At 36.8% G+C, this 456,004-nt stretch overlaps 19 protein-coding genes and 1 pseudogene across 39 annotated transcripts; 10 read left to right on the forward strand and 10 right to left on the reverse strand.

Moving 5' to 3' along the window:
- Window positions 1–3,222: 3,222 nt before the first annotated feature.
- On the reverse strand, window positions 3,223–26,583 carry LOC138315694 (negative elongation factor D-like). The gene is made up of 16 exons (XM_069256910.1): window positions 26,425–26,583; window positions 25,339–25,451; window positions 24,694–24,803; window positions 24,022–24,131; window positions 22,492–22,599; window positions 21,985–22,137; window positions 20,239–20,369; window positions 19,897–20,017; window positions 19,462–19,528; window positions 18,996–19,108; window positions 18,312–18,448; window positions 17,800–17,914; window positions 13,962–14,057; window positions 4,897–5,037; window positions 4,487–4,616; window positions 3,223–4,075 (listed from the first exon to the last, which is right to left on the reverse strand). Exons 1-16 carry the CDS (start codon window positions 26,473–26,475, stop codon window positions 4,047–4,049), a joined length of 1,725 nt encoding a protein of 574 aa, XP_069113011.1. The 5' UTR covers window positions 26,476–26,583; the 3' UTR covers window positions 3,223–4,046.
- On the forward strand, window positions 5,079–11,739 carry LOC138312804 (uncharacterized; annotated as a pseudogene).
- A 1-nt stretch (window position 26,584) lies between the features above and the next one.
- LOC138315696 (uncharacterized) lies at window positions 26,585–31,451 on the forward strand. Of its 3 annotated transcripts, none has more exons than XM_069256915.1 (4): window positions 26,585–26,643; window positions 27,392–27,874; window positions 28,608–28,834; window positions 30,830–31,047. In XM_069256915.1, exons 2-4 carry the CDS (start codon window positions 27,425–27,427, stop codon window positions 30,954–30,956), a joined length of 804 nt encoding a protein of 267 aa, XP_069113016.1. In that variant the 5' UTR covers window positions 26,585–26,643; window positions 27,392–27,424; the 3' UTR covers window positions 30,957–31,047. The 3 variants fall into 3 exon arrangements, with proteins under 3 accessions (XP_069113016.1, XP_069113015.1, XP_069113013.1); XM_069256914.1 differs by lacking the exon at window positions 30,830–31,047 and adding an exon at window positions 30,509–30,650; XM_069256912.1 differs by lacking the exon at window positions 30,830–31,047 and adding an exon at window positions 31,310–31,451 and having other exon boundaries at window positions 26,586–26,643.
- Window positions 31,452–46,462: 15,011 nt separating this feature from the next.
- On the reverse strand, window positions 46,463–84,470 carry LOC138315700 (uncharacterized). 4 transcript variants are annotated; one of them, XM_069256919.1, is made up of 14 exons: window positions 84,320–84,470; window positions 73,397–73,473; window positions 72,591–72,659; window positions 72,003–72,216; window positions 71,328–71,509; window positions 58,615–58,802; window positions 58,091–58,256; window positions 57,815–57,847; window positions 56,684–56,842; window positions 56,101–56,298; window positions 55,449–55,568; window positions 54,894–55,100; window positions 54,576–54,670; window positions 46,463–54,422 (listed from the first exon to the last, which is right to left on the reverse strand). In XM_069256919.1, the coding sequence occupies exons 2-14, from the start codon at window positions 73,422–73,424 to the stop codon at window positions 52,872–52,874; spliced, it is 3,210 nt and encodes a 1,069-aa protein (XP_069113020.1). In that variant the 5' UTR covers window positions 73,425–73,473; window positions 84,320–84,470; the 3' UTR covers window positions 46,463–52,871. The 4 variants fall into 4 exon arrangements, with proteins under 4 accessions (XP_069113020.1, XP_069113021.1, XP_069113022.1 ...); XM_069256920.1 differs by lacking the exon at window positions 84,320–84,470 and adding an exon at window positions 78,140–78,532; XM_069256921.1 differs by lacking the exon at window positions 84,320–84,470 and adding an exon at window positions 77,833–78,054.
- Window positions 84,471–87,028: 2,558 nt separating this feature from the next.
- Window positions 87,029–101,327, reverse strand: LOC138315703 (centromere protein N-like). The gene is made up of 9 exons (XM_069256923.1): window positions 101,050–101,327; window positions 99,235–99,280; window positions 98,629–98,688; window positions 97,862–97,950; window positions 95,781–95,969; window positions 95,140–95,241; window positions 94,606–94,681; window positions 92,349–92,476; window positions 87,029–89,736 (listed from the first exon to the last, which is right to left on the reverse strand). The coding sequence occupies exons 1-9, from the start codon at window positions 101,212–101,214 to the stop codon at window positions 89,500–89,502; spliced, it is 1,092 nt and encodes a 363-aa protein (XP_069113024.1). The 5' UTR covers window positions 101,215–101,327; the 3' UTR covers window positions 87,029–89,499.
- Window positions 101,328–101,556: 229 nt separating this feature from the next.
- On the forward strand, window positions 101,557–122,644 carry LOC138315704 (leishmanolysin-like peptidase). Of its 2 annotated transcripts, none has more exons than XM_069256924.1 (18): window positions 101,557–101,651; window positions 102,120–102,763; window positions 106,885–107,022; window positions 107,263–107,342; window positions 108,380–108,497; window positions 108,972–109,147; window positions 109,646–109,751; window positions 110,304–110,401; window positions 111,093–111,210; window positions 111,495–111,602; window positions 112,099–112,175; window positions 112,435–112,545; window positions 114,045–114,177; window positions 114,447–114,536; window positions 116,833–116,902; window positions 117,299–117,429; window positions 117,709–117,864; window positions 119,219–122,644. In XM_069256924.1, the coding sequence occupies exons 2-18, from the start codon at window positions 102,617–102,619 to the stop codon at window positions 119,396–119,398; spliced, it is 2,037 nt and encodes a 678-aa protein (XP_069113025.1). In that variant the 5' UTR covers window positions 101,557–101,651; window positions 102,120–102,616; the 3' UTR covers window positions 119,399–122,644. The 2 variants fall into 2 exon arrangements, with proteins under 2 accessions (XP_069113025.1, XP_069113026.1); XM_069256925.1 differs by having other exon boundaries at window positions 101,588–101,651; window positions 102,520–102,763.
- An 11,321-nt stretch (window positions 122,645–133,965) lies between these two features.
- LOC138315705 (uncharacterized) lies at window positions 133,966–151,633 on the reverse strand. 2 transcript variants are annotated; one of them, XM_069256928.1, is made up of 8 exons: window positions 151,540–151,633; window positions 145,768–147,774; window positions 143,049–143,267; window positions 140,298–140,449; window positions 139,873–139,949; window positions 139,271–139,351; window positions 137,369–137,466; window positions 133,966–137,133 (listed from the first exon to the last, which is right to left on the reverse strand). In XM_069256928.1, exons 2-8 carry the CDS (start codon window positions 147,736–147,738, stop codon window positions 136,831–136,833), a joined length of 2,901 nt encoding a protein of 966 aa, XP_069113029.1. In that variant the 5' UTR covers window positions 147,739–147,774; window positions 151,540–151,633; the 3' UTR covers window positions 133,966–136,830. The 2 variants fall into 2 exon arrangements, with proteins under 2 accessions (XP_069113029.1, XP_069113028.1); XM_069256927.1 differs by having other exon boundaries at window positions 139,858–139,949.
- Window positions 151,634–161,554: 9,921 nt separating this feature from the next.
- On the reverse strand, window positions 161,555–164,996 carry LOC138315706 (tetratricopeptide repeat protein 19, mitochondrial-like). The gene is made up of 2 exons (XM_069256929.1): window positions 164,834–164,996; window positions 161,555–163,537 (listed from the first exon to the last, which is right to left on the reverse strand). Exons 1-2 carry the CDS (start codon window positions 164,965–164,967, stop codon window positions 162,586–162,588), a joined length of 1,086 nt encoding a protein of 361 aa, XP_069113030.1. The 5' UTR covers window positions 164,968–164,996; the 3' UTR covers window positions 161,555–162,585.
- A 3,750-nt stretch (window positions 164,997–168,746) lies between these two features.
- LOC138315707 (b(0,+)-type amino acid transporter 1-like) lies at window positions 168,747–264,960 on the forward strand. 6 transcript variants are annotated; one of them, XM_069256932.1, is made up of 14 exons: window positions 168,747–168,882; window positions 232,662–232,778; window positions 244,592–244,807; window positions 245,475–245,576; window positions 253,352–253,612; window positions 254,237–254,362; window positions 254,863–254,962; window positions 255,171–255,215; window positions 255,458–255,581; window positions 255,776–255,879; window positions 256,154–256,250; window positions 258,354–258,503; window positions 259,004–259,172; window positions 259,538–264,960. In XM_069256932.1, exons 2-14 carry the CDS (start codon window positions 232,721–232,723, stop codon window positions 259,609–259,611), a joined length of 1,626 nt encoding a protein of 541 aa, XP_069113033.1. In that variant the 5' UTR covers window positions 168,747–168,882; window positions 232,662–232,720; the 3' UTR covers window positions 259,612–264,960. The 6 variants fall into 6 exon arrangements, with proteins under 6 accessions (XP_069113033.1, XP_069113031.1, XP_069113034.1 ...); XM_069256930.1 differs by lacking the exon at window positions 168,747–168,882 and adding an exon at window positions 228,447–228,818; XM_069256933.1 differs by lacking the exon at window positions 168,747–168,882 and adding an exon at window positions 230,871–231,001.
- A 5,598-nt stretch (window positions 264,961–270,558) lies between these two features.
- On the reverse strand, window positions 270,559–273,768 carry LOC138316667 (acyl-coenzyme A diphosphatase FITM2-like). The gene is made up of 2 exons (XM_069258335.1): window positions 273,750–273,768; window positions 270,559–273,688 (listed from the first exon to the last, which is right to left on the reverse strand). Exons 1-2 carry the CDS (start codon window positions 273,766–273,768, stop codon window positions 272,760–272,762), a joined length of 948 nt encoding a protein of 315 aa, XP_069114436.1. The 3' UTR covers window positions 270,559–272,759.
- On the reverse strand, window positions 273,683–275,123 carry LOC138315708 (acyl-coenzyme A diphosphatase FITM2-like). The gene has a single exon (XM_069256936.1). The coding sequence runs from the start codon at window positions 275,117–275,119 to the stop codon at window positions 274,181–274,183; it is 939 nt and encodes a 312-aa protein (XP_069113037.1). The 5' UTR covers window positions 275,120–275,123; the 3' UTR covers window positions 273,683–274,180.
- A 239-nt stretch (window positions 275,124–275,362) lies between these two features.
- Window positions 275,363–292,191, forward strand: LOC138315709 (zinc finger protein ZFAT-like). Its single transcript, XM_069256937.1, has 15 exons — window positions 275,363–275,441; window positions 276,434–276,683; window positions 277,131–277,388; window positions 280,603–280,695; window positions 281,059–281,193; window positions 283,784–284,335; window positions 284,614–285,453; window positions 286,113–286,553; window positions 286,965–287,193; window positions 287,576–287,688; window positions 288,003–288,282; window positions 288,587–288,935; window positions 289,343–289,439; window positions 291,153–291,229; window positions 291,548–292,191. Exons 2-15 carry the CDS (start codon window positions 276,515–276,517, stop codon window positions 291,833–291,835), a joined length of 3,921 nt encoding a protein of 1,306 aa, XP_069113038.1. The 5' UTR covers window positions 275,363–275,441; window positions 276,434–276,514; the 3' UTR covers window positions 291,836–292,191.
- Window positions 292,192–292,413: 222 nt separating this feature from the next.
- On the reverse strand, window positions 292,414–310,590 carry LOC138315710 (neurochondrin-like). 2 transcript variants are annotated; one of them, XM_069256939.1, is made up of 20 exons: window positions 310,479–310,562; window positions 310,281–310,370; window positions 309,981–310,087; window positions 307,903–308,002; window positions 307,489–307,574; window positions 307,092–307,156; window positions 306,461–306,603; window positions 304,768–304,901; window positions 304,181–304,246; window positions 303,753–303,828; window positions 302,687–302,856; window positions 302,206–302,394; window positions 300,306–300,424; window positions 299,349–300,018; window positions 298,684–298,807; window positions 298,442–298,528; window positions 297,842–298,003; window positions 294,330–294,428; window positions 293,205–293,322; window positions 292,414–292,604 (listed from the first exon to the last, which is right to left on the reverse strand). In XM_069256939.1, exons 3-20 carry the CDS (start codon window positions 310,062–310,064, stop codon window positions 292,565–292,567), a joined length of 2,532 nt encoding a protein of 843 aa, XP_069113040.1. In that variant the 5' UTR covers window positions 310,065–310,087; window positions 310,281–310,370; window positions 310,479–310,562; the 3' UTR covers window positions 292,414–292,564. The 2 variants fall into 2 exon arrangements, with proteins under 2 accessions (XP_069113040.1, XP_069113039.1); XM_069256938.1 differs by lacking the exon at window positions 310,281–310,370 and having other exon boundaries at window positions 310,479–310,590.
- Window positions 310,591–310,779: 189 nt separating this feature from the next.
- On the forward strand, window positions 310,780–314,851 carry LOC138315713 (exosome complex component RRP41-like). The gene is made up of 3 exons (XM_069256942.1): window positions 310,780–310,988; window positions 313,734–313,940; window positions 314,317–314,851. Exons 1-3 carry the CDS (start codon window positions 310,818–310,820, stop codon window positions 314,680–314,682), a joined length of 744 nt encoding a protein of 247 aa, XP_069113043.1. The 5' UTR covers window positions 310,780–310,817; the 3' UTR covers window positions 314,683–314,851.
- Window positions 314,852–316,391: 1,540 nt separating this feature from the next.
- LOC138315712 (CBY1-interacting BAR domain-containing protein 1-like) lies at window positions 316,392–327,202 on the reverse strand. Its single transcript, XM_069256941.1, has 7 exons — window positions 327,009–327,202; window positions 324,407–324,522; window positions 323,784–323,908; window positions 321,550–321,831; window positions 320,939–321,052; window positions 319,871–320,074; window positions 316,392–319,278 (listed from the first exon to the last, which is right to left on the reverse strand). The coding sequence occupies exons 1-7, from the start codon at window positions 327,185–327,187 to the stop codon at window positions 319,114–319,116; spliced, it is 1,185 nt and encodes a 394-aa protein (XP_069113042.1). The 5' UTR covers window positions 327,188–327,202; the 3' UTR covers window positions 316,392–319,113.
- On the forward strand, window positions 327,153–333,970 carry LOC138315711 (protein O-linked-mannose beta-1,4-N-acetylglucosaminyltransferase 2-like). The gene is made up of 2 exons (XM_069256940.1): window positions 327,153–327,513; window positions 330,933–333,970. The coding sequence occupies exon 2, from the start codon at window positions 330,996–330,998 to the stop codon at window positions 333,240–333,242; it is 2,247 nt and encodes a 748-aa protein (XP_069113041.1). The 5' UTR covers window positions 327,153–327,513; window positions 330,933–330,995; the 3' UTR covers window positions 333,243–333,970.
- Window positions 333,971–341,524: 7,554 nt separating this feature from the next.
- LOC138315715 (TOX high mobility group box family member 4-like) lies at window positions 341,525–423,720 on the forward strand. Of its 6 annotated transcripts, none has more exons than XM_069256948.1 (11): window positions 341,525–341,594; window positions 351,024–351,060; window positions 395,077–395,151; window positions 403,570–404,055; window positions 404,581–404,726; window positions 408,496–408,631; window positions 413,972–414,052; window positions 419,355–419,438; window positions 419,806–420,045; window positions 420,408–420,538; window positions 420,966–423,720. In XM_069256948.1, the coding sequence occupies exons 3-11, from the start codon at window positions 395,110–395,112 to the stop codon at window positions 421,024–421,026; spliced, it is 1,407 nt and encodes a 468-aa protein (XP_069113049.1). In that variant the 5' UTR covers window positions 341,525–341,594; window positions 351,024–351,060; window positions 395,077–395,109; the 3' UTR covers window positions 421,027–423,720. The 6 variants fall into 6 exon arrangements, with proteins under 6 accessions (XP_069113049.1, XP_069113048.1, XP_069113045.1 ...); XM_069256947.1 differs by having other exon boundaries at window positions 341,530–341,594; window positions 351,019–351,060; XM_069256944.1 differs by lacking the exons at window positions 341,525–341,594; window positions 351,024–351,060 and adding an exon at window positions 375,253–375,608.
- Window positions 423,721–425,007: 1,287 nt separating this feature from the next.
- Window positions 425,008–431,697, reverse strand: LOC138315714 (toll-like receptor 4). Its single transcript, XM_069256943.1, has 2 exons — window positions 431,358–431,697; window positions 425,008–428,168 (listed from the first exon to the last, which is right to left on the reverse strand). Exon 2 carries the CDS (start codon window positions 428,164–428,166, stop codon window positions 425,524–425,526), a length of 2,643 nt encoding a protein of 880 aa, XP_069113044.1. The 5' UTR covers window positions 428,167–428,168; window positions 431,358–431,697; the 3' UTR covers window positions 425,008–425,523.
- Window positions 431,698–434,178: 2,481 nt separating this feature from the next.
- LOC138315717 (sodium-dependent neutral amino acid transporter B(0)AT3-like) lies at window positions 434,179–443,308 on the forward strand. Of its 3 annotated transcripts, none has more exons than XM_069256951.1 (11): window positions 434,179–434,314; window positions 435,398–435,828; window positions 437,635–437,942; window positions 438,202–438,367; window positions 439,200–439,306; window positions 439,571–439,772; window positions 440,211–440,419; window positions 440,535–440,736; window positions 440,927–441,086; window positions 441,404–441,566; window positions 442,129–443,308. In XM_069256951.1, exons 2-11 carry the CDS (start codon window positions 435,411–435,413, stop codon window positions 442,366–442,368), a joined length of 2,175 nt encoding a protein of 724 aa, XP_069113052.1. In that variant the 5' UTR covers window positions 434,179–434,314; window positions 435,398–435,410; the 3' UTR covers window positions 442,369–443,308. The 3 variants fall into 3 exon arrangements, with proteins under 3 accessions (XP_069113052.1, XP_069113053.1, XP_069113051.1); XM_069256952.1 differs by having other exon boundaries at window positions 434,220–434,314; window positions 435,766–435,828; XM_069256950.1 differs by lacking the exon at window positions 434,179–434,314 and adding an exon at window positions 434,321–434,853.
- Window positions 443,309–447,750: 4,442 nt separating this feature from the next.
- LOC138315718 (ER membrane protein complex subunit 4-like) lies at window positions 447,751–450,715 on the forward strand. Its single transcript, XM_069256953.1, has 5 exons — window positions 447,751–447,867; window positions 448,416–448,542; window positions 448,703–448,856; window positions 449,281–449,438; window positions 449,799–450,715. Exons 1-5 carry the CDS (start codon window positions 447,809–447,811, stop codon window positions 449,832–449,834), a joined length of 534 nt encoding a protein of 177 aa, XP_069113054.1. The 5' UTR covers window positions 447,751–447,808; the 3' UTR covers window positions 449,835–450,715.
- The last annotated feature ends 5,289 nt before the right edge of the window (window positions 450,716–456,004 follow it).

The raw sequence follows: 456,004 nt of genomic DNA on the forward strand, positions 1-456,004 counted from the left end.
GTTACTTAGTAAGCAACAGAGCTACTACATAGGTATGGAGCACCTGTTACTTAGTAAGCGACAGAGTTACTACATAAGTATGGAGCACATGTTACTTAGTAAGCGACAGAGTTACTACATAGGTATGGAGCACCCGTTACTTAGTAAGCGACAGATTTACTACATAAGTATGGAGCACATGTTAGTTAGTAAGCGACAGAGTTACTACATAAGTATGGGGCACCTGTTACTTAGTAAGCGACAGAGTTACTACATAAGTATGGGGCACCTGTTACTTAGTAAGCGACAGAGTTACTACATAAGTATGGGGCACCTGTTACTTAGTAAGCGACAGAGTTACTACATAAGTATGGAGCACATGTTACTTAGTAAGCGACAGAGTTACTACATAAGTATGGAGCACATGTTACTTAGTAAGCGACAGAGTTTCTACATAAGTATGGAGCACATGTTAGTTAGTAAGCGACAGAGTTACTACATAAGTATGGGGCACCTATTACTTAGTAAGCGATAGAGTTACTACATAAGTATGGAGCACATGTTACTTAGTAAGCGACATAGTTACTACATAAGTATGGGGCACCTGTTACTTAGTAAGCGACAGAGTTACTACATAAGTATGGGGCACCTGTTACTTAGTAAGCGACAGAGTTACTACATAAGTATGGGGCACCTGTTACTTAGTAAGCGACAGAGTTACTACATAAGTATGGGGCACCTGTTACTTAGTAAGCGACAGAGTTACTGCATAAGTATGGAGCACATGTTACTTTGTAAGCGACAGAGTTACTACTAGGTATGGAGCACCTGTTACTTAGTAAGCGGCAATTATAGTATTATAGTAACTTCAGGAGAATTAATGTTATATTTACAATACCATCATAATATTGGTGATGTTTCATTTATATGGCCATGCATTTTGCATGATTTTTTTAAGTTATATGTAGTATTTTTTACGATACAGGCCCTCTGGGCCTCTTGTTTTAAGTTATATGTAGTATTTTTTACCATACAATGGTAAATATTTAAGGATTAAATTATCTTTATGGAATGTATGATCTTTATAGATCCCAGACTTTTGCAGACAATCTTCATATTGCGCTAGTCATATTGCATTAGCAAAATGATTGTTTGCAAAATTTTGGCTACTACATCGACAATAGATGCCATACAAAGATAGAATAACGCTTATATATATATATATTATTTACTTGTTTAGGTTGTCTATGCTGAGGTTAAACCAAGAAAATAGTTAAAGATGCTCCACCGCCGACAAATGGTATTTTTTCCACTATCAAAAACAGGAGCAGACGATTTAGTATTTTTCTTCAGTTACAAAAGTTACTTAGTTTGAGCTTCTGATTTTATTTTAAGTTAAAATTAAAAAAAAAAAAAAAATTAATTGCATCCCGAAAAAATTCCATGGCACTATATCCTATGTGGAATTAAGTACTGATTGCCCATGCACCAAAGGCAAAATAAAAAAAAAATCATTATTTTTTGTGTTAATTAGACATACCGGTATATATATATATACATGATTAAACACCAGTTATTGTTCAAATGATGAACACCATTTATGCTCTGGCGGCGGTGGAGCATCTTGAAATATCGACAACTACATCCATCAGATGGAATAGCCTCATAATGGTCACATTTTTTTGGGACGTCATTTATTGCCTGACTGACTTCACCCATTGTTAGGTTAGATAGTAACATGTGAATATATAATCAAAGTGCTGGTAGACGTGCTAACCTCTTGTTAACTTGTATTCCACATTTTTGTGAGGCAGTTACCCCGATTATTGTTCAGTGAAAGACAGACAGTAGTTAAGATCAGACATAAATATTTATAGGGTGTTTGGAACCACAGGCAACTCATCAGCAATGTTCAGAAATGGTGCTTAATCATCCTTACAATGTATTCATTGTGTTTAAACATTTATTGTAGGATGAAGAACTTGTCACAATAAACTTAAGCAGTGTAGATAGCTATGATAAATACTAAATAAAGATAATGATTTGTTCTTTAAGAACATCGCTTGCTTTTCAAATGAACTGCAAGCTTTGAGTTCTTGATTTATTTCTTATTTCTTTAAATAACTGTACTCTGTCTATAATATAAACATCCCCAATCTCTTATTATCAAAATGATTTATTAGTATATTTCTGAAAGTCAGTAATATTTATATTATTTAAGATTGAGTCATGATGATATCTAATTAAGGTAAACAGTGTTAAATTAAGTGCTATATATAAGAGTAACAGCCATTCATTCACAGTCAGCTTTTGTTTGGTAACATGAGCAGTATTGACTCGGCATCCTCCTGGACTGTAACAGGCTATTTATTGTCCATATAAATATCAACGCAATCCACCAAAGTAGAAAACAAATTGTAAGAGAATTCTTAAATTTCATATTTTTTGCTAGTTAAACAATACCGTTCTTAAAAGTTACAGAGGAATTTCAAATTTAAAGCTGTATATCTTTCTGGTATTTTTTTTTTTTACATCAATTAAGTTTCAAATAGAACTGTACCTTGGACTGTTTCCACAGTTTTTGTTACCAATACTGTAATGTTTGTTGGTTGCTACATGATGGGCCTGATGCCAATTCACATCATATCTCATAATTAGGCATACATGAGCCCGACTGTTTCAATTCCTTAACATTTTCATTAACACTAACTGAACTACTTCATATTGTTGATTCTACTATTGAAGAAAGTTTATTTTGTCTAGATAGAAGTTGGTGACCTGGTAGTGCATATTTTAACTAGCTGAGCAGTTACATAGAGCCAGGCTTGATGTGACTGGTGGTTTTGTGGATTAGATAAAGGATTGAATGTCATTTTACATTTATTTATAAGATTGTACCTCAGTAACTTGTCCATTATGTGTTATATATATATCTGTGTTAAAATAACACAAGTCCATATATATAATAGTAGTTTTATTTGTTTTATTTGTAAATAGAGAGGTACGTATAATGTACAATTGTCAAGTTTCGTAGAAACCTGTTTATGTGTTGTATGACTCTATGGCAATACTTGTTGTGGGTGTACATTTTGGGTGAGATTTGTACAGTCTTACCACTCATTACTCTGTGAAATCATCCACAACTTTTTATAGATATTTATGAGTTTAGTTTATTTCCAAGTCGTGGGAATATATCAAAATATTTGATTACATAATTTCATAATGAATTAAAAAAGAGAAATATTGTGAAAAGTATTTTTGGTTATTCTTTTATTGGTTCAGAATATCTGTAACAAGAGGCTTATGTGGCCTGTATCGCTTGTTTATGAAATATGAACATGAAACGTCAGATTGCACATGTTCAACTGTATTAACTTAGCATACATCTGATCATATTTCCTACAATACCAGTAGTAGGATTACAGTATAAATTTTGTTCTTTTTAGAATAGCTATGGTCACTGAAAAGGACATACCAGATTTTGCACTGATGTTACATCCGTGTCCTATATGTACCAACTGCCTATTGTCTACATAAGTAAATCTATAACTAACAAAATAAAGGCCGTTTTTCACAAATAAAAAAATAACAACTGTATATACACATCAATCTCTTGAAATGTTTATGGTATTGTTGAAACACAATTCTGAGAGGTTTTAAACCCTCCAAGAGCTTTGTCGAGTATGACACCACAACTTGTTAATTTCCAGGCAGTCTCCAAAGAACTTTGTTTTAATGAGTATTATGGCTGAAAATTGGACGCGGTAGTCCAGCAGCTCAATTTCACATTTCGGGAACCTGCTCCAGAAAAAGATGTAGCATTGATTATGTTCAGTGTCATAATGTTCTAGTGACTGCCCAACCAGCGGGCAAGTAACCCTTCCTCCATCGAATCCCATGTTACCAAAGACCAGCTTTGGTAGGTGGGGAGATTTGAACCTTCCCGGACACAGTATTACTCCAGTCATTAGTATGACTTGATCCAATCTTTCTTCTATGGTCCCAGAAAGCTGGATATCATGCCTGCTGCAAAAGTTTGCCATCATATTCTTCAGAAACATCTCTCCTCAGATGTACGAGGTCATTTTACAGTGGCCTAAAAAACAAATAACAAAGGCATGATAGAAGACAATTCATGTGCGGAACCTTGTTTTTTTCTGTTAAATGACATTAAATGATTAAGTTTAAAAAGTCATACTGTTATCAACAATAATCTCAAACAAGTGAATATGTTGCTTGCACAGGCATTTAAACTGAAATATTGATTTAATTTTCAGTTTTAAGATATTATTAAAAGCTTCCTGAACCTGGAAAACAATTCCAAGCAAGAATGATGTTTTGTTTGATCATCATGAGTTATCACACAAAGATGTTTTTCCAGACAACCTTCGTATTGATGATGTCAACATTTGATGCTGGCCTATACCTATATGTCACCTTATCAATGAATGACACACACAAAATAAAACATTCTACTATGTATGACCTCTGAACTTTGAATATTTACCTATGAACTCTGACACAGGATCACTGCCATCCTCATTCCTGATGGAGCCTGTGATGGCCTTATTCTCTATCAGGGGAAGAAATAGCTGGACGAACTCTGGCGTGTATGGAGGGGCAATGATATCCAGGATCTAAAACAACAAATGATATTAATTTAGCTTTCATGTACAGGTTATTTATAGATTTTGTATCTGTACGTTGCTAGTGACAGGCAGTATATAAATACACATGTACATGCATGTCATATTTTGATGAAGAGTATTTTTATGGTCCTGACCAAAGTTTTGCCATAGCCAAATGGTTTCAACATGAGGTTCTACTTTATATCTAGACTATGCTCTCTCAAATCATCTAAAATTTGGAAGCAATGGAAATGGGATACTCGTTGAAAATAGGAGTGAGTAAGCTTACCTCTGTGACAAAATGTCGTACCAGGGAGATGTCCGTGTCTGGCTTGTCTACACAGTTCTTTACATATGTGACTACTGGTAGTACAAAGCCTTTACTGAACAGATGCACCATCCTGTCTAGGACAGTCTTCTTCAGCTCCAACTACAACACATTAAGGTCAGAGGTCTAAATTAACTAGTTTAATGTCAGATGTCTCAATAAAAAAGGCCAGGTCAGGGTCTGAGGTCTCTATTAACTAGGCCAAGGTGATCAGGGTCTGAGGTATCTATTAACTAGGACAAGGTGATCAGGGTCTGAGGTCTCTATTAACTAGGACAAGGTGATCAGGGTCTGAGGTTTATTAACTAGGACAAGGTGATCAGGGTCTGAGGTCTCTATTAACTAGGACAAGGTGATCAGGGTCTGAGGTCTCTATTAACTAGGACAAGGTGATCAGGGTCTGAGGTCTCTATTAACTAGGACAAGGTGATCAGGGTCTGAGGTCTCTATCAACTAAGACAAAGTGATCAGGGTCTGAGGTCTCTATTAACTAGGACAAGGTGATCAGGGTCTGAGGTTTATTAACTAGGACAAGGTGATCAGAGTCTGAGGTCTCTATTAACTAGGACAAGGTGATCAGGGTCTGAGGTCTCTATTAACTAGGACAAGGTGATCAGGGTCTGAGGTCTCTATTAACTAGGACAAGGTGATCAGGGTCTGAGGTCTCTATTAACTAGGACAAGGTGATCAGGGTCTGAGGTCTCTATTAACTAGGACAAGGTGATCAGGGTCTGAGGTCTCTATTAACTAGGACAAGGTGATCAGGGTCTGAGGTCTCTATTAACTAGGACAAGGTGATCAGGGTCTGAGGTCTCTATTAACTAGGACAAGGTGATCAGGGTCTGAGGTCTCTATTAACTAGGACAAGGTGATCAGGGTCTGAGGTCTCTATTAACTAGGACAAGGTGATCAGGGTCTGAGGTCTCTATTAACTAGGACAAGGTGATCAGGGTCTGAGGTCTCTATTAACTAGGACAAGGTGATCAGGGTCTGAGGTCTCTATTAACTAGGACAAGGTGATCAGGGTCTGAGGTCTCTATTAACTAGGACAAGGTGATCAGGGTCTGAGGTCTCTATTAACTAGGACAAGGTGATCGGGGGATTCTATGAGTCTCTATTAACTAGGACAAGGTGATCAGGGTCTGAGGTCTCTATTAACTAGGACAAGGTGATCAGGTCTGATCAGGGTCTGAGGTCTCTATTAACTAGGACAAGGTGATCAGGGTCTGAGGTCTCTATTAACTAGGACAAGGTGATCAGGGTCTGAGGTCTCTATTAACTAGGACAAGGTGATCAGGGTCTGAGGTCTCTATTAACTAGGACAAGGTGATCAGGGTCTGAGGTCTTATTAACTAGGACAAGGTGATCAGGGTCTGAGGTCTTATAACTAGGACAAGGTGATCAGGTCTGAGGTCTTATTAACTAGGACAAGGTGATCAGGGTCTGAGGTCTCTATTAACTAGGACAAGGTGATCAGGGTCTGAGGTCTCTATTAACTAGGACAAGGTGATCAGGTCTGAGGTCTCTATTAACTAGGACAAGGTGATCAGGGTCTGAGGTCTTATTAACTAGGACAAGGTGATCAGGGTCTGAGGTCTCTATTAACTAGGACAAGGTGATCAGGGTCTGAGGTCTCTATTAACTAGGACAAGGTGATCAGGGTCTGAGGTCTCTATTAACTAGGACAAGGTGATCAGGGTCTGAGGTCTCTATTAACTAGGACAAGGTGATCAGGGTCTGAGGTCTCTATTAACTAGGACAAGGTGATCAGGGTCTGAGGTCTCTATTAACTAGGACAAGGTGATCAGGGTCTGAGGTCTCTATTAACTAGGACAAGGTGATCAGGGTCTGAGGTCTCTATTAACTAGGACAAGGTGATCAGGGTCTGAGGTCTCTATTAACTAGGACAAGGTGATCAGGGTCTGAGGTCTCTATTAACTAGGACAAGGTGATCAGGGTCTGAGGTCTCTATTAACTAGGACAAGGTGATCAGGGTCTGAGGTCTCTATTAACTAGGACAAGGTGATCAGGGTCTGAGGTCTCTATTAACTAGGACAAGGTGATCAGGGTCTGAGGTCTCTATTAACTAGGACAAGGTGATCAGGGTCTGAGGTCTCTATTAACTAGGACAAGGTGATCAGGGTCTGAGGTCTCTATTAACTAGGACAAGGTGATCAGGGTCTGAGGTTTATTAACTAGGACAAGGTGATCAGGGTCTGAGGTCTCTATTAACTAGGACAAGGTGATCAGGGTCTGAGGTCTCTATTAACTAGGACAAGGTGATCAGGGTCTGAGGTCTACTATTAACTAGGACAAGGTGATCAGGGTCTGAGGTCTCTATTAACTAGGACAAGGTGATCAGGGTCTGAGGTCTCTATTAACTAGGACAAGGTGATCAGGGTCTGAGGTCTCTATTAACTAGGACAAGGTGATCAGGGTCTGAGGTCTCTATTAACTAGGACAAGGTGATCAGGGTCTGAGGTCTCTATTAACTAGGACAAGGTGATCAGGGTCTGAGGTCTCTATTAACTAGGACAAGTGGTGACATCAGGGTCTGAGGTCTCTATTTAGGACTAGGGACAAGGTGATCAGGGTCTGAGGTCTCTATTAACTAGGACAAGGTGATCAGGGTCGAGGTTTATAACTGACAAGGTGATCAGGGTCTGAGGTCTCTATTAACTAGGACAAGGTGATCAGGGTCTGAGGTCTCTATTAACTAGGACAAGGTGATCAGGGTCTGAGGTCTCTATTAACTAGGACAAGGTGATCAGGGTCTGAGGCTCTATTAACTAGGACAAGGTGATCAGGGTCTGAGGTCTCTATTAACTAGGACAAGGTGATCAGGTTGAGGTCTAGGACAAGGGTCAGGTCTAGGTTATTAACTAGGACAAGGTGATCAGGGTCTGAGGTCTCTATTAACTAGGACAAGGTGATCAGGGGTCAAGGTGATCTGAGGTCTCTATTAACTAGGACAAGGTGATCAGGGTCTGAGGTCTCTATTAACTAGGACAAGGTGATCAGGGTCTGAGGTCTCTATTAACTAGGACAAGGTGATCAGGGTCTGAGGTCTCTATTAACTAGGACAAGGTGATCAGGGTCTGAGGTCTCTATTAACTAGGACAAGGTGATCAGAGTCTGAGGTCTCTATTAACTAGGACAAGGTGATCAGGGTCTGAGGTCTCTATTAACTAGGACAAGGTGATCAGGGTCTGAGGTCTCTATTAACTAGGACAAGGTGATCAGGGTCTGAGGTCTCTATTAACTAGGACAAGGTGATCAGGGTCTGAGGTCTCTATTAACTAGGACAAGGTGATCAGGGTCTGAGGTCTCTATTAACTAGGACAAGGTGATCAGGGTCTGAGGTCTCTATTAACTAGGACAAGGTGATCAGGGTCTGAGGTCTCTATTAACTAGGACAAGGTGATCAGGGTCTGAGGTCTCTATTAACTAGGACAAGGTGATCAGGGTCTGAGGTCTCTATTAACTAGGACAAGGTGATCAGGGTCTGAGGTCTCTATTAACTAGGACAAGGTGATCAGGGTCTGAGGTCTCTATTAACTAGGACAAGGTGATCAGGGTCTGAGGTCTCTATTAACTAGGACAAGGTGATCAGGGTCTGAGGTCTCTATTAACTAGGACAAGGTGATCAGGGTCTGAGGTCTCTATTAACTAGGACAAGGTGATCAGGGTCTGAGGTCTCTATTAACTAGGACAAGGTGATCAGGGTCTGAGGTTTATTAACTAGGACAAGGTGATCAGGGTCTGAGGTCTCTATTAACTAGGACAAGGTGATCAGGGTCTGAGGTCTCTATTAACTAGGACAAGGTGATCAGGGTCTGAGGTCTCTATTAACTAGGACAAGGTGATCAGGGTCTGAGGTCTCTATTAACTAGGACAAGGTGATCAGGGTCTGAGGTCTCTATTAACTAGGACAAGGTGATCAGGGTCTGAGGTCTCTATTAACTAGGACAAGGTGATCAGGGTCTGAGGTCTCTATTAACTAGGACAAGGTGATCAGGGTCTGAGGTCTCTATTAACTAGGACAAGGTGATCAGGGTCTGAGGTCTCTATTAACTAGGACAAGGTGATCAGGGTCTGAGGTTTATTAACTAGGACAAGGTGATCAGGGTCTGAGGTCTCTATTAACTAGGACAAGGTGATCAGGGTCTGAGGTCTCTATTAACTAGGACAAGGTGATCAGGGTCTGAGGTCTCTATTAACTAGGACAAGGTGATCAGGGTCTGAGGTCTCTATTAACTAGGACAAGGTGATCAGGGTCTGAGGTCTCTATTAACTAGGACAAGGTGATCAGGGTCTGAGGTCTCTATTAACTAGGACAAGGTGATCAGGGTCTGAGGTCTCTATTAACTAGGACAAGGTGATCAGGGTCTGAGGTCTCTATTAACTAGGACAAGGTGATCAGGGTCTGAGGTCTCTATTAACTAGGACAAGGTGATCAGTCTGAGGTCTCTATTTACTAGGACAAGGTGATCAGGGTCTGAGGTCTCTATTAACTAGGACAAGGTGATCAGGGTCTGAGGTCTCTATTAACTAGGACAAGGTGATCAGGGTCTGAGGTCTCTATTAACTAGGACAAGGTGATCAGGGTCTGAGGTCTCTATTAACTAGGACAAGGTGATCAGGGTCTGAGGTCTCTATTAACTAGGACAAGGTGATCAGGGTCTGAGGTCTCTATTAACTAGGACAAGGTGATCAGGGTCTGAGGTCTCTATTAACTAGGACAAGGTGATCAGGGTCTGAGGTCTCTATTAACTAGGACAAGGTGATCAGGGTCTGAGGTCTCTATTAACTAGGACAAGGTGATCAGGGTCTGAGGTCTCTATTAACTAGGACAAGGTGATCAGGGTCTGAGGTCTCTATTAACTAGGACAAGGTGATCAGGGTCTGAGGTCTCTATTAACTAGGACAAGGTGATCAGGGTCTGAGGTCTCTATTAACTAGGACAAGGTGATCAGGGTCTGAGGTCTCTATTAACTAGGACAAGGTGATCAGGGTCTGAGGTCTCTATTAACTAGGACAAGGTGATCAGGGTCTGAGGTCTCTATTAACTAGGACAAGGTGATCAGGGTCTGAGGTCTCTATTAACTAGGACAAGGTGATCAGGTCTGAGGTCTTATTCTAGGACAAGTGATCAGTTGAGGTCTCTATTAACTAGGACAAGTGATCAGGAGTTACTAGACAAGGTGATCAGGTCAGGATCTGAGGGTCTGAGGTCTCTATTAACTAGGACAAGGTGATCAGGGTCTGAGGTCTCTATTAACTAGGACAAGGTGATCAGGGTCTGAGGTCTCTATTAACTAGGACAAGGTGATCAGGGTCTGAGGTCTCTATTAACTAGGACAAGGTGATCAGGGTCTGAGGTCTCTATTAACTAGGACAAGGTGATCAGGGTCTGAGGTCTCTATTAACTAGGACAAGGTGATCAGGGTCTGAGGTCTCTATTAACTAGGACAAGGTGATCAGGGTCTGAGGTCTCTATTAACTAGGACAAGGTGATCAGGGTCTGAGGTCTCTATTAACTAGACAAGGTGATCAGGGTCTGAGGTCTCTATTAACTAGGACAAGGTGATCAGGGTCTGAGGTCTCTATTAACTAGGACAAGGTGATCAGGGTCTGAGGTCTCTATTAACTAGGACAAGGTGATCAGGGTCTGAGGTCTCTATTAACTAGGACAAGGTGATCAGGGTCTGAGGTCTCTATTAACTAGGACAAGGTGATCAGGGTCTGAGGTCTCTATTAACTAGGACAAGGTGATCAGGGTCTGAGGTTTATTAACTAGGACAAGGTGATCAGGGTCTGAGGTCTCTATTAACTAGGACAAGGTGATAGCCTGGATAAAGAGATTGATAACCAACAATAACACTTGCAATATTATTTTTGAAACAATTCTGGATAAAAGTAAAACATCACTATTCATATTTGGTTCTGATTTTCTAAAAATTAAATCAAATAATATAAGTAATTTGTTTTGGAAAGAAGTATTGGCTGACCTTCTTTCATTCTATAATCTAAATAGAGAAGAAAATCCTTTTTATGAGCCCTTGTGGTTCAATCCAAATATAAAAATTCAGAACAAGTCAGTTTTTTTCCGATCAATGGTCAAAAAATGGAATAAATTTTGTTTATGACATGTGTAATGAGCAAGGAGAGTTGATACAAAATTACGAGGAATTTTGTGATAAATTCTCTTTTCAACCAATGATCACCAATTTCTATGGTGTAAGAAATGCTATTTTGTCAAAATGGTTTTTTCTTAAGAATCATAGAACTGATATAACTCTTCCACACTGTCCCCCTCATATGCATAAGGTTTTAACAAATAAAACACGTGGTATTTCAGTGTATGACATTTTTATTAAAAAGTTAGCTGTTAAAAAGAATTATCAAGAAAAATGGTCATATGATCTTGATCTTCAGGCGGATCATTCCTGGTGGAAGAAGGCATGCTCCATTTTACTTAAATCTTCCTCTGATTCTAAACTTCGGTGGTTTCAATACCGAATTGTACATAGAATAATATCTACAAATAAATATTTATATACAATAAAAATAATAAACTCTCCTCTTTGTTCCTTCTGCAAAGGAATTTCTGAAACTTTAATGCATCTTTTTTGTGAATGCCGTATTGTCTCAAATTTTTGGGAAGATTTTTCCTTGTGGGTTGAGACCAAGACAGGAATTGCTTTAGGACTTACCAATATCGGAATAATATTGGGTTTTCAAAGTCACAAATTTACAAATGTAAATTTTTTAGTTCTTTTAGCCAAATTTCATATATATTAGCTCAAATATACTAATGATCCCCCATCTGTCATAAGTTTTAAAAGAGATCTTGAATATTATTTCAGGTTAGATGAGTATACCAATAAAAAAAATCTAACTCTAAATGTTTTCAATAAAAGGTGGGAACACTTAAAATTACTTATTTTATGATTATCATAGCACTTTAATTCGATGCAGCTCATGTGTGGAAGTGTGAGTGAATGTTGTACATTCAGATTTTATATTTTCTCCTTTATAACTCAACAATTTGTTTTTTTTTCATAAAGAAATATATAATTATAATATCTTTTATGAATGACTGTTTGTACATTCCATCAATTCATATGTTTTCTTCACTGTTAAATTTGTGTATTGTTTCTAATGATGTTTTTGGAGAATAAAAAAAATTTGAAAGAGAAAAAAACTAGGACAAGGTGATCAGGGTCTGAGGTCTCTATTAACTAGGACAAGGTGATCAGGGTCTGAGGTCTCTATTAAGTAGGACAAGGTGATCAGGGTCTGAGGTTTATTAACTAGGACAAGGTGATCAGGGTCTGAGGTCTCTATTAACTAGGACAAGGTGATCAGGGTCTGAGGTCTCTATTAACTAGGACAAGGTGATCAGGGTCTGAGGTCTCTATTAACTAGGACAAGGTGATAAGGGTCTGAGGTCTCTATTAACTAGGACAAGGTGATCAGGGTCTGAGGTCTCTATTAACTAGGACAAGGTGATCAGAGTCTGAGGTCTTTAACTAGGACAAGGTGATCAGGGTCTGAGGTCTCTATTAACTAGGACAAGGTGATGTCTGAGGTCCTATTAACTAGGACAAGGTGATCAGGGTCTGAGGTCTCTATTAACTAGGACAAGGTGATCAGGGTCTGAGGTCTCTATTAACTAGGACAAGGTGATCAGGGTCTGAGGTCTCTATTAACTAGGACAAGGTGATCAGGGTCTGAGGTCTCTATTAACTAGGACAAGGTGATCAGGGTCTGAGGTCCTATACTGAGGTCTCTATCTTATTAACTAGGACAAGGTGATCAGTGGGTCTGAGGTCTCTATTAACTAGGACAAGGTATCAGGTTGTTTATACTAGACAGGTGATCAGGGTCTGAGGTCTATTAACTAGGACAAGGTGATCAGGGTCTGAGGTCTCTATTAACTAGGACAAGGTGATCAGGGTCTGAGTGATCGGGTCTATTAACTAGGACAAGGTGATCAGGGTCTGAGGTCTCTATTAACTAGACAGGTGATCAGGTCTGAGGTCTCTACTATTAACTAGGACAAGGTGATCAGGGTCTGAGGTCTCTATTAACTAGGACAGACATAAGGTGATCAGGGTCTGAGGTCTCTATTAACTAGGACAAGGTGATCAGGGTCTGAGGTCTCTATTAACTAGGACAAGGTGATCAGGGTAGACAGTGATCAGGGTCTCTATTAACTAGACAAGTGATCAGGTCAGGTCTGAGTGTCTCATATTACTAGGACAAGGTGATCAGGGTCTGAGGGTCTCTGAGTCTCTATTAACTAGTGACAAGGTGATCAGGGTCTGAGGTCTCTATTAACTAGGACAAGGTGATCAGGGTCTGAGGTCTCTATTAACTAGGACAGGTGATCAGGTCTGAGGTCTCTATTAACTAGGACAAGGTGATCAGGATCTGAGGTCTCTATTAACTAGGACAAGGTGATCAGGGTCTGAGGTCTCTATTAACTAGGACAAGGTGATCAGGGTCTGAGGTCTCTATTAACTAGGACAAGGTGATCAGGGTCTGAGGTCTCTATTAACTAGGACAAGTGATCAGGGCTGAGGTCTATTAATAGACAGGTGATCAGGTCTGAGGTCTCTATTAACTAGGACAAGGTGAAGGGTCTGAGGTCTCATAACTAGGACAAGGTGATCAGGGTCTGAGGTCTCTATTAACTAGGACAAGGTGATCAGGGTCTGAGGTCTCTATTAACTAGGACAGGGTGATCAGGGTCTGAGGCCTCTATTAACTAAGACAAAGTGATCAGGGTCTGAGGTCTCTATTAACTAGGACAAGGTAAATTAAGCCATAAACCAATTAGCAAAAGAAGTAAAACAAGAAAATACGGAAATATTCAAATTTTCAGACTGCATTTTATGTACATGTACATTTAAATTCAAGGTATGTGAACATGAGGCCTTAAAAGATGGGGCATTTATTGGATTTAATACAGATTTAATGATAACTATAATATTACAGTGAGTAGAGTATGTACTTACCCGGACTAGAACATCAAGCTCTTCAAACTGAGACTCGAACAGCTTCACCAGTAGTTCCAGAGCTTTCAGATGGAGAAGGTGGTGGTTTGTCACAATCTACAACACACACAGGCTTAAGGTACAGTCTACTTAACAAATTTAATTTCATAATCAGAGCATATTACATGCACAACAAACTATCAGAGAATGATATATGTACTTTGATTCCAAAGACATTTCAAAGCTATAACAAAAGGTCTTTTTTCACTCACCCTGTTTAAAATAAGATAGAATTTGACCTTGAGTATGGGTCAATGTCATTTTCTGAAACTTTGAAGCTCTCTGCCATGATTTGATCCTGTTGACTTTGAATCTGAATGACTGGCAATTTTCTCATCAGAGGAACTTACCGAATAAATATCATTATTGTAGGGGTTATAGGGCTTCAATGCTCCTAATCTTGAAAATATTGTTTTTGTGAGGCTTTGTTCAAAACATAATTGGCTAAAGACTCTGATACTGATAATTAATGATATAGTCATTAACGGAGAACGATAGACGAATGGACAATTGTTGCACCACAACATTACCCTGGCCCTGAGGTTGGTTTAAACTAAAATGTAAAGAGATTCTAACATCAATTAATGAACTGAAATGTTATAATTAATTTGTAACATAAGCCTGACCATCTTATTACCTACATGAGATCCTTTAGGCGATTATATAAGTGATTATTTGCATTAAAAGAGCAGGTCCATATCATAAAATCTAAATCACTGCCTCCACTTAGGATTATTGGTTGGTTTCATATCAGGATGGACCCCTGTGTATGTGGTGTGTTGTGTGTGTGAACGTTTAGGGAGACTGCAGTATGTCTATGTTGTGACTCTTGTCCTTTTTATAGTGCTATCTCACTGAAGCATGCTGCCAGAGACACAGAACAAACACACCCAACCCCATCACACTGACAACAGATGAACCAGTCGTCCCACTTCTACCCCACCCCATCACACTGACAACAGGTGAACCAGTCGTCCCACTTCTACCCCATCACATCACACTGACAACAGGTGAACCAGTCGTCCCACTTCTACCCCACCCCATCACACTGACAACAGGTGAACCAGTCGTCCCACTTCTACCCCACCCCATCACACTGACAACAGGTGAACCAGTCGTCCCACTTCTACCCCATCACATCACACTGACAACAGGTGAACCAGTCGTCCCACTTCTACCCCACCCCATCACACTGACAACAGGTGAACCAGTCGTCCCACTTCTACCCCATCACATCACACTGACAACAGGCAAACCAGTCGTCCAACTTCTACCCCACCCCATCACACTGACAACAGGTGAACCAGTCGTCCCACTTCTACCCCACCCCATCACACTGACAACAGGTGAACCAGTCGTCCCACTTCTACCCCATCACATCACACTGACAACAGGTGAACCAGTCGTCCCACTTCTACCCCACCCCATCACACTGACAACAGGTGAACCAGTCGTCCCACTTCTACCCCATCACATCACACTGACAACAGGTGAACCAGTCGTCCCACTTCTACCCCACCCCATCACACTGACAACAGGTGAACCAGTCGTCCCACTTCTACCCCACCCCATCACACTGACAACAGGTGAACCAGTCGTCCCACTTCTACCCCATCACATCACACTGACAACAGGTGAACCAGTCGTCCCACTTCTACCCCACCCCATCACACTGACAACAGGTGAACCAGTTGTCCCACTTCTACCCCCCCATCACACTGACAACAGGTGAACCAGTGTCCCACTTCTACCCCCCATCACAACTGACAACAGGTGAACCAGTCCGTCCCACTTCTACCCCACCCCATCACACTGACAACAGGTGAACCAGTCGTCCCACTTCTACCCCATCACATCACACTGACAACAGGTGAACCAGTCGTCCCACTTCTACCCCACCCCATCACACTGACAACAGGTGAACCAGTCGTCCCACTTCTACCCCATCACATCACACTGACAACAGGTGAACCAGTCGTCCCACTTCTACCCCACCCCATCACACTGACAACAGGTGAACCAGTCGTCCCACTTCTACCCCACCCCATCACACTGACAACAGGTGAACCACTCGTCCCACTTCTACCCCACCACATCACACTGACAACAGGCAAACCAGTCGTCCCACTTCTACCCCACCCCATCACACTGACAACAGGTGAACCAGTCGTCCCACTTCTACCCCACCCCATCACACTGACAACAGGTGAACCAGTCGTCCCACTTCTACCCCACCCCATCACACTGACAACAGGTGAACCAGTCGTCCCACTTCTACCCCATCACATCACACTGACAACAGGCAAACCAGTCGTCCAACTTCTACCCCACCCCATCACACTGACAACAGGTGAAACAGTCGTCCCACTTCTACCCCACCCCATCACACTGACAACAGGTGAACCAGTCGTCCCACTTCTACCCCATCACATCACACTGACAACAGGTGAACCAGTCGTCCCACTTCTACCCCACCCCATCACACTGACAACAGGTGAACCAGTCGTCCCACTTCTACCCCATCACATCACACTGACAACAGGCAAACCAGTCGTCCAACTTCTACCCCACCCCATCACACTGACAACAGGTGAACCAGTCGTCCCACTTCTACCCCACCCCATCACACTGACAACAGGTGAACCAGTCGTCCCACTTCTACCCCATCACATCACACTGACAACAGGTGAACCAGTCGTCCCACTTCTACCCCACCCCATCACACTGACAACAGGCAAACCAGTCGTCCCACTTCTACCCCACCCCATCACACTGACAACAGGTGAACCAGTCGTCCCACTTCTACCCCACCCCATCACACTGACAACAGGTGAACCAGTCGTCCCACTTCTACCCCATCACATCACACTGACAACAGGTGAACCAGTCGTCCCACTTCTACCCCACCCCATCACACTGACAACAGGTGAACCAGTCGTCCCACTTCTACCCCACCCCATCACACTGACAACAGGCAAACCAGTCGTCCAACTTCTACCCCACCCCATCACACTGACAACAGGTGAACCAGTCGTCCCACTTCTACCCCACCCCATCACACTGACAACAGGTGAACCAGTCGTCCCACTTCTACCCCATCACATCACACTGACAACAGGTGAACCAGTCGTCCCACATCTACCCCATCACATCACACTGACAACAGGTGAACCACTCGTCCCACATCTACCCCATCACATCACACTGACAACAGGTGAACCAGTCGTCCCACTTCTACCCCACCCCATCACACTGACAACAGGCAAACCAGTCGTCCCACTTCTACCCCACCCCATCACACTGACAACAGGTGAACCAGTCGTCCCACTTCTACCCCACCCCATCACACTGACAACAGGTGAACCAGTCGTCCCACTTCTACCCCACCACATCACACTGACAACAGGTGAACCAGTCGTCCCACTTCTACCCCATCACATCACACTGACAACAGGTGAACCACTCGTCCCACATCTACCCCATCACATCACACTGACAACAAGTGAACCACTCGTCCCACTTCTACCCCACCCCATCACACTGACAACAGGTGAACCAGTCGTCCCACTTCTTTTATGCTGAGAGCTATGCAAAAGCAGAAACTAAATGATGGAAATGATAATTTCCAGTCAAATATGTATATAGTGGCTATCTACCAGGGTTACTTCCATAAAGATAGGCTTACACTCAGTTGGTTGGTAAGTTAAAAATCATGTGACCAAATGATCAGTTTTTAGAATAATTTATACCAACAGGGTTGAGGACTGCCTTGAGACAAAAATGTCTAAGGTAAACTGACCTCGTCGATGAGCACTAGATGTAAGGGAGTGTGGTCCGTGTTTAACTTGAAGTAACTTGTGTCTGTGACCGTGTAGTCCACCCACTTCAGCACTCCAAAGGCTATCACAGGGAATCTAGGGAAAACAACAATAACAAATCATAATATTCAACATTTTATATTAACAAACTAGGTGTTAAATCTTTAGTTTACTAACAGTTCAACCTTGTGATTAGTTACTCTTCTCGAAAGATCCAATTTGATTTTATAACTAATTTTTCATATTGAACTGCAATAGTGCCCACCAATATCACACTGAAAATTTTAAATCTTAAAGACTTAGTCAATTCAACCTCTTCAACAATGGTTAGTTTGGTGGTAACAAAGTTTGACTATGCCTTCATCAAATAATGTTTTTTTTTCCCCACTTTTATCTCCAGTTTCCTTAATATTTTTTTTTTTTTTTTTTTTGCAAAAGTTATTGATACAAGTTGAGTTTTTAGAATAAATCATTTGAGATTGACAATTCTTACTTGATATTTAAGAAGAGTGTAGAGACATCAGCTATAAGTTCTGAAGAGCTTTTATTCTCAGCACATAAAGCTTGTACTCTCTCAAGAGCTTGTGTTGTCGGCTTTAACTCCCCACGATCGATATTCTTCCGCTGTCCCTGTAATTCATATTATTGTTCTATCATTTTAACGTTAATTTTGATTTTATAGTATCAGTTCATATATAAACCATGATTTATAGACACTAAACAAATACGATAGAATCATTGTGTACAACTACCTAGTGGTAGTACTGTAAACCAACTTTTATTTATGTACAATTTACTTTCTCAAATTTCGCAATCACAGTAAATTCGTGAATATCTATCTCTGCAAATCATATATGTATATAAACTTCACTTATATTGATAGATATTTACATTTAAATGTTAAATCTTCACAAACTTGTTCTAAAATAGAAATTGTAAAATGTTATAACTGCGAAAAAGAAAGTTGGTCTACAGTAATCTGTTTGATAACATGCTTAAAGAAATGACATGCAGGAGTTCCCATTAATATTGATAATGTTAATTATCATGAACATATCTAAAACATATTCTTGTAGTATTCCAATTTCAGTTAACATTACTGATAAAGAGAAAGGACTCTTACCAAACCTTTTCCATAAGATTTTAAAAGTTTACTTAGAAGAAAAGTAAGATATACCTTCTTGTATGTTTCCACTACACTGGCAGCGTACGCTAACACATAAACATACTTGGCCTTGTGTTCTGGGTTGATTCGTGATGATGGTCTAAACAGTGCTTCTATGAGGAGATCTGAAGAGGGGGCAAAACATTCATACAGAATTTTTTGTTCACTTTATATGAATGAGTGTGTATTTTTCCAAACAATCGTTTCACAGGCTCTTTCAAAACAATCTTAAACAATGTTATGTTACAAGAGAGCACTCATTATTTATCGTAATTACCAAGAAAATAGCAAAATATGTCATTATATATCGCTGTATTGTCACAAATTCCTTGGAAACCAGTAATCAGAAAAAGGAAAACAAGAGTGCAATATGTATTGGAAATTAGTTATAGACAAGATCATCTCTGAACATGTTTATTACTGAAGAACATCTTGGTAAAGAATTTAAGATCTCATGAAGATCTTTAAATCTACTTACCGAGAAAAGCTGGAACCCTGATCAGGTCGACAGGAGGTGGATTCATTTCAGAGTACATATTAAAGAGCTACAAAGAAATGAAGATGTTAACAAGGTTGATTAAATCTACATGCATGGAAATGGTAGCTATTAAAATGGAGCAATAGTTTGAATTTGAATAACAGCACTGCACCACCAATGAAAATCAGAAATATCAAAGTTTAGTTCAAGAGTTGGTCAATGTAACTCTGGCATGTTTGGTCTTTATTGCCAATATCTTCTTGGTTGGGGATATTTGTAGGAGTCTCACAAAGCTGAGAAACAGACCAATCTGTGCTAGTGCCATTTCAAACCTAAAAACCTTAACACTGACTGCCTTGGAGTCTGAGCTGATCTTGTATCTAAACTAACTTTACTGTCTGATTTTCCTATCAACAGAAATTTGAGGATACTTACTATAGAGATATCAGCAGGGTTGAGAGCATGTCTTGACAACATGGAGGAGAGGGCAGAGCATGCCCGTGGGTAGGCAGCAGCTCCACTGAGGGCCAAGGTGATCGGCGTCACATCAAGACCTCTGGAAATGTCAAACAGATTCTCATATTCATAGGCTAAATAAAAACACTAATCTCATCCCAGGTCAGATCAAGCAAGGCAAATTTATCTTATATAATATTGTTAACAGAAAAACAATGAAAAGCCAGTCTCTGCAAAAACAATTCTATGTATCATTCAAACTAAAAGTAAGACTTTCTTCAACTGTATTCACGTAGGTGCAGAATATGGAAATATACTGACCGATCCTTGGCCCCATTCTGTAGTTCCTGACATAATCTGCGGATGTTGGATCCCCCACGAGGTTCGTTAGCTAGAATGTGCATTAACACCTGACTATATAGGTACGTGTGTTCTCCGTGACAAACCATTTTCTGTAAAGAAACCATCAACAACAATAGAATTACAGTTAACATATTCATGAAGACAGTTTAGAGTTATCTGTGAGTTACATTAATTCAAAACTGAATCAACTGAATCCAAGACACCATACATTAGGGTAGTTCAGCATGTGTCCATTATTCCTGATTTCAAGACACCAAGATTTCTGCATACATAATCCAATTACCCAATTATTTCAGTCAGGGTACGGATACAGTGGACCCGCGATAATCCGGAAGCCGGTAGTCCGGAAAACTCTCAATCCGAACGGAAATGTCAGGGAACGGATTTCCGTAACGTTATTTATACTCACTAGTCCGGAAATTCGTATTCAGAATCCGGAACTCCATTTTGGGAACGGAATGTCATTTTCGTTAATAAATTCCCGCAATAATCCGGACAATTTGTTGTCGCCACGTGCCGAGAAAATCCAAGGCCAGCTACAGTCATGTGTACAATACACACAATCACTTGACACTGAGTGTGTTGTCATAACGACGGCTGCCAGATCATAGCCACGGGCGTTTACCTGAACACCTTTCACACGGGTACATGCAGTCATGTAACGGTTCATTGGTTTTCTATAGGAGATCAAACTTCAGTGTTGTTATTGAGATACGCAATATATGTTTAGCCACACGCTTTTAAACATGCAGTTTGAGCTTGGGTACGGGTACGTATGCTGTAGATACCTTACTTGTTTCGCATGCAGAATATATCGCTATGAGTATCGGATACAATAAAGTGAGATAATACTCACAAAATTAATAAGAATTTTAAATGTATGTGAATCTATTCAAATTCATCGCCTATGGTATAAGATATAAAGGCTACGGCATATGCCATTTACACGTGTGTGACATATTGTGCACGAAGTTAGACGTGAACGGGCGCGTGGTTGTTACAAACGTCTGTAAATCAGAAAGCAAAGACTTGTAGAAATGGTCATTAAAAACACACATTATACAAAATAACAATTATATGAGTTCATAAAATGTTCACAACTATTTGTTATCATAGTTTTTTTATGCCAAGAACGTAGATGATATTGATCCTTTGTTAGGCAATTTGCCGTACGATAGATCCAGAGTGGGATACGTAGCTATATGCATACATAGTACACAATTAACAATGGCTTTAGGTTTCGTATTTTGAAGAAGAAATATGTTTATTCAATATTTTTAACGTAATGATATAAAAATACCTATAAATCATAACAAACGAAGTATTAATTATGATACACGTACATTACATAAAAGCCTATCATCGATTACAAGGTCAAGGGGAGTAACTCGTACGTGACAATTTAATTGACAAGAACACGGAATTCGGCAGTCCGGAAAACTCGTAATCCGGACGGTTTAGGCTGGGAACGAAGGTGTCCGGATTATCGAGGGTCCACTGTATTTATTAGGCCTGAGAAAGCAATATCAATGGTGTCATCAACAAAAATGTGTTCATCCCTAACATTAACTTTTCAGCTGTATGTTTGAAAGAATAATGAAATGAATAAAGCCCTGTAAACCTTAAAAATGAACTACAATAATATACAAAGACCTGCAGTAATAACATAGAACTACAGAGAAATAGAGGATATTTGTGACTTACTGTAAATTCAGGCAGATTCTTTTTCACAGCCTCCTCACCACCTTCTAGTAAACTAGTGATAGATGTCCTCAACACACGGGAAAACACTTCTATCTGATGACAAGCTGTTGAAACTGAGGTTATCTCCCCTTGATAGCCAGCATCCGATATCAACTAAACATTAAACAAATAGAGCTTTACAAGACAAGGAGAAAAAGGATAAACTGGAATTGGAATTATTGTGTAATTTTACTTTAAATGTGACATTTTGCTTACCCAGTACCTGCCCATCAGTCACAATATCATTTTTACAGTTTTTAATAAAACAAATATTGATTTGTATTGTATTCTGTAATGTATTGTACCTACATTTTTTTTTTTTTTACCCATATCTTTTTTTCATAGATATTTGTTTACATCTGCTACAGGATTATAACTGAACTCTTGCCTCTATGGTATCAAATGTACATTGCAAATTGTGGTCATACCATATCACCCGATGGCTGATGACCTGTTCTAATGACATACCTTCACTGTGAAGTTCAACATCAGACAGTCTGGATAGTCCTCTGCCAGTTTGTAGAACAGTTCTCTCCACGTAGGGAATTCTATCATCTCAGCCAGCCATGAAGGAGTCTGGAATACAGAGATTATTGCTCAAATTGAGGTAACTAAAGAAAGCTTTCATAATAATTTACATTTTGTTTTCTGTCGGAATTAGTAGTAATTACACAATTCTGAGGTCTGAGGATCAAAGGTCTTATCCCAACTGGTAACACAAGACTTTCTCAACTGTTACAATTGGTGTGGTTGTTGACAAAATGATTTCAAATGCAAGCTTCCTTGTAGTACATGATAATTGAAGATTTCATTGAGGAAGCAGGTCTGGGCTGTGATACTAGTGTGATTGAGACCAAACGGGGAAAGGAGTATTGGTTGCAGACAGAGCACAGGGACCTGGCACGATTTTTTATACTAACAGTATACATATATTTTATAGTATCAAGGGTATGAACTCGGCGGTCGAGAAAAACTGACCTGTTTTTTTAAAACGTGATTATTTTAATAAATGGGCTCTGTACACTATTAACGTATATCTTACCTTAAAGAGAAATAATTTATCTTTCTAGTGAGTGCTAGATGAACAAAATTGGCCAAGTATTGACGAAGTTATGGCTTGATGAATTGGGAAATTTACGAATAATATGCTAGGTAGACATTTCCCTGTCCGGTCGAAATGTCGTCTCCCATCTAATGGGTACCTCAAAAACCAAGCCAAAATCACAAAATCTACGCTTGTGGTGGTAAACAGTACCCATAACTGTGTTCATCCACAATCTCCTTTGGAGGTGTCATGACCAGTACTTTGTAGAAACTCCATTTAAACATTGTGTAGCTCACCTACTTTAACCATCACCGCCATGTTCATTTGTTCTTCGGAACGTTTCTTGATTTTACTGACAAGCACAACACTACATAATTTGCATAATGCAGTCACGATATGTAAAATCGAGAAGCATTCCGAGAGAAAAATGTCTCGGGGAAATGTCTACCTAGCATATTTTTTGTAAATTTCCCTTTTCATCAAGCCATAACTTCGTCAATACTTGGCCAATTGTTGGTTCATCAAACACTCAATGGAAAGATAGATTATTTCTCTTTAAGGTAAGATATACGTCAATGGTGTATAGAGCCCATTTATCAAAATAATCAAAGTTTTGAAAAAATAGGTCCGTTTTTCTCGACCGCCGAGTTCATACCCTTGATACTATAATATATATATGTATACTGTTTGTTAAAAATTTCCGTGCCAGGTCCCTGTGAGACAGAGTACAGTGATATGGTTACTAAATGATCTATTTTTGGTGATTGGTCTTTTTATAAAGTCAATAAACATTGGGGTATAACTACATGCAAGACTAGTATCATGCTTCTCTTGTTCCTGTTACAGTTAGTAACTGATTTCAATAGTTATTAATCAGACATCATTGCATCACAAATTATTGACTTAGCTTTCAGATCTATGAAGTATCATTTGGTGAAAACTTAAATTCATACCTCTCCTTCATCTGTAAAGATGGAGTCAGCCTTTTTAGGATCAAAGTGCTTAAGGATCATAGCTTTCAGATGATTTTCAACCATTTCCTGAACAACTTTTATGTCCACACCTTCAAATAACAAAATGTCTGACTCAGATTTGAATGTTCAGAACTGTATAAAAGAATCCCAAGTGAAAGATGCATCAAACACCAAACCTAAACTTGTAAATAAAATGTCAGGGAAATGTGATAGTACTAGTTTTGATGTGAGACATACTAGGGTGAACCCAAAATTAAAGTATGAAGTTCAGATCATAAGGACCATATGAAATAGATTCTAATTTTTTTTCTTTGGTAAGTCAAGATTTGAAATACTGTATAGGTAAAATTAAATGTCAGTGACTGTTTTAGTATGTGATACTTGTGTTGCCTAAAAGTGAATCAGTGACAAAAAATTGAAAATGTCATAGCCAATACAAACATCTTCAAATGATATTGGCAACAGAAATAATTTTATGTAGAAATAGATTTCAGATAGTTTTATGGACGGAACATTTCATAAACCTTATCAATCTCTATGATTGTCAATGTTATATGAGTATAGGTTAATACAGAGGGCTTTACTGACAAACATGTAATACACTTAATCAATGTCCCTATGTTACTAAGTGTTATATAAAATAATACAAACCAGCTTGTATAAGCCATTCAGCCAGAAGGTTGACAGTTTGGGCTACTGCTGTGTAATTCTCTGACAACATTTCCACAACTTTCTCTGGAGAGCCACCTGCTTGTAGGAACCTTTTAAAGACAGAGTAATATTAAAAAAATAACTGACAAGTCAGGTGTGGAAACTGAAATGTAGCATCAAGGTAAAGAGATTAATGTGCAAATCAAAGAAGAAAATTAATTATAATATAATGAATATATTTCAATACTACCATGTCGAAGAATATAAAGTCTGCTCTTCTTATAATGGATCTCATACATATACAAAGTAATTATTATTAATAACTTTCAATTAGCAGAACAGAAATTTTATATGAAAAATTTCAAAAACAAGCTTTTAAACTTCATGTACATAAGAAATGTTTCATTGGTTGAAATTCATTTTACAAGCATAGCATTTTGGCTGTTTGCAATGTTAACATACTTTCACAATTTTGAAGCCCTCAAATAAGCCATAAATATATTATTAATACTTCTTCTAAAGGATAACAGTACATAAAACATTTGTTTTTTTAATTTTTGCAACAATACAAAGGGAAATAAGAGATGGCTTAACACCAATTTTCAGAATTCTTGTCACTAAAACAGTTGAACATCACAAGGTTACCTTTTCAAAAACTGAAAAACACCAGGTTCCATGATAAAATCTTTGGACTCAAATGCAGTAATACACTCCTGGTGGATCGCCATGGTTTCTTCCTCATCTTCTAAATCAGGGGACTGCAGAAACAAATAAATCAGAGTTTAATAAGTATGGTGGTGGTTAAGATTTTATGATGTTTATTCCACTTTAACATTCCGTGCAGTTTAACTTATCACATAACTGACTTTACATTAGGGTTCCTCTGGAAAAGTTGAAGTGTAATATTTTTTCCCACTAACCTACTACAGTAGCTAAATGTAGCTTATAGGTAAAATGATAGTACATCCATTTCCTAAAATGTTTGTCAACTGTGACATTTTCTTATCTCTTACACTGTATGCATGCTACATGTGTCAACTATTTTAATGTTATCTATTTTTCTATTGCCTTTGTTCTTTTGTGTTTTTCTTGGAATGGGCTACTCACATGAGAGTCAAAATATTTGTTAATTTATGAAAAAGAGGTATGCATTTGACATTGATGACTATTTAAATGTAATTTAAATGTTTTGTATTGTCACAATCCCAACTTTGAATATTTAGCCCTCGGTATCGGGTAATGGCTTATCGCAAGTTAGAGGTTAGACAAGACGTAATGTTTCAAAAGTGTCTGGTCATGCTATAGGCATACCTCTAACATTGTTGGAATAGGAATGGGGTGAGGGGGCTTTTATTTTTTTTATTGCAATGAAACCTCCACAAATATATATTCTCAATCTTTTATATTGAATCTGACTGCTAGTTCTATAAATTACTTGTAAAATACTTACCATCCGACGACTTTTAATATACTTATTCATTTATTTTATTGTTTTGGTAAATATTTCTAAATATAATTATTGGAAAAGCCGTTTACACCGCTATATAGATGCTTAAAGAGTTTGAAGTAAAAACGGCGGTATTCATAAAGCAAGATAACCTGAAAAATCGCAATAGTATCTAGTGGTCATTATCAAAATTATTCTGAAATGTTTTCAAAACAAATGAAAAATCAATATCAGTCTGAATATGCCTATCAGCAAAAATGTTTTCGGTTGCTTCAAAGTTATACCTCTCCACCAGCTTCATCCCACATGTTGTCATCGTCATCATAATCTGCCATTTTGTTGTCTTTAATGGCAAATTCTACAAAAGAATGTGCATAAAAACAATCTGATATAAGAAACTGATTTCCCCGCACTTTTTATATGGGCGCAGACATCTTGGAAAGTGATACTTCCGCTAAGGGCACATAACTCACATTTTCTTAGCTAGAGACAACAACTTACCGGTATGATTTTTGTTAAATTTCTTCGTTATATGGTTAAATTTCTAAAGGTTTTTTGTGATGATATAAAATATCACACCTTTATTGATACATAACTCAATAACTAGCATTATTGCTGGTTAATGCCCAATGGAATCAAACGTGGGGCACTGCCACTACTCGGTATAGTAGGGGTAACTGTTAGGTTATTATATTTTATCAAACCAGAAACAGACGCCTGTGAGTAGGCCTACTGTAAGCCTAACAGTTACTGTACACAGGTAGTTACAGTTAGAGGAGATTATCTCCAGCAGCTGTAGCCACATTGTAGGAGCTTCAGATCATTTGTCAGTTTCTGCAGATTCCTACTGTAATATAAATATATATACTGTATATATTATTTACAAATGTAGAAAATATATCATTACTATATTTAAATAAATACAGTACAGATTGGCCTAGATCTAGTGATCTTTATCTGAAAATAAAAAATGAAAAGGAAAAAAAAAATGTATATGTACACTGTCGTTGAATTATTTATGTTATCAGTAATAATCATTATTAGTTCCAATATGATGGTCCACTTGTGAAGTACTGACTGTTATGGTTGGTGGTTTTGCTCCAGGTTACTTCACCATTCTTATTTCAGCTCCTGACACATCCTGTAATGATCATCACTTTTAGTAGGACACAATACAAAATTAAACCTCAGATTGAGTAAGTCAAAATCAAATGAAAGCATAAAACTTGTTTTTGTCTGTTTTGTTTCTAGGTGTATGAAATTAATCTCCATGAACCTTGAAGAATGTTTGACGTTTTGTGGAGCAGAATCAAGAGTTTGAACGCCAATAATGTAATATTTGTGGTGTTGTGTTGTATTATTGGATACCTATTCAGGGCCAATGACTCCTATGTACTAAAACCAGTGTGGCGTAAACGTGTGGATACCCAGGCCTATGCTAACTCTGAATTCCCCACAAAACGGGACAGACTCCCACCCCCTGTAATAACTGACCTTGAAGGGGATGGGGTCAATGAGATCCTCCTCATCTCAAGTGACTTCAAACTTTCCTCTCTGGCGCTCCCCAATGTGACACAGACTGATGAAGATGACCAGACGCTTCCTCATGTTGTCGTCAAACACAAGGTTGCTCTGTCGTTGTCTGACGAATCCAATGGATGGAGAAGCAGACCAGTTGTCATGGAAACAGGATTCACTGTACCATATCTATCACTTATGCAAATAAGAAAGCAGGTAAAAGTTTAGATTTTTTTTCCTTATACAGATAAATAAGCAGGTAAAATTTTGATTTCATGATTGTTTGGTTCAGTTTTATGCAAATATTGTTCAAAAGCCTTGATGTTAATTCTATGTTTAAGCCCAAAAAGCTCTTTGAGTACATGTGTAGCATGTCAAGGGTTGAAAGAAGTATTACATGTCAGGGCTCGAATTTTACAATTTTGTCACTTGCTAAAAATAGCAAGTGCCTTAAATTTGTACTTTCTAAAATGCATTTTTACTTATAATTAAATATCCATATTTAAATTACAGTTTTGTTACATATAAAATCATTTATATCATGTATGATGTTGTGAGGTGAAAAGGTACATAATATATATCAACAACATTTTAGTAAGAACTGGGTCCCCATATTTTCCAATACAACAATTTTTCAATCATTATGCCATTTTTACAGTTGTCCCTGATAAAAACTACTTGCTAAATTAAGCAAGTGCATATTTTTTTCACTTGCTATTCTGGTATATCTACTTGCAAAAAGCAATTAAAACAGCCTGAAATCGAGCCCTGCATTATATGTATACTGAAAGCTTGGTGACAACTAACCAAATAAAAAAAAAATCTTAATTACTCTGCTGAAAATATTTTATAGTATTTAAATGTTATAACAAATTTGAATGGTTCATGATACTGGTAGTGGTAGTAATTTTCAAGGCACCATGATGTTTATTATGCTTTATTTTAACAGATCATAGTAATTGTAACTGACGATTGGCATGTTTTATGCTATGACTCAGACCTACAATTACTTTGGAAGAAAAAGTTGATGGACATAAGTCATGTAAAGGATACATATATAGTGAAGGATATGGGAGTGGTCATCACATCACACAAGGTCAGGAAGGACGACATTGGACTAGTGATCATTGGGGGCAGCTTTACACATAAAACGCACGGCAAGGTCGTCACTCACAAGTAAGTACAGGATTAATGAAGACGGGTCACCTTATACAATAGCGGACAAAATGTTAAATATACTGTGGCCTTATATTATAGTCCTGTTTCCATTATCTTAATTTATTTTGGTTGATATTAGATAGACCAGTTATGAAGATTTAGTTCCCTTTCATGCCTCTGCCCAACCCCCTATTCCACATGTAATCGTCAATATGACCGTATTGATGGCATAAATAAGAGCATGTTGTGGACAACCTACAGTAAAACATGTTTATAACGTACATATTTATAACAAATTCATGGTTATAGCATAGTAATTTTCATTCCCTGTCATTGCTCCTATAATATATCTATGTGTGTATAATGAACTATGTAACTCTATGTTCACGGAAAATGAAAATTTAGTAAAATTCATTGTCATCTAATAAACCACAACTTCTGCAGGATTTGGACCTCTTTATTAAAAAGTAATTTGAACTGAGGAAAGCGGGCTTGTTGAATACATAAGTTGTTCTTGTTTAATTACTATTGTTTGATACATGTAATGTTATCTTTACTTATTTGCTATCGATCCTTGTGTGTGGAAGTAAAAAATAAAAAAATAAAATGTATTATTGTATTATTGTATAATGAAATGAATTTGTGGTCCAAGGAGGTTCATTATAACCTTGTTTTACTGTATTTAGTGTGTTGGCTTCACAGAGTTGTCTGCCCTTGGGGCAAGTATTGATTGTGAAAATGATCACGTTGTGTGATAAATGTTACTCTCAAATATAACTGATGTAGCAACCAGTTCCTGGAAATATGGGAAGATACCTACCTAAACAAAAACAAAGGAAAAAATCTGAAAGATTGTTGGGTTATAATGTTTCATGGCTTTCTATTAATAACTGTTTTGTAATTTTGTGTATTTCGCAGGTGATTGGAATCCCATAAATTTTTTTTAAACTACTTGGGAAAAACTAGTACCGTAGCCATGAAAATTGAAAAATTAACTCTGTGTGAAAATAAGTTGATTTACAGTATTTGTGTGTAATGTGTTTATGAATGTCGTGATCACTTTAATTGTATTACATGTAACAGTGAGACAGATAATGGCATTGCTGAATCACTTTGATTTTGTTTGTATTACATGTAACAGTGAGACAGATAATGCCACAGAACACACAACAGAGGACAACACACTGACACACTTCTCCTCTTTTGTATTACATGTAACAGTGAGACAGATAATGCCACAGAACACAACAGAGGACAACACACTGACACACTTCTCCTCTTTTGTATTACATGTAACAGTGAGACAGCTAATGCCACACAACAGAGGACAACACACTGACACACTTCTCCTCCTTTGTATTACATGTAACAGTGAGACAGATAATGCCACAGAACACACAACAGAGGACAACACACTGACACACTTCTCCTCTTTTGTATTACATGTAACAGTGAGACAGATAATGCCACAGAACACACAACAGAGGACAACACACTGACACACTTCTCCTCCTTTGTATTACATGTAACAGTGAGACAGATAATGCCACAGAACATACAACAGAGGACAACACACTGACACACTTCTCCTCCTTTGTATTACATGTAACAGTGAGACAGATAATGCCACAGAACACACAACAGAGGACAACACACTGACACACTTCTCCTCTTTTGTATTACATGTAACAGTGAGACAGCTAATGCCACAGAACACACAACAGAGGACAACACACTGACACACTTCTCCTCTTTTGTATTACATGTAACAGTGAGACAGCTAATGCCACAGAACACACAACAGAGGACAACACACTGACACACTTCTCCTCTTTTGTATTACATGTAACAGTGAGACAGATAATGCCACAGAACACACAACAGAGGACAACACACTGACACACTTCTCCTCTTTTTGTATTACATGTAACAGTGAGACAGATAATGCCACAGAACACACAACAGAGGACAACACACTGACACACTTCTCCTCCTTTGTATTACATGTAACAGTGAGACAGATAATGCCACTGAACACACAACAGAGGACAACACACTGACACACTTCTCCTCTTTTGTATTACATGTAACAGTGAGACAGATAATGCCACTGAACACACAACAGAGAACAACACACTGACACACTTCTCCTCTTTTGTATTACATGTAACAGTGAGACAGATAATACCACTGAACACACAACAGAGGACAACACACTGACACACTTCTCCTCTTTTGTATTACATGTAACAGTGAGACAGATAATGCCACAGAACATACAACAGAGGACAACACACTGACACACTTCTCCTCTTTTGTATTACATGTAACAGTGAGACAGATAATGCCACTGAACACACAACAGAGGACAACACACTGACACACTTCTCCTCCTTTGTATTACATGTAACAGTGAGACAGCTAATGCCACAGAACACACAACAGAGGACAACACACTGACACACTTCTCCTCTTTTGTATTACATGTAACAGTGAGACAGATAATGCCACTGAACATACAACAGAGGACAACACACTGACACACTTCTCCTCCTTTGTATTACATGTAACAGTGAGACAGATAATGCCACAGAACATACAACAGAGGACAACACACTGACACACTTCTCCTCCTTTGTATTACATGTAACAGTGAGACAGTTAATGCCACAGAACATACAACAGAGGACAACACACTGACACACTTCTCCTCCTTTGTATTACATGTAACAGTGAGACAGCTAATGCCACAGAACACACAACAGAGGACAACACACTGACACACTTCTCCTCCTTTTGTATTACATGTAACAGTGAGACAGATAATGCCACAGAACACACAACAGAGGACAACACACTGACACACTTCTCCTCTTTTGTATTACATGTAACAGTGAGACAGATAATGCCACAGAACACACAACAGAGGACAACACACTGACACACTTCTCCTCCTTTGTATTACATGTAACAGTGAGACAGCTAATGCCACAGAACACACAACAGAGGACAACACACTGACACACTTCTCCTCCTTTGTATTACATGTAACAGTGAGACAGATAATGCCACAGAACACACAACAGAGGACAACACACTGACACACTTCTCCTCCTTTGTATTACATGTAACAGTGAGACAGATAATGCCACAGAACACACAACAGAGGACAACACACTGACACACTTCTCCTCTTTTGTATTACATGTAACAGTGAGACAGATAATGCCACAGAACACACAACAGAGGACAACACACTGACACACTTCTCCTCTTTTGTATTACATGTAACAGTGAGACAGCTAATGCCACAGAACATACTACAGAGGACAACACACTGACACACTTCTCCTCTTTTGTATTACATGTAACAGTGAGACAGATAATGCCACAGAACACACAACAGAGGACAACACACTGACACACTTCTCCTCTTTTGTATTACATGTAACAGTGAGACAGATAATACCACTGAACACACAACAGAGGACAACACACTGACACACTTCTCCTCTTTTGTATTACATGTAACAGTGAGACAGCTAATGCCACAGAACACACAACAGAGGACAACACACTGACACACTTCTCCTCCTTTGTATTACATGTAACAGTGAGACAGATAATACCACTGAACACACAACAGAGGACAACACACTGACACACTTCTCCTCTTTTGTATTACATGTAACAGTGAGACAGATAATGCCACAGAACACACAACAGAGGACAACACACTGACACACTTCTCCTCTTTTGTATTACATGTAACAGTGAGACAGATAATGCCACTGAACACACAACAGAGGACAACACACTGACACACTTCTCCTCCTTTGTATTACATGTAACAGTGAGACAGATAATGCCACAGAACACACAACAGAGGACAACACACTGACACACTTCTCCTCTTTTGTATTACATGTAACAGTGAGACAGATAATACCACTGAACACACAACAGAGGACAACACACTGACACACTTCTCCTCTTTTGTATTACATGTAACAGTGAGACAGATAATGCCACAGAACACACAACAGAGGACAACACACTGACACACTTCTCCTCTTTTGTATTACATGTAACAGTGAGACAGATAATGCCACAGAACACACAACAGAGGACAACACACTGACACACTTCTCCTCCTTTGTATTACATGTAACAGTGAGACAGATAATGCCACAGAACACACAACAGAGGACAACACACTGACACACTTCTCCTCTTTTGTATTACATGTAACAGTGAGACAGCTAATGCCACAGAACACACAACAGAGGACAACACACTGACACACTTCTCCTCCTTTGTATTACATGTAACAGTGAGACAGATAATGCCACAGAACACACAACAGAGGACAACACACTGACACACTTCTCCTCCTTTGTATTACATGTAACAGTGAGACAGATAATGCCACAGAACACACAACAGAGGACAACACACTGACACACTTCTCCTCTTTTGTATTACATGTAACAGTGAGACAGATAATGCCACAGAACACACAACAGAGGACAACACACTGACACACTTCTCCTCTTTTGTATTACATGTAACAGTGAGACAGATAATACCACTGAACACACAACAGAGGACAACACACTGACACACTTCTCCTCTTTTGTATTACATGTAACAGTGAGACAGATAATGCCACAGAACACACAACAGAGGACAACACACTGACACACTTCTCCTCTTTTGTATTACATGTAACAGTGAGACAGATAATACCACTGAACACACAACAGAGGACAACACACTGACACACTTCTCCTCCTTTGTATTACATGTAACAGTGAGACAGATAATGCCACAGAACACACAACAGAGGACAACACACTGACACACTTCTCCTCTTTTGTATTACATGTAACAGTGAGACAGATAATGCCACAGAACACACAACAGAGGACAACACACTGACACACTTCTCCTCTTTGTATTACATGTAACAGTGAGACAGATAATGCCACAGAACACACAACAGAGGACAACACACTGACACACTTCTCCTCTTTTTTACATGTAACAGTGAGACAGATAATGCCACAGAACACACAACAGAGGACAACACACTGACACACTTCTCCTCTTTGTATTACATGTAACAGTGAGACAGATAATGCCACAGAACACACAACAGAGGACAACACACTGACACACTTCTCCTCTTTGTATTACATGTAACAGGAGACACAAAAGAACACACACATACATGAATCCACAACAACACAGAGGACAACACACTGACACACTTCTCCTCTTTTGTATTACATGTAACAGTGAGACAGATAATGCCACAGAACACACACAACAGAGGACAACACACTGACACACTTCTCCTCTTTTGTATTACATGTAACAGTGAGACAGATAATGCCACAGAACACACAACAGAGGACAACACACTGACACACTTCTCCTCTTTTGTATTACATGTAACAGTGAGACAGATAATGCCACTGAACACACAACAGAGGACAACACACTGACACACTTCTCCTCTTTTGTATTACATGTAACAGTGAGACAGATAATGCCACAGAACACACAACAGAGGACAACACACTGACACACTTCTCCTCTTTTGTATTACATGTAACAGTGAGACAGATAACGCCACTGAACACACAACAGAGGACAACACACTGACACACTTCTCCTCTTTTGTATTACATGTAACAGTGAGACAGATAATACCACTGAACACACAACAGAGGACAACACACTGACACACTTCTCCTCTTTTGTATTACATGTAACAGTGAGACAGATAATGCCACAGAACACACAACAGAGGACAACACACTGACACACTTCTCCTCTTTTGTATTACATGTAACAGTGAGACAGCTAATGCCACAGAACACACAACAGAGGACAACACACTGACACACTTCTCCTCTTTTGTATTACATGTAACAGTGAGACAGATAATGCCACAGAACACACAACAGAGGACAACACACTGACACACTTCTCCTCCTTTGTATTACATGTAACAGTGAGACAGATAATGCCACGAACACACAACAGAGGACAACACACTGACACACTTCTCCTCTTTTGTATTACATGTAACAGTGAGACAGATAATGCCACAGAACACACAACAGAGGACAACACACTGACACACTTCTCCTCTTTTGTATTACATGTAACAGTGAGACAGATAATGCCACAGAACATACAACAGAGGACAACACACTGACACACTTCTCCTCTTTTGTATTACATGTAACAGTGAGACAGATAATGCCACTGAACATACAACAGAGGACAACACACTGACACACTTCTCCTCTTTTGTATTACATGTAACAGTGAGACAGATAATGCCACAGAACACACAACAGAGGACAACACACTGACACACTTCTCCTCCTTTGTATTACATGTAACAGTGAGACAGATAATGCCACAGAACACACAACAGAGGACAACACACTGACACACTTCTCCTCTTTTGTATTACATGTAACAGTGAGACAGATAATACCACTGAACACACAACAGAGGACAACACACTGACACACTTCTCCTCTTTTGTATTACATGTAACAGTGAGACAGATAATGCCACAGAACACATACAACAGAGGACAACACACTGACACACTTCTCCTCTTTGTATTACATGTAACAGTGAGACAGATAATGCCACAGAACACACAACAGAGGACAACACACTGACACACTTCTCCTCCTTTGTATTACATGTAACAGTGAGACAGATAATGCCACAGAACACACAACAGAGGACAACACACTGACACACTTCTCCTCTTTTGTATTACATGTAACAGTGAGACAGATAATGCCACAGAACACACAACAGAGGACAACACACTGACACACTTCTCCTCTTTTGTATTACATGTAACAGTGAGACAGATAATGCCACAGAACAACAACAGAGGACAACACACTGACACACTTCTCCTCTTTTGTATTACATGTAACAGTGAGACAGATAATGCCACAGAACACACAACAGAGGACAACACACTGACACACTTCTCCTCCTTTGTATTACATGTAACAGTGAGACAGATAATGCCACAGAACACACAACAGAGGACAACACAACACACTTCTCCTCTTTTGTATTACATGTAACAGTGAGACAGATAATGCCACAGAACACACAACAGAGGACAACACACTGACACACTTCTCCTCTTTGTATTACATGTAACAGTGAGACAGATAATGCCACAGAACACACAACAGAGGACAACACACTGACACACTTCTCCTCTTTTGTATTACATGTAACAGTGAGACAGATAATGCCACAGAACACACAACAGAGGACAACACACTGACACACTTCTCCTCTTTTGTATTACATGTAACAGTGAGACAGATAATGCCACAGAACACACAACAGAGGACAACACACTGACACACTTCTCCTCTTTGTATTACATGTAACAGTGAGACAGATAATGCCACAGAACACACAACAGAGGACAACACACTGACACACTTCTCCTCTTTTGTATTACATGTAACAGTGAGACAGATAATGCCACAGAACACACAACAGAGGACAACACACTGACACACTTCTCCTCTTTTGTATTACATGTAACAGTGAGACATCTAATGCCACAGAACACACAACAGAGGACAACACACTGACACACTTCTCCTCTTTTGTATTACATGTAACAGTGAGACAGATAATGCACGAACACAACAGACAACACTGAACATCCTTTTGTATTACATGTAACAGTGAGACAGATAATGCCACAGAACACACAACAGAGGACAACACACTGACACACTTCTCCTCTTTTGTATTACATGTAACAGTGAGACAGATAATGCCACTGAAACACACAACAGAGGACAACACACTGACACACTTCTCCTCTTTTGTATTACATGTAACAGTGAGACAGATAATGCCACAGAACACACAACAGAGGACAACACACTGACACACTTCTCCTCCTTTGTATTACATGTAACAGTGAGACAGATAATGCCACAGAACACACAACAGAGGACAACACACTGACACACTTCTCCTCTTTTGTATTACATGTAACAGTGAGACAGATAATGCCACAGAACACACAACAGAGGACAACACACTGACACACTTCTCCTCCTTTGTATTACATGTAACAGTGAGACAGATAATGCCACAGAACATACAACAGAGGACAACACACTGACACACTTCTCCTCCTTTGTATTACATGTAACAGTGAGACAGATAATGCCACAGAACATACAACAGAGGACAACACACTGACACACTTCTCCTCTTTTGTATTACATGTAACAGTGAGACAGATAATGCCACAGAACATACAACAGAGGACAACACACTGACACACTTCTCCTCTTTTGTATTACATGTAACAGTGAGACAGATAATGCCACTGAACATACAACAGAGGACAACACACTGACACACTTCTCCTCTTTTGTATTACATGTAACAGTGAGACAGATAATGCCACAGAACACACAACAGAGGACAACACACTGACACACTTCTCCTCTTTTGTATTACATGTAACAGTGAGACAGATAATGCCACTGAACATACAACAGAGGACAACACACTGACACACTTCTCCTCTTTTGTATTACATGTAACAGTGAGACAGATAATGCCACAGAACATACAACAGAGGACAACACACTGACACACTTCTCCTCTTTTGTATTACATGTAACAGTGAGACAGATAATGCCACAGAACACACAACAGAGGACAACACACTGACACACTTCTCCTCTTTTGTATTACATGTAACAGTGAGACAGATAATGCCACTGAACATACAAAAGATGACAACACACTGACACACTTCTCCTCCTTTGTATTACACCGTACACATTCTGACAACACACTGACACATTCCTCCTCTTTTTGTGTTTATTACATGTACCAGTGAGACCCATTGAACTGGGTCTTTTCTCTATGATTGTTTTTGTATTACATGTAGACAGTGAAGACAGATAATGCCACCGTGAGAACATACAACAGAGAGACAGACAACACACTGACACACTTCTCCTTCTCCCTCTTTTATATTACATGTAACAGTGAGACAGGATAATGGCCACTGAACATACAACACAGAACAAGGACAACACACACTGACACTTCTCCTCTTTTGTAGTCGCGTACATGTAACAGTGAGGACAGATAATGCCACTGAACACACTACAACCAGAGGACGCAACACACTGACACTGCATCTCTCCTCCTTTTGTATTACATGTAAAACAGTGAGACAGATAATGCCCACTGAACATGACAACAGAGGACAACACACTGACACACATCTCCTCCTTTGTATTACAATGTAAACAGATGAGACTAGACTAATACCACCAACAGAACACACACTAACAGAAGACAACAACCACTGACACACTTCATCTCGCTCTTTTGTAATTACATGTAACAGTGAGACAGATAATGCCACTGCAACACACACAACAGAGAGCAACACACTGGACACACTTATCTCTCTTTTGTATTACACATGTAACAGTCTGAGACAGTGATAATGCCACCGAGAACACACAACAGAGGACAAACACATGACACACTCTCCTCCTTTGTCTTACCTTGTAATCAGTCACATGTTAACAGTGAGACTGTAATGCCACTGAACAACAACAGAGGACAACACGCACTGACACACTTCTCTTCTTTTGTATTACATGTAACACGTGAGACAGTAATCTCAACATAGAAAGACACTGAAAGTACTTCTCCTCATACAGTAAGTACATAGAAAGGTTTGTAATACAGAAAGTACCACCTCTCATCATCATAGAAAGGTTTGTAAGGTGTTGTAATACAGAAAGTACCACCTCTCACATAGAAAGGTTTGTAATACAGAAAGTACCACCTCTCATACATAGAAAGGTTTGTAATACAGAAAGTACCCACCTCTCATCATAGAAAGGTTTGTAATACAGAAAGTACCACCTCTCATCATAGAAAGGTTTGTAATACAGAAAGTACCAATACATAGAAAGGTTTGTAATACAGAAAGTACCACCTCTCATCATAGAAAGGTTTGTAATACAGAAAGTACCACCTCTCATCATAGAAAGTTTGTAATACAGAAAGTACCACCTCTCTCATCATAGAAAGGTTTGTAATACAGAAAGTACCACCTCTCATCATAGAAAGGTTTGTAATACAGAAAGTACCACCTCTCATCATAGAAAGGTTTGTAATACAGAAAGTACCACCTCTCTATCATAGAAAGGTTTGTAATACAGAAAGTACCACCTCTCATCATAGAAAGGTTTGTAATACAGAAAGTACCACCTCTCATCATAGAAAGGTTTGTAATACAGAAAGTACCACCTCTCATCATAGAAAGGTTTGTAATACAGAAAGTACCACCTCTCTATACATAGAAAGGTTTGTAATACAGAAAGTACCACCTCTCATCATAGAAAGGTTTGTAATACAGAAAGTATACCACCTCTCTCATAGAAAGGTTTGTAATACAGAAAGTACCACCTCTCATCATAGAAAGGTTTGTAATACAGAAAGTACCACCTCTCATCATAGAAAGGTTTGTAATACAGAAAGTACCACCTCTCATCATAGAAAGGTTTGTAATACAGAAAGTACCACCTCTCATCATAGAAAGGTTTGTAATACAGAAAGTACCACCTCTCATCATAGAAAGGTTTGTAATACAGAAAGTACCACCTCTCATCATAGAAAGGTTTGTAATACAGAAAGTACCACCTCTCATCATAGAAAGGTTTGTAATACAGAAAGTACCACCTCTCATTATAGAAAGGTTTGTAATACAGAAAGTACCACCTCTCATCATAGAAAGGTTTGTAATACAGAAAGTACCACCTCTCATCATAGAAAGGTTTGTAATACAGAAAGTACCACCTCTCATCATAGAAAGGTTTGTAATACAGAAAGTACCACCTCTCATTATAGAAAGGTTTGTAATACAGAAAGTACCAACTCTCTACATAGAAAGGTTTGTAATACAGAAAGTACCACCTCTCATCATAGAAAGGTTTGTAATACAGAAAGTACCAACTCTCATCATAGAAAGGTTTGTAATACAGAAAGTACCACCTCTCATCATAGAAAGGTTTGTAATACAGAAAGTACCACCTCTCATCATAGAAAGGTTTGTAATACAGAAAGTACCACCTCTCATCATAGAAAGGTTTGTAATACAGAAAGTACCACCTCTCTACATAGAAAGGTTTGTAATACAGAAAGTACCACCTCTCATCATAGAAAGGTTTGTAATACAGAAAGTACCACCTCTCATCATAGAAAGGTTTGTAATACAGAAAGTACCACCTCTCATCATATAGAAAGGTTTGTAATACAGAAAGTACCACCTCTCATCATAGAAAGGTTTGTAATACAGAAAGTACCACCTCTCTACATAGAAAGGTTTGTAATACAGAAAGTACCACCTCTCTACATAGAAAGGTTTGTAATACAGAAAGTACCACCTCTCTACATAGAAAGGTTTGTAATACAGAAAGTACCACCTCTCATCATAGAAAGGTTTGTAATACAGAAAGTACCACCTCTCATCATAGAAAGGTTTGTAATACAGAAAGTACCACCTCTCATCATAGAAAGGTTTGTAATACAGAAAGTACCACCTCTCATCATAGAAAGGTTTGTAATACAGAAAGTACCACCTCTCATCATAGAAAGGTTTGTAATACAGAAAGTACCACCTCTCATCATAGAAAGGTTTGTAATACAGAAAGTACCACCTCTCATCATAGAAAGGTTTGTAATACAGAAGGTTTGTAATACAGAAAGTACCACCTCTCATCATAGAAAGGTTTGTAATACAGAAAGTACCACCTCTCATCATAGAAAGGTTTGTAATACAGAAAGTACCACCTCTCATCATAGAAAGGTTTGTAATACAGAAAGTACCACCTCTCTACATAGAAAGGTTTGTAATACAGAAAGTACCACCTCTCATCATAGAAAGGTTTGTAATACAGAAAGTACCACCTCTCATCATAGAAAGGTTTGTAATACAGAAAGTACCACCTCTCATCATAGAAAGGTTTGTAATACAGAAAGTACCACCTCTCATCATAGAAAGGTTTGTAATACAGAAAGTACCACCTCTCATCATAGAAAGGTTTGTAATACAGAAAGTACCACCTCTCATCATAGAAAGGTTTGTAATACAGAAAGTACCACCTCTCATCATAGAAAGGTTTGTAATACAGAAAGTACCACCTCTCATCATAGAAAGGTTTGTAATACAGAAAGTACCACCTCTCATCATAGAAAGGTTTGTAATACAGAAGTAATACAGAAAGTACCACCTCTCATCATAGAAAGGTTTGTAATACAGAAAGTACCACCTCTCATCATAGAAAGGTTTGTAATACAGAAAGTACCACCTCTCATCATAGAAAGGTTTGTAATACAGAAAGTACCACCTCTCATCATAGAAAGGTTTGTAATACAGAAAGTACCACCTCTCATCATAGAAAGGTTTGTAATACAGAAAGTACCACCTCTCATCATAGAAAGGTTTGTAATACAGAAAGTACCACCTCTCATCATAGAAAGGTTTGTAATACAGAAAGTACCACCTCTCATCATAGAAAGGTTTGTAATACAGAAAGTACCACCTCTCATCATAGAAAGGTTTGTAATACAGAAAGTACCACCTCTCATCATAGAAAGGTTTGTAATACAGAAAGTACCACCTCTCATCATAGAAAGGTTTGTAATACAGAAAGTACCACCTCTCATCATAGAAAGGTTTGTAATACAGAAAGTACCACCTCTCATCATAGAAAGGTTTGTAATACAGAAAGTACCAACTCTCTACATAGAAAGGTTTGTAATACAGAAAGTACCACCTCTCATTATAGAAAGGTTTGTAATACAGAAAGTACCACCTCTCATCATAGAAAGGTTTGTAATACAGAAAGTACCACCTCTCATCATAGAAAGGTTTGTAATACAGAAAGTACCACCTCTCATCATAGAAAGGTTTGTAATACAGAAAGTACCACCTCTCATCATAGAAAGGTTTGTAATACAGAAAGTACCACCTCTCATCATAGAAAGGTTTGTAATACAGAAAGTACCACCTCTCATCATAGAAAGGTTTGTAATACAGAAAGTACCACCTCTCATCATAGAAAGGTTTGTAATACAGAAAGTACCACCTCTCATCATAGAAAGGTTTGTAATACAGAAAGTACCACCTCTCATCATAGAAAGGTTTGTAATACAGAAAGTACCACCTCTCATCATAGAAAGGTTTGTAATACAGAAAGTACCACCTCTCATCATAGAAAGGTTTGTAATACAGAAAGTACCACCTCTCATCATAGAAAGGTTTGTAATACAGAAAGTACCACCTCTCATCATAGAAAGGTTTGTAATACAGAAAGTACCACCTCTCTACATAGAAAGGTTTGTAATACAGAAAGTACCACCTCTCATCATAGAAAGGTTTGTAATACAGAAAGTACCACCTCTCATTATAGAAAGGTTTGTAATACAGAAAGTACCACCTCTAGAAAGGTTTGTAATACAGAAAGTACCACCTCTCATATAGAAAGGTTTGTAATACAGAAAGTACCACCTCTCATCATAGAAAGGTTTGTAATACAGAAAGTACCACCTCTCTACATAGAAAGGTTTGTAATACAGAAAGTACCACCTCTCATCATAGAAAGGTTTGTAATACAGAAAGTACCACCTCTCATCATAGAAAGGTTTGTAATACAGAAAGTACCACCTCTCATCATAGAAAGGTTTGTAAAACAGAAAGTACCACCTCTCATCATAGAAAGGTTTGTAATACAGAAAGTACCACCTCTCATTATAGAAAGGTTTGTAATACAGAAAGTACCACCTCTCTACTACATAGAAAGGTTTGTAATACAGAAAGTACCACCTCTCACATAGAAAGGTTTGTAATACAGAAAGTACCACCTCTCATCATAGAAAGGTTTGTAATACAGAAAGTACCACCTCTCATTATAGAAAGGTTTGTAATACAGAAAGTACCACCTCTCATCATAGAAAGGTTTGTAATACAGAAAGTACCACCTCTCATCATAGAAAGGTTTGTAATACAGAAAGTACCACCTCTCATCATAGAAAGGTTTGTAATACAGAAAGTACCACCTCTCATCATAGAAAGGTTTGTAATACAGAAAGTACCACCTCTCATCATAGAAAGGTTTGTAATACAGAAAGTACCACCTCTCATCATAGAAAGGTTTGTAATACAGAAAGTACCACCTCTCTACATAGAAAGGTTTGTAATACAGAAAGTACCACCTCTCATCATAGAAAGGTTTGTAATACAGAAAGTACCACCTCTCATTATAGAAAGGTTTGTAATACAGAAAGTACCACCTCTCATCATAGAAAGGTTTGTAATACAGAAAGTACCACCTCTCATCATAGAAAGGTTTGTAATACAGAAAGTACCAACTCTCTACATAGAAAGGTTTGTAATACAGAAAGTACCACCTCTTATTATAGAAAGGTTTGTAATACAGAAAGTACCACCTCTCATCATAGAAAGGTTTGTAATACAGAAAGTACCACCTCTCATCATAGAAAGGTTTGTAATACAGAAAGTACCACCTCTCATCATAGAAAGGTTTGTAATACAGAAAGTACCACCTCTCTATCATAGAAAGGTTTGTAATACAGAAAGTACCACCTCTCATCATAGAAAGGTTTGTAATACAGAAAGTACCACCTCTCATCATAGAAAGGTTTGTAATACAGAAAGTACCACCTCTCATCATAGAAAGGTTTGTAATACAGAAAGTACCACCTCTCATCATAGAAAGGTTTGTAATACAGAAAGTACCACCTCTCATCATAGAAAGGTTTGTAATACAGAAAGTACCACCTCTCATCATAGAAAGGTTTGTAATACAGAAAGTACCACCTCTCATCATAGAAAGGTTTGTAATACAGAAAGTACCACCTCTCATCATAGAAAGGTTTGTAATACAGAAAGTACCACCTCTCATCATAGAAAGGTTTGTAATACAGAAAGTACCACCTCTCATCATAGAAAGGTTTGTAATACAGAAAGTACCACCTCTCATCATAGAAAGGTTTGTAAAGGTTTGTAATACAGAAAGTACCACCTCTCATCATAGAAAGGTTTGTAATACAGAAAGTACCACCTCTCATCATAGAAAGGTTTGTAATACAGAAAGTACCACCTCTCATCATAGAAAGGTTTGTAATACAGAAAGTACCACCTCTCTCATCATAGAAAGGTTTGTAATACAGAAAGTACCACCTCTCATCATAGAAAGGTTTGTAATACAGAAAGTACCACCTCTCTCATCATAGAAAGGTTTGTAATACAGAAAGTACCACCTCTCATCATAGAAAGGTTTGTAATACAGAAAGTACCACCTCTCTACATAGAAAGGTTTGTAATACAGAAAGTACCACCTCTCATTATAGAAAGGTTTGTAATACAGAAAGTACCACCTCTTATTATAGAAAGGTTTGTAATACAGAAAGTACCACCTCTCTACATAGAAAGGTTTGTAATACAGAAAGTACCACCTCTCATCATAGAAAGGTTTGTAATACAGAAAGTACCACCTCTCATCATAGAAAGGTTTGTAATACAGAAAGTACCACCTCTCATCATAGAAAGGTTTGTAATACAGAAAGTACCACCTCTCATCATAGAAAGGTTTGTAATACAGAAAGTACCACCTCTCTACATAGAAAGGTTTGTAATACAGAAAGTACCAACTCTCTACATAGAAAGGTTTGTAATACAGAAAGTACCACCTCTCTACATAGAAAGGTTTGTAATACAGAAAGTACCACCTCTCATCATAGAAAGGTTTGTAATACAGAAAGTACCACCTCTCATCATAGAAAGGTTTGTAATACAGAAAGTACCACCTCTCATCAAGTTATCAGAAAGAAAGGTTTGTAATACAGAAAGTACCACCTCTCATCATAGAAAGGTTTGTAATACAGAAAGTACCACCTCTCATCATAGAAAGGTTTGTAATACAGAAAGTACCACCTCTCATCATAGAAAGGTTTGTAATACAGAAAGTACCACCTCTCATCATAGAAAGGTTTGTAATACAGAAAGTACCACCTCTCATCATAGAAAGGTTTGTAATACAGAAAGTACCACCTCTCATCATAGAAAGGTTTGTAATACAGAAAGTACCACCTCTCATCATAGAAAGGTTGTAATACAGAAAGTACCACCTCTCATCATAGAAAGGTTTGTAATACAGAAAGTACCACCTCTCATCATAGAAAGGTTTGTAATACAGAAAGTACCACCTCTCATCATAGAAAGGTTTGTAATACAGAAAGTACCACCTCTCATCATAGAAAGGTTTGTAATACAGAAAGTACCAACTCTCTACATAGAAAGGTTTGTAATACAGAAAGTACCACCTCTCATCATAGAAAGGTTTGTAATACAGAAAGTACCACCTCTCATCATAGAAAGGTTTGTAATACAGAAAGTACCACCTCTCATCATAGAAAGGTTTGTAATACAGAAAGTACCACCTCTTATCATATAGAAAGGTTTGTAATACAGAAAGTACCACCTCTCATCATAGAAAGGTTTGTAATACAGAAAGTACCACCTCTCATCATAGAAAGGTTTGTAATACAGAAAGTACCACCTCTCATCATAGAAAGGTTTGTAATACAGAAAGTACCACCTCTCAATATAGAAAGGTTTGTAATACAGAAAGTACCACCTCTCATCATAGAAAGGTTTGTAATACAGAAAGTACCACCTCTCATCATAGAAAGGTTTGTAATACAGAAAGTACCACCTCTCATCATAGAAAGGTTTGTAATACAGAAAGTACCACCTCTCATCATAGAAAGGTTTGTAATACAGAAAGTACCACCTCTCATCATAGAAAGGTTTGTAATACAGAAAGTACCACCTCTCATCATAGAAAGGTTTGTAATACAGAAAGTACCACCTCTCATCATAGAAAGGTTTGTAATACAGAAAGTACCACCTCTCATCATAGAAAGGTTTGTAATACAGAAAGTACCACCTCTCATCATAGAAAGGTTTGTAATACAGAAAGTACCACCTCTCATCATAGAAAGGTTTGTAATACAGAAAGTACCACCTCTCATCATAGAAAGGTTTGTAATACAGAAAGTACCACCTCTCATCATCAGAGAAAGGTTTGTAATACAGAAAGTACCACCTCTCATCATAGAAAGGTTTGTAATACAGAAAGTACCACCTCTCATCATAGAAAGGTTTGTAATACAGAAAGTACCACCTCTCATCATAGAAAGGTTTGTAATACAGAAAGTACCACCTCTCTACATAGAAAGGTTTGTAAACAGAAAGTACCACCTCTCATCATAGAAAGGTTTGTAATACAGAAAGTACCACCTCTCATCATAGAAAGGTTTGTAATACAGAAAGTACCACCTCTCATCATAGAAAGGTTTGTAATACAGAAAGTACCACCTCTCATCATAGAAAGGTTTGTAATACAGAAAGTACCACCCTCTCATCATAGAAAGGTTTGTAATACAGAAAGTACCACCATAAGAATACGAAAAAAAATACACACTGACAGAAGATCTTGCATAATTATCAAACCATTTATTGATACCTTCTACACTTAACAGTCTGCTTAAACACAATGATAACAGGTTGTACAACAAAATGGCCATCTCAATTAATTAATGTCACATGACGGCATTCTATCACATGATCAGGTGTACAAAATAGCATTCCATTTGTATCAAATAAAATCACCACCATAAAAAGCACCGTACATATACTACAATACAACCTACGCATATAAAACTAAGTCTCAATGGGGTTTACTTTTGTACTACTTTCATTCTCTATCATAAGGGCTTAAATTTCATTTCCAATCTACAGTTATATTTTTTTCAGATCTTTTCTTCAGGCGAGTTATTTCAATGTGTATGAGCTAACTTTAATGAATTTACAGGTGATGACAAGAAATGGAATCAACTTTTGTAAAATTAATAACGTCAAGAAAAAACATTTTCATGCAAAAATGGAATTGCTTACAGTTAACAATCATATTAAAATGACAAGTTTGATTTATCGTTAATTTTGTAATTTTCAAAATGAATTATTCTTTATGAAATATGATGTAAAGATAACCTAAGCTGATATGGCAAGTAGTAAATTATTAACCAATTTCTTATGAAAACAAAAATAAAATATGGAAAAGTATTTCTGGTAATTTAAAAGGAATGTATTTTATCAGGAATGACTAGACAACCATGTACTGTAGTTAACAAAAGCCTCACAACTAATTTTTGTCCATTGAACCTCACAAAAATATGTAATATGAAACACAAACCATACATTTTGTACCTTTTTTTACAGTAATTACTTAATTTGAATATGAATATGCAAGTATAAAGTTATTTGACAAAATACTTAACGAATTATTCACATATCTTAAAGTAATCTTGATGATGACGGAATGGTAAAATTTCAAATAATTACAGTAAACAATTATCGTATTTAAACTTTTACAAACTATATTTAGACCATGACAGCTAAGACAATGGAATTGTTGGAATTAAAGCATCAGTGAGACATTCTAGCAGACTTCAAAGATAAAACTAAAATTGTACTACGGTTTCATCGTTAGACACTCATGAACCTATCCTTCTAACGTGCATGACCCATGAGCTATAACAGACAGACAACCTCGTTAATTCTTCAAGTCACAAACGACAGAGCAGTGGCTCAAGCGTTTCCAACGATGCTTCAGTTTATGTAACATGATATAACAGGTTGAAATATTTCCAAGAGGGTTATGACACCCATTTCTCCATTGGTACCAAATCACAATTCCTACTTTTGATATGACGAATGTATTTTGTCCTGCGGATATTAGTGTCTATATCCTGTATTCATCACACATCACTCTCATTCTAATTCATACAGTACAGTAATATGGCTATTTAACGATGGTTTATTATTGTAGAATGATATGTGCTTCAAAGGGAGTAATTTAACTGCCATGTAATTTAAAAGTGATATTGACCATATACATAAATATTCCTGATAAATATGTATATATAGATATATATAAATCAAAATCCAAAATAAATATAACATAGAGAGGAATTCTTCATACCTCATCATACTTTAACAAGAGATCCCAGAGGGATCTTGGCGCCCACCAAAGAATGATCTACGTCTGACAATAGAAAGAAGAGGGATCTTTTCTCTGCTTTCAAACTTTTACTACATATGAAATTTGAGAAAGATCTTTTCAGTACTTTCTGAGATATATAGCACTAACAAACTTCAATTATCAAAATCCAAGATGGCTACCTGCAGTTGGCCATCTTGTTGACCGATCGGTCCCAAAATGCAATATGCAGGTCCTAGGAGAACCTACATATAAAATTTGAGACCGATCACTTCAGTACTTTCTAAGCGTTAACAAACTTCAATTATCAAAATTCAAAATGGTGGCCTGTCGGCCATCTTGTTGACCGATCGGTCCCAAAATGTGACATGCATAACTAGGGACCTAAGGGAACCTGCACATGAAATTTGAGACATATCCCTTCAGTACTTTCTGAGAAATAGCGGTAACAAACTTTACCTATCAAAATCCAAGATGGCGGCCTTGCGGCCATCTTGTTGACCGATCCGTCCCAAAATGCAATATGCACAATTAAGGCCCTAGGGAAACCTACATGTGAAATTTGAGAGAGATCCCTTCAGTACTTTCTGAGAAATAGCGGTAACAAACTTTACCTATCAAAATCCAAGATGGCGGCCTTGCGGCCATCTTGTTGACCGATCCGTCCCAAAATGCAATATGTACAACTAGGGCCCTAGGGAAACCTACATGTGAAATTTGAGAGAGATCCCTTCAGTACTTTCTGATAAATAGCGGTAACAATCTTTAAATATCAAAATCCAAGATGGCGTCCTGGCGGCCATCTTGATGACCGTTTGGTCCCAAAATGCAATATGCACAACTAGGGCCCTAGGGAAACCTACATGTGAAATTTGAGATAGATCCCTTCAGTACTTTCTGATAAATAGCGGTAACAAACTTTACCTACCAAAATCCAAGACGGCGGCCATCTTGTTAACCGATCCGTCCCAAAATGCAATATGCACAACTAGGGCCCTAGGGAAACCTACATGTGAAATTTGAGAGAGATCCCTTCAGTACTTTCCGAGAAATAGCGGTAACAAACTTTAACTATCAAAATCCAAGATGGCGGCCTGGCGGCCATCTTGTTATCCGATCGGTCCTAAAATGCAATATGCACAACTAGGGCCCTAGGGGAACCTACATATGAAATTTGAGAAAGATCCCTTCAGCCCTTTCTGAGAAATAGCAGTAACAAGAAATGTTAATGGACGGAAGGACGGACGGACGGACGACGGACGGACGGAAGGACGGACGACGGACCACGGACAAAAAGCGATTTGAATAGCCCACCATCTGATGATGGTGGGCTAATTAACCATGGAAAACAAGCCTTAGCCACGGTCGAAATACACAAAGTCTGTCAAACAATCATGTATTTCATCATTTAGTTTTGCAGCTTCTGTGATCAGGTATCGATTAATTTTTAGAAGTTTGTACAGATAAGTCTGCAAGACTAGATAATGGAAAATAAACACCCAATTAAATAAAAATCAACTTGTCACTTAAGACTATACCATTTTTTGTGCAAAAAAAAACAATAACAAATGTTAAAGAGCAAACAGGAATGATTACAGATCCATAACAACACTAATAAGGCAGAAAAATGAACTAACTGGAGACAGGGCAAATGCTGTCACATTCACTCTCACATCTAAAACCTTTAAAACATGTAAATATAGACTTCGGAGTAATTAAGGCAAAATCTACAAAGAGAACAATCAACTTACTCTCATTATAAGGCCGTCTATAAAAACAGGGGTACGTCAACTACAACAGAACAAGTGTTTTACTCTCATAAGGCTACGTCAACTACAACAGAACAAGTGTTTTACTCTCATAAGGCTACGTCAACTACAACAGAACAAGTGTTTTACTCTCATAAGGCTAACTATCAACTGTAGACTGATACTGTAGACTGATGGCTTACTGTCAACACGGCTAGTGTAAAGTCACTAAAGCTTTCTCTGAACAAGGCTAAGGTTGAACTAAATCTCAGTACCTACCACCGTCTTACTGTCAACACGGCTAGTGTAAAGTCACTAAAGCTTTCTCTGAACAAGGCTAAGGTTGAACTGCTAAATCTCAGTACCTACCACCGTCTTACTGTCAACACGGCTAGTGTAGAACCACTACATCAGCCATCAGTCATCATATAGAGTATTAAAATCTGTCTAATCCGGATCTCTTTGTATTTCAGTACAATTGTATACTCGTGTTTTTTCTTCTCAATTTAAAGTGATTGAAACTTGTATTATTTGGAAACCTGACTATAAAGGCCAAATATGATGGTTCTGTGACATGAGGATTAGCTAAGTTACACTGTACAATCTGTCTTACTGTCCACAAGGCTATGTGGTATAAAGCTTCTATTAGTAGATACAATTGTCTTACTATTGGTATTACTAATATGGAATGGATAAAGATAGTCATCATTGCCTTCCAGTATCATGGCTTAAGTAATATAGGTACTGAAGACACAGAACAAAATCTAGTCAGCCTACAGTGAAGCCTCATCAACATGCTGCTGCCTTACTAGAGGAACGACACCATGTCTCGTTGCAGAATGGTTAAGTGACACTATGGTATTGAAATATCATGCATAGACGATCGATAGCTCCTCCCTGTTTCAGCATCCACGTGCAATAGGGAGTCAAAAAGGACAGTTTGTGCTGTACAGTACATGTAAATAGTAAAAATCACTTTTATCAAGGAATGTGAAGTAAAAATATAAAATAAAACTGCTGAACAGAATATAAAATGTTGATCCATAAAATTAATTTGATATGCTTATACAAATTACATGTTAGTAAACTATTGTACAACAAAGTAAATCAACTTCTCTGATAAATTCTATACACTATAGCAAACATAACCAGATTTAAATAAATATGAACCAATGGCTAGTGCACAAGAATTACTTGCCCAAGGAAATACTGAAACAGTACATATCTAAATTGTGATAGCACGATATTGCTTTATAAGCAGATTGTGGTTGATGCTATGAAACTGAAGTATACTTACAGTTGATAGATAGAAACATCTACCATAAACATACTATGACCATGACCACCTTTGAATATATGGAAGACATCAGGTTTACCAACGGAGTCGGAATTTGATTATGTTCATTTAGATAAAACTGAACAATGATGAAAGTATATGGCACCGAACAAAGGACTAGATTATAAGAAACGGGTATGGCTTCAGAGAACATTCCTTAGGGAACAGGCACCCACCTCATGTGCCAACACACCAGTGCATTGATAGAAAAAGTAACTGCCTCTGGTTTAAAGTTATTTAACATACCTGATAAGTCTACATAACTAGTATCTGGTAAACTTTTAAATACAACCAGTATCACCTAGCAACATATATGCTGCCTGTCATCACAACCAACTGGTACAACCAGTGCTATAATGCAACACATCCAGGCAAACCAGTATCACCTAGTAACAGTCAACCAGGAACAACCATTATCACCTAGCAACAGAGTCAACCAGGAACAACCATTATCACCTAGCAACAGAGTCAACCAGAAACAACCAGTATCACCTAGCAACAGTCAACCAGGAGCAACCAGTATCACCTAGCAACAGTCAACCAGGAACAACCACTATCACCTAGCAACAGTCAACCAGGAACAACTAGTATCACCTAGCAACAGTCAACCAGAAACAACCAATATCACCTAGCAACAAAGGATCAAGATTCTAGTAAAAATATCTCGAACAACCATTATCACCAAGCAACATAGTCAACCAGAAACAACCATTATCACCTAACAAGATGAATAATATTAGCAGAATGCAGTATCTTAATTCATATTTGCATGATACTTTCAATGCAACAAATGCTAGATTTACACGTAATGTACAGTGTAATGGTATGTATCTGTCACAAAAGACAACACAAGTGCCTGTGCAACCCTATATGCTGCTGCTGAAATATTTATGTATCTTGGCAAGAAAAACTTTCTAATTATCTTAGGTCTAGCAAGGTAAGACATATCTTATTACTAAGATTCAAATTAGATGGAGATACATTGAAAAGTAGTTTTCAAGTTTAATGTTGCTTGATGCAATACAAAGTAACTTTAGATGATAGTGCAACATATGAATTTAAAGCAGATAAATAATTCTCAAGAGCACTGTCATTATCTAAAGCAATTATGCAATGGAATTTCATTTTAACAAATAGCACTTCTAATGCAATTTTTAACATAAATTCTTAAAGAAACATTATGCACATCCAGTGTATGGTATAGTGTTCAAATAAACATACACAATGCCTAAGTATCCTTCACTGAGTCCGAACATGTACCATACATTCAGATAAGTGCATTACACAAAATGTATTGGTGACGTAGATAACTATCATGTTATGGTAGATCACTCTACACACTTCTTTCATCCAAGGAATAAAATACTGCAACTGTACACATTTTGATCAAATGAATTTTAGCAAAAAATTCAAATTTAAACAGATTAGCACAAAATGGTGACGAAACTAAGTTAATTGACACAGAAAAAAAATATCAGAAGCTTTAACTAGCACAACTATGGTTTAGCTGCAGAAGGCTAGCAACACAAAAACTGCTATTATAAAATTCCTTCTAAAATATGTACATATGCAGTATCTGATTATTACATTTGATAAAAGTTAAAACCTGCTGTTTTCTTTCCTACAGCAGATCACAGAGGAATCATTGTCTCGGATAAAAGGTACTCAATTCCTTGCCACATCCTATCAAATGATCTCACAATGAAGACACTTTCTAGGAATGAAAAGAAGAAATGATCAGGGAATAACGACAACGATCAGGCATAACACTCATTATCTTCATTGTCAGTAGAATCAGATCGGAGTCGTATACGTGGCTGGTGTGGAACATGTGACCTTGAACCTGAACGATCAGAAGAGGGCACATGCATGTCTGTTAGACCTCTTGGCAAGTTAGCATTTCTCTGTCGAGTTATTGACACTGAAGGAATTTCTGGAGGAAGTTCTCTCGTAGGTGATTCACAGAATGCAGCATTCACACAACCTGATGAACCACTGAATTCTGGTCTAACTATAGAATTACTGTCCCCACAGAGGGCCTCCCTAGAACCAGGGTTTTCCTCACACATTGATTTATTCACTGCTTCTCTAGGGGACCATGATTTCCGACTATGTCCCGACCTCTCAGGGTCCTGATCACTGTCAAACAGGAAGGGCCGTAATGCCTGGGATCCGGCCACCTGAGAGATGTTCTCTAATGACTTTGCATACTGTCTATGTTTAGGCTGTATATTTCCAGACATGCTGGTGGCCTCTGGTATCACTCCAGTACTACTAAAGTTGTTTAGTGACTGGAAGCCAGGCCGAGAAAGAGATTGTGGATTTGCTATATTGGGCATGCTGGTATGTAATTGATTTGGTCTTCCACTAGGCTGTTCACTATCATGTGGAGCTCTCAACCGCTCATCTTCATGGTGTGTCCTTCTCTGCTTACGACCATTTGATATCTTAGCTGAATTACTATCATCAATTTGGCCTGTTTCTACCTTTGCAGGTGAGAGTCTATGTTTATTGTAGTCATCACGACCTGTTGATGATTTACCATGTATTCTATTGGGTGAACGATCTGATGATTTAAATAAGTTCCTCCTTACTTCTTCTCGTCTATCTACTGGTACCTGCCTATCTCGTGGCTGGTCTTGAAAATGACGATCTGCACGTCTCTCTGCTGATAGGTTCAGCTGATGTCTGTCTGTGTGGTGTCTATTACGATGAACTCTGTCTGTCGGTCTTTCTGTCGGTGCAGCGTGATTCCCATTGCCCCTCCACTGTCTGGTTGATGTATCCTGTCTATGCTGTTCTGGTCGCCTATCTGGAGGTAAGCCCTGGTAATGCCGGTCTGTTTGATGGTTTCTATGTCTGTCTCTGTCGTGAGGTAGCCCCTCTGTGTCAGGTACCAGTAACTGTCTGATGGGAAGCTCTGTCAGTCTGTCCTGTCTAGGTGGAGATCTGCTCCGTCTCCTCTCTGTTGGTTCTGTGTCTGTGACAGCATACCGTGCCTGTCTCGGTGAATGCGAATTCTCAAACGAGGACTCTGAACTGTAGGACGTACTGTAAGAATGCGTAGCCCGAACCCTTGGTATTGGAGAAGCGTCTGAGCTGTCGTCAGTCAGTTGATTGGTTCGGGGGCCGTCCCACTGTTCAGATTCACTGGAGTCTGATGAGGAGTTAGAGGGACACTCTGTAGTTGTCGGCTCAGCTCTCTCAAAACAAGGAGGCATGGGAGGTCCTGTAGGAGTGGCCACAGATTCCGAGTATGGGGGAGGCTTCGGTAACATCCAGTGGCCAGGCCCAGGGGGGTCTAAACTCTGTAACACAGGTGTTAAAAAGTCACTTAAAATATCTGAGTACATGGAAGGGAATAGTTAAGTATCTGCATTACTTTGTATAAATTATAATATCTACAAGGTACCTGAGAGTGTATCATAAAAAGTGTGGTTAGATTGGCAAAAGTCACTTACAATATCTGGGTACATGGGTGGCGATCTTATAGCTTCTTCATACGCTGGTGGCAGATCCTCTCCAATCACTCCTCTGTGACGCCGCCTTCTACGACCTGTCAAACAAAGCATGTAATTCAGATAATTTTCTTGTTAGAACATCTTGTAATATTAACTTCATCAATGTACCAAATTTATTGTATTTATAAGCACAGTTAGTTAAGGGAAAATACTTGTACTAGTAATAGTATATTGCCTTCAGAAAAAATGTGATAACTTTATTTAATTTTAGATAAGAAGGGTGTCATACATTTCATCTGATGTCATATAAGCACTTACGTCCATGTGGGCGGGAGAGGTCTTCACTGATGGAGGGCAGCCCCTCCGAGGCACGTCGGATGACATCCCTTTGGGCCCTGCGATACCGCCTGACCAGCAGAAACAGTACAAACAGGATGATGATGAGGAATACCGAGATAACTACAGGGATAACCACACTGAAGGCTAGTGTCTGCTGGCTGCTCTTCTGCCACGGAGAACCACTACCTGTAACAGATCAATTCATAGTTAGGGATATCATTTTGTACAGAATATCATATCTAAGTGAAAGATCAGAAAGATCATCTTAACATACATATTTGATACTGAAATAGGCATTTTTGACCCCTGCTAAAATGGCACAATAAACTTGTACTTAACATAATCTATTGAAGATTCAGATATACTTCATATTTCATCACCATCACTTTACCATTTTTTTTTTTTTAAATATAAAAAGCTTCAAACCAGGAGACTAATGGTCATAAATTTATTTATGCTTTTTGATTCCTGGTCCTATCTTTGCATGACAATATTCTGTGAATGACACAGAAAAGTGAGTGATGGAGCAGTTACCTGAACATCCGTACTGTTCGTCAGAGTTATCTCCACAATGGTCGATGCCATCACATTTATAAGTGGATGAGATACAGTAACCGTTATTACAACGCCAAAGATCATTGGAGCTGCTACATACTGAAAAGTACAGAAAGTCATCCTTAAAATCCTCTTAATATCCTATACTTAACATTACTATAATTACTGATGTATCTTAAAAGGAAATTTTCATACATTGGAAATATGGATATTTTCATGTATGAATATTTTCGCTAAGTCAGCTTTCAAACAGTTTATGGTGTGATAATATTTTCACTATATGTCTATAGTCTAATCATAAAATTGCACTTGTTGATAGGTTTGTGCCTAGGTACATTACTAGGAAATTTTTGAAAGAATAACTGGAACTTTTTCACAAATTCCTACAATAAACATTTGAATGATAACATCAATCTTAAATTAGTCTGTCATAAAATATCAAGTGTACTTTTAAAACCCTCAAAAGCGTGACTTTGTGGTAATTCACCAGATGATGGGTCAAAATAAATGAAAACTAATAAATTGCTAACTTATGGTTTAAAAATATTTCCAGTAAAGAACGTGAACACAAATTCATACATTGTATATCTTAGTTACTCAACATCATGTACATCTGATGCTAGTAACTCACATTTCTCCATGTTGAGAGAGGCATAGGAAAGCTGCACCTTGTCAAGATGGCCAAATTTTCCAAATAAGTGAATATAGAACCCTTCAGGGTCCTTGTACTGCCACTTTGTGATTGCATCCCCACGTCGGATACGAGCCAGGAACTTCCCTTTAGAAGACAAGCCACCGTAAATTTCCAAGAAATCATCAGATTCAAAGCCTGCAAATAATACAAAAGATAAAATCATTGTCTATCCTTGTTCGGATTTCATTCCTGTTACTACCACACAAGTTATTGAATGTGGCTACGCTAAATAAATACTAGATCCCACATCTGCTGTGGAGTTTTCTAAGACTAGATATTTGGCTATGCTAAATAAATACTAGATCCCACATCTGCTGTGGAGTTTTCTAAGAATCGATACAATAAGACTCCACAAAATGTCATGTTGAATGAGTGTTTAACACAATTCCATTAGTCAAATGCTAAAATTTTATATCTGGTAGACATTCAACAAAGAACAAAGCGTGAAAGTCATATGTTAACAATCGTACTGCTACAGAACTAAGATGATAGATAAACCATAAATGTAAAGAGGCCTTACTGGATGTGCCAACGATGAATGAGATGATGTTTAACAGGGTGTCTGTATATTCTGGTGCTGTGCGGACCACCCATACACAGTCGTAGTACTTGTAGCTTATGGTAGAAGATGTGTCCAATGCTAGCTTTCCTCCACTGCTGTACGTGTACTGCCCACAATCTGTTAACAGACAAGTTTGGCATTTATATTATCAGGTATTAAATGCACAGAGAAAAATAACTAAGAAAGCTGTCACATATTATCTAATTTGTATAAAAGAATTTGTCAAAGCCAAAATTCTTTCAACATTCTCATGATTTTACCCAAAGTATTACACAAACTTCTGTGGAATAAAACAACTATTCTATAGTGGTTTGTTACACATGTAACTTTAAAATCAAAGGTATTATGTGTCCCTAACAAAATGATGTCATATACATAAATCAGCAAGTCTCATATCTAGGGCTGAGTATTGGAGTAGCCGAACCAATATGATAAGTAGTGACATTAAACGGAAACAATGTATATTTTTTATGTGAAAATTGTTGTGGATATGGTGCAAACTTTTGATTTGGTTTTTTACCAGCTACATTTTGTCGTCTGCTAAGTGTCAAATGCAAGATGAAATGCGTTCTGCTGAGATGTATTCAGGGTTACACAAACACATTTCCAGTGCGTTTTAATGATTCAGAAGCTTGAAACTTTCTGTCCATAGAACATGCTACAAAATTTGCCTGGATATGGTGTATTTATGAGCTTTAAGGGATATTTTCTGTCAAAAGGAGTGAAAGACGAAAGCTTTCGTTATTTGAATGATACAACAGCATGTTGCTGTATCGGGAACCGATACATTATTCTAGTTCAATTCCGAATATGGTAATGAGAAATAAAAGACTTCTAGCCAGCCTAAAGCCTGAAAGACAAATGACATGTATTATTAAATTACTTTGTAATGCATTAATAAAGCCACTTAACCCCTCCCCCATCCCTCCTAAAACATAAAAAAAAAAAAAAAAAAAAAAAAAATCCTGACCGACCTACCCTATTTTTTTCAGTCATGTAACCTGAAACATGCATATAATTTTTTTTTGGCCTAGGATTAATAATGACAGAGCTAAGATATATGGTAAATACAAGTCAGGAAATACTTACTTGTGGATGGAACAGGTTTGTATTCTAAGTCAGCTGAAAGATCAACAAGTATAAATTTTAACTGTCATATGTATCATATTGTTTCATAAGCTATTCTAAATTCAACGATAAATTACTGTTAAGTTAAATTTAATAAGTGAAATAAGTACTAAATTAGTAATTTTTTTTTTTGATATAGATTTCAATATATCATGTCTTTTTCTCAACTATTCCACATCATCTGATTATCTTACCGAAAACAATTGATGCTATATTACGTGAATAAATTACACTCACCATTGACATATGAATATTTGACTCTGAACCCCATGTTAGATCGGAGTACTCCATGTTGGTACTCGTATCCCGTATCAAACACAATCTTAACCTTGTGAGAGCTAGCCATGATTACTGGTCGATTGTCACTATATCTGTATAAAGCCTCGGAATTACCCCACTCAACCTGCAGGATATTAAAAACATATCATAATCTAATGGTCAATTTGATTATTCTGACATTCATTTATAAATATTATAGATAAAATTCTTGCAATTTGCTTAATGGAAAGTCTCATTTGACAAATAATTTATAAGCGTATGAAAGAAAGAAAGAAGGAAATAAAGAAAAGATGACATAAATGCCCTTGCTTCCAAATCAAATATGGACAACATGCAACAGGATGGAATGAACATGAACAACACTACATGCTTTTTCATCATTTTATGATGAGGGCATACAAATATGCAGTCAACAATTCACAGCCGTGTACACATTATTGTAAATATATGACAAAACACAAGGAAATACATATGGTACATACAAACACGCCACTGGTAGCTGATAGATCCCAGTCTGTAAATATGAGGTAGATATAATCGTTTGGGTTGATACTCTCTATAAGATAGCTGTAGTACTCCGAGTTTAAGGAGTACAGGTCCGGAAAAAACGGTGAAACAATTTCACCCGAGGTAGACATATCACTTGATCCTTTGTGAATTTCTTCTTTAGCTGAAGGAAACAAAAACCAGAATCAGACTACCTATCTACATCATACTACTGTAACACACACTATCTACATCATACTCCTGTAATACACACTATCTACATCATACTACTGTAACACACACTATCTACATCATACTACTGTAACACACACTATCTACATCATACTACTGTAACACACACTATCTACATCATACTACTGTAACACACACTATCTACATCATACTACTGTAACACACACACTATCTACATCATACTACTGTAACACACACTATCTACATCATACTACTGTAACACACACTATCTACATCATACTACTGTAACACACACTATCTACATCATACTCTGTAAACACACTATCTACATCATACTACTGTAAACACACACTATCTACATCATACTACTGTAAACACACTATCTACATCATACTACTACACAACATCGTAACACACTATCTACATCATACTACTGTAACACACACTATCTACATCATACTACTGTAACACACACTATCTACATCATACTACTGTAATACACACTATCTACATCATACTACTGTAACACACACTATCTACATCATACTACTGTAACACACACTATCTACATCATACTACTGTAACACACACTATCTACATCATACTACTGTAACACACACTATCTACATCATACTACTGTAACACACACTATCTACATCATACTACTGTAACACACACTATCTACATCATACTACTGTAACACACACTATCTACATCATACTACTGTAACACACACTATCTACATCATACTACTGTAACACACACTATCTACATCATACTACTGTAAACACACACTATCTACATCATACTACTGTAACACACACTATCTACATCATACTACTGTAACACACCTATCTACATCATACTACTGTAACACACACTATCTACATCATACTACTGTAACACACACTATCTACATCATACTACTGTAACACACACTATCTACATCATACTACTGTAACACACACTATCTACATCATACTACTGTAACACACACTATCTACATCATACTCACTGTAACACACACTATCTACATCATACTACTGTAAACACACACTATCTACATCATACTACTGTAACACACACTATCTACATCATACTCCTGTAATACACACTATCTACATCATACTACTGTAACACACACTATCTACATCATACTACTGTAACACACACTATCTACATCATACTACTGTAACACACACTATCTACATCATACTACTGTAATACACACTATCTACATCATACTTATCTACATCATACTACTGTAATACACACTATCTACATCATACTACTGTAACACACACTATCTACATCATACTACTGTAACACACACTATCTACATCATACTACTGTAACACACACTATCTACATCATACTACTGTAACACACACTATCTACATCATACTACTGTAACACACACTATCTACATCATACTACTGTAACACACACTATCTACATCATACTACTGTAACACACACTATCTACATCATACTACTGTAACACACACTATCTACATCATACTACTGTAACACACACTATCTACATCATACTACTGTAATACACACTATCTACATCATACTACTGTAACACACACTATCTACATCATACTACTGTAACACACACTATCTACATCATACTACTGTAACACACACTATCTACATCATACTACTGTAACACACACTATCTACATCATACTACTGTAACACACACTATCTACATCATACTACTGTAACACACATATCTACATCTACTACTGTAACACACACTATCTGTCATACTACTGTAACACACACTATCTACATCATACTACTGTAACACACACTATCTACATCATACTACTGTAACACACACTATCTACATCATACTACTGTAACACACACTATCTACATCATACTACTGTAACACACACTATCTACATCATACTACTGTAACACACACTATCTACATCATACTACTGTAACACACACTATCTACATCATACTACTGTAACACACACTATCTACATCATACTACTGTAACACACACTATCTACATCATACTACTGTAACACACACTATCTACATCATACTACTGTAACACACACTATCTACATCATACTACTGTAACACACACTATCTACATCATACTACTGTAACACACACTATCTACATCATACTACTGTAACACACACTATCTACATCATACTACTGTAACACACACTATCTACATCATACTACTGTAACACACACTATCTACATCATACTCCTGTAACACACACTATCTACATCATACTACTGTAACACACACTATCTACATCATACTACTGTAACACACACTATCTACATCATACTACTGTAACACACACTATCTACATCATACTACTGTAACACACACTATCTACATCATACTACTGTAACACACACTATCTACATCATACTACTGTAACACACACTATCTACATCATACTACTGTAACACACACTATCTACATCATACTACTGTAACACACACTATCTACATCATACTACTGTAACACACACTATCTACATCATACTACTGTAACACACACTATCTACATCATACTACTGTAACACACACTATCTACATCATACTACTGTAACACACACTATCTACATCATACTACTGTAACACACACTATCTACATCATACTACTGTAACACACACTATCTACATCATACTACTGTAACACACACTATCTACATCATACTACTGTAAACACACACTATCTACATCATACTACTGTAACACACACTATCTACATCATACTACTGTAAACACACACTATCTACATCATACTACTGTAACACACACTATCTACATCATACTACTGTAACACACACTATCTACATCATACTACTGTAACACACACTATCTACATCATACTACTGTAACACACACTATCTACATCATACTACTGTAACACACACTATCTACATCATACTACTGTAACACACACTATCTACATCATACTACTGTAACACACATTATCTACATCATACTACTGTAACACACACTATCTACATCATACTACTGTAACACACACTATCTACATCATACTACTGTAACACACACTATACATCTATCTACATCATACTACTGTAACACACACTATCTACATCATACTACTGTAACACACACTATCTACATCATACTACTGTAACACACACTATCTACATCATACTACTGTAACACACACTATCTACATCATACTACTGTAACACACACTATCTACATCATACTACTGTAACACACACTATCTACATCATACTACTGTAACACACACTATCTACATCATACTACTGTAAACACACTATCTACATCATACTACTGTAACACACACTATCTACATCATACTACTGTAACACACACTATCTACATCATACTACTGTAACACACACTATCTACATCATACTACTGTAACACACACTATCTACATCATACTACTGTAATACACACTATCTACATCATACTACTGTAACACACACTATCTACATCATACTACTGTAACACACACTATCTACATCATACTACTGTAACACACACTATCTACATCATACTACTGTAACACACACTATCTACATCATACTACTGTAACACACACTATCTACATCATACTACTGTAACACACACTATCTACATCATACTACTGTAACACACACTATCTACATCATACTACTGTAACACACACTATCTACATCATAACTCCTGTAACACACACTATCTACATCATACTACTGTAACACACACTATCTACATCATACTCCTGTAACACACACTATCTACATCATACTACTGTAACACACACTATCTACATCATACTACTGTAACACACACTATCTACATCATACTACTGTAACACACACTATCTACATCATACTACTGTAACACACACTATCTACATCATACTACTGTAAACACACACTATCTACATCATACTACTGTAATACACACTATCTACATCATACTACTGTAACACACACTATCTACATCATACTACTGTAACACACACTATCTACATCATACTACTGTAAACACACTATCTACTCATATCTGTACACACTATCTACATCATACTACTGTAACACACACTATCTACATCATACTACTGTAACACACACTATCTACATCATACTACTGTAACACACACTATCTACATCATACTACTGTAACACACACTATCTACATCATACTACTGTAACACACACTATCTACATCATACTACTGTAACACACACTATCTACATCATACTACTGTAACACAACACTATCTACATCATACTACTGTAACACACACTATCTACATCATACTACTGTAACACACACTATCTACATCATACTACTGTAACACACACTATCTACATCATACTACTGTAACACACACTATCTACATCATACTACTGTAACACACACTATCTACATCATACTCCTGTAATACACACTATCTACATCATACTACTGTAACACACACTATCTACATCATACTACTGTAACACACACTATCTACATCATACTACTGTAAACACACACTATCTACATCATACTACTGTAACACACACTATCTACATCATACTACTGTAACACACACTATCTACATCATACTACTGTAACACACACTATCTACATCATACTACTGTAACACACACTATCTACATCATACTACTGTAATACACACTATCTACATCATACTACTGTAACAAACACTATCTACATCATACTCCTGTAACACACACTATCTACATCATACTACTGTAACACACACTATCTACATCATACTACTGTAACACACACTATCTACATCATACTACTGTAACACACACTATCTACATCATACTACTGTAACACACACTATCTACATCATACTACTGTAAACACACACTATCTACATCATACTACTGTAACACACACTATCTACATCATACTACTGTAACACACACTATCTACATCATACTACTGTAACACACACTATCTACATCATACTACTGTAACACACACTATCTACATCATACTACTGTAACACACACTATCTACATCATACTACTGTAACACACACTATCTACATCATACTACTGTAACACACACTATCTACATCATACTACTGTAAACACACACTATCTACATCATACTACTGTAACACACACTATCTACATCATACTACTGTAAACACACTATCTACATCATACTACTGTAACACACACTATCTACATCATACTACTGTAACACACACTATCTACATCATACTACTGTAACACACACTATCTACATCATACTACTGTAACACACACTATCTACATCATACTACTGTAACACACACTATCTACATCATACTACTGTAACACACACTATCTACATCATAACACACACTGTAATCATACTACTGTAACACACACTATCTACATCATACTACTGTAACACACACTATCTACATCATACTACTGTAACACACACTATCTACATCATACTACTGTAACACACACTATCTACATCATACTCTAACACACACATCTACATCATACTACTGTAACACACACTATCTACATCATACTACTGTAACACACACTATCTACATCATACTACTGTACACACACACTACTCATCTGTAATACACACTATCTACATACTACTGTAAACACACACTATCTACATCATACTACTGTAATACACACTATCTACATCATACTACTGTAACACACACTATCTACATCATACTACTGTAAACACACACTATCTACATCATACTACTGTAACACACACTATCTACATCATACTACTGTAACACACACTATCTACATCATACTACTGTAACACACACTATCTACATCATACTACTGTAAACACACACACTATCTACATCATACTACTGTAACACACACTATCTACATCATACTACTGTAACACACACTATCTACATCATACTACTGTAACACACACTATCTACATCATACTACTGTAACACACACTATCTACATCATACTACTGTAATACACACTATCTACATCATACTACTGTAACACACACTATCTACATCATACTCCTGTAAACACACACTATCTACATCATACTACTGTAACACACACTATCTACATCATACTACTGTAACACACACTATCTACATCATACTACTGTAATACACACTATCTACATCATACTACTGTAATACACACTATCTACATCATACTCCTGTAATACACACTATCTACATCATACTACTGTAACACACACTATCTACATCATACTACTGTAACACACACTATCTACATCATACTACTGTAACACACACTATCTACATCATACTACTGTAAACACACACTATCTACATCATACTACTGTAACACACACTATCTACATCATACTACTGTAACACACACTATCTACATCATACTACTGTAACACACACTATCTACATCTACTACTGTAACACACACTATCTACATCATACTACTGTAACACACACTATCTACATCATACTACTGTAACACACACTATCTACATCATACTACTGTAATACACACTATCTACATCATACTACTGTAACACACACTATCTACATCATACTACTGTAACACACACTATCTACATCATACTACTGTAACACACACTATCTACATCATACTACTGTAAACACACACTATCTACATCATAACTACTGTAACACACACTATCTACATCATATACTACTGTAAACACACACTATCTACATCATACTACTGTAACACACACTATCTACATCATACTACTGTAACACACACTATCTACATCATACTACTGTAACACACACTATCTACATCATACTCCTGTAACACACACTATCTACATCATACTACTGTAACACACACTATCTACATCATACTACTGTAACACACACTATCTACATCATACTACTGTAACACACAATCTACATCACACACACACTATCTACATCATACTCTGTATAACACACACTATCTACATCATACTACTGTAACACACACTATCTACATCATACTACTGTAACACACACTATCTACATCATACTACTGTAATACACACTATCTACATCATACTACTGTAACACACACTATCATACATCATACTACTGTAACACACACTATCTATCATATCATACTACTGTAATACACACTATCTACATCATACTACTGTAACACACACTATCTACATCATACTACTGTAACACACACTATCTACATCATACTACTGTAACACACACTATCTACATCATACTACTGTAACACACACTATCTACATCATACTACTGTAATACACACTATCTACATCATACTACTGTAACACACACTATCTACATCATACTACTGTAACACACACTATCTACATCATACTACTGTAACCACACTATCTACATCATACTACTGTAACACACACTATCTACATCATACTACTGTAACACACACTATCTACATCATACTACTGTAACACACACTATCTACATCATACTACTGTAACACACACTATCTACATCATACTACTGTAACACACACTATCTACATCATACTACACTGTAACACACACTATCTACATCATACTACTGTAACACACACTATCTACATCATACTACTGTAACACACACTATCTACATCATACTACTGTAACACACACACTATCTACATCATACTACTGTAACACACACTATCTACATCATACTACTGTAACACACACTATCTACATCATACTACTGTAACACACACTATCTACATCATACTACTGTAACACACACTATCTACATCATACTACTGTAACACACACTATCTACATCATACTACTGTAACACACACTATCTACATCATACTCCTGTAACACACACTATCTACATCATACTACTGTAACACACACTATCTACATCATACTACTGTAACACACACTATCTACATCATACTACTGTAACACACACTATCTACATCATACTACTGTAACACACACTATCTACATCATACTACTGTAACACACACTATCTACATCATACTACTGTAACACACACTATCTACATCATACTACTGTAACACACACTATCTACATCATACTACTGTAACACACACTATCTACATCATACTACTGTAACACACACTATCTACATCATACTACTGTAACACACACTATCTACATCATACTCCTGTAATACACACTATCTACATCATACTACTGTAACACACACTATCTACATCATACTACTGTAACACACACTATCTACATCATACTACTGTAACACACACTATCTACATCATACTACTGTAACACACACTATCTACATCATACTACTGTAACACACACATCTACATCATACTACTGTAACACACACTATCTACATCATACTACTGTAACACACACTATCTACATCATACTACTGTAACACACACTATCTACATCATACTACTGTAACACACACTATCTACATCATACTACTGTAACACACACTATCTACATCATACTACTGTAACACACACTATCTACATCATACTACTGTAACACACACTATCTACATCATACTACTGTAACACACACTATCTACATCATACTACTGTAACACACACTATCTACATCATACTACTGTAACACACACTATCTACATCATACTACTGTAACACACACTATCTACATCATACTACTGTAACACACACTATCTACATCATACTACTGTAACACACACTATCTACATCATACTACTGTAACACACACTATCTACATCATACTACTGTAACACACACTATCTACATCATACTACTGTAACACACACTATCTACATCATACTCCTGTAACACACACTATCTACATCATACTACTGTAACACACACTATCTACATCATACTACTGTAAACACACACTATCTACATCATACTACTGTAACACACACTATCTACATCATACTACTGTAACACACACTATCTACATCATACTCCTGTAACACACACTATCTACATCATACTACTGTAATACACACTATCTACATCATACTACTGTAACACACACTATCTACATCATACTACTGTAACACACACTATCTACATCATATACTACTGTAACACACACTATCTACATCATACTACTGTAACACACACTATCTACATCATACTACTGTAACACACACTATCTACATCATACTACTGTAACACACACTATCTACATCATACTACTGTAACACACACTATCTACATCATACTACTGTAACACACACTATCTACATCATACTACTGTAACACACACTATCTACATCATACTACTGTAACACACACTATCTACATCATACTACTGTAACACACACTATCTACATCATACTACTGTAACACACACTATCTACATCATACTACTGTAACACACACACTATCTACGTAATCATACTACTGTAAACACACACTATCTACATCATACTACTGTAACACACACTATCTACATCATACTACTGTAACACACACTATCTACATCATACTACTGTAACACACACTATCTACATCATACTACTGTAACACACACTATCTACATCATACTCCTGTAACACACACTATCTACATCATACTACTGTAACACACACTATCTACATCATACTACTGTAACACACACTATCTACATCATACTACTGTAACACACACTATCTACATCATACTACTGTAACACACACTATCTACATCATACTACTGTAACACACACTATCTACATCATACTACTGTAACACACACTATCTACATCATACTACTGTAACACACACTATCTACATCATACTACTGTAACACACACTATCTACATCATACTACTGTAACACACACTATCTACATCATACTACTGTAACACACACTATCTACATCATACTACTGTAACACACACTATCTACATCATACTACTGTAACACACACTATCTACATCATACTACTGTAACACACACTATCTACATCATACTACTGTAACACACACTATCTACATCATACTACTGTAACACACACTATCTACATCATACTACTGTAACACACACTATCTACATCATACTACTGTAACACACACTATCTACATCATACTACTGTAAACACACACTATCTACATCATACTACTGTAACACACACTATCTACATCATACTACTGTAACACACACTATCTACATCATACTACTGTAACACACACTATCTACATCATACTACTGTAACACACACTATCTACATCATACTACTGTAACACACACTATCTACATCATACTACTGTAACACACACTATCTACATCATACTACTGTAACACACACTATCTACATCATACTACTGTAACACACACTATCTACATCATACTACTGTAACACACACTATCTACATCATACTACTGTAACACACACTATCTACATCATACTACTGTAACACACACTATCTACATCATACTACTGTAACACACACTATCTACATCATACTACTGTAACACACACTATCTACATCATACTACTGTAACACACACTATCTACATCATACTACTGTAACACACACTATCTACATCATACTACTGTAACACACACTATCTACATCATACTACTGTAACACACACTATCTACATCATACTACTGTAACACACACTATCTACATCATACTACTGTAACACACACTATCTACATCATACTACTGTAACACACACTATCTACATCATACTACTGTAACACACACTATCTACATCATACTACTGTAACACACACTATCTACATCATACTCCTGTAACACACACTATCTACATCATACTACTGTAACACACACTATCTACATCATACTACTGTAACACACACTATCTACATCATACTACTGTAACACACACTATCTACATCATACTACTGTAACACACACTATCTACATCATACTACTGTAACACACACTATCTACATCATACTCCTGTAACACACACTATCTACATCATACTACTGTAACACACACTATCTACATCATACTACTGTAACACACACTATCTACATCATACTACTGTAACACACACTATCTACATCATACTACTGTAACACACACTATCTACATCATACTCCTGTAACACACACTATCTACATCATACTACTGTTACACACACTATCTACATCATACACTGTAACACAACATCTACATCATACTACTGTAACACACACTATCTACATCATACTACTGTAACACACACTATCTACATCATACTACTGTAACACACACTATCTACATCATAACTCCTGTAATACACACTATCTACATCACACTACTACTGTAACACACACATCACTATCTACATCATACTACTGTAACACACACTATCTACATCATACTACTGTAACACACACTATCTACATCATACTACTGTAACACACACTATCATACATCATCACTTATAGAATTATAGGTTACTGTTTACAGATACATGTTATCACAAAACATTTCTAGCCAAAAAATTAACAACTACTCAGTATTAACACAATAAGGATTCCATTTTGAAAAAAAACAAGAGGCCCAGAGGGCCTGTATACGCTAACACACACTGGTTTGTAATGCCAAGTAAAGTTCTGAATACAGGTTCATTGTTTCATACTTCTGAAGGAATTTTAATATTAACCTCTAAATCCCCTATTGGGCCCCGCCCCTCCTGCCCCCGGGGGGTCAGAGCCAAAATTTATACAAGTTCTGTTCCCCTTCCCCCAAGGATGTTTGTGGCCAAATTTGGTTACAATCCATGCAGAACTCTATGACTAGTAGCGATTTAAAGGATTTACCTCTATTTCCCCTATTGGGCCCCACCCCTCCTGCCCCTGGGGGGCCAGAGCCAAAATTTATACAAGTTCTGTTCCCCCTCCCCCAAGGATGTTTGTGGCCAAATTTGGTTACAATCCATGCAGAACTCTATGACTAGTAGCGATTTAAAGGATTTACCTCTATTTCCCCTATTGGGCCCCGCCCCTCCTGCCCCTGGGGGATCAGAGCCAAAATTTATACAAGTTCTGTTCCCCTTCCCCCAAGGATGTTTGTGGCCAAATTTGGTTACAATCCATGCAGAACTCTAGGACAAGTAGCGATTTAAAGGATTTACCTCTATTTCCCCTATTGGGCCCCGCCCCTCCTGCCCCTGGGGGATCAGAGCCAAAATTTATACAAGTTCTGTTCCCCTTCCCCCAAGGATGTTTGTGGCTGATTTTGGTTACAATCCATGCCAAACTCTAGGACAAGTAGCGATTTAAAGGATTTACAGCTATTTCCCCTATTGGGCCCCGCCCCTCCTGCCCCCGGGGGGGTCAGAGCCAAAATTTATACAAGTTCTGTTCCCCCTCCCCCAAGGATGTTTGTGGCCAAATTTGGTTACAATCCATGCAGAACTCTAGGATAAGTAGCGATTTATAGGAAATGTTGACGGACGGACGGACGGACGACGGACGCCGCGCCATGACATAAGCTCACCGGCCCTTCGGGCCAGGTGAGCTAAAAACACTACTTAAGTATTTTAGAACAAACCTTATAATTTTACAGGCAATCTACACAGGACAGAACATTATCACGTGTAAATTTTACCTTGTGTTGACACTCGAAGCTGTATACTTTTGTTGAGGGGTAGGTTACCATGGCAGAAGCCTATAAATACAACACTGGACTCAGAAACAAAGTGTAAGTTCCAACTCGTAGTGGAACTATCTCGGTAGAAACCCATGGTCTGGTTCTTATAGAACTGGTCAAAAATGTACAGGTACTGACAGCTGCAAAAAGGGATAGATGCATCATCACACAAAATCCAAGACATCATTTAATTATTCAATCCAGCTTCAGTGTTTATTAGGATATCATCCTCAGTCCCTACATTTTACAGGTGTGGTTTGTTAACATACAGTACAGCTAGTCCACAAAAATTAAATCTTTTGTAGCTTACAAATATAAACACATCAATATACTGGCATAATAATTTCATGGGTTGAATATAATCCTTGTAATATCTAGCAAGTACCAAGCAATTTTATATTATAATGCATTAAGGCGATAATTTCTATAAAGCAGGCAATATATAACCAATAGTCATAATATTTGATATTGGTCCCTCTAAATAATAGACTAAGTTGAATTTATATCAAAGTAAACTTTTGATTTGTATAAATTGAATCTTATTGTTTCAAATACGATTTTAAAATTTTCCAGACTTTTGTTACCAGAAAAGAAAAATGGGCTTTACGATATAATACATGTAACATAACGTACCCCATGGGACACGACTTGCCAGTGGTGTCATAGTTCCTGTCACAGCCTAGCAGACTGAAGTCTTTACCATAGGGCTCTATCTCCAGCCTACAGTGTGCACATGTATCCACTCTCATCACACAGGGGTTGAGGGCTGGGATCTTGTTTGGTCCAACCTCTAACACCATGTCTGGCCCCACCTCCTTAATGCTTGTGTGAGTGTTGCTACAGATATCTGTCCATCATAATACAACAATAAGGCAGATTGCTCGTAAAGGCTATTTGATCTATCAGTTCAAGATTGTTTCAGACATACTAAGATATCATGTCCTTTAACCATCCAAACACTTTAGTATCAAACAAGTATAATTTACATAAGGCACCATATCATATAGCAAATTATTTTGGTCAGTCCAAAACACAAATACAATGTACTAAAATTTAACAATTTTTGCTATCAGGCTAAGATAGTCTATTATATATCATCAACCCTTCACTTGTTATTTCAAGAATCGTGAAAAGACATCCTTGGGTAAAAAGAGGCTTTATGGTATATCACTCATTTGAATAACAAGGTTTTCAAAGTAACAGAGGTACCATATATCTTACCTTTGACTTCCATACTGTCAAGAGAATTGATGACGGCCAGGTGTGGGAAAGTGAAGACCAATACTGAAACTAAACACAGCAAATCAAAGTTACATTTCCTACACACTGTTATATATAACTCAAATCAGCCAGCAGAGTTCATTTCTTCAATCTCTCATGACATGTAACATTTAAATGACTTTGCTCTTAGATACATTATGCAATCTGATTAAAATACAGATCCTTATTATCACTCGTGTCACAGAGTATCTGACAACACCACACTAAGGTTGACTATTATGTGTAGTGTTGGTAGAATGTACAGTAGTGCATGTACCGGAAATAATCACCAATTCCTCTTGATTTTTATTAGCATTTTGTATGATGTCAAATTGACTAGAGATATCTTTTTATCCTGCAACTGTCCCACATACTGACCGATAACTACTGCTGGATAAACTTGAAAGCCGGGATGACTCGGCAAAGCCTCGTCATCTCGGCTTTCCTAAGTCTCACACCAAAATAAACCTTGTATTGTAAGATACTAACCGTGTATTCTCTATTTAACATACTGTGTAGCCAATTATTTTCGCAGGTCATATTTTTTGCAATTTTGACTAAAAACGTGAAAATCAGAATTGAGCACTTTTAAAATTTACTTATAATGGTTATTTCTCTATATTTTCCAATCAAATGTTCGTGACCAGGTTTATATAACTCATCGATTTCTCTACATTTTCCTTATCCAATCTTTGTGACCATAATGTCCTTTGAAATCGTGACAATACCTTCTGGCTATACTATTTGTTATGTAACTTAAATCTTACCTATGGAGGTGAGTTGGAGACGAGGCATCTTGTTATATAGTCCTTATACAACTGGTCCTCTCCTTGGTGGGTTATGTCTACAAACAGAGCAACAAATTTATAGATAGTAAATTTTATTACCCTAATAAAAGCTTCCAAAAGTTTGATAGGAACTACTCCTGTTAGTTGAATAAGAGTACAATATGTGCCTTGATTTAAAGTTTTTTGGACGATAAATATACTAATTTCTGCAACAGTTTGGTGTGCCTTTCACAAAGAAGAAACCAAGAAAATAAAAATAAAACGTTGGATATCAGTATTTGTTTTATCAATATAAGTAATATATCCATTTTCTAGGCCAGGTTTGTCCAGGTGTCCATATAATACATGTGTGTAGTTACACATACAAATGATATTCACCTTCCTATATACGGACCTATATCCAGATTTCTGGATCACATTATAGTACTTATATAGTGTTTTATGCAGACACCAGATCTACAGTACACACACAATGCAACTTAAATTACAGTGAGGTATAGATTACAAGATATTATATTTCCACACAATCCATGTAATCTAAGAATCCCAAATATCTTCTGTTTAGAAGTGAAATGTCCTAGCTACACACTACCGTAACAGTTTCTGCTTTATCGGGAAAGGGTCTTGAGTATGGACACAACACACTGTATTTTGTAGTGATTATGTAACAGGGAATGTTTATTTGCTCACTGTATTTTTTATTGTGATTTATATGGACTTGCAATGTTTCTGCAACGAAGAAAACCCAGAGTACCAAGATTAAAGTCACTAATCAACAGTCAGAACCTGATGGCCCCTTTACAGAATTAAAATCCTAACTCCAATGTGTGAGGCTGTATAAATATAATGATGGTAAAAGTAGCATGTTAAGTTGTCAACCACTCTAACACCACAGCCTCGGAGTTAAATATGTTCAGATTTATTGATCAGATCAATGTAGGTGTGGAACTAATGCTGTACTAGTTTAGAACACGTGAAATGTTTGATATAGGAAAGAAAATAAAATGTCTCAAGACAGATTTTAGGGTGATCGGGTGGTGTAGTGGTTAAGCCATTCACCTTTCACCAAGCGGGCCGGGGTTTGATCCCCGGCATGGACATGAAAAGGTTAAGATCCCTTGCGTGCTTACATACGGGCCATCGAGAGTGATTTACATAAGTTGTATAACTTGTTTTTATACAGATTTAAGCAAAATGGTTAGAACAATAATTTATCCCATCTACATTTTTGAGAGAAATTGACATGTGGTATTGATTTCTAATAACAAATTACTTTTAAAAATGAACATATGTATACCTCCAATGATAACCTTACAAAGCTTATCTTAGGGTACATGTGATGTCATATATCTCGAACTCATAGTTGATTGGTTAAGATTTTATAACCACTGGCCCTCCACTTCTGGATTGACAGTTCTAACTCTTGCCTGGTGGAGTGATTGCTAGTTATAATACACTGACCAAAAATAAAGTTGCTTTTCCCTGGACACTTGCTTTCCTCCATCTCTCAATCCTGGAATGTCCTTAAATGACCCTGACTATTGGTAGTATTAATAGGACATATGATCAATCAACTTTTTAACAGCTATCATTACTCCAAGACATACAAGATTTTGATAATGGAAGTTGCATGGAATGGTCATTAAAGAAAAACCATTATCAACCTAATAGTACCCAAAACCTGTCTCATACAAATTTACTGTACAATGTGACCCTGTCCCATATAGGTTGATGGAAGTATAATTGTCAATGCATATATGTAATACCTTAAACACTAGCTTGTACAAGGTGCCTCCACTGCCTCTCTTGTCTGTCTATTACCAGGTAAATACAGGTAAATCACGATCACGACTAAATCATTCACTCTCATGTGACAGAACATATGTTGAGCATCCGTTATTTATAAAACAGTCTGTAGACATGGTACCTCAGTAAATCCTCCTAACCTTTATGTAAACAAGGACACCACTATAGCAAACACACAGTCATGGGTCCTGTTACAAGGGTCTTTAATAAAGCATGTGTCACACAATTTTGTTATAATAGTATGGATCATTCAATAACCAGTTCCTGTGTAGTCAACAATATTAGACAATTTATAATACATCCAGGATCTCTTCATTATAAAACTACTTTTTTATATTCTACATTTCATAATCATGTTTTCACTTTGTTCACATTTTGGCAGATGCATATCAACAACATTTTTGAAAGATTTAGAAATAATGTTAACATTCATCAATCCTAACATATGCCAGCATAATACATTAATAATGCAAATATGGTATGTGCATTATTACTTTATGAAGGTGTCAAATGTTATGCTTTTGTAGCTTTGAGTTTACAGATTGTTTTATTTCTAGTTTAAATCTAAAATGATCTTTGATTGATATATCACAAACAGTGGTATAAGATACACCATGAAGCCAGAATAGAAGTCATATTGCATTACAATTGTATTGTTAAAGTTTAAAATCTATGCAAAATAAGAATACATGTATGACACAAACATAAAAAGATGTAAAATTGGATTTTGGAGACAGCTGGTACACAGGGACCCCACATAATTTCGCTATCAACAGTCTATTTACTGTATTATCATACACACATGAATTATAAGGCAATGAATAGAACCAAAGTCCTGTGAGCTGGTTTATGACTGTGGATGTGGAGGTTAGAAGAAAGACCAATTCAATTCTTTTCTTATTTCTTATTTCTAAGTCCTTTCAGCTGTTAGTGAAATAGATGACTCTCAATTCATCTACGATAGCTTGTACGACCACTTCCTATAATCCCGAGCATGGTTCTATGGTATAATACACAGTCAAATTACATTGGTAACATATTTCATGACTTTATTTCCCATTATAACTTAAACCCCATAAAGAAACCAGTCAGGTAGAACATGCATTTAATGTGGTCTAATGTCCTACATTCTAACCTTTTACAAGTTTTTTTTAAAGACTCTCATATATACCAGCTAATCATCATTAATCCCAGCTATCACTGATGTTATCTCTAACAAAGAGAAACTTGATAGTGTAAAACAATTAAACCTATCATAAAGCAGTAATAATTAATTTTCTTTGTTTCTGGCTTTCTGATTGGGCAATGGCCTATTCATTTTTTTCATTCCACGATGAAAAAAAATCTGAGAATGGCACGGAAACCCGACGTTATCGTGACGTCACAATAGAAACATTGACGTTGTGTATTGATTTTGAAAAAAAAATCCCTTGGAAAAAATCAATGGAATCGTACGTGTAATTGTATTTCATTTTATAAAGTAGCCTGGAAAATTAATTATAAGCATTGAAGTCACTATTGTTTAATTTCATCGGGTTATGAAATAAATTTTGTTTGCAAACTTTTGTGAGCGGATTCACACAGTTTTCAAGCAAAATTTCTTTCATACCCCGATGAAATTAAAGACTTCAATGCTTAAATGAATCTGTACAGTTTTGTTATTGGTCTGCTATATCACAAGGAGACAAATTGTCTCCTGAAACAGTCTGAAGTCAGTACACTCTCGAATGTAGCCTCATATATAATTTGCAAACTGAGGAGTAGAGTTAAGGGTGTTCCTCAGTTAATGACAAATAAAACCAAAATAGAAATCACAGTATAATAATTAAAGATGAGCAATAATGATCGCTATGTTATTCCAGCAACTTTAGTGTCTTTCTGTTTGAAAGCGTCCCAAACACAACGGTTAATTATAGCTCAACATTGTAATGATATAGATTGCTATATTAACACATTACCTACATATTATTAATAAAATTGGTCTGTCAATTATGTCGATTTAACACCGATATAATCCGTATATATACCAGGTAGGTCTGAAATCATCTGCGGTATACATATATCGTAATTTATGCCATAAGTTCCTAATAGATTTGGAAAAATCATGCCACAAATTACACACACAAGTTCACAAAATTTCATGTTAACTAGATGCATTAGAGTATTTTTTACTAACAGAGATTAGATTTGACAAATACGCACACACCGATTCCACGAAAACAAACATCCTGTTCCTGGTCGAACCTTTCCATCAAGTACCTTTATTATACATACCTAGCCATAATGCATTATCCTAGGAGATTGTCCTTCCTTATATTAAACTCTGACAGTACTGATTATATCACTGTTTCATTGTACCTTCATGTATCATCATTATACATCTCTCTCACATACAGGCCTAATATTACAGTGCAAATATGTCCCTGAAATTCAAGGTACTACATGTATGAGTATTAAGTCTGGCACTACATGTCTGTCAAATAGTTATCATTATAATGTATAAATTACAATTAAATGACATCACTATGTCCTTACTGTGATTTAGCTGACTGCCGAGAAACTTCAGTATTGTGTCTTCAAATTAAATTCATTACAAGGTTCATACTCACTGAAGTTGGCGTTTATAATCAGAATGTCACCTCATGTTACACACAATTTGTATGTCCTTATGGCACGATAAAATTTGAAAATTTAAATAAGTCCCAGCCAGCATATATCCTTGTGTACATAGAAGTGATATTCCCGCATGCCACCGTCATAAAGTAAATGACAGACGAACACTGCACCTAACCAGATGTTATACAACGCTAGTCAAAGTGTTCAATCTATCAAGTAGGATCCATGACACAAGAAAGCTGTGAACACAATCAACAGGGTATGATTTACAACTCTGGCCTGTTAACCCACTATATTTACCTGCTGACAGTGTTAGATCCTTCCACAGGTATAAAACATTAATACACCTGATTAACACAGGGTCATTAGCATCAGGTAATAATGTCCAGCCTCCAATGACAACCCGGGTACATCCTTGTCTATAGGGTGTTACCCGCCAGTCACGATCTCTACCTGTACCGAGAGGTACATACACACACTCCAGGTGACTCAGGCTTTTATTCTTCTCCAGCTATAAATACCTCAATGTAAACACTAATGCCATGACCTTGCCTTTCTCTTTCTCCCCAATCCAATGGTTATATGCATAAATGGCCAGGTCTGATCACACTAGTGTCCGGTTATAGATGGACACGCTCATTACAGTAGATCAGTCTATCTGTCAGACATAATGTTTACAGTGTAGATACACTAACACTGCTACGTATGGTGTGGTCACAGAATTGTATACATACAAACATACATACAGACACAATTAATAAGTGTCTTGACTTATGACTCAGTGATGAATCAATATCGTCTCCCCTCTATGGAGCCCCAAACATATATCTTTTAAAGTAAAAAAATACTGTAAGTGACATGTTTTCAACAAATTTTGTCAGCATATATTAACTGATTACACTGGTAAGAAGCCAGCCTTCTCTAGTGTATTAGCTGTAATGTAAAACATGACATATTTATGTTCTGCAGTATTTGTGTTGATGAACTTTATAGTCTTTATCATCATGTATACAGGTATATATAGTGGCAACAAATCAACATATTTCATAACAACCGACTGCAGCAGTTAAAATTTATTGATGCAAGAGGTTAATTTAATATCAAAAGCTTTTACAATAAAATCCTTTTGTTTTTTATATTTTATTGTTATTTCATCTAACTTATTAACGTCTATAATAATGACATGTACTGAATGTAACATTATGTTGGAAGGACATGGTATTGCAAGAGTTCATTTCTTAGAACCGTAGAAAATTATAAATTTATATGTACCACAAAAGCATTTTGACAGACAGCTTGGCCAGAGTTAATAATCTAGGAATTTTCAAAATGCAGTAGGACATATACCACTATATATACGTGTTCATATTTAGTAATAGATTTTTGCATATGTTATTTTAAAAATGAGCAAGAGATCCATGAAGGATCTAGATACATACACAAATAACAAATTATCTTTCTCTTTTCCTTTAGATTATTTGAAAACATGAAAAGACTATGACTACGACATTACAAATATATAAAGCCATTATAATTATATTGGCATGCATGACCAACTGCAATTGTTCAGTCTATATATGGCCACTTGTTGACTGTTATTTTCTGTTCATCTCCCCATGGGATGTGTACAAATAGCTAATGACAAAGAAAGACTACATAAAACCTGAACAATGCTGAAACATTGATTCACATATATAAAAGCTATATAAAGATGCAATTATAAAATAACAACAGAGACCTTTACCTGCATGCAACCCTGAAACTCAAACTTGTTAAGAAAAAAGTATTGAGGATGATTATTCTAATAGCAACAATGAACTTGACTTGAAAAATCTGAAACCTAAACTTGTCGAAAGATGTATTTCTGTTTTAGATGAATCAAGAGTGTAAATCAAAGTTTCATTAAAATCCATTTATCGTTAAAGATGCTCCACCGCTGACAAATGGTATTTTTTCACTGTCAAAAACATGAGCAGACGATTTAGTATTTTTCTTCAGGTACATAAGATACTTACTTTACACCATTACCACCACTGAAAAGTTTCAGCTTCTAATTTTACTTCAAGTTAAAAATATGAAAAATAATTAATTGCATCCCGAAAAAATTCTGTGGCACTATATCCTATATGGAATAAAGTACTGATTGCGCATGCACTTAAGGCAAAATAAATTATTTTATATATTTTTTTGTGTTAATTAGACATATATATACACGAGTAAATACCAATTATTGTTCAAATGATGAATATCATTTATGCTCTGTCGGCGGTGGAGCATCTTTAACAATCATCAGGAAACATATTTTGATTAAAAATATCTGCCTTCACTAGTCCTTCAGCAATAGTGACCTTTATCAGTGTACTCAGTCAATCCATATTATTGTAGTAGTGATTTTTTGTGTAATTTTATGTTTAGACAAGATAGAGAGCAGCAAGAGAGTAGTAGAGAGTTTGATGCAGTAGGTTAATTATAGTGTAGTGATAAAGGGCAGGCATGAGGACAAGTGATAAGGATGATAAAGGGCAGGCGTAAGGACCAGTGACAAGGAGTAGAGTGGGGGGGTCACAGGTGGTCCAGTGGCTTAGCGGGACAGAGAACAGATGTGTTTTTGTAAGAATTTAAATGCTTAATTATGATTAGATGTAGATAGCCTAGAATTGTGTATGATATGTCCTTAGATTAATCAATTGGTATAGTTTTGCATGATACAAGTAGATAAAAGATACAGTTTAGGATAAATTAGTATTAAAGGTTTTTGTGTCTCAGATAACACAGATATTACATGTATTTGACATTTAAACTTAAATAACTTCAACAAACAAACAATACCTTAGACTTTATAATTTGCAGTTGATAGAGTAGAACATTCTAAATAATTTGGTGTGCATAAATATATGATTGACCTTATAATTAGATTGTAAGAATGGAATGAGTCCCATACCAGTTTAACAGGAAAGTGGAGGAAAGCTACAGAGTGAATGTTTGGAGGGTCATCCTAGGGGATGTCTTCGGCGCAGTTCGAGTGAGAGAGATAAAAGTGACAAGTCAGGTGTGAGGGGGAGATTTTAGATTTTGGACTTCATGCGGAACATTTGAACACTACAGTAATAAAGGACAAGAAATCAACAACCAGTCTTCAGCGTTATAACATTATGTTACACCATTTACCTCATCAGCAAACAATGAATAACTTTCAGCCAAATCCATCAATCCTTTCTCATATCATACCTGGAAACATGCCTGATCAGGATAGACAGACAAACAGAGACAAAGACACTAGTCCTCTCTAATTATAGGAATCAGGGACCATGGCAAACCAATGTTTAAAATTTTAGTAAAATCATCATTTTCTGAACAAGAGGCTTATGGACTGCAACTGGCACCTGGTATATATGATACAAATTTACCTTACACATACCTTTTTAGAGTGATCATGACCTCACATATATTTCCAAAATGAAACAAGATATTAAAGATGCTCAATCACCGACAGAGCATAATGATATTCATCATTTGAACAATAATTGGTGTTAAATTGTGTATATATATGTCTATAGCTAATTAACACAAAAAATAATATACAAAAACTATTTTGTCTTTGTTGCATGCCCAATCAGTACTTCATTCCATATAGGAAATAGAGCCATGGAATTTTTTCGGGATGAAATTAATAAATTTTTTTTATATTTTTAACTTGACGTAAAATTAGAAGCTGAAACTTTCAATGGTGGTAATGGTGTAAAGTAAGTAACTTTTGTAACTGAAGAAAAATACTTAATTGTGTAACGTACCGGCGGGGGTTGTTACCAAGATATGCTTGGGTCCCTATTATGAATTACCAACTATACTACAGCAGCCAATATATACAGATAAGCTAGGTTACAACCAGCAACACTAGTCAATGTTCTATGTACAATACACGTTATAAGCACAATATGACAGAGTACCTCTCTGTACTACAATGAACTAGATGAAGGGAGAAAACTCCTATAACAATAGAGCGCAACACACTCAGTGCTGATCACGGCCCTTCACATCAACAATATAACGACTGCCTGTCGTTAAACGTGTACACTGACACACTGTTAGCTCGTAGCCCGCTGACTGCGAGCGTGTCGCCAATACTAGCTGTTACCAGCCCTACTCACGACTACCTATGTTGTGACCCTACTCACAACTACCTATGTCGTGACCCTACTCACGACTACCTAGCTAGTGGTCGTGAGCTGATGTCGCGAGTAACTTGACCCTACGTATAGCTAAGAGCTGCAAAGCTCTAACCTCAACAGCTATACAATACGACTACTGGTCCTATCGCTCGGTATGACACTGATCAAGGCAAGACTTATTCAGCCACTTCTATCTTTCAGTGCCACTACCTACTACCTTGTCGATGTTAACAGCTCGACGTTCAGGACCAAAAGGTGAACAATCCGCCAGCTCGCTCCCTTTTATACTGCGAGAGAAAGCAGCGCCCCTAGCGGCAATCATCGGTATTATCTCGGAACTCCTCGGGTTTAATCAACGTATTAGAGGTGTTCGCTACATTAAAGTCACCGAAACGCTTACACTGTATACTGCCCCGAAGCGTCTGCCTAACGTTAACAATAACAACACACGTACAGCGAAGCATACGTGTTACACATGACATAGCGGTAAGGCCTATTTTCGCCACACTACCCACGCCTCCGAAAAACAAGCGACCTCGCTTGCAAACCGACATTCATTAAACATGAAACCAACGAACTATGTACAACAATTACAACCACCTTCACCACGATATGTACCTCTGATAAGTATTTCCTGGACAGTGCTCGAGGAATCAGAAGTAAAGAATCCCTTGCTCATAAGCTAATATGTTTTTGCAAAGTCAGAGTGCCACGCTGGTGGACGTCTCGCTCGCCCAGTCCGCCTTGAGGTTACTAGCGTGTCCTCATCCTTAGTGGTGTTCGCTACATTAAAGTCACCAAAACGCTTACACTGTATACTGCCCCGAAGCGTCTGCCTAACGTTAACAATAACAACACACGTACAGCGAAGCATATGTGTTACACATGACATAGCGTTAAGGCCTATTTTCGTCACAATTGTCTGCTCCTGTTTTTGATAGTGAAAAAATAACATTTGTCAGCAGTGAAGCATCTTTAACATAAGCAAAAAAAAGGCTATATTCAAAGTTTCCTTGAGCTTAGTGACACTTAAGTAATTGTATTAATTAGGTCCAATATTTTAAAATTAACATTGCAAAGGGCAATAACTTCCCCAGTTACCTAATAGGTTTGATTTTCAAACTGTGATCTAGTCCTGTCTCTGCATGATTTACAACAGGATTTTTTTTCTTCAAAATTCTTCTATATCATCATAAAAATAAGACGGATATTGGGACTTTAAATCAAGACCACATTAGCAAAGACCGCCTTGATGGGATTCATCCTCTAAGTTTCAAAACAGCACCTGCATGAAGTATTATGATTGGTTGTCCATGGCCATGGTTGATACTTTAAGACATAAAACGCCGATTTCCCTATCATGTGACCCAGGGTATAAACAAAGCGTAGTAGAGTTGAGACACTGTGGTTTCCGATAGTAGTGTATTTGTGTGATTTCATAAAATGTGACAAATTCTCAAGCACTATTTTGTGGAATCCTGCATTGTAACATTTTTTATCAGAAGATGACTTATTCACAAATTGCCTACCCTACACAAATGTGATGGTGAGAATGGATACTTGGCGAACATGGGACTAATTCATGTACCATGTGATACCCAATAATGTTTGTGCTGGACTAGCATCTCCCGGCGAGTCCAGTGACGCTGGAACGTCGTAACTCGGTGTAAAATATTCCCACTGAAATGACGTTTGCATGGGGATATCATCTTTTAACATCATTCCATCACCAATAGAAACAATTGTCCCACACAAATGTTATCAGGTATCACATAGTATGTGAATTAAACCCAATGGTCACCTGCCTGTGAGTTTATAAGCTGATCTTAAAAAAAAAAAACCATAGTAATTTAATTACACAAACATTGCATATATATATATTATATATATATGAGAGTCAGTCATAAATAGATTTAAAAAATCCTATCATAACTTGTTTCGTAAGCTATTTAATCAGGATCAACAGCCCAACCACTCTCTCTCTCTCTTTTACATGTATGTTAACCTTCCAGAAAGATAATCAGAAAATCGCAGTCTGCAACACGCAACACCCCCCCCCCCCCCTCCTTCCTTTTTGAAGCTTTTCTCTCCCAGTCTCCGATTCTCTCCCACTTATTGAAGCAAGGGTGTGGAGGTTAACGTTTATATGCTTACAGGCCTAATCCATATCCCATATATCGCTAGTCAGACATTTAGTCTAGACATCCCATTTTTGAGACACCTGTGTACATTTTTATGGTTGAATGAATCCAGGATCAAACGAACGTTGTGCAAGTGCTTGACAGCATGTTGCTCTTCTCCATTTACTTACTCGTTTCGCCAGAATCTTCATATCTATTGCAAATGATCCGTTTTATCCCTAGTCCCAGGTTACCAAGGTTTATGATGGCCACACCACTTCCTAACACCAATATTTTGTCCCGGTTCTCGTTCTCCTGTCAGTCATGTCAAGGTAAATACACCGGAACGCATGCGCCACCGGAAACTAGAATTTATACATGAAGGCGCTCAGGTTTAGCGCATTATGGCGCCACAAAGTTTGAACTGGAACATTACAGATTGATCGTTACAATAAAAAAGTTTCCCTTTCTTACTAGATCTATTAGCATCAGAAATGTCTTTAGAATCTACGTTACATGAAGTGCTGCGCTCAAGTATGTAACAAACAAAACTATCTAAGTATGTGCCGTGCGTTCCTAAAAGTTGTCTGATTTCTTTTTTTTTTAGTATTTCTTTTTGTACCCAGTCTAAAACGTTATCAAACGTTAAAGGTCCACTACCTTTCCGGAGCAAAATATAATGGTTTCTTAACAACATAAGTAACATCAGAAAATATATACCGATGGCCTAAGATGTATGGCAAGCCGTTTGGGTTTTTACCTATTGAAATGAAGTAATTAAAGCAAGGATTTATAAGTGAGAAGGATTCGTAACTGTCTCTTTACATTACTTAACACCACGCGAGACGCCTATGAACCGGGAATAAAAACCGTTTTTCTCAACAATTACTTGTCTTATCGAGTCAAACGAAACACCAACGTAAAGTTTATTAAATATCTCAACGTTTATAACTTGATTTAGGACAGAAGATTTAGAGGATATGTCTTAAATTTTCGTTAAAAAAATACGACAGCTCATGAAATGACGGCCCGCTTCAGAAAGTAAGACGGTAACCCTCGCACCCGCAAGCTACATCAAAGGCTGCGCCGGCGGATATCAAAGGAAACTCAGCCGTCGACCAACGTCACGGTTAGTGCACAAACACAAAAGCTCCCGCCTTGTACTCCCACAAAACCCAGTGTGACTTATCCTTCTCATATACGTCCTTGAATTAAAGATATCTCTATTTAAAATGAAGATATCTCTATTTCATTAAATATATCTGTAATTTAAATAAAGATATCTCTATTTAATTAAAGATATCTGTAATTCAAATTAAGATATCTATTTCAACTGAAATAGAGATATCTTCTTTTAAATTACAGATATTTCTATTTCAAATTCAGATATCTCTATTTGAATTACAGATATCTTTAATCTTAATTGAGATATCTTTATTTTAAATAGAGATATCTTTAATTATTGTCCAATTAAAGATATCTTTATTTAAAATAGAGATCTCTCTATTTGAATTAAAGATATCCCTATTTCAAATAAAGATATCTTTAGTTTTAAGCATTGAAGTCACTATTTTTTGAAAGAAATTTTGTTTGCAAACTGTGTGAATCCGCGTAGCAGATTCTCACAGAAGTTTGCAAACAAAATTTATTTCATACCCCAATGAAATTAAAAAATAGTGACTTCAATGCTTATAATTAATTTTCCAGGCTACTTTATAAAATGAAATACGTTTACCTGTGCGATTCCATTGTTTTTTTCCAAGGGATTATTTTTTCCAAATCAATACGCAACGTCAATGTTTCTATTGTTACGTCACGATAACGTCGAGTTGCCGCGCCACTCTCGGATATTTTTTTCCATCGTGGAATGAAAAAAATGAATAGGCCAATCGGAAAGCCAGAAACAAAGAGAAAATTAATTATATGGATATGTCTTCATTTGAAATACAGATATCTCTAATTCAAATACAGATATCTCTATTTCAAATACAGATATCTCTATTTAAAATAGAGATATCTTTAATTGAATTAGAGATATCTGCAATTACTTTGCAATACTGATATCTCTATTTAAAATAGAGATATCTCTATTTGAATTAAAGATATCTCTATTTCATGTCAAATAAAGATATCTTTAATTCAAATAGAGATATATGTATTTGAAATAAAGATATCTGTATTTCTACAACAATTAGAGATATCTGCATTTGAAATAGAGATATCTTTAATTGAATTAGAGATATCTGTATTTGAATTAGAGATATCTGTATTTGAATTAAAGATATCTTTATTTAAATGCAGATATCTTTATTTACAATGAAATGCAGATATCTCTAATTGAAATAAAGATATCTTTAATTGAATTAGAGATATCTGTATTTGAATTAGAGATATCTCTATTTCGTGTTTAATTAGAGATATCTCTATTTCAAATAGATATCTATAATTCAAATAGAGATATCTCTAATTCAATTAGAGATATCCCTAATTCAATTAAAGATATCTCTAATTCAAATACAGATATCTCTAATAGTTGTAGAAATACAGATATCTTTATTTTGAATACAGATATCTTTATTTCAATAGGTAAAAACCCAAACGGCTTGCCATAAAGATGAGGTTACAACACCAAACATATGCAAAATTTCCTCCGTAATATATGACAACAGTAGAATCATCTCGCTGTTTTGCCGTCTGGCGAAGTGCTTATCAACTACCACGCGGTATTTAGGATAAAAATTCAGCAAAAATACCAATGTGTAATTACCTCCCTTGAATATTCATCAATTTAAGATGCTCCACCGCCGACAGAGCATAAATTATATTCATCATTTAAACAATAATTGGTGTTTAATCGTGTATATAATACATGTAGTATAATTAACACAGAAAATAATATAAAATAATTTATTTTGCCTTTGGTGCATGCGCATTCAGTAGTTCATTCCATATAGGATATAGTGGTACAGAATTTTTTTCGGGATGCAATTAATTATTTTTCATATTTTTAACTTGAAGTAAAATTAGATGCTCAAACTTTTCAATGGTGGTAATGGTGTAAAGTAAGTAACTTTTGTAACTGAAGAAAAATACTAAATCGTCTGCTCCTGTTTTTAATAGTGAAAAAATACCATTTGTCAGCGGTGGAGCATCTTTAATAGTATCTCCATTAAATGTTATAGCTGATCAAATCATTATTTTCAACATGGAGAGAAGTGAAGTCAAAAATATAATTAGAGTAGGTAAAACAATCCAGTAATACTGGGTGCCATCAGTGGTACAACAAAGCCACAGCTCTACAATCAAAAAGTCACCAATTACCTGTGTATCTTGTTATTGTGATATCATGTCTTGTTCTTAGAATTTCCTCATCTTCTTTCTGTAATGATTTACAATGGTTTTCTCAGTTTGAAGTTGCTGAACAAGGAATGTACTGAATTCTTACCTCATGTGATGTTACATTACATAGAATATTCCCTCATCTTGCATGTAACTGAAATGTTTTATCATTTTTATTTTATTCATAAACAATTCTTGTTGTCATTATTTCTCAGAATGTATTGGAGGGATCTTTATCTAATCTAACTTGAAAGGTTCCCCAACTACCTAGTTATGCATATTGAAAGACTGGGCCTGATCTGAAAACAAGAAGGCAGACAGGCAGCCATCTTGGATTTTGACAATTGAAATTTGTTATCACTCTTTCTTTCTTTTTCAATTTTTGGTTCCCCAAAGTGTCTTCATTATGCATATTGCATTTTCATGGTTCATACAGAGATAATAAAAAATCAAGGACTTTTTAAGGACTTTTCAAGGCCTTTTTTTTGTCATTTTCAAGACCCCATTGAAATCAAATTTAGATTCAATCAATACAAAAATCAAATGTTCTGTCAAATTCTGGAACAATTGCTGAATTGATCCTCTACTATCACTGATGATTGTAAATGAAGAAATAGTTAATTAAATTGAGTTCTGGAATGTGTCAAAATCAGAACGCAAAAATCACATATGGATCACAAAATGCAAGGCCTGTACCAACCATGATTTTTAGACCGATCTGACAGGCAGACATCTTGGTTTTTCCCAACTATAGTATGTTATCACTGTTTCTCTGAAAGTGCTGAAATCTTTCTAAAATTTTCTTTGTAGGTTCCTCTTTATGTCAAGTTCAAATACACGTATACATAATGCATTTTAAGACTGATCGCAAAACAAGAAGGCTGATGGCAGTCATCTTGGATTTTGACAATTGAAGTTTTTTATGGCTATTCCACATAAGTACTGAAGGGATTTTTTCAATCTCCATGTTATTATTTCCTAAGATATACTGGAGGTTCTTTCTTCAAATTAATTTCAGATGTAGGTTGGCCTATTAAAATCTGGGACTGATGAGAAAACAACATGATCATCATTTGATCATTTTGACTTTGAAAGAAAAGTTTTTGGTGCTGTATTCACTTTGTATCAAATGCTTCAAAGGAAGAGGGAAAAGCAGAGAATAGATCCCTCTTCCCTTTGGACAGCATAGATCATTCAGTGGTGGGTGTAAATATCCCTCTGGGATCTCGTGTTGGAATTCAGCCATATTTTATTACTGTGATGTTATATAAAGATCTTGACTAGTCATTTTCATACCATCAAGGGAAGTCCCTTGTCATATGTGATTGAATTTCCTTGACCAGATCTAGAGAATTCCCTTTTCTTGTTACTTTATTACAATAATTTTTACTGTGGAAAACCCTTATCATCTTGTGGTGTTGACAGAATATTTGTAACAAAGACAGTGGCAAAATTTGGTGACTAATGATTTTATTTATACAATTTATATCTGTTCCTTATTTGATCTAATTTAAAATGAGTACTGTCACAAACTTAAGAATTGAAATTATTCTAATGATTTTAAAATCCTTGTTTGGCCCAAACACATATTTCTAATAAAATGAAGTTTTTTTTTACATACCTATAAATTACAAAACAACATAAAAGTACAAACAATATCACAGATTGCTGATAAAAACTAAAAATGATCATCAAATTAAAATCCTTAAGTTGTGATAAAATAATGAGGAAAACTATCATATTTTTGGTCTGTACCATTATATTCATCTTACCTACCATGATATTCATCTTAACTACCATGATATTCATCTTGACGTTTTCTATAACACATAATACACCTATATATTATACTGTGTTAGTGTATAGAATACTTGGACAAATGTAAGTTTAGGATCTAATCATCTGTTGTAAGATAACCTGGCACAGACCGTCATACACAGTCTGTTCTAAACACATTGAAACAGATTCAATCCTGGTCGTCCAGAAATTAAAATGAGGCAAAAAACATCCTATCCACGAAAACAAGTTCTGTTCATTTCTTGCGTTTCCTTGGCGATGTCTCCTGGTCCTGTATGACAAAATGGTTTTTGGCGAGAGTATGGACACTGCCAAGATGTCCCGGGAGAGGGACACGGGCTAGCCCTGTAGCCCCCAAGTTCCTGATCCCCTCTAATACACTGGGACCTTCAAACTTTACTGTAAACTTAAAGAAATCATGTCTGTTTGCCATGCTAGGCACATACTCTGTGCCACGAAATTTTGCCTTCACCTGAAATAAGAAAATAATTGATTAATTAAAGATGCTACACTGCTGTCGAATGATATTTTTTCTCTATCAAAAACAGGAGTAGATGAATCAGCACTTTTCTTCAGTTACAAATGCTTTATACTATTTACCATTGAAAAGGTTGAGCTTCTCATTTTACGGCAAGATAAAAAAATATCAACAAGAGATCCCAGTGGGATCCTAGTGCCCACCAAAGAATAATCTACATCTGACAATGGAAAAAGGGATCTTTTCTCTGCTTTTCAAATTTTGACTAACACACTACATATGAAATTTGAGAAAGATCCCTCCAGTACTCTCTGAGATATATAGCAGTAACAAACTTCAATTATCAAAATCCAAGATGGTGACCTGTCGACCATCTATTTGATCAATCAGTCTCAAAATGCAGTTTGCACAACAAGAGCCCTAGGGGAACCTACAAATAAAATTTGAAACAGATCCCGTCCGTACTTTCTGAGAAATAGCGTTAACAAACTTAAACAAGAGGCCCAAGGGCCTTAACGGTCATCTGACTACCTTGGCAATAATCATATAGGAAATTAATTAGATATAGTGTCATGGTAAAACGTAACAATCTTCGATTTGGGATCAAACAAAGATGTAACAACACTTTGTTGGGACCATGTCGGGATCATTTCATGCAAATTTCAGCCAAATTGCACCAGTAGAACTTGAGAAGAAGTTTAAAATGTATTATCAAGATCGTGGCTGTGGCAGCCATCTTGGATTTCAGATCAACCCGAAAAATAACAACACTTTGTCGGGACCATGTAAGGATCATTTCATGCAAGTTTCAGCCAAATCGCACTGGTAGAACTTGAGAAGAAGTTCAAAATGTGTTTTCAAGATGGCGGCTGTGGCGGCCATCTTGGATTTCGGATTGACCTAAAAAATAGCAACACTTTGTCGGGACCATGTCAGGATCATTTCATGCAAGTTTCAGCCAAATTGCACCGGTAGAACGTAAGAAGAAGTTCAAAATGTGTTTTCAAGTTGCAGCTGTGGCGACCATCTTGGATTTCGGATCATCCCGAAAAATAACAACACTTTGTCAGGACCATGTCAGGATCATATCATGCAAGTTTCAGCTAAATCGCACTGGTAGAACCTGAGAAGAAGTTCAAAATGTGTTTTCAAGATGGCGACTGTGGCAGCCATCTTGGATTTCGGATTGACCCGAAAAATAACAACACTTTGTCGGGACGATGTCAAGATCATTTCATGCAAGTTTCAGCCAAATCGCACTGGTAGAACTTGAGAAGAAGTTCAAAATGTGTTTTCAAGTTAGCGGCTGTGGCGGCCATCTTGGATTTCAGATTGACCCGAAAAATAACAACACTTTGTCGGGACCATGTCAGGATCATATCATGCAAGTTTCAGCCAAATCGCACCAGTAGAACTTGAGAAGAAGTTCAAAATGTGTTTTCAAGATGGCGGCTGTGTCGGCCATCTTGGATTTCGGATCGACCCGAAAAATAACAACACTTTGTCGGGACCATGTCAGGATCATTTCATGCAAGTTTGAGCCAAATCGCACCGGTAGAACTTGAGAAGTTCAAAATGTGAAAAGTTAAGGCATTGGTGGACGGTGCACGACGGACGACGACGGACAAAACATGATGACTATAGGTCATCCTGACCCTTCGGGTCAGATGACCTAAAAATTATCAAAATCCAAGATGGCAGCCTGTCGGCCAACTTGTTCACCGATCAGTTCCAAAATGCAATATGGACAACTAGGGCCCTAGAGTAACCTGCATGTGAAATTTGAGACAGATCCCTTCGGTGCTTTCTGAAAAATAGTGGTAACAAACTTCAATTATCAAAATCCAAGATGGCTGCCTGTTGGCCATCTTGTCCATGGATCGGTCCTCAAATGCAATATGCACAACAAGAGCCCTAGGGGAACCTGCACATGAAATTTGAGACAGATTGCTTCAGTACTTTTGAGAAATAGTGGTAACAAACTTCAATTATAGCGGTAACAAGAATTGTTAATGGACATAAATATGGATGGATGGACCAAGAACCGTGGACGAAAGGCGATTTGAACAACTCTGATGATGGTGGGCTAAAAATAATTGATTGGGCATCTATCAGAAGCAAAACAAGATATTTTATATTATTTTTCGTGTTAGGTAAGTAGACTACATTTACATGAGTAAACACCAATTATTGTTCAATTGATGAGTATCGTTTATGGCCTGTCGATGATGGAGCATCTTTAATGAAGACGCATGTGATTTAAAACATAGATCAAACAGGTACCGGTATACAGAATTGGCCTCCTACCAATAAGTCTGTTCATATACATGTATATAGCTGTTCAACAGTATACTGTAATGTGAAAAAAAAATCTTTGACTTTTGTGGTTTTCATCACAGGTAAGACTAAAATGTATTTGTTCATTTTTCATGAGAAACTCAGACTTTTGTCATCCACTAAATGTAACCTAGAATATACTTCATTTAAGTGATCAATGAACAGTGAATAGAATACATGTGTTTGTATCTTACAATACAATATTTAATCTGGTGGGAGACTTAGGAAAGATGATATGACTTTTCCATGTCTTGCATAACATTCCCTACCCTGTATTCCACTTTCTCCAAGCAGGGTTGTTCCTCAACTCCAAAGCTCTTCTCCAGAATCTTAGCCCTCTTTTTCATTTTTTCTTCATCCTCATGGAAAATCTTGTCATCTTTCTCAATCTCAATGGCTGAACAAAGAAATATGAAACAGCAATCAACAACATATGTAAAGCCATTTAAAAATTAAACCATGGTACAATATATATCAGCAATGTGAGCCATTTAAAATGTTAACTATGGTACAATATTTATAATGCAAGGTGAATGTTCTGTTGTTAAGACATGTATGCAGAGACAGTATATCATAAATTAATTAGTTATGAAAACTAAGTTTTAATCATTTTTTCATCATTTGAGTATTAATATAATATATGTACATGTAATTCCCTATTTGCATATTACAGAGTTATCTGCCCTTGTGAGTAGATATTGATTGTGACGTCATGTGTTTCAGAGGGTAATGTCATACTTTTAATAAAGAGAAAACGACATGATCGAGTTGTGGTTAACAACTCGAGTTGTGGTTACAAAATACTGACATCACAATGGATACCTACCAAAAAGGGAGGCAACTCTGTAATATGGAAAGACAGAATACAATAACAGTAAAAAGACCCACAGACTAGCTCAGATACAGTCTTGTGACATCACTGCGTCAACAAAATTACGGTTTTCTCTGTAAACTTTTAACTTTCCAAAACTAGACTGGTTTTACTTTAAATGTTACAAACAAAGGGATTTGCATTAAAATACAAAATTGTATTGCACAATTCTCATGAGAATTGATTTTCAGGCACAGTTTTCTTCAATCTTATTTCAAAATGGTGGGATATCATAGTTGTAAAATTGCAATAAAACATTGAGGTACGAGAGAAAAAAACTCTTTCATATGTGCATGGATATAAAAGATTAATAGAATCTTACATGGGTCTGTCAAGCAAACAAGGATATCTCAACCCTCACGAAAGATTTTGGCTGGTCAAAATCTTCCACGAGGGTTGATATTTCCCTGTCCACCTGACAGACCCATGTATGATTTTATTAATCTTTTATATCCATGCACATATGAAAGAGTTTTTTAATGAAACATTATGAAAATGCAGTCATATAGAAACATTTCAAAAGTGCCGCCATTATATATGAACATCGCAATTTGTCAAAATTAATGACATCGCCGACAATAGTCTCCACATGTAATAATGACGTCACATCATTGTCTAGCGCATGTGAGGTATGTTTTCCCTTCCCCGATAAAAGACAGATTTATCTTTCCCGAGCAACCACCGGATTAATAGAATCTTACATGGGCCTGTCAGGTGGACAGGGATATCTCAACCCGAGTGAAAGATTTTGGCTGGTCAATCGAGGCTTGCGGAGGGTTGATGGTCAAAATCTTTGGTGAAGGTTGAGATATACCTGTCCACCTAAGATTCTATTAATCCGGCGGTTGCTAGGGAAAAGATAACTCTGTCTTATATCAGAGTGAAGAACGTCGCTGTGCATAACAATGGTTGCCACATGTATTGATGACATCACTGTCTAGCGTGTGTGAGCTGTCTGTTCCCTACCCCTGTAACAGACAGAGTTATCTTTTTCATAGCAACAGCTGGATAACCCTGTCAAGTATGAAAGAAATGGATATTCTACTCTTGGGATCACAAAATGCTGGAAAACCCCTCTGCATGCCTCGGCTATTAAAACATTTTGTGACCCTCAGGTAGAATATCCCTATCCTTCATATCCACATATGAAAGAGTCTTATGACTACACTTACCATCTCTACTACAGTGTATAACTTATACTAAATACATACATGTTGTTAGGCCATCACCCACCCCAAACACACTTATTGTTTTCATGCTTGATGTGGTTATTATGAACTAGGTATGAATCTGTTAAATATACAGATGAAGAAGGACACCAGTAGCTGGACACTCATCATCGACACGCAGTGACTGATTATCACTGTGGATCCCCCATCCTGAAACTGTACTGAGTAACACACAATGAGGGATGGCCTCGATCGAGGACGTCAGCGGTGATGCAGCATACCACCAATCGACAGCTGATATACATAGGTAATATCTTTTGGTAATCAGAATCACAAACTTAACATAACATGAAATTATTCATGTACAAAGAAAACTTTCAATAGGATTCATTTGTTTACTTGGGTACATATGTACTTTCAATAATATATTAAACTAGACAATAGTTTTACACTAAACAAACGACATATGTACCATACATGTATTACCTTTTCTTTTCTTGGGTTGAAATCCAGCCAACGGTTGTTGCTGTCCTTGTTTAGAATTAAACTTGCTAAATGATCCCTGAAATTCATAATTGAATGCAGCATGGAAATCAAGACTAAAAACAGTCCTCTTACAAAGAATTGAAGTCACAGTTATAACCATGAAATTCAGAATTTGTTGTAAGCATGTAAGTTATGTTTAACTGTACATGTAGTTTAGTACTTATCTGGAATCATACAAGAAATTTTCACTCAGTTCTAAATTTTCTATGTGGATATTCAGTGTCGAAATTCAACACTGCAGAACAGTATTTCAAATCAAGGTTGTGCAAAATCTTTCATGTACTAAAAGAGTAATAAATATTTACATCATTTAAATTTATTACTAGATTCTATTATAAATTTTATGATGAGGTATCAAGCTTGATATTATTGGATACGGAAAGTAATACAATTGACTGAATTAGTTCATTTAAATTATTTCAGATACCAATAATATGAAAACATCTTAATCAATCCCTGCATAGAAATTATCACCTGACTTTTCTTGTTCATGGCCAGGTGTATTAATGAGTAAAGGTCATGGCCACACAGCTGCATGTTCTTCATTTCATTTGCCCCTAGGGTTGTCAAAATGGTCTGAAAAGGAACAGCTTTTCTATAGTATCATGGTTAATTTGGTGATATGTGTATTTTTCCTTTATGTTCTATGGTGGACAAATCTCCAGACTGAAAAAATAGAAAGAACGTCCTGCTATAGTTCATATGTATGCAGTGGTTCATCTTCTAAGTCTACAATAATGTCATCTACATCAAGTCTGTGGTTTATAACCTGTCAATAAATAAATAAACCACAAAGGTTTTGTTGTTTTCTGGGACTTTTACCTTGGTACTCCATTTTCCTTCTGCATGAGAGCTTGTTTACCTTTTGACTAATTGAGTATTAGTGATATATATACCGGTACACATATGTATGTAAGCTGACATAGCTTTGTAGTAAAATTACACAATTATTGTTCTAGTTCTCAACAATAAATGCAGTTTAAAATCAAATTGACAGGTAAACATGAACCCCAACCTTGAATTAACTTTAACATATGACCTCTAACCGTATATGCATACCAGTATATATACAACATAAGACTTTTGACCTTATAATTACATTGTTATGACTTTACCTGATGTAGGAACTCCTCTGTAGATAATTTGTACCGACTTATTATGACATATTCTGTCTTTGGGAAATATACAATGTAAACAGTGTTGCTGGGGAGATAATTCTGGTCCTTTCTTCTATACACTCCATTTGTGGCATACAGTCTTGTCCAGAATGCTCCTCTGTGTACTCCAACACATACAGAAGTCATCTACAGTCAAATAATAAATTTATTTACTAATTATTATTTATATTAGGTAGGTAATAGTTTTATCACTTACAAGCTTATATAATTTAATATATTCATTTTAATAAATTTGGTAGCCCTTCATCTTAGCATGTCACAGGCCCAATATCAGATCTCTAGGCCTCTTGGTTATTAAGGAGAAGTTGTTTAAAGATGTTCAGCCTAGTTAACCCTTATGACTATGAATGAAGGTCAAGATCATTCATTTGAACAAACTTGGTAGCCCTTAATCTCAGCATGTCACAGACCCAATGCCAGATTTCTAAGCCTCTTAATTATAAAGGAACAGTCGTTTAAAAATTTCAGCATATTTGACCCCTGTGATCGTGAATGAAGGTCAAGTTCATTCATTTGAACAAACTCGGAAGCCTTCATCCCGGCATGTCACAGACCCAATACCAGATCTCTAGGCCTCTTGGTTATTAAGGAGAAGTCGTTTAAAGATTTCAGCCTATTTGACCCCTGTGACCTTGAATGAAAGTCAAGGTCATTCTTTGAACAAACTTGGAAGCCTTTTATCCCAGTATGCTACAGGTGCAATATTGAGTATCTAGGCCTCTTGGTTATTCAGAAGACGTCATTCAAAGATTTTAACCTATTTAACCCTTGTGACCTTGAATGAAGGTCAAGGTCACAAGGGTTACCCAGTAACCGATTCTGTAATACACAAAACAACCATTCTGGATTTCATCATTTTATCAACAACAGTATCCCAGTATGCAACAGGTGCAATATCAGGTGTCTAGGCCTCTTGGTTATTCAGAAGAAGTCGTTCAAAGATTTTAACCTATTTAACACTTGTGACCTTTAATGAAGGTCAATGCCATTCATTTGAACAAACGTGGTAGCCCTTCATCCCAGCATGCCACAGGCCAAATTCAACTTTTGGAGGAGAAATTGTTTAAATAGAAAAGTAGACGCAGGACGTATGAACAACAGACGCCGCACCACGGCATAAGCTCATTGCCTGCTTGGTAGGTGATCTAGAAATTTGAAGAAGAAAAATGTTACTGTACCTACATATACCTAATGCTTAATTTAGAGCTTACATTGGTGTAAATGTTAGTATTCATATATCTAAAAGAAAATATCACGATGTATCGGTATAATATATGGAAACAATAGTGTTGTTGAGAAAATGATGAAACCCGGAATGGTCGTTTTGTGTATTACAGAATTGGTTTATGAACGAGAACAAAGCATGTCACTCGGGAACTATTGCTGAGTATTTCATATATAATTCGTAGTAATTGTAAAAAAATCATTGAGTTAAAATGATCAGGAACTTTACAAATTAAATACAGTTAGTATACTGTAAAGAATAATACATAATTTGTCAGTATTTGAAATTCCATCGTTACTAGGTCGTAGGCAGGTCATCAAGTACAATTTCGGTCATTGCATCAATTTCAGAAAATAGGAATCAATCTTGTATCCGAAGATGAGAGTTGTCAATACATCGATATCGTTTGTAACGATGACAGCTCTACTTAAAATTCCAATTTGCTTTTCCAATGTTCAACAACAAAATCAAAATTAGATTTCTCCTATAGCAGGAATACACATTAGACCTAAAATATATAAAAAGTTTTACACAAACCATAATTATATGTTCCATCCCCTCCCCAGGAGGCAACACTGAACCCTGGGGTCACATAATTGACAGTTTTCGCAAAGGATCAAGACCTTTTTATTAATAATTATTAATAATAACATAATGTAAAACCTATTTGACCCATTTTGGTCCTGCCTGTCAGACCCCTGGGTGTCAGTCTAAGTCTATTTTTCAGTGAGTGGATGACACACGACGACGGACAAAAGCAATTAGAAAAGGTCACTTGAGACTTGAAACTCACATTGTCAAAATACAATCCTGCCTGGTTCTTAAATTTCTTCTTAAATTTCAGGGGATTGCAAAGGTCTAACCATTCATTCTTTGTACTACCTGGAAAAAAAAACAAAACAAAAAAAAACAATATTACACAATACATGTATATTCATATCATGTCTTTGATCTGCTGAGCAGGAAAACAGGTTGGCCATATGATAAAGAGGAAGTAAAAACGTGAAGGTTTAATCAGGCAATCACTAATATTATATAAGATAGAAATCTAAAACTGAATGTGCATTATATAAGTCAAACTATTTGGCCAAATAAGCACCCATGGTCATGTCCCTATAACTGTCTCAAACAGATTATTTTTTGGAGGCCTCAAGTTTACTTACCTTGAATTAATGAATTTAAATCATTAATTTAACACATGGCGACAGAAAATTTCATTACCATAAAATAACTGATAGGTTCTTTATCTTATAATTATTTCTTTTGCAAATTGATTGAGGCTTTCTTGTTCAATAATTTTATCAAGGGTGTAAATTTGGTCCCTTTATTAGTGCTCCATCAATTTTCTTAATTTTTCATGTGTCAAATAAGACAAATACATGGGAGCTCAATGGTAATTGTCAGATTGTTTCAGACAGGTACTACACACATGTAGCCTCCTTCTTCTCCCTGAAGTAACTTGATAAAGACTTATAAACAGTTATAAGTAATACCTTCTGGTCAATTCAATGCAGCCAGTGTTTAGCTGGTATAAGTACCGGTACACATTACAGTACATACCATCTTTATAATCAATGTGAAAAACTGTCCACATCCGCTTCTTTGGATACAGCTGTGTGTCTAGAAAAAAACCAGTTAAATGCATGCTATAATACAATCCAAAGAATTGTTTAAATCGGGCAATAGTTAATAATTTTCACTGTAACACTATACAGCTAGCTATGATACACTACAAAAATTTCTCATGAATCCCCAATGTACCGTGTATCATATATATGTTCCAGAATTCATCTGTATTTTTGTATATCCTGCAGTTATCCGTGGTAAGCTGCAGGTATGGTTTGTTTTATTATTTGATAGTTAGACAAATCTTTGTGAGACAAAATAATTTTATTTTCACACAAACATTAATATCATTAATATAACAACACAACTGGCAGATAACTATGTATGATATCATGAAAAGAAGGAATATTGGGTTACAGTATTTTTTCATATAAAGTTATAAAAGATTCGCTATAAGAAACTTACCAGATTAATATACATGTACTGGTAATGAATTCATAAACTGACAAAATACACTTTTACTAGTAATATTAATAAATTGAATTTATACATGTACCTCTACAATTAATTATAAAGAGTCAAAGATTTAATCTAACTTACACATAAGATCCAATTCATCAATTTCAGTTTTGAAATGTTTCCTGTTCTGAAAATATAGATAAAAAAACCAACTATACTATTATAGCTATAGCCTGTCGGACAAAGCAGGTCAAGCTCATCCAAAACCCTAATTAAGAAATTAGTGAATGGGTTTTCATGGCAACAGTAATAAAATCAAACCACAGTATTTAAATTAATCAGAAGGTCATAACTCTGCTAAATGTCAAGTTTGGGAGTCGCTGTGCTTACATGGTTTATGTACATGTCAGGCCTTAAGGTTCCAGAAGATGGACCCATTGGGCCATTCCAAATTGAAAAACAGCACTGTACATGTATTTTACAAAATTCAGTCCTTATTTTCCCAATAGCAATAAAGTACACTTAAACCCCTGTTATACCTACAACATCAGTAAAATAAATATCTTGTAGAACTTGAATGATATAGGAGAGCTTACAGCTCCTACGTACATGCACAACATCATAAGCCCTCAGCTCACTGAAAACCCTAAAAAATTCTGGAGTTTCATCAAAAGTAAAAAAAATTGGAGACTCATAATATTCCACCTGTCTCCGTTATCCATCTGATGGCCTAACATTTTCACAGTCTAGAAGTAAAGCACAGATTTTGAAACAACAAATTCACAATCTGTATTTACTAAAGAGGATCTATCAAATCTACCTGACTAAGGACCATCCCCATTCCATCCTATGGCTCCTATTACCATCAAGAATCAGGTGTTTTAAAACTTCTCCAAAATATACAAATTATTCCAAATACAACAGGCTTATACAACATCCCAGCAAAAGCGGAAGTAGAAGAAGAAGAAGGAGAGGAGGAGGAGGACAGCTTTAAGCATTCTTTGTTATTTTTATTTCCCAGCTTTGATATATATTATGACAACAAAATTGTGAAGAATAAATTAAAATGTTGCAGATGATATTTTCTGAATATCTTAAAAACATTGGTGATATCTTTGCAATATTTGCTTATATGGTCCTTTTCCCAAAATAGCTGGCAAATGCCTACTCCTACACGTGTATGAGGTCTTCTTCCATCATGATTAAATTGGTTGATAGCGACATGACGTAATGTTAAAAAGTATCTCGTCAGTATAACCATTTGTTTCTTATAAAAGGTGGAGGGGCGGTGGTACATGTAGGTTAGCTTGAGATACTCTGTCCCTGACACCAGACTTGGACGTTATGACAGATAGATGCTGGTTTAGTAGGGCTAGAGTGCACTGCTTTATCAAAACATGGAATAAACTGACACCGTTTGGTATCGGATCAAGTCATCTCCGATTCAGCTGACCGCTGAGAAGCACCCCTAAACTTAGCCAAATGCAGTAATCCGTCGAGATTAAAAGCGATTTGCATACTTTGGAAAAATGGCGACGACAACAAGGGAAATCTAAAGTTACAGAAAAGAAACTACTTTGTTGAAACAAAAGAACGTCCATGTGTGATAAAATGAATGGCTACGAGTAGATAAATTATTCATTTGTTGAAAAGATCAAGGTAAGTGGCGATTCCCATTGGTAATATTTTATAAGCAGTCTGGATCGGAGATGACCTGGCCTGATACCAAACGGTGTCGGCTTATTACAGAGTATCTCGGGCTACGTGTAAGTTAGCTGCAATATTGTAGCTCAAAAGACTTTTTGACAGAAAATGGTGTCGTCTTCGAAAGGCCGGGTACGTATATTCGTTCTACATATAAGTATAAGTTGAGACCCAGAGGTAGGTTTTAAACATTTAAGCGAATGCCATAGATAAAATGAAGCGGCATAATATTTGATGAATCTTTAAAATTACCTCACATAGTGACAAAAGTGCTTGGGCAATGACTTTTTTGTTACCAGAAAAGTCAAGTGATGCAAGTTTTTGACATTTAATCTGGCGCCCCCATTGCGTTAAGAGTGGTTTAATGTCGTCGGTTTTGCAGCTTCCAATGATAGATCTAAGTCGTCTCGCGTCCATTGCACCATTTGGCAGATAATAAAGTTGATTTGATAAAATTCACCGTATAAATAGATCTTTGTCCATTTTTAGAAATCAAATCTGGCGGTATTTTCTTTACCGGAAATGCATCAAGATTTACTAAAATACAACTAGGACGAACTGTTCAATATTCCGGGTTCATTATAATTTTATCAAAATAAAATTAGTTGTAAAGTAATTATTACAAAATAAAATGTTATTATTATACAAAATAAATTTTAAACGCAAAAACATTTAGCTTTCCAATTTAATGGATATTGATTTAAAAATCAAATTTCTTAGGAATATTACAGTAGAACTCTCCTGTCAAAAATCGTACGAAAGCTGAAATGAGGTTCAGTGGGGGATTTGAGAAGGAGAGAGAAGAAGATGATGGATTTTGACAGAAGTTGCCCGTTTGTGGTGAAGTGAACTATGTTTGTATCTTTCAGCGCTATTTCCAAAATATCATAATCAATGTGTTCCAGTTTGATTTTTTGTTGGATGAATCTTTTTTCGTATAAAACTTCATACAAAGTAAAAATAGCACAATTCTGATTATGTAATTTTATCACATAATATAATCAGTCCTAATGTTAGGTCAATCTGTACAACTGTATGCAAAAAGTTCTGCTCATTATGAATTTTATTTTAAAAGTCGATATAATGTAAAAATAACATATAATATAATAAACGAGATCAACTATAATTTACAGTGCTAGTTTAATTTATAAGCATTAATTTTTTGGGAATTATTTAGAATTATTCTAAGAACATCCTTTAATGTTTTATTCTTAGTATTATACTGTATCATACTGTATCACTTGGTGTATAAAAGGTTCATTTGAAAAGGCGTATCTTATTTATGTAGCATTATCCTAGACTTGCTATTTTTATACATTCAGGGATGATCATGACCCAACATTCACTTGTGGATGTAGGCCTTATACATGTATGTGGCCGATGGTTCGGCATCTAAAGGGTGATTCATCTACTGTGAGTTATCACCAGACATCTAAAAGCAACTTTGACGGTGACATGATTATGCCAGCAGCTAACAAGGAAAAATAGTTATCCTTGTGAAAGTTATCTGTGATCACTGTTTTAAGTACCATACAAGTAAATATCTAAGTACATTGTACTTGTGATAGCTAATATTAGCTGCATTCATGCTATGAAGTGAACATATGTACAGAGTACCAAACAGGTACAGTATCATGTAAAATATGTGCCAAGTTTGTGTGGGTGTGAACTGACCTTGTTTCCTTATTGTGGTACATGTATTTACTTCTCGTAAACATGCAGGAGATGGAAGACTGCATCACATAATCATGAATGGATCATTTAACAAGAAGCCAACTTATTTTGTGATGTGGAACATGATAACAACAGTGCTTCTATTATGACAACAGTACCAACAACACAAAAAGTCATGCTGAAATTTTATTTGATTGTATCCTTAGTGGTACAGTCATCATTTGAAGAACTTGTCCCAACTATTCCGAAGCCAACATTCAGTTGTGATCATCAGCCAGCATCTCGAGAAGAGGTATGAAACCAAAATCATTTATTACAATATGGCTTATTAAAAATTATGATGTTTTCTGATGAATAGGTCACAATTCTTTATCTGGAAATTGGATGGCATGCATGTGCAGCTTTAAGCTTGGTCAAGATAAAATTTAAAATGTGAAATTTCTTGCAAGCACTAGTGCTTTCGCCAATCCATGAGCTCTTCAGGTAATGAAAAAGGATGTTACATTATCATGGGGACTTCACACGGTCTAAACTTCCCATAACACATATATAATTATAAATATGCAAATTGTAATACAGACCATGAATGAAAAAAAAGTCATACTGGTACTCCGACCGACTTAACTCATGTTTGTTATTAGTATTGACAGGAACAATGTTAATAATTAGCTCACCTGGTCCGAAGGACCAAGGTGAGCTTATGGGATACCGCAGCGTCCGGCGTCTGGCGTCTGTCAACAATCGACTTCTTCTCCATAACCGCTGGTTGGATTTAAACAAAATTTGACTGGTAGCATCCTTATGGGCTACTAACTGAAAATTGTACAAATGATGGGGCTGATCCCCCGGGGGCCTGAGGGGCGGGGCCAAAAGGGGTCAATTTGGCTATTTCCATATAAATGACTTCTTCTCTGAAACCAAGCATTGGATAGCACCCATAATTCAATGGTAGCATCCTTATAGGGTGGGGATTCAAAATTGTACAAATGATGAGGCTGACCCCCTGGAGGCCCGAGGGGCGGGGTAAAATGGGGTCAATTTGGCTATTTGCATAAAAACGACTTCTTCTCTGAAACTAAGCAAGAGATAGCACTCATAATGCAATGGTAGTATCGTTATAGGGTGGGGATTCAAAATTGTACAAATGATGGGGCTGACCCCCGGGGGGCCTGAGGGGCGGGGTCAAAAGGGGTCAATTTGGCTATTTCCATATAAACGACTTCTTCTCTGAAACCAAGCATGGGATAGCACCCATAATGCAATGGTAGCATCCTTATAGGGTGGGGATTCAAAATTGTACAAATGATGGGGCTGACCTCCCGGGGGCCTGAGGGGCGGGGTCAAAAGGGGCCAATTTGGCTATTTCCATATAAACGACTTCTTCTCTGAAACTAAGCATGGTATAGCACCCATAATGCAATGGTAGCATCCTTATAGTGTGGGGATTCAAAATTGTGCAAATGATAGGGCTGACCCCCCGGGGGCCTGAGGGGCGGGGTCATAAGGGGTCCATTTGGCTATTTCCATATAAATGACTTCTTCTCTGCAACTAAGAATGGAAGAGCACTTATAATGCAATGGCATCCTTATAGGGTTGGGATTTGAAATTGTACAAATGATAGGGCTGACCCCCTGGGCCTTAGACGGCAATAGATGCGAGGTCAAGAAGGTCAATTAGGCTACTACTTTCATATAAATTACTTTGTCTCTGAACCTATGTATTGGATAGCATATTTGTATGGTATCAATAGCATCATTGTATGGTTGTGATTCAAAATTAAACTTTGGTAGTCAATTTTGCTTATTTTTCTAATTGTCAGAGTCTTGTGATAATTACTAACAAAAAAACAGGTGAGCGATACAGGCCCTCTGGGCCTCTTGTTTTATCTTATTGCTTCAAGTGCCTGTGCATAATTTATATATTTCTTTTATTGATTCTTATATAATGCAACATTGCTGCTGATAGTCAAGACCTTGTGGCCATGGTGTGACGTACCTTGTAAATGAGGCCATGGTATAATTTAATTTGCTTATCACAATCTCCTTTATTAATTTTAGTGATAACCACGCGCACTACATTTGTATACACAAGAATCATAAGTACTGGTGCTACTCTGTTTATGACTGGTTTATTTTACCAATTTATTTACAAAAAATATATACATGTATCATTCAATTTCCTTTACTCAAAAGTAAATTTCTATCAATAGCACAATTCCATCTTATTGCAGAAAGACTACATACTAGTCTCATGCAGTATGTATTGCTCACATAGACATAAAAATGTCTGTTATATAAAAGCTTTGTACACTGTAGCAGAGTTCTTCACTTATAGAATTTAGATAAGTCAATTGTTATTGATTTTTCTTTCTAAATAGAATTTGGAGCAGAGTTGTATTATACATTTGGGGATTGGGGTAGAGACCTAGAGGATCAACATCATGAGCAATATAATGGTAATAGTAAATGTTATGTAAAACAGGCAGGATTTGGTGTTTCAATAATATCACCAGAGTTAATTATGATAGATACATATATATCGGCATTAGTAATTTTAGATATTATATGACATTTCCCCGTCAGTTTCATACCTGGTAAATAGCAGAACTGAATCCATTAATATCAATATATATCATCTGAATTGCATTGTCCATTATGTATATATATATATTACATCATGTATTTGCTTTGTATCTATCTGTTAAATATATATCTGATAATCAATAATTACATATAGTTGATTCCTATTTTTTATTTGCAGATGATTATATCAATCAGGTTTCCAATTCTGTTTTTCTTCATGGAGAAAAATATTGTGTAACCACATAATATTTTTATATAACAGAATTAGATTTAAGCATTATATATGTACATGCATCCATATGCCTTCCAAATTAAAGTTCTTTAGAAACTTCCTTAGATTTAGTGCAATGAAAGTACACTTGTAATTACATTTAGCACATATATCATTTATCAAAAATGGTTTTAAAAAGATTACAGCTAGCACTATAGTCATATGATCGTTTGAGGGTATACACTGTTCATATAATTAGGAGGGAAAGGAAAGCTGGAGTACCTGGAGAAAAAATACTGACCTACAATCAGTACCTATAGCTAGCAGCTGGGTCTTGATCTTGCATAACAGTGGGAGGGCTATATATATAGTGATAATATGTTGGAATTTGGTCACTACAGCCCCAAATTTAAATTGTAAGATTGGTACTGTAAATGCGATATGCACTGCAAAAGGATATGGCATATATGTATATATTAATATATAATATATAATATATATTTATAATCATGATCTCACAATAGCTGGGTGGTTTAATGCGAATCATGTAACAAGTACTTATCCAATTAGAGCTTGAGATGATGAAGAGTCGGACCTTCTGAACACTTGTACCTATAACTTATCACTGACCTACTGTTCGTGTCCTGACATGGCAGACTCTTTATACAATCAAATCGTATCAGCCCATTATGTAGAGAATATATTATAATAAGCCTTGTAAGTGGAGAAGTTTGAGTGCTGTACTCCACGAAACCATCACAAACAGGTGGTATTATACATCTTTATTTAACAGCCAGGGTCATTTAAGGACATGTCAGATTCTTGAGGTGGGGAAAAGCAGGAGAAAAATATCTGACATGGTTGTTACCTGCAAACTGCAAAATGGTTTGGAAAACCATTGGTTTCCAGACACCTTAACCACTCAGCCAAATCAGCCCAATTTTATTCTGACACAATATATATATGAAGTCTATATTCTGAATTGGGTGGTAATTGGTAAAGTACGTTGACATTACTTGTTTTGAGTATTATAAGACATGCAAAATACAAAGGAGGAATATAAAAAAGTTAAAAATAGCACTTTGATTATGCCAAAATTCAGATATCAGAAGCCAGAATTTAGACTAACAACATTGTACAGTGGTAAGTGTTAGCATATGGCAACATTAACATTTAGATTAAAGGGTACTGTTGTCATTGGGTGGACCAGGGTTAGGAGCAAAGAATGACATTGAAGTTGTCAGAGAAATTAGAGCAAAACCATTTAGGGTTAATTTTATATTCTCCAGTATACAGGGGGGGGGGGGGGGGGTTGTATATATGTGAAAAGGTTCTACATATTATTTGATTACCAGGTATATCCATTTCCTCTATATGTATATCTTCATTGATGGATTTTCTTGCCAAAAAAAATCATTAATGCATTGAAAATCTTTCAGTTGGCATTCATAGCTGATATGAATTGATGAACGCCAACTATGCTTGGTCAGGTTAAGTTATATAGTATAGGTAAGGCTGCAGTGATATAATACATGTTATTATTGTATCAACAATTAATAATATTTTAGAATGATTTTGAAGAGTAGCACTGATTAAGTAAATGCATGTATATGATTTAGGTTGTCCTGGATGTAAATCTGGACCCAGAACCACACCATGTTGTCCGTAAACGTAGCCCTGATCAGCCCCTAAGGATCCACCTTCACTATGACAACAGCATTAGCTTCCTACCAGCCTCCCATCGCTCACTCATAGAGGTAATTATCACTTTAATATATCATAATTACCAAGTAGATTTCAGTTTTCAATATGTTACTAGTTTTAAATATATTAAGTTTGTTACAGATCCAAGGAATATATAGTTATTTTCATACTGTATGTGTACTAATTAAATAAGCACACTTAAATTCTAGTATTTATGATCATGAGGATATTTTGACTTATTAACACAGTCTTGACTTCGCACACTCACAATTAAAAAGTACATTTTATTGTAGACATTGGTAAGAGAAGCTGTTGATTACTGGGAAAGAACTCTGTCTGTACGACGTACAGTTGGCCCCATCAGACTTAACAGGTAAATATACAGCATTCTAATTTTATTGTGATGTGAAAACTATTTCAATAATATGATTTGAGGATGATTAAATCTATTTTGACAAATTCTCAACAACAAAAAATAAATTTGCTGTTTGCACTAAGAGCTTCCTCCCATACATGACTTCCATAAAAACTTAATATAAATAGCCTATTTAGCAAGTGCTAATATGTAAATGTATTGTCTACTTTCATTGTCTCGTATTACTGTTCATATCATATTGTGTAATCGTGTTCGTTTTGTGTGTTTTGATAAAGGGGCAGATCGCCTCGAAAATTTTACAATTTTTTTGTCCACACGGTTGGAATTACTTCTTTGTCCCATATTATTGTTGCAGCAAACATATTGATATTCATGACAATTAGATAATTATTTCCAAAATCTTGCTGATTCTAGTACTAATTACTAGTAAAGTAGATGATACTTTAAATGATGACTGTTTATTGACATATAAAGTGTCATAATTAGAAAAATATTACTTCCTTGATCCCAAATAATATAGGCTTGATATATACTGTGTGTTCATTGCAAAATAAATCAAATATGGAAACCTAATGGTTTCATCAGTCTGCTGATCCAACAAAAAAAACACCTAGGGCACTTAAAAAAAAAAAAAAAAATAAGGGAATACTCAATAGAACCTTTGGACTAGACTTGTATAAAATCATTGCAAAATAAATCAAATATGGAAACCTAATGGTTTCATCAGTCTGCAATTAATTTAAGGTTAGTCAATTCGAAATTGACGCCTCAATTAGGGAAAGGGATGGAGCGCTGATTTAGTTGAATATAGTTTATAATATACCTGCACATTTATATACATTATTATAAAGTATATCAGAACTTTATTGCACTTCATAAAATCAAATGACAATTAGTTGGTCAAACATACGTGGTATAGAATGTAACCAGGATATATTACAGAATATGTCTAGTTGTTTTGTATATATAGTTTACTAAGATCTCTATAGTTATGTATGTAACAGATTTGATTACTATATAGTTTATTTTAACAGGCAGTGTCAGTCAGACGAGGTGAGATACAGAGATGTAGACAGGGGGCGTTACTGTGTGAATGGATGTGCTGCCCTCACAAAGTGTGGAGACATCTTTATACCTCTGGAACACCTCGAGGTGAGTATCTTACACAAGTCTGGGGATATCATTATATTATACAGAAACAGGATCAAGTTTCTGCTGTTTGGAATGGCAAGGTGGGGGTGGGTAATTTTAAGACTTTAGATAAATAATTATTAGTTATAAAAATTGTTATGGGTACATAAGAATTTTACTTAAACTGAGTATTAGTATGATCACATGGGTTTTCCTCTGCACTAAAGATCCCTTTCACTGTAGACCTCTCGCACACTTATAACTAGGCCATAACAAATTATTTTTGTAAGTTGCATAGCTTATTTAGCAATCAATAAAAAATAGATCAAGTTTAGAGTCTATTTTTCAAGTAATGAATAGTTTGATATTGTTTCATGATTGCCTAAGATGTAGAAATGTTTAAAGGAAAGAAATGATAGACACTCAGTTGAGTTATAATTATTAAACATCTACCTGTCGTACTGAACACTGTGGAATATGGTTGACTATTTACAGAGGTGTTACCTATGGGACAGTCAACACAACATCTGGAGGAGTACATCAGATGCAGGTCCTGGTGTCAACAACACTGACTTTATCCTCTATGTGGCTGCTCTCTCCACACCGCGATGTCGTAAGGCACGCACCATTGCTTACGCAGCACACTGTCAGCAGGAGGCTGCACTTGATAGGTACTGACTTTTTGGTGACTTGCTATATATATATATATAATTATATATTTATCACCCTGCACACCAAAGGAAATTAACATGGAAGTTTTGAGATACCAAAATGATGTAGGTAAAGTATTAATATTGTTTGTCAGACCTAACTTCCGGTGATTGTGTTGTTTCGAATGTCTGTCAAGCTATGATTCATAATCACCGGAATGTCAGACTTATCAACAGTAGACTGTACTTTACACAAGTCATTGTGGTATCTCAAAATTGACATCTTGTCTTAATAGTGATTCTTCTTGTGATTTTTATCTCTGAAATTATTTAACTTATTCAAAGGTGCAACCAGATCCTAAACAAAGATTTTGGAATTATTGATGACTTATTTAAATTATTCAGAGGTGCAACCAGGTCCTAAACAAAGATTTTGGAATTATTGATCACTGTTTTAATGTCATATGTTCAGTCACTTAAACTTTATGTTTAAAACAGATGTATTTGTTAAAATTTCAGACCAGTAGCTGGCTACTTCAGTATATGTCCAGAGTCTATTTCCATAGAGAAACAAGACCACCTCCAACTCCTCTCTACACTTAAACATGAAATACTACATGCATTGGTAAGTATGTCATTACAACAGTCGATTTAATAGACAGGGATTGTCTTCATAGATGACCTTCAATGGAGATTTTTTTCTCTGGAGTAACCATTTAAGACTGTAAATGATATTGGTGACTTTTGATTGATATTCAGTTAATATTAGATACAAATCAATGTTGTACAACCAATCATTCATTATCAGTTACACCCAAGGTAGCTTTTAATGTATTTTTGGCAAGCACTTAAGACACAATTTCAATGTATAGTCAATGCTTACATGATACCATATATATGTCAACATTTGTTGGATTTTAATCAAAAACCGAAAACACTTTTGCAGTCTGGCTTTAAAGTATAAATGATTCAATAATGCAAACATTTCACATTATTTTGCAGATAAATTTTTGTGATCATAGCAATAGTGAATTTGTGAAAAATATCATCTGCCCGAAAATAACTGGCTATAATATACAGTACCTACAAAGTATCTACATGTATATACATATAATCAGTGTGACGTTGCATTCGAAGCTTATTTAAGCCTGAATTTCTATGATGTGTGTGTTTTCAGGGTTTTACAGCTGGTCTGTATGCCTTTTACTATGATAGAAATGGGATTCCTCTGACCTCCCGAAACTCTATATCAGGAAAACCATGGTATAACCCACAGTAAGTTATGTTCTGTATCTATCATTTCATCTTTGTAACATTGCTTTCTTCTGTAAGTTCAGCCTTTGTCACGTAATATATTAGATTATCGATACTCCAGGGGTAATTATCACTGTCTTTGGCGTTATATACACCCCTGGACTATGTCATAAAAATTGAAGGCATTTCAGGAGAAAAATCTGACGAATCACAGGCCTACAAAGACTTCCTTTGAAGATTTTCGGAGAGCAACGCCAAACTTCAAAGCCTTTCAGTATACCACTAATCAGTTCTTTTGATCAAAGGGCCAAACTACATGTACTTGTCTCATTGGTTGTCACACACAGAGCCTTCAGTTTTGCTATGACATAGTCAAGGGGTGGATATCAAGTCAGTGATAGTAACCACTGGAGTATTGAGAATGAATATGTAAATGTGTAAGCAAATCTCCAGTAACTAACATTATAGACCTTCATCTCTGTCTAGCATCTTGTCAGAAGACTGTAGCTATTAACATTGTGTCTTCTGATGAAATTTCATAAAAGGAAGAATTAGCAAGACATGAGAGTAACTTTTCATGTAAAATGAAGCAATTGATGTGAATTTCAAAAGAAGAAAAAAATCATAAGAATTTTGATGGAAAATACAAACATCCAACATGAAATTGATATGAATTTCACATGAAAAATATTCATGTATTGCATTATTTCAGACTGAGTCTGTACCAATGGAGCGATAAGGTAGTGAAAACATTCCAACGACAGAACTGGAAAAATCGCAGTGGTTACACGTCAAAGTCTGTCAACATGATAGTTACTCCACGCGTGGTGGTATGGACATGGAGTTTATATCTTACACAAAAAATAACATGATATGCAGTGGTATTTCAATTAAATGATGTTTTAATACTGATACATGTACAAATATAAATATAGTGCCTGACAAGAAATTTGAGACTTAGACATTATTTGGATTAATGTTTTGTTTAAGATATGTTTCCAACATTCAGTATTCATTTTAGGCTTTCTTAATGAGATATGTTTAGGATTTCTTTACAGATATGTCAGGGGTTCTGAATGCTCATAATTTATTCACGATTAATGATGTTGATTAGGAGGAGGTACGGCGTCACTTTAACTGTTCTACCCTGGAGGGGGCAGAGTTAGAGGACCAAGGCATTGTGGGCACAGCTCTTACTCACTGGGAAAAACGCATCTTTGAGGTCAGTACAAAACTTTTCATGTTATTAATAAGCTCATTTATATGATTTAAAGTTCAATTGGGTTAATTTTGAGAATTTGCATATTATACCCTATAATGCATAGTAAAGGATTTATTATGCATTTTCTTCTTGCATCAGAGATTCACAGTCCATTCTGGATCCAGACATACAAGTTATGGACCCTAGTTTTGTCCTGTTTATGTTCCCTTGTGGGTAAATTATAGTGTCACTTCTCGGTATGGGGACATTTATGTCTCACAGACATTTCTTTAGAACTCTTTAGAAACAAATTGATTTGTTGTTCTGATTTCATCAGAAAAAAAATATATAAAAATCGTAACAGTCTGGTACATCTAATATTGGATTCCCAATGAAAGTTTGTATCTCAAAAATGAAATATTTGAAGTTGAATTATAGAAATCAAGTATGCTAGCTGTAGATCAGGTTTAACCAGTTTCTTGACCCTGTTTTAGATTTGCTAAATGTTTGATTTCAGAATGAGGCTATGACAGGAACTTACACACAGAACCCGGTGATCTCCCGTGTGACCTTGGCTTTGATGGAGGACACAGGGTCTGTAATTACAATAATATTCTATGTCAACATAAATACATAAAAACAATTATCACAGATTTGTTACTGTTAAACTTTGTTCTTTAATTCTGGTATTTTACAACAAAGTTATAACTGGGGATATTTGAAAATTTTTAAAATGCATGACACTTTTAGTTCTTCATCATCATACGGTTAGCTATTTACTCCTTTCAGCTCTGATCTGTCATTTGTTTTGTCAGTTGACAATGTCACTTAATATCTCATCTTATTTTTACAGTTGGTACAGTGTGGACTATGACAATGCAGAGGAACTAGAATGGGGGAAAAATCTTGGGTGTGACTTTGTCAAGAGAAGTTGTCTGGATTGGATTGAACTCAACAGAGCCAAGTGTGTATTTCGTGTTACAGGCGTGCAGAAGTGTATCACTGATGAGTTTTAAGGCTACCAGCCTTCTTTATGTATAACATATTACACATCAGTATTTTAATTTATGTGCAAGATCCTGTATAAAATGAAAAATATGTTGTTTTCTTGGTCATTCTGTATGTAACCTTGAATATAATGCATCAAACACCACTTAAGGTCACGAAATATAGTGTCTTGTATTGTTGATGATGATATATTCTGTAATATCATATTACAATAACAAAGTTGAACCAAGGCTTTTAGCAGATTAAATTGAACCAAACAGACATGTGTTTTCATCTTTCATATACAGTGTAACCTTCTCAAAACTGATCACCTCTAGAAACTGAACATGGATATCATGTACGAATGAATTCCTCTTTATTAATAGTAAATAAAACTTCCCAAAACCAATCCCTCCCAATCCTGAATACTGGACTGATTTTGAGATCGGAATAGTCAAATGTAACTAAAATACACTTCTGAAAGCCGGCCTTACCTGAGTGACACCGATAGCTTGCATTGAGGTCTCATCCACCGACCGTGAAATATACGGGTACCTGTATCCATAGTTGTCGCATGCCATGTCCTGGGCATGTATACAAGTTTGAATGCCATAGGTATATGTATACGGTAATTATACTGGAGATTGTGGTGTAATTATTTTATCATGTCTATTGTTTAGATATTTAACGAACATATACCATGTGCACGCGGTTTGTTTACTGTAGGAAAACAAGCAGATCTAGTAAAAAAGAGAAAGTTTCATATTAAATCTTGAGAGTCTCACACAAGTTATTTATTTACATATGTAGTTGTAGGATAACGTAAAATATCTGTATGAAGAAGCCAAAGCCATGTATTGTTTTAGAAAATGACCATGTCATATAATGACCGGTATTGACTGATCATCGTGTAATTAGACCATATTTAATTTGATTCTTTAAGTAACTGGAAGCGAACGGCCGTATGTAGGTTAGTGAAGACGACATCCCCAAGAACATTCATGCAACTAACTACGTTTATAAACAGTAACAAAGTCAAGATTGTTGTAATCAATTACTTTTAAGGATATATGATTCTCTCTTTTGTGATAACATTCATATTAACAATTAATATTGGTCGGTTATAACGAACACTAGGAATACAAGCAGTACACTATACAGTAGTGAAGAAAACAACTTCTGATCGATTAAATCCGGATCGTAATGATCGATATTCGGTTCACTTCTTCAAACCGAACCCTCTCCAAATCGGCCGAAATTATATTCACCGACCATGATCGGTTTAGGGAAGTTCCACTGTATTACATTACAGATGTAGTCCTTTTGTTGCATGCTATTATCAAAACTAACCATCAACGAAATTATGTACAAATGAAATTTTTGACCACAGTAGATTGAAAGTCAAAGTATGATATGTAGAATGTAATACTCTAGAATTTACCTGGTAAGCTTGATATTTCATTGATTCCATGACAGGCGCGGTGATATCCACCCATTCTGTGATGAGGTGCGGCGAGGAGTACTGAAGACAGACTGTACCAGGAATCGAGACTCAGTTGCCTTCTGTAATCTGGTGGAGTACAACAGTAGCCTACCACAACAATACCAGGTACTGTCTATCACTGAATCTTTTATACCATGAGTAACTGAGCATGTGGTGTGATCTATGCCTATCCTGTTTCAACCAAAGATGTTACATACATTAAAAGACAGCCACAACCTCTGCTGGGTTGAAAACATATTCTTTACCGGTAGTTCCATATCATGAATTAAGATATATATATAGTGAAACAAAGAATAATTTGACTGCTCATTTTCATATAAACTATAAAAAAAATATGGACCTGTGATTCAAGATGGCCACCATTCGTTTTACAGTACTTCAACACTTTACATGGTATACCAGACAATGCAGTGGGATTCTATGGAGGGTCGGTGTCATTGGCAGACTATTGCCCATACTTACAGGTAACAGTTCAGTTATCCTCTCTCTGATAGACTATTGCCCATACTTACAGGTAACAGTTCAGTTATCCTCTCTCTGATAGACTATTGCCCATACTTACAGGTAACAGTTCAGTTATCCTCTCTCTGATAGACTATTGCCCATACTTACTTACAGGTAACAGTTCAGTTATCCTCTCTCTGATAGGACTATTGCCCATTACTTACAGGTAACAGTTCAGTTATCCTCTCTCTGATAGACTATTGCCCATACTTACAGGTAACAGTTCAGTTATCCTCTCTCTGATAGACTATTGCCCATACTTACAGGTAACAGTTCAGTTATCCTCTCTCTGATAGACTATTGCCCATACTTACAGGTAACAGTTCAGTTATCTTCTCTCTGATAGACTATTGCCCATACTTCTTACAGGTAACAGTTCAGTTATCTTCTCTCTGATAGACTATTGCCCATACTTACAGGTAACAGTTCAGTTATCCTCTCTCTGATAGACTATTGCCCATACTTACAGGTAACAGTTCAGTTATCCTCTCTCTGATAGCCTATTGCCCATACTTACAGGTAACAGTTCAGTTATCCTCTCTCTGATAGACTATTGCCCATACTTACAGGTAACAGTTCAGTTATCTTCTCTCTGATAGCCTATTGCCCATACTTACAGGTAACAGTTCAGTTATCCTCTCTCTGATAGACTATTGCCCATACTTACAGGTAACAGTTCAGTTATCCTCTCTCTGATAGCCTATTGCCCATACTTACAGGTAACAGTTCAGTTATCCTCTCTCTGATAGACTATTGCCCATACTTACAGGTAACAGTTCAGTTATCTTCTCTCTGATAGACTATTGCCCATACTTACAGGTAACAGTTCAGTTATCCTCTCTCTGATAGACTATTGCCCATACTTACAGGTAACAGTTCAGTTATCTTCTCTCTGATAGACTATTGCCCATACTTACAGGTAACAGTTCAGTTATCCTCTCTCTGATAGACTATTGCCCATACTTACAGGTAACAGTTCAGTTATCCTCTCTCTGATAGACTATTGCCCATACTTACAGGTAACAGTTCAGTTATCCTCTCTCTGATAGACTATTGCCCATACTTACAGGTAACAGATCAGTTATCTCCCTCTATCTGGCAGACTATTGCTCAAACTTATAGGTAACAGTTCAGTTATTCTCTATCTGACAGACTGTTGCCCATACTTGCAGGTAATAGTTCAATTATCCTCTATCTGGCAGACTATTGCCCAAACTTACAGGTAACAGTTTAGTTATCCTCTTTCTTACAGACTATTGCCCATATTTACAGGTTGCAGTTCAATTATTCTCAATCTGACAGACTCTTGCCCATACTTAAAAGTAACAGTTCAGTTATCCTCTATCTGGCAGACTATTGCCCATACATTAAGGTAACAGTTAAATGATATAGGGAATCTATCTCGCAGACTATTGCCTAAACTTGTGATTGATCACTTTGTCACTGGCATTCATTTTAAAATATAAACTTTAGTGCCTGGAGAAACCCCATACATGATTTAGCAGGTAACCCCAGACCTTATGTGCCGGGGATCAATCACTGGTTGGCTGGGTGATAGGTGAGTGGATCAACCACTACACCACCCTATCACCATATTCGTCTAGCTTCTACATCTAGTGGGTATCTTTTAAGATACCTGTAGAGGCTCACATATGACATTTAAAGACATACCAGGTTCAGGAGATGGAGGAAAGCCACAGAACCAGGTGAAAAATTCCAGATATACAGTCAATTTCTAACCTAGTGGTTAATAGGAAGTAAAACAAAAACAAACAAAATAAACAGTGGCAGTTTGTCAGGACTGTCAAATAACATGTACATATGTAAGAGAAGTTGGAAATGGCATGGCCAAACAGGGTTTCAATTCTTACAAACACTTGCAGGATTCTCTACTGATTTAGCTACTTGGTTGTTGAAAATGAACCTGGTTAAGAACAACTACTTGTACCTCTTTTTGGTACTCATAAAATAAATGCAGGATTCATCCAGCAGTTATACCATTGTAAAAGGAGCGGGTCGGTGTGGTTTGTAAATAGTGTTAAAAACGGTCTCTGTCACTCAGCTGACGGAGCATGCTTCTTTGGCTCAGTCGGTAATGCTGTAGATTTCCACGCCGGAGACCCGGGTTCGATTCCTGGTCGGGGCACTCGACAGGAATGTGTATTTTCCCTGTTCTTCTATACATGATTCATTGCTGACTGTATATATGTTGTTACTTTCTTTCATGAGTTATCATTCATCATTCCTATTTTTCAGGAGTTTGCTTGGCGCAGTGGAGAGGTAACTGTGAGAGACTCGAGATGCTCACTGGTAGAAAATAATCCAGGTAACGGTTACTCAAGTTGTAATGTACCTTAGTAAACCATCTTGGATTTTGGTAGTTGAAGTTTGTTACCGCTATTTATCAAAAAGTAGTGAATGTATTTTTCTCAATATTCATCTGTAGCTTCCTCAAGAGCCCTTGTTGTGCATATGAAATATTTTGGGACCGATTGGTCAACAAGATGGCCGACCAGCCGTCATCTTGGATTTTGGTAGTTGAAGTTTGTTACCGCTATTTCTCAGAAAGTGGCATTAAAAATTCTTCTTAATTTGATTTTATCTTTTATTTACTACATACATGTATTACAGTAAAGATGTGTTTTATAATACAACTAATTTAGGTATTCCACTTGTTCTTGCTATATGTGTGGTTCTATACCTGTCCCCCTTGCTGTCTCAGATCCAACCATCAGCTTTTTTGGAGAGACATATGGCAGTTACAGCAAGTGTTTCAACCATGATAGACTTTGGAAATTGCAGCAGTGCTCAAGTCTTCTTAGTTTGCCTCACTGGGGCAGTGGATGTTACCAGGTAAGGAACCAGAAAACATTTATGCAGATGGCACATAGAGATAGGAAACAAAATGTGTGTGGGGGGATGCTAATTACACTATCAAAAGCAATGAGAAATAAAAAAAAATCCGAAGGATTATGTTATTGAAATGGGCAATGACAGCACATTCAAATCATTTTATGACTTAGTTTTGCCACACTGAAAAATTCATTTTTTAAGATATTTTTCCTTATTGGATCACTATCAAACTGTGTAACAAACATCTCTGGTAATATATCTAATTTCATTCTATTGTAGTATCACTGCAGTCCACAAGAAGGCCTTGTCCTGGACATTGGTGGTCAGTCCCATCGCTGTGTAAAGGAAGGCCAGAGAGTATCGGTTACCTACACATCCAACCATTACCTACACACCGGCTCAGTCATCTGTCCCTCGTGTACAGAAATGTGTCGGGTTAGTTTGTAGTCAACTTACTTATCCCCTTCAACAAAATGGGAGGCAAATAGGGTTACCTATGTATGTCTTCTGTCTCATCTCATTCAGTCCTGTTTGGATATGTAGATGTGGTGCATTTATGTCTAGTTAAATTATGGATCTGTGATCTGTCCCATCAATATACAGGAAAGTGTTAGAATTGTCAGAATTGTAAGTGTACTGGCAAGTGACCAGTTCTCGTAGAGTACCAATTTTTTCCATCGCATATGTACTTGTATGGTCACAGACGAACTTTGAGACTATTTTTTGTGGAAATCAGCATGGTAGTGTCGCTATCAGAAGAAGGCTTTATTGACTATATTTGCGTGGAAATCATACAGATGCGATGGCGAGAATTGGTACTCGTCGAGAACTGGTCGCCTGCCAGTAATTGTAAAAATTACCAAGTTTTCAATACTGTCCTGTTATGTCCCATCCTGTCCTGTTATGTCCCATCCTGCCCTGTTATGTCCCATCCTGTTCTGTTATGTCCCATCCTGTCCTGTTATGTCCCATCCTGTTCTGTTATGTCCCATCCTGTTCTGTTATGTCCCATCATGTCCTGTTATGTCCCATCCTGTCCTGTTATGTCCCATCCTGTTCTGTTATGTCCCATCCTGTTCTGTTATGTCCCATCCTGTTCTGTTATGTCCCATACTGTCCTGTTATGTTCCATCATGTCCTGTTATGTCCCATCCTGTTCTGTTGTGTCCCATCATGTCCTGTTGTGTCCCATACTGTCCTGTTATGTCCCATCCAGTTCGGTTATGTCCCATCTAGTTCTGTTATGTCCTATCCTGTTCTGTTATGTCCCATCCTGTTCTGTTATGTCCCATACTGTTCTGTTATGTTCCATCATGTCCTGTTATGTCCCATCATGTCCTGTTATGTCCCATCCTGTTCTGTTATGTCCCATCATGTCTGTTATGTCCCATACTGTTCTGTTATGTCCCATCCAGTTCTGTTATGTCCCATCCTGTTCTGTTATGTCCCATCCTGTTCTGTTATGTCCCATCCTGTTCTGTTATGTCCCATCCTGTTCTGTTATGTCCCATCCTGTTCTGTTATGTCCCATCCTGTTCTGTTATGTCCCATCATGTCCTGTTATGTCCCATCATGTCCTGTTATGTCCCATCCAGTTCTGTTATGTTCCATCCTGTTCTGTTATGTCCCATCATGTCCTGTTATGTCCCAACATGTCCTGTCCGGCTTTGATGCATGGAGGCTTGGTCATTTATTTCTTACATACATTTCTAGTTGCATTATATCCTACAGATCATATTGATTAACATTGTTGCTTTGATCACATTTTATTAAATTGTTCTTTTTGTAGAAATCCGGTATAACGTGTCCCCCAGAGCAACAGCCGTACAACGTGATACGCTCCAACAGCCAGCTGGCAGTCCCCTGTAGTGCCAAAGCACCCTTCCACAGTCCATCCACCGGGATCATTGCCACGTCCATCATCGCTAACTTTCTTTGTTTTATCCTGATCAGTTTCTGTCGGAGATAACATCAATGGACTTCTAGGCATTTATCAAATTTTCATACATTTCTATACAACTTTTTCAATTCTATTATATATATATATATATATATCACCTATGATATTTTATAGGATATGGTACAATATTGGGACCGTTTTATGAACTTTTTTTAATCCCAATGGTAATATTGTGTGTTTCTTGTTAATTTGAAAATAAATCTGTTCACCAGTCATTCTAATATTCTAGTTGATTTGGCATTTTGTTTTACAGACATGTTAATGTTTTGAATTTAGATTATTGAAAAACCCGTAATAAAAGAACTTTAATATTTTGAATTTATTTGATATATAACAATGTTGTATGGTATTGATTTAAAAAAATCTTAAGTAACTTAAAAAATTTCATGATTTACAAGGTACATCAAAATTACAGAATTTTTAAGTATTGTATTGACATTACTTTGACAAATTCCTATTAAATGGCGTAATTGTAGATTACAGTGCTACCCATAATAATAGTCACAAACATAGCAGTTTGGCTTAGGGCAATCGTGCAAATCATTTATATGTATGTGTAGTTCTGCAGGTACGGAGGTGTACAATTTTTTGCATCTTATATGGTTGTATGTTTTGTTGTTTTAATACTTGCTTTAAATTTTATTATTGCCAAGTGACACATAAAGAATTTTTAGTGTCAAGTTATACCTAATTTGTAAAATAATGTGTATTTTTTAAATAGAAATAGCAACATTATGATTCCAGTTTATGTAGTATTAATTATTATGCACATCATGTATTTACAAATCTTCCATTGGTTGAAATCTTTGTACAGATTATTTGAGGGGAGTGAAATATTTCTTGAAAACTATTGCCTGGTACCCATATTTATGTTTTTGTCTGATATGTTTGAAATATGTTGATTTCTGCAAAACACTTGTTTTCAACACACTCTTTAATTTGTTTTGTATAATGTTACACAAAGGTGTATCATATTCTTAACATTTTTACACAAAGTAGGAACAGTGAAAGTCACCATTGAAATATTACATGGGATTGAAAAAATTCCAAGAGGAGTAAAACATTAGTGTCCAATAAATGTTATGTAGAGGAAAATTGCAATTCAATGGATGTAAAACATTTTTATATTAATTTCAATAATGATCTGGAGGGATAGTATTTTTTTATTCTATTTGTGGTGCTAGTTTGCTTTTAATTTACATGTACTAAAATCTAAAAGTACATACATACGGTACACAGGAGAAATACAACTTAAAGTAAAAAAAAAATACTTCTAATTTCTTTGATTAAATTTGTTTATAGCCAAAGTAAGGACCCCCAACCACCAAATGCAAACATATTGTTCCCATGAAAATTGATTGCTTTACTTTACGGTAGGCAGTAAATGTCAGGAAATGAGTTTTAAAAGCCCAAATCATGCCTATAATTTACATACATTGTACAGTTTGTGTAGGCCTTCCAAAGTCCCGTGATACAAGTTTCCCATTTATATATGTAATTTAAGCTTAGAGGACTTTAAATTAGATATTTAAATGACCATTGATAATGTCATCAAGTTAAAAGTTACTTTAAAAAGATTTTTAAACATGATCTGTGTTTTATACTCCATATAAAACTTGTAAAATTATATATTTGTTTGGAAAGGGCTGTCTGAGGGGTTAAAATATATTGAGACAGTATACCATATGTTTACATTAATATTATATAGATTACAAGTTTGAAACAGATGAAATGTGGAGTTGTACACCAGCGACCCTCGACCTCCAAACCCAGCTTTTCATTTCATAGTTAATTGTAGCAAAATAAAACAAACAACATTGCATGTTTGGAAGTTTTCATTGTTTTATGGGACATATTGTTTATATTCACTTGTTCAATTCTAAAGACATGAATTCCTATTGATACAAGTAACTTGAAGAGAGAAAATATACATTTAAAAATATATTCCTGTAACAATTTGTATTTGCATACACAAGTACAAAGTATTTACATGCATACATTGTTTTATTTTAACTGCTTTTAGATACCTCCAGGCTATGTTCATCATTCCGTTTTGTACTTTGATCATTTTTTAAATCTTTTATGTTTCTCATTATTCATTTTACATCAAATTTGTCATATTAAAAAAGAGAATGCAATTTTTTACCCCAACTACACAATGTATATTTGTATACCTGTTAAAACTGGTTTGAAAGCATGTTGTATGTTATTGAATATTCATCATTGGTTGCAGTAAATATTTGATTTGATTCAATTTTATTCCATATATTAATTTTTTTTAAATTATTAACAGTGACAATATTGAAAAAAATATCAACTATTAAGATGTAAATAGATGCCTTTTTGAAATAAAAGCAGCAATTGTAAGTACTCGATTCCCTTTAGCTAGATAAAAGAATTGTAATTTGAAAGGAGGGGGTTTTTTTTGGTAGAATATTGATCTTGAGGGAATTTCCTGAGATATAAGGATGATTTTGAAGGAATTTCCTTTGCTGGAACAATGATCTTTGGAGAATTTCTTACTATAGAAGAATGATCTTTAGAGAATTTCCGTAGATAGAAGAATGATCTTGAGGGAATTTCTCATACATGATCTGAAGAATGATAATGAAACTTGTTAAAATTAAGTTGATTTACAAATATTACTGAGATATTTTGAATTTTATTTCAAAATACATGCACCATAACAAATTTGTAATTTTGAAAAATGTTAGTGTTTCATGGTGTTTATTGGATAGTTAATATTCAGGTTATTTGAAAGATTTAATGAAAATGTAACTCAGCGATGATTTGTCTTAACACAATTCTAAACTCAGTAAGAATTTGCCTAAAGTTTGTCATGTATCTTCTTAAAATGAATCGAAATAAATTCACTAAATGAATTCAGTAAAATTAAGAAAATATTGCATTAAGATGAATCTAAATGTTTAGCATTTAAAAGTCTGTTTTCTGAATGTGTAAATTGAAGAATCTCGATTGCAACATTCCTGGTGTTTGTAACTAAAAAAGTTCTATGCATTTCATGTGTGTTTAAATTGGGTGTATATACACTTTTTAATAATGGAGAATACAAACTTGATGAAGATCTTCTCAGCGCATACAAAAACGACATTCTAATGAACAATTTACTGAGTGTTAAAGAGTATGAGTAGACAATGAAGACTACCAATTATATTTGATAATTTGTTTGTTGTAGTATGTCAAACGTTTTGTATGAATGTCTGTTTATACCATTAAAATTACAAAGACTCAAAACACGATTTATCTGATCAATGTTTTAAAACTGTACTTTAACCACAACTTACCTATAACATTGCCTTGTAATAGGTGCAGCATGGATCTCTATCAAAGTATTGATAGATTATCTCCCCTTACCAGTATTGATTGATTATCTCCCCTTACCACCTTGAGATTTTCTCTCACCAATCTGTGGGAAATATTTTAGAAATATACATGTATAGGGGATTAATTCCTGCCTTTCTTATTCATGGTCCGTTCTGTTATTCTGAACATGTACAGGCACTATTTATCTCATTTACTGCTTGTCACATGAACTTCATACTGGGAACTGGAGTGGTTCTGTTTCAATATAGATTTTTGGCATTGACCTGCACCTTTACGTACTTCATCTGCTTGGGAACTGTATTTGATTGATAGAGTCTATAATACATGGGTGTCGACCACCTTGTGCATGACAATGTTGACAACTTATTCAAGATACATGGGTTTAGATATCCCTGTCCACTTGACAAACCCATTTTAAAGGCCCACTACCTTTCAAGAGCAAAATTTCAAAGTTTCTTAAAAACATTAATAACATTAGAAATATGTATCGATGGCCTAATATGAGGTAACAACACCAAACATAAGCAAAATTTCCTACATAATATATGAGATTTATTTTGATGTTTTGCCGTCTGGCTCAGTGATAGTCAACTAGGCCTACTGCATGCTATTCACGCAGGAAAAATAAGACAACCAGCATATTGAAAATTAACATTGTATTTGTTTTAATTTTTTTTGAGATGGAGATATAACACAAAAATCTGAGTGTACTCTAAATAAACCGCGAAGCGGTTTATGATGAGAGTACAATCAGATTTTTGTGTTATATCTCCATAACATAAAAAATCTATTCAAATTAATCCTTATAATTCATTTTACTAAAGATAATCTCTTCAACATTTAAAATTCATTTTGGGACTCTTTTGTCTATGAAATTATTACGCCGTCATCTCAGCCAATCAGAAGCGACGTTACAAACGGCGACGCCATTTTTCTTTATGGGCTGATAAAGTACATTTTTAAGCCAATGAAAATGCTCGTAACAAGCAAAATTGAATTATTGAAAATTAACATTGTATTTGTTTTAATTTTTTTTGAGATGATGATATTGAGTGTAGTATTAACAGAAGTTAATAACTTTTGCTACTCTACAAAATTATCAATCTGGCTTTATTTATGGAAAATTATGAAATTTCTGTTACTGCAAAATATTTGCATCAGGACATCCCCAGAAACATTGGTACGGTATGTTATAAGCAGAATGATCACATCAATGATATTGTACCCCCTATGTAAAATAGAGATGTCTTTTCTCCAGCAACCACAGGATATGCCAGTGAAGTATGGGAGATAAAGTATCTTTTATTAGTACTATATAATTATTGCCATCATCTATATCTGGTGCTACCATTCAAGTTCATAGACTTTAATCTAACACTGTCCTTAACCTACTGAGTAGTAATAAGGCACCTTGTACAAAATGACTAGCAGTTCTTTACAACCACACTGCAAGAATGAAAAGGTCAGTAACATACTGTTAGAGTTGGGTATGTAACTACAACACTTTGTATGTTGCATAAGCTACCATATTTATTTTGACTTTCCTTTTGCCCTACAAACCTTTCACTTCCTTAGTGTCGGTCAGGACCAATATGTGTATAGAATCAAACGGATATTCATTAGGTTGACACTAGTGAGTTCAGAAGATTTCCACAAAAGGTTTTTTTTCAAATTTTGCAGTGTTAAAGGTCTAGGTACATAACTACTTTTTATGTGCTGTTTATTTATTTTGTATGTTTTAAAAAGGCATAAAGGGCCTGAAATGATGTTTTCTAAAATTACTTTGGGTATATGGCAAGGGGACCCCTTGTGTCAATCTTTTGAACATAATTCTCATTTTTTAATTATTTTTGTTAATAAAAGATACTTCATTCTTTATTTCATATCCATTTATAATGATATTTACGAATTATTTTTACGACAAATTGATTTTGAAGCAACAAAACCTCAATTTTTTGTCAGGATAAAAATTGAGGATATTGGGTTTGCTCCAAATATTTGGCATTTTATCGATTTTGTCCACACTTTTAAACCATTTTAAAAACACGCTATAGGTATAATCTTATAAAAGATACTTTTTCAAAAAAATTGAAATCCGGGAAAAAAACATTTTATCGGCTGAAATGTAGCAAGTGGAATTTTCTAAAAAATCAATATTTGCCCTAGTTGACCATAAATTTAAAATTGATCATAGACACCATAATAAAACAACAGTTAGTGATAGAATGTTTCGTTAACTAACATATGTACTCTAACATTATTGCATTTCTATTCATGCATCTTCCCTAACAGTACAAAAAATCCAAACAACTAGATATGCTCTTGAGTAAAACAAATAGTTTCTCTTTTCATATCAAAAATCAAATAATTATTGAAAAGAAATATATTTTCATCAGCAACTTAAACGCAATAGATACAAATTAAGATTATCCATCTCTTTTATGTAGATAAAAACTATTTTAAATTGAATTAAAAATGATTGAAGAGGGAAACAGAGTTACATTTGATTTTCAAATATTAAAGTATGTATAATTTAAAAATAATACCAGTACCACTAAGGCTACAATCTTAATTTTGAGCAATCAGACGGCTTTTATTTCGAAACAAGGGCAACAATGTATTTAAAACTGTAACTATCTCAATCGGCATACCCCATAACCCATATGTACCAATTTTCATTAATATCTAATATCTAAATTTCAACCAATCAGAGATCTCCATTTTGTTGCCATGGCAACCAATCTTTTAAAAAGGGATTCCATGTTATTCAGCTTATTTTATAACCCATATATACCAATTTTCACTTAAATCTGACAATATCTAAATTTCAACCAATCAGAGGCCTCCATTTTGTTTCCATGGCAACTAATCTTTTTGAAAGTCTTACCATGTTATTCAGCATACCTCGTAACCTCTATATACCATTTTTCACTTCATTCTGACATCATTTAAATTTCAGCCAATCAGAGGCCTCCGTTTTGTTACCATGGCAACCAATATTTCAAAAGGTGTTACCATTATATTTAGCATCAAAAATTATTACAGTACACTGTTTTTCACTTACATCGGACTCTGGAATCATAAACTGGAAATGTATAACTAGGTATACTAACAAAGAGGTGGTCCGTTGCTACATGCACTCTCTATTTTGAAGTCACTCAAAAACAGTTTTCCCGGATTTTAATTTTGAACCTAATTTACACATTGACAGAAAATGTCATGGGAGTATTTTTAAATGGGGGTAAAATTGTGGACAAAACCAGTAACAGGGTAAAATGAGATGACAAAGAGCAATGTTTCGTTTTTGCTTTTTCCAAAAAGTGTTACTTTTTCGTAAAAAATATTATTTGAAACAAAATTTTCCGTTAAAAATCTAAAAGAAATGACTTAAATATAAAGTATACGATCTACTCAAATGATTTATGAATAAACAAGAGATCCCAGAGTGATCTTGGCGCCCACCAAAGATTGATCTATGTCTGACAAATGAAAGAGGGATCTTTTCTCTGCTTTTCAAACTTACACTTCTTTTTTCTGCTTTTCAAACTTTAAACTATCAAAATCCAAGATGGTGGTCGCAAAATGCAATAGGCAGAACTAGGGTCCTAGGGGAACCTACATATGAAATTTGAGAACAATCCCTTCAATACTTTCTGAGAAATAGCGGTAACAAACTTTAACTATCAAAATCCAAGATGGCTGCTGGTCGGCCATCTTGTTGACCGATCAGTCCCAAAATGTAATATGCAGAACTAGGGTCATAGAGGAACCTACATATGAAATTTGAGAAAGATCCCTTCAGTACTTTCTGAGAAATAGCGGTAACAAACTTTATCTATCACAAGAGATCCCAGAGGGATCTTGGCGCCCACCTAAGAACGATCTTTGTCTGACAAAGGAAAGAGGGATCTTTTCTCTGCTTTTCAAGCTTTTACTACATATTACTACACAAGAAATTTGAGAAAGATCCTTGACTACTTTCTGAGATATATTACAGTAACAAACTTCAATTATCAAAATCCAAGATGGCTACCTGTCGGTCATCTTGTTCACCGAACAGTCCTAAAATGCAAAATGCACAACTAGACCCCTAGAAGAACCTGCACATACAATTTGAGACAGATCCTTTCAGTACATTCTTAGACATAGCGGAAAAAAACTTCAATTGTCAAAATCCAAGATGGCGTCTTGTCGGCCATCTTGTACACCGATCGATACCAAAATGCAATATGCATAACCAGGGACCTTGGGGAACCTGCACATGAAATTTGAGACAGATCCCTTCAGTATTTTCTAAGTAATAGTGGTAACAAGCTTCAATTCTCAAAATCCAAGATGGCGGCCTTTCGGCCATCCTGTTCATCGATCGCTCCCAAAATGCAATATGCACAACTAGGGCTCTAGGGGAACCTGTACATGAAATTTGAGAAGAATTCTTTTGGTACTTTCTGAGAAATAGCGGTAACAAAATTTAAATATCAAAATCCAAGATGGCGGCCTTTCGGCCATCTTGTTCATCAATCAGTCCCAAAATGCAATATGCACAACTAAGCCCATAGGGAAACCTGCACATGCAATTTGAGACAGATCCCTTCAGTGCTTTCTGAGAAATAGCTGTAACAAACTTCAATTGTCAAAATCCAAGATGGCGGCCTCTCGGCCATCTTGTTCACCGATCAGTCCCAAAATGCAATATGCACAACTAGGGCTCTAGGGGAACTTACATGTGAAATTTGAGAAAGATCCCTTCAGTACATTCTGAGAAATAGCGGTAACAAACTTTAACTATCAAAATCCAAGATGGCTGCCTGGCGGCCATTTTGTTGACCGATTGGTCCCAAAATACAATATGCACAACTAGGGCCCTAGGTGAACCTCCATATAAAATTTGAGGAACATCACTTCAGTACTTTCTGAGAAATAGCGGTAACAAAATTTAACTATCAAAATCCAAGATGGCGGCCTGTCGGCCATCTTGTTCATCAATCAGTCCCAAAATGCAATATGCACAACTAGGGCCCTAGGGAAACCTGTACATGAAATTTGAGAAAACTTCAATTGTTTGCTGTACTTTCTGAGAAATAGCTAGGGTAACAAACTTTGAGAAAGCAAGACTAGACTATCAAAATCCAAGATGGCGACCTGTCGGCCATCTTGTTAACCGATTGGTCTCAAAATGCAATATGCACAACTAGGCCCCTAGGGGAACTTACATGTGAAATTTGAGAAAGATCCCTTCAGTACATTCTGAGAAATAGCGGTAACAAACTTTAACTATCAAAATCCAAGATGGCTGCCTGGCGGCCATTTTGTTGACCGATTGGTCCCAAAATACAATATGCACAACTAGGGCCCTAGGTGAACCTCCATATAAAATTTGAGGAACATCACTTCAGTACTTTCTGAGAAATAGCGGTAACAAGAATTGTTAACAGACGGAAGGACGGACGGACGGACGGAAGGACAGACGGACGGAAGGACGGACGGACGGACCACGGACAAAAAGCGATTTGAATAGCCCACCATCTGTTGATGGTGGGCTAAAAATGTAGAATATTTAACAAAGGCTAACCTTTTTTGGCATGTTTGTGCAGGTAGTTTTAATGAAAATGACTACAAAGAATTCAGGCCCTTTGGGCCTTTTTAAAATCACAAAAGGAAAAAGAAGTGTCATTTTAAAGGGACAATTAGTAGTACTTTCAATATGCAAAGTTTCAAGAAAATTTGGCTGTGGGCAGTTTCTATGGGATTTTTAACATTAGCTTGAACACCACCTTTCATTTTGATTCTGTGGCTTTGCAGGAGACTTTTTAAGGACAGCAGTAATACACAAAACTAGCACTTTGATGCAACAATACAAGCTCAAGGCAGTTAGAATAGGCCAACTTATACGGTTATCAGAGGTGACATTAAATGTCTTATACAGACTAATATTTAAGGACTTTCCAACTCGCACATAACCATGACAGTGATGAAATTTTAGCTAATTACATATAGTTAATCATAACTCTCTTTCACTTTGTACTGTACACATTTACATCATTATGTTGTTTTTTTGTGTTTGCTGCACCTGATAACCGAATTCCACTTTGACAACATGGCTATGTGCGAGACAAAAAGTGCTTTAACCAGGTCACATTTCCTTAAATGTGTTACAATGTAACCAGACATCAACAGTTAGCTGTACAACTGTACTTGTATCTAACATTCATACATGCACATTACACCTGCTTAAACATATGAAACTTACCATCATTTTAGCAAACTCAATAACCTGAAGAAAACATCCCAATCTAACGTTGCTGATATGTCAGAGAAGGTAGAGAACAGTTATTGACTCGACATGGGACTCACATTAACTTGATAAATCATGGCAATACAACAAATTTACAAACAAGAACTAAGGCCATCAGACTTAATGTTTAAAAATTTTATTCACAGTACTTGTATATAAAGGCAATAGTTTGGTAGATAAAACATATGGATTAACAGTAATTGTGTATACATAATATAGAATACACATCTTTAAGACAAATAACATCCAAATCTAGTGATTCAAAGTATCGCAAAACTTAGTGCGGAGGACAACATCAAACATCATTCTTTGGTAAAATACTAAATTAATCAAGCTGTAAAAAGGCTTTAATACAATAAAATCATAGGTGGTTTCTACTTCTCCAACATAACAGAATGTCACTCATTGCAACCCTTCAATGAGGACTTCATATAACAATGAAAAGCAATGGATTTATAAATCTATTCGCCAATATTAGGCTAAACGTTGGAAGACAAATCACAACACAAACGCAGACTGTAAAGCTTGTAATGACGTCATCAAGGCGAGCGTAATATAAGGAACCAATTCCGGATAATGCGGATCCGGAATTTACTACCAATATACTGGCGCTACCGCTTTTTTTCTTTCAAAGAGAGAACATCAATTATAGTATATACTTTTAAACATGAACACACTCATTGGGTAGACTGCCCTCGTGCGTGTAAGGGGATTATTCTGCCCCGGTTATTTTCACAAAAAATACACACTTAACATATTCAAAAGATTAGAGTTCAAAGTTACATCCGATAATTGGAATCGGAAAAGTTATTACAAAGCTACCTATTTGGCACTTAGAAAAATAAGAAACAATTAAAAGGCGTTGGAAAAACATTACTGGTACATGGTCACTAGTCACTCCATAACTAACACGTTCAATCAAAAAGGTTTACTTATTAATCAGTCACATAGTCATCCAGATACTTGGGACGCTGGATTTCCCGGCGAGGCCTGTTGGTTACGATCGGGGTTGTGAAAGTTTCTTGTCCATTGTTAAGGGTCGACTGAGGGTTGAATTCATGCGCTGGTATCTCCGATATGACGCTAGGAATTTCGGGTAGTGGTTGTGGTTGTGGAGTTTCTAGCGGTTGCTCATTTTCGCGAAATGTCATCGGTCTGTTTCCAATACTAGTTGGCAATGTTTTATTACACGAGTCCGACTCGTCCTCATCGTTGAGTACAGAATTGTCAGACGCGAGAGTTTCTCTTTCCGTTCTTGTCGAAGTGGTGGAAGGAACCTTAAACAAGTCAGAATCCTTCACGCGGTATGACGATTTACGGAGTTGAGATCCTGCAAACTTACAAATGTTACGCCACTGACCGTCACAAGATACAACGATATATCTGTCCCTTCCGTAGAACTTATTACGGTCGTCGTTCACGTACACGATGTCTCCAACGCGACTTTGCGGAGGCGTAGGCAGACAGTTGGACGGTGATTTCGACTTCTCACTATAAGGATGGTTTGCGGTTTTGAGATCGTGTTGACGCGAAATCAATTGCTGGTCGTCAACTGGGATTTGATGGTGAGTGAACTGATCTCGTTGAGTCCACATTTCACGAGCGGACAACCCTCGGTTTCGAAAGCGCGTGTTCATCCGGGACACAGCGAGTCCTAAGAGGAGAGGTGTTACTGCTCTGCACGTAGGGTCTTGTCGTAGGATTTCGTCCTCCAATTCCTGGATCGCGCGTTCGGCAACAGGATTTTTGTTTGGGTTTTTGACACGGCCGATTTCAATCCTCAATCGGTGTGTTTAGACAAGTCCTTGTCGTTCACGAGAGCGGAAAACCCAGGCGCGCCATCTGTTCGAATAACGGAGAATGGGCCGTCTAACGGATGCATTTCCGAGCACAAGTAGATCAGACCGTCACGAAGAGATTCGCGTCGTTCGTTTTCCAATATTATCGCGGCAGTGAACGATGTGACGTACTCGCGAACCACGAGAATAAGTTGGCGTTCGCGTTTCATAACATCTGCCGCAAACATCAGACCGATTTTTGCTGGGGGATCCCCAGTGCTTTGCACCCGAGTGTGACGCTGAATTTTGCTGAGTGACGCACATTGATGACATCCGGATGTTGTTCGTTCAACTGCCTTGTCCATGTCGAGGGCGAAGAAATAGCGATGTACAACGGCTTTGAGTTGATGAGTTGACGGGTGGTCCAATTTGATATGGAGCGACGTCAGAAGACCTTCCAATACGTTGCGCGGAATGATTATTCGTTCACGCTGTGGTTCAAACGGGATATCTTTCTTCACAACCAAAAGTCCGTCTTGTGCAATTGAGGCAGATTGTAGATAACGTTTGACGTCCTTGATATTTGTGAGTTTTTTCGACGGCCGTGTCCCTTGTTTCAAGTGGGCATGTGTGCGACGCAGGTCAGAACATTCACTCTGAATAGATATCCACGCAGGTCTGCTTATGTACGGCAGCTTCACTGAGTCGTTCAACACATCTTCTGTGGTAATGTGGCGTACCACAGAGCTTTCGGTGTACCGAATGAACGAACAAACTTGACAGTTGGGCTCTTCACACTCTGCGGCATTCCGGCTAGAAAAGTCCGACGGTAAGATAGCAGCACCGGCGACATGTCTGATAGAAATTTGCTGCGACATGTCTGATAGAAATTTGATATCGACAAGCGGTAGCCAAAAATGTGGAGACACGCGGGCTAGCCGAGAACTCGCCCCTACACAGTTTTTCGTAAGCTTCCACACATGGTTTACTGTCTGTTAACACGCAAGCCGAAGCCGTAGACTGGATAATGTAAGGGCTGAAGTGTTTTATAGCGGAAGCAATCGAAAGGGCTTCAATTTCACAGGGAATCCATAGACTCTGATTCTGTCGCAGTTTGGCACTGAAGAAGCCGGCAAGCAGTAGTTTATTACCGCGCGCGATGTACAAAGTCGCTCCCAGACCTTTACACTTGACTGCACCGTCGGTGACTATCCACAATTGGTCGTTTGATCGCGGTAATGTTATGGACTTGTTGGTGCTCAAAGCGGTCTGAGCTTTACGGAAAGACGACAACAGTTCATCGGACCATAATATTTTGTCTTTCGACTCCCTTCCAGCAGTAGCGCTATCGAGTGGCGATATTAAAGACGAACAGCTTTTTATGACGCGTGCGAGTACCTTATAGGCTCCAACGAAAGAACGCAGACCAGTGACTGTTGTCGGTGGTTCACACGAGGCGAGTGCGGCGATTCGGTGTGCCGATGCTCTGAGCGTTCCTTGACGCCAAATCCATCCGAGGATTGTGACTTCCTTTGGTGCAATTACGGTTTTGGTCGAGGAGAGATTCAAGCCAGACTTTTGTAAGGCATCCAGTAATCGACCGAAGTTTGATAGCAATTCCTCTTCCGAGTTTCCCCCGCAATAGAGATCGTCTGCTACTTTCGCAACGATTCCTTCCTGAACGAGATGACCGAGAACACGGCATGTCAATTCCTCCAAAGCCGTTTCAGAACCGGGCATACCCATCGGCAGACCGGGCATAAACGCGGACGCCTCGAAACGGAGTCACTACACCACAGTACTTCATAGAGTTTTTATCAAGCGGGATCTGGTAAAACGATTTTGTCAGATCTGTGACGGCGATGTAATTCCATTGTGCGATCTGTCTCAACGTGGAGTCCACATCGGGCATGAGCGATGGTTGGGGTTTACTGTACCGTCCTACGTCGGCGAACGCGGTAACTAACCGAAAGCCACCGTTAGGCTTTTTTACGAGGAAGGATGGATTCACATACTCTACATTTACGCTCACATCCTCGGGGCGACGAAAAACGCCCAGACCCTCGAGCTCGTCAAACTTATTTTGAAGTTCATCCAACTGGTGTTTACTATATTGGGGCAGTCTTCCCTTCCTCTGAGGGGGTTGTACCGGGCCCATATTTACCGTAGCCTTCAATGGACCAACAGCGCCGTTATAACCAGAGAAGGTAGGGTTGAAGACACTATCGTGTTGACCTAACAAGTCTTGAAAGCGGGATTTCACATCTCCAGACAGAATATTATCAGGGTCTAGGTTTACACTGTCAGAATACCTAACGTTTCCGGCTTTTTGAGTTTGAGTTTTGGTTGACATGTTCATATCACTTAACGGTGGGAGCGGTTCGGGGCAAAATGTTGATCGGATTTTGCACAGGTGCTCGTTTCGTTTAACAGTTTGAGGTTCAGTAGTAAGGTTGGGTATTCTGATTGTCCCTGCCACGCTAGATACAAGAGACGGTGGCGGCCAGGAAAACGGTTCATCAGTCGTGGGGTGAGGCTCTATAGAGAAAGTTTCATCAGAAGGCGCAACATCGTCAGGGAGTTTCACTTCAAGGAATTCGCCCGGCCATACAGTGGTTGTAGTGGCGACCGGAGCACGAAGAACTTGTGCACGCTGTACGATGTGTTGGTTTGATCCTCGTAGCTGGGAACCATACGTGTACGCGTAGTTATCGCCTATGACTACTTCATGTCGAGATGGTCGGATAGAGATGTCGTTTTTCTCCATAAACGGGATACCCGCGAGAACATCTGTCGCGATATTGTCCACAACAAGACCTTCGAAAAACAAATCATGACCATTGTGATGAAATGAGAAGCGCGTTTCACCGATAACGTGTAATGCGGAGATACCGTCAGCCTGACTCACGACATGTGATGACTTGTTTACATGTACGCCTAACTTAGCAGTTATTGACGAATGAATCATGTTGCCTGTCGCGCCGCTGTCAATCGTTAAACGAACTGTGTGATGTCCATAAAAGGCGTCGAGATACGGTGATTGGCGGATTTGTACCCTATTCACACTAACTTCGACACGCGCGGTATTGGAAGAATCGGAGTCTTCTTCGTCACTCTGGTCAGCATCCAAATTCATAACACATCGCGCTTTAGCGAGGTATTTTCGATCATTCAAGGGTAAAAATGTACATTTACTGAGGAAGTGTGTGCTTGGCCGGCCTGCTTCCTTACAGAGGGGGCACGATTTCGATGAAACGGTAGCGCGTGGACGCGGGGTGGGCTTGGGCGGAAACGCGAGACCTTGAGATCGAGTGTTCGATATCGCTGCTCTCATCACTTTGGCATCGTCGCTAGCTCTTATTTCATCTAACAATGAATCTAAAGCCTGCGATATTTCCGGCTTAATTGATGCAAGAGTTCGTGTTCTCAATTCGGTACCGTATCGCTGTTTAACAAGACGAGGAAGTTCAGGGTTTATTAGGCGAAGCCATGTTAAGACTGCCATGTTTTCAATGGTGGGAGACAGTTCTTCATCGTCAGCGATTTCTTGTCCGTGATGAGTGATTCCCATGTCGCGACGAAGTAAATTGTCCTCAATAAACGCCGTTATTCTCTGAAACAGGTCTTCCGGCCTTTCATTAGCTTCGAGTGTTATTGACGCGAAATCGATAAAGTGAGCCCCGGTCGATTGAAATCCGAAGTGCAAGCGAATTGTCTGCCAGATTGACGGGAGAGAAATTGAGTTCTTCACTATGGTACTTCGTGAAATTATAGGACAAAAATTCGCGATTTGACCCAACATCATTTCAAGTGCACTGACTTTCTGTGCACGTGTTTTCCTCCGTGCCTGGGGGACATTATTATCGTCGTCAACAAAACCTCTATGATGAGTGTCTCTGGTCTTTTTCTCCCATTGCACGCCTTCAACAAGAAATGGGGCAAAATTAGAATCGAGTGACAACGTGTACACCAGGTTTTGCCTCCAATTTTCAAAAGAGTTTATTGTCTCCACTTTACTCAGACACCACTGTTTTGGTGCTCTATTTTGGTTCGCCATTTTTGTTGGGCGAATTGACTTACACAGTTACACACCACGCTTGCGACCCGGGTATAATGTTTATACGCTGTGATTAAATGTCTCTTACAGTTCAAAAGTTCATCCGTTTGCTGATGAAAAGGTGTGAGTAAGAATCTCGCTGCCACCACGCCAATATTAGGCTAAACGTTGGAAGACAAATCACAACACAAACGCAGACTGTAAAGCTTGTAATGACGTCATCAAGGCGAGCGTAATATAATGAACCAATTCCGGATAATGCGGATCCGGAATTTACTACCAATATACTGGCGTATTAAGTTCATAATATATCAACTTTTACAACAACTATAAAGACAGGTGTTAAATGGTCTTTTATTAGCCATCATTAAAAACCTACTGGTACAGTCTTCATTATAATATCAGAAACATTATTGTTTTGAATCTACTAACACTTACGATACAGAGCCCATAATTTCATACAAGTTTAACCACTGCTTTTGATAGGTATCAAACTAGGGACCTCTGACTTACTATTCTGATGCTCTATTGTTCAGGCTAAAGAGAAGTTCTCTCTTGTATTCACCAGGGCTACATACTCCCCTTCCAGAAAATAATGCATCCTAGATTTTCTAGCAATGCTTTTGGAGCAAAGCCAAGCATCGTCCCCCAAATTCCTACATGGCTGCCAGTGTAACAGAGTCCATAATTTTATGTACACTTGTATATCAAATGACTGCCTCTGCTAGGGATCAAACGGTCAACCAATAGATTACTAGTCTATCACTCGATCAATAAAGAGAAGTTCTCTCACATCGAGAGGCATATTGCGGCTAGTTAGTATTCACCATGGTTACACCTACTTTCACACATCTCTCAGTTCCTTGATGTAATATTACAAACATTATATACATGTAAATTGATAATATTGATTGTTGTCTAAAATACAAAACATTGTACAGCAAATACTATATCTAGCACCAATAGCACAACTCTTCATATGGTCTGAAAATTAAACATGCACCCTATTTATGTTATCAAGCACCTTTTAAAGAACATTTGGAGTAAAAGGAATCATTGATTATCTTGGAAAACTCGAATAAGTACAGAAGAGATAAAGTTTCAATTTGAGGTTAATTATATAAAATGAATAAATAATTCTGACATTGTATAAATTACAAATACAAGTTTTTGTCAAATATGAAAACATTCCAAAGATATTAAGAGCACTAATACAACAGTACACATACTCAATTTTTAATAGAAGAGTTTCTTTCATAATTAGCAATATGATTAATAATTGTATTTCTGTGAATAACTATTCCACATACAAATGCAAACATGTTCATCATAAGCAATAATGTCACAGTTAAAATCTTCACACTACCATATGGTATTCAGTTAAAAAAGCTTTGAGTCAAGGAATATGACTAGATAACACCTGAGATCAACTATCAACATATAAAATAAAACATCATTAACAGAAAAATACACCTACCGTGTATATGTTCTATAAACATGAATAAGTCTTTAATTAAATCTCATTATTGTTTATATCTAGCATTTGTATGCACAGATATTAATATACCAGGTATTTAAAGCACCAGTTTTGAAGGTTTTACTTTTTCCTTCTCTGAGGCAATGTCAGTACACTACAATATACTATGAAATGATACTTTTGTATGGTTAAAATGTTTTCAGATCACACTATGGGTCAAAATATTTGAGGTTAATCTATTGAACAATCATTACAAAAATAACCTTATGAAATATATTTCGTTGTTTTTGTATTGGCGTCTTCATTGAGACCATGAAAACAACTTAAGATTCCCCACTATAAACACTTAACGTTAATTATGATTGTTGATTGGAAATCATGCTGAAGGATTAAGTCACTGGTCCAGGATCCAAGGTTGACAAGATATTCCCTACTTAATGTTATTCTGTTGTAATGACAGCACTATAGACCATAGACCTGAACTTTTATTCACATAGTGCCATTGTATACCTGCATACCATAGTCCATTGGATACTGATGACAAGAAGACAGCACATTTGTTTCTAGATTCATTTGAGTTCCCACATTTTCTTCATCAGAGTAGGCCGCTGCAGCATTGGAGTGAGATGATGTGACAAAGTTTGGATAGCCAGTTCCTGTTTTTATAGCGTTCTTCCTGAGCTTTGCGACAGTCACAACCTCCATCTTGTGCTTGCCTGTGATGTGTTTGTTAAGGTTACCTTTCTCCTTACATCTGTATTCACAGTAGGGACAAAGGAACGGCTTCAGATCCTGTATAGAAAACAAAACTTTTAATTAAAACAATTACATTTGGGTATGACATGGGTGACCTTGACCACAGGAATTTATAATATCACTAAATTATAACTTCAAATCAATGTTCTGGATAATGAAATAATGTCTACCGGTAAAACACAACAAATTCAAATACAGCTGATACATGTATATCAATACGTCATTTTTAAAAAGCACTGTGGTGTCTTCAGACTTTGTATAATGCCCATACCTTCTGAGTGTGTATGCGAGCGATGTGATTCTTCAGATTATTTTTGTACTTAGTGGAATAGCCACATCCTGGAATAGGGCAAAACTCATCCTTCATTTCTGGAAAAGTACAAAAACAATATGGAGTGGGATATTAATAATAATAATATTTTATTTCATTTAACTTCAGCAGCAGGACAGATGACATGATGGAGCCGAGATTATTTTTTATGAATTATCAATTAGCAGCAAATGTACCACATGTATTTAGCATTAGTATGCCTGGTGTGGAATCTTGCTTCTGAAATAACTTGTTTTTCACAAGGTAGTATTTATATATTTACATAAAATGTTAATGTTTTGCATTCGCGTTTTTCCTTTAATTCTATGCTAAAGTTTTGCGTAGCCAACACTTTTTATATCCTCACAAAAGTTATTTAGAAAATATCAATATACATGTTAACTGTGGTGTACATACAGACAAACCTCGATGTATCGAAGTTCAAGGGACCATCAGAAAAACTTCGAAACTTCAAGACTTTGAATTAGTCCTGGTTGAAATTAGACCGATGCTTTTTTTACCATGACCAACTGTGGTAGTTGTGTACATGTCATCTCCGTTCCGTAAACTTTATAATCATTGTATTTACCACAAGCAAAACAAAATAAAAACGAAGTATGCAATTAATCACAATAATTACTATTGTTAGCAATACATATGTATATTATGAACAAGACTTACGTGTACTAGGCCTAATTCATGTACATGTGTTTGTTTGGTGACTATTTAAGCGATGTTTAATATTACGGAATGAATATTAAAACGAAAACACGTTGTGAAAACGAAACTAAAAAGGAGGAACCGAAAGCGCTACAACACCTAGGCCGTTTTCATTTATTCGGAACAACCGGTTCGACCGTTTGTAAAAGTCATTGACGGTCTGACGGACCTGCAGTTTTTAATACAGACCTGTGAGGGCTTTGTCAAGGCTCGTCTAAAAACAATATAAAATCATCAGGTCCGTCTTTAATTCATAAACGAACAACTAGGTCCAACCAGTCAAACCGCATAATCAAAAACGGCCCTACAAAATACTTCGATTTAGATTTAGAATGATCGATTTGCTCCAGTATTTATGCCAAGTTTTGCAATGTAACAGTTTTGAGTATGAGTTACTAACAATGTGGCTCGCTATTTACCGTTCCGTAAATTCTACAAACTGCTAACAATGGCGGCGGCGAACATCAAAAAAAACTAACTGCATCTTTGCCGTACTACTGATTTAATAACGCAGCTTGTAAAAACAAAGCACTGGGTATAGGCCTGATCAGTGATATTAATTATCTTGATGATATCAAGCAAGCAACACAAGCTGTCATAATCCCTATTGTCCGGTGAAGGGCGGTCACGAAACAGCTAGGTGTGACAGCATGCCACCTGATAGGTACAGGTAAATTTTTATTCAAATCATCGAGTGTCAGTTACCCATGATTCTATAACAAATGGTCCATGAAAAAGTTTCGATACATCAAGAACTCTGATTCATAAAACTTTGATTCATACATGTGTTAGTTAGTAATGTTATATAGTGAAGAAATTCGGGACCAGACAAAAAGTTCGATACAGCGAGAAATTTGATTCATCTGAGTTCGAATCATCGAGGTTTGACTGTAATTACCACAGTACCTCACCGGACATCAACAACGCAGCTAACCAGCATGACCGTCATTATAGAGCTACTTTTATTGAGTCTTTGTATCATTGAGCAAGGGGCTTATAACAGAGATTGGGATAATACTATTTCCGGAATGTACTGTATTACAATTAGTTAGTAAATGCACTACATTTCAAGTAAAATTGCTAAATATTTACAGTAAATAAAGAAATGGCAACATCATAATTGTAGCCATGTGCAGTACTTACGATGCCTTTGTATGTGTCGTCCCAAACAATCTTCTGTCAAAAACTTCTTTCCGCAAGTGTTACATTCATATTCTTTAGCTCCTAAAATCATGTAAATTATCAATTTATGAAAAAACAAAATATCAAAAAAGTTCATGATACATTGTTATACCCCTATACAATCATTTCTATATAAACTCTATTGACAAAAATGACAACAAATGAACTATTCCGTCGAGCGGTCCAAAGAACTGTTAAAATCGACAGTTAAAATGTGCTGTTTGACCGGAGTGACGTCACACCTACAATTTGTGACGTCAATGCATTGTTTGGAGTCAATGGGTATAACAAAACAGTTATCCACTGGGTTTTCGGGCAACAGATGATTTGTTGGACTCTCAAACAAACTGTTGCCCTCACCTTCAGCCCAATCCCAGTCAACAACAGAATAATGTCCACTGCACAGTGCCTAGTTGTATTCTACTAAGACCAATGCAAAACTATCTAAGTTTTGTGTAACAATATTGGACCACATGTGGCATCAAAATATACCGGTATTAAATAGCCAGGGATCTGAATTAGACCAGTTTTGACAGCTAGGTTATCACCTTTTACATCCTTACCCACAGAATGGTGCCTCATGTGCTTCCTCAGGTGAGATTTCTGAACTGTGAAAAAATCACAGTGTGTACATCTGTGTCTGAAATAGAGCAGAACACATTAGTAAAGAGTGTGCTCAGAGAAACCAGAATTAATGACATGTTTACAATAAAGTAACGAATCCCCAAAACACTGCTTACAAAATGTTACATAATGATATTTCATTGGAATTTATTTCAATCTGATCATTAATTCAAAATTATTTGGAAAAACTTTAAAAATCTTCCCTACAACCAGACATATTTTTGGTCGGATTAACGACTGAAAATATCACCTATATTTAAAATAAAACATACATAGGTTATTATTTCTTGGATTTTTATTCATAGAATGTAACTCAAAATAGACTATATAAGTCAGATCACCAAAAAATACCATGGTTACTTACAGTTTAAGATCAGCAGGGGGCGCAACATCATGAGCTCGCAACATATGGCTGTGGAAAAAGTGTTTGTCTCGGAAACTATTAGGACACAGGTGACATAAATACTGCTTCTTTATTGTCTTCTTCTCTGTACTGTGCATAGTGTCAATGTGAGTCTGCAAGTATAATAGCACAGTATTGATACACTGTAATTAATAAATGTATACAAATTTTATATTTTTGATATTTTACATTTACCGTATTTGTCGTAATAAGCGTCCCTCCCCCTATAAACGCCCCTCCTTTTTTCTGAAAAAGAGATGAAGTTGTATGAATGCCTTCATCTCATGAATTTGACAATGTTTTACATTTGATGCATCTAACATCAGCATTGCATCCCATATAACATGATCTTGTGAGTCTTTTACATGTGAATTACGACATAATAATGTGTCTCATAGGATAAAAGGCATATGTATGTTTACTGTAAAAGATTTATGTACCATGAGACATGTATGTACCATGAGACATGTATGTACCATGAGACATGAGTACAGAAAGATTGTAAAAATAAGACTGATTTTTTTTTTGTACACAGCTTACATTTTGGTACATTAATAAGCGTCCCCCTTTGTTTCAATTATTCAAGCACCTTGGGTGCTAATTACAGCGAATATGGTTGATCTTTTTCCATTATAATTTGATATTTATACCTAATAAGGTAACTCCACTTTCACTTGAAGTAGACTACAGTAAGGAACTTTACCTTGAGAAAGGCCACAGAGAGGAACTTTACCTTGAGGTAGGCCACAGAGAGGAACTTTACCTTGAGGTAGGCCACAGAGAGGAACTTCACATTGAGGTAGGCCACAGAGAGGAACTTTACCTTGAAGAAGGCCACATGGAGGAACTTTACCTTATGGTAGGCCACATGGAAGAACTCTACCTTGAGGTAGGCCACATAGAGGAACTTTATCTTGAGGTAGGCCACAGAGAGGAATTTTACCTTGAGGTAGGCCAAAGAGAGGAACTTCACATTGAGGTAGGCCACAGAGAAGAACTTTACCTTGAGATAGGCCACATAGAGGAACTTTACCTTGAGGTAGGCCACAGAGAAGAATTTTACTTTGAGGTAGGCCACAGAGAAGAACTTTACATTGAGGTAGGCCACATAGAGGAATTTTACTTTGAGGTAGGCCACAGAGAAGAACTTTACATTGAGGTAGGCCACATAGAGGAACTTTACATTGAGGTAGGCCATAGAGAAGAACTTTACATTGAGGTAGGCCACATAGAGGAACTCTACCTTGAGGTAGACCACAGAGAGGAACTTCACATTGAGGTAGGCCACAGAGAGGAACTTTACCTTGAGCTAGGCCACAGAGAGGAACTTTACCTTGAAGTAGGCCACATGGTGGATTTTTAACTTATGGTAGGCCACATGGAAGAACTCTACCTTGAGGTAGGCCACATAGAGGAACTTTACCTTGAAGTAGGCCACATGGAGGAACTTTACCTTATGGTAGGCCACATGGAAGAACTTTACATTGAGGTAGGCCACATAGAGGAATTTTACCTTGAGGTAGGCCACAGAGAGGAATTTTACCTTGAGGTAGGCCACAGAGAGGAATTTTACCTTGAGGTAGGCCACAGAGAGAATCTTTACCGTGAGATAGGCCACAGAGAAGAACTTTACCTTGAGGAAGGCCACAGAGAGAATCTTTACCGTGAGATAGGCCACAGAGAGGAACTTTACCTTGAAGAAGGCCACATGGAGGAACCTTACCTTGAGGTAAGCCACAAAGAGGAACTTTATCTTGAGGTAGGCCACAGAGAGGAACTTTACCTCGAGGTAGGCCACAGAGAGGATCTTCACATTGAGGTAGGCCACAGAGAAGAACTTTACCTTGAGATAGGCCACATAGAGGAACTTTACCTTGAGGTAGGCCACAGAGAGAAACTTTACCTTGGGGAAGGCCACAGAGAGGAACTTTACCTTGAGGTAGGTCACAGAGAGGAACTTTACCTTGAGGTAGGCCAAAGAGAGGAACTTTACCTTGAGGTAGGCCACAGAGAGTAACTTTACTTTGAGGCAGGCCACAGAGAAGAACTTTACATTGAGGTAGGCCACAGAGAGGAACTTTACCTTGAGGTAGGCCACAGAGAAGAACTTTACATTGAGGTAGGCCACAGGGAGTAACTTTACATTGAGTTAGGCCACAGAGAAGAACTTTACATTGAGGTAGGCCACATAGAGGACTTAACCTTGAGGTAGGCCACAGAGAGGAACTTTACCTTGAGGTAGGCCACATGGAAGAAATTTACCTTGAAGTGGGCAATAGATAGGAACTTTACCTTGAGGTAGGCCACAGAGAGGAACTTTACCTTGAGGTAGGCCACAGAGAGGAACTTTACCTTGAGGTAGGCCACAGAGAAGAACTTTACCTTGAGGTAGGCCACAGAGAGGAACTTTACCTTGAGGTAGGCCACAGAGAAGAACTTTACATTGAGGTAGGCCACAGAGAAGAACTTTACATTGAGGTAGGCCACATGGAAGAAATTTACCTTGAAGTGGGCAATAGATAGGAACTTTACCTTGAGGTAGGCCACAGAGAGGAACTTTACCTTGAGGTAGGCCACAGAGAGGAACTTTACCTTGAGGTAGGCCACAGAGAAGAACTTTACATTGAGGTAGGCCACATAGAGGAACTTTACCTTGAGGTAGGCCACAGAGAGGAACTTTACCTTGAGGTAGGCCACAGAGATGAACTTTACCTTGAGGTAGGCCACAGAAAGGAACTTTTTGCCACATTGATCGCACTGAGAACCATTCCTCTGTTCACGGTCCAGATGAACCTCCTGGTGGGACTTTAGGGCACGCTGGCTCTTAAATGTTGAGTTGCAAGTATGACAGGTATGAGTTCGATCTCCACAATGGACGTCTCGCTTGTGGCACACAAAACGGTACTTATCCACAGTCTGGTAGTCACAATTCTATCAAAGATAATAGGGATTTAATATTGAGCTAAGTTAATCAATGTTATATCATTTCCACTTCACTAGTATACAAGAATATTGAATATTTTTGATTTCCCATCAGTAACAAACAGATCAAATCAAATGCATGTATAACGACAAATGAAGAAATTCCGAAAAGCAGCCTTTATACAAAGATGCCCAGAATAAGAGATATATACACAACAAATTAATTACATTTAAAGGTGCTCCACCACTGATAAATGATAATTTTTCTCTATCAAAAACAGAAGCAGACAAATTAGTTTTTTTCTTCAGTTACAAAAGTTACTTACTTTACACCATTACCACCATTGAAAAGCTTGAGCTTCTATTTTTACTTCAAGACAACAATATTTAAAATAATTAATTGCGTCCCTAAAAAATTCTGTGCCATGTGCACTATGTCCTATATATATGGAGTGAAGTACAGTACTAATTGTGCATGCACCAAAAGAAAAAACAAGAGATCATATTATTTTGTGTTAATAAGACATATCAGACATCGCGAAAGTTAAAAAAAAATGGCCGGACATTCGGACCAGCAAGGACTGTGAGTAAGCCAGACCGAACAAGATTTTGCTGGACTGAACATTAATGTGAAGTTTGGAAGTAAAAATAACTTCCTGCAATAAGTATCCGGGCAGCTGTTTTCATGATTATCTAATTTATCTTATGCAGTTTACATATTTGCCAGGTTCGGCACCTGCATAATATTTCAGAGACACCATTTCTAGCAACTTCCAGTACTCAATAATTGCCTGACGGTCGGTCCGGACCGGATTTTAAAATAGGCGGTCCTAGTCGAATTTTGCTGGACATGTCCGTCGGAACGGCAAATTTCGCGATGCCTATATATACACGATTAAACACCAATTATTGTTCAAATGCCAAATATTGTTTATGCTCTATCCGCAGTGGAGCATCTTTAAAATATGCAGTCTTCAAAATAAGTTATATCAATTCTTTGAAAGTTTAATTTTAAACAGAGGGATCTTGGCGCCCACCTAAGAATGATCTATGTCTGACAATGGAAAGATAGATCTTTTCTCTACTTTTCAAACTTTTTCAAACATACTACACCTAAATTTTGAGACAAATCGCTTCAGTACTTTCTGAGAAATAGCAGTAACAAACTTCAACTATCAAAATCAAAGATGGCGGCCTGGCGGCCATCTTGTTGACCAATTTGTCTCTTCATTACTTTCTGAGAAATAGCGATAACAAACTTAAAATATCAAAATCCAAGATGGCTGCCTGGCGGCCACCTTGTTAACAGATCAGTCCAAAAACGCAATATGTACAACTAGGGCCCTAGGGAAACATACATATGAAATTTGAGACAGATGTGAGAAATAGCGATAACAAACTTTAAATATCAAAATTCAAGATGACTGCTTGTTGACCGATTGGTCCCAAAATGCAATATGCACAACGAGGGCCCTAGAAAAACCTAGATATGAAATTTGAGACAGATCCCTTCAGTACTTTCTTAGAAATAACGATAACAAACTTTGAATATCAAAATCCAAGATGGCTGCCTGGTGGCCATCTTGTTGACCGATCGGTCCCAAAACGCAATATGCACAACTAAGTCCCTAGGGGAACCTACATATGAAATTTGAGAAAGTTCCCTTCAGTATTTTCTGAGATATAACGATAACAAACTTTAACTATCAAAATCCAAGATGGCTGCCTGGCGGCCATCTTGTTGACCGATTGGTCCCAAAATGCATTATGCACAACTATGGCCCTAGGGGAACCTACATATGAAATTTAAGACAGATCCCTTCAGTGCTTTCGGAGATATAGCGATAACAAACTTTGAATATCAAAATCCAAGATGGCTGCCTGGTGGCCATCTTGTTGACCGATCGGTCCCATAACGCAATATGCACAACTAGGTCCCTAGGGGAACCTACATATGAAATTTGAGACAGATCTCTTCAGTACTTTCTGAGAAATAGCGATAACAAGAATTGTTAACGGACGGACGGACCATGGACCACGGACAAAAAGCGATTTGAATAGCCCACCATCTGTTGATGGTGGGCTTAAAAGTAATGTAACACTGAACAAGTTCCAGAGGGCCTGTATCATTTACCTTGTTTGTTTTGCCAAGTAATTTTCTGAATATAGGGTCATTATTTCTTTCCTCAAGGATTTTAAAGATTCACCTCTAATTTCCCTATTGGACTCCTTCCCTCCTACCCCAGGGGCATAGAGCCAAGATTTAAACAAATTCTGTCCCTCTTTCCCCAGGGATGTGCCTGGTCAAATTTTGTTACAGCCCATACAAAACTCTACAACTAGTAGTGATTTAAGGAAATGTTGACAGACGGACAGAAGATGGACGCCTCGCCATGGCATAAATAGATATTAGTTGGACAGTAATTTTTACCTCTTTTGGCCTAAACTGCTCAACTGATATTTAATATACCTGCAATGGAAATATCATATCAGTACTACTTAAACTTACCTCGTTATCACAGTTGAAGATTTCATATTTGTTGGCCTCAAATGGAATGTTGTGTTTGTGATTACGATGATCTACAAGATGTTTCCAGTTTTCAAACTTGGTATTGCACTCTGGACAATTCTTTCCAGATGGATGAACTTTTTTAACATGTTCATTTTTAGCTTCTTTTGTTTCGAATATTTCCCTACAGATTCTACATCTAATAGTCTGATCCCGAACGTGTTGGTTTTTACGGTGATTCTCCAGCTCACTAATGGTAGAAAATGTGGGACGATCCTCGCATTTCAAACATCGGATCCGTTCAGGATGGGCATGCTCCTTGTGGCCCTTGAGTTCAGATGGTGTGGAAAATATTGCTTTACAAACGACACATTTATAACTTTCTGGTTTGTGAACCTGGTATCTGTGTTTGGCACGTTCCCATTTTGATTTAAACACTAATTTACAAAATGCACATGTCCATATCGTCTGATCTTTATCTTTAGAGGCCTTGCCATCCTTCTTTATTTTAGTTCTAGTTACTATTTCACGAGACTTTATTAAAAGTCTTGTCTTGTGTCTGTTGGGTTCAGATACTTTTTGTTTCTTTTTATCTCCAGAGAGTTCCAATTTTCGTTTTTTGGCACATTTTCTCTTTGTGATTTCCACAACAGGTTTAGTTGTTGAATCTGAACGAAGTGAAAATGAACGTACTGCTTTCTTTTTATCATTCACTTTCTCCACATTTCTATCATCATTAATTTGAACAATAGAGTCAGGGTTCTTTTCGACATCTTCCTTCCCTACAACATATCCTTTTTCTTCATTTTCATATATTAGTCCATATTTTGATGTAGAAAGAGTTGAAGATTTTGAATGACAGTGGAGATTATAATTCGGCAAAGTGTCTCTACTTTGATCATCGGAATCATAAGAATTTTTATGTAATGTAGAGGTATCAGATTCTTCAATGTTTAAACAAGGTCCATCAGTATTTGTTGAGGTTTGAGAATGTCCTGTATCATTGTCTATCACTTTTTCATTATTACTAGTAACAGAGTTTACACACTCATGAGTATCTATAGAGGATGGATTAGACAAATTGTCTGCATCACCTGATGATAGACTGGAAGGAATTCCCTCAGCATCCTCAACATGATCATCAGGAATTCTCCTTGGTCCTGAGCCACCTAATGACACCCTAGTTTCTAACCCCTCATTAATATGACTTCGCCTCTGTGCATCCCGAAGAACTGTTAATTTTGGAGAACTCGTACCCATTGACTGTTGAACCTCATGAAAAGCACCATTAGTATGATTTTCCTTACATGCACACATTTCAATTCTTGTTACCATGCTTGTTACCTCCCCTTGACTTCTTTCACCAATTACAAAATTTTGTTCTGGGTGCATATTAAGCTGGTTTTGACTAAAGTTATCTTGAAGACTGCCACCTGTATTAGAAACATGGTGAGTGTATTCTGAAATACTAATACCAACAGGAACATTTCCCTTCAACAATCCATCACTTACACCTAGTTTATCCTGATGTGAAAACAAATTTTCATGAAGATTCACATCAGCTTGCTGTTTATTTGGTAGCCATCCATTGATAAACATCTGACATAATTGAACTGCCTCTCCAATTTTTAGAAACATACACAACTGCATGATTTCCTCCACATTTTGTGAAGACACAGTAAACCTTCCTGTGTAAAACAGTTGGAGTAAAATGGTGATATCCTCCAGTCGAGTCATAGGTAGATGGTAGTGGGACACCCTCTGTTGTTGTAAGTTGCTGACCTCTATACTATGTAGGTATGGACTAGCAGCACACAACAGTGCTCTATGGGCCTCTATGCTACCATTTGCAGTGTGAATCACAGCATCACAAAGCTGACCCTGGTGCCACAGTTCATACAGCGTCCTCATCAAACCACCCTGGAAGCCTGGCACCTCAATCTCTTGAAATGGGACTCGCTCCTCCATCATGTGTATTTACAACCAATTTATTACATGTAGATTTCCCTGTAATAAAGATGTATGAGACATGAAACATTTATAAGTTATACATATATAGTCAACAAATTCTTAATTGTTTATGTCATATTTACTTTGTACTTCTTCAATATGTGTTACCTCAGGGACTGTTGATCAATACAATTTATTAAACACAATTGTAACAGAGCACAGGATTTACATATATAAGCATACCGGTGTAATCACTGTTGATACTCCAGGGTTTACTATTAACATTGTTATTATATCTACCCCCTGAATATCTCATAGCAAAACTGAAGGCATACCGGTGTAATCACTGTTGATACTCCAGGGTTTACTATTAACATTGTTATTATATCTATCCCCTGAATATCTCATAGCAAAACTGAAGGCATACCGGTGTAATCACTGTTGATACTCCAGGGTTTACTATTAACATTGTTATTATATCTACCCCCTGAATATCTCATAGCAAAACTAAAGGCATACCGGTGTAATCACTGGCTCCGTTGATACACCAGGGTTTACTATTAACATTGTTATTATATCTATCCCCTGAATATCTCATAGCAAAACTGAAGGCATACCGGTGTAATCACTGTTGATACTCCAGGGTTTACTATAAACATTGTTATTATATCTACCCCCTGAATATCTCATAGCAAAACTAAAGGCATACCGGTGTAATCACTGGCTCCGTTGATACACCAGGGTTTACTATTAACATTGTTATTATATCTACCCCCTGAATATCTCATAGCAAAACTAAAGGCATACCGGTGTAATCACTGTCTCCGTTGATACTCCAGGGTTTACTATTAACATTGTTATTATATCTACCCCCTGAATATCTCATAGCAAAACTGAAGGCATACCGGTGTAATCACTGTCTCCGTTGATACTCCAGGGTTTACTATTAACATTGTTATTATATCTACCCCCTGAATATCTCATAGTAAAACTGAAGGCATACCGGTGTAATCACTGTCTCCGTTGATACTCCAGGGTTTACTATTAACATTGTTATTATATCTACCCCCTGAATATCTCATAGCAAAACTGAAGGCATACCGGTGTAATCACTGTCTCCGTTGATACTCCAGGGTTTACTATTAACATTGTTATTATATCTACCCCCTGAATATCTCATAGCAAAACTGAAGGCATACCGGTGTAATCACTGTCTCCGTTGATACACCAGGGTTTACTATTAACATTGTTATTATATCTACCCCCTGAATATCTCATAGCAAAACTGAAGGCATACCGGTGTAATCACTGTCTCCGTTGATACTCCAGGGTTTACTATTAACATTGTTATTATATCTACCCCCTGAATATCTCATAGTAAAACTGAAGGCATACCGGTGTAATCACTGTCTCCGTTGATACTCCAGGGTTTACTATTAACATTGTTATTATATCTACCCCCTGAATATCTCATAGCAAAACTGAAGGCATACCGGTGTAATCACTGTCTCCGTTGATACTCCAGGGTTTACTATTAACATTGTTATTATATCTACCCCCTGAATATCTCATAGCAAAACTGAAGGCATACCGTGTAATCACTGTCTCCGTTGATACCGGTTTACTCCAGGGTTTACTATTAACATTGTTATCATATCTAAATCCCCTGAATATCTCATAGCAAAACTGAAGGCATACCGGTGTAATCACTGTCTCCGTTGATACTCCAGGGTTTACTATTAACATTGTTATTATATCTACCCCCTGAATATCTCATAGTAAAACTGAAGGCATACCGGTGTAATCACTGTTGATACTCCAGGGTTTACTATTAACATTGTTATTATATCTACCCCCTGAATATCTCATAGCAAAACTCAAGGCATACCGGTGTAATCACTGTCTCCGTTGATACACCAGGGTTTACTACTAACATTGTTATTATATCTACCCCCTGAATATCTCATAGCAAAACTGAAGGCATACCGGTGTAATCACTGTCTCCGTTGATACTCCAGGGTTTACTATTAACATTGTTATTATATCTACCCCCTGAATATCTCATAGCAAAACTAAAGGCTCTGTGTGCAGATAGCACGGGTTACAGTTAGTTTGTATATAGTTTGGTCCTTTCATGTACAATCAAAATAATTGAATAACAGTAGGATATTTGTGGTTGACTGTGTGGCTTTTAATGTTTGGCGTCACTTTCTCCATATTCTTCTTCTTTGATGTGATGCCGATCATCGATGATGATGATTATTGGCATTTTTTATTCAGCGGCATGAGAAGTGTTTTTAACAGTGTTGTTTTTTAAACAGAGCACAGCTCGCAAAGCATTTTGCCTATTGTAATATTAAGATATATAATAAGACTACTACTATGAAATCGGAAAATTTCTGATTATAAGGGCGCAGCCCTTCGTGCCCAAAGGGAACGAAGGGAGAAGCACTTCTAAGGTAACACATACATTAGAATATAAGAAAAAACATAATCTTTCAAATTCAATCCAACACACTGACAGCTTTAGTTTGCGGCCGTCATTGTTTTACCCACTGTAAAAAATCCTATCAGCGTGAATGCAATGCTTTGAAGTCAGCTCATTATTTAATCAAGCGGTTCAAATGCTTATATGATCCGAAAAACATAATCTTCATCTGGCAGAAGCTCGGTGCTATTGCTCTTTGATTGCAAGCGTTCAAGTGATAGACCACTTTCAATATAATCAACTGACTAAAAACGGAATATCTGTTATGGAAATAAAATGTGGATTTCCTTCTCAAATAGAGGTTTGGGGATAAGGACAGGGTGTGAATATATGAAGAAAAAAATAAACAGAAAATTTGGCTCCATTATTTCCATAAATTGGACTTTTTAACATTGCATAATTAATGGTTTACTGAAACATCTGGCTGCGCTCTTTCAGGCCTTGCCTTCAGTCATATCATATTATTAGAGCTTAATGTGTCAGGGTCTTTTTTATCTGAACTGTCTGCAGTTTTGCTACGCCATGTACATAACGACAGTGATTGTAACCCCTGGTATATCGAGGACGTCTCCGCTAGGGATCGAACTGTGGCTTTCTCAACCAATGAGCCACAGGCGTTTGTAATATGAATTTAAGGCAAAGCCTTAGAAGAGGCCGTAAAAAACTATGAATAGCAAAAGGAAATGAAAACCCATGTCATTTCACATTTTGATGTATGGTTAAGTACATATAACACGTCCCGACATATTACACAAGCCCTCCACCTCTGGGATGCAGGTTTCGAAATCCCCATGTGGGGTAGTTGCCAGGTACTGACCGCTGGCCGGTGGTTTTTCTCCGGGTACTCCGGCTTTCCTCCACCAAACAAACCTGGCACGTCCTTACATGACCCTGGCTGTTAATAGGACGTAAAACTAAACAAACCAAAACATAACGACAGTGATTGTAACCCCTGGTTATATCCGAGGACGTCTCCGCTAGGGATCGAACTGTGGCTTTCTCAACCAATGAGCCACAGGCGTTTGTAATATGAATTTAAGGCAAAGCCTTAGAAGAGCGCAGCTACGTGTAAAAATGTGAATATATTTAGGATAATAACCTCAGAACGACATTAAAACTGTTTAAACTTGTAGTCCGATTATTGATTTTTATTAAATGCTATTCTTCAACACCATTGATGGATGTTTTGTGTCTAGCAATATATATTAGAATTTCATTTAACATTCATATTTAGCATAGATATTTCTATGTATATATTTGTCAAAATGTGCATTATAAACATGTACATGCATCTATCTGCTTCCTTATTTAAAGATTTTTAACTTCAACAATACCTGTCGAGGAGTTTTTTCAAGAATCTCCGAAACTTCTATCATATCACAGTCTTTAAAATGCTTTCCCTGGACGGAGAGCTAGTCAAGCATAATTGAGACCATGATTTTAGTATGACTAACCTAATATTGCCGGATGGATTATTCCGGAAAAAGTACAAAGTGGTATGTACTTAAAAAACACGCGACGTAGGCCTATACTGTACAGTAGTCATATTTTTATTCACTTCTTAGACACCAGAAAAATAATCAGAAAAAACATCTGCCACAAAAATGCAATATCAACAGTTAGATTATTTATAGTAAATTGTGTAAACGTCTACTGAGTAGAGATACATGTACATTTGCTTATCATATTATCAGAGATTTAAATAGTAATTATATTTATCAGAGATTTAAATAGTAATTATATTTAAATCTCTGATTTCCCATAACAGAAATTCTATTTCTGATATCGGAAATTACTTTTGATTTCTGATATCGGAAATTCTAATTCTAATTCCTGATATCAAAAATAGAATTTCCCATATTCCGATATCGTAATTGCAATTAGCGATAACGGTTTGGTTTACTTTGGTTTGTTTATTTTTACGTCCTATTAACAGCCAGGGTCATGTAAGGACGTGCCAGGTTTGTTGGTGGAGGAAAGTCCGGGTACCCGGAGAAAAACCACCGTCCAGCGGTCAGTACCTGGCAACTGCCCCACATGGGATTCGAACCCGCATCCCAGAGGTGGAGGGCTTAACGTTAGACTTTAGATTTCCGATATCAGAATTCGAAATTCCTGGATTGGAGTTTTAATTCCCGATATCCGATATCAGAAATTTAATTCCGATATCGAATATATTAATTCGGAATTAATAGAATAAAAAGTAACTTCCCTCAAGCCAAGTTACTCTTTATTACGAATTTCCGATATCGAAAAATCTATGCCAATTTGGGGAATTCTATTTCCCGATATCGGAAATTCTATTTCCTGATATCGGAAATTCTATTAGAATTTCTGATATGAAAAAATTGTTTTATAATTCCTAATATCAAAAATAGAATTTCCCACAATGGAATAAGAATTTGCGATATCGGAATTAGAATTGCCGGTAACGGAATTAGGATTTCCGATATCAGAATTAGAATTCCGATATCGGACATTTCAATTCCGATATCGGACATTTTAATTCCGATATCGGAATTAATAGAGCAAGCCAAGTTACTTTTTATTCCAAATTTATTATTCCAAAATCTATTTCCAATATGGGGAATATAATATCCCATATCGGAAATTCTATGACCGATATCGGAAATTGAATTCCAATTCTAATATCGGAAATAGAATTTCCCATATCAGAATTAGAATTTCTGATATGGAAAATTGTTTTCTATTCCTGATATCAAAAATAGAATTTCCGATAACGGAATTAGAATTTCCGATAAATGAATTAGGATTTCTGATATCAGAATTAGAATTTCCGTTATCAGAATTAGAATTCCCGATATCCGATATCCGATATTTTTATTCTAATTCCGATATCGGAATTAATAGAATAAAAAGTAACTTGGCTTGCCATATCAAAATTTCTTGAGATTTCATCATAATGTTACCAAATGAAAATACACTGTATAGAGATTGAAAAGTGGTTTGAATTGCGTTAAATGTTGTATGAATGTAATTTGATACAGACATATTCAATGAATTAATTCATATATTGGCTATGATTGCCAACTGAATGACGTTCTACCTGATAACCTTGAGTCTTGCTAAACATTTGCTGACGATACATTCTTACTCTGTCCTGGAACACATTTATAGGACATATCGAAATTAAAATTAATAATGACCTATTTATAATCCAAGAATGGGCTAAAATGATTTACACAGGCACATTTCATGAAACGCGCATTCATCTTGGCTATGAATGCCAAATGAAAGTGCTTCATGGGATTTGCCTCTGTCTAATTGGCATTCCTTTTGGCTTTGAATGCCAACTGAAAGAGTTCATTGCTTATATTTACATTCGATAACAATTCTATGATGAAATCCCAACTTGGTATTTTGCTAGAATTCATTATCGTCAAAGACGGAACAGCCATTTGAACAGCCATCTTCGTGATCGCTGCCACGACAATTGTCACGTCACAATAATAAAGACGTCATAATAAACTGATGGCAGTTCATAGACTGATGAATGCTAACTGTGTTTGGTAAGGTTACATAGTGAGGCTGCAAATGTAAATATAGATATATTAAATGTTATAATGTAAATGTCTGGGGTCGCCTATAAACCTTTTTTAACATCCATTTTTACTTTCATTTATCTTACAGGTTATGTTTTAAGTGTTCGAATTTGTAAACTCTCCTTTTGTAGTGACCGTAACTAACCAACGATAATTTCTTCAACTGTACCTGTCGTTTTCAAGCACACTTTACACTGTGATAACGGTATTCAGGCAATATCAAAGCGTGGGCATAAAATATTTTTCTTCACGTGCTAATATAGACGTTGGACACGATCACGTGAAAAGTTTACGTGAGCACTTAATTTCGGTTTACACGTTAAGCAATACCTGAAATTTTTCGTGTGAAATCAGTCCATCTTCAAAGTTTAATATTGTAAAAACTTAAAGCTACTGTCAGCATAATCTGTCGCAATACACACAACCAAAACAAATAATGACGCAATATCGGTAACATGGTATGGGAGCAAACAAATCCAAGGTATGCGAACATCACATGTACTCGTCATATGGAAAACATGTGCGAGTGTCCGTGTCAGTAAAATGGGTCAATGTAATACGGATACGGAAAAGTGACGCAAGAAAGATGATGGCTACATGGTGATGTAATATATATCGTTAATACGGAGGGACAATCCATATAACCATCATTTTACATAGAATTCCACACAGAAAAAAATATATGGAAATGAATCTACCTGTATATGAAGTCACGCAAATAATAATTTACATGGAAATTACTTCATATAGACCAGCACTTTTACCTCGACACCACAGGGATCTGACAATTAGTTACAGATTATATAATTATGGACCACAGTGGCGTAGGAAGATGAAACGTAAGGGGGGGGGGGGGGGGGGCAAAGGTCCCCAATATTTCGTAATACCCCCCCCCTCGCGCGCCACAGGAGATACTTGATTTTTTCATATATCATTACATATAATCCTTGTACACATCAGTTATAAGTAGAAAGTGGCATCGCTAACAGGAAATTTATGAATACACAAATTAGCATGGGATTTTGGGGGGTCCGCGGTATCCCCTGGAAAAATACTACGATTTAGAATTTTGATGATTTTGCGAGCGCCGAAGGCGCGAGATTTTGATGTTTGGTGGGGGGAGGGGGGGTGCGGGGGTCTACCCCCGGGAAAAAAATGTACGATTTTGAATGGGAGAGATGAGTTTTACAATGCATTTTGTTGAATTTGCGAGCGCCGCAGGCACGTGATTTTGATGTTTGGTGGGGGGGGGGGGGGGGGGGGGGGGCGGGGGTCTACCCCCGGGAAAAATTACGATTTAGAATGGCTGAGATGAGTTTTACGATGTATTTTGATGAATTTGCGAGCGCTTAAGGCGCAATTTTTTGTTGTATGGTGGTCCGTGGATCTCCCCCGAGAAAAATATTACGATTTTGAATGGCTGAGATTAGTTTTATAATGTATTTTGATGATTTTAAAGCGTTCTTAACACGGTAAATTTTCGATTTAAAGTTACCTGCATTTAGAAATGATAATTGTGAGTGTTCTCATACCATTATGCAACTGAACATACCGGATTCACACCATCGGCAAATTGTTGTGTAACTCAAAATAATAATGAATTGATTGTCTTGCTAAGACATATAAACAAATTAATCTTTTAAGAAGCATTTTTTGAAATAGTATAATCCCTTGATGGACATTTTTAGTCTAGTTCGTGTGTATTGAATTTTCATTATCAAAGATTTGAATATTACGTGCTTGAACGTTTTAAGAAACGCGCCGCGCAGCGGAAAATTTTCTAAAATGAAGTACAAAAACGAACAGGAGGACCCTTTTTTCATTCAAATGTGCATTTTAAGAACATTTCACTGGGTGGAAAATGGGGGGGGGGGGCGCAAAAAGACATGTGTGCCCCCCGTCCTGGGGAACGGAGGGCCATCCCCCCCCCCCCCACCGCCCCTGGACCAGAGTGCCCTAAGGCCATTTTAGGCGTTAAAGAGGTCTAGATAAAAAAACCGGTAAAAATCATACTCTACATAGCACAATATACTATTCCATGGTGGGTCCATAATTATATAATCTTAAAGTAATTCTCAGACGTCATATATTGACAAATTGACCTTTGTCCTAGAATCGTCCACGGATTTTAATATTTATTGTCTTTTGACATCGTTCTTTCTCTTTTTTTCCGCATTTCTTTCATCAACAATGACAACGCTTGATGCTGTAAAATATATCTTTCCTCTATTCTAACACTGTTCTGTCTTTGCTTTGATGCCTTGTCTAGTTTTGCTTTTGTTTTACTTTGATGCCTTGTCTAGTTTTGCGTTTGTTTTACTTTGATGCCTTGTCTAGTTTTGCTTTTGTTTTACTTTGATGCCTTGTCTAGTTTTGCTTTTGTTTTACTTTGACGCCTTGTCTAGTTTTGTTTTTGTTTTACTTTGATGCCTTGTCTAGTTTTGCTTTTGTTTTACTTTGACGCCTTGTCTAGTTTTGCTTTTGTTTTACTTTGATGTCTTGTCTAGTTTTGCTTTTGTTTTACTTTGACGCCTTGACTGATTTACGTATATACTTTATTGTATAACAAACAAGACTCAATCAAACAAGTTATGAAAGCCCTCCTCACAGCTATACATGGTAACTAATAGTATTTACAAAAATATTAATGTCAAAGTGATAAGCATTTTGAAGTCCTATCAATAGTCAAGCGTAGGGAAAGCCGGAGTTGCCAGAAAGAGACTACCGTCCTTCGACTAGCAGACTACACATGTCTCAGATGGGGTTCGACATCGCAACCCACAACTTATAGTCTAGGGCCGTTTTCGATTATGCGGGTTGACTGGTTGGACCTAGTTGTTCGTTTATGAATTAAAGACATGGTGATTTTATATTGTTTTCAGACGAACTTTGACAAAGCCCTCACAGGCCTGTATCATAAACTGCAGGTTCGTCAGGATTTATAAACTAAAAAATGTACTTGAAATAATGACTTTTACAAACGGTCGAACCGGTTGTTCCGAATAAACGAAAACGGCCTAGATACTGATCCATACACATGGGCCGTTTTCGAAAACGGTCCTGATCTTATTATGCGAATATGCTTCTAACCACATTGACTTTATCATCACTGGGAAAGTGTCGGATCATCTCATATCACTACATTTAGGTGTTTTATTGATATCTGTTTGAATTCTTCAATTGAAGACGGCTATTTAGAGATACACAAATAACAATTATTTTGATAACCTTTTTCGAAAAAACCCAACATATTTTGGAATAGTTATTATTGTGTTCCCTTGAAAACAATGATCTTCTTAATGTACACAAAAGCATTATTTGACGCCTTCAAGTCCCGAACCATAATTACATGTGACAGGCGGCATGGGTTTTATTGTTTGCTTACAAGGATTTGCAAAACAATTTTACGCTTATTTTCACGAAGCGTCACAATTTCGTTTCTCGGGGGAAATATCTCCATGTTCGGTGTCAAAAATGGGATGATGTGACACCACGCCGTCTTATAATAACAGCAATCTTTGTAATTATTTTTTTTTCTACATCATCCAATTCACTAATTCCCAATTTATTCATCAATTTTATCTGCTGTGTTACTATACAGTACAGTCTCGCCTTTGCTTAATAAGGTGACATAAGGCTGAAAATGAGGGAAAAGAATCATGTTGTTTGAAAGCGTTTGAATATTGAATGAATTCGTTGCCAATGGAACCAAGTTTCCTTAATTCAAAATGCCATGATCATATCATAGCAAGTACATAATATAAAAATTAATACTATAAATATTGTATGTTACCCATCACGATATCAAAAATAAACAATTATATCTAAATTATTGGAGTTCCCTAATGCGTGTTTTAGGACCAGCGTCTGGTAATGACATAGAATGACAGGAACTCGGTGAGCATCCACATACAATCATGTCAATCACAGAGCACAACAAATCAACATGTACCCCTAGCTGATTATCTAGCTGTCGGGCTGTATGTATACAATAGTCCAAACTTCTTCAGAATCTTTCATTGGTCATACTCGGGCCGCTTTTAAGAATGCGATTCATTAACCCCCAGTACATCTCTCAATTGTTATACGTCTTGCGGGTAAGATATGTTTTAATGTTATAACTCAGCAGACATATAATATATACACTAACTTATTCTAATGTAGTGAAATAAAGGATCGTGTGAAATTTTGAAGATACTTTATGCTAAATCAGTCATGTCTTTAAACTCTTTATTTCATTTACCTGATATTGTCAAGTCGTTTTCCCAGCAAAGCCTTAAACGGCTTTAGCGATCCAGTAAACCCATCAATTGTCTCAACTTAACATTGATATTATTATCGTGATGTGCTCTAGCCAGGATTTGTTGTTTATTAGATAAGAGATTATGTTTCCAGATCAACGACTGTCTCTTTGATCTGGATTGGGCAGAATACGTCTTTGCAATACCGACACAATGGCTGATGACCTTCTGTTCGATGTCGGAACTATGATAGCGGAGAGAATGACGTACATTTATTGATTATATGACCATCCTAATGTCATATCATTGTCAGGAATGTCCATCCTAATACCCTAACGTTGTCAGGGTTATATTGGTCACTCTATCTGGAGACCTGAGGCATTTTTATACAGAATCCCAACTGGCAAATAATGAGTCATTCCGACAGTGATGGAGTGACGTATTAATCCAATGTTTTCTGATTAAATATCGAATTTGAAGATAACAAGCACGCGACCTCCAATTTGTGATGGTCTACGTGTGCACGTAGCTGCAATATTGTAGCTCAAAAGACTTTTAGACAGAAAATGGTGTCGTCTTAAGAGCTACAATTGGTGCCTATTACTGCTAACGGAGCAAAGTGATGATTATACAAACCATTATAAAACGTTTCTTTTGCATTTTATCGTACTTTTTTGATATCGCTTACCTACTAGGGAATAAAACTGAACTATATAAAATATCAAATTCTCATCGATCATTATTTTTTTTACATAATACATATGAAGGTCATTCTGAAGGGAATTTATACGGCAATTCCACAAGTTGTGAATTTGACGTCTTGTGAGCGGTACGGTATATATTAAGAATGGTAGTTATGTTTGTTTTAGACAAAAATAATATGTAAATGCATGTATACGCTTAAAATAATTGGAAACCTACAAAAAGGTATAGAAAACTATGCCCGAGTGATTTTCGGAGGCAGTGCTCCACTACGACACATAGGGACCAATTCGTACCCGGCCGAAAGGTATAGTAGGCCAGGTACGTATATTCGTTCTACGTGTGCACGATGACCTAGCCTAGATTTCAGGTTCTCCATGTTAACATCTTCAGCGCCGGTCCTTGGAACAAATTGAATGCCGTTTTAGAACACCATACACATTTCAGCGATAGGCGCGTAGTTACCACGAGAATATACCCTGTATATCCCAATCATTTCCCCGATTTTAGACCTACGCCCGTCGCCAAAAATATCCTCTCGTGATAAGTGGAAAGACGACATAACTTCATTGAAAATATGCCAAATAAAACCAGTCTGTTTCATCATGGCATTCTGTTGTTGAAATTTTAAATGTATAGAAATTATATCCATAGTTCGGCAGCATTCAACTAAAAGCAACCACATTGCGCCATTGGTCTTGAAGGTGACACCCTTATCCCTACGGCCCAAAAGTCCGAAGGCCCGTTAGTCCGAAAGCCCAATAGTCCGAAGGCCCGTTAGTCCGAAAAGTAGTAAATATTGCAAGTTATAGAGTTGTTATAATTAACGTATTTTGACGAAAACATTTTTCGGTACTGCTGATCTGACAATTTCTATGGACAGCAAGTTGTCATTTCTTCATGGAGCAATGCCAGGTCAAAATGACATCAAAACAGAAAAAAATAATAAAAGATAAATAATAAAGTTGAAAATTGTCACCGGGACAATTTGACGGGCTTTTCACCTAAAAGGTCATCCTCGATATTCCAGGGGTTCCGATCACTTACGATCTCTACACCCCTGGACTATTTCATAGTAAAACTTGAGGCAACAGAATAGAACAGGTAACTTAGTCATTTGATGTACATCAAAAGAGCCGTATAACGGTACACTGTGGTTGACTCTGTGGCTTTGATGTTAGGCGTCGCTCTCTCTGTAGTCTTCAAATGCAATATTTGCTAGCCTGTGATTGGTCAAATGTTTTCCGCTGAGCTGCCTTCAATTTCACTATGAGATAGTCCAGGGGTGTAGATATCGTAAGTGATCGGAAGCCCTGGAGTATCGAGGATGCTAAAAGGTATTCCGGTAAAGGTCATTTATATAAACAAACTTGACAGCCATTTATTTCAGCATCCTGCAGGCCTAATATAAGATCTTTAGGCCTTCCAGAACTTCAGAAGAAGTCATTTTGAGATTTTAGATTTTTTGGCCCCTGTGACCTTGAATATAAGTCAAGGTCAATCATATCGAAAAACTTGGTAGGCATTTATGTCAGCATGCTACATGCCTAATATTAGGAGCCTAGGCCTTCTAGATTTTCAAAAGAAGATTTGTTAATCATTTTGTCAAAAAATTGCACTTTTGAACTTTGACCCTCATTTACAACCGAAAGTTCACGTATAACAGAAAAGTGGTAATTCAGTTAATTGTTTCACTTTCAATTCTACATAACATATCCAAAAATCAAAGAAATTGGCTGTGTGGTTAACGAGCTAGGGCTGTCTCAAAGAGCTGTATATTCACTGGATCATTTTCATCGCAGATGTGGTAGAATCAAATACTCTCCATGGACAGAAAGGTCTTAATGAACTTTACAAAAATTGTGAATTATATGACACTTGGGTCTCGTGTTTCCCCCTGATGAGGGGGTTAATTTTACTTAGTTTGTAAAGGGAATACACATTTTTGAACATTATTTGGTCATTTGTAATAGGAAATGAGTCAAATGTTGTCAGAATTATTGCCGTTTCACTTACAGCTGATCTAATGTTGCATCATCTTCCTGGCATACCCGTACATGTATTTCAAATGCATTGTTTTCTGCTCGGTGCTCACTTGTCGGTCTCCATCGTCATCAGGTGGTCGCGAATTATCTTCAGATGTTTCAACCCTAAACCACGACATCCTCCAGTTGGTGGGTCAGTAGTGGTTGCTAATCCGCTAGTCGATGGATCCTGACTTCCATTCCAAGTCGCACTATAAAAAGGGCAACAGTTCCACTATACAAGAAGACACAACACGAACATACCGCAGTCTCCCAACATACACACCACGCACTAAACACATGCTACAAACTGCATACATGGGAGGCCGTCCTTACATGACCCTGGCTGTTAATAGGACGTTTCAATAATCAAACAAATAATTCCAAGTCGCCCCGACGGAGGGATCTTTTTTCTGCTTTTCAAACTTCAAAACTTTCAAAATCTAAGATGGCGACTGGTCAGTCATCATGTTGACTGATTGGTCCCAAAACGCAACATGCACAACTAAAGTCCTAGGGGAACCTATATCATTGAGACAGATCCCTTCAGTACTTTCGGAGAAATAGAGGTAACAAACTTCAACTATCAAAATCCAACATGGCTGCCTGTCGTCTATCTTGTTGACTGATGGGTACGAAAATGCCATATGCGGAACTAGGGCCCTAGGGGAACCTACATGAAATTTTAGAAAGATATCTCCAGTACTTGAGAAATAGCGGTAACAAGAATTGTTAATGGACGGAAGAACGGACGGCAGGTGATCTCAAAACTTTAAGACAGAATACAAAGAACTTTTAAATAAAACACTAAACAGTAAATCATATCCATTACATTTATTTTTTCCAATAAATATTCATCTTCATTTCATGTTTAGATAAGCAACACTTTCTACTCAATACTATAATTATCAGACCTTATCACAAATAATCCATACAAGCTCTTTCTTGCTGAAATTGATGGCAATTTTACCAACCCTGTGAAAAGTCACATTGACACACCTACTCAGGTTACAAGGTTATCAAACAGAATGTTTGATAAAATTCTGTTTGATAAAATTTTTCTGGAGGAATTCATGAAAATGAATTTTCAGCACTGATTTATTAAAATTGCAGTATCTATACATTGACTACTTGACTAGCACTGTTTGAATCACTGATAAAACTGAACTGTTTTGAGTTTTCTTCTAGAAAGTTCAATAGGTAGTCGTTTTGCTAAAAATCCTTTTTAATTACCCGTATAACCAGATGACTACTGTAAGGACTGACCATGACCTATGTAGGAACACTGGCAGGAAATAATAAATTAATTAAAAGAAAAAAAATACATGTATCTGTGTGAGCGACATGAATCAAATAATCACTTAAATATTATGTAAATTATGCATCAAGTAATGTAACTAATGCTCAAGTCAAAATGGCTAGAAGGAAATCCAATTCTTTGTACAGCAATACAGGTTTATAACAAACAAGCCTTGAACAAATTACAGGTTATATAACAGTAATTTTCAGTCCCCATCAAGGTTCATATAATATGTCTGTTGCATTTGTATAACAAACGATGCTTGTAATCAAGTGATTTTGTTGGTCCCCACTGGGTCATTATAACCGTTGTACTGTACATGTATTTCAATCTATCACATAACATGCTACTTTCATGACATCATGAATTTAAGAAGGTGAATAAAAATTGCTGTTTCTGCACTGCATTATATTTTTTTGTATTTCTTTTCTTTGCTAACTTTTTAACATGTTTCAGGAGATCTCAAAGTCATTTGGAATAAACACTTAATTAATCAAAATTTTATATACATTCAAAATTATACTGTACAACAACTAAAACCTTACAATTCCTATCTCTTTTCTTTAGCTTCTCTAATTTTTTCTAGACATAGCTCTGCCTTTTGTAGGCATTCTTTGTTGCCAGAGTCTTTGGCGAGTGAAAGTCCTTTATTACACATTTTTGTTGCTTTTTTTATATTGTCCATTCTAGTAGCAAGATCTGCCATATAACAGTATGTAAAACACAGATCGGGGGACTTTCCTTTCTCACCAATTTTGATGGCCTTTTCAAAGGTTGTCTCAGCTGCAGTTAAGTCTTTTTTGACAATTTGCACACCTGCTAAATCTGTTAAAATGTGTTGTCTACCATTGGCAAATTCCCCACTAGCTTTCTGCATAACATCATCTGCGATAACAAACATATTTTCAGCCTCATCGTAGTCCTTGTTTAGGACCAGGAACCGGCCGTACAGTTGGAGGGTGGCCCAGAGAATCTGGTAGGTGCTAAGAGGACACCTGGTTGTACTATCCTGGATCTTTCTAAGCTGAGTGTCAATTATCATATCAAAGCTGTCCCTTGCTTCAACTTCCCTCCCACTCAAAGCAAAACAGTTGGTCAATCTTAGAATCAGTTCCATGGATGCATCATCGTACTTGCTGACTCCTAGTTTCTTGTAAACTTCCATTGCTTCTACAAAAGCGGCCTCTGCCTTATCAATGATGCCTAGTTCTAAGTACTTTTCTCCGATATATTTATTAGCCAATACAACCACAATATCTCTCTCTTCCTCTGATATTTCTCCTTTCCTTAAAGCGCGTTCAGCTGTTTTTTTTGCTGTTTCTAATAGGCTATTATCAACCCTTCTTCCACCAAAGCTACGCTTTTTCCCTCTTTCCATCAATTCAAGAATTTCTGTTTTTATGTTTTCCTTTGCATCTTTATCCACCATTGTCACTCCTACAGCTGCTAATACTCCAAACACTACAGATGCTTGTCTGCCATCTAAGCTGGTCTGGTGGAAGCTGAAATTTATAATAATTGTCATTAGTTAAAGTAATTGTCATCATAACAACTAAGTTTTCTGTCTGACACCATGCAACAGCCAGTTGCAGTGGATTTTAAAATCGAGAAAGGTTCCTAAGAAAAAAATGAACATTGCGGTGGTGGTGGTAAAGTAAGTGAGCTACACAATGTAGTCTGAACTACACGAGCCCGTTTATTATAGATGCTCCACCGCTAACTGGTATTTTTTCACTATCAAAAACAGAAGCAGACGATTTATTATTTTTCTTCTGTTACAAAAGTTACTTACTTTACACCATTACCACCATTGAAAAGTTTGAGCTTCTAATTTTACTTCAAGTTAAAAATATGAAAAACAATTAATTGCATCCCGAAAAAAATCTGTGGCACTATATTCTATATGAAATGAAGTACTGATTGCGCATGCACCAAAGGCGAAATAAATTATTTTATATTATTTTTTGTGTTAATTAGGCATATATATACACGATTAAACACAAATTATTGTTCGAATGATGAATATCATTTATGCTCTGTCGACGGTGGAGCATCTGTAACAAAAATCATGGATTAAAAAAAATATAGTGGTTTTTCTCTATTGTAGAGATTACACACAGATGTTTGTTTCTAATATAGGTAAATACTTATACTTATATTAGAAGTGAACACCTGTGGTTTATACACTTGATACTATGATATATATAAATACTGTTGATAAGAAATTCGTGCCAGATCAATGTCCCTGAGCTCCAACATAACCTCTTGATCGATGTTTTTTTTATTTTCAAAGATCACTATCTCCTCCCAAACTTAATCCCTACTGGAATTACTACACCAATACTCCTACAATGTTGCAAAGATAACACACACTACAAGACACGTTTGACTGTTTGAAACATTATATTGTGCGATGATCAGCTGACAGCAAAATAGATTCCGATAAGTAATTATAATCGGTTGTCCAGTGGCAAAACCATGATATACAAAGTACATAAGTGTTATATATAAGAGTACTCCAAATGATGTGATAGATGTTCCAATGAGATTTAGTTTTTGTATGTGTATAAATGGATTAAATCGCGAGCACGCATACACCTTGACCTATATATTGAAGAAATATAGGTAAATACATGCTTTATATAAAGGCATTGTATCAGGGCATTGGAACCAGTGACTGTCTCCTTCTTAAACATGTACACCCCTTGGTCTACGTGACGTTCATCATGACCCAGCCTGTGGCAGACCTATATTGGCCTATTGTAACAATAAGTTAAGTGAACAGTTGTATACTATACCTGTTAGAGGCTTTGTTCGTACTCAAGAAAACAGATCTAACATTAGTCGTAAGTGGACATTTCCAAACAACGATCTTATTTCTTGCGAAATTCTGTAAGGTGCGAAAACCTCTAGCTATCATTGAAGTCGCCATTTTCTTATGCAACAGGTAAAGCTAGTTTTAAGGTTCGTATCCGGTTTAGTTTCGAATTTTCACACACACAGACGCCCGGAAGAGCACACGTCAAAAGTTGTTGACAAAGATATTATGAATATCATTTTACTGTTTAACAGGTATGGGTGGCCAAATTGTCGTAAATTACATGATCCTCAAATATCTTACTGGCCCCAATATTTCACCCACGTTCATGAACTTTAGGAAATCCCTTACGTAAATTTCTCCATGAAAAGCATTACCGAACGTACAAGGACATAGATGAAAAGGATAAGTGGTGACACCGATATATCCCTATGGCCTAATAGTCTGAAGGCCGGTTAGTCCAAAGGCCCAATAGTCCGAAGGCCCTTTAGTCCAAAGACCCAATAGTCCGAAGGCCCGTCAGTCCAAAAATTAGTAAATATTGCAAGTTATATAGGGTTATAATTAACGTACAGTTGTATTTTCATGAAAACATTTTTCTGCACTGCTAATCTGACAATTTCTATGGACGGCAAGTTGTCATTTCTTTATGGAGCATTGCAAGGTAAAAATTACATCAAAATGAAAAATGATAATGTAAAAAGTTTATATGTTATATTTTATAAGATATCTCACCAGCATGCGTTCTATGAATTATCTTACAAACATACAAGCTTTAAGATGTCCGATTGTAAGTGTATGTACACTGTAATTTACACTGTAATTTGATTGCATTAGGATTAACGGTGCTCAATGAATAAATGATGCGTATAATCAAACCTTACCGAAAAATGAACTTTATTATACCTGTGTAAACATCGTTTAATATTGTCTTGTTTATTGTACCGTTAATGACAGAAATGGTGTGCATAATGATATTTTGGAGGGAGATGTCAAACCGGATTGCATTGTACATATAAAATGTGTATGTACTTCAAGATAATGTTCTTTTTTGAAATTCGCAACATTTCGTTGTTTAATATCATTTTTCGTATCAAATCTATAGTCACATACATACATGTAAGTATACCGTAGTAAATTTACAACAAATCTTTTGCATTGAAAAATGTAATAAACGTTTGTTTCATTTCGAGTACTGTTTGCATATAAATTCCAATTATATTATCTGTTTTCGGACTATCAGGCCTTCGGACTATTGGGCCTTTGGACTAACAGACCTTAGGACTAATGGGCCTTCAGACTAACTGGCCTTCGGACTATTTGGCCATAGGGATATAAGACGATCACCGGATAAATCACTTGGGATTTTGGAGGAATACGTCGCAAGCGCATTTGTGGTTGTACACTGACCGTGACGTTGGTCGACGACTGATTTTCCTTTGATATCCATCGGTGCAACCTTTGATGTAGCTTGCGGGTGCGAGGGTTACCGTCTTACTTTCTGAAGGAAGTTGTCATTTCATGTAGTGTTGTCCCAATGATCGATTATAATCGATGACTAATCGAAAAGACAACCGATTTCGATTAATCGATTATGATATATTAACATCGATGATCGGTATCAAAACAGAAAGTGGGAATTCTACTTTCATTTTCCCTTAGAGAGTACAGAGTTTATGCCATTTTTCTCTTTAGCAATGACTTCTTACCAAACCTGCTATTAAAACAAATATGATAACAAAATAAACATTATAAGCCTAATTAGTTCATCAATAAAGATTGTTACATTGACTTGAGTCAATCTGATAATAAATTAGGATACGAAACTATGTAGAATAAAGCCAGTATGAAAACAGAATACTTAATGGCTGCCATCAATATCGTGAAGCTTTTTATTTCATATAGGCCTACATTTATATTGTTTAACTGATATTGAATTGTAAAAGTCAACGTAATCAAAGTTTGTAAATTGACTTTGAAGATTATTATATTGTTCTTTTAGTCAAGAATTTTGTTAATAGTTCTTTTATTGGGTAACAGCATAAGCAACTGAATACTTGAAAAGTTTAAAAAAAAAAATAAAAAAAAAAATTTTAAGGGTATTTCCAAATATAAAATTTTGATAAGTGATATCAATAAAATTCATGACATCGTTAAAAATAACTAACATTTCTAAGAAAATTATGTAACAAAAGAGTAACCGATTAATAATCGAAAATCGATCGGTTGACACCACCCGATTTTAACCGATCATCAATGATGAAGTCTTAACCGATTCCCAACACTAATTTCATGAGATGTCATATTTTCTAATGAGAATTTATGACATTTTTCTTATTCTTCCATTCTTAAAACAAGGATTAGACAAAGTTTTATTGAATGCATAATCAATAATAAGAAGGATATGTCACACTTGGGTTTGGGGAAGTAAAATGCAGGAGCTTTTGTGTTTGTGCACTGACAGTGATGTTGGACGACGACTGATTTTCCTTTGATATCCGCCGGCGCAGCCTTTGATGTAGTTTGCGTGTGCAAGGGTTACTGTCTTACTTTCTGAAGCGGGCCGTCATTTCACGAGCTGTCATATTTTTTCAATGAAAATTTAAGACATATCTTCTAAATATTCTGTCCTTAAAGCAAATAATAAACGTTGTGAAATTTAATTAACTTTACATTGGTGTTTTGTTTGACTCGACAAGACAAGTATTTGTTGAGAAAAATGGTTTTTATTCCCGGTTCATAGGCGTCTGGCGTGGTGTTCAGTAATGTAAAGAGAAAGTGACAATCGAATCCTTCTCACTTATAAATCCTTGGCAAAATACAAAAAAAAAAATTGATTCTGCTGAAAACCATTAAAGTGATAATGACACCATCACTTTTAAGATACTGACGCATCAAGAGGACCTTATATAAAGGCACTGTGAAATGTTTTATGCTTTGTAAAACAGTGTTTTGGTCATGTAATGCCCCACCTCAACATCTTATCTTTTTCTGTGCAAGTATTAACCAGAAGTACAGAAAATAATCATCAGCACTAGAAAATATTGTCCAAGGCATGAATTAGGCATTAGAAAATAAGAACAAATCTTCAATGCTAGTGTTCAAAGGTTGCTCAAATACGTTGTTATGACCACATTTTTTGTGGAAATCATTGCTAAGATAACCTAGATTTGTTTGCTAGGCTATTTGTTAATCAAAATATGAAATGAATATGTGATTGTAAGCTTTGGAGATGAAATCCTGGTGATTTACATGCTGAATTCAACAAAATATTGAATTATGAAAGTGTAATACTAATATAATTTATGGGAAACCCTGTACATGTATCTACTAACTGATTATGGTTATCGACATCATTGGTTAACAACTTCACATAGCTAGAGCACTTTTTATGAAAATAATATGATATTTTAAATGAAATTTGTTTTTTTTTGCTAAGAGTTAAATTAGTAAAATATGATGATATCTGATATAAGATAAGATAGGATATAAATTTTATTAAAGTGTCTATTATTACCTATTTTGAAATAACAAAACATCAGATCATGCATATATTATGTATTTAGGTTTTATATCAAAATGTCCAGCTTTGAAAAACTAGCATTAAATTTAACTTATCATCTTCATCTTCATGGATGAATATGATATTAAAAGTACACCTGTTACTTATCTTCTTTTCTCATAATTTACACGTATCATTTTAAGGAACTAAAATTAAGTTGTTAAAGAACGAATAGAAATAATTGATTTTCATTGTTTTGGAGGGGGTTGGTGTTGAGGTCTGTGCTCATGAGGTATTTATTAACTATGCAGTGATAAGGCCAGAGGAAACTGATTCTATTTATAGATTGCTGGTACACAGGAACTTAAAGAGGCTGACAGGGAGAAGATTCCTACTACAATACACACTACTACCGACAAATGATGCTAGGCAACCATTGATACCCACATGTGGAGCAGAGCTGCACAGTGGAAAATATTTCATCAAATCTCTGAATACAGATTCTGGTTATCAAGTCTGACATAAAGGTAGGACTGACGCCCAGAAATGGCCAATAGTATGGCTGATTATAGAATGTTTGATTACAAGGTCAAAATGACCTCTGTATACACGGTTACCTTAACCACAGCAGGCATGCCATGGCAGATTGTTACCGAAATCTAGCTTTCACTTTTGGAAGAAACTTGGTGTATTTCATTTTTATACTGTCCATACTTTAACAAATCTTTGCTGGAATTGTCCAACTGCAGACAATATTTAACTATATCTTGATCCAATATAGTAAAGAATAACTTTTAGAGCTGATTAAGATGGAGAAGTATACATAATCCTCCAACTTAACATTGTCTTCACACATCTTTTCAAATGTTGACAATGTTACATTGACCTGTATTTTTAACTTTGAATTAAGGAAAACAGGTGGTCCTGCAAACAAAGGATGTTGTTACTGGCTCTTCCTAACATATACTGTAAATAATTACAATGGGTTTATTTTGTGTGGATTGTATTATTCTTTAGTTACTCATAATAACCCTCTGGATATATTTGCATGATACTTGGAAGTTAATTTCCAGCAGTCCATCTGTTATATGAGCAAAATATTTATTCATTTGAAAATGTGTTTATCTCAATTCTTTTGCCAATAATTTGATATGTTATTTATCAAAAACACAGATTTAAATGGCCAGATTCCTTATCTCTTACTAATGAACAAAACAAGCTTCAGAACTTGAGCCAAAGTTTTTTTCTCTAAGAAACATTCCTTTGAGAGCACTAAGCAATTTATATAACACACATATATATGCTTTTGGAACCTCAAATATACAAGAGAATGTAACCCACTGATAAACTGTGGTCACAAATCAGTTACTATGAATTTCTCCTGAAGTCTGTGTTACAAAAATATACAGTTAACCTTGAACAGTGTTAGAACCCCAGTTTCTACTGGTTCCAAGCTCTTTCTGGCTTTAGCTCATCTGCCTGATATGTTTATGTCATGGTTCAGCCCAGTCTTGCAATAAGGTAACATGTACACCCCTTCATCCCTACAAAAACATCTGCAGATATTCTGTACAAAGAAAACTCACTAACAACAAAACATTTCCCCTTTTTCATCTGATTATTAGTCTAAAACAGGAGAATAATATTTGTGTCTGTCTTATTGACTTGTCATTAAACAGTATAACCTAACTAATTCTCACCATGGGCAGTTACAAGTGTAACCTAGCTCATTCCCACATCAGACAGTTACAAGTGTAACCTAACTCATTCCCACCTCAGACAGTTACAAATGTAACATAGCTTAATCTCACCTCTGGCAGTTTAAAGTGTAACCTAGCTTATTCTCACCTCAGTCAGTTACAAGTGTAACCTAGCTTATTCTGACCTCAGGCAGTGTGACAAGTGTAACCTAGCTTATTCTCACTTCAGGAACTTACAAGTGTAACCTAGCTTATTCTCACTTCAGGCAGTTACAAGTGTATCCTAGTTCATTCAAAACTACAGTTACAAGTGTAACCTAACTCATTTCCACCTCAGGCAGTTACAAGTGTATCCTAGCTCATTCCAACCTCAGACAGTTATAAGTGTAACCTAGCTTATTCTCACCTCAGGCAGTTACAAGTGTAACCTAGCTCATTCCCACCTCAGGCAGTTACAAGTGTATCCTAGCTCATTACCACCTCAGGCAGTTACAAGTGTAACCAAGCTCATTCCCACCTCAGACAGTTACAAATGAAACCTAGCTCATTCCCACCTCAGTCAGTTATAAGTGTAACCTAGCTCATTCCCACCTCTGGCAGTTTAAAGTGTAACCTAGCTTATTCTAACCTCAGGCAGTTACAAGTGTAACCTAGCTTATTCTGACCTCAGGCAGTGACAAGTGTAACCTAGCTTATTCTCACCTCAGGCAGTGACAAGTGTAACCTAGCTTATTCTCACTTCAGGAACTTACAAGTGTAACCTAGCTTATTCTCACTTCAAGCAGTTACAAGTGTATCCTAGTTCATTCAAAACTAGGCAGTTACAAGTGTATCCTAGCTCATTCCCACCTCAGGCAGTTACAAGTGTATCCTAGCTCATTACCACCTCAGGCAGTTACAAGTGTAACCTAGCTCATTCCCACCTCAGGCAGTTACAAGTGTAACCTAGCTCATTCCCACCTCAGGCAGTTATAAGTGTAACCTAGCTCATTCCCACCTCAGGCAGTTATAAGTGTAACCTAGCTCATTCCCACCTCAGGCTGTTATAAGTGTAACCTAGCTCATTCCCACCTCAGGCAGTTATAAGTGTAACCTAGCTCATTCCCACCTCAGCAGTTACAAGTGTAACCTAGCTCATTCCCACCTCAGACAGTTATAAGTGTAACCTAGCTCATTCCCACCTCAGGCAGTTACAAGTGTAACCTAGCTCATTCCACCTCAGGACAGTTACAAGTGTATCCTAGCTCATTCCCACCTCAGGCAGTTACAAGTGTAACCTAGCTCATTCCCACCTCAGGCTGTTACAAGTTTAACCTAGCTCATTCCCACCTCAGGCTGTTACAAGTGTAACCTAGCTCATTCCCACCTCAGGCTGTTACAAGTGTAACCTAGCTCATTCCCACCTCAGGCTGTTACAAGTGTAGCCTAGCTCATTCCCACCTCAGGCAGTTACAAGTGTAACCAAGCTCATTCCCACCTCAGACAGTTACAAATGTAACCTAGCTCATTCCCACCTCAGGCAGTTATAAGTGTAACCTAGCTGATTCCCACCTCAGGCAGTTATAAGTGTAACCTAGCTCATTCCCACCTCAGGCTGTTACAAGTTTAACCTAGCTCATTCCCACCTCAGGCTGTTACAAGTGTAACCTAGCTCATTCCCACCTCAGCCAGTTACAAGTGTAACCTAACTCATTCCCACCTCTGACAGTTACAAATATAACCTAGCTCATTCCCACATCAGGCTGTTACAAGTGTAACCTAGCTCATTCCCACCTCAGGCAGTTACAAGTGTAACCTCAGGCTGTTACAAGTGTAACCTAGCTCATTTCCACCTCAGGCACTTACAAGTGTAACCCAACTCATTCCCACCTCAGGCAGTTACATAGTTGTATCCTAGCTCATTCCACCTCAGGCAGTTATAAGTGTAACTAGCTCATTCAACCTCAGACAGTTACAGAGTAATCTAGCTCTCATTCTCACCTCAGGCAGTTACAAGTGTAACCTAGCTTATTCCACCTCAGGCAAGTTATAAGTGTAACCTAGCTCATTCCCACCTCAGGCAGTTATAAGTGTAACCTAGCTCATTCTCCACCTCAGGCAGTTATAAGTGTAGTAACCAAGCTTATTACCCACTTAAGGCAGTTACAAGTGTAACCTAGCTTCATTTCAAAACTCTACAACGAAGGCACAGTTACAAGTGTATACCTAGCTCATTCCCACCTCAGGCAGTTACAAGTGTAACCTAGCTCATTCCCACCTCAGGCAGTTACAAGTGTAACCTAGCTTATTCCCACATTAGACAGTTACAAGCGTAACCTAGCTCATTCCCACCTCAGGCAGTTACAAGTGTAACCTAGCTCATTCCCACCTCAGGCAGTTACAAGTGTAACCTAGCTCATTCCACCTCAGGCAGTTAGGTTACAAGTGTAACCTAGCTCATTCCCACCTCAGCAGCAGTTATAAGTGTAACCTAGCTCATTTCCACGTCTCAGGCAGTTTACAAGTGTAACCTAGCTCATTCCCCACCTCAGGCAGTTATAAGTGTAACCTAGCTCATTACCACCTCATGGCTGTTATAAGTGTAACCTAGCTCATTTCCACCTCAGGCAGTTACAAGTGTAACCTAGCTCATTCCCACCCTCAGGCAGTTACAAGTGTAACCTAGCTCATTCCCACCTCAGGCAGTTACAAGTGTAACCTAGCTCATTCCCACCTCAGGCAGTTACAAGTTAGGTTATTCCACCTCACGCAGTTGTAACCTAGCTCATTCCCAACTCAGGCAGTTACAAGTGTAACCTAGCTCATTCAACCTCAGACAGTTACAAGTGTATCCTAGCTCATTCTCACCTCTGGCAGTTTAAAGTGTAACCTAGCTCATTTCCACCTCAGGCATTTATAAAGTTAACCTAGCTCATTCCCACCTCAGGCAGTTACAAGTGTAACCTAGCTCATTTTCCCACCTCAGCAGTTATACAAGTGTAACCTAGCTTATTCCCTTCTCAGGCAGTTAGCATAAGTGTAACCTAGGTTCATTCCTCACTCACGGCAGTTAAAGTGTAACCTAGCTCATTCCAGCTCAGGCAGTTATAAGTTGTAACCTAGTCATTCACCTAGACAGTTACAATGTCTAGCTCTCTTCCCACCTCTGGCAGTTTAAAAGCGTAACCTATCAGCTTTATTCTCACCTGTTATAAGTGTAACCTAGCTTATGTTCCAACCTCAGTCAGTTACATTGTAACCTAGCTCATTGGTCCACCTCAGGCAGTTATAAGTGTAACCTAGCTTATTCTCACTTCAAGACTGTTACAAGTGTATCCTAGTTCATTCAAAACTCTAACAGTTACAAGTGTAACCTAACTCATTCCCACCTCAGGCAGTTATAAGTGTAACCTAGCTCATTCCCACCTCAGGCAGTTACAAGTGTAACCTAGCTCATTCCCACCTCAGGCAGTTATAAGTGTAACCTGGCTCATTCCCACCTCAGGCAGTTATAAGTGTAACCTAGCTCATTTCCACCTCAGGCAGTTACAAGTGTATCCTAGCTCATTCCCACCTCAGGCAGTTACAAGTGTAACCTAGCTCATTCCCACCTCAGGCAGTTATAAGTGTAACCTAGCTCATTCTCACCTCAGGCAGTTACAAAGATAACCTAGCTTATTCCCACATTAGACAGTTACAAGTGTAACCTAGCTCATTCCCACCGAAGGCAGTTATAAGTGTAACCTAGCTCATTCCCACCTCAGGCAGTTACAAGTGTAACCTAGCTCATTCCCACCTCAGGCAGTTACAAAGATAACCTAGCTTATTTCCACATTAGACAGTTACAAGCGTAACCTAGCTTATTCCCACATTAGACAGTTACAAGCGTAACCTAGCTCATTCCCACCTCAGGCAGTTACAAGTGTAACCTAGGCTCATTCCCCACCTCAGGACATTTACAAGTAGTAACCTAGTCAATTCCCACCTCAGTCAGTTATATAAGGGTGTAACCTGGCTCATTCCCACCTCAGGCAGTTATGAAGTGTGAATCTTCGCCTAGCTCATTTCCACCACCTCAGGCAGTGTTACAAGTGTATCCTAGCTCATTTCCCACCTCTGGCAGTTACAAGTGTAACCTAGCTCATTCCGTCACCTCAGGCAGTTTATAATGTAGGGTAACCTTAGCTCATTTCTCACCTCAGGCAGTTTTACAAAGATAACCTAGCTTAATTCCCACATTAGACAGTTACAAGTGTAACCTAGCTCATTCCCACCGAGGCAGTTATAAGTGTAGCCTAGCTCATTCCCACCTCAGGCAGTTACAAGTGTAACCTAGCTCATTCCCACCTCAGGCAGTTACAAAGATAACCTAGCTTATTTCCACATTAGACAGTTACAAGCGTAACCTAGCTTATTCCCACATTAGACAGTTACAAGCGTAACCTAGCTCATTCTCACCTCAGGCAGTTACAAGTGTAACCTACCTAGCTCATTCCCACATCAGCAGGCTGTTACAAGTGTAACCTAGCTCATTCCCACCCTCAGGCAGTTACAAGTGTAACCTAGCTCATTCCCACCTCAGGCAGTTACAAGTGTAACCTAGCTCATTCCCACCTCAGGCAGTTACAAGTGTAACCTAGCTCATTCCCACATCAGGCAGTTACAAGTGTAACCTAGCTCATTCCCACCTCAGGCAGTTACAAGTGTAACCTAGCTCATTCCCACCTCAGGCAGTTACAAGTGCTTAACCTTAGCTCATTCCCACCTCAGGCAGTTACAAGTGTAACCTATTCCCACTCATTTCCCATTACCCACCTCAGGCAGTTATAAGTGTAACCTAGCTCATTCAACCTCAGACAGTTACAAGTGTATCCTAGCTCATTCTCACCTCTGGCAGTTTAAAGTGTAACCTAGCTTATTCTCACCTCAGGCAGTTATAAGTGTAACCTAGCTCATTCCCACCTCAGTCAGTTACAAGTGTAACCTAGCTCATTTCCACCTCAGGCAGTTATAAGTGTAACCTAGCTTATTCTCACTTCAGGCAGTTACAAGTGTATCCTAGTTCATTCAAAACTCTAACAGTTACAAGTGTAACCTAACTCATTCCCACCTCAGGCAGTTATAAGTGTAACCTAGCTCATTCCCACCTGAGACATTTACAAGTGTAACCTAGCTCATTCCCACCTCAGACAGTTATAAGTGTAACCTAGCTCATTCCCACCTCAGACAGTTATAAGTGTAACCTTGCTTATTCTCACCTCAGGCAGTTACAAGTGTAACCTAGCTCATTCCCACCTCAGGCAGTTACAAGTTTAACCTAGCTCATTCCCACCTCAGGCACTTACAAGTGTAACCTAGCTCATTTCCACCTCAGGCACTTACAAGTGTAACCCAACTCATTCCCACCTCAGGCAGTTATAAGTGTAACCTAGCTCATTCCCACCTCAGGCAGTTATAAGTGTAACCAAGCTCATTCAACCTCAGACAGTTACAAGTGTATCCTAGCTCATTCGCACCTCAGGCAGTTACAAGTGTATCCTAGCTCACTCCCACCTCAGGCAGTTATAAGTGTAACCTAGCTCATTCCCACCTCAGGCAGTTACAAGTGTAACCTAGCTCATTTCCACCTCAGGCAGTTATAAGTGTAACCTAGCTCATTCCCAACTCAGGCAGTTACAAGTGTAACCTAGCTCATTCCCACCTCAGGCAGTGACAAGTGTAACCAACCTCATTCCCACCTCAGGCAGTTATAAGTGTAACCTAGCTTATTCTCACCTCAGGCAGTTATAAGTGTAACCTGGCTCATTCCCACCTCAGGCAGTTACAAGTGTATTCTAGCTCATTCCCACCTCAGGCAGTTACAAGTGTAACCTGGCTCATTCCCACCTCAGGCAGTTATAAGTGTATCCTATCTCATTCCCAACCTCAGGCAGTTACAAGTGTAACCTAGCTCATATTTCCACCTCAGCTCAGGCACTTATAAGTGTAACCCAAACTCATTCCCACCTCAGGCAGATTTACAAGTGTATCCCTAGCTCATTCCCACCTCAGGCAGTTTATAGAGGTAACCTTAGCTCATTCCACCTCAGGCAGTTATAAGTGTAACCTAGCTCATTCCCCACTCTCAGGCAGTTTACAAGTGAAACCTAGCTCAATTCCCACCTCAGGCAGTTATAAGTGTAACCTAGGCTCATTCCAACTCAGGCAGTTATAAGTGTTAAGCGTCCTAGCTCATTCTCAAAACCCCACTGTTACAAAGTGTAACCTGGCTCCTTCCCACCTGCAGGCAGTATAAAGTTTGACCTACTCATTCCACCCTCAGGCAGTGACAAGTGTAACCTAAGCTCATCTCCACCTCAGGCAGTTACAAAGTGTAACCTAGCTCATTTCCACAATCAGAACAGTTAACAAGCGTAACCTAGGCTCATTTCTCGCACCTCAGGCCAGTTACAAAGATAACCTAGATTATTCCCACATTTATACAGTTACAAGTCGGTAACCTAAGATATTCCCACGAAGGGGTGGGGGGGGGGGGACAGTTTATAAGTGTAACTAGCTCATTCCCACTCAGGCAGTTACAAGTGTGGTAACCTAGCTCATTCCCACCTCAGGCAGTTACAAGTTAAACCTAAGCTCCATCCCCACCTCAGCAGTTATACAGTGTAACCTAGTCATTATTGACCAGTTAGGACAGTTACAACGTAACCTAGCTTATTCCCACATCTAGACAGTTACAAGAGTTAACCTAGCTCATTCTCCACCTCCGGCAGTTACAAGTGTAACCTAGCTCATTTCCCACCTCAGGCTGTTACAAGTGTAACCTAGCTCATTCCCTCTTCAGGGCTGTTACAAGGCGTGTAACCTGGCTCATTCCCAACCTCAGGCCATTATTCAGTATGTTTACCTTGCTTCATTCCCACCTCAGGCAGTTACAGAGTGTATCCTGCTCATTCCCACCTCTGGCTACTTACAAGTTACCCTAGCTCATCTTCCCACCTCAGGCGTTATACGATGTAACTTAGCTCATTCCCACATACAGGCAGTTACAAAGTGTCACCTAGACTTCATTCCCACATTCAGGCAGTTAACAAGTGTAAACTAGCTCATTCATCAACTCGAGGCAGTTACAAGTGTAGCCTAGCTCATTCCCCACATCAGGCAGTTTACAATTGTAAACCTAGCCTCTTTCCCACCCTCAGGCAGTTATTTTCAAAGATAACCAAGCTATATTTCCACATTAGACAGTTACAAGCTAAACCTAGCTTATTCCCACATTAGACAGTTACAAGCGTAACCTAGCTCATTCTCACCTCAGGCAGTTACAAGTGTAACCTAGCTCATTCCCACATCAGCGTTACAAGTGTAACCTAGCTCATTACCCACCTCAGGCAGTTACAATGTAACCTAAGCTCATTTTCCCACCTCAGGCAGTGTATAAGTGTAACCTAGCTCATTCCCACCTCCAGGCAGTTGTACAAGTGTAACCTAGCAGTCAATTCCCACATCAGGCATGTTACAAGTGTAACACTAGCTCATTCCCACCTCGAGGCACAGTTACACATTCTGTAACCAAGCTCATTCCCACCGTGCAGTTACAAGTGTAACCTAGCTCATTCCCACCTCAGGCAGTTACAAAGTGTAACCTAGCTCATTCCTCACATCAGGCAGTTACAAGTGTAACTAGACTCATTCACACCTCAGGCAGTTATAAGTGTAACCTTAGCTCATTCAACCTCTCAGACAGTTACAAATGGTATCCTAGCTCATTAACCACCTCTTAGCAGTTTACAAGTGTAACCTAGCTTATTTCCTCACCTCAGGCAGTTATAAGTGTAGCCTAGCTCATTCCCACCTCAGGCAGTTACAAGTGTAACCTAGCTCATTCCCACCTCAGGCAGTTACAAAGATAACCTAGCTTATTTCCACATTAGACAGTTACAAGCGTAACCTAGCTTATTCCCACATTAGACAGTTACAAGCGTAACCTAGCTCATTCTCACCTCAGGCAGTTACAAGTGTAACCTAGCTCATTCCCACCTCAGACATTTACAAGTGTAACCTAGCTCATTCCCACCTCAGACAGTTATAAGTGTAACCTAGCTCATTCCCACCTCAGGCAGTTATAAGTGTTACCTAGCTCATTTCCACCTCAGGCAGTTACAAGTGTATCCTAGCTCATTCCCACCTCAGGCAGTTACAAGTGTAACCTAGCTCATTCCCACCTCAGGCAGTTATAAGTGTAACCTAGCCTCATTCTCACGCACTGGCAGTTACAAAGATAACCTAGCCATTCCCCTCAGCACTTACAAGTGGTAACCCAAGCTCATTCCCACCGAGGCAGTTATAAGTGTAACCTAGCTCATTCCCACCTCAGGGCAGTTACAAGTGTAACCAAAGCTCATACCAACCTCAGCAGTTACAAAGATAACCTAGCTTATTTCCACATTAGACAGTTACAAGCGTAACCTAGCTTATTCCCACATTAGACAGTTACAAGCGTAACCTAGCTCATTCCCACCTCAGGCAGTTACAAGTGTAACCTAGCTCATTCCCACCTCAGGCAGTTACAAGTGTAACCTAGCTCATTCCCACCTCAGGCAGTTACAAGTGTAACCTAGCTCATTCCCACCTCAGGCAGTTATAAGTGTAACCTAGCTCATTCCCACCTCAGGCAGTTACAAGTGTAACCTAGCTCATTCCCACCTCAGGCAGTTATAAGTGTAACCTAGCTCATTCCCACCTCAGGCAGTTACAAGTGTAACCTAGCTCATTCCCACCTCAGGCAGTTACAAGTGTAACCTAGCTCATTCCCACCTCAGGCAGTTACAAGTGTAACCTAGCTCATTCCCACCTCAGGCAGTTACAAGTGTAACCTAGCTCATTCCCACCTCAGGCAGTTATAAGTGTATCCTAGCTCACTTCAACATCTCAGACAGTTACAAGGGTATCCCTTAAGCTCACCTCTTGGCAGTATTTACAATGTGTAACCCAGCTCGCTTATTCTCTACCTCAGGCAGTTATTTATAGAAGTGTAACCTAGCTCATTCCCACCCTCAGTCAGTTACAAGTGTAACCTAGCTCATTTCCACCTCAGGCAGTTATAAGTGTAACCTAGCTTATTCTCACTTCAGGCAGTTACAAGTGTATCCTAGTTCATCCAAAACTCTAACAGTTACAAGTGTAACCTCAACTCATTCCCACCTCAGGCAGTTATAAGTAGTGTAACGCTAGCTCATTCCCCACCTCGAGGGACATTTACAAGTGTAACCTACCTAGCTCAAGTGTATGTAATTCCCACCTCAGGACAGTTATAGTGTTAACCAAGCTATATCACCCTCAGGCAGTTACATAGTGCATCCCCCCCCCCCCCCCTCCTAGCTCATTCCACCTCAGGCAGTTACAAGTGTAACCTAGCTCATTCCCACCTCTAGGACAGTTTAACAAGTGTAACCTAGCTCATTCCCACCTCAGGGGACAGTTACAAGTGTAACCTAGCTCATTCCCACCTCAGGCAGTTTTATTAAGTGTAACCTAGCTTATTCCACACCTCAGCAGTTACAAGTTGTAACCTAGTCTCATTCCACCTCATAAAGACAGTTACAAGTCTGGTGTAACCTAGCTCATTCCACCTCAGGCAGTCATACAAGTTGTAATCCTAGCTCATTCCCACTCAGGCAGTTACACAGTCGTAACCTAGCCATATTCTCACCTCAGGCAGTTACAAGTGTAACCTAGCCTCATTCCCACATTAGGCAGTTACTAAGTGTAACCTGCTCATTCCACTCAAGGCAGTTACAAGTGTAACTCGTAGCTCATTCCCACACTCAGGCCCGCGAGTGACCAAGTGTAACCTAGCTCATTCCCACCTGAGGCAGTTCCTAACAGACAGCATTATTCTCCCATCCCACACAGTTATAAGTGTAACCGGCTCATTCCCACCTCAGGCAGTTACAAGTGTAACCTAGCTCATTCCCACCTCAGGCAGTTACAAGCATGATGTAACCTAGCTCATTCCCACACTCAGGCAGGTTAGTTTACAAGTGTACTAGCTTCATAGTCTAGCTCATTCCTGAGCCTCACCTCAGGCAGTTACAAGTGTAACCTAGCTCATTCCCACCTCAGGCAGTTACAGTGTATCCTAGCTCATTCTCACCTCTGGCAGTTTTAAAGTGTTAACCTAGCTCATTCTCACCTCAGGCAGTTAATAAGTGTAACCTAGCCTGTCTCATTCCCACCTCAGGTCAGTTACAAGTGTAACCTAGCTCATTCCACCATCAGGCAGTGTAAAGTGTATACCTAGAGGCTTGTTACAAGGTATCCTTGTCTAAACAGTTACAAGTGTAACCTCAACTCATTCCCACCTCAGGCAGTTATAAAGTGTAACCTAGCTCGGATTCCCACCTCAGACAGTTTACAAGCTAAACCCAGCTCATTACCTCAAGTTATAATGTGTAACCTAGTTATTCTCATCTCAGGCAGTTACAAGTGTAACCTAGCTCATTTCCACCTCAGGCAGTTACAAGTGTAATCCTAGCTCATTCCCACCTCAGGCAGATTTACAATGTAATCCTGTAACCTAGCTCATTCCCCACCTCAGGCAGTTAGGCATACAAGTGTAACCTAGCTCATTCCCCCGACCTCAGGCAGTTACCCCCCCCCCCCCCCCCCCCCCCCCCCCCCCCCCCCCCCCCCCCCCTCATAGTATTTATTCCTAGACAGTTCAAGAGGTATGCAGTGTAACCTAGCTCCATTCCTGACAAGGCAGTTAAAATTGTAATCCCTAGCTCATTCCCACTCACCTCAGGCAGTTACAAGGTGTAACCTAGCTCATTCCACCTCAGCACATGTGCTTACAAGTGTAACCCTAGCTCATTCCCACCTTCAGGACAGTTACTTAAGAGTAACCTAGCTCATTGCTCCGAATTCAAAACAGTTACAATGTAAACCTAGCCTCATTCCACCTCAGGCAGTTATAAGTGTAACCTAGCTCATTCCTCACCTCAGACATTTACAAGTGTAACCTAGCTCATTCCCACACTCTACAGTACAGTTATAAGTGTAAACCTAGCTCATTCCCAACCTCAGGCAGTTATAAGTGGTCAACCCTAGCTTATTCCACACTCAGGCCAGTTACAAGTGTAACCTAGCTCATTCCCCACCTCAGGGCAGTTTACAAGTGTAACCTAGCTCATTCCCACCGTCAGGCAGTTACAATGTGTAACCTTAGCTCATTACCCCACCTCATGCAGTAGTTACAAACATATAACCTAGCTATTTCCCACACCTAGACAGTTACCCAAGCGTACCTAGCTTATTGCCCAAACAGTATTACAAGTTGTGTAACCTAGCTCATTCCCCACCTCAGGCAGTTTATAAGTGTTGTTGTAACCTAGCTCATTCCCTACCTTCAACGCTAGTTTACAAGTGTAAGCGCTATGCTTTCATTACCACCTGAGACAGATTACAAGTATTGTAACCTTGCTCATTTCCCACATTTGCTCAGGCAGTTAATAAGTGTAACCTAGCTCATTCCCACCTCAGGCAGTGTTCAAAGTGTGTAACCTAGCCACTCATTCCCACATCAGGCTGTAGTTACAAGTGTAACCTAGCTCATTCCCCACCTCAGGCAGTTACAAGTGTAACCTAAGCTCATTCCCACCCAGTGGCAGTCTACAAGTGTAACCTAGCTCATTTCCCACCTCCAGGCAGTTACAAGTGTAACCTATGGCTCATTCCCACATCAGGCAGTGACAAGTGTAAACCTAAGCTCATTCCCACCTCATGGCAGTTATAAGTGTAACCAAGCCTCATTTCAAACCTCAGACAGTTACAAGTGTAACATCCGTAGCTCATTCCACCTCCTCAAGGCAGTTATATAAGTGTAACCTAGGTCTATACACCACCTCAGGCAGTTATAAGTGTAACCTAGCTCATTCCCACCTCAAGTCAGTTACACAAGTGTAAACCTAGCTCAGTTTCCACCTCAGGCAGTTATAAGTGTTAACCTAGCTTATTCTCACTTTCAGGTCAGTTACAAGTGTATTCCTAGTTCAAAATTAAAACTCTAACAGCCTCAATTACCTCAAGTATAAGTGTAACCTAATCTCATTCCCACCTGACCAGGCAGCGATTATAAGTGTCATCCTAGGCTCCCTTTACCTACCTTAGACAGTTAGTTACAAGCGTGTAACCTAGCACATTCTCACCTCAGGCAGTTTATATAGTTGTGTAACCTAGCTCATTAACCCACCCTCAGACATTTACAAGTGTAACCTTGCTCATTCCCACCTCAGTCAGACAGTTATAAGTGTAACTTTCTAGCTCATTCCCACCTCAGGCAGTTTTACCAAAGTGTACCCTAGCTTTATTCTCACCTCAGGCCAGTTACGCGTGTAACCTAAGCCTCCATTCCCACCTCATGGCAGTTACAAGTAACCTAGCTCATTCCCACCGTCAGTTACAAAACATAACCTAGCTCATTCCAACTCTCAGGACACTTACAAGTGCTGAACCCTAGCTCATTTCCCACCTCAGGCCATGCAGTTATAAGTGTTAACCTAGCTCATTCCCACCTCAGGCAGTTACAAGTGTAGTAAACCTAGCTCATTCCCACCTCAGACAGTTTACAAGTGTAACCAGCTCATTCCCACCTCAGGCAAGGACAGTCATACAAGTCGTAACCTAGCATCATTCCCACCTCAGGCAGCTTTATAAAAGTGTAAACCTAGCTCATTTCCACCTCAGGCAGTATACAAGTGTATCCTTAGCTCATTCCCACCTCACGGCAATTACAAGTGTAACCTAGCTCATTCCCCCCCTCAGGCAGTTATAAGTGTAACCTAGCTCATTTTCCCCACCTCAGGCAGTTATAAGTGTACCTTAGCTAAGCCCCCCTCATTCCACCTCAGGCAGTTACAAGTGTAACCTAGCTCATTCCCACCTCAGGCAGTTACAAGTGTAACCTAGCTCATTCCCACCTCAGGCAGTTATAAGTGTAACCTAGCTCATTCCCACCTCAGGCAGTTACAAGTGTAACCTAGCTCATTCCCACATTTCAGGGGGACAGTTACAAGTGTAACCTAGTCTCATTCACCACCTCAGGCAGTTACAAGTGCTAACCTAGCTCATATTCCACCTCAGGCACTTAGTAACCAGTTACCCTCCCAAGTGTAACCTAACCTAGCTCAATTCCCACATCAGGCAGTTATACAAGCGTAACGTTAGCTACCATTCCCACCTCAGGACAAGTTACAAGTGTAAACCATAGCTCATTCTCCCACGGAAGCGCAGTTACACACATGTAATCCTAGCTCACACCTCAAGACATTTACAATACTGTAACCTAGCTCATTCCCACCTCAGACAGTTTAGCAAAGTGTAAAACCTGCTCATTCCCACCTCAGGCAGTTATAAGTGTTACCTAGCTCATTTCCACCTCAGGCAGTTACAAGTGTATCCTAGCTCATTCCCACCTCAGGCAGTTACAAGTGTAACCTAGCTCATTCCCACCTCAGGCAGTTATAAGTGTAACCTAGCTCATTCTCACCTCAGGCAGTTACAAAGATAACCTAGCTTATTCCCACATTAGACAGTTACAAGTGTAACCTAGCTCATTCCCACCGAAGGCAGTTATAAGTGTAGCCTAGCTCATTCCCACCTCAGGCAGTTACAAGTGTAACCTAGCTCATTCCCACCTCAGGCAGTTACAAAGATAACCTAGCTTATTTCCACATTAGACAGTTACTAAAGCGTAACCTAGCTTATTCCCACATTAGAACAGTTACAAGCGAAAACCCCTAACTCATTTCCCACCTCAGCAGTTACAAGTCGTAACCTAGCTCATTCACACTATCAGGCTGTTACAGAGTGTTAACCTAGCTCCTCATTCCCACCTCAGGCAGTTACAAGTGTAACCTAGCTCATTCCCACCTCAGGCAGTTACAAGTGTAACCTAGCTCATTCCCACCTCAGGCAGTTACAAGTGTAACCTAGCTCATTTCCCACATCAGCTGTTACAAGTGTAAATAGCTCATTCCCACCACCTCAGGCAGTTACAAGTGTATTTCTACTCATTCCCCACCTCAGGCAGTTACAAGTGTAAACCTAGCTTCATTCCCACCTCAGGCATGTTACAAGTGTAACCTAGCTCATTCCCACCTCAGGCAGTTACAAGTGTAACCTAGCTCATTCCCACCTCAGGCAGTTATAAGTGTAACCTAGCTCATTCAACCTCAGACAGTTACAAGTGTATCCTAGCTCATTCTCACCTCTGGCAGTTTAAAGTGTAACCTAGCTTATTCTCACCTCAGGCAGTTATAAGTGTAACCTAGCTCATTCCCACCTCAGTCAGTTACAAGTGTAACCTAGCTCATTTCCACCTCAGGCAGTTATAAGTGTAACCTAGCTTATTCTCACTTCAGGCAGTTACAAGTGTATCCTAGTTCATTCAAAACTCTAACAGTTACAAGTGTAACCTAACTCATTCCCACCTCAGGCAGTTATAAGTGTAACCTAGCTCATTCCCACCTGAGACATTTACAAGTGTAACCTAGCTCATTCCCACCTCAGACAGTTATAAGTGTAACCTAGCTCATTCCCACCTCAGGCAGTTACAAAGATAACCTAGCTTATTCCCACATTAGACAGTTACAAGTGTAACCTAGCTCATTCCCACATCAGGCAGTTACAAGTGTAACCTAGCTCATTCCCACCTCAGGCAGTTACAAGTGTAACCTAGCTCATTCCCACCTCAGGCAGTTACAAGTGTAACCTAGCTCATTCCCACCTCAGGCAGTTACAAGTGTAACCTAGCTCATTCCCACCTCAGGCAGTTACAAGTGTAACCTAGCTCATTCCCACCTCAGGCAGTTACAAGTGTAACCTAGCTCATTCCCACCTCAGGCAGTTACAAGTGTAACCTAGCTCATTCCCACCTCAGGCAGTTATAAGTGTAACCTAGCTCATTCCCACCTCAGGCAGTTATAAGTGTAACCTAGCTCATTTCCACCTCAGGCAGTTAGAAGTGTATCCTAGCTCATTCCCACCTCAGGCAGTTACAAGTGTAACCTAGCTCATTCCCACCTCAGGCAGTTATAAGTGTAACCTAGCTCATTCCGTCACCTCAGGCAGTTACAAAGATAACCTAGTCTTTATTCCCACATTAGACAGTTACAACCCCCCTAGCTCATTCCCACCTCAGGCATTACCACACCCCCCCCCCCACCCCCCCCAAGGCAGTATTACAAGTGTAACCTAGCTCATTTTGATTCCCACCGATCTCAGGCAGTTATAAGTGTAACCTAGCTCATTCCCCTAGACCTCCAGTTGACAAGTGTACACCTTCAGCCTCATTTCACCTCAGGCAGTTACAAGCGGTGTAACCCTAGCTCATTCCCACCTCAGAGGCAGTTACAAGTGTAACCTAGCTCATTCCCACCTCCACAATAAGTGTAACCCTCAATCAACCTCCACAGTAGACAGTTACATAGTGTAACCTAGCGTCATTCACACCTCAGGCCAGTTACATAGTGTTCGTAACCTAGCTCAGTTCCGCACATCAGGGCTGTTACATAAGTGTAACCTAGCTCATTTTCCACCTCTCAGGCGGGTTAGTTACAATTGTAAACCTAGCTCATCCCACCTCAGGCAGTTATAAGTGTAACCGTAGCTCGATCTCCCAACCTCAGGCAGTTACATAGTGTAACCTAGCTCATTCCCACAATCAGGCAGTTATAAGTGTAACCTAGCCTTCATTCCCACCTCAGGCAGTTACAAAGTGTAAGCTAGCTCATTCATTAGGCAGTTACAATGTAACCTAGCCTCAATTCCCACTCAGGCAGTTAAAGTGTAACCTAGCTCATTCCCACCTCAGGCCAGTTATAAGTGTAACCTAGCTCCATTCCCACATCAGTGGCAGTTACAAGTGTTAACCTCAAGCTCATTTCCTCATGCAGACCAGTTAACAGGGTTTATCCTAGCTCATTCTCACTCTGGCAGTTTAAAGGTGTTACCTAGGATATTCTCCACCTCAGGAAAGTTTATAAGTGTAACCTAGCTCATTCCCAACTCCAGTCTAGTCTACAAGTGTAACCTAGCTCATTTCCTACTCAGGCAGTTATAAGTGTAACCTAAACTCTTTACCTCAGCTCTGGCAGTTACTAGAGTAATCCTAGCTCATTAAAACAAAACGTCCCCCCGAGACTTTCAACATGTGTAACCTAACTCATGCCCATCCTCAAGACAGTTATTAAGTGTTACCTAGCTCATTCCCACCTGAGACACATTTACATAAGTGTTACCCTTGCTTGTTCTCACCTCATTGGCAGATGTTTACTTGGTTATCTAGCTCATTCCATACCTCTGGCTCTTACAAGTGTTACCTAGCTCCATTCTCCAACTCAGGCCACTTACATGTGTAACCCAACTCATTCCCACCTCAGGCAGTTACAAGTGTAACCATAGGCTCCATTCCACTCAGGCAGTTTATAAGTGTAAACCAAGCTCATTCCCACCTCCCATGACAGTGTCATGTGTTATCCTAGCTCATTTCCCCACTCAAGGCCCAGTTTCATCGTAGTATCCTAGGCCCACCGCGATTCCCCACTACCACCTCTGGGCAGTTACAAGTGTTACCCTAAGCTCATTCCCACCTCACGCAGTTCATCAAGTCGTAAACCTAAGCTCTTCTCACACCTCTGGCAGTTATAAGTGTTATCCCTAGCTCATTACCTACATCATGGCTGTTTACAAATGTGTAACCCTAGCTCAGCCTCCATTCCCACCGCCAGGGCAGTTATAAAGTGTTAATCCAACCTCATTCCCACCTCAGGCGAGTTATAATGTGATTACCTTTGCTTTTTCTCTCCTCAGGCTGGTTTTAAGTGTAATAACCTGGCTCATTTCCCACCTTATGGCAGTTACAATGCGGATTCTAGCTTTCTTCCCACGCAATAAGGACCTGTTACAAAGTGTTGTAATCCTAGGTCTTTCCCACACCTCACGGCAGTTATAAGTGTTATCCTATCCTCATTCCCACCTCAAGGCTGTTTACAAGTGTAACATAGCTCCATATTCCCTCACCTCAGGCCACTTACAAAGTGTAACCCTACTTCAATTCTCCACCATCATGGCTGTTACACAAGTGTAAACCTAGCCTCAATCGCCACCTTCTCAGGGCAGTTTTACTAGTGGTAACCTAGCTTCTTTCCAACATCAGGACAGTTTCAAGTGTATCCTAAGCTCATTCCCACCTCAGGCAGTAGTTACAAGGTGTATCCTAGCTCTCATCTTCCCACCTCCAGGCAGTTTATATAAGTGTAACCTAGCTCCCTTTTCATCACCTCACTGCAGTTATAAGTGTTAACTTTGCTTGATTCACACATCAGGCCGTTAGATGTGCTACTCATTGCTCATGCCCCCCCTCAGGCAGTATTATAAGGTGTATCCTAGGTCATTCTCCTCCTCAGTACTGTTATTTGTTTGTACCTAGGTCTCATTTTCTCCTGCTCGGCCAATTCATAGTGTAACCTTGCTTATTCCCACATTAGACAGTTAGTTGCGTTACGCCTAGACTCATTCCCACGAAAAAGGCAGTTACATAGTGTAAACTCTTGCTCATTTCCCACTCTCAGGCAGTTCTTCCAAGTGTACACCTTGCTCATTCCTTCACTAATGGCAGTTATAAGAGTATCCTTGTCTTATTCATAACATTTGACAGTTACTAAGCGTAATCATAGCTCATTCCCAACTACAGGCTGTTAGAAAGTGTAACCTAGCTCATTCCCACCTGAGACATTTACAAGTGTAACCTAGCTCATTTCGCCTCACCTCAGGCAGTTACAAGTGTAACCCTTGGCTCATTCTACCACCTCAGACAGTTATCTCATGAGTTAACCTCTGCTCATTCCCACCTCAGGCCAGTTACAAGTTGTAAACCTAGCTTAATTCCCACCTCAGGCACAGTTAACAAGTGTAAACTAGCTCATTCCCACTACTCTCAGGCCACTTAAAAGTTGTTAACCTAGCTCATTTACATCCTTCAGGCTAGAGTTACAAGTGTTATCCCAACTACTTTCACATCTCAGGCACGTTATCAGTGCTATACCTAGCTTCTGTCCCACATCAGGGCAGTTATAAGTGTAACCATTTGCTCATTCCCAAACCTCTGACAGTTTCAAGGGTCTGTATACTAGCTCATTCTACCCAGCCTAAGGCCAGTTTTCAAGTGTTTATCCATAGCTCACTCCCTATCCATCAGGCACTTAATATATGTGAATACCTGGCTCATTCCCTACCTCCAGGCTGTTATAAGTGTATGTCCCCCCTAGTCTCATTTCCTCATCAGGCATGTTTACATGTGGAACCTGCTCAATTTCCACACTCAGGATCTTATCAATGTGTAACCCAACTCATTCCCCATACCTCAGGCGACGTGGGACTATGTGTATTCCAAGCATCATTCCCACCTAAGGGCAGATTTAATGTGTACACAAGGCGCATTCTACCTCACTCACGGGGGTTACCCCAGTTACAAGTGATATCCTAGCTCATTCACACTCCAGGCAGTTACTTGTGTATTGTCATATCTCATTCCCACCTCAGGCTGTTTCAATGGGTAATACTAGCTCATTAACACTCTCAGGCAGTTATTTTTTTGTTAATACAGTCGTACAACTTGCTCTTTTCCACCTCAGGAAGTTAGAAGTGTAAGCTCAGCTCAATTCCCACATCAGGCAGTTATAAAGGGTATCCTTGCTCATTCCCACCCTCAGGCAGTTATAAGTGTAACCCTAGGTTATTCTCTCCTCTGGCAGTTACAACGTATAACCATAGCTTGTTGCCCACATTAGACGAGTTTATCATGAGTTAACCTAGCTCATTCCCAATACGATGGCAGTTATAAAGTGTAACCTAGCTCTCATTCCCACATCAGGCCAGTTACACAAGTGGTAAACCTGCTCTTTTTCTCACCTCAGGCAGTTTACTAGGTGTATCCTAGTTCATTCACCACCTCAGGCAACAGTGACAAGTGTATCCAACCTCCATTCCCACCTCTGGCAGTTATTAAGTGGTAACCTTGCTTACTTACCTCATCCGCAGACAAGTTATTCAAGTGTAACCTAGCTCTTTCCCACCTCAGAACTGTTACATGGGATTATTCTCGGCTCATTTCTCCCCACTCTGGCAGTTATAAGTGTTACCTAGCTCCATTCCCACCTCAGGCAGTTACACGTGTTACCTCGGCTCTTTCCCACCGCGACCACGGCAGTCAGTTTTAAGATGTAAACCTTGTATTCTCACCTAGGCAGTTTATAAGTGTAACATAGCTCATTTCTCACATCAGGCAGTTACAAAGAGTTACCCTAGCTTATTCCCCACATTAGACAGTTACAAGTGACTACCTAGGCTCATTTACCCACGAAGGCTGTTATAGTGTAGACCTAGCTCATTCCCAACTCAGGCAGTTACATTGGTGTAACCTAGCTCATTCCCACTCAGGCAGTTAAAAAGATAACTAGTTATTCTCCACATCTAGACAAGTTACAAGCGTTAACCTTGCTTATTCCCACATTAGACAGTTACAGCGTAACGTCGCTCATTCCTCACCTCAGACAGTTACAAGTTTAAACTTGCTCATTCCCACTCAGACATTTACAGTGTAACCTAGTCATTCCCACCTCAGACAGTTATAAGTGTAAACTGGATAATGCCCACCTCAGGCAGTTATAAGTGTTACATACGCTCATTTCACCTCAGGCAGTTACAAGTGTATCCTAGCTCTTCCCACCTTTCGGCCAGTTTACAAGTGCTAAACCTAGCTCATTCCCACCTTAGGCAGTTATATAGAGTTACCTAAGCTCATTCTCACCTAAGGCAGTTACAAAATATAACCTTGCTTAATTCCCACATAATAGACTGTTACAAGTGTAACCTAGCTCATTCTCAACCGAGGCAGGTATAAGTGTATCCATTGCTCATTCCACTCAGGCAGTTCAGGCACTGTTCCACCTCAAGCTGTTACAAACACCACTAGCTCTTTCCCACCTCAGGCAGTTACAAAGCGTAACCTAGCTTATTTCCACATTCAGACAGTTACAAGCGATAACCTAGCTTATTTCCAATTAGACAGTTACAAGCGTTAACCTTAGCTCTTTCCCACCTCAGGCAGTTACAAGTGTGTAACATAGCTCATTCCCACATCAGGGCTGTTACAAGTGTAAACCTAGCTCATTCCCACCTCAGGCTAAGTTACAAAGTGTTGAACCTCTAGCTCATTCCCACTCAGGCAGTTACATCAAGTGTAAACCTAGCTCATTCCCACCTCTAGGCAGTTATATGGTGTAACCTAGCTCATTCCCACAACTCAGGCTGTTACAAGTGTAACCTAGCTCTCATTCCCACCTCAGGCTCAGTTAACAAGTGTAACCTAGACTCATTCCCACCTCAGGGCAGTTACAAGTGTAACCTAGCTCATTCCCACTTCAGGCAGTTACAAGTGTAACCTAGCTCATTCCCGCACCTCAGGCAGTTACAAGTGTACCTAGCTCACTCAAACCTCAGGCAGTTATAAGCTGGTAAAACCTAGCTCCTTTCCCAACTAAGACAGTTTACAAGTTTAACCTAGGTCATTCAACAACCTCAGGCGATTTACTAGTTTTAACCTAGCTCATTCTCACTTCAGGCAGTTAAAGTTGTAACCTAGCTTATTCTCACGCTCAGGCGTTATAAGTGTAAACTAGGCTCATTTCCCACCTCAGGTCAGTTACAAGTGTAAACCTAGTCATTTCCACCTCAGGCAGTTATAAGTGTAACCTAGCTATCATTTCCACTTTCAGGCAGTTACAAGTGTATCCTAGCTTATTCTCACCTCAGGCAGTTATAAGTGTAACCTAGCTCATTCCCACCTCAGGCAGTTATAAGCTGTAACCTAGCTCATTTCCACCTCAGACAGTTTACAAGTGTAACCTTAGCTCCATGCCCAACTACCGGCAGTTATACAAGTGATAACCTAGCTAATTCCTCTCTCAGCTGTTACAAGATGGTAACCCTAGCTCATTCTCACCTCAGGCAGTTATAAGTGTAAACCTAGCTCCCCATTCCCACCTCAGGCAGTTACAAGTGTAACCTAGCTCATTCCCACCTCAGCTAGTTTTTAAGTGTAATCCTAGTCTCCCCCATTTCCCACCCGCGGGCAGTTAAATGTGTAACCTTAGCTCATTCCCACCTTCAGGCAGTTATAAGTGTAACCTAGTTATTTCTCAACTCAGGGCCTGTTATAAGTGTAAACGCAAGCTCATTCCAACCTATCAGGACAGTTACAAGTGTAACCTAGCTCATTCCCCACCTATGGCAGGTTACAAGTGTAGCCTAGCTCAATTCCCTCCCTCAGAGCAGTTATAAGTGTAACCTAGGTAATTCCACCTTCAGGCAGTTATAAGTGTAACCTGGCTCATTCCCCACCTCAGGCAGTTATAAGTGTATACCTAGCTTACATTCCCAACTCAGGGCTAGTTACAAGTGTATCCTAGCTCGATTCCCACCTCAGGGCAGTTACTAAGTGTAACCTAGCTCATTCCCACCTCAGGCAGTTATAAAAAAAAAAGGGGTGTTAAACCTGGCTCATTCTCTCCTCAGGCTGTGTTTATACGTGTTAACCTGGCTCATTTCCAATCCTCAGGCTGGAAGTTACAAGTGTATTTCTAGCTCATTCCCACACTCAGGCAAGTTACAAAGTGTAACTCTAGATCATTCCCACTTCAGGCAGTTATAAGTGTATACTAGCTCATTCCCACTCTGGGGCAGTTACAAGTGTAACCTAGCTCATTTCACCTTCAGGCAGTTACATGTGTTACCCTAACGCATTTCCCACCTCAGGCAGTTACAAGTGTAACCTAGCTCATTCCCACCTCAGGCAGTTATAAGTGTAACCAAGCTCATTCAACCTCAGACAGTTACAAGTGTATCCTAGCTCATTCCCACCTCAGGCAGTTACAAGTGTATCCTAGCTCACTCCCACCTCAGGCAGTTATAAGTGTAACCTAGCTCATTTCCACCTCAGGCAGTTATAAGTGTTACCTAGCTCATTTCCACCTCAGGCAGTTAGAAGTGTATCCTAGCTCATTCCCACCTCAGGCAGTTACAAGTGTAACCTAGCTCATTCCCACCTCAGGCAGTTATAAGTGTAACCTAGCTCATTCTCACCTCAGGCAGTTACAAAGATAACCTAGCTTATTCCCACATTAGACAGTTACAAGCGTAACCTAGCTCATTCCCACCGAAGGCAGTTATAAGTGTAACCTAGCTCATTCCCACCTCAGGCAGTTACAAGTGTAACCTAGCTCATTCCCACCTCAGGCAGTTACAAAGATAACCTAGCTTATTTCCACATTAGACAGTTACTAAGCAGTAACTAGCGTATTCCCACATTAGACAGTTTCTTACAGCGTAACTAGCTCATTCTCACTGACTCAAGGCAGGAGTTTACAAGTGTAACCTAGCTCATTCCCACATCAGGCTGTTACAAGTGTAACCTAGCTCATTCCCACCTCAGGCAGTTACAAGTGTAACCTAGCTCATTCCCACCTCAGGCAGTTACAAGTGTAACCTAGCTCATTCCCACCTCAGGCAGTTACAAGTGTAACCTAGCTCATTCCCACATCAGGCTGTTACAAGTGTAACCTAGCTCATTCCCACCTCAGGCAGTTACAAGTGTAACCTAGCTCATTCCCACCTCAGGCAGTTACAAGTGTAACCTAGCTCATTCCCACCTCAGGCAGTTACAAGTGTAACCTAGCTCATTCCCACATCAGGCAGTTACAAGTGTAACCTAGCTCATTCCCACCTCAGGCAGTTATAAGTGTAACCTAGCTCATTCAACCTCAGACAGTTACAAGTGTATCCTAGCTCATTCTCACCTCTGGCAGTTTAAAGTGTAACCTAGCTTATTCTCACCTCAGGCAGTTATAAGTGTAACCTAGCTCATTCCCACCTCAGTCAGTTACAAGTGTAACCTAGCTCATTTCCACCTCAGGCAGATATAATTGTAACCTAGCTTATTCTCACTTCAGGCAGTTACAAGTGTATCCTTGTTCATTCAAAACTCTAACAGTTACAAGTGTAACCTAACTCATTCCCACCTCAGGCAGTTATAAGTGTAACCTAGCTCATTCCCACCTGAGACATTTACATGTGTAACCTAGCTCATTCCCACCTCAGACAGTTATAAGTGTAACCTAGCTCATTCCCACCTCAGACAGTTATAAGTGTAACCTTGTAAACCTTGCTTATTAACCTAGCTCACCTCAGGCAGTTACAAGTGTAACCTAGCTCATTCCCACCTCAGGCACTTTCAAGTGTAACCTAGCTCATTTCCACCTCAGGCACTTACAAGTGTAACCCAACTCATTCCCACCTCAGGCAGTTATAAGTGTAACCTAGCTCATTCCCACCTCAGGCAGTTATAAGTGTAACCAAGCTCATTCAACCTCAGACAGTTACAAGTGTATCCTAGCTCATTCCCACCTCAGGCAGTTACAAGTGTATCCTAGCTCACTCCCACCTCAGGCAGTTATAAGTGTAACCTAGCTCATTCCCACCTCAGGCAGTTACAAGTGTAACCTAGCTCATTTCCACCTCAGGCAGTTATAAGTGTTACCTAGCTCATTCCCAACTCAGGCAGTTACAAGTGTAACCTAGCTCATTCCCACCTCAGGCAGTGACAAGTGTAACCAACCTCATTCCCACCTCAGGCAGTTATAAGTGTAACCTAGCTTATTCTCACCTCAGGCAGTTATAAGTGTAACCTGGCTCATTCCCACCTCAGGCAGTTACAAGTGTATTCTAGCTCATTCCCACCTCAGGCAGTTACAAGTGTAACCTGGCTCATTCCCACCTCAGGCAGTTATAAGTGTATCTCACTTATCTCATTCCCACCTCAGGCTGTTACAAGTGTAACCTAGCTCATTTCCACCTCAGGTCACTTACAAGTGTAACCCTAACTCATTCCCACCTCAGGGCAGTTACAAAGTGTAACCTAGCTCATTCACACCTCAGGCAGTTATAAGTGTAACCAAGCTCATTCAACCTCAGACAGTTACAAGTGTATCCTAGCTCATTCCCACCTCAGGCAGTTACAAGTGTATCCTAGCTCACTCCCACCTCAGGCAGTTATAAGTGTAACCTAGTTTTCATTTCCACCTCAGGCAGTTATAAGTGTTACCTAGCTGATTTCCACCTCAGGCAGTTAGAAGTGTATCCTAGCCTCATTCCCACCTCAGGCAGTTAACAAGTGTAACCTAGCTCATTCCCACCTCAGGCAAGTTATAAGTGTTATACCTAGCTCATTCCCACCTCAGGCAGTTGGACAGTTGTAACCTAGCTTCATTCCCACCTCAGGCAGTTACATAAGTGTAACCTAGCTCCTATTCCCACCTCAGGCAGTTATATGTGTAACCCTAGCTCATTTCCCACCTCAGGCAGTTAAAGTGTATTAACCTTAGCTCATTCCACCTCAGGCAGTGTTACGTGTTAAAGTGTTCCTAACCTAGCTGTTCGAGTGGTTCCCAGTTCATCAGGCTTAACAGTTACAAGTGTAACCTAGGCTCATTCCCACCTCAGGCTGTTACAAGTGTAACCTAGCTCATTCCCACCTCAGGCAGTTACAAGTGTAACCTAGCTCATTCCCACCTCAGGCAGTTACAAGTGTAACCTAGCTCATTCCCACCTCAGGCAGTTATAAGTGTAACCTCTGCTAGTCATTTCCACCTACAGGCTGTTACTAAGTGTATATCCTAGCTCATTCCCACCTCAGGCAGTTACAAGTTTAACCTAACTCATTCCCACCTCAGGCAGTTATAAGTGTAACCTAGCTCATTCCCAACTCAGGCAGTTACAAGTGTAACCTAGCTCATTCCCATCTCAGGCAGTTACAAGTGTAACCTAGCTCATTCTCACCTCAGGCAGTTATAAGTGTAACCTAGCTCATTCCCACCTCAGGCAGTTACAAGTGTAACCTAGCTCATTCCCACCTCAGGCAGTTACAAGATAACCTAGCATCATTCCCACATTCAGGACAGTTTACAAGTGTAATCCTAGCTCATTCCCACCTCAGGCATGAACCTGGCTCATTCCACCTACAGTTATTAAGTGTAACCTAGCTCATTCCCACCTCAGGCAGTTACAAGTGTAACCTAGCTCATTCCCACCTCAGGCAGTTACAAGTGTAACCTAGCTCATTCCCACCTCAGGCAGTTATAAGTGTAACCTAGCTCATTCCCACCTCAGGCAGTTATAAGTGTAACCTAGCTCATTCCCACCTCAGGCAGTTACAAGTGTATCCTAGCTCATTCCCACCTCAGGCAGTTACAAGTGTAACCTAGCTCATTCCCACCTCAGGCAGTTATAAGTGTAACCTAGCTCATTCCCACCTCAGGCAGTTACAAAGATAACCTAGCTTATTCCCACATCAGGCAGTTACAAGTGTAACCTATGCTCATTTCCCACCTCAGGCAGTTACAAGTGTAACCTAGAGCTCATTCCCACTCCGGCAGGCAGTTACAAGTGTAATCTAGCTCATTCACCAACAGGCAGTTACAAGATAACCTAGTCTTTTCCCACATTCAGACAGTTACAAGTGATAACCTAGCTCATATTTCCACCGAAGGCAGTTATAAGTGTAACCTAGCTCATTCCCACTCCAGGCAGTTTAACAAGTGTAACCTAGCTCATTCCCACATCAGGCTGTTACAAGTGTAACCTAGCTCATTCCCACCTCAGGCAGTTACAAGTGTAACCTACCCTCATTCCCACCTCAGGCAGTTATAATGTGTTTACCTAGCTTATTCTCACCTCAGGCAGTTACAAGTGTAACCTGGCTCATTCCCCACACCTCAGGCTGGTTTACAAGTGTATTCTAGCTCATTCCCACCTCAAGGGGGGCAGTTATAAGTGTATCCTAGCTCATTCCCACTCTCAGGCAGTTACAAGTGTTATCCTAGGCTCATTTCACCACCTCAGGGCAGTTAAAGTGTAACCTAGCTCATTCCACACCTCAGGCAGTTATAAGTGTAACGCCTAGCTCATTCCCACCTCACGGCAGTTACAGTGTAACCTAAGCTCATTCCTCACCTCTGGGCAGTTTATATGTGTAACCTAGCTATTCTTCCACTCAAGCATGTTATAAGTGTATCCTAGCTCATTTCCCACCTCAGGCAGTTACAAGTGTACCTTGCTCACTCCACAGCTCATAAGTGTAAACAGCTCTTTCCATCTCTGGCTGTTATTAAGTGTCTACCTAGCTCATTCTCCACATCAGGCAGTTTGAAGTGTATCCTAGCCTCATTCCCATCCTCAGAGCAGTTACAAGTGTAACCTAGCTCATTCCCACCTCAGGCAGTGTATAAGTGCTAACCTGGGCTTCATTCTCACCTACAGGCAGTTTACAAAGTAACCTAGACTCATTCCACCTAAGACCAGTTATAAGTGTATCCCTAGCTCATTCCCACCTCAGGCAGTTATAAGTGTAACCTAGCTCATTCCCACCTCAGGCAGATTACAAAGTGTAAAATAGCCTTCATTTCCACCTAAGGCAAGTTAACTTGTGTAACCTAGCTCAATTCCCACCTCAAGGCAGTGACAAGGTCGTAACCAACATCGCATTCCCACCTCAGGCTGTTATTAAGTGTAACCATTGCTCATTCTTCACCTCTGGCTGTTAACAAGTGTATCCTAGCTCATTTCCACACCTCAGGCAGTTTACAAGTGTATTCTCCTAGCTCATTCACCACACCTCAGGCAGATTTTATAAGTGTAACCTAGCTCATTCCCACCCTCAGGCAGTACAAAGTGTTACCTAGCTCATTCCCACACTCAGGCAGTTATAAGGGCTAACCTAGGATCATTCCCAACTCAGGCAGTTATATTACTAAGTGTAAACCTAGTCATTCCCACCTCAGGCAGTTACAACGTGTAACCTGGGCTCATTCCCACCTCATCAGGCAGTTATAAGTGTAACCTAGCTCATTCCCACCTCAGCAGTTACAAGTGTATCCTTAGCTCATTTCAACACCTCAGGCAGTTACCAAGTGTATCCTAGCTCACTCCCACACTCAGGCAGTTATAAGTTGTATACCTAGCTCAGTCCCACCTCATGGCAGTTACAAGTTTAACCTAACATCTTTTCCCACCTCAGGGGCAGTTATAAGTTGTAACCTAAGGCTCATTCCCAACTCAGGCAGTTACAAGTGTAACCTAGCTCATTCCCATCTCAGGCAGTTACAAGTGTAACCTAGCTCATTCTCACCTCAGGCAGTTATAAGTGTAACCTGGCTCATTCCCACCTCAGGCAGTTACAAGTGTATTCTAGCTCATTCCCACCTCAGGCAGTTATAAGTGTATCCTAGCTCATTCCCACCTCAGGCAGTTACAAGTGTAACCTAGCTCATTCCCACCTCAGACAGTTATAAGTGTAACCTTGCTTATTCTCACCTCAGGCAGTTACAAGTGTAACCTAGCTCATTCCTACCTCAGGCAGTTACAAGTTTAACCTAGCTCATTCCCACCTCAGGCTCTTACAAGTGTAACCTAGCTCATTCCCACCTCAGGCAGTTATAAGTGTAACCTAGGTTATTCTCACCTCAGGCAGTTATAAGTGTAACCTGGCTCATTCCCACCTCAGGCAGTTACAAGTGTATTCTAGCTCATTCCCACCTCAGGCAGTTATTAGTGTATCCTAGCTCATTCCCACCTCAGGCAGTTACAAGTGTAACCTAGCTCATTCCCACCTCAGGCAGTTACAAGTGTAACCTAGCTCATTCCCACCTCAGGCAGTTACAAGTGTAACCTGGCTCATTCCCACCTCAGGCAGTTACAAGTGTATTCTAGCTCATTCCCACCTCAGGCAGTTACAAGTGTAACCTGGCTCATTCCCACCTCAGGCAGTTATAAGTGTAACCTAGCTCATTCCCACCTCAGGCAGTTACAAGTGTAACCTAGCTCATTTCCACCTCAGGCAGTTACAAGTGTATCCTAGTTACAGGCAGTTTAATAAGTGTAACCCAACTCATTCCCACCTCAGGCAGTTACAAGTGTAACCTAGCTCATTCCCACCTCAGGCAGTTATAAGTGTAACCAAGCTCATTCAACCTCAGACAGTTACAAGTGTATCCTAGCTCATTCCCACCTCAGGCAGTTACAAGTGTATCCTAGCTCATTCCCACCTCAGGCAGTTACAAGTGTAACCTAGCTCATTCCCACCTCAGGCAGTTATAAGTGTAACCTAGCTCATTTCCACCTCAGGCAGTTATAAGTGTTACCTAGCTCATTTCCACCTCAGGCAGTTAGAAGTGTATCCTAGCTCATTCCCACCTCAGGCAGTTACAAGTGTAACCTAGCTCATTCCCACCTCAGGCAGTTATAAGTGTAACCTAGCTCATTCTCACCTCAGGCAGTTACAAAGATAACCTAGCTTATTCCCACATTAGACAGTTACAAGCGTAACCTAGCTCATTCCCACCTAAGAACAAGTGTAACCCTGGCCTCAGTTACATAAGTGTAACCTAAGCTCATTCCCACCTCAGGCAGTTACAAGTGTAATTCTAGCTCATTCCCACCTCAGGCAGTTACAAGTGTAACCATAGCTCATTCCACTCAGGCAGTTATATAAGTGTAACCTAGCTCATTCCCCCACCTCAGGCAGTTACAAGTGTAACCTAGCCTCATTTCCACCTCAGACAGTTATAAGTGTTCAACCTTGCTCATTCCAACCTCAGGCAGTTACAAGTGTAACCTAGCTCATTCCCACCTCAGGCAGTGTAACCTAGCTCTTTCAACCTCAGACTGTTACAAACCTAGCTCATTCCCACCTCAGGCAGTTACAAGTGTAACCTAGCTCATTCCCACCTCAGGCAGTTATAAGTGTAACCTAGCTCATTCCCACCTCAGGCAGTTTTAAGTGTAACCTAGCTCATTCCACCTCAGGCAGTTACAAGTGTAATCCTATAGCTCATTCCCACCCTCAGGCAGTTACATGTTTAACCTAGCTCATTCCCACCTCAGGCAGTTATAAGTGTAACCTAGCTCATTCCCACCTCAGGCAGTTACAAGTGTAACCTAGCTCATTCCCACCTCAGGCAGTTACAAGTGTAACCTAGCTCATTCCCACCTCAGGCAGTTACAAGTGTAACCTAGCTCATTCCCACCTCAGGCAGTTACAAGTGTAACCTAGCTCATTCCCACCTCAGGCAGTTACAAGTGTAACCTAGCTCATTCCCACCTCAGGCAGTTACAAGTGTAACCTAGCTCATTCCCACCTCAGGCAGTTACAAGTGTAACCTAGCTCATTCTCACCTCAGGCAGTTACAAGTGTAACCTAGCTCATTCCCACCTCAGGCTGTTACAAGTGTAACCTAGCTCATTCCCACCTCAGGCAGTTACAAGTGTAACCTAGCTCATTCCCACCTCAGGCAGTTACAAGTGTATCCTAGCTCATTCCCACCTCAGGCAGTTACAAGTGTAACCTAGCTCATTCCCACCTCAGGCAGTTATAAGTGTAACCTAGCTCATTCCCACCTCAGGCAGTTACAAGTGTAACCTAGCTCATTTCCCACCTTCAGGCAGTTACAAGTGTAACCTAGCTCATTCCCACCTCAGGCAGTTACAAGTGTAACCTAGCTCATTCCCACCTCAGCAGTTACAAGTGTAACCTAGCTCCTTCCCCACCTCAGGACAGTTACAAGTGTAAACCTAGCTCATTCCACATTAAGACAGTTTACAAGTGTAACATAGCTCATTCCTCACCTCAGGCAGTTATAAGTGTAACCTAGCTCATTCCCACCTCAGGCAGTTACAAGTGTAACCTAGTCCTCATTCCCACCTCAGGCAGTTACAAGGGTTAACCTAAGCTCATGTCCACCTCAGGCAGTTAACAAGCGTGTAACCTAGCTTATTTCCACACTTCAGGCAGTTTCATAAGAGTGTGAGCTCTTTCTCACCCTGCAGTTTCAATGTAGATGAACTAGCTCATTCCTACATAGGCAGTTACAAGTGTAACCTAAGCTCATTCCCACCTCAGGCAGTTATCAAGTGTTAACCTAGCTCATTCCCACCTCAGAGGCAGTTACCAAGTGTAACCTAGCTCATTCCCACCTCTAGGCCGCAGTAACAAGTTGTAATCCTAGCTCATTTTCAGGTGTTACAAGTGTAACCTAGCTCATTCCCACCTCAGGCAGTTATAAGTGTAACCTAGCTTATTCTCACCTCAGGCAGTTACAAGTGTAACCTAGCTCATTCCCACCTCAGGCAGTTACAAGTGTAACCTAGCTCATTCCCACCTCAGGCAGTTACAAGTGTAACCTAGCTCATTCCCACCTCAGGCAGTTATAAGTGTAACCTAGCTCATTCCCACCTCAGGCAGTTATAAGTGTATCCTATCTCATTCCCACCTCAGGCAGTTACAAGTGTAACCTAGCTCATTTCCACCTCAGGCACTTACAAGTGTAACCCAACTCATTCCCACCTCAGTCAGTTATACAAGTGTAACCTAGCTCATTCCCACCTCAGGCAGTTTACAAGTGTAACCTAGCTCATTTCCACTCAGGCAGTTACATGTGGTTCCTAGCTCATTATTCAAAACTCAGAGGCAGTTACAAGTGTACCAGCTCATTCACCACCTCAGGCAGTGTACAACGTGTAACCTAGCTCATTCCCACCTCTCAGTTATTTTAGTGTAACCTAGCTCATTTCATCACCTCAGACAGTAATAAGTGTTATCCTAGCTCATTCCCACCTCAGGCAGTTACAAGTGTATACCTAGCTCATTTCCCACCTCAGGCAGTTAACAAGTGTAACCTAGCTCATTCCCACCACCTCAGGCTGTTATAAGTGTGTAACCTAGCTCATTTCCCACCTCAGGCAGTTATAAGTGTAAAACCTAGCTCATTTCCCACCTCAGGCAGTTTACAAGTGTAACCAGCACTCATTCCCACCTCAGGCAGTTTACAAGTGTAACCTAGCTCATTCCCACCTCAGGCAGTTATAAGTGTAACCACAAGCTCATGTAACCCCATTTCCCTCTGGCAGTTACAAGTGTATCATAGCTCATTCCACCACCATCAGGCAGTTATAAGTGTAACCCTATGACCTCATAGTGTTCCCAACTCAGGCAGTTACAAGTGTATTCCTTGCTCATTTACCACCTCAGGCAGTTTTTTAAGTGTTACCTCAGTCATTCCCCACCCTCAGGCAGTTACATAGTGTACCCTAGCTCATTCCCACCTAGGCAGTTACCCAAGTGTAACCATAGCTCATTCCCACCTCAGGCAGTTATAAGTGTATACCTAAGCTCATTCTCCACCTCAGGCAGTTACAAGTGTAACACAACCTCATTCCCACCTCAGGCAGTGTATACAGTAGTAATTCTAGCTCGCATTCCCACCTCAGGCAGTTACAAGATGGTAACCTGGCTCATTCCCACCTCAGGGCAGTTACAAGTGTATCTAGCTCATTCCCACCTCAGGCAGTTACAAGTGTAACCTAGCTCATTCCCACCTCAGGCAGTTATAAGTGTAACCTATCTCATTCCCACCTCAGGCTGTTACAGTGTAGCTCTAACCTAGCTCATTTCCACCTCAGGCAGTTACAAGTGTAACCTAGCTCATTCCCACCTCAGGCAGTTATACAAGTGTAACCTAGCTCATTCCCCACCTCAGGCAGTTATAAGTGTAAACCCAAGCTCATGTTCAACCTCAGGCAGTTTAGTTAAGTTATATCCTAGCTCATTCCCACCTCAGGCAGTTAGGAAAGTGTATCCTAGCTCATTCCACACCTCAGGCCAGTTATAAGTGTAAACCTAGCTTCATTTTCAGGCAGGTTTAATAAGTGTAAACCATTCCCACCTCAGGCAGTTGACAAGTGTCCAACCTCATTCACTAGCTCATTTCCACCTCAGGCAGTTAGAAGTGTATCCTAGCTCATTCCCACCTCAGGCAGTTACAAGTGTAATTCTAGCTCATTCCCACCTCAGGCAGTTTTACAAGTGTAACCTAGCTCATTCTCCACCTCAGGCAGTTTACAAAGATAACCTAGCTTATTCCCACATCAGACAGTTACAAGTGTAACCTAAGCTCTTTCCACCTCAGGCACTTACAGAGTTAACCTAGCTCAATTCCCACCGAAGGCAGTTATAAGTGTAACCTAGCTCATTCCCACCTCAGGCAGTTAGTGTAAGTGTCAACTCAGCAGTTACAAGTGTATCCTAAGCTCATTCCCACCTCAGGCAGTTACAAGTGTAACCTAGCTCATTCCCACCTCAGGCAGTTATAAGTGTAACCTAGCTCATTCTCACCTCAGGCAGTTACAAGTGACCTAGCTTCATTTCCACCTCAGGCAGTTAGAAGTGTATCTAGCCACATCAGGCAGTTAACAAGTGTAACCTAGCTCATTCCCACCTCAGGCAGTTATAAGTGTAACCTATCTCAATCACCCACCTCAGGCAGTTTCACTAAGTGTAACCTAGCTCATTCCCACTCTCAGGCAGTTACAAAGTGTAACCTAGCTCATTCCCACCGAATAGGGCAGGAGTTACATAGTGTAACCTAGCTTCATTTCCCAACCCTCAGGCAGTTTCAAGTGTATCCTAGCTCTTCCCACCTCAGGCAGTTACAAGGTGGTAACCTAGCTCATTCCCACACTCAGGCAGTTACAAGTTGTACCTAGCTCATTCTCACCTCAGGCAGTTACAAGTGTAACCTAGCTCATTCCCACCATCAGGCAGTTACAAGTGTAACCTAGCTCATTCCCACCTCAGGCAGTTACAAGTGTAACCTAGCTCATTCCCACCTCAGGCAGTTACAAGTGTAACCTAGCTCATTCCCACCTCAGGCAGTTACAAAGCGGTAACCTAGCTCATTCCCACCTCAGGCAGTTACAAGTGTAACCTAGCTCATTCCCACCTCAGGCAGTTACAAGTGTAACCTAGCTCATTCCCACCTCAGGCAGTTACAAGTGTAACCTAGCTCATTCCCACATCAGGCAGTTACAAGTGTAACCTAGCTCATTCCCACCTCAGGCAGTTACAAGTGTAACCTAGCTTCATTCACAACCTCAGTTGGCAGTTTTACAAGTGTAACCTAGCTCATTCCCACCTCAGGCACTTTACAAGTGTAACCTAGCTCATTCCCACATCAGGCAGTTTACAAGATGTAACCTAGCTCATTCCCATCCTGTTCAGGCAGTTACAAGTGTAACCTAGCTCATTCCCACCTCAGGCAGTTACAAGTGTAAACCTAGCTCATTCCCCACCTCAGGCAGTTACAAGTGTAACCTAGCTCATTCCCACCTTAGGCCGTTACAAGTGTGTAACCTAGCTCATTCCCACATCAGGCAGTTACAACAGTGTAACCTAGCTCATTCCACGCTCTCAGGCAGTTTACAAGTGTATCCTAGATCATTCCCACTCAGGCAGTTTTACAATGTAACCTGTACATTCCCACCTCTAGCCAGTTTACAAGTGTCATTCCCACCTCAGGCAGTTTACACAGTGTAACCTAGCTCATTCCCACCTCAGGCAGTTATTAAGTGTAACCTAGCTCATTCCACCTCAGGCAGTTACAAGTGTAACCTAGCTCATTACCCACATCAGGCAGTTACAAGTGTAACCTAGCTCATTCCCACCTCAGGCAGTTACAAGTGTAACCTAGCTCATTCCCACATCAGGCTGTTACAAGTGTAACCTAGCTCATTCCCACCTCAGGCAGTTACAAGTGTAACCTAGCTCATTCCCACCTCAGGCAGTTATAAGTGTAACCTAGCTCATTCCCACCTCAGGCAGTTACAAGTGTAACCTAGCTCATTCCCACCTCAGGCAGTTTACAAGTGTAATCCTAGCTCATTCCCACCTCAGGCAGTTATAAGTGTAACCTAGCTCATTTCTCACCTCAGGCAGTGTTACAAGTGTAACCTTAGCTCATTACCACCTCAGGCAGTTTACAAGTGTATCCTAGCTCATTCCCACCTCAGGCAGTTATAAGTGTAACCTAGCTCATTCCCACCTCAGACAGTTATAAGTTACCTAGCTCAGTTTCCACCTCAGGCAGTTAAGTGTATCCTAGCTCATTCCCACCTCAGGCAGTTGTTACAAGTGTAACCTAGCTCATTCCCACCTCAGGGCAGTTATAAGTGTAACCTAGCTCATTCCCACCTCAGGCAGTTACAAGTGTAACCTAGCTCATTCCCACATCAGGCAGTTACAAGTGTAACCTAGCTCATTCCCACCGAAGGCAGTTATAAGTGTAACCTAGCTCATTCCCACCTCAGGCAGTTACAAGTGTAACCTAGCTCATTCCCACCTCAGGCAGTTACAAGTTTAACTAGGCTCATACCCACCGAAGTCATTTACCTAACCTAGCTTCATTCGCCCACCCTCAGCCAGTTACAAGTGTAACCTAGCTCATTCCCACCTCAGGCAGTTACAAGTGTAACCTAGCTCATTCCCACCTCAGGCAGTTACAAGTGTAACCTAGCTCATTCCCACCTCAGGCAGTTATAAGTGTAACCTAGCTCATTCCCACCTCAGGCAGTTATAAGTGTAACCTAGCTCATTCCCACCTCAGGCAGTTACAAGTGTAACCTAGCTCATTCCCACCTCAGGCAGTTACAAGTGTAACCTAGCTCATTCCCACCTCAGGCAGTTACAAGTGTAACCTAGCTCATTCCCACCTCAGGCAGTTATAAGTGTAACCTAGCTTATTCTCACCTCAGGCAGTTACAAAGTGTAACCTAGCTTCATTTCCCACACTCAGGACAGTTACAAGTGTAAAACCTGGGCTCATTCCCACCTCAGGCAGTTATAAAGTGTAACCTAGCTCATTCCCACCTCAGGCAGTTTACAAGTGTAACCTAGCTCATTTCCACCTCAGGCAGTTACAAGGTGTAAATCCTAGCTCATTCCCACCTCAGGCAGTTATAAGTGTAACCTAGCATTCATTCCCACCTCAGGCAGTTAACAAGTGTAACCTAGCTCATTCCCACCTCAGGCAGTTACAAGTGTAACCTAGCTCATTCCCACCTCAGGCAGTTACAAGTGTAACCTAGCTCATTCCCACCTCAGGCAGTTATAAGTGTAACCTAGCTCATTCCCACCTCAGGCAGTTACAAGTGTAACCTAGCTCATTCCCACCTCAGGCAGTTACAAGTGTATCCTAGCTCACTCCCACCTCAGGCAGTTATAAGTGTAACCTAGCTCATTCCCACCTCAGGCAGTTAAAAGTTTAACCTAGCTCATTCCCACCTCAGGCAGTTATAAGTGTAACCTAGCTCATTCCCACCTCAGGCAGTTACAAGTGTATCCTAGCTCATTTCCACCTCAGGCAGTTACAAGTGTATCCTAGCTCATTCACACCTCAGGCAGTTATAAGTGTAACCTAGCTCATTCCCACCTCAGGCAGTTACAAGTTTAACCTAGCTCATTCCCACCTCAGGCAGTTATAAGTGTAACCTAGCTCATTCCCACCTCAGGCAGTTACAAGTGTAACCTGGCTCATTCCCACCTCAGGCAGTTATAAGTGTAACCTAGCTCATTCCCACCTCAGGCAGTTACAAGTGTAACCTAGCTCATTTCCACCTCAGGCAGTTACAAGTGTATTCCTAGCTCATTCCCACCTCAGGCAGTTATAAGTGTAACCTAGCTCATTCCCACCTCAGGCAGTTACAGTTTAACCTAACTCAATTCCCACCTCAGGCAGTTATAAGTGTAACCTAGCTCATTCCACAACTCAGGCAGTTACAAGTGTAACCTAGCTCATTCCACCTCAGGCAGTTACAAGTGTAACCTAGCTCATTCCCACCTCAGGCAGTTACAAGTGTAACCTAGCTCATTCCCACCTAAGGCAGTTACAAGTGTATTCTAGCTCATTCCCACCTCAGGCAGTTATAAGTGTATCCTAGCTCATTCCCACCTCAGGCAGTTACAAGTGTAACCTAGCTCATTCCCACCTCAGACAGTTATAAGTGTAACCTTGCTTATTCTCACCTCAGGCAGTTACAAGTGTAACCTAGCTCATTCCTACCTCAGGCAGTTACAAGTTTAACCTAGCTCATTCCCACCTCAGGCTCTTACAAGTGTAACCTAGCTCATTCCCACCTCAGGCAGTTATAAGTGTAACCTAGGTTATTCTCACCTCAGGCAGTTATAAGTGTAACCTGGCTCATTCCCACCTCAGGCAGTTACAAGTGTATTCTAGCTCATTCCCACCTCAGGCAGTTATTAGTGTATCCTAGCTCATTCCCACCTCAGGCAGTTACAAGTGTAACCTAGCTCATTCCCACCTCAGGCAGTTACAAGTGTAACCTGGCTCATTCCCACCTCAGGCAGTTATAAGAGTATCCTATCTCATTCCCACCTCAGGCAGTTACAAAGATAACCTAGCTCATTCCCACCTCAGGCAGTTACAAAGATAACCTAGCTCATTCCCACCTCAGGTAGTTACAAAGATAACCTAGCTTATTCCCACCTCAGGCAGTTACAAGTGTAACCTAGCTCATTCCCACGTTCAGGCAGTTATAAGTGTAACCTAGATCATTCCCACCTCAGGCAGTTACAAAGTGTAACCTAGCTCATTCCCACATCAGGCTGTTACAAGTGTAACCTAGCTCATTCCCACCTCAGCCAGTTACAAGTGTAACCTAGCTCATTCCCACCTCTGACAGTTACAAATATAACCTAGCTCATTCCCACATCAGGCTGCTACAAGTGTAACCTAGTTCATTCTCACCTCAGGCAGTTACAAGTGTAACCTGTACATTTCTATCTCATCGCAGTTTCAAATATAACAAATGTAACCTAGCTCAAAGCCTTCCTCAGAAATTTACTAGTGCACCCTAGCTCGTCCGTATGCCATGCATTATGCATAAATTTTTAGGTCATCTGACCAAAGGTCAGGATGACCTATTGTCATCGAGTTTCGTCCGTCGTCGTGCGCCGTGCGCCGTGCGACGTGCGTCGTGCGTAAAACTATTTATACAAAAGCCTACTCCTCCTAAACCCTTGAGTGAATTACACATCCATATTTGGTGTGAAACATCCTTGGGGAAGGACAATCATATTTTTATATAAATGAGATAAGTCCGACCCCTAGGGGCAGAGGGGCGGGGCCCCAAAAGGGCAAATTTTCTTAATTTAAGCTTTTAAATCCTACTCCTCCTTCATCCTTGGATGGATTTCATCCATATTTAGTGTGAAACATCATTGGGGACCGACAATCATATTTTATATAAATGAGCCTGGTCCGACCCCTAGGGGCTGAGGGGTGGGGCCCCAAAAGGGCAAATTTTCTTAATTTTAGCTTTAAAATCCTACTCCTCCTTCATCCTTGGATGGATTTCATCTATATTTGGTGTGAAACATCATTGGGGAAGGACAATCATATTTTATATAAATGAGCTTGGTCCGACTCCTAGGGGCTGAGGGGTGGGGCCCCAAACAGGGCAAGTTTTCTTAATTTTAGATTTAAAATCCTACTCTTTCCTCATCCTTGGATGGATTTCATCCATATTTGGTGTGAAACATCATTGGGGAAGGACAATCATATTTTATATAAATGAGATAAGTCCGACCCCTAGGGGCAGAGGGGCGGGGCCCCAAAAGGGCAAATTTTCTTAATTTAAGCTTTTTAAATCCTACTCCTCCTTCATCCTTGGATGGATTTCATCCATATTTAGTGTGAAACATCATTGGGACCGACAATCATATTTTATATAAATGAGCCTGGTCCGACCCCTAGGGGCTGAGGGGCGGGGCCCATAAAGGGCAAATTTTCTTAATTTTAGCTTTAAAATCCTACTCTTTCCTCATCCTTGGATGGATTTCATCTATATTTGGTGTGAAACATCATTGGGGAAGGACAATCATTTTCTATATAAATGAGCTTGGTCCGACTCCTAGGGGCTGAGGGGTGGGGCCCCAAAAGGGGCAAATTTTCTTAATTTTAGATTTAAAATCCTACTCCTTCCTCTTCCTTGGATGGATTTCATCCATATTTAGTGTGAAACATCATTTGGGATGGGCAATCATATTTTATATAAATCAGCCTGGTCCGACCCCTAGGGGCTGAGGGGTGGGGCCCCAAAAGTGCAAATTTTCTTAATTTTAGTTTTAAAATCCTACTCCTCCTTCATCCTTGGATGGATTTCATCCATATTTGGTGTGAAACATCATTATGGATGGACAATCATATATTATATAAATGAGCCTGGTCCGACCCCTAGGGGCTGAGGGGTAGGGCCTTAAAAGGGCAAATTTTCTTAATTTTAGCTTTAAAATCCTACTCCTCCTTCATCCTTGGATTAATTTCATCCATATTTGGTGTGAAACATCATTGGGGAAGGACAATCATATTTTATATAAATGAGTCTGGTTTGACCCTAGGGGCTGAGGGGTTGGGCCCCAAAAGGGCAAATTTTCTTAATTTTAGCTGGCCCAATTCCTGTTTTAAGGTTTCGGTCTCCGATCTCAATGATTTTATAGGGGTTTAATTGATGCCGAACAACATACAACATTTTCGTAAAGATTTTTGGTATTCCAAGATGGCCGCTGGCCCACTTCCTGTTTTAAGGTTTCAACCTCCGATCTCAATGAAAATTGGTCTATAGGGGTTTTAATTGATGCCGAACAACATGAAAACATTTTCAGAAAGATTTTGGTATTCCAAGATGGCCACTGGCCCACTTCCTGTTTTCAGGTTTCAGTCTCTGATCTCAAGGATAATTGGTCTATAGGGGTTTTTAATTGATTCAGAGGGGGAACTTTAGATGAGGACAATCATATTTTATGAAGGACCGAGCTAAGACCCATGGGGATAGTACGGCGGAGGTCCAAAATGGGAGCTTTGCTGAAATTTGGCTTTAAAATCTGACGACTCCTCATATTAATCCTTGAATTGGTTACAACCATATATGGATGAAGGGCTACCAAGTTTGTTCAACAAATGATATTTACCTATTTCAGAAACTTACATATTCAACTAAGGAGTTCCTTGTATTGTTTATATTAATCGTTAACCAATTTGCTTTATACTGTGACTTTGTTGTTTTGTGCCTTGAGTCAGATGACCGTTAAGGCCCATGGGCCTCTTGTTACATACTAAACGCACTTCTTCTCAAATGAACGCAAGAAAGCGCCCAGGGTAAACGATATTATGGTCCTAGAAAGGAAACATTTATAGGAGATGGATGGGTCCGTTGATCCGAATTTTTTGTTCAATAGTGAAATTGATCATTGTGAACCATAAAATCCAACAGTCAACATGAGGCCAGAATAGGCTAAATTCTTTTAACAATTTCATGGTGGAATAATCAAGAGTCCAAGAGATCTTATATACTTGGTATACTCATTCATATGGGATCCGAGCAATGAAGGGTACAGTTCAATTTTGGTCAAGGAAAGAAAGCACTAGTGACCTACATAAATAAGGTCACAGGTATTAAGACAAAAACTAGCAGAAAATCTTAAAAACAGGAGTAAATATCTTGAGACACATATCTAAGAATGTCAGTTGTACCACAGATTGTATGTTCTTGGTGGCATACAGGGAAAGTAAAAGGACAACTAAGTCTGATCAAATGAATGACCTTAACCTTCATTCAGGGTCACAGAGATCAATGGCTACAATCATTAACAATTTACTGCATATGTCAGTTCTACTATATGTTGTATTATATTAATAGTCAGATGACCATTAAGGCCCTTTTTGGCCTCTTGTATTTGTCTAAAATTGTTGAAATATGTTGTGTGACAATTCGGGCGTACATCATTTACAAAGGTCTGATATGATGAGGATGAGATTAATTTAGATAGCATAGTAGTTTGGCAGAAATTGTAATAGAGGAATAACTCATTAGACACGCCTCCCACCCATTGCCTGTGTATTTTGATGTTAGATAGGATTGTTATGTTATAGCCTTGGCTGCTAGTGATTCTATTGAAAACATGACGATTACAAAGGCATTCATATCTACATATACAATTGTTTATGTATTGATGTTACAATAGATTCTGATGTGGTCTTTGATTGATGCTGTCGATGGAACCATACTTTTTACTTTGGAGTAAATCATTGTATAGCCATTAATATGTGTACAACAGGTAATTATACTGACATTGTCACTTTATGGCTCAAGGGAAATAATTATCATTCCATCAGTGATCTCCCTTAAGAATTTTTTCCTGCTGGTCCTAAGGACTGGCTGACCCTAAAAGTTACCAGTTCTGACTGAATGTTTACTAGTCCTTACAAAGTTAAATTATATTCTTGTAGTTTATATAATTACTAGCACAGTAATAGTTTTAAAAACAAAATGTGTCTGCATATCTGGATTATTATCGTAGTCTATCAACAAAGTTGACTAAAAACCAGAATACTTAGAAAATTTGTTTTGAACAGTCTGATCTTCGACCTTTCTACAATACTACTGCCATTAATTGTTGGCGAGGTAATCACCTCGCCATTGTGATCGTGGTTGCAAAATTCTCTTTCAGTCAATTTCCTCAATATGATTGGCTAAGAACTTGCTCGCAGATACTAGCGCTCCTAACGGCAATGTATTCAACAACTTTGATTTTACCGGGAATTTTAAATAGCAAATTTTGAATATGAAAGCTACTGAAATAAGCGTATCTGTAATGTTGAAATAGGATTAGTAGATTACTGCTTTCATATCCTTACCATATACATTATCCAAATGATCTTAGGTTGGAAAATTTTCACTTGAATTGTTTACAATGTATCTAGACTTTTCTTCCCGAAAATGTTGTTTACAACGCATGAAGACGTTTCGTCCCGAAAATGCTTCGTTTCGCCCCACGCGTTTAGTCCCTACTAGTGACAATTATCCCGCAACGGAAAAAATGAAATCAATATTTCACCTCAAACATCAAAATTGTTACAATAATGATTTTTTGTTCTTTGAATCATATTAGTGCGGGAGCAAATAAATTTCAGGACGAAATGGAGATTTGTTTATCACGGCTGCGTTATGCCACATGTACGTGTAAATCCACAATGGAAGAAAGACAACTCTAACAAACTTTAGGATAAACTTTGTCTACACTGCTCAAATAGCGCGTGACAGACGATGAACATTTTCTAAATGTGGCGTAATCTTCCAACTTACGGCAGTTAATTAGGTATGAATATTTACCACATCCATAATTATCGATAATTTTATAAGCACATGTATACATTATCAGATTATATATACATATTAAGCACACTTAGAGGTTGTCACTAAACCATACTTTAAATACATTTTAGCCTCTTTCATCAAATGTAGGCCTACAGGAGCTTGACGTTCTGATAATATATATACAATGTAGCATATTCAGTAAACTACGTAATTAACGAAGTAAATATTTGAACCGAATGGCACAAATCATACATAAAATGTTCGTATATAACTCGAAGTGAGATTTTTTTGGACTACATACTACATTTGTAGATCGATGAAAATGCCGATTTCTTTTTCATAATTCTACCGTAGAACGGCATTAAAAAGCTGTTTCAATCTACAACAAACGTGGAGAAAAAACTGTTAAATGTTTAGCAATTATCATGAGTTATATTTTATCAACAATCATCAGAGATTAGCAATTAAAACTTACATAAACATACTCCCGACTCTCACTTGCATTGTGTGATCACTCGAGCGAAACTAATCTCTACCACATGACACAGTCTTACAAATGCACTCACACTTTTGTTTGTTTGTTTTGTTTGATTTATTAACGTCCTATTAACAGCTAAGGTCATGCACAAAAGCCTACATGATCACTGTTTTTAGTGCGATTACATCTTTGGGTATGAACAATATATGTTCTTTGATTTTTTTACTCAGCAAAATAGACTTACGCCTTTCATATTTAGCATCCGCCAGTTTTTTTAATAACTTATCAACGTGCCCATGCACACCTGCGTATACTTATACTTCTTTGTGCACATTATCAGATACATTATATGACAACTGCTATAATACAATCAACTTATGAAGGACAAAACTCTAAAGAACAGGAGGACTAAAGAACAACGGGAAATAAATTTCAATAATATTTACTCTAAACTGGTATTGATATTTATAAAAAAAATGTTTAATTATATGATATTAGCCTTTTCAGTAATTACTCTGTTAATACAGTTATTGTTTCCTTATGTTTTACAGAATGTCTACATGCAAGTATCATTTCAATTGGAACCAGTCCAGGAGAAAAATTGTGTGAACAAAATGAAAGAAATAATGTTCAACTGTGGTAGTTTAATTAATACTGTAATAGTTTTTGATCTGAAAATAATTACTAACATCATGTTCAAATTCCATACATACATTTGTATAATACATTTAATGTTGTTTAAAACATTTTTGATCCAAATAATTACCATCATCATGACATCTTCATTCCATATAAACAATACACGTAAGTGTTGTGATTTGTGAATTTTACTTTAATATGATTTAAGCATATACTTGGTATTTGTTTATTTTCTATGACATGTACATGCTTGAAATAAAAAGAATAAAATAAAACATTAAATTTATAACACTATATGACATAATTTGTTAATATTTTTAGAAAACATATTTAGATTATCGTTAATAATACACTAATCATCATCTTCGGCACAATTTATTCAAAATAAATTAAATGTTAATTCGCATAACACAGGTGGTTTTCCCTCCTTGACGATCAATCTTCTCTGATCACTCTGAAAGTGGTGATTTTACCTTTTCTGCAATTCTGCAAGATCAGCTTACATATTGTTTATTTACCTTGAACATATACATGCACAGTATGGTACCTTATTTATATCTCCTTTCCTATTTTCAATCTACCTTGATGACTTGGAATCTTATCTGGTGGAAAAAAGAATGTTAATTGTCTGACAACTATTGACAAATTATTTATAGATAATATTGAAATGTATCCCAGACTTTTTATCATTTTATATGCCGATGACACTGTTCTACAACAAATGTTACACAGATTTGAACAACATTGCATTACATGGAAATTATAAACCCAATATCAGAAAGATAAAAGTTGTAATATTCTCAAAACGTAAATTGGTCCAACAACACCAGTTTACGTTATGGGATATATAATTATTTTGATAAGAAGGGTATGCATATCTAGTGTATATTTTTAACATTAATGGTAGCGTTTTTAAAGAAAAGGAAAAAAACTGCAGAACAAACATTTAAATCCGTGTTTGCTATCTTTAAGAAACTAAGGAATGTATCTCTTCCTGTTTATTTTTAACTGAAAATATTTTAGTCACCTGTAATGCCAGTTTTTATTATACTCATCAGAAGTATTGGGATTTGAAAATACAAATATTGTAGAAAAATTCATTTGTAATTTCCTCAAGTTAGGAAAGTGTATAAAACAATTCATGGTCTATGGCGAGCTAACAAGATAGCCAATTGATATTGAAATAAAATGTAGAATGATTACTTTTTGGCATAACTACATAACATCAAATAAATTATCAAGTAATATTAATAAATTAATGTATATTTTACATGAAAATGGACCAGACGTTTTTTAAATGTCTGTAAGATGTTTAAGATATTTTATACCAGAGCTAGTTTAAATCATGTTTGGATAGTATATCAATCCAACTTGCATGTTTTACAAAAGCATAATAATTACAAAAACTTGTTAAAAGTAAGACCAAATTGACCAATTTATTCAGAAATGGTATGACTGTATTGATAATGGTCTTCTAGAGGACTGACATATTCTACATTTAAGCGGACATTTTGGCATAGAAAAATATGCCTCTTGTCTGTCTCTGCTGCAAAACAATAACATGTTAACTGATACTGTGTTCCCAGAAACTTGATGATGAGAATAGCAATTCAGAATGGATATTTTAATTGACATCAAATTAAACAAGGAAAAGGTTAAAGATGCTATAAAATCATTTGGCATATAACATCATAGGAAATATTAGAATGGGCTCCCAAGAGTTTAGTAATGATGTTTCTTATTTAACACCTTGGTGTCCAAGAAATCCTCAAAAGTTCCAAACTGGAAGGAACGACTAGCATAAATTTTATTTCGTATTGTCCCAAAAAAAGTGTTGACTTTTGAAAATATATATTCCTCCAATCATCGAGACCGAGCCATTTAGTTACTTTCATGTATTTGATTTGTATTTCATCTATCTGGACCAAAAGTTCCTGGTCAAAGGACTATAAAGTTGCTTGTCAGGGGCAGATAGGCAGGGGGGCATTGATTTAGAACGCTGCATATTTCATAGTTAAAAAAAACATAGTTCAGCTAATGCGATTTATATAATTATTTTCCAGTCAATAGTATGGTTTTTTTAAAAGCTATATTTGTATTACAAATTTGAAAACATGTTGCCATTAAAGGTAGGTTTCGCCCTAATGGAAATATAAAGACTATACGAAACTGAAATTTTTATCCTGTACATAGATATAATCTTCAGATCATTTTCAATGCATACAGCGAACAATATGGGTGGTCAGTTGCCTAGCTTGACCAGGAAAATACTCCTCTAAAAATAGAGCGAAGTCAAGCTTTACATAGAACATGACGTATTTTTTCCAAAACGAGGCCGCAGCAATAAACGGAAGCGTGCCGTTGGCATGTGACAGCTTGCCACGGCATGTTTAGTTAAAAAAAACTAACAACAACTAATCGAATTGCGATGGACTATTTATACATATCATATAATCTAAAACACTTCATGTTACTGACATACATGTACGCTCGCTAGCTTAGTACACCAAACATACATGTAGTTAGTCTGCGCTGTATGTGCACTGGCATATGTGTTGAAAATTTAACTCACCACGTGCAACGCCTTTACACGAGTCCCAACAGATCTGGGCACGTTCCGCTTGAGATGTGGCTTCTGTTTCTTCTATTGCTACATGCCATCTCTGAATTTAATTCCCTACAGATAACCTAGGATGCTACCGATTCCATTATAATTTCCTCCACTTTGTTGCCGATTCAAACATTTTTTTTATCTTACACGCTTTCGTTCAGCCATTTTGTTTACTTTTAGTGCGTAACAATGCGCATGCGCGAAACTTCGACAACACAATCCATCGCAGCTTCATTTGCATACTATTTTGTCTGACGGACACCGTAATAAATCAAGGATTTCCTTCAATTTTGTATTCAAGACATATTTGTTCAATCTCAAACGCAATAAAGAAATTAAATTGAGGTAATTTTTGATATGTTTTTTCATCTTTCCCTACGTTTATCGATTATACAAAAAAATATTTATTTGATTGGGCGAAACCTACCTTTAAACCATTGCAATGGTTTTACAGTTTCAGATGAGTTAGGTGTATTTATTTTACATTACTTTGTATTTTTTGAGAATGTTCAAATAGACAAATTGTCAAGTTGTAAGGGGAGATCAATGAAAAAATAGAGAATAAACGGCTTAGAACAATAAAGTCAATGGATAAGTACAGGATTGTTATGTTGGAAGTTTTCCAGTGCAGAAGTCAGCATGTTAATCACATGTGTATAGACTAGATATTACTGGGTAATAATGGTATTCTCCACCGAAAATCACATCCTAATGTTGTGTGTTAGTCTGTGTAGTAATAGTGCATGACGTAACAACCCTTGCCTGTAATGGAGGGGGAGGGGATGGGGGTACCACACAGAGAAAGGCATATCATACATATCATCATATGTGACATACTGTTTAGATACAAGTGGTGTCAATTTACATACAAGAAAGCGTTGTTTGATAGAAAAGATATTTTGGAATAGCTTCAATATAATTTGACTATAGATCTTGATTTTTTCATTCATTTCCACATATTAGTGTAGGAACAGTAGACTGTCATAATATACAAAAAAATTGTTTCTCTTGATAAAATTTCATAGAACTCTATTATTGTGTGATCTTTCTTGGATGACAAAAATGTCCCAGCTCCAATTTCTCTAAGTCAAAATTTGGTTTCACAATACAACTTAGTAAAACATTTTAACTTCAGCCCATTTTATTTTTTTGTTTGTTTTTAGAAATCGGGGACAGTTGTGTGGTGCCCTTTCAATGAAATTTTTTCCTTTTTTTTTTTTTTTTAACAATTTTTGCTTTTATTCTCCATCGTAATGCTTTCAAGGCAAGCATTATCTTCCTCTTCAGGTAAGACTTGATATCATTTATTCAATTCAGTTTTGAGTTATTTTGATGTCCGTATGGAAGTGAAACAGGAGAGTAGAAATGTAGCGGCCGGACTAGGGTTCGAACCTGGTACCTGTGACACTAGCCTAATGCTCTATCGCTTGAGCTACCTGGTTACCTATGATCGACCCAGTCCAATTCCGTTACAGGCAAAGCTAAGATAATATGACTACCAGTCAAAGTGCTGCTGTCACAATAAATTGTCTCATGTTTCCCCCTGCGGAAGGGGTCAAGGTTACCACAGTTTTGTAGTGGGATTGGACTGGGTCGATCATCGGTGACCAAGTAGCTCAGTCAGTAGAGCACTAGGCTAGTGTTCGGAGGGTCCCGGGTTCGAATCCCGGTCTTGCCGCTACATTTTCTCCTCTCCTGTTAAAGAATTAGGGCCTAATTAATTAACCCACCGTGGTGGTGTTTGGAAGGGTTTTCGTATGTCTTCGAGGGTGAAGGCTTTGAGTAAGGAGGGAGGAGTGTTGCAGGATTGGATTGGGTCGATCATCAGTGACCAGGAAGCTCAGTCGGTAGAGCACTCAACTAGTGTTCGGAGGGTCCGGGGTTCGCATCCCTGTCTGGCTGCTACATTTTCTCCTTTCCTGTTACAGTTTATATAGGCAAACACATTATGAGTATTTTTTGCTCTATTTTCATTATAAATGAGTCAAGCATTGTTGAAATTATTCACCTGAGATATCATTTTAACATGCATTGTTGAAATAAATTATTTGCCTGGGATAGCATTTTATTATTATATATGGGCAGGTCTTGGCTGACCCCCAGGGGCCAGAGGGGTAGGGCCAAAAGGGGTCAAAATGGCTGAAATTTCAAAATTCTTCTTCTGAATTCATAGATTTGATGGAAGCAAATACTCTTCATAGATTATGAATTTCATGGCCCTGGGATTTCAGATTTTCCCTTTGGGAAGGGGTAAAATCTATTATAGTTTATATTGAAAAAACACATTTATGAGCATTATTTGCTCAATTTTCATAGGAAATGAGTCAAACTCCAATTAGCCTGAGATATAGCATTTTAACATATCTATATTGGTCCTTGCTGACCCCCAGGGACCAGAGGGGCGGGGCCAAGCCGGGTCAAATTTTATCATGTCTAAAATTTCGAAAATTCCGTATCCGAACTTAGGTGACAGTGTTCAAAGGCCCATCAGGCCTCTTGTTAAAAGCTTTAAAGGGCCACTACCTTTCCGGAACGGCTTTTGATTTTTAAAATGGGAAGGTAAAACGAGATCGATAATTTTGTAGAGTCACAAAAGTTATTAACTTACCGTTAATACTACGTTTATCATCACCTTCTGAACAATTTGATTGATATAAATAAAACGCTAATTTTCATAATGCAGGTCGTCTTATGTTTCCCGCCGTCATGCTAAATACCGGGCGGTAGTGGACTATCACTGCGCCAAACGGCAAAACAACGGAATGTCTTTCCACTGTTATCATATACATGTATTACGCAGGAAATCTTGCATATGTTTGGTATTGTAACTTCAGCTTAGGCCATCTGATTTATTTCCTGCTGTTATTAATGTTTTTAAGAAACATTTATTTTTTGCTCCGGAAAGGTATTGGGCCTTTAATGAGAGACAAAATTTAATTGGAAATAATTTATTATTGGTTTTTTTGCACAGTGTTTCAGCTAAGATAAAACAGAAAATGTCTATAGGTTGGAATCACAGGGAGTATGTGTTTTAGCAGTAACACTGTTGGTATATTTAGCTTTGAACTAGATCATCTTGACTATCAGATCCTAGTTTGTACTTAGTTAAGTGTTACCTCCCTTCAACAACCTTACTCATGTGCCAATTTACTGCTAAACACTGATCAGGAAAAGGCTGTACATAGTTCATCAAGTCTGTTATTACAGGTAAGAGACAAAGTCTTAAAATTACAGTTGTTATTTAGTAAGACAAAATGTTTAAGTCTTAAAATTATAGTTCATACTTAGTAAGACAAAATTTGAAATAACTTTTTATCAGTTACACTGTAATAATATTTGTATAATAATTGTCTGTAACAAAAATGTCTATAGTATTGCTTTTATTAAAACGAATTACTGGATCAGATGTATATGAAAGTCTGCTGCTGGTTTGGCATTCAGGTATGTAATTATATGATGGTCTAGTGCCATCAATAACAGCTAATCCTGAGCTGTTACTATAATATACCATCAAGCTCAGAACTTGGAAGGATTTTTGGCTCTAAGTCTACAACATTTTATTTTGAGGAATGACATTGGCTTAATACCATGAAGGCTATAGAGGCTTTATATAAGGAAACCTGTAAAAACATCATTCACAATTGTACCTGATGTAGCATTCCTGGGGTTATTAATAGGATTTCCCTTTACAAGGGTTCAATGTTCTGTATTTCTTCTGAACAATGTATCGACTTAAACAGATGTCGGGGGTTGCATTGACTGAGTACTATAAGTGATACATAGGTATTTACATTGTATAGAGTAATAACCTACCACTGGCCCTGCTCGGGACCTTTACGAGTTCAAAACCAGGACAAAACAAATACTACTACTGAGAGAACTCTGGTCAGACTGGCTTTTCTTTGGGTACTATGGCTTCCTTTTGATTCCTTAACCTGGTGTATTCAACAAAGATTTTTTTAGAAGAGGAAAAGATTATGGTGTTCCTCTTTTCGTTGTGTATTTCAAGGATTATACATGTGTAAGAAGTGACTGATGCTTGTGTGAAATGCTAAATAGACACAACTTTTTCATTAGTAACTTTGTATTTCCTAATATATAAGATATGGTTTTCGGACTGATACTTTGAAGGCCAGGAAAATGTCTTCCAAAATGGAAGATTTTCGGAATCAATCCCTAAAGTCTGTTTTAGTCCTAGGAGTGTTTCTACCAAAATGATATTCGGGATCAATCCCAAAAATCTGTCTTGGTCCTATAATGAGTGTCCCAAAGTAATTTTTGGAATCGATCTCAAAAATGTTTCAAAGTCTTAAAATTGATTAAGATAAATCAAGTAAATAAATTGAATTTTTTTGTGTCTCAAGCCATCCTCGGTTGTTGTTTAATTGTAAGGAGCAATACAGTACATTTTATAGTAGAACTGAATCAAAAATCTTACCCAGGATTCCATAATATACAAAATAATTTGATATTCTATTATGTATCGGTAGGTTATTTAATATACATCTTTGTTAATTTTACACAAATTTTGGAATCCTGATGTGTGGTAGATATTCCATATAGAATAAACTAAACCAAATTAATTTGAGAAAAGAAATAAAAAACAAACAAATACACACTACATTCCAAAAGTAGTAATTATCCCCCGCCCAATAAAGTTGGCAGGGGATATACAAATGGGTTCCGTCCGTCCTTCCTTCCGTCCATCTGTCCGTCCGTCCGTACGAATGGTTTCCGGAGCATAACTCTAAAACCAGTAGAGATATTTCCACGAAACCACACATTAGTCTTATGGTCTAGTAGTGCCTTTTGCTATTTTTAGGTTTTCATTTTTTGCATTTTTTCCGTAACCATGGAAACATTGCTAAAAATATCATGGTAAATGGTAGGTAAATGTTACTTTGCAAAACTCCACCCATCTTTGTGTATATAGTCTAATATAAATGTCAAGGCTGTATACCTGATTCAACAATTGCAGCCCCGCTCTACTTGAATCATACTCCATCTTTCTTTAGCTCAACTTCCTTTTTCCTGTTTTTTTTTTCATACACATAAGTCTCCACAATCAAGCTTACTTCAGTTTTGATATCTCCATTGGCGGGGGATCTGAATGACTATGTCCTTGTTTTATTAACTGAATACGCCCTTGGAGATTTCAGGACAAATTTCTTTTAAAGATGCTCCACCGCCGACAAATATTATTTTTTCACTATCAAAAACAGGAGCAGACGATTTAGTATTTTTCTTCAGTTACAAAAACTACTTACTTTTCACCATTATCATGCACCATTGATAAGTTTGAGCGTCTAATTCTACGTCAAGTTAAAAATATGTAAAATAATCAATTGCATCCCAAAAAAATTCCGACGCACTATATCACATATAGATGAAGTACTGATTGCGCATGCACAAAAGGCAAAATGAAAATACATATATTATTTTTTGTGTTAATTAGACATAAATACACACGATTGAACACCAATAATTGTTCATGTAATGAATATCATTTATGCTCTGTCGGCGGTGGAGCATCTTTAAAAAAGCATATCATGTTATGTAAGTGTTTTAATCATTAATGTTATTTCCTTAATTTTGTCAGCACTGCATAAAATTACAGGTATTAAGATATAAAAAGTTAAATAAATTAAAAACAAATATTTTGCATACTGAACAAATGAATATAAAACCAACTATCTATCTACCGGTGTATGTATTTCTTTAATGTGAAGTTTGAATAGAGTAAAAACAAAGGCTTGAAATGAGAAATCCTTTCTTAACCTATATAGTGTGTATAATGTATATGCAACAGTAAATACAAACTTAAATACAATGAATTCCTATTTCCTGATTGATATCAATTCAAATTCAATTTTATCATACAAAGACTGATTTATTTTTAAAATATTTATATTTGTAGAAGTTTGTTTAATCGGTTTTGATATCACAGAGAAATTGGATTAGGTTTTTTGTAATCTATAATCATTACTGAAGATGTTTATGTTATAGCTATCAATTGACAATGATGAAGAGAGTAGTAAATTTTGATTTACACATTTAACATGCCATTAACTTAAGTATATAACAAATGCCAATTAATGTAATATAATGTCTCGGGACATGAGAAAGTTTTTATACATTTTCAACATTAAATAAAAAAAATATTACCTCCAATTTCTATGAATTATATTAATTACACCCATATGATATTCTTATGGATTGCTACCTAAAAAAAACAATATTTGTGACTTAAAATTATAATCTATTTGTTTCTCTCTTATGTGATAATCATTTGATGAAGTAAGGTGTCTGCAAATCAAAGTTGAATTTCTTGTTTACATTTGCTTTACAAGCAGATGAATACAAGATGTTTACAGCCATCGCCTAATTTCTTAGATGGTCATTCACAGCTGTTAAAAACATGGAACTTATAGAGAGATGGCAAAGAAAAATTACAAGAGTAAACCAAAACAACATCCAGTGAAAAAAAGATTACATAAATATGATAGGTCAAAACCACTTCATAATAGATAACATTACACAAAACAAAATCATAGAAAGGCGATCTAGATTATAGACCATGCTAAAATATATTGAAAAGTATACGGGATTTTACCCAGTACATATTGCCATCATCTGTATAATCAAGGTAACCAATAGTTACAATAAAAATTCTGGAAATGCTTAAAATGTGAGGCTGTGAGTTTTAAGTAGCAATTATGTGTAGAGGTACGTTATCAGATATCGGCTTTGGTGCCATATGTTTATAAGTTTATGTTGACATTGTGGTTAATTAGCACTAACCTTGGAGTAGACGAAAATAATAGCCAATTACAGAAGCAGATGGATCAAATATGATTGAGATATGCAACTAGCAAAATATTTAAGATTTAATATAATTGATGTAAGAAACCATTTAAATGGCAGAATGCCTGACATATTGTGTATTGGAACACCTCTATGACATCTGTGTGAGGTTTTGGTCCACCAGGTTCCCACTGGCTGCAATGGAATATAAGCTTTTGCCAGGAATCAGGAAATGTTTCATGTCATCTCAAATTCTTTCTTTGAATAGTGGATGTCAATCATTAGCATTGTTTACAATACTTGAAGGAGAGAGCAGGGGAGGTTTGTTTGGGTTGGCCAGGTTACTGTATAACACAGCTGCTGTATATTAGAGGCCAACTATAAATGACGGCAGTCTTTTTCTAACAGGTGAGAAAAAAATTTGTGAAGGAATAAATCTGTCATTCTCAATAAAGGTTAAACATAACAATGTTTTTAAGTGTACAGAGTATTTACCTCTAATTACCAATCTGCACACTAAGCTTAGCTATGAATGAAAGAATGTCTGGCACGGAAAATATGTTCTACACAAATAACATAACTAAGGCAACATTGCAAGGTTGCTTTGCCTCCTCCATTTGTAATGACCTTGAGTGACGTTATAGTTTAAATACATTTATATTCTGTTGAAACTGTTAAAGATGTATCTAACAAAATCCTAACATGTCATGTAATTTTTGTCTAATCTATCCCTGATCTGTCTAACTTTGTACCTATGAGTGGCTGTGAGAAGGAATAAGAATGATGGATGGTAGTTGATCTCTCTGGTGCATTGATTTCTTAGGCAGACTCCTACGCAACTGTTTTTTTCAGATTTTCTGGTGGAGTATAAGCCAGACCAGCAGGAAGATACCTAAATATGGCTAATTTGTTATACTTACTTACTTCTTCATCCCAAAAGCCTCTCTCATTTTCATACCAAATAGGCTCAAAAGATAATACATAACAATGATGTTTTGTTATTCTGAGTTTGCGTGTCAGACAGCATTTTCTATGTAACTTGCTGCCTCCATTATGCTAAATTTAGTATGAAATATTGTAGGAAGTATTTCTAATGTCAGCATTGCATTGGCAACATACACAGGAGAAAGCAAGTAATGATTTCACACATGCTATATATATATACTACTAAAAAAAACTCAGTACTCAAGAGATTTGGGGACACATTAATGCTAGCCATTCACCTCTGTTTTGCAATTTTGAAACCCAAGTGAGACGATTTCCAGGTACTGAATTAGGTATATGTAAGTGGTTTTTATCCAGGTACTGAGTGAGGTATATGTTAGTGGTTTTTCTCCAGGTATTGAGTGAGGTATTCGTTAGTGGTTTTTCTCCAGGTACTGAGTGATGTATAAGTTAGTGGTTTTTTTCTCCAGGTACTGAGTGATGTATAAGTTAGTGGTTTTTTCTCCAGGTACTGGTTGAGGTATAAGTAAGTGGTTTTTCACCAGGTACTGAGTGAGGTATAAGTTAGTGGTTTTTCTCCAGGTACTGAGTGAGGTATATGTTAGTGGTTTTTCTCCAGGTACTGAGTGAGGTATATGTTAGTGGTTTTTCTCCAGGTACTGAGTGAGGTATATGTTAGTGGTTTTTCTCCAGGTACTGAGTGAGGTATATGTTAGTGGTTTTTCTCCAGGTACTGAGTGAGGTATATGTTAGTGGTTTTTCTCCAGGTACTGAGTGAGGTATATGTTAGTGGTTTTTCTCCAGGTACTGAGTGAGGTATATGTTAGTGGTTTTTCTCCAGGTACTGAGTGAGGTATATGTTAGTGGTTTTTCTCCAGGTACTGAGTGAGGTATACGTTAGTGGTTTTTCTCCAGGTACTGAGTGAGGTATACGTTAGTGGTTTTTCTCCAGGTACTGAGTGGGGAATATGTTAGTGGTTTTTCTCCAGGTACTGAGTGAGGTATACGTTAGTGGTTTTTCTCCAGGTAATGAGTCAGGTATAAGTTAGTGGTTTTTCTCAAGGTACTGAGTGAGGTTTACGTTAATGGTTTTTCTCCAGGTACTGAGTGAGGTATACGTTAGTGGTTTTTCTCCAGGTACTGAGTGGGGAATATGTTAGTGGTTTTTCTCCAGGTACTGAGTGAGGTATATGTTAGTGGGTTTTTTCCAGGTACTGAGTGAGGTTTGCGTTAATGGTTTTTCTCAAGGTACTGAGTGAGGTATATGTTAGTGGTTTTTCTCCAGGTACTGAGTGAGGTATATGTTAGTGGTTTTTCTCCAGGTACTGAGTGAGGTATATGTTAGTGGGTTTTTTCCAGGTACTGAGTGAGGTATACGTTAATGGTTTTTCTCAAGGTACTGAGTGAGGTATATGTTAGTGGTTTTTCTCCAGGTAATGAGTGAGGTATACGTTAGTGGTTTTTCTCCAGGTACTGAGTGAGGTATATGTTAGTGGGTTTTTTCCAGGTACTGAGTGAGGTATACGTTAGTGGTTTTTCTCCAGGTACTGAGTGAGGTATATGTTAGTGGTTTTTCTCCAGGTACTGAGTGAGGTTTACGTTAGTGGTTTTCCTCCAGGTAATGAGTGAGGTATACGTTAGTGGTTTTTCTCCAGGTACTGAGTGGGGAATATGTTAGTGGTTTTTCTCTAGGTACTGAGTGAGGTATACGTGAGTGGTTTTTCTCCAGGTACTGAGTGAGGTATATGTTAGTGGTTTTTCTCCAGGTACTGAGTGAGGTATACGTTAGTGGTTTTTCTCCAGGTACTGAGTGAGGTATATGTTAGTGGTTTTTCTCCAGGTACTGAGTGAGGTATACGTTAGTGGTTTTTCTCCAGGTACTGAGTGAGGTATACGTTAGTGGTTTTTCTCCAGCCAGGTACTGAGTGAGGTATATGTTAGTGGTTTTCCTCCAGGTAATGAGTGAGGTATACGTTAGTGGTTTTTCTCCAGGTACTGAGTGGGGAATATGTTAGTGGTTTTTCTCTAGGTACTGAGTGAGGTATATGTTAGTGGTTTTCCTCCAGGTAATGAGTGAGGTATACGTTAGTGGTTTTTCTCCAGGTACTGAGTGGGGAATATGTTAGTGGTTTTTCTCCAGGTAATGAGTGAGGTATATGTTAGTAGTTTTTCTCAAGGTACTGAGTGAGGTATACGTTGGTGGTTTTTCTCTAGGTACTGAGTGAGGAATATGTTAGTGATTTTTCTCCAGGTACTGAGTGAAGTATACGTTAGTGGTTTTTCTCCAGGTACTCCTGATGTCCTCCACCTCCGATACCTAGCACATCCTTACTTAGTAAATGTATATTTGCTGTCCAAGGATGTAAAACAAAATTTACCCAATGGTAGTTTAGCTCACTATATATACCATGTACTATGTGTTATAGAGTGCCTGTACTTTTCACATCTTTATTTTTAGAATATAAATGTAATAGAACACAAATTAAAAGTTTATGAATATTAAAACAAATTATTGAATACATATTATTTTTTTATGATACAAATGCAACATAACGAATACAAATGTTGAAATGTGGAAATATGTTGCATTTGGAATAATTACATATAAATGAAAGGTATACAATATAATATGTAAATGACACATTGAATATGTGTGTAAAAGGAGCCGGCTGGTGTGGCTTGTACATAGTGTTAAATACGGTCTCTGTCACTCAGCTGACGGAGCATGCTTCTTTGGCTCAGTCAGTAGAGCCATAGTTTTCCACGCTGGAGACCCAGGTTTGATTTCTGGTCGGGGCACTCAACAGGAATCATATGTGTATTTTCCCTATTCTTCTACACATGTATTCAGTTTTTGAATAATGCAACGTTTGACATGATAAAGTAATATATGTACAATGCAATAATTCTTCATTAGTATTTACAATTGACATAAAAACAATGATATATAGGACAATATGTTTAGGAGAGCACTATTGCTACAATGCCTCCTGAAAAGATCTTTGGTATCAGTTGACACAGAGACAAAACAGTAACATATTCTTTTCAAAAGTATTGATTTCCCCTTAGCATCTTTTTACAAAACTCAATAAACTAAAAAATGTATGTTCAATTCAAATACAATACACTATTGAAAGGCATTGATCCATTGTAAATACGTGGTTAACAGTATTCAATAGAGCTGCCAATCAGATACCAGTACTGTTGTATATATACTGTATGATATACCGTAGTATTCTGTTCATTTGGAACTTTCGCCAAATATTTTGAAGCAAGTGGACATTATTATTTATCTCTTACAGATTCTGTATTTATCTCTCACAGATTCTGATTCAGATACTGAGCTATGCTATTGCAAGGTGATCGTTATTTACAAGGTAGGCATCATCAACAATTAGCAAAACCAATTACAATTGTATTGACAATTTTTACTAAATAATCACTTAATCATCTGTGTACAGCTATAAATTTTAACCTTGAAATATCTTGCCCATTATAACCCACACATCGATACTTTTGGTTGCTATATCAATAACCTACACTAATATATCCGCAGATTTGACCTACATATAGGATAACCCATTCTTTCATCTTAATTAGTTAATAATTATGATTTATCCCCAATATCTTTCTAAAACATTTACCTATATATCCACTACTAAGAATAATTTTAATCCATAGTCTTGACCTAATATCTAAATTTACAGTAACAAAACTGACCCATATATCCACAGCCTTGACCTTTATACTGCAACATTGACCCATTGATACACAGTCTTGACCTACGTATATATTAGCAATGCAATAAAAATGTTTATATACTGTTTATACAGCCTTGACCTAAATATATCCTAACAGTGACCTATATTTGCTAACCATTCAGATTACATATTTACGTTTTTATGTAACCTCACCAAACACTGAGCATTGTTCAGTGCATGATCTACCATTCGCTTATTTTTTACAGCATTGTCATTGTGACATCATAATTGACATGTCTGCAATCACGAAAGATAGCTGTTGAAATGGCTGTTCCATCCTTGAGGATAATGAATTGTTTATTCATTATAGATACAAATATTTTGTCATTTTATTGTTTAACTGTTATTAAGTATAGAACTAAACTTGTAAACTATCGAAAGCCTTTATGTCAACAATCAAAGGTACTTTTCACTTAATTTTAATGTCGGAGTAATGTGTTTAGTTTGAAGTTGGTTAGGACCAAGAAAAAAATAATTCTTCAAATTACCTGTATGTATTAAGATTATGTAACTGTAATAAACATGTTTTACGAGTGTACATGTATCTACAGCTGTGACACCTAGCTATCAGTACATGTGTAGCATTGTTATCCTGCCTATTGAAATAATTTATTGGGAATATAACGAAGAGGCTATCATGAAATTCTTTGTAATCTTCACATTATCATGCTTTCTTAGTGCTATTTATAAATGTTTGTATAGATTTCTTTTTTTTATGAGCCAATCATCAACTGTTTTACTGGATCAGCTGGTGTATTATCTGTCGCTATTTAGCTGTTATCTCACGAATGGTTTATATATATATCATTATAAAATTGGCCAGACTGTAGAATAAGATTCACTACAGTATGTATTGATCCTCTCGTCTGCGTAATATTGAACAAATATGCTGGAATACAAAAGACTGGTACCTGTAAACTTGATCACCTTCTGACGTAGATAGCCATACACTAGGTACCTATGTACCAGTGACAGCCACAACCATGGTGCTACTAAACTGAGATAGGCCCATTATGATTCGGTGTAAAGAGAGATTTTTAAATACAAGAAAAGACTTTATTCTAATCTTTTCAATAGATAAGTTTACTTTATATGGTAAATTGTAGGCCATATTATTGTAAATGACTTTGGAACAGTACCTGTTACATTACTTTCAGCATAATCTTTTTAAATTGCTATACGTTGTCTTAATTGGTGCAGATAGGCAATAGCACCAACCTAACCCCTATTTGGCAGTAATCTATATAGGAACCTTACCTCCCGCTTTTGCAGAGTTATGCAAAATGATTTAACAGCAACTTTTCCTAAACAACTGGACAGATTTCAATCAAACTTGGTGGCAATATTCCTTATACAGTAAAGATGTGCGAAATTTTATTTACTGGTTTTTCTAATTTTCTATTTTTCCATTTCGTTACATGTATTTGTCTATGTAAAATTAAAACTTAAGAAAAAATTTAAAACCTTAAGAAAAATATGGGTATCTTTGGTATCAAATAATACATGAAAAGACAATCTGTATATACCCTTATACAACTGACCTTGTCAAGTCCAATAGCCCTTAACATATTTTGATTTCTTCAGATAGCGAGAGAAAAAACAAACAGGATATAATGGTTTCAAACACTAAATAAACTCAAATTGTACACTATTATAATGCTGATCGATTGGAGTATAAAGGAGTTGCAAGGCTGGGGAGCAAATATTTATATGGAGCTCAGTTTACTTCAGCCGTAGTTATTCCATTGATGTTTCTGGACTCCATAAACACAAAGGCTATACGCGGTATTGTGTATTAACATGTCAATGATAAACTTAAGGAATTCAAACTTCACCAATATCACATAACTTCATTTCTGGAAAATATAAACTAAAAATCATATATAGTTTTAATTTGTCGCTGTCTTTTTTATTAATCATTCCGACTGCTGTGTAATAGGGTATATGAGCCAAAGAACCTTGGTGCCATATAATGTCACAGTAAGGTACATGTGATACACATATGTGATCCAAAGTTTGATATGTGATTGTCCTTACGTTACCAGGCAGACAATGACAGGTGTAGCCAGACGTTTTAACCTGCTAACCAACTTATAAAACGATCACTACACACCAATCAGCACTTTATCCTGATTTAAAGTCATTCAAACTGTGTGAAAACAGGGTTTTGGTTTAATCCATAGATCCTGGCCATTGAAGGACATGTGGACAAGGCATGGACACTAAGTTCTCTATAGGTTTAGCTTGGGATTGGTAGGTCCTTGCAGGAACTGTAGTTAACGTCCGTAATCTGCTTAAATCTGACTACTACATGGATATTACAGGTGACTGACATATATGGGACAGACATGGATTTAACATTCCATTAAGTTATGTAAGTATATTATGATTTGATTCTAAATTGCTCAGCTTTTGTCTAATCTTTGTATTATAATTGTAATAAATCTCTATTGCTCCATGTGATTTTCTATAAGTAGCTTAACCCTGACTCAATGCTGGGCCAACAGTATCATACATTTTTTCATATTCTATGTAACATTCATAGTCAGTAACTTATATTGTGTTCTAATCCTTTGATCGATCAGAAACTATATTTTGTATCCGATAAAACATATATAAAATGGATTCATAAAGCAGTATGTTTGAAACATGTTTAATAAAAATATCTTATACACTTGAACGTTTGATAATAACTCTGTAAAGTATTTAACCCTTATATCTGAAATTCTATAGAAGCAAATCTGTTGTGTAAAGTATCAATGACCACATTAGTTGTCTCCTACTATCATGTAGTGGGATACAGGAGGTCCACATTAGTTGTCTCCTACCATCATGTAGTGGGATACAGGAGGTCCACATTAGATGTCTCCTACCATCATGTAGTGGGATACAGGAGGTCCACATTAGTTGTCTCCTACCATCATGTAGTGGGATACAGGAGGTCCACATTAGTTGTCTCCTACCATCATGTAGTGGGATACAGGATGTCCACATTAGTTGTCTCCTACCATCATGTAGTGGGATACAGGATGTCCACATTAGTTGTCTCCTACCATCATGTAGTGGGATACAGGATGTCCACATTAGTTGTCTCCTACCATCATGTAGTGGGATACAGGATGTCCACATTAGTTGTCTCCTTGAATCATTTAGTGGGATACAGGATGTCCACATTAGTTGTCTCCTACCATCATGTAGTGGGATACAGGATGTCCACATTAGTTGTCTCCTACCATCATGTAGTGGGATACAGGATGTCCACATTAGTTGTCTCCTACCATCATGTAGTGGGATACAGGATGTCCACATTAGTTGTCTAGTTGAATTTTTAGTCTTTAAAATATTTTGTTGTGCAATGTTAGGGTATAATAGTGTTTCTGTTGTATTATTGAAAATGACTGTTCATTGACAGATATATGTAAATCTGGTCACTCTGTCCTACCAATGCTTTCCTATCCATTATATTATTATCCTAATAGACCTGTATACCAGGTAATCCTTTATAGTAGTACACAAGTACTAAAACATTTTAATTTTCATTTAAAATTAAGATAAATTAATTAAATTTTAGCACGTAATTTGATTATAAAGTTGTTATACACTAATGCCTTTATACAGTTTTTGTGAATTATTTCCGCAGATAAATAGGTGTATTGGGCTATTAATTAATTGAATCATACAGGTGACGTCTATACACTTGTCACCTAACAAACAGCTATAGATTAGCATTATATGCCTGGCCAGAGAAATACAATTTGGTTGTCCTTATCCATAGTCATAGAAGGTTTCCACATCTAATCGTGCTGGGACACCTTGACTTAATGGTAAGTTTATCCCTGTAGCTAGCCAGAGCCTCAGGAAGGGGTCCTGTCACACGGTGTCCCTCGATCAGTGATTGATCAGTAATTATTCTGCCAATCAGTTGTAAGTTAGTAGGTCATTATTGTATATCTAAATGATATGTACCACTGCCCAGGTTCTATTGATATTTAAATTTCTTTTTGTAGTAGTAGTCTTTGGAATGCCCCCTGATTGTGTAGAATACAGTGTACATTTTTTTTGTTTTACAGTTAGCAAAGCATCCATTAACATTAATCCTAAAATCTGTTATAAAAGACATCACTTCATTCATTAAATTATAAAACCCGATTAGCACCATTACAAAATCCGATTGTAATTGCTTGGTTTTAAGCCATAACTTTTAACCCTAGCATGAGACGAGCTTTATTTTTTACTGTTGCTTCCACACGGTATATTAATATAGCTATCCTTTAAAGCTTTAATAATAAATTTATAGGTCTTAGATACTCTAAACCTTTCTTTGAGCTTTACAGCTCTTTTATAGAAAAAATCTTGTCTATTTACTTGCCTCACTTGCATGAGAGAGAGCATACTGGTCAGAATCATTCTGAGCTCAATTACTTACTTCTGTCTCAAAGGGGCAAGGGCACCTGTCTATAACAGGCAGATGAAACAGTTGGAGACCTGGAAAAGTTTATTACAGGGATCTGTCTTAAATGGAAAGGCTCATCATGATTTTATAATAATCAACCTACGGTATGTATAAAGGACACACTGTTCTGTACTTATCTAGAGGTTATATTAAATCCATTGCAGGAAACCAGGCGACTCTACTCAAATGATAGTATCAAGTGATTACAATGATGATTTATATTTAAATAATCTTATTCAACTTTACTATACTTTGTAATCCTACCACCCAGAGTGAGAAAAAGATTAATCATCTATTGCTTGTCAGTGTGAGAACCTGAATTTTAAGATTGGACTCTGTCAACAATAATCTAAAGTTTATGATAAAAATTACTGCTTTTGCTAGCACATCTGTTCCCAATATTGACACACTATTCATTATCAAATCCATATATAGTTCTGTATTACAGTATAGCTTTAATCACACAAAAACCACCAATGATACCTGTATTTCTACATATGTCACAAATTTACCTTTGAGATGACTCTAATAAAGTATTGTTACAGATTATGTAGAGGTAACCACATGATACTGTTTGATCAATACAGTGCATTTGATCCCAGCAACATGAGAACCAGTCATCTGACGAACATCTGAATATGATGTAATATGTATGGCTTCTATGTTGGTTCTTACTCTGTTCTGATACCAATAGGAAACATTGATGTTATGGCCCTTTATTTAGTTTTATACTGATATTTTGATATTTTGTCCAAATATGAAGTAGATGTGTTATTTTCCAGCTTTAATGTGCTTAAGTTGAGTGGCTAAGATCAAGCGATGCCTCTCAATTGTGTCAGCTTGTTATATATGGGGAATTGTCTTTGAGGAAAGGGAGTTTATTATTACTGTGAACCTCATTAACTCAACTATTCTTAAATTGAAGGGAAAAAGCTATAGTTTTATGTAAGAAGTTTAACCTAATCTATCTAATTAAAAGTAGCATGACACCAAATAATGCCTAATTAATCTAAGATTAATCACAAGTGTATGTAATACAGTATAATTAGAGTTCCTTATTTCAGGTAATTTAAATCTTACATAATCTTTACAAAGCAGTTTGTGGTAAATTTATGATGAGTGCAGTCCCTAGTGCTATCATGAATATTAATTGCATATATACCATGGGGAGACTGAAAGCAGAGAGTTGGTGGCTATTTTCGGTAGTGTAACGCCGACAGTATTGATGTTAGCTGCTGTGAAAGTGACGTACACAGATGTGGATACCAGAATACCACTAGGTAGGGTGTCTACACATGCACAGCTCTCAACCACAACAGCCAAAATCTGACAGTAGCTTTGTCAATAATAACGTTGAGAATTACCTGTCCCGTGTAAAGGACCCCTGGACTGAGGATATAGATTGTTGGGAGACCTACAGACAGCTTGTTCTGTTTTAAGGTTCGTGTTCAGAAATAACCTTGTGAATGGAGATTCAAAGGTTGATTCGCCTGAATATTCATGTGTTCCAAAGTGGAATATTTAGCATACACTTATGTTGTTAATCCAACCTATGAATGCTTATCCCACAGCTTAAAGCTATCCAAGTACCATGGTGGGTTAATTCATTTTAGATTTAATATACCAGTAACACGTGGGGCTGCTTGTACAGCTGCTCCGGCCAATAGGCCGCTGATCCTAAAACTGGCCAATCAAAACTGGCTGTTTTTGTACTGGATACTGTACCTACCTGCACCTTGCATTCATTGCATAATTTAATTTCAGGACTTGAGGCTGAGCACAACTTTCAGAGCAGAACTAAAACCTTGGGGATAATCAGCGATATGGTGAACTACAAGGGGGATAATGGACAATACTTACTTAACTACAAACAGAGTGCAGGTGAGTGGCCAATCTTATACAAGTTGGTAAGGATTTATACAGGTAAAACCTGGTAAGATTTATATGTATATTCTTATGTGCAGATATTGTAAACCAATTATTTTAGTGAGAGATTCAGTTTCATGTCTGGCATCAGTGACAATCTAAAATCTTACTGTAGTTATGTTTAAAATTATTTTAAATTCATTAATTTTCATGAAGCTTAGTTGCTCTTAGCATGTACATAATAACGTAATGATGATCAGATATACCAGTACATGTTTACATAGTGCTGGTTTATTGAGTGTCAATGTACAAGTCATGGACATAGGGATAGATTATGTAAGAGAAATGATATAATCTCTCTCTCTCCCCAAACTATAATTTGAATACATTAATGTATTTATAATTAAAAAAATCATGTTATAATATTCTAATTGAAACTTGTCTATTAGCATTAGAAATAAAAGGAGAAAATTAAAATTTAAGATACATTTATGTGTCATTTAATGTAAAGCCTGAATTAAATGTTATGGAAATTAAAGATAGAATTTCCTTCTTTCATAAGAACTTGTTAGTGAAAATTTAAGTCAATTATATACAAAACAAGGTTTATCAAAGGAATATCTAAATCTTAAAGTTTATGAAAATTAAGTAAAAATAGAAAAATGAAATGTTCATTATCTGTGTTTAACAAGCATACTCATTCATTTCTGAGATTTTTTTCCATGAAATGAAATATTACAATCTTCTTTATAACCTGGCACCCTGAAAGTTGTGGCTGAGGGGTTAAGGTGTATGACATTCTACCACTTTAGAGTTTTAAGGCTAGTTTATTGGACATTTTAAAACACATCCTTTTATATGCAACATGTGTTGTAAGTGTAGAGTGTATGATATCTATATGCCATTAGCTGTAGCGATTATCTTCCCGATCATCATGCATTCACAGAGATTTCTGAACCAGATATCTGGTGTTACTAGGAATAAGGGGAGGTAACACAAAACTTGGCACAACACTGCATAAAGGCTGTTAACATATCTTTCTGTGTAGATGAATGGCAGACCACCATTCAACCCTGACAAAGGTTTATTATGTTGCCGACCACATAATAATCAAATGTCTGCCACAATTATATACAAGTGTTTTTAATGTAGAAAAGTGAATACCCGTGTAGTCTTCATACAGAAAGAATCTCAATGAGATCATCATGTTTATATGCAGTATCTATGGAACTTTGGGTTTGTCCTTTTTGTCAGGTAACCACGGCAATAACTACTGTGAGTTAGTCTTTTTTGTAAGGTAACCAAGGCAATAGTTACTGTGAGTAAGTCTTTTGTGTTAGGTAACCAAGGCAATAGTTACTTTGAATTCTTCTTCTTCTTAAGGTAACCAAGGCAATAGCTACTGTGAGTTAGTGTTTTTTGTAAGGTAACCAATGATAACTGTGAGCTAGTCTTTTTTGGAAGGTAACCAAGGTAATAGTTACTGTGAATTAGTCTTCTTTGTAAGGTAACCAATGATATAACTACTGTGAGCTAGACTTTTTTTGTAAGGTTACCAATGATAACTGTGAGTTAGTCTTTTTTGTAAGGTAACCACGGCAATAGCTACTATGAGTTAGTGTTTTTTGTAAGGTAACCAATGATAACTATGAGTTAGTCTTTTTTGTAAGGTAACCAATCAATAGCTACTGTGAGTTAGTCTTCTTTATAAGGTAACCAAAGCAATAACTTCTGTCTGTCTGTTTCTTTTTTGTAAGGTAACCAAGGCAATAGCCACTGTCTGTATGTCCTTTTTGTAGGGAAACCAAGGCAATAGCTATTGTGATTTTGTCCTTTTTGTTAGGTAACCAAGACAATAGCTACTGTGAATTTTTGCTTTTTGTTAGGAGCTAAAGCTTTAGCTACTGAGAGTTTGTCCCTTTTGTAAGGTAACCAAGGCAATAGCTATTGTGATTTTGTCCTTTTTTTAAGATAACCAAGGCAATAGGATTGTGATATTGACTTTTTTGTAAGGTAACCAAGGCAATAGCTACTTTCTGTTTGTCCATTTGGAAGGTAAGCAAGGCAATAGCTACTGTGATTTTGTGTTTTTGGTGAGGAAACAATGTATTAGTTACTGTGAGTTTGTCCATTTTGTAAGTTAACTAAGGCAATAGCTACTCTCTGTTTGTCCTTTTTGTCAGGTAACAAAGGTAATTGCTACTGTGATTTAGTCCTATTTGTCAGGTAACCAAGGCAATAGCTACTGTGATTAAGTCCTTTTTGTCACATAACCAAGGCAATAGCTACTGCCTGTCCTTTTTATAAGGTAACCAAGGCAATAGCTACTATCTGTCCTTTTTATAAGATAACCAAGGCAATAGCTACTGTGATTTAGTCCTTTTTGTCAGGTAACCAAGGCAATAGCTACTGTCTGTCCTTTTTATAAGGTAACCAAGGCAATAGCTACTGTGATTTAGTCCTTTTTGTCAGGTAACCAATGCAATAGCTACTGTCTGTCCTTTTTGACAAGTAACCAAGGCAATAACTACTATCTGTCCTTTTTAAAAGGTAACCAAGGCAATAGCTACTGTGATTTAGTCCTTTTTATCAGGTAACCAAAGCAATAGCTACTGTCTGTCCTTTTTATAAGGTAACCAAGGCAATAGCTACTGTCTGTCCTTTTTATAAGGTAACTAAGGCAATAGCTACTGTGATTTAGTCCTTTTTGTCAGGTAACCAAGGCAATAGCTACTATCTGTCCTTTTTATAAGGTAACCAAGGCAATAGCTACTATCTGTCCTTTTTATAAGGTAACCAAGGCAATAGCTACTGTTATTTAGTCCTTTTTGTCAGGTAACCAAGGCAATAGTCCTTTTTGTCAGGTAACCAAGGCAATAGCTACTGTCTGTCCTTGTTATAAGGTAACCAAGGCAATTGCTACTGTGATTTAGTCCTTTTTGTCAGGTAACCAAGGCAATAGCTACTGTCTGTCCTTTTTATAAGGTAACCAAGGCAATAGCTACTATCTGTCCTTTTTATAAGGTAACCAAGGCAATAGCTACTATCTAGTCTTTTTATAAGGCAACAAAGAAACTTTGTGACAGGTAATCAATGAATTAGGTATTTCAAGTTTGTATTGGAAGTAGACATGTATTTTGTGGAATAGTTTAATAGTGAAGACAGTGCTGGTTAATTTATTTGTTTACTTTAAGTCCCCTTGAAGGCTTAACATTATCATTATTTGAAAACAAGGTGATTTATCTTCATGAATTATATATAGTAACCAAACATTACACATTATCTTGAAGTTGCAGTTTTTCTTCTGACATTGCTTACATCGTTATGCTTCCTTTTCTTCAATTTCAAAACTGCATAGTAACTGTCAAATCATTTTTTTTTACAAAATGTATATTAAATTTATCAATCAATGGTAAAACAAAATAGTGTATTTAATTGATATGTAGTTATTTAGATAAACTTGTATGAGTACAATAGTACATTGCCTCTGAGTTACAGTGATTGATAGGTTTAGGCCCAAAGGTTATCCTTGTGACAGCTAGGTTAGGCCTACGTGCAGTTCTTCAGGCTTCACTTTCCCCCAAACTGACCAAATGTTTATAGATGTCTGCCTATGACAGACAGTGAGTGAATGTGTAGAGAAATTTATCTGTTCAGCCAACATCAGGGATTCCATGTAGAAATCCCTCTTATCTCTGTCATTGACTCGGCTAGATTAGACTTCATCCTATATAAATGTTTCATGAGGGCACTTAAGTCCTTTTCCCCTGTGCTTGTTTGATTTAATTTGTAAATTGTTTTCTTCTGTATTTTAGCTTCTGACTCTCTATTTTAGCCCATTTGCAAATGAAGTTTTCAAATTTTCCCATTAAATATCTCAATTACTACTATACATTTCGTAAAGTCAAGCAAACAGTTTTATATATAATTTCCCTAATTGCAAACCTCCATTGTTTACTGTTCATTTTTCAACTGTTTTTTCATATCCATTTCTTGTTATATCTTGAAAATGATTTGTATCCGGGAACGTTATTAACTGATTGCTGTAATTCATTTTTGTTTTTAATTACATTTGCAGGTGTGTTTTGGCTTATTTATTTTATGTTGTGATATTCTACCTTTGTTTCCTGCATTTGATGTTATTTACTATTTTCTCTGTCCTATCAACATGAAAAGTTGTGGTTTTAAGTTAGAGATGCGTGTTAGATTTAAATCCTCTGAGAGTATGATCACACAACATTATCTGGTATGTTAGTGAGTCAATGTTTGTTCAGTCTGTGTTTAAACCTTACCCCTGTAATGCATGTTAGCTATTGCATGGACCAAGTGTTGGGAGGACAGTGGTTAGGTCTGCCATCCCTGACTGGTGACTTTGGTAGGGGTCAGGCCATCCTAATGTAAATGTGACTACTATGTCATCAGTTAGGGTCTATATATATATATCACTCCAGCCCTAATCTGCTCCAGCCAATACACAGCCAAGAGGTAGGTGATATATCCTTCATCATTAATTATTTCTTATCAGGAAAGGTATAATCGACTACAGGCAGTATTAATGGGGATATGTGTGAATTTATTTTAAACTTGTGTAAAACATTTCCTTTTACAAAAAAACTTTTATCAGCATTTCCTTTAAATATATTTTTAATTTTATAAGTTAATATGCAATGTCTAAACCGGATGCCCTTGGGACCAGTATATTTGGCCATTATAGCCAGATAATATACAGGTTTTAATCACTATAAATTAAGAAGGAAAATACCACATGATTATGCTGTAGTGGAGAGCTATCTGGATTAGACAAGGGTCGGTTTGGACAATTTCTATTGTAAATGTAGTAAAATTAGATTAATAAAAGTGGTTTTTTGTCACGTAAATATTTTCCTAAAAGTAAAATAGACTAACTCTTAGTGATGAAGGCATGAGAAACTTTTGTAATGCAAATGCCATGTCTGTAAACATTAAGGCTGAACAGTTTGATGAAGTTTGACTAGAAGAGATTTATCCTGGTGAAGTTATGAGGAACTGCAGTATCTGTAGATCATTGAGACTGGACAGCATGATGTAGTTTGACTAGAAGAGATTTATCCTGGTGAAGTTATGAGGAACTGCAGTATCTGTAGATCATTGAGACTGGACAGCATGATATAGTTTTACTAGAAGAGATTTATCCTGGTGAAGTTATGAGGAACTGCAGTATCTGTAGATCATTGAGACTGGACAGCATGATATAGTTTTACTAGAAGAGATTTATCCTGGTGAAGTTATGAGGAACTGCAGTATCTGTAGATCATTGAGACTGGACAGCATGATATAGTTTTACTAGAAGAGATTTATCCTGGTGAAGTTATGAGGAACTGCAGTATCTGTAGATCATTGAGACTGGACAGCATGATATAGTTTTACTAGAAGAGATTTATCCTGGTGAAGTTATGAGGAACTGCAGTATCTGTAGATCATTGAGACTGGACAGCATGATGTAGTTTTACTAGAAGAGATTTATCCTGGAGAGGACTGGACAGTTTGATGTGTGGGCCTGTGGTCCAATATAGCAACCAAAGATACCTGTTGTGAAGGCAGAACGTAAGTCAAGCTGTTGGAATGTTAAGTCTATCAAGACTTCTTTACAATAGTGTTACTTCAGTAAACCTTCTTACTGGGTAAATATAGAACGTTTCTTTCTAAAGCACTTACAGACTGAAACATCACCTACTATCCTCTGTAATAATACAGGGATAAAGGGATATATAAAAAGTGAACTTTTCACGTTAGGTTACCAAATGTTTGTGTTAAAACAATGTTTACAAAGGTACACACAATATGTATGTACTTACATTTTGTGTTGATCATGTCAAGAGGTCAGGCGTGTAAAGTTCAGCAAATACTTGCCAGTGCATTTGAATTAGATTATACTACCCTCACAGAAGCATACAATAATTGATTTTATTCTGTGAAATATAATGCAATTAATTTTTTTTGCAAAATACAAATTAATTGAAAATTTTGATAGATAAAAGCAAGCTTCATTTCAGAACAGTGTTGAGTATATCACAATTGACATTTTCAGGAATGAGTGACCTTTCTGCACCAGAAATAGTTGTATTATTGGTGTATTGGGGAGGATGTATGGTGTTGCCTGGTGTACAATCACTAGTATGAGAATAAGATGGTTAACTTAGGTAGGTCTGTTCTGTTAATTGGTGTTTTGGAGAAGGAAGATTTGCCTTCCTTGGTATATATATTAAGGTTAAGATGGTTTATATTGGTCAAGGTTTGTTTTTGTTGTGGTTTATGTATTATAACAGTATGTTCTCGTTTATTGACAGCTTTACGATACTAGGCGTTGTGTTGCTCTAAGACATTCCAAATGTTTTCTATATATGTTTAGAGTACTGTTTAATTAACAGATCATACATACAGTCCCTATCTACAAATTTCTTATATCAGTGGACATCATAAATGTTATTACTGAATTACCATCAGATGGAATATTATTACAGTTATTTCTATGCAGAGTGCTTTCAACTGGTAGTATTACATTAATCTGTTAAATGAAGCAAATTATTATAATGATGATCAAGCAAACTCGACTACCCAACACCACACTCATAATCAACTACAGGTGAGTATAGTAGTATTATTACTATTATATCAAAATCCAAGTTTATGTCACAATATTTACATTTTCACTGCAGTCCCACTATGTAACCTTACCAAGCACATATACCGGTAGACTATGAACTTCAATCGCTTACAATTGCTTATTATGAGGTCATTATCATTGTGACGTCACAATTGTCGTGCCAGCGTTCACGGAAATCAGCTGTGCAAATGGCTGTTCCATCCTTGACAATAACGAATGAATAATTCATTACAGATGTAAAATGCCTTGGTATGTCAACATAAAATTGTAACCCAATGTAAATAAAAGCATTGAAGCATTTCATCTTGGATTTGCCTATAATGAATGCCAACTGAAAGACATTCAATGCTTTTAAAAAATCATTCCACAATAGTTCTACAGGGATCTGTTGCTGTATTGTGAAAATTATACTACATGTATTCCATGTTGTAGAATTTTCCTACCAATTGACAAATGGGGCAATTTTTGCATGTTTGTTTATAGTGGAGTTCAAATTAATTCAGAGTGGCCTTCATTGGTATTACAGCCAGGTCAAAGTTTTAGGTATTTTGTTGTTGTTATCATGAGTTTGATTGCAGTATGACCAATTGTTTCTATATGTCTTTTGATATTATCTGAAATGAACATTGTCAGTCTTCCTGTCTCAGCTTCTTGCTGGTATCTTTTATCTCTGAATTATGTATGAACCGTTTCTGGTTATCTCATTGGTTCTGTTAAATACATGTTCCCTAAATCTGACCACGTTTAAACCTCTTGCATACTTTTTTGGTTAGTATTGCTGAAGAGCTTATTCAGGATCAGAATCTCATATGTGGAGCTGGACACATGCTGGACACATAACTCAAAGATAAAAATGTCCCAAAAATGGTAATTTGCTGCTGTTTTGAGCAAATTGGGAAAAGCTCAATTGAAATCAAATTCAAGATTTTATTTTTATATAAGTTAAATGTTAGTATTATCTTTTAGTTTGAAATGGACTCAATCAATAAATGTTTTTCTTTGAAAATAAGGATTGAATTAGATTTGGTACTATAATTACTCAATCCTGAGTTTGAGGTCATCTCGCCATGAATGGAACTGCCTGGTTACCATTGCCGTCTGATGATCAATGCTGATCAGGTCCAGAGCGATGTCCTCTATGCGTCCTTTATATTTTCTCCACTGTGTTGGGTTTATTGATTTTTAGGGATTTGCTATTGTAGCAGTGTAGCACGGTGTACGTGCAGTTTCTCCTAGAGTTGAATCAATGACGTCCTTTTGGATGTGTGTAAAGACTAGAGCACCATGCTGGTTCTCTTGTTGGTGTCTCACCTACAATCGGAAGCGGTATTACAGCATGTCTTCTATCCTTTGTCTTTACTAATGAGGAACTAAATGCTGAATTAATTCACTAAAGACTGTTATAAGGACTATCAGCATTTTCAAACCAACATGTTTGCCAATAGGCATCGTAAGTATCATTGCTGTTATATATTTGGCTTTCATATCTGATCTATGTAATGATTCCAGCTATTGATATTTCATATCCAAAAAATACTACCTAGATTTGTATGTTAATTTGAGGTACATGATTCTAAATATGAACACGGATCACACGACGGACACAGCCATATGGTATAAAAATTACACTGCTTGTTCTCTAAATTGAAATGTTTTGGTAATTATATTTTTAGCTCGCCTATTCAAAGAATAGGGGGAGCTTATGTTGTCACCCCGGCGTCGGCGTCAGCGTTGGCGTCCCATTTCACGTTAAAGTTTTTGAGCAAGTTTCTGTTTCGTCAATTGTTTAAGCTTAAGTCATCATAAATGTTTATGATTTTATTTTCCTAATGTGTATGGATGCTGAAAGTGATAATACAACCAATTTGGGGCCCTTTAGGTTTTTTTTGAGTCTGTTAATTTGTCATTTCCATGTTAAAGTTTTTGAGCAAGTTTCTATTTTGTCTATTGTTTAAGCTTAAGTCATCATAAATGTTTATGATTTTATTTTCCTAATGTGTATGGATGCTGAACGTGATAATACAACCAATTTGGGGCCCTTTAGGGGGTTTTTGAGTCTGTTAATTTCTCATATTTCCATGTTTAAATAATAAATACTTGAACATCAACTTCTTCTGAATAGGCGAGCTTTGCTGTTCTCCAACAGCTCTTGTTATTGCGTATAATTATATTGCTGAATGTATGTTTGGCATCTTACCATTGCTTATAACCTATTCAGTATCTTATTTCCTTCCATTCTTTTTATCTAGAGTCGGGTTTGTGGTAGCGGAGTGGTTTAAAAGTTGTCTGACATTCTTTAACTAGCCCTGACAAATGTTTTATTGATTAGATTGAGGTGTGCCTGAGGTAGTTTTGAGGTACTGGTAATAGCTTGATGCTTTTTCTGAGGTAGTTTTGAGGTACTGGCAATAGCTTCATGTTCTTTCAGAGGTAGTTTTGAGGTAATGGCTATAGCTTGATGCTTTTTATCAGAGGTAGTTTTGAGGTAATGGCTATAGCTTGAAGCTTTTTGTGAGGTAGTTTTGAGGTGTCGGCAATAGCTTGATGCCTTTCCTCTAAGAATCCTTTTCCAGTATACTAGTTGTTACAAGAAAATCGAACACAAAAAATCCAACCCTCATTTATTCTGTCTACTTCATGTAGCAAAGTATCTATTTATATCCCTCGATAATGATAACTGAATTGTTTCTGGTAATGAGTTTCTATTTTTGTTGTGGAAAGGCACTGTGGTTAGTGTCAAAATGATACCACCTAACAAGGAAATATATACATACCTGCTCATCCTATTTTTTACATAATTAATGATGAGAAAAGGAATTTATAACCGAGAATGTCTGCTCTGCTAATTTCACTACCAACAACACTTTCCTCGCCCTTGGTCAACACGGCCCTATATTGATTGAGTTATTGGTATCATTACTTTATCAAGGATTCTAGTTTATTGAGGCAGAGTATGGATTAAATTCCATCTGCCAATCACTAAATCATAGCCAGCTAAGTTTTTCTGTTCTGATGTTTCTGGAATGGCTAGCAGTAAAGAGACAGAGGAGAATGAGGTATTACAATACCATAATGTGAGCGACTGCAATAGTATTTTCACTTTTCCTTATAAGAAATTTTTTTTTCTTCCATTGTATTACTTATGATTTTATCTGTCTTTGAGCTATGCTGTTCTTTGTGACAAATTTTTTGTTTCCAATTATAATTACTTTTTATTTAAGATATTTTTTATCTAATAATTTTTGCTTATATTCCTTTTTCTCATTATACACAAAATCCTTAAAGGGGCAATTCAGTCTAAGAGAATATTACAATTTGTACAAATATCGGAAAAACCTCTGTTCTAATGGAAATTAGATCAGTCGGTTTTACTGTGATGTGCCAGAAAAGCTCATGGTGGTGAAATGTTCAAACTCGCTCGCTATCCGCCATTACACATTGTGGTCGAACATCTTGTATGCCGAACCCTTTCCCTTGCTCGTAGAGTAATGCAACTTTTGTCTAGAACTGCTCAAATCGCTCTGACAGTAGTGTGTTTACCTTATTAGGTGAATTATCTTGCCTCAAAATCATTTCATCACCTCCTTAGTGGTTATGTAGTTCATTTGTTAAACGTTCGTGACTTTGGCTCGGGTATGAGTAAAGCGTACATATTGTACCTGCTTAATCTTATTGATCAACGATTTGTAATTACAACGGTATCAATTAAAATACTAAACATTGACGTGGAATTTGTCAATATTTTGTGTTATATGTTTCATAAGAAATGTACAACAATACATTTATGCCATAGTTTGCTTCTTGGTTATGTAAAAGAATTAGCCTGAGTGAATTGTCTCTTTAATTTTTTCATTCTCTTCCTTGTCTTGCTTTCAGAATTGACATTTAAATTTAAGACCGTAGTTTTTGCCAGTGATTTCCATATTGTTTTCCTTTTCACAAAGAGCATGTGTAATGTTATGTATATATATGTTTCCAGCCTTTGATAGCTAAAAAAAACCAAATGAATAAATTCATTAATTGAAATTGGCCATATCTGCTGTCAAAAATTAATTTAAATATGAAGATTTTTGAACCTGAATATACTCTTCCTGAAAGTAGCAATTAATTCACTATTGCAGACAGACAGACATCGAAATGAATGATGCTATTTTTATTCTAATGTTTGAAATCTAAATACAGCTACAATTAAATTGTGAAGTCTGCCAAGATTTCATTCTGATCTGTGGAAATGGAACAAAATTCCAAATATTTGCTATAAAAGAAATAGCTACTCCTTAATGTTACAAGGCCTTATCTACCAAATCTAAACCTTTTTCTAGTGTTTTATTGTGGATTCCATCAACACCCACGCACTTTCTTACAAATGCTGCTCATCTAAAGTAATCTAAGATGATTTTAGAAGGAAGCAATCCAGTTAGGATTATTTTCATCGTTATTTATTTGCTTTAGCAGAACTGATCACTAGTCCATTAGTCGATATGTGTTATCTGTAGAATAAAGTTAGACAACTCTTTGCTTTCCATGTCTATGAATGCTTGTGCCTAATGTGTAGTTAAGATGCCAGTAGGGGAGCACCTGGTTATGTGATAATGTAAAAAACATGGTGTGCTTACTGGTGAGACAGCAAGGTCATATCAAAGACGTATACCAGAATGTGTACATGTACACACAGCACATCCACACACCTAGTCAAATACCAGAAGCTATTGAAAGTTTATACAGATTACTCCAAAACATACCTGGCCTATAGCTAATAGAATTTTGATACTGGTGTTAAATTATCCAAAATACTTTAATACCTGAAGCCTTTTTTCCGTTATACAAAGACGTGCTGTGCTCTGCTGGAATGTTTCTTTGCCTTTTCTTGTGAAGAATTTTAATGAATCTGTGTCATCACTCTACTGATTTTAAATGTGATAATCATTGCCACAACATCTGTATGTTGTATTGAAGTTTAAATGTTAGGTAATTTTTTAATCATATTCCAAGTTTTGGTCCTTCTAAAAATATCTGATGTATCTTTTTTTTAATCTTCTCACTAAGGAAGGAGGGAAGAAAGGGCATTCAAGTTACATATGCATATTCCTGTAAAATGGACTTGACAATAAAGACTACTCAGTGAACTCTAGTTAGATACAAATGTCACTGATTTATTCTCATTGGTATTCTCTGTATGTTTCAGTGAATGGTAGTAGTTTTACTTGTTTGGACGGTGAAGAATCTCCTACAGGAACCATGATGAACGGACACATCAATGGAGATCTAGACAAGCTTAAATACCGCAGCAACGGTAACAACAATTCAGGGGAGACTACTCCTGTGAAGAAACAACACGTGAATCTAAAGAAACGAGTGGGACTCACATCAGGGATAGCCTTGATAGTGGGGACCATGATAGGTATGTAGGGTGATAAATGCATTTCCTTCTTTTCTCTGGTTTATCAACACATTTAATTGAAGCTTGTAATCCTGGGGTTATTGAAAGATAAATGTAGTGAAATTGCTTTCTATATGAAGCTGAAATCCATTATTATGACAAAAGTATTTATCAAAACTTTAGACAAAATCTATTTAGTTGGAAATGGAATTTCATGTCTTGGAATCTTTAAACAGTCCATCTTTTTGAGTGAAATTTTTGTAACATGAGTGGAGAAATGTAGCGGCCAGACCAGGATTCGAATCTGCATGGGACTTCTGAACATTAGCTGAATGCTCTATCGTGAGGTACCTGGTCACTGATGAGCGACCTTGTCCAATCCCGTTTAACTCCTCCCTTCATTTTCAAACTCTCCGCCCTCGAAGACATACAAGACCATTCTACCACCATAGTAGGTATTTAGTTGGGCGCCAAGTTTGTAACAAGAGAGGAGCAAAATGTAGTGGCCAGACCGGGATTCGAACCTAGGACCTCTGAACACTAGCCAAATGTTCTACCGCTGAGTTACCTGGTCACCGCTGATCAACCCAGTCCAACCTGCTACAATTTACTAAAAGTGTGTGGAAAGAATTGTTTTTAAGATACTTGTGACTGCTGGAATATATGGTATATCTGTGACTTTTTTCAGGGTCTGGGATCTTTATCTCACCCAAAGGAGTACTGATGGGTACTGGCTCCGTGGGACTGAGTTTTGTAGTGTGGATAGGATGTGGCATCCTGTCCCTTATGGGTATGTACCTCTCCCGAACTCACTCTAATGTTCATATTGATAGTTTTGTTAAAACCATTGTTGAATTATGTTTAAGAATTGTGTTAAATCTGTATATGAATGTTAAATTTGTTGTGTTTGAGAGGTAAGTCTATGTGTATATCCTAGGTAAGTATGAATATACAATAGCTTTTCACCTTACACACACCTAACACATTGATATACTGGAGGGGGCTCTTCACGGACTGACATTGTAACAGGTACATCTATGTATACCAGATGTATTCAATATGTGTATTATCCCCAGTGTTTGTGAACCAATCATTGTCATAGTCATTATTTACTTTTTCGCTAACTGTGTGCAAGTGTTGTAGAATCAATATTCAAGAGAAATATTTTTGTGGGATAAAATGTATTTGTACAATGTATGGTATTAACAATTTTTTTGTATTTATCAAAATCATTTGTATTTCATAATTAATTGATTGAATTCAGTACATGATAATCTAATGTGTTTTAAAACTGCTAATGCTTGTATCTAACACACTAAAACACTGGTTAGGTGTCAGAAAGAAGGTGTATCTTAATTAGGCAATAAGATCACACTGGAGCCAAGAATTAAAGTACAAGCAAGACAAACAAATTATATAATTGGCTGGCCGCCCCTTTTATTTCTATGACTGTACTGCCTTCATTGATAACACTTCTCGGGATGATGATTATAAAATAGTTACAAATAGATTGTATAATAAGGGGTTTTAATTTGGTTTTGATCCAAGTACAGATTAATTGGTTGTTAACCCAAAACTGTTTTCTACAAAAGAAATGATGATTTTTCTAAATTAGTGTATTAAATTACATGGTTGCTGTCATAGTTCCAGTATCTCCGGTCTCCATTGCTCTGCGCGGCTGCTAACATTAGTAACTCTGCCCTAACTACACTATATAACACTAACAGATATAGAAACCATCTAAACCACCCTTATATAATCACATCTTACTTCACTGCTACATAGAAAATGCCACTATTATGAATTTTTACAAAAGATAACAAATTAAATGAATGTATGCTCAATATATATGAGATACATTAACTTCTTAAGTGTTGATGTATGAAGCTTTGTGCTTCAGAGCTTTACAGTACAGCTTTGTAGCTATCGTTAGATATGCTTTTTAACAGACACTGGGGCTTGTCCCACACTAATCCACCAAAGACTGCATGGAAATCTCACACCGAATTAATGTGCTGCTGCTAAAACATGTCAGTCTCTGAATATTCAGCAAATATTTGTCTCTTCTAATGTTTTTTTCCTATGTTATTGTTGATTGATAAACTTTATGATTAGATTTAAATGACTACAGTAATCAACCCAATAAGCGCCCATGTCCCAATAAGCGCCCTTCCCATTTTGCCCAGGCATAAATAAAGACCAGAAACTGTATAGATTTGCAATAATTTCGTCTTATTAGCACTTTTCCAATTTTTATAAACGCCCTGGGCGCTTATTTGTGTCAAATACGGTATTTAATTGAACTTGTATAAGGTGTCATTTAAGATCATAATAGCCAAGTATACTGCTTTGAGCTCTGTTCACTTTGCTATCAAATCTTTTTTTGTTTTGAAGATTTATGAGTTATCTCCCTTTAATATTTTTCTAAAGTTTGGTTATTTTGGGGATGTTATTTTTTTCTTTTGCCATCTGAAATGACATCTGTTTGTTGTGTTGATATGATATGGAAGGCTGAAATGTTCAGACATAAAAAATTACTTGTGTGCTCCATAACCTTGGGCAGATTTGCTGAATATGCTCAGATAATGACTTCACATGTTTATAAGACTAGTGTAACAATCCTGTTTACATAAGACATGATATTTTAAACAAACTTATTTTCTTTAGTTTTGATATAGAATCACCTTTAATTTGGATTAACAATTTGTACAATTAGTTGATAAAATCTATAACATAAAAAGACAAGCCTTATATAACATGTTATAGTGGTGGATCCAGACTACATGGTGAAAGAATGGGTGACTAGGTGTCTGGTAGGTTATAAAAATAGTGCCTAGTGGCTATGATTTATATCTCTGTAAGGATCAAGGAGTCTTTCTGGGTTTCAGTAAATAAAATATCAAAAAACATAAAGGATAGATGGGATAATGATCAAAAGTTAAAGACAAATTAATCAGCTGGAACATGCAAGCTTAAGGTTTGTGCTGTACCTTTGGAGACTACTTATTATGGGATCTCAGGATATAGTGGAAAGGCTAGGATATTACTGGACCAAGGACAGCTAGTACAGACCTATATAAGGTTCATAGAGCCCCACAGCATCCTGAAAGATCTAGGGATGGCTATATACATACAGGAATAGTATCCTTAGTTCTCTCTCCCTCTCCCTCGTCCCAATTCTTGATCAGACTTATGGCTGGTCTGTAGGGATGGCTATATTTCATATTCCTGGGTCTTGTTAAATGACTTGGATTCCTATAGTCCTAGGTCTGGATCTGTCACTGTCTCCCAGTCTCCAACAATGTGTTTACTAACTTTGTCCAGAGGAATGTTGATTAATTGATATGTACTATAAACCTGTCACAATATACTGATGCATTTCCATAACATAATCGGATGTTTCTATAGACTAGCCTTTGTTGTATGATGCAGTCGAATACTGTTTAGAAGTTGTTTATAAATATGTCCAATTTTTTTACAGGTTAATCAACAACACATGATTCTGCTGTGCCATCTGCATGATATATAATATATATGTGTGCTGTTCAGATTTTCAAATATATATGCATGTGTTATTACATATATATACCCATATCCATTTCTCATTCCTAGAGTTTGATTGATGAATTTATATTTATAAATGAAAACAATTTTTTTTTTTACACATATTGTGTCATTGTTTGGTATATGTAGCTATAATGGGAACATTCCAGCAATAATTTTGCGTTGTCTGTTTTTGTCTTTTTTAACAATGCCAATATTAACTCGGGTGACCTGTGGCTATTTATATATGATAAAATGCTTCAGTCTGACTCTGTGTTTATTTAGGTGATGTCAATATGGCATATTTCAGTCTGTTATACTTGTACCTGGTATTAATTAATATTAATAATGATAGTTAAAAAATCAACTAAAAAGTTGGAAACACAGTGTAAAAGTTACAAGAATGGAGACTTAATTATCGATATTATGATATAAATGAACTTTATCCAGACATCTTTTTTGCCTGTTGAAATTTTGTTAATATTTCAATTTCTAAATATTTTATTGACAAATATGATAAATGCTAATATATTGGACATCAGTCAATAATTGATCTTAGTCCTCTTCTTTATCTGAGTGGATCCTTTTTGTTGCAAAACCCACCAATTCCTGGCTTTGCATCACCTGAAATAGCTAGTCCGTCAAGGTAGCTTATGATGAAACATACAATTTTTATTGAAGTTCTATGCAATTTTTGACCATATCTAACAATAATAGAAAGAGGATAGCCCAACTTGGAGACATTATTATTGGTGACTTAGTATCATCTTTGTTGATGATTTGCTCCGGTTTGATTTGTCTATCCTATAAAATATCTACTGTACAGAGTGTATGCTTTTCTGAGAGCGGATGAGATCTGTGTGTGTTTGCTATGTAATTAGATGGGGAAGCTATTTTCCCCCTTTAAAAGTTGTATTGTATGTATTTTTCTTGCATACAGGTTACCGCTTGCCTCTGAGTTTGGAGTAAGGATGACCCATCATTGAGCGGGGCAGTAAGTAGGACTCTGCGCTGTAGTTACCAGCAGCCGTCGGAAAAAAGGGGTCCATCATATCATCCAAAATACCATAAAACAAGCCTAGTTGGTAGAACTGATTCAGGGAAGGGGCCTAGTGCAATAGGACAGCTTGACAGTCAAAACTGCCCTCCTGAATGACAAATAAAGACTATACAGTGGACACTGCTTTGCATGCTTTTTTCTCTATCTGAGCTGCAATCCCAAGCCTACAACTCCTTACTCCCCCCACTACAGGATAAACCCAGACACCTGAATCAGTTAGTCTGGTCATCTCATCATCATCACAATTAAATCATTTCCCTTTATTTCAGGGAAGGGGCTGTTCCAAAAATATCTGAGTGGAGAGACAAACTTGGCATTGTCAAATAAACGTTAATGTTCATAAATGATATGCATTGAAAAAGGAAGAAAAAATAAAAAAAAATCAAAATTGAGTCCCTCTCATGTCCCTTGTCCTGTCTTCTCTATGTAGGGTCAGAGTTCAAACTTGCTGCTCTGAAATCGTCCAGAATAATGGTAGCATGACTAGTAAGTATGCATGCAAGGGAGACAACTGGAACCAGAGTTCATGAATTATGTTCTCTTGTTCCAGACATGATCAGAAGAAATGTGGGCTGCAAATCGTTCATTGTACCTACCCTGATTTCTTCAAAAAGTAAAGGAATACATTTCTCAATTTGTTTTCATCAATTTAGTTTAATCCTACCTTTCAAATTATTGATTTTTTCTTAAACTAATAAAGTAATTGTAGATTTTTTTATCTAGCATTGTATATTGGCAAATATGATGTTTAAAATCAAAATGGTTTTGTATTTGTTTTAATGTTGACTTTAAAGTAGAAATAACTGGATTGATTTACAGCCTAAATTACTTGTTTTTTATTCCGAGATTCAACTATTTAAAGTAACATTTCATGCTTACCTAAGACTAGGAATCAGTTTATTAATCAAGAGCAGATATTACATTAATGTTCACATTGAGTTAAAATGTGAACAATTTGCAGTTCACATTTAATAACCCAACTTTTTATTAATTTTGATGTATAAAACAGATCATCAGTGTGAAGAGCCTATATCACTTACAATCCTTGGTTAGACTTGACAAATGAATCCTGACCAATATTCTAGGTGTAAATCTGTGGCAGACACAACCCCCCAAAATATTGGTATCGGCTATAGGGGTGCTGATCTGACTTGATTTTCAGTTGGATGGCCTACTATTACACCAGTGGCATCAAGCTTTCAAAGCAATCCTGACCTGGATTAGTCTTGCTCTCTATCTGTGGCAAACCTTTGTTATGAAATATTGACCACTAGAATTAAATGATGTCCAAGCATCCTGCATTATAGTGGCCATGACAACCCCAATCAGAACCGATCTAGTCTAGCTGTCTAACTTGACAACCCATTTGAGATTTGAGTACCAAGACTTTTTACAGAGTTTTCAGAGTGAATCATACCTCATGGCAAGGCATGTCCTTGTTACCAGATCTAAGGATGTTAGGGCTGCCACAGAGCCCTGATTTAGACAGTCTTGCTTTTTCTTCAAGTTAATCTGTCTTTCTTAGTCCAACGAGTCCAATCAAGGGTTGTGAGTGGTATATATTCACTTCATTAACATCTGGTACAATATTGTCCACACAATTTTCATGAAGGAAAGAAATGTTTTCAATTGAACTGGTCATACTATCATTAGTCTGGATGTATGAGTTTATCAGAAGTGGATATTTTCAGTCAAATTATTTCAATGTTATCTACCCCATATGTTCATTCATTGAAGTATAGAATAGATAATTAATGGCTAATAAAATTTGTATATTAGAGCAAGGAGAAGCATTAGCAAAGTGGTAAAAGTGACATTTTACCACTTGCCCTCAACCTTTAGGTCATGAGGTTGATGTACCAATGGAGGCAGTTGCCAGGCACCTGTGAAGATTGGTTTTTCTTTGTGTACTCTGGCTTCTTTATAGACATCATTGATTAAAAAAAATTAAATGAATAAAAAAACACATTGACATTGTTAAAGTACGGGATGGAATTATGTAAATACAGTACACTTATAAGAATTTTGAGTCTATCAGTTTGAACATTGATACAGGTAAGTAACTTATCATATTCAGTAGAATTTCAAATTATACCTCTTCATTCATAATTTCTTTTCACTTTTATTTATTTTTGCTGCCTCAGTTCTGCTTTTGATAATGTAGTGACGCTGTATCCACTTCTGATATTAACTTGCAACAGTAAGTTGGACACTTCATAAACAAGAGACACAGGCTGCCATCTTGCCCTCCAGAGGTTTGTTGGAGAGACATGTGGCAAACCTGTCTAGGACAACGTCGCCTCTTGTGCCAGTTAGCCCTCCGTGGTGTGTAGGAGAGACAAATCTGGCATACTGAGAGACTTGCCCCACTCCCCCAAAATTAAAACCAACCCTCTGTGTTTCGGTCTTTACTTTTTCAACGTTTGGAATGTAAACACCATGGGTGTCATATCGCCCTCCGTTTTATTGGAGAGACGAGAATGACATCTCAAACTACAAAATTACTGGTTTTGGTTTCTATATATAAATATAAAACATATTTCATGCATGCCAGTTGGCCCTCCTTTTTAAGAAGTTTCTGGAATAGTTACCAAGGACAGTGGCCAGAAAGCCGGATGATGGCAGAAGTACGACGAACCAGTTGTTAATATTTATATATATTCAGTTTTATTACAGCCAATTAAGGGCTATTCCGATAACTAACCCCGTCACGGAGAGACATACATGGCATGTTAACTTATAGGCTAGATTAGTATATTTCGGTCTGCATTCCAAAGCCGGATGTCATAATGCCCTCCTATACGTTGAGAGACATAATGTGACGTCTGTGAATCATTTTGTTAAATCACAATGTTTGGCTTTTATAAATCAGATGTCATAATGCCCTCCTATACGTTGAGAGACATAATGTGACGTCTTTGAAATTCCAAATTTGTTATTATATTCGGCACTTTTCGGCAAAACTAAAATCAGGTGTCATAATGCCCTCCTATACGTTGAGAGACATAATGTGACACTTCGACAAAATTCTTATCAAAATGGCAAGTATATGGAAATTCTGTAGAATGCTAGGGTTGGCCATTCTGCTCCTCCAGATGAAGACAAAGGTCCCAGTTATGGAGAGACATGTATGGCTTCGGTGTAATTAGTGCCATATTGCCCTCCAGATTGTGGATTAATTGTGGAACTGCCCTTCCTTGTAAGATAAGGACAAATCACCCTCATACATGACAAACTGTTACACGATAATCTCCAACATCTCACAACACACATATCATCTCTTAGCACCAAGATATTCACTTCAACTCAATTTATTTTTCTTTTTAAAACATTTCTTTATCCCAATATCAGTAAAAATTTGAAATGTCTATTGTAACAGTGTATAATCTCTTTTACTAATTTGGGTACAAAAACCTTCATATTTCAACACACTTTTTTGATTGCTATCTTTTTACACAATAGATTAGTAGTTAAACGATCATTCTTTATATAAAAGTTTTCTAGGTTAAGTAATGGTACCTCATGGTATGTATGTTTAATTATCTAAATTTTCTAATGAATTTCTCATGTCGTACGATAGTTTATGAATTTGAAAAGTGTCTTCTCTAGTTGAACAAGATTCTCGATCCCTCAGATTCTATCCTGTCTAACATTGTTAGGTCACAGCCATATGTTATACTAATCATTGTAAACAGAAATATCAGGCTTTCCTACTGTATCTTTCCATGTTAACAAAATGCACTTTTATCAATTCATCTCTTCCAAATGTTATAAAAATGGTTAGGGTAACATGTCACTATGCATTTATCATTTTCAAAGAATTAAATCTAAAACCAGCACCACAAATATCTTTGTTCATGAAATGATAAAAAATATTTCAAAATTTAAGATAAAAATCCTTCCTGATCTGGTACAGTCATACACAATTGTCTCAACATGCCATATAATGCATGTCTTTACAGGTGCTTTAGCCTATGCCGAGCTAGGAACTATGATCACCCGATCAGGAGCTGAGTACGCATACCTTAAGGAAGCCTTTGAGCCAATGCATGCAACATTGGGGTCCATTCCAGCCTTCATGTATGCCTGGACGTCGGTGCTCATCCTTAAACCAGCCCTGTTTGGTGTCGTGGCCATGAGTTTTGCCCTTTACAGCACAGAGCCTTTCTACCCATGTGGCCCACCAGATATCGTAATAAAACTGGTGTCGGTCGTTTGTCTATGTGAGTATGTCGGTGTCCTTAAGGATTACTGGATACAATTTTAATATTAACAGTTTACAGAAAATTGTAAAATTACAAATGTATAATATATATATTTTCTATAGGATGTAAACAATTACACTGTATTGCCAAAAAGCCAAAATATTTTCTAAAGACATTTTCTATAGTCCAGAAATATTTCACATAGGTCAAGGTGTTGTGTAGAGTTCCGTACAAAAAAAAAAAAAAAACTTTAAGGATTACAGCACAAAGAAAATAGGTCAAGGTGTTGTTTAGAGTTCCGTACAAAAAAAAAAACTTTAAGGATTACAGCACAAAGAAAATAGGTCAAGGTGTTGTTTAGAGTTCCGTACAAAAAAAAAAACAACTTTAAGGATTACAGCACAAAGAAAATAGGTCAAGGTGTTGTTTAGAGTTCCGTACAAAAAAACAAACTTTAAGGATTACAGCACAAAGAAAATAGACTTTGTAAATAGAGACTTGATTTTAGATATCCAATAAACACATGTCTGAATGGAACATTTGATGGTTTATCTTATAAATCCTTTTGGAAAATGTACCATTACTGTTAATTTGTATAAAAGACTTGCTGATCTAAATTTGCTATTTATTTCTGTGTTCCAGTTGTGGTGTCCTTCATCAACTGTTACAGTGTGAGTCTGGCCACCAAGGTACAAAACATCTTTACTGTGACCAAGTTGGTGGCCGTCGCTGTCATCACCGTCGGTGGATTGGTCATGATGAGTAAAGGCAAGTTATTTTTATATTTCTATACAGATTATGATGGATATAGGTAGGCTCTTTAGACCTGTGGAAAAATCTAATACCAACATTCAAACTCAGTAACTAAATATGGACTCCATAAGAAGTACAAAGAAGGCCAGATCAGGTACTCCATAGAGGAAGTGTATTCTGCTTCACAGATGACTTTTAAACCTTTCCTGAATACCCACAATAAGTCACATTCTTAAGAGAGAATCTGTAGGTAACAATAGAATTTCTTTGTGATAGAATATAGGTATCTATGTGATAGGTGAATAGATTCTTTTTCAGGGAAACAGAGTTTTCCAGGTAGATTAGTATTTCCAATGATGATGTGGAACATCAATTTTTCCCCATTGTTTTTAAAAATTTCATGTAGATGATTAGACTTGAATTCTTTTTCAATTTACAAATCTCATCATGTTGGCTTCAAATTGCTGTCTTGAGATAAGAATGTATAATTTTGCGTTGTATTTTGTCTTTTACAGGGGAAACCGAAGTTCTCAGCACTGGGTTTGAGGGTACTGAAAAATCCCTGTCGATGATAGCCTTGGCTTTTTATGATGGTCTATGGGCATATGATGGATGGTAAGATGATAGCATCAAGACTGATATACAGTACAGCAATATACAGCATGTAATAAACTAGTAGAGGTTATCTGATTTTAGTCACTTCTACACTGTAAGCTAAATATGGCATTATCAACATTTGTAATATGTTTGTATGCTGGTTCCTACAGCAGATATTGAGATTTTGCGAGTATTTTGTGTCTAACACAGCCAATTTTCTTTTCAGGAACAATCTCAATTACGTGACAGAAGAAATCCGTGATCCACATAAGTAAGTTAAGAATGTGCCATATTATTCATGGAATGAGTGATTAGGAGTATAATATTTCTGCCCAAAGATTTGTTGATAATTACTCTCTATCTCTGTAGTGTATGATTATCTATAATACACATGTATATCTGTTTATTAGTGTAATATGATTGATATTGTGAAACATCAACCTGACCAGAGTATGTACGAATGTAATATGATTTATATAACCCTGGTATATTATTATTTTGTTTATAAAACAGGAACCTGCCCAGAGCCATAATGATTGCCATTCCTCTAGTGACCGTCTGCTATTTCTTCACCAACTTGTCGTATCTTACAGTCATGTCTAAGATGGAATTGCTTTCTTCTGCAGCTGTTGCCACGGTAATAACTGTTTTGAATTAGTTTGAATTTAATAGATAATATCAAAATCTGCTACCTTTCACATTTTGTTTGTTGCGTGCATTTTCATAATTATATGAAAGCATTGATTGATCATGTTGATGATTTAATAAACTTGCCATGTTTTCGGTGTTATGCTAATAAGCTAGATAAACAAGTGTGGTGATGTTTTACAGACTTGGGGAGAGAGAGTACTCGGAGGCTTTGCCATGCTTATACCCATCTCTGTAGCGTTCTCTACATTTGGTGCTGCCAACGGCTCCTGCTTCACAGGAGGAAGGTAGGATTATATATACAATAAATAAATACAATATATTATAGCTGTAATTGAACTTTGCAAAATTGATTATTCATGAGATAGTCAAACCTGTCTATAAAACATCCCAAAGGATAAAAAAATTGGTCTTTAATCACAGTTTGATCAGTTAAAATAGGGATCAGTTTAGAGAGGTGACCTGATTTTGAGAGATAATTTTGATTGGTTGGTCCATTTTGTTAAATGATGATTGTATCATACTATATGTGTGTTCCATGCTCATTGTTTTATGTTGTAGAGTGATGTTTGTGGCTGCCAGGGAAGGCCATTTACCCGAGGTGCTGTCCTATGTTCATGTCAAACAGTACACCCCTCTCCCATCACTTCTATTCTCAGTAAGTTTACCGCTTTTGTTCACGATGTTACAGTCTTATGTATACACAGGCAACAGCCAGGACAGATTTTTGTAAGCATTTTTTTTTTGTCTTTGCATTATTAAATGGTGTATATTTTGTGAGAAATTAAACATGTTGTCAAAGGCAAAGGTATCTTGTACCCAATATGTTATAGATCTACTGTTTAGAATATTGTGTAGTAAATGTATATTGTATAGTATGAAGAGTGATGCCCATTTTGTCATCTCTGGAATCTAATTTAAAAGCGTTCTTCTCACTGTTTCATAAATGATCTGACAACATTCCGTAAGGATAATTAATTTCATACATATTTGCCATCTGGCTATATCAACAGACATTTCATCACAGGATGTTATACATGAAGGTATAGTGTTTTGCACTTTGAGACGGAATGACAAAAGAGAAGAAAATGATTTAGCATTTTCTATGATCAGGCTCCAATTTCTCGAAACAAAAGTACAGACTTAAGGCAAAACTTAAGTTTTTCTCAATATGTAACTTACAGAGACCGGACAGAAGTATTCGGACAAATGCGTCGTGATATAAAAAATATATCGCTAAATTTCGTGCGGCACGTACAAATCGGAATAAATCCAGTTTGGAGGCTTGGTTCGCGTCATCGTATACAATATGTCATCAGAAAGATGACGTCATGCATGATGTTGTGACGGTAAAAATAAATTAAGTTGTCCGCTGACGGAATCGCAGGAATTCACGGAAATAACATGGGTCGTCGTGGTAAAGAAGTGACATCAGGCTTAAGATAAGCGGTCGTAGTGATGATATATAGAAGGTGGGATAAAACAAACAATTGTTGCAGATAGGTTAGGCCTACCAAAATCTACAAATTCTGATATTTGGAAGCGATATGTGAGACGAGGAAACATTAGAAATACACATCGATGTGGATGGACGCCATATTTGACAGATCGAGACCAGAGAAGTCTCTTAAAAGTTGTGCGTGGAAATAGGCGAAAAACGTTGGATGACTTAACAGCCGAATTAAATGACTACAGGAACACTGTATTAAAACGATTGACCGGAATTTAAAAAATCAGGGATACCGTAGAAGGGTAGTGAAGAAAACCATGGTTGTGCGTGAAGTCAATTTGAGGAAACCATGTGACATTTTGCTTTGATAAAAGAAATCTGACAGTAGAAAACTATTGGAAAGATGTTATTTTTTCTGATGAAAGTCAAATCATGATCGGTAATGACAACAGAATTTTTTATGGAGGCGAACAGACAAGGCATACTGGCCAGCCTGCATTTGTCCGCGGTCACACCGGAAACTTTCCGTAATGATTTGGGGGTGTATAATACCCATCATGGAGTTGGTACTGTTTGCAGTGTAAATGGAACCATCAATTCACTAATATATATTGAAATTTTGGAAGAGAATTTGTTGCCAGTCTTAGCAAGACACTTCTCAAACCAAAACTGCATTTTTCAAACCATGGTATTTCCGTTTTAGAATGGCCCCCACAAAGTCCTGATTTAAATATCATCGAAAATGTGTGGTTAAAACTTAAAATACAACTTAAAACAGTGGTCAACAACATCACTAATCGAACAGAACTTTTTGATGCAATACAAATCATCTGGCAAGGCATTGTAATTATACATTGAAGTTTTATACCAATCGATTCCCAATCGTATGAAGGAAGTACGAAAGTCCAAAGGTCAGATCACCAAATATTAGGTCAATATCACAACACATATATTTTTTTATAAAGAGTTTTATTTTCCTAGCGAGATGTTCAGATGACGTTACGGCGGCCATTTTGTCCAAATACTTCTGTCCGGTCTCTGTATATGAATTTTTTTTACTTAAGTCAGATTTTGACTTAAGTTTGTTTCGAGAAATTGGGGCCAGATTTGACTATCTTTGTGATTCTTGAGGCAATGAGTTGATTTGACAATCTAGAAGGTCACCAGAATGTGACCCCTAATGGGATCTATGAAACAAAGTGAGAAGAAAAGTCTGTGTTTTTATTTGTCATCTCCTTCATGATAGCATTGCTTATGATTACTATATTGTACTGCCACTGTCTAGTGACAAGGTCCTGTGTATCGTTTCAGACTCTGCTGGCAGCTATCCTGGTAACAATGGGAGACATCTTCACCTTGATAGACTATTTTAGTTTTGCTGCCTGGTTTTTCTATGGAGCTACTATGTTATCCCTGTTAGTCCTGCGGTACACATCACCGGACCGTGAGCGTCCGTACAGGGTAAGTATCTTGCCATTATCTCTGTGACAGAGATTTTGCAGCCAAAGTAAACATACTAGAAATCTGTAGCTTCCAGTTCAAATATAATTACAGTATGGCTATGTACAACAATTGTAGCATTTTGGAAGTATGTCAACAATTTTGACTTTGCTAAGCCAGAAACATTCTGTGGACATGATAATACATATAATGGAATAAGAAAGTGTAAGCCAAGTTTCTTTTTCGGCTTCTCAGCTTTTCTGTTTCAAAATAAGATTCTGGGGTTATTCAACTTTTGAAGAATTAAAATAAAATTCAATATTTATTTAAGCATGGTAGATAATATTGTGGAGATGTTTACTTTTGAAAATTTACTTTGATCACAAAATTCGCTGAAGTGAACTTTGATTGTCAAATCAATTGCATACCAAAAACATTGGTTTAAGTTCTGTAGGAAGGAAGTGTTTGTACCATTCAACATCATTTACTGGATAAGTGAGTGACAAACTTTACTTTTCCAGGTGCCGACTATTGTGCCAGTGATCGTCCTGCTCTTTTCTGTTTACCTTGTTGTTGCCCCTATTGTACAGAACCCCAGGATTGAGTTCCTGTACGCCTTCCTCTTCATGATCAGTGGGCTATTCTTCTACGTCCCGTTTGTTGTGTACAAAACTACATTCAAATTTACAGGTACAATAACTGTTATATCATCACTGGTCAATCAGTGGTCAGTGTGCAGAATAAAATGCTTAACAGGTTTCTATAGTGTGCATTTCAGTGCTTTTATAAACTTGTTCTTACATGTGAGTACAATCAAACCTGTCTATAAAGGCCACCCAGGGAACAGAGCAAAGATGGTGTTTAGAGCCAGATGGTCTTTATACACAAATCAAATTATATTGAAATTGACTGGTCATATGAGACCCTAGAAACAGAGGTGGTCACTCTAATGCAGAAACTCGTGTTTTGTTATCTAATTTTTGGATAGTCTGTTTGATAGTGTTATTCACACTGCCTGCCTGCAATAATATGTATCATATATTGTGTAATTTCAGAAAAAGTAACAAGATTTTTACAGCTGGTGTTATTGGTGGCGCCAAGCAGATATGAAGAACTTGTCGCCGACTGAGACCCTGGACGGGATTAGGATTTTCTATCTTAATGATTTTTAACAAATTTGTATAAACCACACTGGTGTATATAATTTATCTAATTACAACAAGAAAACTCTTTATGCATTTCTGAAGTTGAACCATAACTACAAGTGATTGTTCTGTGATAACCATGGGCAGCTGCTTCCATGTCATATATAACTCCAATATCCTGGACACTGGTGTCGTTAGAACAGCCATAGAATTCCTCTCCCCTCACTCATCCCGTGGGTTTAGGCTGGTACTAGACACATCATAAAAATAGGTACGGTATTAAACTATTGGTTTCGAATGGATTTTATTTTAAAAGTGTCAGACACTCTACCACTAGCTCTTGACCTCCGGGCTTAGTTTCCCTAACACCACCACGTCACATCTCTAAATGTTTGATAGCCAAATACTGACCATTGTCAGACAGTTTACTTTTAATAGTCCTTCACCTCATATTAGCATGTTTGAGGCCCCCATTGGGCTTTTCACCTCATATTAGGATGAATTTGCATAAAACAGATAAACCAATATGAGTACCAGTACGTGTCGATATTATTTATAACTTTGTTGTAGATGCAGTGGGATTTAAGCACTTTTAAATTTGTGTCATAGTAACACTTAAAACATCACCTATTTTATGTAAGGGTAAAATCATTGATTCAATGGATCTTTTCTCTTTATCTGTTCACGTTCTTGTACAAATTTAGTCAATTGTTATTTATTTATTATAAAGAGAATTCTTTCTAGTCATTTTTCCTATTCAGTATTTCACATATATATTGTAAGTTATTACATGTACGTAAATGATGTCTTTTTAGCCCATGTTTCTCATGTCATTAATGTTACGATATTGTGTTGTTCAACAACTGAACACAAGTATATTACATGTACTTCGTAATGCAAATTGTAAGATAGATTATCACTTAATTTATATGTATATTACATGTATTATAACCATACAAGTCATAAAGATTAGGTTTTAATCTGAAGTGTACTATACATCCAAATTATCATTCCAGAACTTGTTTGGAGTTCATTTTCTTCTCTCGTCAGGGTTATTTTTATATACTTAAATTTTTCTTTAAAATAGGTTTTAAAGATTAATTACGTTTAACCCCAAAAGTTATGAAGGTCTGACACTATATGGCCATACCTTTACAAGACTACTATAACTAGTGCTGTGATTAAGTTTATATATGTAGACAGGGTTTGTGAGGGAGAGCTCTTTATCATTCCATTCTGTGGTCTGTTCTAGCGACATCATTGGTCCAGGGTCCTCATCAATCTGAATGGAAAAAAAAGGAAATATATCGAACACATACATGGTGCTAATGATATTGTTGTCATTTACATGTATAAAGTTTGAAGTCACATGTTTAACTTTATCATAGGCCAGTGAACACAAATCTAATACAAGGGTTTAGAGATCCTAAAACAATTTACCGTAAATTAGTTCCACCTTCCGATGATTTTAGCACCACAAAATTCACATCAAAAGATGATGCCACAATCACCGGAAGGTGGGACTAATCCGAGGTAAATTGTACTTTACCCACGTCATTTTGGGATCTCGAAATCCCCATATTGTGCATACTGTACTCAATATGTTTTATCAGACAAACTTCCACCGAGTAATTATTTCATCGAAGAGTTCAGAAATCAGTTTTGAATGTTTTCAGAATATTACATTGCATTTCCATCTTGCAGTCCAGTGATTTCATTATAAGATAGTTAACAACCAGTATTTGTGATTTCATATCATATCAGAAATGGTCCTATATTGTTACATGGTGTTATGCTGATTTTACAGTAAATTTGTCATGATGACTTGTACCTAGGTTGTCAATTTAATCATTGTTGCCAAATTAATAATGTGCTGTGAGACTCATAATGTATTTACTTTAAAGATGTTCCACTGCTGACAAATCGTAATTTTTCACTATCAAAAATAGGAGCAGACAATTAAGTAGTTTTCTTCAGTTACTAAAGTTACTTACTTTACACCATTACCACCATTGAAAAGTTTGAGCTTCTTATTTTACTTCAAGTTAAAATTACAAATTGCATCCCAAAACATTCTGTGGCTCTATATCTTATATGGAATGAAGTACTGATTGCGCATGCACCAGAGCAATATAAATTATTTTATATTATTTTCTGTGTTAATTAGACATAAATATACACGATTAAACACCAATTATTGTTCAAGTGATGAATATCATTTAAGCTCTGTCGACGGTGGAGCATCTTTAATAGTTTAATGGTATATTTTAAATTCAAATGATAATGTTATCAATTGTAATGAATTCAATGTAAAAATACTAGATGAAATTCAGAAATGATAAATATTTTATGTTAATGATATAGAAAATCATTTGTTAACAGCATTATATGCCATAAATTGTTAAGTATCATTGGGCCTATCAAGCTCTAGTACTTTACAATCCGTTAGTGCAACCCTCAGTAACTGCCTTTGGGTAGAATTGTTCATCATCATCATCATCATATTCATCATCATCATCATATCATATTCATCATCATCATCATATTCATCATCATCATCATATTCATCATCATAACAAGTAATCATGTTGTAAATATTCATTGATAAATTATTGAGTCATTCATGTTTCATAACTTTCATCATATGCATTCTAAATACACAAATTTAATCACAGAATTGTTGAAATTTACTGCATAAATATGCAGTGAAATAAAGAGTGTGTCCAAGATTAAATGTGCATGTATAGTTCTGAAGACAAAACCATGTGAGGAAAACAACCAAACATGGGTCTGTAGGAAGATAAGAATATCACAAACCTTCTGACAGGTTTTGGCTTGTTAGTACTCAGCAAGCCTTATGTGCTGATATGTACCAGCCATTGTCGGACTCAGATGGACATATGATATCCCTATCTACTAATCAGACCTATAAAAGATTTAAATGTCTCTATAAGAAGACTTTCTATGTGCCACAACCACCAATCATACCTAGATCTCTACTTACATGTTTTGAGTGGCATTTTGTGATCTCTTTTCGGGAATTGAGAGAGTGGCTTATAATTTGGTGCAAAATCTTTGTGCTTCTGTAGTTCTCAGGGCAGCATAGGTGCTTTTGTCTTTGTTTGAAGTAGTATATGTATCCAGAGCTTTAATTTTGTAGGTTAAGAAAAAAGCTTTAAAAGAAAAAAAAGCTTTAAAAGAAAATAAAAATAAGGAGCTATATTCAAAATACAAAACGTATTTGTATATACATGTATATCAAAACATGATGCAAAACATTAGTTATTTCTATGCAAAACAGAAGTTACTTTTATTCTAATTACTAGAAAATATTTTATCTATTTGTAGTTAATCTATTTATTATCATGAATGCAGAATTTCAAACACACGTTTGAACTCATGCTGACACTAGAATAATTCATTCTTAAATTACTGGGCTGAACTTGTTACTGTAACTACTGAAATTAGATCAGTGAAATTATGTTGTAAGTGATATGCATTAACTCTTGTGGAATTATAAAATTCCCAGTGGTCTGAAAAACCATTAATGTAAATATTAAAATGTAAGAAGTTAAAGTGTAAGCCTTAATTGATATACGTTAATCTTCTATAAACATATTTGAAACTAATTTACCTCTGTACGTGTCCGCTTGCGTGCACGTAGTACGTTCATAATTTAACTGAAAGGGTGATCAGATACAGCTTCATTTACCAAGACTTGAAAAGAAGTCAGTACCATTGAAATTCTTAGCAAGCAAAGATGAAAGATGAATGACATCACCATTAAATTTATGTTTCAGTAATTGGAACATGTTGGTAAACATGCCCTGATCTTTAACTAATGAATTCAGTGCAGTTCTGTGACCAGTACTTAGGTATATGATTTATTGTGAACTTGGTGTGTTCATGTTTAATGTCATCAAGACAATTGGTTGTCCATTGATCATTATTCATTTTCATCATTGTTAATCCATATGTTTGTAAAAGGTGTTGTTCTAATGTATTGTTTTCATTCTTCAAGACATAAATTATCATTCCATTTGAGTATGTCTTACAGTTGCCAAGCAATGCTTGTCAGGCGAAAGTCTTGTATTAATTCAAACTATTCAAAACACAAAATTGAATATATTGAATACAGGTGTTAACATCTGGTGCTATGTACAGTACACTGACAGGAGATTCAATGTCCATACTGTACAGACAATTTAATAGTATGTGTATCATGAATATCTGTGAATTGAAAAACTGTGATCATTGTAAATAATTCTTGTAACCATGAAAGTGTGCTTTAAAATTTGAAAATGTGATCAAAATATGTATTCTTGTAAGTGAATGTGTACATTAAATTTCGCTAGCCAAGCATATTCAAAAGCAGAGTAATGGTTGACAATCGAAGTTGATGCTTATGATGTATTCACTACCTATATCAATGTCTTTGTTGTAGCTTAGCATCATGATTATGTATTAAGTTTCTGCTCAGTTTTTTCTCGGTGAATAAATGCAAGGTACTGGAGCATAGATCTGGCATGATCGTTAGTGAACAAATGTAACATCTAGTGTGATAGATATTTTTTGTTGGTTTGAAATATTTCAACTCCATTCATGCCATGTGTTCAAACTAGAGTACTGTGTATAAATGTGAGCCCGGTGTGTAGTGGCCAATGATTGTATTGTAACATACAGGGGTGTCTATATTAGAACAATAGTTACAATGGTTTGACTTCCTTGGGTGACTGTTTACATGTTGGGGTATCTCATGTGCGTCATATCTATGTTGACATACTGGGGTATCTAGATATGTAGCTGTGTTGACAAATTTGGGTATCTAGATATGTAGCTGTGTTGACATACTGGGGTATCTAGATCTGTAGCTGTGTTGACATACCGGGGTATCTAGATCTGTAGCTCTGTTGAAATAATGGGGTATCAAGATCTGTAGCTGTACTGACATACTGGGGTATCTAGATATGTAGCTATGTTGAAATACTGGGGTATCTAGATCTGTATCTGTGATGACATACTGGGTTATCTAGATCTGTAGCTGTGTTGAAATACTGGGGTATCTAGATCTGTAGTTGTGATGACATACTGGGGTATCTAGATATGTAGCTGTGTTGACAAATTTGGATATCTAGATATGTAGCTGTGTTGACATACTGGGGTATCTAGATCTGTATCTGTGTTGACATACCGGGGTATCTAGATCTGTAGCTGTGTTGACATACCGGGGTATCTAGATCTGTAACTGTGCTGACATACCGGGGTATCTAGATCTGTAGCTGTGTTGACATAATGGGGTATCAAGATCTGTGGCTGTATTGACATACTGGGGTATCTAGCTGTATTGATATGTAGCTGTATTGACATATTGGGGTATCTAGATCTGTAGCTGTGTTGACAATAATGGGGTATCTAGATATGTAGCTGTGTTGACCTAATGGGGTTATCTAGATATGTATCTGTGTTGACACACTGGGGTATCTAGATTTTTAGCTCACCTGGCCCGAAGGGCCGGTGAGCTTATGTCATGGCGCGGCGTCCGTCGTCCGTCGTCCGTCGGCATCCGTCGGCGTCCGTCTGTCCGTCAACATTTCCTTTAAATCGCTACTAGTCCTAGAGTTCTGCATGGATTGTAACCAAATTTGGCCACAAACATCCTTGGGGGAAGGGGAACAGAACTTGTATAAATTTTGGCTCTGACCCCCCGGGGGCAGGAGGGGTGGGGCCCAATAGGGGAAATAGAGGTAAATCCTTTAAATCACTACTAGTCTGCATGGAATGTAACCAAATTTGGCCACAAACATCCTTGGGGGAATAAGAACAGAGTTTGTATAAATTTTGGCTCTGACCCCCCCAGGGGCAGGAGGGGTGGGGCCCAATAGGGGAAATAGAGGTAAATCCTTTAAATCACTACTTGTCCTAGAGTTCTTCATGGAATGTAACCAAATTTGGCCACAAACATCCTTGGGGGAAGGGGAACAGAACTTGTATAAATTTTGGCTCTGACCCCCCGGGGGCAGGAGAGGCGGGGCCCAATAGGGGAAATAGAGGTAAATCCTATAAATCGCTATTAGTCATAGAGTTCTGCATAGATTGTAACCAAATTTGGCCACAAACATCCTTGGGAAAAGGGGAACAGAACTTGTGTAAATTTTGGCTCTGACCCCCCAGGGGCAGGAGAAGCGGGGCCCAATAGGGGAATTAGAGGTATATATTCTCATTCCTTCAGAAAAGAAACAATGAACCTGTATTCAGAACATTACTTGGCATTACAAACCAGGTGAGCGATACAGGCCCTCTGGGCCTCTTGTTATTTATGTTGACATACTGGGGTATCTAGATCTGTAACTGTGTTGACATACTGGGGTATCTAGATATGTATCTGTGTTGACATACTGGGGTATCTATATATATAGCTGTGTTGACATACTGGGTTATCAAGATATGTAGCTGTATTGACATACTGGGGTATCTAGATCTGTAGCTATGTTGACATACTGGGGTATCTAGATCTGTATTTGTGTTGACATACTGGGGTATCAAGATATTTAGCTGTGTTGACACACTGGGGTATCGAGATATGTAGCTGTTTTGACATATTGGTGTATCTAGATCTGTAGCTGTGTTGACATACTGGGGTATCTAGATCTGTAGTTGTGATGACATACTGGGGTATCTAGATCTGTAGCTGTGTTGACTTACTGGGGTATCTAGATATGCAGTTGTGATGACATACTTGGGTATCTAGATCTGTAGTTGTGATGACATACTGAGGTATCTAGATCTGTAGTTGTGATGACATACTGGGGTATCTAGATCTGTAGCTGTGTTGACAACAATGGGGTATCTAGATATGTAGCTGTGTTGACATACTACTGGGTTTCTAGATATGTAGCTGTGTTGACATACTGGGTACCTAGATCTGTAGCTGTGTTGACATACTGGGGTATCTAGATATGCAGTTGTGATGACATACTGGGTTATCTAGATCTGTAGTTGTGATGACATACTGGGGTGTATCTAGATCTGTAGTTGTGATGACATACTGGGGTATCTAGATCTGTAGTTGTGATGACATACTGGGGTATCTAGATCTGTAGCTGTGTTGACATACTGGGGTATCTAGATCTGTAGCTGTGTTGACATACTGGGGTATCTAGATCTGTAACTGTGTTGACATACCGGGGTATCTAGATCTGTAGCTGTGTTGACATACTGGGGTATCAAGATCTGTGGCTGTATTGACATATTGGGGTATCTAGATCTGTAGCTGTGTTGACATAGTTGGGTATGTAGATATGTAGCTGTGTTGACATACTGGGGTGTCTAGATCTGTAGCTGTGTTGACATAGTTGGGTATCTAGATCTGTAGCTGTGTTGACAATAATGGGGTATCTAGATATGTAGCTGTGTTGACATAATGGGGTTATCTAGATATGTATCTGTGTTGACACTGGGGTATCTAGATTTTTATTTGTGTTGACATACTGGGGTATCTAGATCTGTAACTGTGTTGACATTCTGGGGTATCTAGATATGTATCTGTGTTGACATACTGGGGTATCTATATATATAGCTGTGTTGACATACTGGGTTATCAAGATATGTAGCTGTATTGACATACTGGGGTATCTAGATCTGTAGCTATGTTGACATACTGGGGTATCTAGATCTGTATTTGTGTTGACATACTGGGGTATCAAGATATGAAGCTGTGTTGACACAATGGGGTATCGAGACATGTAGCTGTGTTGACATATTGGTGTATCTAGATCTGTAGCTGTGTTGACATACTGGGGTATCTAGATATGCAGTTGTGATGACATACTGGGGTATCTAGATCTGTAGTTGTGATGACATACTGGGTTATCTAGATCTGTAGTTGTGATGACATACTGGGGCATCTAGATCTGTAGTTGTGATGACATACTGGGGTATCTAGATCTGTAGTTGTTATGACATACTGGGGTATCTAGATCTGTAGCTGTGTTGACATACTGGGGTATCTAGATATGTAGCTGTGTTGACATACTGGGGTATCTAGATCTGTAGCTGTGTTGACAACGATGGGGTATCTAGATATGTAGCTGTGTCGACATACTGGGGTATCTAGATATGTAGCTGTGTTGACATACTGGGGTATCTAGATCTGTAGCTGTGTTGACAACAATGGGGTATCTAGATCTGTATCTGTGTTGACATCCTGGGGTATCTAGATATGTAGCTGTGATGACATACTGGGGTATCTAGATCTGTAGCTGTGTTGACATACTGGGGTATTTAGATCTGTAGCTGTGTTGACAATAATGGGGTATCTAGATATGTAGCTGTGTCGACATACTGGGGTATCTAAATATGTAGCTGTGTTGACATACTGGGGGTATCTAGATCTGTAGCTGTGTTGACATACTGGGGTATCTAGATATGTAGCTGTGATGACATACTGGGGTATCTAGATATGTAGCTGTGATGACATACTTGGGTATCTAGATCTGTAGCTGTGTTGACAACAATGGGTTATCTAGATATGTAGCTGTGTCGACATACTGGGGTAACTAGATCTGTAGCTGTGTTGACAACAATGGGGTATCTAGATATGTAGTTGTGTTGACAATAATGGGGAAGACTGGGTACCTTTATCTGTGACAATGATGTTGACATATTGGTTGTAACGTTTACCTGTGATGCTGAAGTGTCACCTTTGAATTGTTCAAGGGTTGTTCAGAGAACACTTCAAGTTGTGATTACTAGTCCTTGTAAATTTCATTTGTCAGTTATACTGTCCTAAATATAAACCATGTTTTATTTATTTACAATTAGTCAAATGTTCACTTGTGTTTGCCAAGGTAAATTCTTGTTTTTAAGTTACATATTATTTATCAAATATGTTGAGCTGTTTGTAAAGATAAGTTCTTGTTTTTAAATTACCTATTACCGGTATTTATCAAACATGTTGAACTATTTGTAAAAGTAAATTTTTTGTTGTTTTTTTAAGTTATTCATTATTTATCAAACATAATTGAGCCAATGTCATTTCTTAGTATGATGCAAACTTTCTACAAGAAGTATTTCACAAATACAGTATTGTTATTAATATAAAGGCAGTGTGTGTGGGTGTGAATGTTTTATATTTGATCAATGCTCTTTATATACTTATAGAGTTTATATTTTCAAATCTTATTTCTATATTATGCATCACAGTGTCCTGTTATTTTAAGCACAGTTGTATCATTAATTGGTGGTTGAATTGTCTGCTGTAATAAATATGAAGATAAAACATCATGGACTTCTTGTTTTTTTACCCCTAGAATGAATACATCTACCAACTACTATACCTTTCGGCCAGGTACAAAATGGTGCCTATGTGTCTCCAAAAATCACTCGGGCACAATTTTCTTTACTTTTATGTGGGTTTCCAATTATTTTATGCGTACACATGCATTTACATATTATTTTTGTCCAAAACAAACATAACGGACTTGCCGTATAAATTCCCTTCAGAAAGATTTTTTTATGTATTGTGTAAGAAAATTAATGCCGCAATGAGAATTTGATATTAATGCAGTTCAGTTTTATTGCCAGTAGGTAAGCAAGATACCGGGTAAAACAATTACGATAAAATGCAGACAAACAAATATACATCAACATGATTAATGTTGCATGAATACGATGTATAATTACTTAACTTAATTTAGCATTAAATCTTTGAAAATCTCATAATCCATCCTATATATAATTAACTTCACTTTCTTTACATAAAACAATAAGGACTTTTAGGGTTAAATGATTACCTAGTGTTTTTGCGAGTCCTTATTCGACAACTTTTTTAATTATTCCTTGCGTTTTATTTTCATATGAACATGCAGAGCTAGGGCCCTCCTCAAAATCCAAGAGGTAACATCGGCAGCTTTGTTTAAAATGGAATGAGTATTCATGTTGTGCAATGGGATGTAATTATTCTTGTAAATCTCAAAGGATATCCCTTTCCAGTATTTATATGCAATAAATAATAAACAACTTTTCAAAACTCCTCTGAAACTTTCCCAACAAAGTTCATTCATTACACTTGAAACAATATATAAACCCATATCAGCTTTCATATGGAACAAGGGAAGTAACTCTGGTAGATCTAACCACGACCATTTGATATATTGTCTACCAGTATTGGAGAGGAACTCAGGCTTGCCCTCCTAAAATGACTACACTATACTGAATATGGATACTATATCAAATGAAGAACCCATTATCAATGATTTAAATTTACAACATACAGTCTACTCTTTTTTTGCTGTGTTATTTTGGTGTAAAGTACGTACAGCATATATATGCCAGAGCAGGGTTTGCGTTTAAGTCGTCCTCATATCCTTTTATGCATAGACAAGAGATCCCAGAGGTATCTTGGCCCCCACCAAAGAATGATATATGTCTGACATTGGAAAGAGGGATCTTTTCTCTGCTTTTCAAATTTTTTCAAACATACTACATGTATACATGCAATTTGAGACAGATCGCTTCAGTACTTTCTGAGAAATAGTGGTAACAAACTTCTATTATCAAAATCCAAAATGGCAGCCTGTCGGCCATCTTGGCCACCCATCAGTCCCAAAATGCACAACAAGGGCTCTCGGGGGAAATTTGAAACAGATCCCTTTGGTACTTTCTATGAAATAGTGGTTACAATCTGCAATTATCAAAATATAAGATGGCATGTTCATGGATCGGTCCAAAAATGCAATATGCAAAATAAACGTCCTGGAGGAACCTTGACATAAAATTTGAGACAGATCGGTTTAGAACTTCAAGTATCAAAATCCAAGATTGTGACCTGTCGGCCATCTTGTTCACTGATCGGTCCCAAAATGCAATTTTCAAGACTTGGCTATAGCTATAGAGGAAATTATGCCAGTAGTCAGTACAACAGAAAACAAATGTTCAACCTTTTCTTTGTTATTTTTATTGATTTTGATGTTTTAACATTCCAACTAATAAATATTCCCCTACTCTGGGACGGAGAGACAGGATTATCACTACAAATGGTACAATTTAAATAACGACTCTCTAATGTCCATATAACCAAAAAATATTTTTTGGTCTTGAGCATATATCAGACTATAAGAAATAATTTGCAAATGATGAGTATATTTAGTCATATTGAAAATGTAGCAATTTTTCGGGTACAAAAACATTTAAGTCATGCATGATAGAATTGTAGAATAAATTACCGGTATAAAAGCTAGAAATATGTACTGTATGTAACATACTATTTACAATACACAAATATATATATATATATGGCACGTGCCATATAAATATATATATATGTACTGTAAATAGTATGTTGCACACAGTAATAATATCCATGGCCAGAAAACACTTAACAGATAATAAAGTAAACATGATTTTGATACTTTGTGTCATCTCAGATCTTCTGATTTGTCTGTTTTAACCATGCAAAGGATTTTATTATCTAGTGAGCATATCTAGCCATTTTAGTCTTTTAAATTTGTAGTTTTGATAAAAAATTTTTTTTATAGATATGTATACAAGAGTTTCTGAACTATTTTGATGCAACATATACATGTACCAGATATGTGGACACTGAAATGTCGATTATGGAAGACATGCAATTACACTGGATAAGTTAATATTTAACTGGTTTGTCATTCTTAAAAGCATATATAAAATCTTATTTTACAACCAAGTAAAACACCTAATTATAGTATAATGAACATAATATCAATTAAAAGGATTTCCTGGAGATTGTTACAAGTAACCAGTAAATCATTATAGGTTATAATTATAATAAAAATTGGTATACATAAATTAAATAAATTACTTACTAAATATATATGAATGTTGTCCTAACAGAGCACTAGAAACACTTTATAGTGTTAGTGTAGTGTACATACATCAGTGTTTTATACACAATTTTGTATTGATTTACATGTACTTATTAAATAATAACCAGACAGTTCCCTATATAACTACAATGTATAAATACTCTTTCCATCTGACAGTCACATTTCAGACACAATCATACATACAGGCACATGATTTAACATTCTTCTCTTTTAGTTCACAGACATATAACCATTTAAAATTTCAAAAATATGCCAATATCTTGACTAGTATATATTAACCACAAGGCATGAACAATATTTCACAACTTATCTCTTCTAGTACCAGGTATGTATATACACATCTATACGACTAGAGTAAGGCATACACTGTAACATGAACAAATATTATGTTATATTATATTTTTTGTGTGTGTATTTGTAATCTCATGTAAATGGGGAAATAAAGATTATCTATTTATCTAGGACATTTATTAGGTATATGTTCCTTTAATAAAATAAGTCAAATTATCAGTTAATTTGATCCATGAGGTCTTGCTGCCATATAACACATATTGACAGTGATTGTTTTAATGTAAATTTTGGGCCGAATAAAGGCCCCTTCCCCTAGATTAATTTTACTGTATTTTCCCAATTTGATGTAAATATTTTCCCAAATAAAGAAAACCTCTCTAAAATATACATATTTCAAGAAAAATAAAATAAGATATAAATTTTTCCCAATTGAAAAGGTAAAGGCCCTCGAAATGATTGAGCAAGAAAATCACTGTTATTACAAACTATAAGGAGAGAATGGATATTATCATTATGAACAAAGTGAATCCTTCACTGAGAAACTGTTACCATACTTAAAATTGCACATCCCAGCTTAGTTTAGTTGGCAAAAATGATTTAAATTGCTCAGATCAAGACAACTCTGTCTTTTGGGCTAATATATCAATGTCGGGGATGACAAATAAAATTGTTATGAATTACAAAATTGTATATCATTTACAAAATTTCACAAGGTAATATATGAACACAGAAAAAACAAAATAGGGAAACAAGTCACTAAAAGTCAGTATAACATAGTTATATGCATATAGGTACAGTTTGAAGTCAGAACACTGATGTTTAACTTTCACATTACATCCAATAAGATGTTCTTAAAAGGCCCTCATAAATCCAGACAGGCAGACACAAAACTGTGTCAAACAGCTAGATGGAAACTATATGACAACAGACACACTTATGCCATATGGAATAGAATTTCAAAAAGTGGAAGAATTGCATTGTCATTCACACTTTGTGAATCTTAGGGGACTAACACCAGATTGTAAAATTCCACAATTTGAACGTATAATCATCCTATAGCTGATAAACCAGCATCCAACTGCAATGAAAGCTGCAGATACTTTTTGGGTAAGGGTATGAAATCGATACACTGTGCTGATTATGAGCATAAATTCCCACAACACTGTAAGGACAGCAAGAAATATAACGTTTATTTTAATATACGGAGTCAGTTCCTTATATGCCTGTTTTGTGGTTCGTATCTCACTTTCCTTTATATTTTTCAGATCTGCAAGATTTTCTTTATCGAGAATAGTCTCAAGCTTTGACCAATCTTTGAAAAATTTCACTTCTTCAGATATAGTCAGCAGGTTGTGAATCAGAAGGAACACATGTCCAGAAATGTCAAAACCTAGCCATGACTGTCCAGCCTTATTACAGGAAACTCTTGAAGGATAAATAGGTTCTGTACATATTCCAACCACAGACTCTACGTAATTTAAAGCTGACGTCACTGCATACCACCAAAATGTTGCTAGAGCAAGTCGAAGGAAATGTAATTTGACCTGTGGCCATTTGCCAAGCGAGTACACGAAGCTGGTCATGCCAGTGAATGACGAGAGAGACGCCAATGTCCATCCCCATCCTAACTTTACAAAGAACTGGTTGAATATGTTGTGGGAATCGGAGAAGTATGATCTCGGTAAGGCCATGACATCAGCCAAAATAGATCCAGCCATCACTCCTATTAGGTAGAGACCTATTTTCACCGCAGTATCGGCAAGTAGGACCTTTTTACACATTTTCAAAACAATCATCAAGAAGAATTCACCTATATGTGTCGGTGGAGGTAGTGGCTTCTTGCCCTGGCCTCGCGTTTTTCGCTGATCATTAAATCGTTGGGAGCCAATAGGGCCGGATTGACGTCTCACTCATAGAGAATGGATATTATCATTATGAACAAAGTGAATCCTTCACTGAGAAACTGTTACCATACTTAAAATTGCACATCCCAGCTTAGTTTAGTTGGCAAAAATGATTTAAATTGCTCAGATCAAGACAACTCTGTCTTTTGGGCTAATATATCAATGTCGGGGATGACAAATAAAATTGTTATGAATTACAAAATTGTATATCATTTACAAAATTTCACAAGGTAATATATGAACACAGAAAAAACAAAATAGGGAAACAAGTCACTAAAAGTCAGTATAACATAGTTATATGCATATAGGTACAGTTTGAAGTCAGAACACTGATGTTTAACTTTCACATTACATCCAATAAGATGTTCTTAAAAGGCCCTCATAAATCCAGACAGGCAGACACAAAACTGTGTCAAACAGCTAGATGGAAACTATATGACAACAGACACACTTATGCCATATGGAATAGAATTTCAAAAAGTGGAAGAATTGCATTGTCATTCACACTTTGTGAATCTTAGGGGACTAACACCAGATTGTAAAATTCCACAATTTGAACGTATAATCATCCTATAGCTGATAAACCAGCATCCAACTGCAATGAAAGCTGCAGATACTTTTTGGGTAAGGGTATGAAATCGATACACTGTGCTGATTATGAGCATAAATTCCCACAACACTGTAAGGACAGCAAGAAATATAACGTTTATTTTAATATACGGAGTCAGTTCCTTATATGCCTGTTTTGTGGTTCGTATCTCACTTTCCTTTATATTTTTCAGATCTGCAAGATTTTCTTTATCGAGAATAGTCTCAAGCTTTGACCAATCTTTGAAAAATTTCACTTCTTCAGATATAGTCAGCAGGTTGTGAATCAGAAGGAACACATGTCCAGAAATGTCAAAACCTAGCCATGACTGTCCAGCCTTATTACAGGAAACTCTTGAAGGATAAATAGGTTCTGTACATATTCCAACCACAGACTCTACGTAATTTAAAGCTGACGTCACTGCATACCACCAAAATGTTGCTAGAGCAAGTCGAAGGAAATGTAATTTGACCTGTGGCCATTTGCCAAGCGAGTACACGAAGCTGGTCATGCCAGTGAATGACGAGAGAGACGCCAATGTCCATCCCCATCCTAACTTTACAAAGAACTGGTTGAATATGTTGTGGGAATCGGAGAAGTATGATCTCGGTAAGGCCATGACATCAGCCAAAATAGATCCAGCCATCACTCCTATTAGGTAGAGACCTATTTTCACCGCAGTATCGGCAAGTAGGACCTTTTTACACATTTTCAAAACAATCATCAAGAAGAATTCACCTATATGTGTCGGTGGAGGTAGTGGCTTCTTGCCCTGGCCTCGCGTTTTTCGCTGATCATTAAATCGTTGGGAGCCAATAGGGCCGGATTGACGTCTCACTCCGGCCATTTTGTCGAAAGTGTGACGTGCATGACGGTGCATTCTATTACAAACATTTAATATTTGTTCAACAAATAATACTAAAAATATCATATTTACATAGAAAATAAAAATATCCATTTTTATATCTATACTATTATACAGAGTGTAAAATATTGATATAAGTGGTAAAATTATGAGAATAATCGGAGAAATACTTTAAATTTATTAACATGTTTTAACATTCGGAATCAAACACGCCATTCCTTCTGTCACGTGATCCGATTATATTTGGCAGCCATTTGTCAGCCGCTACAAGAAGAAGAAATAAGTACAGAAGACAATTTATCAGGTTAAAACAGAATTGTTATATCTAATCAGATATTGTATGATAGCAAAAATTTATTGACGCTCTAAAACATGAAATTTATACGTTTTTAGAATGCTCCCAAAATAAGTTGCTAGCTTTCTGCACGACAAAATTGATGTTGAGTCAGTTTTCAAGACAAATGTGTACGGGAGCACTGTTTCGAACTTCGTCAGAACTGTGAGCTTTCAAATCCAAACTTAAGAGCATTTTAAGAGACCCAATTTATTGTCTTCGAAACGTAGTTGATTAATGAGAAAATGATTCTCATTCCTTATAGTTTGAAAAAAAAATGTGTATGGGGCCATTCACAGGGTAACTAATTACTAAATTTCCATATATGGTGTCATGTGGTTTATATTGTTAACCTCCTTAATACAGATAGATAAGTCATTGGTTAAAAAAAGAGATTAAAACTATTGATTACAAAAAAGAGATTAACCAAAAAGATTTTCTAAGATAAATTATTACCATGGAAAGTTATTTTGTTTGTTATTTAAGTTCTTTAATAACTCACAGGATTACTACAATTTCAATTAATTTCCTCAAATTAACATGGTACCTTTTCTTTCAAACATAGTACTAATATGGTTAATACACGAGACCTTTAAATAACTTAATATTTCTTGGTTATTGGTTAACTCAATCATGATCAACAGCTATATTTATATAGTAATTTTCTTGTAGAAAAGTTACGTACATTGTTCCTTTAAGGAGTGAAAGAATTAAAGATTGACATACAAAATTATTTAGTAACATTGTCACGAATGTAGGGTATCATTGATTCGTTTATTCAGCTGGGGCGAAATCATTTTTGGGATCCAATAATAATTTTGTTAAAAATTAAACTATACTCAGTTAGTTGTTTCTGACAAAATCATACTTTGGTGATCACATTTCCAACACTTAATGTATGTATTTGGAATAATGAAAATAATTTTGAATTTGAAAAGTATTTTGATATTTCATATTGACAGGTAAAATTAACAGAGATGTTGAGCATTGCTTGATGATCTTGGGTAGCTCAGGTGTAACCAGCCTTAACAAGACAAGCAGTCATGCCAGCAGCAGACTTGTTTATTTGTGGCTCCTGCCATGCAAACTTCAGTGACATTGACAGCTTTATGCAGCACAAGAAGGAGCCTTGTGGGCCAAAAAATACAGGCACAGAGGTCTTCACTGGTTCAACAGATGGAGGCACAGAGACAATCATACCCCTCAACGTCGGTCAGTATGTCAGATATATACTGTAGTTTGATATGTGAGATTAGAGTTTGACTGGTGCCTACACTCTTCATGCATTATTAGGTTCACATCTAAGTATTTGTTCCATTATTTATTCCAAACAGTATATTGTTAATTATATGTATGATAATTAACTACATTCTTAATTAATCAGAATCCTGTTTTAAGTTTTAGCGTGTAAAAATCATATACCTTTCTAGACCCTAGTTAGTAATATCTGTCTGACATGACAAATACTGATATAGAATATGATTATGATCAGACTTACTCACCAGCTATGAGCCTTCCTCCAACTTGTAAATCTTCAAAACTTGGCTATTGATGTAGAACGCCACATAGAAATAATCAAACTATTGTGTTGTAATGAATGTAAGATAAAAATTACCCACTTCAATAAAGAAAACATACCTGTATGTTGTCCTTTTACAGAGACACTGAACAATGCTGTGATGACCTGTACTGAGCCGACCGATGGTTCAGAACCTCAGACAGTGATCATTATACAGGGCAACTCCAACGAAACTACTGATCTCTCACAGACCATCACAATGCAGGGCACCTTCTCTACAGCAGAAGATGGGCAGACAACATTCATCCCTGATCCGTCTACCTCTACTGCTGCTACGGGAGTACAGTCCAACCCTGTACCTAATCTTACAGAGACACCAACACAGACTCCAGTATCAGGTAAGACTGACCACATTCACCCCTGACCTGTCTACTGCTGGTGTCCAGTCCAACCCTGTACCTAATCTTACAGAGACACCAACACAGACTCCAGTATCAGGTAAGACTGACCACATTCACCCCTGACCTGTCTACTGCTGGTGTCCAGTCCAACCCTGTACCTAATCTTACAGAGACACCAACACAGACTCCAGTATCAGGTAAGACTGACCACATTCACCCCTGACCTGTCTACCGCTGGTGTCCAGTCCAACCCTGTACCTAATCTTACAGAGACACCAACACAGACTCCAGTATCAGGTAAGACTGACCACATTCACCCCTGACCTGTCTACTACTGGTGTCCAGTCCAACCCTGTACCTAATCTTACAGAGACACCAACACAGACTCCAGTATCAGGTAAGACTGACCACATTCACCCCTGACCTGTCTACTGCTGGTGTCCAGTCCAACCCTGTACCTAATCTTACAGAGACACCAACACAGACCCCAGTATCAGGTAAGACTGACCACATTCACCCCTGACCTGTCTACCGCTGGTGTCCAGTCCAACCCTGTACCTAATCTTACAGAGACACCAACACAGACTCCAGTATCAGGTAAGACTGACCACATTCACCCCTGACCTGTCTACTACTGGTGTCCAGTCCAACCCTGTACCTAATCTTACAGAGACACCAACACAGACCCCAGTATCAGGTAAGACTGACCACATTCACCCCTGACCTGTCTACCGCTGGTGTCCAGTCCAACCCTGTACCTAATCTTACAGAGACACCAACACAGACTCCAGTATCAGGTAAGACTGACCACATTCACCCCTGACCTGTCTACCGCTGGTGTCCAGTCCAACCCTGTACCTAATCTTACAGAGTACACTAATCTTACAGAGACACCAGTATCAGGTAAGACCTGACCACATTCACCCCTGACCTGTCTACTGCTGGTGTCCAGTCCAACCCTGTACCTAATCTTACAGAGACACCAACACAGACTCCAGTATCAGGTAAGACTGACCACATTCACCCCTGACCTGTCTACCGCTGGTGTCCAGTCCAACCCTGTACCTAATCTTACAGAGACACCAACACAGACCCCAGTATCAGGTAAGACTGACCACATTCACCCCTGACCTGTCTACTGCTGGTGTCCAGTCCAACCCTGTACCTAATCTTACAGAGACACCAACACAGACCCCAGTATCAGGTAAGACTGACCACATTCACCCCTGACCTGTCTACCGCTGGTGTCCAGTCCAACCCTGTACCTAATCTTACAGAGACACCAACACAGACGCCAGTATCAGGTAAGACTGACCACATTCACCCCTGACCTGTCTACTGCTGGTGTCCAGTCCAACCCTGTACCTAATCTTACAGAGACACCAACACAGACCCCAGTACCAGGTAAGACTGACCACATTCACCCCTGACCTGTCTACCGCTGGTGTCCTGTCCAACCCTGTACCTAATCTCACAGAGACACCAACACAGACCCCAGTACCAGGTAAGACTGACCACATTCACCCCTGACCTGTCTACTGCTGGTGTCCAGTCCAACCCTGTACCTAGTCTTACAGAGACACCAACACAGACTCCAGTATCAGGTAAGACTGACCACATTCACCCCTGACCTGTCTACTGCTGGTGTCCAGTCCAACCCTGTACCTAATCTTACAGAGACACCAACACAGACCCCAGTACCAGGTAAGACTGACCACATTCACCCCTGACCTGTCTACTACTGGTGTCCAGTCCAACCCTGTACCTAATCTTACAGAGACACCAACACAGACTCCAGTATCAGGTAAGACTGACCACATTCACCCCTGACCTGTCTACCGCTGGTGTCCAGTCCAACCCTGTACCTAGTCTTACAGAGACACCAACACAGACCCCAGTATCAGATAAGACTGACCACATTCACCCCTGACCTGTCTACTGCTGGTGTCCAGTCTAACCCTGTACCTAGTCTTACAGCGACACCAACACAGACCCCAGTATCAGGTAAGACTGACCACATTCACCCCTGACCTGTCTACCACTGGTGTCCAGTCCAACCCTGTACCTAGTCTTACAGAGACACCAACACAGACCCCAGTACCAGGTAAGACTGACCACATTCACCCCTGACCTATCTGCTGCTGGAGTACAGTTCAACCCTGTACCTAGTCTTACAGAGACACCAACACAGACCCCAGTACCAGGTAAGACTGACCACATTCACCCCTGACCTATCTGCTACTGGAGTACAGTTCAACCCTGTACCTAGTCTTACAGAGACACCAACACAGACCCCAGTATCAGGTAAGACTGACCACATTCACCCCTGACCTGTCTACTACTTGTGTCCAGTCTAACCCTGTACCTAGTCTTACAGCGACACCAACACAGACCCCAGTATCAGGTAAGACTGACCACATTCACCCCTGACCTGTCTACCACTGGTGTCCAGTCCAACCCTGTACCTAGTCTTACAGAGACACCAACACAGACCCCAGTACCAGGTAAGACTGACCACATTCACCCCTGACCTATCTGCTGCTGGAGTACAGTTCAACCCTGTACCTAGTCTTACAGAGACACCAACACAGACCCCAGTACCAGGTAAGACTGACCACATTCACCCCTGACCTATCTGCTACTGGAGTACAGTTCAACCCTGTACCTAGTCTTACAGAGACACCAACACAGACCCCAGTATCAGGTAAGACTGACCACATTCACCCCTGACCTGTCTACTACTTGTGTCCAGTCCAACCCTGTACCTAGTCTTACAGAGACACCAACACAGATTCCAGTATCAGGTAAGACTGACCACATTCACCCCTGACCTGTCTACTGCTGGTGTCCAGTCCAACCCTGTACCTAGTCTTACAGAGACACCAACACAGACCCCAGTATCAGATTAGACTAACCACATTCACCTTTGGACCGTCTGCTGCTAGAGTCCAGTCTGCATGTATGCAACCTTTTACTGTACATTAGAACAGTACATTCAGAAGTAAATAAGAAAACCATTAGGTATAACAAACTGATAATATTATTTTATATAATTCAATTAAACATCTGTGACAAAATACTGCTTGGATGGATAAACAAGCTATTATACAAAGAGAAATAACTCATATAAAATTGATGAAAACTAAAACATTAAATAACTCCTAATGAACCAATGATAGTCTTTTAGCGAGCATATTTTTATCATTGGCAGGAAAGAAAAGAGGACGACCAAGGCTGCAGAAAGGAACTGTTCGTAAACAAGTGGAAGAAAAACCTCCTTTAAAGCCATCTAAACCAGAAATCAGTAAGCAAGAACATTTATTCAATTTGTTCTTAATTGGATAATACTATCATCAGAATATTCCATGACTACAGTTACATACCTAATATATTCAATGAATACAACTGGCTGACAGAAGCACTATGGTAAAATAGAGAAATACATACCATAAAATAAAATAATTCTCCAAGACGTGGAATGACATCAACATCTACTGTTGGTTACATACTATCAATTAATCATGATGCCTGGTAGTTGTGCATTTTACCAATACCTTCAATACAAGAATCAACTTTTAACCCTGAATTGATACAAGATTTTGATATTACTTCTACTACTAGTAATGATTAGCTTCGATAATGTGTTTTCTGTGTGTGTCTGTTACAGGTTCTGATGGCCGGTTTGTCTGTACAAGCTGTAAACGTTCGTTTACCAAAGAGAGGTTCTTTAATACACACAAGTGTATGGGAACGACTGACTACATAGACCTCACCAGGAAACAAGTCATTGATCTGGAGTTAGGTAAAATTGGATCTCTTCATATTTACAGATAAGACTTTTTTAAAATCTATGTGTTTTAACACAAGTGTTTGTCAACATTCAATCAATATACAGTAAAAACCCCTGTAACTCGAACAGCAGTATGTCAGTAGTTCGAGGAATACAGGGTATTCGACTCATCCGAGGTGGCATATCGAGTCAAATTCGGGTCTGAAACATGACAAACATACTCCCATAACTAGAGTCGACTGGCAGCCTTTTTTTATCGAACGCTTTGCGACTGTCGACACACGATGCAAAATAACATTGTTGGAGCACAGGTGTTCGTTTCAATATAATATAAGTATAATACTGGTCAAGGTCTATAACTCGGCCGTCCATATACACTACCCATTCAGATAAAGTTATATTAACCAGACTAAGATATGAATAGAATACTCTCAATCGCAGCCAGAAATTTATCTTTAATTTGGTATAGATACATATATATCATCCGTAAAATGCACTAGGTATCCAAACATCGAAAACAATAGATTCAACGGTCGGACACTGTGGTTCTCCGATAACACCCAGGCTCTATGGGTAGCTCAAAAACCACTGCAATGTCAACATTTCAGCTTCATATGAATTAAAGTTTGGTAAAAACAAACTTACCGCTATGTTAGTTTTTAACTATATACCATCCATATGCTCAATACAGCCTTTTGAATTTCCGAATGAAAAAATGTGTGTCTCTAGCCGTCATGTTGATATGTGTGTAGTACATTTGTTATTCGATCTCGGCGTTGATTGGTCAATTTAATTTCGAGAGCCAATCAACGCCGACAAAACAAATCTACTGCACCACATACTTACATGGCGGCTAGAGACATAAATTTTTCAATCGGAAATTTCAAAGGGCTACGTTAGGCAAATGGATGATATTTATCCATGGATTTACTAACCGGTAAAGTTTGTTTTCTACCAAACTTTTTATTCTATAAACGCTGAAGTGTTGACATGCAGTGGTTTTGAGCTACCCATTAGAGCCCTGGCGTGTTTATCGGTAGGACACCACAGTGTCCGACCAGTTGAAATCTATCTGTTTTCCGATGTTTCTGGATACCTAGTGACATTTATACGGCATGATATATATTGTATCATATACCAAATTAAAGATAAATTATCTGGCTGTCGATTGAGAGTATTCCTATTATCATATCCTATACGGTTTGGTTAATAATCATACTTTTTCTGAAATTGGGTAGTGTTATATGGCCGGCCGAGTTATGGACCTTGACCCAATATTATACTTATACCTATATTAGAAACGAACACCTGTGGTTGGAGTATGACAATGACATTTTAATTACCCTATCTTTCAGCATTTTGGATTTCTTTATTTAAGTGTTTTATTGATTGCAATATCAAGTTGAAAATATGTATAACATAAATTAAGCGTTTGAAAATGCTTACGAGAAAGTCCTAAATCAAATGTCATTCACAGCGGAGTAAGCGATCGTCATTTAGGTCAATGTACAATCCATATTGGTCAACAAGGAGTACTCCGAGTACATTTTCAATTATTTAATTATCACAAGTCATTTAAAACGTTTACAAAATACATACTCACAATAAAGTTATCAACCAGCATAATTACAGACATAAGAAACAATATCTATAGATGTCTATTTTGTAAATACGAGTAAAGTTACAAAATACAATTTACGGGAAAAGATACGGAACACACTGATAAAATGTACTTTGCTTATCATTTCATATCATTTACATCTTTCGATAAATAAAATTGTGTGAGCCTGTTAAATGAAAACAACAAAGAAATCTAAAAAAATGAACTGATATAATTAGGTGGACATGAGCAATATATTCCGCCTCTTTTGTGATTACACAATGTGTAGTTTCTATTAACACAGATTAACAACTTCCGTATTCGAGAGAAACATCAATAATTTAATGCCTTTTCTGAAATATTCAAATAAAGTTAGCATCAAATAACGACTTGTGATCGTGTAGGTAGGTAATAATGACACAGTTAATCCCTTAATTACCTAAAGGCAACCTGCGTAAACACAAGATTGGGAGCAATTATCCATGTCAGTTGGTGCAGTCAGGTGTGACACAGGTAAAAATATCTCAAGGGCCGAACACCTGAATACATGGGTAAATACTATGTATTTGATGAAACGGGGACATATTTCTGTTCTAGGAATAAGGGGTATTCGATGAATAGAAGTTCGAGCTATCCAGGGTTTTGTTAGGGACACGGTCGAGACTGTATGACCAGTTCGGCGAATAGGGGGTAATCGAGGAATCTGGGGTTATACTGTATATCCTTTAGATATTTTTTGGATTTTGTAAGGTGTATATTAATTATCAATACACTAAAACTGCCATCTAAAATCAAACAGCAAATCAACAAAATAAATTTCATGGTGACTGCTAATAAAACCAGGGGCTACAAAAGAGTAAGTGTTTTGGTGAAAGTTTATAACATCTTCAGTGTGATGTAACAATTCAATTAATTACATGTATATACATCCTTGTTAAAATACATGTGTTTTGTAAGAGTTTGGACGACGACTAAGTCATTAAGTATGATTTTATATTTCAGAGGTAGATGAGATTGAAGAGGACCTAGAGTCAAAAGATGACCACGTGTATCATATAGAGGAAGATCATCCATCTGACATAGAGGAGGAGGAAAATATAGAAGATGATGACGATACTGATTTCAAGGTAAAAGAGCCACCTCAGAAAGCTGCTAAAACTGACGAAGACTGGGAGAAAGAAGCAGAGAGTACAGATAGTGTACAGGTGTTAGCAGATCCTGACGTAGATAATACACGTACAGAAAAACCAGCTGACCATATCACCGACTTACCAATATTCACGTCGGAGGAGGAGAAAATTAAGTTTGAACAACAGATGAATGTAGACCTAAGTGGTGTTGACTCCATGTTTAAACAACACGCTATAGCCCAGGACCTGAACGAGAAGGCACCCATGACGACGCGGATGGTGACCACGTCGCTGTCTCTCTTCTCCTGCTGTGTATGTGATAAAATCTTTAAAACTCTGTCACACATGAGACTGCATTGTCTGATCCATACAGACCTAAAACCTTTCAAGTGTCCCAAGTGTAAATATGCTTCCAACTCAAAAGGTTTGTATGTGTACAGTTTGTTTTCCAATTTTGAAATTAAAATGAAATCAATTTTCTGTTGAAAAGATACAAGAATAAAAGTTTTGCCAGTAATCAAATGAAAAAGACATCTTTCACACCTGTTGATTAATAACAATACAAAATGTTTTATAAATGATCTGTAGGTGTATACTGTGGTAATGTACATTATATTACAAATATCTATGGAGTTGTCTGTACATAAGAAATAATATGCCTTACAAACATGTAATACATGCTCGTACTTATTCTTGTTGTAGGTAACCTATACACTCACATGAGAAAACACACCGGTCAATATTATAAGTGTAGTGAATGTGACTTCAAGTCTGTCAACAAAAGTCACCTTCTGGAGCATGCGGCCACTCACAACAAGAAGAAGGAAAAGTGTGATATTTGTAAAAAGTCCTATAAAACATTGAAATCCATGATCAACCATATAAGGAAATATCACGGTACTACTGCAAAGGGACGAGAGTACTTGGCCACCTTCCTACAGAACCCTACTAAGGGCTCGACTGTCATTCACCAGTGCCACGTCTGTAATCGTAAGTTCAAGAAGAAGGTTGACCGAGACCGACATCTGTTTGTACACGACATTAAAGACATTCCTAATATACAACACTGTGAGTTGTGTGACTACACGGCCAGTCGCAAGGTTTATCTCGATAAACATTACCAGAAACATCGCGTCATATACCGATGTGTGAAATGCCACGTTAAGTTCCTTAGTACTGTACGTCTGATTGACCACTTGACCAGTGTCCACCTCAAGGTTGACCTGACAAATAAGTGGGAGGAGTTGTTTGAGCAGTGTATTAACTACAGTCTGTATCTACCTGAGCCTGATGAACTTTTAGAAATGAAGGAGTTTATCAACCTTCCCCCAGAACTTTCCAGCTCTGTGATGAAGAATGAAGCCAGGTTAAGCTCAGAGCTGGATGAGATCTGTGCAGATAAATCTGTAGACGCTGGCAATGTGAATGGAGGTGCTGGTGATGTGACAGAGGGTCTGGTCACTTTACAGGGACAGGTGACCAACGGTACTGGTCAAGGTGACCACAACCCTGAAGGGGAATCTCTACTGGTCAAATCTAAAGGTAAGGTAGCATATTTACAATTAAAAACATTTTAGTGTTGGGGTAACAATTCATCATATTATCAATAGATTACATTTAACATTCATCTTGTTATACCCTGGCCTTAGACAATCGTTTCTATATAAACTCTCGTGACAAAAATGCGAATAAGTGAACTGTTCCGTCGAGCTGTCCAAAGAACTGTTTAAATGTGCTGTTGGACCAGAGTGACGTCACAACTACAATTTGTGACGTCAATGCATTGAGTCAATGGGGTATAACAAAACAGTTATCGACTAGGTTTTAAGCCAACAGATGATTTGTTGAACCCTCAAACTAACTTCGGCCTCGGGCAACAGTTTGCCTTTTGGTCCAACAAATCATCTGTTGCCCTCAACCCCAGTCAACAAGTCAACTGTATAATATTAACAATAGATTATTTGATTGATTAATGACCAATTAAAAAAAATCAAAACAAATATACAGTATATATTTGAAACAACTTCAAGTCTTTGATAGTTTCAGTTATTATCATTACCCCCAGTAATTTTATGTTTCAACTACAAGTTTCATGCAACTTAATTGTAATGCCAAGTTTTGGCTTTTACTAACACATGGTTGAAGTGTCAGTTAACTAATTGCATATTAATTAAATATCTGTGTTTCATCTCAATGTTTAGACAGTACTGATAAAGAAACCTCTGAGGAAAGCAGTAAACCTGATGATAAACCTGAGGATACTTCTACTGAGGCTATGGACACCGAGATCAACTCATTGGATTCCACAGCAAACAAGGATGATACGGCTATGGAGACGGAGACTAATAAGGAGGATACCGTGGGGGAAGAGGAGAGAGACAGACTGGCCGAGGAGGAGGGGCTGGACGAGGGAGGTGATGAACTGGACGAGAATCAGCTGGAGGAGCTGGGAGATATAGGGGAAGGGACAGGAGGTGGTAAGGCAGCAAGTAAAGACCTTATAGAGCGGATGGGATACCGCATGATGACCATGGACATCTTCCATAAAATGAGGGAAACTTTCGGTACAGAGGAATGTGAATACTGTGGCAAATTATACTACAACAAAGTGGACTTTGATACACATCTACGAACACACACAGGTAGGGATCCATTTTCATTTTCATAACTCATCAGTTTCTTTAAATGTGTAAGTGGAAGCATAAGATCAGGGGAAAGGTTAGGGTAACAACAGTATCTTTGCAATTGATATAGTGGTAAGATACTTGCCATCATAGTCAAAAGTTGCTAAATCATATCACAGACTCTGTATACTTCATTTAGACATACATTTGTCTAGTACATACCAGTACTTGTATCAATACTACACTGAATGAATTTTGGAAATGCGTTTTTTTTTTTTTTACAAAAAAAGTTAATATTGACATAAATGGGGGACATCTTGCCTAAAACCCACTGATATCGGATAGCGACATACACGACTGTTTATTTTGAAAAACAACCTTACTTTCATTAGTATGTTTCCTATATCAATCTGACCTTTGTGACCTCAGGAGACAAGCCATTCCCCTGTAACATATGTGGGTACCGTGGCCTGACCAAGGAGAATCTGGCGCGCCACAAGGAGAAGGAACATGAGAAGCTGACGTTTCCATGTAAGGAATGTAACAATGAGTATGTGGCTAACAGTCGTTCACAACTGTGGAACCATACCATGAAGCACCGAGGTCTGCACGAGGCCATGGGTATAGAATGTCCTACCTGTAAATCTAAGTTTGAGAAGTAAGTGTCCAGTATAGGCAGATAGTCACTCAGGGGAACTGTTGGCCTGGTATGAAGTGCATTTAGTGATCTTACCAAGGCACTGTTAAACTTATTAGATACATTTAGGAAAGCTATATGATAGATATTCTGGTTCCTTTAGAAAGAAATTATAGTGTTTGGTAATAATCAAGCTGAAATATCTATGTAACCGATACAGGCCCTCTGGACCTCTTATTTCAGTTTATTGATTAATGAAATGCAAAGCTTTGAAAATCTACAGATGTATTTGAAATACTATTTACTGTGAAATATTTAGCAGTGCCCTAGAAATGTTCCAAGAATGTCTTTATATTGATATGAATGTGCTCTTTTATTACACTAAACTTTTGACATTTTCTAGCATGAAGAAATTGAAGGCTCACTTTGGTACTGATCATCGTGATTTAAATCTCGACGAGCAGCTGAAAGTCACTGGATATAAGGAGATCAAACATCGCACACAGGGCAAAATGGGTAAGTATGTAAAACTACATAGAACATTAGATCTCCAGATCATGTTATTGTGTAAGAAAGGAATAAAACTTATTGTATGCCTATATTGGGACACTTGCTTCCCATACCTGAATATGTATTGACCAATATCCTTTAAGGACAAAGATGTTTAATATGATGATTTTATTATATTTACAATCATGCTACATTACTCTTCAAATATATATCGAATGTAAAAAAAACTGATGTCAATTGTCGATAAACTGATGTCAATGCTGGATAAAGTGATGTCACATTCAGTTATCAGTAAGGATTTTCTTTTTACATACATTTAGGTCGTAGGTCCTACAAGTGTCCTTACTGTGATAAAGTGTTTATACGAGCCAACTCTGAACTGCAGAAACACATCTGGATCCACGAGGGGATCAAACCGTACAAATGTCCTTTATGTCCCTACGCCTGTCGTAGTAAAAACAATCTACAGGCCCACATGCTGCGACACACAGAGGAGAAGCCCTACTCCTGCTCCGAGTGTGGCAAGGCCTATAAGTCACAGACTGCCTTACGGTGGCATGTTAGATCTCACAAGGATGGAAAACTTTTTAAATGTGACAGGTAAACACAAACTATTTCATTCCCCATATACTCTTGAATATTGTTATGCATACAATAAATCAACTTTGTCACATTCATTACACCTGTACATCCTAACAGCAAAAAACACAAAAAACATTTTGATTTTGTAAATTTCTGATAACTACATGTACTACAAATGTATTGACTTTTGTACTCTGTAATCACAGCTGACTATGGTATTCAATCATTTAAGCTTCTATGTTGAAATACAAATCTACACATTTTATGGTGAAATTCCATATTATTTACCACGGTGTATACATTAACCATTAATGTTTTGCAGGTGTCCGTACGAGGCTACACAGAGGAGCCACCTGAAACGTCACCTTCAGACCCATGAAGTAGTGAAGCGGTTTATGTGCATGCATTGCGAGTTTTCTGCTAATACTATAGGTTATATGAAAATCCATTACACACGGCACCACAAAGGCGAGACTTTTGAGTTTCCCAGTACCACTGAGTTGGAGCCGGAGAAGCAGGTGGTGATGGTGGACTCCCAAGCTTACCGTTGTCTCAGCTGTGACTATCTGTTTGGTAACATGAGTGATCTCAAGCGTCACCTGAAGATCCGACACAACCTGCAGGTACAACAGATACAGGGACTAGAGGATGTGCCTGTCAGTGAGGTCCAGGTATGGGGTTTAATTTCTTCAGAGAAATCAGTATCATGTGCTAGACTGTAAAAGAATAACTGTAGGAGGAAATTTTAATACCGTTTGGGTGAAAAGTGAATATATTAAAGAAGATTGTCAACTGTTAAGCAGCTATCAAAAATTCGACATCAAATAATTTTGATAGGAATTAATTTTAAGAGATTATTCTCTGCATCAATCGTTACTTGGACTTCATTTAAATTTTGAACAAAATTATTTGTGAACCTATTTTAACAAATGAACATCTTTGTGAAAACAATTTTCATTTCTTTTAAATGATTTTACTTCAATCTGCTGTGTTGAGTAAAGGAAGCCAAGTCTTAAAGTTTAAGGTTTGAATACCAGTCAGATGAATTGTTAAAACTGTAAATTATTTTGACCTACAGGTACTTCAATGTGCAGATGACGATCTAGGCTCCACCATTGTAGAACAGGTGGCAGAAGGGGAGACAACCACAGCTATAGTAGAACCTAGTCAGACAAGTAAGATTCCTATGTATATACTTTACTTTAAAGATGCTACACGGCTGACGAATGGTATTTTTACTGAATCAAAAACCGGAGCAGACGATTAAGTATTTTTTTTCAGTCACAAAAGTTACTCGCTTTACACCATTGATTACCACCAAATAAGAATTTGAGCTTCTTATTGTACTTCAGTATATTAGTCATTAAAGTGAATAGTCGGGCAAAGAAAACCAGTCTAAATGCGTTCATTGGCCTTCCAAAAGTTCTCACATATTAATACGACGGCCAAGTTCTGCTTAGTTTCCCAGTTCTGACCATTAAAGTAAAGAAAAGTTGAAAGCATTGAAAGCTGCGTGGAAATGTAACCACGGACATAGTGAGCCGGGAGGACGTTTTAGAATTTCCATACTTTAAATTAATTTCTTCGTACGCAGACAGAATTTGACGAGAGATTTTATTTTTCCATTTCATAAGAAATTATACTTTACATTCCCACCATTTTTACCAACTTTAGCCATCCTTGCCCGACTGTTCAATCTGCTGTTTAGTAAATAATTAAATTGCATCCCGAAAAAAATCCATGAATACCAGTCAGATGAATTGTTAAAACTGTAAATTATTTTGACCTACAGGTACTTCAATGTGCAGATGACGATCTAGGCTCCACCATTGTAGAACAGGTGGCAGAAGGGGAGACAACCACAGCTATAGTAGAACCTAGTCAGACAAGTAAGATTCCTATGTATATACTTTACTTTAAAGATGCTACACGGCTGACGAATGGTATTTTTACTGAATCAAAAACAGGAGCAGACGATTAAGTATTTTTCTTCAGTCACAAAAGTTACTCGCTTTACACCATTGATTACCACCAAATAAGAATTTGAGCTTCTTATTGTACTTCAGTATAATAATATTAAAGTGAATAGTCGGGCAAAGAAAACCAGTCTAAATGCGTTCATTGGCCTTCCAAAAGTTCTCACATATTAATACGACGGCCAAGTTCTGCTTAGTTTCCCAGTTCTGACCATTAAAGTAAAGAAAAGTTGAAAGCATTGAAAGCTGCGTGGAAATGTAACCACGGACATAGTGAGCCGGGAGGACGTTTTAGAATTTCCATACTTTAAATTAATTTCTTCGTACGCAGACAGAATTTGACGAGAGATTTTATTTTTCCATTTCATAAGAAATTCTACTGGATACATTCCCACCATTTTTACCAACTTTAGCCATCCTTGCCCGACTGTTCACTTTAGAAATAATTAATTGCATCCCGAAAAAAATCCATGGCACTATGCTCTATATGAAATGAAGTACTGATTGCGCATGCACCAAAAGTAAAACAAATTATTAACAATGTATTTTTATGTTAATTTGACAAATATATACATAATTAAACATCAGTTATTGCTCAAATTATGAGTATTGTTAATGATGTGGATCATTTTAAACATAAAAAAAAGAAAATGAAAATTGGTACAAAGCGTAGTTGTTATAAGGAATACAGAACACAATGACACGACTGGGGGAGTTGTAACATCTGTAATGGTTTACAATCAAAATGTTATTAATAAAAATGTAACACTTTGTACAATGCTTAAAATCTATTTCAAATTTAAAGATAAATCTTATAATTAACTTAATTCTTATGTATGTGGACAGTAACTGTATTATTTACGTGTTTGTGTTTGATTTCCGTTCAGATGATAATGGTATTTTATTTTACAGTGGAGACAAACAATTTAGATGAGAAGACACAGTCTGCTGTCAGTATATTACAACAGATCATCGACATGTCACAACAGGTAATCAGATCTCAAAAAATGCTAAGATTCAAAACATTATTTGCTACATTTCTAAAATATGTTTATAAATGAGAAAAATCTCTGATAAAAAATATTGATATTTAAAAGTTTTCTTGTATTGGTTCAGGCCATGGTGGTCAGATGTTTAAGGTTTCCAATATTTGATCAGAAGGTACATATCTGGGGTCCATTCAGATTTCAAGTATGAAGGTAGATGACATTAATGCCCTATGGACATATATAGGTCTACACATGATCATGTTTTCCTCAATTACCTTTAATGACAATAACTCAAATAGTCGACTGTTTCCACTTCAGGGCGGGCAGCCATTTACAGTCCAAGGAGAGGATGGGGAGATGGTGTCAGTAAATCCTGAGACTATCATTGTCCAGCAGGAAGGCGAAGAGGTACTGCTGACCGACGGCGAGACGGGACTGGAGGGAAACCAGCAGTATGTCATCCAGTATGTCACTCCAGAGGAAGCAGAGTTTGACCAGCTTGACCACGCCTCACTGGTCGAGGTCCAAACTGTTCCCGAGGAGGTGGAGACAATACAAACAAGTATTGTCATGGATGAAGCTAATGTAGCCATGGAAACAGAATAATTATTAGTTCTGTCAATAAACAATGCTTGGAGCCAAAAGAGGAAACAGAAACAAGTTCTGTAGCCCTTGTTATTTAACAAAAGTGGAAGTGTCTATCATTATATAACATCATTTAAAGTGCTGTTGGGTATTTATTGCTGTTTACCTGTATAGGGAATATCTACTTCATTATTGCATCAGAGATCTAAACTGTGCTTGGAGCAAAAGCTTTCAGTGAATTACACTAGTCATGGATCTTGGGTGAAGTATTATACACTTCTTACTGTTTATCATCACAATTTGTAAGGAAGAACTCCGTCATGTGTAAATATTTGTGACAGACACACTTGTTAAAAATAAATCAGTTTTGTTGATAATCTTATTTTGTTTATTTTATTTAAGTATTAAATGATTAAAACTGACCTTAATTTTTAACATGAAATAGGGGTTTTGTAAATTTGTACTGTTGAACCATGTAATTTTTGGGTTAGCAGAACTGTGGTAAAACTTGTGAGGTAATTCAAGTGTTCAAGTGAAAACATTTCAAATTCTAAGATTGCATTTTTTTTTGTGGGGACAAAAAACGAAGACAAACAAAGTAAAACTTAACATTTTAATGACGTGACATGAAACAAGACTGTGAAATCCTCATCTACCAGGCATGCCTCTCCTGGTTTAGTGAGTAAAAGTTCTCCTCAGTTAGGGTACAGCAACGTCACCAAATAGAACACACATTGATGTTTCACCATTTCAATTCAGTAAACTTTGTAGTTCTGTGTGCTTGTATGTTCTGTAAACAACAAATTGATTACAAATCTTGAAGATATTTATAAAAACTCAAAATTAAGGAATAAATTAATCAACTGAATTGATAACTAACAAAACCAAGTTTAGCTGATTATACAACACTATAGTTTGATAGCTCAATGTCAATTTACCTGACTGCTGATCATAGTGTTTTAGTGCTCAGGTTGACATCAAGCATCAGCCTTCGACTTTCATTTCGAATACAACTTGTACACTTTCACACCTAGGTCCGCCTTTGGCTCGCAACTCTTGTGTATGAGTGGGGTAATTTAGAGTAGTGTCAAACTCTGTCATTCGAATGCTTTACTCTGGAGTCCATATGGTGACTTAAGTTTATGGTTTGTCTGGTTCGTTTTTGAATTAATAACAGACTTGGTGATTTCATATTGCTTTCAGACAAGCCTTGACAAAGCCCCTATAGACCTGTTCTAAATGTTAACCTGAGAGTTGCGAGTTGAAAGCAGCCTTTGTGTACTTAATATACTGCATATTGATTTTTTTCTGAAGTTTCATAGAGAGACTGTGTACACATAGTATTAGTCATCGAAACAACACACATGAAATATACAATATCTCTACTTACATTGAGATGTTCTGGTATCCGGTAGACTTGGCCACCTCCCGTACTTTGGGGCTGGTTTTGACTGCCACAGTGATCAGGTTTAGTATGCTGTGTTGAACACTGTCTGGGACACTCTTACCTTAAAGCCAACAGTATTAAATCATTGTTAACTGGCTTGTTTGTTATCCCATACAAAGACCTCGTGTTTTATGGGTACTACCAACATTAAAATTTTAATTTCTAATGGGTACCACCAATATTAAAATTTTAATTTCTAATTTCATTTATGTAATTGGCAATCCTAACAAAACTAAAATCAACAACATGCAGAGAACAAAATTGACGCTTTTCAAAAAGATTTACTGGAATACTCCCTATGTAGATAAGTTTTTACAAGGTTTTTAGTAAGCAGTTATTGCTACCTGCAATAATCATAGATATTATTTGATGCTGTGTCTACTAAATGAACGATGAAGAAAGTAAACCGTTACATTGAGGATTGGATACAGATGTTCTTTGGATACAGAAAGTAATAGGAAAAAGTATATTAACTTCATTAATTTGATAACAAAACTCTTATACATCAGACATTTTGGTAACTAATTAGTGCAGTGGTCTAGGGTTACATACCAGACATTTTAGTCAGTAGTTTGTTCCAGACAGGTAACATCAGACATTTTGGTAAGTAATTAGTGCAGTAGTCTAGTGTTACATACCAGACATTTTAGTCAGTAGTTTGTTCCAGACAGGTAACATCAGACATTTTGGTAAGTAATTAGTGCAGTAGTCTAGTGTTACATACCAGACATTTTAGTCAGTAGTTTGTTCCAGACAGGTAACATCAGACATTTTGGTAACTAATTAGTGCAGTAGTCTAGTGTTACATACCAGACATTTTAGTCAGTAGTTTGTTCCAGACAGGTAACATCAGACATTTTGGTAACTAATTAGTGCAGTAGTCTAGTGTTACATACCAGACATTTTAGTCAGTAGTTTGTTCCAGACAGGTAACATCAGACATTTTGGTAACTAATTAGTGCAGTAGTCTAGTGTTACATACCAGACATTTTAGTCAGTAGTTTGTTCCAGACAGGTAACATCAGACATTTTGGTAACTAATTAGTGCAGTAGTCTAGTGTTACATACCAGACATTTTAGTCAGTAGTTTGTTCCAGTGAGGTAGAACTCCTGTAGACAGCAGTGTATGGGACAGGACTGGATACAGAGGGATACACTCACAGATGGCTGGAAAGTTAAAAGTCTCGTGTCACACAATCTCAAAAATCATCTAGAATATTAAACAATACATTCTCAATTCTCCTAAGGCTGATAGTTGATATTTCAATCTTTCAATTTTCACACAAGCGAAAAAAACAAGCAGGAAGTATAAGCCAGCATACCCTCTCTCTCTGTATCTGCTGACATGATTTGAAAGTGAACAAAGTACATTCAAGGCTTTGCGTGAGAAAACACTTGGAACAGTCTCCCATCATATGTTGTTCACTCTAGGACAGTTAAACAATTTGAATATGCACTTGATTCACATTGGAAAAATCAGCCACAAAAGTATCTATACACTGGAAAATAAATCCGTAAATTTCTAAGAGGTGACTATTACAGGATTATAAAAAATCCTGTACATGTTTACATGTATGTTGTCAGAATAAATCTATGTATGTATGATAAGCCAAAAATAAATGAGTTTCTGGCTCCCCACTAGCCTTGAAGAGTGAGATGCCAGAGTTCAGACACATCCTCCCAGACAGGTGTGTACATATTACTGGATCCACACACTTACATTGGAGGGTGAGATTCCAGAGTTCAGACACATCCTCCCAGACAGGTGTGTACATATTACTGAATCCACACACTTACATTGGAGAGTGAGATTCCAGAGTTCAGACATGTCCTACCAGACTGGTGTGTACATATTACCGATTCCACACACTTACATTGGAGAGTGAGATTCCAGAGTTCAGACATGTCCTACCAGACTGGTGTGTACATATTACCGATTCCACACACTTACCTACTTACCTTGGAGAGTGAGATTCCAGAGTTCAGACACATCCTCCCAGACAGGTGTGTACATATTACTGAATCCACACACTTACCTTAGAGAGTGAGATTCCAGAGTTCAGACACATCCTCCCAGACAGGTGTGTACATACCACTGAATCCACACACTTACCTTGGAGAGTGAGATTCCAGAGTTCAGACACATCCTCCCAGACAGGTGTGTACATACCACTGAATCCACACACTTACCTTGGAGAGTGAGATTCCAGAGTTCAGACACATCCTCCCAGACAGGTGTGTACATACCACTGATTCCACACACTTACCTTGGAGAGTGAGATTCCAGAGTTCAGACACATCCTCCCAGACAGGTGTGTACATATTACCGATTCCACACACTTACCTTGGAGAGTGAGATTCCAGAGTTCAGACACATCCTCCCAGACAGGTGTGTACATATTGCTGATTCCACACACTTACCTTGGAGAGTGAGATTCCAGAGTTCAGACACATCCTCCCATACAGGTGTGTACATATTACCGATTCCACACACTTACCTTGGAGAGTGAGATTCCAGAGTTCAGACATGTCCTACCAGACTGGTGTGTACATATTACCGATTCCACACACTTACATTGGAGAGTGAGATTCCAGAGTTCAGACACATCCTCCCAGACAGGTGTGTACATATCACTGATTCCACACACTTACCTTGGAGAGTGAGATTCCAGAGTTCAGACACATCCTCCCAGACAGGTGTGTACATACCACTGAATCCACACACTTACCTTGGAGAGTGAGATTCCAGAGTTCAGACACATCCTCCCAGACAGGTGTGTACATATCACTGAATCCACACACTTACCTTGGAGAGTGAGATTCCAGAGTTCAGACACATCCTCCCAGACAGGTGTGTACATATTGCTGATTCCACACACTTACCTTGGAGAGTGAGATTCCAGAGTTCAGACACATCCTCCCAGACAGGTGTGTACATATTACTGATTCCACACACTTACCTTGGAGAGTGAGATGCCAGAGTTCAGACACATCCTCCCATACAGGTGTGTACATATTACTGATTCCACACACTTACCTTGGAGAGTGAGATTCCAGAGTTCAGACACATCCTCCCAGACAGGTGTGTACGTATCACTGAATCCACACACTTATCTTGGAGAGTGAGATTCCAGAGTTCAGACACATCCTCCCATACAGGTGTGTACATACCACTGAATCCACACACTTACCTTGGAGAGTGAGATTCCAGAGTTCAGACACATCCTCCCAGACAGGTGTGTACATATCACTGAATCCACACACTTATCTTGGAGAGTGAGATTCCAGAGTTCAGACACATCCTCCCAGACAGGTGTGTACATACCACTGAATCCACACACTTATCTTGGAGAGTGAGATTCCAGAGTTCAGACACATCCTCCCAGACAGGTGTGTACATACCACTGAATCCACACACTTACCTTGGAGAGTGAGATTCCAGAGTTCAGACACATCCTCCCAGACAGGTGTGTACATATCACTGAATCCACACACTTATCTTGGAGAGTGAGATTCCAGAGTTCAGACACATCCTCCCAGACAGGTGTGTACATACCACTGAATCCACACACTTACCTTGGAGAGTGAGATTCCAGAGTTCAGACACATCCTCCCAGACAGGTGTGTACATATCACTGAATCCACACACTTATCTTGGAGAGTGAGATTCCAGAGTTCAGACACATCCTCCCAGACAGGTGTGTACATATCACTGAATCCACACACTTATCTTGGAGAGTGAGATTCCAGAGTTCAGACACATCCTCCCAGACAGGTGTGTACATACCACTGAATCCACACACTTACCTTGGAGAGTGAGATTCCAGAGTTCAGACACACATCCTCCCAGACAGGTGTGTACATATCACTGAATCCACACACTTATCTTGGAGAGTGAGATTCCAGAGTTCAGACACATCCTCCCAGACAGGTGTGTACATACCACTGAATCCACACACTTACCTTGGAGAGTGAGATTCCAGAGTTCAGACACATCCTCCCAGACAGGGTGTGTACATATTACCGATTCCACACACTTACCTTGGAGAGTGAGATTCCAGAGTTCAGACACATCCTCCCATACAGGTGTGTACATATTACCGATTCCACACACTTACCTTGGAGAGTGAGATTCCAGAGTTCAGACACATCCTCCCAGACAGGTGTGTACATATCACTGAATCCACACACTTATCTTGGAGAGTGAGATTCCAGAGTTCAGACACATCCTCCCATACAGGTGTGTACATACCACTGAATCCACACACTTACCTTGGAGAGTGAGATTCCAGAGTTCAGACACATCCTCCCAGACAGGTGTGTACATATCACTGAATCCACACACTTATCTTGGAGAGTGAGATTCCAGAGTTCAGACACATCCTCCCAGACAGGTGTGTACATACCACTGAATCCACACACTTACCTTGGAGAGTGAGATTCCAGAGTTCAGACACATCCTCCCAGACAGGTGTGTACATATTGCTGATTCCACACACTTACCTTGGAGAGTGAGATTCCAGAGTTCAGACACATCCTCCCAGACAGGTGTGTACATATTACTGATTCCACACACTTACCTTGGAGAGTGAGATGCCAGAGTTCAGACACATCCTCCCAGACAGGTGTATACATATTGCTGATTTCCACAATTTCCTTCTGCTTGTGAGACTTGCAAGTGAATGGACCCTTCACAAACGACATCACTACTGTGAAAAACTTTGATTTCTTGTCGCAAAGCACTACAACAAAAGGTAAAAGCTTTTAATTCTTTTCACCTTCTTTGTTATTCCCTTTTCAGAGAGAATATAACACTAGAAATCCTCTTCTACAAAGTTAAATTCTCAAACATGAAATATGTCTCTACTTTATTACATATTACCTTATATTAGGTACTATTTCATGAGCAATTCATCAAGAAAATACTTAATTCTTGAGGCAAATCCATCCAATAGACATAAAACAAAGACACTACTGCATGCAAATGTGTACAGCATAATACCTAAATATCATTTCAATTTCTACTATCACTTCTCCTTTGTTTATTATGATTTGACTTGGGGTATTGGAAATGTAAGCGCACAATATATGGTAAGTATTAATTGTGATTACTACTCAAACATAATACATCAGGAGTCTAATCGGTAGAGATTACAATATACAAGAGAAAGTATACATACCCCTGGAGGTTTTGTACTGTCTTAGTAGCAGGAACATTCCCAGGGTGACAAGGTTACACCAAGCTATTAGATAGTCCTCTTGGTTATCTAAAAGTGATCAAAATGTCACAAGTATTAATAACAGCTAACCAAACACAAATTAAATGTTCTATACAATTATTTGTGAAACATTTGAATTTGTGTTAAAAATTTTCTTTTGAAATTATAAAGTGGTTAACATTACAGGGTATAACTATACTTACAGAGAAGTGGGACAGCATCCACGACTTCCTGACACAGAGTGTGCATGTCTTTATCCTCACTGATCAGATCTTTCTCCAGTACCACTAGGTTCATCAGAGCTCCACACACTACCAGCAAACTTCCCTGAAAGAGAATCAATGGTTAGTGCATATATATATATATATATATATATACCGGTAATCTATCTAAATTCTACCCTACTATCTCTATATATTCATGCATTCAATGTATATAAAGCCTTCACTGTAATAATAAATCCATATGATTTTTATGAAACGGAGCCTTTATTTGGAAAATATGGTTCTAAATTGTATAAAAGATTAGGTATGAAATAGAAATCAAACAGGCTTTTTCTTAAGTTTACATTAAATTTCAAATAACAAATCATAAGAAATCTACATGACAAACCCACTTATTGTATAATTACTAATATTCAGGGAGTTTTAATATCGCTGAATATGCTGATTCAACTGAATTTGCAAAATAGTTCAAAAATAATCCCCAGCGAATAATTAAGCAAAATTGAACAATTAATGGTGAATCATGAACCAAATATGAGGTTGCAGTGACAAGTTCAATTAAGCTTTGACAAGCTTTTTCTTTAATTATATTGAAATAAAGGTCAAATGATATTTGACTTCTCCGTTGCCATAGCACTACTTACCTTTGCCTCTTTGCAGTCCTTTCCCTCCAAGACTGAATTGAGACATAATTTAAAGTAGTCCACCAGCAGTGTCTGTGTGTGGTGGGTAAGCAGTATCTGCCGGGACTCGTCCTCTGCCAGGAAGTGACAGAATGCTGGTAACAGGAAGCGTAGTAAGTCAATATTGTTACAATTTAGGCCACTTTGGAAGTTACCTCCATGCACACTACTGTCAGTTAGATCTACCCCACTGTCTGTCTCACAATCACCACACACCTCTGTACTAAACGACACTGACTTTGGTTTGGGGGAAGACTTTTCTGTCATATTGTTGTTCATTTCCTTCTGTTTTTTATCATTTGGCACTTTATCTCCTGAATTTGTCTCTGTCTTTCCAAGGCTTGACACATGTCCTCTCTCACTTGATTTTGAACTCTTGTCACATTTAATATTACACTGTCCCATAGAAGTTGAAATAGAATCCTCAGCAGGTGCACTGCTTTGATTGACCTCTGACCCTGTGCTGATCAATGAGGATGAACTGTCCTGAGCAGACACTGGACCAACAGTGTGTTTTGGTTCTGAACGTTTCTGTGACTTGTTAACAGAATCCTGGTGTTGTTCAGAAGCTTCTGATGATGTTTTGTGAGTACTGACTTTTGCCCTATTTCTGGATCGCATTTGTTGTTTACTACAAGATAAAAAAAATAACTGTTTTCCTTTAATATCATTTGAAATACAATCAGATTATTACATGCTCATTGACACAACATGTCTTTGTGCCAATTTAGGTAAAACCCAGGTTTCTTTTCTGACAATTTTTTGGGTGTGTATTTATGCCTGTTATTTCTTACAAAATATCAGAGATAATTTATCATTCAATGAAAAATCAGTTTTGAACAGGATTATATTTTTTATCTAATTTGTACTTCCTTCAGTTACTTTAAAAATTGTCACAATAGATGTAAACGCCCTTACGACACTTTGAGGAGGAAAGGCAGCAGGGCGTATGTGTATTCCTTGAGGGCTGAGGTCTCCTCCGACATCCAGACACCAAGGATTCGTACTGTGGCAATCACTACCGGCTCAGAGCATTTCTACAAGTTCAGGATCATATTACATATACATGCATCACAGTGAACAACATATTATCACTATCAATGATCATAGTTAGATAGACTGTAATAAACATCACATCCTTATAGTTAACAATAGATATTTAACAACTTATATTATACATGTATGCATAGCAAAATGTCCGATAACCACACACTTATGGTATTTCAGAATTATTCAATAAAAGTTTACCCATGAAATACTGTTGAATGTCTGTAAACAAATTATACACAACCTTTAAGTCTTTAAATTATATCAAATTCTTTTAAGCAAATTCCTGTTTTTGTGAAACACAAATTCTTGTTTTGGAACATGCAAAGGAAAAGAATTTATTAAGAAATGCAAAAGAATCCAAATTTGGAAACATAATTGTTTATTTCATTTATTGACATTGTAATAAAAATTTAAAAGAATATTTTCGGAGAAGCTAGATTTTATCCCTTGATGTATTTTGTTAACATCAAATGTTGTAACATACTGATAGTGCAAACATGCTTATTTTCATCGCAACTAATTTCAAGCATCTAATATGTCCCAGAAATTCAAAGTGATTTAATATTGCAAGTTCTGATTTTTAAGAATCACTTTTTTTTTAATTTGCATTCATTTATCTACGAAAATTTTCATGATTTAACTCTGAAATCAAATCACACACACAGAAGTAAGCTGGGCTACAGTAAAATAAGGGTTGGATACCGTTAAGAACAAGCAACTTTGTGGAATTTATATCCCCACTTTTGTTAATCAAAGGCCCATAAGTCTGCCAAGTAGGGTCCCATGAAAATGCCAATTAAAATTGGCCAAGGGGCCAAGACATTTAATTATGTTACCAAGTTTCAAGAAAATTCGCGAGTTATTGAACAAAAACAGACAAAAATGAAGTTTTTCGTTTATCAAAGGGCCATAACTCAGGAAAATAGGGTCCAATCAGAGTCCTGATTGAATTTGGCCAAGGCCCAGTGACATTTAACCATCATATCAACTTTTGAGAAAATCCGGTAATATTTGCAAAAGCATCAAACGGAAACATTCGAAAAGGCTGTATTTCGCTAATCAAAGGGCCATAACTATACCAAATAGGGTCGAATGATAGTGCCGAGCTAAAATCACTAAGATTCGTGGCAGTTATTGCATGGAAACCAAGCATTTTAGACAGAGACAGAAGGATGGACAGATCGACCCAAATTAATACCCCCAATTTCTATGAAAGCGGGGATAACAATATGGTACAAAACCATTCTGTATCAATGACACAATACCAGTATTTGAAATACACTGGTTGTTTATCAAACTACATAAATTTCATTTTTCTTTAATGTTGTAATTTATATAAGAAAATACCCAAGTTGATATTTAACAATATATTTTTCATTATTAAACAGAACTGCAAGACGTTTGAAGATCACTGTAAGTGTAAACTCTTACACACACTGCCTGTCTCCTTCATTAAGTCACTTTTCACATGTGGATTTCCTTAGGAAATCATGTGTTTAAATTTTTTTCAAGGAGCGATAAAGAAATTGGTACTTTTTAAAACGGGTATGTACTGATATCTTTTCAAAGGAGTAACATTACTATATTGGTATCAAGTAACGGTATCCAACCCTAAGTAAAACAAAGATCAAATTGAGAACATACTTATATCAAAGACAACTCAAACTTCACTTTTCAAAAACTGAAAATTTCAATGAAAACATTTTTATCATAATCAGATTTAAGGCACTTATATCCACTCAAACCTTAGCTGGAACTGTCAACATACTTGTAAATTGTCCTCCTCAGATACTTCCCTGAGAAACCCAAGGATAGCGTTGACGGAGCCAACCATGGCGTGGTGAAGTTGTGAGACCTGCTTCTCATCCAGCTTGAGGGATGGTGACGTGGTCATGTAGTAAATAATGTTCTCCATCAGTAGGTAACAACTACACAGCACATCAGCTCTCTCTACAACCTGTCAGAAAAAAAGAGTATTCGAACAATAAATTGATCAACAAGTACTATGAACCCGGAATTATTGATGCATAATATCAAAATGTCAATGCCCTCACACGTTTAGGTTGAGTTTTCCATCTGTTTAGACATATGATAGCTGAAAATTTTGTGATGAGTCTCGATTAAATTAAATCTTATATTACAAATATAACTGAGATAATGATTGGTGGCAAAGAAGTTGCTATGTCTGACATCGGCAACCTTTCTCTCATCCTCTAAAATACCTACAAAACAAACTTTATGGTACACACCTGCTCGAAAGGGAAATTTTCCAGAATCATCCTGATTTCTATACAGCTGAGGTGTGTGATGACCAGGAGGAGTTGACAGTCGAGTGTTAGCGGTGGGAGGACTGTACTCACTCCTAGACGGTCGATCAACACAGCAGCCAGACACAGGGTGGGATTCCTCTGCTCCTCACCTAGATCACAAACAGATGTGTACTGATGGTAATGTTCTGTCAGAGTTAATCATTTCAAACATAACTAATTGTATGAGTTATTAGCCATCATCCCATATCAAGGCAATTATAGAATTGTCATGGCAGTGGTAATGGAGGCACTTCTATTAAATTTTAAATCTATACCGACATATCATAACCCATTTGATTCAACACACCCATGTGAAATACTATTAACCACTTTGTTTTCACTTAATTTTTGGATAATTCCATGCGATAGTTTATTCTCAAACTCAAATATTTTGCAAACAATTATAATTAATTTTTCTTTGTTTTCATACCAAATCTGGCTTTCTGATTGGTCAATATTTTTTTTGCATACCACTATGAAAAAAAAATCCGAGAATGGCGCGAAACCCCGACGTTTTCGTGACGTCACAATAGAGACATTGACGTTGCGTATTGATTCGGAAAAAAGAATCCCTTGAAAAACCACTATAATGTTACATTTAAACATACTTCATTTTATCAAATAGAGTATAAAATTAATTATAAGTATTGATGTCACTATTTTTTAATTTTATCGGGTTATGAAAAAAAAATTGTTTGCAAACTTTTGTGAGAATCCGCTACGCGGATTCACACAGTTTGCAAACAATTTTTTTTTTCATACCCGATAAAATTAAAAAATAGTGACATCAATGCTTAAGTAATGTATAAATGCCATTAAATAGTATATGTGCATGCAAATTGGTCAGAAAGAATCTTTGATTGTGAATTTATGAATTCCCAAATATATTGAAAATAATGAAGAGGTAAAATTCAGAACATAATTGGAATAGGAACACCATTTACAATATCAATACCCCACAATTATTAATAATAAGACTGCAATATAAGTAAGTAATTGAGTTTACCTAGCCTACTGGTAAATATTTCCCTCATTGTTTTCACCAAGACAGGCTGCCAAGTACTCTTCTTACATTCTTCAACCTACAACAAATAAAAGTTAATAATCTTTATCATGAGTATATTTTAGTTGTTTCTTATGTACTTATGACAAACAATGACAATCATAAGTATGTATGCAAAGTTTGATGTCATTCACATTCACTTATGTAATTTGGTAGCTGGATTTAGATACAATATGATAGGAAAATTGACTTTGGAAATACTTGTCTCTCTATTTCATCAATTTGAGAAGTAGAACAAATGTGATTCCTACTTTGCCCTAAAAGGGTGAAAATGATATTCTTTTCTTGACAGTAATAAAATCCTATTCAAGTGAAATTTTTGATAATAAAAAGATTGATTTTATGCTTATACCAGTATGTTTTAAGCTTACCATTTCATCTGGAATACTTTGAAGCATTTGCTGTAGGAAGCCACACAATTCAAATTTATTGTCATCCTATAAAAATGGAATGATACTTATTAATTGCACAGCAAAATAATTTCTTAAGAAACATGCAACTTCACATTTTCTTCATTCTTTTCCAAAGCATTAATTTCAATATGCATAATTCATTTGATTTGATAAACATTTATTGCAAAACAAAGTGCATCATTTACTGTTACAACTCTTATTTCAGTGTACTACAGTAAAAGAATTTTCGTATGACAGGACAGCAGTCTATGAGTAGCCAAACCAATTCATACATTACAGTGCTTTTTCTAGGGGCTCTTAGGGGCTGATAATGGGCCATATTCCCAATGGAAATTCATATTTATGCCAAATTCACAAAAATTATAGATCACTCCTGGAAATACCCTTCCCAATTTGCCAATTTTCCCCCCAAAGTAAAGTAAAAAGGCCCCTTTCCAGTTAAGTGAAAAAAGCCAAGTGTTGTATTTTGTATGATCAGACCATCTATCTTTTTTTTAACATAATTTTATATTCCTTCATACTTTACAAAGTAACCCTCAAATTACCTGAAATTTGTTGAATGCTCGTACGATATGCACCATCATGCTGTGAAGAAGTTTTGTCTGCAAGTGTGTCAGCCATATTTTGGGTCCAGCCACAGACAACATGCACCTCAACACATTTTCTGCTCTATCTGCCCCTGTATGTACACAAAACATAGCCATACTTATACCGTATTCAACCCAATAAACGCCCATGACCCCTATTAGGGCCCCTCCCCTTTTTGATGCCTCATTTCAATTGCCTAGGCATAAGGCCAAAACTATCACAACTATCAAAACTGTATAGGCTCTCATTTTTTCAATTTTTCACAGGGCCTGGGCACCTATTGGGTCAAATATGGTATTTCATATCAAAATTTGCTTACAAGCCTAAAGCATGCACAAAAGATGAAAAAAATATTTATCAAGTCTAATTAATGGCTATATATATATGGTGGCCATTAATTAGCAGAGCAGAATATGAACACAAACCAGTCTGACACTCTACCACAAGCCTTCCACTGTTCTGGTTGTATGTTGTAAGTTTGAGGTTTGATATGATTGGTTTAGGTAGTTCCATACTTTTGAAAACTGCGCCAATTATTTCATATGACTCTAAACCGGAAACTGCAGAGGTTGTTTTGAATTCCAGAATAGTTTCCCACACGCTACGACATTCCACTTGGATATTTTTTCAAAAGGTGAAAATTGTCTACATATAATCTTGAATGTTTAAAGTGAAAAGTCGGGGAAAGAAAACCAGTCTAAATGCGTTCATTGGCCTTCCAAAAGTTCTCACTTATTAATACGACGGTCAAGTTATGCTTAGTTTCCCAGTTCTGACCATTAAAGTAAAGAAAAGTTGAAAGCATTGAAAACGAGGCTGCGTGGAAATGTAACCACGGACATAGTGAGCCGGGAGGACGTTTTAGAATTCCCATACTTTAAATTAATTTCTTCGTACGCAGACAGATTTTGGCGAGAGATTTTATTTTTCTATCTCATAAGAAATTATACTGGATACATTCACACCATTTTTACCGACTTTAGCCATCCTTGCCCGACTGTTCACTTTAAAATCATTACCTTGTATCATTTGATACAAATTAGTTATGTAATTTACTAGCCAACCAATATCTTTTGTTCACGAAATAGGAACATACATCTAATAGGTCTACATACAAAGTTTCATGAAGCTTGGTGCATTTACTCACATTACCGTGTTCATAAGGTTTAATAAATATTATTGCAAAGGGCAATAACTCTGTAAATAATTAAGTAACAGCTGAATAAAGTTGATTTTCAAACTCGTCCAAGATCTTTTTAATGTTTATCTACATACAAAGTTTCATTAAGCTCGGTGCATATTTACTCAAGTTATCATGTTCACAATGTCGGGTAATAATTATTAGTGCAAAGGGCAATAACTCTGTATGGTCAGGTGACCTAAAAAATGACATGGGTTTTCCCAAAATTAAGGAGCTACCTTAATTGATTTAGAGATGGAAGGCTCATGGTAATATGTTGCAAGTCTGAGGCTTAAGTTGAGTATTTGATTAGTCAGTGGGTTTTCTCTTGGAAATATAACTTTTCTCAACATACATCTGATAGGATAATTGAAATGAAATGAAAAGCACTGTTATAACCAAGAATTTGTTGTAAGTATATTTGTTACAAACATGTTTCATCGTATTCTTGTATTTAAAAATGTCCTCACCAGACAGGTTATCCAGAATGACCCTACACAGTGTAACCGGCGTCCAGTTGGCCAGAAGCTGATCACATCCTTCTGATGTCAAGGCAAGGTTCCGTAGTATGTCATAACAATCAGCTACTATAGCAGTCTCCAACTCTTCTTCACTGTAGGTATACAAACATATATAATCCGGTTTACAAGAGAAATGTGCTTAATGTAAAATCTGAATTAATATCATCTGCTTCTGTAAAACTGAAAGAATCCACAGGTAAGTATTCTACAGATTTTTAAATAAATTACTTGACCAGAGAAGTGACAATTATTATTGGCAGAATTTTACAACATTGTGATTTCAAACTGAGTACTTTGTTAATGATATCAAAGAGAGTTTGTAAGAAATTATAACTATAAGATGAAGGAAATAAAAAGGGCCAAGAAGGGACTCAAACAATATTGTTTTAGACAGCCAAAAAGAGAGAGACCCAAAGTCAGAGAGTGACAAATGGCTGACACAGAAATGAAAGTTGAAATACTATTCAAAAGCTTGTCAAGAGCTGACAAGTGAAGAAACTTGTTAATGCTTTTTAAGACATCATAGGCAGTAAATAAGTACCAGAAAATAATAGTCTAGTGTTCCAAGTTTTGTGCATACCTTGTGTTCCTTAATATTATCCCATTCAAAATTTCAATGTTTCTCTTCAGTCCCAAGGCAGCAACCTGAAATCAATTTGCAAAGGAAAATATGTTATCTGGATAATGGATTATAAGAAGTAAAGTAAATTTTTTTTATGTATTTCTTCATTTCTTTTTTGTAGTAAACTTGAATAATTGTCAGTGACACTACACAACTTATGATATAATCTCACACAGCTTAGAGTTGTTAGAATGTCAAGAGAAAAATGAGATGTACACAATTGAAGAAACTCAGTTGACACAAAGTGGCAAGAACTGTGGACAACATATATAACAAAACAATAAACAGAGCTATATATAACAGTTGTATAAATATATAATTATAACAGAAAAAATACTCCCTGTAAGCTACTTACTTGGTGAGGATCTGTACACAGACCCGACAAAATACTGAGGGCTATAGACTGATATAGGCCAACAGTACAACCTTCTGGGGCTGTCTCTGTCAAACAAAACCAACAAAGTTGTCAACTTTGGTAGCCATTCCTTGGCTAAATAAGTTGTAATGTTGTACAAATTATTTAATCACAACAGATATATTATTTTCATGACTTCCTGTTGGGTATTCTTTTCAAAAAGATGTACGTGGTTTGTCATAATAGTAGATGTACTCTTGAGACCCGATTGATTATTTTCATGGGTCCCTGTTTTTCTTTCATAATATGAATATGAAATAAATTCAAATTCATTATTTTCATCATTTCCTTTAAAGAATTATCATTGTTCCTCCTAACTTTTTAACTTATTTCAATTTGGATTTTGGATCTTACTAGACTTCAGAAGCCTAATGATGAACTTCAAACCAATTGTTGACAATAACTCATCCCTTTCCTGGCTTGACAGAGGCTTTGCTTTGGTTAGCTTTGCAACCTGAAATAAAAATAACTACAAATGTAAACACTTTAATATGAAATATTCACAATTAACAATTTTTTTGTTGTGAGTGAATTTCAATAACTGTTTAGATGAATTATGATGGTAAATGTATCAAATTTATAATTTATTAAATTTTGAAGTTAAAGTAACCAATTGCAAACAAATTTATATATATACAGTCAAAACTCGTTATCTCGAAATTCAACGGACCAACGAAAATAATTCAACTCATCCGGAATTCGACTAAAACCTAATGTGATTAAGTTTGATCAGAACATGATTTTCAATGGTCATTATTTTATGACTATTACAGCCGGGTACATGCCTATTACCGTGATCAGCATATTATCGTAATTTTCCAACTAATAAGGTTTCTATTAAATCATTTTAGTGATATGATTTCAGATGTTTTTGGATTTTTTAAAATAGATAAAAGTTTGAATTACGATCATAGGCATGCATCCTGATTTCCCGTAGGTGTTATACTGACTTCAATGGTTCATACATCAAACTTATACGGAATATAGTAGCTGAACAAATAAAAACAAGTATCTTTCTTATTTTAGAATTTAATGGTATTTCAAAATAATAACATAGCAAAATAAACAATAATTTTCACCTACCGTAAGCAGATTACACTCTCCGTTTCCGGCTCTTGCACATACTTGTTAATATAATTTACGTTAAATGAAACGAAAGTAGATTTCTACACCAACGAAGAAATACATTGTATGACTAAGATACTAGTACGTATGCAACAACTAGTTAAACATTTAACAATATGGGTTTTGAAATTATTTTGTACAATCAACATTCCATACAAGCCTTAAAAAACTCGAACTTATTCGTATCTAATGATTCCTAAACAAACATGCTTCTGGTCATGATCAGCCACGCTGATCGAGCCATGCTGAGTGTGATTGTGTAAATACGTGTCGTGTTTATGTACACTACAGATAAGTCACAATTGTAAAGTGACACTAATTAGGAACCCAGACTTGAGAGGATTATTAAACAATTCATAATTAGAAGTCATTGTTGTAGTATGTTCCCATAGGCCTGCATATACCGATCGCGATATGTGCAGGTAAACCAATCGTGTTACGACAAACCACAGGTGAATTTCAATTGCTTGTGTCTATGTTTCATTTACGTAATTATTTTTTTAAATTTAAAATATTGACTGAAATCGATTTCGAGATAGCGACTATTTTTTTCGCCGAACATCCGTTCTACGGACCAGGAATTGACTTTGACTCAACTGGAGTTTCGAGTTATCGAAATTTGAGTCATCCGATTTTAAAATACATACACAAAGAAGGGAAAAAAACGGGACTTCAAAATTAATTCGACTCAAGCGGAATTTCGACTCAAGCGATTTTGAGATAACGAGATTCGACTGTATACAGTAAGTACTGTACTGTTAACATACTAATTTTAGCAGTTATAATATTTTAGTGTTTTCGTGACAGGCATATTCAGAGTTAACAGCATACGTAATACATTAATTTGTAGCAAAGTGGACTGGGTCGATCATCAATGACCAGGTAGCTCAGTCGGTAGCGCACTCAGCTATTGTTCGGAGGGTCTGGGTTTGAATCCCGGTCTGGACGCTACATTTTCTTCTATCCTGTTACAGAATTGGCACCTAACTAAACAACCCACAGTGGTGGTGTTTGGAAGGGTTTCATAATTCTTCGAGGGTGAAGACTTCGAGAAAGGACAGAGGAGTGATGCGGGATTGGACTGGGTCAATTATCTGTGACCAGCTAGCTCAGTCATTAGAGGGTCCCGGCCCGGGTTCTAATCCTAATCTGGCCGCTACATTTTCTCCTCTACTGTTACAAATTGATTAAAATACTAGTCTATTAAGTGCCATTGGTAAGTAATTTCCCATTAAATACGACTTATAAAGACTTATAAAAACAGTTTGTTTTGAAATTTCTGAAGCACAATAAATTAACATTCATACCAGCAATAAGGCGGCAAATTTTTCATTGTCAGATTTGGCACATTTTAACACCTTCAAACAGGATTCAATGCTAGCTTCTTCCATGGTTTCAGCTCTTTAATAGTTATCTGTAAAATGGAAGTAACAAGTTATCATTTATTCCTTTATAAGAGAAAGATCTGATTAAATCCTTACTGAGTAAGTATATCATAATATAAACTACTCATTAATTGGTCATCAGTAATTACAGTAATGCTTGAATGTCAAATTCAGGTTTCATTCTTGATGAAAACTATTTCATTTTATTAGCTGTTTATTTACTTTCGAAATGTTTCGTTGATATCACCAGTCGGATGTCTTGATCGAACAATAAAAGCTTGTTTCTCCTTTTTGTTGTCTTTCACTTCAACACTACAAAAGTACAAGTAAAGGTGGAGATGGAAATAAAGAAATTCTATCATTCGGCGTGACACAAATTTTAGTTTACAATAACTCTGGGTAATGTTAATTCATACTCACACCAGTATGGATTAAAGCGCTCTCTGAATCTCCGTCTTCTGTTGTTTCCACATGTGTGTCGTCTGTCTGCCGTTGTGAAAACGAACAGTGAAGAGTTCCAAGGGAGGGCTCCGTAATTCATTTTGACCAAAAATATGCACATCGTCATTTTACAATAGCCATATAGAAAAATGTTTGTATTGACATTAAAATGAATGCTTTGTTTGTAAACCATGTCAACATTTTTTCTTTTTTTAGTTCTTGACACTGGAGTTCATTTATTTTGTGGCACATACTTAAATACGAGTTCCGAATTAGAAAGCACCTCCTTGCTTCCGGTTTCATTTTCAAAGCGAAAGCATGGCCGGTTTGGAGTTACTATCCGACCAAGGATTCCGCATTGACGGACGAAGGCCACACGAATTAAGAAAGATCCAGTGTCGTCTTGGAGTTTTTAATCAAGCTGATGGCTCAGCATATATAGAACAGGGCAATACAAAAGTTTTAGCGGCTGTATATGGTCCTCATGAGGTAACGTTGTAACGTCATGTAACCCAGATTGGCACACATTTTTCTTATTTTTAAGCATCTATTTTTCTGATTGCAATATAATTCCAATTTTTGTATCAATCTTACAAATAGAGCCTATCATCTGTCTGTTGGTCTATGTTTGGAATTCTTTCTGCACGTGTTTCCATAAATAGCATCCTTGGATACAGGTCTGGAACGCACCATCCTCGATACTCCAGGGGTTCCGATCACTTACGATCTCTACACCCCTGGACTATCTCATAGTGAAATTGAAGGCAGCTCAGCTGAAAATATTTGACCAATCACAGACCAGCAAATATTTCCTTTGAAGACTACAGAGAGAGCGACGCCCAACTTCAAAGCCACATAGTCAACCACAGTGTACCGTTATACGGCTCTTTTGATGTACATCAAAGGACTAAATTACCTGTTCTGTTCTGTTGCCTCCAGTTTTACGATGAAATAGTCCAGGGGTGTAGAGATCGTAAGTGATCGGAACCCCTGGAGTATCGACGATGGGAACGCACCTGCTATCAACCAGGTGCGGGTACCCAGATTGGCACACCCAGGTAAAAACAGTGAGCATAGAAAAATATCGGGATATTTCAAATATGATTTGACTTATATTGAAACTACAATACAAAAATCAACAATTAATGCCATTGAACACTTTTCTCCATATATATTATTTGGATGATTTACGTGAAAATCAATGTAGTCATTACTCAGGTAAAATTTCATCTTTATGGTTATCACTTACCTTTCTTACATAATTTTTACGACAATATTTAAGCATATTTTGCCCTTTTAAGCTTTGTGTGTGTTTTACTGTTAAATAAACATATAAATGGCATAAGGGAAGTAACTCTTGGATGTATAAGTGCTATTCGAGCGCACCTTTGTTTCATTTCGCATGCGCACATTATCGCAGATGAAAAATCTCCATACTAGAAAATCAATATTTACTGAGGATAAAACAGCTCTGAACTATGAAACTACCAAGTAACTGACAACTAAATTGATTAAATTTGTGTTCTAGACATAGTTTATACCATTTCCACACTTTTTAGAACAGACTATTGAGCGAAAAGTGGAAAACTAGAGTCATCGCACGGGGCAATATTTGCCGTAATACTTGATTTTAGGTATTTTCTCAAGTTTATAGCTGAACAAAATCCCTCATAGCTATGGTCATGTGGAAATATCACCATTAAAGTATTTCATGATGATCAGGGAATAATTATAGCAACAGCTGAAAGAAAATTTCCAAAGTGAATTAAAACGGAAGCAATATTATCAAAAAGTGTGCCATTTTGGGTAGCGTGCCAATTTGGGTAACATGACGTTATGTCAATATCTAACTTACATATTCAACATCTAACTAACATTTATCCGCAAATTTCTAATATTAACACTGACGATAATATGAATTTCAGGCAAAGCCTCAGAAGAGCACAGCTACATGTAAAAATTGTAAATGTTGTAAGGATTATAGCCTCAGTCTGATATTAAAACTATTATTAAACCTGAAGTCCGATTATTTCTTTTTTAAATACAATTCTTCAACACTGTTGGTAGATGTTTTGTGTCTAGCAATATATACACGTCAGAAATAGTTTCTATCTTGTTTCTCTCAAACGTGTAAAACTTGGCAGCATGCGATGCCATGAAAAAAAAACGCGCAGGAATATGTAACGTCATCTTTGGCAACAAGATTCATGACAACACTGCTGACAGTGCCCTATGCTTGAGTCTAGCAATAAATACACGTCAGAATAGTTTCTATCTTGTTCTCTCAAAAGTGTAAAACTTGGCAGCATGCGATGCCATGAATAAAAAACGCGCAGGAATATGTAACGTCATCTTTGGCAACAAGATTCATGACAACACTGCTGACAGTGCCCTATGCTTGAGAACACACAGAGTATAACTTTTTGACCAGTGCATATATTGCCTCATTCTTGTCTTTTATACGTTTCACCTATATAATGAAAATTACATTCTTGTGCTGATAACGAAAATTAAAACATGGCAGCGTACTATATATTTTCTATGTCTATTGCGAGATCATCAGAAAATTTGGACTAACTTAGATCTATGCAGTGTCTTACTCAGCTAGTGTACTTTTATTGCCAAATGTACTACTTCTGACACGTTAAACTGTTACTTTCAATGTTACTGATTGTTAGGTGATTTTTAATCTGGATTCAGTTTACTGTGCAACGGATCTGGGTTAGTTTTCTGCCACCAATTTTTATTACATTTTGTGCCTGCCTGAGACTAAACCTCAGTTGTTACAATCATTGGTGGTACACTTAGCAGGGGATACCAGAACCTGGGTTGTATGGTGAGCCTGCGGGATAAAAACAACAGTAAATAAAAAAGGGAGGGAAGAGTGTTATGGTTCTGGATCAGTTTGATTGTCAGTGACCAGGTAGCTCAATACTTGTAGAGCACTTCAGCTAGTGTTCGAAGTGTACGGGACTGTATCCGGTTTGAATCCCAGTCTGGCGGTGCATTTGTCCACTCCTAGTCTCCTACTATAAATGGTGTAAAAGATCTTTCTTTTAATATACATTATGTAGCAAAACTAGACTTGGCCGAAATCAGGGGGTTATTGATTAAAAGGTAACTCTGTTTTTAATGCTGCCGACCCTTCTTTAACAGTGTGTGATAATGGTTAGATATGGTTTGTTAATATAAAATTGAAATTCTCTATTCATGAATCCGCTGTTTCCTTTGCAGATACGAGGAAGCAAGAGTAAAGCTCTACATGATAAAGTACTTGTCAACTGCCAGTTTAGCATGGCTACCTTCAGTACAGGAGAGCGCAAGCGAAGACCCCGTGGGGACAGGAAGTCACAGGAAATGACTATGCATCTTCAACAAACTTTTGATGCTGCAATCCAAACCACCCTTTATCCCAGATCCCAGATTGATATTTTTGTTGAGGTAAAATGTTGATTGTGTCACTCTCTTCAAAGATACTGTTTAAAAAATGTGTCTTCTTAAGTTCTTATAATATAATTTGAGGCATGAGTAAGTAATTTTCTGCATCATGTGAATTCATCAATTATTGTGTATAAATTTTAATTTCTCAAAAAAAAGAAAAAAATATATATAAACCAACTTAAAATACATTGTAGCGAATAATATTCAACTACAACAAGTACAATAGAATGTTTACATATAAACCATGAAATGAAATTGCCATGAGAAAATCGCTTGGAATGGCAAAAAAAGCGGTATTAAAAAAATAAGTTGCTATACAAGTTTACGGTATATTGCACTTTATATTCCATAATCCATATTATCTTGATTGTTGTAGGTGTTACAATCTGACGGTGGGAATTACTGTGCCAGTGTAAATGCCTCCACATTAGCCCTTATAGATGCTGGCATCGCTCTGAGAGACTATGTATGTGCATGTTCCTCAAGTTTTATAAATGACACTCCGATTACAGACATAAACTATCTTGAGGAATCTTCAGGAAGTCCAGAAATCATTGCTGCTACACTTCCCAAATCTGAACAGATTGTGTTTTTGTTAATGAATGGAAGACTGCATGAGGACAATTTGAGTCGAGTGACAGATATGGCCGTAAAAGGTTGTAAAGACATCCACGATATACTGGATCAAGTAGTCAGAGACCATGTCAGTGAAGTGTCTACTGTTCATGGCTGGGAAAACTGAGAATTGTGCTGTAGATGTGGATCTAGTGTTTGAATCTACACTGCCACTTTGATAGTTTCATCTTATGTGGCCTACATGGATTTTTTGAGAGGATAGAGATATGGAGTCATTGAAATTATCAGTTTAAAATAATTATTAAAATTCTTCAAATTCTTCAAATGGTTGATAATGTTCTGTCTCATATTTTTCTTTGCAGCTTCAATACTTAATTCTGCATTATCATAACTAAAGAACTTTCCATGGCGATTTAATTTCTTGACCTAGACTTCTATGGTTCTACTTTACATGAATTTGAACACTTTCTCATAAATTTGTTTTCACAATTTCCTATAGCTCATGAAATGTAATTTCATTTAAGCATTGATGTCACTATTTTTTAATTTTATCGGGGTATGAAAAAAAAATTGTTTGCAAACTGTGTGAATCCGCGTAGCGGATTCTCACAAAAGTTTGCAAACAATTTTTCTTTTCATAACCCGATAAAATTAAAAAATAGTGACATCAATACTTATAATTAATTTTATACTCTATTTGATAAAATGCAGTATGTTTAAATGTAACATTACAGTGGTTTTTCAAGGGACTCTTTTTTCCGAATCAATACGCAACGTCAATGTCTCTATTGTGACGTCACGATAACGTCGGGGTTTCGCGCCATTCTCGGATTTTTTTTTTCATAGTGGTATGCAAAAAAAATATTGGCCAATCAGAAAGCCAGATTTGGTATGAAAACAAAGAAAAATTAATTATATGAAAATACTAAAATACTAAGTAAAATACTAAATTTTATTAAAGATGCTCCACCGCCGACAGAGCATAAATGATATTTGTCATTTGAACAATAATTGCTGTTTAATCGTGTATATATATGCCTAATTAACACAAAAATAACATAAAATAATTTATTTCGCCTTTGGTGCATGCGCAATCATCACTTCATTCCATATAAGATATAGTACCACGGAATTTTTTCGGGATGCAATTAATTATTTTTCATATTTTTAACTTGAAGTAAAATTAGAAGCTCAAACTTTTCAATGGTGGTAATGGTGTAAAGTAGGTAACTTTTGTAACTATAGAAAATACTAAATCGTCTGCTCCTGTTTTTGATAGTGAAAAATTACCATTTGTTAGTGGTGGAGCATCTTTAAGCTTTGTTTTTAGCTAAATGACACATGGTGTTTTAAGGTCTTGTCGTGCTATACCTCTAAAATGTTGGACTATAATCTAAAAATGCAAATCTATGATATTTGTTACATATTGAAACAAAATACCATGTCATTTACAAAAAATTTGTTTAAAGTTATATGTGCCGTAATTTCCATACTCACGAATCATGAAGAGTCTTTAATATGTTATTCACCACCAAAAGTTACAAACTCTTGATATAAACTTTGTAGAATAAATTGTATAAGGACAATTTGAGTGATGCATTTATTAGAACACCTTGATTCTCAAAATATTTCTGTTCTGCTGTGAGAGTGCTGATCATTAAGTTGTGAGTCTGACATTTTGAGATTTGGCATTTTGATGATCTGGTGATGGTAGGTTAGAAATGTCCAAATGACACCAGTCTTAGTGTAGGTAGCCTAACAAAATAGGGAATAGTAGGGTCGAACTCTTTCAATACCAGACTCACAACTTTGCCTTTGGCCATCCACACAAGTTACTGTACAATCAATTTGAAGATAAACAACATAAAACTTTGATTAAAGGTCAATAATGTATTCATGTTTTTAAAAATATTAAATCATGCATGTAACATATAGTAATGAATATAACTCGTAATTAACAGTGAATCATTCAGTCGTATCGTGAATCATACAGAAATAAACTAGCTAGCATCCAAGTACACACATGAGGCAACAGTAAATATACACTGTAAACAGATACAACACGGGGTAGAACTACTAATAGAATAATTAATTTTGAATACATCCCAAATATACTTGTTTGAAAATATATCAGTCTTTATCAAATAACAGATTCAGTAATAAGAAAAAAAAATAATTCTGAAGTCTGTTGGTCTAAAAATGTTCCCTCTTCAAAACATTTTCTTCTCAATATCTGGAAGTTCCCAAGGACATCTTGTAATTGCTATGGAAACAACAATTTTATCTTACATAGGGGGCTTACACACCCTATACAAAAACATTTGTGCATAGTAAAATCATCATAAAATTTAATGCACATCAATGAGCCATGTTTAAACAGATTCTAGTAAAGGAATGAAACTTCACCTATTTCAATATTACAAAACATATGGCAGACACTTTGAAAAGATGTGCCACTTTCCCTTCCCATTTTATGCCTAGTCTTTATCAAACATTCTCCATATTTATCATTGCTAAAAATATTTCAAAACTGCATCTTATAGAGCCAGACATAAAATGATACAACACCTTGACAGTAATACAAATACTTGTAATATAATTTTGTGCCATGTAGTGCCTGTGTTCAAAAAGGTAACTTTACAGTAACAAGAAGTCAATGATGATGCCTTTCTATTCCCTGGGAGTGAACAAACTACTAAATTTTCCAGCTGTTTGTAAAGTTGAAGGAGGTTTCCTATGCAGAGTCTTGCACAAGCAGCAATGAGCAACACCTTAATGGCAAGTTTCAGCAATAATTATCATTGATTTCTGTGCAGTAAACTACTGCCATGGACTCGGTTGCCCTGGTCAAATAAATACTGTATAGTTATTTAAATTTTGCAACCAGAAAATTTCCCGATTTCTTCTTTGATACATATTTGGGGGTAGAAATATTCGTGCATTGTCAATTTCTTATATTTAAATAAGCCATACACAGAATCTGTCTTGTTAAAGCTGAAATGCAAGTTAAAAAATATACATCTGTCAGCTTTAAGGTTTCCATTTTATTCACGCCAGTAATTCCAGATATAAAAGTCTGTCGAAAATACCATTACTGCACATATAGCTTTAACCTCTCACGAAAAAAAGCAAGTACTCCAACATACAAAAATTTGATATAAATTGTAATTATCATTAATTGATAATGAAGTCAAATGCGCAATGAACAAACTCATTGCCTCCATATGAATATAAATTAAACACATGTTTTTTTTACAAATGAAACAAAAGTATGAAGAGACAAAGGACAGTTATAATTAGTAGAAAAACTTGTTTGACTATCACATCCAGTGTGTAGTATGAAAATCTAGTACCTATATACACAGTTATCCATCACCCTTTTTAATCCCTACAGCACCGTACAGGAATGACTAACAAGACCGATGTATCTTAATTGACAGGAATACATGCTCATGACATTTAATTTCACACCTATATCTATAAATATTCACCTTCAATAAATAACATATTACATTAATAACATGAGAGTTCACTGGTCACCCAATTTTTTATCGGACACTTAATCAACACAGCGTAATGTTTCAAAAGTGTTTAGTCATGCTATACCTCTAACATTGTAGGAGTATAAACATATCAATATTTTATTAGAGTAATATATAAACCACAGATGTTGTCATATTATATCATATATTTGTATGAACAGGTAATAACATTGATACAAAACACTTTTAAATTAATATCTGGCACAAAAATCAAATTTAAGGTACATAAGTTAAAAGCCTCATATTGAGGTAATGCTGGTAACAGCATCTCTACGCCATCAATTTATTTCAAGTTTAATAAACCAAAATTTTTAGGTTTGACAGAAGAATTTTGATTTCTGTAATATATCATTTTTGTAGAGATTAATTATGATCAAGCTATCCTATGGCCAGTACCAAACAATTGTCCATGTGAACCTTGAACTAGCCATCTAGATGTTGAGGGCAGGAGGTAGAATGAAGGACATAAGAACCAATAGGCCATACATAGTGGCCCCTAAAGACAGTCTAATAGGAGATAAGACAGCGTGATTGGTTTTTGTAAGGGTAAAGGGGTCAGTATCGCGCTAATATAATTGACTATACATACATTTACAAGCTTCCATTATTATCAGAAAAAAACTTTCATAGAATATAACTTTCAATGTTAATTAGATATGGCACTACAAGGAACTAGTCTTCAGAAAACTGTGTACAAGTGAAATTCTGAAGTCAAGTTTGACTATAAGTGAAGTGAAGGAGACAAAGAAAACTTTATATCAGATCACACCATTTCTAAATTATACAATATCTTATCATATATTCAAATACATAAACTCCCAAAATGCCCCCATGCTATTTCAATGAGATTGTTTCTGAAGAAATAAAACAAGCTTGCAATTTTTTACTGGCTTTCATCATGTTGGCTTCTTTATGAATAAGTATAAAACTTAACTCCACAGAGTCAGGTATACACAGTGTTTCTAGTAACAGGCCGGGTTTACTCCCCTGTAGCCATGGACGGATGGTGCATATCACAGATCTGTAGACTATAGTCATTATAATATCCTGTGGTCCTACCGCGGTAAAACACGGCGTGGCTGTGGCTGCTGTTTTTGTTGAGATCTTGCTGTCGATAATTCTGATTCTGTAACATCGTCTTCATCATCTGTTTCCTCCTCTTCATCGTCGTCATCTTCATCGTCGTCGTCATCATCATCATCATCATCAAGATCCATTACCTATTTGTAACAGACAACATCATTATTTAAAGGTCGAAATATTTATTATGAAGAAGGTCTATGTAAGTTATTTCACAAAAACAATAATTATCTCTAAATCACTGCAACATAACAAGTCTGAATAAATCATCTATTACATGGGCAATTAGCCTTGTCCTGTGTTAATAAATTACTTAAGGTTATTTGGCTTATCCTAGTAAGCCATTGTCTTTTTAAACTCCATGATAATCAAATATACAATGGAAGGATTTACAATTTTAGCACTGCAGTACAAGCTTTTATAAAGTCTCTTGTGCTGTCTACCACATAAAAATTTACAACCAAGTCAAATAGAACAAACAGAGTGCTCAGGAATCTTACTGCTTTAGTTACCAGCCTAATGTTATTCGCATTATGTCTCCTCCATGATTAAATAATATGTTACACTTGTTTAAAACATACTTCTGTCACTATTATTATTCCACCATGCTTCAGAATAGATATATACAGGTATAATTGTGACAGTTTTTTTATAAACTAGTCCTGTGTTAATGTTAGAACTATAATGATGGAAATGATCCTTTATGAATGTGATTATCAATATCCTACTTACTGGTATTCGTGTTCTTGACTGTGTTCCTGTGGGTGGTTTGGTGGGAGTGGATTGAGTACTTGTAGGGGCTGATTGTTGTCTGTTCATTTTGACAGGCGTTGTCTGCTTAGAGTTAGTGTTGGAGTTGAGAGAGGAATAGGACGAAGATCTGACCATATTCATCCTGGCTGCAGAATTTGGAGGGGTGAGCTTTGAACGGAATTCCTGTAATCAAAATAAATTATTATACAATAAAATACAGGAAGTCAATTTTCAGGCTTTGATTTATAAAAAAATATATATTTAGTCATTTGATATACATGTCATTATTTCCAATTTTCATATATATATACTAATCTTTAAAGGCCCACTACCTTTCCGAAACGGCCTTTAATTTTTAAAATGGGAATGTAAAACAAGATCGATAATATTGTAAAGTCTTAAAAATTATTAACTTACCGTTCATACTACATTTATCATCACCTTCTGAACAATTTGATTAAAATAAATAAAATGTTTATTTTCATAACGCGGGTCGTATTATGTTTCCCGCCGTCGTCCTAAATACCGCACGGTAGTTGATTATCATTGCGCCAGACGGCAAAACAGCGAATTGACTCTCCACTGTTTTCATATATTACGCAAGAAATCTTGCATATGTTTGGTGTCATAACCTTATTTTAGGTCATCGGTATGCATTTTCTGATGTTATTAATGTTTTTTAATAAAAACCTTAATATTTTGCTCCAGAAAGGTAATGGGCCTTTAAGACATATACATGTCATTATTTCAACTTTTCATACTAATCTTTAAGTAAAATGTTTTGGTATTACCCAGATTTTCTGCTATTGCTCTCTATCATAATTAATACTTCTAGTATTTTATATGGAAAAAAATTCAGTAAGTGTAGCAAGGTCCCTATATCATTCACCTTAATTTGGTGAATTTGGGGCTGATTAAAGGACCCTTCCCCTAGAGTAATGTATTTTTCCAATTTTCATGTGAACGCATATTTCAAGTTTTCCCCTGAAATTATTGATTATGAAAATCACTGTACATAAAAGCTCCTGGTAAAGAAAAAAAACTCACTTCCATGTCCTCCTCGACATCAACAGATGATATATTCTGGTAGCACTGAGTGTACATCTCCAGGGCTTTAGCATGGAACATCATCTCAATGTTCACAAAGTCACTTAACATTTTCTGGAATATTATGGAATTTCTGGTATTAAAACACATATTCAAATAGTTCAAAATATGATCTAGAAACTTTTAATGTAAATAATTCATACATCTAAGGTAGTATTTTTAATATGAATTTCAGCTTAAGTGAAAATCAAATAAAGAATGAAAATAATTATTGATAAAACAAACTTTTCAGACATTTTTAAAACTGTATACTGTATGGTAACTGTGTTAACATGGTAATATAATACAAACTGTATAGAGTAAAATACAATGGCAGGTTCCTTATGAATGAAAATTTTAACGAAAAAAATATATAACTCGGACATCGCCAAAAGGCCTTTATGCCTTCACAGGCGTCTTCAGGCTTAAAGATGCCTGTAACGGCAGAAAGGCCTTGCGGCGAAATCTGAATTTTATTATTTTTTCATACAAATTTTATATATAAACACACATGTTTTATGATAGCAATTTTATCCATCTCTCTGTCATTATGATACAGATTTGACCCACACCTTTATATCTTTAAGTTTTTCCAATTCAAACTTGTCAACTTGTTGATGAAGGTTCTTTGATGTTCGAGATGCCTCAACACTGGCTTTCTGTAGCTCGGTCTCCGCCTGTGAGATCTGCGATCGGTCTCCTGGGTTCTTTTGTCTGAGCATGTCCAGCTTTTTCTTCTGTTTTGATTCTCTTTCCTGGGCTGTAAATGCTGATTTCAGGTCATTTTTCGCTTGTTTGCACTTAATTCCATAGTTACTCAAGGGCTGTACAACTTTGGCATCAAGTCTTGTTACCTGAAAAAAATTGTTAAAATAATTCAGTGTGTTTGTATGCTTTACACAACAAGAGATCCCAGAGGGATCTTGGCGCCCACCAAAGATTGATCTATGTCTGACAAATGAAAGAGGGATCTTTTCTCTGCTTTTCAAACTTACACTTCTTTTTTCTGCTTTTCAAACTTTAAACTATCAAAATCCAAGATGGTGGTCACAAAATGCAATAGGCACAACTAGGGTCCTAGGGGAACCTACATATGAAATTTGAGAACAATCCCTTCAATACTTTCTGAGAAATAGCGGTAACAAACTTTAACTATCAAAATCCAAGATGACTGCTGGTCGGCCATCTTGTTGACCGATCAGTCCCAAAATGTAATATGCAGAACTAGGGTCATAAAGGAACCTACATATGAAATTTGAGAACAATCCCTTCAATACTTTCTGAGAAATAGCGGTAACAAACTTTATCTATCAAAATCCAAGATGGCCACTGGTCAACCATCTTGTTGACCGATCAGTCCAAAAATGCAATATGCACAACTGGGGTCCTAGGGGAACCTACATATGAAATTTGAGAAAGATCCCTTCAGTACTTTCTGAGAAATAGCGGTAACAAACTTTAACTATCAAATTCCAAGATGGCTACCTGGCGGCCATCTTGTTGACCGATCAGTCCCAAAATGCAATATGCACAACTGGGGTCCTAGGGGAACCTACATATGAAATTTGAGAAAGATCCCTTCAGTGCTTTCTGAGAAATAGCAGTAACAAACTTTAACTATCAAAATCCAAGATGGCTACCTGGCGGCCATCTTGTTGACCGATCAGTCCCAAAATGCAATATGCACTACTAGGGTCCTAGGGGAACCTACATATGAAATTTGAGAACAATCCCTTCAGTACTTTCTGAGAAATAGCGGTAACAAACTTTAACTATCAAAATCCAAGATGGCGGCTGGTCGGCCATCTTGTTGACCGATCAGTCCCAAAATGCAATATGCACAACTAGGGTCCTAGGGGAACCTACATATGAAATTTGAGAAAGATCCCTTCAGTACTTTCTGAGAAATAGCGGTAACAAACTTTAACTATCAAAATCCAAGATGGCTGCCTGGCGGCCATCTTGTTGACCGATCAGTCCCAAAATACAATATGCACAACTAGGGTCCTAGGGGAACCTACATATGAAATTTGAGAAAGATCCCTTCAGTGCTTTCTGAGAAATAGCGGTAACAAACTTTAACTATCAAAATCCAAGATGGCTACCTGGCGGCCATCTTGTTGACCGATCAGTCCGAAAATGCAATATGCACTACTAGGGTCCTAGGGGAACCTACATATGAAATTTGAGAACATTCCCTTTAGTACTTTTTGAGAATTAGCCGTAACAAACTTTAACTATCAAAATCCAAGATGGCTGCCTGTCGGCCATCTTGTTGACCGATTAGTCCCAAAATACAATATGCACAACTAGGGTCCTAGGGGAACTTACATATGAAATTTGAGAAAGATCCCTTCAGTACTTTTAGAGAAATAGCGGTAACAAGAATTGTTAACGGACGGACGGACGGACGGACGGAAGGACGGACGGAAGGACGGACGGACGGACGGACGGACGGACGGACGGACGGACGGACGGACGGAAGGACGGACGGACGACGGACCACGGACGAAAGGCGATTTGAATAGCCCACCATCTGATGATGGTGGGCTAAAAAGTAAAACTTGACGGTGATAAACCAAAGCAATATAACATGTATTCAAATAAGACTACAGATCTAGAACGGTTTGTTTTTACTTATAACCTACTCAAATTGTACTGCAGATTTTCGATGCACTAGAAGATGATATATATGATAATAATCTTGTTTGGGATATTCTATTGTTGAATTCTTTGTTTGAATTTTTCTAAACTTAAGTTCAAAAGAATGACTGAAGAATATAAAAACATTGTCACATTCAATTACCTCTGCTTGTCTATAATCTTGTATAGCTGAAAGGTTTGATGCAAATTCTGTAAGACATCTTAGCATGGATGGGTTGTGAGAGTCGGCCTCAGAGTAGGTGGTTATGTCTTTAGCCAACTGGTCTCCTGAAAAGCAAATGATAAAAAATGTTCATACCATTATACCCCAGCTGGTAGATTATCTCTTATGTAGAACATATGTTATGTTACTACTTAGATTGCTTTATACATGTTACACAATATATCTTCATGTTGTGGGGTTATTAGGCTGTTTACAACTACCTAATGTCTTTTTAACACTATGGGAAATGTTCCAATGAGCCTAAGTTTCATGCTACCAGACCATTTTAACGTGGCATTTTATGCTTTTCTCATTTAATTTATCTGACCTACTCCATCTGAAATGGGAACAGGTGACGCGATAGACTAGCCATAGGTTATATCAACTCCCCCTATTATATGCCAAGGGCATGAAAATGGAAAAAAAGGAAAATGTAAAGTATTTATGAATAATTACACAGCTACAAGTGTGTTGGCTATGATTCAGTCTAACTGATAGCCTAGTGCTAACTAGACCAGACAGAGATTCATGTTAGAACATAGAGTATCTCTGTCACAACTTACCTTTGTCTCTTAGTCGTGCTGTTTTCCTCGTTATAGAAGACATTGTATCACATAGCTGTCCAAAATGTTTTTCCACAAGGGATACACGATCTTGTATGAACTTTGACTGAGTTTCACTGAAAACAAAACATGATAAACACACACATCAATAATCTGAATTCTTATATAACAGGTAATTTTTACTTCATTTATAACACACAATTATTTTATAATTGGAATTAGTAGCATTTTAAGAAGAGATATTTTCCCTCAGTTACATATAAAGATTTCTGTTGTTGTTTGATTTAATGGTAACAGCTTTTATATTTACATTATTATTACTTTTTATTTACTCAAGTTATCGCATTCACAAGGAAATGTTAACGGATGTCGCAAGACAGACGGCACACGACGGACGACAACAGACAAAAGACTATATATATACCTGTTTTAAAAAGTACCAATATTATACTCTTATCTGTATTTTGAAAAAAAGAACAAATGATTTTCTAAGAAAATCCACATGTAAAAAGTGATTAAATAAAGGAGACAAGTAGCTGACCGTATATGTAAGAATATGATCTTCAGAAGTCTTGCAGTACATATATGTTCTGTTTAATAATGAAATAAACATTGTTTGCACAACAACCTGAGTCTTTTGCTAAATAATTACAATGATATTTAAAAGCAAATTAAATCTATATGTAATATGTTAGATAACCAGTGTATTTCTTCAAAAGTATCAGTATTGTCAAAATACCACTACCAGTAACAATAACTGTATCATATTGTTTTGTTCTTAATGGTTTCCAACCCTACAGTACTTCATGATGAAGTTTAAGTCATGCACTGTTAAAATATGAATATTTAGTACATCACATGATAATTATTAGGAATGCGATTGGATTATAGCCATGGTCCCTGTCCTTCTTGACTATGGGAAACTATACCTGACTACGGGAACTATACCACGGCCGATTCCACCATTTTTCAAACGGCGCCCATGGCAGCTAGATTGGGAATTTCGTGTTTTTAGGAGAAATTTTTCGACCTCACCACATTTTTTCTTTTAAATGAAAATCTAATTAAGTAATTCTATATAATGATATTTATCAATATAATGTTTTGTGTGTCAAGCTACAAAAAAAATTTTAACCTCTCCTCACTTTTTGTACGGGAATCTGACGAAAATGGGCAAATTTTTATAGGGTTCATTTTCACTAGTCACAGTTTCCTAATCACTCAGATGTTTGAATTATTCGTGCATTGTCAGGGATCAATCTAGCTCTGATTTATTACCGTTTATGGGTAAATTCCCCTCAAGGAATGAATTCCCCTCTGGCCTAAAATTCCCCCTGAAGATTTGAAAAATTCCCATTTGAAGCTAAAAATGACCGGTTTTGTAACACTATTTCCCCTGTGACTTATTTTTTAGACTTTTGTCGGCAAATTTCTTCATATTTATCATACAGCTACTGCATATTTTATGATAAACTAAAAATTTTCATTATTGAGCTTAAAATATTGCTTTACTAAATCTAAAAATAAAATAAGTTGTTTTACAGTACTTTTTCGTCAAAATGAATATAATTTTGGACCAAAATAAGAAGATTCAAATTCCCCTATATTTCGCCAAACTTTTCCCCTATTTTGAAAAAGGGTAGGTTCCCCCAAAACCTAGATTGATCCCCGATTGTCTTTTCAAACGCGCAAGCATCTTACATACCTTTACAACAACATAAATATCAAGTTTTCCCACCACTGCGTGCAGACAGAGTGGTACATAGAGATAAAGAAATAGAGGGATGCATGATTTTCAGATTTTGTTTCAAGAAGCTTAATGACTGGGTTACTTTAAATGTAATTGAATTGATATGTTTGTCCCATTTTAAATTGGATTGGACTATGATAGGTAAGTATTTTGCGGAATGTGTGATTTCAAGGGTGTGACTGTGGATATGATAAATTGATAATAGGAGCTGAATTTGTTTTTGATCAATAGAAAAGGAAAACTAAAAGCAATATTGTTCTGAAAAAATAAAAATCTATTTATATATCTTCTTCTTTGGTTTATCACCATCCATCAATAGTGACGATTTTAGGTGAGTGATCGGCTCAGTGGCGTGGGGGAAGGGGTTATTTACAGTGCATTTTTTTTTTTTATCAATGCAGTACATCTTGTTTTATATCATTCATAATGTAAAGTATTTACAAAATCAATCTCCAATAATCAATTATTAATATTAACATTGCTGTAAATAGCAAACTAAAATAAAACACTTTACATGACGTTGGTTCATCAATCAGTCAGTAACGTTAGCATTATTGTGACTGAAAGAATAAAAGCTATGGAAGGGGGTACACGTTTGACGTTATGTAATCATTAATAAAAAACCTATTGATAAACAGAAATTTTCAGTAGATAAAATGCACCAATGACTCAAAAAAACTTAAATGACCAAAATCTGTATGGTGATTGAAAAAGTGTGTAGCCGCGTAAACTGTCAAAGCGGACAAGTCAAGTCACGAATGCATCATGGATCAGTGAGATGAATATGAAAATCTCAACCAGTCTCATTACACCTTTGACTTAATTCAAACAAAATACTCAATTTATATTTACCTAGCCCTCATCTCGGCACCGGTACGACTCATTATAATTAAAACTTGTAATAATAGCTGTTTCCACACATAACCACTTCGAATTCCTAGCTGAGAATATCTACCTTCTAATTTGAAGAGTTCCGATAACGCCCTGACATCCGGTTCTTGATGGAAGTAGTAAGTAGGCGTAATCATCATTGTTTGTTATTTTTAAAGAATCACAGAACAGACCTTTTAATTATTTCCATTAAATTGACATATTGACAACAACCATCGAAAGATGATGTCACTGTTTTCTGCAGTACAAATGTATCTAACGTTATAGTTTTACTTTCACTTTGATGGACATGCGCAATCTTGTGTTCGGGACAGAGACACACGCACCGGTTTAGATGAAGATGTTTGTAAACAACGGCTAGATAAGATTGAAAACAAGTCTTCGCAAGAAATGTCACGATGTTGTCCAATCATCTTTATAACTTTCACAAAGAATGTCAACACTTGTGACAATTAAGTAAATACAGGTAAATAAAAGATTAATGGAAACAGCTGCAACCCTAAACTTTCATGATGCTTTTAACAAATATTGCTCCTGACTACATATGTAACCTTATTAAAAAACAAGAAAACACTTATAATTTCTGATCTGAAAACAAAGCAAACCTACCCAGAGTTAACACCACCAGGTATGGTAAGAAATCATTCAGGTACGTCCCGCATATGGAACAGCCTCCCAAATGACCTGCGTAAGGTTGAAAACTATGCAGAGTTTTGGAGGCTGCTCCGTAAGTGGGACGGCCTGGACTGTAAGTGTAAACTTTGTTCTTAATGTCTCCCTGCATCCTGTGGTGTAACACATGTCTTTATGTCTTTATTTTATTTTTATTTTGGTTTGCTTTGTTGCTTGTGTTGCCACCCCTTTTAATATAAATTTGTGAACAATTCTGTGATAGCTTATGTAGTGCCTGTACTTATAATTACTGACGACTGTGATGCTTTAGTTTAATTTCTGTTATATATACAATATACTTTGTTTTGTCGAAATACAAGCTCGACCGAGCTTATGTTACCATGTTTTATATATTAGACACTAAATAAAGTTTCTTGTATCTTGTATCTTGTTTAGGTTAGTGTGCAGACACAGGCGTTTTGCAATATAGACATTTTTAGCTCACCTGGCCCGAAGGGCCGGTGAGCTTATGTCATGGCGCGGCGTCCGTCGTCCGTCCGTCGTCCGTCCGTCAACATTTCCTTTAAATCGCTACTAGTCATAGAGTTCTGCATGGATTGTAACCAAATTTGGCCACAAACATCCTTGGGGGAAGGGGAACAGAACTTGTATAAAGTTTGGCTCTGACCCCCCCGGGGGCAGGAGGAGCGGGGCCCAATAGGGGAAATAGAGGTAAATCCTATAAATCGCTACTTGTCCTAGAGTTCTGCATGGATTGTAACCAAATTTGGCCACAAACATCCTTGGGGGAAGGGGAACAGAACTTGTATAAAGTTTGGCTCTGACCCCCCGGGGGCAGGAGGGGCGGGGCCCAATAGGGGAAATAGAGGTAAATCCTATAAATCGCTACTTGTCCTAGAGTTCTGCATGGATTGTAACCAAATTTGGCCACAAACATCCTTGGGGGAAGGGGAACAGAACTTGTATAAAGTTTGGCTCTGACCCCCTGGGGGCAGGAGGGGCGGGGGCCCAATAGGGGAAATAGAGGTAAATCCTATAAATCGCTACTTGTCCTAGAGTTCTGCATGGATTGTAACCAAATTTGGCCACAAACATCCTTGGGGGAAGGGGAACAGAACTTGTATGAAGTTAGGCTCTGACCCCCCGGGGGCAGGAGGGGCGGGGCCCAATAGGGGAAATAGAGGTAAATCCTATAAATCGCTACTTGTCCTAGAGTTCTGCATGGATTGTAACCAAATTTGGCCACAAACATCCTTGGGGGAAGGGGAACAGAACTTGTATAAAGTTTGGCTCTGACCCCCTGGGGGCAGGAGGGGCGGGGCCCAATAGGGGAAATAGAGGTAAATCCTATAAATCGCTACTTGTCCTAGAGTTCTGCATGGATTGTGACCAAATTTGGCCACAAACATACTTGGGGGAAGGGAAAGAGAACTTCTATAAATGTTGGCTCTGACCCCCCGGGGGCAGGAGGGGCGGGGCCCAATAGGGGTAATAGAGGTAAATCCTTTAAATCGCTACTAGTCGTAAAGTTCCGCATGGATTGTGACTAAATTTGGCCACAAACATCCATGGGGGAAGGGGAACAGAACTTCTATAAATGTTGGCTCTGACCCCCCGGGGGCAAGATGGGTAGGGCCCAGTAGGTGAATTAGAGGAAAAGAAACAATGAACCTGTATTTAGAACATTACTTGGCATTACAAACCAGGTGAGCGATACAGGCCCTCTGGGCCTCTTGTTCTCTCTATATGTAGTACTGGATCAAGGTCTATAACTCGGCCGGCCATTTTACACTACCCAATTTCAGAAAAAGTATGATTATTAACAAACCTTATAAGATGTGACAATGGGAATACTCTCAATCGACAGCAAGATATTGAGATAATTGTGGTTTAGAGCCCTGACGTGTTTATCAGTGGACACCACAGTGTCCGACCAGATGGAATCTGGCTGTTTTCCGATGTTTCTTGATACCTAGTGTCATATATATATATATATTGTATCATATACCAAATTAAAGATAAATTATCTGGCTGTCGATTGAGAGAATTCCCATAGTCACATCTTATACGGTTTGTTAATAATCATGCTTTTTCTGAAATTATGTAGTGCTATATATATGGCCAGCCGAGTTATAGACCTTGACCCAGTATTACATATAGACAGAAGAAAGCAAAGGCACATAATGTATTACAGGAGTACTTAAAGATTTAAAAAAGAAATATACATTTTTTCATAGATATGAAAAAAAACCCATTAAATACTTCTACAATTGTCAAATAATGATAATTAATTAATTATTCTTTTACATTAAAGGCCCACTACCTTTCCGGAGCAAAATATAAAGATTTCTTAAAAACATTAATTACCTCAGAAAATATATACCGATGGCCTAAGATGAGGTTACAACACCAAACATATGCAAGATTTCCTGCGTAATATATGATAACAATGGAGAGTCATTTCGCTGTTTTACCGTCTGCCGCAGTGATAGTCAACTACTGCGCGGTATTTAGGACGACGGGGGAAAACATAAGACGACCCGCGTTATGAAAATTAACATTTTATTTATTTTAATTAAATTGTTTAGGAGGTGATAATAAGTGTAGTATTAACGTTAAGTTAATAACTTTTGCCACTCGACAAAATTATTAATATCGTTTTACATTCCCATTTCAAAAATCAAAAACCGGTTCGGAAAGGTAGTGGGCCTTTAAAGACCTGCACATAAACATTGTACATTATGAACATGTAATATATAATATTTTGTTATATATACTGATAGTATACATAGTACATAGTGGTCTTTAGCTCAGCTGGTAGAGCAGCAGACCAAGAAGTCAGGTCGCAAGTTGCTGGCTGGCAGCACACTACTCTGGTCCCATTTCTTTTGTGCCATAGACCATTTTATGTTCAAGCTGTAGGATATTCAGAGGCGTCTGGAAATAGAACCTAAATTGATTTAAGAGTGTAGGGCTAGGAGTAATTTCCCTTTAGTTCAGTAGTTAGAGCAGCGTACCAGAATGTATTGGGTCATATGTTAGAGCTGGATTGCACTACTTTAATCCTGTTTCAGACTGATTATTTTTGTTTTTCAGTCATGGAAGAAATTTAAATGCTTTTACAATTTAAAGGAAAAAACTTTTTGAACCAGAAATTGTGTTAGAATTGTTTTTTTTTATGTTGATATATCTAACATTACATCAGCTCTTTAACACAATGAAGTTTAGGTATTTGTGTTTCTTTTATTTCAGATCTGACTTTGTGGCATGAAGTGAATTGGATTTAGATTTGTAGTGATCTGAAAATTGAAGACGATGAATCTGCATTACATCACCCACGCTGTCATGCTGTCACTACTAGCAGTGGTCGTGAAGAAATATTTCAATCTGAGGTTACATGTTGAGGACCTACAAATGGAGTGCTACCCCCATCCCATCCTCTCCCAACCCCCACAAAACCTGCCCCATCACCCCCATAAAGGGGGCAGAATGGGGGATATTGATAAGGATATCAACTACATTGCAACAAGTCAGTCCAGCTACAAGGAATCTGTAAGTAACCAGGATATTGATAATTTAGGGGCAACAAAGTATGAAGGCAAAGGAGCATTTTCACAACAAAATAAAGTTTCTGGAACAGACTTTAGCAGCAAGTCGGGCAAGTATTTTGAAACTGACTTTATTCAGAGTAGTCAGGCAAGTTATAGTAATGAAGCAGGAAATGAAGCAGAAAGTGGAAGGTATTTTGAGGAATATGAACAAACTAAAGCTACACATGCAGACTACTCAAGTGCCATTCTAACTTCAAGTAGTAAATCAGTACATTTACAAGGTAAAGTTGGTGCAAGTAAGCTTACCTCGGAGGCAGACATTGATGGAGGTACACATGTTACGGTAACCAGCAATGCACCATCAGAAACTAAGAAATCACAAGAGGGCAATTTACCATCGATTGAAACCTCAGTTTGGTGCCATGGTTATCCTGAAATGAACAAGATTTGTCGTTTCAGGAACCTGTGTTACAGTCCTGTAAATGAAGCTTTCTTGTTTTACCATGGTGACAAAAGTGTTTTAGATAGATCACAGCTTAGCAATAATAGCAGGTCATGGTTACGTCTCTCAACTGTACTTAACTATACTGACCATACAGCTAATCTGATGGATATAAAGTCTTCAGCATTTAACCATTCTAAAGTCAGGTGGATCAAAGGTCAAAGTTTAATCTTCAGCAGATTTAAACCTGACAACATCATGCATGTGTTCCATGATGACATTTTCCCTCTACATTTCACCTTGAACTTCATCACTGGACAAAATTCCCTGGATAAGTATGATGTCCAGTTAGTGTTTGTGGAAGGATGGGATCGTGGAAATTTCGCTGATCTGTATTCAGTTTTCACCTCTAAATCTCCTATGTATATGGCAGATCAAAATCAAGAACAGATCTTATGTTTTGAGGATAGTCATGTTGGGTTGTCAATGGCAACTGTATGGTACCAGTATGGTTACACTGAGCCTCAAGCACCAGTGAAAGATACAACAGCATCAGGACTTCTCTTACACAACACAGTTAATTACATTGTAAGTCAATTCAATATACAGAAACCTCCTACCATGATGCTGACATCAGCAGATTATTGTGTTCTTTTCTCAAGGAAAGACAACCGTAGAATCATCAATCAAATGGAATTGATGCTAACAATTTCTGCTGAAATAAATATGAAAGTGTTTATGCTCAGTTTGGAAACCCATAGTTTTAAAGACATCATGCAATATGTGCAATTTTCCCGTGGCCTCATTGGAATGCATGGATCGTTGATGTCCCTAGCAGCCTTTTTAAGACCTGGGTCATTTGTTATTGAATTATTTCCATATGCAGTCAATCCAAGGAAGTACTCCCCTTTTAGGACCGTAGCAGAGCTCCCAGGGATGAATCTAGTCTACATAGCATGGCAGAACTTGGACAAAACCAAGTCTGTTGGGCATCCCAACTGGCCAGAAGACCTTGGTGGTATTGGACACCTACCGTCACAAAGACAGACCGCTATAATGGGTGAGACAGAGGTGCCAGACCATTTTTGTTGTAACGATCCCTCTTGGTTGTACCACATATACCAGGACACAGAGGTAGACATTCCCGCTATCACCAGACTCATTACAGAGGCTATAGGCAAACCACTTGCAAGTAGCCACTTAGGTATGTTCCCAGCCAAGGTCCCAAACATCCGATGTGACAAGTCAGACACTGATGTCAAGAACAACAATGTAAAAAAGCTCGGAAATGTAGGAAAGGAATCTGTGGTGTTTAGAATAGAGTGGGATTATCCCAAGAACTTAGACAGTTTAGATTATAAAAGTTTACACTATGAGGTGAGAGTGGTACAAGATGGTGTGGACGATATACTGTATGTTGTTACTAGTACTTCTCTGTTAGTGTCAGTGTTAGGGGCAGGGCCCCCGGTGCAGGTCTGGGTAAAGGCTGTTATAGACAGAACTACTGGGGGACAGCACAGTCACACCAAGTGTTCAACACCACAAAATGTAATGAAGAATTTTGAATGAAGGTTGGGGGTATAGTGTAATAGTCAGTATTAGTAGTGCGGGAGATGAAAAGTCATTGTTGGAACTCACTTTCTATTATTTACATGTACCGTATTCGCCGTAATTAGCACCTCTCCTCCAGCAAGTGCCCTGGTCCCCTTTTCTGAAGAAGGAATTGAGGTTGTATGAATGCCCACATTCCATTGATTTAACAATGTTTCATAATATGTGATGGCTCTAACATTAGCATTGTATCATTTATCACATGAAATTGCAAGTCATTTGCATATGAATCACATCACATTAATGTTTCTCAAAGGTTAAAAGGCATAGGCATGTTTACTGTAACAGATTAATGTGTCATAAGTTCAGAGAGTTAAAATATGGCTTTTATTGTCCACAACTTTCGTTCACTAATAAGCGCCTCCCACCCCCATGTTACAATTTTTCAAGTGCCCTAGATGGAAATTACAGTGAATATGGTATAAAGACAAAAACAGTATAGAATAAATACTGAGGAATCCAATTATAAAGTGAAATGCTTGATTTCTGACACAACATGTTATGTTTGATGTCGTACGATAGTGTAAACTAACTTTTTTGGGGGGCGACTTAATTTAGTGTTTTTATGCCCAACGACATTTTCATAGCAATTTAACTTCGAGATTTACAGCTTAAACACTTAATTGAATTCTAATCATCAGCATATTTATTGTACTTATAGTTTAGTATTATACACGAATATAATTCACACACAAAAATGGGTTCGTAAAGTTTGATACGTGAAAGTTCAATATTTTACATTCAGTGCAAAATTTGATAATTTGGTTTATTGTAATGTTGACCAATTGTTTTCATTTTCCTTGCTTGAACACAAAGGTATCCACCCTATGAGCCCTATCAACTCTATCAAATTAATGTCTTTGACATAGGATACTGTAAATTGATGTAAAAAGATCTTGAAGAAGAATATCACAATGTCATTTACACCATTTACTAATTTATGCATTATTAATATTCTTTGTCATTTAAGGATATGCAAAGTTTAGGAGGTAGTGGAAAACTGAAAAACCCAGAAAGAACAATCAATTGTCAGTATGTAGCACCATGTGGGTTTCTAGTAAAGGTCTTGATCTAGAAATGAAGATTATGTTAGTCACTATACTACTGGTTTACCATGCTAACCTCTCTTTGTGCCATTCAGTATTACCTTAAGTTTACTTCCCCTACACCTCAATCACCCTGCCTGTACCATATTCAAGCATGGAAAACCTGTAAATCAAGGATACATCTTGATCAGCAAAATGTTTATTACAACTCTTGGCTGATGTGCATATGTGTCTATTAAATTTATATGATGTAACCCTTGCTCGTGTTGTGTCAGTTTCACTGCCACATAATGGCATAAAGCATAGCTTGATTGAGGTTTGTGTGTAAACTTGGTATTTAAGCTAACACAGTATCAACATTTTTATTGGTGTGATTATATTGTGATATTATTGTGATGATGCTTTGAATTGTAACTTAGACTCACAAGACTAATCAATCAGGGTATGTAACTACACATGTCTTAATTATAATTAAGCTTTGAAATGCAAATCCTTGACCTCAGGATCATTTACACTCTTTTGAAGAAAACTTTTGTTATTGTTGGTATACAGATACAAATGCATTTCTATTTAGCACCCAGTTAGTACTACATTGTACATTTATTCATGTTGTGAAGATTTTTAAGGTTGCAAACACCCTATTATACTGGCGATAAGTCTCCTTAAGTAAAAAGGGGAGGGCCTTATTGCCAAAGGGGGACCGACTGCGTAATGCCAATACTATTCGGTAAAATGTTTTTGATTGTTTAAATTTAGTATGTACCCTTTAGAACTACAAATTTTTGTGTGAAATAGATCAATATACATGTTACTAGAATATAACATGATGATCGAGTAATTAATTCTCCATATCTGAAAAGAAACTATCAAACCAGTCTGGATTCTGGCATTGTTGTATAATATCTTGGCCAAGAATGCAACTTTTTTATATTACAAATAATTAGCAATCAGGCAATGCCTCTACCACCTCAATATTTGGTATGATTTTAACCTAGCTATTACATAACGAGGATGAAGTTTGCATTGTAATTATATCATAATATGGTGGCTGTGAAAGGTTTTGAAAAATTAGGATTATAGCATGTTAACACACACATAGTGGCAATGAAATATTTTTGCATAGGAACAATACTTTTGCATGTGAATACAATACTTTTGTGCGCAGATACATATTCTTTTGTGTGAAAACACAATACACATCCTTAGCCACCGTAGCATATAGCAGAAGTCAAATGAACATGTATATGTACTAGTAGTCCAATGTTGTTGAGATTCTTCAGTAAGAAGTCCATGATCAGTAGCAAACCCACATATAAAAGCTTTTCTCATAGGCCTTGTAGATATTAGAATTATGTCCCTCTGTGGAGGGATACATCTGGGATTGTCTTTCTGGAAAGAGTTATTTTCTTGAGGGCTCTGGATAGAGTTATTTTCTTTGCCCTCGAGAAAATAAATCTTTCCAGGGAGACAATTCTAGATGTATCTCTCCACAGAGGGACATAATAATTTTATTATACCGAACGAAATCAAAATTAATCCATTAATTTGTTATATTTAATATCAACAAGCTATCTAAATCTGTGGTAATAGAACTCGTAAACATATTTCCTAACAATGTTGCTAAATTTTAGCGAACTTGGGGAAAAAAACCCCAAAAAAACAGCATTGCCATTATTGGTTGACATTGTAGATGACATCCATCTTGGTCACGTGTGGAACATCCAAAAGCTTATTTCCCCTTAAAGGGTTATTTCCCTCGCCTTCAAATTCCAGTGAAATATCAAACTTCTTCAATGTCATGAGATCAAGGTCAATCCAATCAGAACATTCTAAATGAAAGTGAGGTATAATACTGGGGGGGGGGGGGGGGGGGGGGTAAGGGGGTAATACTAGATGTATATTGTATTTCACTGTAAATAAGACCCCCCACCCAGAGCAGTCAAAAAGTCAAAAGTGGTGGAAGGTCCTATTTGCGGACAACCAATCTGATAAAATTCGATATATGGTTGCTATCTTGGATTGTTGAATGTCCTGTCATTTTGTCATTGATATTGGCATAACAGTCGTAAGACAGACGGGTAATAGCAAGGTGTTCTAGCATTGATAATAATAATAAAAGTACTTACCTGGACTGTTCAATGGGTTAATTTGACTATGAATCTTTGAAATGTCTATATGTCCTTTGTAAACTTTCACATTCCTTAATTACTCATTACCTGGCTGTTGTTATTAGTTGTTGTGATTGGTAAGATTATTGTAAGCTTTGCACTTTTATATCAATGTAATTGAAAACCTTATGTTTATCTGTTTTTGTAGAACACTGGTTAGTGTTTAGTGTAATACTCTTGAAATGATGTAAGTACATACAACTTCATCGCTCAAATTGTAGCCTTCTGCCGAACATCATGGCAACATTTTGGCAGATCGGGCCTTCGGCTGCCACTTGCCGAAGGGTTAATTGTGCTCAATTATGCTGTTAAATATTTGTCTACTTCAGGCCTACTGTTCGTATCATGTTATGTAATCGTGTTCGTTTTGTGTGTCTTGATAAAGGGGCAGATCGCTTCGAAAATTTAACAATTTTTTTGTCCACACAGTTGGAATTACTTCTTTGTCCCAACTTCAGAAGTGAAACACAATGTACATGTATTTGTGAAATGGTGAAAGGCGTTCAAGGTGACAGTGTACTTTTGGGCCCTAGGCCTATAGAACAGTTTTTTTTCACTATTTCTTTTACTTTTTTATGAAATTCCTGTTGTTGATATCAAAATAATCGTGACATCATTCAGTGATCTGACCTATCCCTCATGCCTTATCCCACTTAGATATTCTTGTCTATCAGAGTTACTTCCCTTCATTTAACTCATTCTGCCGGTACTGATGGAGTGAGAGAAATACCTCTGATAGATTAGAATGGGCTTTGTAGATGTGGAGGCGACTGGCATGTATATCTCATGTATATACCACAATCAGCCATTTAATGAGTTAATCTTTTATCTTTAAAGTTTCATTTTTTGATGTTAACTGCAAAGATAAGTACAGGGATAAATTGAAAATAAGAAATTAACATACATACAAATATTTCCTTATTATTGTCACCTAAACTTTTGAAATGGTCCAGCCAATCAAAAGTGTGTTCCAATAGTGTTTGTGTACATTTCTGTGATTTTATGTTTGTTCGTGCAAATTGTTTTGATATTTTGTATTTTTAATGCAATAAAATGCTACAAATGAATTTCATTTTCATTTCTCTTTTTTAAAGAACATATACAGATGAATCTAAAGGATCAAAAACATGCACATTGTAACTAAGAATTCATATCTCAACTAAGAGTTTTGGGACTTTTGAAGCCTATTATTTCCTTGACTCTATTTTTTTTTTTTTTTTTTTTTTTGTCTTTTCAACTTGAATGCGCCTAAGTCTAGGTAAATTTTCAACTTATTTTGGTGTATCTGTAACCTGGTACCATGGCTTACCCATAATGCTCCACATAGTAGCACAACTATGCAGAATAGTAAGTTGGCCAGGGTAGTAGGCAAGGGTATTTGTCTCAGGCAAGGATGTACCATAGAGGAGACTGGATGGTGACCAGGAACAGGTTGATGGCCTCTGTAGAGACGGATGACATCAAGGAGAGACTGAAACAGACTGGAGGGATGGCAGCCTAAAGTGTGGTTTCTGTGAAGGAACACCTATATAACCAGCTGCAACACTGAATGAAGAGCAACGCCCTGAGGGTCTACCAAAAAGGGGGTGTGGTGATTGACCCAAGAGGACAGATACACTGATATGGCTTAGGCAAATGACATTGACAAGTGAAAATGAGGAACCAGATGCCATAGTGGAAAGATCTACAAAAACAACAGGGATATCAGAATACATCAGACAGCATTAACTGGGAGTCTGTGATGAAATAGAGGGAGTTTAGTAAGCATTCCGGTGAGACACAGGCGAGTAGCAGTGGGTAAACATGCCACAGTAGTGCTGTTAATGGGAAGAATCAACAAAAGATGAAGTCTGCAAACAGGAGAGAGAGGAGAGAGGGGACATCAAGAATGAATTTCGCGAACTGTCAAGGCATTTCAGAAAGGCAGAAGAAATGGAGAAGATCAGGTTAGGACAACGAAGAGTTTGAGTTGACAGAATGATTGAAGGCCTAAACAGCAGATAGATTAAGGAAAGGGAGGGGGGGAGTTTAAAGAAAAGAACTGGCACTAATGGGAGATGCATCTTGATGCCCATATGAATCAGCCATTATGACCGTGTAAGAGAGTAGACCAGGTTCAAACACCCAATGAACATTAAAGTGAGGAGGACCAAGCTTGGAAGGAGGTTCAAGACGTTGTTAGGAAGACAAGAACATCGTCTGCTCCCATGTCAAATGGGATATCATACAAGGTACATATGTAAGAAGTGCCCCAAACTACTGAAGCGTCAGACTATGACTATTACAGAATTTCATTTGGAGGAGGGTGTCCTACCTGACTGCTGAAAGAAAACAAACGGATGTTTTGTACTGAAAGAGAAAAACTCAAATAACATAGGGTAATTTAGAACGATCTGCTAAACGTGGAAGGAAATAACTACTTCTCAGAGTTTGTGATGCGTCTAACAACATGCATACATACGTCGAACAAACCAGTATTATCAGCCAACTTTTTGGTGAAGCAAGAACGAATAAAGGAGACATGACAGTTATCTGGACTCGTATGGAACTGTTCCATACAACACTGATGAAAGCGGCATTGAGACATTAGTGACACTACCTTATTCCAACTCACATACAGAGAATGATAAGTACCTACTACTTCAGCGGGATCCACCTCCGTCTCCTTGTGGGATACCTCGCCACTAGCGGTTAGAGACTGACATAGTGAAACAGTAACATGACAAGAATGCGCTTCAAACAAAGAGAATCTAAATGCCTCGTCATCTCGAAAGGAAAGATAACTCAATCGGTCCAACTCAAAGGCCAAGGAGAGACAATTCCATTAAGAGTCGGCAACCCGACCAAATGCCTTGGTCAATGGTATGACGACAGCTTCCATGATTCATGTAGCATCAAATGATTGGAGCAGTAAACAGAGGGAATGTGGTTTATTGACAACACTGGATTATCTGACAAATTCATGACCTGGCTACCGGCATGGATTTCTTCCCTGGCTGACGTGGCCAATAGTGCTGTAGATACCAAATGGGTGTACCAACTGTAGAAGGTTTAGATAGGACCATCAAAGAGCACCTGAGGTGATGGCTTAGCGGTATTATCATCTGTCCTGTGTAAGATTGTATAGCAGATTATCAAATAAATAGTTAACAATTCCTTCCTCACTTCTAGAGGATTTCATGGTTGGAATGCCTGACCCATCACTACACTGAAGAAGGTAAGACAAGCAGATGTTCATGTGAGGACATGGGAAAAAGTTGCCTGTCGTCAAGGAGGGCTATAGGGGACACAGAGAGGATGTTAAGGCACAAAGACAAAATTGTAACTGTATGTCAGAGCAGACTTTGGGGGGGATGGTGGGCAGCAGACGAAAGGGAGAGGTCTGGTGTAGAGTGACATCAGGAGGTGGAGGAGGAGGAGGAGAAACGAAAAAAATAACATCTATGGCGTCAAGGCGCATAGACAAGAGATTCAGATGGACGCCAGTTGATTTGGACATCTGAAATTTCTGCTGCGATCAGTCAATAATTAAAAATACTTCCAGTGCTGCAACTTTATAAAAAGTTGTAAAATAAGAAAAAATTGAACCTAGGAGAAACGGAGAAAATGTGTATTACACTTAAACAGTTTTCACTATGACAAAAAGAACGAAAGTGAACTATACTGTGTATAAGCATTTGATTGTTGTAATGATGAAAAATTGTGAAATACGGACAGCATCGACGCTGGGACCAAATTAAGGAGAAAGATTATTATGACTGGACCATGGAAGTGGATCTAAACGCTAGAGCATTTTTTTCGGATGTATGTACTTTGTACCTCTCTTTTCGATTGGACAGACGTCGTACTGTGGTCAAAGAGCACAAAGCGGTGTTTGTCAAAGGCGAATGGGAAGCGTGCTAAGTGTAGCGGGATTGGACTGGGTCGATCATCGGTGACCTGGGCCGTTTTCTTTTATTCGGAACAACTGGTTAGACCGTTTGTTAAAGTTTTTTATACAGGCCTGTCAGTGCTTTGTCAAGGCTCGTCTGAAAACGATATAAAATCACCAGGTCCGTCTTTAATTCAGAAACGAACAACTAGGTCCAACCAGTCAAACCGTATAATCGAAAACGGTCCGGGAATCTCAGTCGGTAGAGCACTCGGCTGGTGTTCGGAGGGTCCCGGGTTCGAATCCCGGTCTGGCCGCTACATTTTGTCCTCTCCTGTTACACAATTGGCGCCCAACTTCGAGGACGAAGACTTTGAGAAAGGAGGGAGGAGTGTAGCGGGATTGGACTGGGTCGATCATCAGTGACCAGGTAGCTATTGATAGCTCAGTTGGTAGAGCACTCGACTAGTGTTCAGAGGGACCCGGGTTGAATCCCGGTCTGGCTACATTTTCTCCTTTCCTGTTACATAAGGACAAGGGTGGCAATGATGGAACTTCCTTGCAACATGAAGATTGGGAGCAGGGTTTTTCTCTGCATGTACAATCTGTGTGGCTCAATTTGCCCCCTGTTAAGTTTTGAGGAACCCAGATAGTAGTCTCACATACACAGGGGCGTAGGAAGCGGGGGGGGGGGGGGCCCCGTTCCCCAGGACGGGGGGCAAACATGTCTTTTTGCCCCCCCATTTTCGCCGACTGAAATTTTCTAAAAAATGCTTATTTGAAAGAAAAAAGGGTCCTCCTGCACATTTTTCGTACTTCATTCCAGAAAATTTTACATTTTTACATCCACAAACAAGGATCGATAGCAAATTACAAAAATAACATTACATGTATAAAACAATAATAATAAAACAAGAACTTATGCATTCAGCAAGCCCGCTTTCCTCAGTTCAAACGACTTTTTAATGAAGAGGCCCAATTTTCTTTCAGTAGAATTTACTGTACACTTGAGAATGAAGCTCCTTCATCCTCTACAACCTCTACAATCTGACATTTACTCTTGCGGTAGTGTAGGAAAACAAAATATTATTTTTTTAACTCTTTGGACGGAATTCTGCCTATTCCGGATTCCGGAAATCGGTTTTAAATTTTCATTGTCGTTTTCACTTCCGGTACATGTGTTTTGGAAAAGAAGCCGCTCAATTTCCCCAGGAACTGATTACAGGTATAGTGTTATTGTGTTTTTGTTAGGTATATACCATTCTTTGCACGTGTGATGAATTTACTATCATATATAGGGCTAGTATGTCAAATGTCATTTGGAATACAAGTTCCTGAGTGTTTCGTTCTTTTCCTCGCCTATTCGCGACGTGTCTTCCTTCAGCCTACTGTTGAATTCCAGTAAGGAGACGACCACGTCGTCGGACAACCGGCATAAAACAGTAGATGGCAGTAGAATAAATGATGCTCCATGCTTTATCAATGTATAATATATAATTATATATGATAGTTATACTCACAGGGACCTGGCACGAATTTCTAACCAACGGTATTTATCAGGTCCGGTAGCACCGCTCTATAAACTGGACAAATGTACTAGACATACCTGGTCACAAAATCAATGAACACAATGCCGAATCTTGTGAATCGGCAAAACGAAACAAAATCCATCACAACTACACACTCCAAAATCACACACTCGAGCAAGTAAACTCAAGTAAATATTTAGGACTAACACTACAAAAAACCTAAAATGGGACCAATCAGAGAACATGATTTTTGATAATGAAGGTTTTTACCGCTATATCTTAATTAGATATAGTACAGAAGGGAATTAGATTGTACAGAAGGGATCTGTCACCACTTTTTTTTGCAGGTTCCCCTAGAGCCCTATAGTGTATTTTGCATTTTGGGACCCATCGGTAAACAAGATGGCCAACAGGCGCCATCTTGGATTTTGATAGTTGAAGTTTGTAACCGCTATATATCTTAAAAAGGTCTGAAAGGAAATGTCTAAAATTCCATGTGCAGGTACCCTTGGGCTAGGGCCCTAGTTGTGCATATTGCATTTTAGGACCAATCAGTGAACAAGATGCCCGATAGGCCGCCATCTTGGATTTTGATAATAGAAGTTTGTTACTACTCTCAGAAAGTACTGAAGCGATCTGTCTCAAAGGTTATATGTAGTATGTAGTCAAAGTTTGAAAAGCAGAGAAAAGATCCCTTTTTCCATTGTCAGACATAGATCATTCTTTGGTGGTGCCAAGATCCCTCTGGGATCTCTTGTTTATTTTAGCACATAGCTGGCCCTTTCAGCCATATGCATGTCATATAATAGACTTACATGCAATATTAACATTATTGTGATGTCAAAGGTTTAATGACATCATAAATTCATAATCCATATATGACATTGCCCGTGTGAAAGTCACCTAAGAGCGAATTTCACCTTTTACAAAATTGAAAGTTTTGCCTTTACATGTATTTCCATTAATATTATATAACCTAGTTATGTGATCAATATACATGTAATCTTATGCGCGTGGCTACATAAAATTAAAACTCATTAAACAATTTACTGTATTAATCCAATCGCTTAAAGGCTTGTGATGTATCAAATTATTGAACTAGTTTTAAAATATAAGATGTAAGATCCTCTATATCTTCTCATAGTTGGTGGTCTAGCTTATTTGCTGTAAAATACTGTCAGTGTTTTATTAAAGTTGTGTACTTTGAATGTGCAATATTGAATACCTCATTTAAAAATAATATTTTTATGACTAAACAACAATAATGCTTGTGTGTATTTCATTGTATTCAGTGCTATTATACAGTGTCCATATTTCAATCAAGGGGCAATAACTCTGTGATGCTTCGTGATATTCTATCTGTAAACAAATATGTGGTTTGAATAGCGGTGTGATAACTTATGGCAATAGCCTTACATAAATTTTACAAAACCAACTGTTGCCTTATCCAGATCCCTGTCTATTTAGGATAAATTTGATATCATTTTGCTTTCTTATTATATAGTAAGTAAAACCTGAATCATCTGAAAACCAGTGTAAACCGGACAAATGTACTGGTCCAGATGACATCTAGTTTAGACAAATTACATATAAATTACTATTAGCAGAGTTATTGTTCTTTGTAATGGTCATCAAAATCTTAAAACACAAAATCTATTTGAGCAGACATTTGTCAGTTACTTAGACTTTTTATGAAGGTATTTTGGGTAGATAAAAATCAATTCTATTGATAGATTGGAAAGGGAATTCCTAGGAGTAAATAATAAGCATTTCCTTCACCTGAGTGAATTGTCTCCTCTTGATTACATTATTACTTGGTGTAGACTTGAATTGATTGCATGTAGACATCGATTAATTTGAATTTTTTATTATTGAGGTCAGCATGCATATTTGAAAAAATTCAAGGCTTACTTCTAAGTGCAGCCTATTATTTTCTAGAAAGAAATCTAAGCTTACTTTAAAGACCGCTCTATATTGAGCTACCTGGTCACTGATGATCTACATAGTTCAATCCTGATACATACCTATTATTTAGATGGCAGTTTTTATGTGCAGGAAATTTGGGACATTAATCAAAACAACAAATAACCTTTAGCTAGTACCGTATATAGTATATACCAAATCCTTTGTACTTCAGGGGTTACTATCACTGTCATTATATATACCCCTGGAATATATCATAGCAAATCTGAAGGCTCTGTGTACAACAACTGACGAGACAGGTAGTTTGGTCCTCTGATGTGCATCAGAAGAATCACTAATGGTACACTGTAGATGACTGTGTGGCTTTGAAGTTAGGAGTGTGACTGTCTCTGTAATCTTCAAATGAAGTCTCTGCCGACTTGTGATTGGTCAGGTTTATTTTCCTGAAATGCCTTCAGTTTTACTATGACATGATCCAGGGGTAGATATAATGACTGTGATAGTAACCTCTGGAGTATCCATGATGCATACCAGTGCTTGGCAACTGCTAAACTTGTAGGCCTCAAACTCACAACCTGAGGTCCCAAATTGCTATGCATATTTGTTGATATACAAACATGTATTGTAGTCAATAATTTCATAACACTTATAGTCTGAAAACACAAGTATGGTAATTTTAGATTTATCAATATCGACAATATGGTTTGTGAGAATGTTAGACAAAAAAATTATCAAAAAAAGTAAAAACATATGTAACAGGAAGAAATTTTATATTGTCTGTTCACCTTTTGTCATTAAGGATTTTAATGAAATCATTCTATCAAAAGCCTTAATGTCTAATTAATGGGCGAGACAGTTAATCTTTTGTTGTGGGGTTCCCCCATTGAAATGATGGGACACCTGGGTATAATTGGGACAAGCCGGGCATTAATTTGCCGTTATTGTGTTTTGTCATCAAATTAGAGTAAAACATTAATTCTCTCTATTGTGTTTGTCATCAAATTAATGCCCTGTTACTGGATCAATAATTTGTGAAGTGAACATGAATTATGATTAAAGGATTGCTTCGGCCGCTGAGTGGTGCGCCTAGTCATAATGACTGTCGTCCTCGCCATGAGTGAAGAGTCTAGCAATAATGACTATGGTCCTCTTGGTCCCGTACTGATCTAAATGAATGTGATCAACATTCACTGGCCCGTAATGGCAATGTAGAAAAGAGGTGCAGTCACTACCAATTGAATGCTATTTTCTCTGTTGGGATCAGAAAAATAGTAGATGGACGGGGGATGCCACATGCGTGGTAGCGATCAAGATGGTTAAAGCTCATTATGTCGTGTTAATGATCATAGAAACCATAAAATCTACTGGAAAGGCATACAATACAATGTACATGTACTTCCGAAACAATAACATATCTGATTTGATTTGCAAGTTCTTTTATAAAATTAAACAGAATTTGAATGGTGGAAGAAAGCAGGAATAGGCTGTAGAAAAAAATTGCGGATCTAAGTCCCAAGGCAAGTACCAAGCAATTGCCTGACATATGCCTCTTGACTAAGAGGTATGTGTTTGGAGGCAGGGTACCGGGTAGTTTTAAAATGTTGGACATCTTGACTACTTACTTTTTTACTTACCAAACCAGGAAAACCCCCAAAAATAGGTTGATACTGAAAATATGAAATTTGACTTAAGGCCTGATCATAACATTGTAAGAAAGCATATCAAGATAAGAGTCAGGTGTACCAGAAAAGTTAGACTTGCAAATTAAACTAAACAGGAACCATACAAAATTACAAATAGCCTCCTTTAATTAATAGGTGCCTGAGATCAAGTTAAACAAAAATGACAAAACAAAATAGAAATAATCTTTAGTCCATCCTTGGAAACCCACAAGACACCACTCTATTTTTTGTCACAAACGATGGAGAAATGACTTGTGGGTTTCCGACAATTTCTTTACCCATATTTGAAAAAAAAAGATGAAAATAGAAATAACCTTTACCCATATTCAAGGTTACAAATATTGGATTTGTTAAAATTGAATTTTTGGGAATCAAAATATTAAAATGGTAGATTCTTGGAAAGAGGAAGGTCAAAGATTATTGCTTTGCATGGTATATATATGTACATGTATATAAATGTGTCAATGTATTTCATTATGAGCAAGTGAAGGAAATGCTTTCAGCTGTACAACAAGCCATGACATTTGTTTTCTGATTCTGGTGGTGGCAATATAGCATTTCTCCTGATTGGGTTATTTTTCCTAATGTAAAAATGAAGTGAGAGAGTGGTATACTGAATGTCTTGTAAGTCAGCCGATATTGATTTTTGCAAGTTTCAAATTAACAACGAATCTCTTGTGAATAAAATCTGATAATAGAACTGCCAATTTACATACATGTATATTCATGTGATTACATAACATTCTCATCCATAAAATTTCATTGCTTTTTTGTTATTCGGAGATTTATGATGAAATGACAAAAAGAAAATGATCATTTAAATTTGTAGAATGAACTTAACGGTCTGGCTTCTTTGTGTAGGTTGATTTAGCTGTATAACTATAGCAGATCAGAGCGACAGATGTACAATGTAAAGGAGATACATGATTTACACCAAGTGTTGGATATTAGTCCATAAACTGTACACTGTCACAATCAGATAGTGGTTTGTACCTCTTTGTAGTCTCTCATTAAACTACCACAATATGGCCGACTGCATGCAACAAGCTAACCGCAGCATCTCAGTTTAAATGCCATCAGGATCTTCACCACAGACTTATCAGATCAGCATGTAAACTTGTGGCGATGATTACATACAATATTAAACAAGAAGATCTGGGTACAGAGTGTGTGTTACAGAATAAAAAAAGATAAGGCTTTAGAAACGTATTCATATAAATTCAATATTTCGGAATTAAAAGGATGCATTAAGACCGAGTCATGACTATAAAATTGGCCACCACCACTACCAATTGCCATGCACTTGAAAATACTGGTTGTGGTAAAATCTGTCGGTATTTAAGTGGTAAAACCACTAGTATCCAAGTGAAATACTATTGTTACCACTGGGATGTCAATGGAATGCCACTAGCTTTACCACTGGGAAATTCTATTGTAAAACACCCATAATAGATTACCTTTAATCTTTGAATCTGCACCCAATCTCTATAGTCTATATACAGATACACAAACATACCACAGTCTCCCAAAACATAAACACAGCATATCACAGGATAAACATTGATTACAAGGGAGTTTTTTCCATTCTGAAACTACCATAGTTGCTAAGAGGATGTTAACACAAAATATATATAACCAAACAATATGAAACTTTGAATGTCCCTTGTCTTTGTTGACATTCGCTCCTTTTAATGCAGCTAAGTATCACAATGAAACAGGCCCTTTAGTACAGTAACTTTAAAATCTTCATCATTTATGTCAACATAAGTGAAATATTCTCTATAAACTCAAGTCTAACTTTTTAACTTTTAAATAAATCATGGAGTACCACAATGCATCACTGTTGTCAATTGAGCTGTGTCAAAGTCACTCTACATGTCATTGTCTGAATATTTTTCAGTTCATAAAAAGAAAACTAATGGGATATTTGCGACAATTTAGCCTGGAGGCTTAAGATATAGGTGGCGAAGACATAATATGCCAAAGGTTCATGACCTTCAGATTTCTAACATAGTTTATGTGACCCATTAACCTTCGCTGAAAGACACATGACAATTCCGAAACAAAAATTAAAAAAACAACACAAATAACACTTTTGATATCAAAACATTTATATAATGGCCCAAGATAAAGTAACAATGTAATATGCAAGATTCCCCCGGTGTAAATCCAAGCATACAAATTATTTATTTTAAACATCTAATTTCATAGGTGTGTTTCTATAAGGTACCTTAATTTTGACCTTTTGATGATCAAGATGATAAAATGTAACAATGCAATAAATTCTTTATGGGGATTAAAATAGTCAGTCAGGGTCAGATTATCACATGGAGTAATGTCAGGGTCAGATTATCACAAGGAGTGATGTCAGGGTCAAATTATCACAAGGAGTAATGTCAGAGTCAGATTATCACAAGGAGTGATGTCAGGGTCAGATTATCACAAGGAGTAATGTCAGGGTCAGATTATCACAAGTAATGTCAGGGTCAGATTATCACAAGGAGTAATGTCAGGGTCAGATTATCACAAGGAGTAATGTCAGGGTCAGATTATCACAAGGAGTAATGTCAGGGTCAGATTATCACAAGTAATGTCAGGGTTAGATTATCACAAGGGGTAATGTCAGGGTCAGATTATCACAAGGGGTAATGTCAGGGTCAGATTATCACAAGGAGTAATGTCAGTGTCAGATTATCACAAGGAGTAATGTCAGGGTCAGATTATCACAAGGAGTAATGTCAGGGTCAGATTATCACAAGGAGTAATGTCAGTGTCAGATTATCACAAGTAATGTCAGGGTCAGATTATCACAAGGAGTAATGTCAGGGTCAGACTATCACAAGGAGTAATGTTAGGGTCAGATTATCACAAGTAATGTCAGGGTCAGATTATCACAAGGAGTAATGTCAGGGTCAGATTATCACAAGGAGTAATGTCAGGGTCAGATTATCACAAGGAGTAATGTCAGGGTCAGATTATCACAAGGAGTAATGTCAGGGTCAATTATCACAAGGAGTAATGTCAGGGTCAGATTATCACAAGGAATAATGTCAGGGTCAGATTATCACAAGGGGTAATGTCAGGGTCAGATTATCACAAAGGAGTGATGTCCGGGTCAGATTATCACAAGAAGTGATGTCAGGGTTAGATTATCACAAGGAGTAATGTCAGGGTCAGATTATCACAAGTAATGTCAGTGTCAGATTATCACAAGGGGTAATGTCAGGGTCAGATTATCACAAGGAGTAATGTCAGGGTCAGATTATCACAAGAAGTGATGTCAGGGTCAGATTATCACAAGGAGTAATGTCAGGGTCAGATTATCACAAGTAATGTCAGGGTCATATTATCACAAGGAGTAATGTCAGGGTCAGATTATCACAAGGAGTGATGTCAGGGTCAGATTATCACAAGGAATAATGTCAGGGTCAGGTTATTACAAGGAATGATGTCCGGGTCAGATTATCACAAGGAGTAATGTCAGAACAGATTATCACAAGGAGTAATGTCAGGGTCAGATTATCACAAAGAGTAATGTCAGGGTCAGATTATCACAAGGAGTGATGTCAGGGTCAGATTATCACAAGGAGTGATGTCAGGGTCAGATTATCACAAGGAGTAATGTCAGGGTCAGATTATCACAAGGGGTGATGTCAGGGTCAGATTATCACATGGAGTAATGTCAGGGTCAGATTATCACAAGGAGTAATGTCAGGGTCAGATTATCACAAGTAATGTCAGGGTCAGATTATCACAAGGAGTAATGTCAGGGTCAGATTATCACAAGGAGTAATGTCAGGGTCAGATTATCACAAGTAATGTCAGGGTCAGATTATCACAAGGAGTAATGTCAGGGTCAGATTATCACAAGGAGTAATGTCAGGGTCAGATTATCACAAGGAGTAATGTCAGGGTCAGATTATCACAAGGAGTAATGTCAGGGTCAGATTATCACAAGGAGTGATGTCAGGGTCAGATTATCACAAGAAGTGATGTCAGGGTCAGATTATCACAAGGAGTAATGTCAGGGTCAGATTATCACAAGTAATGTCAGGGTCAGATTATCACAAGGAGTAATGTCAGGGTCAGATTATCACAAGGAGTGATGTCAGGGTCAGATTATCACAAGGAGTGATGTCAGGGTCAGATTATCACAAGGAGTAATGTCAGGGTCAGATTATCTCAATGAGTAATGCCAGGGTCAGATTATCACAAGGAGTAATGTCAGGGTCAGATTATCACAAGGAGTAATGTCAGGGTCAGATTATCTCAATGAGTAATGCCAGGGTCAGATTATCACAAGGAGTAATGTCAGGGTCAGATTATCACAAGGAGTGATGTCAGGGTCAGATTATCACAAGGAGTAATGTCAGGGTCAGATTATCACAACGAGTAATGTCAGGGTCAGATTATCACAATGAGTAATGTCAGGGTCAGATTATCACATGGAGAAATTCACAGGTATTGCATTTCTACATAATATGATCTATCACAGATTACTGTAATATGTAATGGGTCGTATTGCAATTGAAAATCTTAGTTAAAATTTCTTTAAAACTTCTTTAATTTGGCATTCATCAGCTTATGATAAGCAGATGAATGTCAAATAAAAGAAGTTTTAAAAAGACTTTTTATAAAGATTATCAATTACAATTCATAAGTTATAAATGCCAACTGGACATACCAGTAGATCAAAGTAAATTTTGCTCCTATGAAATCAATACTCAATTATAGAAAATATCACTGTTAACGATAAAGAACAATTAATATAGTCAAATCTGTAGTAGGTGCATATGCATAATGAAACTTTCCAGTATTTAACACATGCTTAGATATTTTTGAAATATTTTCCATTATGCATGTCCTTGAAATTTCGGATTTTCAGCATTTCATTTAATTCCGAACTGAAATTATTCGTAAATCTCTGAACCAATGTTGATTTAAGAAAAATTGATGGAGGATATAAACTTGTAAAAAGCAATGATTTAGTCCACCTTTGCGATGAAAACTGAACCTGTTTCAGTAGGCTGGTAGACATAAAGAATGATTATAAGATTTAATGAGTGACTCAGACGGCTAATTAACACTTTTAATGACTTAAATCGTGTAAGGTTACACTTCGACATTCATATGTTAATGATCACTATAGAAAATGACAATGATGTCCCTCTCGTAATTTTGTCTGTCAACAGAAAAATTTACTGGGCAAGCGCAGATGGCTCCTCATACAGATGGCTTTTTACAAAATGTCATTTACATGACAATGCTTTATGGTTGGAAAATGTAATTACATTGTATTTGTCTCCAATTTATCTGTCACTATCGTCAATATTTTTCTCATTATCAAATCCTGATTTAATTGAAAGTTTTTCAGTGTTTTTCCATCTTTTTTTTTCCAAGAAATTTATTCAATCTACTGACAACATTATATTTAGCAGTTCATTATAAATCAATGAATGCCACTTTTTTTCCTCTAAACTTTTGTAGACTTATTTTATTCATAATTATTTTTCAGAACAGATGTCAGAAGAAAACGGAGAATAGATGATTATGGGTCGTGAGTATTACATAACGTTAACAATTTCAATGATAATGAAAACATATGAATTGAACCTGCTGTGAGATTGAATCCTTTGAGGGTTCTGGAGAGTGGCCCGACTCTGGTTACTGTAAACAGAGATGGAGAAATTCTCCCAGTGAATGGGCTGGCTTTGTCCACCATTTTATGGTCGTTGGTTTATTTGTGGTACTGGTTGTGTGGGCCTGACAGGAGGTCGCAGATGATTTCAGTCAAACATGTTGTTCTTTTCTGGTCCATGTCAGCCCAACTTTATTATACCTGTTATCAACTTAGAGCCTCTGTGTTTGACATTTATTTTGACACTTAATATTTATTAAGAGAGTAAAAGAAGATATTACAAGATCTTAAGAAACCACAAATCAAGATTGAAGTAATAGGTCATATATTGACCAATTGAGAACAACTACAATATGTTACATAGATATTGGATGTGTTTAATCAAATAAAAGAAGATTTAATTATTTTCTCAATAATGGAATTGCTTATCCTTGAGAGAACTGACTGTAAATGTACATATCGTATAAGTGGTACAGTAATAATATATGTATATTGGGTTTTTGTGCGGGACATTTTGTGCTAATATCTGATTGTGCATATTGTATTTTCTATATGTTGTTTGTACAGTGATTACATTTTATTATCAATGCACAATTTCATGATTGCGCTTATCTGCCCAACATCAATTCTATGCTACCAGTATATAAATACAAGTATGATTTTGTTTGAAAATTGGCTTTACAAGAAAACCTTCAAAGTCTGGGTCAGAATTAGATATTGATGAAGATATTAAAATGATAAAACCCAATTTTTTTCACCTTGCTGGTTCAGTTGAGAAGAAAATGTAACAAAGGAAGGGCATAGGTAAATATTATTTTGGAGGTGTTGATTATGATTACGTATCTACTCAAGATTAGTGTCTAAAAGTTACAAAAGGATATTTATATATGGAGGAAAGCTAGAGTACTCTTGAGTAAAACAACTGACCAGCAGTCAGTACCTGGTTATTGTCGATGGGTTTTAAACTGCCAACCTCTGGGACCGTTTAGCATTGCAATCACTTGTGCAATGTTGATTTGATATTTACAAAAATAGAACCATTGCTTTAAACTCTTAACATAATGACCTCCATATTACCATATTTTAGCCAATGAAAATTGAGGAAAGCTGTATTATCAATAATATTAGATAATGACTTGAGGTACTTAGAAACACATTTGTTTTATTAATTCATGGCACCACATTCATAAATAATTACATTTCATGTAAGTCGTTAGGCCACATGATCGGCCTCATCAAAGCCTATCCATTCTGTCCAGTATCATAATCAAGCTCATTGCTTATTGTAAACATCATGAATACTTTATGACATATTGGTGCCAGCCAAGTTGGGAGGACTACATATTGGCCACTATTGCAATGCTCATAAGGTTTTTTGTTCCTGATGGTTGTTTTAATGCTATTGTTTTCTGTTGCGGTGACAAAACTGATAAGTCCTCATATCTGTTTGCTTTTACATTAAGTGCCAGGGAAATTAATTTAAAAGCAATGAAGTTGTATCCTTTGAAAGTTTAATAGTTTATCTGTGCCGATAGTTTCTTTGATATGTCAGTGATAACTGGAAAAATGCCCCCGGGGAAATTTGGTAGTGAGTCTCGGAAATCAACAAGATTGCAATGATGATCATAAATCGGTATATCATCACAGGATTTGGTGCGAGAAATAAATACATTAATAATGATATGAGGTTGGGAAAGTTTCTCACACCTATAGACGTGGGACCTACTTGTGGGAGTTGACTAAAGGAAACAAGTACATGTCCACTTTCATCTGTGTGATCTGCTATGTACTACACAGAAGAAGATGGCCTAGTTATCAGTATCATCAGAACAGTGTCTTATCAAAGGATGGAGGTCGGACACACCTTAATTTCTATCTTCACACATCCATACCTATGGCTCAGGATCACATGACATATGTAGAGGGTATTGTTCCCTAGAATATTGTACATATTCTACTAAAAATTTGATGTTGATACTTGCAAGGTGTAAACAGTTCAATGAGTTTAATTCAAAAAGTAGTTAATAATCCTTCTTTCAATTGTCTCCCTTGAATCTACTTCAAGTTTGGTATTTTATTGAACAAATCATTGTTTGAAAGGTAAAACATTTTTATCAATGTTGACATCATTGAACTTAAATATATTACACTTGTTTTTATAAATATTGCAGGGTATTAAATACACAATTAATGTCTTAAAGAAAAACTCTATATTTTACTCAATCAGAATACACAATTACTGAGTAATGTCTTAAAGAAAAGCTGTATTTTTCACTCAATCAGAATACACAATTACTGGGTAATGTCTTAAAGAAAAGCTGTATTTTTCACTCAATCAGAATACACAATTAATGAGTAATGTCTTAAAGAAAAGCTGTATTTTTTACTCAATCAGAATTCACAATTACTGAATAATATCTTAAAGAAAAGCTGTATTTTTTACTCAATCAGAATACACAATTACTGGGTAATGTCTTAAAGAAAAGCTGTATTTTTTACTCAATCAGATTACACAATTACTGGGTAATGTCTTAAAGAAAAGCTGTATTTTTTACTCAATCAGAATACACAATTACTGAGTAATGTCTTAAAGAAAAGCTGTATTTTCTAGTCAATCAGAATACACAATTACTGAGTAATGTCTTAAAGAAAAGCTATATATTTTACTCAATCAGAATACACAATTACTGGGTAATATCTTAAAGAAAAGCTGTATTTTTACTCAATCAGAATACACAATTACATGTACTGGGTAATGTCTTAAAGATGCTCCACCGCTGACAAATGGTATTTTTTTACTATTAAAAACAGGAGCAGACGATTTAGTATTTTTCTTTAGTTACAAAAGTTACTTACGTTACACCATTACCACCATTGAAAATTTTGAGCATCTTATTTTACTTCAAGATAAAAATATGAAAAATAATTAATTGCATCCCGAAAAAATTCCGTACCACTATATCCTATATGGAATGAACTACTGAATGCGCATGCACCAAAGGCAAAATAAATTATTTTATATTATCTTTTGTGTTAATTATACTATTATATACACGATTAAAAACCAATTATTGTTCAAATGATGAATATCATTTATGCTCTGTCGGCGATGGAGCATCTTTAAAGAAAAGCTGTATTTTTTACTCAATCAGAATACACAATTACTGAGTAATGTCTTAAAGAAAAGCTGTATTTTTTACTCAATCAGAATTCACAATTACTTGGTAATATCTTAAAGAAAAGCTATATATTTTACACAATCAGAATACACAATTACTGGTAATGTCTTAAAGAAAAGCTGTATTTTTTACTCAATCAGAATACACAATTACTGGGTAATGTCTTAAAGAAAAGCTGTATTTTTTACTCAATCAGAATACACAATTACTGGGTAATGTCATAAAGAAAAGCTGTATTTTTTACTCAATCAGAATACACCTTTACTGGGTAATGTCTTAAAGAAAAGCTGTATTTTTTACTCAATCAGAATACACAATTACTGGGTAATGTCTTAAAGAAAAGCTGTATTTTTTACTCAATCAGAATACACAATTACTGAGTAATGTCTTAAAGAAAAGCTGTATTTTTTACTCAATCAGAATACACAATTACTGAGTAATTTCTTAAAGAAAAACTGTATTTTTTACTCAATCAGAATACACAATTACTGAACAATGTCTTAAAGAAAAACTGTATTTTTCAGAAAAGAAAGAGAAAAGTGGTTTAGTAGGCTTACCACTTTTGTGTTTCTAAACCTAAACTACACAGTAAGGCTCCAATAATGTCGTATAAGATTAATTTTTAATATGTCTTTTACAGGAATAAAACTGCAGCATTAGATCAGTATCAACTGATTGTGGCTATGAAGGATTTCATTTTAATTAGACCATACATTTCCAGAAGTCTCTTATCACGGAAAGATTTTTCTGTTCAAGATTTATCATTTGATGAGAATCACAAAAATCCTTTTATGAAATTAAATGAAGTCAAATTTTTGTCTGAAATATTAATGTTTATGATATTGCTTTAAGAAGATTGAGAATGCTACTAAATCATTTGTCAGGACATGGGTAATTACTGATAGTGCTTGTTTATGGTATAGTCAGATTTGTCCTGTTCCTAGTCTAGATATGACAGTCTCTAGAGATGTATTCCGTTTTTATCAGATTTCAGTAAGGTTTTGCATGAATCAATTTTGTCCTTGTATGATGTTTTTGTCTGAACTGAATCGTGATTTGTCCATGTTGTCTTGACTGAACAATTTATGTCAATTTCGTCCTTACTAAATTGTTTCTGTTATTTCTATGAGAACTGAATCAGATTGTCCTTGTTTTCTTGATTAAACAAAGGACTTGGTATGATTTGTGCCTTTTTTGTCCCTAAATCTGTCAAATATTCAGAACTGTTAGTGATATTGTTGAATTTCAAATATCGAGTACATGTACATCCTTGATACAATAGGTATAATAGTTGTGTATCATTGCAGTTCGATATGGTTACCATCCTAAAGATGCAAAAATGATAAAAATGTGAAAAATTTGTCTATTTTGGCTATTTTTAGGGCATTATGCTATATCTGTGTTGTAGCCCACCATACACCATGCATACACTTTTCACATTTTATACTTCCTCTCATGTTCTACCTGTGACGTCTTAAAAACACTTCATTTACAGTTCCTATACTCATGGGGCTAAATTGTTTTCATGAATTAAAGGAAGGGCAGCCCAAAAACTTTCTTATTTTTAGACCTTACCACAAAACATTTCTCTGCCCAAAAATGCCCAAGAATGATGCCAAAGTCACTATCTTGAAAAGCATTCAATTGCCCAACGAAGTTGGCGGGGGATATACAAATGGGTTCCGTCCGTCCGTTTGTCCGTCCGTACGAATGGTTTCCGGAGCATAACTCTAAAACCAGTGGAGATATTTCCACGAAACTTCATACACACATTGTTCTTATGGTCTAGTAGTGCCTTTTGCTATTTTAAGGTTTTCATTTTTTGCAGTTTTTCCATAACCATGGAGTTATTGCTGAAAATATCATACTTTTGTAGCAGGTTCGTTTCCGGAGCATAACTCTAAAACCAGAAGAGATATTTCCACGAAACTTCATAGACACATTGGTCTTATGGTCTAACAGTGCCTTTTGCTACTTTAAGGTTTTCACTTTTTGTGCTTTTTTCTGTAACCATTGAAACATTGCTGAAAATGGCAGATTTTTGTGTAAGAATCGTTTCCGGAGCAAAACTCTAAAACTAGCAGAGATATTTCCATGAAACTTCATAGACACATTGTTCTTATGGTCTAGTAGTGCCTTTTGCTATTTTTAGGTTTTCATTTTTTGCACTTTTTCCGTAACCATGGAAACATTGCATGAAAATATCATATTTTTGTACCAGGTTCGTTTCCGCAGCATAACTGGAAAACTGGTTGAGATATATGCACGGAACTCCATAGTCACATTAGTCTTATGGTCTAGTAGTGCCTTTTGCTATTTTAAGGTTTTCACTTTTTGTACTTTTTTCTGTAACCATGGAAACATTGCTGAAAATGGCAGATTTTTGTGTAAGAATCGTTTCCGGAGCACAACTCTAAAACCAGCAGAGATATTTCCATGAAACTTCATAGACACATTGTTCTTATGGTCTAGTAGTGCCTTTTGCTATTTTTAGGTTTTCACTTTTTGTGCTTTTTTCTGTAACCATAGAAACATTGCTGAAAATATCATGTTTTTGTAGCAGGTTCATTTCCGGAGCATAACTCTAAAACCAGCAGAGATATTTCCACGAAACTTCATAGACACATTCTTTTTATGGTCTAGTAGTACCTTTTGCTATTTTTAGGTTTTCATTTTTTTGCACTTTTTCCGTTACCATGGAAACATTGCTGAAAATATCATGGTAAATGGTAAATGTTACTTTGCAAAACTCCACCCATCTTTGTGTTTATAGTCTAATATAAATGTCAAGGCTGTATACCTGATTCAACAATTGCAGCCCCGCTCTACTTGAATTATATTCCATCTTTCTTTAGCTCAACTTCCTTTTTCCTGTGTTTTTTTCATACTCATAAGTCTCCACAATCAAACTTTCTTCAGCTTTGATATCTCCATTGGCGGGGGATCTGAATTTATGTCCTTGTTTTGTTTGTTAAGTTTTTCCATCTAGAAACAAAAAAGCGCATCCTTGAACAAACTGTATATACCTCCTAATGATACCTGAATACAGCTGTTGGTATTGCTGCTCAACTGTTGTCCTCATCAGCCAGGTCCATCCATTTGATCCATTTTTGAGGGTTTCAAATCTTATCCTGGAGCTCTCTGCTGATGATGGGTAAGTAGGGGTGATCAGTCCCTACTCTCTGCCAGTCCTTTCTAGCTCACTCTCCTGTCAATTTAGCATACTTAGTCTTTTTTGCCCTATTGTCTCTTAGATTGGTATTTAAAAAAATGATAAAATGACAAATACATATTTCGGATGGATTCAAATTGACTCATTGTTACCCATGATCGATGATACCCCAGAAGAATTTAATTTGACATATTGCTACCCCTGAGGGATACAAGTTGACTTATTGCTTCCCCTGAGGGACACAAGTTGACTTATTGCTACCCCTTAGGGATTCAAGTTGACTTATTGCTACCCTTGAGGGACTCAAGTTTACTTCTTGTTAACCCGGAGAGATTCAAGTTGACTTATTTTTTATCCCTTATGGATTCAAATTGACTCAGTGTTTTTCCTGATCAGGTTGGTCAAGTTCTGTAATATTCATTTTCTGTAATTTTAAGATCTGTGTTTTAATTTTCTGACTTGGGCAACAGTTGAACAACATAAAGACTCACACTAGTTCAACCAGATTGCACTTTATAATCATTTGACTGAGTTTACTCATAGACTCGGATAACTCAGTCTTTAACTGTTACCTTTCTGAAGCAGTGACTCTACATTTCCTTATAGCTTAAAAATGAATACTCACTCAGAATATATGAGGTTTAGCTGGAAATAATGATCTTTCAAGAACGTGTAAAATAAAACTGGAATTCTGTTTCAGTTATCACTTACAACTTGTGATAATACTTTCAAATCAATTGTTCATTAAATGAATTTAATACACTTTACTTCAAAAAGTGCAAGGGACCTCTAATAGCAGCATTAATTTGTTTAAGTAGATTGGCAAGTCCTTCTTCAGATGTGTTAGATATTAGATTAATGTTATATAACTGTGACTGTTAAGGATAGCCTAACCATTCTTTTATTCCTGACATTATTATCAGTCACTGATGGACCATTAGTTACTTGTTAAAGCTACTAACTCTCTTTATAGTGTTTTGCATGCTGAATTTTATCTTGGGTTGACACTTAAAATAGTCCGACATTTTGTTTTTTGTTTCAATGGTGATCCAGTTAACTCCTAAAAATTTACCAAATCTTCGGGGTGTCTTTTCAATGACGTTTATTCTGGGAGGTACTGTTTTTGGTAGGATATTTTTCTGGAGTTTTCTTACAAGATTATTCCTTTGATCATTTTCAGACAATTTAACAAACATTGTGAATTTTGGTCCTTAAATTTGTATGATGCCATTTTGTTTTTATTAGTCCCTGAGCGGCAAATTGGTGACAATGCTGAAATTAGTAATAGGTGTTGTATACAGCTTCTACCAGGATAAGATGGAACATAGAAACATTGACAAGTACATTAAAATCTACATTTGAAGACACTCACAAAAATCAATACCATCTTGCTTTTATTTTGTATGATGCATATACAGTGAAACTTGCCTAAGCAACCATCCCTTTTTAAAGACCACCTGCTTATAACGACCACTAACACATTGTAGCACAATTTGACCTGTGTATAAAGTTCACTTGGCTATAAAGACCACTTTTCCCATGTAGTTTGACTGTACTGTTTTCAAGGTGAGCTTCTATAATGTAACTTTCCAAGCCAGCCATTGTTTTTAATTCAGACCATTGTGTAATCCGGTGTTATTGTATTATTAGCTCACCTGGTCCAAAGGACCGAGGTGAGCTTATGGGATACCGCAGCGTCCGGCGTCCGTCATCCGTCAACAATCGACTTCTTCTCCATAACCGCTGGTCGGATTTCAATAAAATTTTACTGGTAGCATCCTTATGGCTACTAACTGAAAATTGTACAAATGATGGGGCTGACCCCACGGGGGCCTGAGGGGCGGGGCCAAAAGGGGTCAATTTGGCTATTTCCATATAAACGACTTCTTCTCTGAAACCAAGCATGGGATAGCACCCATAATGCAATGGTAGCATCCTTTTAGGGTGTGGATTCAAAATTGTACAAATGATTGGGCTGACCCCCCGGGGGCCTGAGAGGCGGGGTCAAAAGGGGTCAATTTGGCTATTTCCATATAAATGACTTCTTCTCTGAAACCAAGCATGGGATAGCACCCATAATGCAATGGTAGCATCCTTTTAGGGTGGGGATTCAAAATTGTACAAATGATAGGGCTGACCTCCCGGGGGCCTGAGGGGCGGGGTCAAAAGGGGTCAATTCGGCTATTTCCATATAAATGACTTCTTCTCTGCAACTAAGCATGGTATAGCACCCATTATGCAATGGAAGCATCCTTATAGTGTGGGGATTCAAAATTGTGCAAATGATAGGGCTCACCCCCGGGGGGCCTGAGGGGCGGGGTCAAAAGGGGTCAATTTGGCTATTTCCATATAAATGACTTCTTCTCTGCAACTAAGCATGGTATAGCACCCATAATGCAATGGTAGCATCCTTGTAGGCTGGGGATTCCAAATTGAGCAAATGATAGGGCTGACCCCCGGGGGCCTGAGGGGTGGGGTTAAAAGTGGTCAATTTCCATATAAATGACTTTTTCTCTGCAACTTAACATGGGATTGCGCTCATAATGCAATGGTAGCATCCTTTTAGGGTGGGGATTCAAAATTGTACAAATGATAGGGCTGACCTCCCGGGGGCCTGAGGGGCGGGGTCAAAAGGGGTCAATTCGGCTATTTCCATATAAATGACTTCTTCTCTGCAACTAAGCATGGTATAGCACCCATTATGCAATGGAAGCATCCTTATAGTGTGGGGATTCAAAATTGTGCAAATGATAGGGCTGACCCCCGGGGGGCCTGAGGGGCGGGGTCAAAAGGGGTCAATTTGGCTATTTCCATATAAATGACTTCTTCTCTGCAACTAAGCATGGTATAGCACCCATAATGCAATGGTAGCATCCTTGTAGGCTGGGGATTCCAAATTGAGCAAATGATAGGGCTGACCCCCGGGGGCCTGAGGGGTGGGGTTAAAAGTGGTCAATTTCCATATAAATGACTTTTTCTCTGCAACTTAACATGGGATTGCGCTCATAATGCAATGGTTACATCCTTATAGGGTTTGGATTCAAAATTTTGCAAATGATGGGGCTGACCCCCCTGGGAGCCTGAAGGGTGGGGTCAAAAGGGGTCAATTTAGCTATTTCCATATAAACGACTTCTTCTCTGCAACTAAGAATGGAAGAGCACTTATAATGCAATGGTAGCATCCTTATAGGGTTGGGATTTGAAATTGTACAAATGATAGGGCTGACCCCGGGGCCTTAAACGGCAATAGATGCGAGGTCAAAAAGGTCAATTAGGCTACTATTTTCATATAAATTACTTTGTCTCTGAACCTATGTATTGGATAGCATATTTGTATGGTATCAATAGCATCATTGTATGGTTGTGATTCAAAATTAAACTTTGGGAGTCAATTTTGCTTATTTTTCTAATTGTCAGATTCTTGTGATAATTACTAACAAAAAACCAGGTGAGCGATACAGGCCCTCTGGGCCTCTTGTATTTTCTGTTTTGATTATACGAAGACTTGTAACAATAAAAGGTTGGACAGGTGACCGCTGACCATTTTCACATCTGTTCTGTGGATCGAATCACAGCCAGCTCCATGAAAGCTGAGTAGCTTAACCACTAAACCCAATCACTTTTGATAAATTAACAAATATCTAAAACTCTGATGTTTTAAATGTTAGAGAGATACAGTTGTTGTTTCGCTTGTTTGGAAATTGGCATTGGTTTTTAAAACCATGTAAAGAAAATGATTGTGATTTTGTTTTTGTGTTTTCTCTTTAATTGCCATTGACAAGGCAAACAAATATGGAATATAGTCATTACATGTTTGTGGTTCATCAAACTTTACATTGACAGTAAATATAGGGCATGGATGTTTCAGTCCAATCCCATTGTAGTTTAATGGGAGTGAGTAAAAAGACTTTACAAGCTGATCACAAATGTCAGCTTGCATCTGCCAATGCAGATTTACAACTATAAAATATCAGCTATTGTAGATATACATTTATGTACGCCTTGTTATACTATACAGGTTCAGGGAAAAAAGATACCAAGTTTATGGTTCTCGAATAACAAGATTTAATGCTTTTTTGTCATACAAAAGCTTTATGTCACAAATGATTTTAAAATCTATGTCTTACATGGAAATACGTTTTATCTGTAAGTCGTTCTCAATGAGAAAAAAAAAGATGAAAAGATGTGCAAGCTCCATTAGGGGAAAAATATTGAGCTGACTTGTATACTAGTGGAAACAAAATGGTGGTACATAGGGGGATGTATGGGCCTGTTCTGATATTGATTAGGAGCCCCCTGGGTGTTATATAATGACAAATGATTGATAAAACAAAACAGCCAGAATAAGAAAATTATAACCAGTTTGAAACCATACATCAAAGTGTTTATTACAACCCTTGTACTAAATTAGCTTTGTAATTCATTCCAAATCTGGCAGCATGGCGATAAACAACTAGTGTTTTATAGGTTAGCTGGATGTCTTCTGCCAGTGCATGCACTAAATTAATGTCCCCGTTCCTTTACTGCCGATCAAAGCTACTTAATGGCCCAAACATTGCCCTTTTGTTGAACATATAAAAAAAAACCTGCTGCATATTTTACATGTCCGGTAAAAGGGAATATATGTACATGTATTTGCTATTATGATTTTGATATTAAGTTAGGAAAAATATTTTTGACATCTGATATGGTTCATATTGGATATTATATGCCAGTGCTTTGACTTAATTTGAGTGGTTTATTGTGTATGTTCTGCATATACTGGCATAATGTGAAGTATGTCCCTGTTCAATTTGATCTCGGTCAGAACTGATTCAACAGAAAATCAAGTGTATCGTTTTTAGGAGAAAGGGAAGTCATTCGGGAACAAGATGTAATTGTGGGATAAAAGTATAAAACCTGTCTATAAAGACCACCCAAAGGACATCATCAGATGGTGGGCAGTATTCAAATCGCTTTTCATCCGTGGTCCGTGGTCTGTCCTTCCGTCCGTTAACAATTCTTGTTACCGCTATTTCTCAAAAAATGCTGAAGGGATCTTTCTCAAGCTTCACATGTAGGTTTCCCTAGGGCCCTATTTGTGCATATTACATTTTGGGACCAATCGGTCAACAAAAGGCCGCCAGACAGCCATCTTGGATTTTGATGGCTGAAGTTTGTTACGGCTATTTCTCAGAAAGTACTAAAAGGACTGCAATCAAATATCACATGTAGGTTATTCTTGGGCCCTATTTGTGCATATTGCATTTTGATCTATGAACAAGATGGCCGACAGGCTGCCATCTTGGATTTTGATAGTTAAAGTTTGTTACAGCTATTTGCCTATTTCTCAGAAAGTACTGAAGGGATCATTCTACAATTTCATATGTAGGTTCCCATTGCATTTTGGGACCCATTGGTGAACAAAATGGCCGACAGGTCACCATGTTGGATTTTGATAAGTGAAGATTTTTACCGCTATATTTTAGAAAGTACTGAAGCAATAGTTCTCAAATTTTATATCCAGGTTGCCCTAGGCCCCTGCATATTGAATTTTAGGACCGTTCGGTGAATAAGATGGCCGACAAGCTGCAAATTGTTATCGCAATATCTCAGAAAGCAATCTGTCTCAAATTTCATATCCAGGTTCCCCTAGGGCATTCGCTTTGCATATTGAACTTTAGGACCAATTGGTGATGGCCAACAGGTGGCCATCTTGGATTTTGATTGTTGAAGTTTGTTACCAGCATTTCGCAAAAAGTACTGAAGCGATTGTTCTAAAATTTCATGTGCAGGTTTTTCTAGGGGTCTAGTTGTGCATATTGCATTTTAGGACATATCGGTGACCAAAATGGCCGACAGGATGCATCTTGGACTTTGAAGTTTGTTACTGCTATTTCTCAGAAAGTACTGAAGCAATCTTCCTTAAATTTTAATGTAGTATTTAGTTTAAGAAATTTTGTTGCAATAATCTTTATATAGTATAGATATATTGTAGATCAGAATAGGATGCATCCACATTTTACAGACTTCTGCCCCTTTGTGAAAAGAAAAAAAAAATGGGAGAGGGGGGGGGTAGGGGTTATAAAATGGTCTCCTGGACGTCAATTCTGGTTTTTCTTAGGATCAATTTCTGTATTTTCTGGGATATTTTCATATTTGAGAAAAACTCTGGTTTAAGTCAAACATTGTTAACATTTACATTTCTCCCACCTGTCTATGACACTGAACTAATATTGACTTTAATTTTATAACTGCTCCTTAATTACCCAAATTTTGGATGCAGGTGTCTGAAAAAGGATTTTGGATACAGGTGTCTGAAAAGGGATAAGTAAGGCATTACCTAGTGTTTTTGTTTTGCATCCTTTCAATAGCTAAGGTTTTTGAAGGAAAAGCCAAATTTTGATTTTGGGGAGGAAAACTGAATTTACACAGTCCTACAGCTAGTATCATACAATCATCCGACTTTGACCTCTTATTAGCTATGTAGATACCTAGTGGTAGAATGTCTAAATCCTAAACAAATCAGCCATTCCAAGTGCTGCTCTATCTAAATCATTTTTATGATAATTAATTCTGATTAACCATTATACTTTAAACCAACTAACCTATTACTATCAATGTAAAACCATATACACATTTGAGTGGCAAAAATTAAATAAAGGTCATGTAAATTAAGATCAAGGTCAAATTTACTTTTGGTTCAGATTTTGATTTCTTTATGAATAAAAAAACGTATAATCTGTCTAACCCGAAATTTGTGCAATAGTTACTCTGTGAGGAGACTGCGGTGTTGGTAGGCTATGGTAGTAGTGTCCCTTCAGTGTAGTGGTGGTATAGACAGACTAAGGGCAGGCAGCTTAAAGGCTGTCGGAGATGTAAAGAAAATGAGTATTGACAATGCAATTATCTTCTGACAGATCAGAGCAAGCTGAAATATTGAAGTTTGGATTGAAATAAAAATGAAATTACCAAATTTACAGTTGAAGGAATTATTATTCATGCTATGTGGAATAGACCTGATTTGAAAGTAGTGACGCACATGTAATATGTAATATAAATGTTAGATTGAGATAGGCTGAATGCTTTGTTCGTATTGGAATACCAAGCACAATCATCATTTTTCATCATATTGAAATAACAAAACAATGACATATATGGAATTCTAACATCAAGTGTAATTACTCAGACAAATTGTGTATTGTGTTCCGAGTTCATTTATGTATATTTAAATTAGATTTACTTCTTCACCAAACTTTATTGAAATTCATGGTTTCCAGCAGGAGGTCATAATTTGTTGTGTTTAATCACATCCTTGCTACATTATTAAGTCATAAACTTGTTTCCAGCAAACTTTAGTTGCTGTACATATATATTGGCCTGTATTATGAAATAGTTTTAAAACGAGTAATTAAAATGGTTCTAGGATTCTAGTTTATGTAAATGTAAACGAAATTTATTACTTACATTGGCAATAAAAATATCAACATCTATTAATTAATCACACTTGTTATGGGGAATGAAGCATGATAGAGGTTTTATTGTGGTAGTAAAGCTGGAGTACCTGGAGAAAAACCAGCTGGTTGCACATGACCCGGGATCTTTTTTTTTGTGGGATGTTGACCCTTGCTGAAGTGGGAGACAAAATGTATATTTACAGCCTTGTCAAAGTTTAAGTATTTTGTAACCAGTATGGTGTAGAAAATTACAAGAAATCTTTGTATTAGAAAAATATTTTATGACAGTACATGAAGATTGAGATATTTTGAAATACTTTTTTTTTTTTTTAACTTTTAATGACTTTAAACATTTTTTATAATAATCATTAACAATTACATAAGTAGTTATGTTCTTCATTTTTTACATCCACGTGAATGACAGGACTCACTGTAATTAAGAATTGTCATTGTCACTTGCATGCACAATGGTTGTTGTCACACTTCCTGTTTTAAGGAATGCTGGGAATGTATTGGCCTGGATTGACCTCTGTGCATTCTTGCCAATCAAATCTGGTAGCCATGACAGACTGGTCATAATCTGTACTGGTCATAAGTGCCATTACAGTAGCGATTGATGGTCTCCCAGCTAGAGGTCACTAATGGTCATTTGATGGTCAAACAATGGTCACTCTACTCACATTAAAGTCATATCATTATACACATGGGGTCAACCCAATACACTGAGGTCACATCATACAAGGTAATGTGCTTGTGTTGTGTAACTACTGTACAATTAATTGTTAATACACATCACATTTCTGAGGAATAATCCTGGGGTGAAATTTTCATAACAGCAGATTCCCTGTACTGAAGGGCCTCAGGAACATAGCCTAAGGAAAGTTTATTTCAGATCGAGGGACGATCAATTCATAATAGTAGGATAACTGAAATGTAAGTTCTAAACTTAATTCATTAATTTTGTTCTTTACAATTTCCATGCCCCCTGGAATGGGTGGAGGAGGGGAGGGAGCATATAGATTTGTCCCTGTTTGTCCTTGCATTCTTATCTAGCTGTCCCGATTCCATATGGAGATTCTTTACAAACATTTCCAGATTCACAAAGAAATTATTATATTAGAAATGTACTGTTTAAATCTTTTATATAATTAAAGTCTTGGTGGAAGGGTTAGAGTTGTGACCTATAGATACTACTATATAATTAAAGTCTTGGTGGATTAGAGTTAGAGTTGTGACCTATAGATACTACTATATAATTAAAGTCTTGGTGGAGGTGTTAGAGTTGTGACCTATAGATACTACTATATAATTAAAGTCTTGGTGGAGGTGTTAGAGTTGTGACCTATAGATACTACTATATAATTAAAGTCTTGGTGGAAGGGTTAGAGTTGTGACCTATAGATACTACTATATATAATTAAAGTCTTGGTGGAAGGGTTAGAGTTGTGACCTATAGATACTACTATATATAATTAAAGTCTTGGTGGATTAGGGTTAGAGTTGTGACCTATAGATACTACTATATAGTTAAAGTCTTGGTGGATTAGGGTTAGAGTTGTGACCTATAGATACTACTATATAATTAAAGTCTTGGTGGAAGGGTTAGAGTTGTGACCTATAGATACTACTATATAGTTAAAGTCTTGGTGGATTAGGGTTAGAGTTGTGACCTATAGATACTACTATATAGTTAAAGTCTTGGTGGATTAGGGTTAGAGTTGTAACCTATAGATACTACTATATAATTAAAGTCTTGGTGGAAGGGTTAGAGTTGTGACCTATAGATACTACTATATAATTAAAGTCTTGGTGGAAGGGTTAGAGTTGTGACCTATAGATACTACTATATAATTAAAGTCTTGGTGGATGTGTTAGAGTTGTGACCTATAGATACTACTATATAATTAAAGTCTTGGTGGAAGGGTTAGAGTTGTGACCTATAGATACTACTATATAGTTAAAGTCTTGGTGGATTAGGGTTAGAGTTGTGACCTATAGATACTACTATATAGTTAAAGTCTTGGTGGATTAGGGTTAGAGTTGTGACCTATAGATACTACTATATAATTAAAGTATTGGTGGAAGAGTTAGAGTTGTGAACTATAGATACTACTATATAGTTAAAGTCTTGGTGGATTAGGGTTAGAGTTGTGACCTATAGATACTACTATATAATTAAAGTCTTGGTGGAGGTGTTAGAGTTGTGACCTATAGATACTACTATATAATTAAAGTCTTGGTGGAGGTGTTAGAGTTGTGACCTATAGATACTACTATATAATTAAAGTCTTGGTGGAGGTGTTAGAGTTGTGACCTATAGATACTACTATATAATTAAAGTCTTGGTGGAAGGGTTAGAGTTGTGACCTATAGATACTACTATATAATTAAAGTCTTGGTGGAAGGGTTAGAGTTGTGACCTATAGATACTACTATATATAATTAAAGTCTTGGTGGATTAGGGTTAGAGTTGTGACCTATAGATACTACTATATAGTTAAAGTCTTGGTGGATTAGGGTTAGAGTTGTGACCTATAGATACTACTATATAATTAAAGTCTTGGTGGATTAGGGTTAGAGTTGTGACCTATAGATACTACTATATAATTAAAGTCTTGGTGGAAGGGTTAGAGTTGTGACCTATAGATACTACTATATAATTAAAGTCTTGGTGGATTAGGGTTAGAGTTGTGACCTATAGATACTACTATATAGTTAAAGTCTTGGTGGATTAGGGTTAGAGTTGTGACCTATAGATACTACTATATAATTAAAGTCTTGGTGGAAGGGTTAGAGTTGTGACCTATAGATACTACTATATAGTTAAAGTCTTGGTGGATTAGGGTTAGAGTTGTGACCTATAGATACTACTATATAATTAAAGTCTTGGTGGATGTGTTAGAGTTGTGACCTATAGATACTACTATATAATTAAAGTCTTGGTGGAAGGGTTAGAGTTGTGACCTATAGATACTACTATATAGTTAAAGTCTTGGTGGATTAGGGTTAGAGTTGTGACCTATAGATACTACTATATAGTTAAAGTCTTGGTGGATTAGGGTTAGAGTTGTGACCTATAGATACTACTATATAATTAAAGTATTGGTGGAAGGGTTAGAGTTGTGAACTATAGATACTACTATATAGTTAAAGTCTTGGTGGATTAGGGTTAGAGTTGTGACCTATAGATACTACTATATAATTAAAGTCTTGGTGGAGGTGTTAGAGTTGTGACCTATAGATACTACTATATAATTAAAGTCTTGGTGGAGGTGTTAGAGTTGTGACCTATAGATACTACTATATAATTAAAGTCTTGGTGGAGGTGTTAGAGTTGTGACCTATAGATACTACTATATAATTAAAGTCTTGGTGGAAGGGTTAGAGTTGTGACCTATAGATACTACTATATAATTAAAGTCTTGGTGGAAGGGTTAGAGTTGTGACCTATAGATACTACTATATATAATTAAAGTCTTGGTGGATTAGGGTTAGAGTTGTGACCTATAGATACTACTATATAATTAAAGTCTTGGTGGAGGTGTTAGAGTTGTGACCTATAGATACTACTATATAATTAAAGTCTTGGTGGAGGTGTTAGAGTTGTGACCTATAGATACTACTATTTATCCTGCAACTGTCCCACATACTGACCGATAACTACTGCCAGATAAACTTGTGCTTTATCCGTCAATACGATATGCTTTATCCGTCAATACGATCACGTGAATTTGTTCCATATCTGACGGAACTTTTTCTAACTTGACCCAGAACTTGAACCTTCCGGTGAATGAAACGTCAGTCAGTCCTGCTAAAACGTGACGTCACATTCACCGAAATGACGTCATTTTTACGATATCGAAAATCTCGTATGGCGGTGTCGTCTTTTTCTTGGCTCATGACAAAGGTATGTATTGTTAAGTAATTCTTTAATGGGTATTTATTGTTATTTGAGTATTTTCATTTCCTTTCAGTGATATATCACACTGAATAGAATTACGGTTACTGATTGTGAATGCGCTTCTTTATTTCCCACGGCAGTAAAAAGGAGTACACTCTCATTCGCTTAAGTGAATGAATCTTTACCTCCGCATTAAAGAAGCGTCTCACTTCGAGCGAAACAAAGTAAGGAACTGTCAATTTGCTTTCGTTTTGAATGCCATAATGGTTGCAGGATAAACAGAATACACGGTTAGTATCTTACAATACAAGTTTTATTTTGGTGCTCTACACGGAAAGCCGAGATGACTCGGCAGAGCCTCGTCATCTCGGCTTTCCTAAGTCTCGCACCAAAATAAACCTTGTATTGTAAGATACTAACCATGTATTCTCTATATAATTAAAGTCTTGGTGGAGGTGTTAGAGTTGTGACCTATAGATACTACTATATAATTAAAGTCTTGGTGGAAGGGTTAGAGTTGTGACCTATAGATACTACTATATAATTAAAGTGTTGGTGGAAGGGTTAGAGTTGTGACCTATAGATACTACTATATATAATTAAAGTCTTGGTGGATTAGGGTTAGAGTTGTGACCTATAGATACTACTATATAATTAAAGTCTTGGTGGAAGGGTTAGAGTTGTGACCTATAGATACTACTATATAATTAAAGTCTTGGTGGAAGGGTTAGAGTTGTGACCTATAGATACTACTATATAATTAAAGTCTTGGTGGAAGGGTTAGAGTTGTGACCTATAGATACTACTATATAATCAAAGTCTTGGTGGAAGGGTTAGAGTTGTGACCTATAGATACTACATTGTGTTTGACATTAGTCTGCCCTTGATGGACCTGTACAGTATTTGGTCAGAATAGACCAGACCGACTTATCAACATTTCTGTCACATCTTTGTACTTTTATATCCTTGACTACATATAGTTCATAGACAATCAATGTCTACCTGTTAGTAGGTCATTTACAGGTAAATCTATATGTAGAATGCTGCATTTAATTGTGATTACTGTGTGGCTGCTTCACAGACAAAATTTCTTAACCTGATCAATTTCAGGTCAAGATGTCTTGACCTGAACTTTTGGTAAATTTTGTGATAGTTTATCAACCTGAATTTGATTAATTTGCTTGATTCAAATTAATTTGAAGTAGGATTTTTTTACCAGAAATTCACATTAATTTATGGTCAATTTGAGGTTAGGAAATTTTTTCATGTATATTATACACTTTTGAATTACAGTTTTTTGCTTTAAGAAATATTAAATATCAGACCCAGAACATCAAAATTAGGAATATGGATCAAATGTCTGTAAATTGAGCCATTTAATCACCAATGATTGATACACTGTTGGCCAATTATAACAGCCAAAGGCTTTAGTATATAAATCGAGCATGGTTTCTTCACATTCCCTTTTCTCTTTTACTTTGGCATCAATGTCACATCCAAGATGGCCACTATGCCCTTTGATTAGTCAAACAGTTTGACTATTTCTGATTCGAGGTAAATATGGCATGTGAATTCAAAGACAATGGTTACATTCATTTTGTTAAGATAGAAAGTGTCAGTCATTTTCTGGTCTCAATTTGGAAGCAGAATTAATTCCACATTCATATTTTTGACTGAAATTTTTGAAATATATATCTGTATGTATATACGATGTGGGAAATTTGTTAATATAGGTTGGCCTAAGGGATTCATATTAGGGGTGAAATAAGTATACATGTACTCACTATTTTGGCATTTAAATAATAACTACATGTATTTAGGTAAAGCTACTCTTTATGATTGCTAGCTTTTAATGTTTTTCACCTCTAGTATTTAATGATGTGGCTCGTAATCATACTATGGGGAGATCAATTTTAACAAGACTGCATTGGAGACAAATTTAAGTATGCCGTTACCTTGTATTAGAAAAATATAACAATTTTTTATGTCTTCTTGAAGAATGGATAAAACAACGTTCCTTTATGCCTGTATATATCTGGTATATGTACCACATTCTGTAAGATACCGAGATATTCTTCTTTTTTGTTGTGCTGGCATGGGGTCAAATTCCAACACAAAAGACGCAAAGATGCTCCACCGCTGTTAAATGATATTTTTTCTCTATCAAAAACAGGAGCAAACAAACTAATAGTTTTCAGTTACAAAAGCTGCTTACTTAGCACCATTACCACCTTTGAAAAGTTTAAGCTTCTAATTTTACTTTGAGATTAAAGTATTAAAAATAATAAATTGCATCCCGAAAATATCTGTGGCACTATGCAAATTCATAGATGGAAAGGTCTCAGATTTTCACCTTGGGAGGGGATCAAATTTACTATATTTCATATGGGAAAAAACACTTTTATGAGCATTATTTGCTCAATTTTCATAGGAAATAAGTCAAACCTGGTTAGAATTATTACCCTGAGATATAGCATTTTAACATATCCATATACGTCCTCATTGACCTCCAGGGACCAGTGAGCCGGGGCCAAACGTGGTCAAAATGAGAAAATTGAAAAAAAAAAACTTCTTTTGAATTCACAGATTTGATGGAACCAAATACTCTTCATAGATTAAAAAATCAAATTTATAAAATCACTGACTGATTTCAAGGGCCTAATAGGCCAATGTATAGTGTTTATACATCTTTGTTTTTATTCTGAATCCGAACTCAGGTTGCTGTGAAGGCCCATGGGCCTCTTGTTTCTGTTTATTAGTCATATGCATAAATGATTAAACACCAATTATTGTTCAAATGATGAGTATCTTTATATTTATGCTCTGTTAACGGTTAAGCATCTTTAAAGAACTATACCTGCAAATCACAAGACTTTTCTGGAAATATAGAAATGATTCATTCTGTGCAATTTCTTTAAGCTAAAATCAGCAAATTTTATTGCTTTAATAAAAAACTGTTGAGATCTTGATTTTACTTTAGCTCAACTGAATTTCTTTGATGAAAAATCTTACCTGTGCAATAATTTTTTCTTTTTCCAATGTTAATCTCTACCTTCAGATGTTTTAAATTAATATTCCAAACGGCTGTGCTATTATGTATTTATTGGTAATAAAATCTTCATTAAGTTTTATCGTTATCTTATAAGATGGTGGTTAGCAATGTGGCAAATTCTTTTCTTATTGTTATCTGGGCCATTAGCCCACCATTAGCCCATCCCATGTAGAAGATGTGATTTGAAATTTACTGATTAAATGAAAGGAAATTATTCTGTCTCTATTATTATACATTTACTTTGATTAAAATGTTATGCAATCAATTTCCTTAAGACGGCTTCAATAGCTAATGATTATAATAAGTCTCTGACTTTAGGCTGCAAGACCATTGATAGAATTGAACCAGTCCATATTAGTTCAGCAACCTTATAATTCCTAATCTAATTAAAGTTACAATATACGCTATAACAAAAATTAATCACAACAAGCATTTTACTTAAATGGCACAAATTCCTAAATTAGATGATTAAAGATGCTAGATATTGCCTATTGAGCAGATGACTGGTATCTACTCACATGCATGTCTAAATAACACATATACAACTTAGTTATTTTGCTTTAATTACCCATATGCAATCAATACTTCATTTAATGAGGTCACTGAGCACTAAGGATTTTTAGCCCACCATCATCAGATGGTGGGCTATTCAAATCGCTTTTTGTCCGTGGTCCGTCCGTCCTTCCGTCCGTCCTTCCGTCCGTCCGTCCGTTAACAATTCTTGTTATCGCTATTTCTCAGAAAGCACTGAAGGGATCTTTTTCAAATTTCATATATAGGTTCCCCTAGGGCCCTAGTTGTGCATATTGCATTTTGGGACCAATCGGTTAACAAGATGGCCGCCAGGCAGCCATCTTGGATTTTGATACTTAAAGTTTGTTATCGCTATTTCTCAGAAAGTACTGAAGAGATCTTTCTCAAATTTCATATGTAGGTTCCCCTAGGGCCCTAGTTGTGCATATTGCATTTTGGGACCAATCGGTCAACAAGATGGCCGCCAGGCAGCCATCTTGGATTTTGATACTTAAAGTTTGTTATCGCTATTTCTCAGAAAGTACTGAAGGGATCTTTCTCAAATTTCATATGTAGGTTCCCCTAGGGCCCTAGTTGTGCATATTGCATTTTGGGACCAATCGGTTAACAAGATGGCCGCCAGGCAGCCATCTTGGATTTTGATACTTAAAGTTTGTTATCGCTATTTCTCAGAAAGTACTAAAGGGATCTTTCTCAAATTTCATATGTAGGTTCCCCTAGGGCCCTAGTTGTGCATATTGCATTTTGGGACCAATCGGTTAACAAGATGGCCGCCAGCCAGCCATCTTGGATTTTAATACGTTAAAAGTCTTGTTATCGCTATTTCTCAGAAAGTACTGAAGGGATCTTTCTCAAATTTCATATGTAGGTTCCCCTAGGGCCCTAGTTGTGCATAATGCGTTTTTGGATCGATCGGTCAACAAAATGGCCACCAGGCAGCCATCTTGGATTTTGATAGTTAAAGATTAATATCGCTATTTCTCACAAAGTACTGAAGGGATCTTTCTCATATTTCATATGTAGGTTTCCCTAGGGCTCTTGTTGTGCATAATGCGTTTTTGGATCGATCGGTCAACAAAATGGCCGCCAGGCTGCCATCTTGGAATTTGATAGTTAAAGTTTGTTATCGCTATTTCTCACAAAGTACTGAAGGGATCTTTCTCATATTTCATATGTAGGTTTCCCTAGGGCTCTTGTTGTGCATAATGCGTTTTTGGATCGATCGGTCAACAAAATGGCCGCCAGGCTGCCATCTTGGAATTTGATAGTTAAAGTTTGTTATCACTATTTCTCAGAAAGTATTGAATGAATCTGTCTCAAATTTCATATATAGGTTCCTCTATGGCCCTAGTTGTGCATATTTCGATTTGGGACCGATCGATTTACAAGATGGCCGCCAAGGAGCCATCTTGGATTTTGATAGTTGAAGTTTGTTACTGCTATTTCTCAGAAAGTACTGAAGCGATCTGTCTCAAATTTTATATGTAGTATGTTTGCAAAAGTTTGAAAAGCAGAGAAAAGATCCCTCTTTCCATTGTCAGACATAGATCATTCTTTGGTGGGCGCCAAGATCCCTCTGGGATCTCTTGTATTTTTTTGACGCAAATATTTTCATATTTGCTTTATTTTATAGATAAATAAAAAGATCTGATATATCAAGGGTGGTAAAAACTAAGTGTAAAGTAAATATAACAGAGATATTTGTTTATCTGTTCTTATTTTTAATTGATAAAAACTACTATTTGTTACAGCTGTAGCACCTTAAGATTTGGTTCAATTTTTCACTAAGCTAGTTATATATGGTTAATTGGACTGGAGTGATAAAATGACCTGTGGTTTAGAAAGGACGCAGCACCTGTCTTCTTCGATACATATTTCACCACTCGTAAATGTCAATAACCATCAACCTCATCCCTATCCTCACATATCAGGAGATGTAAGAAATCAAATGATCTCCTGTGGAGCAGTGAAGCGAAAATAATAATTTGTATGGAATCTGTAAAAGAATGAAAGGGCATTGCCACGGTCAGCTGGGCGTTATGGTCTAGTTAGAAGCTTGAATACAGTACCTTTACGATGTATAGTGACCCTTTAAAAGAAGTTAAAAAGCTTACTTAAAACACGCCCTTTTATTTAGCTAAATCTCCCACTGTTTGACCGTATTGCAGCCATTTAGGGAGATTACATTGGTTCTGGGCAGGTGGCATGGTACATCTGCCTGTTGAGGGAGGCAGTCGTGTAAAGGGAACAGCCTCTTTGAACAAGTTGTGAACAATGAAGTGGGAGGTTCCAACTGTCTTCTACACACGCCAGGTCACAAAGAATCAGCCCAAAGTCTTTCATCATCGTCTCATTAATATACAAGTCAACAGCTCTCTATTAGCTTCAATACCTTGTCTGAACTTAGGTTTGTCTGAAGAGTGGCATCAAGTTAAATCTAACAAATTAGCAAGAAAGGGCACATGACTTGTGACCCACTCGGATGTTTTATTGTAGTTTGTATATGTACCTGTGTGTCATGTCATAGAGGTGTTACGTACAAGGATCTCTTGTATAGGAAATGCTTGGTTATATAATACACGGAATAAGTACACTGGGTTCCTTTCACTGATTAAGGATTAAAGACTTAGTGCTTGTATATACTTTTCACCTTTCTAGTGAAGCTCAGAACTTTGAAAAACGTTCAACTATTATGGATTTTTACGGCCTTTGAAATTGTGATGTTTTTTAACGATGTACTGCCATACATTGATGTGTTGCTGATGATATGGAGAGTATTGGTGTAAAGTGATGTATCATTTAGTGATTTAGGATGATTTCCTAGAATTATATGGTACTTTGATTCGCCCTAATGATTATTGGTAATTAATGAGAAACGGATGCCATGTATCTATTTGGATAATAGCGCTGTACCATTACATAGCCTATATAGAGATGTGAGGTTACTATTGGACGCTGGATGTATGACACTTTCTACCAGATATCTGAAGATACACCTGTAGTAGATCGTACACCTATAGTGGATTCCTATAGCAGATACGCCTGAGATACCTGAAGTGAATACACCTGTGATTGATACCTGTATCCCACACCTGTGACAATGACCATGGATACAGTGTATCATTTCAGAAATAATGCGGAATCTCTACAAGGGACTTTTTCTAGAAATCATATTCCACACCGGCAAGCTCAGGTACAGTTCTTAATTGTTATATAATTAGCAGCTTTTATCATTCTATAAATGTGGACACATATCTTAAAAATTCTTTCTTCGTATATTATTCCATTGTTTTGACAAGTTTCCGTAGAAGATTTTTCTATAGAAGAAAATGAAGAACATAAATGGGACTTTTGAGGAATTATCTTGGCCACCAATGAGGTCAAGTGGGGAGTAGAATGCAGTTTTCATTTTGAGGTGTTAATGCTAAGAATGAATGATATTTATTTTGCTTCTGAACTATCACAAAACAATAAAATAACCATATTGATTATTGGTTTAGCTCTTTTCCATACATTTTGCTGTTCTGGTCCAAAAGAGGAGTGGATGATGTAATCCTTAATCCATTAATTATAGATGTAGCTTTGTATTATGTATCAAACTTTACTGATAAGTATGGGATCTAGATCTTGGTGTGTAAAGGATCTTAGTGCTTAAAGAATAAATCAAGAAGATATGTAGAATTTAACTTTAAATGACATTAAGAAAAAGTGAATGTAAGTGATAATTTGAACATTATATCAGCATCATTCAAACTTTCCGCACATAAAATATCCATGGAATAAAAAACATAAGGAAAAAAAGCAAGACGTTTTTGAAAAAAAAAAAAGAAAAATCAGGAATATTCAAAATAGACTATTTGAATGAATATTCAGCTATAATCAGATATCCACAAATGATGATTTTCAATGATTAAATAATCTAGAAATAAGTATTACCCTTTGTAAAGCAGACATGTTGTTAATTAAACAACAGATATAGACGTATTTATGATAGCTAGCATGCCAATCATGTGTGATACAGTTATCTTCTATATTATCCTTGAATTACCCATAATTAGATGATCTAGTCGTCATGACAACACTATTGGCTTTTAAATTTAGACATGATGGTGGTTTCCATTGTTGTGCTCACCAGTGATGACCAATTTAGCCAGCTAATTGTGATTTTCAGGTCTTTAGCCATGGTCATTCAATAAACAGTTATCCATGGCAACCATTAACATGTCCCTAGCAACCACCATTGCCTGCCTACTGAGTCTACACCTTTGAACAATGTATATAATTTCTATTCTTTCCTCATCCCAGTCTGATATAAAGTCTGTATTCAACTGAAGTCTGCCTTGTCAATATGTACAGTTATTGAACATAACCTCTTCCCTGGGTTCAGTACAATTCTTTTGAAACTGACTGGGGACTATACCCTATATACACAGGGCTAACCAAAGGATCTGAGGTGATTTAAGGGAGAAACTGACTTGGGCACTATACCCTATATACACAGGGCTAACCAAAGGATCTGAGGTGATTTAAGGGAGAAACTGACTTGGGCACTATACCCTATATACACAGGGCTAACCAAAGGATCTGAGGTGATTTAAGGGAGAAACTGACTTGGGCACTATACCCTATATACACAGGGCTAACCAAAGGATCTGAGGTGATTTAAGGGAGAAACTGACTTGGGCACTATACCCTATATACACAGGGCTACTTTCAAATTGTTGCATAATTCAGAACATATGATCCTGTGCTTAATTCAATTTATTGTTTTCAATGGCTCAATTTCTAAATTTCGGGTAAAGTCTTGCACCCAAAAAATCAAATACAATTGCTTTTTTGCCCATAATTGTCTGCATCGTGACTGTGATTTTTGCAGGGACAATCCTTGCCTTGGTTGCCATTTCGTTAATTTGATGTCCTTTAGACATTTTAGCAGAAGCCCTATGCCCCTCACTCATAAGTTTGGAGGTCCACAGGTTCTATCTGTTCATTGTTTTCTCTGTCCAGTAACTCCAGATATAGAATTGTTCTACCAGGAAAACAATGTACATCCTTAAATCGACAGAGCTGATACTGGTAATAGAATGTATATCACTATGAAAAACCATTAAGTACCATGAAAAATTGTGAAGTACTTTTTGAAAATAAGAAAACTTCCAGAATTTTTAAACATATACATTAACTTATGTTAGATTGATTTGATATTTCTTTACTTGACCATGTGTAACTGTTAATTTCCCAAGTTACCAACATCATGATTTAATTATCACATGTGTAAAAATGCTACCCAGTATTTGGAAATAGTAAAGGCTTGTAGTTTGGGAACAATGGAATCTGTACCTTGTGCACCATTTTCTTACTTAAATCTGCTGTATACATAACAGTCTTCAACAAACATCAGGAATGAGTTCCTCAAGCTGCTCTTTTTATCAAGAATATGCTCAAATATGGATGTTTGAAATCTATACAAAAAACAGATATTAAATTCTTTTGCAATTAGTTTGAGTTAAAACTATTAAATGCCAGGACTATATGAAATACTGGTACATACTGTATATTGATGTATGAAAAGATGTATTAATTTACCTATAATGATATTTTAGGTGCAGATAAAGTTGATGGGGTGACCTAGATATGGAGGAATTATTGGGTTTTCTCACTGATACCAATCCTTATTGCATCTGTCATTGGATAGCACAAGATGGATGTTACCATTCAGGATTGTAGAAATAATTTGTCCTCCAATTTTAATTCTCCATGGTAACGGTTGCTAGGTGACAATTATAAGGGTAGTTATATGGTAGTAACTATTATGTGGAGAAATGAATTCCTGGTAAAATTATCTACACAAGGTTTGATGGTGTGTACTCAATAAGGATATCATGTTATATTCAAGCTTGTTGCCAATAGCAACTGTTTTATTTCACATATTCAGAATGGGAAACAATGGAAAAAGCATAAAATAGGAAAATTGGACTATTCCAGCTAAACCAAATACTAGAAAAGGATAAACATTTTTCATGGTGTCCATAATAAAATGTGTTTCTAAGTACTGGTAAGTGTGAAAACTGCTATCTGATAAAAATAGTGAATTTATGTGAGTTCTGCCTCCATTAAATTTAGGAACAAAAATTTATACTGTTGAAACTGTTATGGGTTAATTTTGTTTCATGTTCTGTTAAAAGACATATTCAAGGTTGTTTGTAAGGATGTGCCAGATTAAGACAAAGCAGAGGAAGCCAGAGTACTTTTTGACATTTCTTGGAAATTCAATTGCAATACAGTCTTTGAAAAAAGAAAGGTTGTGCTTGTTTGATATATCGTATGTATATTGCTAAAATATTGCCATTGTTCTGCAGGCTTAAATTTCATAAACAGTTTTAAAGAAACTTTTCACACATAACCTGAACACTTTTTCTTGCATAAGATTGATTTTAAGACAACTAGGTCACTGTTACTATAAATAGAATAGTAAATGACATAAAAACTCACTGCTCTACAGGTTTCATTTTTAATCTGCTTGTCAGAAGTTATTAATGAGCATTTTTCACAAAACTACAGAAAACAAGGGTACGTGTATTAATTTTGTTATTTGGATTTCTTGTACATGGTTTAATTATCTTTTTGTATGTGATTTAGATACTGAGAGAAAAATTTTACAGATTGCTTAGCTTGTCCTAAATATCACCTATGATCATAAATAACATTTTACTATTATATATCATTGGAACTATATATAAGCATGAATCTTTAATGTAAAATTGTCTTTGTAGTACAATAGAGTATTTGAATATTTAAGTTAAGTGTATGTATAGATATGTGGTGACCTATATATTAATTTCCCGAGGAATCTATGTCTGATATAAAGAGCTTCACGTACCTTCAGAACGATTTTAATTAGGTTCAACAAATATTTCCCCACAGCTATAGAACAGTCTATTTAAGTAAAGTGCTCATCATCAAATATGCATGACTTTGCCATCTAGGACTTTTGTCACAAGCTATTATGTATGCAGATAAGTTGGTAAGTTCTGATCGTGAGATCTATCATTTTCTGTCTTAATGCTCTCTCAAATTATCAAATATTTATAAGTTGCAGACAATTTAGTTCTCCTCCGTGCCCTGTTATGGGATGGATTCTAGATCGTACAAATCAGAAATATGGTGCTACTTAATTTACTTAAGTGATCAGCTACAATCTTGGGCCGGTTAATGCTTGTAACTGGATGCTATATGAAAGCTGCCTTTCTATCTGTATTGATGCATTTTGAATGTTTTATTGGGGACATTTATGCTTCACATGAAACTGTTAAACAGGCATGACTCATTTTTCAACTTCCAATTCCTAATAGACATTTTTGATAATGGAAGGGAAAAAAGCCATCAGTTTAATTTAAATTGGAAATGTTATGATTCCAGTTGTCTTTTGTGTCGATTGGAGGATGATAAAATTACTGTTATACTTCTGTTCCATTTCATAAATGACAAGGGACACAAATATTGCATCTGGGTAGAGATGGTAGGGAGGGGGCAGGAAAAACAGAAGGATGGGAAAAGATTATCACAGACAGAAAAAGTAGAGGGATGAAAAAGAAAGATTGTCACAGACAAAAATTGGTCTGAAAAAGATTGTTGTAGATGGAAGAAGATAGAGTGATGAAAAAAGAAGATTGTCATGGACAAAGACAGAAATAGAGGGACCAAAAAGGTTATGTGATAGAAAAGGATTGGGGGACATAAAAAGATAGATAGGGATAAATAAAGATAGAGGGATCAATGGAGATAAAAGGATAGAAAGAGGTTTACATGGTAGTAAGAGCCCAAAAGGACAGAGAGATTTTAAACAGATTGAGAGAGAAGAAATGTGTGCGCGCAGAAATATTTTAAAGAACCATTCATGTAAAAGATTATCTCCATTTATTAGGTCATCTGACCCGAAGAGTCAGGATAACCTATAGTCGTCATGTTTCGTCCGTCGTCGTCTGCTGTCGGCCGTCCGCCGTGCGTTAACCTTTCACATTTTAAACTTCTTCTCAAGTTCTATTGGTGTGATTTGGCTGAAACTTGCATGAAATGATCCTGACATGGTCCCGACAAAGTGTTGTTATTTTTCAGGTCGATCCGAAATCCAAGATGGCCGCCACAGCCGCCATCTTGAAAAGACATTTTGAACTTCTTCTCAAGTTCTACAGGTGCGATTTGGCTGAAACTTGCATGAAATGATCCTGACATGGTCCCGACAAAGTGTTGTTATTTTTCGGGTCAATCCAAAATCCATGATGGCCACCACAGCCGTCATCTTGAAAACACATTTTGAACTTCTCAATTTCTACCTGTGCGATTTGGCTGAAACTTGCATGAAATGATCCTGACATGGTTCGACAAAGTATTGGTACATCTCTGGTTGATCCCAAATAGAAGAAGGCTACCATGACACTATATCTGATTAATTTTCTACATGTTAAGGCCCTTGGGCCTCTTGTTTGAAATAAAATTTGTTGAAGGAAATGGAAAATGATCCTGACATGGTCCGGACAAAGTGACACCATATGAAATTAATTTTACTGTTGCCAAGGTAGTCAGATGACCGTTAAGGCCCTTTGGGCCTCTTGTTTAAAACCTTTGGCTGATTTTGTTATATCGTAGAACCAAAACTCATTAAGCTACATTTTATTTGGCAATTTCAATATGCTAGGGACCTGTACCACATCACTAAAACTACAAAAATAGTGCAGTAAATTATCATTAAATTGACAAAAACAAAGCGAAAAGCTGATGTTCACACAATAATATCAATCTTCAGAATGTGAAGAATTCAGTGTGAATATGTATGAAATTTTGCAAAACTGTAATATTAAAGTAGTATAATGTTTTAAAAAGCAGAGGATTTTTTTCCTCAAATACTTAGTATCTGAAATACAGTTTATTAAATAATAAAAGTTAATATTCATGAATGACACACACATGAAATTGTTTCATTTCCATATTTCATTTTATCCATCTCAAGTGAAAGTAAATTAATTGATTCCATAATTGTAAAACAAGATAATAAAACTAATAAATCGTATTAATTCTCTATTAAACAAATAGAAAATCATAAAAGTGTTGACTTTATTGTCCATACACAGGTGAAGAGTGACCTTCTGTTGACCCACGACATCTTTCAATTTGTATGCAGGCTGGCTGAGGCTTTCAAGCAAGTTTACATGATTACACCATAAAACTAGAATAGATTTTGTAATAATAAATGATACATCTCAAGTATAAATCTAGTATTCTTGTGTATAATTACTTGTGGAAACATTTTAATAGTGATGGGATGTGATGCAGCGACATTAAAGCATTTCATATCACCTTTATCTGCTGGCATCTCCAACCAAGCATGACCTGAAATTTGTCGTCATTTGATAAATTAAATAATCGTGTCAAAATGTCATCACATACAAAATGTAATTAAAGCCAGTTATTATCACATTTATCAAATTGCCTGACTGTCTGACACAACATTTGCAAAATTTTAATTTATTTAGAAATAATTTTCTGTGATACTGGTGAAGGTTATTTGTAGATCAATATTTTAACATCTGTCACTGTACAGGTGTATATTTAAATATCATTATCGCTGTAAAAAAGTAAAAGTGAAAATTAGTCATTCAAGTCTCAGTTCTTAATTAAATTTCCCTATGTTTTAACAACTCTCCTCCAAAGTTTTCAATGTTGTGCGTATACACGTATACACATATATATAGTCTTTCATGTTTTCTCTGAATCCTGAGATTTGTTGAAAAGAATATAAGTTACACTAAAACACAGTTTCACTTTGCATATTTAACAGAGAGAATATGTTTCCAGTGAACATTTTTGTTGGGATAAAAATTAGACATGAAACAAAGATTATGTTGATGCTTCAGGGTATTTCTAAGTTTATGTTTGAAGAAAAAAAAAAGTTTTTCCTTTATGCACAACAAATTAATTAAAACTTGAAGAGATTTTTGCCTCATATCAGAACACTGTTGTTTATTTTCTTCATATTAATAAGTTATTAACTCATGAAAGGATCTGGACTTGAACTGTCCTCGAACTGGTCTATATGATTGATGTAAGCCTTAACTAGATTAGATATAGAACTGTACAAAGAAAAGATATTCAAAATTCAATAATTGTAACTATTATATTGGAAATCCTAAACTTTAATCACCAAGGACGTCAGAAGTAAGCTTTTCCAGTGATATTGTTTTCATACCTCCAGTATGAAAAAGGGGGGCATATGGTGTGCCACCTACCGTATTTGATCAAATAAATGTGATTGGAAAAAACAAGGCATTTGTATGACCAAAACCATATATCATTTTGCAAAAAAAATTTAATTAAAAAAACCCAATGTTTTTCAAATTTTCAGTCTGCATTTAAGGTAAGTGAAATTTTGGCTTTAAATTGGAATAGAGTGCTTATAGGGACAGGGCGCTTATTGGGTCAAATACGGTGTGTCCTTCCCATCCTGTCCTGCCTCGTCTGGTCATATCCATCCTAATTTTATATGGAAGAGTAGTCTGTAAAATTCTAATCAATGAAAAAAAGTATTATAGAATATAGTTTTAGGTTTTAAAATACAAATAAAATATCAGATTAATGGATTATATAAAAAGGATGCATTAGTGAATAAATGTTCTATTACCAATATTCATTATGACAATAGAGCTCAAATCCAATATTTACTTTAGTAGCTGTTACTGCAAATTATGATATTTACTTAATATTAAAAACGCACTTAAGATGCAGGTCACAACAGATCATTGATACTGAGAGGGCAGGTGGACCATATACAGCTGCTGTACAGGTAAACGTCCAGGTAAACTGGCCAGGTAAGGCGTGTCGACTCCTCCATGTCCCTCTCGCAGTCTTCATATTTAGGCAGTATTAATGATATCTGTTCGGTTTTAAGTACTGACGTTGTAATATGATCTCCACTTCAAACACCTGTTTTATGCTAAATAGAAAAATCAGGCAAAGAACGAACACAAAAGAAGGATTTGGTTTCGAATGTGGCCTTTATGATTTCTCAGATTTGATTTTTTTTGTTCATTTCATAAAAGAATTATGAAATTCTTCAAAGTGTTGAAAAAAGTCACTCTGTATTAGATGGAGGACTGTCTGTTAAGGTGTCCAATGAAAGGATAACAGAAGCATTTTATACCTTCTAACTTTAGTATCTGCACCAGATTGCGTTAAGTGTCTATTGTGTGTAAGTGTGAAACATTAAAATGCATCCTGCTCAGTTATTTTGAATTAGAGTAGAGGGATTGAGTTATTTCTTATGAGAAGCTCAGGAAGAAAATTTCCATATAATGAAATGAATAGAAATTGAATAGAACTGTCAGTTCTTAAAGAGGCTGTTCATCTGTATGTAGCCTTGAATTATTTAGGCTTTTAAACTTTTAATTTCAATAGATAAGCTGTGGCATGTCTTTATTTGGTCAATAAAAAGCTTTGAAAACCATCACCATGCAGATTCAACCCTTATGGTAGAAATTGCAGGACATGGAATCTCTGGTGGTCTCATTAGATAGGTTATCTTTCAAAGTGGTCCTGCTACACAGGTTGTAACTGTCGTCCACAAATGAGACCCCCCCTCCTTCCCACAAATAAGACCACCAACAAATAAGACCCCTCCCACAAATAAGACCCCACCCTCCCACAATTAAGACCCCACCCATCCACAAATAAGACCTCTTCCACAAATATGACCCTACCCACAAATAAGACCCCAGCCACAAATTAGACCCCTCCCTCAAGTAAGACCCCCTCCCCCCCTCCCTTCAACCTATTTTCCTGCTTACTTGAGTCTGGTATCTGGTGACCATGGTAACAGCATACATGAAGATGCCCCTGTACCAGTGTCTCCCAAACCAGCCTTGGACAAGAAAGACCAGAGATTTGGAGAGAGTTTAGGTAGAGAAATTTCCTGATTTGTTTAAATGTATAATAAATCAAAATGTTGGTTTGCTTGGTGTCATCTATAATGTGTGGAGTGTTTACACAGAAGATGGGGAGATTGATGACATTGCCCAACACAGGAATCCTCCATTACCACCGCACTGATCACATTTACTCTTTGTGTCTGTTTTATTTGCATTTGACTAATGTTTCTATTGAATATGATACAAAATAAAAAAGAATTATTGATATATCATGAACGATTATGTTTCATATCGTATAAAAACAGATAAACAAAACAAAAAGGAGTAAGCTATAAAACCAAGCCATAGGATCTTTTTGTTTTATGCTCTAAGGAATATTGTCAACAATGCTGGGGTAATACTACAAAGGAGTTTTATGAAAACACAACATAAAATAATGTGTTTCTCATGGTTAATTTAGCTATGATAATACCACTTTTGTTGTTGTAGTTAGTCTTTAAGATATCATCCCTTGGTAATTCCTATGTAGAACAATATCACATGGTATCTTTTTTGTCTGAACACAAAAACGCTTCATAAACTTTATCTCTAAGACAATAGTGACAATGTACAGAGCACTTAGGACGTGGCCGTGGTTCCGAATTACAATAACTAGTTTTGTACATGACAATAAATTCTTGGGCAAAGAGTGAAATTCAGGACAGAAAAAATCAAATTTACTGCTATGGAGAATTTCAAGTGATAGTGTGCCTATTCTGAAACAGCTTTATAGATATATCTGTAATCTGGCTTACAAACTTTCATGAATTTCATTTATTTACCATGATTTGGTATCAGCAAGAATTTCTGTAATTGCGTTTTCTGTGGAAATATTTAAATAAAGGCAGATCATTGGATAATGAAATTCTATACATCCCGAACCATTATTGCGTAATGGAACATGCAGTGTTTAGCAGTATCAGGGTGATGTATGGTATAGCATGGCAAAGCTGTCGGATTTCAGATCTCATCCATCTAATGAAGATTGTATTACAGCAAAATTAAATACCACTCACATCTTTACCATCATATTGCACTTGTATAGGGCTTACAATCTACAGCAGTGCACATCCATGTATAAGGCCTTGTCATTGTAGAAAATTACACAAAAAACTTTTTTGTTTCAAAAACTTAACCAATTGTTATTATTTGATGATATATATGGTATTTGTGGAACAACTTCAAGGAAAGATTGTCTTATTAATTAGGATATAATAATGATATGCCCTGGTAGTTTACAGAAAGGACAGTGGTTAAGACATATTCCGACATATAACCCTTCATCTCTGGGTTGTGAGTTTGATTCCCATGTGTGGCAGCTGCCAGATACTGATTTCTGGTTAATGGTTTTTCTCTGGGTACTCTGGCTTTCTGGCTCTGGGACGGGAATAAATTTAATAAAACATATGCAATTTTCATAACAGCATTGGCCACTGATTAGCTTTTTTCTTTCTGCTTAGAGATAGTACTACAATGGGATCTTAGAGATAGCCACCAAATACTACAATTGGATCATAGAGATAGTCACCAAATACTACAATGGGATCATAGAGATAGTCACCAAATACTACAATGGGATCTTAGAGATAGCTACCAAATACTACAATGGGATCTTAGAGATAGCCACCAAATACGACAATGGGATCTTAGAGATAGCCACCAAATACTACCATGGGATCATAGAGATAGCCACCAAATACTACCATGGGATCATAGAGATAGCCACCAAATACTACCATGGGATCTTAGAGATAGCCACCAAATACTACCATGGGATCTTAGAGATAGCCACCAAATACTACCATGGGATCATAGAGATAGCCACTAAATACTACCATGGGATCTTAGAGATAGCCACCAAATACTACCATGGGATCATAGAGATAGCCACCAAATACTACCATGGGATCATAGAGATAGCCACTAAATACTACCATGGGATCTTAGAGATAGCCACCAAATACTACCATGGGATCATAGAGATAGCCACCAAATACTACAATGGGATCATAGAGATAGCCACTAAATACTACCATGGGATCATAGAGATAGCCACCAAATACTACCATGGGATCATAGAGATAGCCACCAAATACTACAATGGGATCATAGAGATAGCCACCAAATACTACCATGGGATCATAGAGATAGCCACCAAATACTACCATGGGATCATAGAGATAGCCACCAAATACTACCATGGGATCATAGAGATAGCCACCAAATACTACCATGGGATCATAGAGATAGCCACCAAATACTACCATGGGATCATAGAGATAGCCACTAAATACTACCATGGGATCTTAGAGATAGCCACCAAATACTACCATGGGATCATAGAGATAGCCACCAAATACTACCATGGGATCTTAGAGATAGCCACCAAATACTACAATGGGATCATAGAGATAGCCACCAAATACTACAATGGGATCATAGAGATAGCCACCAAATACTACAATGGGATCATAGAGATAGCCACCAAATACTACCATGGGATCATAGAGATAGCCACCAAATACTACAATGGGATCATAGAGATAGCCACTAAATACTACCATGGGATCTTAGAGATAGCCACCAAATACTACAATGGGATCATAGAGATAGCCACCAAATACTACCATGGGATCTTAGAGATAGCCACCAAATACTACCATGGGATCTTAGAGATAGCCACCAAATACTACAATCGGATCTTAGAGATAGCCACCAAATACTACAATCGGATCATAGAGATAGCCACCAAATACTACAATGGGATCTTAGATATAGCCACCAAATACTACAATGGGATCATAGAGATAGCCACCAAATACTACAATGGGATCATAGAGATAGCCACCAAATACTACCATGGGATCTTAGAGATAGCCACCAAATACTACCATGGGATCTTAGAGATAGCCACCAAATACTACCATGGGATCTTAGAGATAGCCACCAAATACTACAATGGGATCATAGAGATAGCCACCAAATACTACCATGGGATCATAGAGATAGCCACCAAATACTACCATGGGATCTTAGAGATAGCCACCAAATACTACCATGGGATCTTAGAGATAGCCACCAAATACTACAATAGGATCAAGCCTTTAATTGGTATTCAATTTAGGAACATTGTTGTTTAAATCAGGATGCACCCTAAATATTCATTTATGAAATAATGTGCGTACTCAAGATGGGTTTCCTCTGAAAACAAATGTACATAGCTTATTATGAAGTGACCACAGTCCTTACTATGATATAAAAAATTACAGTGTAAACAATAGCCTTCCCTTACATCAGGTACCATGTTAAGTATAAAAACAGTTACCTAATATGAACCTAATCAGAAGGTTTTAGTGGAAACGGTGTGTTCTGGCCCAGAGGATCATTGGTCATTGATAAAGTCACACCAGCTGACTCCCAGGGGTCAGATCGTGTTCATTCATGCTTACACCAAGTTCAGTGGAATCCTTTCATCTCCATCAGACTGTTGATAAACCCTTGTGACAGGTCATTCATCTGATTGGACACTTATGGTTATTTTACTGTGGTGGATATGACAACTTCAAGGTCATGGGGTTAGGTCATAGGTCATGGCTGTCATTGTTACTTATACGGTAAGTATAGTTGTTAGTATGAATGGTGAGTGAGGGATGTGCCTCTATAATACTACAGTATACCTGTCATGTTTCCCATTACAACATATCCTCACTACATTGTTCATGTCATCAGGTTGTAACACAAATTGTTTCTATCAGGGATTATTGTATAGTAATTGTGGTTATGACCTTTCACCCTGTGTTCACCTTTAGTAATTAATATGTAATTATTGTCTTATAGTCATTTATCTAATTAGATAGAATATTATCTATGCATAATTGGTGATGTATCACCTTACGGAGGTCAAAAGGTCAATCAAGGACTATCCTGTAGTTACAATTAGAGGTAAATAGAATTTCTCAATCAAAAAGAAACCAAATATTGTGTAAATATTCTTGATAAGATTACATTGAATTTATATATTTATCTGATCTTTAAAATGGTGAAGCAAGGAATTAATGTAGTTTGTTTAATTCAACTCGTAATGTCTCCAGAAATGAAGAATTATTTATATCTCAAATGACAAAAGAAAGGAAAACAAACACAACAAAATTACCGTTTTCTAATTGTGAATTATTAATATTCTTGATTTTGTTATATATTTATTAAATACATTAAAGCTCCATTTTCCTGACGTTTTTAGGATCATAGTAAATGCATGGTCCAGTTACAATTTAAGTTTGAATGTTTAGTCTGATGTAATTAAGACCACAGATATATTAGTTTGAATGTTTAGTCTGATGTAATTAAGACCACAGATATATTAGTTTAGATTTAAAGTTTGGTTGATACACAGTAGAGTATGAGAACTCTCTCTGTGACAACGGTGAAAATTAAAATGGCTATTGTTTTCTTTTGTATGCAATGCTTATTGATCAAAACCAGTGTCTTGAGATAATTAAACTCATTTTTATTGCCTTCAGTGACTTTAAGAAGATTTAAGTTGTTGTACATGAAGTCAGCTGTGAAACTTTAAATGACAGTTTTAACAACAGCAGGTGTTAACAATTTTTAAGTAAGAATCAATACTTTCCTGGCAAAACATCTGTATAAAATGACAGTCACCTGATCATATTAAAGATTTAAAAAGTCAACCAAAAACTATCATTGATTATAAACCTCTTAGACAAGTTATGAAATGTAGACATGTTTGACCATTCCACAAGAAGAGACTGTAATAATGTGACATATGATCATTATTCAAAGGCTAATATCAAAGATTAAAAAGGGATCAGTGATTGTGAGGGAGGGGCAATCATTTCTGGGAGTTTTTATTCAGTTTTAGTTTTTACATGTACACTGCACTACTATTAGCATTAACTTTTGCAGTCCCCATTATCAAATAATATCATAACTCTATCCTGCAATTTAGAAAATGCAAAGTACACCAAAAAATTCACTGTGAAATTTGATTATGAAATAATGTTTCAATAATGCTTGCATTCTCTCGAGTTTTTTAATGGGCAATCCATTACTGTATTATTCAATTCAATCATTATTGATTTAAAACTTTATTTTTCCTGTAGAAATTAATAATTATAATCCAGTTTATCAGCTAGTTTGTATGGGATGCTGGGTTTACAAATTGTGTTAATTGTCTAAAAAAAAAAGTTATTTGGTTTATTTTTTTTATTTTTTTTTCGTTGTTTTTTTTTTATCCAGTTTAATTCGTTACAAGTTACATATTGAGCGTAGTCATAGAATGGTTTGGTAGAGGAATGTTCACATCTTACTCTGTGATTCACCACGATTGTCATTGACAACATAATCTAATAGATCGGGAATCGGTTTGAATTAATGATCGCAATACAGATGGAAATCCCAGATGGTGGGTCCATATCGATCACCAGAAATATTTCACACTGAAAAAGTGCAATATCCCAACTACACTGACAAACCAATTTGAATTTGATGTGAATGCCCAACGGAGGAGGAATTAATTTGTTTTATGACGGTACATATGACAAGGCCCATTTAACAAAGGATCCTGGGAGTTAAGGTCTTTACATCCAGATATTACCTGTAGGTATTGTGTACATACTTAAATAATGTACTGTATGCTGATACAAAGGGGTGAAGCACTAGCTGCTGTACAGAGTGGTCATTAACATTATTATAACAGGAAAGGATATAATCAAATGCTTAAATTTTACGGATTAAGTAATGTTCAGGGCATATAAACAAGAAAAGAAAAGACAAGATTTTATCTGTAGCTTTCCATTAATAAAGTGTTTATTTGAAATTTAGTATTGCAGAAAGAAAGATTTTCAATTTGGGCTAAAATTGTTATAAATGTACGGAGAAAGGGGTAAACCTTTCTGCATGATTACATACTGTAATAATAACCCTGACAAATTTTATGTCAGGTAAAATTCCTCCTGTCACCAATCAGTTTCAAAAAGTCAATCACATGATCATAAAGTTAGTGGTCACATGACCCACTGACAGGTGCCTATTTGGGGCCTGATGAACAGGTGATGGAGTCGTGTACCATAGCCGTCAGCTGTTGTAGTGACAGGGCCCCCGAGGCGGTCTGACAACGTGTACTGATTACTGGTCTTACCTGTACACTCTAACGTGTGGGGTGCCTACTAGAGTACATACGTGTTCTTACAACTCTTGTATCTGTGTTTGGGATCTGATACCACTGGAAGGATTTTCAGGGATGTAATTTTTGTGTTTTTGATAATTCATTACTCTTAGACTTTTTAAGTCGCGTTACTGAATTCATTAACAGTTGAGGAGACAGTTAACCTGGTATCGACAGAGCCGTTAACAGGTGCTTGCTGGTGTTAATTGGCTTCAGTGATGAGTGTGAAGACAAATGTTGAGGATAAATAGATACCGTTATCACCTAAAGCTATTAACAAACAGGAAAACATGCAGGTGAAAATTGTGCCTGAGTCATCAGTTAGCTTCAAACAGGTAACTATGCACAGATTTATAATTAATGATGGTATTATATACATGGATTAGGATTATGTCTCGATCTTCACAGTCCCCAGAGGTCATAGTGCTCTTTAATGCTCGAGGCATAACGACTTTCCTGTATTCCTACAAATATATTTCCACTCTGAGTTTGAGAGCCATTAAATTTTTTCTTTGAAATGGTAAATTAATGGTAAAAATGATCTGCAAAATAAATTCCTATTCTCCACTGTAAGACTAGACTGACAAGAAATGTTTATGTCCACTCATAAAACAGTTACACTTGAACTAATAAAATAGGCAAAAAAATAAGTTCTCTTCCTGGTTGTCTTGCTAAACTATACATATCTTGTGATAAGTTGAAAGAATGGTCAACATCACTTGCTGTAATAGGTTAGTGTAACCATAAACCAGATATTAGTATAATCAGTTAACATGTTCTATTACTTTCTATTATGAGTAATAGTTATCAATATCAAACCAACTTATTTGACAGTCCTGCAAAAGTGCGACCAATACTACAGGATTTTATTTTACTTTAACAAGAATATTATTATAATATTTCCCGTCAAAAACGAAAATTTAATGGAAATATATGGAAATTCCCGAATGATTCCGAATGAACCGATACAACTAAATTGTACCGCGATACGTATCGTCATCAAACTGAACCTGGATATATCGGTATACCGATGATACAGTGCACCACTTAATATTAAGTTGCCTTACCTACAATGATTTAGCCAATGTATGCAATAAGATGATGTATATCTATATATATATATATGCAATTAGATATTGTTGTTTAGTTTGAAATTTGAAATTGATTTAACAATCAGGAAAAAAACATATAGCCTTGTCAACGATAAATGAAATGTAATAATATTTATATGTGCAACATGTACAATCAAGTAAGTTAAAGTGAATAGTCGGGCAAAAAAAACCAGTCTAAATGCGTTCATTGGCTTTTCAAAAGTTCTCACATATTAATACGACGGTCAAGTTCTGCATAGTTTCCAAGTTCTGACCGTTAAAGTAAAGAAAAGTTGAAAACATTGAAAGCGAGGCTGCGTGGAAATGTAACCACGGACATATTGAGTCGGGAGGACGTTTTAGAATTTCCATACTTTAAATTAATTTCTTCGTACGCAGACAGATTTTGACGAGAGATTTTATTTTTCCATTTCATAAGAAATTATACTGGATACATTCACACCATTTTTACCGACTTTAGCCAGCCTTGCCAGACTGTTCACTTTAAGATATATCTCAAATAATGCCTTTGATTTGAAGTTAATCTCTGTATTCGCTTATATCTAAAATACCACATACAGTCACTATATTTAGGATATCCCTTACAGCCACTGTATCTAAGATACTCCTTCAGTCACTGTATCTAAGATACTCTTACAGCCACTGTATCTAAGATACCCCTTCAGTCACTGTACCTTAAGATACCCCTTCAGTCACTGTATCTTAGATACTCCTTCAGTCACTGTATCTAAGATACTCTTACAGCCACTGTATCTAAGATACCCCTTCAGTCACTGTACCTTAAGATACCCCTTTCAGCCACTGTATCTTAAGATACCCCTTCAGTCACTGTATCTAAGATACACTTTACAGCAACTGTATCTAAGATACACTTTACAGCCACTGTATCTAAGATACACCTTACAGCCACTGTATCTAAGCTACTCCCTACAGCCACTGTATCTAAGATACCCCTTCAGTCACTGTATCTAAGATACACCTTACAGCACCTGTATCTAAGATACATCTTACAGCCACTGTATCTAAGCTACTCCCTACAGCCACTGTATCTATGATATTTCTACAGTAGCTATCTAAAATGTTGTAGGGAATATTTCTATCTATGATACCCCTGCAGCCACTGTATCTAAGAAGATTCCCCCGTACAGCCACTGTATCTAAAATACTCATACAGTCACTGTATGTAAGATACCCCTTTACAGCCTCTGTATCTAAGATACTATACTGCCCTTCAGCTACTCTATTAGATGTACCTTCATATAGTCATTGTATCTAAGATAACCCCTACTGTGACTGTATACCCATACAGCCACTGTATTTAAGATACTTCATACTGTCACTGTATCTAAAATACACCTTCAGTGAATGTATCTAAAATACCCATACAGCCACTGTAAATAAGATACTTCATACTGTCACGGTATCTAAGATACACCTTTAGTGAATGTATCAAAGATACCCATACAGCCACTGTATCTAAGATACTTCATACAGCCACTGTATCTAAGATACACCTTCAGTGAATGTATCTAAAATACCCATACAGCCACTGTATCTAAGATACACCTTCAGTGAATGTATCTAAAATACCCATACAGCCACTGTATCTAAGATACTTCATACTGTCACTGTATCTAAGATACACCTTCAGTGAATGTATCTAAGATAACCATACAGCCACTGTATCTAAGATACTTCATACAGCCACTGTATCTAACATACACCTTCAGTGAATGTATCTAAGATACCCATACAGCCACTGTATCTAAGATACTCCTTACAGTCACTGTCTCTAAGAAAACCTTCAGTCACTGTATCTAAGATATATCCCCTACAGTGACTGTACATAACCATATACAGCCACTGTATCTTAAGATTCCATAGCAACCTTTATTGAGTCCTCCCCTCAAAAACAACACTGATACACAGAGATTCACCTATAGAAGATTTTTTACAGAGATTTCTCCCCTAATCAATAGTGTTTATTGATGATATCACAGAATTAATGTAAGCAAGATTATTGATTGTATTTAATTGCCTGAAATGATATTTAACCAATTTGGAGGATTGTGTAAATATTATTGGTGGTTCGACTGTGCAAGTATTTGCTGTATGAAGCTATGTTTGGGAGGAGACAGCATACACAGGCTAATGGAAATTTATTAGAACAACGGTAAATGTAGGACGGGGAATCACATCTAACTAGTATCTAGATTTTGGTTACAGCTACATGATATCATATTGATTTCCATTTGGTGATGCTATTAGATGTTGGAGAAAACAGAGCATTTTGATATGTGGAGCTCACCCATACGACTGGATGTATGATTATGTAAAGTATTGGGTTCTCGGTGGCTTTTTATTCAACATTAACTCTGATTAAATAGTAGACAATCTGTATTGTCAGCTTCTCATATACTGATGGAAATCACCCCTGGTTGATGGTCGGCTACAAACGCTGTCACTTAAAATGACTGGCTGAAACATTAGAATTGAACTTATTTGGTTCTAATGTGTGCATGATCTCTTTCTCATTCACACAATACCAAACAAGGTACAGAAAAGGTCTCAAGATCGAATCATGCCTTAATTTCCTTTTGTCTGTTGTTATTTGTCTTTCAGTTTTCATAATTTTCTTAATATGTAGTTCATATAATGAATTACCTAATGATTAGTGATTTGATAATGCATATATCTGAAATGATGTACTAATTATATGAGGATGTTTTGTCTATGTTAATCCGTAATGTACATTGACCATGTAGTTTGATGACCTTGATCTCATTTACTGCTATATTACCATGTTTGTTTTTAGACAAAATTTGTTGTTTCTGCTATATAGAGAAACTAGTATGATTCTCCACAATCCTCTTCCATAACATCGGACAACAATTTCAGCATTACACATAGGTTGGCCATGCAGATAGTGTAAACCATAATTAGTAATGTCTACACTGAAAAAAAAGCAATTTGCCACTGGAATGCCCAAAATTCAAATTACATGTATATATACATGTCTTTAACTTATTTTTATTTTTTGTTAAAATTGAAGTCCACTCAGAAAATTTTAAGTTCGTACACCAATTCATTTAAACTAGAAAATAAAATTTGTCATGAAAATGCAAACCAAATCCCACCACGAAACACTTAATTTGCTTTTTGAAAGTAGGACCTATTTGTCTATTCATGGTTTTTGAATTTTTGATATGAATTGTTAATCTCCTTGGGAGTTTGATGTGAAAAAGACATGGTTTATATAAGTGAGATTTACATATAGATTTGTGTAGGACGTTTCAGAGGCTGACAGGGGATCAGGGATACTGAAGGACAGGTTCCGGCCGGCCCCTCTACTGTATCACACCATACATGTATATATTGATTTTGTATGCCTCCATTTGATTTCAGAACTCAGCAGGTTTCAGTACCCTCTCCCCAGGTATGGCAGAGAGCCGTCCACAGGGCAACTACCTAGCAAGTGAGGTGAGTATTCTTACTGCTCCTTCTATACTACATCTCTGTCATCCTTCTGTCCATATCTATATCCACCACTATCATCCTTAATCTACCACTGTCCATCTCTATCTACCTCTCTCTCATCCCTATGTCATCCTTCTGTCCATATCTATATCCACCACTATCATCCTTAATCTACCACTGTCCATCTCTATCTACCTCTCTCTCATCCCTATGTCATCCTTCTGTCTATATCCACCACTATCATCCTTAATCTACCACTGTCCATCTCTATCTACCTCTCTCTCATCCCTATGTCATCTTTCTGTCCATATCTATATCCACCACTATCATCCTTAATCTACCACTGTCCATCTCTATCTACCTCTCTCTCATCCCTATGTCATCTTTCTGTCCATATCTATATCCACCACTATCATCCTTAATCTACCACTGTCCATCTCTATCTACCTCTCTCTCATCCCTATGTCATCCTTCTGTCCATATCTATATCCACCACTATCATCCTTAATCCACCACTGTCCATCTCTATCTACCTCTCTCTCGTCCCTATGTCATCGTCTGTCCATATCTATATCCACCACTATCATCCTTAATCTACCACTGTCCATCTCTATCTACCTCTCTCTCATCCCTATGTCATCCTTATGTCCATATCTATATCCACCACTATCATCCTTAATCCACCACTGTCCATCTCTATCTACCTCTCTCTCATCCCTATGTCATCCTTCTGTCCATATCTATATCCACCACTATCATCCTTAATCTACCACTGTCCATCTCTATCTACCTCTCTCTCATCCCTATGTCATCCTTCTGTCCATATCTATATCCACCACTATCATCCTTAATCTACCACTGTCCATCTCTATCTACCTCTCTCTCATCCCTATGTCATCCTTCTGTCCATATCTATATCCACCACTATCATCCTTAATCTACCACTGTCCATCTCTATCTACCTCTCTCTCGTCCCTATGTCATCGTCTGTCCATATCTATATCCACCACTATCATCCTTAATCTACCACTGTCCATCTCTATCTACCTCTCTCTCATCCCTATGTCATCCTTCTGTTCATCTCTCTATTTACTGCTCTGTCCATCTATCATTCCACTACTCTGTTAATCTCTATTTACCCCTCTGTCATATCACTCAGTCTGACATCCCTCTGTCCATCTCTCTATTAAGCACACTTTCCATCTCCATCCACCTCTCTGTCATCCCTCTGTCACCCCTCTGTCCATCTCTCTATCCACTGCTCTGTTAATCTCTGTTTACCCCTCTGTCATATCACTCAGTCTGTCATCCCTCTGTCCATCTATCATTCCACTACTCTGTTAATCTCTATTTACCCCTCTGTCATATCACTCAGTCTGACATCCCTCTGTCCATCTCTCTATCAAGCACACTTTCCATCTCCATCCACCTCTCTGTCATCCCTCTGTCATCCCTCTGTCCATCTCTCTATCCACTGCTCTGTTAATCTCTGTTTACCCCTCTGTCATATCACTCAGTCTGTCATCCCTCTGTCCATCTATCATTCCACTACTCTGTTAATCTCTATTTACCCCTCTGTCATATCACTCACAGTCTTTCATCCCTCTGTCCATCTCTCTATCAAGCACACTTTCCATCTCCATCTACCTCTCTGTCATCCCTCTGTCCATCTCTCTATCCACTGCTCTGTTAATCTCTGTTTACCCCTCTGTCATATCACTCAGTCTGTCATCCCTCTGTCCATCTATCATTCCACTACTCTGTTAATCTCTATTTACCCCTCTGTCATATCACTCAGTCTGACATCCCTCTGTCCATCTCTCTATTAAGCACACTTTCCATCTCCATCCACCTCTCTGTCATCCCTCTGTCATCCCTCTGTCCATCTCTCTATCCACTGCTATGTCCATCTTTTTTTACTCCTCTGTCATATCACTCAGTCTGTCATCCCTCTGTCCCTCGCTATTAATCACTCTATCCATCTCTTTACAAAGAAGAAACTTTGTCGACTCTTCTTTCTCCTGTCAGAGTTTACCATTATTTTGTACAATGTAATGTGATCCACTTTGACACCCATTAAGGTGTGCCCATCCATATGTGGATTAAATTCTATAAATGCATGACAGTGATTTACACGTGAATGAAAGTTCAGTTTGGTATATAGCTCCATTTGTGTTGTATACAGAGGTAAACTTTTACCATAGATTATCAGTAATGCTTATTAATCCCTCTAGTGACAGCTAGATATATATGTTTTAGGAATGATGCCTAGCCTACATTATGTATGTAAGTGATACTTACAATAAAACACACGCAAGCATGGTGATACTCATGTCAGGAAAGAATAAGAAATAACTTTTTGACAGATTTTCAGGAAACTTGGATTTTGATTGGCTTATTCTAAAAGCATGTGTTATCCAAATAATTCAAGCTTTAGTTTTGGTTCAATAGTACATAGGTCCAAGTTACTTATCATAAAATTCCTTAATAAGATTTAACAATAATGATGTAATGATGATGTCAATTCTCTGTTGAAATTCTTAAGATATATGTCAGTGATACTACAATAAGTTGTTTATTTGATGAAGATGTTTCTGTGATGAAGTTGTTTCAAAGAATATTTTCAATAAGTTGCTCCTGCGATGAAGTTGTTACTGTGATGTTGGTTCAGCAATGAAATGAATTTGTTTCTGTTATGAAGTTTTGATGAGCTGTTTTGGTGATGAAATTGGTTCAGTGATGAAGTTTTTTTTTCGATAATGAGTGTCTATCAGATGAAGTTTTAGTAAGATTTTAATCTGTAATGATACATTTTCTATTACTAACTCATGAGGTATAGTTTATTCTGTTTCATTTAGGAATTTATCAGCTGTTTCATTATGATCTCTGTGTAGATTAAGTCACTTTAAGATAAGGAATAGAGCTCACAGCCATTTAGTTTATACATATACTGGTAAAGCATTACATCAGAACCTATGTCTGATTCTAGGAGCAGATGTCTATCAAAAAATTGTGTTTTTGAACAGAGGCAAAAGTGAATTTATTGCCAATATCATCAGTGTTGTCTCTATCTCCAGGGCAACAGTTGATACATGTAATAACAAAAAGCAATAATGTAAGTGGTCAATTATTTAACAAGTGCCAGAGTGGATAATGCATTTCCCATTTCTATGACAAATAACCATGTCAGGACTGTTGTTATGTATTAGGGCGACCTACCTATAAAACATGGCTACTCTTCAAGCAGCCCCTCCAGTCAGATATGCTCTCTACTTTTATAGTCCATGAGATCTGTGGTTTCATATTGCTCTCTCAGCTTCTTTCTCTTCTCTTCTTTTTCTTTCTTTTATTTTGAGGCTCCAGTTTAGAGTTGCCTTTCTATTTCTTTGATGATTCTTAGAAATTTTAATCTCTTAAGTTAAAGATTGGTCTATTCACTTCTCTTGGGATTCAATCTTAGAAGATAGACATGCTTTCAAATCATTTTATCATGAGCTTTTTAAACTCGACAAACCTAGATCACTTAGTAAACTCTCATCACAAAATCGTTCAAAAATGTCAATGTTATAAAAACAGTATTGTAGTGTAGAAGCCAGTTAAATATCACAAATGTTGATCTGAATGATATAGATAACTTGATTATTTCCAGCCCATTTAAATAAAGAATAATAATTGTACCTTCCTCAACCTTTTTCAATAGTTATAGTGGGAATTTCGTACTTTACTTTCTCTGATATTTCTTCCACCTACGTCCCTTGATCATAACATTGTCTTAATTTTGCCCTTAACTTTTGTTTCATTATCATGTGATGGAAATATTGGATCCCAATCCCATAACAAAAGCTATTTGATGTTGAGGCCGGATTTGAAAAAAGGGAAAATTCTAACATTTTTAATATTTGGTTATTATAATATTGAATCTGAAAATAATTATCATTGATCCATGTACAGATTCCATATTTGGATATTTGTGGGATTCTCTGAATCACTGGATTTTAATGGATTTGATTAGACTGACCTTTGAGGTCAGGCCACCAGACATGGCTACAATTACAGGCCTGGCTAACTTTTATCTGGACCTACGGTTCTTATAAAGGCATACAAATTACTCCAAAGCACATAAAATGTGCGTAGTTTTTCTTTAAAAAGGGTTTTCAAGCTTAAGGTTGCATATTATAGCTAAAGTATTTGTTCTGGTGTTTTATTTTCATTTAATTAAATATTTTATGTTTCACCATTCTTTCAAGGAATGAAATAAAATCATGTACATTCTCTTTGATGTGGCTTTCCTTATTGGGGGTCTGACCGAGAAGTTGACTAAAAGTTGGTTATAAAGAAGTCGTAAAATGTTGTGAGGTAATTCTACCTGGGTTGAGCTTAGAACTTGGCCTGGCCTCGGGGCGGCGACAGGTGACACACAGGGAATTGTACCCTGTTTATTAACAACTTGTAATCTTTTATCCTTATCAAATGGAACACCATTGTAGCACCTATTACAGTGGTGTATAGAAACCCAGTCAAGGGAAGTTAATACCTCTCCGTCTTAATTTGGACTATTGGTGAGAGTCGTCGTCCAAAATGTATTTAACAATTGAAAAATCCTGTGTCATCAACTTTTAATGGAAAAATAAAGACTAGTTAATGAAAAGGATTTTTAGTACATGACGTTGAATAATTCATCGTATAAACAAATGTGCCCCAATGTTTCAGAATGGCTTATGTTTAAACGTCAAGCAGAATCTCAGTGGATACATAGAAGCTTTAATGGAGAACAGAGTTGGATTGATTTTTAGACTATGATGTAAAAATGATGGGAATATTGTTAGATAGCAGGGTATTAGGCATTGAACATGGATAGTGAATACAGATCTGTATCAGAGAATTACAGGCACTGAACAGTGGAAGGCAGAGAAAACATTTTATGTGTGTCTATTACAAGGCAATGGCGGAATAAATGAATAACACATGTTATAATTGTTGTTGTAAAATAGTTTACTGTACTAGGAATCAAATTGTGTCAAAGATAATGTCAGATCAATATTACTGACTTTAAGATATGTTTCGGCTGGTGTAAACAACTCTGGAATTAATTTCAGAAAAAGCTTTGAGCATTAAACCAGTATGTTTCTTATGATTGTTACTTGGATAAATATCTACCGTATTCGACCTATTAAGCAGCCTGGGCGCTAAAAAAATTGAAGGAGTTAAGGGAGGCAATTAATAGAATCAAATTTGGACAAGGCTCTCATAAAATAATTCATTTTTTCAAGCCATAAATCAATATGGGAAAAAAAACCAGGAAGGAAACCAACACCGTTTTCATATAAGTGAAATGGAAGCCCAAAAAAGGCGGAGGGGCGCTTATAAGGATGGGGGCGCTTATTTGGTCACAAACCTTGTACTGGGGAGATATCTCTTGTCAAAACCCTTGTACTTGGGAGATATCGCTTGTCACAATAAATAAAAAAAAACCTTGTAACGGGACATATCTCTTGTCGCAAACTTACCTTGTAACGGGACATATCTTTTGTCGCAAACTTTATACTGAGGAGATATCTCTTATCACAAACCTTGTACTGAGAAGATATCTCTTGTCACAAACCTTGTACTGGGGAGAAATATTTTGTCACAAACCTTATGCTGGGTAGATATATCTTGTCACAAACCTTGTACTGAGGAAATATCTCTTGCTTCAAACCTTATACTGGAAGAGAAATTTCTTGTCATACACCTATTTGGGGGAGTTATAATTTGGCACAAACCTTGTACTTTAACCAAAAAAATGCAAAAAAGTCTTATGCTGTGAAATTTTTGAACATGTATTAGTAAAATGTGTTGAAATTTGTTTTAACTATCAGTAAATTATTAAAACTTTTTTCACAGTGTACTCACATATTGACAGACCACAATTGCTCTGAATCATCATTATTTTGATAAATTCTGGCTCCATTAGATCCCATGGGTTCTCACTTAGATTGATATGAAACCTACTTTCAACTTAATGAATTGCACAATGATCTTGCGCATTTTTTATTTTAAGTTTAGGATTGAAGGAGATGCATTGCATATTATGCATATTTTTTGTTGAAGTTTTCTTGTGAATATTTATCCATTGGTATGTTAGGCGATTCGACGGACGTCTGAGAATGATTAAGAGATAGACATTAACTGTTATGGATGATGATTAGAGCTAATATATTGTGTCACTGGCCTAAATACCTGAGACATCACTGAGATTGATTACACCTTTAACGAGCAGTTTAAAATTCACAATTTGTGAAATTAGGTTCGTTAATCTTCACATGATTTTCATTTTAATATGTAATGCTGATATAAGTTTCAATGTAGAAAGTATATATTAAATCCTGAATTCATACATAGGTAGAGTTAGACAAAAGTTTTATATTTATTTCACTTATTGTGGTCTGGGACTATGTACTTATAACGGTTTGCTAGACTATATCCTCAAATTTGAGTTCATTACCAAAAGTCATTACAAAAATTATTTTAGCAAAAGTAATTCATCAAAAAGATTTTTCTTGATAAGATACCTATAAAATGAGGAGAAAATGCTTCAGTAGTTCCAAAAATTAATTTTCTTCATAAGGCAAAAAAACATAAAATAATGTGATTAAAGATTTGAAGTAGAAGACATGGAGACTACATCATTTAAATACATTTGTGATGCTGTATCAAACAAAAGGCGTTAAAAAGGTGCTGATTAGAGTGAAGGTTCGTCGGTATAGATTTAGAAGTTCTCCTCCATTTGCCAGCTGTTTAAGGGACAGGCCTATTGTGTGGTATTGATCCTGATGTGGTTGTTGGATACCCAGGTTGTATACCACCTTCCCGCTCTCCTCTCCCAGCGATCGGTCACATCCTAATGGGACAAAATATCACGGAGGGCTTTTACACCGAAAATATGACTTAATGTTTTAATTCTGGAGACATTGATAGTGATAGATGATGTTTGTCTGTCGAATTGTATCTGTGGACATTAGTTTTGGCTTGATCACCATTTGTGTCTGTTGTTAGAGGGGATGGTGCTACGAGGGGTATGTATGTTATAGCCTTATAGAACTGTTTTCTGCTGTAGGCAATACTCATTTACTTTTGCCTATTGTACTAAAAAAAACGTTTTATTTTCACAAATTTAGGTTTTGTTCAGTAGATTTACCATTAAAAAATGAATAAGATAAGTTTTATGTGTCACGGAAATCAGTATTTAACACTTGTTTGTATAGATACCGTGAAGTATATTCTTACGCATGCCATTTCAATTTTAGAACTTTCTGAGTCAGTTTATGGCAGTTCTAATCAAGATAAACAATCTCTTCCTTCAAAGTGTTCAGAAATATTTTTCATAAAACAGTTGAAAAATTTAAAAAAAATCAATCTTCTTTAGTGTTGTGTTTATAATATATTCAGTGATCAATTTACATTTATTCTTCATGGGTCCTTTTATCTAAAATATCTAAAAGAATAGGTTATGACCCATTTCCAGCTTTTCTGATATGTATTCTTTCAAAATACTCTGTATATATGCACATAGATTTACTACTGTATGCTTCCATTTCAACAGAGAACTAAGACTTGTGTAAATTAGTTTTCTCTTTCAGTGGTATTTTTTAATTACCAGTACAAAATTCATGTGACAAACATTTCAGCTATTCGTCCCATTTGTCTTTTCTGTGATAAATGATAGCCATGGAGGGTGATGCATTGTTTCATCATTTGTTAATTAGGAACTGTGGAATTACAGATTTTAATACATTATATCATCTAGAGAATGAAAGATTATAATGTATCATCATGTATATATTGCAGATATAGGTTTTATTTGTAGTTCTGTACGGTATATGGTATTGCTTTGTAACAATGGTAACAGAATATATCTATAAACTATGTAATATATGGTTGTGATGTTTCATCTTTTTATTATGGCCACATATTGTGTTACCCAATAAATGGTCATGTCACTATTATATTATCCTCTTCCACCATGATTGTCTCGTAATTTTCTCCAATAAAATAACAAATTCAACATGATACATGATAAAAGATATATATTGACGATTGGTCTGGTTACCTATGTTGATATCGATAGGCAATAAACTTTGGAGGGAAGTCAGAAAATATCTTAATAGATGTGTTGTCTGTTTAAAGGTCGTTTCAAGGTCATTGTTTTAAGAAAATGGTCAGCATGCAATTTCATTATATTACAAATGATGATTTCATTTTCTGAAAAAATGTATAAAAAGAATTTTTTCTGGTGAACTGGATGCTCAGTCAAGGTCACTGCAAAAATGAAAAAGGGGAAAATCCTCTTTGTTTAGGCTACTAAAAAGACAAACTGGTGAACATGTATCCGCTTATTGAGCTTTGCTATTGTAAAACATTCTTCTATTTTCATCTTTTCAGACATTCCACACTCCTAGTTTTGGTGATGAAGATTTTGATATCAACACTTTGACATTACCTCCACAAGTTTCAGATTCTATTTCTCATTCTGAAAACCTCCAGTCCGGATTTACCTCTCAGGCTGTTTTATCTCACCCTCCAACAGGAAACATGGATCTATCGGAGATGTCGCGAAATTCTATGGGAGACCAAATAGTGCCTAAGTTTCCCCCTCAGAACTTTGATGTGCCGGACATTTCTATTACTAACAGTCTACACCCGCCGGCCGTGACCTCCATGGGCACCTACAGTTCTGTAAGTCTGGACACTAACTTAGTGACAAGTGAACCCCTTCAGACCATTAGTCACTCAGATGTACAGAAACATCTGGGATTCCACAGTGTGGCGTCGGGTAAAGGGTCCCCGCCCGCCGGCAGCATCACCTCTCTGTCACCAAACAGGGAAAGTAGTAGCAGTGATAGCGACGACAGTCTACCGTTGGCACAGGTTAGTGCTACTATTTATAAGATTTCGGAATTTCATTAACTCGAACGCTTTAAGCTTGAAAACCCTGTTTATCTCAAAATTATTACCCAATACACTTGACTCGGATACTTGGATAACTTTGTTTTTCAGTATTTCCACTGTCCCACTTACTTCAATAATTGTTTGTATCAGTTAATATCTGAAGACAAGGAAAAATACATCTTAGTAAAAGTTGAAAACCAAATATTTATTCTAACAATGATTTGATGAAAATTTTGTATGAAAAACTTTACATTTTGATAGATCATTAAGAAAAATGTTCAACAAATTGTAAGTTATCTTTTTAGGTCACCAATTCTAATTGCTTTTTGTACATCATCCTTGTAACTGGTACCAAAATTTTCGTCACAGGTGTTTTAACTGCTAATTTAGAGAATCTCATCTTTAATGAGATACAGGTATTGCAATTTTGTAGATTTACTAATGATAAAGCTATTAATAGTGCTTACCTGTAATTAATTAGTGTATTAACACCGGTGTCCACAGTTAGCCGTAATGAAGCGTCAAGCTGCCGCTGCTGCGGCCGCCGCAGCAGCAGCCGGACCTGCCACGACAACAGACGATCAGCCAGTGGCAAAGAAACAGAAAACTCCCAAAAAGAAGAAGAAGAAGGATCCCAATGAACCACAAAAGTAAGGGGGCAGAAAATATTTCATATACAAACCATAAAAGTAAGGGAGCAGAAATTATTTATATACCAACCACAAAAGTAAGGGAGCAGAAATTATTTATATACCAACCACAAAAGTAAGGGAGCAGAAATTATTTTATATACCAACCACAAAAGTAAGGGAGCAGAAATTATTTTATATACCAACCACAAAAGTAAGGGGGCAGAAACTATTTATATACCAACCACAAAAGTAAGGGAGCAGAAATTATTTTATATACCAACCACAAAAGTAAGGGAGCAGAAATATTTAAATTTAGCTGTAATTAACAAATGCTTTGGATATAGAATTTAATTAATTGTTAACTTTTAAAATACATTCTTAACAGACAGATGATCAAGTTTATTCTCCACATATAAGCTGAAGAAAACTGTCTTATCTAAATCCAAATCTTGTTCGCTCATATAATAATTTTACCATGTACTTCAATTCTCTTAGCACGTGAACCTGCCTTAGCAAACACCTCTGTATAAAGACCACCTGCTTGTTAAAACCACTTTCTCTCAGTTTCAAATGGTCAAGTTCAGCACAATTTGACTTGTGTATAAAGACTACTCGGTTATAATGACCACTTCCTTGGTCCCTTTGGTGGTCTTAAGCTTTAAAGAAAAGTTTGATGATCAGAGGGATGGTATCATCATAAAACAACAGTAATATTGCTTTTAGAATTAGCACAGATTTTGGATAAAAAGTGTTTTCTCTGGAAATGGTAATGACCTTCAAATTTTCTGTATTTCATATTAATCTCCCTTGGCACTTCTTTGCTCTATTACAGACCTGTTTTTAATCAAATTCTGAACCCTTGATGCATACTTCATGCTTTCATCTTAGGACATATCTTAAGGGCTGCAGACTTGTTCTACTGACATTGTATGTGTATCCATGAATTGTGCACTTAATTATAAGCTTTGTTAATCGTTGCTGTGCATTGGAAATTATACATTTGTTAATTGTTGTTGTGAATTGGAATTGTCAACTGAGGGTGGTACATTTTTGCTTGATATCTACAATTGTTCCAATAAAAAAAAAACATTTCTGCTTTCATTTTAACATAAATTATCTTTATAATCAGAAAGATGATTAAAAATTCTGTTTGTATGTTATGTATTCTGAAGTTTAGTTGAATTTTATAATCTGGCATTTTGGTTTTATACTTGTTCCCACCGAAGGGATAAGGAAGTGTCCCCGTTTCCCACCTGTTTCGCCCCACCTGTTGTAGCTATGTTCACTCACCTGTAACCAATAAATCTGGGTAGTCATAACTACATCACCTTTAAAGGGCTTGTCAATTACTTTTACGCTCCAGTGCCATAGCAAGGAAATTTACAGAAAATTTGGAAAATTAGTACCGGTAATCAGAATTTTGTCCAGAAGTATCAATGATTTTCAACAACATTGATATTGTTCTGTCCCCAGACTATATTTTGCTGCGTAAGACCCACTGTAAGACTTGCCGCTAATTTGTTTACCTGGGTTGCCATCTGTTGTCAGTTGAAACCAATTATCCCTTTTTAGACAGTTTTTTTTTTCAAGGTCAGCAAGTGTGTCAGTTTTAAGTTTAAAGCACTAAGTTTAAATTTCACAATAATGTAATATAATGCAGATATTAATGTTACTGGGGATACTAAATCTAATCTGTACAATTTCTTCCCTACAGGTTTGTTTTTTACACAAAGCTAACATTTAAAGAAAAGAAAGAAAATAAGAAAACATTTTCTGCTAGCCTGAAGTTGTTTTTAAGCTCCATTACTTCTGTTGCATGCTTTCTGTTATTGCTCTCTAGCATAGATTCCATTCTTACTTGAATCCATCTTATTATTTGTTTGTATCGCCGCAGTAATATCTAGTATAGATATTTTTAAATAGCGCTAATTATAGTAAAAGAAAAGATTTATAAAGAAAATGTTTCTCTTATATTTTGTCTGAAGACATTCAGCTTTGTCGTTTTTGGAAGACGTATGTTGGAAGGGGGAGAAGGGGTAGGCTGTAGTAACATTAGATAATCTCGGTCACCACACCCTCTCATATCTGGTTAGGGAATTAAACACTGGTCAACTAGGTAAAAGGCAGGTGTGTTATCTCTTTGTTTCTCATCCACCTATACAACTAGTCCATGAACATATGGTTTTGAATAGGTCAGGCCTTATTAGGGTTTGTGTTAAAAATGCATGATAGATCTAATAAATTTCCACTTCTTGTTGCATTTATTGAAATTTTGAATTGATAAGTAATCTGGAAACAGACTGGCCAGAATTCCAATACAATAAACCTAGAATTATCAGTGGATTCGTGATGTTCATCTGTCCAATCTCCTGATGAGTAGTAATGGTACTGACATTGATTTTCTGAAAGCCTTAAGACCCATCTCCTAAGAGAACTGAAACAGGCTGCCTTTTTCTTGTCTAATGACTGTTATCAAATCAAATTTTTTTTTAGCAATAAGAAAACCACATTCTATAGGAAGCAGCTGCGCGTGCACTTAAGAGATTTTACAGGATATTAGTTTTAGCCAATTATGACAATGGCCTAATTCTTTTGTCGTTGTTTTGCATGTTCTGTCTCAGAGTTTTTTGGCTAAGTTTTGTTTGTTATGGTAAATTAATGTAGGGATCACTACTTATCACCGTGTTTTTCGCATTGACATTTTGTTTTAATCATCATTTGTAATAGGAACATGCACACCTGATTAATCAGTAGAATTTGGATAATTGCAGTTTCCATAGTTTTAAGACACGTAGGTAGCTTTACAGCATTTTCTCTTTGTGAAGATCTTTTTATATCTGTTATATATTGAACATTAGAACTGCTAAAATAAGTTTGTCATTAGATGCACAAATATTTCAGAAGTTGTCACATAGTTAATCTGTGGTCAGTTGAGTTCTTTTGATGCTCAAAATCTGAAAATGATATTAACATTATCTCAGGTTTGTCAGACCTGTGTAAGCATATGCTCTCTCACAATATCCCATCTTTCTTTCATGGCTTTCTTACAATAACTCATTTGTCTCTTAGTATCACAATAACCCATCTATATCCCACTGACTCTCTCACAATAACCCATCAATATCTCATAGCTTCTCACAATAACCCATTTGTCTCAGTCACACAATAACCCATTTATTTCTCACTTCCTCACAATAACCCATCTGTCTCTCATTATATCACAATAACCCATCTATATCTCACTGACTCTCTCACAATAACCCATCAATATCTCATAGCTTCTCACAATAACCCATTTGTCTCAGTCGCACAATAACCCATTTATTTCTCACTTCCTCACAATAACCCATCTGTCTCTCATTATATCACAATAACCCATATATTTCTCACTCTATCATAATAACCCATTTGTCTCTCAGACTCACAATAACCCATCTACCTCTCATTGTATCACAATAACCCATCTATCTCTCATTCTGTCTCAATAACCATCTATCTCTCATGGTGTCACAATAATCCATCTATCTCTCATTCTGTCACAATAACCATCTATCTCTCATGGTGTCACAATAACCCATCTATCTCTCATTCTGTCACAATAACCCATCTTTCTCTCATTCTATCACAATAACCCATCAATCTCTCATGGTGTCACAATAACCCATCTATCTCTCATTCTATCACAATAACCCATCAATTTCTCACTCACACTATAACCTGTCTGTCTCATTTTTTTTACCTTTGTTGTCACTTTATTTAACCACCTCATGTATTTCTCACTTTTCAGACCTGTGTCAGCGTATGCACTGTTTTTCCGTGACACACAAGCAGCCATCAAGGGCCAGAATCCCAACGCAAGCTTTGGAGAAGTGTCAAAGATCGTAGCCTCAATGTGGGATGGTCTAGATCCGGAACACAAGAGTGTAAGTTATCTAATTTGTATCCAGTCACATTTAAAACAGGCTGGTTTTTATCTCACTCATTTACAACATGAGACTTGGTTGATCATGGGAATTGGACATATTGGATATTTTGTCTGAAGAAAAATCTGACTTGGACGGGCAACTGGGGGTATATAAAACAAGAGATCCCAGAGGGATCTTGGTGCCCACCAAAGAATGATCTATGTCTGACAATGGATAGAGGGATCTTTTCTCTGCTTTTCAAACTTTGACTACATCCTACATATAAAATTTGAGACAAATCGCTTCAGTACTTTCTGAGAAATAGCGGAAACAAACTTCATTTATCAAAATCCAAGATTGCGACATGTCAGCCAACTTGTTCACCAAATGGTCCCAAAATGTAATATGCACAACTAGGGTCCTAGGGGAACTTGCACATGAAATTTGAGATAGATTTCTTCAGTACTTTCTGAGAAATAGCGGTAACAAACTTCAACAATCATAATTCATCAATTGTTCGTCGGTCGGTCCTAAAATGCATTATGCACAAGTATGGCCCTAGAGGAACCTGCACATAAGATACAAGACAAATCCCTTCCGTTCTTTCTGAGAAATAGCGGTAACAAACTTCAACTATCAAAATTCAACATGGCGGCCTTTCGGCCATCTTGTTCACTGATCAGTCCTAAATACATTATGCACAATTTGGGCCCTTTTATAGGGGACCTGCATATGAAATTTGAGACCGATCCCTTCAATACTTTCTGAGAAATAGCGGGAACAAACTGCAACTATCAAAATTTAAGATAGCGGCCTGTAGGCCATCTTGTTGACCGATCGGTCCCAGTACTCTCTGCGAAATAGCAGTAACAAGAATTGTTAACGGACGGACCTCGGACGAAAGGCGATTTGAATAGCCCACCATCTGATAATGGTGGGCTAAAAACCTCTGCAATATTTGCACTGGTATGACTGGTACAAGTTTTGGGGAATTGTCTTACTGTTTTTAATAAAGGTAAAGGATAATACGATGACATTCGTTTTTAAGTCACAGTAAGGGTTGAAATTTTTTGTATTTAATACAAGAGTCCCAATTACCCTCCTACCTGAAATGTCTAGTTGTTTTTATACCCACACAGCACTCTATATTCCTTAGGTCTTCTAACAAAGATAAAACTGACCATGGTACTGGCCAGTCTATACTGACCAGGGGTCAGTGATGGGGTGGATTTGTTTGTAGGCGAATGGGTCCCACGACCATGTAACCAGAGTATGAACTCTGTTGAACTCTTGACCATGTTTGTGCGGCCATAATTATAGATGGAGTCTTGATATGTTTATTATAGCTGTTTGTGGTCAGTAATCACATTGGTCAGATCTCAATCAGCTTAATTAAAGGCGGTAACTTCAGGTCATACAGGAGTGCAAATTATACTAATTAAGGCACAACATATATATATATATGGATAACATAAATACTTGTTATACAAATCTTTGTTGATTATGTATAAACTTGAAACCATAAACTCCAAGTACCTGTTTTACAGCAATTTACAGAGTTATCTCCACTTGTATGTGGGTATTGATTGTTCAGAGAAAATGATTTAATTTTTATGCACGAAATAATGACATAAAAATCATTACCTGCCTGCAGGAGGAGATAACTCTGTAATGAGAGCTAATACACTGAAAGCATACTGATTTTACAAGTGTATACTGATTATACAATGATATACTGATTCTGTTCTAGTAATATAATTATTTACTGATGATGTAAACTTTTAAAACACTGATTACTATCAACCAACTTTTTTCACGTGTCTACTCATTTTCGCAAAGATTACTTTTCGCAAATTTTGAAATTAATGTAAAAATATATATCAATATAAGCAAGGTTCATATGCATTCGTGAAGATATATATACATTTGCAAATTTAATGTGATCGCGCTATTTGCATAAGTAAATTGCACATGAAAAAGGTTGGTTTACAGTATACAACTAAAAGAAATCTTACAAACACATAACAGATAATGATCATGCAGCTATACTGATATTATACTGATATCATGCTGATAAGATGCAGCAGAAACTGTATACAATTGACCCTCGGTAATCTAAAACACTAGCTGGACTCCTTGTTATCATGGGTCTTGTGTGTGCTGATAGTATGCTGATGTGATACATACTTCAAATAATTGATTACTGGGAAACTGAAAGTAGAATGGAAATATACTGCTTACAGCTATATGTAACAATTATGATAAACATAATGAAAAAATGTAACTGCACTTCATACAGTTTCATGTTACATGCATAATTACAATCTCTGAAGGACAGGCAGATTAATGTTTAATTGCCCCATTTTTTAAGGGAATTTGGGATAGTTCTATCTAGATAATGACATTTTATAGCTGAATTTATCCATACAGCAGTGAAATCTAATGTTACATAAATGTTCAAATGGATGTAAAGTATTGAAAATTTACGACTATTAAGTCTATTTAGGGGTGATAACTACCCATTTTACCCTGTTAATAGGCTGCGGTGTATATATGAGACCAGACCATTACCTTCAGTAATGAGTGGCACTATGGATGATTACCATGGACATGGCTATAATTAGCTTACCAAACACAAGTTAAATGTATTATTAATCAGAGATATATTTAATCATTTCTCGATGTATAAACTCTACTTTCTTAAAATAATTGGAGGAGAAATGACTGTAATCATTAGCGTTGTTCTACTCGTCTGGACTAATGATAGTTTAATCCACAGCCTGTTAATCACACTGACTGGGTTTATAGGACGATGGTCAGTACGATGGTCAGTATGTATGGCAGTACAATAAATCCCCATATGCTTCATAAAATATTAATGTGTGGTATTTTGGTGGTTCACCATCAATTTGGTCGGTAGTTATCGGACCACAATGACAGGCCATCATTGTTGATGGTCAGTATTTATGATAATGACCGATCTGATCACACGATTCATTCTCGGTGTAGAACGGTCAATGCTAGACCTTTTAATGGACACCAAGTCCATTTCAAATTTATAATTCTATCATCATTTCTAGTGGTATCTTAATTTTGATCTGGATCAAGGTCAAATCAACACGAAGAAAAGGTCAAAGTTCAAATTTATTGAATAACAAGTCAAGTACATGTATCAACATTTCTTTATATCAGCATTTTTTTGTGTTAATGTAGGAAAAGATGTCATCTTTACAATATGCCTCAATATCTTAATGCATCATTTTATGAATTAGAATATAACATAGGCAAAATCTAAATTTTAAAATCTCATTAAAAATAAAAAAGAACACACAATACTGAATGGGTGCATCAATTGTAGTTGTCATAGAAACCATTTGTGCACATATGTATAGACTAACCTCATCTCCAAGACAACAGGGGCCTGATAAAACCACAAGTTATCAAACCTCAAGGTAGATTAGAGTCTATATCTTTGATTTAGGTTGAAGTTTTATCAAAACCAATAAAATATTTTGAAATGGAAAAAAAAATGAAGGAGTATATTGACAGTAATTGTGACACGTATCTAGCACAAACATGTGTTGTTTAAATGACTATATATGTAAGCTTTGTACTGTAGTCAAAAGTCTTTCATTATCATTATAAATGACAATTGAATGTGCCCTTTTCTCGTGTGTTATGGTTGTAGTGCATTTGCCCCTATTTGAAAATTATTCTGATAACAATATGGATTCTCCATAGCTGTGTACAGCCAAAGGACTACATACAAGGGGACAATAGGGACCGTGGGGTATACACACAGAGGGAGACAATGGAGCCATTGTCTTTTATACTCAGCCTCAGCTGCAGCAGGTGGCTTTGGCTTCTAAAGATCTACTCAATCATAACCCCTGAGTCATGTTTGTGCTGGAAATATTGGCCCTAGATTTCAAATTAAGATCTTAGATGTTATGAGCAGTTACCATAGCAATGACATTCATTTCATTCTGTTTAAGTGTGCTTTATTGACATTAATTGGAGTGCAGTGCCATTTGAGGGAAAAATCCATGTTGACTTGATTTGTGTATTATTTGTTGTCAGCTTGTAGGGTTTTAATCCTTGTATATTTGTACGAGAAATCAAGGGATGATCCCAGTATTTGACAGATCACAAAAATGATCAATTGTCTCAAAATTTACATAGGGAATGGTAATGTGCTTTTAAAATAATGAAAAACTCCCATGAAAATGTGGAAGTGTCTTTTATTGTGCCTCCTGGAAATAGAAGTAGCTGTGAGAATTGAATTTAAACTGTCAATGGATTTCCCAGCATGTCTCAGACTGATTGATGGGATAGGAGTAGAAGGTCTGCACCATCATCGTACCACTCATCTCTTAAACACAACTGTCACATTCCCCACATTTACATTTAATTCTGTTTATCAATAATGGTTTGTAATTTCGATTTTCTCGGTAAAAGATATAATAACATAAAAAGTATTTTTCATATTTTTAAAGCAATTCACCAATTTCATAAATTGATAACAATAAGACATTGAGATGTTTTAACTGATTTTTGTGATGCAATATTAGGTTACTGTAAGTATTTTGTAATTACTCACAATATGAACTATGAAATAAATCTAGACTGCATGTATTAATTTAATAAAATGATATCTGTTTGCAATGTTTATTTGATCAATAAATTCTTTTTTCAACTTTTAAAATCATTTTTTGTTTAGAGCTTTGCTATTATTTTGAAGACAAACTTGTATACCACCCTCATGAAGGGGGAAATGTACACATTATACTGGAACCAGCTTGTATGTCTGTCAGTTCATAGAAAAACAATTGTCCAAGGAACTCTTACTAAACTACTGGGACAATTTCAATGACACTTGGCAGAAAGGTTTGGGACCACTTGTAGAGTACATGGAGGTTTCATATTTTCGGTTGCCATGTAAACCAGTTCACTATAGACAGGTTTTCTAAAATGACCAATGACCCATTAGATTTAGACCAAATTTGTTCAAACTTGGTCAATTATTGTAACTTAGGAATGTTGATAATTTGACACATCACATGTTTCAATAACAGTTACCATGGAAACAAAATGGAGGAGCATGGAACTGCTTACTGAGGAACTGGTATTTGCCATTAAGGCTTGTAGTTCTAGTTGCTGTGCGCTTGCACTACAACATGTAACAATAACACATTCAGTTTTATTTGTGGCTATTAATCCTTTGTGAGAACCGCATCATAATGAAAAATTGTTAAAATATATCTTGTATTTTTTTTGTAGTCAATCCATCTCTACCTATAGCTATCTTTTTTCTTTGCAAAGGTTTTAATTTTGCATTTGTTTCTATCTTTGTTTTAGAACTACAAGAAGAAGAATGAGAATGCAAAGAAAGAGTACCTGAAGCAACTTGCTACGTATAGAGCCAGTCTGGTATGCCAGGTAAGGAGGAGATCAAGCTGTACTATCACTGTTGTCAATCATTACTGTTGTCAATTATTACTGTTATCAATCATTACGGCTGTATTTGGAATATGTACTATAACATGTGTTAAAATAATTATTTTTCTGTATTTAGTTTTGAAGGAGGGGGAGGGAGTGTTGAATGATATTATGTATATTTCTCTCTCTCTCTCCTTTGCTTTCCTTTTCTTTTTCCTTAATTTTTCATATCAACAGTTTTGTATTCGAACATAAAAAATCAAAACTACAATATCCCTATTCATCTGTCATGCAGATTTTTCCAAACACAATAAGGTATACACTTAGAATGTAAATTAAAAGCTTTTTACCCAGTTAAGATAATGATGTATTAGGGCATCAGGACGTTGCCAGGGGGACGGTTTGAAGGTATCAGGTTGTCTGTCGGGTCTTTGTTAGGGAGATGATGGGCCATTAGTGATTATTTTGTATGATTTACAATGATGTGGGGGACAGGTGCTACAACATCAGGTCACACTCGCCCTTTGTCTTCTGCTTAGTGCTAACTTTCTAATTACAGGTTAAGTAGGCAAACCTGATACTTGACAAGGCTCTGTAGTTCATACTGATTATTGGTAAAGAGGGGAAAAAACAGCTCAAAGAGTTCAATGTCTCTGGTATTAAACACAATTAGGTACTGGTACCTCCTCATATCACAAGTATACATTCTAAGTCACCTGTTGAAATCTTTACTGACAAACATCAGCATTTTTTCACAGGTTAAGACAAAAGCGTGTACTAATGACCTTCCTCAATCTGTTGTCTATCTAGCTGTTTGTTTAAGTACTTTCTTGCATATTTTTCCCAATAGCTGCTCCTAGGTCCTCACATGGCCAGTGCTCCCAACAGTTTATAAACAAATCTATATGCCAGGGATAAATTCAAGGTGTGGAAAAATCTGCATGACAGATTAATAGAGATATTGTAGTTTTTATTTTTGTTGTTTGAATACAAAACTGTTGAAACAATCTTCTCCTTCATATGTTAATGGTTTAAGATCAAGATTTTGACTTCGTTTCATTAGATGTAAACGTGGGTATCAAATTTGTTTGAGAATATTTTTTTTATAATTATTATGGATTTATATTAAAAATTTACTACTAACAACGTTAAAAAGTCACTTTGGCCCATATCTTATCTGCAGGGTTCAAAATTATCATAGGAAAACAGTTTTAAAAATCAATCCATGCTCATTGTCACAATGATTTTAACTACACAGACTATGATTAAAAGATTAAAAGTTTGAGCTGGGGTCAACTTCTGCAACCTTCTCAACTGTACTTAAATGTTTTGCAGAATGAAACAGAGTTGAAGTACATATATTTTTTTTCAAAATACAAAAACTGGTAGCTTTTTATAGGATACAAGTTTTCCAGCTTATTAATTTAAATTTCTTTAAAGGACTAGATATGGTAATGACTCTTTTTGGCCCCTAAATCTACCAAATTTCAAATGAAGTATTTAGAAATTAAGTTGCCTGATAAAAACTTAATAATATTTTTGTTGTGTTGACAGAAAGTATGTTTTTGTTATGGTGACTTTGCATAAATTATGCAAATTTGAAAATTTGGTCAATTTTGGCCTATTGTTTTTATATTTTTCTTTTGAAAGCAATAGAGCACAACTTAGAACAAACTTTATATTTTAAGGGAATTACCAGCCATGAAGAATACATCATTTTGAGAAATATGAAGTTTGTTCTAGAATGTGCTCTATGTTAACTAGATGAAAAACTGCATAAAAAAAGGCCAATTTTGATGAAATTTTCACATTTTACATAATTTATGTATAATAAAAATGGTTGCCATGGCAACTAGAACTGCTATATTACCTAATAGCACTATCAAATATGTCAGGTATGTAGTTAATATTTGAAATGCAAGATTAACATCTTAAAATAACAGACTTTGAAAAATAGCGGATTTTGGGGGCCACAAAAAACCCTTACCATACCTAGTCCAATATTTTTTTCTATTTAGCTGCGTAAGTGGAAAAACAACTCGTTATTGAAAATCACAAAAAAATGTCATCATTCTTTTGTAAAGCTGGTAATATTACCTTTATGATGGTGATTTCCTGGTAGTGTTAGAGGATTAATGACAATAGGCGAGTGTCCCTATTGGTCCAATGATAAATTGTCCAGTAATGAAAACTATACCTAGTATAACTACATCCTGTTAAAGCTGGTTTTTTCTTCTTCTTTTTTTTTTTTTTTTTTTAATTTTTTTTTTTTTTTTTTATATCCGATTATTGTCAATTTTTATTGTTCCACATTTCCAAATAAATTGAAGTTTTGTTTGGAAACAATTTGATATCTGTTGATATTGAATATTTATGTTGGTTGTAAATTGGCATCTGCATGTGATATTGTATGGGGACGCCTGAGCAGGTGCAGTGGTGAGTTTATGGCGGTAGCATGTTATGAAATAGAATACCTGGTACCTGGCATAGTGTTACCATGTAGTTACTAGGGCTGATTTATGGCCAGGAATAATTCCTTCCTCTAACCGACCTCCTACATCCTGGTCTACATTCATAATGTGCTGTTAGATCAGAATCTTCATCATGTTATTGGCCGTGTTAATGGCTGCTGTGGTGGCCAGGTGGTTAGGGTGTCTGATATTATAACATTACTCAGCCTCTAGGTCAAGTTGGGGGAATGGTTAAGGTGTCTGCCATCCTATTCCATCAACATTTTCTGCTCCTGGTCAGGATAGCTAAGTAGTTTGACATTTTCCACCTGCTTCTTACCTCTACACTATATGTTGGTCAAGTGGTTAAGGTGTATGATATTCTAATGCAGGAGTCAGGTGTTCTTGAATTTATGATCCACAAGTCAATTGCTTCTGTTGTTATGATAATAGTAATAACCAGGGTTGAGCCATAGTTAGTGTACAGACAACCAGGGTTCATTTGTATTTCTATGGTTACTGTACAGAAGCCAGGGTTCGGTTGTATTTATATGGTTACTGCACAGAAGCCAGGGGTCAGTTGTATTTATATGGTTACTGTACAGAAGCCAGGGGTCAGTTGTATTTATATGGTTACTGTACAGAAGCCAGGGGTCAGTTGTATTTATATGGTTACTGTACAGAAGCCAGGGGTCAGTTGTATTTATATGGTTACTGTACAGAAGCCAGGGGTCAGTTGTATTTATATGGTTACTGTACAGAAAACCAGGGGTCAGTTGTATTTCTATGGTTACTGTACATAAACCAGGGGTCAGTTGTATTGTTATGGTTACTGTACAGACAACCAGGGGTCAGTTGTATTTCTATGGTTACTGTACAGACAACCAGGGGTCAGTTGTATTTATATGGTTACTGTACATAAACCAGGGGTCAGTTGTATTGTTATGGTTACTGTACAGACAACCAGGGGTCAGTTGTATTTATATGGTTACTGTACAGAAACCAGGGGTCAGTTGTATTGTTATGGTTACTGTACAGACAACCAGGGGTCAGTTGTATTTATATGGTTACTGTACACACAACCAGGGGTCAGTTGTATTGTTATGGTTACTTAAGAAACCAAGTAAATCTGAAGAGAAATTTTTGAAAAGTTCTTGGAGAATATATTGAATCGTCAATACCAGAAAGAGCGATGAAACTAAATTGTGCTTGGATAAAAAAAATCCCACTTAGTCTTTGTACCAGCTATACAGCAGTGCTTATTTACCTGTACAGTAGCCATGCTATATAGCAGTGCTTATTTACCTGTACAGAAGCCATGCTATATAGCAGTGCAGAATATAAGCCTACTATACCTTTCGGCCGGTACGAATTGGTACCTATGTGTCGTAGTGGAGCACTGCCTCCGAAAATCACTCGGGCATAGTTTTATACTTTTTGTAGGTTTCCAATTATTTTATGCGTATACATGCATTTACATATTATTTTTGTCCAAAACAAACATAACTACCATTCTTAATATCTACCGTACCACTCACAAGACGTCAATGCACAATTTGTGGACTTGCCGTATAAATTCCCTTCAGAAAGACCTTCAAATGTATTATGTAAAAAAAATAATGCCTCGGTGAGAATTTGATATTTATGTGGTTCATTTTTATTGCCTAGTAGGTAAGCGATATCAGCAAGTACGATAAAATTAAACAAGTATAGTCTTCATTTACCTGTACAGAAGCCATGCTACAGAAGCGCTATATAGCAGTGCTTATTTACCTGTACAGAAGCCATGCTATATAGCAGTGCTTATTTACCTGTACAGAAGCCATGCTATATAGCAGTGCTTATTTACCTGTACAGAAGCCATGCTATATAGTAGTCCTTATTTACCTGTACAGAAGCCATGCTATATAGCAGTGCTTATTGACCTGTACAGAGGCCCTTCAATATAGCAGTGCTTATTGACCTGTACAGAAACCATGCTATATGGCAGTGCTTATTGACCTGTACAGAAGCCATGCTATATAGAAGTTCTTATTGACCTGCCCAGAAGCCATGCTATATAGCAGTGCTTATTTACCCGTACAGTAGCCATGCTATATAGCAGTGCTTATTTACCCGTACAGAAGCCATGCTATATAGCAGTGCTTATTTACCTGTACAGAAGCCATGCTATATAGCAGTGCTTATTTACCTGTACAGAAGTCATGCTATATAGCAGTGCTTATTTACCCGTACAGAAGCCATGCTATATAGCAGTGCTTATTTACCTGTACAGAAGTCATGCTATATACCAGTGCTTATTTACCTGTACTGAAGCCATGCTATATAGCAGTGCTTATTTACCTGTACAGAAGCCATGCTATATAGCAGTGCTTATTTACCTGTACAGAAGCCATGCTATATAGCAGTGCTTATTTACCTGTACAGAAGCCATGCTATATAGCAGTGCTTATTTACCCGTACAGAAGCCATGCTATATAGCAGTGCTTATTTACCTGTACTGAAGCCATGCTATATAGCAGTGCTTATTTACCTGTACAGAAGCCATGCTATATAGCAGTGCTTATTTACCTGTACTGAAGCCATGCTATATAGCAGTGCTTATTTACCTGTACTGAAGCCATGCTATATAGCAGTGCTTATTTACCTGTACAGAAGCCATGCTATATAGCAGTGCTTATTTACCCGTACAGAAGCCATGCTATATAGTAGTGCTTATTTACCTGTACAGAAGCCATGCTATATAGTAGTACTTATTTACCTGTACAGAAGCTGTGCTTTTTTACCTGTACACAGATACTGAAAGAGAAGCAATATATATATAGTACTAAGTGTGATGTGTTTCCTTCTAGGCTGCCCTGGATGAGGGGAGTAAGTTGTCTGTTAAACCAATCACAACGCGGAGTGGTCGCCAACAGTTACGCTCTAACATCCAGGTACACACAGGGCGATTAACTGGAATCTTATCAGCTAAAACTAGTTATGAGTATTTGATGTTCGACCCATTATGAATTATATACAATTTGGTGAAATCTGTTGGTGAAGGTGGTGGGCTTCAAATGTGTGTCAGGAACTGATTTAGGAGAGTTTTGATAGAATGGTTCATATATCAGATGGCAGGTGTATGTATGAGACACAGGAACAGTGAGATGAAATGTTTATATAGGAATGGAAGGGGCATGCAAATTATTCTGATGAATGAATATATATGAGAAAATCAGTAAGTATTGTATTAGTATTATGATAGTTGATATTAAACCATGTGTTTTATTTACATTTGCTGATGATGTGTTTGTGTTACAGAGTGGTCCAGATGAAGGCACCGGTCTAAATGTGGTGCCCCTCCCCACACGCGGCACCCGCTCACACCTACAACATAATCAGTCAGTAGCCACCTCGCCACAGAACAGTTTGTCACCACCACAGGATCACATGATGGGTCACATGACCACCAGTCCACCGTACCAGGCAGGATACACAAGCCCACCTCAGTACAGGAACATCCCGGAGATCGCCCCGGCACCTCCAAGCATGGAAATGATGGTGAGTAATGCTATAAGTGTACCTTCTGTATGGAAACGGAAGAAGTCAATATGATTTATGCCATACTTCACATATAGCAAAGTCCTATTTAAACTGAATTTGATTAACAAGCATCTGACTGACAAAGACAAGTTGGATTATGTATATAATGTTAATGGGAGAAATGTTGGTTGTAAACTTTTACTACCCAAATGGCAGCTCCAACTGTATGTTTCCCATGGGGGTCAGAAATATATGGGTCACCTACTTGTGGTCTAGTAATCCTGAACTCTGGGGATTTTGAAATGTATTAAATGCTGTTTTGGCAATAATAAGGTTTTATAAGACAAATTATTAGAACTTGTCATCATTATATATCATAGGATGGTTGTAACCAGGCGATGCCCTATAATTCTAAGTGGTGTATCAGGAATGGCTGTACTAACACGACACTGGACAACCCAGGCTGGGACAACGAGTACTGCAGCAATGAGTGTGTCGTCAGTCATTGCAGGTTCGCCCATTATCTTTCTCTCACATATCCCTTTTGTGTATAAATCTCGTTTATTGCAACAGTAAAATGATTTTATGGAAACAATTAAATGATGTAGTTGCAACAGTATCACTACAACCAGATTAAGATTTTGAACATTTTTACCATCTAATGAGAGAAAAGTATCATTTTTTACTTGCTGACATGACGATGAAACTTTCAAACCTTAAAGTAACTTTCTTGACTGTCAAACCCTTTGCAGTGAATAAGTTTAGGTAATATAAGAATATTCATCACTCTAATTAAGTTTGAGGTATCCCAATCACACTATCATCAGAGATGTATTATCAATCAATTGTACATCCTTCTCAACACCTTACAATCTAGTGTAATTCTGTGTAGTTTTAGGATGTTTGATGATATATACATTTCTGTTTTATCTTTCCAGGGATGTATTCACAGCCTGGGCTGCCTCTAGACAAGGGTCCAATTCATTTCCTGTCAAATAGACATTGAACTTACTACGGCGGGAAAATTCTGTCCATGATGTGGACAATAAAGCTGCCGCTGGTTTATTTTTGTGATGATTGCTGGTGTTAAATAGAATGCCACAATGGAGGGACCCACGGGATCACTACAGGAACCAAGGACATTCCTGGAATGAAAACATTGATCAAAATGATCCTTGAGGAAACATTGACGAAATTTATGTGGCACTTTTTAATATGTAAGAGACACCAAAGAATGAGCATCATAGAGACTCTAATGTGATGATGTTTTATTTATCAAGTGAGATAACAGGTGTGCTTGACCTCTGTTAAAGTTTGTTGGACATGATGTTAAATACCTGTGTCTGGAACAATATGGCATCAGCCAACAGAGATAGGAAGTCTTAATTATGATTGATCACTTTATACACCAGCCACACAAACATGTAGGTGTGAATGTCATCACTATAAACTTAAAAGTTCACAATCTAACTTAATCATAAATATTTCATATGGTGGAAAATGTTTAAAAAGAACTTTATGATAGCTGAAAATGAAAAAATAAAATTCTGATGCCTCACTTGATGCAGGTGTGTCGCCTCATGTAATATATAAACACTGCGTGTGGGATGGCTGATAAACACATGTGCATAATATGTGATGGACATATGAATATGCCATTTAGATTTTATTTGAAAATGATTGGTGTTATTGGGACAGTCATATTCCCTGTAGTGAACTGTTCTATTGATGGGCTACACCAGCACGGTGTTGTGCTATTGATTTTGTGGGAGGACCTCTGGGGTCCAGCATGAATCATGACGATCAGTACAAAATGATGGATTTCTTTTTCCTCCAATTCAATTTTGTTTGTGCCATTCAATTAACCTTTTTGTTTGTCATAGTTTTTCTTCATTTATTTACAGTATCATATGTCAAGATTTCCACCCATGCCTCAAACTTAGTGTCTGTTGCGTTTGATATCTACTGATTCAAACTTTTGATTCTTTATTAATTTTTCAGCAAAGATGTATATCAAACTCCCCATGTGTTCAATCCCAATAAATACATCATGTAAATTAATTGTAGCTGTGAGGTATTGATTGGTTTTTTTGGTACAAGGGGAGCAACTTTGTCATATTTATACAATGATTTAAGGGGAATAACTCTTACAACTTTGTTTTGGAGATTCAATTGTATCGTTAAATTTAAATGATGTGCTTAATTAATCTGCTCAATGTATATTTCATTGTTCTTTATATGTATTGACATTTGTTGTTCATCAATGTATGTTTAAAGCACACATTCCTGTTTTGTTTAAATTGAAGAAAAAATTTGTGATATTTTTGAAAATATTGTGAATTTGATCAGATATTTCCGCAACTAAATACATGCGTTTTCTACTATTTAGATTTTAATTGTTAATTTTTTTCTGTTGAACAAGAAATTAGAACTTTGAGAATGCTTAAACAGTAATCAATACCTGATTTTTTTTCCAATAGAATTGGATGAAGAAACAGAAATAAAATAAAAAAGAACATTCTTTCTATAAACAGTGTGATGTGCAATGGACGTGTGATGATCTAATTAAGCCAGCCATACATACACTTGATCAAGTAATTCTCTGTTGCTTTATTTACTTATGTGTAGTTTAGTTGATTGTTACTTATTATGTATTACAGATGCTGAGCCCACAGGATGAAAGTTATTGCCCATATTAGAACATGTATTTATAATTGATTGTGTTTGACATATGTTTTCCTCTGTTGATTAATGCTTATTTATAATATCAGATATTTTATGTTCCTTTGTAGCTTTATTTTGTAGTGGAGAAATGTTGGTAAACTTAAAACTTTGGCTAGTGTTGAGGAATGTTCATACTGATTGTTTTTTCTTTATCAAGTATCTTATTTAATTATTACCTTTTTTTTTTTTTTTTTTTTTTGAAGAACGAGTCGGGGAAACTTTCTATTAAAACTTTCTAGATTTCCTATGCCCTAATGCTAATCATAATAGGTTGACTGCCTTGAGGGGCATCGCAAGCACAAATATAATCAAAAATCACCCTGGTGTATAAATTTTACAAGGCATTTATCATAGAATTTTTATAGGAGGAATATTTATTTGAAAAAAATTGTGTATTAAGGAAAGGAAATCACAAAATCATTCAGCAGTTGAGAAAAGTTAGTGTCCAAAAAATAACAGAGATTCTGAATGTGATTATCAAGCCTCTTTCATCGTTCCTTTTGTCACATGATCAGAATTGTAGACCTGTCTCACCATCAGTGTGTTTCTCCATTTGACAATATATGTCATCTAGTCCATCGATACCTGGTAGTATGGTCCAGTTACCTCCCTTACTTCATCTGTGGGTTATTTGGTCTCCCCTAGCAACCTAAAGGAGCCGTTAAAATTTTGAAAGAAATAGATAAGTCATTCCTGAATAGATTAGCAAGGAACCATTTTGTTTTTGTAATAAGTTATTGTTTTACAGCAATTAAATTTTCAGTATCTGTTATTGTTGTGTGATGTCAGCACAGAGATGGAAATCAACCAGGTTGCTATAGCAACTATTTTTTTTGTTTTTTGTGTTCATACATTGTGCCTTTTATTTCAATGTTCTGTACCAAATGGAAAACTATACTAGAGTTTGATATTTTGTTGAAAATTCACCCAATTTCAATCTATAAGAATAAAAGATATTGCAAAATGACATTTGTTGAAGCCTTCATCATTTTAAGATATACACAATTGACATTCACTTTGACTTTTAAACTTTGACACAGACATTTGACATGGAAAGATTCTTCCTTGGAAGTCTTGTAATAAAATTATAATATGGCGTGTGTGCAGCATTGTTTCATCAGCTGCATCAACATGAACAATTAGGAGTTATCTTTCTTTGATTATAAAGATAAGAAGGAAATGGTGGTAACCTGACATAGATTGTGTATGAATCAAGGATGTTAAAAATTCTTGACAAAATAAAGACATCTCTAACAAACGTTCATGATACTCTGGATAAAAATTAAATCCAACCAACAATAATCAATAGCTGAACTATGAAAGCAATCCTAACACCGCTGAGAAGGCTATAACGAATCTACACCCAAATGAAAACGAAGGGACAATTCTGGACGGTTCAAACTGCAAACGTAACGCCAGTATTCACGAAACTACGATGAAATATGAAATTTTAAAAACTAGAGAGGGGAGTATTCTATGAGATTGACTATCATTCCAGCTAAACATGTAGCTCTTGTAAGGAAACTATGGGCCTTAAGGAGGGAAACAAATTTTATCGATGACCACACTGTACTACAATAACTTCAGATTTAGAAAATAGGAACGTCTCAAAAATCTTTTGAAACAATAATAACAGTCCAAAGTTGAAAAACACTGAACAACAGAGAAAAAAACGTAAATAATACAGGTGTACCTTACTTTCGGTTACTAATAACAAACTTCCTTGTCCATTAGGCTAATGAACAATGTGACAAGGCAAAAAAATGTCTGTGTTAGGGTTACATTTGCAAAAAAAAAAAAAAAAAAAAAATAGGGTCGGGGTAAAAAATTATGGTCGGTCGGGTAACCTTAAACAGACTTTATTTTTGCCCAATGGACATGGTACATGTATATGGATTGAAAACAAACTTTAGCAAACATATAAGTGGATAAAGCCGCAAACTTATTATGGGTTTCAGAACAGTTTTAATGACTACAACACCGAACTCTGCGATCAAGATGATTACCTAATCTAAAAACGACCACATCACCTTTGAAAATGTCTAATGTTAACGCAGTACAACAATTTAAAAAAAAGAACGAATGTAATCGAAATGAATACAATTTTAAATATCATTGACTTCGTTGATAAAGATGATTTATTTTGATTTCTAATTCATTTACTAGCACCACAGGTTCTAGTAAGAAAACCTTTTGAAAAATGTACTCTGGTATAAAATTACATTCCAAAAGTTTCCTAAATGTTCTCTTGTGTAAAAAAAAAAAAAAAAAAAAAAAAAATCGAGGTTTATATCACCTAATTTTACATTTCACGACTGTACATGTTACGTTGATTTGAAATAACAATATTTGGTTCAATTAGCTAGAGTTTCCTGACAAGTGACAGACAATATAAGGAAAAGCAAAAAGGAGGTTAAGACGGAGGTGCCAGAGTAATGGGCAACGTCCATGTGTTATTGGGGTGTCCCCCACTTCATACACGTGTTGAAACAACGACTGCTGCTTACAACGACCACGTTTCTACTATCAAAACAATAGCTTTGTTGCTTATGTTGAAACAATGACCTCGCTGCTCTGTTTGGCAAATTCAAGTTACATGGTATTTTATTGTATTATTCCCTTGGATTTTTTATCATGGTGATCCGTTCTTTTCAAAACTTTACGCTTCCTTTGACCTCATGCCTTTGCCACAAGTAGCAACATCTAATATTAGGTTAATACCTAAATCGGTTATTATAAGCGTATAAAATTTTAATCAGATTTTATATTGCCTCAGCCAGATATAGCTTCATGGATTTTATCCCAGAATACCACATTACCCTGCTCGTCATCCGGGTACTCTATGTAAGAGTCCGATTCGATGACGTCCAGTACGTCGAGTGGAATCTGTCGGCGGGAGAATTTTTCAAACAGAATAAGGAAAAGCACGTTATCCTCACCACGCGTGTACACGCTCTCCATGCGCGCCATGTTAAATTCGAACATGCACCAATAGGAATCGAGATAGCTGTTGGTAATTACGGCGATTGTTCTCCTACTGTTGTTTATTGCGCTGGTTATGTTAACTGCGATCTCATTTCCTGGAAGAAAATCTCTCTGGTGGAGACAGAGCCGTAACCCACGGGTTGTTTCAAGGTTTTCTATGATATTCTGTATAACGAATGAACTGTCAGAATTAGAGTATGACACGAAAGCATCGTACATGTACTGTGAATCTGTGGTGCCTGACCTGTCTCTGATGACATCATATCCTCTGTACTTGTTTCGCGCCATGTAATAGAGGTATCGAAGCTTCCATCTGAATCTGTACACAAGACCACTGATCACCAGGGAAATGCATATCACTATGACTACCAACGTTCCTGCAATGAGACCTATATAATCACTACAGTCCCTATCTAGTTTGGCGATTATGTCCTCTAACTGACCAAGCAATAACCGTGTTTGGTCCGCCATACTACATTCGTATTGAGTTATGTTTTGGAAATGACTTTTTCTCCTGTTCATCCACTTGAGGAATGTAAGACCACTACAATCACAGCGAAGTAAGTTTCCTCTTAGATCCAGCATAAGGTTCGTCATCGTGATCAAACGGTCTACTGTGTCCATAAATATCTGGGGAAGTGTAAGCAAGCGATTATATGACACATTTACAAGTTGTAGGTGATGCATGTGCTGGATGTCGAAATCCACGTCGGTTAGTTGGTTAAAACTCAGATTGAGATGCGTCAAGGCACCAAGACCTCGGAACACATCGGTCGATAAGAAATAAATTTTGTTATGACTAATATCAAGCGTTTCAAGACTTGTGAGATGTTTCAAGATATCACCATTTGTATCGTTTTTGAAGACTTCTCCCAAGTTGTTGTTGCTGATGAAAAGTCTTTTCGTTCTAGGGAAGTCTTCGAAGAATTGGTTAGTGACATTACCACAAGAGTTGTATGATAGATCTATGCATTCTACTTGGTGTAGGTTTCTGACAGGACCCTTCCAAGTATGAAACAAATTATCATGTGCATCAATGCGTTTGATTTTATTTTTTTCCATGAATGAAAAGAATCCTATTGTACCACGGAAGGAGCTGCTGTAGCAATCTAATACCTCTAAATTTGGGGGAAAATACAGGTAAGGACGCCCTGGTGTCTCATCAAAGAGCTCCAATGGTATACTTTCCTGGTCAAAGTTCTCCACGTACTTTGGACATCGCCAATCGAAACACTGACCCAGCATTTCATTTAAAGAACCGTGTTGACCAAACTGTAAACTAACGTTGAGATATTTGAGAGATTTTAGTGTCCTCATCGCCAGCAGATACCTTCCCAGCGTGAATTTGTTTCCAGCAACTGAAAGTATTTTGAGGGAGTCAGGCAAATATGTTATCATCGTGTACTCGACCATTTCTATTCTGTTAAAGTCTAAGTGTAGTTCTTCGAGCTTGGTGTTGTTGAGAAATATTGCGTCCTCTTCAAACAGGAATGTACCTATGCCATACGTACAGTGTAGCTGGTTGAGGTAGAGTCTGCGTATGCTTGTGAACTGCAGATCGTACGTCAGGTTCCGTAGAACGTGAAATGTGAGCTTCGTATTCCCAGACAGATTTAGGACCGTGAGATTCGGAAAGGATCTGAACGTTCCTTTTTCTATGTAGCGTATATCACACTTAGACATATAAACCTCGCGTAAGGATGATGCAACGCCTTCAAAGAAGTTCTCCGCCATTTTATTTATCCAGCAGCTACCGACTTCACCCGACAAATCTATTGTCGTTAGTTTTGTGAGGGGCGACAACACTTGGCCGAGACTCACGTTCCGGAGCCCGTCCATATTTAGAGATGTCAAGTCACGGAGAGTTGATATAGTACTTGGATAACGATACTGATCCGAGTACTCCACATTGTTCTTGTTCAGGTTGAGGAACGTTAACGACTTTAATCCCGTGAATACATTCGACGTGTATATTGATGGTAGATACTTCAAAGAGTTCCCGCTGATGTCTAGTCCTGTCAGATTAACTAAGTCCTTGAAAGGTGCAGAGTTCGTGAAATTCGTTAGCCTGTTGTTTGATAAGTCGAGCCACAGAAGGTTAAGAGGTAGATGGTCGGTGTTGTTCAGCACAGCTATCATGTTGTGTCGAAGGTCGATTATATTTACTGTTGGAATGAAATCTGGAATGGTGGTCAGATTGAGTGCTGAACAGTCCGCCACAACCGTCCCTGCATTCTCCCCACACCAACATCGGGGCTCACTAGAACAGTTTGACGCCACAGCCAATTCCCGTCCAGGGTTTTGTATTTTCACGGTATCAAGTATCCGTAAAAGACTGGTTGGATTGTAAACGCCCTGTCCGACAGTAAGTTGATTTAACTGTAAACTTATCAACACAATCCAATGAAGGACATCCATTTGTCTGCACATACCTGCAACATTGGAATAAAAAGATCCAATCAGAACTGTTTATTTTGACGCTGGTAGAAGACTGTGATCCTATCTATCTAACATTGAATCTATAAACACAACTGGATAGCAGATCTTTCGAACAAAAAAAAAATAAATGAAAAGAATTTTGGTTCGGTATCTCTAAAAAGTATAAATCAATAAGATTAATGACGATCTCATATACCTATCAGTACAAACAAGACATGAAAACTATTTTTATAGTATAAATGTGGAGAGATAACTTTCACAATGATATCACAGAATACATATCCGATAAAAATGAAATATTCAATAGCAGGCAGAAAATGTAAGGATTTTCAAAAGATACAAAGAATAATTAGAATGAATAAACTCTTTTTACAAATGATCACACCGTAAATAAAATTACCTGTGTACTTTCAGCAAAATTTTAAACAGTTCCTGTATCTGTGCTCAAAATTTCATCAATGTGGCAAATAATTAGAAGAACGTATCTTTGACCTGGCATCAAACTACATTTTGGGTGAACAACATTATCTTAGGGGTGAAACAACCCCAACAAAGAACTTTAACATTACTTGTTGATATGGAAAGCAATAAATATCAAAATACTTATCAAAATGAGTATACAATATTCGTATAGCACATGCTTTTGAAAAAGACATAATAATGAAAAACACTAATTGGAACATTAAGGATGTACACCTCTGAGAAGTCAAAATTTTCTTGTATTAAACTTTTTTCTCATATATATTTTTGGAAAAAGGAGTTCATACCATAAAAGAAAATAGAAGAAAAAACATATGTCCGTGTGCTCGTTTTTGAGCTTTTGTCACTCAAAGACACCTAGTTGACAAAATATTGGATTTTATGGGAATTTTGCCGTTTTGACCATATAAGATAGAGATTAAAGCCATAATTTCCTAATGAGGTGTTTGACATGTATGAATGTTTGTAGAATTCATTTTCTAGTAGTCTTCTTTAAAAATATACCAGTTTTGATCAATTAGACTAATATATTTTCTCAGAATAACAACTTATGCTACCCCTACCCCTTAATTTTGTGCTACCAAATGCACCATTTTCAGCCATTTTTGCCAAATTTAACCCTTTATAAAAAAAGTTCTGGTATTAAACTTTTGTTATTATTTTGCATATCAATAGGGAAACGGTTGTTCTTTCTAAATCAGGAAGAAAAATTGGGGGTCCGTGTGCTTACTTTTTTGCCCCATTTGAGTTTTTGTTATTTTTCATTATTTTAGTGCCCAAAAGTGCCCAAATTACCATTAAATGTAAAAATAAAGTCACAAAAGTGTATCGTTTCACATATTAATGCTCAATATTTTAATTACTACGAACCTAGTAACGATTTGCAACAAAAATTAGCTAAATACAGCTAAAAATGCCGGCGCAGTAATGATTTAAGTAAAAACAATTTCAGTAAAAAATGGTAAAACTGTGGCTCTACTTGAAGCAAAAAAAGACACAATTTCAAAATGGCCGCCAAATGGGCCATTTCTTAAAATCCCCGTATAAAAAAATCTACTAAAAATAGAAATGTAATTTTTTGACAAAATTTGCATCTGGCAACTTGCTACAGATACTGATAAATTATATTTGAAAATCTCATAACTTCTTTGGTCTATGTTGAAACGAGACTTCAACAGGACCAAAACCTCAGAAGAATACATCCTTAAAAGTAGTTTGCATTTTCGAACAAGAAGTTAAGAGGATATAGTGGATGCGAAAATGAAACTGTGGCGAAAAATTAATTTTAAGCATTGTATTATAACGTAATTAGATAGGATTGAAATGTAAGACAATTAACCATGTGAAAGTTAGAATACATGAAGAATCGACTCTGAGAAAATTGTAAACTATGTATTGTTGTAAAACATATGAATTATCAATTAAAACCAAATGAACGTCAGGAGAAACAAGTAATATAATACTTTAGCAAGTAACTACATGATATGACGTATTATCCTATTTATTACCTTTTCATTAATAAAAAGAAATTAGAGATAGTGGTATATGCTAAGTGGCAAAAATGTGAATCATTTACAAGGGAAAATAATAGTTTCGCGTGACTGTAATTTTATTCCCGAGCATTGATTCTTATGTTAGCCTAAGTTGGTGCTGTTTGATTTTATTATCGTTTTATTGTCAGAAAGATTGAAAATTATAAATGTTCAATAAATTAAACAACTGATAACAACTTACAAAGAAAATCAATATTGACATAATTTCTTTTTTAAAGTTGCAAGCATATCTTTAGATGTCCTCTAGTAACGAAAGAACTCGATTTTTTTTGTTGCGCACAAGAACACATATTTTATGTAACCAGTATTCCATGTATTGTTAATCACATCAAACGTAAATGGAATTTATTTGTCATGTCAACGTACAGAGGGGACTGAACACAAGTTGAAAACTCATCATACATCCTCTTCCATGCTGTCATTAAGTCCTTGTATCAAAACAGTGTCTGTAACTGTTAAACTAGTAGCCCAGTAATTCAAAGGGGACTACTTTAATCACATGCTTAGTGGTAAAATTTCATTTCTCATTTGCAGCAAAACCTGTCAATATCTCTATTAAAGTTGTATTTCTTGTAATTTTCACCATCACAAACTCTCATAAAACATGCAAATGTGTGAATATGGATGCTTAAATATGATGGTTCAGATCCATGAGCGGTAAATAGCGGTAAATGTCGCATGAAATATCACACGTTTTAAAAGAAACGCTTACGGGTAATATCGGAAAACCGAGTTGCATCATAGATCAGAACCTCCCGAGCCGTATAAAGTGGTCAGATCGGAATACATCGGAACAGTTCGGGTATTTCCGAGCTATTTTAACGTGCACACGATAAAAATCAATATTTTAATTCAACTGTTTAATAACTAAGTTCGCAAGTATGTGAAGTTTAGATAACGTCGGCAAAAAAAAAAAGAAATTTTGTCACCTTAGCTTGAACAAATAAAATTATCTAAATTTAAAACTTGTCGCTAAAATTAGGCTAATCACCTTTTGAACAACTCACTGCATGGTTGTCTTCGACTCTGTCAAGTATCGGTAATTATTAAAATCCATCTGGTTGTGTTCAAATTTTGTTTCACCTGCAGTTAATTAAACATGCCTCTGATTTTTTTTTAAGTTTGTACTTTGAGCAACAAAACACTTACCTGCTTATTGTTAATATCCGTAGCTGTTGCACGCCACAACAGTTGTCCTCACATCTCTATGTTTATTGCAGTGAAATATCCCTTTCTGGTCGTTATCAATGCCCGAGTCTGTAGAAGGACCAACCTGTCTGTCTTCGCTGATAATGTCAAAACGAATTATTCAAAAGACTTCTTTATTAACTGATAAACTTCCGCGTATTTTAACGGAGTACGTCCAAACGTATAAAGGTTTTAGCGTCTTATCTCTATATATCTAATGGACGATAACATGAAATACCACATGCTTTGAACGTTGTCAACAAATAATCTTGACATGTGTCAGTAAATTGTTTGGGCAGTGTACATTAAGGTTTGGAGATTGGCAGTGTCCTCTAACTTCAATGGAAAAAAAGGTTTTCATTTCCTCTTTCATAAAGGTATATATGATACATTTTATCCTTCGTGATCACCGGCATGCAAGTTCCTCATTATACATCTACTAAATATACCATCGATACATGTTTCTCATTATTCTCATGACATCGGAAGTTTAATTGGACATTATAACAATATATATAGATGTAGATAAAGGTTAAGCATCGATAATTTTTTTGTTCTTTATATGCTTTCAAGTGTGATGAAAAGACCTATTGTTTTCGTTAAGTTTCATATTCTTTTTCTTATTATTCTTCTTCTTCTTCCTGTTTTTGTGAACGCTCTATCGGACAAACGATAAGACATAGGATACAAATTAATTCAGTATATTTAAGCCATGTATTTGAAGACCATGTATCTGATGGTGTTCCATGAACAAAATAAAGTAGGTAAAAAATCTAATATGGCCGCCATGACGTAAAACCTAAAACCACAAAAACTGCTATAACTCAATAAGTATGAAAGCTATTTCAAATCTGAAGGTATTTCATTGTAATGAATTGACATATATTATTTTTTTACATTACATATTTTCACAAAATATGTCTTGTTAAAAAGCTCGCTAGAGGTCAAAGTTTACCAAATGTGACAATTTTTCATTATTTTTTATTATTCAATTTTTTTTCACATTTTTTGCATCACATTGATGCAGTATATCACTATGAAGATTTTGATGTCTTCAAATTTAAAATTGGTCCACTAATTATTTTTTATGACGTAATTAATATTTAACTAAGAAATTTTGGCAAATATCGACAATTGTATTTTAAACATCTCCTCTGATTCCAGCAGTCAGATCAAGCCCAAACTCACACAAGATCTTCCACTTATTACCGTGACCATTTAATAATTGGTCGATTCAAATTCAAAAATGGCTGCAATGAGGTCACTTCAGGTTTAACTTAGACAGCCATAACTCGTTAACCACTATGCCAATTTCTTTCATTTTTTTATACGTTATGTAGAATAGCATACGGAGAAACTGTGTAATTGTACATTTTTCTCTAAAATGTCAACTTCCAATTAATCATTCAATCATAATCATAATGCAAATTTCCCGTTTTCGGTGAAAATCACGAATATATCTTCTTGTCAAGTTCTTCATGGTATAGAGGCTTGATATTGTGAAGTATGCTTTGGTAGTTGACTATCAGTTTTGAAAAAATAAACCTTGACCTTCATCCAAGGTCACAGAGTGCTTGTGATTTTAGAGCTATGAAAATGATCAAGTGAAAATACAGCTCATTGAGACAGCTGTAGCTCGTGAAAAACAAAACCAATTTCTTTGATTTTCGGATATGTTATGTAGAAATGAAAGTAAAACATTTGAATTTACTACCACTTTTCTGTAAAACGTGAACTTTCGAAATGTCTACCGAGTTTGTTAATATGATTGACCTTCATATATATTCAAGGTCACAGGGGCCAAAACAACTGAAATCTTCAAATTACGTCTGCTGTTCTGCAAGGCATGAATACATAATATATACATGCATGATGCTGTAATAAATGGCTACCAAAATTGTAAATATGAAAGACATTGACTTTCATTCAAGGTCACTGTGGCTAACAATCTTAAAATCTTCAAATTACTTCTTGTAAAGTTCTGAAATGGCAAAGACCTGGAATTGGACGTGTAGGACGTTGAGACAAAGTGCTACCAAGTTTGTCAATGGTCAAAAGCTGTAAATACCAATATAGATACCTGTTAAATCGGTGATTATAAAGATGTTTGCAACGCAACCCATACAAATATCTATAAAAGGCATAGAAAATTAGTGAAAATGAATTCGATTAATTAAAAATAACACAACGATTCTTAATCATCCTTTTTGCATTGAAATTTTTTCATAAAAAAATATATGTTTTTTTCTCTCGTTCGAATTCTTTGGCCGTTGTATTTTTTACAAGCCTGTGTAAAAAGAGAATGGAACGCCAGACATGAAGCCTGTTGTTATTATTATAAAATAAAAAGACGAAAGATCGGCAGAATAATTTAGCCTTATATATTTCCTTATACTACATTTTTTGAACGTCACGCTTTGTTTTGTTTTGTTTTGTTTGTTTGGTTTTTTTTGGGTTTTTTTTTTTAACTTACAGATACCAAAATGAAATTGAATTAATTGAATTAGAGAATAACAAAAACAATTATTAAAGATATTTTTAAAACAGAGCCTTATAAGATCGATAAATAAAGCTATTTTTAGACTCAGTGGATATAAATATAGCCCCATTCTCATGACCTTTGTCTTGTATCCTAATTAGAATTATGATAATTAATACACTAGACTAAAGTCACAGATGTCTAAATGATATGTGATCATTGGTCTCGGACATACCCGGTTGTGTTATGGCCAAATATGGTACACCCAGATCTAAAGGTAAAGATGGGTTTTTACCTGAGATGAATCACCTGAACATAATGAGAAGCAGTCATGCGTAAGAATACGTCACAAGCTAGACAATTTGAATGGATAGCTTTAAACAGCTGATTCACTCAAAGGTTGTGTGTCTGGGCTTAATTTCTACTGGACACCGGAATCGTGAGTATATTACAATGTATCACTAATTTCACAATTCTTACTCTAATTGTGGTTAAATCCGCCAAATAATCTATATATTTACAATGGCGGACACTACATGTAAACAACGGTTAATATTGATTACATTCAGTATAAATGGCTTATACCATATAATTTACCACAACTTCCCTGTATCTAGGTGTAACAGTAATATTAGTCAACAGGTAAGTGTTTGTGTCATCGTTTTAAAATTTCCACTAAAATAGATAATTTTAAATACATTGTACCATCTCAAAGCACTATATCATTGATTGTTTTCTACAAAATACATAATGTAGAAAGCACTACTAATTGAGATGTTGCTCACACACACGGGTAGCCGTGTAACAAAGGGTCCCGGTAACTACACCTATGGGCTATATATATCCGTATTACCTGTACTAAGACGGGTACATGATATAACCTTAACACACATTTAACAATGACCTGGGCTCACCAAGGACGCCATCAAGGAGAATGGCCATTATAGGACGTCCGCATTATCACAATGGGAGAAATCTGTAAGAGTTAAGTAGAATTTTCTTACTCAAGAAAGCGAAATCTCTGCTCATGGTCAAAAGATTCCAAACATATATTTAAAAATTATCTTTTAATTATTTCCGTTATAATTCGAAAAAATTATGGATAACAAACCAAAAATGAAGAAATACACAAAAAAAAAACGCATCGCATATGTGAATACTGGCAAATAATTAAAACATAGTTGAAGATTTACTGACATGTAATATAAAATGTTCAACTATAAAAGGAAGGGTAGGTACATTCATTAATAACTCCTGCTGTCATTTGATATCAAATATCGAGATGCAAATATACGTAAATAATTGCCCCAAACTCGACTCCTCCGAAAAGGCATGAAGATACGATATTGTCAAACTTAAGCAAACTTGATTCCTAAAAAGAAAAAAGAAACGAAAATTAATGACATTCAGTGTATTTCATGTGTTGATCTATATCTGATTGACTTTAATTATCATTTAACATTCTGTTTTTTTTACAATCAACACCGTTTTTATACATTATGAAGCTTAAAACATATTGCAGTTGCCCAGTAACCATGTCGTCCCGACCCCACAGGGATAAAAACGCCCCCTCCAAAGAAGGAAGCCAGGTCTATGTCAATAAGGGCATGGACACACCAAGCGTCTATACCATTGACAGTTCACAACAGTATGGCAGTTCCCGGGACCTGGGCACCCCCGGGCGGAGGGGTTCCTTCTCGTCCGCCATGGAGTCCAGTTGGGACGGGTCAAAAATGTCCCTCCCTTCTCTCCCCCAGTCATCTGGTAAGCCAAGCGTGGCTGCCTCCACGGCCGAATTGCTGGATGGAAGTGGTGGCTCGTCCCAGGGGGAAGGGACCGAGGAGAGAGAGACTTGGGATAATAAAGCACAGTATATCTTGGCCGTTGTAGGTTACGCTGTGGGACTGGGAAATGTGTGGAGATTTCCTTATTTAGCACAGAAAAATGGTGGAGGTGAGTAGTAATGTATTACATTATTTAGTCTAAATTCTATCTGCTCTAATATCGGCTTTTTATGTATTTTTTTCAAGAGTCGATATGAAACATGTATCCAGAATTCAATTCAAATAGATACATGTATGACTTATTTCAGAAAGGACTATAACGAAAGAAGATAGAATAGCAAATAAATCTGACTTAAAATAAAATACAAATGCGTAATATCTGACAAACTTGTGTTTAGAATTTTATTACATAAATCGAAATCCTACACTTTCGGAGTTTTGTTATCAATGATATATCTATTATCATCTTTTTCTTTCTATTGTTTGAATTTGGTATCATCTAAGCTCGTCATCATTAGGTTTGCACACGGTTTTAACATCTGTGACTTTACGTATAATGCATCATGTGTTTTAAAAATGTGCTCAAGGGTATTTTTTCAGTAAAGTTTTTAAAAACTCGCCATTTAATAAGTACGCACATAAATTATACAAACTATTTAACGTGATACGATATTTTGTTCTATATATAAATTGTTTCGTAACATTACACAGTGAAGTCGTTCACACGGTGAAAAGTTTATACGAAACTTCTTTATCATGTTAATGTAATTTTTTTGTTTCAATTTTGTGTACAAATAACAAAAGTTTTATTCCTTATCTCAATACACCAGGTATAACGTGAAATAGGGTTTTTCTATTGGAGTAATGAATACACACCTTTAATGATAAACATTTGATACAAGTGAAGAATACACTTAAAAGTAAAGCTGATATTTTACTAACGCGCCTGATAATGATGTAGACCTTGGGACACGAACCACCACCTATATTCATTGTGTGAGGTCATGATTCACCATTCAATATAACAGAAGGTATATCATACAGCTTAAGGATATAAAATATTAATCTTCACATTTCACTCTTGACTGACTCAGATCAATAGAGCATGATACAATAGTAGGTATCATATACCATGAAATAGTTTGGGTTTTCCCTCAACACGTCACTGCTTCCGGATCACAACATATTCTAGCAATTCACAGAAATATTGGGGCCTACCGTTGAGATTAATATATTTTTTATAGTACTGTACGTTATATTCCTCTTTACCTACTGTTAAATGCTTTCCAATGAAAATATTTTCCCACACCTTCTAACATGCATTGATTAAAATAAACACTATCCGTTTTTGCTCTTGGTCGATATCCGCAATACATATCTAGGGTGATCTGGGTAAAGGCAAACACATTAACCACATAAAACTTTTGACATAGATGTTAAACTGTGCATCTTCTAAACTTCTTTATGATAATTCTCATTTAGCTTACATGTTAATAACTAACACACACTTCAACTTCGCCGACAAGTTTTTGAGCATACTTTATGGGTGTGATCTATTTATAAACCAATACCACAATGTATGCGTCAATATAGTTTATCTAGCTTATCGCTATTAGGCATTTCCTGATTGATTAGTTGAACTTCGTTGTTATAACGAATGCCTAGTTTTTGTTACGGTTGTTTTTCTATGTTTACGTCTATTACCATGTGTTTATAGCAATACCAATACATTATGCATATATAAGTTCATTTGACATCTAAAATTTCCGGTTAATAGAAATATGTCTAATCTTTCAATAACATGCAAATATTTCAAAACAAAGTTTTAACAACAAACAATTGACACCAATTGAAAAAAAATATATTCTTCATTTCTAACGCCACAACAACATTTTTGACAAGTAAAGCAGTACATTTAAAAATATATACCTACTGCATTGTCCCTTTCTACACGTACCTCTGATTGTCTCCTAAGGAGCCTTCCTGATCCCCTACACCATCATGTTGGCGATTGAGGGTATCCCCATATTCTACCTGGAGTTGGTTGTGGGGCAACGCTTGCGTAAAGGAGCCATAGGCGCGTGGAACCAGGTGTGTCCTTACCTGGGAGGGATTGGAATCGCGAGCTGTTTCGTGTCTTTCTGGGTAGCTCTCTACTACAACACTATCATCGCCTGGTGTATCTACTACCTCGTACAGAGCTTCAGGGATCCGTTACCATGGGCACAGTGTCCGACAGTCCCCGACCCTGTACATGGCAGTAAAGTGGTCACAGAGTGTGCGGTAGGTTATTCTAAAACCAAAGAAGAGGAAGATTAAACTAATATAATGTCCCAAATATGTATATTAAACAAAGGTATATCAGTGAGTTCAATAATCACAATTCAGTCGCTGTAAACTTGTTCCATTAGTGGCAAAAGAAAGTATTCCATTCTGGCAAAAGCAATAAATTTTAAGAAACATCAAATATGGCAAACACCAGAGCCAAGAAATTAAGTAATTCGATTAAATAATTCTTTCAAACTTACATTTTCTTATGCAGATGAGCGATCCCCGGTCCTACTTTTGGTATCGCGAGGCGCTGAACATCTCGGAGTCCGTAGATGAGGGAGGCGATCTCAACTGGTGGATACTGGTTAGCCTGATGGTGTCTTGGCTCATCGTCTTTCTCTGTATGGTCAAAGGCATAGCATCGTCTGGGAAGGCAAGTAGTTGTTTGTCGTAACAGAAAGGCAGTCAATGATTTTATGCCCGTTTTTATCCACCGCGAAACGCGTTTGCGGGTCAGATTGTTTTGGGCTCCGTCCGAGATTCTTTTCCGGGCTATAACTCAAAAACCGTTCAACGCAGTTCCTTGAAATTTCTGTATACAACAGAAAAGAGCCCTAGTTGTGCCTTTTGTTATTTTGGACCTTCCATTTTGGGATTGTTTTCCGTTGCCGTGGAAACTTAGTCAAAAACATCAAATTACTGTTTCCTTTTGTTCCGGACTATAACTCCAAAACCGTTCACCGCAGCTCCAGGAAATTTTCTGAATATATCAGACAAGTGCCCTACTTGTGCCTTTTGCTGATGCGGATCTGCAATTTTTGAAATTTTTGCTGTTACAATGAAAACTCAGACAAAAATATCAAATTACTATTTCTTTTTATACCTGCTGTTATTTATCAGTTTTATAATACTCGCATAATTTTAAAGTTATACTTGAACTTTAACCTTGATGTATTTGGGGTTTTATACCAACTGCGGGGCGCGGGAGATAATGTTACGCTTTGCGGCTCTTTCTTTAGCTTATGGTTGGGAAATTTCTCTACATGAGTCACTATCCTAACCGTGTAAAAAGATCTTACGAAGAAAACAGTCAGCGTCGATGCCAATGTGTATACAGACAACATTCCTAAACCAATTGAATGAATGTAAATCACATAGTTAGATTTTAGCCATTAGGCCTAAATCACTGAAATATGTAAAATGTTCCTGTTTGTTGTTCGATGAATGTTTTTTTTTACCTTTCGTTTAACCTTGGACAATTTTAGGTAGTGTACGTGACAGCCACATTCCCTTACCTCGTCTTGGTCATATTCTTCTTCCGTGGGGTGACGCTAGAAGGCTTCTATCACGGACTTGAACATTTCTTTGTTCCTGACGTAAGTTACAAATGTCCTAACAACAAGTGTCCATGGTGTAACTAGATATCAACTTGTGATGATCAGTTCAACGTTTCATATCACCATATTCTCCAAAACGTATTTCCCCATAAATAGTGAGTAATTATATATCGTCGAACAGCGTCTCCGTGTATATTATGTTTGAAGTTAATTTTAGTACAAAAATCCAAATAATCAAAGATTTGCAGCATCTACTTCGCCCCAAAATCTAATTCAAGTGGATGTCATTTAATTTCTATACAGTTCAAGCGTCTAGGTGATCCGCAGGTGTGGTTGGAGGCTGCCACCCAGATCTTTTTCTCTCTGGGGCTTGCATTCGGTGGCTTGATCGCCTTCTCTTCCTATATGCCCGTTCGGAACAACTGTTACAGGGACGCACTTCTCGTGTCCATCGTCAACTGCGGAACATCTGTATTCGCCGGCATTGTCATCTTCTCTATCCTAGGTAAGTAGCTAAGGGTGTCCTACCGGAAACAGTAACGACGGGTTCACTTCTATATATACTTAATTCTGAGTATCAGCCTGACAAAGGCTACCATGGTGAAAACCTGGCGGCCGTCTCTTAGACTATTAACAATGAGAACAGTGAGGATTCCTAGTGGTCCTGACATCACACAAGAAAAGACTTAGTCAGGCTTTAGAGCTGGTTCATATGAAAAGAGAGTTTGAATTTCCATCTCATCACTGAAAATGACAGTCTAACGTCGTATTTGATATACCATTTTTCTCAGTGATGTCACATGTATTCATTTCTTAGATGCTTTGGTAAGTTATACTGTATCAAAGACTTTTATTTGATCAGTTACATACCATAACAAAATCATATATATTTCTGATGTCAAATACCTACTTCAAAAACCGCCATTCACACATCTGATTACAGGGTTCAAAGCAACACGAGCTTATGATGGATGTTTAGATACCCGGAATACAGAACTACTCCAGCTCTTTAATTCTACATCTGTGACCCCACCAGCAACGGGAACCATCATCAACGTCACAAGGTTTGACCCCAGTCTTCAGCTATGGACCAGTGAACTGAAAGCCATGCCGGAGATCACATCTTGTGACTTCAAGTCTGAAATAGAAAAGGTTCGACGTTTATTTGAACACCAATAAAGACATTTTTCCTTGACAAACCTCTAAATAAAATGTATATATGGCCTATAAAAGAAATATTGTATCGTGCGTCTCACTTTCATTTTAGTCCGGATCTGGTACAGGGCTTGCCTTCATTGCGTTCACAGAGGCCGTGACGCAATTTCCGGCTGCACAGTTCTGGGCCGTACTGTTCTTCCTGATGCTGCTCACTCTTGGATTAGACAGCATGTTCGGAACGCTAGAGGGCGTGATTACCTCCATAGTCGACATGAATCTGGTTACCAACCTACGAAAAGACTTCCTGGCTGGTATGTAATGAATTAAACCCTTCAAACATTTGTAATCTTTGACATCTACATCAGACTGGCGTCATGTATAATCAATTAAATTTATATTAATCGGAGATGGAGTGTAAGGTGTCGTCTTGAAAACACACTTCCTTATAAGCTATGATATGCTATCATCATAGTAACACTACAATTACCTCTCCTGTTTCAGCGGTCATTTGTCTGGTATCCTTCATGCTGTCCTTCAGTTTCGCCAACCAATCGGGCCCCTACATATTTACCTTGTTTGACGAGTACAGTGGTAACATACCCCTTCTGGTCATTGCTCTGGCTGAAGTCATCGGTATTGCTTACATTTACGGACTGAAACGGTGAGATACAAAGTCATACAGTTCATTTTCTATTGTATTATACTGCTTCGATTTAATAGACGATAACTCTAGATATTGAAGAACCAGAAAACCTATTGGTAGAAGTTGTATAAAAACATCCTCCTCGTAATTATGTAATGTGGTAAAACCACAGGTTTTCAGTTTTCATTTCCAGTTGCAGTTATAGACATGAGTTAGTAATTTGTCTATTGATTAGACATCTGCTCTCTAACATACATTCTAATATTGTTATAATTCTTCTCTACCTTTTTCTGTACCAAAACCATGCCTAATTAAGATGTTTTCCCTTCCTACAGATTCGGAGACGATATCCAGCTGATGACGGGACAGAGACCAAACTGGTACTGGCTTGCCATGTGGAAGTATGTATCTCCCATCGCCATGTGTATAATACTTCTCGCCAGCGTCGTCAAGATGGCCGTCTCTGGCACCTCTTATGATGCCTGGTCAGCGTCCACTGTAAGTACTCTTTAAGTATTGTTGTCATGAACTAATACGCAACCTTTCCTACCACATACTCCTTTTATTTGTGATTAACTGCCCTGCAATTAGTTCGTTAGCATTTTACCCGATAGCCACATTTATTGGTATTAACTTTTTCCTCTTAACTTTTTTCTTCCTAAAACGCATCTAAAGTTATGCTTTTGCTGTGAGATGAGCACTTGCCCCTATGAGGAAGGCTTTGTGTTTTGGCTCCCGAGTAAGAGACACCATAGTCTACTAAAGTGCTTCTGTTAAAGGCTCGGTATAATTTGATTGGGCGAGACTGGTTCTGCCCACTATCAGTATAAGGTAACCGGGTGGGGTGAGTTGTTCGGTGTCCTCAACAGCATGCTTCTGTTCTTCAATTTTGTTTTGTTTTAAATTTTCATAGTTTATTATGTATATGTAACTCGGAAGCTTGCCTTCATTATTATTAGGATGAAGGAATTCGATCAATTTTTACGTGTACGAAAATTTAAATTCCATGAGTTTATAAAACATGTACAGTTGATTTTAAGTATGATATTTGACCTTTCAGGCGGACACCATAAAACAGGACTGGCCAGGCTGGTGTAAGTTCCTGGCCGCCTTTTTAATATTGACCTCCTTATTGTGGATACCGATTGTGGGTGTATTGAAGTATTTCAACTTTGTCAAGTGGAAGCCCGAAGAACCCGCCGATTTTCCTGAGGACGATTTAATACAGGAGCGAAATATAAAGCCATACATCCCTACTAAATGGGAACGAAAACTGTTTTACTGGAGAGAGAAGCTATGATGACGGCTTTGTTATTTAGTATTAGAAAATTACAATACTCAAGAAATCCCGGTCTCAAAATTTTATTTAATAAACTGACTTTTGTTTCTGGTGTTGACAATTACATTTGTATGTACCAACGCATTCATAGGATAATTCATTAATAAAAAAATAGACAGTGCAATTAGAAATCCACGAGACAGATTGTTGTAGTGCATAGTCTTACGAATATCGATCGCTGTCTAAAATCCATCAACTTTTCATATGTGCCCTTCACAAGAAATTTGCATTATCTATTATGTTTTGTCTATCTTGTGATGACCGTATTCCACAAAGTCATGTAGTTTACTACATTATTGTATGTCCTTATATCAGGTCCATTCTCGGTAAGTTGATTAATATGTTCATTTTTAATACATGTATAATTTTAATTTGAAAGAGTTGTTATCAGGGGTAATATTGTAATGCTGTGGAAAATGACAGTGCAAAACGTATTCCTAATACCTTTGTTGTCATGGAAGTTTGGAGTGTCAAATTTAAATTTACCCGGAAATTAATGTTTTTATGATGTTTCTCGTGTTACTTGTAATACATACACATTATTTATAACGAATTGTAATATTGATTACTGTATTTATAACTAGGTGGTATTATATATGTTCAATTAGTGCAGTAACATGAAAATTCATGTATTCATATTTCACTCTCCATTTACTATTTTCTGGAAAATGCAATTGTTTGCCATTTAACTTTGATTTGGTTTCGACATGGCCACAATGCCTTGAGTGCGTGCAATTTAACCGTTTCTTTCTTTTTTTCTGTTGATATTTTTTTCAACTGGAAGAGCATTATCAAAATAAAACTATGTCGACAAAGCATAAAAAAACAATAATATAGTACTCCATGCTTTCATGTGATATTATTTTTATATGAAAAATAAAGATACTACTGAAATGATCAATATAGACTTGAGTCATTCTTTTATTCTTAAGATTTTCTAATGAAAGTACATGCGTCTCCAATTATTTTTTCTTCTATAATACCATTTTAATTTGTCTCAATTTCAACAACAAGCCGAAGCAGCTGTGTGGTTATTTCGACAGTACGTTTAAAAGGTCCTTAATTTCGCATGTATCCTTAGTATCAGTCGTTATCTCTAAGTCGAGGACATGATGATTCCCGTAAGATACTCGTTATACATTGGAAGTAGGAGAGTAATGCGAGGACCAGGTGTTATGAAATCATAAGCGTCTTTGTCATCTTTGGCATCATTACATTTGAACCAAGGTCGTTTTCGATTATACGGTTTGACTGGTTGGCCCTTGTTGTCCGTTTATGAAATTAAAGACGGATCTAGAGATTTAATATTGAATGCCTTTAATTATTAAACGGTCAAACCGGTTATTCTTAACGAAAACGGCCAAAATTTTAGATTTTATAGAAGTCGCGTCACAATTAAACATGCCATGTACTTATTAACAAAGTTGCTTTCATTAAAGTGAAATATAAAAGATAACTCTATAAAATTGTTTGAATTGTAAATTTACACATTTTCAATGTGATAACCTTTGGCCAAGCATGTAAGAAAACACGAGTTTCGATTTCCAGAGATTGGTCTCATACTCATCTGCCTCACTATCTGGATTATCAATACCTTAAATCATTAAGTAATCATGTGAGATAGTTTGAGAATAAAAACATTAAGTATTGTTTTGCCTCATATCTCGTGACAACACGACAGCGATAAGGGATATAAAATAAAGCCTGCCGATTTAGCATAAAATCATGATTACATGTACAACGTGCTGTTACAAGACCAAACAAATATGCAGTTTAATATTTTTCGTCTGTTTTTTTTTTATTCCAATGGATGCAGCAATATCAGCGAGTATGTATAATGTTTCATAAAAAAATCTTCTGGAAAATCTAAGGGCTTGGAAAGAGTAAACATTATCTAGATTAGAACAAGCTGAAACTCTCGGTGTTGCGACAACAGAACTAGTTATTCCCACTCTTATCTGCAAAACTTCATGCAAATGTACTTACCGACTGCCGCAGTTTCCTCCATAGTGACTATTGACAGCTGAAATTCTGTCAACAAACAGTAGTGATTTCCCTAGCCTACATGACCTTTTTTCGTAGTCGTAGTATTACTAAAACAATTTTATCTGATAGGCAAAGACAAAATGTCTGATTTTCAGTAGATGTCTGCTACTTCTGGAGATACAATAATGTATTAAGCAGCACATCTCATCTGATCACATCAAAGTATTGACGATAGGCGCGGATAATTATACCCACTATTGATTCTTCGGTGGTAAGTATCACTGCCCTTATATTTAACATTGGAAAAATGGTAGGCTCTGTACATACAATTTGTTCATGAGAATGTGGATAACACGCGCACGTGCGGGAGAAACAATTAGCGGGAAAGTAGCTGAAACTACGTAAGTTTACACAAGTGGCAAAATATCTATTGCTTGTATGATTAGTTCTAGTTCTAGTTCTAACGTGTTCTTGCCTACTGCAACAGAATGAAGATTGTGCAAGTTGGGTGTGGCAAGGCTTGTGTGTGAAAGATTAATTGTATTTGTATTTTGATAGTCCAGTCTTGAAGGAGGAGAGGGTAGCACCGAGGGTTGCTAATTCGATAGGGAGAGAATTCACGTTGGATATGGTGTGTGGAAAAAAATCTTTACGTGTGGAGGTTTTACAGGAGAGAGTTTGGAAAGAGAGTGGATGAGAGTGTCTGGACAGTCGATTGAGTGGTTTTAGGAATGATGTGCGGATGACTGTCTGTTAATGAACTATTTTAAACATGGTTGTCAGACGAGAATCGCAGCGTCGGTCTGCCAGGCAGCGCCATTGCAAATGGTCCAACATGTTGCCAACACTTGATGTATTCCTGTGGCGACTGGTTACAAATCTGGCGGCCCGGCGCTGCACCATCTCAATATGATCTATGTCCTTTTTCAAATGTGGGTCCCATACTGAACTGGCGTATTCCAGCTTCGGGCGGACCAGGGCTAAGTAGACAGGTCTTTTCCTTGAACTTGGTGGAGGAGATTTTCAAGTTACGCCTCAGAAAACCGAGGGAACTGTTCGCACAGTTAGTAATATTACCAACATGTGCCCCCCACTTCAGGTCGGGGTAATCGTGACGATCAGGATGAAACGCCATTCTCCATCTGCTTTCTAAACTGGCGAGAATGTCTAGGTCTTTTTGCAGGGCGATGGCATCACTAGTGGATGTAACTGCAAATACATTATCGTATCGTCTGCAAAAAGCCTGACAGAGGAGGAGATTCCGTCAGCAATATCATTTATGTAGAATAAAAATAGGCTGGGTCCTAGGACTGACCCTTGAGGTGCACCAGACTTAACAGGTACAGTGTCAGATGATTCACCATCTAGTACAACAGTTTGTGATCTGCCAATAAGGAAGTTTTTGATCCATGTATTTGGTCTTACCTTGGATACCATACTGATGTAGCTTATGGACCAGGAGATGGTGACTAACCTTATCAAAGACTTTACTGAAATCCATGATAAGTACATCAGTTTGTTTACCGAAATCTAAATTTTGGAAACATCATCAACAAATTCTAAAAGTTGGGATTCACATGAGCGTTTTTGGCGGAAGCCATGCTGTAGAGGATAGAGTATGTTATGCTCATCAGCATGCTTCATAATGTTCGAAACTACAATATGCTCTTGAAGTGTTTTACATATGGGGAAAAATTATTTTGGGTCAATCAAGAACGATGGAAGTAGATTTTAGATAAGATATACACGTGTATGTACAATATACAAATGTAGCTGCCTCAGTCTAAAAAAGGAGTAATTGAAAGATAAAATATAATCCCATTCAATACATTCTGATAAGTACGGTGGCTGGGAGCGGACATGAATTAAATAAAATTATTGCGTTCGAACGAAATATTATTGCGTGGGAACGAAATATTATTGCGTGGGAACGAAATATTATTGCGTTCGAACGAAATATTATTGTGTGCGAACGAAATATTATTGCGTTCGAACGAAGTATTATTGCGTGCGAACGAAATATTATTGCGTTCGAACGAAATAAATATTTCGTGTTATTTCGTGGGAACGAAATAATTATTGCGTGGGAACGAAATATCAACGGTTTACCTTTGGCTATTTCAAATGTGGCAGTCTGCAATTTCATATCAATATTCTTTGTAATTGGTCATTTAAAGTGGTTTTGTGTAAACCTTCTTAATTAGGTATATTTTATAAAGTACATTTTGCTTCGAAACCATTAATTTAAAGTTTATTGCATGTAATATTTGGATTTGTATTCTATTTCGGTATTTGCCTTCAATGATTTGCATTAAAATTGTAGAGAAAGTCATGTAAATTCATTGTTTTACTTTTTAAAATAGTTGAGTAAGTATTGATACAAAACAACTTTCGTTGTAACACAATTGCACACATTCAAATGGAAATATTGAAGCATAATGTATTAAAGTCATATACACAGTAATATAAATGCACATATAATGCTTTTATTTACGGCAGCGTGTTAGGACCAATATATAGTTTTATTTATCATGTCCATACAGATTATTATCTTGTACGTTTAACTTAGTATCTTTTTAGTATCTATTGTCACAGTATCGTGTACATTTGTACGTACGTATGCACAAACACTTATCTTGTACGTCTGTACGTACATCGTTGTATCATGTACGTACAACCTAGTATCTTGTACCTACAAATTATTATCTTGTACGTACAACTTCATATCTTAAAAATTATTACAATATCTTGTACGTACAAGTTTATATACTAAGTTGTTCATATGTACAAGATACTATATATATATATATGCTGTACGTACAAGATAGATACAATTATAGACATGTATAGTGTCCCCTGTACGCCATCATAGGTACGTGTATTTCATTAGATATATAAAGTATAATACAATAAACAAGACTCTAAATCGTTAAAAATAAGGAAAACATCTTTTTTAGATAAGGTGCCGTTTCATAAATTGTAGGCCATATCTTAATCATATTACTACGGTGGCATGATTACTGTCATATCATCCATGTATGATAATGAGTTCAATAGTTATTTCGTTTGAACGCAATAATTATTTCGTTCGCACGCTCGCACGCAATAATTATTTCGTTCGAACGCAATAATATTTCGTTCGCACGCAATAGTATTTCGTTCCCACGCAATAATATTTCGTTACCAAGCAGTAATATTTCGTTCGAACGCAATAGTATTTCGTTCCCACGCAAAAATATATCGTTCGAACGCAATAATTTTATTTATTTCATGTCCGCTCCCAGCCACCGTAGATATCCGATGTAAATGCAGAAATTACCAGACACCGACCAAAGGGAGATAATTCATATTAGTCATACGCAATCGGAAATCTTCTTTATTGGAGGGGAATTAAGTCACGGCAGAAACGTGAAACATGGCATCAAGTAGAAAAAGAGGTTTTCATAAATGGACGATTGATTTTACAGGTTATCGGTAGGTTTTAATCTTTCTTAACTGATTCTTTTGTATTTTACGTATCATCTTCACTGTTCTATACACGACAATTGCTCAGAATATCCACGAATCGGACATTAACTAGCAGTTGCATCTTGATCATGAAGCTGACATTTTGTGAAACCACATAGGTGCTTCAAACACTTGTGGAAAGCATCAAAGGCGTGTTTTTGTTCCACAAACTCGGCATTAATACATTGGTCTTTAAAAGTTTCTATTTGCACATGTGACTGTACTTATTAATATGGGAACTGATTATGATCACCGTAAAATAAATTTTCCGTTTGACAACATTTGTGTAAAAATTTTAAGATAAAACACGGTCACCTTTGCTCTTTTGAAGATATGAGAAGTCTGTAAAATATGTTTTATGAGTGTTATTAAATATTCTTATTTTTGTCAAGTTTCGGATTCCTGTGTTACATATATTTCTGGTTAAAATATAGTTTAATTTTGACAATATGATTACTTAAATCTTGTAGTCTTTTGGAAGCTGTGTCATGTTGAATATTAATTTCTGTTTAAAGGAAATCGGACCGTCAATTGCTGATTCATCAGAATACAGAATTAAAACCACCACTTGGGTTCAATGAAAACCTTGTTAGTGTTCAGGATCACAGCAGCAAGGATTCTGATCAGAAACTTATTGATAAGGTAAGAACCATAGCTAGTAGAATTTACAAAATATAACGAAATGAAAGATAGTACCAGTGATGAATATAGAAAAATTATAAATGCAAGGCATAAAATATTGATCAGTAATACAGTATCGAGTGTTTCTGTGTTACTGTGGATTGTTTATATGATTTTGTAGCGATCATGGGAAATAGCCCTAGGACCACTGAAACAGATACCAATGAATTTCTTCATCATGTGGATGGCTGGGAACACCATTTCAATCTTCCCTATCATGATGGTGGGCATGATGTTCTTCAAACCGATCCAGGCACTTATCTCCATTCAGACTAGTAAGTCTCTTAGCTGTAACAGTAAAGATAACAACAGAAGGATTTTTACCACTGTCTAGTGTATCCAAGCTGAAGCTATATTATTTATCACAGTATGTTAGCTTGTAGAGTAGTCTCCCCTTGGATAAGACCCTGTTTGGTCTCTCCAACTAACTTGGTATGATAATATACCATATGTCATATACCCTGTCACGCTATCAACCCTATCAATTCAATCTACTCCGATATGTTATAAAAATAGCATTTTTTGTAAATCGATGGGGCTGTGATGCCTTAGTTGTTAAGGTGTACATGTTTCCACATATAACCATATGTCCATCTCAATTTCTGTAGCTGCCTGCACACACTGATTATGTTGGTGGTTATTAGGTACTTTGGTCTGCTGTAAATATAATGGTACGTCATTCTTGATTCTTTGTTTCAGCATTTAATGTTATTGAAGGGACCAAGACCATATTACAGAAGTTTGTTTATTTGATTGGTAATGTTGTCTGTCTGGGATTGGCTGTTTATAAATGTCAGGTGATGGGCCTCCTACCTACACATTCCTCTGATTGGCTGGCATTTGTGGAACCTCAACAGGTAAAACTTAACATCTTCAATTCAATTGTTATGACTTAGGATAACTGTCACTATAAACTCATTTACCCCAGAATGACTTCAAATGTGTCTCCTGAGGTGAATGTGGTAATAAAATCGAAATATTAAAAATTATGATATCAGTGGGGAAATCAAAGCAAGACTAAAGCAAAGATATCAACAAATTTGTTTTGTTAACTTCATTGTTAAAGTTTGATAAATCATTTTGCATTAATTTACAAGAATACAAATAAAACTACATGTATTTTTTGAAGGACTGATTTAAATGAAAAGCTTTTACTGGTAAAGTAAAACTATTCCATTGAAAAGTTGTGAACTGCACATTGCACTTTTATTTTTCAGAGAATGGAGTGGTCAGGTGGCGGTATGGTGTTATAATCTGTGTGTTGTATTTGTTGTTACCTGTATGTGATTTTACCCTGGAGACCAACAGACCGAGTTATGGGTGCTAGCCAAACATCCAGCTGCTAGAGGACAGCTTTACACGGCCGAGGGATATCAGAGTCTCTGTTCTGAAACACCCTACATTTAGTATTCTAGAAAAAACTTGATGTAAGGATTATTACATTGCTTGTCATTTACTTCTTAGCAATTTATAGATTTCTTAAAGTTGTTTAATGTTGGTTTCATTATGGTAACTTTAATTTGAAAATATGATTTAGAAGGACATCTATTTATATCACAAAAGAGTGTAAAAATGATGGGTTACGTTTTAGGATCTAGGATAAGAAAATTAAGGGAAAACTTTCTTGTCATATTTTTACAAAAATGTTCAAAGTCAGAAATATTGTTCAGCGATATTATATCTATTGGTGTTGTAATGTGCAATAAAAACAAAGAAACCATGTATTAGCTTGCTACCAAAGGTGGAGTAACTACTAACTTAACATCAATCTAGAGTACAGGTTTACTACAAGTCATTTAAAATACATGAAGTATTACCTGGATTTTGGAGTGTGTCAAATCCTTCATCAGATTGTTATCAATACTTAATTTTGAAAAAGTTACATTCATATTCTACAAAAGATATAATTTTCAATGTAAATCTGAAAAATGTATATGGCATGAAATTAACTACAGCAGTATTTAGATTTATACTAAGTTATCTGAACGACTTGTCTGTATTATTAATGCATGTACCGGGTATGCAGAAAAATCAAGTTTGTTTTGACAAGGGTATTGAGTCAAGAGCTAGAATCAACCTTTAATTATAATGTAAATAGTTTGCCTGTTTCTCAATAAAACAAACACTTCAAATATCTATGTTTTCTGGTCTTTCTAAACTGTAAAACTTTTCAAAAAACTTCATCCTTTATTAATTTTGTATGACTAGTGATATTGACATCTGTTAAATGTCATCAAAATTTCGATGAACTGCCAAAGATGCTGTCAAGTTGAGGTAACCGAGTCCAAAGCTACCACCCAGCAGTAATATACATATATGTATATAATGTTGATAAAACCTCAGCAAAAAAAGTTTAGAATATGACTTGTTGATAAATATACACTTATCGTAAGATTAAAAAAAGAATTGTTAATTATTTTAATTCCTTTATCAGGAACAAAACATCGAAACAAATTTCGAAGTTCAGTACACGGTACAATTGTACTAATGTTTCCAACTAACTATACTCCTACGTACGTATCCATTCAGGCTACCTATGGAGTATGGACAGATTTATGACCAGCCTGAGTTTATTGTGTGTATCATACACATGCACGTCCTGTGTGGATTATGATGTATTAAAATATTCCAACAAGGAATGCTAAGGATTGATCACCGTGGATACTAATGATCAGAACCTCTCGGTTTTATTGGGGGATGAATTATGTTAGAAACGACTGCTTCTTTAATATCGTTGGAAAAAAGCATAAGGATATGTTGACACAGTAACGATAATCAATCTACGAATTGATTAATTGAAGGGAAATATATATATATATATATATATATATATATATATATAAAGGTTTGTACCATGGTCTACCAAAAGGTATCGCATATGTACTGGGAGTCAAATGAAACGCCTACGATATCTATATCCGTACAGTTGTGTATCTTTAATACTATCAAATATTTCGATTGCTGTTTTGATTTCGAAGTTCGCACTTGCTGTAGTAGTTTTTGTATATCGAATACAATTAGATAACCCCAAAACACCAGTATTACACCAACACTTTAAACGACAATGGAGTTTGACCGACTTTTTATCACAGGAGGAATATCCGTTGAACGCGGGAACAATCTTCAGTTGTCCAGGCGAAGCAGGATAGAGAGAAAGCCATGTTTTATTTTTCAAAATAAAACTTTTGTGTTAACTTTATAGAAAAGATCCTGCAGAATTTGGACATAAGTCACGAAAATTGTAACGGACATCAGACATGATTCAATGTTGGGTTGATGTGCAGTCAGCAGATGTAGGATATTTTTGGCCTGTATGCAACGTGCCAAGACACTGATGTCGTCTTGGAGATGATAGGTTAACTAACTTCTTCTCTCCTCTTGAGACATAAATATACACTTACCTGTCAGCAGGCACGGTAAATCTCTCGTCGTCCCCAGTTTTATGGTTGCCCAAATGTTACTATATACGTGTGTACATACGAATTCCAGGTGCACATATGTGGTAGTCAGTTCAAAACGTTCGATTCCAAGACACATTACAATAACATGAATAACATTTTTAGCATTCAGATATATTTTGATTAAAAAAAACCCAACAAATATATATATATGTATAAAAAAATATGGTGCATTCGTTTTTGCTTTAGGCACCAACGCTTTGGAAATGAATGATTATCGAAATAAGAAATGCATAATTTTCCAACTTGATAAAAAGCTCATTTTTCTGATCGCCGCTAATCAATGTTCACGAGGTTTCGATATTTACGTGAAATGCAATAACACTTTTTGTGAAAAATTTATTAAATGGTAAATAATAATTGGAAAGCTTCAGATGTAATCACACTCTGGTGGTTTCATGTTTTCATTCTCGATACTTCATTGGTTACTATCACTGACGTTATATCCATCCTAGACTATCTCATAGTGAAACTGAAGACAGCAGAAAACACAGGTAAATTGGTCCTTTGATGTACATCAAAAGAATCTCGATTAAACGATACACTATGATTGACTGTGTGGCTTTAAAGTTGGGCGTCACTCTCTCTCTCTGTAATCTTCAAAGGTCTCTGCAAGGCTATGATTGGTCAGTTTTCTTCCTTCTGAACAATTTTCTGTTTTACTATGAGATAGTTCAGAGGTGGATATAGCGGCAGTCATAATAACCCCTGGAGTATCGACGATGCTACAGAACTGATCCTCTTAAGGCCCGGTCCCACAGGCGTTTAGGAAGATTTGCGAATGTATTGCGCAAAAAATTGGCTGATATTCGTTGAACATACGCAATATTCGTTAATCGTACTTGTATCTGTCGCCCAACATCCGCACACGTCCGCAATTATCCGCAGAGTCATGTTTTTCCGTTCCCAGGATTTTTGAACTACACAAAATTTTGATATCGGAAATCAATCGCATTAAATACGCTATTCGTACGCAATACATACTCAATACATGCTTACTATATGCGCTGTATATCCGCTGTTATTCGTTGATATCCGCAACTGACTGGGTTTTGCGGCTTTATAGCGAACTGGGACAGTGTGTAAAGCGAACGGGTAGCGTACCTATCACGTTGACAACACGAATTAAAATAATTTGTAGCGAATGCATATTGAGTTCAACGTTTGCATTGCGTCTGTTTTAAATTTGATTTGAGAATAATTTGCGAATGTATAACAAACGTGTTGCGTAAACCAAAACTACTGTATAAATATGGCAAAAATCGACATATTTCTCTATTATTTCCTGTCCGTCGAGAAGTACAGGTGTAATAATGGGTCATCGGTAATAATACCAATGCAGCGTAACAATGGTATCCAACAACATATTAATCTACTTGTTCAAGTCATGAAATTGTTTCAAAGACAGAAAAGAAAACGTTGTCTGCTTTGATTTGAATTTGAATTACATTGGACCTTCTTTGTATCTGGAGGAGGTAGGATGAAAGTTGCAACTTGCTTATCTTTGTTGCAGTCGTGTTGTTGTGAAAAGCGATACCGAAAGGCCCGAGCGCGCTTCTTTTACCTCTGTAATTCAGATGCCTTACATGCGCAATACAACCGTTCTATCCGCTACATCTGCGCAATGCATTATTAATAGATTCGAAATACTCAATATATGCGTTATATATTCGTAATTGTTTGTTACGTATCCGCATTGTTGGATAATCTTACCGATTGTACACCTCACGGGAAAGCGTCCGTTATCGTATTCGCTTGTATTCCTGAAATATCCGCATTTGTTCATAATAAATTCGCAGAACGTTATTAATATATCCGTTATTTATACTTGAAACTTCGTTATTTTAAGCCAATTTTGTTGCGGATGACAACGAACGGCCAAAATTTATAAAATAATTCATCCGTAATTAATCCGCTCTTCAGTGGGACCGGGCCTTAAAGTTGTATTGCTGCTAATTTCACTGTAACGATATGTAACTTAAACATTTGATATTTAAACATTTACATGTAACTTGATGATTTAGCTCCCCAAAAGCATATGCTGGCCTTATAAGAGAGCCGAAATCTAGGAATCATATATTCCTGGTTTTGAATAAAGCGCCTTCAATCACCGCCATGTTCAGTGACTTCGGGTTTTGTCGGATTCCTAATCGTTTCACGTGACTGACGTTCGACACGACCTGCACGTGGTGAGCCAGGTAACTAACGTAAGCACACATGTGTTTGTTAACGTTTTCCTTCTGGCCTATATGAGCAAATCATGCTAGTATATGTCCACAGATTGAGTATTTGAAACATCCAATTTACACATTACCGTAAAATGTTGTGTGTATCAAATATTGTAATGTGCGAGCATTATTTTCTTTGTAGATAGAGTCTGATGAGGTCGACCACATATTTTGTTTATGGAAAATTGTTGATATTTTCTCTTGGTTTCACAACTCTCGTTTTACTTCGAGATTGTCGCGACGATGTTCGGAAGAGTTCGGAATGATTCGGCATCTTTCGAGCCTATTTTTCACGTGTACACGTTAAAAAGATTTTCTACTTTTATAATTAAAGATACTTCCAGTGCTGCAACTTTATAAAAAGTGGTAAAATTAGAAAGTTTAAACCTCAGACAGACGGAGAAAAATATGTATAACACTTAAACAGTTTTCACTATGACAAAAAGAGCGAAAGTTATAGACCATACAACTTTAAAGCTGGCTAGTAGTTAGCAGGCAGACAAATAACAGGAACCATTCTGGAAACTCCATTGTATCTGTGCCATGATACAGATCCCAAAGTTAGAAGAAATATCTGAGATAAAAGATACATCATGCTGTTTCACTGTCACAATTCAATTCTCATGTGGTCGGTATCTACATACATTGTTATGTAGGTTTTAGTCTATCTGGTGTCGCTAAATCTTCAATTTAATGCCACCGTCCTAAACCGACCTTACTTTATAGAATTTTAAGTACCGTCAACCAAAATTTCGTATTTGCTTTCCCATTGCACGTACGAAAACATCTAAATTAGACACCTTTTTTCATCAATTGTTATCTTCACATTACGTCTCCCTTGACCTTGATATAACCTCATTCTCGGGAATGGTCGCGGCTATGGGCCGAGCTCCCGCTTCTAAAGAACTACTACCAGGTAGTCCGTCTACCCAAATGTTTTCTGTTTTCTACAACAGGAACGATATTCTCCCTGTTGCAAGGAGGGTATATTGTACCGAATACCCTTGGCTAGTTGAACCGCATTTCAATCCCTATCCTCAAATCCAGCTGATATAAGTCATAACTTGATATATTCATTTTATATTTTTCATGAATACAACCATACGTGCCATTATTACAAAGGTTTAGTTATCCTTTATTAGAGCATTCCAAAAGCTTGTTACCGTGCATGTCTGTATTCAAAAAGATTGGTTACCCTGCATGGCAGCATTCCAAAAGCTTGTTACCATGCATGTCTGTATTCAAAAAGATTGGTTACCCTGCATGGCAGCATTCCAAAAGCTTGGTTATAACATGCGTGCCAGCATTCCAAAGGCTTGTCTACAATGCGTGTCAGTATCCCAAAAGCTTGGTTTCCATGGATGCTAGTTTTCGAAAAGCTTGGTAACAAGTTATTCCAAAGGGTTGTTAAAATGCATCATGCATGACAACATACGAAAAGCTTGACTACCGTGCATGCATGTATTCCAAAGGCTTCGTTACCATGTATACCAGTATTCCAGAAGCTTGGTTATCATGTATGCCATCTCCAAAAGGCTTTGCGACCATACACGCAGATAATAGTGATGCTTAATTACCATGCAACAATGCTCTTTTCGAAAGCCTTAGTTACCATGCAAGTGACGCCTATCAGCTTTCTATTGTTTTAATGACCATGCAAGTCATTATTGCAATGGCTGATAAACTAGGCTACAGAAATTTAAGGTTCTTTCAAACGATCGGTACCAGCTTCTGGTC

The sequence above is a fragment of the Argopecten irradians genome, chromosome 2 (genome assembly GCF_041381155.1).
Source record: "Argopecten irradians isolate NY chromosome 2, Ai_NY, whole genome shotgun sequence".
Taxonomy (NCBI): Eukaryota; Metazoa; Mollusca; class Bivalvia; order Pectinida; family Pectinidae; genus Argopecten; species Argopecten irradians.

Coding starts and splice junctions, on each gene's coding strand:
- LOC138315710 (XM_069256938.1), bottom strand. CDS start 310,064: ATGGAAGAAGCTAGCATTGAATCCTGTTTGAAGGTGTTAAAATGTGCC. Junction 308,003..309,980: donor AATTTGCCGCCTTATTGCTG/GTATGAATGTTA, acceptor TTTTTATTTCAG/GTTGCAAAGCTAACCAAAGC. Junction 300,019..300,305: donor CCTTTCCTCCTCAAAGTGTC/GTAAGGGCGTTT, acceptor TTTATCTTGTAG/TAAACAACAAATGCGATCCA.
- LOC138315715 (XM_069256944.1), top strand. CDS start 375,516: ATGACCATGGATACAGTGTATCATTTCAGAAATAATGCGGAATCTCTA. Junction 375,609..395,076: donor TTCCACACCGGCAAGCTCAG/GTACAGTTCTTA, acceptor ATTTGATTTCAG/AACTCAGCAGGTTTCAGTAC. Junction 404,727..408,495: donor GATCCCAATGAACCACAAAA/GTAAGGGGGCAG, acceptor CTCACTTTTCAG/ACCTGTGTCAGCGTATGCAC.
- LOC138315696 (XM_069256915.1), top strand. CDS start 27,425: ATGTTTGACGTTTTGTGGAGCAGAATCAAGAGTTTGAACGCCAATAAT. Junction 27,875..28,607: donor TTATGCAAATAAGAAAGCAG/GTAAAAGTTTAG, acceptor TTATTTTAACAG/ATCATAGTAATTGTAACTGA. Junction 28,835..30,829: donor GGCAAGGTCGTCACTCACAA/GTAAGTACAGGA, acceptor TACATGTAACAG/TGAGACAGATAATGCCACTG.
- LOC138315712 (XM_069256941.1), bottom strand. CDS start 327,187: ATGATGATTACGCCTACTTACTACTTCCATCAAGAACCGGATGTCAGG. Junction 324,523..327,008: donor GGTGCCGAGATGAGGGCTAG/GTAAATATAAAT, acceptor TTTTGTTTTCAG/TGAAACTCAGTCAAAGTTCA. Junction 320,075..320,938: donor ATGTCGAGGAGGACATGGAA/GTGAGTTTTTTT, acceptor TTTTGATTACAG/GAATTCCGTTCAAAGCTCAC.
- LOC138315713 (XM_069256942.1), top strand. CDS start 310,818: ATGGCCGGTTTGGAGTTACTATCCGACCAAGGATTCCGCATTGACGGA. Junction 310,989..313,733: donor CTGTATATGGTCCTCATGAG/GTAACGTTGTAA, acceptor TTTCCTTTGCAG/ATACGAGGAAGCAAGAGTAA. Junction 313,941..314,316: donor AGATTGATATTTTTGTTGAG/GTAAAATGTTGA, acceptor TGATTGTTGTAG/GTGTTACAATCTGACGGTGG.
- LOC138315718 (XM_069256953.1), top strand. CDS start 447,809: ATGGCATCAAGTAGAAAAAGAGGTTTTCATAAATGGACGATTGATTTT. Junction 447,868..448,415: donor ATTGATTTTACAGGTTATCG/GTAGGTTTTAAT, acceptor TTCTGTTTAAAG/GAAATCGGACCGTCAATTGC. Junction 448,857..449,280: donor ACTTATCTCCATTCAGACTA/GTAAGTCTCTTA, acceptor TCTTTGTTTCAG/CATTTAATGTTATTGAAGGG.
- LOC138315714 (XM_069256943.1), bottom strand. CDS start 428,166: ATGTGCAGACAAATGGATGTCCTTCATTGGATTGTGTTGATAAGTTTA.
- LOC138315703 (XM_069256923.1), bottom strand. CDS start 101,214: ATGGACGCGAGACGACTTAGATCTATCATTGGAAGCTGCAAAACCGAC. Junction 97,951..98,628: donor TCACATTGATTATAAAGATG/GTATGTACTGTA, acceptor TTTTTTTTCCAG/GTAGTACAAAGAATGAATGG. Junction 95,970..97,861: donor CAGGATTGTATTTTGACAAT/GTGAGTTTCAAG, acceptor ATTTGACTGTAG/ATGACTTCTGTATGTGTTGG.
- LOC138315709 (XM_069256937.1), top strand. CDS start 276,515: ATGCCAGCAGCAGACTTGTTTATTTGTGGCTCCTGCCATGCAAACTTC. Junction 285,454..286,112: donor TCTACTGGTCAAATCTAAAG/GTAAGGTAGCAT, acceptor CTCAATGTTTAG/ACAGTACTGATAAAGAAACC. Junction 288,936..289,342: donor TGCCTGTCAGTGAGGTCCAG/GTATGGGGTTTA, acceptor TTTGACCTACAG/GTACTTCAATGTGCAGATGA.
- LOC138315704 (XM_069256924.1), top strand. CDS start 102,617: ATGACAACAGTACCAACAACACAAAAAGTCATGCTGAAATTTTATTTG. Junction 108,498..108,971: donor TACCTCTGGAACACCTCGAG/GTGAGTATCTTA, acceptor GACTATTTACAG/AGGTGTTACCTATGGGACAG. Junction 117,430..117,708: donor GGGGCAGTGGATGTTACCAG/GTAAGGAACCAG, acceptor ATTCTATTGTAG/TATCACTGCAGTCCACAAGA.
- LOC138315700 (XM_069256919.1), bottom strand. CDS start 73,424: ATGCCTCGTCTCCAACTCACCTCCATAG. Junction 71,510..72,002: donor GGCAAGTCGTGTCCCATGGG/GTACGTTATGTT, acceptor CCCTTTTTGCAG/CTGTCAGTACCTGTACATTT. Junction 54,671..54,893: donor CCTCTCCCGCCCACATGGAC/GTAAGTGCTTAT, acceptor TTTGTTTGACAG/GTCGTAGAAGGCGGCGTCAC.
- LOC138315706 (XM_069256929.1), bottom strand. CDS start 164,967: ATGGCGACTTCAATGATAGCTAGAGGTTTTCGCACCTTACAGAATTTC. Junction 163,538..164,833: donor ACGAACAAAGCCTCTAACAG/GTATAGTATACA, acceptor TATAAATTTCAG/CTTCCACCAGACCAGCTTAG.
- LOC138315711 (XM_069256940.1), top strand. CDS start 330,996: ATGAATCTGCATTACATCACCCACGCTGTCATGCTGTCACTACTAGCA.
- LOC138315708 (XM_069256936.1), bottom strand. CDS start 275,119: ATGGCCGGAGTGAGACGTCAATCCGGCCCTATTGGCTCCCAACGATTT.
- LOC138315694 (XM_069256910.1), bottom strand. CDS start 26,475: ATGGCAGATTATGATGACGATGACAACATGTGGGATGAAGCTGGTGGA. Junction 22,600..24,021: donor TCTTTACAGATGAAGGAGAG/GTATGAATTTAA, acceptor TCTGTATTCCAG/ACTCCTTCATGGCTGGCTGA. Junction 22,138..22,491: donor TGTTGAACTTCACAGTGAAG/GTATGTCATTAG, acceptor TTTAATGTTTAG/TTGATATCGGATGCTGGCTA.
- LOC138315707 (XM_069256932.1), top strand. CDS start 232,721: ATGGTGAACTACAAGGGGGATAATGGACAATACTTACTTAACTACAAA. Junction 254,963..255,170: donor CTATGGGCATATGATGGATG/GTAAGATGATAG, acceptor TTTTCTTTTCAG/GAACAATCTCAATTACGTGA. Junction 258,504..259,003: donor ACCGTGAGCGTCCGTACAGG/GTAAGTATCTTG, acceptor TTACTTTTCCAG/GTGCCGACTATTGTGCCAGT.
- LOC138315717 (XM_069256950.1), top strand. CDS start 434,810: ATGGCCATTATAGGACGTCCGCATTATCACAATGGGAGAAATCT. Junction 440,737..440,926: donor ACGAAAAGACTTCCTGGCTG/GTATGTAATGAA, acceptor CTCCTGTTTCAG/CGGTCATTTGTCTGGTATCC. Junction 441,567..442,128: donor ATGCCTGGTCAGCGTCCACT/GTAAGTACTCTT, acceptor TTGACCTTTCAG/GCGGACACCATAAAACAGGA.
- LOC138315705 (XM_069256927.1), bottom strand. CDS start 147,738: ATGATGGAGGAGCGAGTCCCATTTCAAGAGATTGAGGTGCCAGGCTTC. Junction 140,450..143,048: donor TTTCTGTGGCCTACCTCAAG/GTAAAGTTCATC, acceptor TTATACTTGCAG/ACTCACATTGACACTATGCA. Junction 137,467..139,270: donor ACGACACATACAAAGGCATC/GTAAGTACTGCA, acceptor GTACTTTTCCAG/AAATGAAGGATGAGTTTTGC.